The 464,410-nt window shown below is 41.8% G+C and overlaps 8 protein-coding genes and 4 long non-coding RNA genes across 27 annotated transcripts; 5 read left to right on the top strand and 7 right to left on the bottom strand.

The window, feature by feature from the left end:
* Nucleotides 1–152,108: 152,108 nt before the first annotated feature.
* RFT1 (RFT1 glycolipid translocator homolog) lies at nt 152,109–181,385 on the bottom strand. 5 transcript variants are annotated; one of them, XR_014545459.1, is made up of 14 exons: nt 181,115–181,383; nt 178,776–178,861; nt 177,762–177,878; nt 176,544–176,733; nt 175,909–176,010; nt 170,864–170,998; nt 167,950–168,028; nt 166,177–166,227; nt 165,272–165,402; nt 163,714–163,858; nt 161,147–161,252; nt 155,957–156,206; nt 153,583–155,301; nt 152,478–153,547 (listed from the first exon to the last, which is right to left on the bottom strand). XR_014545459.1 is itself a non-coding variant. In XM_083603417.1 (13 exons), exons 1-13 carry the CDS (start codon nt 181,196–181,198, stop codon nt 155,134–155,136), a joined length of 1,644 nt encoding a protein of 547 aa, XP_083459543.1. In that variant the 5' UTR covers nt 181,199–181,383; the 3' UTR covers nt 152,109–155,133. The 5 variants fall into 5 exon arrangements, 4 of the variants coding, with proteins under 4 accessions (XP_083459543.1, XP_083459546.1, XP_083459544.1 ...); XM_083603417.1 differs by having other exon boundaries at nt 152,109–155,301; XM_083603420.1 differs by having other exon boundaries at nt 152,109–155,301; nt 178,781–178,861; nt 181,115–181,369.
* Nucleotides 181,386–230,293: 48,908 nt separating this feature from the next.
* PRKCD (protein kinase C delta) lies at nt 230,294–284,493 on the top strand. Of its 4 annotated transcripts, none has more exons than XM_083603359.1 (18): nt 230,294–230,430; nt 256,786–256,922; nt 260,840–261,039; nt 261,831–261,891; nt 268,821–268,977; nt 270,224–270,255; nt 271,257–271,342; nt 272,291–272,420; nt 273,055–273,155; nt 274,524–274,620; nt 275,634–275,755; nt 276,411–276,584; nt 277,720–277,811; nt 278,254–278,316; nt 280,623–280,761; nt 281,673–281,861; nt 282,317–282,445; nt 283,084–284,493. In XM_083603359.1, exons 2-18 carry the CDS (start codon nt 256,808–256,810, stop codon nt 283,240–283,242), a joined length of 2,046 nt encoding a protein of 681 aa, XP_083459485.1. In that variant the 5' UTR covers nt 230,294–230,430; nt 256,786–256,807; the 3' UTR covers nt 283,243–284,493. The 4 variants fall into 4 exon arrangements, with proteins under 4 accessions (XP_083459485.1, XP_083459483.1, XP_083459486.1 ...); XM_083603357.1 differs by having other exon boundaries at nt 261,831–261,903; XM_083603360.1 differs by lacking the exon at nt 230,294–230,430 and adding an exon at nt 230,559–230,751.
* On the bottom strand, nt 274,617–280,614 carry LOC310757904. The gene is made up of 2 exons (XR_014545559.1): nt 280,212–280,614; nt 274,617–280,170 (listed from the first exon to the last, which is right to left on the bottom strand). It is a non-coding gene; the product is annotated as an uncharacterized lncRNA (long non-coding RNA).
* A 3,433-nt stretch (nt 284,494–287,926) lies between the features above and the next one.
* On the bottom strand, nt 287,927–354,987 carry PFKFB4 (6-phosphofructo-2-kinase/fructose-2,6-biphosphatase 4). Of its 6 annotated transcripts, none has more exons than XM_083603469.1 (15): nt 354,615–354,987; nt 316,608–316,724; nt 315,091–315,187; nt 314,620–314,686; nt 313,238–313,312; nt 311,886–311,942; nt 309,905–310,026; nt 308,222–308,429; nt 307,376–307,522; nt 306,019–306,123; nt 304,118–304,247; nt 302,793–302,855; nt 301,194–301,258; nt 296,114–296,200; nt 287,927–291,231 (listed from the first exon to the last, which is right to left on the bottom strand). In XM_083603469.1, the coding sequence occupies exons 1-14, from the start codon at nt 354,685–354,687 to the stop codon at nt 296,141–296,143; spliced, it is 1,386 nt and encodes a 461-aa protein (XP_083459595.1). In that variant the 5' UTR covers nt 354,688–354,987; the 3' UTR covers nt 287,927–291,231; nt 296,114–296,140. The 6 variants fall into 6 exon arrangements, 4 of the variants coding, with proteins under 4 accessions (XP_083459595.1, XP_083459593.1, XP_083459596.1 ...); XM_083603467.1 differs by lacking the exon at nt 354,615–354,987 and adding an exon at nt 328,504–328,870; XR_014545468.1 differs by lacking the exon at nt 287,927–291,231 and adding an exon at nt 292,930–293,345 and having other exon boundaries at nt 293,627–296,200.
* LOC310757888 lies at nt 297,188–298,207 on the bottom strand. Its single transcript, XR_014545542.1, has 2 exons — nt 297,847–298,207; nt 297,188–297,659 (listed from the first exon to the last, which is right to left on the bottom strand). It is a non-coding gene; the product is annotated as an uncharacterized lncRNA (long non-coding RNA).
* A 3,890-nt stretch (nt 354,988–358,877) lies between the features above and the next one.
* LOC310757816 (uncharacterized protein) lies at nt 358,878–374,915 on the bottom strand. The gene is made up of 7 exons (XM_083603548.1): nt 373,480–374,915; nt 372,735–372,921; nt 370,665–370,707; nt 369,423–369,573; nt 367,591–367,958; nt 361,177–361,270; nt 358,878–359,307 (listed from the first exon to the last, which is right to left on the bottom strand). Exons 1-7 carry the CDS (start codon nt 373,562–373,564, stop codon nt 359,261–359,263), a joined length of 975 nt encoding a protein of 324 aa, XP_083459674.1. The 5' UTR covers nt 373,565–374,915; the 3' UTR covers nt 358,878–359,260.
* A 6,454-nt stretch (nt 374,916–381,369) lies between these two features.
* LOC310757893 lies at nt 381,370–383,504 on the top strand. The gene is made up of 2 exons (XR_014545547.1): nt 381,370–382,539; nt 382,778–383,504. It is a non-coding gene; the product is annotated as an uncharacterized lncRNA (long non-coding RNA).
* A 3,228-nt stretch (nt 383,505–386,732) lies between these two features.
* SHISA5 (shisa family member 5) lies at nt 386,733–425,025 on the top strand. Of its 3 annotated transcripts, XR_014545493.1 has the most exons (7): nt 386,953–387,127; nt 400,671–400,833; nt 403,231–403,296; nt 419,151–419,266; nt 420,006–420,227; nt 421,579–423,070; nt 423,704–425,025. XR_014545493.1 is itself a non-coding variant. In XM_083603573.1 (6 exons), exons 1-6 carry the CDS (start codon nt 387,058–387,060, stop codon nt 421,638–421,640), a joined length of 699 nt encoding a protein of 232 aa, XP_083459699.1. In that variant the 5' UTR covers nt 386,733–387,057; the 3' UTR covers nt 421,641–425,025. The 3 variants fall into 3 exon arrangements, 2 of the variants coding, with proteins under 2 accessions (XP_083459699.1, XP_083459700.1); XM_083603573.1 differs by having other exon boundaries at nt 386,733–387,127; nt 421,579–425,025; XM_083603574.1 differs by lacking the exons at nt 386,953–387,127; nt 400,671–400,833; nt 403,231–403,296 and adding an exon at nt 406,873–407,028 and having other exon boundaries at nt 421,579–425,025.
* On the top strand, nt 407,186–417,075 carry LOC310757909. Its single transcript, XR_014545564.1, has 2 exons — nt 407,186–413,965; nt 414,974–417,075. It is a non-coding gene; the product is annotated as an uncharacterized lncRNA (long non-coding RNA).
* A 2,629-nt stretch (nt 425,026–427,654) lies between the features above and the next one.
* TREX1 (three prime repair exonuclease 1) lies at nt 427,655–430,342 on the bottom strand. Its single transcript, XM_083603549.1, has 2 exons — nt 430,185–430,342; nt 427,655–429,199 (listed from the first exon to the last, which is right to left on the bottom strand). Exon 2 carries the CDS (start codon nt 429,189–429,191, stop codon nt 428,184–428,186), a length of 1,008 nt encoding a protein of 335 aa, XP_083459675.1. The 5' UTR covers nt 429,192–429,199; nt 430,185–430,342; the 3' UTR covers nt 427,655–428,183.
* A 2,458-nt stretch (nt 430,343–432,800) lies between these two features.
* Nucleotides 432,801–451,321, bottom strand: ATRIP (ATR interacting protein). 2 transcript variants are annotated; one of them, XM_083603327.1, is made up of 14 exons: nt 451,002–451,321; nt 447,896–448,325; nt 447,031–447,113; nt 446,009–446,179; nt 445,288–445,403; nt 444,262–444,416; nt 442,391–442,465; nt 440,295–440,424; nt 439,301–440,002; nt 438,292–438,440; nt 436,858–436,949; nt 435,765–435,848; nt 434,559–434,811; nt 432,801–433,090 (listed from the first exon to the last, which is right to left on the bottom strand). In XM_083603327.1, the coding sequence occupies exons 2-14, from the start codon at nt 448,305–448,307 to the stop codon at nt 433,023–433,025; spliced, it is 2,490 nt and encodes an 829-aa protein (XP_083459453.1). In that variant the 5' UTR covers nt 448,308–448,325; nt 451,002–451,321; the 3' UTR covers nt 432,801–433,022. The 2 variants fall into 2 exon arrangements, with proteins under 2 accessions (XP_083459453.1, XP_083459454.1); XM_083603328.1 differs by having other exon boundaries at nt 451,121–451,261.
* A 5,315-nt stretch (nt 451,322–456,636) lies between these two features.
* On the top strand, nt 456,637–459,456 carry LOC310754322 (protein BTG1-like). Its single transcript, XM_083596168.1, has 2 exons — nt 456,637–458,139; nt 458,810–459,456. Exons 1-2 carry the CDS (start codon nt 458,022–458,024, stop codon nt 459,160–459,162), a joined length of 471 nt encoding a protein of 156 aa, XP_083452294.1. The 5' UTR covers nt 456,637–458,021; the 3' UTR covers nt 459,163–459,456.
* Nucleotides 459,457–464,410: the final 4,954 nt, after the last annotated feature.

Here is a 464,410-nt window from a genome sequence, read left to right as displayed (position 1 = left end):
CAAAGGCTCTCACCTTAACTATAGAGCTCTTCTTACAGCATTGCGGTGATCCAAGGAAAGATTACAGAGGGCAGAGTTTACTGTGAATACATTATGCAAAATCTCTATTGATACAGCAAGAAAGATTATTAGATTATAAAATATTCTATTATGTATTATAATATAATTACAAGACAATATCCTTTTTGGCAGAAAGAAACCATATCATGTAATACTTTGCCTTGGCGTATGAATATATGGGGGTGTTAGTTTGCATTTTCCAACGTGGGAAGTGGTTGTAGAAGGCCTGTCTCTGCACCTCACCCCAACCACAGGGGCAGATTTAGGACAAATGAAAGGAAGAACTTCTTCACACAGCAGATAGTTAAGGTTGCCATATGTACGGAATTTCCCAGGCATAGCCGGGATTCAGCCCTCATAAACAGAAAGCGCTGAAATGTCCAGGAAAATCCAGACATATGGCAGCTGATGTCGGAAGTGTAGATTTTGGCTAATTTCATTAAAAATAGTTCTCTCTTTTTGAGATTTTGCAAAAAAAAATAATTCAGCAACTTTGGGCAAAACTAAAAAAAGCTCAAGGGCTTAAAAAAAACCCCAAAGAAAAAACTCAACACCTTTGCCAAAAAACCCTCAACCTTTGTGTCCAGGTTTTCACTTTTAGAAATATTGCAACCCTAGTTAAGCTCTGAAATTTGAGATGCAATGTTGACAATTGCTTAATAATACCGGTAATTACTATTATTCAGGTAGGTAGCCGTGTTGGTCTGACGCAGTAGAAATATATATAAAATTTTTTAAAAAATGTCCAGTAGCACTTTAGAGGCCAACTAAGCTTGTTCTTGGTATGAGCTTTCGTGTGCACGCACACTTCTTCAGGTATCTAAAGAAGTGTGCATGCACATTGAAAGCTCATACCAAGAACAAATTTAGGTGGTCTCTAAGGTACTACTGGACATTTTTTTTTCCAGTGACTATTATTGTTATTATTTCTTTGATTTCTTACCCACCCTTCACCACAAGGTTCCAATGCAAGTTACAGCAGTTTAAAAACCCAATATTAAAGTCAGTTAAAAATAAATTACAGCCACAAGAATAGAGTAGGTCCTGAAAATATATCTCTCAATTGTCAAAGGCCAAGGAAAAGACATATGATGGAAACTGGGGTGAAAGTGCCAGGCACATTTCCTTATGAGTTCAAAGATAAGCCCTTATCTTATGAATATGTTAAGCTTTTACAGAAAGCTGTGTAAAATATTGCTCAAAAGTACAGTTTAGTATAAGACCCCAATGAGTTATCAAGATATATCAGGAATATGAGCTATGCTTAAAGCCAGTTTGGGTAAAGTATTGTTATTTTTAGCCAACCAGCTTTTTCTCAGCCTTACATACCCAAGTCTTCCCCCCACCTGCTGCCTGTATTCACTCAGCCCAATGAAAAATCACAGAAATTAATAGCTCACAGCACTGCCGTGTCTCCCACGGAGTTTCAGTCTGTCACTGCCTTGGCAAGGGGAGACCAGAAATTATTAAGTTCTTTATTTCAGAATTGTAGATGCCACAGGCCAGAACCCAGCGGAAACTTCGCCTACACAAAAATCATATTGAAATGAATGGGAGTTGTGCAAGTGCATCAGAGGGGTCTTCACAAACGCCATTTGTTTTAATGAAGCTTGCACAAATAAGTAGATTTTTCTACTTCTGGCTTATTGTGTGCATCTTAAGACTGATTTCCCCTCTGGAATCCTGGAAGCTGCCTTCTGCTGAGTCAGAGTGTTGGTCCATCTAGCTCAGGCTTGTCTTCACTGACTGGCAGTCGCTCCCAAGGTTTCAGATGGGGAATGTACCCAAACCTACCTGCAGATACTGTGGATTGAACCTCCTGCATGCAAAATAGATGCTCTACCAGTGATTTATGGGCAATATTGATACTTGCTAGATATGGTTTCTGTTTGCTGTGTGTGTGTGCGTGTGTGTTGGAGAAAGCAGAAGTCTACACGAACTGCTCTGCTTAACTACAGTGGTATCTCAGGTTGAGAATTTAATTCGTTCTGGAGGTCCGTTCTTACCATGAAATTGTTCTTAACCTGAGACACCACTTTAGCTAATGGGGCCTCCTGCTGCCGCCTCTCCACCAGCGTGCGATTTCTGTTCTCATCCTGAGGTAAAGTTCTTAACCCGGGGTACTATTTCTGGGTTAGCGGAGTCTGTAACCTGAAGTGTCTGTAACCTGAAGCGTCTGTAACCTGAGGTACCACTGTACAAGAAAACTATATCCTCATGTGTTCTAATAAAAAGGAGGGTTTTTATAATCCTACCTCATCTCTGCTGAGAGCAGAACCTACTGGAACGTACAAGGCTCAATGTGTACGCCACCCCGGGAGCCACAGGCAAAGAGAATTATACTCATAAATTGGTCCAAGCATTATTGTGGTGTCGGTGTCGGTAGTATTATTGTATTCAAAGCCCAAGGTATAAGTTGAATGACAAGACTAATGATGATGAGATAGTCTACATAGGAACCCAGTGGGATGTAGTGGAATGTTGGACTAAGACCTGAGATTCGAGGGTTCAAATCCCCACTCAGCCATGAAGCTCACTGGAGAAGAACCACAAACACCACCTTGAACTTCTTTGAGGAAATGTGGGATATGAATCAGATTATTTGTCTATCTAATCGAGTATTTTGGTAGAGGCTTTCAACTAGGGAGCCTTTTCCATTCTGTCATGTATCTAATACTGATATAACTAGGAGTACCTATAAATAATTACCAAATACTCCAATATACAATGATAGTATTATTCAAAGACACCAAAAGGGACAATATCATATGTCTGTCATATCAATAACTATTTATGTAAGTCTGAGTGCCAGCTGATCTCCCATATTTATATAGTGAAGCATTTCTTTCCTCTTCAAGACAAAGCACATTTTAACACATAAGTTGCTCTTAAAATGTTCAGTAACTTTTCACTAGAGAAACTTAAACTAGCAAAAGGACGTATCATATAATGTTCGGCTCGCTTCAGGAATTGGCATAAGTACGGTGGTAACTATATTAATTTATCTTCAGCAAACAGTGTTTAAGTGAAGAAGACAGAACTGCAGAAAAGGATTAACTTTCTATTATAGTAAAGAAGAAAATTGCGGATGTGAACCTAGTGGGTGATCTCTATTAAGTAATTTGGTGCACGTGAACCAGAAAAGGAAGGAGGTAGAATCTGACTTTGCTGCTACAGTAGGTAAGTGCTTGCATGTTCAATGGATACACTAAGCTCCAGGATCAGTGCAGACCCTGGAATTGTTGGGCTTTCTACAAACATTGCTCAAGAATACCTATGCCAAGCAAGACTCCTATTCCATTGGGTCAATTAAAGTGTTTGCATTGGCACAAGGTTGGAGGCACCAGCATTGCAACAAATTCTCTAGCAGCTAGCCATTTGTTATGCCAAGATCATTGTAAGCATAGTCAGTTATGGGCTGACAGAGCATCCTGCAATCAAAGTCATTGTTTAGACTCATATACTTCCTTGGAACGCTCCAATCTACAGTGAAGAGACTATTTCTGGGAAAATATCATGATGGTGACAATCTTGCCCCCACTTCTTCATGCAAGCCTAGCTGAAATAAGTGGAACCTATATAAGCTTACTTGAACTCAATGGGAAGATTTTTTTTCAAGGCAACTTAACTAAGTTTTTCTTTCTGCTTTTTTTTATATTCCCACCCACTTCTTTTGTCACAACAGACAGGATTTTTCAGCAGAGGAAGAGAATTTGTTTTCAAAATCACTGTAGTTGTAGCAATTGGATTATTTAAAAAAGAGAAACTGAAATAACTGGGGAGAAGTGGAAGGGACCCACTCCCCACCTACAAAATAAAGAATGTAATTGAATATTTAAAGAAAACCAAAATGCTGAGAGGAGAATAGAAACCAAGAGCTGCAGTGCATGTCAGCTAAGAAGCCAAGGGTGAAATGAATTCAGGGAGCTTATCTTGCAGAGGCCTTAAGTTTAGTCAAAGGAAATAAGTAAAAAGAGAAAATTCTGCAGTAAGCAAAGAAAAATGACCAGTGATTCCAATTCTGTTTGGAACAATAGGGGGAAGCAGATAAGGAAACAGCAGCATGTGGCAAAGTGACAAGGATAAACCATTCTAAGCCATTTGTTTCTCAATTCAGAGCCATAACCTAATGTTAATTGCTTTAGGCCTGCGAGATCCAGGTTAAATTCCTGGCTCTGTTATGAACTTGCTTGTGCCATACTCTCTCAGCAATAATACAACACCACCTCATGAGGATTTGAAATGATAAACAAAAGCAAATACAAACAAAACCCAACTAGCTATATAGATGAATATCTGCAACAATGACATTCAAGGGTTTGCCACGAACGAGGAATAACGGAAGCAAATGCTGTTTCTAGTTAAACAAACACAACTAGAACAGTTGCTGGTCCGTAACGCTCAAAATGCTCCAGTCACCTGGGTAACATGCTGACGGAAGTCCAGCCGTCATTAAATGGTGCACAGCATAGAAAAAAGACACAGAGAGCCAGCAATATTTCCAGGATGGAGGAGCAGCTCCTTTGACTACTCTCCTCCGATTTTATTCTCCTTTGTTCCCCTCTGCCCGCATGGCCGGTCTGCCAATGTCTCACGTTACATCATCTGGTCATGGCTTTTACTACACCCATCTCCATATAAGGTAATCACTGCCCAGAGGAAACACAACTCCATATAAGGTCAATACATTGTAAGGCACAGAGTGCTGGTCAGCCGAGGTCAGGGGGCACCCTGCAGTATTACAAGCCTCTGCCATGGCTTTATGACTCCCACAACATGCATGCACCCAAGGAGTCAACTCCTAGGGGCCAAGGTCCCTTCAGCTCCCCCAATAAAATATTTGAGGGGGCTGACCCCTCAAAGATGATGGGCACTGCCATTCAAATAGTGCGCGTGCACCATGCCTTGTGATCGGAGATGTGGGGCAGGGCTTACCTGCTCACCCCCCCATGTTTTATTCAAGTTGGCTCACACCCTTGGGTTCTATGAAGGATGGAAAGTGGGATGGGATATAAATGGAAGAAAATTAATAAAATTACTTGTACTTGGGAAGTAGACTACTGAGATCAAGTGGGCTCACTCCTAGAAAAGATATCAGTCCAGATGTCATTACATTCTGCATGCAGGAAAAGCAAACACAGCCTAACATAAAAGAAAAGGTCAGGGAAGACTCTGTAGCTCGCATGTTGTTGTTTAGTCGTTTCCGACTCTTCGTGACCCCATGGACCAGAGCACGCCAGGCACTCCTGTCTTCCACTGCCTCCCGCAGTTTGGTCAAACTCATGTTAGTAGCTTCAAGAACACTGTCCAACCATCTCGTCCTCTGTCGTCCCTTTCTTCTTGTGCCCTCCATCTTTCCCAACATCAGGGTCTTTTCCAGGGAGTCTTGTCTTCTCATGAGGTGGCCAAAGTATTGGAGCCTCAGCTTCACAATCTGTCCTTCCAGTGAGCACTCAGGGCTGATTTCCTTAAGAATGGATAGGTTTGATCTTCTTGCAGTCCATGGGACTCTCAAGAGTCTCCTCCAGCACCATAATTCAAAAGCATCCATTCTTTGGCGATCAGCCTTCTTTATAGTCCAGCTCTCACTTCCATACATCACTACTGGGAAAACCATAGCTTTAACTATACAGACCTTTGTTGGCAAGGTGATGTCTCTGCTTTTTAAGATGCTGTCTAGGTTTGTCATTGCTTTTCTCCCAAGAAGCAGGCGTCTTTTAATTTTGTGACTACTGTCACCATCTGCAGTGATCATGGAGCCCAAGAAAGTAAAATCTCACTGCCTCCATTTCTTCCCCTTCTATTTACCAGGAGGTGATGGGCCCAGTGGCCATGATCTTAGTTTTTTTGATGTTGAGCTTCAGACCATATTTTGCGCTCTCCTCTTTCACCCTCATTAAAAGGTTTTTTAACTCCTCCTCACTTTCTGCCATCAAGGTTGTGTCATCTGCATATCTGAGGTTGTTGATATTTCTTCTGGTAATCTTAATTCCAGCTAGGGATTCATCCAGCCCAGCCTTTCGCATGATGAATTCTGCATATAAGTTAAATAAGGAGGGAGGCAATATACAGCCTTGTTGTACTCCTTTCCCAGTTTTGAACCAATCAGTTGTTCCATATTCAGTTCTAACTGTAACTACTTGTCCCACATAGAGATTTCTCAGGAGACAGATGAGGTGATCAGGCACTCCCATTTCTTTAAGAACTTGCCATAGTTTGCTGTGGTCGACACAGTCAAAGGCTTTTGCATAGTCAATGAAGCAGAAGTATAGCTGCAGATTTTAATTTGTGTAACTTTGGGCAGTTATGTGAAATAATTGTTCACCTCAGTCCTGTTTAAATACAAGGACATCCTGTTGACTTCAAGCAGGTGCACATTGAATTAAAGCCATCATTGGTGGGCATGCACACTGCACTTTATAGTACATGAAGTGTGTTGCAATTCTTGTCTGTTGAGGTAAGAATGTACAAAGAACGATCAGTTCCCCACTTTTGGTTGAATGGTAGCAGCTGTTAATGGAAGATGGAAGTGATTATTTCCCAAGCAGCCCTCCATGCCACCTCCCACCTCATTCTGGAGGTCTCCCAACCCTCTGGAGCTGATTTGGGAAACTGCAGAGGAGAGAAAGATTGGCAAAAATGGCCTCTGCTCCTCTTCCATTAACAAGTGTGTCTACTGGATAAAAAGCCTTCCTGAAAGTTCAAGGGCACCAACGTGATTTGATTCACTGCATTGGGAACAGGCAGCGCATTTCATTTGCTGCCCCCAAACTGTGGTATTGTACAAGAGAGAGAAACACTTTTCCTTCTCAACTGTGTATACTTTTTTTATTTATGCCATAAAATGTATATATCGCTTGATTGTAGCAAAAAAACAAAAAACAAAAACCAACCCTCAGAGTGGTTTTTACTTTTATTTTTATAAGCATCTGTTATGTCCACCTTCAGTATTTCTCCCCTCTAAATGAAAACCCCCCTTTCCTTCTAGGAGTTCTAGGAGTTCAACATTCTGGTCATTTGGGCTCGCTCCTCTTTTCTACACCTTTCCGAGTTCCGTGATATACTGTTTGAGATGGGGAAACAAGCACTGTCTATTCTGTTTGCCACGATATACCCCAAGCTGAAGAATAGATCACTGGGCATAAAGAAAATGAAATAATTCTCCAGAATGAAATAATTTTTGAGAAGGATCCAACTCTGTCACCAGGCAGAGCTGAGGCAGTTGCTTCAAGCAGCAAATTTGGGGTATCATAGAATTCTGTTGTATTTTTATTGCCAAGAGGGAAGAGGCACTTGTGGATTTTCTGCCTCAGCTGTCAAAATAATTTGGCTGGTCTTGAGTACAAAACACCTTTGTGAGGTGGATGGGCACAATTTGCTGCTTTGCTTCAGGAAGAAGTAGTCTTGGGCCACCCTATTGATACATAGCAGAACTTTCTACCTCTTAAGTCCCTTCCTCCAAACCTGGAGCTATAACAAGTGGCAGCTATAGAGTTAACATCCCCACCAAAGAAAGCACAAACCTAGCAGCTACCATATGGCTTGATTAAAAAAATTGGGAACTGCTGCAAATAAGCTATACTTCGACTGCTCTCATCTCCCGCTTGGCTGATAGCCATATTGGACATGGCTTTACGGCTAGGCTGCAAATCCACTGCCCAGGGAGCCTGCAAATCTGCTGCCTTGCAGCTGTATGATGGCTTTAATCAACAATTATGGAAGTGCTGAAGATGGAACAATATTCTTTCTCTCCCCATGTCTCTCTGCAAATCCAAAAGGTGTCACAGGCTTCATCAGCATTCCTCCCCACCCCGCCCCTTTTTATAAATCTCAGAGATAGGACCAAGGCGGCTGTATATAGAACGTATTTTCAATCTTAGCTCAAGGAAGAAAGGGGTGGCAGGCAGAGTGCTGAACAGAAAGGCAATGGTCACACACAAATCAGTAATCAGCAATGTGCAGGCGTGGCAATGGGGTGGTAAGCACCACAAAGTTAATTGCCCATGGACATGGAATGATGGGGAGCTGCGGCCTGTGGGTTTATCTTTACAGCACAGGAAGAGACAGCGGAGGAAATTAGGGAGAGTTGTTTCCAGGGATTAGGTTGGCAACCAGCCTCGAACGCTTCTTATTCAAGGCACCCACTGGCATTCTTTCAATGGTAACATGGCGGAGACCAAGATGTCTAGAACAATTAGAGTTATGTGACATGGAGGGACGTAGCGAGCTGTGGCTTGTAACGACTTGGCTTCCGCTGAGATGGCGGGCGGCCGAAACGAAGAGGCAATTCAAATGTTACAGCCACTGCATGGAGGACACTGAGAACACTAAGTTAATTAAAAAAAGGTCACGACACTAATTAGCGCAGTACATTTAGCAGATACGGCGCAGCAACAGCGTCGGATGCGGAGAGTGTGGGAGTCTCTCAGCGCAACACTGCCTCGTCTGCTACATGGATCACTGAATAACAGCTGTAATGCTGATGCAATCAGCTGTGCATATTTACTGCACCATCATCATGTTTTAAGGAAAGCTTGAGTAGCCAAGCTCCATGAAGCAATGCCTGAAAGCAAAAGAAAAGGGGGGGGAGGAGAGGTGAATGTTGACCGAAGAGTTTGATTATGGCTGTCTCTGAATGCATTTGGGGCGACCGTGCTCACAGAAGTAATAGTGCAAATATATCCATGGCACACTGGTCTGTAGAATACACACTGTAAGTATTTCATAGAATCATAGAATCATAGAATCATAGAATCATAGAGTTGGAAGAGACCACAAGGGCCATCGAGTCCAACCCCCTGCCAAGCAGGAAACACCATCAGAGCACTCCTGACATATGGTTGTCAAGCCTCTGCTTAAAGACCTCCAAAGAAGGAGACTCCACCACACTCCTTGGCAGCAAATTCCACTGTCGAACAGCTCTTACTGTCAGGAAGTTCTTCCTAATGTTTAGGTGGAATCTTCTTTCTTGTAGTTTGGATCCATTGCTCCGTGTCCGCTTCTCTGGAGCAGCAGAAAACAACCTTTCTCCCTCCTCTATGTGACATCCTTTTATATATTTGAACATGGCTATCATATCACCCCTTAACCTCCTCTTCTCCAGGCTAAACATGCCCAGCTCCCTTAGCCGTTCCTCATAAGGCATTGTTTCCAGGCCTTTGACCATTTTGGTTGCCCTCCTCTGGACACGTTCCAGTTTGTCAATGTCCTTCTTGAACTGTGGTGCCCAGAACTGGACACAGTACTCCAGGTGAGGTCTGACCAGAGCAGAATACAGTGGCACTATTACTTCCCTTGATCTAGCTGCTATACTCCTATTGATGCAGCCCAGAATTGCATTGGCTTTTTTAGCTGCCGCGTCACACTGTTGGCTCATGTCAAGTTTGTGGTCAACCAAGACTCCTAGATCCTTTTCACATGTAGTGCTCTCAAGCCAGGTGTCACCCATCTTGTATTTGTGCCTCTCATTTTTTTTGCCCAAGTGCAATACTTTACATTTCTCCCTGTTAAAATTCATCTTGTTTGTTTTGGCCCAGTTCTCTAATCTGTTAAGGTCGTTTTGAAGTGTGATCCTGTCCTCTGGGGTGTTAGCCACCCCTCCCAGTTTGGTGTCATCTGCAAATTTGATCAGGATGCCCTTGAGTCCATCATCCAAGTCGTTGATAAAGATGTTGAATAAGACCGGGCCCAAGACAGAACCCTGTGGCACCCCACTAGTCCCTCTTCTCCAGGATGAAGAGGAACCATTGATGAGCACCCTTTGGGTTCGGTCAGTCAGCCAGTTACAAATCCACTGAGTGGTAGCATAGTCAAGACCGCATTTTACCAGCTTCTTTACAAGAATATCATGGGGCACCTTGTCAAATGCCTTGCTGAAATCAAGGTAGGCTACATCCACTGCGTTCCCTTCATCTACCAGGCTTGTAATTCTGTCAAAAAACGAGATCAGGTTAGTTGAAAGTAAATATATTGTCATAGTAAGAGGTAAGAGTAAGAGTAAGAGTAAGAGTAAGAGGTACTATCAGACAATATATTGCTGCACAACATCCCAAACTCTGAGTGGTGAAGGATTTCAGAGGTACCAAACTCTCACCCAGGGTCCATATTTCCTGTTGGAAATGAGGCACAGGGGAGACGGTGGTGTCTGTAATATATATGGTTTATTTATATATGGTTAATTTTGAGTTATTGGTGCAAAAAAAGCATAGTAGGATTAATTTCAAGATTTTGCTTAAGACAGAATGGAATTGGATAGAAATAAATTCTCCTACTCTTTCTAACTATTGATATTTTACCTTTTTTTTAACAGTTTGATAACTATTTCGGTTTCTCAATCAGATTCTAATCTAGGTTCTTGATTTCCTGAAGTTAACCACTACATTTCATCATTGCTGAGTTATTCTGTCAGCTGAAAACAAAATGACTGACAGTTTCATAAGCCATCAGAGCTGCTCAGTGTAGAAACCTATAAAATAGAAAGGCATTAGTCATCAGTCAACCAAAGTTTATAGTTAATTAGGTGATAAATCAACATGTTGAAAAATAAATGACAGTTTGATAATTTATCACCACAATATAGATACTATTTTGAGAACATGGTGAATGTGGTTAAGTAATAGACAAATCATTGCTCAGTTATCATAACAGCATTCTCAGAATCAATATATCACTGCATAATGTTTTTATCAATAGATACAAACTGAAATCCTTTCAACAAGATGGAAACATGACTAAAATTCATTTAAAATGTGGCTCCTTAATCTGTTTAACCAATTACTGTCTTCAGCCCACAGAATATTCCCATTCACACAGATGGTATAAGCAGCCAGACTGCCATAATTTCCTCACCTTGGGATACAATCTTAACCATGCTGACTTGGAGGAAAGTTTTGTTAAGCTATGAGAACTATTTCCAGGAAACTATGTCCAAGATTGATGTATCAGCTGAGAAGCAATGATGTGCAATGTTTGCCCGAATTTTGGAGGTGTGAATGTGGAAGGCTGGAAGTAAAAGGATAAGAGGAATACAACTAAATGCATTGATTCATATTAAACACCCCAATCATTGCAGTGCCAACACAGGCATCCATATTATTGTTATTTTTTTGCAATGGATCATTAACAATCCCAACTCAACAGTGCTAGTTTTAGGAATGGAACTTGAATATTGTGTTCCTTTTGCTAAAGTGGCATCTGAAGCTGGTGTGACTCATGTAGAGCATGGGTGGGGATCCTGTGTGGCCCTCCAGATGTTGTTGAATTCCAACTCCCATCAGTCCCAGTCAGCATGGCCAATGGTTAGGGATGATGGGAGTTGTACTTCGGCACAATGTGGAGGGCCACAGATTCCCCACTCCTTATATGGAGCGATACATGTCAGAAAAACCAGGTATTTTGATCGCCCTCCTTTATACCTTGACTGTAAGGATTTCATTTTCAAAAGGGCTATTGCTGGGCATATCCTGTTTGTGAAAGATGAAGAAATGTAACAGGGAAGATGGGTTTATCCCCAATTAAAAGCCATGAAAGACCCACAGTGGCTGCAGTAATAAAGGCGTCTCTGTCTGTCTGGTAGACCACCCTCAACCGCCTAGGTCTCTTATATCAGTTGCATATCTGCTGGAAAACAGTCTCTTTGTACTTGGGGCAGGGATGGGGAACATTTGGCCCTCCAGAGGATAACGGACTCCATCTCCCATCAGCCTTAGCCAGCATGGTCATTGGTCAGGGATGATGGGAGTTGGAGGCACAGGTTCCCCATCTCTGTATTAAGGGCACTTACCATTCCAGAGATAACAGAGTCAGAGCTAGGGAGACAGAGCTAGGCTGTGATGAATATTCCTTGGAGGTTCTTAGGCAGAGGTTGGATGGCCACTTGTCCTGGATGCTTTAGCTGTGATTCCTGCATTGCCTGTGTTTGGACTCGATGACCCTTGGGGTCCCTTCTAACTTGACAATTCTATGATTCAATGAGTCCTTTTTTAGAGAGAGTTCTGAAGCTAAAAGCTTCACTTTTACACTCTCCACTCATCTTTTGAAGCATTAACACTTGGTAATTTGGAATGCTAAAGCAGGCATAGGCAAACTTGGCCCTCCAGATGTTTTGGGACTACACTTCCCACCATCCCTGACCACTGGTCCTGTTAGCTAGGGATCATGGGAGTTGTAGTCCCAAAACATCTGGAGGGCCAAGTTTGCCTATGCCTGTGCTAAACGCAATATGTGCTTGACTGGCACAAAGCTTTCTTGCTTATTTCGCTGCATGGGATGAGAAAGCAGACAATCCCCACCCCGGAGATGATGGCCAGAATGCCTTATTGCCAAGTGAGATACAGGTGATTGCTACCAAGGCTGAAACACTGTCTGAGAAGACTTTTCCCAGCTTAGACTTGCTGCTGAAGAATTCAATTCTACATTTCCGCCATCAAGTGGAGTGACATGACAACTCTTTCATCACCTGTAACGTTTGTGCATGATGTAATGATTAATTTGTTCTAAGGGAGTCTTTCTTTCTTTCTTTTGAAGCCATCAACAAAAAGCAAACAAACCCCAAAACAGCAATGATTGATTTGAGGCTATATGGTCACCCCGCATCCACCTTGTGTGTTTCAATGGTAAAGAAAATCCTGCTAAATCAAGCAGCTGTGGGTGGAGGAGGAAAAGGGAAGGCTATAATGTACAAAAAAATTATCTTGTTTAGTCTACCAAGTTTATATGAGAAGAATTCAGATTAGACTTCATTTTTGAATTCTCATATTTAAATAGTATATACCTTAATTCTGCAAAGGAGTCATAAATGAGATGCTGATAGATCTTGTGTCATATTTTAAAACAAACTCCATATGGCAATTGGAAACAGATGGATAAGCTAGTACTATGATTCCACTAAGATCAACATAGGATGCTGCCTTAGGGCCTCTCCAGACATCCTTTTCAATGTACATGCGTGGTGATTGGAGCTCTTGTTCAGGGCTGGCCTGAGGCAGCTGCCTTGGGCAGTGGAAACCCAAGAGATGGAGTCCCCATGCCTGCCCAGATGCCTCCACTACCAGTGGTGGTGAAGGCTTCTTGCAAGTTCTTGTGAAATCTTGCCAAAATCTCACGAGATTTCACTGCTTTTGTCGCACTATAGCCCCCCCTCCCCGACAGCACTAATGTGATAGCATTGAGGAAGCATTGCTGCACAAACTAAGGTACAGTTTTACCTTGTTTATCGAACTCAATCCATTCTGGGAGTCCGTTCGATTTCCAAAACTGTTCGAAAACCAAGGCGTGGCTTCCGATTGGCTGCAGGAGCTTCCTGTACTCAAGCGGAGGCCGCGTCGGAAGTTTGGCTTGCGGAAAACGTTCGCAAACAGGAACACTTACTTCTGCGTTCAGGAGTCGGTTTGTTTGGCGATTAAGGCATTCGATAACCAAGATACAACTGTAGAATAAGTCCCTCACTAATGCACTGTTAGGGTGTTAAGAATACATCCACAATAAAGCACCAGTCTGGATGGGCTACAACTGATAGGTAAAGGTGAAGGTAAAGGATCTATGGAGGTTAAGTCTTGACAGCTATGACAGTTCCTTGACTGGGAAGGTTTGGTCACAATAATTAATGCATTACCTACTTCAAGACTGGAATGCCCTCAGTGTGGGGCTTCCCTTGTGCTCGATCCAGCAGCTGTAGCTAGTGCAGAATACTGCAGCACAGTTGCTGGTGGGATTGAGACCCTGTCAGCATATAACACCTCTGCTCAGAGGTCTGCACAGGTTGCTCGTTTGCTACCGAGACAAGTTCATGATGTTACTATTGGTATATAAAGCCCATAACACATTGGGACCAGTTTACCTGCAAGATCACCTTACCTCTTATAGGCCCACTCAACCTGCGGAACTGTCACTGTTACAGCTGCCACATAATACTTGTTCTACATTTATGCAAAATGGATATTTCAGTGTAGCAACACTCACCCTTTGGAACTCCCTGCTTGTGGACAAGGGGCAAACACTGTCACTGTATGCTTCTAGGTGCCTGCTAACAGAATTTTGGTTAAAGAAAGCTTATCCAGGCATGAATAATATTGTGTGTGTTCTGGGTTTAGCCTCTTATTGGTTTTAAGGATTTTTGAATGTGCAAAATATTTGTTTTGAACTTTTTGTTTCACTGATAATTTCATTGTTTTATTCTTTTTGTAAACTGCTTTGGAGGCGCCTTTCTTTCCATCAAGCAGTACAGTGGAACCTTGGTTCCCGAACACATCTGTTGTTGTACGTTTCAGTTCTCAAACGCTGAAAACATGGAAGTAAATGCTTCCACTTTCGAACATTTTTCGGAACCCAAACGTGCAACGCGGCTTCCACTGAGTGCAAGAAGCTCTTGCAACCAATGGGAAACCGCACCTCAGTTTTTGAATGTATCAGAAGCTGAATAGGCTTCGGGAACGGAATTCGTTCAAGAACTGAGGTACCACTATATATATATATATATATATATATATATCATATGAAATCAGTCAATAATACCAAGTCCAACCATTGGCCTATGCAGCTTAGGACTGGCAACAGTGACTGGGGTTGGCCCTCTAGGATCTCAGGCAGGGATTGAACCTGGGTCCTTTTTGGATACAAAGTGCTCTATATGCTCCACCACTGAGCCACAACCCCTCCCCAGCTGTTAAACACCTCCTTGCTTTGGCACAAACTAGTTAATTACACAATGCTCACTTAGCAGCAACTCATCTACACATTAACAATGTGACAACAATAACTAATGCGGCAACTGTGACAGCCATTCCCAGAGTGTCCATAGCAACCGCATAAATCCACTCCACGCGTGACCTTGACCACAGTCAACAGCTCTCGCCAAGTGCACCTAGAGAACCACCTCACGGCTGCAGGGCTGACAATACTTAACCTGTTCCTCCTGTCCTCTCCCCCCCCCCCCCAATCCTGGCCAGAGACAATTGCAGGGAAAGAGGACAGCAGCCCTCCCTGGCTTTGCTCTGGTTCCCTCAGCCCTGATGCTGCGGCCTAGTGACAAGGTCGGTTGACATCGGATTTGGAAGGCGGGCACTGAAATGCATGTGTCAAATCACAGCTCTGACACCTGCTTGCAGCTGATGTTTTCAACACAACTGATGGGCAACGATGTGATTGAAATAATGGTTTTTTGCGATGCAAAAATGCCTGGGGGATAAGGTCATGGCTGAGGAGAAAGCAGCCAACTTGAGTGTCAGGCGGAGGCAGGTTCCCCCAGACTGGCAGAGGAAGTCCTCTTGGTAGTTCCTACACCCTCAGAAGCTTGAAAGGTGGTGATCTGGGAAAGAATTTTCTCTGTGGTAGCCTCAAAATTGAGGAATAACCTCCTAGCAGAGGAGCATCTAGTGTCATCATTATTCAGCTTACATCATATGAAGAATACACACCTCTTTATCCTTTCACAGTTGAATAACATTTTTTGTGATCTGCATGAAAATTAATGTAATGAGGTTTTTTTTAGTGTTGGTGGTTTAAATGTTTTAAATGATATTTTGTTTTTGTAACCAGTCCTAGGACATTATGGTTAAGGGTAGAAAAGGAATCAATCAAACAAATAAGTATTCTTTTTATTTTATTACTAGTACTAGCAAAAACAATAAGCTCAAAGCAAGACCTAAAAGCGCATGGATAATTTAAGCAGCAGCAGACTTCATCTGAAATGACATCTATAACACACATGTATGTGGCATGTTATTAAGGAATTAAGCAGTTACAATCAGTCTTGGTATTCCTAATCTGTAAAATGAGTAAACATTTTTAAGAATATTTGCCCATTTTACAGATGAGCAACACCAAGGCTAACAACCATATGAAGAAGAAGGAAGAGGAGGCATGGCAGACCAGCTCAAACATACGCAAAGCAGATAACACAAAGAAATGAACCAAGACACAGGCTACAGGTGACATCACAAATCCAACATCCATATTTACAGAAAAGTGTCAAGAAATTCCATGTGAAGAAGATAATGTTGAAGAAGTCTATCCCATTTTACAGATGGGGAAAACCTGAATGCAGATAAGCAACCACTCATTTCCACAGCATATCCTAAGCATGTTTACTCAGAAATAAACCCCATTGATTTAATGAAGAGTTTTCAGTTGGCATAAGGGATATATTTCTGGAGTGGGGACAAACTTACCTCCAGCATCAATGGAGCTTCTCTCAATGGCTGCCGTCTGCAACCAGCTCTGGGAAGAGCTCCACAGCAGAGCCCAATTCCTTCCAAGGGAAAATGCTTGCTGCCACTGACTGCCACTTGTCACCTGTTACGTTCCCCTGAATATTCGTGCCCAATATCCCCCTAGAAATGGTCTCCAGAATTTTGAGCCAAAGTTTGAAATGTAAACTTTTGGTTCAGACCTAGTTCAGTTACTTTTCTTTCTAGAAACTGCCTGTTCTGGGGGAGGGAGGGGAGGGAGGGAGGGTAGTAGCCCCAGTGGTGTGTGGAGTTGGGGCAGGGTGCGTTAAGTTTTCTTACTCTTTATTCATAGGTTTTGCATCCCCACACAAACTCTAAGACAGGCATCCCCAAACTTGGCCCTCCAGCTGTTTTGGGACTACAACTTTCCCATCATCCCTAGCTAACAGGACCAGTGGTCAGGGATGATGGGAATTGTAGTCCCAAAACAGCTGGAGGGCTGAGTTTGGGGGTGCCTGTATTAGAGTTTGTGTGGGGATGCTCCAATGTCTTAAAGCTGGCGCACAGAAGAGGAGTTTTGGGTGTTTAAAAAGCAATGTTTTAACAATGCATATGTATCTAAGAATTTCAAGACCATTGTGGAACCGATTTGCCTCTCAGCTTTACCCCCATATTAAGGGGGAAAGGGGGGAATTGCTAGCAATATTTATATGACCTAATTTAGCTCCAATACAGAGAGGAGTAGCCTCTTTGTCATCTCAAAGCAAGTCAGATGTGAACGGTTAGTATCCTCACCACCACAGCTCCGTTATGTAGAGAAAATTCACGGGAGCCTTAAAGTCCAAGGCCAATTCCAGTGTCATATTTTCACCTGACAGCAAATGACACGCCATTGGCACTAACAGACTGATTGGAAGTGATGTTGCAGAAGGGCAAGCCCAGATTGCTGACATGTTTTCACATGTGGAATCGAAGAGCAAATCTGCCAGCCCATCTTGAAAGGCATCTGTTTTGAGAGTCAGGTTTGGGCTGCAGCAGCAGAGAAATTGCAGCTCTTTTTCACCCCTCACTGTATCCTTCTCTTCTTTTCTTTTTAATCCGCAAGGAAGGATAAAAGTCAAAGGCACCATCAAGCCTGTCACACCAATACTCGAAGGGACATTGCTTGTACACTGCTCTCATCAATCAGTCTCCCTCTGCTGTCCGAGGCTGCAAAGGGAAAATTCACAGCAACAGTAAGTGCCTTGGGAGTGATATAAAAGCATTTTGTATTTACATTTGAGCTCTGCTTCTCATTCTTTTGTTAATGCCCCCCAAACCAGGAACTTGAACCTGGAAAGTGGAAATTGAGTTCAAGAAGTGATTTAACATAAGTAGTTCAGTTTGACCTTTTTTTTAATAAAAAAAAAGGTGGGGGAGAAGAGTCACTTAAATGCAGCATCAATTTAAGCAGAAGTGCTTCATATGACAGCTAAGACTAGGAGTTGTTTTTTTTTAAGGCTTATCCTTCCCTTTCCCAGTCATCTTTGCTTGATGCTATAGATTAATTTGGGAGAGAGCAAGAAGAGAGGGTTGCAGCAGCTGAGAGAAACATCTGGGTTCCACTTCATTAACTCATCAATCCAAAATCAAAAGTAATGGCCTTGCCACAATGCACTTTGCAATTTTTCAATACTTCCCAAGATGTAAAAATGAAGCGCTCTCACAATATTGCAGTGAGCAACATTGGTGGTGAAAGTGTACCTTTGCCATCCTAAACTGCTAATGTTCAGATGGCAGATGTGTCTTCTTCTTCTTCTTTGGCGATCCCTCGTAGCTGAGTAAGATTGTCTTCCATGAACACAGTCTTAACGTTGTGTCCATAGATGGAGGCCAATTTAGTTTTTTGCCATGTTAGCACATGGGGACATAGGTTTCTGGGCAGAAGTTGATCATAGTGAGGGTTTGTCGAATGTGCCTTCCTCTTAGCTCGTTTCTACCTTTTGTCCTGAGTTCTAGGAACATATCTGTGGAACGTAATTGTGGAACATATTAATCAGTGAACTGTCCAGCAGTTGTCAGCACTCGTCATAGCTCTGGTAAGGAGCACATCGTGGTGATCTTCAGCTCAGACAATTTCATAGTCTAGGAAGTGCCAGTGGTTCAACTGAGGGTGCTTCCATGATATTATTATTATTATTTTGTCGAAAGAGTGTGTTAGTAAAAGCAGGGTTGTGCGCTGCACATATGGTCAAAAGTAAAATTCTGTTCTGCTTGCCTGTTCTGCTTGCTGTTGCCAGTTCATTCTTTCCCAATAGTCCCAGGCCACAGATCAAAATCTCACCCAACTCTGGCATTAAAATCACCCGGGAGGATATCCTCCTTAGGTGTCTTTGATAGGATGGCATCCAGCTGTGAATAATTTTTTTCTTCAGTGTCTTCATTGGCATCCAGTGTTGGTACATAAGCGCTTAAAATAGTTGCCTGCTGGTTTTTGGCAAGTTTTATTCGAAGGGTTGAAAGTCACTCATTAATGCTGGTAGGGACTTCCAACAACAGCTTCACAAGATTGTTTTTGATAGCAAAGCCCACTCCATGTATTCAACGTTCTTGTTCAGGTAGACCTTTCCAGAAGAATGTGTAGGCTCCTTTTTCTCCCTTCATTGTCCCTCTCTTGCTCTTCAAGTTTCTTGAAGCACTGCAATATCAATATTAAAATGTCACAGCTCTCTTGCAATGATGGCAGTTCTGCATTTAGGACGCTCATTATCTGTGTTACATCCAACAAAGTCCGTATATTACATTTACTAAAGTTCAATCGTCTTTTATGACTGCTGGGTGGTGATCCCACTGGCTGCGATAATCCACTCAGAGTAAAAAGAGGCAGACTATGTTTAAGGCACCTTTTCATGCCCCTCCCCCTTTTTGGGGTGAGCAGAGTGGATACTAAATAGGGCTGCTCAGTCATGGATACAGCTGCCGAGCTACTCAACTGTCTTGTTCTTTAAATCAGAATTAATGAATGAATATATCTATCTATCTATCATCTATCATCTATCTATATCTATCTATCATCTATCATCTATCATCTATCATCTATCATCTATCATCTATCTATCATCTATCTATCTATCATCTATCTATCTATCATCTATCTATCTATCATCTATCTATCTATCTATCTATCTATCTATCTATCTATCATCTATCTATCTATCTATCTATCTATCTATCATCTATCTCTATCATCTATCTATCTATCATCTATCTATCTATCTATCTATCTATCTATCTATCTAATCTCTAATTTTTATTAAATTTTCTGTTTTACCATTTAAAATACTCATTTTACATCCTTAAGATATCAATTCTTCTCTTCTTCTTCCTTCTTCTCTTTCCATGGTTCATTTTACATATCATAAATCCCTGCATATTTTACAAAAATGAATCTGTATCCACCATCCTTGTGCCAGTTCATGACTAGGGGCTTCCAAATTTCATGGTTCTGCCCCCATTACCATTTGCAGATCACCACATGACTTTTATTGGGGGGAATGCGTGGATTGGGTTTGGGATGGGTTTTTGGAAGATGCCTGCGTGTGGATATGTTTTATGCGTGGAGATCAGCGCATGGTGACCAATGCACAGTCTTTGCAGTAAGGCTCTATTTCGTGGGCAGGTGGGTAGGATCCATCTGTAGAGCAAAGTAATTGTCCATCAATGGCTTGAAGTGATATTGAAGTGATATTCCCACTTTATTCCCCATTGCCTCGGTGCCACCATTTGGCTACCCTCTTAAACTCAAGTCTGACACCAAAGCAATTCACCTGTACCTCTGATGATACAAATTATCTCAGCCTTATAGCCTAAACTAGCAACAAAATTTACAGTGCAATCACTCAGAACAACACAAGCTGAATATTCACCAAGTGAGAAAAGAGTATATCAAGCCGCCGTGTAATGAAGCTTCACAAATCTTTGTGAAACAATCTTTTTTCAAAACAGTGTTTCTGTGTATTCTGCAAGTTGTGACTAGATTGGAGTGCATCAAATGCTGCATAAAATATGTGATTGGATGAATGATGTATTTTTAAAATCTCAAATCCTGACAATTCACATAACCATGTTATACTAGTTGTGCACAACAGGCTACATATAATATGTTTCTTTGTGTGCTAAATATCTACCATGCCTTATTTGTATTTGGAAATACAGTAATATTTTAACTTCAGGTGCAAGCTACAATTTTACAAGACCTCTTTCCTCAGAGACAAAATTTGTTCTGATAGTTTGCTAAACAAAAAGTCATAGATTAATGGATAATAACATTACAGTGGAGAGGTGGAAAATATGGCTTGGTTCAGACCCAACCATTCCTACAAAGTCAATTTTATGAGTTAGAAATCAGTTTGAGCTCATAAACCTTTACTTTGCTGCAACATTTTGTCCCAAATGAGCAGATTCCACATTTTCTAATCAAGGATCGCCTCATGTTTTCCCATTTAGCTGCTATAAGGAAAAATAAGACCATAATCAGATTTTATTTTCTGCTTTTTGAATCTAGTTTTTATACTAAAGGATCTGTAGATTCCACAGGCACACAATACCCAGTCATTGCCAGTATCACTGTGTCCAAGATGGAAACGTCTGAACAGGCCTTCCGTTTACTTCACAAACAGGTAGGTCTCTCTTTTACACCTTGGGAGGCACCTCTTGTCCTTTATCACATTTCCCCCTTGCCTCTCTGACACTGATAACCTTTTTGTCACAGGGAACATACAGATCCAAGCACAGCAATAAATCCTGCCCAGTTGTGGCTTGTCAAGCTCACTTCCTGAATCAGCAGAACTTGCCTGCTTTATGCAGGAGTCAGGTAAGAATTTAAACTTGTCCTATTCTATCAATTTCATCATGGTGAGAGAGGATCAATTGTCTCTTCATATTCTCTACCATTACAAAAGTGTGTGTATCTATACCCCAGTGAAACAGAACACAACCTAATGCAAAGACTTCAAAATATAAGATAGCTTCTAAGATCTTGCCCTCCTATTTCAATGATTATATGCCCATAGTTTCTAAGTGGTGTACAATGAGGCTAAAAGAGATCAAAAGATAAAATCAGTTTAAATTGGCCATACAATCAGAAAAGTTTATTTTAAATGCCTGCTGAAATAAATAAAAGCTTTAATCAAACACATGATGTTCAGCCAGGGGAGGGGCTGTCCAACCACAGCAGAGAATTCCACAGAATTGAGCCCACAATGCTGGAGGATGTGGGCTGTCTGTCTAAGCCATGGGTGACCACTAACATGAACTCCCCTCCCCAGTGGTGTAGTCTGGGTTGCCAGTGCCCGGGGCCATGCGGGGACAGGGTGGGAGGGAGGGAAATGGAGTACACATGCACATTCAACTGCCTAATGGCATCCACATCACCCAGGTGTTCACAGCTACAAAGATAAGAAAAGAAGAGTCATTCCATTGTCTGGAGATGTCATTTCCTGGTTACCATGCAAAAGCCATTTTCAGCAGAGCCCAGCAACAGAAGTGTGCGGCTGTATTAAGGCAGCACCAGGTGCTGAAACTTTGGGCCCCCTAATAATTCTGTAGCCCGGGGCAACAGCCCTATGGCCCCCATAATATGCCGTTGCTCCCGCCAAGTCAAGAACTCAGTGATCAGGCAGGGATAGAAAGCATTAAGTAGTCTTTCAGGTATCCTTGACCCCTGTTGCTTAAGGACCTTGTAAATTAATAGAAAATGTTGAGCCAGGCCCAGTAGCATATCAACAGCAAGTGTAAAATATAAGCACCAGAGTTATATGCTGGTGGTGTTTTGTCCCCACCAACTGTCTTAACCCCTAAATAACAGCCCAGTCTAGCTAAAGTTAAGTATGCTTACATCCCTTGTTTTCAGTGGGGGGAGATTTTTATCACATGTTATTGAACAGCATCATTCAGTCTGGAGCCCTCCAATCCAGGGTGCCCAAATGACTGAGCCATAGAAGGGACAAACAATGTCTTTTCCAAGAAAATGTTTCTCAGATCATGTGTGCTATTGCGGAATGAGGCTCCAGACTGCCACACCCACCACTTTTGTTTTGCCAGAGTGCCCATGGACCCCCTGTGGGTCCAGAGCATACCTTCCAACATGTTGTGTCCCAAAACTGGGATGCACGTCTTCCTGCCTGTGCTCCCATGTGAACCATGTGAGATCACTGAGACTAAAAGATGCCCTTTCTGCCATGCTCTCATGGCACCTGAAAACATGTGTTTTGGTGTGCCGTGTGATATCATGTCCCCCCCCCCCAGTGCTTTCTTGGAGGGAGCGAAATCACATGAGATCATGGCAAGCAAAATGGCTGCTGTGCTCTTACAGGAAAAACAGGATGTATTGGTTTTTCTGGGATATGCCAGAGGCACTCTGGGAAAGAAGCATGTGGTGGAACAGCCAGCTTAGTGTCAGTGACCACATGGAGGGCATCTTCCTCAGGTTCACCTCAATGCTGGTAGTACAATTGCAACTGAATTCAGCAGGGCTAGAATGGGCCTAATTGTGTAATAGTGTGCTTCATTTCAAGTTAGAAAGGAAGGTGTATCATCCTCTGGCCAAGTGTAATCTGTGCTTCAATCGATTTGCATTTTGTGATGCATGCTGCCACCACTGGCCGCTTCATCGTCCTATGTGCAAGCGTCCCAGCGCACCGTATTCCCATGCATTCAGCTTTTAATTACAAGCCACCAGTGTAATTTCAGTCTTCAAAGAATCAACACAGGAAGATTTACAAAAGATTAAAAGGTTTTCCTCTGTCTTTAAAAGGGATTATTTAGATCATTCAAGGCATTTTCTTCAAGGCACCAACCAAGCTAAGAAACCAAAAACTGTTAAAACTACTGAGGGACATGTAATCTGTACTTAGAGCCCGTCCTTCAGATATGTTGTTTCTGGTGGATTATTCTAACACCTGCCAAAGATTTGTTTCTTAATCGTTGCTTACTTGTTGCGGGGTGTCAGGAATTTCTCTCATACACTTCTGGCAAGTGTTGCATCAAATTTGGTCTTTCAAATTTCAGCAGCACCCTGTGTGAACCCAAAATTCGGGGTGAGGGGCTGCCTCTCGCCTTCTGTTCTACATCAATTGTGATGCCTTGCAGCGCCCACTAGGCTCAGCGCCCAATCAGGCTGCCCTAAATCCGCCTCTGCCTGTTACAACCAATGTTCCTATGTAGTTCTTGGGAACACAATTTGGATTCCATAAAACCTAGTTAGTTTTGTGAAGTAATTGTGGGCGTCCTTGTCGCATATGGAGCACAATACTTCCTATTGTTTCATTATGAGTCAGACGCAAGTTATACCTCAACTTCTATTTCACTTGGGAAAACAGCTGAGGGAAAGAAGGAATGGTGTCCACTATAGGAACAGGTGAGTGTCTTGTTTCAACATCACTAAGGACGCTCCCTACTTTACACAAGGCACCATTTCCTTCCTGTGTTTCCTACCTCATGTTACATAAGCTCTTGCACTCTGAACCATGAAGTGTGGCTTTCACTCAGTTCTATGGCACTCAGTTATTAATACTGCTAACTTTGTTCTCTGCCCCTTTCCCCTTAGTTATAACAGCACCTCTGTAATCTTTTAAGCACCAGATGCAGCCCATCCTCAATCTATTGATCTATCTATCTATCTATCTATCTATCATCTATCTATCATCTGTGTTAACAATTCTATACCACTGTTGGATCCTATAAAAAACCCAAGTAAAGCCCAAGTTGGGGTTTTTTTTAATTAAAAAAGGGATAATTTAAAATCTTACATTGGAAGAACAGAATTGTCTTAGCTAAAAGACAACATGAGGCCAATCTAAGCTTCCTTGGAAGTTCTAAAGTAGGGTGCCATCAATCAACAGCCCTAGGCTCACTTCTCCACCAATTGCTCCATTTTTGATGGTGGAACACAGAGCAGGGCCTCTGAACCGGCAAACTCCCCTGACTCAACAAGGGTGGAGAAACCAGTGGCTCTCCACATATTTGTGGAGTACAACACCTGTCGTCCCTGACAATTGGTTATTCTGACTGGGGCCACCGGTTCCCGTCTGTGGTCTATGCACTTGTGTCTAGAAAATATGCCCTGATAAAAACAGACACACACCTTTTTGAAGACCCTGGAGATGCACTGTAAAGGTTAAGACACATGATGGAGAATTTTATGAGCTGGAAACGTACGTGTTATTAAAGATAATTCAGCTGTAAATTAGAGAGATTGACAATAGCTTTATTAAAGTCTTACAAAAACACACGCATAGAATTTTTCCCCCATTTGCATTATAATAATTAGTTTTTATCACAGAGGTGCGTTGTCTCTTTTTCCTTATTTTTCCTTTCTTCTGTATTCAAAGCAATTATTTTGTGAAATTCTGAGAAATAACAAAGATTTTGTGTGGGGAAATACATGTGATGAGGAAAGGGTTTAATAATCTTGAAGCTCACTTTCCCCTTCCTTCAAAATATGAACTGTTCCTGATTACATTATCATGGTGATACACACATTAGAATTAAGACAATCAGATGGATAGAAAGAATGAAAATAGTATTGTGAATACAATTTTGTGTGGTCATATTCGAAGAAGCTTTGTTTTTGTAATTCACCAAACCAAGAATGTTACATTTTTTACGCTATAAATGTGCAAGCACAGATCAGAGAAGGGTTTTGCTTTTGTTTAGTTTTTTGCCATGTTAGCACCTTCCGTGTCTTGCTTCATTTTGTTCTCTGGTATCGTTCTCAACAGTCTCAATTCTTGAGAGATGAAGGGAACACTTTCAGGGCTGTTTACGCTTCAGAAATATTTTTGCAAGCAGGAACCATATTGTTGTTCCAAAAGAAGAAATTAAGTTCAGAGACTCTGCTTGGCTAGAGGTTTGTATCCATGAGAAACTCACTGGGTCCAAAATCAACAAAGTCAAACTCAAAATTGTTACACAAACGGTATGATGAGGAGGAGGAGGAGGATGAGGATGAGGATGAGGATGAGGATGAGGATGAGGATGAGGATGAAGATAATGATAATGATAATGATAATGATAATGATAATGATAAATTATTATTTGTACCCTGCCCATCTGGCTGGGTTTCCCCAGCGACTCTGGGCGGCTTCCAACAAAGATTAAAAATACATTAAAATGTCACACATTAAAAACTTCCCTAAAGAGGGCTACCTTCAGATGTCTTTCTAAATGTCAGGTAGTTGTTTATCTGTTTGACATCTGATGGGAGGGCGTTCCACAGGGTGGGCACCACTACTGAGAAGGCCTCTGCCTCTGAATATTCCACACATAAGGCACTTCCATGTTGGAGTGAATGTGAAAGACAAAAGTAGAAAAAATTAAATACATGACAATGTAAAGGTGAAAAGGTAAAGGACCCCTGGATGGTTATGTCCAGTCAAAGGCAACTATGGGGTTGTGGTGCTCATCTCGCTTTCAGGCAAAAGGAGCCAGCGTCTGTCTACAAACAGCTTTCCGGGTCATGTGGCCAGCATGACTAAACTGCTTCTGGTGCAATGGGACACCACAACGGAAGCCAGAGCGCACGGAAACATCGTTTACCTTCCTGCCACAGAAGTACCTATTTGTTTACTTGCACTGGTATGCTTTTGAACTGCTAGGTTGGCAGGAGCTGGGACAGAGCAACGGGAGCTCACTCTGTCATGGGGATTTGAACAGCCAACCTTCTGATTTGCAAGTCCAAGAGGCTCAGTGGTTTAGACCATAGCGCTACCCGCGTCCCTACATGATAATGTATTTCATTCAGATAGCAGCAGCCAATGAAACAATTTTCTAGGCTAGGGCAGTCACAGTGTGGACACAGGTTGCTGACGTTATCTGGAGCAACTATCCAATCCATTGCTGTATCCCAAGGCCCAAACATAAGGATGAGATTTCCCCTCACCTCTCTTGCCACATCATGGCTGCTGGTGGTTTTGCCTAGCAAACTGTACCTCAGCTGCCACAGCATTTCTATCTTTTATTTTATCTTTTTATCTTCTATTTTATCTTCTATTTTACTTATTAAATTTGTATGTCACCTTTCCTTCCAGCAAAAGCAAAGCAAAACATGGCTTCCAAAATGGAATAATACACCCGCATCAGTTTCATTGCTTGCACATGCCCTGGAAGAATGAGTTTGCTTGTGATTCCTTAGTGTGTATATGCACCAACCAGAGGTGCATATAGAGGTGTAAGCAATGTTTCTATTCTGCTGCGGTTCAGCTTCTGCCATTCTGCTGTAGTTCTCTCTTCTGCGATTATATTGCTTGTATGATTTACGCTGTAAATTACATTGCCATTACATTATTCCACCCTATTCATTTCAACGTAAAGAGAACACCACAAAGGGAGGTGGAGAACACAATCAATTACCTATCGCTTGCAGACGGAAAACTGATCGTATTCGCTTGGTTGATTTCCGTTTTGGACATGCAACAAATAAGTGAACATTGACGAATTCCACTCCTGTTTCTGTTTCCACTGGAATTCTCTGACATCCTTGGTGCATATCTGGATTAAAATAAATGCCGTCATGCATGCTGGCCTGGACATATACTTTGTTGGTCCAAAGAATGTTAATGGTTGGCTGGTGGCTTCTTCACAGATAGTTGGAGATTTTCCTTAAATGTTCTGAATGGAAATTTACAGAAGGTGACATGTTTTTCATTTCTTCCCCTCCAAACTGAGATCGTGTGTGTGTGTGTGTGTGTGTGTGTGTAGCAATAGGCTAAGAATAGAATTTTGTAATGAGGAAAAAAGAAGCCAAAGTCTTGACAGAAGGAGAGAGGCTGAAAGAAAACTGAACTGTTGCTGGGTGCTGAAAACTTATGGGATGCCTTCCTGGAGTTCTAATAAGGGGCAGCAGATTCACTGCTTGTGTGAATATTTAAGCTGTCTGTCTCTTCAACCTCTACTTCTGTATCTGTAAATGAATCACATATTACACAGTGCCATAAGTCCCCAGTGATTGTTCTCCCCTCCAAAAGAAAGCCAAACCTTGGAACTTCTCACCACCCAAAGAAGTGGTAAGCATAGATCAAAACATTTGTTCCACTGAAGTCAATTGGACAAAGCAGTTGAGGCTGCAGTGCTATTCATACTAGCTGGGAAATATATCCTACTGAGATCATTGGGGTTTTCTTCAGTGTAAACACGCTTGCTTAGGATTGGAGTAAATCTCTTTTATTTCAAAGGATGAAGTAAGTGTGCCCAACTTCATCCTTGACTATGATCCATGTTATTTTTCCAGAATGCATAAATTATGGCTGTAACCAATCACAATTCTAATAATACATTTCTTCCTGCATTGCAGGGGGTTGGACGAGATGACCCTCAGGGTTCCTTCCAACCCTACAATTTTATGAATGTGTTGTGGGGTTGTTTTTTGTTTGTGTGTTTTGTTTTACAAATGCTCTTTTCTGCAAATCTCTCCTTTGTCTGAGGTTAGGGCAAGAACTTCCACATCTAAAATCTCAGATGGAGAGCTAAGCTTGAAGTATCACCTTCATGTTTTGAAAAGGTATTGTAGAAGGAATCTCTAAGAAGCTTCTCCTATGCTATGCTTTCATTCTAATTTTGCATATTCTGTCATTCGAGATAAAAAAACAACAGGAGTTTCCTCAGATGCAGTACTATATTCCACACATTCTGCAAATGAGAAAGGAGCTCAGGTCTGTTTCCAAACTGCTCAAGTTATCCTTCTTCCTTCAATTGCTCTGCCAGAACAGAACAAACAGAATTATTTCAAATAACCCATAAAAATAAAACAAACCCAGCAGATATTATGCTCTGAGCCTCAGATCTCCCACTCCAACATCAGGCAGGAATGAATGTTTATGGCTAATGCTGTAAACCACAGAAAATAAGATTTTGTAGTGAAAACATTGATAGACCCTTAACTGTAATAGTGCCCGCTGGCATCACTGTAATTAAAACGAACACAACAACTATTAGTCATCTTAATTCATATGCACATTCCTTGTTTAGTACAATAAAAATTACAAAGCAGGGATGGCACTTAATTAGGAGGCCTGGGAATTGATGTCTAACGGTATTTCATTTATTTTAAATGCCTCTACCTAGATTTAATTTCTGTTTTATATCTAGGTCTGTGTATTTATATGACAGTACACCTATTACAGCAATATAAATTAAATACCTCAAGGACATTACTAAAGCATTGTTTAAAAGTAAACATGTAAAGCATGATGCTTTCTTATGCAGATAAAATTAATATGCTGTAACATTTTCCCCAACAAAAATAAATCCAAGGTTAGTTATACATTTAGAAATATTTTTAGCAGGGAAAAATTCTACTTAATGTATAAACGTTTGTTCTCTCTTTCCAATCTTTTTATGGTCTTTTCCCTGACAATCTAAGAGATGGTTAATCTGATGCTTAATATTTTAATCATCTGTTTTACGGTTAATATATTATCATTTATTTTATGTCTTTGTTCTATAATCTTGTCTTTTCCCTATATTATTTCCTTAGAACCCTCAGGTTGAGGAATTCCACAGAAAATTTTGGAGCCCTGAATTCAGAGTCACTGCCCTCCTACTAGGGCTCCTTACATATGATACATTTAGATGCACCCAAAGAATCTGGGAAATTGTAGTTCACCCCTCACTGGGCTACAATTCCCAGAATCCTTAATACACTACAATTCCCAGAATTCTTAGGGGAGGAGAGAGAATGTACTTCAAATGTATGGTGAATATGCATTCTCAATAATAGGGAAATATGTGTGCTTCTGTGTGTGCAGCCAAAAATTGGCAAATATATCCACATATTCAATATTGCTTTTCAATAACTTTTTTTTTTTGCTACACTACATTTTCTTTAAGGAAACAATCCTTTCTCTTCCTATGCAGAAAACGATGGTGAATAAAACCTTGGCATCTTCTTTGGCGCAATGTTGGGCATAAAAATCTGTGTTGCAGATGTCACTATAGCATACATGAGACTCTAAAAAAAGCAACTACCAATTCCAGGGGTGCTGTGAGACGTGGAGGTCTGCAGTACCATGGATAAGTCCATTGACGTAGAACAATGTTGCAGTGCTCATGCAATGAAATGGAGAACATCTAACGATTTCTGTAACTTGGGGCTATCTACTTCCTCCTGGACCTCAACCCAACTGTGGCCTGGATCTACTTCCTGGTTTTCTTCATTCACTGGATCATTTGCACTCCGGTCCCCCAAATAAGCTGAGGACCAGTAGCAAGCAGTGTTTCTCCATGGTGCGACAGATCCTCTTCGTGACCATAAAATCCTGGTGTTGGTTCAATAACCTGCAATGATTTTACAAAACAGAAATTGGAAAGGAGGACAATGATTGTTCCAAGGAGATGGTCATGCTCTAGTTTCCATACTGGCTTTGTGCTTTGCTTTCCAGCTTTGCATGGCTAGAACCTTGATAACCTCATCTGCGAATTGGCCACATTTGCTTGGCAATTTTTTCTCCGCCAGGTACTTTTTCTGGTGAAAGGAATGAGATGAAGTGTGGGCACATTCAAATGGGTTGTCTGCCCAGGGTGTGTGCATGCCAAAACTGGCAAAAAACAACAACAACCTAAATTAAACAAAAACCCAAGTACATTGTCCTGTGCAAAAGTGAAAGCAGTTGGCTCATTTTGGGTCGGCCCTGTTTAACTTGCATTCTATCCATGTGGCTGTGGGCATGCAAGATATTATTTCCCAGGAAAGGGAGCTGATGGCATTCAGTGGATCCAATATTCATTAACTGCAATGTGAATTGGTGTGATTATAAATTTATGAACACAACTGTTTCATTTAGTACACACTGTCCTTTGTTGAACCTGAGGCTCTGTTTAATATGAGAGTAGAACTAGACAGCAACAGTAGTACAGTCATAATTTTGTGGTTACAAATAGCCATATTTTCAGGGAGTTAATAAACCTCATGGAGGGGGAGGGGGAACCTGGCAGCTACAGAAAATCCACAAGGAAGCACCAAGTGGAGGAGAATAATCTACAACTGCTTGTCTGAAATTTACTGTTTTGTTACCACATACAAAAGCACATTGCAAATTTATGCTGTGAGAAAGAAATTCAGACCGCAACATGATTTTGGTGGGGGTGGGAGAGGTTGGATAGCCTTTCCTTATACACATCTTCCTCCTCCCCTCCCAATTGTTTGGATTATATAGTGCAGGACAAATGTTGAAAGCATAAGACTGGAGCCAAAAAGCAACAATAAAATATGCAATGTCTTATTCTTAAACATGGTACTCTCTTCTTATTTGCTATACTTCAGCTCTAAAGTACTATCTATATGATACCCTAATGGGTTGTAATTCAAGTTTAAATGGTTCTTTCTGTTACTTTGTGCAGCGTTAACTGTGTTCATAACTATGCTGTGTGTTTTTGTTTAAGGGAAATGAAAAATGTGTTTGGTTTACTAGAAATCATTCAAGGCTACTTACGGTACATACTTCCCTGTGGTGAGTGGCTGCAAAAAGCTATTGCAGGAGAAGGTCCCAGTGTAGCTAATACCTACAAGGTGAATCCCATGTTTATCCTTACTCTTTCATTAGTCTGACTTCATATAAGGTAGTTTCACCTGTGCATATGTAATTACATGCCTTGCCTTGACAGAAAGACAGACAGACAGACAGATGGAGACAGAGTCAATTGACTTCTCCCAGATTAGTCATGGCTAATGGCTAGTAAAATAAAGTTATTTGGATTGGATTGAACTTCTCCAAGATGAAGCTCTGGGGAAAGCTATTTCTCTCACCCTACTCTCCAGACTTTGGCCTGTGTTTTGTATATGTATTTTTTGAGGTCTGAAGGTGGGAGAAAGTAGTTCACCTTGTAGCAGAAAGCATATAGGACACTTCTGGTCCTATATATGTACTTCTGAACATAGCCTAAATCTGAAGGAGGAATCAGCATGCCTGTTTTCCCTGAGCAGAAACCCCTGCTCATTCCATGCTTTCCCCCAAAATAACACAGGGCAGCAATTACAAATTCTATAGGTCAGAGAAGTTTATGCAACTGCATCCACAACACAGTTTTCCTTTGTACTCTCTCTTTAAAATCCTCTAAAATCTACCATCTTCATGTACATGCATAACACAGGGTGCATGTGATGCAATGGTATTTTGCAACATGCTGCTGTTGTGAGCATCACAAAATGAAGCAAGGCGTGGAGGAGAGAATGTTGTGACATTTGGCGCATAAAGCAAGCAAGCATCCTTGCCACTACTTGCTGAGCTTGTAAGGCTTTAAACACCCTTTTTATTGTATTTCTGATGCTTCTTTCCTACTCCTTTCTGCCCCTCTACAGCAGTTAGCAATCTGTTCAAACCATCATTAAATTGTAATTATCCTTTAGTGAAGGAGAGGTCTCCAAAATGCCACCATGCCAAAGCTCCATGACAAATCTCATTCCCTTTAGGTGACAATGTAATACAGTAGTATTTTCTAAGCTGGAGTCAGGCTGAGGCTGAAGGAAAAGAAGATATTTCTTAATGAAGAAAATAGCTTTTCCTTAGCTGAGCGTGACAGCTTTTTTTCCTCCTTAAAGTTTAATATGCCTTAGACACTAGAGAGAGACGGCAGTTCTGAGAGAGAACAGAAAGTAGTGTGACACAGACATCATTACTTGTGTTGAGTACACTCCTCGCTTCTGACCCATTATCTTCTCTGGGCAAACAATGTGTTTTCTGTAAAGCTTTAGCTGTTTGACCAAAGATAACAATGGGACAAGAGAAAATGTGTCTGTACACCAAGGATGCTATCATTCCACCTTCGGCACTCTCGCCAACTCCAATCTATTTCCAAACTGAATCGTTCTCAAGTCCCAGAGTGCCTATGCGTTATTGTTGTTAATGTGTCAGTTGGCTCAGTGGAATATAGAATCTGACAAATGGTATCACCAATTAAGTTAAGTCACCACCACACTTCCATTTCCAGTGGTGATGACATCAGGGACTTAAACTATGAGACATGGAGGGAGATGCTCCATGCCCTAGCTCAGGAATGGAGAATTTGCTACCTGCCAGAGAAAGTGTCACTAGACCAGCTGCTAAAAGATTTGGAGTTCTTCTCTCTTCATTCTTAAGACCATATCCAGAAAAAACAGATCAGTCAGTCTTCAAAATCTGACCACTACTTTCACCCACAAGTCCACAGCTCATATACGAAAAGTGAGCCAGTCTGGAAGAAAACCACACAAAGAAATAGACTGCAGCAAGATCAGACAGGGGAAGGGGGTGGATTTGTCAGATTCCTGGTTGTTCTTTCCCACTGCCACGTGATCAAAGAAAAGTGCTAAAATGCTCCACGTATCAGAATTAGAGAGCCAGTTAATTACATTCTACCCCAAAAGCAAAGTTAAATAAAAATGATTATTATAACACATTCTTCTCTCAGCTAGAAAGGCAGGCTGACAGTGTAGAAAAATGTGGTATGAAAACAGGCCATCTCTGAGAATGCTATGGGTAGGCTTCTGTCTACTGCAAAGGGGCTATTCTAGAAAGAAATGGAAGGAGGGGAATAATAATAAAGTAGGAACCATTGTGTGATTTCACACATTGAAAATATGAGCTGTATGTTAAGCGGTGCACAATCAGACAGTTGGAAAATGACACGGCAGGAGATGGATACACATGAAGTCCCATTTGACTTACTGACTCTTTCTTATCTTCTTGTAGAAGCAAGGCTGTCTGCACAACAGATGGAAGAAACTTGCATTTAAATAGCCATATTCCAGATCTGGTATTCTGCCTAGCTGTTCTATAAATGGTTCCTTCTCACACCTTTTTACACTGCAAGTACTGCTGGCCCTACACATGCAGCCTGAATTGGTTGTATCTTTTTTGTATCCCCTTTCTCTAAGTTATCTGTGCCTATATCATGTCTCCACTTTTCTCATTACCTTTCCAATCCATGGTCTTATATCCAGAGTTCTGGTGGGTTGAGTTCCAGTCATAGGAGGCTCCTCCGGGGGAGGGGGAGGTGATTTCTGCCAATTTCTCCTTTCTCCCGGAATACCCTGAAAAAATGTGTGCAGTTGTATGGGGAAAACTGCAAAGACTTCAGAGCAGAGGTGAAAATTTGTGGATCCCCAGATCTTGTTGGACTTCAGCCTTCTGACCTTTGGCTACGTCAGCTGGGACTAACGGGAGCTAAAATTCAGCAACATCTGGAGTAACACAAGGTCCCTATCCCTACTCTAGAGGCAAGAACAGAAGTCAAACTATTTATGAAAAGGATTTCAAAGAACTCACAGTATTAGAGAAATACTCAAAACTATCTTGACGATTTAGCTAATGGAACTTGTAAATGTCACACAGAGATCACGCAAAATAAATGTGGTTTTGTTGTAAGCTTCACCTTTATTTTTTTTTCTTTCTATGTGTTGCTGCCTCATCATACAAGGAAGGAACTCACAGGTTACATCCCTGTCTGAAAACCTCAAGATCTGTTGACACAGTCACTGGGTAGATTCCAGATCAGGTGCAGCCAAAGTGGTAACCACCAGTTATTGTTGGACTACAACTCCCATAATCCCTGACCATTCGCCTTGCTGGCTGGGACTGATGGGAACTGGGGTCCAATGAGACCTGGAGTGGACTCGTGGTTTTAAACGTTAAGGAAGGTTAAAGAATGGTTTTGATAACTATATGACCACATGACATTCTACTTTTAACGTTCATAACACGTTATTAAAATGTGATACCAGAGGGTGCTGTAGAGCAACAAACAACTAGTTTTGACAGAGGGAAGAAACACTTTTTTTTACAAGTATGCCCCATGACATTTTAGAGCGATATTTATGGTGCTGGAGGAGACTCTTGAGAGTCCCATGGACTGCAAGAAGATCAAACCTAAGGAAATCAGCCCTGAGTGCTCACTGGAAGGACAGATTGTGAAGCTGAGGCTCCAATATTTGGCCACCTCATGAGAAGAGAAGACTCCCTGGAAAAGACCCTGATGTTGGGAAAGATGGAGGGCACAATGATAAGGGGACGGCAGAGGACGAGATGGTTGGACAGTGTTCTCGAAGCTACCAGCATGAGTTTTACCAAACTGCAGGAGGCAGTGGAAGACAGGAGTGCCTGGCTTGCTCTGGTCCATGGGGTCACGAAGAGTCGGACACGACTAAATGACTAAACAACAACAAATCTAATAGCATTCTAATAACGTTAAACAGGTCAGTGTAGATCCATCCCTGGAGGACACTAGGAGGCTACCCTTGATGTACATGGACTAATAGACTGCTCAGTATAAGGCACAGGTCAGTTTGGAAACCTGTTACGATGCACTTTGCATGGGTTGTTCTCTGTATATTGGCGAACACACAAAGAGAAAGATAGTCATTCTATGGTGCATTCAATGCTTATATGAACAACTCTATTGATAAGCAAGACTTCTCAGATTTCTTTACATGCAGCATTGGCTTTAGCTCCTGATTACCAATGATACCAGAATGCTTCCTTGTTCAGCAAATGACCCCTGGAGTTTAGTGTCTCGATATGCTATTCTTTGTCAGCATTTGGCATTCAGATACCAACCTGTTGTCACTGAACAAAAAGACAATGTTGTATTGTCTCTGACCCTTAACCAGAAAAGAGTAATTTCTGCAGCCTGCCTCCCAGTACAAATACTCATGAATACAAATCTGAAATCAATTTCACGGGAATAGTTTCACAATGCTTGCTTAAAATGTGCTATATTGTGAACATATGTCAATTTATTTGCTCTCTGCAATATCTGTGGTGAGTGAACCTAAAAAGGGGCACAAAGCAAATATTAGAAAAGACAAGCAAATATTTTGATTTTCTGGTTTATTAGTTTAGCTTTGCTACTGTCTCCCTCAAGATCTTTTCCAATATAGGAAAATGTAGAGCAGCACAGTGGCTTAGTTAAATATTAGGAAAAGTCACATCCAATTCCCGCCGAGATTTTCTCTAGATGTCTGCCATGTTGTAGATGCAGATGGAGAACTTGTGTTTACTCTTCTCTTGAATAACTAGTCTCACTGGATTGTGTGTTTCCATATTGGTAATTGTGGCACATTTGCTGGGACACGGTATGTCAAATTCCCATCTTCCATAGAACCCATGGATAAGGGCATGGTAGGTTCAAACACAAGCATTTGTTTACTTCCCCCCTTACTTTTCCATGGGGAAAAGCAGAAGTCGGTTTTACAGCTCAGGTCTAACCAACACCTTCTTATCTCCCCAACATTCTGGGACAGGTGGCAGTATGCAGGTGGGATGAGTGAACTGAGGAACCACCTGAAACCATTGCTTGGAAATAAGTGGAGATGCACAGTGTCCCACAACCTCCTTGCAGTTCTTTGCAAGTCCTCTTAATGTTTCCTTTGTTTTGCTCTCTATATTTCTGTGTCTTAACTTGGCTAGGCAATGGAGTTTAGCATTCTAAGAGGAAACACTTGGTGCTTCAATATAATTAAAGCATAACATTCTGAACACTCTCTTGGTACATCAGTTTCACAGAGCTGTTATATGGAGGAGGGGCAAAACTGACTCCATTCAGATTCTAATAAAGGGAGCAGCCTGATCATTGATCCTCTAAATCAGGGGTCAGCAACCTTTTTCAGCCGTGGGCCAGTCCACTGTCCCTCAGACCATGTGGTGGGCTGGACTATATTTTTTTTGAGGGGGGGGGATGAACAAATTCCTATGCCCCACAAATAACCCAGAGATGCATTTTAAATAAAAGCACACATTCTACTCATGTAAAAACACGCTGATTCCCGGACCATCCGCAGGCCGGATTAAGAAGACGATTGGGCCGCATCCGGCCCATGGGCCTTAGATTGCCTACCCCTGCTCTAAATAGAATCAGAACAGTCTGTTAGCTCTCTCCCTCTGTTCAAAGGACTACATAATTGGTTTGATCTCAGTTTAAGTATCAGAGTGTTCTATCTGATTCAGGTTAGTTACTAAAGCTTTGCATCAATAATCAGGATGCTGCTATTTTAACAACCACTTTTCCAGGAGGGGAAAAAATCCATTCGTTTGTGTTCACATCTACATAACAGAGAGTAACATGTGGCAGGAATAAATAGGGGAAAGAACAGAAGGGGCAACATTCATCTGTTTTGCTCTCCAGCAGAGGAGAACTATTAGTATTTCAAACTGCAGGCCATAAGAAGACTATTGTCTACACTACAGTCTTGCTTGAAGAAACTGCATGCGTTTGAGAATCTCACAATAGCAAAGCAAATACTGTTTTCTAACTGTTTTCATAAAACTACATGAATTTGATTGCAAAGAAGAGGGGTGTTTATAGCTGACCACAGATATCAGCCCCACCAACACACGTGCATGATAATCCTTTTACTGTATGGGTTTCCACTAGTGGAACTAGGTAGTTGAAGGCCCTCCTATCAGATGTCAAGGAAATAAACTATGTGACTTTTAGGAGACATCTAAAAGGCAACCCTGTATAGAAAAGTTTTTAATGTCCGATGTTTTATTGCGTTTACGTATGTGCTAGAAGCCGTCCAGAGTGGCTGGGGCAACCAAGTCAGATCGGTGGGGTACAAATAATAAAATAATAACAATAACAATCAGTATCTGAAGATCCAGAAGTTCTACATCTCCATCCTAGGATTTAATTAGTTCTCATGGGCTTCACATATTTGGTACAATATCCAGCATGACTCTTAGTTTCATATAAATACAACTCAGTTTTTTTACATGAACAAACAATGCATGATATGAAGGTATTTGTGATTTTCCCTAACGTCATGCTATTTTTGTAGAATACAAGGGAAATTTCACAAAAATGCTTGAATATGTATGTTTGCTCTCTTAGCCCAAATTAAGCTCCTGGGTTGTGCTGGTTCAGTTCAACTGAAGCTGTTCAGCTGCTTTATTCAAATTCCAAACTACAAAACCAGCAGAGTTAAGTTCACAACTAATTTGCTCATGTAACTTCTAACAGAGTCTCATGATCTGATCCACATTCTGCTGCTGGCTTTGTCTAATCTACTTTTGATGCAGGAGATTGCCTCTAACAAAAATCAATTTTTACTTACAGAATACTGCCAATACAACTGTGTTTTAAAATGAGTTTGGTGGTAAGAAGTTCATATTCTTTCCCCTTCATCTTAACGTGCCTTTCAACTCTCAGCGTAAGCATCAACATTCTTATGACGAGTGCAATTTCTAATTGAGCTCTTGCGTGAGCTTTCATCTTGTTAGCTGGAAAAGTTCAATACTTGTGCAATATATTATCAAATCATTTCCTCAATAGTTCCAGGAATGAAAAAAAATTCAGAAACGATAGGGATTTGCTTGGTTTATTAAAGTATCTGTGGCTGTTTTTCCACAGAAACTTTTTACGGGAAACTTGTGAAACTAAGTACAAGAATTCCAAAGCTTTCAAACACACACACACACACACACACACACACACACACACCCTCATAAAAATACCTCATTTTGTATGCTCATAATCCATTCCCAGGCTTTGATTTTTAAAAGAGGTATTTGCTTTTTCAACAGAACCCAGAAAAGAGACAATAAACTAAGTTCAAATTCATGTTGATCATCTGAAGAGGCCCTCCTAGTGGTACCATGTGCTGCTAAAATCAGTCTTGCAGCTCACACAGAGTAAGATCTTTAATGTTGTGGTATCTGCCATGTGGAACACTCTCTCCTTAGAAATGAGGCATGCACTGACCGCTTTATGTTTTCAGTGTATGCTAGAAATTGTTTGTTTCCCCCAAGCATTTCCAAAGTAGTAATATTGATCATATATGTCATTGATCTCTGTGAAGGTGCACAATTGTATTTTATGCTGTTTCTATATTGTGTTATTATGGGTTGTTAGCATTTTATTCTTTTATACACTGCTTGATTGTAGAAAAACCTTGGAGCTGTGTATAAGTAATAGTAGTTTATTACTTTGTTGTTTGCTGTACTGAGCTCCTTTGGTAGGAAGGGCAGGATAGACATTTCAAAAATTTGGCTACCGAAAAAACCCTCAGACTCAACGTATCGCTTATCAAAGCTTGACCTATTTTGAGTTTCACAGGCAGAAGCTCCCAAGCTTCCCAAATCTAGAGCCATGCTTTAACTACATTGTGGTGGTCCCCAATCCAGTCTCATGAACTGCTGGGATTCTGAACTGTAAGATGTGTCATTAGTTTTAGAGGTCCTCCAAAGGTTTGTTTTATTAAAACACCCCCCCCCCCCGTTTCCTTTTTTTATAGCTGCCCGGCAAACTCAGTCTTGATTATCTCTTCCAGGGCTTTGCCATGAATGCAATTACGCTAACAGCTGTTCAATATTTGATGAGTAGCATCCGAAGTTAGCCACAAGGGTCAAAACGGTGTGGTGCTGGGAAGATGGTGTTCAGCTGCAAATGTTACTTACTCTCTCCTCCTTAGTTTAAATTACGTTAAATGAAATATTCAACAGCAGCTTTGAAAGATCATCCCCCCGAGATTTCAAATTTCACATGGAACCTAGAGGAAGAGAAAAAATTCAGCAATTGATTTATATTTCTGCTGTCCACTTCTTGCTCTGATACTCTTGTTCTTCTTATCACTTCAGTGAATCACGCCGTGCTGGTAAGAAACAGACTCCAATTAATTGCTTCCTAAGCAGCAGAAGTCACGCGACTTTGCTGCCTTCAGTGTTTCATGCAGATGGTGTACAATGCTATGCTTCTATAAATTAATTTTGCAGAGGGCAGCCGGAACATAAAACCACCATACTTTTGTGGTCCTTTGAAGGCCACGAAACCAGAAGGGAGATTTGAGTTATTTTTCAGGAGATACAAAAAAGTTTCAGGGATACTTATTTTGTCTGCCGCTGTTGACAAAGTAAGTGTCCCTGAAATGTTTTGTACCAGTTGAAAAGTAGCTCAGATGTTGCTTTTTAAACCATTCCCCCTTAACTTGGTTTAGGTAAGATAAACCAAACCCTTCACACAACACACACACATCCCACTTTGCAATATTTATTTCCACCTGACCCCACCCATGAGCATTTCCCTGTCCCCTTTTGGTCCCCTGAAAATGAGAAGTGAAATCTGGCATGATTCCAGATACCACTATGTGTATATTCCCTTTAACTCATTCAATGTGAGAGTGCCATGAGCACTGCTGGGGTGGAGGGGATGTACTGACACTGGCTGTGAGGAGGAAACAGTCAGCAGGAGGCCTCACCAGCAATAAATCAGGTCAGGCTGGAGGGCACACTGCCCCTCTCAATGTGCAGAGATAAAGCAGAAATGGCGAGGCCATTATGAAAACGATGTACCGGTGGTATTTGACTCCAAGTAAGTTAGCAAAAATGTATAAGACAAATACAAATATCTGCTGGAAATGTAAAGAAAAAGAAGGTACCTTTTACCATATGTGGTGGACGTGTAAGTTATAAAAGCAGTTTGGGAAATGATATATAATGAATTGGAAAAAATGATTAAAATAACTTTTGTAAAAAACAAAACAAAAACAAAACCCCAGAAGCTTTCTTCTTAGGTACTGACATTCCAAAGGAACACAAAATGCTTTCTATGTACACTACAACAGAGGTGTGGATGTTACTAACCCAGAGATGGAAAGAAGATGAAGTCCCTACCAGAGAGGAATGGCAAATCGGAGCTGTTGGACTATGCCAAAATGGCAAAACTGACCGGAAGGCTCAGGAACCAAGAAGACCAAAACTTCAATAAAGAATTGGGGGGGGGGGTTATAATTTATCTAGGAGACCACTGTAAACAGATGAAAACACTAGCAGGATTTTAATAACACTTGTAATGTAGTGAAAATCATGGACAAGATGGAAAGATACAAAATATGGATTGTGGGGAAAATATGCAGCTAAGAAGGTGTACAATAGGAGAAGGTGGGAAGTCCAAAGATCTGGAGAGATCTCTAAATATGGATATGTAATTTGGATTGTTATAAACTACTATTTGTAAAACCAAATAAAAATTATTATATATAAAAAGAGAAATGGTGAGGGCATGGCATGGGCTTCATGAGGAATCAGAAAGAGAAAAGCTGGGAGATGCAGGAGAGTAGAGGGAAGGAGAACACAGAAACATAGGAAGCTGCCCTATATCTAGTCATACCATTGATCCATCTAGCTCAATATTGTCTACACTGATTGGCAACAGCTCTCCAGCCATTTCAGGCATTAGCCTCTCTCAGACTTATCTGGAGATGCCAGGAATTGAACCTGGAACCTTCTGCTTACAAGGCAGATGCTCTACCACTGAACTAGAAGGATGGAAATTGTTGGGAAGCATTCCATCCCACTTGCTGTCAGGGACTGGGCAGAGGAGGAGGAGGAATGGTGAAGGCCACCTCCCCATCCTGACCCTTCTAGGGAGGGGGGAGAGGAAGACAGCATAGATTTACACCAGGGGTTTGTGGGAGGTCACAGCTCAGAGGCAGATGAGGGGGGAAGTTGGGAAATAATGGGAGAACCAGAGCAGAAGCTGGCTGACATGTTGTGATTAGAAAGCATTCCAGACCCACCATCTCCCAGAACCCGATGAGTCTTAAAAGTAGGAGAGCAAAGAGCTCGAAGACAGAGGTGGTGATGGTGATGAATGAGAAAGTGGGAGAGACGGAGGGGTGGAGATTCACTTGGGACAACGCCATTATCCAAGCGGCTGGGTTCTATAGCCTCTCTCTGTAAAGTTTGAAATAAAATAGGACTATAAGAAACTTTTCCTTGTCTTTATACTTTCCTGGGCAACCAGCCGGGAGCCGCTGGCAGCATCCTGACACTTGTAGGGCGAGCAGTTTAGGAGCACAGAGATAATCAGGTTGTGCCCTCTAAAGCAGCGTCTCAAGGAAGGTCACAGAAGAAAAGGGGTTTGGAAGGGGAGACCTCACACTTTGAGCAGATAAGAAGGGAGCAAGAAAGGGAGATGTTAGAGGTAGCATCTGGGACAAAAATCCCTAGTGGTGAACTTAAAAGAGGAGATCAGTGAAATAGAAGGAAAATAGGGCTGGGATAAGAACAAGCATTGTGAAGGACTCGAGTGATGGAAAAGGGAGTGAGCGCTCATAACAACAACCCGATCTAATATATCCTGGAGGAGGAATGTATTGTTGCTCAGATGATCTTCCATGTATGGACAAAGTAAACATAGCATCGAAGATGTGGATAGCCAGCATGGTCCCTCTTCCCCTTCATATACACAGTGAACATGGGGGGCAGTTTACTTGCGTGGCCCAGTTCCAAAACACCTACTTGCTATAGCCTTGCAGGTTCCATTCAAGTGAATGTATCTGGCTATGCTTTTGCAGCAGAAACGTTGTATTTCTCTTCTGATTAGCTCACATGCACAGTGTTTTTAGAGAAGTCCACTGCCAATTTATTTCACAGCTACCGTAGGGACAATTTGGGATCTTCCATTTCAAACAAGAGCTTTGATTGCTTCGCTTACCAATTTTACCTCCTTTCATAAACAGCTGCAGAGGTGAATCAACCTGCTCTTCAATGCATATAATAACTACATATTTCAGTCCTAATTATTCAGAGAGAGAAAACAGAACCATACCATGTTACTTTTAGCAAGGAATGGCATAATCAATCAATGGCTGATTGACAGTGCTTTTGGTTAAATTAGAATTGCACCTACAATACAAATGATTCTGGCTCATTTTGCCTGTAAATTACTGCATGCATTTGTTCTCTCTGTCTCTTTGTGTTCCTGCAAGTGTTCCATTGAAATGAAGGTCATGTTTGGCCAAAACAAGAGCTTTTATGTGCCACTGCAAAAAGTTCTAGTTTTGTTTTGTTTTTTAAGTATCTAAATTAACTGTAAGGATAGAACCACACATGTTATTTTTCCTTGGGGAAAGTGGCTTGGGGTGGGGTAGGACGGGAAGTTTGGGAAGTAGTATATATTTATTTATTTGAGTTCCTCGAGATTGAATAACATCATTAAATTTTAAATACAAAGCCAACACTCAAACACAGAAAGTCAGTTTTAGGGAAATCCATATTGTGCAGCTGAGCATATTCATATTTAGGTAACTGAGATGTAGTATAACTCAGGAAGTCCATATATCTTTTTGGAGGGCGGGTAGGGAGTCCTGTAAGTCACTGGCTGAAACATAAAGTATGAAGTCCATCCAGATTGCATAAAAATGTTCCACTGGTTCTTTACCTTTCATGACTCGGAGGTTGTGAGTCATGATTGATTGATTGATTGATTGATTGATTGTGATTGCTATGTTACAAACCTGTTAATACCATAATTCGATAGATAAGTCTTGCAGGTTCTTCCATTTATGTGGTATAGATTATCTGGCAGCTACCAAGAAGGATGCTTTTTAAGGAAAGGGCTCTTAGCAGTACGCTGTACTGGTTTTTTTCCTTTCTATTTGCATTTTAGTAGATTTTCTCACCACATTGCCTTAATTCCATAGATCGCTTAGTTGCTTTTTAACAATAACCTTTGGGGTGTTTTATCTATCTCTATTTGTTTTTAATTTTTGTGAGCCACCTTGAGTCCCAAGTCGGGGGGAAAGGCAGGATATAAATAAATAAAAGAGTAGCACTTCCCCACCTTTCTCCTCTATGGAGTATTTGACCTTTGACCCTGCCTCCTGGCCCAAGAGGAGGAGGAGGAGGAGGATTGATTACATTTGTATACTGCCCTATACAGTGGTACCTCGGGTTACATACGCTTCAGGTTAGATATGCTTCAGGTTACAGACTCCACTAACCTAGAAATAGTACTTCGGGTTAAGAACTTTCCTTCAGGATGAGAACAGAAATCGTGCTCCCGCGGCACGGCAGCAGCAGGAGGCCCCATTAGCTAAAGTGGTGCTTCAGGTTAAAAACAGTTTCAGGTTAAGAACGGACCTCCAGAATGAATTAAGTACTTAACCCGAGGTACTACTGTACCCATAGATCTCAGGGCGGTTCACAACATAAAATCACAATTTAAAAAAGAGAGAACTATTGACCCTTTGCTACCTGGCCTCCAACAGGGATGGATTAAAGAAAGGACCTCATGGTAAAACCAGCTTTCAAGTTGTAAATATTGCATGCTATGTGCACAGTGGTGGTTGCTGGCTTGGGACAGCACAGGTTACCTGCCAAACATGCTCTGTACCATCAGCTCTGCCACTGCCCATCACCTGTTTAGGATGTGCGTAGGAAAGCTGAGTAGCACCTCCCTCACAATCAACTAATGGTTAGCACTGGCAAAGCTGACAGCATTGGCCATCTGTTCGCCAGGAAATTCTTCATGTGCTCTGCCCAAAGAGGAGGGCCTCCCTCTTCCAGGGAACGGAATTCAGCTTCCATATCATATTAACATGGCCTCTATACTTCACGATCAGAACATCTCAGGTTCTGGCATTTACAGAACACTGAGAAATTAAATGGCCAAAGAATGACTACATCTTTGTCAGTGTTACATTATTCATTATAGAAATGTTGTCGGTGTTAATTGACATCTATGAGGCAAACAGTTTGTTGCCTCTGGGCAGTAATGAGAAACATGTGCTGCCTTTGAGTCATCCCCAATCTTTACACCAAGCAAATGTAATCTTGGCAACAATGGTGCATTTTCTTCCTCTCTTTTTTAATCAGCAGCTTCAGCAGGAATGATTTAGCTAAAACAAAGGTTTTCCTCAGTACAATATATCCATTTGTAGAAGGTACCACATTAGGTTATAGTAATAAACCTCAGTAGATCCAGAGCAAATTAATTGCACCTAGGGGTGTTGAAATCTAAAAATAAAAGCCAAGTATAGCTATTTAATTCTCTCTCATCTATTGAGCAAATCAACTAAATATGACACAGATGGTGATTCATTAGCAGCCAAAACAATTCCCCCACTCCAACTGCATCTTTAATTATTTTACTAATGGAGAAAGCCATTTTTCTCTTAGTGCCTTATGTATGGGGCATTTCTAAGCATAAATGAGTTAGATCTTTTGTTGCATTCCATTTAAAACCAAATTGGGGTGTGAAGACATGGGGCATGCATCCTTCTGTCTCCAATTTTCCCTTCCAGGGATAGTTCTGAGCAACTGGTTGCCCAGTGGCTTTAGAGACATATGGATACCATCAACCATGGAAGGAGATTGCTGCTGACTCAGGAATGGTTCACACCTGCATAATGATCATTGGATAATCACTTCATCATTAAGTGAGGACTTAAATCAGTGAATGAGACGTTATAGTTCTAATGGCACTGGCAGGAATGCAAAATAACCTTACGTCAGCTCAAATGCAATACTTTTCAATGGAACAGTTCGCATATTTAGATGACAAGTGTTGCATCACCAGTGGTGAAAATCCAGTGGTGCACATTAATAATAATAATAATAATAATAATTATTATTATTATTTAGTACTTATACCCTGCCCATCTGGCCGGGCCTCCCTAGCCACTCTGGGCGGCTTCCAATAGGATATTAAAAACACTATAAAACATCAAACATTAAAAACTTCCCTAAACAGGGCTGCCTTCAGATGTCTTCTAAAAGTCAGGTAGTTGTTTATTTCCTTGACATCTGGTGGGAGGGCATTCCACAGGGCAGGCGCCACTACTGAGAAGGTCCTTTGCCTGCTATCTAGACCTCAGATACAGAACCAAACTGCACAGCTGTTGTGGCTTCTAAAAACTTTGAAATTATCATCATGTGGAACTTGTTGAAGTTGCTCGTTTGCATTTCTTTTATACCAAGCATCACTTCTTATTGGAGAGCATCATCTGGATAATTACCCTGGGAGTGTATTGAACTCATTTTTGCTTGAGTTTCATTTTTGGGAGCTTTGCTTTCATAGTCATGAAAATCGGGTGGGTACGGTAGATTGACAAGCACTATGAACATAAGCAGAAAGTCACAGCTGGATGCTGCTTTTGATACTTTTCCTTTCCGCTCATTACAGCACCTCACAGCCATTCTGTCCATATCACTCACCTGTAATCCATCCTGGAACACTCAGTTAAAAGGAAACAAGCAACTATTCCCAAGAGGAATAAAAATTTATATGAATGTCACTCAAACATATCAGTTTACATTTCTATGGTCACACAGTCCATTGAAAAATACAGGACTCGTCAGAGATATAAATCACCTGATCAAGCTTACTGCCTTGTTTGGAATAATCATAGGTTTCTACCTGAAGGATGAAAGTAATGAGATGTAATTTCTTTACATACTCATATTTTGTGATCCATGTTACTTCATTGCTCAGAGTAGGCAATTAATATTATGAACATTTAAAAAAAATGATGCTTCTTTCGCTTCGGTCCAATATTTTATCAACTGGACTCCATGTCATTTGTTTTGACTTTAGTCTACAGCACTAGGTGTTCTCTTCTTTTTCTAAGAATGTCATTGCTAGATTGATGCAGATTCTCAGTTACTGAATTTACCATGGCAGATAAGACATTGTGAGCTGGAATCTGACATTTATGCCAGTTAATAACAGCTAATAACTGAAGAAGTGATGATGAAGCATTCGCTCCTATCTTTTTCTTTTTTCATTTTACATCCATCTCCATGTTTCTGAATTATTTATAAGAGATTTGTAGTATTCCTAGGATACGCAAGGAAAAACAAGAAATACAATGTCATCAGTGTACATTTTGTTTCCTGACTGCATGTGACTTCTGATTTCATTGAGGTTTCAACTTCAACAATGGAATTTTCACGGATCTCACTGGTTCTTTAGACCCCGGTTGTTAATCTGAGTTCATACACAAACCCCAGTGGATAACCCTGAACCAGAACTAAGTAGGCAGATAAGACTTGTGGCTGTCAATACACACTAGTAAAATGTGCAGTGTACTCCTAGGTGTGGATTAGCCCTCAAGATATTAACTGAAACAAATTAAACAGCCATCTGTGCCACTTGATGAGGTTCATCTCCTCCAAACAGGCAAGATTTTCTCTTCCTTATCATCAGAGGTTGGATGGCCATCTGTCATAGATGCTACAGTTGAGATTCCTGCATTGCAGGGGGTTAGACTAGATGACCCTCAGGGTCTCTTCTAACTCTAACAATTCTGTGATTCTATTATCATGAATTGAGGTACTAATGTTTCACTCTAGCTGTCACTTCATCTTACATGGACTTATCCAATGCTGTCATCCATTTCGGTTCATCATGGCTACACTGAATTCAATGGTTACTGGGGGCTAGCATGACCACATTAACACTCCTTACTTACCTCATTTGGTGAGAGTTACATCAATTGCTCCACCTATTTTTGCCTCTGTCACCACCCACTTTTAACTCCGACCCTACTTAACCACTGACACGTGTCTCCTGGAAGATTGCTTATGAGAAAAAGTTCTGCTCCTTATTCTGAACTATTGTAGCAGGACCACATGGGTCTTGCCTTGCATCTAGTGTTGTGCTGGGCAGTCACTAGTGATGGCACTCTGCTGAACTCACAAGCATAAGGAAGGATAATATCTAATAAATATATCCTCTCCTAGCATCTATTCACATCCATTTGTGAATGGATGGGAATGAGCAGCTAACACTATTCCAAAATCTGAGCCAGGGCAGGTTGCAGTCAGTTTTGATGGCGTCTTATTTCCTTAGAGTAGATTGATATATTATTCCATACAGAAATCATGATGAGAACATTTTAGGTTAAAATCCAGTATTTCTTCTGATTCTTATACAGTTGAGTATAGGCCCATTAACTCTCTCTCTTCCTTCTAGGAAAGGGGAGCAAATTAAAACAAGAAAGCAATCAGGGTACATCAGTTAAATTAAATTGGGGAGGGGAAAATTACGTGTTCTAATTAAGATATACAATTGTGGAAGCATATAATTGAATGGATGTGCTAATAAATTAGTTTTTAGATACCCAAGTTACCTGAACAACTAAACCATTCATTTAACTTGTCACTCCAGTCAAAGCAAAATGCAGGTTGGTTAGGATGGTCTTGAATGGTTAATTTGGATACATACAGAAGTATTATAGTAGTGGGAAACAAATTATACAGCTGCCACATAAGAAAGGATCTTGATGGAGAAAGCACGAGCAGGCTCCTTACCTTACACCCCAGCAACCCTTCCCTCTGAAGTCAACACAATATGCAGACCAACTGGGTTCTAGAGAGAATTGCTATGATGAAAAATTCAATCCATGCTTCTTCTTTCCAACAAGATCTCTGCAAACCAGGCCTACACCATGTGGGATCCAGCAGCCATATCTTGTGAGATGAGTACTCAGCCTATTAAGTCTATGACAGTCTTTGGCACCTTTGGCACGCTCCAGATATTTTAGACTATAACTCCCATCAGCCCTAGCCAGCAAAACATCTGGAGGGCACCAGGTTGGCAAAGGCTGGTGCATGAAGTGGACCTGCGTATCCCTTTTCTGCCATGTAGTATCAAGTTTATTACCAAGGTGATGACCTGTAAGGCGAACTACGCTTCCTGGCCATGTCCAGATAATAGAGTGGCAAATACAACACAAAGCCAAGCCAGCTCTGCTTGAAGGAATAAAGGATTGTTACAAAAGTGCTATGTCCGTGCAAATTACAGCTTTATAAATGTCGGTGGTTCAGTTGTGCATGTAAGAGTTGATGGAGCGGGGCAAACAAGAGAGCTATACATGTATGCTTTATGCATTATTTAGAATATTAAAGCTGATCTGAGCAGCAGAGGTATCAAGGGGATGGTCTAATAGTAATGCAAGCTAGTAAAGGACATTTTCAAAGGCTTTACAAATATTAACCGATCTATGAATAGTCAATTACTTACCTAGACAATCAGTCGGTGCAAAAGGTTGGCAATAAAGATGTTACATGGAAGAAGGAAAGTCAAACAGAAGGTAGCTGCTACTTAATTGAATATATTAGAAGTGCAAAACTGGGAATTTTAAACACTGAAAATGACAGTTGTTTCTAAAAGGAATGACACTTGAATGCTGTATTGCCTAAGCTAACATGAAAATTCAAGCACTTCATATTCGGGGGAAAGACCTTGCTATGGACACGCTGATGGAGGAGAGGCAACAATAGGGAAGAATTTGAACAATGTGAATCGGGAGCCCTCTCCATATGATGGGAGCTGCTTCTGCCCGTTCATTGAGTAGCCACATTTTAATTATCAAATCCAGGTTTAATAAGCCAGGACATGCATGAGTGATGTGCAACCACATGCAGTTCCTTTGCTGCTGCTTCACTCCTCCCTTTGCATGAGTGGCAAAAACAAAACCAGGAAGCTGTTAATTGAAGTTGGCGCTAGCTTCCTGTTAAGGGCAAACTGGGGTCTGCATGCTCAGAAGACATGGCCTTGCCCATGTAGAATGGGATCTTGAGACCCATAAAGAGACATACATATTTGGTGTTTGGTGCTCAAGGGGCAGACAGGGGCACTCCTTCCCCCTCTTCCACTAAGGCAAAATTATTTGGGTGCACACCCTAAAGTGGAGAAATGAAGAGAAGACTGAGAAGTGATATGACAGCCACCTTCAAATCTCTAAAGGACTGTCATGTGGAAGATGGAACAAGCTTGTTTTCTACCACTCCAGAGGGGTAGCAGATTCAAATGACGAGAAAGGAGATTCCAACTAAAAATCAGAAATAATTTTCTGACACAAGTCTTCAGCATTGGAACAGGCTACCTTTCATTCAACGGTGGTCTTTAAACAGAGGTTGGGTGGCCATCTATCAGGCATTTCTAGCTGTGATTCTTGCACTGCATGGGGTTGGACTAGATGACCCTTGCGTTCCCTTCCAACTCTATTCCATTATTCTATACCTGGAAGAAATGGAACAACTTGAAAACGAGGCATGCAAATGTTGTTCACAAAATGCTATCAACATTGCATTGTTAGGCTTTCCAGGCATTAGTTCCTCCATATGTGTAAGCCAATAATAGCTATGCCACCTCTGTACCTGCCATCAGTTTCAGTGAGAAATAATATGACAGCCACACTGTTCTTTCATCCCACGAGTGCCTTTTCCATAGAATCTATTGAATTTAATCAACTAGTTATAATGTAGTTCCAGTAGCATGCCATGTCTCACAAAACAAATTACTAGCTCACTATAATTAAAGAACTGTAGTTGGCTGGTGCAGCCTCAGACTCTCCTGCTCACTATATTGCTCCTCTGATGTTATTAAAAATCTAATCTAATCTATTTGCTAAAGCAGCCGATGAGCAACTGTGGCTCTTTCTACCTGCCTGGGCATACTTGTAGCCAATAAAATAATACAAGCAGTACAAAAAGAAATGAAAAAGGGGGAAAAATGAGATATTCTAGTCTGAGGAAACTTTAAATAGTAAAATAGAACAAAACATTGAAACAGTTCCTTTGATCGTGACACTGATGACTTGCTGTTACATATCCGGGAGAAGAAACAGAATATAGGAATTGATAGAATGCTTCAATATTAGAGGTGGTTCTAATGATCACGTCACCAGGGGTGATGGGCTAAAAATTGCTGAAGGGGTCCTTGTATGAGTGTCGTAATAGGCACTCAAGGTCATGTACTTCTTTCTGTGAACTGGAAACCACAACTATCGTGTGGATAGCTCAGTTGGTTAGAGCATGGTGCTGACAATGCCAGCGTTGCAGGTTCAATCCCCCTAAGGGACAGGTGCATAGTCTTGCAATGCGGGGGGGGGGGGGGTTGAAGTAGATGATCCTCAGGATCCCTTCCAACTCTATGATTATATAATGATTCAAGCCCCACCATCTTCTTCTCAGGACCAGACCAGAAGCCAACAGAGAGGGTGACCTCATTGTTAGCCTTAGCACACATTGTGTGTGTTGGGAGGGATTGTCACCATTTTTGCCGTCGTCACCACCTTTCACTGTGTTGGTGGTTGCCACAATGCAGTTCCTTGCAGCCAAGCTGGTGCTACTATTTCCTCTCTCCCAAGAGATCTAAAGTGAAGCCACTGCCTTCACTCTGACCCAATTCATGAGGACATTAGCACCTCTGAGATTCTAATCATTGTGTGGATGTCCAGGCTAAATCTGACCTCAAAGTCAGAAACCAAGCCAATCCTTTCCAGTACCACAAAGTGACCCACAACTACCCATAAAATCTATTTCTTTCCCGTCACGAATGACAAAACCAGCTTAGGGATTTTGAACAGACAGAATAGCTAGCAATCCCTTCCACACCCCTTCCATTGTTTCCCTCTCAATGTTGCAGGCTCTTTTCCTTGTAAATAATAATAATAATAATAAAGCATTGAGAAACTGAGGAAAGCTAAAATTCATATAGCTATAGTTTATTCAGATTCCAAGGTAGCATAATCAACCTCTCTAGATATACTATTCAAGTAAAATCAACTGGGCATTACATTCTTCTTCAAAGATCCAATTAAAGATGGCGGAGTTATTCAATTCAGTTTACATTTATTTTATTATTGATTCAATTTACTGTATATTTGGCCCTTCCTTCTCAAGCTGCCCAGGGTGGCAGACACAGCAATGGTAAGGCATTTGAAAATAAAAATAGAAATAGAAAAACAGTTAAAAGCATTATCTCAACCAGTGATCTCTTGGTTGCCTGCCTAACTTCCACAAGGTCGGCCTACTTAATTTGCGAACCAAAGCCTAGCACTTTTCTGAATTTTGTAATGCAGTTGCCAGAGTATATTTGGATAAAGTGTGCATAAAAATGCATGTATTCATGAAAATGTTAAACTGCATTATTTTTAGGGAAATAGTTATGTTTTATTTTTAAAATGTGCACATTTGGCAAAAATTACATACAGAAATATGTATTTTGGGATAAATGTGGAAATGTGGAGAACTGAAGATTAGGAAAATGAGAAACCGGGTGAGACCAAAATCGACAAATTCTCCCAACCCTAGATCCAGTGCAGAGCAGGGGAGGAGGAAATAGACATAAACTGTAAGAAGGCACAATGACACCCTCAGGATTTTTAAGCATTTGCCTCTCCCTCTGTCTCCGTCTCTTCAAGTTTCTCACAGAACAAACAAACCAGCCAAGTAGCCAGCAGTTACTTTGAAAATTCCCATAAATGAATTCCTTAATGAAGTGACACTGATTCTACAGCCCTTTCCAAACTATTCCACAGAACTACTGTACCATAACTATCAAGCTGCAGAAATAAAGTTAAAAGGAAATGGAAACAGCACAACACACAGTAATAACCCAGGAGACAGTAATTAGGAAATCAAATGAGGGGGGAAAGACAGAGCCAGGCAAAAACCTTAAAATCAGTTAGCATACCAAGGGTTATCAAAGAAATATTAAATATTAATCAAGCATAGTGTATGAGAATGTGCATATATTAAAAGCTTGTTTTTAAAACTCTTCTCTTTTATATAAACACTATCCTTGATTAACGGTATCAGTCAGTCCCGTATCATTAAATCGGCCGGCTGAATAAAAAACCGTTTAGATACTGGTTTGCTCATAGATCTGCAATGGGATCTGGAAGGCAGCAAACAGAACTGCACATTTGCATCACTCGTAGGTAATATCCCACATGTGCTGTGTATCAAATAACTTGGATAGGCTTCTGGCACCTTAAAAGACTAGCAACTTTAATTATGGCTTAAGCTCCCTTCATTAGATGTGTCTGATGAAATTTAGCCCACAAAAGTTTATGCCATGATAACGTTTGTCAGACTTTAAGGGGCCGCAAGCCTTATTGCTGTCTTGCTGCAGCAGACTAACACAGCTAACCTTCTGGGAATCACAACACGCATAAGTTTTTGCATTTGTGATGCTATTTGTGCAATGTCTGCTGCAAGAAACAATTTAATCAGGATTTCCACCCATTAAATAAACAGTAAAGAGCACCCCTAGGCATGTTACCCATAAGTAAGTTCCATGTTACTCAATAAGGCATATTCCCAGTTGAGTATACCTATACATACTTACCTGAGAGTAAATCCCATAGAATTCAGCAGGCATTACTTTGGAGTAGAGGTGTATAGGAATTGCAGTCAGCCAATTAAATGCATGACTTAACAGAATTTGGGGGAATTGCTTCCAAGTCAAAATAATGGTTTTAAAGAAAAGAGCATTATTTATTTGTTTTTAGATGATGCATGCAGCAGACGAGATATTCTTTCCTGAAAAGCATGCAGGCCATCACCAGTGGTTTTCATAAGTTTCTTACACAATGAAACTATTACTATATGAACGCATATACCAATGAAATTTTAAGATAAAATAGCGGGTGTGAAGAGTGTTGAGGTGGTGCCACTTTTTGATCTTACAAAGACCAATGGTAGAAATATTGATTGTCCCATTTCCCCATATTTTGCTACTTTTCACATCATAAGGATGGCGGTTTTGAATTCTGTATTCTCTTTTGGAGATTCCCCCCCCCCTTTATTTATTTATTCAAGTAAGATGTTTATATACGCCAATAACACACAAGAACCAAACAAAAAAACTCAAAACAACAAAACTGAATGAAAACTAATATTAAGCAAACACACACCAAGTACAAATCTGAGTTGTTTCATTCACACACCCTGCAAAAATGAATTTATTACTGTTGGTGTTGGAGAGGGGGTAGTAACATTTTTAAAAGATTTGCTTTGTTTATAAAAATATTGTCTTTGAGGTCGTTCGTGGGGAAATGTTTAGGCATGGGAAAGTATCATTTTTGCAAAATAGTACTGAAAAGAAGAAAACTGGGGTGGGGGGAACACTGCATTTGCTCAAAAGCAAACTAATTAATGCTATCTGATTATTTAAATAAGGAGAAATAGTAAACTCACGGTACTGAACTAAAGCTGCAGACATGCTGGAGTGCTTCAGTCCATAGCAAGATGCTGTTACTACATATAGTCAATAAAACTGAAGTCAAGTCAACAATGCAACAATATGGCTATTAGGAAAACCAGAGCGTGTGCACATTACACAACAATTACAAGGCTGTGCATTGATCTGTATATTAATCAGATTTATAACAATGGGCTATTTTGTTCTCCCTCAAGCCTACAATAATAATAAAAAAAACTACTAGGTTATGAATTGCAACACGACTTAAAAATTCCTTGTTGATCACAGCTGAGTAACTGGGTAATCAGGTGTAAAAAAGTTAGGATGAAAGGAAATTAATCAAATTCAACACAATAATTACTACACAGCTCTTCTCCCTTAAATAAATTCAGTGGACTAAAATGATAGGAGAAAGGGAAGTGGTTTACTTATTTATTTTTAAAGATGGCCTATAAGCCAATGTCCTGTTGCTTCCAGGTCGATGCAGCTTCCTTATCCTGGACAAGTAAATACTATCCACGCAGCTAGAACTTTCAATGAAATGTGATCAGTTATGTTGTTGTTGTTGTTTAGTCGTATAGTCGTGTCTGACTCTTCGTGACCCCATGAACCAGAGCACGCCAGGCACTCCTGTCTTCCACTGCCTCCCACAGTTTGGTCAAACTCATGCCGGTAGCTTCGAGAGCACTATCCAGCCATCTCGTCCTCTGTCATCCCCTTCTCCTTGTGCCCTCCATCTTTCCCAACATCAGGGTCTTTTCCAGGGAGTCTTCTCTTCTCATGAGGTGGCCAAAGTATTGGAGCCTCAGCTTCACGATCTGTCCTTCCAGTGAGCACTCAAGGCTGATTTCCTTAATAATGGATAGGTTTGATCTTCTTGCAGTCCATGGGACTCTCAAGAGTCTCCTCCAGCACCATAATTCAAAAGCATCAATTCTTCAGCGATCAGCCTTCTTTATGGTCCAGCTCTCACTTCCATACATCATTACTGGGAAAACCATAGCTTTTACTATACGGACCTTTGTTGGCAAGGTGATGTCTCAGTTAGACAATAATAATATTTTTATAAATAAATAAGTTAATAGTATGATATAGGCTAAAAGACCTAATGAGTCCACTGTTGGAATGTGAGAAAAGGAGTGAAGATCATCTCATGCGAGGACAAGCAAATACTTCTGGCGGATCTGCCCATTAAACAGCTGCATGTTGGTACAACCAGGAAGGGAAACCTGACCCTCCAGAACCAAGGGGTCTGGAATTGGCTCTCCTCGCGTTCAACACTCCCTGCTGCAACTTGAGCCCAAACTCAGATGGCAGATCACCACAACCTCCGAATGGGCAACCCATTAAATGGATTTCACACGAGACCCAGCACTGTAGCCTTTCCCAGGTAACTCCATAGAAATGAGGCCATTACTTGGGACTTGGGTCTCACAGCAAGGAGAGATGGCTCATTTGGATCCAGTGCTGTCTCTCTAGAAAAAGAGGTGCTGGAACTCACCATGAACACCTCCCTCATTCTCTTAGAATGGCAATGATGCCTACCTGAGAGGTGCCGGAACAGAATTCTGGCAAGTTTCTGGCTGGGAAAAAAGCCCTGATTGGATCACTGGTAAGTCAAAAGAAACAGGTGGGCTTTAAAAATAGATCTGGCACAAAGATAAAGACTGGGAGTTTTCCACTAGGGTGTCCTCCCCTTCTTTCAGCTTGGGCTCTTCTTCTGAGAGCTGGGCACAGCACCGTCATCTGATTTGGTGTGACACCAGTTAGACCCAAACTGAATCCTGGACTTTGCACAGTGTTTAATTAGGGTTTAGAACCCTGATAAAGCATGCAGTTGGAAAGAGGAGACGCTCTGGGTGGGCCTGGTCTCACTCAGGGTTATCAGAGGCAGCCTACTCCAGCCAAATCTTTCAACCAACAGCCTTCTGGTTAACACCGCTGGGGGACTCATTTTGCCGCATATTAACCTTCCCATAAGGTCATCTGACAAGGTAAAGGTAAAGGTAGGTAAAGGTACCCCTGCCCGTACGGGCCAGTCATGTCCGACTCTAGGGTTGCGTGCTCATCTTGCTCTAGAGGCCGTGAGCCGGCACCGTCTCCGAGTCACTTCCGAGTCACATGGCCAGCCTGACGAAGCTGCAGCTGGCGAGCCAGCACCAGCGCAGCACACGGAAACGCCGTTTGCCTTCCCGCTATAAAGCGGTCCCTATTTATCTACTTGCACCCGGGGGTGCTTTCGAACTGCTAGGTGGGCAGGAGCTGGGACCGAACGACTGGAGCTCACCCCGCCGCGGGGATTCGAACCGCCGACCATATGATTGGCAAGTCCTAGGCACGGAGGTTTTACCCACAGCGCCACCCGCGTCCCTCATCTGACAAGGGGGATGGACAAATCTGCCAGTTTCAGTTTCTGACGCTCAGTTCCCCACATTTTCAAATCAGTTTGCTATACATTTGTATGCAGATTTGCACATGTGTGCAAAGCATTTTCTCCTAATATGATGCATTTTTGTATTTTATTTTCACTTCTCTGTGCATTTTTATGCACACTTTACCCCAGTATATGCATTTTTGTACATAATAACTGGCTGGAGAATTGCATTACAAAATTCAGAGCAATGGGAATTTTATAGGATCACTTTTTCCCCTAGAAAGTGCAAAATGGGTAAGTTCATCTTTAAATGTGAACTGAATCATATTCTCCCCCCATCCCTATCTAAAAATGCTCTTTCCCATCCAACTTCCCTATCAGGTTAACTGGTATCAGCTAAGGAGATAGTTCTTACTATTTACCCCTCCTGTTACTGAATGCCTTCCCAAAGGAGGCTTGCCTGGTGCCAAGGTTCTTTCTTCTGGAGATCAGGCAAAATCATTTCTATTTCTATCACACTTCTTAATTGTTCATCATTTTCTCTCTGCTTTTTCATTTTTCACTGGCATATGTTTCTGGCTTTTTGTGTTTCTACTCTGAAATCAATTTAATGAATATGTTTTAAACAAACAAACAAACAAACAAACAAACAAAGCTCTTTTTATTAAAAAAAAGGCCAAGATTTAAAATACATTTGTTCAACCTTTGAAATACATTTCCATAACCTGGCAGAAACATTGGCGCAATCTTTAAATATTTATCTTTGAATTCCCATGCTTGTATGTATTTAGGAATGTTTTCATAAATGCATCAATAACTGTCTTGTATGGCTCATTAAGGCAGCTTTTTATCCTTTAGTGTGATCGCGCAGTTTACAGCTGCATGTGAATCACTTTTATAGGCATCCATTAAGCATGCCCTTCAAACTGCAATTATTTGTCAGATTTTTGTATCTACTTGAGCAGTCACGAAAGAAATGAGTGCTGAACAGACACACAAGCACTTGGAAGCCAAAACTGGCCCACTTCCAGCAGTGCATTTTCTCCTCTAGCTACCACAACTACATAGTAGAACAGATGTTCTCAACTGATCAGCTTGGCCAAGCGAACCCATGTGGGTTCAAACACTATTGAGGAGAAATTAGATCCAGACCTGAAATAAACATTTGGTATCTGGTAGGAGCCTTGTCTAGAGTAAGATCAAACTTAAAATTGGCATCTCCCCACTGCTCAGTGTAATTAATTGAATGATGCACATTGTGAACAGCAGTAGGAAGATGCATAGTATACACAGAGACAGAAAATGTGGCCTCATGATTCGCAGCACGAACTAGCCACTGGTTAATCTTCAGTTTGCCCACAATCTTTGGGTGGACTTTAGTGACACTGTTGACGTTTACTTTAAGTATCTGCATTGTTTTCTGTCCTTGTACTACTAGTTGTATGATTATCTGTGTTTCTTTCAATGTGCAACCAGGTCTGGAATTGTATTTGCAATGAAACACTAGCAACAAATGTTTTAAAATAATAAATTACCTCCCTGGGTGTTCTCAGGTGAAACATGCCCTCTTAGCCTGTAATCTGCTGTACAGGAATAATAATATAGGTCTAGGTCACAGGCCAATTGCAAGGTTTTGTTTTTCCTCAGAAAGTAAAGCACTTGAACTAATTCAGAAACCATGATGCCATTATTTCGTTGTGCTTTATTATGAATGAGCTTGGTTTGATTACCAGGGATGCCAAGATCTGTCCTCTGGTTTATGCCTGCCTCTCCCACTGCTATGCGAGAGGAAGTTCTGGCAAGTGCAGGGTACCTCCGAAAGCACAGTTTGGTGGGAGAGGACAGCAACTTTAAGCAAAGCTTGACACAATCATAACTAGCCCAGTGGAGCTTGAAAGGCTGTAATAATAAAAAAATCTCAAACAAGCTAACCTACTGTATGGGCCGCAACAGAAACACCATCAACTCATCCCCAAATATTTTTAATCTATCCAAACACACACTGATCCAGAAAGATAACTATGTAGTTTCATGAGGCCTCTCCTGTTTCACAAAATTCACACATATGGTGCAGTCCTCTGGTGACCTAAAAGTCCCCCCCCCTCACCTTAAACTGAATGTACCACAAGAGTCTGCATTCTTTTTACTGCCACCTGCAAAGGTGATCTCCCTGAAAGCAAGCTTCATCCACTAAGCATCCAAAATAGGACAAAATATGTTTTATTAGCTCTTTTGAAACTGGGCAAATATGTCCCACCATAGCAACTGTCAGGAAACCCCACTTTCAGCAGTGGCATCTTTGATACCTCCAAGAGAATTCTTGTTTATGTAAACAGGCAAAGACACTCCCGACATAAAGAGGGGGTGGGGTTGCGGGCTCACGCCCCCCAACCACAATCTCGCGGGGCTGGCGTCAGCCCCGCGGGACTCAGGGATTCCCTAGTTCATTAATATTCATCTCCCTCATCGCCAGCCAATCGGCTGGCACTGGGGGCGGGCTTATCGGGTGCACTTAAGGTCAGGGCAGCCCGGCCTCGCCCCCTTTCTTCCTTTCAGCAGCTGCGGTTTAGGTCTTTGCTTGTCGAGCTTGCTTACTCGTGGCCACGTTCTTTCCTCGGCCTTAGTGATCTTTATTTTCCGGCTTCTGTTTTTCCTCGCTGTTCTCTTTACACCTTTCGCACCCTCACCACACCGGAGTCAACATCGCCCTTCCTGAAGAGCCGCGGCGGCCTTTCGGCGTCGGATACGGACAACTCATCCCCCTGCCCTCTGGATTCAGCCCCGCGTGGGATCCGGGAGCACGGTTGTGAGTCGCAGCAGCGCTCACAGGAGGTTTTCCGCATTGGTGGGGGGTGGGGGTGCTCACCCGGAGCTAGTTTGTGGGCCCGGGGCTTCTTGGTTTTAGTCGTTGCTGGCACACCTGAGAGTGGGAGGCGGAGCGTCCCTTTTTTCGCCTGGCTTAAAGTGGGTTAACTTTCCGCGAGTGCAGTACGGGTTTTCTGCTGAGGGGGTATATACGGAGCCGGCACGCTCCAAGCAGGCGGACCAGCTCGGCCTTTCTTTTCTGCCGCGACGGCGCAACATTTTCTCCCGTTTTAAGCAGCTAGTCTAACAATTGGGCAGCGAAATTGGTTTTAACCGTGGTAGACATATAATAGAGGCGTGCACGGTTGCCCGGGCAACAGGGGACTGCGGGCGCCATCTTGGTTAGACCACGTGGTGCTATTAGCGGCCATTTTGGGTGAGGCATCCCCTTGGCTGTAAGCTGGCAGCCACCTAGGAGCTGCTATAGCAGTACGTGTTTGGCGATCGCGGATTAGTTCTAAGCGTTTTGTTTATCCTTATTTTGTTCCGTTTCCGAGATTCCTTTAATACCGGCCTTTGCGCCGCCTTGCTGCCCCTTACTTTCACAGGCCTACCTCGCGACCGCATTGTTTTACCCGCATTCATTTTCAGTCGATTTTAGACGTGTTGCCTTCCAAGCAATTTAAGTTTTATTTATTTCAGGAGTCTGCTTGAGGGTTTTTCATATATCTGTTAGGTAACTCTTGATTCAATTTTATACAAAAAATAAAAAAAATAAAAATAATAAAAAAAATAAAATAAAATTGTGACCGGGTCAACGAGGCCTTGGCGCTGCAGTTGCTATACAATCTTTGGGTCTTTTCTTTTGGGTTTCATACCAACCTTACAACTGCCTAATAGTCGCGGCAGTGGTGTGGAGTGAAGTTTAAATTAATTAGTTAGGTAGTTGTAGATTGATATATATTCAAATATCCTAAATACGATTAAGAATAAATAATAAATAATTTTAAAAATAATTATAAAAAAATAAATAAATAAATAAATAAACAAACAAATAAATAAATAAATATTTAAAATAAATAAATAGATAAATAAAGAAACTATCAGTATCTAGGGTTTAGGAGTATAAAAGGAATATAGTTAATTATAATTAATAACTATACATATAAATAAAAAAATAATATATACATATACATATATATATAGGATTGAATAAGAAATAAATAAATAAATAAATAATAAATTTAAAAAAAATTAAATAAAAAAAAATATACTTTAGTAAGTAGTCGCAATTAGTTTATAGCGCACACGCAGTAAGTATATAGAACGTACCCATTTGTAGACATCTGATTAGGCTCTTTGGCCCTCATACACGTACACACTCAAGTACATTCACTATTAGCTTGGGATTAGTAACATGGCTAACAGGGGCAATCCCCAGTTACCACAGGCGACTGGTGCGCTAGTGCCCGCGGCACCCTGCAACCCTCAGGCCCTAGCTCAGTTCTTCGCGGCGATCCAAACCTTTTACGCACAATGCAGCCCTCCGGTTGCCCCAAATCCAAATATAGTAGAGGTTTCTCAAGATTGTATCCCTGACACCCCCCCCCAGCCAGCAGGGCCAGGCTGGACCTTCAGTGGCCTCAGCGAGTACATCGCATCAAGGCGTTGGTCAGTTCAATCGGCCCCAAACACGTTCACAAACCGCACACGCACAGAGGTCCAAGGGCCCGGCGCAAAAGGCCAGGTCCGGGGTGCAAAAGTCTAAGGCTCCGGGGCATAAGCCCAAAACCTCGCGGGCGGCCCCCTCTAATTCTAGCCAGCAGAGAATTGGCGTACCCAGTGTTTTTCAGGATTCTCCGGCCCAGCCAAGTCCTTCAGAGGGCTCGTCTTCAGATGAGGAGCTTCCGCCCCAGCAGGCAACCACATCTGTCAATGATCCAGCACCGCTAGACAACGGCACCCGCGGAGGGAAGCGGAAAGCGAAGAAGAAACACGTGTCTAAGAAGAGCAGGAGAAGTGACCCATCTGAATCTGATGATGACACAGGTACCTCTTCTTCGGAGGGCGATAGTGATGCCCCCTTGGAGACTTATTGGGGGGAGGGTGAAGAGACGGGCGTTCCTTTGTGGGTTCATGAGAGGCGGGCCAATTCACATCGAAAAACCTTTAACGGTACCCTCGAGTGGAAAGATGGGGCGTTGGTGGAAGATGTTAAAGTTTCAACTCACCTGTCCACGGATTTTATCCTGGGCAATCATCTTTCCAAGAGAAAGAGGGATAAGATATTGAACGGGGACTTCATAGACATGTTTACTTTGCTGCCGCCGGCACAAATAAAGGGAAAAGGGGAGAAAAAGCGTTATTATGGTAAGAAAAGGTATAGGTCCCCGCGGGCTGAGCGTACATTTGAGAACTGGCTCAATGGCTACCAGGTATTCATGGGGATAGTGGTAGGTTGTTATCCGAAACGTGGTTTGCACCTTGCATCTTATCTGGCGCACGTGAGAAGGGCCCGGGAATTAGCGGGAGATGAGGCTGCCATCTCGTACGACGAGGACTTTCGTAGGAATGCCTCGCTGCTGTCATCCACGCGCTGGGATCAGAGGGACAATAACTACTGGATGGAGCACGTGGGGCCTAACATCGAAAAGAAAACTCTCAACCAGGCCAAATCCGGTAAGGTGGACACTAAACAGCGTAAGCAATGCTGGGATTTCAACAAGGGGGCTTGCCAGCGCACCACTTGTAAGTACTTGCATGAGTGTGACAAGTGTTTTGGCAACCACCCGGCCGTTAACTGCTACAAGGGTAAACAACAGCCCTTTCGCGGCGGCAGGGGTCACCTCCACCAGGGAAACCGGGGTGCCCCCTCTGGCGCGACAGGACCCGCTCAGGGTGCAGCCGGGAATCGTTACTAATTTGTCCCTTGACCTAGCCCGCTCACCGATCAAGCTTCATCCTCTAAGAACCCTCTTAAAGCTATACCCTGATAGACAGGCCGCTCTTCTCCTAGGCGAAGGGTTCTCCAAAGGTTTCAGAATTCCTGTAGCATTCACCCCCAGTTCCGGCTGCCCCCCCAATCAGAAGTCGGTTTTGGAGAGACCAGACATTGCTATGAAGAAAATTCAGAAAGAGATTGTCGCTGGGAGGGTGGCTGGTCCATTCGCAGTACCGCCTATCGACCAGCTGCATATTTCACCGCTCGGCATTGTACCAAAAAAGGCACCCGGGGAATTCCGGCTAATCCACAATCTTTCTTACCCCAAGGGCGCTTCTGTTAACGATGCTATTCCCCAAGAACTGTGCACGGTGAAATATGCATCTTTTGATCAGGCTGTGAAGCTGGTCAGGGGTTTCGGTAGGGGCGCTTTCCTGGCCAAGTGCGACATTGAATCCGCATTTCGCCTCCTTCCAGTTCACCCGGAGGACTATCGATGGCTAGGTTTCAAATTCCAGGGCTCCTACTGTTGGGATACTGCCAGGGAGATAAGAGTCATCTGAGCCCCAAGCTCGGATGCCGGACGATCCATCGACCTCCCGTAGTCAGGCAATATCAGCAATTCAGCGACACTAAGCCTCTGGCTTAGAGCACACTCTTTCAGCAGAATTCACACAACAGAAGTTGCACAGCATGAGAGCAGAACTGCATATTTACAGTTTTATTCAGCGTAGGTCAGAACAAAGAAATCATGACCGTCTCCTCCGACTGCTCAGGCAAGACAGGCAAAATCGAAAGGAACATATAACATAAACATCCTGTGAGACAGGAACTTACGCAGGGTGTTATACAAACATCCTGCACCCTTTTAAGGTGGAACGGAAATATCCTAACATCCTCCCCCTTTCCGTGTAACCTGTAGTACCTGTGGTTCAACCCAATTGCAACCTTTGTGCGTAAACCTTCAGTTGTTCTCTGTTAACAACCTTAGACAACAGATCAGCAGGAATTTCATTTCCTGGCATGTAGGACACCTGAATAAGTCCTTTCTGAATACACTCTCTTGCACGATGTAGCTTAATCTGCAACTCTCCGAGTTCAGCAAAGCCAAACAAGATCTATTGTCTTGATACACTCGTATAGGACATTTCACAGAAACCCCAATGTCCTTAAACAGTTGCATCAACCATTCACAATCCATGAGTGAAAATGACAGAGCATTGAGTTCTGCTTCACAGGAACTTAGGCTAACTGTTGTCTGCTTTTTGCACAACCAGTCAAACAGGCAGTGGTTGTACATGTAGCATACTCCAGAAGTGCTTGTACCATCCGTGGTGTCACTTCCAAAACTTGCATCTGCAAAGATTTCAAGACCTCCAGTCTTCTGACTGGTGAACCTCAGCCTGTAGTGCATAGTCCCTTTCAAATACCGGGCTATGCGCTTCAGAGCTTTCCAATCCTGAACAGTAGGATTGTTAGCATGTCTGCTAAGCAGGTTAGTGCTTACAGCAATGTCAGGTCTTGAACATCTAGCAATGAAATTCAACTTGCCTAGAATGCATCTGTACAGCGTTGTGTCAGAAAACGCTTCAGCAGTACTGTCTACCTGGTAACCTGTCACCATCGGTGTGTCTGCTGGGTTTGCATCAACCAAATTCAACCTGGTTAATACATCAGCAATTTTCTGTGTTTGGTGTACCAGAAAATTACCTGCTTGGTCCCTCTCCACCTGCAGAGAAAGATAGTTGGATACCTCACCAAGATCCTTCATGTCAAAGTGCTCCTTCAGCTGAGCTAGGGTGCTTTGGTAGAAAGCCTGATTCTTCCAAAACATCAGAAGATCATCAACAAAACATAAACAATACAGTTTGTTTTGCCCCTCCTCCTTGACAAACACACACGGATCAGCTTTGCCCTGGTGAAAACCTAGAGAAAGCAACGTTTCAGTGAGTTTTGTGTTCCAACACCTGGCACTCTGCTTGAGACCATACAAGGATTTCCGCAGTTTACAGACCATTCCCTTCTGTATCTGCATCCCGTCAGGTGGAAGCATGTACAGCTCCTCCCCCAAAATCCCGTACAAAAAAGCTGTATTTATGTCATGATGGGAAACATGCAGTTTCTCCTCCACAGCGATCTTGAGCATCAGCCGAATGCTCTCATATTTGACGGTGGGCGAGTAGGTCTCGTGGTAATCCTGCCCTGGTACCTGTGAAAAACCTCTGGCAACCAATCTGGCTTTGTGTCTGACAACCTTGCCATTCTGGTCTTTCTTGGCCTTGAAGACCCATTTGCTGCCAACCAGTCTCATCCCTGGGACTACCGGTACCAGCTCCCAAGTTTGGTTCCTGTTTAAGGAATCAACTTCAGCCTTCATGGCATTAAGCCAAGGCTCAGCATCTTTAGAGGTTAGCTCCTGGACCTCTTTGAAGCTTGAAGGTTCCCACACCTTCTCTGAGCTACTAAGAACAGCTGTTGCCGTCTTAGCAAACTCATCAGCAAATCTCTTTGGAGGTCTGCCTTTGGTCGCCCTTTCAGACCTGCGAACTAGACGCAAGTCTTCTGGACTCATCTCCTCCTTCTTAGGAGAAAAGTGACCAATGGTGAACAGTGGTTCTTCCAGTTCATTGTCAGACGCATCAGATGGTCTGACTGAGGCCTTTGCGCTCTTGTAGTCTGCTGTGTCATCACTGTCACTGACAGCAGCAGCAGCGCCGCCCACTGAACTGGAATCCGAACTCTGATCATCATCATCATCATCATCATCCTCAGTTTCCTCAGCTTTCTCAGCATGATCTGCTTTCTTCACATCACCTTCATCCTCCTCTGGGTAACTCTGGAAAATTCCCACATTTTCCCCCCACTTAGGATTGTACTCAACACTCCTTGTGAACTTTATGGATTTAGAGTTAGTCATCCATACTCTGTATGCACCTTTATCGTACCCCATGAACAAACCATGTGCCCCACGCTTCCCAAGCTTGTTGCTTTGTGGGGTGTGTACCCACATGTCAGAACCAAAGATTCTCAAGTGCTTGGTGTTAGGTTTCTTACCAAACATTTTCTCATAGGGAGTGCAGCCAATAGGTGATGACAGTCTGCGATTAAAAGTGTAAACAAAATTCGAGAGAGCTTCCCCCCAAAACTTCTCAGGGAGGTTGGCATCATGCAACAAGGTTTTTATTCCTTGCAGCAACGTTTGATTTGCTCTCTCCGCAAGCCCATTCATCCATGGCGATCTAGGCGTTGACAAGTCATGTTGGATTCCCTTCTCAGTCAGGAAAGCTTCAAACTGCTGAGAAGTGAATTCCCCGCCTCGATCAGTAAACAGACAGCCAATACGTTTACCGTGAGCATTCTCCAACCAAGCACAGAATGCCTTGAACTTAGGAAATGCTTGCGATTTCTGCTCGAGCATAAACACATGAATGTACCTGGAAAAAGAATCAATTAGAACCATGAAGTACCTTGCTCCTCCCAAAGAGGGCGCTAGAGGACCTACCAGGTCTGCATGAACTAACTGGTAGGGTTTGGAAGCCTGCCTGCTATACTCCTTGCCTTTTGGAGCAACCTTCACCTTGTTCTCTGCACAAGATACACATTTCATGTGAAAATTTACAAGGTTTGATGTCCAAACCTTCAACCAACCCAGGCATCTTGGCTAGCGCTTGCCAAGAGAGGTGACAAAATCTTCGATGTGCATCATGAATGCAACCTGCATGAAGAACCTTGTTAGTTTGTGCAACACAACAAGTATCAGCATTAGATATAGCAGCATCATCATAAGTTAGACAGAACAAACCATCCAACAACTTTGCATGCAAAAAGTCCTCTTTGCCTTTTCTGATGACACAGATAGTCCTCTTGAAGGTAATTTCAAAACCACGCCGATTTAGCTGTGGTACACTAAGCAAATTGTCCGCAGCTCCTGGAACAAAAAGTACATCTCTGATGGTAGTATGCAAACTTGCAAGTTTCACAGTCCCAACTCCTGCAGCTTGCAAAGTCCTTCCATCAGCCAGGTGGATCTCTCCATCTTGAGGTGTGAAGGAGATGAACAGATGGCGGTCTTTGGTGATATGTCGCGTGCATCCTGAATCCACAATAAACCTGCCTTTGGCTTTCGGTGAAGCAGTGCCAGCAAACAAACCCTTGTTTTCCACTGGCGTGGGCTTTTGCAGCTTGCCCCCCTGCTCCTGGCCATCAGACTTGCCTTTAGCCTTTGGTGAAGCTGTGCCAGCAAACAAAGCCTTGTTTTCCACTGGCGTGGGCTTTTGCAACTTGCCCCCCTGCTCCTGGCCATCAGACGTGCCTTTAGCCTTTGGTGGAGCTGTGCCAGCAAACATAGCCTTGTTTTCCACTGGCGTTCCACTCCCCTTCTGCTTCGGGCCATCTGGAAACATCTTGCTCTGTTTACGTCTGGTCTTCCGGCCTTTGCATAGGCTCTGACCTTGGTTCTCACGAGAAACAGAGCTCTCAGCTGCCGACTCCTTGGCTCCCCCTGGAGGCTGGAATGCTGCCTGGGATGACATCACAGTCAGCTCCCCCTGCAGCTTGCAACCGGTGCCCTCGGCATCTCTGCATTCACTCGCATTCTGGGAAACAGCCAGGACCTCCGATGCAGTCAAACTCTGGGCTGGGATTATTGGTTGGTGGGCCTTTTTCAAAGCATCCCACATGTCACGTGCCGTGAGATTTCCAGCAAGCGTCTTTATTTCCTCCAGAGAGACGGATAAGACAATGATATCCACGGCCCTCAAATTCTGGCTCTGCCATTTCTCTGTCCGAGGAACTGGAGGGGCTTCAGACACAGTATGCCACACTCCAAACTGACGCAGCAAACTCTCACACCATTTAGCCCAGGTCTCATAATTGTCCCGATTTAACTTTGGACACTCAGCAGCTTCAGAGGCTTGGAATAACTCCATTCCACCTCTTAACGCCAGCCGTGAGCCTTTATGCCTCCAAAGACTTCTTATCTTGGCAGCTCATAAAACACGAAGCCTGCTTGGCTCGACTCCCAGGCCAATTAATTCTTTGCCGGACATCAAAGACGTCTTCCGCGGCAACGAAAAGCCCTTACTTTCGCTTTTCCCACACATACCTCAGCAGTCTGTCGCAGCCTTACTCTCCTGCAAGTGCCGTGAATCTGGGCCCGAAACCTATTGTTGGGATACTGCCAGGGAGATAAGAGTCATCTGAGCCCCAAGCTCGGATGCCGGACGATCCATCGACCTCCCGTAGTCAGGCAATATCAGCAATTCAGCGACACTAAGCCTCTGGCTTAGAGCACACTCTTTCAGCAGAATTCACACAACAGAAGTTGCACAGCATGAGAGCAGAACTGCATATTTACAGTTTTATTCAGCGTAGGTCAGAACAAAGAAATCATGACCGTCTCCTCCGACTGCTCAGGCAAGACAGGCAAAATCGAAAGGAACATATAACATAAACATCCTGTGAGACAGGAACTTACGCAGGGTGTTATACAAACATCCTGCACCCTTTTAAGGTGGAACGGAAATATCCTACTTCATTGACAAAGCTATGCCCATGGGGGTGCTCGATAGCCTGTGCCACCTTCGAGACTTTCAGCACCTTCCTCGAATGGGCACTAAAATCTAAAACTGGTTCTGAAGGGGTGGGTCATTACTTGGATGATTTTATCCTGGTTGCGAGTAATGCTTTTGACTGCACGGCCCTGCTGCAGGCCTTCAAGTCCTTAGCGGAGGAGCTGGGCGTCCCTTTAGCAAATGAGAAGACAGAGGGTCCGGTCACTACGATGACTTACCTGGGCATCGAGTTGGACACAGTTGCCCAAACTTCCCGCTTGCCTGCCGAGAAGTTGGTGGCCCTGAGAGACCTTATTTCACAGCTCTTACCCCTAAGGAAGGTCACACTGAGGCAAATTCAATCACTCTTGGGCCACCTCAACTTTGCGTGCCGAGTAGTTTCCCCGGGTCGCCCCTTTTGTGGACGGTTGGCAAAACTGTCAGCAGGTCTAAGGTCACCGCATCATAGGGTGCGCCTTTCTAAGGCCGTAAAATCGGATCTCCAGATTTGGCTCCAATTCTTGGATGGCTACAATGGAATTTCTCTGTGGCAGGATAGCATGGCCCTTCAGGCTGACTTCCAAGTGCATTCAGATGCAGCAGGTTCCCTGGGTTTCGGTGTCTACTTTAGAGGGCAGTGGTGTGCACAGCGATGGCCTCCTTCGTGGCAGGGAAAACCCATTCTTCGTGACTTAACATTCTTGGAATTCTTCCCCATAGTAGTTGCTATTCATCTTTGGGCCGAACAATTTAAGGATCGCCGGGTCTGCTTCTGGACAGACAACCAAGCGGTGGTGTCTGTGTTGAATAAGCAATCGTCCCGCTCCCTGAGAGTGGCGTCACTGCTACGATATTTCGTCCTTTCCTGCCTAAAACTAAACTTATATGCTTCAGCCAAATTCGTGCCGGGTATTGATAACAACATTGCGGATGCTTTGTCTCGTTTCCAGATGGAGCGCTTTCGCTCATTGGCGCCGGATGCACAGCAGCTGCCGCAGCCGTTTCCGGAGCACCTCTGGAGTATTGGCAACGAGAAGCAATAAAGGGAGTATTGTCAGCAGTGGCGCCCTCAACCCTTAGATCCTATAACAAGGCGTGGTTAGATTTCACATTATTCCGTCAAAAAAAAGGTCTGTTTAAACCGGGAAGACCCCCAACGAAGTCGGAGGTTATACAATACCTTGTGCGCCTTCGAGACCTTGGTCGGGCCCCCAAAACTCTCAATATTCATTCGGCGGCTATATCGTTTTTCTCCAAAGCTCTGTTCTCAGTCGACCCTTGTGCACACTTCGTGGTGCGGAAGATGCTGGAGGGCTGGCGTAGATCGCAGCCTCCTAGTTCTGACAGCAGACGACCCATAACTTTTGACATACTTACGCAAATACGTGCGAAGCTCAGGGTCATCTGCTGGTCCAGGTACGAGGCAAGGTTATTTTCCACAGCATTTTCTTTCGCTTTCTTTGGCGCCTTACGCATAGGCGAGGTGGTCTGTGACGACCAACCGACCGGAATCGGCAGGGGGCTCCTCTACGAGGACGTGTCCTTGTCCAGCTCTGAGGTAGCCCTGAAAATCCGCAGCTCTAAGACCGACCAGCTCGGCAGAGGGGCTCTGGTCCGTTTGCAGGCCACTCAGAAGGCCGGTCCCTGTCCAGTTAAGGATGCTAGAAAGTTCCTGTGCTTAAGGCCAAAAACTGGTGGCCCTTTTTTCATTCATGCAGATGGCTCGCGCCTTTCAAAACACCAATTCACGAGGGTCCTGCGGAAGGTGATCGCGGCCATCGGGCTCCCACCCGAGGAGTACGCTGCACACTCTTTCCGGATCGGGGCTGCCACCACTGCCGCCCACATGGGTCTACCGGCAGAGAGGATAATGGACATGGGACGGTGGAAGTCGAATGCCTACAAGGGTTACATTCGGAAATCAAGCTAACACCCCCTTTTTTCCCTTCCCCCATCTGCCCCCACCCTGACCTGGCTCTCTTGCTCTCTTGTTTTCAGATGTCGGGGCTGTGCGGATCTGGATCTGTGGCCACTGGGCAAGACTGCGAGCGGTTTCTAGGGGATGTCGCGTCAATCTCCAGCTCCCCAGCAATGTTGAAGTTTACTGGTTGGCACGTCGGGGAATGCGCTGGGAGGAATTCCGCCCAGCAATATCAAATAAAATTGCAGTACAAGGCCCACCAGACGCGCTGGTTATCCAACTGGGCGAGAATGACCTCGCTTACAGAAAGGGGGTGGACTTAATGTGGAATATTGTCAATGACCTGGAGGAGCTGAGGGCCTCCCATCCAAAGCTAACAATTATGTGGTCATCTTTGCTTGAAAGGCGCTGCTGGCGGGACGCCACTAATCCCGTGGCTGTTAATAGAGCCAGGAAGATCCTGGAGCGCTCGGCTGCGCGTAGAGTGGCGGCAATGGGTGGGCGGGTCGTTGAACACCCAGGCATCCAATTTTGCAACGAGGCGCTCTACCGTGGGGATGGCGTACATCTTACCGATGCTGGTAACGATATTTGGCTGGCGGACATTTTTCAGGGGATGAGGGATTGGTTACAGGTCTGAGGGTATTGGCGGCGAGCGTGGCTCGTGTGGCGGTTAGGCACTGGCAGGGGTATTGTCATGCAAATGAGGTCGGGGGGGAGGAACGCCATCACCTCCCCCAAATCTTGATGGGTAGTTCGTTAAAGGACTCCGGGGGGGTGTCGCCTCGTCCGAAACCTACGGAGGCTAGGGCCTAAAGCGCGCCCCCAAGCGGTAACCCCTTGGGGAGCGCCCCAGGGATGTGCATCTCGGGGGCTCCCCCTGTTGGTGCTTAACCCATCCCGGTTAGACCGGATAGTCTGTTAGGGCCAATGCCTAAAAGCCAATACCTCTCGTACCTGTAATCAATAAAGTTGTGGCCATTTACGCCCATTAACCTTAATTCTGGTGTCCGGTGTCTTTATTTACTCCAACTGAGTGAGGGGGCGGGTATCGCCACGCAATTAAGATCGATGCTTGCATGTGTGGGATACTAAATTGCCACATGATGCTCTCATGGGGCTCATGGGATGTTGAGTCTATTTTTCAAAACAAACATGAGTGCCAAACAACTCTCCATCTAGTTTATAGATCATGGATATAATATGATATATAAATGGGGGGGGGGAGGCTAACAATGTATTCATACCTGCATGACAAAAACAGATGTTTTTGCTAATTTAAACCACTGTGTGAACAATTGAGCATTTAAACAGGTACCCATTGCATATTTAGAAACAACAGCACCAGACATCTCTCTGGGGAAGATGGTTGGAGACAGCACAGTGGTACCTCGGGTTACATATGCTTCAGGTTACAGACTCTGCTAACCCAGAAATAGTACCTCGGGTTAAGAACTTTGCTTCAGGATGAGAACAGAAATCGTGCAGCAGCGGCACGGCAGCAGCGGGAGGCCCCATTAGCTAAAGTGGTGCTTCAGGTTAAGAACAGTTTCAGGTTAAGAACGGACCTCCAGAATGAATTAAGTACTTAACCCGAGGTACCACTGTATGGGCTGAGCAAAGAGGGACAGGAGTGCAGCAGATTATACTACACACTCAGGAAATAGTTCATTTGTAAAACACAGATAAGAGTCAAGGTCAGGCAATGGTACAAGAGAAGTCAATGATACAATAGTATCCAGAAAAAAGTAAATTATATGGACAAATGAATTCATATGATTAATGGCATGTTCTGCATATTTTGACATGCTGCTAGAGAAATCAATATAATTCCGTTCCCAGAGTTGAATCTCACTATTTTAAAAGGCGGAAAAGGTTGAGGGTGACAAGGCATTAGAGCAGTTCTTTATGTTTGCCATTGTGGATGTATGTCATATGCCAATTGCTTTCCTCAGCCCCACAAACATTATATGTATGAATGCCTCGGTGTTGTACGTCTCACTGCTAAATACCATCAAATGTTGTCTTATTAATACAAAATCCAACGATGATTAATGTTATGAATATCAAAGGAATTTATAATGACTCCCCACTTATGTCAAGGCACTGGTGTAATTAACTTGTGCACTGTGTTTGCATTATAAAATTAACATAGAGGGAGCCAAAGATCACTTGGGTGTTAACATTGCTTTTTAGTTCTATTGGACAATGACAGCACAATTAATCTAGAGAAAATGCTTCACAAGTAAAGCAAAAAGTGAGGCTGCATGAATAAATGCTGGGCAAAAAAAAGGGGGAAGTACATGTATACCGTAAGGAATGATAATTCATTCTAAAGGGTTTTTAAATAGTGTATTTTAAATTGCTGTGACCTGTCCTGGGACCTGATGGTGAAGGCTTGGTTAGAAATCACTACGATCATCATTATGATGTCCTCCAAACTCCACTGTGCATACTCACATCAACACTGGACTTCACTGGAGCAGCAAGCGATGATTTGCAGCCATGGTGCTCTGTCTCCTGCCTACCTTATTGCCCTTCTGGATCCACAATGGAGAAGCTCAAATGTAGAAGCAAGGCAGCTGGCTTACCTGACAGACATTACTAATTGTGCCTTCTCTGCGAGATGACAGACTTACAATGTGGAGAGGCAGATTTCCGGCAAGTTGAATGCATAGTTACAACATGCCTTAAAAACACAAACCTGTAAGACTGACTAGTGTTATGGTTAGCTAATTTTATACACTTGATGTAAAACAGCATAAAACACCCTAATAGGGCTAGATCGTTATCTATCGAAACTTAATACCACACAGTAAAATTTACAGGCAGTGTGAAGCCAGAAAAGCAAGGAAAAATAAACTCTGTATACGTTAGTGAAACCTTATATTCATTGTATAGCTGTCATCCCATCAATGTCATTGTTAAGTTCAGTGGGCATTAATGTTCTTAATTTATGAATCCCTTTTGTAATTTATTGTATCATTATTTTGCTTGAGCTTGCATCTGTTCTGTGCACCAAAATCCCAAATGTCTCTCATCGTACTTGCCATTCTGGAAGTGCTTAACCACAGAGACTTGAACTTTAGCAGTTTGCGCAGAGATTTTATGCTCACTGATAAGGGTCTTAGCAGTGTGTGTGGTCATTCCCAGGTAGCCATGGGCGCTGTGTGATATTCATCACAGGAATAGCTCAGGAATAAAGCGTCGGCTTCACAAGGAAAATGCCCTGCGTTCAGCCCTTGGAAATTCAGGTAGGGCTGGAGAGGGCCCTGCCAGAGCCACTGCCAATCAGCATAGATGCGCCAAGGGTCTGGCTCAGTGTAATGCAGCTTCTTATGCTCCTTCCATCACTTTGATGTTCCATGTGAGGGGAAAAAAACCAGATCAAATATTTTGCATTGTTACTGGACTTAACATCTTGATTTTACTGCAGTTAGAGCATGCAGCACAATTTCTACATCGGAACTGGCCTTTGCTTGTGTTTCTGTCAAAGGTTCTAACAGAATCTGGTGGTTTTCCCCCTTCATCTTGCAAACGCGTCTTCCACATTTTTTTGAAGAGCAAACAGAGGGCTTTTCCCACATCTGGGGATATTCTCCAAAACGTACCAAAATGTCTTAATGACTGCCTTGATCTGAATACTGAACCTTAATGTAATAACACTTATCATTTAATTGGTTTCTTTTCTTTTGTACTCTGGGCTGAAGCAAAGCTGCTCTGTCCACATTTTGGGATATGAGTAGTGCCTATTTAAAAGCCTTTGTAGGATATCCGTGATCAAGAAATTGTTTTATCAATAGGCTACAATATTAATTAGTGTTCAAAGCTTCCCCTGTCCCCAGGAAAAAAACTACGTTGAACAAAAAAAAAATTCATTCAAGCACCTGGAGTGTCTTCAGACATTCAATTCTTCACATTCAAGTGGGCTTGCAAGTGGGGCTGGCTGTTTCATCTGATGCCTAGAAAAGATCACTACATGTTAATACATGTGAAGCACTTTCTATATGGGACCATATGGTGAAAGATGGGTTTAGAACTAATAATTAACTAATAGTTCACTTTGGAAATACAAAAGGCACCAAGATTCTCTGAGAGGGGAGACATTTCATGGTGCCTATTCTCCCCCCCCCCCCCCCGTGGAATCAGGAGACATCTACATTTTGTGATATCTGGTTTATTTACACACATATATAGGCCAAGCACAGGAAAATATGTAACAGAATTGACAACCCAGCAGATACTGCTCTCCATTCTATTTCTTGGGTATTGCTTGCACCCTGAAGATGCTTCCACTGAGATCCATTTTGCTTGCTAACCTGCAGCCTCAACCTCTCCTGACTGAAACAATTCCATCTGCTTTTGTTCATATAATCAGCACATTCCACAGCTGACAGGAGGGCGGAAAAGTAACCCCCCTTTCTTCTTCTGAAGAGTCCAGCTCAAGAAAGCAAGCTTCATTACAAGGAAAAGTACTTGACCACTTTCCAAGCTGTCAAATTTATCTCCAACAGTTTGGTTCTTTGAGCTTCCTCCTGTCCAAACCTCCATCTTATACTATCAGAAAAAACTGGGCTGGAAAGGGGTCCCATGAGTTCATCCAGCTCAACCCCTAATCCCATTGCAATAGTGTTTTCATCTCATATCACTGAACAGTACTAAGAGTTATTATCAATACAGCAGGAGCCCGATCCAGCTTTTTAGTGGATGCTCCATTGAAAGACTTTCAACTTATCTTAGCTGGATGGAAAAACCCAGCTCTTCAACTGTGATTTTTGCTAGCTGTCCTGTGTATTCAAACAGAAACAGAGGCTATAAATCCAGCAAGCAAACAAATAAAAGTGTTGGATAGCATGCTGAATGGAAAAAGGCAGTGCCACCTGAAGCTAGATAAACAGAAAACCTCTAAAAGTAGACAAATGTTAGTAAATGTGTGAAGACGAGGCTAAAAGATTTTGCCATCCTTTAGGCAAGGATTTGGTTGTAACACATATTGGCCTTCTCTGAAGTCTTCCATTAATTGATAGCACACCATTTCTGACCTACACCAAATGGCTTGGTCTGGCAACAATTAATATACCATTTCAGTCTTTAACAACACTTTAACCATAAACGATAAAAGTTTTCAATTAGCAAACATGAGCCTGCAATTTCACATAAGCATAAATTTCACAGTACCTAAATGTAGAACAGTTGCACCCGCACAGAGTATCCCTAGATCTTTTCCAGAATCACAAACCAACAAAAATTGAGACGCCTGCTCATAGATAATCCATGGAGTTACATGCATAATTCACCTTGAAACAATGTTTATATATAATTTGCTTATGAGATGTCACGAGCACAAACTGTTAGAGCAGAATTGCTAAAATATCTATGGAAAGGACCTACACCCTTTCCAGACAGCCAGGACAGGCTATTATAGAATGGTGATGCAGAAGTAGAACAAGGTGCTAAAATGAGGGAAGTTGGAAGGGAAGAATTCACAAATGGTGTTATGTACATGGACTTATTGCTTATTACTTAATTCATCATGTCTACAGCAGCAGTTTCAAAACTGGTAAGTAACCACGTTTAAAGAACCTATCACAAACACAAAACCCTAAGCTAAATGCAGCAGCAAGATAGCTCTGCTTGTTTCCAAGATTATGAGAGTTAAATGGCCCCTTTTATATCTTTCTCTTGAGCAGCTGCACCATATCTGAGAAATCTTTTGTTTCTCAAACTATATAAAACCTCAGCAGCAAAGCATTTCTCATACTATATAAAATGATAGGTCATTTTTGCTGCTCCATAAAGAATCCAAAGAGGGTGGGGGGAATTAGCAATAGCAATAGCAAGACAGTCCTTACCACACGCTCTCTTACTCAGAGGTTAGCGTGGTGACCCTGTGCTAAGGGTGAGCTGGCTAAATTGGGACCTGCCATTATAATGTGAAATCAGTTTTTTTGCTTATAGCAGGGCTGGGGAGTATTTTTAAGCCCAGGGGCCACATTCCCTTCTATGCAACTTTCTGGGGACCATGTGTCAGTGGTAGGCATGACCAGAAGCAAGAGTGGGTTACATTAATTTACTCAAACATCCCTCTCCATTCCCCATCCAGAAAAGCAAGAAGCAGTATCAGAGTTCAAGGATACACTGAGGCAAAAGGACTCAAGGAGGTTGCAAAGCGGGCCCAGTGAGGGATGTTGCCTTGTGAGAATGGTCGTGGGGTAGTGCCAGTGAGCAAACACAGAAGGCTAGAGGGCCACATTTGGCCTCCGTGCATGATATTTCCCATTCCTGGATTATAGGTTGAAAATCTGACTGATTTGAAACTCGAGAGTGTGGTAGAAGAAGCCTTGAGGAGGGTCCAAGCTTCTGTTAGAGGTTTGAAGTGCATATAACATCAAGAAGAAACAAAGGCTTGGGTTCAGAAAGTCTCTTCTGCAAATAGAAGGGCTCCTTCCATTTGCAGAAGGGGCCGAGAGGCAGGAGAGGCTTCTGTTAGATACTGGAGTGATATTTTGCTTATTCCCCCTACAGCTCGCATGCCATACCCCACACTCCTTCCTAACTGTCCAGAGCAGATTTTTAAGGCGCAGCAGAGAAAATCATTGCCCTTGCTTGTTCCTCCACTGGGAGCATCCTGCAAGCAAATTTTGTCTCACAGAAACTTCAGATTCAAGCCAATAAATGATGATAAAGCAGTATTTCCAACTGCTGCACAGAATGTCTGAGGAGCAGCCAATTTTGGCACAAACAAGGGGCACTGGGTATCAACAATCCGACCGTTCAACCGACCTCTCCAGTTTTCATGCCTGTTCAGTGCCATTATTTTAAAAAACAATGCTATTCCTCCTGCTGGCTATGTGACCCCAATCAATCAGGAAACATGAAGCAAACGAGATGACATAAAAACACAGCATAGTTGTGTCACTATGTGGCCATGTTTAAAAAATAAAGACCCAAAAAACACTCTGAAACAGAAAAAATGGTTCATTGCCTACTAGATAAATCCCTTTTGATCCTGACTGATTAATTAAGGATGCAGAATGCTTTGATTCCAGCACCTGTAGTGTACAGGTGCTGATTCATTAAGGATACAAAGAGAAGTGCAACAAAATATTACCCCCACCCCAGTTATTTCTGTCCTGTTGTTCTTTTTAAAAAACCTAAGCAAAATTTCAATGTATCCTATTATAATTGGCTGTGAATCCTGGGGAACTTGTTCCCTGCCTTGCAAGCCTTTTTCCATCTGGCCTGGGAGAGTAGGGACCTGACTGACTCCAGCTACAAAAGCTGTGGCTGCTGAACGGACTCTTGGACTGGGGTACTGCTTAGAAGGCTCTTAGAGGGCTGCCGCTATTGATATTAATTCTTTATTTTGTATCTTTATTATGATTTATGTTGAAATTGTTCGATTTGGTTGTGTAATTTTTGATGCTTTCTTTATTATGACTTCTTTTGTTGTGTTTTGAAAATCCCCTCCACCCCCGCCATATTGCAAGCCGCTTTGAGCATGGTTTTAACTGTGGGAAGGTAGCATACAAATACAATTACCGGTACTACAATTACAGTGGTACCTTGGGTTACAAACACCTTGGGTTACAAACACTTTGGGTTACAGACTCCGCTAACCCAGAAGTAGTACCTCGGGTTAAGAACTTTGCCCCAGGATGAGAACAGAAATCGTGCGGCAGCAGCACAGCGGCAGCGGCAGCGGGGGACTCCATTAGCTAAAGTGGTACCTCAGGTTAAGAACGGTTTTAGGTTAAGAACGGACCTCCGGAACAAATTAAGTTCAGAACCAGAGGTACCATTGTAACTCCAACCAACATTAGCTATGACATTTCTTCTTTAGAGCAGGTCTGAAATATCTGGACTAAGTTGTCTGGTGTTCAGCTGAACCGCCTGCAGTTTCAAAGCTTCCAGCTTTCTCATTCCTTACCTCTTCAGCTTTTGCATCTTAACACATAGATAAAAAAGGCGCTATTTTACTATGACCAATTGGTTTAGGAAAGCGTTGTCAGAATTACCAAGCTCTCAAATGGACCACAAACCATCTATAGTGCGTTCAATGACAAAACAATTAGTTGCGCACATTATGCAAATATGGATTTCATGAACTTTTAGCAAGGTAACACTGAGCTTATTAATCTTGTCCACTCTTACTGCTTTTTTCCTGGTGCATCTGCTGATTCCACCTTTGCAGGGCTGAGCGAAAAGAAGGCTAAGCCAAAATATGAAAATTGTCACTGATGTCAACCACTTCTTTCTGTGACAACTTCTGAGGTAAAAACAGAGAGAACATTCATTTCCGGCCTAATTCTATGCCACCTACATGACATTATTATTCTGGACTTCTGTTCTTAAGCTATTCTAGAACTGCAGCATTATGAAAAGCCAAATTTCCACGCTTCCTCTGCATAAGAAAAACAATATATTTGTAATGCACTGCAGGTTTTGCTTGACAACCTATTGCTTTTAAATAAGGATAATAAATTGGTAATAGATGGTGCCTTAGCAGCAAAAACGCTCAGATGAAAATAGGAGGTATATGAATAAAACATTACAAAAATAATTGCAGCAAATTGTGACTTGTTTAGATTTCTTTTCCCAAGGTCTCAGGGCCGATTAAAAATATCCTTATCACGTTTTAAGCTTGCAAGAACCCAGTCAGATCATTTCCACTGGAAGGCAGAAACTTCCCAAAGGCCAGCAAGTGAGCTTCATAACCTATCAGGCAGCTGGACTGCAACCCTATATTCCCCTACCTGGGAGTAAGTCTCACTGAAATAATTAAAAATTACTTAAGAGAAGACTTGTGTATCCTTGCCCTGTTGAATAGTCTGTCCACAGAATTCCCTGGTCTAATGCAATGGGAGTAATTCATTGGTACAGCTTCAATTCCTGTCATCTCCATTCAAAAGACTTGCTCATAGTAAGCTGAAAAAGACCTTTGCCAGGGGCCTTGGAGAGCTGCTGCCAGCTTAGTTTAATGGATGGCAGGATATTAAAATGAAATCAGTGACAAAGCAAGCTTTCTGATCTGTTCTGAAGCACTCATAGAAAAGAAGGGGCTAAACCAGGGGTGGAAAACTCAGGTGAAGGGACAAATGTGGCCCTCCATATTTTTCTGTTCAGCCCTTGGGAGTCTCCCCAGGCCACACCCATCTCAGGCCCTGCTGTGCAGCTTCCTTGAAGGCTTTTGATTGACTGTATTGTTTCTTTGAACTGTAGTAATACCTCACGCTTACCTCTGGGGAGGAGAGAGAAAGAAAGAGACTTCTAACTTTTGTGGCTCACGAGTAGCCTACTGTTTAAGTCACACGTGTTGATCTGTCTCTGGCATGCAGCCCCCAGGAAGCTGCCTATTTATTTATTTATTTATTTATAATTTTATTTATATCCTGCCTTTCTCCCATCGCAGGACCCAAGAGACAGCATAAATTTAAAACATATACAAATATGTGTGTGTGCACGTGCGTGCACGTGGTATATATACCATAAATGTTTATTTATTTATTTATTTTAAATAAGGATTGAATAAGTAACCGTGTTAGGACAGCACTGAAAAAAACTGAAAACCATTTAATAACATGCACACACCTTCAGAAGACTCTGCCACAACAGTCAGCTGCTGACCAAAGGCCTGTCTATACAAAAAAGTACGGTATTTGCTTCCTGGCAAAAGGAAAGTAGAGAAAGGGCCAGTCTAGCCTCCAATACTGGAGCTGCCACCAAAAATGCCCTCCCTCATTTCCTCACCAAATGTTTCTGTGAAGGTGGCGGGACTTTAGCCTCCGCAAAAGTTATCAAAGCCCAGAGAGGGTCACATAGGGAGATGGAGTCCTGTGGTGGAGATTCAAGCCTGTGAGGGAATACCTCCTTTGGGCTGAAAAAGTTTCACTTCCCATGTTCTAAACCAGGGTTTCCCAAACCTGGGTCTCCAGCTGTTTTTGGACTACAATTCCCATCATCCCTGACCACTGATCCTGCTAGCTAGGGATGATGGGAACTGTAGTTCAAAAACAGCTAGAGACCCAAGTTTTGGCAACTCTGTAATCCAAACCCTGACTGGAATTGCCTTTGGCCCTTTAATTGTGTGCATGTGCGCATCTGTGCATCAATCTTAAAAGTATCTAAGGGATACTGGGTTGGCCCTGGGTTCTAGAAGGATACTGTCAAATACAAAATCATAATAGATGTAAATAAGACCAAACAGAGAAAACTGTAACGTGGCTGAGTTAAATGTTTTCATTTCCACCTTCTAGAGTATTACAGGTGGGATTTCAAATTAATGCTAGGAACCAAGGTAACAGTTTAAAAACTGTTAAGAGTGTGGCATATGCAAGAGAGTTTTATTTTATTTTTTAATAGAGGAAAACATAAGGAAGATAGAAAGTGTGCATTACATATTAATGAGATGGTCCCCAAAAATGTAAAAAATAATAAAGCCTTTTAGATGAGATACTTAACAAAATATATATGGTGGTATTTATCACTTCATGGATCACTGCCTTGCCGTGGCGAAGGGGCTTGAATAACTCAGAGAAGCTATGAGCTATGCCGTGCAGGGCCACCCAAGATGGACAGGTCATAGTGGAGAGTTGCGACCAAACGTGATCCACCTGGAGCAGGAACTGGCAAGCCACTCCAGTATCCTTGCCAAGAAAACTCCATGGACAAAGGCAACAGGCATATAAAAGTTATGACACTGGAAGATGAGCCCCTCAGGTCGGAAGGCGTCCAACATGCTACTGAGGAAGAGCGGAGGACAAGTACAAGTAGATTCAGAGCTGATGAAGCAGCTGAGCCAAAGCCGAAAAGACGCTCAGTTGCGGATAGGCCTGGAAGCGAAAGGAAAGTCCAATGCTGTAAAGAAAAATATTGCATAGGAACCTGGAATGTAAGAACCATGAACCTTGGTAAGTTGGATGTGGTCAAAAATGAGATGGCAAGAATAAATATTGACATCCTGGGCATCAGTGAACTAAAATGGACGGGAATGGGCGAATTCAGTTCGGATGACCATCATATCTACTACTGTGGGCAAGAATCCCGTAAAAGAAATGGCGTGGCCTTCATAGTCAACAAAAGAGTGGCGAAAGCTGTACTGGGATGCAATCTTAAAAATGATAGAATGATCTCGATACAAATCCAAGGCAGACCTTTTAACATCACAGTTATCCAAGTTTATGCACCAACCACTGGTGCTGAAGAAACTGAAATTGACCAATTCTATGAAGACTTACAACACCTTATAGAAATGACACCAAAGAAGGATGTTCTTCTCATTATAGGGGATTGGAATGCTAAAGTAGGGAGTCAAGAGATAAAAGGAACAGCTGGCAAGTTTGGCCTTGGAGTTCAAAATGAAGCAGGGCAAAGGCTAATAGAATTCTGCCAAGAGAACAAGCTGGTCATCACAAACACTCTTTTCCAACAGCACAAGAGACGACTCTACACATGGATATCACCAGATGGGCAGCATCGAAATCAGATTGATTATATTCTCTGCAGCCAAAGATGGAGAAGCTCTATACAGTCAGCAAAAACAAGACCTGGAGCTGACTGTGGCTCAGATCATCAGCTTCTTATAGCAAAATTCAAGCTTAAACTGAAGAAAGTAGGAAAAACTACTGGGCCGGTAAGATACAATCTAAGTCAAATCCCTTATGAGTACACAGTGGAAGTGAGGAACAGGTTTAAGGATTTAGATTTGGTGGACAGAGTGCCTGAAGAACTATGGATGGAAGCTCGTAACATTATACAGGAGGCAGCAAATAAAGCCATTCCAATGAAAAGGAAATGCAAGAAAGCAAACTGGCTGTCTAACGAGGCCTTACAAATAGCGGGGGGGGGGGGGGGGGGGGAGAAGGCAAGCAAAATGCGAGGGAGATAGTGAAAGATACAGGAAATTGAATGCAGATTTCCAAAAAATAGCAAGGAGAGACAAGAAGGCCTTCTTAAACGAGCAATGCAAAGAAATAGAGGAAAACAATAGAATGGGAAAAACCAGAGATCTGTTCAGGAAAATTGGAGATATGAAAGGAACATTTCGTACAAAGATTACCATAATAAAGGACAAACGTGGTAAGGACCTAACAGAAGACCTTGATGTCTTCATCAAGAAGAGGTGGCAAGAATACACAGAGGAATTATACCAGAAAGATATGGATGTCTCGTACACCCCAGATAGTATGGTTGCTGACCTTGAGCCAGACATCCTGGAGAGTGAAGTCAAATGGGCCTTAGAAAGCACTGCTAATAACAAGGCCAGTGGAAGTGATGATATTCCAGCTGAGCTATTTAAAATTTTAAACGATGATGCTGTTAAGGTGCTACACTCAATATGCCAGCAAGTTTGGAAAACTCAGCAGTGGCCAGAGGATTGGAGAAGATCAGTCTACATCCCAATCCCAAAGAAGGGCAGTGCCAAAGAATGCTCCAACTACTGCACAATTGCACTCATTTCACACGCTAGCAAGGTTATGCTTAAAATTCTACAAGGCAGGCTTAAGCAGTATGTGGACCGAGAACTCCCAGAAGTGCAAGCTGGATTTCGAAGGGGCAGAGGAACCAGAGACCAAATTGCGAACATGCGCTGGATTATGGAGAAAGCTAGAGAGTTCCAGAAAGACATCTACTTCTGCTTCATTGACTATGCAAAAGCCTTTGACTGTGTCGACCACAGCAAACTATGGCAAGTTCTTAAAGAAATGGGAGTGCCTGATCACCCCTTCTGTCTCCTGAGAAATCTCTATGTGGGACAAGAAGCTACAGTTAGAACTGGATATGGAACAACTGACTGATTCAAAATTGGAAAAGGAGTACGGCAAGGCTGTATATTGTCTCCCAGCTTATTTAACTTATATGCAGAATTCATCATGCGAAAGGCTGGGCTGGATGAATCCCAAGCTGGAATTAAGATCGCCGGAAGAAATATCAACAACCTCAGATATGCAGATGACACAACCTTGATGGCGGAAAGTGAGGAGGAATTAAAGAACCTTTTAATGAGGGTGAAAGAGGAGAGCACAAAATATGGTCTGAAGCTCAACATCAAAAAAACTAAGATCATGGCCACTGGGCCCATCACCTCCTGGCAAATAGAAGGGGAAGAATTGGAGGCAGTGAGAGATTTTACTTTCTTGGCTCCATGATCACTGCAGATGGTGACAGCAGCCACGAAATTAAAAGACACCTGCTCCTTGGGAAAAAGGCGATGGCAAACCTAGACAGCATATTAAAAAGCAGAGACGTCACCTTGCCAACAAAGGTCCGTATAGTTAAAGCCATGGTTTTCCTAGTAGTGATGTATGGAAGTGAGAGCTGGACCATAAAGAAGGCTGATCACCGAAGAATTGATGCTTTTGAATTATGGTGCTGGAGGAGACTCTTGAGAGTCCCATGGACTGCAAGAAGATCAAACGCATCCATTCTTAAGGAAATTAGCCCTGGGTGCTCACTGGAAGGACAGATTGTGAAGCTGAGGCTCCAATACTTTGGCCACCTCATGAGAAGAGAAGACTCCCTGGAAAAGACCCTGATGTTGGGAAAGATGGAGGGCACAAGGAGAAGGGGACGACAGAGGATGAGATGGTTGGACAGTGTTCTTGAAGTGACAAACATGAGTCTGACCAAGCTGCGGGAGGCAGTGGAAGACAGGGGTGCCTGGCGTGCTCTGGTCCATGGGGTCACGAAGAGTCGGACACGACTAAACGACTAAACAACAACAGCAACATTTATCACTAATGAAAGTTTGGGAGGAAAGAGGTAAACACATGGCTGCTTAGAACTGCCCTCCCCTAAAGGGTCATATAGGATGGGACAGTAGTTTAAGCTGCAGTGGGAAGGTAAATGGTATTTCCATGCACTCTGGCTTCCATCCCAGTGTCCCGTTGCACCAGTAGTGGTTTAGTCATGCTGGCTACATGATCCAGATAGTTGTCTGCGGACAAACATTGGCTCTTTCGGCGTGAAGCGAGATGAGCGCCGCAACCCCAAAGTTGCCTTTGACTGAACTTAACCATCCAGGGGTCCTTTACATTTACTTTACCTTTTTACATCGTTAAACTATGGAACTTGCACCTACAAGAGGCAGTGACGAACACCAACTTAGATGGCTTTAAAAAAATATGAGACAAATTCATAGAGGATAAAGCTGTCAATGGCTAATAGCCATGACGGCTATGTTGTCCAACTTGCAGGCTTCCCTCAGGCCTCTAATTGACCTCTAGAAGGTGCCCTTGATGGACCCTTGGCCTGATGTCTGCGACATCAATGAAGGCTGTTCCATCAGCAACAGAGATAAGGGTCCATAGAAGAGATTTTCTCACAAATTGAGTCCTACTGCTGCAGTTTTCAACTAAACTGCAAAGTGACTCACTGCTTGAACCCTAAAGAGGTGTTCAGTTGGGGAGACAATGACTTAAGCTCAGATATATTTAGGCTACTATATGGGGGACATCAAGTTATGCTCAGAGCCAGTGTGGTGTAGTGATTAAGAGTGGTAGTCTTGTAATTTGGGGAACCAGGTTTGCGTCTCTGCTCCTCCACATGCAGCTGCTGGGTGACCTTGGGCCAGTCACACTTCTCTGAAGTCTCTCAGCCTCACTCACCTCACAGAGTGTTTGTTGTGGGGGAGGAAGGGAAAGGAGAATGTTAGCCACTTTGAGACTCCTTCGGGTAGTGATAAAGCGGAATATCAAATCCAAACTCTTCTTCTCAGTTTACTTGATAATTTGAAAAGGTGAAGCTGTGAAGAAATGACTTTCTGCCCTGAGTTCTATTTACCTGTTGGCAAGTACCGATAAATTTTTGGCGACTTTGGCCCCATATAATGATCTGGGTTTTTCTTCTGGCTGCTGCACTAATTGTCCCTAAAAGTACACAATTTTGCATTAAGAGTAACCCTTCTAAACTATTGAATTAAGAGTTAAATATAACTGTTCAAAACTATTGATTTCCTCCTCTGACACCCGCTCACTTTAGACATATCATTTTATATGCCAATAGCAATCAGCAGTTAGGCACTGTGGTGAAAAAAATACTAGCCGCACACAAATATTGATTTTGTCCAACAGATGCCAAGCAAAATAGCTTCCCTAACACTTCTAAACAATGTATCAAACAGTCATTTGTTTAAGCATGGCTGTGAGAATGTTCCCTCGAGAGGCAAAATTTGATGCCCCCCTTCTTTTCATTATTCCATTATAATGAAGTGGTTTTTTGGGGGATGCTTGAGTATAAATCACTCCTACTGTGGCACCTTAGGCATGTTAACATGCTTTACATCAGATTTTGGAAGGAACATACTTCACAGCTATCTGCTAAGCCTATCACTCTCCCACAGGAAGACACTGAGTTCTAAAGATCCACGACAAGATATTCACTGTTCGGGACTTAATTTACTTGTTAATCTTTCTGTTGCTGGAGCATCTTTCAAGCCTTCTCAGGATTGAAAGATGACTCTCCAGGGAATTTCCTATACACGCCCTTTGAATTCACTGAACGTTCTCCAAGAGATCAACAAGTCAGATGCAGTGTTGACATTTTCCCAGTTGATAAAAATAGCATTTAGCTATTGTGGATTGACATTGAAAAGGTCGTGTTGTAATGAGCCATTTCCAGATAATCTGCTTTTAAGTTTATTGCGTCGCATCTGCACCATGCATTTAAAGCACGTGGCTTACGTCAAAGAATCCTAGGAACTGTAGTTTATTAAGTGTGCTGGGAATTGGAGCTCTGTGCACAAGAAACTACATTTTCAGGATTCGGGGGGGGCAGGGGGAATTCTGACTGCTTCATTTTTAAATTGTTCTGCTGATGTTTGCGCTGTAAGCTGTCTTGAATTCATTTTATGTGTTTGTTTGTTGATAGGATGCTGTGTTTCCATATGAAAATAAAGTATAAAACATTAGAAGTTGTGTGCAGTAGGAGCAGAAGCAGCTCTCCAGGTAGAGCAGAGCCACAATGCTAACTTTGCAGCAGGTATGTTCCTGCTGCTTACCAGGAGGGAGAGCGAGAGGGGCAAGGAGGTTGACATGGTGTAATGGAGTTAACCTGACACTCCTTGTGATCTCCCCATTGGTTTGCCCCTCCCTGCAAGTGGCAATGAGAAACCTGCCAGGAAACTAGAGTTGCAGCTTTGCCTCACCAGGCAAACCTGGCACTTCCAGTAATGCTGCTTTCGTGCTAAAAGCAGAATAGAGAATGAGAACGGAATACAGAATTTGAACACAGCGTGAAATATCCTTCTGGATCACCTCTGTGTGGTGGCAGGAGGAGGTACAGCAACACAGTGGTTCTGCATCAGCTCCATTGTGCTGGGGGACTTCTGCTCTGCCTCTTTGCTACCATCTTGGAAGGTTTCGCCTTGTCCACCATGCTTTTTGGTGTCTGCATGAAATTGTTGGGTAAGGGTCATTTGGGGATATGGAGAAAGGCAACACCGTCAGTGTGCCGGTGCCACTCAGCTCTGTTTCTCCTTGTCAGCTGAATCAAGCGATGCTCTGGGAATGATGAAATGGTGCCTGAATCAGTAATGGGCTTCATGAGGGGCAATAAACTGAAACTCAGTCCCCAACAGATGGCAGTGCTGTGAAATACAGCTCCTATGTTCAAGTCATACAGCAAATGGATGAAGATTTTGCTTCAGTGTCATTCTTATAATCAGTTCAAGTTATTTTCAGGCTGGTGGTGGGTACCTGTGGGTACCAAACTTGCGAAGGAACTTGTGGCCTAGCTCTGCCCCTAGATGCTTACACATGTGCTGGTCATACACTCCATCCAATGCATGGTCAGCCGCATCAGTCTGAAGGGGGGCCTATGGAAGTATGGATGAATGCACATAGGTCTCTCTCTAGGGACAGGAACCCTGGTAAATCAGAGTTCTCATCCCTGCTGAAGAGGCCCTGTCTTTTTCTGTGTGTGTGTGACTCTCTGTGTGTCCATCCCTCTTCTGACTGATGTCCATCGCACATTATTGGGGGCATAGTTGACAAATGTGTTTGCCTCTAAGGGGCCAGACTAGCTCTTCACCCACTCAGTATCCACACTTCACAAAAACCTGAACAGGGCTTCATTCTTGCTGCTATGTTTCCTGAAATCAAAGAAGTAGAAATCTCCTTTTGCTGCTTGCACACACAGAGCTACAGTTCTCCCGCCCACACTGAATAGAATTTTGTGTTCTGAAAGAAGTCACCTTCTGCCTGATCATGTGAATGACCTAATAAATGTAGATCAAATTAAGGACCAGAACTACCGGACTCATGAAAAGCCTCTGGAGTTAATTAAAATAAGATGATGAAAATGTGGCTAACTATAATTAAAACAGAAGTTACATTTAATGAAAAGATTATGAAACTATCATTTTTTTATGATGGTACCATGCACCATATTCACCTATGCTCAAATGGTCTGACCCCCACCTTTCACCTCACGTTCCCCTGCAGTTTTCTGGGGAGAGGGGGAAACAGGGAGACTGTCTTACAATGATGCAGTGACCTTTGTAATGACCTCCATGTCCCAGGCAGCCACAGTTGCAGAGGCCCAGTTATATTAAGGCAGGTTGGAAGGACATTGGGGAGTTAATAATTTCCAACAACAAAGCCTTAAAAGATTGCTACAGAAGTCCCTTCTCAGCTGGAATTGCTCCAGAGAAAATTGTTTTACATGGAAGGACTGTGGCTGTTACTACTTCTCCTACAATCAAACATTTATTTAATACCTATGGAGGGCTAGGCACAGTGCCCTGTAATGATAGCAGAGGCATTTGCATGAAAAATGAAGCCAATTACTACCAGTGGTAATTTCTGCCCATGAGTTCATTGCTGTAGTTTCCACTGGTAGGATTGAAAAATAGCTGAAATAAGAGTGTTTGAATGTACCAGTACATGTACTGATATGTGTATATGTAGTTGCATATGGTTAATATTGACCTAATGTATTCCAGCAAAAGAATATGACATTTACAGTGCCTATTAATAAACCACAGGAAAAGCTCTCCAACCCCACACTCCCCATCCCCCTGGTCATTTTATTAGTTTGTTTCATTCAGCAAATATTTCCCTTGCTTCAGTAGAACCAAGTCCTACATAGAAATGAACTGGCACAAAAGTGAAGAACTCTAAAAATGAAATTTCCTCTACCACAATGAAGCAGTTTGCCCATATATAAATACAACAATATAATACCTCTAAATGATCTCCTTATTATAGCCAAACTGCCCTGACACAAATTACGGAGGCTTATTTTTCTGCTTTACATTTCCTCTTCTGTTGTACTTAATAGACTCCCAACGGTGTGATTAAAATGGGTGTTTTGTGTATCGCTATATGCAAAGCAAGTGATTATGTGCATGTGGTCTCTATACAGGATTAATTGGACCACATTGTTTACAATAGGCTTGTGTGGAGGTTGGGGGAAAGCAGTAATGTGACAAAAGAACAAAACACCAACAACCCCTCATTGGAAGTAATTGTGATACAGTAACGTCAGGTATAATCCAACCTGACTCCCTGCTGCAATAAGTCTTAAGCCTGATGCAACACAAGCACCACCATCTTTAATTTAAAAACATGCGCAGTTCATTGACAGTGCAATAGAAGGTGGATTTCAAAAGAGGACCCTCAGAGGACCCTCAAACCATAGGTCTGCATATCACTTTTCTAAGGTGTTGGTTGTTCTTGCCCACTACCTACTCCTCAGATGTCTGGATAATAAGCTAAACTGGTAAGAAAGAGGAGTGAAATGACTATCTCAAATACTTAAAATTCAGGAAAGCTGCACACTTTCCCAACTTTAAATGAGAAAGTACCGTCTACTATTTCTACTAGAGGTCTGCTCCAGAAGAGCATTTTCAACAGCTCTTAAGTCTTGTTCATTAAAGTATTTATTAGGACTGTGCACTGATTTGGTTCAGACCAAATCTGGCACTTTGGAAATCAAGCGACCTAGGTTTGAGGGTGTTTCATAGGTTACCAAATTTATCTCATGTTCTGTCCAATCTACATCATCCTCTCCCCACAATTCACTATTGGGATTTTAAAAAATGTCTATACCCCCCTTTTATAAAAATGGATAAAAAATGCAGGGATACTAGCACTTCCAGCGTTGCCAAATTACAATCAAATAGGTCCAGGGGCCTTTGTGTTGATTCACTATTTTCTTATTTTAAAAATAATTTTATTAATATTACATTTTTACACTTTGTAGCCAATACCGTTATACATCAAACAAGCTTGCCTGTCAGGAAAAAACAAAATGAGTGAAACAAAAAGAGAAAAGAAAAAAAGGGGGGGAAACTGCTCCTTAAAAAAAGAAAAAGGCTATAACTTTTTTTTTTTTAGGAAGTGGGGATAGAATTGGATGAAATTTGAAGGCAAGAGTGCCCCTTATTGGGGAATAACTCCTGCCAAATTTCAGCAGGATAGCTGCAGTGGTTTTTTGTTTTGGGTTGGGGTTTTGTTTTTTTGCAAGGGCAGCTGGGTTCAGTTTTAGGGTGACACAAAAAGAATCACCCCTAGCATTTTGTGGGCAATTACTCAGAAAATTGCAAAGATGAGAGAGCTGCTCCTGAGCAAGAAACCTGGTAAATTTCAGGCCAAATAGGTCCAGCCCTTTTGTACTAGACACCTTTAAAGATTTTTCTTTTGGATGGTAAGAACTAAAAGCAATTCACTTTCTGGGTAAAATAATTCACTCCAATTACAAGCTTGACCCGTGAGTCATAATGGACTCTCTCTTTGCTCTCTCCTCACTCCAGTATTTGTTATATCTTAATCTATCACACCATTATGGCATAATGGCTTTGGGACATCACTTTTGCTTCTAACAAATGTTTGTCTGCAGCATTTTTAATTTTTTTAAAATCTGGATTGCTGAGGGAAACACAAAGCCTTTCAGGGATCCCTGCTTTTGGTCTACCTCTGGAGCACACCACTTCACTTTGGGATTCATCCAAATCCAGGGTACACCTCAGGGTATAAGAATAAGACTCTCTCTTGGCAGCTTCCATGACAACACTGTAGATGCAACACAACACAACACAACACAATAAATATTAAAAAGCCAGCAAATAATAAAACAAATATCCAACCTACCCACTATTAATGTAAACACAATCAAGACCAGCAACTGCAAGAAGCATAAGAAAAAACCAGCATAAGAGGTGGGTTCTCAAATATTTCTCCATGACCTACAGTGACCTGGCAGAGGGAATTTCATCACACTTCTTCTCTGTAATGCTGAAGGTGGAGATGGAGAATGTTGGGAAAGGATTTAAAGGAATCTTGATGGCATCCTGTTCTGGGAGGAAATTCACCAAGAAAGAGAAATATCAACATAACTTGAGAGACAAAGAAAAATATCCTGCTTCTTAAAGAACAATACCCATTCCTCCTTGTGTTTCTTCATGCCTGGAATTCCATCTCTGAACAGCAAAACAATCATGTTTATTTTATATCATTGCTCTAAATTTAATCTAAAATGTAGCCGATGTATAGCAACGCAGACTCCTCTCTCTCTTTCCCCCAGCTGAAAAGTTGGTGTACAGTATTTAAAAGAGTTTTCTATTTTTTCTTATTAACTTAAAGGTAGGGTCAGAAATCAAGGCCATCATGTCTCTATCAATAAAGGCTGATTCTGATGCATAGTAGTGACTCAATTTGGCTACAGGCAAGCGCATGGCTTAAAATGGTGCTTAAATGAGAGGCCTTGTGATCAAATATGACTTTTTCTTTCTGTCAAGCAGGGATCAGTAAAATTCCTTTGTCCTGAACATCTGATAAGACAGCAATTACTGGACTTGTATTTGTGAATGTTGCACACTCAGTCTTGAGCTAAAGTAATTGAGAGACTAAACAGCTTTGCTCCTGTCCCCAATGAAGCCAGGAAGATCGGCAGCAGCTGAAATCTTATTGCTGAAAGCTATGCTGTTTACAGTGCATGTGGCCTTCTGACATAGCTGGAAAAGGTTTCTCCCCATCACCATTTCATGCTTATAATAAATAAAACTAATTGAATATGCACATTCTAGAACCTGACCTAGATTACATACATTAGGATGAAAAATCAGCATAGAAAATATGTTTTGATTGGTGTATATCTGAAATTAAATTCTTCACTTTGATATCTCCCCTTGCTTTCAAACACACACACACACACACACACACACACACACAGCATCTTCTTCACTGATTATAGAGCCACATATTTGCAGGGCAGGGATCCCGTGTTCACCGCAGACTTCGGACTCAGCGGCAAAGAAAACGTTTTAAGTGTGTTGTAATATACAATATACAAATGTGACAGTAGATGGCGATAGTGAGCTATGGCAAATCCAATATATATTTTCAAAACGCTGTTTGTTTGTTTTTAAAGCATTTTCACAGGGTTTTTTATATGTGTTAGATTCCAGCTTCTTCGAGTATTCGAAACAAAATAGAGGCAGGTCTATTAGGACAGGTGAGCACTGGCCCACCAACCTCAGTCTGCTTTCAGTCAGACTCCACCTGCCTGCCTTCTTACAACCAGCTGGGGGCAGAACCTCCTGCCAGCTTCCTTCTTCTCCTTAGTTTCTATGTTGCCCTTGTAGAACACAGCAAGGAGGAGGGTGGGGACTAAACAAGAACTAGGGTAGCTCTACCTGTCTGGCTTTGGACCAGCCTGCTGTTGGGCTCCCTTTTTCTGCTCTATCTCACAGGCACCAGTTGCCACCGGTGATGGCCCTTGGAACGCCTTACCAGGGACCAAAGGACTGCATCTTTAGTTGTTTTAATTCCTGACATCGTTATGGGCTTAACTACAGCATTTTGAAAGGTTTCTCTTGCAGTTCACAATATCACCCGTCACCTGCTCATCAAGCCGCAGCGATTTGAGCATCAAAAGGACAAGAGGCACTCTGATATCAGGAAAGCGAGTTCTAGATGGATATGCGGGTCAAACATTTTCAACAGGAAACATGTTGATATTTGACATCAGCAATTTCAAGGCTGTTTTTCATGCAGTGGAAACTTTACTGGATTAGATAAAGATAAGGAAGCATTTGTCAGTTTTTACTCCAGGCACTCATTCTACTCCACAGTAGGCTGGATCTGACTGATGTCATCTAAATGGCCTAGGATTGTAAATGCCATCCATCAAACTGATATAGTGGTTCAATGTGAAAAGTCCTCAAGAAGTGAATGCCTGGAAGAGCTAGGAATTTCATCATAAGGCGTGCTCCCTTCCTGGATCTAGTGTTCTAATTTTATTGCTTTTCTAGAAACAGTTGCAGCATCCATCAAGAGAACATTAAAAACATTAAGAAATCACACACACACACAAGAGTACAGGGGCTCTTCACTGCAAGAAATTCTCCAGAGTTGTTCCACCCATTCTTCAGCATACCTATCATTGGAGCCTCATTTCAGGTTTACCCTCTTCCTCCTTGCATTTCCCGAATATTTTCATGCTTTCATGGTCCTGTTTCCTGCACACACACCCATCATAGCTCAGATAAACTCACCTGAACATGAGAGGCTAAATCAATGGAGAGAAGCGCACCTCCCTGTCTTATCATAGGAACATAGGGACCTGCCTCGTTGAGAGTCAGGTTGTTGCTCAACCTAACTTGGTATTATCTACTCTACACTGACTGGAAGGGTTTCAGGCAGGAATCTTTCCCAGTCCTACCTGAAGATGCTGGGGATTGGAATGGAAGTTTTTGCGTTCCAAGCATGTGCTCTACCACTGAGCTATTGCATCGGGATTCATGATCACAGGATGGTTTTCAAGCAACAACCAACAATTAGAAGCCCTCTGCTGGCATTTTCTGTATTCTAAGCATCCATCGGTCTAAAGAAAAACCCATGGGCCTGGGGATGATGGGGATTTGGCTAGCATGAGGGCCTCTGCCCATGTCCCCCTTCTGAGTTCTTGTGTGTTCTGCAGAACACCTGAATGAGGCTAGTGATGTAGCATCACTATCTCTCTCTCCTGGTTTTTGTTGTTGTTCAAACAAGCTACTGTTTTTCCTCAGGGCCTTAGATGCTGAACAAAGGTTGAACATAAGAACATAAGAAGAACCTTCTGGATTGGGCTAATGCCCCTGCTAGTCCAGCTACCTTTTCTTACAGCAGCCAAACAGATCCCAGTAGGAAACCAGCAAGCAGGTTTCAAGCAAAAGAGCCTTCTTGCTTCCTGTGGCTTCCAGCGACTGTGACTTCCAGCTACTCAGAAGCATTACTGCCTCCCACTGTGAAAGGCAGAACATAACCATTGTGGTCATCAATAGCCTTATCCTCCATGAATTTGTCTAATCCTCTTTTAAAATCATCCAAGTTGGTGGCCATCACTGGCTCTGTGGGAGCAGTACTTTCTTTTATCTGTCCAGAATCTTCCAAGATTCAGCTTCTTTGGATCTCTACAAGTTCTAGGATTATGAGAGAAGGGGGAGAAAAATATCTATCCACTTTCTCCACAATCCTCAGTGTGGTCCAATTGCTATTTTACCCAAAGAAAATGAATTCCTTGGTGGGTAAAATAATTATTTTAGGAGGTGTCATATATTTTGAAAAATCCTCTTGAGAACTTCATGAGAAATTAAGGCAAGTTGAAGCACAAATATATAATAGGACCATCCTAATAAAAGGAAAAGCAGACAACTTTGCTTGTATAAAAAGAAACATAATAGTTATTTACGCTGGGACTTTGTTTAGGAACGGGATTGTTCAACTTTGCTTCAGCTGTTCATGTTTTCTCCAAAACTAAAGTGCAGCCTGCAACTCAGTAAGTAACCATTCATGACTATTAAGGCAGCAAACTGTACAACAGCAATTGCAATATCAGGAAAGAAAAGCATAGCTTTGTGTAGTACATTGCAAACCACTTTTTGCAGATCAATAGACAATGGACAAAACAATAAAACATTTACAAAATGAATTGTCTTTTCAAGACACTTCAGGGTCCTCGCTCAAAATTATATGACTATAAGATGTGTTTAGATTATAGTAATCTGCATACTTCTGGCATGCCAGTGTGGTTGGTAGTGCTGATGAATAGCTATATATTATACAGCTCTTAAGGCCAGCCAAATTGCTCTGGTTAACAAAACATCCCAAACTTCAACCTTCAGTAAGGCTTTTGACAAAGTCCCCCATGATATTCCTGCAGAGAAGCTGATAAAATGTGGGCTGGACCAGGCAACTGTTAGGTGAATTTGCTGCTGGTTGACTAATTGAACCCAAAGAGCAGGGCCGTCTTAAGCAGACAGAGGCTCCAGACATGGCGCTGCTTTGGCGCAGCCTAGCGGAGGCGGGTGAGGGTGGCGAGCTGATGCCGGGAGGCGCTGCGTCCAGCCTCTGCCTCTTCCCTGGCACCCTCCAGAACTTGGTGCCCTGGCGCCCCATGCCACTAACCTCTATGGGTAAGATGCCCCTGCTAAAGAGTGCTCATTAATGGTTCTTTATCATCCTGAAAAAAAGAGACAAGTGGGATGTCACGGGGTTCTGTCCTTGGCCCATTGTTCAATGTCTTTATCAATGACTTGGAGGAAGGAATTGAAGGGATACTCATGAAATCTGCAGATGACACCAAGCTGAGGGGGATAGCTAATGCCACAGAAAACAGAATCAGAATTCAAGATGATTGGAAAACTGGGCCCAAACTAACAAATAGAATTTCAATAGTGACAAATGTAAGGTTCTGCAACTTAGGTAGGAAGAACCAGCTGCACCAATATAAGATGGGGGACACTTGGCTTGCCAGTAGTACATGTAAAATGAATCTAGGGGTCTTAGTAGACCACAAACTTCACAACCGAAGAAGAATATTGACACGCTGGAATGTGTGCAGAGGAGAGTGACCAAGATTATCAAATGCCTGGAAAGCAAGACTTATGAGGGAGTTGGGTTTGTTTGTTTGTTATTTTTATTTATTAGATTTATATATTATATTATATCTTATCATAGATTTAGATCTTCATCACAAGATCTCAGGGTGGTTCACAGGATAAAAATACAAGGTAAAAGCACAAATAGATAAAACAAAAACAACAAAAGAGTAACCCTTCTCCCATAAACACATTATTTTATTTTATTTATTTTATTTAACTTATATACCACCTGGAAAAGAGGAGATCAAGAGGAGCTAGCAAAGCCATCTAAAAGGCTGTCACGTGGAAGATAGAGTAAATTTGTTTTTTCCTGCTCCAGAGGCTAGAACCCAAGTTACAAAAAAGAAAATGTTGACCTATTATCAAGAAGAATTTTCTAACAGTAAGAGCTTGGAGGTTTTTAAGCAGAGGAGAGGGTTGGACAATTCTATGATTCTAGCCAAACCTCAAGTGAAATATAAAATAATACAATTCTGTTATACTTCTTGAAGCATTGGCATTTATTCTTATGTAGGATTACAGGTACAAAAAGGCAGGAGGGGAACAATAATATTTGGGGATCAAATTACTGGTAAATAGAGGTTAAGTTGATGTGCCTAAAATCCCATAAAGTCCTGGCCTGCAGATCTGATTAAGCAAAGACTACCTCAACACAGTCTTGCCAAATCATGGTTTGCCGAACCTTAGAAAAATGAACCAGCTGCAATCCTGTGCACTGGATTTTTTTATTTTAAAAAACCCAGCCAACTACACACTGGACTACAGCCATTGGCTTGGTTAATAACTAGGCTTCCAGTGGCAAAGTTGTACCTGTGTGGCACGGCATCAGCAGAACGCCTTCCCCATTAAGCCCCAATGCCCCCACCCAAATCTGCTCCACTGATGTCTGGCTAGGGGCCAAGCTATCATCGTCTTGATGATTCATATGAGTTAAACCATAAGCAGGTCACAAGAATAAGATCAGAAGTAGCATTACTACATACCACAAGTACTTACAGGTCACAAAAGGAAGCAAGCTTAATGCAGTAGTCTAGACACCGTTGTAATCATAAAGAGGAAGGAGAACATACCAACATCACATCCCTATAAATGCATATCCCTCAGGACAGAAACAAACTTGGGATGAAACCAAACACAACCATGGCAGATTTTAACCAAATTCATTCCTCTGTTCCTGAGATAATCCCCTCCTTACCTATTTTAGGGCTTCGATTTCTTGCTTTTAATAAATGAGCTTTTATAATTAAGTGTGCTATTCAAGGTTTTACGGCACTGCAACTTCAATCATTTTAAAAAGCTTAAACCACATTAAAAGGTTTGACCACATTTGGTACTTAAGAAGGACATTTTTACTGATTGTAACTTGTGAACAAAGTCTGCAGTACATTGATGAACTACAGTAAAATAGCTTCAAAGATCCCATCAATCTTAAATATCTTCTGTGTATTTTCTTGTCTATCATCCTACTGCAAAATATTACTCTCCCCAAGGATAAGACTCAGAAAAAGATTTAAATACAGGAAGTTTTAGCCTAGCCCCCAAAAGCCAGCCCCATGAAAAAGTGTTTTGTGGCATTTCCCAAAGATTTCCCAAGCACAGACTGTTCAATCCAGTCATTTTCGAGTAGGCAAAGACACATTTAAATCTGGATAATTACTGCCTGTCTGTGTAGAGAATACTGAACTAAATAGAGTAACATCCTCTGCACCATGAGGTCAAACGTAGCTCTGTGATGATTAGGGATGGGGGACAAATTGAACTGAGCTTGCATCTAAGAGTGAACTCATCAAATTCGCACTTTCTGAAACAATATTCAGACTTAACCATCCTTCAAAACCCATACATCTCTTAATTTTGCAGTGCAGCCTTCCAGACAAGTAATGTGTGCAAAATTACATATGTGAGGGTATACTGTGCATATAAATGCATATATTAGTGCAATGTATTGGGGAAGATTGCCTTGCCAAAAAAATGTATATATTAGGCAAGATAGCCTACAAAAATGTGTATATTAGAAGAAATGCTGATGAGTTTGCATGGCATGTGGAAACCTGAATTTAAGATTGGAAAAATGAGAAACGGAAACTGACAGATGTGCCCATCCCTAATGGTGAGTAACGTAAAGTAAGAAGACTAAACAGCTCATTCTGCCATTTCTCATCTGCTGGAGAAAATAGCCTCTTTTCATTCCAAATGGCAATGAAGAAAGAACAAAAGTTATGGGCATTGTACGTTTCAGATGAATCTAACATAGCATTTATAAATGCACATTCATGTAAAATGTAAAGTTATTCATGTCTCCAATCTGAGAATAAAAAGCAAGGCAAATAATTGACAAGGAAGTCTACAAGAACACGACTTTGCCACTGTGAAGAGAGGAAAAGCCACTTCCTATCTTTGTAATATATATATATATCCCTCAAAACTGGAGCAGTGGGACAGCAACCTTTCGGTGAGTTTATCGACAGAAGAATAGGCCCAAGAGAGAGGAGCTCTCGGAAACAACTCCATGGAGCTGTCAAAAATATTATGAGATACAATCCAGACATTAAATCTCCATTGCGGAGAGATCTTATTTAATCAGTTTATGAACAGGGCATTTCTTGACAAGGGAGGCATGGGAATTCACAAGTGACAAAAAAGCAGCATAATTCATTTGTCTGGGTGGAGCCTGCCCTTTTCTTTATATCTGTATTATTGTGCACTTGAGACTTCATACTCCTGCATTTTTCCTCCTGCTTCTCTCCCTCCCTCTCTCCATTTTTTTCAAGACCAGTTAGTTTCCCTAGCAATTGTTCTTGATGTCACCTCAGTTGATAACAGCTACTTCTTTAGGTTGGCAAGGTCATTCATTATACCAGCCTTCTGAAAAATTCCTAGATATTGCATGACATTCTGCACAGATTCCCACAACTAAATCCACTGGACAATCAAATAATAAAACAAGAATTTTAAGTTGTATCTGTGGCATAGACCCTGAACAAGAACATCTTTTGTCTCAGAATAGTTTATTCTAATGTCAGCACTCTCTCCTCCCACAAAACGTACCATCCATCTCAAGTAGCACAGATACAGACTGCTAGCTCCACCATATCAAGGATATATGTTTTGATAGAATCTGGCATGATATAAGCCCTCAAGTTCAATGGTGAGGAACCTTTGGTATGTGGGCCAAATTAGGGCTGACTTGCCCAGCAGAACAGGGGGCAGAGGAGAAGGATGCTAGCCCAGACACTGGGATACTTATTTTCCCTGCCATTGAGACTAATATGACAAACGTGAGTCAAAACCTTTTCTAAGGCTGTGGAAAGGAGGAGGAACGAAAAACATCAGCCCCGCCTTCCGCCATACCAGAATGAGCTCAAAAATGGCTCTGAATTTGGCCATTCTGCCACCTCAAATTCTCTTTTCCCTGATCTGAGGGAATTTGTCTGAGGCAAATTCTAATCAAACGGCCAAAATTTATCAATATTTTCCATAAAGCTTTTATTTCTTCTTCTTCCTCTTCTTCCTCCTCCTCTTCTTTTTCTCCTTCTCCTTCTCCTTCCTCTAGTCTCTCCCTTATTGGACCCCACCTCCACATCAACAACAGGAAGGAAGGAAGGAAGGAAGGAAGGAAGGAAGGAAGGAAGGAAGGAAGACCAGCAGAACTTGAAAATGAAAGCTTTCCAGAACCGTGAAATGTGTTCCACTGGGAACTTGTATTTCTCAGAACCATCTTGGGATGATTTCCACAGTTTAAAAATAGCAGTGGTGAGGAAAAATCATCTGCGAGTGTGGAAAAAAACCAGAGGATTTTTTTAATAGGTCAGGGAATTTAAAATCTGTGTGATCCCAGATGGAGTGGCGTCAGTTTATAAAAATGAACAGAGCACAGTGCTATAGAGAAGGGGGGGGGGAGGAAGACAGATTTGGCTCTAATTTCTTTAGCCAATTGCAATAATAAAATTAAAGTTGGAAGAGGGTTGGTTATCAACATTCTAATCCCCTCCCCCCTTAATGTCATTACACTGATACTGGGATGAGCACAACCATTATCTTCTGTCAGCACTGCTGTGTGCTGCCTCTATTTACGGAGTAAACCTGATCATCTCTTCCAAAAGCATCACTTCACAGGTCTTGTCCACACACAACAAATGGGCAGAATGCTTAAAATCTCTCTCTTCTATGCAGCCAGAATGAGAAAATGGAAGTTTCTAAACACGTTTTTAACTGTTTTCCTATTTTAACGGTTTTTAATAGTCCATTTTATTGTAAACCACTTAAATGCTGTTGTTGTTTTTAACACTCAGGCAGCAAATAAGTAAAAATAAATAAACACGAAATCTTCTGGTTTCTTCACTCAGAAACCTACAGAATGTAAGATCATATTTATTTATCATTTATTTTTATAGGCATATTTATAAGCCAGCAAATTAGGGAAAAATATCATGGTAGTCTACAATGACATCATTAAAACACAGAACATATGACCAATACTGAAAAGAAAGTCAAGTTAAAGGCACATCTTCCTTTTGTTTTTGAACAGTAAATGCCAAAAGGAAAACAGCTGAGACATCCGAGTTGTAAACTGTCATAGCCCAATCACTGAATTTATGTTTGCCAATAGCACAAAACCATCCATCAGAAATATGTCACATCCATTTTGTTCGCTGTCACGATGGACCGCAACACAGTGTCAGCTCCAGGTTTGCCTTTGGGCAACATGCCCTCAGCAGGGCACACCTTCTCCTCGCTGCTGTTCCTTCACTTGCCCTCTTCCTCTGGGCCTAATCTACACATCTGGCCAGGAGGAGGAATCAACGGCAGTGGACATTGCTGATTCTTCCCTTAATTCCTCTCACTGCTCACTTGCTCAGAGGGGAGAGGTGAACAGAGGAGCAACAGGAAATAGGAGGAGAAAAGGCCCAGTGGGCACCAGTGAATGGCAGTGGGCACCTACTGGGGCGTGGGCCTTTGTAGGTGCCTGGCAACACCAACAACCGACACTGGCCCCACTGCAATAGATCTGTGGTGCAATGGACTTCCGGTTTCCGTCGCGAACAGACAGGGAGCGCGAAAAATCTCCGGAGGAGATTTCCGAGTAATACAGGGGCTTGGGGGTGTTGCAAAGGCACTGCGCCCCCCAAAAATCTCAAGGGGGAGACCCTTGGGGGAGAGATACCCAGCCGTGTGGAAGCGGTTCGCTGTTTTTTCGGGGGGGGGGGGGTTTCCGGAAGATCTCGAGGCGGCGAAACTGCAAGCACAAAGGGAAAGCAACGACCCTGTATTACGATGCCTCTGGCTCCCACTGAAGAAGGCGACGAACCTCCAAAACTGTAAGAACGGAACCCTTAGTGTGAGTAGATTTATTTAATGTGAAAAAATCTGAAAATACACTAAGAGAACGTCGGATGTTAGATGATTTAACTCAGGAATTCACCTCGGTAGAGGACTAAAATGGCGCAGGCTACAAAGTCGCAAGGTGGAGGAAGGAAGTATCCCTTTGCCTGACTGAGTGAATACAAAGTAAATGTCTCGGGCTTTATTGTGGGGAATTAAAGAATTTGAAACACTCCACTGTAATGAAACATTGTTCACCCCTTTTGGGGGAGGCAGACAAAAAAGAGTCATTTAAAACGGAGCTTCTTAGAACTGTTTAAAAGGACAGCTGGAAACACGACTCAAAGAAATTAAAGAAGTATTCGGAAAGAGAACTTTTCCTAACTTCCATAACTTTGGGACCTAACCGATGCTTCTGGGATTCATTTAACACATGTTTATCTGGAACTTTAATCCGAAGAACCACAGGACCCTTTGAACCCTAGAACTTTCCGCAAAGGCTGTATTTATGCCCTGCCCATAAACCTTTGGGGTTTTTTTTCTCTTTTCACTCTCTCTCTTTCCCCCCCCATGTTCTTTTATGGTATTCAGGATATTTACATCCCTGCTTTAAATTAGAAAATTATCTGGTCTTTTTGCCTTATTTTTTTCTCTTCATTCGTTTCCATTTGTCTGTCTTTTTTTTTTTTTTTGCCTTCTCTCCTCCCCTTTCTATTGCTCTCCACTATAACATAACTAACAACCTATCACCCTCAGTTCTGAGAAAAATCTAACCTGATCCCACCAACCTGAGCAGGACCAGCATTCAATCCAAGACGTCTTTCTACATATTCAAGGATTGGCAGAAAATACTCTCTAAATTTATCTGGCAAGGAAAAAGGCCGAGAATTAGATTCAAATTACTTACAGATCAAAAAGATAGGGGAGGATTCGCAGTTCCAAATTTAAAGTTGTATTATGAAGCCTCGTGTCTTTGTTGGGTCAAGGATTGGATTGTTATAAAAAATAAAGATCTCCTAGATTTAGAAGGATTTAATATAAGATTCGGTTGGCACGCTTACCTATGGCGTAACAAGGGAAAGGTCCAGAAAGGATTTTCTAACCACATTTTTAGAGGGCCACTGCTGGAGGTGTGGGAAAGAAACAAAAAATTACTGGAACAGAATACTCCTTGGTGGCTATCGCCAAATGATATCCTGACAATAAAAAAAACAAACATCGAAGGAGAAAGATGGACCTACGAAGATTTATTAGTAAAAACAGAGACCGGTTGGAGGATTAGGCCATATGAAGAAATAAAGAACAAATTGACAGGTTGGATCCAATTCCACCAAATTAATTCTATATGGACCGAGGATAAAAAAAATGGGATAAGTGAGAAAAAATCTAGATTCCAGATTGAAATACTAGAAAGCAAAACAAAACTCCTATCGAAAATGTATAGCCTGTTGCTTGAATGGGACACCAAGGATGAAGAAGTAAAGGAGGTAATGGTGAGATGGGCAATGGACTTTGGATATAACATAGAGTTTGACAAATGGCAGGCATTATGGAATAAAGGTATGAGATTCTCGGCATGTACAACACTCAGGGAAAATATGTATAAAATGATGTACAGGTGGTACGTAACGCCCGTAAAACTGGAAAAAATATATAAAACTGGTGATAAATCATGTTGGAAGTGTAAGATCAAGGAGGGCGATTTTTATCATATGTGGTGGCTGTGTGAGCCTATTAGAAAATTTTGGGAATCTATTTACAACGAACTAAAAAAAATCTTTAAATATACCTTTATAAAAAAACCCCGAAGCCTTTTTGCTGGGGATAATTGGAGAGGAAATCAAAAAGGAAGATCAAACACTTTTTCAGTACGCGACAGTGGCTGCCAGAACTCTAATAGCGCAGAATTGGAAGACACCAAAAATCCCAACCATAATTGAGTGGCAATCCAAACTATTTGATTATTTAGAATTGGCAAAAATGACACAGAAAATAAGAAATCAAAAAGACATAAAGTTTAATAAAGAATGGAATAAATTTTTGGCATACATGGAAACAGAGGTAAAAAATTTAAAAATTGCAGTAGGTGCGATATAACACTTGTGATGTAAAGAGTTTTTTGAGGAAAAGAAACTGCAGATAGAAAAATTTTATAACATATTCCGAAACCGAGATGAAGGGAAGTCAGTCAGTGTTGTGTGTTATGTAGTTAACGTAGTCAATTTGTTGATGTCTTATGTCAGGAGATTTTTTTTTTCTTTTGTCCTTTTTATTACTATTTCTTTCTTTTATTTTTTTGTGTATTCTTTTTTGTGTGTATGTGTTATGTATGTCTCTTTTGTTTGTTTTAATGTACGATGTCACAAAATGAATTAAAACCAATAAAAAAAAAGATCTGTGATGCAATGGAATGCAAGCCAATAAGATTACTAGATACAAGCAATGCCTCATCGCAACTAGTTATGACAGGTAGACAGGCATAATTTAAATTTCAAGTTTACAGCCTGTATCAGTGCTTCCAGTTAAAGACCCCTCAGGATTGATTCTTGCTAAGTAGAAGTGATAGTCTATAAACCAAAGTATGTGGGTTGAGGGGAAGAGTCACATTCGCAAAGGGCTTGGATTATTTTCGCTACCCACGGCCAGAGACAAACATCCTTTTGACGATAAAGTCATGAATATCCTAAAGGATAAAGGATGGCACAGCCAGAGCAGCCTCGTTGTGGGCTGTCCAAGCTTATTGCAGTTGTCCTTTGGGTGGGGGAAGTGGAGGGTGGAAAAGAAAATGTGAACTGAAGATTGAAAAATGGGAGCAAAGAGAATGGGAAAGAATAACAAGGGGGAGAGAAGGGGGAATAGTGACAGAAAGTATGAAAAGACAGGGTTTGGAGGTTAACTGCAGTAGAAAACCAGGAGTCTTTTAGCTGAAAACACACAGAGAAACCACAGAATACATCCACTTGTTTTCCAAAACGTAAAGCATTAGATTGGGAGCCCTAGATTAAAATTCCAGTTAAACCTTGATGCCTAATAGACAGTTTTCGGGAAGCGAGTTAATATCCCCATGTGCAAAAATCCTAGCCACCCTCCCACATATCTGCTGATTATAAGTTTGAGATTACATACATTGAATATCAATTATTAGTAATAATAAGCAGAGCCTGTACTATTATTTCCTGATGAATTCCACAAAGTTGCTTCTTTCTTCCCCATTTTTTATCAAAAAAACTGCCCCAATTTGAATTATTTATGTATTATAATTATTTATATCTCACATTTCACGATACAAATCCTTCCAAGGCAGCTCACACAAGCAATGTCAAAATATATTTATAAAACCACAACAAACAATATCAAAACACTATCTCAGTTGGTAGAGCACGAGACGCTGAATCTCAGGGTTGTGTGTTTGAGCCCCATGTTGGGAAAAAGATTCTGGCATTGCAGGGGGTTGGACTAGATGACCCTCATGGTCCCTTCCAACTCTACAGTTCCATGATTCTATGATACAAAGTCATCTAATCCTTCCCACAGAGTAGTTGGTGGGAGATGGCCTGTGGCAGAGCCAGTACTTCTAGGTGCAACGTGTACCTAGTGTAGCCTTTTCTTCCTTCTTCCTCTTTCCCTTCCCACAGTGTGGCTATTGATAGTTGGCTCTGATTTGGTTGTGAGGAAAAGGATAGTCCAAATGGAACTGGACCAGGAGCCTGGCATTGCTGTTCCCTGCCTGCTCGTCTTCCCAATCCCATCGTATCTGCTCTCAAAGACAAGAACAATCTATTCCCTCACATTATTTCAATATTTGCTGCACTAGTTTGTTTTTGTTCTTTTGTCATTCTCCCAGAAGGGCTCAAGTACATCGTCCAGGAGCACTCCAGGAATGACCTTTGTCACTGGAGGCCCAAGTGGCCTCAATGGCCTTATATCATCTTTGGCTGGTATGCCAATTATGACTGTTCCTACACAAAGATAGCCTGGCCACAGTGGTTCAGGCAATGGTAATCTGAAAATTGGATTACTGCAACACGCTTTATAAAGGGCTGCCCCAGGGGGTGGGGGGTGGAGTCGAAACTGCAGCTGCTGCAGGCTGCTGTGACCAGACTGCTGATGAGAGCGACCAACTGTCAGCATGTCAACACCCCTGCTGAAGGAACTGAATGTGTGCTATCTGAATTTTTGCACTGGCTGCCAATCAGGGGTGACAACTTGAATCAAATATTGTGGGGACCCAGGTAAGCCCCGCCCCACATAATCGATCACATGGTGCAGTGTGTGCACACCATTTGAATGGAAATGCCCATCAGCTTTCTGGGAGCCCCGTCCCCTCAGATATTTTATTGTAGGAGTTGTCTCCTATGCTGCCAATATGCTAGCAAGCAAAGTTTCTGATTCTGCTAGTAGCATATAAAAAAACTTGGGACCAGGTTACTTGAGGAACCAACCTGTCCATTACAGAAATGTCCAGTCAGTGCGACCATCTGAGGAAGAACTTTTAGTGGTACCACATGTTTCCAAGTGTCACCTCATGGTGACTCAGAGTAGGACTTTCACTGTAGCAGCACCTGCTATGTAGAACAACCTTCCTGCTGCACTAAGACATGTGTCAACAATATTAGAGTTTCAACATCTGGTTAAAGTGTTTCTATTTATGCAGGCCACCTCTGCCAGCCTCCTTTGGGCACCATGCTGCAGCAAACGCCAAAACAATGCTGTAGACTGGAGCATGAGAGGCGGAGGATGCTGAATTTTAGCATTGCACAGGGTGTCACTGCAATTTGGGAGTCCAAAGTCTGCCACTGAGATCAGGGAGCCAGCTGTGAGCCATCTAAGTCCCTGGGCAGCTAAGGCTGCTGTGGCTTCTGGGAGGCTACATTAAAACTCGTATTAGCAGCATGGGCTTTTGGTTTAGCCTGCTAACACATAATAAATAAAAAGCTAAATCTAAACTGAGTCCAGATTATGTCATGGTAATATTGACTGTGTGCTATCTGAATGGTTGATTAAACTTATTTGAAAGTGTGCTTTCTTTCAAACTGTTTGTTCAAATGTCATGGTGGTTTTGTGAACTATAATTAGCTGATGTTTATCATGAGCGCACTGTGGGGAAAGTGGCATATAAATAAAGTAATTTAAGGTCATGCCTTCCTGCAATTTCCAGCTCAAAGCTGATCAGTTTGTAATAATTACATCTTACTGTAATGCTAGCTGGATGAGAAGCTACTCAGCTCATGCAACCTGGAAAACTGCCCTCAATAGTTAATTGAGATGTTTGCCTCTTATCATTCAATTATTGTCCTTACATTTATTATGCTTGAGCCAGTAATTCCTCTTTATCAATTCAATCAACTGGGGAAATGGTGCAAGAATAAAGAATGACTGTTCTACTTATTATCTACCTAGGTGTTTGTACGGTGCCTTTTTTGTGCTAATGTGAGGAAACCGAGGTCCAGAGGCTTCAAGTGATTATTCTGCTTTCTTCAGGCCCCTTCGTTTATAATGGAAAAACATATATATTAAATGCCTTGTATTTTGAAGAGAGTCAAAACGCTGCTGGGGCTTAATGCCTAATCTGATATTTCACCAGGACAGCTTTTCACACGACCCATTCTTCCTATTTGTAAAAACAGCTTGCTATATCTCGAACCTATAGAAAAGCCAGCAGACGACTGCATGAAAGCCATTTATTATGATGGGCTTGGAGCTTTGTAAGAAGAATGGCACTCGCTTGCGCAGATGACTCTTATGTGCCTCTGTTAAGTCTTTCAACTCGGCTCTGGCAGAAAAAGCCCTGGGATAAGAGGAGTGTGCTCCACTTCCCCACTTTTCTTATCTGTGCCAGAAAGAACAAAGGCAAACGATAAGGGGTGTGAGGCAGCTCCTGGAGGAGCAGACATTGGCGGCGGTGTGTGTGTGTGTGTGAGGAAAACCATTCCTCAGAAATCATAACAACGGGTGTGAAAGGAAAGCATTGCCATTGCCATGACTGTACTGGAGTCTTTGTGAGAACTTGCGATTTTGCTCAACAATGGTTGCTTCTAGTCAAGAGCTTAATACTGAAAAGGGGGTAGACAGATTTTGCAAACGCATCATTGAAAGCAAGTGTTTGGGTTGTTTTTTGTCTTGTTTTTTTAATTCATAGGACTTTCCTTAGGAAGAGTCAATCTGAGGAAAAACAGAGGTTGACATTTTTATGCTCAGAATGTCATATGGACACTGTGGGAAACTTGAATGCATGATTGCTCAATAAATACTCACCTGGGAGCAGCCAATGAATGTTTATTGGGCACATCCAAATAGTATACGTACCATAAATGAACAGCAATGGTTAGAACTGAGAGTTTTGGCACAGAATACACTAATTGCACTATATGGTGTGAAATATCACTATGAGTAGGTTGGTTTATTTTAATCAAGAGAAATTGCAATTAGTTCACTTTTTTATTCTGTGAAACTCTCAGCAATACCAGGTATCTTGCTAAGTGAAATCCACATTCCTATGGTTATATATAGTGACTATTTCTAGCTTTTGTATTTGTTGTACTTAGTGGAGTCCCATCAGGATACTGAACTAGGTGGACCTTATACCTAATTCAGCAGTGGGTTTATGTTCTTATGTTGTTAGTTGTTCCAAATTAGCTTTAAACTGAGGTTCAGGTATTTGCTTCATTAACTAATTTATGTGGATTAATGATATTATATGCCAATCCTTGGGCAGAGAGAGCATCTATGAATTATGACGTTTATAACAGTCAATACTATAAGATAGGGGTATTAGATAGGGGTTCCTTTAATCTGATTATAGGTTTGAAGGGGTCAGTCCGGATGATATCTGTGGGTACCTTTCAGGCCTGTGATTCTGTAACCCTGGTGCTTAGAATCTAGTAGAAAAAGCTGCTGAACCGATCAAACAAGTTTCAAATGGCATTAGCTGGCTCAACCAATTTCCATCATCAGCATCTGAAAGAGTAAGATGTGTTGCCATAGTGACAACTGAAGAAGCTTCCAGGAGGAGGGTGTAGGCTTTCCCCCACGATACCAGGCTGATGCCATGAGAGCCTAGGAAGGAGAACAATAGGCTGGAAGGCGAGGTCTGTATGTGTGTAAGTTTTTGCTGGGCTGAAAGCTGGAGATACAGAGAAGCTTGACTTTCTCTGTGGTAAAGGTAAAGGGACCCCTGACCATTAGGTCCAGTCATGACCGACTGTGGGGTTGCGGCGCTCATCTCACTTTATTGGCCGAGGGAGCCGGCGTACAGCTGCTGGGTCATGTGGCCAGCATGACTAAGCCGCTTCTGGTGAACCAGAGCAGCACACGGAAACACTGCTTACCTTCCCGCCGGAGCAGTACCTATTTATCTACTTGCACTTTGACGTGCTTTCAAACTGCTAGGTTGGCAGGAGCTGGGACTGAGCAACGGGAGCTCACCCCGTGGCGGGGATTCGAACCGCCGACCTTCTGATCGGCAAGTCCTAGGCTCTGTGGTTTAACCCACAGGACCACCCGTGTCCCATTTCTCTGTGGGCTGAATCCCAAAATTATGCCCTTTTGTGGCTGGAAGGAAACATAATGGGAAAGCAAGATCTATTGGTAAATTAATGCTGCATGCCCTTCACATCCTATGCTCAGCTTGTATATATGTGTAAATAAAGCCATAGATCCTGAAGACATCACAAGCTCCATTGACTTTCATTCCAAGGAAACTGAACCCTGGGTAAACACTGGAACTCCTGGCTTCTCTCACTGCTTGAATATTGGGGTATGATAAAAAGGCTTTTCCTAATCTTTTCTCTGGACATGTATATAAACGTTCTACTCATATATAAATGATATTGTGTGTTGGTCAATTATGATAATAGTATGAGCTCACCCACCTGTGTGTTTATTAGTGCTATGTGAACACTAATGAGCCCTTTGCATCTAATTGAATCTAATCCCAGCAAGCACTTGGTGATAAAGCATGTTTTTTGCTGAACGTTCTGAAATAACCAGTTAAAATAAGCAACACTAAAGAAAATGAGAAGATTTTTAAAAGGTGATTTGGCCCAGCAAATATATTCCCCTCTGTTTCATTGCTTGTCAGACATTCATTAAGGTAATCTATCACTACCTCGCTACATCTTATGCCGAGGATAATTCAGGTAAGATGAACTCACTAAAACAGTAATAAAATGTGGTCGTTTTATCACAAAAATATGGTCCTTAGAATGTTCTCTCCCTCTCCCCAGAAGTCATATACAAATTACGGATAGAAGGAAGCTGAATGAAAATGGCCAGAGTATTGGCGATTTCAACTTGAATAGGTACAGCAGGCATGACAATGAACAGTACAATTTTCTGAGTTTATATCTTTCTTTGATAAGGTTTTTGAAATATCTAATCAGGGCCGGCCCACCCATGAGGTAAGGTGAGGTGACTGCCTCAGGCAACAGGAGGCACAGGAACAGTGGAGCCCAATGAAGTTCTTCATTCCCCCTTTGTTCTTCTTGTCAATCTCCACTCCACACTTTCTTCCTTGTTGGGGAGGGGGATGCCATTTTGTGGTTTGCCTTAGATGCCAAAATGTTTTGGGCCGGCTTTGTATCTAACAGTACTATGGGGTGCTTTTTTGTGACTAAGATGCTGCATCTCACTTAGTGCCCTCTTAAAAGCACAATCCCATGGACATGTACTTAGAACCCCCACTGAAGTGAAATGAAAGATATATATATATATTTTTCAATCTCTTTGTGTCCTTAAATAGTAAATCAAACAAAGTATTCTATATAAATGAAGATGAACCCTTAGACTGTATTTGGTTTTTATAACTCTATATATGATTATTTTATGTATGGCACCATTATATATTTATCTGTTTATCATAATAATATAATAATAAAGTAAAAAATCCAGCTAGCTCCAAGAGGGCGTACTTGACAGTTTTAGTGAAAACTGATTTCGCTTTATTTCATTCATTACCTTCACCTACAATTACACACAGAACACTGTCACAGGGAATGATAACCAGAAAAGAAGAATGCATTCAAATAGGGTCAATATTACATAATGTCACTCTTTCAGTTCCTGTGGAAAAGGATTTCTTTGTTGTTTTGGATTTAGATATTTCAAAATTAAATAATGAATAAAGTTTTCTCCCAAGTAAGTGTGCCTATGATTCTGAAGCTTTGAGAAGACCACGGTATTCAAACCTTCATTGAGAAAAGGCAGGTGACTTACTAGGGGGAGCGGGGACACAAAGGCTTTTGGGAGGTCAGGAAATAATTTCTCAAAACCATGGCCTCCACAAAGCAAGCTCAGTCATGGCATCCACACTTTGGAATGTGCATTTTGGCACCTGAGGCAAAATAAATCACACAAGTGTCACTCCACCCTGACCCAAAGTAAAAATACAGCAACAATAAATAAAATAACTAGAAATTTCCTGGTCTTTCGTAATACTCAAAATTAGGACTCAGACTCTGTCACTGCCCAGTCAGTGGGTCTGGTATTGAATGAGAGCTCTCCACTGCAACAGGGCCCAGGTGTACCAAATGAGTGCAAAAAGCTGAAAGCTGTAAAACAAATATGGAGCACATGTGCAAATGCTACCATTTGTGAAACTATTCTTCCATGCACTTTGTTCTTAGCCTTGTGAAGGAACTGTTTTCAAACTGTTGCAAACCGATTGCAAGAGACATTGTCCAGACTATGTATCTCCTTTAAAACTCACGGTTTTCATACAAAACAACACTTGTATCTTCTTACAAGGCAGTGCATTCTGGTTAAAGACAAATTTGGATTTAACAAGGGCAAGTGAAGGTTAATTAACTTTGATGCTATACTTCCATTTCAGAAAACTGCTGTGTTTAAGAAGAGGGAGGGTGTAGGGAGAAGTATGCTCCCAAATTCACAAAGGAGAAGGGAATCTCATGTTTAAAAAATGCTTCTCCTCCACAAAGTCTAGGAATTCGGCTCCAGATTTAAAAACCTGTAGCTATGCCCCTCCAAACCTGGCATAGGTTTTTCCTCCTCCTTTATTTCTTTTTGCTGCATCAGCTCCCAGCACTAAACCATAATATTTGAATTTAATATTTATATTTCTTTTAAAATGTCTATAAACAGTCTTTTCATAAGAATTCCTTAAGGAGCATGTAATAAAAGAACAGTGCACTATTCAATTAATATTGAATGTGTACAATGGTGATTTAATATATACAGCATTAATATTGAAAGCAGAGTCCAATCATGATTTAAAACTCCCTGAGGGGAAGGCAGTGGTAATAGCTAAGAAAAAGCTGGGCATCGGGCGCCACTGTGGCGATCAATCAATAAGGGATTCTCCCTCATCCAATGGGTATGTGGACTTTCTGTATGCACCTCTGACATTATCTGGATTGACAATTTTTTGAAAGCATTTCTGACAGAATAATGCTTAGTATTGTTGTTGTTGTTGTTGTTGTTGCTGCTGCTGCTGCTGCTGCTGCTCTTATTGTCAAGCAACTGTTTTCTGAGGTGGAGGGAAAAACTGCACCTAGAAACTATAGCAGACATCTGACACGAAGTTGAATAAATACATGACACTGAGCAGCATCGCTGCAGGTGCAGCAGAACAAAGGCGAAGGATCCTGACCTCACATAAACGGAAGTCCTGTTTCTTGATATAGGAAACATTTATATACAGGAGGCCATTATATCTTCCTGAGGCAGCAACAAAATCAATATATTCCTTGCTGGGATGACAAATCAGAGCTATAGTTCCAAATCAAGTTACTGCTGCATATATTTTAGCAGAGGTTAGCAGGTCACACTGTTTACAAACAGCTAAAACGGGACAGTTCTTAGCCAGCACCATAGAAGCTGCGCATGCCGAGCTTCCTCTTCTGTCACTCACTACATCATTATTGCTGTTTACTGAGCATTCACCTAGACTTGTTCACAGAGAGGTTACCCATTAGATGCTTACCACTTTCCTAGTGGGCAACGGTCGCGACCCCTCACTCTCGTCCCCTGGCAGCTGAATGCACATGTTCACTGGCTATTGGGAAATTCCCCCCAGGGGTCTTGACCATGGGGTGGGACTTCTCACCCAGTAAACTGGCTTCACATAGGCCAGTCAGATACCCAAGTGGCAGGGCATTCTTTGCTGGCCGGATGGGCATTAGACATCCGCTCCTTCCAATCTTCCAAATCCTACTTTGGGGTAAGATTCAATCGCATCCCAGTAAATTCAGTCTACACGATTAAAGCTGATTTGCGGCCCTTGTGAAGCAAACCCACTTCCCCAAAAGTTTATTACATAATAATAGTTTATTCAAATCATGAAAACACTGCATGAATAGCATTTTTCCTGATTGTCTTACTAATGCACCCCTTCAAAAATCTTTTTAGCACCGGACATCAGCAAAATACTCAGGGCAACTCTTTTAATTTAATAACTACCATCTTCCTTTTATTCACGCTGCCTTAAGAGAAAATCTGAATTTGTTCTTCCCTGAATTATATTACATATTCATATATCCAGAAATGGGGGGGGGGGCACCCCAAGCACCAGATTAGCACAAACCAGTTGAAACCTGCTTCAAGCAAACTACTGATGCCACAAATGGGAATCTATCCACTGTGAGGCTGCTGGTGGCTTTTCCTCTCGTCCTCCACCTTTTCTAATCTGTTAATAACAAAAGCATTCCAGCAGTCACTGGGTCTCCAAACAGGGATCTAAAGTTTCCTTTACCGTGACTTTCTTCTTTACCAGCAGGTCAGCTGCCAATGTATTCTTCATCCTCATACAGTATGCAGTGCACATGCAGAACACAGAAGCCAAGTCGAGGTCAAACCAGCGCAGAGAAGCCTGCTTCTGAAGACAACCTGCAAAAGGCTGCTTTTGCTTTGCTTTCTTCAGCCATATATAAGGGCCCTTTGAAAATGCTGTGCTTAAAGTTATGCTTCACAATAGCACCGGGTGGGTGTGAATGCGCATGTTGACAGAACTGATCTCCTGCACACAGCAAAAGCTTCAAGGTCTGTATTTATTATTTAATAATTTACTATAACTGCTCTGGGTTAAGAGGCATAGCAAGATCCTATACAGTGGTACCTCGGGTTACATACGCTTCAGGTTACAGACTCCGCTAACCCAGAATAGTACCTCGGGTTAAGAACTTTGCTTTAGGATGAGAACAGAAATCGTGCTCCGGCGGTGCGACAGCAGCAGGAGGCCCCATTAGCTAAAGTGGTGCTTCAGGTTAAGAACAGTTTCAGGTTAAGAACGGACCTCCGGAATGAAGTAAGTACTTAACCTGAGGTACCACTGTAGTAGCCAACTGTATCCCATGGTATGGGAACACTGTACCCATTATCGTTCATCTTTTCTGTTGCTTTTAATAACTCCAAATAGACAACTAATAACTGTAAAAGAAGATGACATAACAACTGAAATCACCGGATACATTCTTCAAGATCACTTTTTGATTTTGAAACGCTCTGTCATTACCCAATTTACTTGTGAACTTGATAATTCATTGACCTCTCAGTACTCAGTACCCGCCCTCTGAGAATTGTAGCTTTAGTGGGGGGTGGAATAGGGGTCAATGCTCTTAATGAACTACAGCTCCCAGAAGTCTTCAGGAGAAGCCGTGTCTGTTTAAAGTGGTATTATAGTGTTTCAAATGTAGGGTATGAAGGTGGCCGTTGTGTGAGAGTATTCTGCAAATTGCCATTGATGCAATAATAGTGCATTAAAGGTAAAGGTAAAGGTATCCCTGACCATTAGGTCCAGTCGCGAACAACTCTGGGGTTGCGTGCTCATCTATAGGCCGAGGTAGCCGGAGTTCGTCTGCAGACAGTTTCTGGGTCATGTGGCCAGCATGACTAAGCCGCTTCTGGCAAACCAGAGCAGCGCACAGAAATGCCGTTTACCTTCCTGCCAGAGCGGTACCTATTTATCTACTTGCACTTTGACGTGCTTTCGAACTGCTAGGTGGGCAGGAGCAGGGACCGAGCAACAGGAGCTCACCCCGTCATGGGGATTCGAACTGCTGACCTTCTGATCAGCAAGCCCGAGGCTCTGTGGTTTTAGAGCACAGCGCCACCCGCGTCCCCAATAGTGCATTAGTGGCAGCTTTATATTGGGCAATCCACACACCATTCTGCTTTTTTGGATGTTCTGCAATGTTACAGCATTATGGCCATCTGGAGGGATGCTCTTGTGATACAGAACAATGGTAGCCACACCAAACAAGATGGTAACTTTCCTCCCGTCCTACAAAACATTTGCAGAGAGAAACAGTATTGAAAGCAGTATGGAGTGATACAACAATGGTCTCACCTACATTAGTTTTTTTTAAAAGTGTTTTAAACGCATTATAACACTGTGACACCTGATGACGCTGTGGAGTTCCATCTTTCAGCAACGTGATTTCCCATTATGAAGTTTAGGTTTCCCGAAATGTTTTTTTGATGAGTCTAGATCCAGCCAAGGTTATTTGACCTATGCTGGGTGTTTAGCTTATATTAAAATATCTACTTTCCATTTTACTTGCATGATTTAAGACCTTTGGTTCAGTAATTGACAGCACAATCCTCTCCATACCTTTCTGGAATTTGGCTCCACTGAAAACAATGAGGTTTACTTCTGAGCAGACATCTATAAAATTGTGCTGCAAGACCACAATCCTAAACAAGGAACTTGAACACTGCTGGGCTTCTGAGTAAACATTCATAGGGTTGCAATTTATTTTACGCAAAAAGAGCAACATATTTTACACAAAAAGAGCCTTCTGCTTAAAAGCATAAATACTTTCATAAGTGGGGGAATGCTTAAGATTTGAAAAAGAAGCCATAGCTGGGGGGAGGGGTGTTTCAGCTATCACTCTTTCTACTCAACCAGACTTTTGTGTACAATTTATCAGTGCTGCTCCAATTTAAACAAGAAAATGAGCATCCATCTTTGATCAAGACTAATTTATATTTTATTTTCGTTTAAGGAGATGGATAACTCTGGGAAGCCCTTCATATTCTTTAATTTACAAAATTATTCTGTCTCAAAGATATCTTCAGCTATTAGGAAGTAAATTTAACTACTGATCTAATTTGCTCCCCCCTTATAAGTGCTGATACCCAGAGAAACATATGTTGAACAGACTGCTTAAGAATATTTAATGAGAATTTAGTTACTGATTTGTAAATGAAAAAGTGGAAACGTGGCAGTTGCCATAGAGCCGCGCAGTTCCTTGCTGGCTTGGAGTCTAGCAAAGCTTTAAAATATGCAACGTATTGGCAAGAGAAAAATGGGAGAAAAGAATAGCATATTATGATGTGTAAAGCTAGCATGGATCTTAATGTAAATTGTATGAGCAAAGTGAAATACTTTCAGAATAAATTTATGGATGCTTTGTGAATACATTTATGGATACTGGGATTAATGCAAATGTTATAGTCATGCCATAAATTCGCAGCAAAATGAATGCCTGCAGGCAATTCTGGTGCCTTTCCTTTGTGGCAGAGAACAAGCCTGTTTATTTTGTATGAGGCCCACATACGCCAGCAAGTGAAATGGTGAGGAATAATCACTTTACTTGCACCTACTTTCATGTGACATTTATACTGTGGAAACTGAGGTGCCCTTTGCTTAAGCATCGGTTGCTGAGAAATACCCATCATGCTCTAATGCTTAGAAAGCAGAAAATGAACAAGGGGAATGAAGAGTTCATTAATTAAATATTAGTAACTCTTATGCAAGTAAATGTTGAGATGACTGATAAACTGCTCCCCCCACCACCCGTTGCCCTTTAGTAATTTAACAAAAAATGATTTGATAACAGTTTTATAATTTTATGTTAATAGTTCTCTGCTGGCTCGGGGGGAGGAAACATTTGCTTTTGTGGACATTACAATGTTTCTGTAAGTTATACACCTCTGTACATAACGTTGATGATAAAACCAACATTAGGAAATGCAGAGAAGGCGCGTAATTAAGAAATCAAAGCAGTTGGTATTCAGTGTGTGCAAATAAAGTGCACAAGATCTTGTTCCTAGGCATGATTTTGAACAAGACCATTTCTTAGGTTGACTTAACAGTCAAGCAATCAATCAAATTGTATTATGCGACCGCACAGACCTCTTAATAGCCAAAGGTGAACTATTCAAATGTAGAGGATTATTTTGCTCCTAGTTCTAGGTTTCTGACCTCTCTCATCAGGCTTCTAGAATGGGCAGGGGACTCGGGTAATAATCACGTGCGTTCTTCCAAAGTTCATGACGGTGCTACAAGAGGGAGGATTAGGCAGGCTAAGGGAACCCCAAGGTTTGCACAAGTACAAAATATATTTATGGAGACCATAGGGGGAAACCTCAAAACAGCCCCATAAGAACTAAAAAAGGGGGGGTATTGAGAGACTTGGAAAGAAAATGCTAACAACCAGATGGTAGAGAGCATAGAAAGACTGGAAAGGAAGGAGGGTAGAAGATACACCAAGAGATTTTGTTAAAGTTCAGAGTGAACCTCCTCATTGTCGGGATAGGTCATTTTCTGGTACACAGAAGCAATTTAAAATGTCCCCAAGGTCAGAAACGATAACTGCCCACAGAACTTAATACAAACTGATGGCACTTCTAATGTTTGCTTTTTTTAATGTACGTGAAATTAGACCCACAATGCAGCGCAAACTAACTTGAGTTTTTCCCCTCCTCAGTCACAAACTCAAGTATCCATGCATACCAGGGATACACTGCAATATTTTGAGGTGGCCCATCACTAGTACATACTAATAATGAACACAATTCTCCAAGTCCTCATACTTAGGTAGCCAAAACAGCACCATCCACATGCAAGACAGTGGTATCTGCAGGAAGAGACCATAAACGGGGGAGGTGAATGACAACTGAGCATGCTCAGTGGCATATAATGCTGGCTACCTGCTGGAGGTAGGGGGAAATGGGAAATAAGGGTGGAGAGGGAATGGAATGGAGTATCCTGGATGGAATACTTAACAGGAGCACTTCATACAGCAACATTCTGTTGCAGTTCCACCTAGCAATCCTTCTGAAAGGGAACATATAAGGAATTGTTCTAAATTCTAAGGGCTGACTTTTCCCATTATGGCTGCCAGAAAATCAATAAACTATTAATACCAGAATGGAAAAGAAAAGATGACTGCCCTATGGAAGCCAGTAAGAATGATGTTGTATGGCAGCAGCTATATACAATGCCTCTAACATGTTATTGCGAGCATCATGGAGATGTTTCCAGCAACCGTCATGTGGCAATCAGAGCCTAAGGAATGACAGCTGATTATGTGTTCAGAACTGCCACCAAAAAAACAAATCAGAACAACAACTGGCAACTAGATTTTCTTTTACAGTATTTATGTATTTATATGCTGCCTTTCAAGATGATATACAGACCTCTCCAGGCAGCTGACATCATAAAACAAATTAGGAAGATAAAATAGAAATCCATTCATAACAACAGTATCAAGCAATTCAATTTAAAAGTCATCAGTAAAATGATAAAATAGCAACAACAGTTAAGTCACAACTTAAAAACCTGGGCCAATATCTATCAGTTTGAAGTGGGTGTAAAAACAATCAGATTGTTAGAACCCATTTTTTTAAAAAAACAGTCAGTGCTGGGTCCATGCTCACTTCCCATGGGAGGGAAGCCATAAGGATGGGTTGGGAAGACGGCGTTTTGTATCCACCAGCCAGATGGACCTTACTGCAAGCAGGACCTCCCTCCATAGCTGAACCTACGGGAAGGATTATATGGGTGTAACCGGACCCCAAGTCATTTATGGCTTCAAGAGTAGAAACCGGCACTTTGAATTGGGCCCAGAAGTGCAGTGGAAGCCAATGCAGCTAGTACAGAATCAGCATCATTTTGCTTAGTAAAGTAAAGGAGAAACTGCATTCTGCACCTCCTGAAGCACCTGAACCAACTTCAATGGAAGGCCTATATAAAACACATGGCAGGAGACTAGCCTGGGTGTAACTAAGGCATGGATCGCTGTGGTAAGGCCTGTTTTCTCCAGACAGGGCTGGAAACCTACTTCCCAGACACCTGGGAAAACGAGAAATAGAGCTGCGTATCATCAGCATATTGATTGCACTATAGCGCAAGCATTCAGGCGACTTCTCCCAACAGTTTCATGCAGGTGCTGCAAAGCATAGGGGACAGAATGGGACCTTGATGGGACTCCAGTGATCTCCAGCATAACTTTCAAGGCTCACCTCTCAGAAAGGATTGCACTGTGAAAGCCAGCCTGCACGGTGCTCTCTCAGCCCCACTCCAAAAGGATTTCGTAGTTGGTGGTATCAAGGACCACAAAAAGGACCTGGAAAACCAACAGGGTTGCATTCCCTCCCCATATAGTCCTTGCTGTACCAAGGCTGTTTCTGTCTTAAAACCAGCTTAGAAATCAGATTGGAATGGATCAATATAATCTTTATCTTCAACATAGCATCTTGCATTGTTCAACTATCTACCAAAGCAATACAAGGGATGTTCAATAGTTATCAGAAAGTAAGCATCAAGCAACTCAGCTACATTAGTAAAGGCACGACAATTTGAATGCACTATAAACAAGTAACTCCAGATGGCGCCAGAGAGTAGGAAATTTTAAAACAGGGTTTTCCATAGAGATTTTTTTCCTTTTCTTATAACGATCTAATTTCTGACATATTTGTAGCAGGTTTTTCCTGTGTCTAGATCCATCCAAGGTTTCCTTTTCAACCTTCAATCTGATGTAACTGTTTAGTCTGAAAGACACCCTCTTTCATAATTGCAACACCAGAGATTTCAGTCCTTCAATTGCCCTTCAGATGACTGGCGGTATGCATGGTCTTTGACTGGCGGTATGCATGGTCTCGACATGCAAGCTGACATTTCCTGAATCTGGCTTTTCCGCTTGGAGAAATGGGTGCACCTATTGCTCTGCCTGTTGGTCAGGGCACATAACTGAGACCATCCAGATGACCAAGACTTTGTTACTCATCATGTAGGCCAAGTTCTGTCCTTGAACTGGAGTGGAGGTGCCCAGTTTGACTATGACTGACTTGTACATGAATATATTTTATACAGTGACGCGGGTGGTGCTGTGGTCTAAACTACTGAGCCTCTTGGGCTTGCCAATCAGGTCAGCGGTTTGAATCCCCGCGATGGGGTGAGCTCCCGTTGCTCAGACCCAGCTCCTGCCAACCTAGCAGTTCAAAAGCACGCCAAAAAGTGCAAGTGCAAGTAGATAAATAGGTACTACTCCAGCGGGAAGGTAAACGGCATTTCCATGCGCTGCTCTGGTTTCAGTGTTCCATTGCGCCAGAAGAGGCTTAGTCATGCTGGTCACATGACCCGGAAAAACTGTCTGCAGACAAACGCCGGCTCCCTCGGCCTGTAAAGCGAGATGAGCGCCGCAACCCCAGAGTCATCTGTGATTGGACTAAACTGTCAGGAGTCCTTTAACTTTTTTTATATTCTATACATGGGGAAAGTTCCCTCCTAACAGATCTGCTCAGGTTCTGAATCACATTCAAATGGTCTCTGGTTTGGGCACTGTGTCTCTGGTATAGCTAGGGGAAACTCGCAAGCTCCTTTTTCCCTTTCTAAACATCAGCACCAGGCACCTGTTTGTTTCAGATATGAAAATTATAGAAGGGAGGGTGAAAGAGATGATCAAAGTAAAGAGCTAAGCCTTTCATCTGGAACATATGCTGCTAGTGCTTGGGAGAGCTGCCTCCACATGTCCATCTGTTAAATTTCACAAGGACTATCACCTTGCTAAAGTATAGACACCAAACTCTGGATTTACTTAATCCCACCCAGCACTGTGAATTACCTATTCATATTACAAAGTCAGATACATCTACAGCCTTAGCAGACTATAGATTTTGATGGCATGTGGAAATATTCCCCAGTATTGTCATTCCCTTTATACTCCTTCTACAGAGCAATAAATGACAAAGATAATCATATGCTCTGTAGCCCAAATCATTACCGTGTAACCCAGCTGAGTACAGCCTCATCCTAAACATGCTTCATTGGAGGTAAACCTCCCTCAATTTCAGTGGTATTTCCTTGCCTTCATCAATTCCATCCATACCTAGCAAATAACTGTGTTTTTTCTTTCTTCCTGGGCATGCAGCTTCTACCATGCATTTTAAACTAGAATGCTAAGACTCACACAGATTTCTGTTTTTTTCCTGCTGTTTGGTCCATGTATCAAAATACTATCAAACAAGAACAGACAAACTTACTTGGGCATCCAATTTTCAATGACTTGAGGGAAACTGTCAAAAGAAGACAGGGGGAAAAGGAAAAATTCACCTTGGGGACTGAATAACAAATCTGTTTATTTATTTGTTTGTTTGTTGTAGAACAGTTTCTGCTTCAGCTCTTGGTAATTTGAACACCTCTGCTGCCTAAAATAAAGGATATATGGAAGGAACCTTTCACTTATATATTGCCACCTATACTTAATTGTCGACCTGCTCCAGTTCGAATCCTCAATGCAATATAGCTGGATCCGTATTTATGCCATTCTCTGTGGATGAATAGAAGTTAGTTTTAAAAGACTGAATTCACAGAAAATCTGCTCAAAGTGGCCATGGGAACCAAGTAACTCAACAGTTATGAGACACCCTAAGAGTCCTCTTCACTGAGAGAATGTATGTGAGTTGCTTTGATGAACTGAAATGTGCTCCAGAAATACTGAGCCTTTAGGGAAGGCCCAATACATTTTTCTACCTGAGGAAGGGGACAAGATGGCACCCTAATTCCCATCCATGTGTAAAAGACAATCACTAGCAAAACCCACCATATGCACAATATGTACATTTATTAACCAGTATCTCTCTAGACTAGATATTCACTTCCAAGCAGCAGATCACTTATGGTTGTAGCTTTTTAATGACTATAATGGAATGGATTGCAGCTACTTTAAAAAAGAAAAAGAAAGGAAGAAAGTTGTTTTTAATTGGCAGCTTGTGTGCAGCTACAATCTTAGGCTCCCCATTTGTCAGATTAAACAATCCCAAGATGCAGTTCTGAGAAATGTGTTGGCCCAGACTCATGAATAATTATAGGAGAAACTGTAGTTGCCACAATTGTATGCTTATGGGAAATAAGTCTACAAAAATGAAGTACCAAATTAATTGGTTCTCTTATCTGAAATTATTCTTTGTGAACGCAGGGTCAGGGTTTTCTCCCCCACCCCACACGACAACAACGATGAAAAACTTGCACCTTTAAAGCCTTCAGACTTCAATTAACCACAGCAGACAAACAGCAAAAAAGAAAGAATTGGGGCACAGTCCAGTGAAACCTAAGTACTGTATTCTAAGTTCCATAGATATGTGTTGGAAAGTTAAGGTAGGGCTAAGGGAAGGGAAGGGACACGGGTGGCGCTGTGGGTTAAACCACAGAGCCTAGGGCTTGCTGATCATAAGGTCGGCGGTTCGAATCCCTGCGACAGGGTGAGCTCCCGTTGCTCGGTCCCTCCCTGCTCCTGCCAACCTAGCAGTTCGAAAGCACATCAAAGTGCAAGTAGATAAATAGGTACCGCTCTGGCGGGAAAGTAAACGGTGTTTCCATGCACTGCTCTGGTTCGCCAGAAGCAGCTTAGTGATGCTGGCCACATGACTCGGAAGCTGTACGCCGGCTCCCTCGGCCAATAAAGCAAGATGAGTGCCGCAACCCCAGAGTTGGTCACGACTGGACCTAATGGTCAGGGATCCCTTTACCTTTTAAGGTAAGGGAAAGTTAAGCAGGTCTCAGAAGGGGCTAACAATCCTGCAAGTTTCATCCAATTCTGGCATAAAACTCCGTGTGGTGTACTTTGGCCCAGGAAACTCTCTGGGTGCCGTGTTGTGTGTCTTCTCCTTCCTACCCTTTGTGTGTGTGTGTGTGTGTGTGTGTGTGTGTGTGTGTGTGTGTGTGTAGTGGAGCAATGTGATGAGCACAGGGGCATGTGAATGTCTGCTTTTAGGGATACTTGAGGAATAACGGGATCATTGCTGGCTGTGCTGCTGAGGCTGATAGAAATGGGACACCAGCGCGTCATCTTGCATTTTGTGCTTTTGGTATGTGCTGGGGGCATGCCTCATCGTGGTGGGTTTCTTGGCTTCCTCTTGTGTGTTGGTGACTGGGGCAGCACAGCCCCTGATTGATGAGCACTGCCAAGGTTGCTGTGAGCATGTATTCCATTTATACACCATTCTTGTCCTTTTCTAATTATGCATTTTCTGTCCCTGCCCCTCCTTCCCAGGCTGGGCATGGACGCAGTGTCCATTCTGCTAGCATAGCAGTGACATTTCCCTCTCTTCCCCAGTGTAAGGCGACATTAGGATGGCTCTGGAAATGAAATATTTCAAGTGTCCCCAAAAGATGGGGAGGACAGGGCTACAAAGAAAATAGAAATTAGTTTTCCATTTCGAATGAATTATTTCTTGTATCACTTTTCTCTCCACCGTGGTCTATTCGGCACTGAAGGGCCTTGAATCAAAGCTTGCTTAAATTTGCCCCCCAAAAGGGCTCGTGTTGGGAGCAGAGATAGGCACAGCCTCACCAAAATGCTTAATCTATCTCTAAAATGCAGCCTCTTCTGAAGAGCTGTTCCTGATAAATGCAGTACTCCCTGCTGAATTTTGTTTATTACCGTCTCAAACTGTATGACTAGGATCACCCAAACAACATTTTGGATTCTTTAAAATAAATCAGCAGGTGAGATGCCACTATTCAGCTGTATACATCTCTAAAGAGTATACTCTAATTAACTGTTAGAGACACATACTGATTTATTCTGTCAAATCCAGTAAGACTTCTCCATAGGAAAATGTAATGGAGAAAAACACTTCAATTGTCCAAGGGTGTACTACTGTGAAAAATAATTAACTAAAACTTCAAGATGAATTGGTATTAAAAGTGACAGAGTAGATATTATTTTCCTCTTGTGCTTCATTAAAACAGATAGCATCAGGATTTTTATTCGTAGTTTGCTTTTAAAATGTATTAATAACTTTGAATATCAAATAAAATATGCAGTAAATTAATACATGTTAGAGATTCGGAAACTTTACAGCTTTAAAATGGCTTGAAATTCACTGTCTATTTGATTGCAAATAGAGTCTTTACATTATCTTTTTCTAATATACAGTAGAAGTTTAATTGCAGTGTAGGGAACAACAGTCATTCCTCTGCAAGAACATTTAAGTTCAGTAGCTCAAGAATAGAGGTCTAGAATATCTGCACTATAAATACTACAAGGACAATAACAGAGCTTGAACTTTCATTTCATGGTCACTTTCAAGGGCTAAAGATGTGATGATAGATATAATCTGATAACTAAAGTTCTATGCAGCTCAGTAAAACCATAATATTATTCAGTGAAATTTTCCTTGCTAATATCTCAACCTTGGCAGAAAGACCTTTATAGCAACGTTTGCTCACCTTTTATCTTTTCCATTAGGTTCATAATGATTTGTTAATAAAGCCCAAAGTTAATGCTTTATGTATTTAATTAAAGACCTCTTTGTTATTAATTACCATCACCAATGTTTGCAGAGCCCTAACTAGTGTTTTACATCAAGATTAGCTTCACACTGTTATTTACACGTTATTTAGATAGAATCTCATTACTTTTGAATGTTTTTATATGGACCTCGGGAGCTTTAAGTATTTATGAGCTGGTGTTTCATTCTGCTGATATAATGGAAACATCCAACCTCGTTTACCTATTTCTTCCCTGAAGGCATATCCCATTTTAAATGTCTGTCTATGCTTGCCCTCTCCAGCTGGGTTCACCAGACATCTACCTTAGGTGAGGTGCTGACAGCAAGCAAAGGCCTCTTCTAAAGCCTTTTTTAGTTGTACGCTGCATTTTACTCTCTCTGACTGTTTTTATGCTGTATTTGCACTTCATTTTTATTGTGACTGAATTTTAAATTGTCTTTATTTCTCTTTGTGAGCCACCCTGAGAACTTTGCTATGATGTAGCCTATGAACAACCATAAGGGAGCAAGCAAACTCAGTGAACAAATTGGTACCCCTATGAACACTTCCTTGGAACGGATCCAAGTGAACAGAGAAACTAGACCTGGAGCAGCCAACATGGCCCTCCAGGTGTAATTAGACTATAATGACTCCCATTGGCCATCTTGAAGTCCAACCCCATTGGCTATCCCTGAATTAAACAGTGAAGTCAGTGGCCGGCCGCACCGGGCGCAACATCTGGGAGGGCGCGCTCACCGCCTCCAGAGTCGCCGAAGAGCCGAAGAGCGCAGGCTGTAGCAGAGCCCCATGTCTCACGGAACCGACGAGCTGTGCGCGTGTCTGGGCTGAAGGCGTCCGGCAGGCAGCAGCTCTCAGCGCTCGCCGCGGTCCCCGCGCGCCAGGCAGCCCCTCCTCACAGCCCCGCCGCTGCTGCTGCTGCAGCTGGTGGGCCATGTTGCATTTTCCTCGCCTCTCTGCCCTCCTCCTCCTCCGGGCAAGCGGCGTCGTTTGGGCAGCAGCGCCAGCGGCAACTCGCCTCAGATCACCTGACACGGACCCGCCGCCGTGGCTACCTTACCGTAAATACCCCAGCCCAGGCAGCAGCAAGAAGAAGCTGGCAGCGGCGGCAGGTTAGGGGTTAGGGGGCGCAAATTACTTGCCTTGCCCCGGGTTAGGGGGCGCAAATTACTTGCCTTGCCCCGGGTGCTGACAACCCACGCTACGCCGCTGAGTGAAGTCCACCACTTCCTTTGAAAAGCAGTTGCTTAAGCTCATCTGTATGTACATTCCATGGTTTTTCTAGCCATTCTTTTAAAACAAAAACAAAAAAACAGAATCGGTCTGGGTAGGCAGTGGTTTTTTAAATGTATGGTCTTTTAAATGTATTTGTGGGAGGAGTTGTTATTGGGGTTTTGGTTGTTGTTGTTATGATAGATAATTTGTGTTTTCATTTGTATTTTTATGCCCTGTGATCTTGGGATAAAGGGTAGTAAATAAATTTAATAAATAAAACCATTAGAATAACCATCTCTTCTGTTGTGAGTAGCCTGTGATTGGATAGCCACATCTTAGATTAATCAGCGAATTGTACAGTATAGCCATTTGGTCTCCTCCAACTATTATGTAGCATAAAATGAATCTCCATCTTATGGAGCAACTATTATAAAGAGATGATGCTTCTTGCTCTAATCAGATACGCATCCAGCATTCTAAGCTTACTTCAGTGAGGATTTGTGAAGCTCCAGGAAAATGCATGCCATCACCTTGTATTATACTGAGCATGCTACCCTGTGAAGATTACATTTGCTTTATGTTTATTATTCAGCTACTGCAGAAATAGAATACCATTTAAAGTCAGCCACTCAGCTGGTCTTGACAGGAGTTTTTAAGAAAATTTCACTGAGGTCAAAGCGAAGCAAGAAATTGGGATGTGTTTTCCAGATTAAATTTTGCAAGAAACTCAGCATTCCTATATATATATATATATATATATATATATATATATATATATATATATAGCTTGGCATTGTTATGTGCTGGGAAATGGGGGGGGGGGAGTGAAAAAAACTTTTCCAGTATTTGTTGAGTTATATATGGACAAATTATATACTTGAGTTTCCAGTATGAAAATGGTTCATCTAGCTCAGTGTTGTCTACACCAAATACTTGCCTTTAGCCCATATATAGTGTTGTAGAGTCAGATTTTCTAGGGATTAGAAAAAAGCTCCTCCTGGAGAGTCCAGGGAGATGTGCTCTGCCGCTGAGCTACACCTTGTTCAAATAATTGAGGGGCAATAGGCAGGAGGCTAAATCCCAGCAAGACAGAGGCCTAGTGAGTGGGTGGATTCTAGATCCAGGAATCAGGTAGATGACTTGTTCTGGATGGGATCGCACTCCCTCTGAAAGAGCAGGGCTGTAGTCTGAGGAATGCTCTTAACTAAGATCTATCGCTAGGTGAAGGGTGGTTTATAAATACTTGTAATAAATAAAATCTATGTGGGAGGCCCACTTGTTGGTACGTCAGTCATTTGAGGTACACTATACAGCAACCCATAAGAGGGCCTCCTCAGTAGTGGCACCTCAATTTCAGATTTACTGCCCTCTGAGACAGGACTCTTAGAATTTTTATGCACCAGCAGAAGATGAATCTTTTTCCTCAGGCATCTGCTGAATATTATGCTCAGGGCCTGTTTTTTGTTGTTATTTTAGCTTTTTCAGTTGCTGAGAGTGATCTATTTATTCCTGCTGCTTTATTATTTATGTTGCAAGTTTAAGTTTTTATGTCACCCACTCTGGGATTGCTACTGCAATGGAGCAGGTAATAAATATTTCAAATTAATAAATAGCATAATTATGAATCTACATCAAGAAATGAAATAACACTAACAAATGAATGTTTACCTTTCACTATCTGGGAACCATAAAACATCTGGCCACATTCATTAATGAAGGAAATGCATTCTGCTCAACAGGTACTCCCATTCTTGCCTGTCATTTTAAACAATACAAAATTTAGCTTACGTATCTCCTACTCTCCAGTTATAGAATGACTAAGACTTCAATCCTCGCCATGTCTACTAAGAAGTACGTTCCACTGAATTCAGTGGGACTTACTCCCAGGTAAGTTAGGGCTTCACTCTTACTGACCTACGCTCCATTACATTGGGTTACATACACTCTGTGATAAAACAGCGTAAATGTGAATTGGCCATGCAGACTGGGGCTGATGGGAGCTATTGTCCCAAACATCTGGGGAGCACCAGGTTAAAGAAGGCTGCTTTAGTCTATGACAGCATTAGTGATTTGTTTTGAATCTTCCCAGAGACGCCCATGGTAAAATACTATTCTAGCTGCAAGAAGATACCATTGACTTACAATAATATTGCACCATTGTGTAACCTTTTTTTGTTATTACAGACTTTATAGGCCTACATTATCGACGCCATCCAACAAAATTCTCATACTCCTTAATAAGTCTCGGTATGAAATGGATGGCGTGGGACTAACCAGCCTTCCACTTCACACAAGTAGACAATTTTGGATAGATCAATAGACTGATTCAATATACACTGCCTTTAGTGGACCATCAGTGGAGCCTAATAGTTTCACCTTGACTCAGGAAAGCACACAGAATCAATTCTTTACTCAATACACCTACAGCATCCAATCTCCCTATTGGTACCAAAGTAAAGGTGCAGATTGATGATGAAATGCTGCTAGCGGAATTGACTGCAGCCACAATACTGAACAGAATTTACTGAAACCACATCACTGGAGCATTTGCACGTCTTGACTTCCTCCTCCCCCCCCACCTTAACCATTTCTTTTTCCTGCAACAGGATATATTCACTGTTGTGCCATGCAGAGTCATAAGACAGAAAATTTTAGGCACAGGATATCAGTGGGCCCCTGGCTTTCCTCCTCAAACCACATCTTTTGGCTTCACTCCTTTAAAGTAAACAAACAAACCTTTTGGCTTCACTCCTTTAAAGCAAAACATAGCTCAACCAACAGGGCAACTCTCTATTGTCAAAGAAAAACAATACAACATTTTGAACTATTGAAAAAATGAGTGCCTAGATGGATGGAGAAGAGTGGTGGCAGGCACCCCCCAAGGGAAGAAGTCTCAGAGCCACATTCTGCGTGGCGAAACAATGATGAGCGGTAATAGGGAGAAGTGTCAAGTGGAGCTTCTGGTCTCTCAGAGTTGTTTTCCCCCCAATGCATTGAGCCCTGATGGCCATTTTGGAAATGGCTGAAGCCTGGGCTCGTGATTCTCTGATGTTCTGAGACGGAGGTGAAAACCAGTTGTTCAGAGTGCTGCTTTGTGGACCTCTGATTCTGCAGCTCATCGCCGGCTTGGGGCTGTTAACAGTTTGAGCAAGACTTCATTTTGGAGCAAATCCCAAAGGTAGGATTTTTGAAATCAACTAGGTTTGACGAATGCTTTTAAAATAGAGTTACAGTTGTTCTCAAGAGTCAGTTTGTTGGAACAAAACTCTCTCTTTTTTTAAAATGAGGTAAGTCCTGCTTTAAATAAGAAAAACACTGTCACTAATGGAGGACTAATAGGGAAAATTTATTCGGTGTCAAATCTCTGGACTGAAAGACCAGCTGTTTCTTTTAAATAAAACAAAAAGAGGTAGTCATACCAGAAAGGTCTGAAAATGCCTGTAAAATTAATGAACTTGAAATAAAACATTTTCAAAATACGTGACCAATGTACCTCACACCATGCAAAGTGAAATTAATTCCTAATTTAATTCATGGCCACTGCCAGCATTTTGAAGATCACTTCCCTTTTTAAAATGTCATTAATTTTAAAGACTTTAGGGTTCAGACTTGTTATATAGAAGGCCAACATATCACCTGAATGCATTTTAAAAATTGTTTACTTCCTTCAGTTGCAATAAATGGACATCCAAGTAACCTCTGGTAGCAACAGTTGCTACTTCCTGTTACTAGGAAAAGTTTGTTCTTTTATCATAGTGGTTTTATATAATGCAATATTTCCAACAATAATGTTGTCGTTGTTGTTACATTTATTATTGACATTGTCATTATACAGAGATGGCTCACATTTCTGTTTTGTATGACAAATTCTAGACCCTAACCCCCTCTCTTCAATTTACTGTAATCTGATATTGTATTTTCTTTCCATTATTAAGGTTTTGCAATATTTATTTTTCTTGCTAGTTATTGTTTAAATATTCATTAAGTTCTATATCAAGTTATTTTACAGATACGAATAATGGAAATACCCTTTTATGGCAATAGTTGCTGGGCATGTCTGTATGCTTAGTTTTTTTATATTATTTTAAAGCCTAATGAATCGTGTACCCAATATCAAGATGATGTACAGTTTGCATGAAGTAACAACAACAGCACGCTGATTTGGAATACAGAATTAGCCCATGAACTACTGCCTTGAGAAACTCCTCCAATACATTGTTTATTTATAAAAGAATTTCTACAAAGTATTTCTACACTGCAGGGTGGTATACAACGTCAAAACACAAAGCACCATTTAATAAATAAAAATATACATAATCATTAAAGTGACTAGTTAATCAAAAGCAGAAGCCAACACAAGAACCTTAAGCCTAGGACAGCAGCAGAGGAGCAGCCAGTACAGATGTTTATGAAAATTGTTGTTGTTGTTGCATTGAATTTATATACTGCCCTATACCCGGGGGCCTCAGGGCGGTTCACAGAATAAAATCAAGATATAAAACCACAAAATACATAATAAAAATTAAAACAACAACCCAATACTCCCCCAACAAAACAAAAAAAAACACATTTTAAAAGGGCATAGGATGTCAATCAGATCAACCAAAGGCTTAGTTAAAAAGGAATGACCGCTCCCCGCTTAAAACGGGGGGCGCCCTTTGCGTGGACGCGTGCAGCCCCTAGATCTGGAGCGGCTCCATCAGCATAGGCTTGGCTTTGCCTTCCCTCAGGTGGGATACCTGGAGGTCTCCGCCTACCTCAGTCAGTTGTCCAATCCCACCTGGGGGAAGCGTTGCCAAGGAGACCAGGCCAGGTAGGGGAGGGATTACCTGCCCACACAATAGAGGGAGGATCTTACCTGGGAATCCTCACTTGGCTCCAGAGCTTCTCCCACCCTACCCACCCTAAGTTAAGATCAACCAAAGGCTTAGTTAAAAAGGAATGTTTTTGCCTGGCATGTAAAGGTGTATAATGAAGACGCCAAGCGAACTTCCCTGGGGAGATCATGCCACAGATGAGGAGCCATTGCAGAGAAGGCCTGTTCTCGTGTTGCCACCCTCTGGACCTCTCGAGGAGGAGTCAAATGAAGAAGGGCCTCAGAAGATGATCTCAGGGTCCAGGTAGGTTCATATGGAAAGAGGCAGTCCTTGAGGTGTTATGGTCCATTTAAGGCTTTATAGGTCAAAACCAGCACTTTGAATTGGGCCCAGAAACTAATTGGTAGCCAGTGTCATATGGCATATGGCATATACCAGTTCTGATGAGAAGAGAGGAAGTCTGTGCCTGGGAGTGGGTACCATCAGCTCCTGACAGAACCATCCACCACCTGAGAGAACTATTGGTAGAGGCTCTCCTGCACCTTCACAGGGACTACAAGAGTCCCTCCCCACACTTATGAGTGTTCGCTGCGTGTGACTGTGTGTACATGCAGTGCCGGGAAATAATTAAATTAATAGAATCATACCAGGAAATGGTGGGAGACAGCTAGAGAGTCCTTGTGACTCATGAGGAGACACTCCCCAGAGCCCAAAGAGGACGTTGGTGTGGACAGACAAAGCCTCTGAGAGATCTGATGCACTAGCGGGGCTTTGTTTAGACCACTCAACCTCCCTGCTCAGCAGCCTTCCTGCTGCTTTTCCACACGGCCTCCAGCCACCCCCAGAGCTTCAACTCTAGTTGAAGAAGAGTTGTGTGGAGAGAAAGTGGAGAGAAAGCTGGAGAGCCGGAGAAAATAGGCATTTAGAGGCTTTTTAGAGGGTGCTCGCCACTCTGTACTATGTAACTTATACACACAAAGCCTAACCCCCAGGTAAGTGGAGGGGAAGCCTGTACTTAAGACCTGTGTCTGTTTCCTGTGCTATGGCAAAAGTGAGGAAGCCGAAGACGTTGTGCATTCAGTCTACTTCAGAGGACTATATTTTGTACCATTTTCTGTTTTAGTATTTTAAAATGGTAAACTGCCTTGGATGCCATGGCAGAAAGGTGGCATAGAGTTATGCAATAAATAAGTCATATTTGGACAGATTGTCTTGATAGTCAAAAACACATGACACTCAAATAATGGTTACACTTTAAAGCCATCGCTATATACATTTAATAATGTTAGCCAGCATTTCCCCCCACGGTGCTAAAATGAGATGCTTTATCCAAAGTAAATGATAGCCACAAATGTTAGGACCCAGAAGGTGCCAATAGGATAATATGACAGCTTTATGTCTAAGATGAAGAAGATTCTCGGTAGAGAACAGGGTTGTGCTCAGCCCTTTAATTCCACCCAGGGACACTGGGATTTAGTTTCTTGTTCACATTTAATAGGTTTCTAAGGGACAGCCTCAGGAAACTGGTTGTAAAATGTGAAGACTTTGATTACACCACTGTCAATATTTTAAGTTTAAAAGGCAGATTTGGGAGATCAGTCCCATGCTTTCCACAAATAAGTGCTAATTTGAAATACTAGTATAAATATTTTTAATGTCTTCATGCTCTACCAGTTGAAACCACACATTAAAATTATATTTATTCCTGTTACTTCATTTCCCTTTGCTGATGCCTTTGTCTCTGGTCTATTTTAAGAATGTGAGCTTCTTCGTCTGTTGTTGTTTATTACTGTCTACGGCACTAAATAGGTGCAATTTAAACAACTATTAGTTGTAACAACTACTCTCCCAGTGTAAAGAAACAAAAATGCCACAATTAAGGAAAGAGGCTATTTAACGGCTGGTCTGGTTCAGCTGAAATCTCTGCCTTATAGTTGGAGAACCATTACCTTGTCTATGCTCCCGGTCCATCTAGACATCCAAATTGTCCAGAACACACGTTTTTCCTGCAGTAGGGGGCAGCACATCAGTGTCAGCTCCAGGAGACTGAGAAATTTAGTAGGCTACACAAGAAGCAAGCAGAGATTACTTCCCACACAGTCAACACACAAGGCTACGAAGAAGGACTGCTGTGGAGAGGCTATCACTAGGTCCCGAGAGCTCTTATTACTATTACTATTACTATTAGATTACTACAGGGCCTTCTTACCCATAAGCGCTGGGGGTGCAGGGCACCCAGGCACTAGGCTCTCAGGGGTGCCAGGCCGAGAGTCCGGGGCCTGAGAGTTGAGTCCGGGAAGAGCCCGCCCATCAGTCAGAATGCCGCGGCGGGCTCTGCTGCTGCGGGTGGCTCTGTGCCGCGAGTTCGGGAGCAACCAAGCCTGCGAGACGCTGAGGCAGCGGCCAGCTCCGCCCTCCTGTGTGCCTGGGACTGGGCAACCAGGAAGGGGCGCTGGGCGGATCTTTGCACGCCAGCACCGCATATGCTTAAGACAGCCCTGCATTACTATTACTATTAAATAATAATAACTGATTCGGTGTGGGCGGGGTTATAATGATATACATTTTTGTATTTTTATATTGTGAAACATCCGATGATCTTTTGATGAAGGATGATATCAAAATTTAATTAATTAGTAATAATAATAATTCCTGCTTGCCAGCCCCGCCCCCCACAAACACACAAATACATACACTCACATCAAATCCCTGTTTCTGCTCTCCCAGTTTTTCCCTTTCCCCTTATGATTGTCTGCAGTCTGCTTCAGTTTTCACAATCCTGAATAATTTTTATGCCATTGAGAAACTTGGCCGTGTCGCTGCTTACTCCCGACCTCAGGTTGCTTAGGAATAAAGCGCACCAATACAGATCCTTGAGGGATCCCAGGGCATACTTCCTTCCATTGTGAGAATATGTATTTACTTTCACCTTCTCTTTAATGAATTAGCAGTCAAGAAGGGATCCTGTCCTTTTCTTCCATGGCCACTTAGCTATGTAAGAAGTCCTCTGTCACAGACTTTGTCAGAAGCTGTAAGTGTACTGCAGGGGTTCCCAAACTGGTTCATATGCCACCAGTGTTTCACTAGCTTCCTTCAGAGTGTCTGTAAAAATGCAATTAAAAATCATACAAAATCATACAGATGCTTGTTCACACTCTCCAAAAAACCCAAAGGCTGATAAGGTGGATCTTTCCTTTTAAGAAGGCACGCTGATTCTTAACAAGACTTGTTCTTCTATAAGTTGACTAGTTCCAACTTTAGTCATTATTTCCACCAATTTACTTGGGGTATCTGTTACACTCTCTGGTCTGAAATGTCCTTATTATTAAAAATCGGTATTTGGTTTCAATCCAAATATTTACAATTCAAATATTTTAATCGTCCAGTAAAGGAAGGCAAATCTTGATAAGAATTTGCATATTGTTTGTTGGTAGATCGACAATTTGATATTACCGTACTTTTCCGTCTATAAGACGAGGTTTTTTACCTTAAAACAACGCTTAAAAATTGGGTTAGTTTTATACATGGGTAGTGCAGAGGGGGAACGGTGGAAATGATTTCTGTCTTGAGTAATAGATTGTCACTGGTGTTATTGTGGGTGCTGGGCTGCTGCGACAATGTCCGCTTGTGATTGGGCGTTGCTGTGGCAATGTCCGCTTGCGATTGGTTGCTGCTGCGAGATTGTCCGCTGGTGATTGGTCACTGCTACAACTATGGCTGCTGGTGATTGGGCTCTGCTGCGACAATTGGGTGTGTAATTGGTGACTGCTGGTGTCGATCAGAAATCCAATAGGAGGCTTCTGCGTTGCGTTCAATCACAAGTGTTTGGAATGTAGGTGAGGTTTTTTGGCATTCCTCCCATTCTGGACTATCTCCCCCCATTTTCTTAATATTGAGTCCTGAAAATTAGGGGGCGTCTTATCCATGGGGGTGTCTTATAGACGGAAAAGTACAGTAAATTATTTAAGTATTCTTGAAAACAGTATATGTTTACTGTTATGTACTGAAGTTCTCACCCTGGGCCAGCAGGGGGATACTGTAGATAGCTATGCAAATGAAGGATCGAAAGTGACGTTCAGTGATTGGATAGTTTGTATGCAAATGAAGGATCGAAGGTGACATTCAGTGATTGGATAGTTTTAGAAAGTTGCTACAGTTACGCTGTTCTGGAGCTCTATATAAGCAGGCTGACTGAGCTCTTCAGTTCAGTTCTGTTTCAGCTTACAAATAAAGAGCTGCTTTGAAAGAATCGCTGTGTCGTCTGATATGTTCACCCACAACTTAACATTTACAGTGAAGACCAGTGTTCTATGGACCTTCTCGACTGAACTGCAGCAGCAATTCAAACAATGTTGTGGTTCTGTCTTTGAATTAATTGACGCACCTTTCTTCTGTCATGGAAACCTGGGTTCCCAGGTGGCCATTCATCCAGGTCCAGACCTACTTAGGTTCAGAAAGCTCATGGCTTCATGTGCAAACACCATTCTGAAGACCTAACCTTATGATTAGGCTGGTATAGATTTGCACTGAAAAAGTAGGATGGAATTAATTCATATTTTTACAGCTCTACATTCCTCTGGTATTGAGCACAAACAGAAGTGTTTCTCCTTTGGGTTCTGATCCTGAATAGGTGCCTTCAAATGCATACCTACTAAATATTTTGGAAAGTCAATTTGTTCTGTATAGGTTCAGTCACCTCTCAAGATATCATCACCAAACTCAGCATGAGGGTTCCCAAGGTGCTTGTCAACATTTAAACAACAGGCTCCATTTTGAATCAAGATGGTGGAACAAAGTGTGACTTTGGTGTGATTTCACCCTTTTGGGGGCACAACAGGTCTAAACTACACCAATTTGGACAGCTCTGGGCATCCTGCTCAGTTTGGCAGGATGGTTCTAACCTGCACTGATTTAGATATCTCTCAAGATATTGTCACAAATCCTCGCTTGAGTGTTCCCAAGGTAGAGGTCTTTGCTACATTTGGATGCTAGGCGCCATTCTGAATCAAGATGGTGGGCGAAATTAAATTAATTAAACCTTAGTTCCCTCCCCTACAGAAAAAGAATTGATTCAGGACTGAGTCAGTTGTTCCCTGGATCGGATCAGAGCCCTGGGTTTGGTGTGTATATGTGTGTGCACACACAGTGCCCAATCTATTTAAAAATCACAAACATTTTTCAGTTTCTTCAAATTCCTGAACAGCCCCAGCTAATCTCTGCTAGTATATGGACATTTCAAGTGACATACCCATATTTAAAATAGAAGTGAGAAAGCTTCTTTTTCATTATGAAAAAGATTGTTTGCTTCTGATTTTCCTCTTGCTTTTGTTGTATACGACTATTTTATTTTGGTGATAAAATCCTACAGGTTACAGGACCATTTGTTTTCCTTGTGCTTTGAGTTCTCGGTGTGACACATGTCTACCATTCTAGAGGACTCCACAATTATGTTGCAGCTTTTGACACAGCTGGCTGGAGTAATTAGATCATCCTCGTCAGCAAAAGGGAGTGTCATGTACCTGATGTCAACAGGTGATGAGAGGAGGCAGCTTATGACTTTCATTCAATCCTGCCCCACAAACCCTTGCTTGCTGAAGTCCTATGCGCAGCTCTGAAAAAATCCAAAATGGGGAGAGGAAGAGAGAGAGGAAGGAAGGAAGGAAGGAAGGAAGGAAGGAAGGAAGGAAAGTAGGTAGGTTGCAGTGGAAAACATGTTATCTAATTTCCAATACACCTGCTGCACACAAACCAATTTTCAAGTCAGTGAAAACACAGCATTCAGCATAACTTGTCTAAAATGCTTTTAAACATATAAAAAATGTGGTTTTAAAACATGTAAAATTATATTTTATTTCCCCTTGGGTTTGTTTGCCTGGGAGATTATAACTGTTTGCTATTAAAGACAAATCCCATAATCCAAAAATAAAACCACATGCTACTGTCTTACAGTGAACTGATTTGACCCACTCATGGCAAACTGCTTTTTAGAAATAGAGAAAACAAACTAAATCCCCAGGCATACAGAAAAGCCATTTTATTCTCTTCAGCAACAAGTGTGTTTCCCTCCTGAAAGAGAGCTATTCTTGAAGGTGCTTTTTCCACAAATGCATCCAAAATAATTTAAAACGAAGCTATAGATTACATGCTCCTTTTCCTGATCCCATTTGTCAGCAATCAATTTGGCCACTTCATTAAGAAGACTTGTCTCATTATATTAGGTACAGCATAAGGAAACAGAAAAAACACAATTTCTGTGTCACAACAAAAGGCTTCCTTTATGGAACCAGTGAACTACATAGCATCTTTTGCAGATCACTTGCTCCCCCTACTGTCATGAGAGAAGTGCAATTCCATTATGTTTATTGTTACTTCTTACTTCTTCTCTCAACTTGCAATAAAAGTGCACTCCATAAACTCAAGGTCTTGTCCACATGACCTGTAAGGATCAATGTTTCCACTGTTGGTTTTGAAAATGGCAAAATATTCTGACTGAATAATTTTGGGTCTTAGATACAACAGATATTCATCTCAGCCAAATCAGAAAGTACAAACAGAATTCACTGAAATAAATTCAGATATTGCAAAGAATGTCGAGAGTTCTGTGAGGTAATCTCCACCCGACTTGTATCCATGTTCCACTGAGCCCTCAGCCATTTCAGAACCATAACAATAATATGGGTTGCAATCTAGATGAAACTAGATTACAAATTGTGTATCTTTATTTTCTTTCTTCTCACATACATTGTCAGCCCACATAGAGAAGCAGATGTTCTGATGGACTGTAAAAATGTGGTGCGACAGATCCTATGGAAGTGGAAGGAGCCCCCCAAGCCATCACAAGCCCAGGTTTAAGAGGTTTGATGGGGTTAAGAATTATAATACAAACCTGGCAACCCTTTTCCTTTCTCCAGCCCCTCAGAATAACTGGAACAGTTTTCTCCTCTTCCTCTTCCAGTTGTATTTATTTGTGGAGGTTATTTTGGAGTTTCTATGTTGACACCCCACCTCTTCACCTGGGGATCTCAAATGATGCCACAGTCCAACTATTGTTCTTTATATAGATTTTGATTTGCCTGCTCTTCATAGGACATGGCAAACAATATCCATTCTGTGTATTGGGAAGGTCTGGTTCTAGTCTAAGTGTGCATTCATACATGGTATTTATTGTGTTTTCCTAACTATAACGCTGGTGCTTCTGTCCTGGTTTTCTAATGTTGCTTTTGTGCTGCATTACTTTGCCATTAAGCTTACTGGGTAACCTTGGGCTGGTCACGGCCTCCAAGCCTTATCTACTTCACAGGCTTGTTGTGGGGATTAAATGAAGAGCAGGAGAACCTTGAGCTCCTTGGAGACAAAGGTGGGATATAAATGCCATAAAAAAAGGATTGCCGTACTTTCTCTAGAATAGGTTTACTGAAGGGTCGATGCCCTAAGAATCCCAATCTGCAGCCTGCTTTTAAAGATGAAGAACCTTTCAAGTGTTTGTCCAAACACTGCAAGAGTCATGTTGTGGAAAAATTAGCATATACAGTGGTACCTCTGGTTCTGAACTTAATTCGTTCCGGAGGTCCGTTCTTAACCTGAAACCATTCTTAACCTGAGGTACCACTTTAGCTAACTGGGCCTCCCGCTGCCACCACCGCAAGGTTTCTGTTCTCATCCTGAGGTAAAGTTCTTAACCTGAGGTACTACTTTCGTGTTAGTGGAGTCTGTAACCCGAAGTGTTTGTAACCCGAAGTACCACTGTATTCATTTCCAGTAAAGAAACTTGAGCAGGATAACCATTGGGGCAGGGCTTGGGATAGCTTCATTAACTACGAACCCCCAAATTTGGGATTCCTTCCAAACCATTGCCAATTACACAGTTTGGAGGGGGGCACTGCAAAACACCCCCATCGTTCAGCCCAGACACTGAGGTCCAGCTCCAAGGGCCTTCTGGTGGTTCCCTCACTGCGAGAAGTGAGGTTACAGGGAAGCCCAGCCAGATGGGCGGGGTATAAATAATAAATTGTTATTATTACATTATTATATAACCAGGCAGAGGGCCTTCTCGGTAGTGGCGCCTGCCCTGTGGAATGGCCTCCTACGAGATGTCAAGGAAATAAACAACTATCTGACTTTTAGAAGGCATTTGAAGGCAGTTTTTTATGTTTGATGTTGTATCGCTTTTTTATTATTACTAATATTCTGCTGGGAGCCACCCAGAGTGGCTGGGGAAATCCAGCCAGATGGGTGGGGTATAATTATATTATTGTTATTGTTGTGGTTGTTGTTGTTGTTAACATAAAGTTTTCACTGCAAAACTATTGCAAGACTTTGACAACAGTTTGGAGGGCATCCCAAATTTTGGGGTTCATAATTAATGAGGCTTCTTGAGAACAGCAGTGGCTACCTGTTCTAGCTTCTTCTTGCTCCGGGTTGCCCCACTCATGGAAAACAGCTGAGCCAGACACACATTAAGGAAGAGCAAACTGTACTAGAAGAAACTAAAGGGAACCATGTTGTAAATGATTTGCCATTAGCCTTTTACAAGCTTTCATTTTGTGTTTGCAATTAATTCATTAGCTGTAAAAGAACAGCCGTGAAACATGTTAAAGCCCATATTGTAAAAAAAATTCTTGTAAAAGCAAAGATGCCAAACTATTTTTAGCATTTTAATGGCTGAAGATAATTTTTTGTACAAAGGTCTTGCATGCCCATTAGAAAGGCATCTGCACTGACAGCTTGAAGAATCATTCACACAATTAAAAAAAAGAAGAGTTCATCAAGATTCAAAAAAGTACGCCTCTGTTAAATTGAATAAAAATTTTAAAAAGCAACAATAAGGGACTAGAAAAACATTTCATATGGAGAAATGCATCAAACAGAGTGTTTTCATAGCTCATTTTTATTCTATTTGCAGGTTTCATCTGTAAGCCCCAAATCCACAGAAACAAACACTTAATTCTCATGGGAAACCACACTAAAATCAGTGGAAAAAAGAATATTATTTTAGTTGCACTGGGGGCCTTGTTTTATGCCATGTTATATATGTTGATGAACAGTCTCCTATAGGGGCTGAAATGCAGTTTGATCTGTTTGTACAACCAGGAACTTCCTTTAGGTACAAAATGATGCATCAGTGATACTGCCAGCTAAAATGCGCTGACTGTTGCTATGGTGGCAAGAATGAGCAAATTAATAATAAAAAATGTGTGCCTTACCATAAAATCTTGCAAATCTCACACTTCAAACCCCATGATAAGAGAAGTCAGTCTCAAAACTCTTAACCGGTTTCACTGGTAAAAAAAGAAAAACTGTTATTCATGCTTCAAAGAAACAGACTGCCACCCTAATCCTAAGCATTTGCATGATAATTATTTGCCTGCAATGTCAGTGCAACGTCTCTGCAATATCATCATAGCATCATAGCTTGTTACTTGCATTGCAAAGGCACAGCAGTTAGTATGCCTCGGCCTAAGCACTTATCTGCTAACACAGCAAGTCTCAAAATTGGGCTGCAAATTATTCCAAACACACAAATTCCTTATGCTATGCAGACATTCTGTACTATTTGTGGACATACAGATCATTTGGAAGTGTAAATAAAAAAAAAGAAAACCTACATGACTATGGGGAGGGGTTTTCAAACACAACTAGAGAGGGACTACTTTCCATTAAAATTTAATATAAGTCAAGCACCTTTATGCTATCTTTTCCCTGGTAAATGTACCTCTAGGTAAGTAATGAAATATTTAAACACCAAAAGACATGTCTGATTTTTTATTTATTGTAAGAATATAATGAGTGAAGAGCTTTTTTTTTTTTACAATTATGTAGGAGGATTTTAACTGTATTTATTTATTTATTTATTTATTATATAGCTACCTCAAGGGACAGAGGGAGATTGACAAATGATTCCTCCCATCTGAGCAGTTTCATGGGGCCGGGTGCTTAGCCTCAACAATTAACCTGTTTCATGTACTTCATTCTTTGAACTTATTAACAGGAGATCTATTCTATTATACATATTGAAGCCAGCTGCTAGCCAGCCTGCACACTGGCTCCTAGAGGAAACGCCATTCCTACCCAGCAGTTCCATGATCCAGCACTCACAGCGATAAACAAAAGCCGCAATGCATGTAGGCAAACCTCAGTCCCTGGAATTAGGTCTGGATGGTGTGGGACTTCCTGCTATGCAAATACACAATGATCTTTCTCTGCTGGGATATGTGGGACGATGATCAGATGGAGAAGACAGCAGCAGGGAAGGCTCAGAAAGGAGAGTTCCCTCCTTGAAACCACCCAAAGCAGGCAGAGCCTGCACCAGGCTAGTAAAAAGTCAAGCACCTGAAAGGTGAGTTTTGAGCCCCACCTAATACTGTTCCTTGCCAAAGTATATTGACATGTGATGTACCTTGAGGCCCTGGTGCATTCACGTTAACAAATATGAAGGACTGACAACAGGTTGACCACTTGAGATACTTCTGTGACACTTTTTCTTCTCTGGTCAAGCACCGGGAACATTCAGCAGTTGCTACCATTCTCTAGCCTGGCCCACGTTATCCCTGCTCTAGCAAACTTCCACATTCCACAATGCATCGTAAGTGGGGCTGCCTTTGAAGACTTTTGGAAACTTCGGTTAGGATAAATACAGCTGCCAGATTACCAGCTGGGACCAGTCTTTGAGAACACGTCATCCTGGTGCTTCAAGAGCTTCAGTGGCTCCTGATGTTTCTGAACACAGCTCAAAACAGTTCATGCTTACCTTTAAGATCCTGTATGCCTTTGGGCCCAAGGAGCTGAGGAAGGAATGTCTTCTTCCAATGCTGTGTTCACATCTGTCTGTGGACTGAGACCTTTAGAGATCTCCTCCAGGCATTGCTGCTATCTGAACTAGAAAAGGGGCCTTCTTAGTGATGATCTCCCTATGGAATTTGTTCTTCAGGGATACTCACCTAAGTTGATAACTTTTTGTTTACCAGGCATTTAAACATTTGTTGAGCTTTTAACACGTTCTGAGTTTTTAATGCTCCTATTTTGCTTTCCTGGTTGGTTTGTTTCAATGTTTTTATGATTATATCACCATTGTATTCTATTCTTTTGTAAGCCCCCTGGAAATACTTATTGAATAACAACATAGAAGCCCATTCAATAGAAAATATATATATAATATTAATGCTTTTTATTTTTATTACTTAAGTAGTTCTGTATTAAAATGCAAATGAAAACAATATGCTCATACTGATAAAATTAAAACTGTATCTAACCCTATCTATTTTTCTATCTCTATAGCTTTCTTTCTTTCTTTCTTTCATATTATTTTTATTGACGATTTTTTTAGTAACAAAAGTACCGTATTTTTTGCACCATAACACTCACTTTTTTCCTCCTAAAAAGTAAGGGGAAATGTCTGTGCGTGTTATGGAGGGAATGCCTACGGGTGGCATGCCTATGGATTTTCCTCCTCTAAAAACTACGTGCATGTTATGGTTGGGTGCGTGTTATAGAGCGAAAAATACGGTACATACAGTGTCTCTGCTTTCAAATAATCCCTCCCACTCTTAATTTTGAACAGGCTTCATAAACACAGCTGACCTACTGACAATATGTATAAGAGTAAGCTTGAAGGTTCTTTTAATGTAAAATTCTTGACGCTCAGTGAGAAATCCTTGCAATTCTTTCATATCATTGTTATTCTTAAAATCCATGCCCACATTGTAGATACAATTGTAGATTTCGGATGGGGGGGAATTCCATGTAACTTTCTTGTTGTTGTTGTTGTTGTTGCTCTGGGTGTGTGGTTTTGACAGAGGAGATCCGGGTATTTGATACAGAAGGCCTTCATTTGTATTTTCAAGCACTGACAGCACTACATGTTATATGTAAGACATATTAATTCTCCACTCCCGTCCTCCTGCAAATAAATAAATAGTGCAGCTACTGCTGTTAGAGTTACCATTGCTATGTGGAATTTGTTTTAGGTCTACAAGCACCTATTGGTGTGGACAACAACCATCACACCAGCCGATCCAAGACCATCTGCTTCCTAGAAGACTTGATAAGCAGCTGTCCAGTGCTGAACTCAGGGGATGAGTGAGTAGTATTGGAAAGTTTGGTGGGGAGCTTTCCTGCTAACATTCCCTTTACTATCCCTCTGAGTTGAAACACAAGCTTTAATGGGCAGAAACAATATGCAATTGTTTATAATTTTGCCACGACTGGTTTCATTACTGTAGCTGTTGTGATTTTAAATATGATTTAAAGCCGTCTCCAGTGCAGGATGAGGAAGGATATTCCTATCTGAAAGAATGGATGGGTAAATGAATGGAGGGAAATGGGAAGCATGATCTGCAATAATTTAGAAGGAAAACAAGAGATGTCCCTGCAAGATATTTTTAGATCCATTTCCAGCAATAAGATAGCTGGGTTTTATTTTTATTTCATTTTATTTTTTACTGCTGCAACCAAAATCATTGCAAGACTAATTAACAGAACAAGTACAAATGGATACAAAGTCATAAGCCAATTAATTAATGAACATGTGGTGTTAACACGTGTATGACAAGTCATGGCTTCTGAGTTGTTGTTGTTTTTAATATTATTATTAGCATTGGATAACTTTAAAACTAAAGCTATTCTATCTTTTCAAAGAGCAGCTCCTAGCAGAAAGCAGGAAGAAACTATTTCAAAAGATGAAGGAACTGAATGTGTGTGTGTATGTTCACATATAGCTATAGCTATAGATGATATAGATATAGATACTCACACACAAATATGCATATACAGTTAGCCTGCCTGCAGTGATAGACAAGCCACCTCATTGGAGCCTACAGGTGACAAAGCGATCAGCTCCCTGCTCCCTGCTCTTTTATATTTGGCTCAAAATGTCACTTTAGCTCAATGATTCTGTTAGCTGTGGGCTACGATTAGGTGGAGCATGTCGAGGGCCAGAAAAGGTGTGACGCATTGATGAGAAGGAATAAGCTGTTCCTGAGATCTAGGAAAGGAACCTGACATTTGGTTTCCTGGTTTGGAAAAGAAAGCTCCTTTGGGCTGAATAACTATCTCATCCCCATGCAGTGGCAGCTCCACCCAGCTATCCCATCCCAGGGTGCCACCCTGAATAAAATATTGGAGGGGGGGAAGGAAAGCCCCGCCCTGTATAATCGATCCCAAAACGCAGGGCGTGCGCACACACACACACACACACACACACACACACCATTTTATCAGCAATGCCCATCAACTTTGGGGGGACCCACCCCCTCAAATATTTTGGGGGGGGGCAAAAGGACCTAAGGACCTGGGAGTTTTCTCCTATGACCTAACCATATGCTGATGGGGATGGCTGTGGCTCCTCAGTCTTTGAGTCCACAGAAGAACCGGAAAATAGCACAATGTGTAACAGATGAATAATCTGACATGTGATAAGGCAGCCCATGTCATGAAGGAAGCGTTTCTGACAGCCTGTTCTTCCCATGTTAGCTGCAATGTTTCTTTGGAATGATGTGAGGCACCACTTCCATGTATTTGGCAGACAAAAGCTGCTCTTTTAAAATCCCTTCACTGTGGAGATGAAGTAGGTGGATGAAACTCATAGTGCTGGGCCAGAGATCCACAGGTGCAGAGGCCTCCAACAACAGAAGACCTAAGGCATGGGTAGGCAAACTAAGGCCCGGGGGCTGGATGCGGCCCAATTGCCTTCGAAATCCGGCCTGCGGACAGTTCGGGAATCAGCATGTTTTTACATGAGTGGAATGTGTGCTTTTATTTAAAATGTATCTCTGGGTTATTTGTGGGGCATAGGAATTCGTTCATTTTTTTTAAAAAAAAAAAATAGTCCGGCCCCCCACAAGGTCTGAGGAACAGTGGACCGGCCCACGGCTGAAAAAGTTTGCTGACTCCTGACCTAAGGAGATGGGGCCATTCCCAATCCTTCCCATGTACATCTTCTACGTCACCTGAACACATCTGTTAGTTGACTCTGATGTCTTCTGGAGCACTGACTTCTCAGAGGGTCTGTAAACACTGAGAATATTCTTCCCAAAGCAGTCCCCACTGCCTAGAAAAAGCAACTAGCTGCAGGAAATGTCACTAGTCCTTTCATTGGCCAGATGCCACATTCAGGGGAAAGAGGTTTCCTTCAGACTACCCAGCCAAGGCTATAAAGCTCTGCCAGTTGTTCAAATATGTGCTACAGTCACCCGAGATTTCTGACCATGTAAAGACTCATTCTTGCTCTCCCATGTGAATCAGCCAAAAAGCGACAGGTTAGCTAAAGCAAAGTGCCAATATGATTGAATATGTTACCACACAATAAAATTAATATTAATGGCCTCTTCCTGATATTTAACTTATTTTTTTGTTTATCTTTTTATTTCATTTTTTCTACCCAGTGTGCTTAGCTAATAAAACCTCCATTATGAGGAAGTGGCACTTGTAACATTCCATGCTACATCAATTATTATGACTTTATTGTGACTTATTGGAGTTCAGCAAATCCCAGAAGACTATGCTGATGCCTTGGAAGCAATTAATTTTTGATTGATCTAATTCACTCCAGTACTGCATGTAAAATGTTTGCAGGCGTTTGAATAATTCTATTATATGTGGGAGAACACTGCAGGCAAATCATTTGAAAATTAATTGCATAGTTATTTTCAGTAAATATAATTTATTCCACTTCTATTGTGGTAACTTATGTAGTTGCTTTATGGAGTAAACTAATGAAACAAATGATCTTTGGCGAATTAAAGGATGGGGAAGGGAAGGAACAGACACAATGCTCCATTTCTTTCTCAGAGTTAACTTTCAACTCTGCATATGTGAACCAACAGAACTGGAAAAACAATTAAACATAAAAGTACAGAAATGAATGTAAAGGGAGTGTTTAAAATGATTCCAAGATGCAAATTCTATATCCTTTGTCAAGAGGAGCAAGAAAGCATCCAGATCATTCATGTGCATCCATTCACAGTACAGTCAGTAGGAGAGAAGTTTTGAATAGAAGAGTATATGCAGCAATGGCCAGTGGGGAGGGATGCACTGTTACTCAGCCAGAGGTGAACCAAGGAAGGGAAAAGGTATATAAAAAATTCTCTCACATGCTTTTTTATCCTGACCTTTCTCTAAAGAGCTCCTCACTGCAGTTTCCCTTCATCCTCACAACTGCTTTAGAGCAGGCACATCCAACAGGTAGATCACTGGACGCTTGTGGTACATCACTGGCTCCCCCCAAAGAAGCTCAACAACTTTGGCTCAACAATATCACCCTGCACCCCTTAAAAATGGGGCTTTCCTCATCTCTAAATAAAGCTCAACAACTTTGACCTGAACCCCAAAAAAGGGGATAGATCACTGCCAGTTTTTAACTCCGCGGGTAGATCGCAGTCTCTTGGGAGCTGGCCACCCCTGCTTTAGAGTTAGGTTAGTGTCGGGAACTGCTGGTCACTGCCCCGTGTGGTTAACTGCATAACTGCAACCTATCAGGGAAGAACCGTCCAGATCTTCCTGGCTGCACCTAAGCTGAACATTGGCTCCTGCTGGGCTGGAGCTACATGGCTTCCTTTTCCATGTGAGGTTGAGCAAGGAGGTGTATGTGAGTGTTAGCATTTGGTGTCTGACACTGGTGATGCTTTGTTGTGACCTCTACTTGTTTCCCAGTCCTGCCTTTTCCCTTCAGTCCCGACTCTTTCCAGATTCCACCCATGGCTGGCCCTGATAGGCTAAGGTCTGTGGCTGAGCAGGGATTTGAATCCAGATCTTCTTAGTCCAGGTCCAGTACTCTAACCATCATGCTATTACTGGTTCTCTGAATGCCAGGATGCATTTTGCTTGGCTGCTCTAGGGAAGATGCCAATATCTTCCTAAAACAAAATTTAGAATGGGTTTGCCAGTTCTGAGGGATGCGAAAGAGGTTTCAACATGATTACAATCATATTTCTCAGGAGGCTTCACAAATCTGTAATATCCCACACACACATGAGCTTCAGGGGGATTTGAAATCTGAGGCTCATAGAATTGCAGAAATGCTCAGTGGTCTATTGCAGGCATCCCCAACCTGCGGCCCTCCAGATGTTTTGGCCTACAACTCCCATGATCCCTAGCTAACAGGACCAGTGGTCAGGGGTGATGGGAATTGTAGTCCAAAACATCTGGAGGGCCAAAGGTTGGGGGTGCTTGGTCTATTGCATACAGTCCTGTTTTGCATACACCACCATTTCAGATTCTAAAATTTAGGGGGGGGGCTTTCAAGAAATTGGCCAAAATGTAGTGGGTAAACTTTGTCCTGCATGATGAGCCCTACTGAAATGAAACATAAGAAACTATCTCTTCATCACTATGGTATGTGTACACTGACTGGCAGTAGCTCCCCAGGAGCTCAAACTGGAGCCTCCCCCAACCCCATCATAACTGACAACTTCTGTGTACCAAGCAGATGTTCTACCACTGAGCTACGGTCCTTCCACCCAAATGAGTGGAAGCTACACGACACCAGCTGGAGGTTGAAGTTGATTCCTTTTTTGATCTCCAGTGCATTAAGTTTAGCAGGGCCAACACCAATACATGACATACGCTGGCAAATGCTACAGCCCATGAAGGGTCTACTGCTGACACAAGGCCTGTGAACATCCTTTGAATTATAGCATAGAGTAGTTAGATTTTCTGGCACAACCGGCATTTTATTTCCCCCACAATGCAATGCCTCCTGCATTTATGTCACAGAGACTGCATTGTGGGGAATTTAAAATGGCAATCCAGGTGCACAGGCCTTTTGGCCAGACCATTGCTGCTGCCCTATTGCCCACTAGGCTGTCTTCCTAACAGCAACACTGAAAGGAAAGCCAATCCAGTACAACTGGACTTCCTGGGTGTGGCAGCCATTTCACTGTATGAATAATGTGACTTGCGTTGTGAGGGACTTAATGGCTGCTGCATCAGCAAATTCAGTTACATGGGTATTGTTTTGTGTTCTGCTGCACTGCCACTAGGCTACCCACACCTCCACAGGATGCTGCCTGGAGCTGCTTCATGCCTGGAGCTGCTTCATGCTGCCTGGAGCTACTTAGACCTGAAGGCTGCTGCTGCCTGATACACAACTGTCCCAAATTTACTTATGAAGATTTGTGCAAAAGGTTCCTCTTCCAGCACAGAAAACGCTTCACCTCAAAATACAATCCATCATCATCAGACACATTTGTTACAGTTTCCAGCTAATGTTATTCAAAGGTTATTGACTTTAAAGAGAAAGCCATGACTTTAATCAATACGTATTTACGCTGCTGCCAAAAACAGAATTGGAGATGAAGAAGAACTGTTCATCTTATGTCAGTGAAACACAGTTGGAAAGAAGATGCAAAGCAACTATAGATGACAGGTTAAATTAAAGAAGAGACCTTTACCATTAAAACAATGAAATAGTCCAATCCCTTAAAACAACAAACATTTTTCTGCCATGATTGGGCTAACCCAGGGAATGAATTCTCATTGCCCAGAAAACACACAAAGTGGGATGAAGAATAATTGATTAAAATGAATTTGTTCTAAAGGGTTCTTTCAAAAGTCACTTCTGATATTTTTATTTTTGCAATGCTTAAAATTCTACAAGACAGGCTTAAGCAGTATGTGGACCAAGAACTCCCAGAAGTGCAAGCTGGATCTCAAAGGGGCAGAGGAACCAGAGACCAAATTGCAAACATGCGCTGGATTATGGAGAAAGCTAGAGAGTTCCAGAAAGACATCTACTTCTGCTTCATTGACTATGCAAAAGCCTTTGACTGTGTTGACCACAGCAAACTATGGCAAGTTCTTAAAGAAATGGGAGTACCTGATCACCTCATCTGTCTCTTGAGAAATCTCTATGTGGGACAAGAAGCTACAGTTAGAACTGGATATGGAACAACTGATTGGTTCAAAATTGGGAAAGGAGTACGGCAAGGCTGTATATTGTCTCACTGCTTATTTAACTTATATGCAGAATTCATCATGCGAAAGGCTGGGCTGGATGAATCCCAAGCCGGAATTAAGATTGCCAGAAGAAATATCAACAACCTCAGATATGCAGATGACACAACCTTGATAGTGAAAAGTGAGGAGGAATTAAAGAACCTTTTAATGAGGGTGAAAGAGGAGAGCGCAAAATATGGTCTGAAGCTCAACATCAAAAAACCGAAGATCATGGCCACTGGTCCCATCACCTCCTGGCAAATAGAAGGGGACGAAATGGAGGCAGTGAGAGATTTTACTTTCTTGGACTCCCTGATCACTGCAGATGGTGACAGCAGTCATGAAATTAAAATACGCCTGCTTCTTGGGAGAAAAGCAATGACAAACCTAGACAGCATCTTAAAAAGCAGAGACATCACCTTGCCGACAAAGGTTCATATAGTTAAAGCTATGGTTTTCCCAGTAGTGATGTATGGAAGTGAGAGCTGGACCATAAAGAAGGCTGATCGCCGAAGAATTGATGCTTTTGAATTATGGTGCTGGAGGAGACTCTTGAGAGTCCCATGGACTGCAAGAAGATCAAACCTATTAATTCTTAAGGAAATCAGCCCTGAGTGCTTGCTGGAAGGACAGATCCTGAAGCTGAGGCTCCAATACTTTGGCCACCTCATGAGAAGAGAAGATTCCCTGGAAAAGACCCTGATGTTGGGAAAGATGGAGGGCACAAGGAGAAGGGGACGACAGAGGACAAGATGGTTGGACAGTGTTCTCGAAGCTACCAGCATGAGTTTGACCAAACTGCGGGAGGCAGTGGAAGACAGGAGTGCCTGGCGTGCTCTGGTCCATGGAGTCACGAAGAGTCAGACACAACTTAACAACTAAACAACAACATTCTCTGAATGTGTGGATATTGTTGTTGTTTTTAATTTAAACCATTTATATATCACTTAACTGCAATAGTCTCTAAGCCATCTAGAAAGATGCTTAAAATAAAAATATAAAATTAAACTTCAACTGTTGTAATTGAAATAGAAGCAGCTGCCTTTGGTAGGCACCAGAAGTTCAGTCAGGATGGGCCTGTCTGACCTCAGCTAAAAATATTGCCTGAATATTTGAGAGCATTGACATATTTTACTTCAGTATCTAACCCTGGATAGTTGGGTGTGTTTGACTGGAATGGTCCCAACACACTGTACGTTTTGTTTCACACAGGCACATCTTGCATGAACCAACCCTGCAAATGAGTCAGTCAGGCCCCCTTACCCTTGGCTCAGCCCCACCCCATCAAGTAATGAACTAGTGTGTGTGAACCAGAGCCAGCCTAAGACATTTCGCTGCCTGATACAAAAGTCAAGGCAGCAACCTGCTTCCCATTTAAGCCCAACTGGACCAGCAGCTGACTCTAACTTTGATCCTGGAGAGGGGACATCCTCCACAGCTGGAGGGCGGCAGGCTCGGTGACTGCCTGGCCCCCACAGCTCCATTCTCCCACACCTTGCCATTACTCCCAACCCCTCAGCATCCACACTTGATGTGGCTGCCTCACTCTACCTAATAGTCCTGCCAGCCCTTCATCCATTGCCTGAAGCACTGTGGTCTTCCTCCACTCCCGTGACTTGAGTTGGCTAACAAAACCCTGCAATATGATCAGTGCTCTAAAAGGTACCATTATCAGTCTGGGAGTCATTGTTGCACTCCAGTTTTCCCGAATTACATGGCGCTAATATAGCTATCTATATTCTCCTCAAACCAGATATGGTGTCATTGCCTTCTTTCTTCTTCTTTTTCCAAGCCGCATTCATGGGCTGCTATGAGTGCTTTAGTGACAAAGCAACATTATATTTGGTTGCTGCATTTCTCTCCCCAGCCCTCTAAAGCCTAATTCACAGCTGCAGGAAAACCTAAACAAACCCGCCGAAGCAATTTACGAAACTGATGAAAATGATTAGGCAAACATTCTTAAGCATCCCAGCCCCAATTCTGGTGGCTGAAGCAATTTGTTTCCGGAACAGTGTTTTTGCTTAGTGCCCTGTGATTTCACAGCACATCATTTTCATGTCCTGTGTTTCAATCGTTATATAAACTTTACCATGTCAAGTAAAAATCACACACTGGAATTCACACTAGCATTAGATAAATGCTTGAGAGACATTGACGTGCCTCGTTCAATTTTCCCTTCTATTTTCTGAACAAGCAGGCTCACTCATGTTGAAAGATAGCACCTAAAAACCAACGCCAGCTTGCAAGAAATTAAAAAAGCAAGAGCCAAATTGGTTGACTGTTTACAACAGCAGCAACACAGGACCTAAATCTGAAAATCAATAAACCTTAGAAATGGCCGCTAGAAGCAGAATTGTCTAGAAGCCTGCAGCGCTGTAGGGACTGGGACTGGGTTTACAGGAGGAAGAAACAGACTGGGATGGAAGTGTGGAAACCCAAGTTGGAGGAAGAAGGATCTCTCCTTTCCACCTTGACTTTGGGGGAGAGGAGGGATGCTGGCTGCCCCTCAAACCTTCCTGCAGAGTGCAGAGCCTCAGTGGATTTTGGGAAGGCCTTTGAGCAAGTGAGGGGGGAAGCTGAACAGAAAGCAATGTCTGAACCAGAGCCAGAACTGCAGGGTGTCACCCAGGTGCCTAAAAGCAGGTACTGCTTCCTCAGATGGAAGCAAACTCACTGGTCCTGACAAGAGCAGGCGCTTGCTATCTCAGCATTCCCACAAGGCAAGTCTCATAAGCGAGCATGCCACTAGGCAGCGGGGTGGGGGGGTGGGCGGGAATGAGGAAACTGTTGGGCTATCTTCCATTTCCATCCAGTTCTGAACTTTCCCTCCTACTCCTGAATCGTGACTCAGGTAGATAAATATTATCACGGACCTGTATGCTGCATAATGCTGCTGTGGTTAGTCTGCTCAGGTGCCATTTCCATCATACTGTGTGAGAGACGTGACTCTTCACCTCTGTGACAAGCTAGAAGACAAGATACTTTGTAGAGACAGCAGTCTGTGTGTGAATCAGATGAGGATGGAAGGGCAGTGAGTTATTTTATATATATTTTAGATATATATAAACCATATAATGTATGTTTGTGATAATAATATGGTGTTTGTGAGGGCCTAGCTCACACACTCTCTTCTTTGGCATAGTAGGCCCTACACCTATTTCTGTTTCCTGTGTTCTCTATGAACACAGGAAACAGAAATACAGTGGTACCTCGGGTTAAGTACTTAATTCGTTCCATAGGTCCGTTCTTAACATGAAACTGTTCTTAACCTGAAGCACCACTTTAGCTAACGGGGCCTCCTGCTGCCGCCGCACCGCCGGAGCATGATTTCTGTTCTCTTCCTGAAGCAAAGTTCTTAACCTGAGGTACTATTTCTGGGTTAGCAGAGTCTGTAACATGAAGCGTATGTAACCTGAAGCATATCTAACCCGAGGTACCACTGTAGGTGTAGGGCCTACTATGCCAAAGAAGAGGAAAAGATTCAGAAAAGGTAACCAAAACGAGCAACATTTGGAACTTTTTAGTTCAGAAAAACGGCAAGTAAGGAAGGATGTGATAGAAGTCTATAATTTTTTCCAAAAAGTAGGTGGAGGGCAAGTTTTTTCTCCCTCTCTCATGATGATAGAGCTCGGGGCCAGCCAAGGAGACTGAATGTTGTAAGACTCAAGAGTTGACAAAAGCAGTTAGTATTTCATACAGTGGATAAACTATATCAGGCATAGGCAAACTCGGCCCCCAGATGTTTTGAGACTACAACTCCCATCATCCCTGACCACTGGGTCAGGGATGATGGGAGTTGTAGTCCCAAAACATCTGTAGGGCTGAGTTTGCTTATGCCTGAACTATATGGAATTCCCTACCACAAGGTGGAGTGACGGCCACCAACATGGTTCATTTTCAAAGGTTAGCCTTATGCTCCAAGAATCTGTCTTTTAGTAGCTATTATGTCATGATAGCTATGTACTACTGCTAGTAATGTAAGTGGTATGCTTCAAAATGCCAGTTGTGGGGAACATGAACAAAGAGAGTGATGTTGTGCTCATGTCCTTTTGGGGGCTTCCCATAGGCACCTGGTTGGCCAGTGTGGAAAACTGGGAATAGGATGCTGGATGGGATGGGCCTTTCATCTGATTCAGCAGGGCTTTTCTTTCCTCCAGGTGGAAGAACACATTGCATGTTGACCACACATACCCTGATGCTGCTACATAAGGGTAGCAAAAGAGGCCCTTGCTTCCCACAAATTAAGCCAATTCCTCTCACCTTGTAAGAAATTATTTGTTTTCTCTTGTTAACACTTCCAGGCAGCAAGGTTCATTGTTATTTCTTTATTTAAAAAAACACTTCTCGTTCTCATTAGTAATTAGCTCTCAACTAGCACATGTTCTGCTTCTAGCTGTACTCAGCCTCACTTCAGCTGACAGTTCGACAGAACAAAGGGCTGCATTTGTAACGCATTTTCTCCTAGTGAACAGTTTCAGAACACAGAAGGATTAGTGAGTCCATCACATACAAGAGAGTAATTAAACAGAATTTGGAATGTAGAGGTTTCAACTTGGCATCAAAACTGAAAGCACGTGAGCCATCCGTGCAAAGTTTATTAAAATTTTGAAAAGCATTCGTTTTTTATTTCTACTTTCCACAATCTACCAGAATTTGCACATGAAAATATTCAGGGAACATTTGTGAAGAATACCTCCAGTGGGCTTGATGTCCTTTCTAAGGGCATTTATAATTTATAGCAACCCCATTGCCGTTATATATTTTGTTGTCTAATCCAATGTTTTGACATTTAGGCCTGACATAAAGGGTACTGGAAAATAAGTATGGCCATAATATAAGGTCCATGATGTCTTGGAAACTGAGTGCCTGAGCTGTACACCAAGAATAAAAGCCTGGTTGCTCTTTCTTTTCTAGTCATCAAAACTGCCTAAGAAAGAATAATCATGAGGATAATTTATACCAAAGTCTGGCCCCCTACCTTAGAGCCCAACCAGTGGCCTGTCTTGGTGTCTACCTCTGGCCCTTTCAAATCTTGTTGTTGCTTTTAGACTTGACCTGAGCCTCTGGCCTCTAATATTTTAATCCATTTGTTGCCATAAGCTCAAATTATTTAAGATCTCGTTGTTGTTAGCTGTAACAGTGGCTCCTGGACTCATACAAACCATTTGCAAGTAGGATCCTGTCTATCCAGGATCCAACCTTGAAAATACAGGAGTGATCACAAAACCAACACTGATCAATAACTTTCTCCCAACCCCATCTCTAATCTCTTAGCACCAGTCTATCCAGGTGGTGCAATTTTTGCTCCACCAACTTTAGTTCAGGTCCAGAATCAGCCTTTCAAAAAGGCATTGTTACCTTGAAAGTTCTTTTAAAATCAAAAGGCCTTTTAAAATTAACGGTAGGGGTTGTTCCTTAACACCCATTCATCCACAAAGCATAGCCAGATGGTTTCTATTTGCAAATCAGCTCACTGCTCCAAGAACAACATTTGCCAAGGGCAAAGTCAGTAGAATGTAAACATCTTCATGAATTGACCATGTAAAAACAGAGACATATAAACAATGGACAGTATTTGAGCCAATTTCCGTCATTTTGAAGGGCTTTAATGCAAACTTCTTAATGTAGCTATCAGAACAGCATTTTGTTAATTAATCCATTTGCTCAATTATTGCTGCATTCCTCTTCATATTCCATGGCTTTTTGATTGAAAAATTAAATAAAATGATGGAACTGATGGCCATGAAATAACTGAACAGTGACAGATGAAGCAAATTAATAATAGGAACCTTCTCACCTCTCAGTTTCATGAAACACATTTCCTTCTGTCCAACATTCAATTTTTATAATAATATTAATTATTAGTATTAAGCCCAAATTTCTTTTCAGACATATGGCACAGAGAAAAGTCTGATAATCATGTTTTACAGGTCTCGAAACAAAGTACATGAAATTCAATGCTCGTCCCTCATCCCCTCCTTGGTCTACAGCCTTCAAACTCCTTTACCAACTCACTTCCATTGTCCTGACTGCAGGGAGTCTTTTCCTCTTTCCTCAGTTTCCTTTCACTCTTGTTTATCTAAGCTCTTTGCCTTTCAACCCAGTATCTGCTCTGTGTTATTTCGTGTTCTTTCCATTTAGAACTTTAGCCTCAGTTCCATAGCTGCCCACAGGATAAATACTTCACAGCCCTCCCCCAAACTGTTTAAACTGTTTTTCAGTTTAAACTGAAGAGCCAGTTTCACACTGGAGAGCCAGTGTGGTGTAGTGGTTAAGAGCGGTGGACTCGGAATCTGGCGAACCGGGTTCGCATCTCCATTCCTCCACATGCAGCTGCTGGGTGACCTTGGGCTAGTCACACTTCTCTGAAGTCTCTCAGCCCCACTCACCTCACAGAGTGTTTGTTGTGGGGGAGGAAGGGAAAGGAGAATGTTAGCCGCTTTAAGACTCCATCGGGTAGTGATAAAGCGGGATCTCAAATCCAAACTCTTCTTCTTCTTCTTGAGTGTGGGGAGGTAGAAGAGATAGAGAGAGGAAAATAAGGCTAAGAAAGTAAAGAGCAACAACGTTTGGAATGCTGTAAAAGTTTTGTTTGTGTCTGAAATAAAATACACTATTCTTTATTAACTGAAAAGCTGACTGAGACTGAAGTGATTTTACCAGGGAGGACCTGGTTGGTGGCAGCAGATTAGTGGTGTACGGGTCAATAGTCCATGAGACGACCGGGGGGCCCGTACAAACGCCACAAATGTGACCCTCCAGATGCTGCTGAACTACAATCCCACCAGCCCCAGCAACTATAGCCAGGGCTGATGTAAGTTGTAGTTCAACAACATCTGGCCTGATTCCCATTTTAAGGAATTAAGAGAGCACAGTTCCTTTATAGACCACAGTTGCAATCTTTGGAGAAGGAGATCTATATGAACTACAAAGAGTTATCAAAACAGAGTAAGATTTGCTTTTTTATTATAATAAAATTAAGACAGGAAAGAAAATAGAACCATGCTTGCCTTCACTTTCGGAATATAAAATATTCCAACTTTTTGTTTTATAAGGCAGAGCTTCAGTAATACGTATTCAGATTATAGCAAACTTTGGAGAAATGTTAAAACTAATTCCAGAGAGGCAGTTTGTGTTGTTTAGTCTATCTTGTAGGATACGTATTTGCTGTGGTGTGGATTTTTGTAGGTAAGATTACATGTGAAAATTAATCAAAATTAAATAATTTAAACATTTGATTTACAACTCGTGCAGTGCCTACACATGACCCTACAAGGCAGCAACCCAAAAGACAGACAATTTTAACCAACAACAAAGAAGAACAGGCCCATTCGCTTTCATTAATCACAGCTTACAATCACAGGTATGTTTTGGCCCCCTACAACTTTACTGCATTCTTAAATGTATATCCCTGCCATACAAGATAACAAGCAGTTGCAAACTCTGGAGACAAATTATACATTTAACTAAAAAAAGGCGTTGCCTCTATAGAAACCTTTTAATTTGTTTCTGACATTTTTTTGAAACAGTGAATTGGCAATGTATGCATACTTATGAGCAGAAAACAGAAGTCAATCCTGATTCCACGGAACATTTCATGAACATGCTAGAAAACATATATTATAAAAAATACATTCAATTAAACAACCTTTTGGTTTAACTGTTAACATTTTGGACAACTCTTCAAGGCTGAGGCCTGGTCTGTGTGAATCTCGCCTAGCAACAGCAAGCTTCTGTACTTCCTGAGGCTAAGATTGGCCAAAAACTGTTACCTGGCAACAGCAGATTAATCAAGTCTATTGACTAACATTGGCCAGAAAAATGTCTCTTCAATAAGAAAAAAAACTACATACTAAAAGTACTATTTGTCAAAATAGCACATACTAGATATGTCCCTTAAACTAACACAACAAACCATTTCCCCAATACAAGATGCAGTACAAATGGCTATTTTAAAAAATATCCTAGCATAGTCCATAAAAGAAAATGCACAGCATCTGTCAACATGCTACTCTCTTAGCAAATGTTTAACTCATTCATAATAATAATAATTTCCCCCAATTTTTGTACGGGTCACGCTCAATTTATGTCTCCTACATGTCCAGTTTTCAAAACAGACAGCTGAACCATTTTCTAATTGTAAATCATAGAACATACTTCCTCAACCATAGTCTCATTATACTGCAGAATATGATTCAGCTGACACTCCTACCATATCACACACACACACTTGTTATAGTCTTGTTCAAAATTTAGGTGTGATGAGGCCTTTATAGTGCAATCCTATACACTGCAATACCTCAAGCTGAAGGAAATAGGAACAGTTGCTTTTAGGCTTGATTTGTTTGCGTTAAACAAAATAAGAGATGTTTATAGTAAACAGTTATGTTCTTAATACTTTTCAAGTTTCAGTTTTACTTACAACAAACCTTATTTGTCCATATATATTCTTGTAATACTGTATCCTGGCTTTTGTTTTTACCAATTCTCCAGATAATCTTCCTGTTCCCCTATAAGGCTTTCAAAACATTAGCTTACAGCAGCCCTCAAAACTATTTTTAAAATAGTTAAGGCATCAATTTATGAAAATCCTGATTTTAAGCGAGGAAAACTCTCCTATGCTTATTTTATGCCTCTTCTATCCATTTTTACTAACAACTGTTTTAAGAATTACTGTTAAATCATGATATATAGAATACATGGGGGGACATCTCATTTTCTTCAGAGGTCCCAATGTAGTTAAGGGGTTTGCTGCTATGTGCTACAAATAGCACTTTTTACAGGGGCCAGAGATGCTTGTCTAGATTACAATAATCTTATAAGGGCAGCAAAAAAATTAATTTAAATTCTTTTATAGTGCCTTCCAGGCTCAGGCACAATAAAGTAAAGCAATTCAATCCTAAAATGCGCCATAGTCCAACAACAATTTTGCATGGCTACATGACATTTCAGACAAACTACCTATTAAACACAGCAATCCACCAAACTGAAGGGTGTTTTGATGAGGCAGAGCTGTCCCATCCACCACGTTCTGCATGGTTGTCCTGGCATGGGGGACGTCACCTCTCTCAAACTCCTGGCTGGGCCCACCTAAACTGCAGGTAAGCAAAAGGTACCAGCAGCAGATACCTCCCAAATGGGGCATTCTGGTTTGTTACCAGAAATAGGCCAAATCCAATCTCTCTGCTGCACCAGCCTCATGCTGCCACAGGAAAATCTGCCCCCACCCCCCAAAAAAAAACCTTCCGCCCTGGCCAGTGCAAATAGCTGGACTCCAGTGTACTTAACTATTTTTTTTGTCTTGGGATTAGAATAAAATTTGGGAGTAAACTAACTGTCAAGAGTGAAGAAGCAGTCAGGTGATGTGCACCTCCAGTCTCTAAAGTATATTACAGTTCAATGTGACATTAGTGTAGCATCACAAGAGTAATGCCCAGTACTTTCCAGCTACTAGCTTCCGCAAGTGAGGATTATGCGTAATATTTGCATTCATATACCGGGCAGCAGTAACCTTCCACTGTAAACTTACCAAGTTGCTTGCCACGGGTATAATTTTGGAGTTCTGAACAAATGTATCAGCTTAAATTGCTGTGAATTACCTTGTTACCAGTTGTGTACATTTCATGGACAGTATCACCTGTATATTATAGTAGTTACGTATTTAACTCTCCGTATATCTCCTCCATAGCAAATATATACATTTCATATACAGTCATACCTCGGGTTGAATGTGCTTCGGGATGAGCGCGTTCAAGTTGTGCTCCGCGGCAACCCGGATGTAACGGAGCGTGTTACTTCCGGGTTTCGCCGCTTGCGCATGCGCAGATGCTCAAAATGATGTCACGCGCATGCACAGAAGCGCAGAAACATGATCCGCGGACACGGGTTACGTTTGCTTCTAGATGCGAACGGGGCTCCGGAACGGATCCCATTCACATCTAGAGGTACCACTGTACAGAAATTAGCTTGTACACGATTATTTTAGCACTTCTTTGGTATATCTTGACAAAATGTGTTTCCTAACAAAATGGATCAGCTTGGTCTCTGTGAAGAATATAGTGGCAAGAGTTGCTGTAAAACACAGTGCTCCCACAGCAACGTGAATTAACCTGGCCAGCCACCCTTTATCACAGCACAGGAACACCTACGAAGAAAGAAAGACAGAATGTTAACTTACTGTTTTAAGAAATATATTATTTTAAGTTACGGTTCATGCTCCGATTCAGAGATAAGACAGACCCGGTAATTCTCTTCACAGTAATGTGAAAACTAAAACCCAGTAAAGCCTCCCTGTGTTTATAAGATAGTTTAGGTAGGCCAAACAATCACATAAAAGCTAGTTTAGGTTCTGCAAACTTCTGTCACTCTGTTTTACGGAATGGTGTTCCCTCAGAGACTGTTCATTAGCATCTTCATTCGTGTTTCCACCAGCAATTTTATTCACCCAAGCATTTGAATCATCAGCTCACTCATTCATGTCTACTGATTGCTGCACCTTTATGAGTTTTATATTTTTGTGTGTGCATAAAAATAAGTTGTGCACTGCTATGATAAACTGAGTGAGAAGCGCTGGAGAAACTTTTTAAATAAATAAATAACACAAAGAAAGAAATAACGTTTCAAAGCGTTAAAAAATTAATTCTCTACATGTGGGTATGTTTCAATATCTTATGCATATCTGTAGATATGCTCTGTGTACATCATAAACCGGAACTAACTTGCGGGTTACTTACTAGCAAAAAAAAGGACTATTAACTTGTTCTGGCAGAACAAAAGCACAAAGAAAAAGCACTACCCACCTCTGAAAAGCCCGTGGCCACTCCACAGATGACATAAACAACCAACAGCAACGGTGATATAAGGAGGCCCTTTAAAGGCTTGTAAGGGCTCTGTGCAAAATAGTTGTGGATGTAGCGGATGCTGTGTGTGATTCGGATCCCCATGTTGAAGCAGTTTGCAAAGATGAATCCTATGCTGCCTTGCCAATAGGTCAAGAAATAGGACATGCACAGAAAAACCAAGGACAAAGCGAGCATGACAAAATTGTACCTAAAAACAAAACAAAAAAGGAACAGTTTGTAATGGTTTCAGTATTCGTCTTTTACGAGCTTGACAAGTTGCTTTCTAAGATGAATGGGATGGAGGAGGAAAATTCATTATCAATGGTAAAGTGCAGCAGACCCATATCTGGTAGCATATATGTTAAGTCTCAATTGTTAGTAGTTAAGAGATTTGTTTATGACTCATCAGCAAGTCACCAATAAAAATCTTCCCGTATCTATTAACTCAATAGATAGCCATAGATGAGCTACTATATACCAGCTTCCTATCTGTAATATGAGAATAGCAATAGAGATGGATCAACTCCCAACCATTGGCTCAGAAAGTAAGCCGAGCTACCTCCCACCCACCCCCACCCCCAAATTAGAAATAGATTGGCTTATTCTCTGAACTAATATGACATTCAAAAGTTGTCCACTTTCTCCCCTAACCTCTTTAACCAGACAACTTATCCATCTGAGCAAAAGCAGGAGTGCTCCAGACATAGTAAGAGAGAAAGAGAGAGATTCAATCTCTTCCGCCTACTCTTCATAATCATAATACCTTGAACATTCCGTTTCTGTCTACTTTACAAATATAACCACTATTATACCATTGATGTTATTATACTATATTGGGCAAAGAGGCAGGATATTACTTTCAATATTTTTATATATAAAATTGTGATTATTGTGACACTGGAGATGTAGATTAAAAAGTAATGGTCAAAACACATCTAATATTGTTACAAAGGACTTCATGTTTGTTTATTTTAGTGACACAATAAGCTGTTTTTAAATATAATTATGTTGTTACAAAATGTGCTTTATAAACATGAGTACACTGATATATATATATATATATATATATATATATATCTCTAATACTGCACTCCCCAACTTGGTAGTTGTTCTTTCAGAGCTGAGGTAAATTTGGGCACCTGCTGCCACACAAAGACTTGCCAACTTTAAAAGTGCTGCATTATAGCTCAAAAGGAAGAACTGGGAATACATGCTTGTGCACTCCTTTCAAGCTGAATCACTTGACGTTATGTGACATCAGGTGAATGACAGGTAAACATACCATTGTTAAGATTAAACATGATTTTGAGTTTAGAGAAAACAAACTACTTTTAACTGAAAAAGAAAGCAATAAGTTCTGATCTCCTCCTGCCTACCTGAAAGAAAGGGGGGGTAGGCACATAAACCTGGGGTTTGTAACTCTAAACCAAGGTTGTGGAAGCCTAGGCCTGGAGTCTGACTGTGGCCCTTCAGGGAACTCTGTCCGGTTCCGGGGAATCTGTCCAGGCCACAGCACTCACCACGAACAACATTAAAAACCCAATATGAAAAACAGTTTAAAACAACTCCTAATCACATAAATACATATGTTGGAGCCTAAAAATGTACACCTCAAGTGTATATTTAAATGGTTATTTGGTATCTCTTCTCATCTCAGCATTAAAGGTTTCTTCAGTTAAATAGCTACAAAGTTTTATTTCTAAAAGGAAGTGCTCATAAATTCTTGAGAACATTGTTTATTGGTGAGATTACACATGTGATAACTAGAGCAGCTAGTATCAAAATAACATCGATTATGCTGAAGAGCAGGACAAGGGTCTTAAAATTATTGTCTCTCAATATTTATTTTTCTGCTCTGTGGTTGCAGGCTTATAATGGTATCTTGGGATGTCCCAAAACGAAAGTAAGCAGAGGTTGGATGACCATCTGTCGGGGATGCTTTAGTTCAGATTCCTGCATTGCAAGGGGATGGAACTAGATGCCCCTCAGGGTCCCTGCCAACTCTACAATTCTATGATAGTTCAGAACATTGTCTTCCCCCTCTCCATTTACATTACATTACATCTCGCTGCGAGATCACATTCATCCGGTGCTATACCAGCTGCACTGGCTCCCGGTGGAGTACAGGATCAGGTTTAAGGTGCTGGTTTTAACCTTCAAAGTCCTATACGGCCTAGGACCCTCGTACCTACGGGACCGCCTCTCCTGGTATGCCCCACAGAGGAACTTACGGTCTTCAAATAAAAACATCTTGAAGGTCCCAGGCCACAGAGAGGTTAGGCTGGCCTCAACTAGAGCCAGGGCTTTTTCGGCTGCGGCTCCAACCTGGTGGAACGCTCTGTCACAAGAGACAAGGGCCCTGCAGGACTTGACATCTTTCCGCAGGGCCTGCAAGACAGAGCTGTTCCACCTGGCCTTTGGTCAGGGCGCAGCCTGACTCCCTCCTTTGGCAATCTTTACAAAACTTTAGTTTATGGTTGCCATCAATTTTGATTTTAATTAATTTTTATAATGTTTTTATAATGTTGCACTGTTTTAGTGTTGTTAGCCGCCCTGAGCCCGGCTTCGGCTGGGGAGGGCGGGATATAAATAAAATTTATTATTATTATTATTATTATTATTATTATTATTATTATTATTATTATTAAACTTGCAGAAATATTTTCCCAAGACACAAGATCCCTGCATATTATCCCAAACTTTATTCCAAATGAGTTCATATCTCTACTTGACACACAGTTGTACTATGTCAGACGGCTTCATTAGTTCACAAAGACACACATGTAAAGGAAATGTGAGCTAATAACTAATTCATGAAAATGATAAATGAGGATAAGTCAACATTGTACTGATCTTCGTCTAGAATGCTGTAATGAGCATCTTCAAGGATGCTCTCTTTCACTAGAGGATACATTTGCTGGTGCTGTAGTTTCCAATTAATCACATCTTACAAATCCACAGCCTTAAAAGTGCATTGTACTTGGAAAAAAGCAAATTTAAAATGAAATAACAAAAAAACCTCTCTCTCACTCTCTCAGTCGCAGTGACAGTGGCCAGCAATTGCATTACCCTAAATATGTAACTCAAAATCTAAAAACAGCATGGAGCTCAACATTTGTTTTCAGCAATGTGACATTTCTATAAAGATAGATGGGACTTAAAAGATCCTTCAGCTACTGCAGCACAGAAGGTACCCCAAGCAAGCACAGACGTCTGTAGAGCACATGGCATTAGAATCTACACACTGAAGAGCTGCACTGAAGAGATGGCTCACCATGAGGCCAACCACAAGAAGAAGAAGAGTTTGGATTTGATATCCCGCTTTATCACTACCCGAAGGAGTCTCAAAGCGGCTAACAATCTCCTTTCCCTTCCTCCCCCACAACAAACACTCTGTGAGGTGAGTGAGGCTGAGAGACTTCAGAGAAGTGTGACTAGCCCAAGGTCACCCAGCAGCTGCATGTGGAGGAGCGGGGAAGCGAACCCAGTTCACCAGATTACGAGTCCACCACTCTTAACCACTACACCACACCAGGAAACTCTGTCACAAGCTTTATAAGTGCTCTTATCTACCTGTGCCCTCCAGTAATATGCAGCTGTGTCAGATAGAAGCTAACTCAAGGACCACCTCTTTCCATATGAACCTACCCAGACCCTGAGATCATCTTCTGAAGCTCTTATTTGCGTGCCTCCTCCTCGAGAGGTTCAGAAGGTGGCAACACAAGAATGGGCCTACTCTGCAGTGGCTCCATCTGTGGAATGCTCTCCCCAGAGAAGTTTGCCTGGTGCCTTCATTATACACCTTTAAGCGCCTGGCAAAAATGTTCCTTTTTAACCAGGCCTTTGGTTGATTTGATTGACGTCCTATGCCCTTTTAAAATGTGGTGGGTTTGGGGGGCTTTATTGGTGTCAGGAACGTGGCTCACCAGTGCACAGAAGAAGAGTCAGACTCAGAACGTGAGCTAAGTGGAAGAGGGACAGACTGCAGATGAGAACTGGCTGACAGTTGTGAAAGAGTAGTTCGACTCCCCTTCCAGAGGAAGACAGTGTTAGCTCTCAAGAAGAGGAAGAGTTGGAAGGCAGCCAGAGAATTGCTAGGCAATCAGCAGATAAGCAGAGGTCTGAGACTGTGTCGAGTGAAAGTGCAGAGGGCAGCCTCTCAGTCCCTTTTCTAGGAGACTGGATAAGAGGGCAACGGAAGGGGAAGAGGGGAAAGGTGGGAGTTTGGCGTCCTTCCTGCTGTGGGAGGGGCAATGATTCAGACTGACCAACTATCATCAGTGCGAGCAGGCAAGAAACCATGTTGTGGATATGTCTTTTTGTTAATAAACGTACATAAAACTGCCAGAGAGTCATTACTTATCGGGCTTCCTTGCCTGCCAGAGATCATTACAATTGGGTTGGTTGTTTTTATTTTTATTTTGATTATGTGTTTTGTGGTTTTATATTTTGATTTTATTTTGTGAACCGCACTGAGACCTCCGGGTATAGGGCAGTATACAAATTCAATAAATAATAATAATAATCTAAGTACGTAAGGAGAATCCGCTGGATCAGAGCGGAGACCCATTTAATCCAACACTCTGTTCTCACAGTGGCCAACTATGGCAAACCTACAAACAGGACCTGAGTGCAACAGCATTCTCTCTTGTAATAATAAGCACACATCTAGATCCGTAAGTACATAGTAAGTATATTATTATTTGAACATAGGAATTTTTTTTAGTACCTACTGAATTCTTTCAATGCTTTTTATAGAATGCACCACTTTAAATCCCATTTCCTATGACAGTGAACAAGTCTAAACTATCAGCTAAGCAGGAATGGGAGAGTCTAGTCAGAAGAAAGATAAATAGCTCTGAAACAGAAAGAACAGAATATATGCATTCGATTTCAGAGAAATACCTATTCAAGAATCATTATAACCCACACCCTTCAGAAGGTTCCCAGGATTCCCAACAACATAAGATATTCAAATGTAAGCGCTTATTCCTCATATCATTACATTTTCTAGCAATGGGACACATCAAGCAGTTATCAGGCACATTATTCTGAGGTGTGTATTGTCTAAAATATCCTCATACAAAGTTACATGCAATCAAAGAAAAGCTAAATAATAGTATGGAACTATGCCCTTTGTAAACTCACCTGTCCACTTCTTCTTTACACATTGAAGCAAATGTAAAACATTCTGTTACCCCATTAACAGCAAGCAGCAAGACATATAAACTATAGCAACGCAGGAGACTTGGCCCTGAGAAAATATTATGACAAGAAGATTAGTAAAATGAAACCCCTCATTGCTGAGATCTGTGCATTAACGCAATTTAACATGTCATTAATGAATTATAACAGCATCAGACTGTCAACTTGCAATAAAAATAAAATCATGTTACTGTTACTTGAGCAGCAAGACACAATGGTCAATATCCAATGTTAGTAATACTCTGAGAAGGTCCATTTGTTTTCATACTCTGAGCATGATTTAGTCGGAAATCACCTACAGTAAAACATTTTGTACTAAGTCACGGACAACATTTAGAATTTGGTCCAGGGTTGTTGCCACTCTTCTGGTGGGTCTATGACAAGCAGTTATAAGACCCAGTCTAGAAAATATTGCCCTTTTTTGTTGCATTGATCCAACCAATATGAGGGAGACTGGAGTAATTTATTACCACAATACTTTGGAGAGCTCCTTGATTTCTTTCCCCACCCCCATATCACTCTTGGCATCTGCAAAATTCAATATATGTTCAAGAGAGGAAGAAGACCTTCCTTTCTTCTGCTTTGTTACCTTCCACTCAGTCACCTGGTCTCACAATTCAAATGGACACATGGCCTCCTCCCTTTTCACTTCAACCATGATGAATTATCACTTCTAGATGGGGACTTTATTGAAATAAATAACAGAAGCACAAAAAGTATATTCCATCTGATACCACTGTACCCAATTCTGACTGAAACTAGGGGCATGCACCAAATACAAAATTCAATTTCAATGCCACTTCAAGAAGTGAGTCAATTCAGTTCAGACTGCTTTGGAGGACACTTTTCACTTTGTGACTGAATCAGAACTTCACTTTAGAAAATGTGAAGCTTCATGCCACCCCATTGACTATAACGGGAGAATCAATAAGCAGTGACAGCTTATTTGCTTTTTAACAGAACTGGATGAACTTGACAGAAACAGTAGCAGTTTGTGAGTGGATGAAGCCTACAAAATATCAGAAAAAATAGGTGCAGGGATGTTTGTGCAAGTAGACTTTAAGTTTTGAGTTTGCTTAAGTGAGAGAGAGAGAGTGTGTGTGTGTGTGTGCGTGCGAGAGAGAGAGAGAGAGAGAGAGAGAGAGAGGAGAGATATGTCACGGGGAAATTGGTGAAATGCACAGGGGATGAGTAGTCACATTTAAATTTGATATTGGAAGAGTGAAGATGGGATCTGCTCCATTGGGAATAAGGGTGAAATAGAAATTTTATTTACTTCTCTATTTTTTGATAGTGCTATCAATCTCAAAGCTCCTCCTCCTTCCCTCCCTGGCATTTTGCTTATATGGAGAGCTGGGGGGAAAGTATGAATTTTAAAAGACCCAGTGTCTATGCACCTCTGAATTAGGCCTGGATGTTCAGGAACAGTCTGGTTAGCTTAAAACCAATCTGAAGGGCTCCTGCTTTGCTTCAAACAGCTACCAAATCTCTCCAAAGCAGCCTGATTCAGTCTGGGTTCACAATTTCTCTGAAGTGAGTTCACGCCCCTAACTGGAACAGGACAACAATTCTTACTAGGAACCCTGCCACACAGTTTCAAAGGCCTTTTTGAAGACAGTATAGCAGCTTTGCTAATACAGATTGATCTTATGCATGTTTATCTAGATAGATAAATAAATGAATGTAGCTGCTGATTATTTCCAGTTAACTGTTCTAACTGATAATTTTTAAAACCACAAAGTTCAAACTGCATGCCAGGAAGCCTGATCTAAGTCCGGTTCTGCTGAGAAGCAGCATATAATATAGAAAATGAACGTTCCTCTATTAATCAGTATTGGGTCAATTTTTTGAGGAATCCATCTTATCTTCTTTTTAGAGCTTTTAAACATTTATATCCCAATATTGTAGTGATTACTATCTTCAAGAGGGCTAAGTACTCAAGAATACAATGATTAACACTGCTGAAAAGAGATGTCCTGTTTCTCTCAGCACTAAAAGCGACATGCAAAATGTTATACTGCAACCATCCTAGATTGCTCTTCCATAAGGTATACCGTATTTTTTGCTCTATAAGACTCACTTTTTCCCTCCTAAAAGGTAAGGGGAAATGTGTGTGCATCTTATGGAGCGAATGCAGGCTGCGCAGCTATCCCAGAAGCCAGAACAGCAAGAGGGATTGCAGCTTTCACTGCGCAGCGATCCCTCTTGCTGTTCTGGCTTCTGAGATTCAGAATATTTTTTTTCTTGTTTTCCTCCTCCAAAAACTAGGTGCGTCTTGTGGTCTGGTGCATCTTATAGAGCGAAAAATACGGTACATAATGAAATTTCCGAACACAAGGAAAAGCACCATTTCTGAAACAGACATCGTAGGGCATGCAATGTGAATGGATCGGATTCTCTGTGTTAGTTCTTCCATGTGGATATAGTACTTTCATATATGAAAAGCAAACTGAGGAAGCTTTCACAAAATGAAGCTACTTTTCAGAAAGGCAGCTGCGATGTGACATTACCTGATCCCAAACTGAGCATTGAACCTCCATAAAGATCCAGTGCCAACTGGGAATATGCATAACCAAAAACTGTAATAGTCAGGCCAATCAGAAGCACAAGTTTCAGCAGTGATTCTAATACAGCTGCTGCCATGGAGATATCATCCTAAAAAAGAATTGCATTTATTCAATAGGCAAAACAAAACAACATATGCCAGATTACTGTGTTAAATTTATATATGGAATAATTAGATTTTACAGTTCACTATTTTTACTTGGCTAGTTAATGGCAAATTATATTAATTTTCAATAATAATTGTAGACTATTTGTGTCTAGAAGTATGAACATATTCAATAGCAGCCATATTTATATATCAAATGTGCTGCAAGTTCCAGACAGAACTTAATTAATCTGCACAAAACCCTTCATTAAATAGAAGATCAGGAAATGCCTGAGAATCTGCTGTGACAAAGGAAACAGGTTGACAAAAACTAGCTTCTAATGCATCAGAGAAAACCAAGAACACTAACACTTCTGGTAAATTACACAACAGTATGCAACTTCTACCTCTGCAGAAAATAAAAAAATTAAAAATAAGAGATCGTACTGTATGATATAGAATATAGTTCCTGAACTAAAACTATGCTTAACTAGAGCATTTGATCCTGAACTCATCTAATACTTTATTTACAATACCCTCCTGTGAGATATATGAGCATACCTTAGCTTCTCTACTAAAAATAGGCACAGCGTCTCTTTAGACACTAATAGCTCACTCCTAACCACAGTAAGCCCCATTCAAATACACATTCTTCAGTTGCCCCAAGTCCTTCTTTTAAACCATAGACCCCCCCAACCATATAATTTCAGTAGATTAACAAATATACACACCAGGACTACAGCATTATTTAAATTTACTGGTTTATACTCAAACAACATTTAATTTCAACAGTTCTACTGTGAGTAGATATTCGCTGAATACAACCCATTATTTTTATTTATTTATTTCAACATGCATACTCGTTCTATGATAAATCTTACTCAAGGCTACTTATGACGAAAAAAGGTATTAAAAACCATTCTTTAAAAATGAAACAAATAAGACAACAGCTATAATCTTATCATCTATTTATCTCTGATAATGCCTGCACAATTAACTTTTATTCTCACTTCATCCCCCATAATTATCTGTCAAGCCTAGTATTTTGAAAGGGTTTTATCCAATGGTACCCTGATAACAGAAAACTTATTGGTTTAGAGGAGGCTTCTGTCAGCAGAAAACAAAAGGTTCCCCCCCCATATATTCACCCTCCCCTCTGCAGCCCCCATCACTTCCCCAAATCTGGTAGAGAGGACCCATTGGGACAGTGTGGGATGTTTTGGAAGTGAAGAAAAGGGGCAAGCAGGTGAAAATAGCCTTCTCCCCATCAACAACATTGGCTCCAACCCCAGGAATTATTCTATTTGTGTAAAATGCCCAGTGAAAGTTGGCATATACTTATTTTAAATCAGTAAACGATATTTATCCTTCGCTTTAAATGTACATTTTCAGACTACTGAACAATAAGACTAATTTACCTGTTTTTGAAACCTGGTATCTTTTCCGCGTTCCAGAACCTTAGCAAAGTAAACATAAAAACTCTCCTCTATTGGCAAAAATATAAATCGAGCCGTCAGAGAACCAAGGTTGTTCACTATGTCATACACTCCTTTATAAAGAAACAGAAACATCTAATTAGGTGTTTAATAGCAAAATTATTGCTTGGTTTAAAAGAAGGAGGAAAAAAATTTAATGGATGTAGAACTTAAGGCAACCGTTCCAGTACAAACATTTCTGCTTGCTCAACGGAACAATTTCCCCACTCTTCCCCCCCCCCATGCATTGTTTTGAGGGTTCTCCTGGCCCTCCAGAGTGGAGTTGAGGGTGGTGTGAACGGTGCGTGGGGGTAGAATGGTGGAAAGTCCTATTGCACTAGAAAGAGTCCTTGTGCTGGCTTCCACTAGCACAGGGGTGTCCAAGAGGTCAATCTACCGGTCGATCGCGGGATGCCCTTGGTCGATCCAACAACTTTGGCTCATCCTCCCCTCAAATAGCTCAACAACTTTGGTGAAGCTTTTCCAAAAAAAGCTCAACAATGGATAGATCACTGCCAGTTTCTTGGAAGTTGGACAGCCCTGCACTAGCAGAAGAGGTAAATCACTTTTAAAGTTCCAAACATAATTAAATGCATTTCCATATTCAAATTAAAAAGAAAGCTGCCGCCTTTGCACTTATTTTATAGCCATTCATCTGCAGACGTACCACATTTCTAAATGAATGTGGAATCAGATTACCATTTGCTGGCCTTATTCACATGAATAAACTGTGGTTTAAAGGAGAGCATGAAAGCATGCTGGTTGGTGCAAACAAACCACAGTAAGTAAGCCAAGAACGCTTCTTCCAATTTCAAGAACAAGGCGATGTAAAAAAATGTCTTGCTTACCCTGGTCTCCAAAATTTAACACGTTCAGGAACGTCATGACATACCGTTCACCTACAAAAGTAATACTTAATATTAGTATTTATTTATCTTTCCATTATACTTACAAGCGGTTGCACAACAAGAAATTTCAAACTTATCCTGAGCACAAGAGATGTCGGACCCAGTGACTGCCTTTCAATATCACAAAATCAAAGAGCCGGCAGCCATCTTGGAGGTCATTTACTCCCAGCCTACTCAATGCAGAATCCGCAGCGAAAGAGGCTTCCATTTTTTTCTGCATCGTTCTCAAGGTACTTCAGAATTTCTTTAGGATTTCTGCAGATTTCTCCAGGATTCTGCAGCCTCCATTTCCTGACCCCAAAATATCTCATAGGAGACATTACCACATGATATCTTCCCCATAGCTTTTAACTGACACTTGTGAAGCTGGGGAAGTTGGCTGCAGACATCAGTACACTTCCTGATTTTGTTTTAAATGGAAGAGCTTCCTCTAATCTTAAAATATATATATATCTCTGATTATTTCTTTAGAAGTAAAAAAGGCATCACTTTAAAAACAAATAAACAGTTTTCAGGCACACAGTAGGCAGTCTCCCCACCTGCTTGCTCTTAAAAGGAAGCCCAGCTGTGGAAATCAAATGAACTTTAGGAAGTACAGGCACTTGAGAAGGCTGCAAAATATAGAATGAAAGGACGGATGCTAATAAAACACACCTTGACCATCTCAGAAGATAAATACCTGCAGCAAAAAGCCTGTGTTCTATCCGTAAGCATTTATCTCCCTTTTCTTTGGTGTTTTTTTCTTTTTCAAATCTACTTTACTAAACCTTTTAAATATAATTTTCAAATGTGGTTCCTTCTCTTATTAATTGGTGGAGAATTGTTTTAAAAGGATTTTTCAGGAGGATGCAACTGCAGCATCCTTGAAAGATAACTATCTAGTTTCTGCTTAATTATCTCCAGTATAGGAGAGTTCACCACCTCCTAAGGCAGTGGGTTCCCCTGTCAAAGAGCTCTTACCATTAGAAGACTTTTTCTAATGCTTTGCCAAAATCTGCTTCTCAGCAGTTCCATCCCCACCTGCATTTGTTACAGCCCTGCATTTTGGAGCAGTAGATATTTGTAAATGTAACAAGGTAAGAAAATAAAAGAAGTTGAAAAATAAGATCTAAGCAAAGTGAATAATGTAACAACTTTACTACGACAAAACTTCTGAAGCTGTGGAACTAGAACCCTAGGAATGATCTGAGAAGTATCTCAGGTGATAGATACTTGAGAGGGGAAAGGGAGGGGAAGACAGTTTTTGTTAGAGACATCTGATCAATTATTGTTTCAACATCAGCTCGAAGCCAAGTCCAATAATGATTATGAGCTGCTAATAAACTTTTACTGAAGGTTACAAGTGCCAATTGTACAATTGTTGGTCCATATGAATAAAGCGATATTTTATACATACTATGTCATCATTTCACCATAGTGACACAATTCCACTAAGCATTCAGTGCACATTGGAATATTTAACAATGAAACCACAGCATGAAGGACTAAGGAGAAAACCCAAAGTAAGTATATGCCTTCTGAAATATTTTATCTACAACTTTCACATTCCAATGAATATGCAAAACCAAATTGGTATCTTTCAACAACAAACACATTTCTCCTAGCTGTCTAAGCCCAAGCTATAAAACAAACAATTCTGGAAATCGCAAAATATTGGGGGTAGGTGTTTGCAGAGAGGGGCTAAATGGATGCGGAAGAGGCTATCATACTTACCCTCTGTTAAAACTTGCTTCAAGAATGATTGCTTAAAGAAACTCCAAGTCAATTTAGCCTCTTCCCAGTTAACAAATTCCTGAAAGTTAAATAGATATAAAATTACTGTGAAGTATTGAAGGAATTAATACTCCTAAGACATCAATATGACCGTTGACTGTGTACAACATGCACGTAATACTATCTATTGCTGGTTTGCACAGGTGAACAACCTTGACATGGCACCCTGTGACATATTCTAGGTGCAAGGATTATGTTGAAATGGCTTCACGTATAAACTCCTATCATGATTTCTACAATCACAGCACTTTGGGAGATGCTACATCACGGCAACAGCAGCAGAACTGCATCCATGGAGCATCAGTTCATACAATACTATCATCCGTGAGAACTCTGTAACTGGAGGTGGCTACTCAGAATTACAAACCCAATAACCTTTTGGTTCTCTGCTCAGGGCTGTACAAGTTTCCTGTAGCCCACAAGTTGTTACACTGTGGCCCTCCAGGCTGCCACAAAATTCCCTTCACAATTAGGGCAGGCGATAGCTAACCACCTCAAAGCCATGGTTGGTTCAGCTCCAATACCAGCACTCCATCATCCAAATCAGACACAGCATACATTTTTGCACCAAGAATGCAAACTAAAAAATCACTTGACTTTGTAGATAGGAACAGTTACATACTTCTCACACACATATCTCAGAACAGCAAGCTTCAGCTTTCTGATAAGCAAAGCAGACAGACATTTGTAAGAGAAGGCCTTTTGAAGTGAAAGGTATTTAAATTATTTCAGTTGCCTAATTATACCTTGGTGCCATGGCAGGATGCAAAAAAATATTGATATTAAAGTTTGCTCGAAGTGGATTCTAGCCAAGTATGCTTTTCGAAATGATAATTGCTTGTTGGTATTTGATCACTCTCAATATTTTTGTGACCATTAAGCTTTACTCTGAAAAACAGTTTCGATGAAGCTTGCATTTTATTATATCGACTGTAATTGAGTAAGTACATGAAAGGGAGAAGCATGCAATTATTAGAAATACTATTTGCAGAAAGAAAAAAGGCAAATTGTTGCTATTTAGAGTTTTGACTCGTAAACTTTCTGCTGCATGATATTATAGATCTGGTTAGGTACAATTAATCTTATAACTAATCAAATATTAAATTCAAGAATACAATCTAATATGCTATGTAAACCTGTACTCTCATTCTCTTATTCTGAACTGCAATTAATATTTTGCTAGTAAAGTAATCCAGGCAGCTTGGTCTCAGAAATGTATTCTTATAAATACTCATTATAAATATTTCCGTACAGAATATGGAAATTCCTCCTTATGTTATGGCTACTGCACTGTTAGTTTCCTTCACAAGTATGTAAGCTTTTTCAAAATTCCTAACCGAACAACCAAAGCAGCTATACTTCACTGCCATTTAAGCTAATTTATGCTTTTTCATAAAAGTCAAGTGTGCTGCTTTTTATCACAATACAGTGTTAATGTTTTCTTTCACTTCCCTGCAATACCATCCCCACTAAAGAAGATTTAGCTAGGATCAGCTATAGACAAAAGAGGGTCAAATATATCTGCTGTGCTATGAGACAAGAATAGTCTCTGGAGATTTAAATGTAATACTTTGGTTATGTAAATAGGAATTCTATGGAGGAAAATTTTAAATCTAATATTAGAGTAGCTGAAACTGTATTCTTACTTAATAAGGCTAGTTTACAGTAGTTCATTCCACCTCAGCCCTTTCCTCTCTGAAATATTTCAGAGTAGTTTTACAAACTTTATGCAAACCGAGCAATGTCAAGTTCCATTAAAGTTAGAAGGTCTGTTTTCACCTTAATATATTCAATGATACAGAGGCTGAAAAACAGGACCTTTATTTCTTTTCATGCATGGATTTCTTAACTATATTGAATTTAATCTCTGCTCCACAATTTATTGAATGTATTGTGCACCAGACGAGTCAGCATCTTCAATTCATGCAAGTCGTCTTTTATAAATGTATCTGGCACATATAATCAAAATACTGTGGATGATACTGTATTTTTATAGCTGAAATATTAATTTAAGCATAAAGGTTTGTAAAGCTCCTTTTGAGATAATATTTTGGCTTAACGTAATGGAGTAAAAATGTGTATATAGAAAAACCTTATTTCATCCAGAGTGTTGGCTTCTTTTAAACATTTTTGCTTTGACTCACAGAAATAATGTATTATTATGGAATTTGTCAGAAGAAATTACACTACCTGTGGTAAAATGGCAGCAAGATATAGCAAAAGATGTAGGAAAATCAAAATAGCCACTATATCTAACATTCTAAGAAAACATTTTAAAAACGACAATTACATGGAACTTTAATATCTAGAGAAATTTGGAAATTTGGAAATATAAATACATATATTTAAAAGCTATGCTATGCTAAAAAGAGGACCACACACTATTATAAATTATGTAGAGACTTATAAATGTAATGCAAGAATATTGGGATATGCTGTTCATAAAAATCCACACGTGCTTTTGTTAAATTATATATGGGAAATTGTGAGTAGCTGGTGAAGAGAGGCTACTCTATTGGAAATAGAAATATACCGGAATAATAGCTTCTAAATGAAAGTCAGTCAGCAAAGTCTGTATATAGACCATTTGAGGTATGAAATTTTAGAAAAGTATTTGTTGTATGAATGAAAGCATGGATTATTTTTTCCAGGCAATAAAATTTAACAGGGGAAATGCTATTAAAGAGACTTTGAAAATGGCAGCATGGCACTGATTTGATGGCCACTAAGCAAGCCACCTATAATGAGGTTCACTATAAGAATTAACTTGGGACAATGGCTGTACATGATCATCATTTTTTCTTGTGTCAAAATTATGAATAGTTGGTTTTTAACATAAAGCTGTTTTACTTACCCCATCTTGTCCAAAATTAGGTAAAACAGATATCATACGAGTAACTGGAAATGATTTTTTGGTTGCTTCAGGAGAACCCAGAAACATCATGAAATACATTATATAGCACAAAACCAGAACGCTGGTATATAGAAGCTGCAAGAACAAAATCTCATTAGCTACACAGCATACCATTTATTGCAGCATTTCCACTTCAGCAACAAAATAAATACCAGTAAAATTCAATTGCCAAGTACTCAGCTCCAGTTCAGACATGATGGCAGCTCCCAGGCTTAAGGCCTCACAGCACTGGCACTGTTTGCATGAACCAGCGCCTCCATGTGGGGATTGCCTAAACTGCAATTGCAGTGGGCCTTTTTCAGACTGCTGGAACTGCAGAAACCTCATCAACAGAACACAGGTGATTGTGCAGTTCTCACAAGGCCTTTAAGGACATGCAGTCCTAAATCAAAACACTGAGATACAAGCAGTTGTAGAGGAGCTTAACATCCTGTTGACTGTTATCACAAAGATGCTCAATGAACAATCTGGTATTATGATACTCAGTTTATGTATTGCAATTCATAGAATCATAGAATTGTCTTTCCATCGAACCTGCTGAACCACAGATTTTCCAAGGGTTTGGTGTCTCCGCTATGCGTGTGTGACGGGGAAACTGTTGAATCTCTTTCACATATAATGTTCAACTGTCCCCTACATAGCATAGCCAGGGCTAAATTCCTGGGTCCTGCTTTACTGCGCTTGGTTGGCAGGCCTGTTGAGTCACACGCCGCACTGCTTTTGCAGGATACAGATCCTTCTGTAACTCTGCAGGTGGCGAGATTTCTGAATGCGGTTATCTCACACTCAAAAACCACCAAAAAACAACAACAACATCAAAACTAATCAGACTGTTATGATGAGAGTGCATGTCGGAGTTTGTCTTCAGTTTTCCTTTTCTGTGATCCGTCCCTTGGAGCTCTCCTGGCCCCAAGCTGTCACTTGGCTCTGCTCAATGACCCACCCTTCAATGTCGGATATATCTGTTTTTATGTCCCTGTGTTTTTATGTTTGTACATATTTTATGGGCTAATAGCCGTAAATAAATAAATTGTAAATTGTAAATCATAGAATTGTAGAGTTGGACAGGACCCTGAGTATCAGCTAGTCCAAATCCCTGCATTGCAAGAATATGCAGCTATCCCATACGGAGATCGAACCTGCGACCTTGGCATAATCAGCACCATGCTGTAACCAGCTGAGCTATCCAGGCTCTGTAGTTACTTCTTGCATTTTTATCCTTACCATTAATCCAAATTAATACAATTAAAAAATTCTCAAAAATTAGAGCCAGGGTTTTCATGAGTTCTATTACAAGTTCATTCCTGATCCTTTCCACACCAGTTTTTGTGGGGGACTTAAATTGACCAGAAAAAGGTCAGCTTCTTATAGTTTTTCCCCTCCTAAATTAACAACACAATTCTATATATGTCTACTCAGTTTACTGGGGCTTACGCCAAAGTATGCAAGTAAAGCGTTGCAGCCTAACAGTCCAAAATAATATTTTCAAAATAATAATAACAGTCCAAAATAATATTTTCTTTATATGCTTAACTGAAATACAACTGACTTTAAACTGATCTACTTTAAAGAAAAGAAAGCAAAATGAGAAGAAGGAGAGAATTTTGGAAAAGATAAAAGAAGGGGAAAAACAACTAAGATCGAAGCCAAAATCCCAAGAGATTTTAAGAGAAATTAAATTTCATCAAACACAATATATGGAACTGATGAATCAAGAATTAGAGTGGAAAATTAAACAAATGAGACAAAAGACCTTTGAATCTGCTGACAAATGTGGTAAGTTATTGGCTTGGCAAATAAAGAAGAGACAAAAACTCAACACGGTGACAAATATAGAGGTGGAAGGAAAGAATATAAGCAACCCAGCGGAAATTAGGAACTGTTTTCAGAACTACTTTAGACAACTCTACACACAAGGGCCGCAGAATGAAATGGATATACAACAATTCCTCGAGAAAAATGGGCTGAAAAAGGTTTCGCAGGAAAGTAAAACAATTTTGAATCAGGAGATATCAGCACAAGAAATAGAAGATGCCATTCAAGGCATGACGCTGGGCAAATCCCCCGGGCCGGATGGACTGACTTCTAAATATTATAAAGTTTTGAAGGAAGGACTGATACAGCCTTTGAAGGAAGTCTGTAATGAGATTATGGAGGGGAAAAGGGCACCTGATACGTGGAGTGAGGCCTATATCACACTTATACCAAAGACAGAGACTGAAAAGACTCAACTTAAAAACTACCGACCCATCTCGTTATTGAATGTGGATTACAAAATCTTTGCTGACATTTTAGCAAAGAGACTGAAAAGAGTTTTGATGGAGGAGATTCATGGGGACCAAGCGGGCTTTCTCCCAAAAAGGCATTTGTCGAACAATGTAAGGAATATAATTGACATTTTGGAAAAGTTGGAAGTGAATATAAACACTAAGGCTGTTTTGATATTTGTGGATGCCGAGAAAGCCTTTGACAACATTTCTTGGAGTTTTATGTTGAAGAACCTCCGGGGGATGGGGGTAGGCCAAGGGTTTGAGAATGGTATAGGTGCAATATACTCTGAACAGAAAGCGAAACTAATTGTAAATAATGTGGTTACAGAAGAGTTCAAGATTGAAAAAGGGACACGTCAGGGGTGCCCTATCTCCCCACTACTTTTTATATCGGTCTTGGAGGTTTTGCTTACTATGATTAGGAGGGACCAGTTGGTTAAAGGGATTCAGGTCGGAGCGAAACAATATAAACTGAGAGCATTTGCAGATGATTTAGTACTTACATTGCAAGAGCCAGAAGCTAGCACGAAAAGAGTTTTGGAAATAATTCAAGAGTTTGGTCAAATGGCAGGATTTAAATTGAATAAGTCTAAGACAAAGGTTTTGGAGAAAAATTTGACACAGATAGAAAAGGAAAGGTTTCAGAACGAGACAGGGTTGGCTGTGGTTAAAAAAGTGAAATATTTGGGTATAAATATGACAGCTAAAAATGTGAATTTGTTTAAAGATAATTATGAAAAAACTTGGAGAGAAGTGAAAAAAGATTTGGAGATTTGGTCCAACTTAAAGCTTTCCTTGTTAGGCCGTATTGCAGTTATAAAAATGAATGTATTGCCAAGAATGTTGTTTTTGTTCCAAGCATTGCAAATAATTGATAAAATGGATTGTTTCAAGAAGTGGCAAAAAGACATATCTAAATTTGTCTGGCAGGGCAAAAAGCCCAGAATTAAATTTAAGATATTAACGGATTCAAAGGAAAGAGGGGGGTTTGCCCTGCCAGACTTTAAATTGTACTATGAAGCGGCAGCTTTCTGCTGGCTGAAAGAATGGCTGCTTCTTGAAAACACAGACATTTTGGATTTGGAAGGTTTTAACAATATTTTTGGGTGGCATGCATATTTGTGGTATGACAAGGTTAAAGCACATAAAAGTTTTAAAAATCATATTGTCAGAAAAGCACTATTAAATGTCTGGGTTAGATATAAAGACTTGCTGGAAAATAAAACTCCAAGGTGGCTGTCGCCAATGGAAGCTAAGGCAGTTAAAAAGTTAAATATGGAGTCCAAGTGGCCAAGATACTGGGAAATTTTGGAAAAGGAAGGGGACAAATTGAGATTGCAGAGCTTTGAGAAATTAAAAGGGAAGGTGAGAGACTGGTTGCACTATCATCAAATAAATGAAGCGTTTAAACTGGACAGTAAAATTGGCTTCCAGGTGGAAAAATCAAAATTGGAGACAGAACTGTTAGAACCCAGTACAAAGAATTTGTCAAAAATGTACAATTTGCTGCTGAAATGGAACACACAAGATGAAACGGTTAAATCGGTCATGATTAAATGGGCTCAGGACATTGGTCATAATATTTTGCTTGCTGACTGGGAAAAGTTGTGGACCACCGGGATGAAATTTACGGCATGTAATGCCTTAAGAGAAAACATTATGAAAATGATATATAGGTGGTACATAACCCCAGTCAAGCTTGCAAAGATTTACCATTTGCCTGACAATAAATGTTGGAAATGTAAAGAAATTGAAGGTACATTTTTTCATCTTTGGTGGACTTGCCCGAAGATTAAGGTTTTCTGGGAAATGATCTATAATGAACTTAAAAAGGTATTTAAATATACTTTCCCCAAGAAACCAGAGGCCTTTCTCTTGGGTATTGTCGACCAAGGGGTGTTAAAGACGGATATAACTTTCTTTATGTATGCTACAACAGCAGCTAGAATACTCATTGCGAAGTACTGGAAGACGCAAGAGCTACCCACACTGGAAGAATGGCAGATGAAGGTGATAGACTACATGGGCTTGGCAGAAATGACGAGCAGAATCCGAAACCAGGGAAGAGAAGCAGCGCAAGAAGAATGGAAAAAATTTAAAGACTATTTAAAGAAATATTACAAAATTAATGAAAGTTAGAATGATGTTGGACTGGAAAGTAAATGGTTACTATTAGCTATGGTTAAGACAAGGAGAATAAGGAAGATTAGTCTAAATTTAAATTAAAATAAGGGAAGATTTGCTGAACAATTGATAAGAATTTGGAATACAGAAAAGGGAGGCATGAGGAAGTCGGGGAAGAAAGGTATAAGAAATTAGGATATGAAATGATACATGTTTTTTGTTCTGTTTTTGTCTTTGTATGTTTATGTATGTTGTGTTTATATGGAAAAAATAAAAATATTATAAAAAAACAAACAAAAACTGATCTACCCAACAGCCTTATGAACCATGTATAATGGGTCGATTTTAAGTAAACATGGGCTCTGAATAAAAGTGCATTTGTGTATGACTATGCCCCTGATCTGACGTTATCTTAAGCTAGCCTAATATTGGGATACAGGTACTAATAGTGTGGACTGCAACATTGCTTTTATCCATGAAAAACTGAAGGGACCAAAGCATGGAAGCTATAGCAAAAATAATGTTAATTTCTTCAACTAAAATTATTATATCAGATCAAAGAGACAATAGTAAAAATTGCAGAAATCATACCTGGGCCAAAGAAAAGATGTAAAGCCCCCAGTGAGGATACGTAACTACTAAAATAACTGTCAAAAAGCATTTGCATATGATTGAGAGACTTTCAGCAATTACCTACAAAGAATATACAAAAAGCATGTTAGACACAGACACTATGTTCCTAATGGTAATTCTTACATGTGTTGGCTTCAAAAATCCTGTGATCAGATTTTGCATTTCAAACATCTTTAAGAATGTTTAATTGTAATAGTGACAAATAGTCTCTGCAATTAAGCCTATTTTCATAAGAGGTAAAGTTTAGTATGGCATGTACAAGCCATACTTAAGCTGCTGAGCAAGGTTTGAATACAACACTAAACCATGGTTAAATAAACCATGGTTTAGCATTGTGTGCAAGTCAGACAAATTATTTATATCAGCTCCTAAATCAATACTTAATATAAGACAATGAAAAAAATGTTTTATTGTTGTACATCACGCTCTCCAAATTTAGAGTGAAACTGGCTCTTTTTAAAAAACAAACACTAAACAGCTTTTTTTTAAAAAAAACGATTCACTGCTTCATTCATCAGTCCATATAAATATATATATATATGTCACATTAATAAAAACCCAAACAAGAACAATGCTGCATACATCTTACTAACCTTTAGCCTCACAAATAAGTGTACTTGGGCTAAAACCCAAAAAGGTTCACCTAGAAGTTCAATTACAGCGGAAAGACCAAAGGCAACCACTCCAAAGTTGTAGTAAGGAACAGCATTTTCATCAGGAACTTCAAGTATATCTAGCCAGACCCAGCCCAGGAATACAGACCAACACACGCCCAAGGGGACTCTATGAAAGTTGAAAAGATGAGTCCTTTAGACAGAATCACATGTTGTCCTTTTCTCTGCAATTTTTATAAATGAGTTAAGTTCAATGTTCTGCATTCTGTACTAGGCCACTTCTAGGTTACTTACACTACCTATTAGAATGCAGGGGAAAATTATCGGCCATCTTATTATTTATACCCTGCCCATCTGCCTGGGTTGCCCCAGCCACTCTGGGTGGCTTACAACAAACATAAAAACATCATAGAACATTAAAAACTTTCCAGTAAAAATACTTGATTCCTCAAGAAATCTACACTTTTCCATTTGACAAAACCCCAACCCCTACATCAATCTAGGGCAGCTTTCTGCACACTGACTTAGAAGCTACATCAACCCCCAGATGTGCTTCATGTAGACATGGTAGTTAATATATACATAAGATTCTCATGAAACAAGAGTTAAATCCCCAGAAACGCAGCACCGCAGATAAGCTCAAATATTTCATTTGCAGTTTAGATAGGCACTGAGTTATTTACCGGTAAGTATTCCATTTTCTACCTTAACTAAACCAAAAAACTAAAGTGCTCACCCTTTGATTCATTCATGGTTTGAAAGCAAGAGGCTGCCCTACCTTTTCAAAAGTACACGTAAAACTCAGATAAATTAAACAGGCACTTCGAAAGGATTTAACCTTTCTGAGATTATCAGAAGTGCTACAAACTGAAACTAGGATGGCCACCTATCATTCCAGGCATCCTACCTGTTCCCTTAAAATGTAGGAAGCCAAATGAGCCAATGTATCCTATATTACTTCACTGCCTGCTGTAGAATAAAGCTTGCTACAGCAAGTGGAACATCTGCTTTGAATCTTTGAAAATGCAAGTATGATCTCCAGGATGACAGGTGAAACCCTTGCCAGAATAAATTAGGATGGTAGTTTTTTGTTTTTACTATGTACTTAGACATAAGAGGAGAAATGGGGGAAGGGTTAACTGAGTGAGCTAATGAGAGTAATTAATTTGAGGATTCCAGTGTCTTATTTAAACATACATTGTCCACAAAAGATTAAATGTTTTGGTCCAGTTTCTCCTTGTACTTCCACTCAGACAAGCTCTTCGGAATGCCTCTCTGGCTAAGAAAACAACTGTAGAATAAAGCAGCATCAGCCTAAACGTTTCAAAAAAGGAAAATGAGTAATTTCAGTACAAGATGAACTGTCAACGAGACAAAAACTTCCAATAATAAACAGCACAGAAGGTTGGGTTAACCAAGCAATCCAAATTTTGTTTGTCCCCTTATAAGTGGTTGGGGGCAGAGAATGCCAACACTTACAGTAACATATCACCAAATGCAAAAATATACTGCTGCCTCAGACAGACAAATGTTTCAGCAGTATATTTTGTATCAATTGTTTTTTATATGTTAACATTGTTATTGGCATTGTTATAACAGTACCATCAAGATAAAACAGCAGCAACAACATAAGAACAGTACAGCATGCAAGCAACTTCAATATTTCAATTCACTGCTAGCAAAAAGAAAAGAAAAAGCAGAGAACTTTTCAGTCCGGAAGACAGATGAGATTTTCAATAAAAATAAATATACGTTTCAAAACTTAACATTTGGTGGAATTGGAATGCCCGCCCCAGGAGAACACCATGAGAATATAATAAAAATCAGAGAGGTACACACCACACATCATATTTCAAGAAAGACTAAAAATTACTGAATCTCCACCCAAGTCATAAACTACTGCATAAACACAGCACTCTCAATAGTACTACAGATTTGCATACTAGAGGATGGAAATTCATTTGTCCAAGAAACCGAATCACAAATTCAAATTTGCATTTAGACAACACAGCAGACATTAATTCAACTAAACCATTCAAAATGTCTCTTTGCAGCATCCCTGCCAAGCAAAAAGTTAAGTGGAGTAATTTACTTTGTCACTGCCCAGGTTTAAAAAGAAATCAAATAGAACAGAATATAATGAGACAAACTGCCATAATTCGGAATCATGAATCACTCATACCTTAAAAGAAACAGATTACTATTTATTACCTTACATTCACAATGCCAATGATTTCCTTTGAAACATATCGTAGGGTAAAAGCATTTAACCCAAATGTAATTAGGCGGAACAGTATCTGAAAAAAAAAATTAAAAAATAGAGTGAAACAGGAAATAAATTTACACCAGCTTTCAACTCATGTAAACAAAATCAGATTCAAGGAGCAACTTACTAATTATGTAAACTGGAAGTCTTGAATACAAATTTTACCTCAGCCATTCGCACTAAGGCTGCAATATGATAGATGGGAGGGAGTGGGACATGATCTGCAACTTTAAATCATGATTTAGCATTTTGTGTGAACTTGGCCCTGTCTTCCCACATTCCAACCTAGAGTATAACCAGCAGCATAACTCAAACTTAGGAAAACATAGGCACCTTTTCTCTTGTATAATAATTTTGAGCATGGGAGGACAGCCATGTAGACTACACAACTACAAAAATTCTATGCATGTTCCTCTCAGGACCAAGCTAGGCAGGTCACTTAGAACATCACTTGAAAGCACATCAGGGTTTGTTTGATTTTAATTTAGAGCAGGTGAGGAAAGAACAGATTTTCCTCAGGACTGAAGAGTATAGGGAGAAATTTGTTCCTTCCCTGTCCAGCAGCAATCCCAGTGAAAATCTACCTGATGCCATTAGTCCTGGGGGAAATGGTCTCTACCGTGTGCATATATATGGTTGTGACCTGAGGCTTCTAAAACTGCATTCCTGAAATGGAAGTCACTTTATTATTGCACTCATATCCCAACTTTCATTCAAGGAGTTCAAAGTGATATACGTGGCTCTCATTATTAACATCATAACAACCCTCTAAGGTAGGTCTGGCTGAGAGGTGACTAAGTCAAGGTCACCCTGTGAGCATTATTGGCCTAGTGGGAATTTTACCCTAGGTCTTACTCAGACACAAGGAAACAAACACTAAATAAATAATCTGTTTATTGATGCTGAGACATACAGAAAGCAAAGAACGCAAACATGAATACAGTGGTACCTCGGGTTACATACGCTTCAGGTTACATACGCTTCAGGTTGCAGACTCCGCAAACCCAGAAATAGTACATTGGGTTAAGAACTTTGCTTCAGGATGAGAACAGAAATTGTGCTCCAGCGGCACGGCAGCAGCAGGAGGCCCCATTAGCTAAAGTGGTGCTTCAGGTTAAGAACAGTTTTAGGTTAAGAACGGACCTCCAGAATGAATTAATTACTTAACCCAAGGTACCACTGTATAAGGAAAAGCCCTAAAATTACACAATTTTGTGTTGTTGATTAACAGCTCTCTCTCCTATGCACATATTCTGCCACAAGTCACAAATTATTTGAAGCAGTTAACTGAATCGCATGAACTCACAGCTTTCTGAATTTATTCTAACAACAAATAGTGGGCATTGCTGGGAAATTGATGCTCATGAACATTTTACAAATACTACTTATCCCTAGAGAAGGCACTTTTGTGAAAGATGCTCCAAAATACATGTGAAGGAGGCTGCACAAACCCCATGTATAGAGCATGTCCATACTATACATGTGTGTACTTGTACAGGGACACCAACAGTCCAATAGACTATTGGGAAGCCAATAGTCCTGTTCACATTTGGTGAAGAACACTCTTGCGTGATCAGTATGACAATGACGTACAGAGACAATACTATCTGAGGAGACCCAATTGGGTCCGGCTCCAAAAAAATGCATGCCTCATATTCTTCCATGACCACAAATGCAAATGGAAAGCAAATGTGTGGATCCTACGCAGGATCATACAAGGGACTTCTAGTCCAACCCCCTGCCAGGAATCCTCTTTCCAATGTGGGGCTCAAACCCACGACCATGAGATTAAGAGTCTCATGCTCTACCAGAGTGTTTCTCAAACTCGAGGACCCAGCTGTTGTTGCACTACAACTCCCATCATCCCTAGCTGGCTGTGCCAGCGGTCTGGGATGATGGGAGCTGAGGTCCAACAACAGCTGAGTCTACCCACTGAGCAAGGTAATGTGCCATCGCCGGCGAAGGGTCTTTTCTGCGAGGGAATAAAGATATGTGGATGTCTCTCTCACACGCACATCTAATAGTTTGGAGCTGGAAACAGGTGACAGGGTGCAAAAGCAAGCAAGCAAACCAAATGCAACCAAGCCACAGGGGGGGCCAGTGAGTCCGTTGCGCAAACCTCTTGCAGGGAGGAGGCAAGCAATTCAAACTGCGGGAAGAGGCATCCCTGACTGGGTCGAGAGAGCGTTTCTGCAAACGAGTCACCGAAGAGAAGCCAGGGAAAGGGACGAGGCTAGGGCTGAGCGAGCACCGCCTCGCCTCCGTCCTCTGCCACGACGGATACCTGCAAGAGGGCGCTGGAAGAGGCCAGCCGGCTGGTCTGCCGAAGCACGTCCTCAGAGCCCATCTTTGCCTTTGCCGCCTCCATCTCCTCCCTGCCACAGACAAGCCCTCCGCCGCCGCCTCAGCTGGCGCGTGCATAAGGGGAAGGCCCTCCCCGCGGCCCCGCCAGCCTCTTTTCCTCCCTTCCTCTTCCTCTCTCCCTGTCCTGCTGCCCGGCGAGCGCCGCTTCCTAGTCAGAGGGCGAAGCCCAACATGGCTCCTCCCCGTCGCGCTCCGAGCGCGTCAGCCCAAAAGCGGAGGACGAGAAAGAGGCGGCCGCTCGGCTTAGTTGCAGCTACGACGAGCTGGGATGGGGTGAGGCAGGAATGCTCTGCCTGCTGCTCGTCTGCCTTAGCTGGGGAATGCGAGGAGCCACACTGGCAAAGCTGGAAATGAGCCCCCCCTCCACGCCCCATCTTTCTGAAGGCTCTTGGCGCGCAAAAAGCCCGTGTGTCGCCTGCAGTAGCGCCTCTCCCTCTCTCTCCACGCTGTGCCGGTGCTTTCTGGCACGGGAGGTCGGCTGGGCAATCTTTCTCTGCCTCACCACAATTTCGGGGCAGGGGTCAAGTTGTTTGCCAGTTGCCTGCTCGTCCTATATTTCCTTATCAAACACACAAGGGCAGGCGCAGCCGTGTTAAGGAGCAGGGATTTATCTGAACAGCCTTGCACCCCCAAGTGACTGCCAATCATTCCTATGGAGAGGGTCGGGAGCTTAGTGTGCGTTTGTAAAGGGAAGTATTGCAAGGTGCCCTGATAATGTGGCTGAAAGACCCAGGGTTCATGTTTCCTTTTGGAAATGAGGCACAGCAGCAACTGTGGTGCCTTTATGATACATGGTTTATTTACACTATATGCAACCTGAACCTACGAGGGAGGAGTTCACAGCATTAACGTCCCAAAAGTCTCTTGTTTTTTTCCATATGCAACCCTTAAATGTTGTTGTTGTTGTTTAGTCGTATAGTTGTGTCCAACTCTTCGTGACCCCATGAACCAGAGCACGCCAGGCACTCCTGTCTTCCACTGCCTCCCACAGTTTGGTCCAATTCATGCTGGTAGCTTCAAGAATACTGTCCAACCATCTCGTCCTCTGTCATCCCCTTCTCCTTGTGCCCTCAATCTTTCCCAACGTCAGGGTCTTTTCCAGGGAGTCTTCTCTTCTCATGAGGTGGCCAAAGTATTGGAGCCTCAGCTTCACGATCTGTCCTTCCAGTGAGCACTCATAGCTGATTTCCTTAAGAATAAATGTATGTTTAGTCAATTGTTCAGTCAGACTTGGTCCCATGTTAACTGATATCTTCATGTTAACTCGCTATCTCTACAATGTAACCGTTTTTGTGTTTTTTTTAATGATCAATATTTTTCTCCAGCTATAGTATTGATTTCCATGGGAATGAAATTATTACTACCACATTTCTAAGGTAGAGAACTCCATCACCCTGCAGCAATGACTTTGCTTGATTGCATTTGTGGAATAGCTCCACTGCATGTGAACCTCTACCCTGAATGCTGGTACTTGTGGTTAAAAGAACGGATCTAAATAATGTGATGCTAGCACCCATTACCAAGATAAAGGTCTACCAGGCTTGTCTGTTGAGCAGACTGCTTTATGGAAGAAAGCTGTGGGCAACTTACACCCACAAGGAGCAACGCATCAATGCCTTCCATAGGTGCTGTTTCAGGACGATTTTGGGCACCCCCAAAGGTGCTCTCCCAAGCCCACATTCCCAGTATGTTCACCCTTCTTTCTCAGCGACATCTACACTAGCTTGGTCACATACACAGAATCTAATGGTAAGCAAGAATTAGCTTAGCAGTTAGGACTTTTTGTGTGTTTGGATGTCACACTATGCTAAACTGGTGACTTTGTGTTTTGTTTTCCTACTCACTAAAGGAGGGAGCAAGGCAGAAGTGCTCAGGCTGCATTAACTAGCACTTAGTTCATACACAGTATGACTTAATAAACATTACTTTCTGGCTTAGCGTAACAGGGAGAAATGGTCACAACAGATAGTTTAATGAAAAAAACCTGTGACATCTAAAGCAATTGGTGCTAAGAGCAAATGTACTTTTATAATCACTGATTTATAGTCCTGTATCACATCATACACTTTCTAAAAATGTATAATAAGAGGAATAACTGGAACAGTTAACTTAAATTCACTTCTTTCAGTTGGCATTAAGGGGACTTTTCCTCAACATGTTTTTATCTGTTGGATCCACTAGATGGCAAACCTTCCTCAAGGCAGTGAGTAGGAAAAGTTGCTGCCTCAGCCTTATTTCAACCGTGTATCCTAGCATCATCTTTTCTTTTGTGACCCTCTATCATATCATTGTAATTGTGTTTTATTTTGACATTGTATTTTAACTAAATGCAACAACCTGTAAATGGGAACGTTGTAGTATGGGGCATGGGTCCTTTTGCATTTCAGCAGAGAGGACATTCCACAACATGTAATGAATTTGTGCCTTGTATCCAAAACTAGCAGCATGAACAGTCTGTGTTATTCCATGCTGACACCATGTAAAGGGTTTGTGGTTTATTTTTTCATCTCATCATGGCCAATGTATAAATAATTCTGTTTGGGCTACAAACCATGCATGATAACACTTCTTGGTAGCCACTCCCAGACTTTGGAACACCTTTCCTAGAGAAGTTAGACTGGCTCCTTCTTTGTTATCCTTCCTTCAGCAGAAGAAGACTTTCTTTTTTGGGAACTGACCGTATTTAAGGAAAGGGGTGGTACTGTGATGTTTTTATTTTAGTGACCTGGATGATGTTTTAATATATTTAATATTAATATAATATAATAAATATTGGGGGGGTTAATTGTTTTTAATGATAGTTTCACATACCCCATGTTTTTAGCTGTTTCTGTTTTGTCTGTAAGCCACATTGAGTGCCTGTAAGCGAAAAAGGCAGGCTATAAATAAACATTTTTATAATTAATAATAGCCCAGAGGAAACCAGCTCTGCCTGGTAGTACAGCCACCACCCCTGTAGTCCCCCAATCCTGAGTCAGGATTGTTTCTCAGATTGTTTCTGGGTGCCCCTGAAATTTGCAGAGACAGGAGCCAAAGTGTCCACTCACTATCTTTTGAGCCTCAACCTCACAAATTACTCAGTAGTGTATGACCAAGCAGCCGTGTGCTGGATTCAGGGCCCAGCTTACTTCTGTTGGCACAAATGAAAATATAGAAGGGAGAATTCCTGGATGCCAAGATTCTAGTTTTGCAAGTACTCTTTTGGTGAGAACCCCAGCAGAGATTTAAAATCGTGTAATATGTAGCTAAGTAAAGCATGGAAGTACAGTGGTATCTTGGGTTAAGAACTTAATTCGTTCCGGAGGCCTGTTCTTAACCTGAAACTGTTCTTAACCTGAGATACCACTTTAGCTAATGGGGCCTCCCGCCGCCACCGCACAATTTCTGTTCTCATCCTGAAGCAAAGTTCTTAACCCGAGGTACTATTTCTGGGTTAGTGGAGTCCGTAATCTATAACCTGAAGCATCTGTAACCTGAGGTACCACTGTATTGGTATAGGAACGCAAGCATGGTTTGTGAGAGCCATGCAGCTAAGCTGGAGCAACCAGCTGAAACCTCTTCACACGCTGAGTTCATCTACAGTGGTGGGCTTTGGTGTCTCAAATTTCTCGTCTTCCATTGGAGTAATAATGCTGGCACCTGCTCCACCATCCCAGAAGCTCCACACTGCACTTATCTATAGCCACCTCTGTTATGTAGACCAGTTCTCTACAACATTTCCAGTTTCAAAAACCGTAGAAAACCATTGCTTGTGTTACAGTTCTCTGGGGATGTTGTCCTACCCTGACAACAAACTTTTTGGGCCTGTGGACATATTTGTAAACAGCAGAACAGTGACTTCACCAATACAGGATTATTAACAAGGTTTTATATAGTTCCCTCTAGGCCTGGGGTATCTCTACTGAGAACTTTCAAGAAGGCCCTGTGGCAGTCGGCACTTGGAGACACTTGTTCAGAATGCCTTGTTTTATTTTTAAAGCAGAGCTAAGTGGATGCTGCCTTTTCGAGAATAAAAGATGAAGATAACCTAAAATACATCCACCCATCAGGAAAACCTCAGCTGTGCAATTCCGCCTTCCACAACCTCCTCAGTCAGGATGATGATTATGGAGGACTGTACTCATGGCCAGGATCTCATTGCTAAGGCAAAGGAAGGCACCATGTTCTCCAAACAATCACATACCGGAAGTCTAATTACTGGGCTAGTCAGGATTTGCTTTATTTGCTGAGCTATATTAATCCCAGTATAGAAATAGTCAACTTTGTAACCAAATCATTTTCGCAGTTCCTTTTTATAGTTTCAAGAGTTTTGCATCACCTTAAAAGGCTAAGCGATTCATTGTGGTATAAGACTTTGTGGACTAGAACCCACTACATCCGATTGCATGGGCACAAACATAGATGAAGTATTGTCTTCAACTGGCCTGTAGATACAAAAATAGATATACACATTTATAACATGGTATGGAAAGGGCAGACATATACATGGCATACTCTTCCTTCCTGTTGCATGTTAATTTCACACTTGTATCAAGGAAGAAAGTTGCTGCTGCTGCTGCTGCTGCTGCTGCTGCTGCTGCGGCAATTTACACATTAAATAATTTAAAACAGTTAAAAAACAGAAAAACATGTACAACTCTAACAAATGGACCCCCATGTTAAAGACTCGTTTGTCCCACTGGGAAAGCCTTCCAGAATAAAAAAATGTCTTCAACTGTTTCTATAAACTGCAGATAGTGAGCCCTTGTTGTATCTCAACAGGAATGCTGTTCCACAGAACAGGGGCAGCCACACAAATATCTCTGCTCCGTATTTCTGTGGAGAGTTTTTCCAAGTAAGTTTATTTGGGATTGCAACCTTAAATATAGGGATGCCTTCTTATCACTGCAAGTCCTACTTTTTAATTGTTCAAAATGAATAATGACTTACAGTTAAGCAGGGCAGCAGGTCAGGTGAATAGTTCCAACACATGGTAAGTTGTAGGGGCAAGCCATATAGCCCAACACTCTGTTTATTTGAAAAATAAATTCTACTAAGTTCAATGTGACTGTCTCATGTAAATGTATAGAGGGTTCGTGTTAGTGTTTTATGTTAGATGTGATTCCTGCAACACTGGAGAAGTGTGGGAGCTGATTCCCTGTGATCCACTCCCACACTGCTCCAGGAAACATCTCTACATGAGGCAGGCAAATTACATACTTCCTTGCCTTGCAAGTGTCACTCTTCTGGGCAGATGGGTAATGCTTGTGTGGGAAGGAACCATATCACGCATCCTGCCCATACAGTTTCTCCACACAGCCATTACTATCTTGTCACTTGGGAACGAGTTGAAGGTGTGGTACACCCGCTGTGGTCATGAATGAATCAGGACTTAGTCCAACTCTACAGGAAATAGATAAAGCAGAGCACAGGGAGAAAGACCAACTTGTTCACATACCAGGTACAAAATAGTCTCATCACAACACAGTGCCTTCTGACGAAGTCAGTTCACATTTGATGCCAAGTTCATTGAATGTGCCTCACTGTGAAATTCTGTCTTGTGCTTAAAACCTAAAGACTGTATTTCCCTATATACAGGGGGCAAAGTTTATTTTCCCAAATTGCAGTATCTGCAGAAGATTCACTTGTAAAACTATATATTTGTAAGCATCCTTACCGTAAACTACTTTTCTTTCCTCTGGAAAATATAAATGGATGACATGAATCAAGAGACAGACAATGATCATTGACGGCTAAACTATCAACGCTGAAGATTTCCTCCAAATGCACTAATTAACGTCCTATTTAAAAGCCACATCTTATTTCGTGGTTAACACACATCAAGGTACTCAGCAAGGACATCTGAGTGTTTTAAAAACCCTGCTTGGCACAGCAAATGGATGATAATAAAATAAATTTCTTTTGTAAAGTGCCTATTAAAAGAAGGTTATCAGTGGAACAAATTGTAGCAAGTGGCACATAATTCTGCTTTGCAGTGCTTTAATCCCTTCGTTTTATGCTTTTGTACACAATAAATCCAAGTGCATTACTGGATTACAAAAACAGAAAGGCCTTTTATCCATTCACGGCTCAAAGTAATGAACACAATAGCGCATTAGTCTAGTCAATTAATGGGGACATATTTAATTATAAAACATTCTAATCAGGGCATTGCCCTGAGATTGGATTTAAAACCCATGATAATTCTGAAGCATGGACTTTGCTTTTGTGCTGGAGATTTTGCAGGCTTTAGCTCTTTAATGCACCTCCTAGCCTCATGCAGACTTGTTCGCCACTCAGAAGCACCTTCCTTCCTCGTTTAGCTATGATACTTGGATTGACAATGTACAGAAGCAGTGGGGGATTTTGGCCATATGTACAAAAGAAAGATGGTTTCCCATTTTTCCTGGGGGAACAAGTAAGAAGTTGCATATTATATACTAAGAGTAATTTCACAATCTACTTCAGGATAGTTCAGGCATTTGGGCATTTGTTGTTGTTAATTACCCACCATTCACCCTAAGGTTCCAGGCCAGCTTACAACATTAAATAGTAATAAACAGTTTAAAAACAAGTTACAGTCACAAAAATAAGGTAGGTCCTAAAAATATACACCTCAGGTGCCTAAAGCCAGAGTAAAAAGATGATTAGCTATAACCTTCATCAATTCTTCCTTCATTTTTACATAGATTTTTCTGTCTGGTTACTGAAAACATGCAGTGTGCTGAACCAGAACAGGAGTTGAAACTGAGCCAGTTTGAATGTAGTCAAACAAACATTGCCTTTGTTTGAGTTCTGTACCTCCATTTAACTACAGTGTAATCTTCTGAAGCTCTTGGGGCACTGAATATTAAAACACTGGTCTTTTTCTTTTCTTTTTAAAGTAGCCATGCTCAGTGAGTTTAATCAGCAGCAAATGTATAATACCCCTTTGGAAAATGCTCATGGTGCCATGGCACAATAAATTTGTTTCCAATACTTTCTTAGGTAGTACATGAACAAATAAAAATGATAAGTCAGCGATGACTCTTTCTTTGGTTAGATCACGCAGCTCAAATAACAGGGAACTGTTTCATGTGGTAAGTAGTCCAGATTGCTAAATGATAAAAGGAAAAAATTCTCTTCGACAGATAGGTGAATTTGCCAGCTCAGGAAAAAAAGATATACCCTTTTTTTCTTGATGCAGATCATCTATTCAAACCTGTGTCTTTATTCAAACTAGAGAGATTTAAAAATAACATCTGCTTTCAGATGGTGGTTCTGCCATCCCTGAACTATATGACTAGAATGAAAAATAATCAGCAAAGACACCATAAATATGTCTTCCATAATTTGACTTATTTGCATTCTACAATGTCTAATTTTATGTTGAGTAAAACTTAAAAGAGCTTAGGTAATCATTTATAGTGAAATGACACCGAATAAACTTGGTATGTAAATTTCCTTTCTGTCACAGATATTTTAGCAGAGGTGTCACAGTCTGTCAGCTACCTAGCCATCGTATTCTGCACCAGGTGAAGCTTCTGAACCAGGACAAAGGGCAGCTCCATAGTAAGTGCATTGCAGTAATTTAGTCTCAAGGGATCACCAAAGAAGAAGTCTGTTTCTGTTTTGCTATCATTTTTTGTGGTAGTTATGTATGTATGTATGTATGTATGTATGTATGTATGTATGTATGTATTTGGACTTTAAATTTTTGAAGAATCTTGGAATGGGGATCACTTTTAGTTCAAAATGTGGGCTATACATACATGCAATTAAATTTGCAATTAATAATACAATTAATAATAAGTGACTTGTACAGAAATTGCACTAAAATATTTAGTAAGAAACTGCTGGTGCATAAAGAAGCATAAAAAGAAGCAAGCAAAAGATCCAAGAAGTTTCATTTCTCCATCAAGAAGGAAAAAACTGCATGAGAGAACAGTTCTTTGTTTGAGGGGTTTTAGTTTCAAAGGGGAGCAGAAAGATTCTCCCCAAGAGAGCTGACTTTAGGCCAGCTATTCTGTTCTTGAAATACTAGATGCAAAAGCCTTCCCCTTTGTTCAATCTCCAGTCTGTAGCAGCTGGATAATAACTGAGCCAAGTTCATTTCTGCAATGGATAGCTAGTAATGTTTCCAAGCACAAAGTTTGGAAATTATTAGTCATCCCTCCCACCCCCAAGAAAATCATTAATCTGAACAGGAAAATTGGGGGGTGCCTTTTGTGTTTTGACCCTAAACTATGCTGTAGTCAAGTTTTCAGGTCCTGGAGAAGATTGATACTTATTCTAAAGCTTAATATTTTTACGCATCACACAAATGAAATCATAACTTAGGGATAATTCACTCAAGCAGCTCTTGGGCCTATTTTCAGGCCTTGTATACATTATTGCTTACTCCAGCACACTTCAACTGCTAGTTTTTGAAGCCACATACACACAACCTTAGCCCCAATCCACATTCATCCTGTAGTTTCTTGCTCTTTGATGTTTTTTTCCCTCAAGGGAGCTTCAATCTGACTAGAAAACTTAAGTCACATTCACTTTGTACTTAAGCTGAGTGTGTACATTTGAGACAGCTGCCACACATGTGCAGAGGAGTGCACATGCACAGACAAGAACTTCATGTGTTCTGGAGCATTGGTGGGGCAGGGAAACAAAACAGGCCATGAGCATTGGGTGAAGACATCCCTGCCCCTCTCTGATGTGCACAACACTGCAAATTCAAGTTAAAATGCAATGGGGGTGGGGAGTGGGAGCGAACTCACTGTGTTTTATGCTTTTAATGTGTACAGAGCCACAGTCCATTCTGGAGTACCTTGCTCCAGTAGTTGTATGATTCGTTTAGGTACCTGAACACAGATTAGTTATCTATGCATACCAAAATATAGAAATAGATCCATACTGTGTGGTCATAGATTTGGCCCAAGAAGCAATTGTGTGAATCAGATTTCAATCTGTGTAAAGGAAAAAATAAAATATAATTTGTTTCTAGTATCTATACTTTTGTGAGAAAAATATTTATTTTGATTCATGGCACATTTGCAATGTCAACACCATTGGTTCAGCATTTACAGAAAATGATGGGAATGGATCAATTCATGCAAATAAGGAAACAAAAAACACTTCATTTTCCAAAAAAGGCATGCTGGGACTGGTGGTTGTTTGAAAGGAATGGAATGCTTGAATGCCTGCCAATTACCCTCCTTCTCAGATGCTCTCCTGTTCCCTTGGTGAACTGCTCAGTTGAATTCCATTCTGGTAGTTATTTTTGTAACTTCAATTACTTGATGTCTTCCACCACTTGATGCCTATTTCATCTGTATATCCTTCATATAAAGGTTCTCATTCGTAATTTTTTAAAATATGCTTTTTTCAAGTTATTGTCTTTAGAACATGTGTATTATGAAGATTCCCTCAAAATCTACCGGGAAACTCCCATTTCATTGCAGCGAGCTCTTCATTGTGTCATGGATTTCTAAGAATAGTACAGCTTGGTTAGCTGAGGTGTCCTCCAGATATTCTTGAACTACAACTCCCATCAGCCTTAGCCAACATGGTCCATAGTCAAGGATGATGGGAGTTTTAGTATTGTAGTTAGAGGAACACAGTGACTGCAATATAATAAGCAGACCCACCAGTCAGTGAAATGTTCCTTTCATTTGTATCTCTAGTGCAAGTATGGGGAACCTGGGGCCTTCAAATGTTATTAAGACTCCAACATGACCAAAGATCAGGAATGATGGAAGTTGTAGTCCAACAACAGTGGGAGGAGCCACATATTCTCCCATCCTTGCTCTATTGTCTTCCTACTTTGAACACAGAAGTACAATCCCGGTTGAGAGCCACCCTATGTGTAAGAATTCCAGAGTCAAATTTCTTCACATGATTCTGAAGTTACCAAAGGAATTGATATGAATATGTGAACCAGCCCTAAGACTAGAAAAAGACATTCTTTTCCCTCTCATTTTCAGGGCAATGTTCTCTCTATTTGTTCATTAAACCATGTTCATCCCACTTAACTAGCCCATGGGATCCCTCAAAGCAGCATATATCAGATAACTTCAGTACAATAAAAACCACTATTAAACACTAAGATTATTGTTTAAAGTCAGCTGCTGAAAGGAAAATGAGCAGTACAATAAAACAACCCAGAGTCCTAAATGGTATTGGTTTGTTGTTGTTGTTTTAAAAAGGCCATAGCAACCTTTCTAAAAATTCAGAGATGGTCAAATGGGGCTCCCTAAAAAAGGAATTTCAGGGAAAGAACCTAGTGTCAGGCAGCCACCTCACGCATTCAGTGTTGTGGGGACTTAGCACTGGGGTGAGGACAGTGCTGTGTGGGTAACGTAGACTGCCCTGCACCCCTAAAACTTGCTTGCTACCCTCAGGAGCAGTGGACAATGCTGGCCCATCACTACCAAGGAGATAAGATTTAACTGCCAGTCAAATCAGCTTCTCTTTGTGGTATGGGGTGGGCTGCCATCTTGTCCATCACCCCAAGAAGCAAAATATCTTGATTACACCCACTGCTCCTCTTGTGAAGCAGAGCAAATGAGAAGGGCCATGTACAAGCAGGAGCGGCTGTTCTGGATCCAAACCATTTGCAAGCAGATTTACATCCTCAGTTCTAGGCTTGCTTGAATGAAGCCTTGCACATGACTTGGGAAGCTCAGCTGTACTTCACTTGAAAACTAAGGCAAGCATTTTCTTAAGGATCTAGACTGTTTAGTGAACTGCAGCTATTAGTTCAAGAAAGACAGCTCAATGGTTTGTTCCAAACTAAGGCTCACCTTTCAGCATGTTTGGAAAAACTGGACAGCTTGCCACAAATTGAATGCCACTCAGCAAACCCATGAAGCTTGTGCATCTCATTTTTTTATGCTAATACTCCACATTACTTCTCTGCTGAACTCTGACCCAGTTAATATCTATTTGATGCCTGTTGGAGGATAAGAAAATAGAGTCATCTTACTGTAGAGCTGTTCTATTGACTTGAATATGATTACACTAGGGTATATTAGTGGTGAAGCTGCAGCTTAAGGCTTTTCTCTTTAATTCCAGAATAAAATCCAGAAAAGGTCCCTGCACAAGAAAAACATATTATCTTAATGTATCTGATGACTGCAGCTATTTTCTTTCCCAATAAGGCATTTTTCTCTGTCTCAATCTCGATGCCTTTTCTTGTAAACTTTTCATCTCCAGGGAAAACCTTTATTTTGGGAATATGCTGGCCAACGTGTATAAATAGTGTCATGCATTGAAAAATCATTCTGAAGGCTGGCATGTAAAATGTGTGTTCAAAATATGTGGCAAATAAAATAGATGGGTGTGTACCTCTCCATGTGTCATGGGAGGGCCAGCCCTGAGTGCAAGTGGCTGGTGCGTTCAGACAAAATGGCACCCATTAAATGTGTGCTTTGGGTGTGGCAAGTGTGACATCTAAACTGGTCTTCAGTGTATTTTGAGGTCCACGCTTTTCAAGATTTTCAGTGTCAGATATGGTGATTCACTGTACATTAATCCTCCAGCACTGCTGGGTCTGTGCTCCACATCTGAAGGGCAAGTGGTAGACAGCAACTCTCAGTGTCAGAACAGGTGGCTGACCCCCAAAGGAACACTATTAGGTGCACATAAACCTATTCTGCTTGATATCTCATAGTAACTTGTTTCCTAATTCAGATTTAGCACAAAATTAGCAAGGAGAGAAAGCTACCACCTGATAAGCTTTTGGTGAACTTGTTTGATGGCACATGGTGAACATTCCTATGATCCAGTATCTATTATCTCTGGTAAATGGGCAGGCAGGTGATGATAGCTTAATGTGGAGCCAGCTAGGGGACTTTTTTGTATCACTCCGAGGAGTCGGGCAATGTTAGACTAAGAATACCGTCAGAAATCGTATCTTATCCAACCTTACACAGTCAACAATGAAAAGGCAATCAAGCACTTTATGAATAATAGATAGCCAGCAACAGCCTAATTGAATGGGATGATTGGATTTATTCAACAAGAGCCTTTTGCCCCAACAAAAGGGTGAAAATGAAGAACCTTTTTCAAAGGCTTTGCAACATTTCTAACAGCAGTGAGGCCTGACACTCGTCCTGGAGAGCATGTTCTGGGAAAAGGCCTCTCCTCTTTAAATGAATAGCATGGAACACAGGAAGTGAAGGAAAAAAGCAACTTCATTCTTCAGGTTGCTTTTGGTAGCTTGAGAGGACTCTAAAGCCCTTATAACTATGCAATAGGAATCCTGTATATAGGAACATGATTAAATATGTTGATGCACAAAGCTAACCCAATACATTTTGGCACCTGAGGTGAACCACGAAACGGCACACAGACCAGGGAAGAAGGGTGAGCTAAGATCTCCACTGGGGGCAAGGGTGGGAGGAGACTGGCAGTGCCTCCTGTAGATGCAGCATGGTGCTGCTCCAATCTTGTATAAGAGAGAGATGATAAAGTTCTTGTATAGCATCCTGACTGGTGTATCTCTAAATGGGCAGGGGGACCATAGACCCAGGGATCACAAGTAGCCTCCCAGCCTTGTTTACTTGGCTCTCAATGATGTAAAACAGGACTGTGTTCTTACCCCAACTCTCTTTGGCATGTTCTTCTCCCTGTCCTATGCCTGAAGACGAAGTGTATCTCCATTCCAGAGAGCAATGGGGGTCTGCTCAACCTGACACGGCTACACACCAAGAAAAAAGTGTGGCAGGTCCTTATCCGAGAGATGTTGTATGCCTTGACAGCGCATTCTGAGCAAGCTCTACAGAGGCTTATCAAAATAGGCTATTGCACAAAGGTAAAATGTACACTTGTTGCCTGATAGCTTTTGTCTCTGGCCCTACACACTGCTAGGGCTTGACCCCTGGAATGTTGGCCGGAAGGTACAGCAGCCCCCAGGCTCAAAGAAGTCCCCACTCCTGCTGGTAAGTCATTCATATGACCTCTTTAGTCATGCTTAAAAGAATTCCAAATGGATAAAAAAGATTCTTTGTCTCAGAAATCTTTAAAGTCTTTAAAATGTTACAGGACTGTTGTTTTTGCTGCCACAGGCCAACATGGCTACCCGTCTGGGAGTTATATTTTGTTGTTTCTCGCTCTATATGAGTTCTGGCGTGGCAGAAACTGCTTAGCATGAGGCCAAATCAAACAAACTGTCTCATCTATTCAGTCCCATGTTTGAATTATTGGAAGGTGAGAGTGTGTAACACCAGAACTGTACCTGTGCTTTGGTTTTTCACAGGCTCCCAATGTATACTGTTACTGTCCTGCTTGGCCAAACATGTGTCATTTCACTGTACAACCCATACATTTATGGATTACACAAAAAAGCACAAAAATGTGTGTTCTTAGGCTGCCAACCAGACAATATATACAATTTGGAATGAGGCGAACTTTGTGGAAAATGCTGATCAAAGCACAAATTAAAAACAAGGAAGATAAATACTTCAGGCAGGTAGACACAGGGGTTGAAATCTGTGAGCTCTACAGATTCTTTTCAGAATTACTAAATCTGTTTTCTCCAACTGAGTGTCTTCCAAACATTTTGGGCTCCTATGGTGGTGCTGTCTATGGCTGATGGGAGTTGTAGTTGGTGGAGGGTACAAAAACTCCTAGTAGTGACTATGTGTTAAGCATACTTAACTTGAAACCAGTAAAAGATAGTAAAGGTAAAGGGACCCCTGACCATTAGGTCCAGTCGTGGCCGACTCTGGGGTTGCGGTGCTCATCTCGCTTTATTGGCCGAGGGAGCCGGCGTACAGCTTCCGGGTCATGTGGCCAGCATGACTAAGCCACTTCTGGCGAACCAGAGCTGTGCATGAAAACGCCATTTACCTTCCCACCAGAGCGGTACCTATTTATCTACTTGCACTTTGACATGCTTTCGAACTGCTAGGTTGGCAGGAGCAGGGACCGAGCAACGGGAGCTCACCTCATCACGGGGATTCAAACCTCCGACCTTCTGATTGGCAAGTCCTAGGCTCTGTGGTTTAACCCATAGCAACATAAATAGATTTAGGATTATAAGTTAAACAGCTGCCCCCCGCACCCAAATCCTCCCCTGAACCTCTAAGTTACCTTGGTAAACATGGGCTCAGGAACAGACTTCGTGATGTTTTGTCATTTTATTTTAATAGATAGGATTATGTATCTTTGACCTTGCATTTGTGTTCTCTAGTCATTAGAGTAATAATATTCATTGAACTGTGTCGAGCAAATTTTTAAGACCTGCATTTTAATGGACATGTATATGGTATATGTCATTATTCAAGAGGAGAAGGGTGGAACAGCATACACAACCAGGGAGGGTATCTTGGCTGGATCTTCTTCCTCTGAAGGTATCCAGGCAAAGGGGAAAGGAGGGCATGTGTGCTAATCTCCCAGTGATGAATCCCATAAGTTAGAATCATGGAAAACCCTTTTCCCGTCACATAATCCTATTACACAAATAGACATCACTTTTAAATATTACCGTGCAGCTAAAAACAGCAACCACACCCCACAGTATTCCTAAAGAATCCAAAGCTAAACAATTATAAAGAACATTTATACTGTTCCTTGTGAATTAGGCTCACACTGACCCAGCTAAAAATGAAACCAGCTGCCGCCTGGGAGCCATTCAGATTCAGAAGAAGCGGCTGGGCCACAGCAGCACACCAGAAATAAATGTGCCAGCCATTTATTAAACTATATACTTCTAAAACAATGCTGTTGAAGCTCGGTTAAACTGTTTCACGAAAACAAATTTATGAGGTTGAATGGAAAAAGAAAAGTCCAATTTGTTCTTCGAATTGAAAGGAGGGAGGAGGAGTCCAGAAATAAGTGTCCTGGGAAAGCAATAGCAGACTTTACACATGGGTAGTTTTACAATGCTCCAGTGTCGTGCTGTGCAGACTTTTCTACCCTGTTTAAAGCTTTCAGGGCAATGTCTCATCATGTCCAACATTGCTAAACAAACAACATCTGCTTCTCTTCAGTTACAGGACTTAACACCACAGTAATATAATGCCAGTAGTAAGTAAATCCTGCTGGATGTCTATGCGGTGTTCTGTTCTGATTTCCCAGTTAATGGATACAGAAATGCTCTGATGTACAGAATGAGGTTTGTTCCAAGATTTGGGGGTTGGGGTTTTTTTCAAGCATATCACTTGAAGTGGGTTTGATTAAATAAGAAAACCCATAATTCCAGCTGGACTAGTTTTCTCCAATAAAGTTGACACCCCCAAAGCCTTCCTTTACTTCTGCAGCTTCCTGAACAATAGCTTTGCTAAAACAAACAGATTATCTGTTTGATAAAGCCTGTATGCGAAATCAAACAAAGCAGCATGCGTATGGCAAGGGAAGGAGCTATTAAGCCAGTGACACAACTATGTGGATATAAATGGTAAGGTGGCTGGGAGTAATTGGTCCCAGTGGATTGCTGTTCTCGGAATCTGAGATTTGCAGAGTTCTGCGTTGGCTCAGGAAATGAGTCTCACAAAATGCGATTGCCTGAAAGTCCTCCCCACATTCTAAACTATTGCCACAATCCTCAAGCCTCTTACTTCAGAGTAGTCCTTATGGTTTTAGTAGGGTTGCTCTTAATAGGCTTTAAGATTACAGGTGGCAACTGAATTTATGTTGAAACAGAAGACGCAGAATGAAATAGTGGAGAAAAGGGCATTTTCATACCAACCTGATGCCCTCCAGATATTTTGGACTACAACTCCCATCAGCCCCAGCCAGCATGATTTGATGATGCAAATTTCATAGTTTAACTCGGTACCTCCTCTTGTATGTCTTGAATCTTCCAACATTCAGCTTCACTGGAAGGCCCTGAGCAGGGATGAAATTGGTCTTTATTTCAACTGAGACAAAAACCCAGTTTGGCACCCCCATGCACTTTTGCGAACACACACACAGGCTGGCAGCCTCAATGGTGGCCCTATGGAGGCTTCACCTGGGGCAAAATCCCTAGCTAGCCACCCCCCTCACCCAGTAGCTACAGCTGAGTTGGAGGATTATGAGGGAAGGAGAAAAATAGATTTCTATGTATACCTTCTCCACCCTAGGCTTAACTTCTGTTTCAACTCTCCACTAGCATTTAGAGGAAACACTGCAGTTATGGCAATGCAAGTGTGATTAATCAAACAGAGGGTATTGTTAGACGCCACCCCAATCTCCAATTGGCAAGTGATTGCAGGGGTTCCAGCCACTTACCCAGGGTTCAGTTTGCAGAGCCTGTGTTGTCTTTTTGATGTAGGGTTTATTTACACACATATACAACCTGAGCCTAAGATGGAGGGGCTCACAGCATCAACAGCCTGAAGGGTCTTGCTTCTGCCCTAGTCATAGCCTTGGAATCAAGCAGAAATAAGGCTGGCCTTTGTTTCCCAGCTCAGCTCTCACACCCTCTGCTTTTGCCTTCTAACTACAGTGGTACCTCAGGTTAAGAACTTAACTCGTTCTGGAGGTCCGTTCTGAACCTCAAACTGTTCTTAACCTGAAGCACCACTTTAGCTAAGGAGGCCTCCCGCTGCCGCCGCCGTGCAATTTCTGTTCACATCCTGAAGCAAAGTTCTTAACCTGAGGTACTACACTGTATATTTGGGTTAGTAGAATCTGTAACCTGAAGCGTCTGTAACCCAAGGTACCACTGTACCAGCCAGGCAAGGGAAGGGGCCCACCCATTTGCCCTCTGGCACAGAGCAACTTATTTTATTATATTAACAATACTAACTTAGGTGGCACTTCTAAGGTGACAAGTGCAGCCATTACCTCACCAAAAAAAACCATGCCTGACTAGTACAACAATGGAATCCCCCCCATTAGATTTTTAACCCTTCTGGAAGTAGAAGGAACTCAGAGTATCATGCAGACCGACCCCCCTCAACTCACAACAGTATCTTCACATTTTCCCTTTAAAGCACACAGAAGTCTGTTTTCCCCACTGCACTTTGAAAGCAGGCTCTGATCCATTTCAATATGTGTTCACACCCGAGGGCATTGATGGGGTAGTGGTGTTTTTACCCTCGGTGCAATGTTATACTCTCTGTTCCATCTGTGCATGCTCAAAGGTTTGAAAGCAAGAGTGGTAATCTGGATGTGATGTAGCAGTCATCTGCACACCCGTACTCTGAAGAATTTGATTTTGGTCCTGTTTACTCTCACTATCACATCACCAGTGTAGGACCACCTACAGCAGAAGAAGTGGCTTTGGTAAAGAGGTCTACACATTAGCTAAAGATGATATTGCATCAGCTTGTGGATTCCAACTGTTGTGAAGCAAGTTTGAGAATGAGCACTTCAATCGTGTTTTTTCTTCAAAAATAAATAGGATGCACATGCATTGCTGAGAACATCTAATGAAAATACAGTATGGGAAACATGGTGAGTACACATTGATCATTAGTGCAAACCATACCCATAGTTTCGCTGCTTCTGTTCCTTTGACTTAACAAACTTAACAGCAAAGAAAACGTTTTCTCCTAACATGACCACCATGCAAAAGAATATCTCAGCATGTAGCTGTGTGGGTTTGCCTCCCATGAGAATGATTGTCCCAACTGTCAAGAGTAAACATGCATGAATCGTGTGGGTGGCAATGCCCACACTGAGCAGTCATCAGTAGATTCAGAACTGACATGTGGAGTGACGTTTTCTATTTTGAGAACATCATAGGATCTTTTTAAATGTACATTTTGTTTGTTTTGCAAATAAACGGGCTCATGGCGAGAAATACAGCCACATATATTATGTCTTGACTAACGTGAGCATGACGCGATTTTGTCATCACTGGGATCAGATATCTCTCAACAGTACAGTGAGACAGTACAGCCCTGCTCACAATGACAAAAATGACCAACTGAGCACACTGAATGTGGGGGGGGGGGCAAGGCGGGATTGCAGGAGGAGGCACTGCCCTTCAGCTCTTCACTAGTTATTCTGCACAGTCTCCATGCACAAGTCTATCTGCAAGTGGGGTATGCGGGTGTGATTCACATACCATTTCCTTGTCTATGCACAAAACCTTCAGCATGATCAGAGCTGATCTTTGGTCCTTAACCTTTCTAACTCATCTGCTGAATAGGGATAATAACACTGAAGTCTTTTATTGGCTAGTTGTAAAGCCACCAAGTTAGATGGCTTTAAAAAGGGCTAAGACATATTAAATAAATAATGTTATTATAATAAATAATATAATAAATAAATAAAGCTATTAATGACTGCTAGCCATGATAGCTTTATATTTCTTCCCTCTAGGTCCAGGAATAAACAAACCATAATCCTTGCTTTACCGTTTCCCATGGGCCTAGGATTCAAATTTGTTTCACTCCAAACAAGCCACAATCTGTAGCCAAGGTTTGTTTTTAGCTTACTCAACAAAGTTTTCTGGATATGCTACATTTTGTTTATATGCTGGTTTTTGTGCCGTTGTGTGTAATAATATTCATTAAAGTTCAAGTTACAGACCTTATACCTGCCCTTCTTAAATCTCAGCTCATCTGTAAGCTCCTTATGCAGCCACACTGGTTTCTTTAGATGCCTCCCACTTTCTTGTTGGAATTGTCTCCCTTTGTGCCTTCAATATTTCACCTTTAAGAAACTCCCACCCATCTTGGATTCAGGTATTTCTGACCATGGGCCCTCACCCTGTAGCTCCTTAAGCTTTTTGAAATGAGCCTTCTTAAAATCCAGAATGCATGTCTGACCACACTCAGCTTTCTCTTGCCTCTGTATCATGAAGCCAAGAGGGCAGGATCACTTCCTCCCAAGGTTCACATTACTTCCACTTTGTTGATCAGCTCCTCCTTGTTGGTGAGGACCAGGTCCAAGGTAGATGATCCCCTTGTTGCTTCTTCCACCTTCCGGGAAATGAAATTGTCAGTGATTATTGCAATGAGCTTTCCTTGGGGCTACCCTTGAATACAGTCCAGAATCTACAGCTAGTGCAAAATGTGACTGTCAGTTATTAACTATGGCAGCAGGGTGAGATCATCATGCTAACACCAATTCTAAAAACACTGCATTGGCCCTGTGTGCTACTGGGCCCAGTTCAAGTGGCTGGGCCCCACTTTGGACGGTCTCTCCCCAAACGCTTTCGTTAAACGAAACTCATTCAAGATGTGAATCTAGCCAGTATTGCACTTGTTGATTAATTTTCTGTATAGGTTCCAGACTGGGGTGGTTGGTGACAGCTAGCGTTGTGATCAATGTGGGTGTCAGGACTAATTGTCCCAAGTAAATACCAGGCGTTATTCATCTCCTGTTTGTCATTTTCTAGGGAACAGGAGTGTTTGTCTTTCGAAGAGCGCGGCAGTTCATTTCAAGAAGCTGCGTAATGAAGTGATTAAGTGACATGAGAAATGCTCCCACAAAAAAAAAGGAGGGGGACACAGCAAATTCTACATGCACCCAGAAAAAAATTAACTGGAAATTATTTATGCTAATAGGACATGGGTTGAAACTGTATGCTAACAAAAGTTGCCATTTTTATCACTTGTCCTAAGAATGGGTTATGTCCAATGCCGGTGTTGTGCAGGTTGAAACCACTTCCATGATGTCTGATTTTTGCTTCCTGCTACATACTTCAGTTCCTCCTCCAGCTGGGGACTCTCTGTAACATATTGAAGATGGCACAGAGGGTTGAGGCAAGGGGGAGGGGGCATGGAAAACTGGGTGTCTTGCCTTGTGCATAATTAAAAAGGTAAAAGGACCCCTGACCATTAGGTCCAGTCGTGGCCGACTCTGGGGTTGCGGCGCTCATCTCGCTTTATTGGCCGAGGGAGCCAGCGTACAGCTTCCAGGTCATGTGGCCAGCATGACTAAGCTGCTTCTGGCGAACCAGAGCAGCGCATGGAAACACCGTTTACCTTCCCGCCGGAGCGGTACCTATTTATCTACTGCTAGGTTGGCAGGAGCAGGGACCGAGCAACGGGAGCTCACCCCATCGTGGGGATTCGAACCACCAACCTTCTGATTGGCAAGTCCTAGGCTCTGTGGTTTAACCCACAGCGCCACTGTCTCCTCCTTTTTTCATAAATGTGGTTGAAAGAATTCACTTGCCTGAAGACCAAGTATATACTACAACATTTTGATGCTGTAGGTACAAACTGATACTTACACATGACCTTCCCTTTACAATGTCCCCAGTTAGAATTTCTTCCCCAATTAGACTTACCAGAAAGGAAGCCATATTTGTCTGTTGCAGCAAAAAAAAAAAAAAGTAGTTATGAAGTCTAACAAATTTCTTATGACATAAGCTTTTGTGGACTAAGTGGTCCCCAAAGGTTATATCATGTTAAATTTCTTAGACTTTAAAGTTCCAGAAGACTCTGTCAATAAAATGACACTCCGTATTAAAGTTTCTGCGCAGTTACAAAATTCAGATTCCATATGACATAAAGATTCTAACAGTTTTAGAGAATTGCTAGAAAGTACTAGATGACGGGGTAATAATGCTGAACATAAGGGAAATCAAACTTTTAAAATATTTTAATAAGGAGAAACTCTTAAGTTAAATGAGGAGAGAACTAGTTGTCATTTTAAAGCACTGCCAGCACAATCCTATTAAAGGAAATGAAAATGCTTTGGGTTGCGGCTAGAGGCATTAATCTCTTAAACCTTTGAAACCACAGGAAACATACTTTCTCATTTTCCTCAAAACTGCGATCATTTGTAATTACACCAATATATAATGGTAACAATGTTCTCCTGCTGATACATGTAAATGCAACACATTCGGTGAAAAGTGGCTCCAGATACTAAAGTTGATATCTTCTGATACTGTTTCTCTCTCATTGTTCCTTATGTTTCAAACACAGGGATGGGGAACCAGTCAGACACCGTGGAAGCAGAACACCCATAATTCCTGGCCATTGACCAGTATACTGGCTGGGAGCTGATGAGAGTTGGGAGTCCAAAACAGCTGGAGGTCACCACCTCTGCTTTGCTATATCTGTGCTTGAATTACAAGAGGTCAGAGGGAGGGTACCCCCTTACCTTCTGTGACTTCCCCCTTGCTTCTGTTTTGCACACCTACAGTAAAGTGACAGGATTTGGAAGGAGGCTGGGGCAGGGTTTGTGGATTTCACTAATACCTGCCCAACCTTTCTACTATAATTTGAATATTGTAGCTGAAAAGCTGTTGTCCTTGAAACAGTCTCTGTTTTAATTGCCATGTATCTCCTTGATCCAAGCAGATCTCTTGAGCTTATGAGGGGTTATTTTGTAATTCTGAAATGCCTGCCTGTTAACATTAGGCAGACATCCTTGTTGCGCTGTTTCAGAAACGTGCATATATATATATATATGAGAGAGAGAGAGAGAGAGAGAGAGAGAGAGAGAGAGAGAGAGAGAGGTTATATTACATTACTATTGTTATTTTTTATGAGTGGAATGGTTATCTGTTCCATATAACAATCAAATTTATTTTATTTTACTTTTAGGCAAAACCATTGTAACTGCTTAGCAGACTAGGCCTGAAATATATTTATTATTTTTATTTATTTATACCCCACCCATCTGGCTGGGTTTCCCCAGTCACTCTGGGCAGCTCCCAACAGAATATTAAAAACACGATAAAACATCAACCATAAAAAACTTCCCTCAACAGGGTTGTTTCTCTTATTGTGACAATTCATGAGTAATCTAAATGTCCCACTGAAGAAGACCTTTCTAGAGTCAAACTGCGTTCGATTTCTGGCACATATTGTTGGTTGCTGAATATCAGCACGTTCATTGCTTTCTTTCCATGTGATAAGTCATTTTAAATATATTTTAAGACATCAATGTTCATAAACATTGAGAAGCTGGCTTTTAAAATATATTTGGAATTTTTGCAAGTGCCCCCCTCCAAACTGTTTGCCGGGCATCCTGTGGCATTAGACCAGTTAGGTGTGCAAATGCATCTCTGAGCAACATATTAAAAGGTTAATGAAGAAGGGGTAATAGCAGTTATGTGGTAGTTCAAAAGCTAACAAAAAGTAGTTTGTTGGTAGGCATAATATCACATTTAGCTGCCAAAAAAAAAAATCTTCTAGGTGAAATACAGCAGAAATGCTTTAAGATGTATATTTTCTATGAATGAAGAAGCGATATTCAATATATATATATAAATTACTCTTAGAACTGAATTAAACCTAGAAATCAATGTTAACACATTGCTTAGAAAATAATATCGGAGAGGAGGAAAGCAGAGGAAAAAGTACTGTTTCCATGTTTTCTTCTTCAACTTGAAATCATATAGATATTCAAGAGTGGTGGCAGAATTGCTGTGGACTTCTTAAATATCTAAGGAGCAGTAGAAATATGTTTGTGCAGCTGCATGGTCTCCTGCTGATTCCTAGCCAACTCGTTCTTGAATACTCAGTAGTTTACATTTTTACCAAATGACTGAGCTCATAAGGTCAGTCACAGAAGTTCAGCTGAATGCAATAATCAATGCAATTCTTAGCAATCATTTTTCCCAGAAGTCCTTAGATGGATACTAGGTGACTTTCTTCTACAGCAGCGATGGCCAAAGTTGGTCCTCCAGCTGTTTTGGGACTACAATTCCCATCATCCCTGACCACTGGTCCTGTTAGCTAGGGATGATGGCAGTTGTAGTCCCAAAACAGCAGGAGGGCCAAGTTTGGCCACCACTGTTCTACAGGAATGGCTCTGTAATGCCTCAGAGAGAAGCCATCTCCTTCAGGCAACAGCTCCATAAATGGCAGAGGGTACACGAAGGCAGGAGTGGTGACAAAAGACTTTGTTAAAGTGTTGACTTTGGCATGGTAGGGCTGGGGAGGGATGCCCCATTTGGGATCTGCTTCAGGCAGCAAAATGTCCTGAGCAGATACTGTCCTTCTGCTCTCTCCCACCCAACTAGAAATGATATCCACAAGGACCTGATCTTATTGTGGGGAGGAGTTTCAAATGCAGGTGTTTTCCATCTTGCCTGTTTCAGACTTTCCAAGGATCATAAAAACCCAATTTAAAGTGTGAAAGGTCTGAGACAACACTGGGATGGGGAGGGTGTTTTGTAGATACCTCTACATTAGTGAGGAAACGGATTAGTGCAAATCCTCTATTCGCTGTGGTGTGGCTACACCCTAAGCGAAAGAGCAGGCAAAATGTTCGTTTTGGAGGAGACGAATGGATGGAGAAGGTTTGCAGAGGTGGCAGAGAAAACTTACACTTGTTTTGAAATAAGAAATATGTGATTTCAATTTGACCAATGTGATCCCTATAATAAAATGATTAAGCAGGAAGGACAGCCAGAGTTATACCTGATGTTAGTCCAGTTGTTTGTCTTCATCAAGATGGTGATAATGTGACAAGAAAAATTAGGAACACGTAGAGAGGAACGTGCAGAAATGTATGCCAACAATTTCCGACGTGTTTTCTCTGAAGTTTGCAAAATCTCCAGACATACTTGGTGAATTTCCCCTTTTCTAATGACCTACTTTCTGCACTGGGCATGCTGTAGAGAAGAGAGAGCATGTGACTTGGGCATGCAATGGCAGCCAACAAAGTGAGATTTTCTGTTCCTTAAACTGCTGGTGAATAAAGTCACACTCTTAGATTTTAGGCAACAGCCTGAAAGCCAAACTACAAAGCCCGCACAACTGGCTTAGCCAAGACACTAAACATAATCATCCCTTCGCAGAGATTTCTACAGTAGTAGAAATTCTGAATCTTATGTAAAATAATTTAATTTCCAAATGTTGTCTGCATTAGAAAGAGTTTTCATAACTTGCATGAGAAATCAAAAACAGATGCATTTGAACTGCATGGATAACTTAACCCCTTTTAAAAGAAGATGTACTATACAGGAATTTAGCAACTAAGATGAAATTGAGGCTTGTATATCCATAACAAAAGACCAAGCAGTGACAGAAAGTGTCAACCGTATCTTTGATATATTCTCATGAGAGGAATGAGGCCCCCTGTGTAACATTTCCAGCGGTGTGTACATGGGGAAATGGCAATAGGCTGTTCTTGTTCAAATATAGTGATGGCTTAGGCATATCTGATACTGGTTTGGTTTGTGCTTTGAATGTCAAAAGAATAGAAATTGTTTGGTACAAGTTGAGGTAATTTTAATCTGCTTTAGCATTTAAACTTTTGTATGTTTTGAAGTAAGGTTGTAAATCTTGCTTGATTTTACTGTTTTATCTTTTGTAAACCTCTTTGAGGTTTTTGGGGTTTCTTTTACAACCAAGCAGTGTATAAATTCAATGAAATAAATAAATAGTTTATTATTGTATACGCTGACTGGCAGAGAATCTCCTAGGATTCAGATGGGAAATTCCTTGCCCTCCGTGCCTAGATTGTCCCTGCGACATTCTGCATATAAAGCAGATGCTTGAGCACTGAGATACAGAATACGTGCTTTTGTTCTGACAAAGGCAGAAAGCAGATACCTAGTACTTACAACTAATCTTCCCGGTCCAGAGGTCTCATGTTATCTGACCAGTCACATGTGCACACCCTTATTCCATATATATATAACTTCCCATGGCCTTTGATACGTAAGGAATTTTTTAAAGGACCCACCCTATTCTCCTGATTCTAAATTGTTTTCACTGATTTTAATTTTGAATTATTACACTGTTGTAACCTATTCTGAGACCTTATGTTGAAGAGCAGGTAACAAATGTTATAAGCAAGAAAAAACCCCGAAAAAAGTCTATAGGAACTTTTCAAATTAAGTGAGTCTGTTAGTCTGCCGTTTTCTTTGTTCATTATTTCCTCCATTAGTTAAGCCACTGCAACTTCCCTGTGTGTCTGGACAGTTCATATAATCTCAGCAGGCAAACCAGCCTTCAGTCAAGAGAGAGAAAAGGAAGGGTTTCCTGAACTATTCTAGTTGCTGTTGTCATGTCTGCTTGTTTGTGCAAGATCCTCAGATAAAAGTGACCAAACTAAGAAACCTTAGACCACAAGGTGTGTCTGCTCCAAGTCTGTGGTTGGACAGATCTGCCATAAATGCTACTGACCACAGACAAGACCCGTCTAAAAGGCAAATGGTCACCATTCAGACCTGAAAGAACAATATACGTTGTAGGCTTTATCACGTATTTGTGTTGTTATTTCCCCAGAGATTTGACAAAACACAAAAAGCTGTCATTTAACTGCAAGCCGGCCAGCGTGACGAAAAGGCCACGTTTATCTTTAAAAAGAGTTGCATTCTATTTGCGGCATGCGTACAAATCTTCCTGGTGTCGCTCAAAATCTGGGTATGGTTCCAGCCTAGGCACACTTTGGTATTTCCCAGTTTTAGCACTTAAATTATAAGTTATAAGTGGTTTCTTTGACACAGTTCCAGCAAACAAGTGGCAGGCTGAATTTGTCTATGTAGAAGAATCCAAGAACAGTGCTAGTCTGTGGCCGTATAGGTAAGTGTAGCAGACAGTATGAGGAACCACATATGGAAGCATGCACACAGACATGCTCTACATTACAGGTATAAGGTCAGCCCAACCCACCTCAGTGTTTCACTGTTCCTGTTTCTTTAATTGACTTCTGGAAGTATTCCAGGAATCAGCTTGTAATGTGTACTAGGAGAATTCCTGATATATAGGTTTCTAGTTTTGTTCCATCTGGGCTCCTGCAGAGCCCCAGTAATAAAGCAGCGGTCTGGATATATTTGGAAATCTTAAAAATGTCTCACAGACATCACAAAATGCCCATCTCATAGAATTAAAACTGGTGCAACTCAGAACCTCTGCCTCCAGACACACACACAAAAGGACAAAAGCCCAAACAGCACAAAAAGAAAAAGAAAGCTGGCAACACTTCCTACTAGATAAATAAATAGATTTCAAGTTTTTAAAATTAATAATTAGGAGGGGCAGGAGGCCTTAAGTGACCCAAAGTGGGGTTTTTGAGTACCCCAAGGTGCCCACAGACACCACATTGAGAACCCCATGTATAGACATAGCTTGTTGAGACTGTTCTAAATGAAGCCAGTTTCTGTTACTAAAAAACACTCTCGGTATTCCTGTGTTTACACAACTCCAAATGTGTCCTGAGTGGAGAGCACTTCACAGTATGATACTAGAAGTATGATCACAGTATGATACTAGAGTCTTCCCTCCTCTTCCCCCTTTTGACTGAGAGGCCTGGAATGAATTACCACACAGTGGCAGCACTAAGCTTTGTGGGAGAGTCTCAGAAGGCCAGATATGACTCATAGGCTTTACATTGCCAATATACTGATAAGCTGCCCCAATGCCAAATGTCAGCAGTCTCGACTGCAAATGCACAAGCTGCTTAGTTGCCAGTGACTTGTGCATTTATCTCATTAAAGGCCTCCTGAGAAAGAAGACATGGAACAAACTCAGGAAGGAGAGAAGGCACTTGCTATGGCTATTCTGTTTTGCTTTGTTTTTTTACTTTCATATTTTCACCACCGTAAAGCTCCAGGGGTTCTTCTAATTTAATTTAATTTAAAAATTCTAATTAAAAAGAATAATGCCTACTAAGACTACTTGCTTGTGTGGAGCAGTTCTAAGTCGTGAGCTCCTCAGCTGAAGCAGAGCAAATTGCCCTTGGAGAGTTACTCATTGCTTCTGGAAGCAAGTTTGTTTTTCCTGTTATCCTGGGCAGCTGATAACCATACTGCTGACATCTACATGCTCTAATCAGTAAAGCTGATCAAACCCACGCAGAAAGTCAGAAAGCAAAACCATTATGCAAGAAGAAAATAAAAAGTGAGCAAACCATGTAAAGTTAAAAAGCTGACTACTGCAGGGCTACCTTCCTGAGTCATTGCCTGAGCAAACAAGGAAGTCCTAGCCGAAACAGTCCAGCACCAGCACCCGAAAGCAAAACAAAAAAATCAGCTGGGAATTTCCTCATGTTTATGCTCATGGATCAGGTTAACTGCAGAGGAATAGCTGTGCTGATTTGCTGCAGTATTAACCTTCCCCTTCCCTCACAATCTACAAATAATAAATGTGGTGTTACTTTAAAACAAATTCATATAATTGTGGACTAGAGCAGGCTTTGGCTGTGTAAACATGATACCTTTAATGCACATTTGAAGCACATTCCTTCGCTCAAAGAATTCTCAGCACCGTAGTTTAATTCTCCCAGAATTACAATTCCCAGAAATCCTTAACAAACTACAGTACCCAACATTCTTTGCAGGGGGGAAATGTGTTTCAAATGTGCTTTAAAAGTTGTCAGACTTTTAAATGGTCAGCTAATCATGACTCTGACATATTTCCTCTCCTTTTTCATTTCCTTCCCCTTGTCCGTGTCTGTCTGTCTTTCTCTCTTTTTGGCTAAAAGGGGGCTATTTGGACTGGTGCAGTGGCATGCTCACTGTCTGACCTTGGGCCATTTGCCATCTCTCTGCCCATCCAACCTCACAGGGCTGTTGTGACGATAAGATGGAGATGGGGAGAGTACATCACCTTGAGCCCCTTGAAGGAAAGGTGGAGTATAAATGAAATAATAAATAAGGGAGAAGGGGATGTTAACTTTCCTGCACACCACTTCCTCAATGTCAGTCACAGAGATGCACAAGTTGGTCCTGACGATGGAAAGCAAAATACTGTATACAAGTGTAAATTGTTTGCCTGTATGTTTTTCCCACCACAGCTAATAACAGGAGGTTGGTTACAGATTGTGTCAGAGAATTGGTATGGGGTGTGTAAAAGGGTTAGACCTTCTGTCATACTCTGTTATTTTCTTCTAGGCTTCTCTGGCACTCGGGAACTCCTTGTCAAACTCTGGGTGGTTTTATTCTGTTCTGATAATGTCTGGTGTAAATTCTTCAGGCTTGAATCTCTTTCAAAGGAACTGGGTCAAATGAAGTCGTACTGTCGGTTCCACTGTAGACAAAGAACTGTGGAGGGTGTTTTGTGTGGTAGCAATACATTCCCCATAAACTGCATCTATAGAGGAATGAATAAGAGGCTGAACATACTATGTTAGTTTCATGGTGGGATTTAGATTAACAAAGCATCCTTTGTTAAACATTTGCTATCCTCCCTTCCCTCTACAGTATTTACTCTTGCCTAAGAATTTTTTTCCAAGACTTAAAGTAGTTATATAACACCAGTTAATCAAGAGTAGATCCATAAGAAGGGTTGTCATGAGGGCATGTACCTTAGTCATGAAACTTAATCAGTATGTAGTAAACAGCACATTTCCTGGAAAGAAATTTATCCTGCGGGAGAATTTATACGAAGCACAAACAAAACACGGCTTCATTTCAACTATGCCTCAGCTGGAAAATAGGCATTTTCTCCCACCCAATCCTCAAAATGGTAACATTTTTTTTAAGGCAATAAAGCAAATTAGAATTGCAAATAACAATCTCACAGGGAAGCATGCTGCTAATGCTGGAACCAAATTCTCTCCATAAATAAAAAGCCATAGAACAGAGGAACAAAGAAAATATACAAATTAATATTACTAAGTTATTTATTAACCAAAAAAAATCCTTGCATATTGAACTATGGCAGTTCTTCAGCATGATGTTTAAACAATGAGTAGCTCCACTGATTAGAGCATTATTAATTATCTGACTGAGCTATAGGCAAATGCAGTTTCTCCTGCCAGACACAGGTCCTGCCAAAGGAGGGGAAAACCTTATGTTCCAACTCTAGAGTAAGCCACTGCATTAGAACAATGGATTGAAAAGGAAAAGGAACCACTGGACCAACATCATGACTCAAACTGTCATGTTCTGTTGGCAGAGGACAGCCTGAAGATTAAACGGCTGAAGAGAAGGGAGTTTGACTGAATGGTGCCTGGGTTGGAGACCAGTAGGAAAATTTATTTATTAAGGTATATACAACCCTCTCATAAAATAACCTAGTGGTGTACATAACAACACATGTAAGCCACCCTGAGTTGATGTCAGAGACTGGACAGAGGAGGAGTGGTGGAGATCGCCCCCCTAGTCTCAACCTTCCAGAGAAGAGGAAGACAGTATAGATTTACAGCATTGGTTTGCAGGAGATCATAGCTCAGAAGCAGATGAAGGGCAAAGTTGGGAAATAATAGGAGAGGAGGAGGAACAGCTGGAGCAGCTGGCTGACATGTTATCACTAGAAAGCATTCCAGACCCTCCTTCTCCCAGACCCCGGCGGGAATTGAAAGTAGGAGAGCAAAGGGCTTGGAGACAAATGACCCTAAGTGACTACCATAATGCTGGGTGATGCTGTTGATGAATGAGGAAGTGGAAAGAAGGGAGGATGGAGATTTACTCATTCATCCAAGAGGCTGCGTTTCTAAGTCTCTCTCTGCGAGTATTGAATAAAATATATTGGTAAGAACTTTCCCTGTCTTATCTATTCCCAGCAGCCTACCGTGTGTGGATCAGATTCCCTGACACCTGACAGCTCTTGACAAGAAGAATAGGGTATGGGGGGAAGGCAGCATAGCGCTATGGCATTTATTCTGTCAGTGCAAGCTCTCCTCTCCTCTTTGCACACAATGTTTTGAGGGACTTCCTGACCATTTGTTTTTTTTTTGGGGGGGGGGATGTGTGTGTGCAGGTCAAGATAGGGAGGCAAAAAGCCCTGTTGCACTAGCAGGAGCCGTTTTGCTGGTTTCCACTGGCAGAAGTTGATAAGTTGAATCCCGCCCTGTACATTTAACAAACAGATAAAATTGTGAACTGACTAAGAACATCAGGCTGGCCACTGCTGCCATCACTATATTGTGCAGAACACTGCTCTGCAATATGAGTAAAATGGGATACCTAATGAGGATTGGCACAATATGACCCAACAAGTAGTAAATTTGGCTACCTGATAACCCAGCAGGTGTTTCTCCTTACAAACCCTTGTGCATTCTAAGTGGCTTAAGGCAAATTTTTATCTCCTGCTCTTCATACGAAGCAAGATAGGTCCATTAGACAGGTTAAAAAACAAACTGTGGCATGAGCAGGAAGGGTTCCACCTTACCTTCTTTTAGTTTATTCAGTTGTCTTTGAGTACCTTTCCTAAAGTGTTTGTTCCCCAACATTTGGCCACTCTTAACTATGGCCTTTGTTGCCAATGCCTTGCCACCTACTAGCAAAAATAAGTTGCATATGTGTTTGGTCTGACTACCACAGAAACCACAGCAAGCTCAAGTAATTCTTCATGTCTTGACCAATGAATGCAGAAACCGTGAAAGATACATTTCAATGGAATTGTAAGAAGTGATATTATACACCTTGGTCTTTTCAGTACTGGGCAGTTCAAAGGATTTGTAAGAACTGATGTGCAATTCAGCCTTTTCAGTCCTGGGTAGCTCTTTTTGAATATAACAAAAGATACTGAAAGATAAACCTGGTCCAGAATCTTATCATGTGTTCCACCTCAGTACTTTTACATTGTGTCTTCAAGCTCTTCACAATGAAACATTTATACACTAATGAAACCTTAAAATCTATTACTTTGGAAGTGTGGTTTTTAGACTATACCCTATTGCTTTCAAGCTCAATGGTCTGGAAGTGCTTTCATACATGAATCCCAGCTGTCTGTCCTACCCATACGGTTGTTTTGGAAAAAACAGTAGTCCACAGCAGTTTTAAATTACCAGGGTTATGAACAGAACCAGATTCAAATGCTGGAAGCAAATGCAGGGGGTATCCTTTGCACAAAATGAAATAGATACAGGACAGTGAATGCAGAACCTACCTTACTCTCACTTCCTAATTTACATTAAAGGTAAAGGTAAAGGACCCCTGACAGTTAAGTCCAGTCGCGAACGACTCTGGGGTTGCGGCGCTCATCTCGCCTTACAGGCTAAGGGAGCCGGCATCTGTCCACAGACAGTTTTTCTGGGTCATGTGGCCAGCATGACTAAGCCGCTTCTGATGAAACCAGAGCAGCACACGGAAATGCAATTTGCCTTCCCACCAGAACGGTACCTATTTATCTACCTGCACTTTGACGTGCTTCCGAACTGCTAGGTGGGCAGCAGCTGGGACCGAGAAACGGGAGCTCACCCCATTGCAGGGATCTGAACTGCCGACCTTCCAGTTCACAAGCCCTAGGCTCAGTAGTTTAGACCACAGCGCCACCCGCGTCCCTTTTACATTACATTACATTATATTAGACGTGCCTAAATTTATTGGAATAGATGTCATTGCCTTAACTAATAAATGAACTGCTTCTTTCCAAATCATGTTTTTATCACTTAACACCCAATTTGCAGGTGTCAGTATCATTTACCATAATGCCCTCAGACACACACACAGAGCCAGGCCCTCTGCCCCTCCCAATTTCTATTTTTGTTTTACATTGATTTGGTTTTGCTTTTCACTCATTCTTTGGACTGGGTGGTGCAAGACTGGCTGGGGAGTGAAGCGCAAGCATCCAGCCATGCCACTCCACCTCTCTTTCCTTTCCCCATAAGGCCCCTGGACCACATTTCTCACAGGAGGAATGTTTGGAGATCCCACAAGGGCCTCCAGCGCCAGCCCTTGCCTCTTCTTCTGTAAGCTGAGACTGCTGAAGAGGCCAGAGACCATCTAACTGTAAATCCTAGAAGACCGGCTCTCTGCCTTGCAGGCCTTCTCCCACCTGGCCAGGGAAGTTGGGGTCCTGACTGACTCCAGCTGCAAAAACTGAGGCTGCTGAACAGATTACTGGGCTGGGGTGTTGTTTGAGGTTTTTTGTTGGTGGGCGGTTGTTGCTGGTGCTGCTGTTGGTTTTTTGTAGTGTTCTGAATTCATGGGTGATAGACTTCTCTAAATTCCTGGATCAAGTTAAGCGTTAGAATTAAGCTTGGAGTGTTAAGCTGGGTGGCAGACTTGTTTTTCACCAAAAATTCCAAATTCAGCAAAAGCTCATCACGTATCTTGGTGTTTATACTGCATAAGCAGTTTTTACCTAGATTTTATTGATTTTTGTGGTTTACAGTCATATCTCGGCTCCCATAATTTACTTTGCTGCTGCTACTCCAGCTGCAGCAGTGGCAGTGGTTGTGCTTACCTCAGGCAGCATCTCGATCAGGGGTCAGCAACCTTTTTCAGCTGTGGGCTGGTCTACCGTCCCTCGGACCATGTGGTGGGCTGGACTATATTTTGAAAAGAAAAAAAAATGAACAAATTCCTATGCCCCACAAATAACCCAGAGATGCATTTTAAATAAAAGGACACATTCTACTCATGTAAAGACACGCTGATTCCCGGACCATCTGCGGGCCAGATTGAGAAGGCGATTGGGCCGGATCTGGCCCACGGGCCTTAGGTTGCCTACCCCTGCTCTTGATCCACCCAAGGCAAGGGGATCTGGCTGAGCAGCCTGAAAACTGGGTAGAGCACGCTGGCCTGAATGAAAAACTCCATGGCTCACCTCTAGCTATGAAGGTCTTCTGGCTGCTGGTGTCTCAGGTCACCTGAGCTGGATCTAGACACATCAAAGAAGTGTTTCAGGAAAACGCATTGTAAACTTTGAATGGGAAATCACGTTGGCAAGAACAGAACTCCACATCACCATCTGGTGTCACAGTATTATAATGCATATACAACGCATATAAAACACTTTTTGTTTGCCAATCTAGCTGAGTCCCTGCATGGAGCTAAGATGAATTCCAGCAGCCTATGTAGAGGACATGGGAATAATTATATTGGCTTTACAGATAGATAACTGGTTCAGAGCCAGTGTTGTTTCCACAAATGGGAGGGTTCCTTCCATCTATTGCTACACTGTACGGTTTTCAGGAGAGCACAGGATATGACAGTGAAGGTGGGCAGGAAATGATTAAAAAAAAATCCCTCTCCCCTTTTTTGTCCAGCAGAAGTCTCCCGTGAGCCAAATTCTGCTTACAAAGACTGAGGACCCAAGCTAATATCTTGCAACTCGTTTGTTTATAGCGTAATTGTTTCCTTGCACTCAGGTGGGCAGCCAGACATTTGCTGGGCTTGGATTTATGTATTACTTTATTCATTAATAAAAGGCCAGGAAACGTCTGTCTGCTCACTGAGTTCAGGCAACACACTCTCTCCTTGAGCGCGATGGGGCCAGCTCCAAAGCCTCCAGGCAGGCGGCATGATTAATGTCTTCAAGGTGACTTCCTAGGCTTTCATCAACATCACCTGCCTGAAGTTCAAGGCCATCCAAGCTGCCTCTCGTTTCCAGCTCTAGGCAGATCCTGCAGAGACTGGTTGGACTGTCTCCCTTGAAGTCATTTCTCCTGTGAGGGAAAGCAAGCTCAGAGAATCAGCAGCATTTTCATGATCTGCTTTGTGTTGCATGTTTCTACATGCGTATCAGATATTTAACATGAGCAAATGAAAGAAGGGTTTTTTTATAGACCCATATCTTTTATTCTCTCTATGAGACAAAACCTTAGGTATCTCTGAATTCTCCTGCTTGGGGTTTGACTAGTGTTGTAATCTATTCTAGCTATTTACATTCCATTCACAGAATTAATGTTCTGGGCTTGGATCACTGTCAGATTTCAGTGGGTATGGCAGGGTATTATGGCCTCATTCTTCTCCAAAGCATCCTCTGAGATGAATAATTGAGCTATTCGCATCACATTTTCAGATGGTGAAACTGTGCAATTATTTAGTGAGCTTTCTGGCTCCAATTGAACATTATTGATCTAGTCAAATAAAGAGTACCCATTTTTTTTTTATCTTATCTGAAACGTAACTGAAATAGTAAGTTTTGTAAAAGCAAAAAAATATATAAATTGTCCTGAAGGTAAAAAAAAACCAGGTTTTTCTGCATCATCCAGTGCTTTAATGTGGGAAATTTATGGCATAAATTGTACTACAATGTAACATGACATCCTGATTTCATGCAGTAATAATAGGTTGTGTCCAGTGCTGTCCTTCTGTTCACAGAAGGCTCTTTACTGCAACGGAAGCTGGGTGCCACGATGTGAAAGTATTTGAATGTTTTTATGTGGTCTTAAATGTTTTAGATGGATTTAATGGTTCAAAATATGATTTATTTTATTTTAAGTCGTATTTGTTTAACATTTTGATCTTTGCTGCCCTGGGCTCCTTTGAGAGGAAGGGCATACAAGCAATCAATGCTTATTTTTGCTGCGTATTTAACTGCAAGCTGCACACTTGGGTCTTCAGTACAGGGGGAATGTTAAGTTCTCCCACAGCTTTCCCAGGATAACTTAAAGACCATGTGCTCACAGAAAAGGGCAGCAGAGGATTTGCCAAGGTCAGCGAGCTTGTACTATCAACTATCGGAAAGACTCAAAATGGCCTGAGATGATTCTGCTGTCTCATTGTTTTGCCTTCTGCCTTTTAAATATTTTTGGCTTTAAATTGCAAACCACTCTGAGTGCCATAGCACTCAAGGCAGTATATAAATGAAGTAAGTGAGCAAGCAAGCAAGCAAGCAAGTAGATAATGCATATTTTCTAGGCTCCAGAGTCATTCTTGGATATGTACATTATGCCTATGGCAAAACAGAAGTTCTGCGTAATTAACCCACAATCATTTTTGCTAATCAGATGCATTAGCAAAATTAGTTCACGTCAGTTATGATGAACTGATGTCCTTACTTGATATTCCTTGCTTTCACAGAAACATATTTGCAAAGACTGATAGTATTTACTGATACTACAGAATGAAAGCCACAGAAAAGGGACTAACGCATATGTGCATATTTCACTGGACTAATTAATGTCTTGTACATTGACTAATTAGAGACCTGGAATGATCCCTCAACAGTGGCCTTTAAACAGTCAGAATCAGTAGAATATTTTCCCTCTTTTTTGCATGATCATCCTGACAGGATTCTCCAAGCATCATAAGGAAATGAATGTTGGTTCCTATGTAAATAACTGAGGAAAATGCAGGGTCACCTGACCCAACGTGGTGCGCTCCATATACTTTGGATCACAACTCCCATCATCCTTGATCATTGGCCATGCCATCTAGAGCTGATGGGAACTGCAATGTAAAACATATGGGGGGCGGCAGATTGAGGAAGGGTGATGTTGTAAGGTCAACAGTAAGTTTGCCACATTTGTACCATTGTTCAAACTGGCTCCTTAGTAGTGGGACTATACTCACAGCAAGATGCTGCAATTTTACACCATCATGACTACTAATGGGGATTCTATAAAGGGAATTATATAAAGGGACCGTTTCTTACAATGGTGTCTCTACATTTGCACATTCTTGGTGGTTGCCAACTACTGAAAACTTCCTCTGGTTACTCAAAATCCAAGGGAAGAAACGTTTCGTTATGTCGACTAATAGCAGGATGGCATATTCATTTTGTTGTTGTTGTTGTTGCTGCTGCTGCTGCTGCTGGATGAGTAAAATATTTCATCCAGTTTTTATGCTCCTTTTTTTAAAAGGCAAACAGCTGGTGCCCTAAAACATATGATGACAAAATTAGAAATAGCTGCCTATGGTGTTGCTCTTAATCTTTGTGTGTATCTTAAAATAAAGTGTAGGTAGTCATTAGCTAATTCAATATTTCCTGAACTGCTGTGAATCTTTTGAGCTGTTTTTCTTCTTCTTCTCACAAGTGGGTTGAATATACAGGTACTCCTTAATAAAAGCCAGTCACCTCACCTTGAAAAGGATATTGTAGGTTCAGAAAAGGGGATGGCAATACCTCCCTATGAGGAAAGGTCATATAGTGGTACCTCAGGTACATACGCTTCAGGTTACATACGCTTCAGGTTACAGACTCCGCTAACCCAGAAATAGTGCTTCAGGTTAAGAACTTTGCTTCAGGATGAGAACAGAAATGGTGCTCCAGCGGCATGACAGCAGCAGGAGGCCCCATTAGCTAAAGTGGTGCTTCAGGTTAAGAACAGTTTCAGGTTAAGAACGGACCTCCGGAACGAATTAAGTACTTAACCTGAGCTACCACTGTATTTTATTTGGGGCTTTTTAGTTTAGAGAAAATGTGAGTAAGAGGTAACATGACAGAAATGTATAAAACTAGTGATAGCATGAAGAAAGTGGACAGAGGAGAAGTTTTTCTCTATCACTCATATCACTAGAACATGTGGACATCCAGTGAAGCTAAGGGCTAGAAGACTGAGGACAGACAAAAGAAAATACTTCTTCACAGAGACCATTGTTAAACTATGGAACTCTCTCCCACAGGAGGCAGTGATGGCCACCAACTTGGATGGCTTTAAAAGAGTGTTAGACAAATTCATGGAGGATAAAGCTATCAATTGCTATACACAGTCAAAGGCAATATGTTTCTGACGACTACTTGCTGGACACTGCAGGAGGGGAGATTACTCTTATGCTCAAATCTTGTTTATGGGCTTCCCATAGGGCATCTGGTAAGCTACTGTGAGACCAGAAAAAGGTAAAAGACTCCTGGACGGTTAAGTCCAGTCAAAGGCGAGTATAGGGTTGCGGCAGTCATCTCGCTTTCAGGCCGAGGGAGCCAGTGTTTGTCCACAGACAGCTTTCCGGGTCACGTGGCCAGCATGTCTAAACCGCTTCTGGCACAATGGAACACCATGATGGAAGCCAGAGTGTACAGAAATGCTGTACCTTCCCGCCACAGCGATACCTATTTATCTACTCGCACTGGCATGCTTTCAAACTGCTAGGTTGGCAGAAGCTGGGACAGAGTAACGGGAGCTCAGTCCGTCGTGGGGATTTGAACCGCTGACCTTCTGATCGGCAAGCCCAAGAGGCTCAGTGGTTTAGACCGCAGCGCCACCCCCATGTGAGAACAGAATGCTGCACTAGATAGGTCTTTGGTCTGACCCAGCAGGGCTCCTCTTATGGTCTTAAGTCTGGTTAAAATGAATAATATGGAGTTGATCAAATTAAAAAATAAAATGCCAATACATGAAAGGAAACAAAAAACATAATTTAGGTCCAGGAAAAAAATATGTTTTTTATTAGCTTTTGGAATAGCGAGCCTGTACATTTGGAAAGACTAAATATATGTTCCTCTAATAGATTACAGCACAGCAACAACAAATGGTTGGTTGGTACAATAATTATTTCAGATATACAGTATGTAGTACTGTAGTGGCAGTGGAAAGAAGAGAGAAGGCGTATGAAAAATGGGCCATTCAGCTGGCTGTGCTTACTTTCCTAGACTTTTCAAGCAATTCTGCATGGTAGCTCACTGAGCACTGTGTCCTATATGTGCTCAGCCTAGGAGGGGAAAGTGAAAGACATCCCTTGGGAAAGAATTAAATGCCACAAAAATGGCGGCCATGCCCTCAGAACCCTTACTAATGCCACCAATTAGGAGCTGCGTGGCTATGACTCCCACATGCCATCCACACACAGAGGGAGACAATGAATCCCCAATGAGAGGGACACCCACCCAACCACCAGAACACACATGATAACCCTTTCCATGATCTCCTGTGCACAAGCACCGGCAACCCCACTGCTGTGAGTCTTCAGGCAAGGGTTGAGTCCCTTGAACAGGCATCCTCAAACTCAGCCCTCCAGATGTTTTGGGACTACAGTTCCCATCATCCCTGACCACTGGTCCTGTTAGCTAGGGATGATGGGTGTTGTAGTCCCAAAACAGCTGGAGGGCCAAGTTTGGGGATGCCTGCCTTAGAAGAACACAACTCAGATGATGGGACATGCTTCATAGGGCTACATCTCTCCTGCACCATGTTGTGTTTGTTACAGCATCACTAGCTACCAGCTTATTTTCAGGTGCAATTGTGATTACTAGAAGATGTACAACCAATGTGGTGGACAGGTGGAACAGACATCCTCTTTGCTGAGCTTCTAGTGCATGATTGAGACTTTCTTGTTCCTGCAGGCATTCAAAGGTAATGTTTGGCTTTATGACAATTTTAAAAATCATTATATTGTCCCATTTTCTGTGGATTTTTTTAAAAAATGTTTGCTTAGAAATGTGAATACTTAAGTGTTATATAAATGTATTAAATACATAAGTAAATGCTGGTTAGGACTTACAAAGCCCAAAGAGTTTGGGATTATGTTACCTGATGGACTGCCTTCTTCCATACAAGCCTGTCCAAGTTATGAAACTTCCCAGTTGCTTCTCTCAGTCCCACCAAAAGCAGAGGCAGCTTTGACAAAAACACAAGAAAGGGCCTTGTGAAAGACTGCACTCACTGAATTTCAGAACTCAGACTCTATAGGGCCCCTCTATTTATTTATTTTTAAACCTCAGGCAGGCCTATCCTAAGGGCTCAACAGTGAATAGAAACTATTTAAAAACAACAGAAGAAAGGAAAAGGGGGGGGGAACACTCTAGATTTACATGTAGCCACTTTGCATATGGGCAAAGCTATGGCAAACTTAACCTACCTTTGTGTGAAAATAGAAAGAAAATAAAGTTCTACTACAATATTTAAAAATAAAATCACCTAAATTAAATTAGAAAAGGGGAATAGAGAGCAGGAAAAGGTAAAACTCAAGAAATTATGTTTCCTTTATGAAAAAGAGGTTGCCATAAGGACAGTTGTAATACGAAATTCATCAGTACTTGGGGAAAGAACACAATGATACCTAATAAAAATATATACTTCTCTCTCTCTCTTTTACTATCTGTTGGCTGCTAACATCATGTAGCATTTAAGTGGCTTTTTTAAAAAGAACAAGGAGATTCATCAACATCATCTTTATTACGGCCACAGACCAACATAAGTTAAAATAGAAACACACAGTAATTTAGGAAATAAAACAGATAAAAGGAGTGACTCAGAGAAGGGGGGATGCATGAGGGAAACTTAACATCAGCTAGAGAGTTAAGAGCAAGCAATTGCAAAAGTAACTACAGAATGGAGGGTGCAAGAGAGGGCACAGGTCTTGCATATGAGCCTTCAGTTTAAGTCTGGTGCATGACCCAAAGCATTCTTTGGCGAATGTCCATCATAGCAGCACAAAATCTGGCTGCCGAGTATGTTACGTCTAGGTTTCCATCTTGAAGTAGCAAGGAGGTATAGAGTTGCTCTGTCTATCCAGGGAATTCATGTAGCTGACTGTAACTAAAACTATTGTAAAAATGGTTTGATGATAATTAATAATAAATATTCTTCTTATTAAGAAGTTTATTGTACAGGAGCAACCTTTATCGAGCAATACACTAGTCTGCAACACTTTGGGTAAGAAAGTATATATAAGATTCACTGGGTACATTTAGAAACCATGTATATTTTACTAAGAAGTTAAATATCAGGCTAAATAATAATTGTCAGGAATATTTTGCCCTGCATATCGTTCATCCATCCCATGTGCTGAACAGGTGTGTCACAACCAACCACAACAAGAAGCAAGTACGTTGAAGATAGGCAGTTCCGGTTAATTTTTTCAAGTGATTTTAGCTGACGAATGAAAGCCCAGGAAAGCGCTTTGACTGATTTTTTAAAAAAATTCAATATTCCTAAAACTTTTTGTAAGCTTATGTATATAGGAAATAATCAGAAATCTAGATACTTGTCCCTCTTCCGCTTCACTTTCTTGTGTGACATACCACCACATAATCCTATTTTACGCATGAAAATTACTACATGTGTATACACAGGTGCACATGAAGGATACATATCCATTCTGTCAAGTGTGGAGGTGTATCTGCAGAACTGAGGGAGAGTTGTTTTATCTATCTGTCATCTACCTACCTACTAACCTATATAAAAGCAACAGATTTTTCTCCAGCACTAGTGTGATTTGGAAGTAAATGTATATACAGTATACACACTTATGTTCGAGGAAGAGCAGATGGAATTCTAGAGATGCAGCTTCAGTTGAGAAAAATAGCACAGTGGGCAATGAAGCTGAAATGAACAAAGGACTTTACAATTCCAGAATTTATGTCTTCATTTTTCAGTACAAATATTCGAGAGTTTAGCTGCTTTAAAATATAACTGAATTTTGAATCGTTTTATGATTGAAGCATTTTAATGAGAAGGTTTTATTATTAATTTATTATTATTAATACTTATTTCTGATTTGGTAATTCTGAATAAAAGATTTTTATAAAAGCCTACAATTGCTTATAGAAGTTCACATAATGCAGCTTCTTTGCTGGCTTCTGACTGAATAGGACGTAAGTTGTTAATTTTCCACTCTGTTATTGAAATAACCTTATCTGATTTCTGTGGAAGAAATGATAAAAGTTTTGCCGTTATGAGTGGATTTACAGCTAGTTAATTCAGTTTTTTCTTTTCTATTTTCAAGAAATACATACTCCAGGAGTCTCGCAGAATAATGAAGCCAAATGCATTACATTACGTCTACTATATATTTATAAGGAAATGGTTTGTTCATTTGCTCTCTATAGGATTTGGCCTCCTCTGTAGTTATCATTGCCAAACTTAGCACATTGGTTCCTGAGGTGGGGGCAACACGCTTTATTGACATTTGGATGCTGACCACCATTTTGAATCAAAATGGCAGACCAAAATGTCACTTTGGCATGACTTCACCTGTTTTTTGACATCGATTTGGCTGCCTCTTGAGATATCGCTGCCAAACTCAGCATCCGGGTTCCCAAAGTGGGGACAGTGGTCTTTACTGAGGCTTGGGTGCTGAGTACCATTTTGAATCAAAACAGTGGACCAAGACATGACTTTATTTTTGGTGTGAAGGATCAAAATTAACAAATTACACTATCCTTTTTAAAAAAAAAATCCAGTATTTTTTTGTTTTTAAGAATTCCTAGGTAATGCCAGGAACACCCTGCTACTATTCAACATGTTTAACTATAATCTGCCTAGTAGAAGTGCATTTTTAAACAATTCTGTCAATATGCATAAAACTAGCCTTGTTTCATTCTACTCCTTAACTTTGAAATTGACTGTAACTGTAACCTTACAACCATTACCAGGCAGTAAGTTCTACTGAGTTCAATAGGACTTACTTCTGAGTAGACATGCATAGGCTTGCTCTGTAAGATGCATGAGAGATATCTTATACTTGAAAGGAGAAGGAAGCTCCATAAATTGAGAAACCAAAATACTGGAAGTTATGTTATTTTAATATTCATTAGCATGATATGAGAAAGTGGCAATGGTGTAAGTCTTTAAACCCACCTCCCAGATAGAAGAAGTGGATTTTCAGAAATGGTAGTAGGAATGGAAATTCACATGGGTGTGTTTTGGCAAGCAGGTTTTTTTATTAGGATAAACAAACCATTTATACAGTGGATCAGAATTTGTCTGAAAATTGAGTGACCCAGCCTGAGTGACCCAGCTTAACAATCAAGTCGGCATGGACAACAGCCCAGATCTGTGCCCTTTCCTCTGATGCTCTGGAGGACCAAGCTGCCCTTATAGCCCTTAATTTGCATCTGGAACACTTCCCAGTTCCTCCTCCAGTCATGAAAAGAATATTGCCATCCTTCTCCCTAACTCACTACAGCTGCAGTCACATTCTGAAGCTGTGCTTTCCAGACTGTAAAAGGAGAGTAAGTATACTGCACCTACTAAACAAAAGCAATACATTTTCCTTCTTCTTCCCAATGCTTAGGGAACTATTAGAGGGGTGGGTACAATTGCTGGATAGATCAATTCAGCCATAGAGAGAAGTGGAATCTACACACATATTAAAAAATGCTGTGAAAATGCTTTTTTTAAAAAACGTTTCGAGAAATACATTGAATTTTGCATAGCTCAGTATCGCCATCTATTGTCACATTTGTATATTGCCCTTTACAACACATTTAAAATGTTTTATTTGCAGCTGAATAGCTGGGTCCTGGACTTCTCTGGCAACAGGTTGGTTCAGTATGTTTATTCTGTAGTTTGCTGAAGTGGTTTGAAGTGTTTTACAGAAAAAAACTATCCAGCCACCTAAATTAGTTTTGACTCCTGCCAGAAACCTACATCCTCTAAAGTTTAAACTTCTCCCACAGGCACTGCAGGGATCACAATCCCAAGTTCTGGGATCACACTGAAATTGGGATCCCTGCAGGTATCACAATCACAATGGCTGATTGCTGTCCTCCGGAGTGAAGACAAATTTGCTAAATTCAGCTGGAGGGATTGACCTTGTGGGCTGCAGAAAAAAATGGTTCAACTTTGGAATCATAAAATGTACACTTTCCATTAGTGTCAAATTTCACTTGCTACTAAAAGTTAAAAAGTTCCTGGTCAACTAACCTGAGGCCTTGGTTGAGGTAGAGGTACAAAATTCCTGCATAAATAACTATTCACAGTTGTATATGTACGCAGAACATGTTCAGTTGCCAGACATAGGTATTTTGATTCTGAGGGTCTTAAATAATTGAGATTTATTTATTTATTTCTTGAGAACACAGACATTTTGGATCTAGAAGGTTTTAATAACGTATTTGGCTGGCATGCATATTTGTGGTATGATAAGGTCAAAGCACAAAAAGCATTTAAAAATCATATTGTTAGGAAAGCGTTGTTTAATGTCTGGATAAGATATAAAGATCTACTTGAAAGTAAAACCCCAAGGTGGTTGTCACCGATGGAAGCGAAGGCTCAGAAAAAGCTCAATATGGAGGCCAAATGGCCGAAATATTGGGAGATTTTGGAACAAGGAGATAAATTGAAATTGCAGAGCTATGAGAGACTAAAAGATAAAGTGCGAGATTGGCTTCATTATTATCAAATAAGGGAGGCTTACAATCTAGATAAGAAAGTTGGCTTCCAGGTGGAAAAATCAAAATTGGAAACAGAACTGTTAGATCCCAAAACTAAGATACTATCAAGAATGTATAACTTGCTGTTGGAATGGAATACTCAGGATGAAATAGTGAAATCTGCTATGATAAAATGAGCACAAGATGTTGGACATAACATTATGTTTGCTGACTGGGAAAAGTTATGGACCACAGGTATGAAATTTACGGCATGTAATGCCTTAAGAGAGAATATTATGAAAATGATTTACAGGTGGTACATGACACCAGTCAAGCTTGCAAAAATACACCATTTGCCCAATAATAAGTGTTGGAAATGTAAAGAAAATGAAGGTACATTCTTTCACCTTTGGTGGACATGCCCAAGGATTAAGGCTTTCTGGGAGATGATCTATAATGAAATGAAAAAGGTATTTAAATATACCTTTCTGAAGAAACCAGAGGCCTTTCTCCTGGGCATGGTCGGCCAATTGGTGTTAAAGAAGGATAGAACTTTCTTTATGTATGCAACAACAGCAGCAAGAATACTCATCACAAAGTATTGGAAGACACAAGATCTACCCACCCGGGAAGAATGGCAGATGAAAGTGATGGACTACATGGAACTGGCAGAAATGACTGGCAGAATCCAAGACCAGGGAGAAGAGTCGGTAGAAGAAGATTGGAAGAAATTTAAAGACTACTTACAGAAACACTGTAAAATTAAGGAATGCTAGAGGGATGCTGGAATGAAGTTATGTGGTTTTAGTAATAATGTCATAAAGGAGTATGTAAAAATGGATTGATAACAGTTGAAAATGTAAGGCCATAATATATTAAGATAAAATATTAAGATAAAAGTAAAAAGGTAAGGATTTGCTGAAACAACTATTGAACTAGAATACAAAAAAGGGAGGTATGAGGAGGTCAAGGAAATAAGCAAATGAAAGATAAGAAATCGAAAGACTGATTTGTTTTTTAATTGTTTTTTATTGTTCTGTATTTTGTATGTTTTTTGTTTCTTTTTGTTTTTTCTTTTCCTTTTTTCTATTTTGTAATATCTTTGAAACTTTAATAAAGATTATTTAAAAAAAATTAAATAATTGAGATTTATATCCATGCTAATAAATGAGGTTCAGTAATATACTGTGGACACACATTTATTAGCCAGTACTTGGTCTTAACCTTTTTTTTAACTGTAGGAAAAACATAATTCTTCAGTATAGCTTAATATACCTAAGACTAACACATAATTATTCTCCTAATTATTTACCCAGGTGCTGGATTTTCAGTTATCTGAACTGACAAGTGATACTGTAACCACCAACTCGCCTTCTGAAATTTTACAAAGAAAATATAGATTGTATCAGGATAAGAAATGGTTTGTGGATACCATGCTGCAATTAACCTCTGTACTATGCTTGTTTGCTCATTCAGAATATTTTTATATACTTTGCTGCCTTGTAGTGCTCAAGGTTCCTTATACAGGCATAGTCAGGATTTATGTTTGGGCGAGGGGGCAGAACCGAGCTATCTGCCATGTGATTGGTTAGTTAGTCATTTTTATTTACTTACTTGATTGGGGAGGGGCAGCTGCCCCTTCTGCCCTCCTTGGCTATGCCCGTGGTTCCTTACAAAAATTGCCTGCATGTTTCAGGAGAAGATGGCATAGAGGCAAATCAATATATTATTTCATCACTATAATAAAAAGGTCTGTTTAAAAATATATTTATTTATTTGTCACAAACATTACTTAGGCAAAAGGGCACCTTCCCTCTCTGTTTCCTAGCTCTGAGTGGGCATTTTTGGTGAAGATATCAAGTAAGAAGATATGATGTAACAGAGAACTGTGGTTTAAAAGAAACCATACTAAAATCAGGATGAAAGGAAGGGGCAAGGGGGAGCACATGGATGGTTTCCAGTTTAATAAACGTTATATTTTGTCAGAGTTCCTGAGATCCTGTAATACAAAATTAGGCTGTGTATACACCATACATTTAAAGCACATCCCCTCCGAAGAATCATAGGAACTGTAGCCTGGTAAATGTGCTGGGCATTATAGCTCTGTGAGGGATAATTTAGGGGTGGGTGTGTACTTGAAATGTGCTTTAAATATATGATGTGCGTGCAACCTTGTTTTTGTATTCCAATATCTCAGTCTTCAAGATACTTTTCTATGGTATATTAATTTTCCTTTGAAAACGAGTATAACCATTAGGCTGCCATGTGAACTTAAATCATTTTGTTTGAATCACAAATATCATTTGTAACATAAGATTGTTTAGTTATAATTTATTACATTTTTAACCCACCCTCCCTCCAAATTCAGAGTGGCCTACATTGTTTTCTGCCCCACCACATACGCATACATTTTATCTTCCAAGCTACCCCATGGAGCTAGTTAAGCTGAGAGATAGTGGTTGGCCCAAGGTCAGTGAGCTTCATGGCTGAGTGGGGATCTGAACCTGGGTCATCCTAATCCAGCATTAACCACTACACCAGGGGTCGGCAGCCTAAGGCCCATGGGCCACAAGCAGCCTATGGGGGTCGTTTAACTGGCCCATGGACCCCCACTGCCCACTCGGTCGGCTCCCGTGTGCCTCGCTAAACCAGCATGGAGCAGAGCGGGGACTGCCTTCTGCGACGCTGGCCGGCTTCCCATTGGCTGCAGGAAGCTCCTGCAGCCAATGGGAAGCCGCACACGCCTCCTCCGTGCCAGAAGGAGCGCACGAAATAGTGTTTGCACTCCGGCCCACCGCACCATCTGAGGGACTGTGAACTGGCCCAAGCCACAAAAACTTTGCCGACCCCTGCACTACACCACTCCATCTCTCCGGTTTATGACATAATCCTCTGTTTGAAGTTCAAACGTCAGCTTGAACCTGCTGTTTTGAAAGGGTAAAGGCGAAAATAAGCAGAATACATCGCAATGTGATTTCTGAAGCAAGGGCTCTTGGACACCATGCTTTTGACATTTCAGTAGGCTCCACAAAGCACATTATCAATGTTATTTTTACTATAGAAACGATTAAAGAGGCACACTTCCTGTTTCACTCAACACTACTATTGAAAAAGCAGTTTTGGAAAAAAAATGAAAGATAACGGACACAGACACACCAGTTCTGCATAGTTTGAAAGGGCTGAATGTAGACTAAATATTGCAATTTGCAGTATTTTTAAGAAATGTAAAATGGATGAATATAAAAGACAGGTTAGGTCAAAAGAACAATGTTTTCCAATTTTGTTGCTTACTTGGTTCTGAAAATATCTACCACCAGACAGACAGACACCCACCCACATCTCTCTCCCTCCCTCTGTCAGGAAAGAGGAAGTGAGACTTTGAATGACATAACTGCCAGTATTTTAAGGCCTAACAGCAGAATCCTATGCATGCTAACTTTGAATTAAGTCCAGTTATTTCAATGGGTCTAACCTTGGGCCGATACATGCTGGTAGATTGGCATACAACCTACTTGAGCTGGACAGTTGAATGTTTGACTCTTGCTGCTGAGTACAAGGATGTCCCAGAGGCAAAATACGCTTATTGTGTTCCTGGTTAAACAGCATCAATGCACTCCACTTGTCACTTTTTTCCAGAATGATGAGCAACCATTAGTGAGCACTGTTTGCATTTGGTCAGTCAACCTGCTACAAATCCATCTAACAGTTACCACATCCAGCCCACATTTTCCAGGTTCTGCACAAGAGTATCATGGGGGGTTATGTCAAAAGCCTTACTGAAATCAAGATGTACTATGTCCACAGTACTATGTCCTTTGATCCATCGAGCTTGTAACTATATCAAAAAAAGATCATTGCTGCTTTGCTGCTTCCAATATGACTCTTGGGTATAAAACAGTCAGGTGGAATATTACAATGAATTAACATTTGTGTTTTCCTAAGAGCTACAAGTGTCCAAAAAGCAAATAATCCTTTACAAACTGGCAGTAGGACAGGGGTTCTGCTAGAACTGGCAGTAAAGGAACAAGCAATAATTAGCAGATGGAATGCCAGTAATAAATTCAACAACATATGGCTTGCATTCTTGGAATTATTTGAACTGTGGTCTGTTTTTATATAGACTCACAGCTAACTTTCCTTGTTTCCTTCTTCCTCTTCCTCCACCCCCCTTTTTTTTCTTTTCTGCTTTCTGTGTAAGATTTTGTAAGTGTATGTGACTATCAATTTTGAAATAGGGCTAAGTGAGTTAGGCAACAGGAAGTGTCACTTGTTAAGGAAGAAAGTTTATCATTTATCGTTATTTATTTTTTAAATGTATATCCCACCCTTCCTCTCAAAGGAGACTAGTTTAATGTGGGACTGCTCTGCATTTTATACAAAAATAGAAAACATACATTTCTCCAATGTTAATGTAAAACAGAACTATGTGTACCCTTTCCTCTACTAAGCTAGCCTTAGGCCCTCAGGAGTAGCAGAGGACACTATCCCATCCCTAGTGTTGAAGTAATATTCAGTTTTTCTACATGGAACGGGAAGGACACCATCTTGTCCTTTGCCTCAGGCAGCAATTAGCCTGGGGCCAGCCTCCTAGATTCCACGAGAAGAGAAAATGATAAACTGCAGAGAGCAGTGTAGAAAGGCCTTTATAGGTACCAGATGAGTCATGCAAGCCAGCCAAGCCAAATGTTGCAGAGCAAAAAAAAAAAAAAGGAAAAAGGAAAAATGCAAACTTCTATCAGACCTAGGTCTTCATTTTTCAATTCAGCTCTGCACTCTCACAATCAGCTGCAGACTCCATCCACGGTTGGCTCTGCCCTCACCTTTCCAGGGCAAATGCACCACATAAGTCAGCTTACATTACAACATTAACAATACAATATGTTAGGGGTGGCAACACAGGAGAGGGGATTCTATGTGGCAGCCCCCACCTTGTTGAACTCCCTCCCCACCAAGAGGAATCTGGCACCTCCATTATACAGCTTTTGGTGAATTCTGAAGACACACCTCTTCACCCTGGCTTTTGACACCAGAGGTGCACATTTTTAGAACCCACTGCCCTTAGGGAGAGAGACAATTAATAAATAAACAATAACAGCAACAATTTAATAAACAATTTTACTAAATACTGCATTGTCAATAAATACATTTTACTCTTTGTTTAATTATATTTATGAATGACTTCCCACAAGGCATATCAAAGTGATTTACAAAGGTCTGTATAGTTAAAGCTATGGTTTTCCCAGTGGAGATGTATGGAAGTGAGAACTGGACCATAAAGAAGGCTGATCCCCAAAGAATTGATACTTTTGAATTATGGTGCTGGAGGAGGCTCTTGAGAGTCCCATGGTGTAGGAAAGCTCTGCTTCTGCACATGACTGTGGCATGTTGGGAAAGTCTTGCTTCTAAGCTTCGTCTCTGTACATGCTGCATAAATCGTTCTGCAAGAAGATCAAACCTATCCATTCTTAAGGAAATCAGCCCTGAGTGCTCACTGGAAGGACAGATCCTGAAGCTGAGCCTCCAGTACTTTGGCCACCTCATGAGAAGAGAAGACTCCCTGGAAAAGACCCTGATGTTGGGAAAGGAGAAGGGGACGACAGAGGACGAGATGGTTGGACAGTTACCAGCATGAGTTTGACCAAACTGCAGGAGGCAGTGAAAGACAGAAGTGCCTGGCGTGCTCTGGTCCATGGGGTCACGAAGAGTCGGACACGACTAAACAACAACAAAATACCACTTGAAAATTTTACGCAAGGGTGTCATATACTTTTTAGAAATAAAATCATGGGCATAGAAACAGTTCAAACAATTGCACAAATAGCAACTAACACCCCCCCCCCCCCAGACAGACAGAGGACAACACATACGTAAAATAGTATCAATTCCAATGCCATACGGTCTAAAATATCGGTAGGTAACCAGGAAACGCGATATTAAAACAGCATTACTGCACCAAAGGCAGCGGTTCCAGAGCCGCAAACATACTGATGTTATTAATTAATTTATTTTTAAGCAAACCTGAGAAATACTGATGCAGAGGGTATGGTAAAGGAAGCGGAGACCACCTCCTTCCCCGGGCCAGCCTCTGCCACCCAGCTTTAATCAAACGAGACACTTTTCCCCGCTCGGCCATGACCTCTTTGAGCACCGAGCGACTGCGAGGTCTGTCCCGCGTGGCTTCCAGAGCCCGCGCCCGCAGCGTTTCCACGGGGAAACCGCCCGGCCGCGACAGCCCCACGAGGCGAGACGCCGCTTCCTCCCGGGGCTGAGAGAAGGAAGGTGGAGGCCGGCCGACTTTAAAACAAAGCGAGAAGTCGAGGGAGCTGCCGGGTCAGGTAAAGGCGCGCGGAGCCGTGAGCGCCACACACCCCCGGGCAAGGAAGGCCGGCCAAGCACAGGCCAACCGCGAGAGGCCCGAAGCCGCGAAAGAGCTCCATTCGTCCCGGGAAAGTTCCTCGACGGCGACGGGAGAGACCGGGCGAGCGGCAGAAGAAGCAGGAGGAGGACGGAAAAGCGAAAGGAGACGCTGAAGCCTCCAAGCGCCGGTTCGGTTCGATGTGGCCCGCGCGAAGCAGGGGATTCCCGCCCCTCAGCGCGCGCCCCCGCCCCGCTTTCTTCCCCTGCCCGGCCGCAAGAGCAGCAGGTGAGCGCGTCCGGCAAAAGTTGAGGCGGAGCGCGCGCGGGCGGAGGGCGGGGCGAGCGAGCGAGCGAGGGGAGGGCGGTCCCGAGGCGGAGGCAGCGCCGCTTGACTGCCTCTCTCTTTTCGGGGCAGCGCTCTCGGCCTCGGAGCGCCGAGCAAGTCCTGCGCTTCCTCGCGAGGGTCCTTCGCGCGAAACGGGTGAGTGACTCTTTGGCGCGCGCGGGCCGCCTCATACCTGCTGCGGCGGGGCCGCCACTTTCGCAGGGGCCGGTGAGGGGGGGGGGGAGTAAGGAGGAGGGCAAGGTAGTTCCTGCTCCGCCTGCCTCCTCGGTGAATGAGGAAGCGGCGCGGGCAGCGCCTCCCCATCCCCTTTCGAAGTGAGCGAGTGCGTTTGTGTGTGAGAGAAATTTTATCTCTCGCCCACCCCACTTTCCGGCGCTGAGGGGTTGTGCTAATGGGCTGAGCACTTCTCGTCAGAGGAGCGGGACCCTCCGGCGCTCGAGTCGCTGCCTGGGCTGGGTGAGTTGGGCGCCCGCCTGCCTCTCGTCTGGGTGTGCTGGGTGGCACACTTTCGCGACAGGCGCTCGGAGTTGCCCTTTCTCTCTCTCTTTCCTGCTTCTCGCTTCGCAATCGGGGGCAGCCCGGCACGGGGCAAGGCGCGCGCGCCCTCGAGCGGATCCTGCCCATGGCGGAGGGGGCGCGTTGCACAACCGGGGCGAGAACACAGGGCGACTGAGTTCTAACATCCCGCGGAGGTTTGTCTCCACCGGGACTTCCTCGTTTTAAGAGCCTCCATGTTTTCTTTTAAGTGCTCCGCCAAATTCTTGCAAATCGAATGGTTGACTTAGTCAGGGGAGGGGGTGGGGCTGATGGGCTCGGACTTTTCTCTCTAGCTCACTGCATATACTTGTATGGTGCAAGTTACCAGCCCCTCCTCAGATTTCTTTTCTGAATGGTCTCTAGCACCTTTACGGAGTTTTTTTTTTTTTAAACACAACAAACTTAAAGACAAACTTTGTTTAACTAGAAAAACACACACACGGACACTCCCAACTCATCAAAATCACTTGCAAAAGCTGCTGTCCTTTGGTGTGCCAGAATGGCACTGTCTGAAATCTGGCCTCTGCAGCTTGGCGTTTGTAGGAATTTGGTTACCTTGGCAGAAGCGACTCAGGAGTCAGGACAGGGAAAACACAGCGACAGTGTTCTTCAGCTGGCAGTTATTGACAGATATTAAAACTGAAAGGCAGCCTCACATGACACCACTATCTGATAGAAGCATTCAGCATTTGTCTGTTTGCCTGATCTTTAGACTTACTACACCAGTGGGTGCCTGCGTGGAACACAGTGGCTGTCATCTGTATTAACAATATGGAACACAGTGGCTGTCATCTGTATTAACAATATTCATTGCATTTATGAAGTGTGTATTATGATTGCTATTTCGATTGCCTCAGTTGTGCTTCACTGGAGTCCTGATGGTTTCCACCCCATTTTCTCTACCCCACAGCTAGAAACAGCATGCTGAGTAGTTTGGGGTTGAGGATTAGAAAGGGTTTTCCCCCCAAGCTTGGTTAGTATCTATAGGCGTTTGCTTAGTTTGGAATGTGTTTGCCTTCCCATGCAGCGTACGGCTAGGTTTGCTTGCATTTAGTCATCTCAAGGTGTTTGCCATCACAGTTTGTTTCTGTTGTGCACCTGTTCTCTTGAGCAGTGGGTGGGATGATAGAAATGGACTGGATGTTCATTTGGTATCTTCCAACAACTTCATGGTCCTGTGAATGCAAACCATGTTAAGTGTTTCTATAGTGCTATACCAGCATTGCTGAGAAATTTATCAGATGTTTTAAACAGGTACAGGAGTAGTGGCCAAACGTTTTGATAAATGTACAGCAAATGAATTCTCAGTTTGTGTAACATGGACACTTAAGGGCATATTAATAATAATATAGAGGGATGCGGGTGGTGCTGTGGTCTAAACCACTGAGCCTCTTGGGCTTGCCAATCAGAAGACCGGCGGTTTGAATCCGTGGGACGAGGTGCGCTCCCATTGCTCTGTCCCAGCTTCTGACAACCTAGCAGTTTGAAAGCAAACCAGTGCAAGTAGATAAATAGGTACTGCTGTGGCGGGAAAGTAAACGGCATTTCTGTGTGCTCTGGCACTCGTCACAGTCCTCCGTGCGCCAGTAGTGGTTTAGTCATGCTGGCTACATGACATGGAAAGCTGTCTGTGGACACATGCCGGCTCCCTCGGCCTGAAGTGAGATGAGTGCCACACCCCATAGTTGTCTTTGACTGGACTTAACCGTCCATGGGTCCTTTACCTTTACCTTAATAATAATATGTAGCTAGGCACAAAGGCTTGCTGTAACAAATTTCCAGTTGTGACACCCATGCAGCAGGCTGACTGCCTGCAAAATATGCCAACAGCATTTATTTATTTATTTGCCTGATCTTTAGACTTTCTATACCCGAATATGACATTTTTGCACTAGAGAAAAATCAGAAAATTGAGCAATATGCTACTTCTTCCTAACATGCTAACCATTAAATTTCTAAATGAAATGGCTGAATGATCTGAACAGATGGGTTAGTCTAGGCTTAAGCCATAAAATAATTAGTTCCAGGAAGTGTAGCTAGCTGTGTCTGGGGAGCATACATGGATGAGTTAATAACTTTAGTCCTAAAGATCCGGGAATACGCACTATGGATTGCTGCAACTTGCTTATCTTTAAGTTTGATTTAATGCAGATTGTGAAAATGCTGTGCCATTAGGTTAATGGGAGGGTGAAGCAGCATGTTAAACAATGTAATTCATTTACTCTTTGGCTACAGTGCTATGTACACTTTTCTGGGAGTTTCATCCGTTGAATCCAGTGAGACTTACATCTGACTGAACATGCGTAGGATTTTTCTGTATTCGCTGCACAAATTGAGCATGATAATCACATCTTTAGTGTTACTTAAATTATCAAAGCACATGCCAAAGAACATAGGGTTCTGAGTGAAGAGAATGCATGAGAACCTATGTGGTATAATGGATGGAATGTCAAGAGTAGGATTGAGGAGGCCCAGGTTGAAATCCCTGCTCAGCCGTGAAGCTGAGTGGGTTACCTGGGCCTGTTGCTGCCTCTGAGGGTAAAAATGCTGGGATGGGGATACGTTTTGATCATATCTTAAAATGTAGGAAATAAAGGTCTACATTCTTGGTATTTGGGTGTCTTGGGGGGTTGTACTTTAAGCTTACATTAATTAGAATGTATTAGAATGTATTAGCCACACCCACCCACCCTCAAAGCAGTACTTTATTTTTTTTAAAAAAGTAAAACAATAAAATTATCAGTAAAAACAGTTTTAAAAACTCAAATGTTTATTGTAATCAGGTCAAAATTACCGTATTTTTTGCACCATAACACTCACTTTTTTCCTCCTAAAAAGTAAGGGGAAATGTCTGTGCGTGTTATGGAGGGAATGCCTACGGGTGGCATGCCTACGGATTTTCCTCCTCTAAAAACTACGTGCGTGTTATGGTCGGGTGCGTGTTATAGAGCAAAAAATACGGTATATGTTTAAGAATGCAGTATATAATAGGAAATCAGATAGTGTACACTTGGTGTGTAGAATACTAAACTTTCTTTGTTCCTGAGTAGTCAAATGGCTTTCAGATTTTGAGATGTGAATCAGTGAAGGGTTTCAGCCTGCTGTTATTCATTAAATACGAAAATGTCCTTAATTTTGTCTGTTCCCTTGATCTGGTAACTTGAGCCTATGAAGTACTGTAGCTTTCAGGAAGGCAGGTGAAATGGCACGTTGTACTTGTCAAGTAGTCCCTTTATATAATTACATATTACGAAGGCAAAGTAGTGCATTCCTGACTCTTGGGCTTGTGGATGATTGGATGCTCTACATTGGAGTCAGTGCAAAAAGCAGGAAATGAATCCACCTTGAAGTGTTCAAAACCAGCCTTTGCCAACCTGGTGCTCTCCAGATGTTTTGGACCACAACTTTCATCAACCCTAGCCAGCAAGTGCACTGGCTGGATCTGATGGTAGTTGTATTTCAGACTGGAGGGCACCAGATTGGAGAATATTGGTTTAAATAAATAAAAGAAGTAAAAGAATGTGACCCCAATAGATTTTTAGTAGCAGCAACTGCATTTGTGGACAGGAACAAGACTATTTCCCTGGAGGGCTGGGAAAATTCAGAGGCATGAGGAAGCAGGGTGGGATATGCGGTGAACACGAGACCAGATGAATAAACAAAGGGAACAAAAATGTCCAGAGTTGGGCTTATTCACACTGAAGCAATTCATCAAAGGTGCCTTCGGTTAATCAAATGTATTCTTTGTTATTAAAAATAATTACCAAAGAAACATTTTTTTAATGTTGTTGGATTGCATACAAGAATTGACACTTGGTGGTACGATTATAGTTGCAGCAACCTTTTCTGTGGTGGCACCCTCTCAGTGGAACTCTTTCCCACCCTTCATAGCTTCTAGATGTTTTCAGATCCAATTAGTTGCACTTGTTGTTTTATACCCCACTACCACCACCCCGGCAGGTGCTATGATATTGTCTTAAGAATGTAGTTCACCTGTTGGGCCTTTTGAGTCCAGAAGAGCAGCTCATAAATAAATTTATAAAGAAATAAATAGAAATGCTGTGGGCTCTAAAATGTCCCTTATCAGTTTTGGAATTAGCATATACATATGTGTGCGTAGCATTTCCTGTTCATTTCCTGGAGATGTCTGTAATCTGAATGCCAGAAAAGATTCTCAAAAGTATGATTGCTGTAGTGGCCATCAGCCAAAATGACAATGATAAACTTGGGTGGAGAGGAAAGTAAATAAGATTACAAGGCAGCCTTGAAAACCATAGCATATTTAGCTTTTGTAAATCAAGTTGCTTATTAAATCCATATAAAAAGCTCAGAAAAATATTTTTTTATTTTTATAATTATTTTGTTACTTACCTATCAAAGTTAAATGTCGGCATTTGAAGACAGCAAAGTGATATTAAAAAGTAATTTTTGAGTTTTATTCTATAAATTTTGACACCACAAATGTTTTATAGTTCGCCAAAATGTATGTTGTTGACAGTTACTTGCAACTACTCCTGTGGCTGTAGAGACCAGTATAGGAAAGACAAGTCTGGTTGCAGCTGGGGCAGATGAAGGCATCTGGTTATGCTGATGTAGATGTATCATGGTGTTGCTTCTCTATGCGTTCCTCCTCTGGTTACTTCTACTTCTACTTCTTCTTCTCTGGTTACTTCATGACCTGACTGCATCTCCAGGCACTGTGATCATCTTCATGGGATTTGCACATGATGGGTTTGATGTCACCAGCCTTCATGTCTTGTTGTATGCGTGTGAATACTTGTTTAAATCCACCTACAAGTTTTCTAAATTGTGTTTGTGTTTGTGCCTGCTTGCTGAACTTCATACATTGAATATTCCTTTGGAAAATGAGGAGATCCCACTCCAAACACTTACAGGTATTAATGTGCTGTATCAGAAAAGGGGAGCCTCTGGCTCTCAACTGTTGTTGGGTCCCAACCTTCAGCCTCAGCCACCAAGATGAATGGTCAGAGATGATGGGAGATGGAGTCCAGAAACACATGGGGAGGGCACAGGTTCTCTCATCCCTGAGCTGCATCCATTCAGAGAAAGACACAATCCTCATGTGGAACAATAAAGCCCTAAATCAGTATAGCAGCTGAACTTGTCAACATACAGTCCTTTTCATGCAGTTGTTACTGGCAGGCTGCTATAAAAGTAACACCAGTTTTTGCAAGCGGAATTTGAGGGCAGTTTAGCATAAATAGAAACTTGGCTTTTAGGTATTTTAGTTCTCTGAATTACTATGCAATTTGTTTACCACACTGCCCAGTCATGTATTTTGGTGTTGTTTATGTAAGGTACCTTCTTGGACATATTTAGTGGTGATTATATTGCAATTGATAGTGTTATAAATAATTGTGATGGCCATGTAAAACCGTAAGAATCTTGCATGGCTGCATTTACTATCCCTATTCTAAGTGTATCTGAAACATTTAATTCACTCTGGAAGTGTGCTACTCTGCATAATCTGGTTTATGATTATGCCTTTTAAACAGAAGAAGCAGCAGGGAATCAAGCCTGCTGGCCATGAATAGTAAAATAATAGATAGTAACAAAATGCATGTCTCTTCTAATTTGATTGCCACATTTTCCTGCTAGATCCAAGTTTTTGCTTCATCCTCCATGCGACAGCCCTTCAGATATTTGAAGATGGCTCATATCTCCCCTCAGTCTCCTCTTTTCCAGGCTAAACATAACCAGTTCCCTCAACCTTTCTTCATAAGGCTTGGTTTCCAGACCCCTGGTAATCTTGGTCACCCTGCTCTGTGCATGTTCCATCTTGTCAATATCCTTCTTAGAACATCACTAACACGTGCTTCTCTGTCTCCATGTCTTCCAAGAGGATTTGTCACTTTTCGTTTTTGTACATAACCATGTTTAGCATTATATCTACACTAGCATTTTTTGCTAACCATGGACATGGCTGATCCAGTTTTTCAACCATGACTAGGACAAGGTTTTCAATTTGTGGTTTGATATAAAAATGATTATCGTGGTTCATTCATAAAATTATTTTAAATGAGTAAATCATGGAAATGATTATCATGGGTAAAAATGACCATGGGTAATTAAAAAAAAAAGAAAGGGGGTCAGTTTGGTGTAAGAAGGGTACTATAGGGTACTGATGACGCAGTTCACAATTCCCAAAAATGTATTAAATGAGTGGATGTTCGCTAGCATGAATAAAGGAGGACACTCAGAAATAACCATGCTGTAGCAGAAATCCCAAACTAGGCAAATCACATTCTTTCCTCCAATAGTTCTTCTCCAGCTTGTAATCCAAGCCCTGCTCTGCTCATCTATCTCTCTGTGGATGGTGCAGGAAGGAAAGTCTCACTCCCTCTTTCTTTTACAAGGGTGACATTGTAAGCCCAGTTCAGCCCTGGACTTCATCCTAAGCACAAATATGATCTGGTTGGGTCCTTGACTCTAGCATTTGCTCCACAATTGAGGGAAACCACAAAACTCAAAACACCACCACCTGTCATTTGGACACTTAATATACTCTCATGACATAACATAAAAAGAGCTGTGCTAGATGGGACCAAAGGCCTATCTAGTGCAGTCTATTCTTCTAGTGGCCACTGGCCATCCAGCAGCTGGACATGAGTGGACTAGCACACTCCCACTTGTAAATCCCAGAGGCATGCTACTTCTGATACTAATATTCATTGAGGGCCATATCCTCGTGAATTGTGTATTTATACATTAATAAATAGTAACAATGCATTTGTTGTCTGTGACACAACATGCAGTGTCATCTTAAAAGAAGCACTGCATCTCTCTACCTCTGTGTGCTGCTGTTGCCATGTGTGGTGTTGCATTGGGAGCTTCTTGGTGTGGAACTGAAGCAAGCTCAAACCTTCCATCTCTAAATGACTGCCTTGAACGGCTTTCTTCATCTTGCTTGACTTATGATAAGGCTGCCTCTGAGTCCTATCCGAAATGTGATTATTTTGGCTGCACTAATATGGTGACTGACTTTGTAGTGATCCCACTTTATTGACAAAGTTGAAGGTTAGGTGCCATGATGCATGTGACACTTGTTGTGTCTTCATGAGCAGGAGAGTTAAAACTCCTGTGAGGTGGTGGTAGTCTAGAATTGTGCATTTTGCTAATTAACAAGAGTTTTCTTTCTTCTGTGCTATCCCCTTTAATTCTGAAAGTTTAGAAGAGGGACATGATTAAGAGCCTTTATAGATACATGAGTAGCTGTCTAAATGCAGTGATTGGAAATTGCTTAGTGTGGGCAATATGTTTTGTGGGTACATTTTTGTACATGGGAGAAGAGCACTCAGGTTTTTAATTAAACAAAGATGGGGCAATTATGCTTGGACACTTGACGAGCTTAAAAACTGAGGCTGGTAATTCATCAAGTATTTTTTAATATTAATGTTGTAAGAACAATAAAATTATCAACAAGTTTCATACTTAGGTTAATAACAAAACCTGAATCAAATAACTATTATTGTGAAACAATATGATTTCTTTTAAAGTTAATGTTCATGAACTATTGGTTTTACTACTTTTTTGTTCTGCACTCTTCTCCAACCCTGTCACTGAAGGTTGTGGGCAAGGTCTTTTTCTCCTCACAAAAAAAATCTGGGGGGAGGCTAACCATGTGGCTGGTCCAACTTCACCACTGAATGCCATGGTTGAGTTTCCCTCGTTCTAATCAATTTACCCATGAAGCAGTGACCTCTGTCACTGATGGTTGCTTGTGTTCCTCCTGTTCATATAGCTAGTAGTTATTGCCCTATTGCTGCAGAGGCAAGCTGTACCTGCTCCTATCCTTTCTAGCAAATAATACCATTCTTGATTTAAAATAAAAATAAAAATGTGTGCCATCTACACAATGGTGTTCCTGGAATATCTAACAGGCCAAATGGAAAGAGGGCCCATTGTGGTAGAGGGCTGTAGCTAGCCTTGTTTTCATTTTCTAGTACTTCCAAAAATAAACAAATAACCTATTTTCTGTATCTTAGCATTTTATCTATAAACAAAGCATTACTAATGGCAAACAGTAGTTTTAAGGAAAAACAACCACCTTAGCTGCTGCTAGTACATAAAAGCACAAGTCCTGTGCATGTATTCAGTGGGCCTTATTGCAGTGGGAGTTATTACTTGAAGTGGAACTTATTCCTTAATAACTTATTGCTGCAAATATGCAAAACCACAGTTTCCTTAAAACACAGGTTTCGGGGACATGCAAGGCTATTCTATGTTTGTTTGGAATGCAACATTCCAGTTTCATTACTCATGCTTTCTAGAGTCTTGTTTAATAATCTGGAAATTCATTTACCATTGGACACATTTTTAAAAAAATCAAATTTACAAGCCTTAAAAAAACAACAACTCAGAATGTCCTTTAAATGTTTTGTAAAACAGTTTTGTTGAGTTTACGTCTGCTGCTAATGGGTGATGTAAGTAGAATACTGTGGATTGAACTAGTGCAATTTCACCCCCCACCCCCTGTATTTGACTACAGATATAAGAATTACCGGTACTTCTGAGACAGTAGCACTTTCGAATGAATAGAGAAGTAATCTAGTGTTGCTCACTGGAAGGACATGGCGTGGGGAGGGTCTATAAATGTAAGGATCTACGTAGGGCATAATACAATTATTCTCACATCCACGTAGCATCAGGCTATGCGCATTAGAGCAGTGTGCCTGTTTTCTGTCATTACCTTGTGTGATATTATGTATGTGCAGCCAAGGCAGGCAAAAAGGGAGTTTTGTATTGTTCTGAGGGAATCCTGCCTGTATGAGGCAGGATCAAGCCCTAAGTGTAGGCAAATTTAGGAGTCAGGCCTAAAAAAACCCATGAAATTTGAGAATGAGATTTTTCTCTAACAAAATATATTAAAGGCTCCTAGCTTTGGTTGCTATAGTGTGACAGTATAAACTATGTAAGTGTGGCAGTATAAACTATGTAAGTTCCACTGTATTCAGTGGGGCTTACTTAACCTGAGACATCTTTATTTTGGATGGAGCAGGGGGGAGAGAAGCAATTTTGTTTTCTGCATGAATGTGTGTATTCAAATGGCTCATGAATGGCTCATGAATGAATGCTAACAGGGATATTCTTGTGCCCAAATAGTTAATATATAATGCAGATATGTAGTTCATTAATTTTGAGTTATTAACACTGGTCAAATAAATGAGATTCCAACATTCAAGTATTCTCTCATGTCTATAGCGTGGACAGCATATACAGTAGTCTTGGCTACTGTTATTTGGGATGAAACAACTTGATTGCTTTCTATTACAGTATAACTAGCTGCTCTCTATATTAAGCATGCATGATATAGATTTTTTTAAAATCCAAAGACACTGATCATATAGATTTTCATATAGACACTGATCATATAGATCAAATAGATTTTTTTAAAATCCAAAGACACTGATCATATTTATAATCTTTTTCTTTAAGCGTTACCTCAGCCCAGCCATATGCAGATTTAAGTGGGATGCACAGTGCAATCTAAACAATGTCCATGAAGAAGCAGGTCCTATTGAGCTCAGTGGGTCTTACTACGAGATAAGCATGCAGAGGATCACAGTCTAAGTCTATGGAAATAAATGCCTTTAAGCCCATTTTTATCCTGCTGAGGATCAGACTGTATTGATATAAACTCCTTAAGCCACAAAGCAGACATCTCTCTGGTTTACTGGGTTCTTTTAAGATCTTAAGTTTTAAAGCATTTAAATGTTGATACACCCTAGAATAGGGTGGTGGCAGAGACACACAGTAAGGGTGGGTGCAAATGGTTAAATGAAAGCAGTTTCAGTGATGAATTAACAGTAGTTCTTAGTCTTCCAGCAAACATCTGGGGATAAGTTTTGCATGTAGCCATGACACAGCTCCTTATTGTACATATCTGTACATTTGTACCTTGAAAGTCGAACGGAATTTATTCCAGAAGTCCGTTCGACTTCCAAAATGTTCAGAAACCAAAGTGCAGCTTCCAATTGGCTGCAGGAAGTTCCTGCAGCCAATTGGAAGCCGCGGAAGCCCCGTCGGAGTTTTGGCTTCCAAAAATAGTTCGCATACTGGAACAGTCACTTTCGGGTTTGCAGCGTTCAGGAGCCAAAACCTTCGAGAACTAAGCTGTTTGAAAACCAAGGTACGACGGTACTAGTTTTTGTGACAGCACTTTATTTATTCAGTTGCCGGCTGTGGTAGGTATGATAAACGTCCATCAACACACGTGAGCATTTGCTATTCTCTCTTATCAGTGACTTATGTGACTTTATTAATACTGTATTACATTTATATCCCACCTTTCCTCTAAGGAGCTCAATTCCCCCTCTCCCCCTTTTATCCACACAACAACCCTGTGAGGTAGTTTAGGTTGAGAGGCAGTGACTGGCCCAAGGTCACCAGGTGTGCTGGATCACCAAGTGGGGTTTTGAACTCCAGTCTCCCAAGTCCTAGTCCAGCACTTTATGCATTACAGCACACTGGGAAATTCACTATTGGCCTTAGAGCTGTTATTGCTTATTATACCCAGCATACTGGAACAAGATTCTGGAGTGCAGTGCTGAGGAACCTCCAGACTGGGGGCCTAATTAGGTTTTCCAAGCCTCTTCATTTGGCCTGTTAAGCCATTTGGACCAAGCCACACCTACCTGTCATGCACCTGATATCACATAGTATCTCATGCGACGTCAGGCGTGTGTTGAGTAAACTAGTGGCTGGACCAATAAGGGGTTTGCAGGCACCACTGATCTCCTGATTGTTGACAACTCCAAAATCCTATGTACTGCTCTTTGCAAGTGAGCTTTGTGTGCAGTGCTTTGATGCCCCAACAACCAGCTGATTGCCAGTGCCCAATTGTTGGGGTTTGAGCCCACAGTGTTTACCACAAAGGTAAAAGTTGGTCATCTGACATCAGATGATTGACAGTTCCACCTCCCCACCTTTTTGATAGTTAGAGGTGGTAAGTGGCATTTTGTGAGCCAGCTTAGCTCCTTTCAAGGGACTGCCTGGCCCCTAAGCAGCCAAACCACATCCCCCCTTTTCTTCTTATTTTTTTGCTTCTTTGAAACTGCCATTTCAGGCAATGGTAATTAAGAATGGGAACGAGATAACTGATGCAGATGCTCCCCCCTCCCCCAGCACTCCCCTCTTCCTCTTTTCTCTCCACACTGCTTGTGAGAGGGTGGGAGTGCAGATGAATGAGTAAGAAAGGATGGGTATGTTTTCATGTTTTCTCCCTCTTATCATTTATGCAACAGCTGCTTTCCAAAATGCTCCTTCCTGGAATGTGAAGAAAGATGAGAGGGAATTCTGGGCAAGCAGAGCCATTGTTAAGCAATGGCTTCTTGCTGCTAATAAGAAACATTAGGAAACTGTGTCACTCAGGGCTGCAGTTCTCTACCAGAAGAAATGCAAGGGGGAAAGGAATGAGAGCTGGGAGTGGGGGGGTGTTTTGAGAAATGGGCAGTGGAGAGATGGGGAAGGCATTGCTTGCGAGACACCTATTATGGAATTACATTGGTTTGTTCCACCACCTCCTAGCATCTTCTCAATGGAGTCTGCCAGAGTTGTTGGAAAGTATATTCTATTTTATGTGCAGGGCTGGGTCCAAGTTATTTTGGTGCCAGGGGCAAAGGACAAAATTACACCTCTCTCCCATTCCATATACTAAAGGCAAACCAGACCTGAGAGCAGCAGACCAGCTGCACAGGGTGGATAGCGTTATTCACACAGTTCTGTCTTCTACCATAAGACATTATTTGGGCAGTACTTCAGCATCTGAAATTTTTTTTGGTCAGTTTAGTTGTCAGCAATCAAGCTTAAATACATATAAAATGTGACCCTCTTACTGGAAGCTTAAGATAGTTTCTGGGGTCTCCAGGTGGCCATTGTGATGGAATGTGATAATTGTATGTAGGCTGAATCCCTGTTGCTGACTTAATAAAGCTGGCAACTCAAAAAGATAGGCCTGAACATATTGCATGACAGGACTCATCACAGCTGGAAGCTGCAAATATGCTTCCTGGTTGTTCCAAACACCACTGAGGTGTGGGCAAATTAATAAGCACAGGTGTGGGTGGCACATGCTAGGCACATAGCTTTGGGTTTTTTCTTATTTCAAGTCCTAGTTTGAGTTTCCTGTCTTCCATTAATTTCTTCCCATGAAGATGAAAATGTATTTGTGATTCAACGTTGCCTCAAAGTGGCACAAATCCATATCCCTTGGACACACCAGTTCTTATGTTTATTATTTTCACTTCTTTAACAGAGCCATAGCATGCAGAACAGAGTATGTGGGTTGTGTTCAGTGTTCTCTATGAAATGTCTTCTCAGTTTCAAGAGTGCCTTGTGAAACTCATGTGTTCTTACCTTTAACAATATTATATTGATCCTGATGCTGTAGAGGAGCTTGAATCCTAAAACAAAATGCCACTACATAATGTCTAGGACAAGGCATGCTGTGCTGAGATCATAATTTCAAACTAAGGCTTCTTTTAAAAAATTGGAAATACTTTTCACTTTGGTGCCCTTTGTTTCTTTTAATCCTTGACACCAGTAGAGTACTACTGGAAGGAATATCTATAGTTCTTTTATGTTAAATTTCACCACAAATAATTGGTACGTATTTGTGAGGTTAAGCACGATAATAGCTGCTAACATCCTGGTCATAAGTTCATTGCTTAGAAATGAAACCCTACTAGTTATTTCTAGTAGAGTTTGTTGAGGACCAGAGCCTAAACCACATGATCAACAAATAATTAGAAGTTGCCACGAACTAATGCCTGCTTTATTCATGTCTGGAAGATAAGAGCATTTTCCTTTTGGCCTGGGAGATGCATGCTCAAATCCCAGCCCAGTCAGTGTTGTTCAAAATCATTGTGCAAGCTGAAGGCAGTCATTTCATTGAAAGCCACTGAAATAATAACTGACTGCCACTTCTTTTCATGGCTACATGTTTAGAGGAGATGAAGCCTAATGCACTTGATAATTATAGGAAAAGGCTCAGCTGGATATTGTACAGAGCTGTAATGCAACTGCCAAAATAAAAGTGACTATCTGAGTAACACTCTGATGATCAGTAGAATGATTCTTTTCTACAAATATAAACTGAATTTAATAGGCTGTTTATATGGGTATTAAAGTTTATTCCATATTGTTCCTGGCACCCTCTGAATTTGGTGTTGGAGAAGTATGTGCAAGCTTATTAGTTCTAGGACAGAGTGCAATAAACAAAGAAAAAGAAAAGTTGAAAGGTGTTACCAGCCATTGATTGACATGCTAGGGCATCATACTCAATTACTTCTAAGCTGTCCTCAGACAGAAGAAATTGTGTATCCATCTGTTCCTCAACTTTGAAACAGAGTTTACAGTCAAATGCACCAGCAGGCTGTTCTTAGTTCAGGACCCTAAGAATGATACCCATGACTAGACAGGTAGCCACTCAATGGTACCAGCCAAATGATGCCCTGATTTTTTTCTTTGAACTAGGAATCAATATAGGTTTTTAAGAAACAAACACTTAATGTGGGCAGAATTTCTGTCCCATCAACAATTTCCTTGTAAAACTGCCAAAAGATTTCTTGGCTTTCTCACAGTGTTGTTATCAGTCCCTGGATTAGTTGTGGAGCAGTGAGAGACATACATCTTTAGGAAGCCTCTGGAACTATGAAAGAATGTAATCCTGCGAAGTGAAAGTGTGTGTGTGTGTGTGTGTGTGTGTGTGTGTGTGTGTGTGTGTTAAATGGCATCATACTTTCCCCCTGCCCCAGAATGTATGGGGGAAATGGATTTTAACTTCTGTGTATTTTATCCATTGAGGATAAAGGAGGTTTGAGATGAGAGGTTGGATTGTGGGATAATTGGACTGGCTGGGGGTTGATTCATAGCAAGCCACTGATTCAAATGGAAATGCTGCTCACAATCAGCAGTGCGGGAAAATGGCCTGAATACTATTCCTCTCTAGTAAAAGAAGTATGATGAGTTGCCAGCTAATGCATAGATTTAAAAAAAGAAATGATGGAAAGAAACTAAATTATAGAAATGCTGCAGACAAGGAAGATCCATTCTAGACTTGGACACCTATGAGATTCTGGCGATTCTATGCAAGTAGAGCATGAGAGTTGCACCCATAGTCCTACAAATGAGAGAGAAAACTCAGGTCTGGGATTTTTAATTGGCAACAAATTTATTAGAAAAACTCTGAAGGATCTGCAAATAGGTATTGCTCCTGTGTGAAGTGGTTCCTATAAGTCAGAGGATGTGGGCTCCTATAAGTCAGAGGATCATAATACATAATCCTTGGTTTTTTGGGCAAGCTTTAAAATGATTTACTTAGTTTATAGGTCTCAGATATGCATTTTCACTATACAGCAGCAATAAAATAATGCAGGCAAAAATAATCTTAGTTGAAATTCAGCAAGATGGCACTCCATTATTTGCAGTGTGAAGAGTGGGGTGGATGACAGGAAACAGGCCTTATTTACTTCCTTTCAGGAGAGGAGAGAGTGTGAACTAAATTAGCCAACTGTAGCAATTAGAACTCTGTGGTCCTTAACTCCTTCATATACTAACTAGGAAATGTGGATTGTTAGGTTTGACTGCAAATCTCCCGCACCTGGGACCTTCTGCATGCAAAACAGATGTGTTACTTTCATCTCCTAGAAGGTGCCTCAAGGTGTTCACCATTTTTCCCTTCACACCAATTCACCTAACCCAGCACTGTATCTGCCAAAATGGGGAAAAGGTGGGAGCCTGGACAATTGCCAAACTTCCCAAGCCCAGTGTGACTTAGGCAGAAGACCTGTAAAATCCAAAAGTAATCAGGAACTCCAGGGGAGGAAAAATTCCTCTGTGGCTGCAACCAAACTTGGAAACCAGGGAAAAAAATCCCTCACTGGGTCAAGGGTAGGTGGGTGGGTACTGGTCAAGACCCCACCGCAGAGGCTGCACTGGATAAAACCAGTCCCAACCCGAGTCCTTCCCATCAAAACAAAACCAGTCATTTTGCAGTTAGTTCCAAGGTCATCTCTGGATGGTTGGCCGGGTGCAAACCATGTTCCCCTCCCCCCTGCAATTCTGAGGGAGGAGAAATAGTGTGATTTGATCTGCATGGAATGCATGTCACAGCAAACATGGTTATGGCAGCTAGCAAACAAAGTGTTTGTACTCTAAAGTGAGAGTGTGCAATAAAGGGACAGTGTGAATTTCTGATCACGGGGGTGATATGAATGAGTGTTTACATCCATCTGAACTCTCATGTCAATGCTGCAGTCTTGCTGGGAAGCAGCTACAGTCTTCAACCCAACCAGCTATGTGAGTGGGAGGAGATCGCTGATTACCATCAATTAGAAACTCAACATAGAGAATAGAAACTAGAAAGCTAGCATTAAAACTACATCCTCAGGCATGCTGCTAAATACGATGCCGTTCTTTTAGTAGCAGGCACTTATAGATATATTTATCTTTTTGCTTTTTGGAGAGGGCATGTAGGGAAGGAGCTAGAAAATATCTGAAGATATGTGCGGGGGGGGGGGGAATATCTTATTACTGAGGGTCAAACTACATGTGCTTGTCTTTTGTGTTATGTAAATATAAGCCAAGAGAAAGCCTGAGCAGCCTTGCCACTGTGGAGGATGGGGAAGAGAAATGTAACTCTTCGACTCCCTGACACAACTCTGACCATCTCAACATGTTCTGGTAGTGCTGGGGAGCAGGAGTCTGTTGTCATTGTGCATGTCGTCACCAATAACATGGGGGAAATGTAACCATGCAGTTCTTGAAGTAAAGGTTTAGATAGGAGATTAAAATTTGAGGTAGTTGTCTCAGAAGCATGTGTGCAGATGCTGTGAAGAAGGTAAATTCCATGTTAGGTATTGTTCAGGAAGAGATCAGAAACGAAGCTGCTAATATTATAATGCCTACGACCTGGCCACACTTGGCATGCTGTCTAAAGCTTTTGTCATTTTTGTCAAAACGGATACCGTGGAGCTGAAAAAGGCACAGAAAAAGGAAACTTAAAATGATCAGGAGCAACTCCCTGTAATGAAAGGTTACAATGTTTGTGGTTTTTCAGATTAGAAACACACACACACACACACACTTAAGTGGGGAGATGATAGAGATGCATAAAATTACACACAACGTGGACAGAGTGGGTAGGGTTACTAGAACCCAGAGTAATTCAGGGAAGATGGGAGATTCACAACAAACGTGAGGGAAAAGGTACTCCTTCATTCTCTTATGTAGTTGCACTGGTGAAGTCAGTGCCACAAGATGGGATGATGGCCACCAACTTAGCTTAAAAGTAAAATTAGACGAATTCATGGAAGATAAGGCTATTGATGACTACTAATCATGAGAATTAGCGGGGACGCGGGTGGCGCTGTGGGTAAAACCTCAGCGCCTAGGGCTTGCCAATCGCATGGTCGGCGGTTCGAATCCCCGCGGCCGGGTGAGCTCCCGTCGTTCGGTCCCAGCTCCTGCCCACCTAGCAGTTCGAAAGCACTCTTAAGTGCAAGTAGATAAATAGGTACCGCTTTATAGCGGGAAGGTAAACGGCGTTTCTGTGTGCTGCGCTGGTGCTGGCTCGCCAGAGCAGCTTCGTCACGCTGGCCACCTGACCCGGAAGTGTCTCTGGACAGTGCTGGCCCCCGGCCTCTTAAGTGAGATGGGCGCACAACCCTAGAGTCGGACACGACTGGCCTGTACGGGCAGGGGTACCTTTACCTTTAATCTTGAGAATTATGCAACCTCCAGGATTAGTGATGACATTCTTCAGAATACCAGTCCCTGAAGGGAAAAAGATTGTTGTTGCATTCATGTCCTGCTATTGGCCTTCCCAATGACATCTAGTTGAGAATTTTGATGCTGGACTTGGATGGGTCTTTATTCTAATACAGGAGGGATCACTTGTGTTTTTATCTTCCTACGTGACTTCTAAGAGAAACTCCCATTGGACACTTTCATTGAAATCAAAATGGTAACTTCAAATATTAGTTTCCCCCCCCCCCCCGTACCTGGCAGAGTGATACTTAAACTCCCCCCTCTATAGACCCCACTGTTCCAGGGCTGCTGAGACTTCCCTTGGCCTTCTGTTTATGTAACACACATCCTGACTGCATTCAGACAAATAATATATCTAATTTAGCTCTGAAATGAGCTTATCTCATTCTGGTTTCTCATACATGTTCCAGAATTGTTTTGTCAAATAATTAATTCTTGAATTTCCGCTATAAAAAGAAATAAAAATCGGTTTACAGTATATCAATGGATTACTCTGCAGTCATTATGACAAGTTCACAAATCTTAAATAGTTTGCTTACATCCAAGTATCTTACCTTATTTTTCTTTTTTCTGATTGATTATAAACCCTCTGAACAGGAACTGTAATCATTTCTTTGTTCTGGGCAACATCTGTGCTTGTTCAAAAGAAAATTTGCCTATGAGAGGAAGCTAAAATAGAGATTCAGGTGGAGAGTAATAGATTTAATCCTTGAATTAAGGCACTTTATACTCTTTGGTTTGCTTTCACAGTTTTTTGGTGTACAGCTGGGAGAAAAATGATCTAGCTTGATCCCAAAAATTGATAAAGAATTGGTTTATTTCTACATTTACTCCCTCCCCCATCCATGCACTAAATTACGTGTATATGGTCCAGATGCTCATTATTCACACTTACATTTTCTTTCTGTTGAGCATAATCCCCTGGAAACTAGTAACTTTTCCACTGTAGATTTTGTATTTTATTAAAAAGTCATGTTATAATGGAAATGGACTGTTTATGGATTGTTCAAAACAATTTATCTGAAAAGAGCTACATCCAACTCTTTGGTCTGTGAAATTTCCATTTGGTCTTTGAGAGCGGGGAGGAGGATGTTGGAAAGCAAAATATAAATGGAAATTGCTCCATTAGCTGTTTGGGACTCCTTAACATTTGTGAACTATTGGTGCAGCAGAATCCCTGTAGTTAATCCATTATTTCAATTATGTTAATTATTGAAGTTAGACTTGTGAAGGAAGTTGGCATTCAGACGGAAAGTACCGTGGAGCATAACTGTAAATGGTAGAAGGCTAAAGGCTGCCTATGCAAAAGGAAAAAGCAAAACCACTAACACTTTCTACAAGCATTCATTATTCTTAACATAAAGAATCTTTAAGTTGTTTTACACATCTTGGGAGTTGAAGTACTTTAATGAGAGGAAAGAGGGATTCATAAATAGATGAAGTACATTCTTTTAAATGACCACTTGGGACATGTAGGAATGGAGAATAATTTTTCTCATCAAATAAGCTGTTCTGTTCTTGTTATTTATTGTGTTTTTATATTTTGCTGGAAGCCACCCAGAGTGTCTGGGGCAAACCAGTCAGTTTGGTGGCATATAAATAATAAAATTGTTGTTGTTACATTGGTCACAGGACATATGCCCGAAAACCTTTTTTCCATATTTCCAGTCAAAATTACTGTAAGTTTGACACTTGCCCATGAAACATTAGTTCATTGTGTATATTGCTGCAAGTGGAATTTTAGTTTTGATTCATGTTTTAGTGAGAACAGTTGTCATGAAGTAACAGATCAATTCTTGATGTTGCAAAACTGTTACATGAATCACATTGATTATATTTGTAGGGAAGATCAAGCTGGTTAACGAATAAATGGTTTAATGTTAATTGGAGTTCAAATAATATGAGCTAAAACACAAATATTATGTAAAGAAGCTTACAAATGTTACATTTGTCACTATGGATTTACACACTGCAAACAGAAAAATGCCAAAACAAACCATACAATTCAACTGAATTAACTGCATAACTCTCTAGATGTGTTGTATTGCCTCAGCAGCCCCGTGCTAAGGACAAATCTAGGGGGGAAACCTACCCACATGCTATTTCTGCATGTTTTGAACCCACTATTATTCACCAAGGGTAGGAATCCATAAAAACAACATGAAGAACTGGTCCTTCTGCTTAGTTCTGTTGATTTGAAGGTACTGAATTTACAGTCGTTTCAATGTTGGGTGTGCCCTGATTTCCTAGCACGCACCCAGCTACATTTCATCTTTTTTGAACTAGCCAATAAATTTTACATTGTGTGGCTATGCAGTTTTCAAGTGTGTAGCATACTGAGAGGGGAAACCTGTCAGGCAGTGCTGGAAAAAATGGATATAACCTTGGTATAAAGAATAGGAATAAAATTGTATTTCTACTCACACTGTTAGAGGAAGGTTGTTGTTTTTAATGTAAGGTTGCAGTTTTAATATGACAAAGCTGGGTGATTAATTTGCCAAGGAAAAAACAATTTCACTTGTCTTCAGAATAGAGAACAAAATGTCACTGTTGTTGCCCTCCTGGTAGAACAAATTGTGAGATTATTAACATTCCAGTTTGCAACAATGTCCCTAGTTATGTTTTTTTTTACACAACAAATTATTTACTTGTATCACTCAATTCAGAATACTCTTCTAAAAAGGAGCTAAATATGCTTTTTTAAGTGCATTTTATTCCGCCTTTTAAAACAAATGCTGGGGGAACAAGATTTGTACATCACAACCAGTGTTGCAAATTGAGACATGAAAGCTAATGAGCTAAATGGCACCTTAAACCTAGGTTATGGGCACAACGGAATGTCTAGACGCACTTCTAGTCCTTCCCCTGTCCACCCCCCTAATACTCTTTCTCCAGTCTTCAGAGAGTAGCTGCAAGTGGGGAGGCAGAACAAAGGTCCTCCTTTTCTTCCACTCTGCAGTTTTAATTTGAAATCTTAGGTGCAGTACTGCGCCCTGAGCTCAGAAACTGCTCACACTAATGAAATTCCCTCTCGCAAAATGCACCTAGAAGTTTCAAACACTGATTACAGTATAATTTGCTAATCAAAGCCTGCTACTGATCTTTTAATCCCAACCCTTTCCAGACACCAAAGCTTTGCATAATCAGTTGTGGTTCTAGTATGTTTATTATCTCATTTACACAAAAGCATCTATAGCAAATAGCAACCTTTTAACTACCTGTATATTGTTAAAAACATAGGTTACACTGATACAGGAGAAAAACAAATAAACAGGAAAAGAAGATATATAAATATTGATCCAGAGGTATAAGTGGCTAACTTGTGAAATGGAAATACATATTTTATTTAAATACATATTTTATGTAACCAGCAAGTATATAAATGACTGTTTATATATAAAACAAAACGTCTAGTCTCAGTAAGAGCTTGCTTTTTTCTTTTTCTTATTTTTGTAGACAGGGTTGGGGATGGGCAACTGGGAGAGATTGCCTGACAAGGTAGCAGGGAGGTCAAACTTGGGCCTTGGTAGCACTTTCAAATCCATTTTTGGCTTGAGAGTTGCAAGAGATTCTCACTTTGAAAACTGATGTCTGTACCTTCCAAGCTTTATGCATGTGTATAGAGTGGCTTCTGGGGGTCTTTTGGCCAGATAAGAAGGTTCCAGCATACAGTGGTACCTCGGGTTAAGAACTTAATTTGTTCCTGAGGTCTGTTATTAACCTGAAACTGTTTTTAACCTGAGGTACTACCTTAGCTAATGGGGCCTCCCGCTGCTGCGCCGTGCAATTTCTGTTCTCATCCTGAAGCAAAGTTCTTAACCTGAGGTACTACTCTGGGTTAGCAGAGTCTGTAAACTTGAAGCATCTGTAACCCGAGGTGCCACTGTAGTTCCTTAAGTTTTTTTATAGCATAAATTCATATTTATTTTTTGACTGAGAGGTTTTCAACCTTTTTGGGTCCACGGCTCCCTTGACCAACTACATTCTTTCTGCAGCACCCCTGTGGGACTCAGGAGCCCAGTTAGGTCACCCCTTGCCTGCAGAGCTGGCAGCCTCTCACCCTTTTTTGAACACCATCCCTTGTGAAGTATTCCCTCAGCCTCCTCCGTTCTCCCCTCTCCTTTGGAGTCCTCTGGGCAACTGCAGCTGCCGCCCTTGGTCTCTGAGCTTCCCCCCTGCCCCAGGTGTACTATGTGCTGCTGCTTCTCATTAAAGCATAGCTTATTTTTAATGGCCATTTAATGTGATTTGTGAACCAGGCCAATATATTTTCCATAATACACTGCAATATTGTGACTAAATCTTTACTTTTATTTCTCATAGATTACTGAAATATTGTTTCTACATTTTGTAAGTAGCTTATCCTTCTCCCACCTTAAAGCTGTCACAAACAGAATATCTTAACATTTTGTTTTTGTTTTGTTTTTTTTAACAGATAAAGCACTATGTTTCATTCCAGTAAACATTGTTTTGTTAGCAGCTGTTATGTTCCTCGGAGTGCTATGAGAGCTGCTGTAGAGACCTCTGAAATATAGGAAAGCAAACAGTTTCCGCTCAGCTTTTGTCAGTCTAGCAGTACTTTGTTTTAAACATGGGAGCCAATAAAGAGACATTGGTCCAGTTCATGCACAATGCTCAAACATGGAACAGCATAAATGAGTAAATGTGGGTTCCCAAGGTGAAGTTTGCATCTGCTGTGCTCCTCATCTGCTGCTGCTGCAGCTACAGAAAACAAATATTGCTTACAGCTTGAGATTTGACTGGACAAGAACAACCACAGCCTAGGTTCAGATGTATTACAGCTGTACCTCTTGTTACGTCAGTCTCCAGTTGTGTTTTTTCAGGATACGAATGCGGCAAACCCGGAAGTGTATACTTCCAGGTTTCGCCACGCGTGCATGCACAGAAGTGCTCTGCGCGTCTCGTGCATGTGCAGAAGCACTCTATCATGCTGTGCGTGTGTGCAGAAGTGGCACTCTAGTTGCAGACTTTTTGGGGTGCAAACAGCACCCTAGAATGGATCGAGTCCATAACTAGAGGTACCACTGTACTGAGCCCAGCATCAACAGGACTGGGGAAATAATGCAGCAGGTGTGATCTTCATTTTTGGTGCACATTTGTGCACACTGAATCATGCTTATGTGTGAACCAGGCCAGCGAGTCACCAAGTACCATATTTCTTGCTCTATAAGACTCACTTTTTCCCGCCTAAAAAGTAAGGGGGAATGTGTGTGCGTCTTATGGAGCGAATGCAGGCTTCGCAGCTATCCCAGAAGCCAGAACAGCAAGAGGGATTGCTGCTTTCGCTGCGCAGCGATCCCTCTTGCTGTTCTGGCTGCTGAGATTCAGAATATTTTTTTTCTTGTTTTCCTCCTCCAAAAACTAGGTGCATCTTATGGTCTGGTGCGTCTTATAGAGCGAAAAATACGGCACTTGGAAACTATCAAACCTGAATTCTTCTTTTCCTGTTCTTAACAGTCAATGACATCTTGAATAAAATTTGTGGAAAGCATGTTGGCTGTTAAATGTATTTTAGGATCCTTGCTAAGCACCACTTGCTTGCAATGGGTGTATCTTTTTACGGTACACAAACACTTATGCAAATATCAGCTCAAGGACTAGATGGGAAATGCTGACTTCTCCCCCTAAATGGTAGTCGAATAATCATGTTGGCAATGATGAACATTAGTTTACTAGGGAAATGCTCACCACAGCAAAAATAAAAAGCATTTGATCCACATTACAATCTCTTCCTCTTTAAAATAATATTTCATTCATCTTCAGTTTTATAGCCTGCTGTAAGAGCAAAGAAGGATATGTACCTTGGAATGAAAGGGTTTATAATAGTCCATTCCCTACTCAGTAGCAAGCAAAGCATATTATCTGAGCATGTCAGTTCAGGAATATATATACTATATTAATTTAAGATTTATAACTGTTTAGAGAATATGATTCAGAAAAAAACCTTCAGTTTGAACTGTTTAAAAGGATCTGATTCATACTCTAGAAACTGTGTCTTTCATATATATGTTTGGGATAAATAGAAATAATTGGGGCGGGGGGAGCTAAACTCACATAGTCAAATACACAGCTAGGAGATGTACTGGCAATACCAAGAAGTGCCTCTGAAAGATGAGCTGCCAATGAGAAAGGCCTTTTCCTGGCTTTGTTTCTGGCCCTCCCCATCCCCAGTGCTGTTCTTCTAGAAAGAAAAGGTGTCAGTACTCACCATGAAACAAGTGCCATACTTTTACCCTTGAGCGCCCCCAGAAAAAGCACTGCCCATCACTGATACTGTCTTAATTCATGGCAGCAAGGGATAATAGGCCTCTGGCAAAGGTTAGAATCATAGAGCTGGATGGAAGGGACCCTGAGGATCATCTAGTCCAAGCCCCCTGTAATGCAGGAATATGCAGCTGTCCCATACAGGGATCAAACCTGCAACCTTGGCGTTATCAGCACCACGCTCCAACCAACTGAGCTATCCAGGGTTATGTTATTACTGCAAAATGCATGTTCTTCTTACTTCCATTTTGCTTTGAAATCTGCTCCATTAATAACATAGTCTGGAGTGAAACAAAAAGAAAGAGGAACTTTCTGCAAAGTGGAACTGGAAGAATCTGGAAGGTGGCATACCTGTGCCAATGACTGGAATGACCAGTGGATGGGGTGGTGGTGGTCTGAATAATAAAGACTGGAAGAATAACCCAAGAAAATCTTTAATAAAAACATTAAAAAAAAATTAAAAGACTGGAAGAATTGAAGGCTGCACCTTCTTCATTTATTCACACCGGCCATTGTGTGAGGTGGCAAATGGTGGCAAGGAATTTGTGGCATCATTGTGTATCTTATGGTTGGGCTTTGCTTATAGTAATCAGGGTGTATTCCTCAGTTTAGGTTATAACATAATAAGTGGTGCTTATTTGAAATTATACACCAGTTATTTATGGTTATGTTAAAATACAACATTAAAATACAACATTTTTAATAATAGCAAATGAAACCCTTCTTTGCACTGACAAAATAGTCTGCAAGAGTGTGCTGTTCATTTAAAAAAATGGTTTTAAGCCAATTTAAGACAGAAGGGACACTTTGCAACAATTCGTGTTGTAGTATGGTTTCTGGAGATCACTTACTGATACAGTGGAAAGAGCGCCACCTACTGATTTGCCAGGATGAGCCACTGACAAGCGAGTTTTTTGCAGATCTCATGTGGAAATCTACCTGTGGAACAGAATTGCTCTGTGATTAAGATTGACTTCAGTGTAAGGAAGTAGGAAAGGTTATATTTGTGTGGTTGCTAATGCAGGACAGGTGAAGAGTGTTGCTAAAAGCAATGGAGAAATTAAATATATATATAGATATACTGTATAAATATAATGGGGATTACGATTGTGAATTGGTTTTTGTCTTTTAATTGAGGAAACCAAGATGTGTGTTTGCCCTACAATCTCATGCCAAAATACACATCAGATCTGAAAATATTTTTATAATAACACACATGTAATTGAGAGAACAAGCGGACAGTAGGAAATGAGGTACAAATAATTCCGAATGATTTAAGCAAGCAAATTGGGGAAAGAAAGACAGGATAGAACCTGATCTGATTTGTGGGTTGGAGTAGTTTTGCGGGGTTTTTTTAAAGACTGAAACTACTAGGTGGCAGGGGAAAGTACTAAAACCAGATGCTTTTGTACTTTATGCATATTTCACAAGTGAAATACTGGACTTCTTAATTATGCAGGCAAATAGATCACAGAAGTTTATCTGTGTGAAAGGTTTCCCATGCACATGAATGATGATTCAATCAAGCTTCACATATTTTGAGGTTTAGATCATAGTTTCTGGCTGTAGCGCTTGTAGCTTGTACCGAGAATGTGCAGACTGAATGTCTTGTGATATGTTAGAAAATGTAAGGATGACCTCATGTCTATTTGTAAACATCTAACAGACTTCTTTTTAGTTTATCTTTCATTACAGATTTTGTTTTTCTTTTATAGTAATATTGGACCACAGGCTTTCTAAAGCAGAGTTTTCTCTTAGGTCTGAAATATTTGTCATCTAGTGCTGCTTTAAAAGATGTATAGCTAATATATCAAATTGGAAGCATTTTAACTTTAATGTTTATATTTAAGTATGCATGATTTGCTTATAATTTTATACTGTATTTATTTATTCTGTGATATGCTTTTATGTAAGACACCTTGATTTCAATTTGGGGATTAGGTGAGATATTAGTATTTTGAATGAGAAGACTTATAACATTAAAATCTTGATACCAAGCTGTCTAGACAAAGTAGGGGTAGTGATTTATTTAAAGTAAGATGAAGCAAACAAATGAACAACGTTTGTGCCCTCATTTAGTCCAGAGAAGAATGAAACATTCTACTGATGACTTGTTTTTGGCGCTTGTGTCAGCCTTAAACACAATGACAGAACTGCAGGGAGCCAAACACATGTTTGCTTTCTGTTAATAAATTTGTCATTAGCTAAATACTGGTGCGGCTTAAGTGTCTTATCAGGATGGACAGTGATCTAGAACAATAAGTTTCCAACAGCAGGATAAGAAAAATGAAAAGATTTATATATGATGTGTCAGCTAGAAAGGTTAATTATGGCCACTAGCCAAAGATATGTGGTTTGGTTCCAAAAAGCGTGCATTGTGATCAGAAAAGCACTTCTGCACATCCAAGGAAGGGGCTCCTGCAGTTTTCAAATCTTCCGGCCATCTGCAGCCTCTCTTATGCCATATCTCACACCATTTCCCAGGGTCCTCAGACCTTATAGATCTGGTTTTGGGGGTACAGAAAGTGTGAAAACCTCTGTTCCATGAGAAGAGCAAGACACTTAGTTCTTAGGATCTGAGACAATATGCACACAATAACATGATGCATTTTGGTTTTTGGTTTTAAAAAGCTGTATGTGAACTAGAATGTCTGGATTCAGATTTATTCTGAATTGGATTTATTATAATTTTACTGGAAAGAAAGAAGCATCTAATCTTTTTCCTATAAATTTAGTCAACTCAGCAGATGGGTATCAGAACACACCAGGAGTTGATTTCAAGCAAGGTTTACTGAGTCCTTTCTTCATCTTATGTTCTCCACACAGCCCAATTTTTAACTCTAGCCTTAACTTTTTTGTCTGTTTTTTCCCCCTGTGTAGGTTTACAATTGTGCTATGAGAAATGGCTCCCTTCTTACGAATATCATTCAACTCCTTTGAGCTAGGACCTATGCCGAATCAAGGGGAGCAACCACAGCCATTCTGTGCAATAAAAATGAAAGAGGCCTTGACTACAGGTAAGAAGATTGATCAGTTGAATTGATTCCATTTGTGGTCTGGAATTCCTCACATATGGTCTGGCAGGACCAGAGTCTAATTGTGTGCTTGTTTATGAGAAAGGAAATCTCACTGAGTCGGTAGCAATGTACTCCAAAGTAAATGTGTATACGATTACAACCTTAAGGTGTCAACGGATGCAGTTTCTAGTCTAATGTATGTGGCATAGGCCAGTTTAATCCCAGTGACAGGGAAAGAGTGAAGAATATGGCTATTTGTGTACAGCATCATTTGGATTTAAGTCATCTGATCAAAGGCAATGTATCAGGAAGAGATTATTATTATTATTATTATTATTATTATTATTATTATTATTAATTTATTATTTATACCCCACCCATCTGGCTGGGCTTCCCCAGCTACTCTGGGCGGCTTCCAACAAAATATTAAAGTACCGCAATACATCAAACATTAAAAGCTACCCTAAACAGGACTGCCTTCAGATGTCTTCTAAAAGTCTGGTGGTAGTTATTCTCTTTGACATCTGGTGGGAGGGAGTTCCACAGGGAGGGCGCCACTACCGAGAAGGCCCTCTTCCTGGTTCCCTGTAACTTGGCTTCTCACAGTGAGGGAACCGCCAGAAGGCCCTCGGCGCTAGGCCTCAGTGTCCAGGCAGAACGATGGGGGTGGAGACGCTCCTTCAGATATACTGGACCAAGAGATAAAGGTAGCTTCAAATAAAAACGTACCATGCTGGTATGTACTATGAATTTTTAACACCTTATTTTTTAATGTGAAAGCTGAAGCTAATCAATTATTATTTCAATTTTTATTATTTTAGTCTTGTTGCATTATTTTAAATCTGAAGCATAATGTGAGAATGGATTCTGTGTGAAATGCCATCCCCATCATATCTTGAAAGGATACTTCTTTACTACAATCCATTACTAGAGCCGGAAGGCTTTGTTGTCCAATTAGCAGAAGATTGTTTTGTTGCCTGCTTTTCTTCTCTCTTCAGAGTCCATTATTCAAAAGTCACTTTTTGGGGTGAAACTCAAGTCATCAGCAGGAACTGTCTTGTGGTTCCACCTACATATTCTGTCATTCTTTTTAGAAGAAGACCACTGTACACAGGCATGCGAAGGATTATTATTATTATTATTATTATTATTATTATTATTATTATTATTTTAAAAATCATAGTTCAGAGAGGGGTGCGCAAGAAGAAGAATTTCTCTTTTCATTACTGAAAGCCTAGTTCAGGTTGTTGTTACCATTCAATGTCATTACCCGTCCAGTTCAGTGGTCCACCCATCTGCTGCCTATAACTTCTGTGCTTTCCATTCAGTTTTCATGAAGGTTTTACATGTTGATACAGTACTTCTGCATGTGTGTTGTGTTGTGTGTGTGTATGTGTATGTGTGTTTTGCACTGAAAACTCTCGGCATCTGGGAGGAAGGCTTTGCAACTAAAAAAAGGGGGAAAAACACACCTTTGGCTAAAGACGTCAGGGAAACAAGGTATGCCTGCATCTTAGGAAACAGTATCTTTGATGGCCTTTTATCAGGATAAGGAGGTTCCCTTGAGCTTCGATGGATAAACCCTGGCCCTGTGTGACTCCTTTCTTAGAAGGCTCAGGAGTATTGCTGGCCTTCCTTGCTGAACTTTAGACCCTTAAAAATATTCTTGAGGCCTTTTCTTTTGCACTGCATGAAAACCAATTGTCACCCAGGGCTTGGACTAAAAATAGTTACATAATAAGTGCTTTCCTCCCCTCTAACTTTAAGCTAATGGCTGTTGCTATTAGAACTAGAAAAGCTCGTTCGTTTCCATTCTATATGTTCCATGGACCCTTTTTGGAAAGAAATGAATGGACCCTTTTTTGTTTGTTTGTTTGTTTGTTTCATTTATTATGGAACAAATATCTGTTCATAAGTAATACATATACACTTTTATGTTAGTGTAATCAGTGTGGGAGAGCATGTTGAACTTGAACAAAAAAAATCATTTACCCTCTGTCTCATAAATAACATTTCTATTTCTGGTCCATGTACCAGTAAAATTGGTGCACCCAAACATCACTCAAGTGAACATTTTCTGGCCAAATGTAAAATGGGGAAAATATTTTCTTAGGTCCAGGCTGATTGCTGCATAGTTGGATTTCCTCCTTTTAGGCCAACACAGTGAAGCATGTGTTAGATCACCACGGCAAATGTGTAGGGTTCCTTTAAAATCTTCAAGAAAAAATGTAACAGATGCTGGAGGGGATACTAGAGCAGCATTTATCTTTATCTGGAAATTGTGATAGAAGTTGCCACAACAAAATTGCAGAAAGGGTGGAGGTGGGGAGCTCTGGAATTCATTTTCATTAATTGAAAACATCTGCTCTGAGTAGCTGTTACTAGAAAGGATCTCTGAGACCAGGTAAAAGCTTTTTGGCAGAAGCAGAGGAGATAAAGCAGAAGTCTGCAGAATGCAGAATATCCTCAGGTGGCTATTTGTGAACATTTGGCAAGCTAACATCAGCCTGCTTGTCAAATACCTAATTTATAATGTTGGTTTTGGCAGTCCTTACCTAATAAAGCCAAACTGAGGTGCTATTCTTTACTACTGTTTGGACAGTCCATCATACTGAGAGACGTGCATCAAACAAAACAGCTGTTGGATAAACATAAACTTAACTCTGAACTTAAATCCTATGTCAGAATATTAAGGAACCAATCACTCTCTATACAGTTTACAGAGATTCAGCTATTTATCATGGCTCAACTAACACAGTTGCCAAAATTGGGCCTGGATATTAGGCCGCATTTGGAAATCTGAGAAACTCTTGTGGGCACTACTATAAAATGGCTGCCCTTGGGCATCTATCTAGTCACAGAAAAGCTGCTCAAGGGATCTTTGCTGTCATGGAGGATAAATAACTTTGCAAAAGAGAGAGGGAGAGCATGCCTATAAGAGAGAAGTTGGCTCTGAATCCCAACTTTCAAAACAGACATTTCCCGTGCTCCAATACACAACCACATAACCCATTTCACAGAAGTAACACACATCCACCCTCCAAAGCAGCTAAACAATTTTGGCAATTTCCCAAATCTGGAAAAGCTGTGGGGGCATTGGGAAAATCAGGGGAAATTCACTCACCACCTTAAGGCACAAAAAACAGGCAAACTCTACTGAAGAAACAGATAGGTAGCCGTGTTGGTCTGCCATAGTCAAAACAAAAAAATTTTTTTCCTTCCAGTAGCACCTTAAAGACCAACTAAGTTAGTTCTTGGTATGAGCTTTCGTGTGCATGCACACTTCTTCAGATACTGAAGATACTTGGTATCTGAAGAAGTGTGCATGCACACGAAAGCTCATACCAAGAACTAACTTAGTTGGTCTTTAAGGTGCTACTGGAAGGGGAAAAAAAATTTTTTTGTTTTGTCTACTGAAGAAGTCAAACAGGTGTGACCCACCCATGTACCCCAAAAAGCAACACACATGTTGAAGGCAAATTCCATCAACACATACAAGAGAAACATCCCATATGGGTCCCAGTGGCATTCTGGGGAAGGAAAGGGAAGAGGGGGTGATATGGTTGGAGGCCTGTACTTGGTTTTCCTAGGAGCTCAGTGCCACCCAAAGCACAATAAAGGAAATAAACTTTTTAAACGACAATGAGAAGGGCCAGCGTTCTCCATTGGGGCAATGTGCTTGGGACCCTAGGGATAAGGCAATCTAAACAATGACTAAAATAAGACTTATTCAATGTTCATTGGCTGTTATTGCAGTTGATGTGTTTGGAAAAAATCTTTCCTTGTTATCTTAACATGGTTGAGATTATTTCCTGGCTATAGTTTTAATAAAATTAAAATTGTCTGTTGGTTGTGATTGTGAAATTTAATGTTTTCCTGGCAACTCTTCATTTATGCCTTTTCTGTGGCATTTCCAGAGAGAGGCAAAACCTTGATTCAAAAGAAACCCACTATGTACCCAGACTGGAAATCTTCATTTGATGCCCACATTTATGAGGGCCGCGTCATTCAGATTGTTCTCATGAAAGCAGCAGAAGACCCATTATCTGAGGTGACTGTGGGTGTATCTGTTTTGGCTGAAAGATGTAAGAAAGGCAATGGGAAAGCAGAATTCTGGGTGAGTATGACACCATGTGATTAATTATTTTATACTGTGTTACCCTAGGTCTATACAGCTTAGAACCAGATCTCTAAAGGACCACATGCTCATAGCATAGGAATTTTTCACTTGTTAAGATAATTCTCAGCAGAACTTCATGTTCTCAAAAAATGGGAATGCTCCTTAGAAAAGGAACATAATGTGTGCTTCAATGTGCCTCATGTCCTTGACGTCATTACTGTGTCTTATTTCCACAACCTTGTTCTGTATCCCTGACGGGGATAGAGAAAAGATTAGGCTAATATGTGATAAACTGATGGGTCTTGCAATTGTGACGTGTGCCCTCAGGATTTTAATCTGTCAGATGAAGTGCTGGTGGATCTGAGGCTGATAATTTACCCCAAAGTGAATTTGCCAGCAGTGGGTGGCGTTGTAACCTGGTAGTCCATAAATCTGGGCAAAGCTCAAATGATGTTCCGCTTATTTAGAGAGGCTGTCAGTGAGAAACTGTGGAAATCTGTGGTATTTGGGTTAATGCAAATGATGTGGCCAGACAATCCTTGTATGGTTTTATTGTTTCCATTCAGCTGACGATAAATGAAATGTGGGGTGAGTCCATAATAATTAAGAAACTAACAGTATCACAGTATCAACACTGTTGTCATTGTGAAATAGATGTGTGAGAGAAGGAAAGTAGTCTTCAACTGTGACTTGCCCCTCTTCATGTGATATTTTCAGAATGTAGAACAAGATGGTTGCAGGAATTTTAGTGTAACTGGAAGGTAATTTGTTGATTTTGTTCTTCTTAGCTTGACTTGCAACCTCAAGGGAAAGTATTGATGGCTGTACAATATTTTCTAGAAGATGGAGGTAAGGAAATGGGTGGATATTAATATTATTCTTCAATGTCATTATTATTATTATCCAATATATAGTAAACATTAACTTTAAATTTGATGACATGTTAGCTTGGATCCAGAGATGTGAGAATGGAAGGTGACTTCCCTGTTCCTCCTTCCCTCCAGCAGCCTCCTAAGTCCCCTGAAGCGCCTCTTGGGAGAGCTTATGGAATGGAGTGAGTTGTGGCATGGGAGCTGAGGAAGGGGAGATCTTCCCAGATGGAATGGGAGGTTCCCCAACCCTCAGAAAAAAATTGGGGGCATCTCAGAGGGCTGCCAGGGGAAGAGTGTAAGCTCCTTTGCCTCACCCAAGTCAGACATGTGTGAGAAGAGGCTCTGTGCACATACTCACATGAGCATTCCTCCATGCAAGGGGCCATAGCTTAGTGGTAGAGCATTTGCTTTTCATGCAGAGGGTCCCAAATTCAGTCCTCAACATCTCCAAGTTGGGCTGGCAATGTGTGAAAACCTGGAGAGCTGCTGCCAGTCATTGTAGAGAAAGCTGAGCTAGGTGGAATGATGATGTAAGTCAATATAAAGTACTTTTCAAGGTTGCACATAAATGAGCGTAGATGCCCTTCTGATGTGTGCATGGACATTGATGGATGGGGGACTGGCCATGGGATGTGGTGAGAGGCCAGCTGATATGGACTCTTAACCACCTTATGCACCCCTTTTATGTGTTGAGGTCATCTGGCACACAAACTCAGAAGCTTCTGCTTCATAAGCGTTGCTGAAAATTCATTTCACAGGTGTTCCTCAGCCTGTTATCAAAGTGTTCTTGTTACCTGAAAGTGCACTGGCAGACACTTTGCTTCAGCAAAAGAAGTCACTTTGATCCTCTGCCACCCTCAAGAGGTTGCACAGGGTATGAACATTTCTACCGCTGCTCTTCATTTTAGCCCATCATGGTTGCTCATGAAAGCTCACTAGTTTGGTGAATTTTCAGTGGGTAAACTACCAAAAGCACATCTTTTACTTGTCAGTCATCTGAGGTACCATGATCTCCCGTGAAGTGTACCCGTGAAATGTATTCTTTTGCCCATTTGATTGCAAACGACATGGACAAAGAAATTCTCAAGGGGTTGCAGGCACCATGAATCATCGTAAAGCCTGCTCCCATTGCCTGCATGGTTTGATTTCTGACTATGCAAGCAAAGCCTTGGGGGATTGCAGGCAATGATAGTCATATGATTGGTATATGGACTGCAAGAGGCCACATCTTTACTTGCCCCTATGTGTGGGGCAGGTGGGCATGTCTTGGGAGAAACTACCTTGTGTGCCTAATTAGGACCTTTGCTGGGTCCACAAGCCAGAGGTTCCTCGCTGATGAATTAATCAGTTAAATGTTGTAGCCTTAGTTTTCAAATGTGGGGTAAATTAAGAAAAGGAACGTGTAAGCAGAAAAATAAGAAAATATTCTCATATATAGTACCTGTAATTTATTACGCAAGTTTATGGCAAGAAATTTCACAATACATCTGGTCTAGGAGCTCCCTGCACATATCTGCAGTGCACACATGGCACTCTTACATGCTAAGGATTTTCACCTATTCAGTGGTATAAGCAGCTTGCTGCACACATTTCATTAAAAAAAATTAAGACATTTATTCAAAAGTTATAATATGATTATTTTCAATCAATATATCCCCTCCACAGACAGTTCTGTGATGATGGTGGCATTAAAATATTCTGTTCCTCTTCAATAAAAGAGAAAAAGAAAGACCAGATTGTCTCAAAGCTATCTTTTTTGGAGATGCCTTTGATTAGTTGCTGATGGTATGTGAGGCATTCTGATAGAGCAATGCTCCAGATGTTATTAACCCAAGCCTCTATTGGTATATGAGAAGTTTCCTTCCATCGTTTCATGATGTACAGAGCAATTCGCTTGTCATTGAACTAAAATGGCATGTTTCCAAATTGATGTGCCCTAGATTAAATTCCCTTCTCCATATGAGAGCAGAAGGAATATTCCATCATTCCTGGAATTGAGGGGTAGAAGGTGGTTGAACGCTAGACTTGGGGTCCCACAAATGAGTCTTCTCCCCTCCCCCCCATATAAAAATGATGCTTATAAGAAGCAGAACTGGTTGCCAGTTTCTTTGTTTATTTTAATGAAGTTACTGACCTTATCCAGTCACAGAACTTAGCACCTCAGTGGTTGGTTTACTTTTGTACTGAGTGTCTCACTCTCTGTGTTAAGCAGCTTTGGAGGCAGCAAGAATAGCTTTCTCTTTCTGGAATTATGCCGCGGACTTCAGCAACAAAACGGAAGGGTTTGTCAATTGCTTTCTTTGAAAAATAGGTAGTTTCCGTAGGGAACAAAGTATTTTAGCACTTTCAGTGGGTGGGGAAGATTATATGGATTATCGAATGCTCATTAACTGCAGGTTAATGCAGGAAAGAGTTATCTGAAAAGTGTTGCCTATTTCTGTGTGATTTATAGATTGTATTAATACGTATGCATGTTTTCCATAGCTAAATTTCTTTTTAATGGACCTGCAATAACTGGCAATATTTCCAACTGATAAAACTCGTAATGGGAATTGTAGCTTTCTTGCACTGTTCATTCACTACCCCCATTCATTTCAATGGAAACTGTGCAAGAGGTCTGAGCAAAGGTTTTTCCTTTGTTTGGTAAGATGTGAAAGCTTGGTGGCATGTTCTAATATTTATAGGCTTTGACAGCTTTCCACAATTTTTTCATGCTAGTTGCTATCACTTGAACTGCTGTACATGGCAGAATTCCCTAAATAGTGTGTAAGAAGTGTAGATTTCCATTTTTTAAAAGATTTTGCTAAAAGTTGTCCACATCTTCATGGCTTCATAAAAATAGAATGCAGGGAGGATGAGGGGTAGGGTAAAAGGGGTAATTTTTCCTTCCACTTTGTTCCAGATGCCTCCTATCCTTGATTCGGTTAAATATAGAGGACAACTTCTGCTAGGCATGTCACTTAGTGGATCAGGGATTATGTTTGTGAATTGCATCCAAATGCAGATCTGAATGTGCATCCCATTGAAAACAATGTAGTGTTTACAGACTACCTGTGCACGTTTTGGTGCATTCGTATGAACATCTGACACAGTGAGTGACTATGCATGGAGATGCATAATTCTGAGCACGGATCTCCTTTCCTGGATTAGTCCATAGTACTGGCGACAGATTCCATAGCCCACCTGGGCTTCAGATTGCCTATAAGGGTGGGGGATTCTGTGCATGTCCTCCAATACCAGTTCTTCCCTTGTGATCCTTTAAATGGCAATGGGGAATTATTGAGGCCAAGCTCCCAAGCTGAAGGGGAGCAAGCACCAAGCCACTTTATTCACTTCAGCCAGTCTCCCATTTCTGACTGGATGAAAGCTGATCCCTCAATTATAGGGGAAAGAGGTGTACAGTCCCTGCTCTTGCCAGCCTTTGGGAAGCTCGGTATTATCTTTTTTCCTGCATACCTCAGGAATCCATCTCCCCAAGTATGCAGGAATCTGCTCCTACCCTCTTCCTAGAACTGCATTATGCAGACCTTTTTGGTGCCTTGCATACATACATAACACTACACCATTGTTTAATGCTAGATGAGCTGCCACTTTCCCTTTCTTCCTCCCTCATGACCAGCAGGAGGATTTCTGCAGTCATTAGAGTCCCTTTCACATTAGTGTCATGTTGCATGAACCAGAAATCCTGCCTTAAACTCTGCGAAGTTTCAACACAAGCCACCTTCAAACCTGTGGGCTTGTTTTGAAGCTTCCTCAAGTTTGTCGTAAGTCTGGGTTCCTCTTCCATATAACATGACAAGCCGCCAAAGGGAAGAGCATGTGAGCCCAGTGCATTGCCTTCTGCATCTCATTTACATAGCGCTAAAATATGGCTTAGAGTGCAGTCAGTGTATTACATACAAAGCACTCACTTTACTGAAGGGGAAGTGATACTTTGTGATGTTAGCAAATACATGCAACTTCCAGCAGCATCTAGTATTACACCAGTATCCTGATGTGTAGATGTGGATGTGGATGTATTGTAAAAAATGTTTCTTTAAAAATGTGGAAAATAAAACATCTCGATTTTGGGAGAGAGAAAATTATTGCCACTCCTTTGACTTTGACTTGGCCAGTGGTGCAGCAGTAAATCTGCTAGTACAGTTTGCAAAGCTAAGCAGGCTCCAGTATGGTTTCAAATAGGATGGGGGACAGTGTGTTGAGTTTCCTGCATTGCAGGGGGTTGCACTCGATGACCCAACTCTACAATTCTATGATTCATCTGGTTACCAACCAGATGAATTGACTGGTTGCTTCAAAAACAGTTCTCTTTCTAATTCTAGTAATTTATTTTTAAATAGAGCATCATTTTTGCATATATATTGCTAAATTGGTATTTAAGAAGCATTTTATAAGTTTCAAATGTTACGAGCCACATACAAAATCTAATTTTGACTAGTAGCTGCAGTTCCTCCTGTTACTTCCTTCCTTTGCAACAGAGCTCTCTGTCACTTCTTCTTTCCCTGACACCCTTACTTTTCCTACTTCTGCTCTGTGTTCTTTTTCAGATGTACCTTTTATACACTTGATTCATACATTCATAAAAGAGTAAAAAGAAAAACTTAGGGAAGCAGTATCCTTCCTATCAGCATACAAAAGAGATCCCTACTGGCATTCAGCTCTCATCCCCTGATCTTCAGGCAGACTTGCTGCAAAGCATTCAGCCGTTCCACCTAATCCAGGGCCCTTCCGCTCCTCCTTAATCAACTGCTGGTCTTCTCTTCTACAGGACTCCAGCCCACATCACTCTTTATGCTCTGAATTGTAACAGCTTGGGGAAGAGCCTGAAGAAAGCACTGGATGACTATAAGGGAGGCAGAGGGGGACTTGGGGCTCACAGGAATTGCTAGGAGTGTTGCAGTGAATTTGTTACAGTGGAAGCACACCTTCGAGCACCAGGATTGTCCCAAAAATGTGTCACCAGAGCAGATAATTTTGTAATTCCTGGACTGCAACGGAGAAATGAAACAGCTTGGACTTTTATCTTGGTCCTAAACGCATTTGCTGGATTTAAGTGGAGCATGTATTTATTGAGATCAGTTTGAGATTACAAAAACTAAGGAAACATTGGAATAATTTTCCAGACTTGCAAATGTATGGTTAGTATCTTGCTCCTGTCTTCCAGGCCTCAAAGTTCACAGAAACTAGCTGTTGTTCCATTCACTTTGAGAAAGACAGAGTGCTAAAGCTGAGTAAGCCATAGAGAAAATGGTGTCTATGTACTGATACTCTTTTAACGGGAAACTCATCAAACTCAGGTTGTTTCCAGCTTTCCATTGCACAAGAGGAAGCAACACTTGTGTCGGAAGATTGAAAAGGTCAGAAAGGGGATTTCCCCTTGTCTTTGAGACACATCCACAATTTAACTGTTTCCCCCCATTGCTGAAGGAACACATTACACACAGCAAAACCAGATTAGTTTGGCACTGTGCTGTACATGTTTTGTGCATGTGGGGATAATAAGGAGTAGGGAGATGTGGGAGAGAAAGGATAGCAGACCAAGCAGAGGGAAGCCGGGGCAAATTTTGCATGTTGAGCCAGTGCATTTGCCAAGTCCTTCAATATTTGCTTAAAATAAAACTGCAGGGGAACAAAACACTACTGCTCTTGTGTATTTACAGAGAAAGGATTTCCTAATTCCATCAGTTTGAACTAATACTACCAGAAGCAGCACCATCATGCTTATTAAAACACACATACCCTTCTTTTAATATACTAGTGCCAGGCAGTGTGGTGTCATTACTTCCCCTACACTGAGAGTAAGTTGTTTCGGATCCAAGCATCAATCTTCGTATTCTTGCCTAACGACAAATACCTTGCACAAGGAAACAGAAATTGTGCCCAATCTCTTGGTTGTGTTTTCAAGTGATTTTAGCTCACATTTCCATCACCTTTATTTTCTCCTCCTCTGTCTTCCACAGACTTTCAATCTTTCTGCATCAGGGGTGGAGAACTTTTTTCAGCCCAAAGGTCATAGAAACTTGTGGGGAATCTTTTGTATGCCTGTGTTGGGTGGGACCAGAAGCAGAAGTGGGCAGCAGAGCAATGGCTGTGGTTCTTATCTGTATGCAGTAAGCAACATTCCAGCCATGTGCAGGAATCAAGACTTTCTGCACACGTGAATATATCTATACACATTTTTCTATCGTTTACACAGGCAAGCAAGAAGCACAAGTCAATACCGCAATGCCACCAGGCAAAAGTAGTCAAAGTGTGTGTCGGCTGGAGAGTCTCAAGCTGGATAGTGGGTCCGGCAAGGTGCAGGTTCCCTAAGCCTGCCCTAAATAAAATCATTTGATTTCCCTTTGCATACTGAAAGGGCATTTCTATAGCAGAATAAAAGAAAAAATGATGTATTCATTAATCTAATTCCAGCCTTTGAAAAGTATAGTTTCACAATAGTTTGGTTCCGGAAGTTGGCCAACAAATATTGTGTACCTTTTTGCTCATGGTAATATTTGGAATTGTAAACTGTCTTGGGTGCCTTGGCGGAACAGGGAAAAAAATGCAAAAAGGGATGTATGTGTTCAGATCATTACGTTTTAGTGGTCAGCATGTAAAAAGGTTGGGGTTTTGTGCCTTTCCCCCCAGCACTGTAGTTGTGGCTAGAGTGCCTGCTATCTGATATAGAATTTGCATATTGCTGAGTTTTTCTAACATGCTCCATATCTTCAGTTCATTTTAATGTTTATATTACTGCAGCAGCACTTGACAGAAGACAGTCAAAGGAGAGGAACAAGCATGTGCTCTTCTTTTTTTAGTGATAGTGTTTTATCACTAAGTTAAAATATACCTGTTAAACTAAATAATGAAACAATTATTCCTTTTATATATACAAGTTTCACTGTTTCATTTCTTTGCTTCCAGACAGCAAGCAGTCAATGAGAGAAGATGAAGGAACTGTGACTATGAACAGGAGAGGAGCAATCAAACAGGCCAAGATCCACTACATCAAAAACCATGAGTTCATTGCCACCTTCTTTGGGCAACCTACATTTTGCTCTGTCTGTAAAGATTTTGTGTGGTGAGAGCTATTGTCTGTTTTATTTATCTATATGTTGCACACAGCTCTGGCCTAGAGCAAGAACTGACAGATTCAGTTTTACCATTTTCTTCTCTTAGCTTGACTTCTACTCCAGCATTAGTTTTCCATAGAGTGACTGCCTCTAGGAAACCCTGAAGATGATTTTTTTCTGACCTGAAAATGAGCTTTTTAAACAGTTTACAAGGATGGCTTAAGTGGGCTTCTTTAACCAAGAAACTTGAGAACCACGTCAAAACAGCAACAACCCCTGCATCAACCACTGATGGATTTCATCAACAACCTTCCCCAACCTTGTACCTTCCAAATGCTTTGGACGGCAACTTCCATCCAAAACATCCAGAGGGCACCAGTTTGGGGAACACCCGATCAGAACCACAGTTTATTTATTTGACAAATTCATACACTGCTTCTCATCATGAAGTCATCAGAGTGGTATACAAGATGCACAAACTCTTAAAAACAAGAAAAGCATCTCTACAAAATCTAGAAATCAAATGCAATCACTTCTGCTGATGTGCAGTTAATATCCCATATGGTGTTCTAAAGGTTTGACAGCTGACTTCTTCAGCTTGGCTGTTGTTCTCTCTCATCTACTCGGGTAAAGGTAAAGGGACCCCTGACCATTAGGTCCAGTCGTGACTGACTCGGGGGTTGCAGCGCTCATCTCGCTTTATTGGCCAAGGGAGCCGGCGTACAGCTTCCGAGTCATGTGGCCAGCATGACTAAGCCGCTTCTGGCAAACCAGAGCAGCGCACGGAAATGCCATTTACCTTCCCGCCGGAGCGGTACCTATTTATGTACTTGCACTTTTATGTGCTTTCGAACTGCTAGGTTGGCAGGAGCAGGGACTGAGCAACGGGAGCTCACCCCGTCACGGGGATTTGAACCGCCGACCTTCTGATTGGCAAGTCCTAGGCTTTGTGGTTTAACCCACAGCGCCACCCGCGTCCCTCTATCCACTCGGGTACAGCCTCCATTTTCTAAGACAGCTTCTCCCATCTGGGACCACTTTGAAATGCATAGCTAGGTATTAACAGCAGGTTGAGGTTTCCCTGCTTCAAAAGTGTATTGTGACTTCTCTAGGGAAAGAAAAATTCAAATATTTCAGTGGGATCAGCTGCATATTCTTAATAAGACCTTGGGCTGATAAAACAACTTGTATGTCTGAATATTTTGTTTTATAAGTTTTGCTTGTGACTAAACCCTCCCCCCATTTCCTTTACAGGGGCCTAAACAAGCAGGGATATAAATGTAGACGTAAGTTAATTGCATTGTCTTTTATTCTTGGGTGGTAATAGCCGGTGAGAAACTTTAGTAGATGTAGTACAAATTGTTGATAATCACTATAGTTAACCTATTCTTTTAGATGCCAGGTAAAACACTACTTCTTCTGTAAGGCTTTTAGAGGCTGATCATTTAATTCATTTTTATAATGCTGTTATGTGGTTTATGAGAGTTATTTTAATGTTTCTGTTTATCTTGTTACCTTATGTTTGTAAACCACCCTGTGACCATTTTGGGTGAAGGCTGCTATAGAAGTAGCTGAATAAATAAGATTAAATAGCAGCAGTTCCTAATTATTCATTTTTGTTTTAACATTTAAACACCTGCTAAAAACATTTCTGTGCTAACAGGCTTATGCAGGCAATTAAGAAAACATGTTCCTGCAGTACTTAGTTGATGCTGGTTTTAAATTTTATGTAGTTTTTTAAAATTATATCAAGATATCATTGTTGTAAACTACTTTGATTTTTTATGATATAGTGGTATGAATATATTTTTAAATAAATATTACACTTGTCTAGGGCTACCATTTTCCAGATAACAAAAGGGCCTTTTATTTTTTTTGTCACAGAAAAATAATAATAATAATAATAATAATAATAATAATAATAATAATAATAATTTATTATTTGTACCCCGCCCATCTGGCTGGGTTTCCCCAGCCACTCTGGGCGGCTTCCATAGAAACCAAAAAACACTAAAATATCCTACATTAAAAACTTCCCTAAACAGGGCTGCCTTAAGATGTCATCTTGTGATACATTAAAATGCTAACAGATATATTTAAAATTCAACCCTAATAGTAAAAGCTTTCCAATGTATCATTTCTACTGATGTATATAAAGTTGTAACTATCATACAACCGATAAATGAAAATCAGAGAAAATAACATTTTTGTGTAGAATACTTTATATATATCTCCCTCCATGAAACTTAACTGCCTGTATCTTTCTATTCCTGTTGCTCTTCTGAAGAATGTAATGCTGCTATTCACAAAAAATGCATTGATAAAATCATTGGGAGATGTACTGGTACTGCAGCGAACAGCAGAGATACAGTGGTAAGTAATAAAACATTTTATATGTTCATTAACCGCAGTATGTATTGTGTGTACAAAAAAAAGACATGCAGCAGTAAAGAAAACCAGATATGTGCTTTTGACATATTATGTAAATTTGGCATGCTTATTTACTTTTGCCTATTATTTTGTTTCTTAAGAATCAAGTTATCAGAGATCTTGAATGTGATTTATTTTTTGCAAGTGGGAAGGCAAGAAAAGACAACATGTGGGTCTGAGCAGCTAAGCAAATTGCTGTTCAGTTTAAAGTTTTGTCTTTTGGTCCAGGTCCTGCAGTTCAGCAGAAGTTCTCCAAAAGGCCCCAAAGAATTTTTTTTTAAGTCTTTAAGGAACTATGCAATGTTGTTCCCTTACCCTGGGAGAAAGGGATTTGTGCACTCACTACCCTAAGTCTGTCTGACCAAGCACAAAGAAGTTCCGGAGTTTAAAAAGGCAAAAAACATATGCTTCCTTGTTTTGCATAATTTGTCAGAATAAAGGCATTCTTCTTGACTTGCTCAAAAACTCCTCTATTCATTGGCTCACCTGTCATTTCCCACATGTATTGATGTTTTCCTAGATTTTGTGGCTGCAGATATATCTTCTCTAAAGAAACGCAATGTGTGTGAATGAATAGGCAGGATACTGTGCTTCAGATTTGCCATTTCAGGCACAAAGAAGCACAGTAGACACACAACACTGTCCATGGAGACTTTTTCTTGGACATTTTAGAATATGTTTTTATTTAGGATTCTTGTGGGCAGTGTCTCTAATATGTTAAATTCAATGTTTTTTTTATTTCGTTCAACTTGTTGCTTGTGTCAACCTTCTGGCTACATGATCGGATAAATAATGGATTTCTCGTTCCCTCTCCTTGAAAATCTTGTGTGAGAGAAATCTCCAAATACTTGTCTTACTCCCCCCCACACACACACATAAACGTGTCTTCAGTTTCAGAAGGAGCGCTTCCACATCGATATGCCTCACAGGTTCAAAGTTTACAACTACATGAGTCCTACCTTCTGTGATCATTGTGGTAGTCTTCTCTGGGGACTTGTTAAGCAAGGATTAAAATGTGAAGGTACAGTCTGTTTCTTTTGGCCATTACAAGCCTTGGGCAAAATAGCTGTGCTAGGGGGAATTTTGAAGAGGGAAGCGATCAGTTCTGTGATTACAGTAGCACCTTGGCTTACGTTACCCTTGGCTAATGTAAACTTCGGGTTGTGAAAGCAGCAAACCCAGAAGTGTTTCGCCCCGCGCGCATGCGCAGAAGCGGTTTACCGCTTCTCCTCCGGTTGCGAAAACCTCAGGATCTGGCCAGACCTCTGGAAGGGATCCCATTCGCAACCGAATACAAGGTACCACTGTATATGCTTGTGCTGTCTGTAAGAGTTAAACAGAAAAGTATGCACATGGTTTGTGTTTTCTAAAGGTTTTTTTTAAAAAAAACAACAACTTGACAACCTTCAACAGTGTTCACAAGTGAAAAGAAATAGATGATCTCCAAACTAAATGCTGTTCTTGTTTTTTAAAATGCATGTAGTAATGTTTGCTTCTTTTTAATCCTGAGAGTAAAAATGGGGGAAAGGCAAACACAGATCTCAGTTCAGTTAAAGGACCCAGCGAGCAAACTGATCACAGTAAAAATGGTAGATTCATCAATTGTGCTTATAAATTGCATTATGCTGATGCTGTTCATAACTGTATTTCTTCAGAATGTGGAATGAATGTGCACCACAAATGTCAGAAGAAAGTGGCAAATCTCTGTGGAATCAATCAGAAATTATTGGCAGAAGCTTTAACTCAAGTTAGTCAGGTATGCTGCTTAGTCCTTTTCCTCATATCATATTTTATTATCTAATCGTCAATACAAATGATAATTTTCAAGTGATAAATTCCGTATCATATGTATAACCACTTAGCAACATTGACATCCAGTTTACCCTGTTAAGTGATGGGGATATTACCACCCCCTTGCTTACTTGGATTTCAGATGAAGTGCAGAATTGTGGTAAGATTTTCCTCAATATTTAGCAAGAGGTTCAGATGAACAGCTAAAGTCCTTACAAATGCCCCTTTGCAAATTGGCACTTGTGTAAATGTGCATCTGTGGTCACTCTGTGGCTGCGTTCGGACATCTGGTGGATCAGGGACAAACCCTGTGTTACACATTCAGTGGAGGAGCTTCATGCTCCGGCACTGGGGGGGGGCAGAGAGCAGGTGGGGGTATGGCTGGTGTGCGTCCCAGGGGCGTGGCGTGCCACCTGCAGGGGGCGTAGCACCCAGTGCAGGCGGGGGCAGCTGCAATGGCACCACACCGGGATCGCGCTGCCAGGGCTGGTATGCTCCTCCCACCCCTCCTTCCTCCACCAGTGTACACATTATCTCCTGTTCCTCTTCCCTCAAACTTAGTAGAACATTTTCTGGTTTACTCAAGTCACAGTCTGCCATTTAATGCAAACCAACAAAATGGTGTAAGCAGATCTTCCAGACTAGGGTTGCAACATAGGGAAATCACACAGGCACAGAGCTGATTCACAGTCCTACAAACTGATTTGGAAAACTGGAAACGTGACAACTGAACACAGCCCCTGTCTCTAGAAATGCAGATTTATTGACATTCAAGTCAAATGTTTGAATGTTTAAAGTAAGAATCTGCAGTCCATTTCCAGTTTTCATAGTTGAAGATGGGGATGTGGGAGAAGCTTTTGATGACAAGAGACACTGTTTCACAAACTGTCAGATTTAGCAGCTTGGTAACCATGAATTCCTAATGTGACAACTGTGTCCACAAGCATCATATGCAGAATACATAAGTTTGCCACTTTGCATGTAATTTGCATACACAAAAAGACTCGGTGTAAGAATTCATGTACACACTTGTGGCGCATGCGTGTTTCACATCATCAGGTGCCCATTCTCTGTATTTGTGTCCCCACAGTTTGCAGAAATGGTTTGCAGAAACTGGTCATGTGCAGTCTATTCTGGTAAAATAAGACAACAAACCCAGTGGAAAATTAAAATCCTCCATTCTTCTTCTTCTACACATACTAATATTACATAAGAAAACGCCTTACATCATGCCAAACAATGTACTAATATTTAGCCTGGCTATTTTAGTGAAAAGCAATCATTTCTTAATTTAAGCATAAAGTAATTCTGAATATTCATTGTTTCTTTTCAGAAATCTTCCAGAAAATCTGATTCTGGGTCAGTAGAAAGTGTCGGAATTTACCAAGATTTTGATAAAAAACCTAAATCCTTGAGTGGCGATACAACAGGTGAAAAACATTTTTTCTTTATTGTGTATGCATAATTCTAACAGTTAACACGTAAATTTAAAACTTGTCAATACCCATATAGTACAAACAATATTTTGTCACTTGGTTTGATGGTTTATTCTTAAAGTAGTTATGCAAAGATATGGACAACAAGTAAAGATATGCACAACACTTCTTCACATGTAACTACAGCATCCTACCTTGTAGCTGAGAGCCTTAATTCGTAGACAAAGATTGTGGAGCGCTCTCAACTTAATTCAACTATAATTCAATCTGACTATAACTTTTGTTGGTGGGGGAGAGTTTTTCAGAATCTCCTTGCCTATGAAATCACCTTTGGCTTGGTACCGAAAGGACCACCAGCTTCCCACCTGAGACAACTGCCTCACCCAAGCCTCATGAGCAGGCTAGCCTTGGCAGCTAGTCTTCGTTTATGGACTGTTTTCCTAGGAAAGGTGAACTGGCACAAGCTGATGTCATTTTTTTGGCGCCAGGCAAAAGTATTCGTTTTATTTGTAGATGCATTTCAGCATGTAGTGTAACGTGGTTTGTTATTATTAATGGCTTTAGCTTTTCTGCCAGATCCTTTCTTTATATTTTTATTGTTTGTATGCTTTTATTTTATGCCTTAAGGATGGCATAACAATTATCTAAATAAAATCTGCCCCCTTCCATGCCCCTGTAAGCAGTGTAGGCAGAACTATAACAGCTTCCCTAAACTTCAGTTATTAAAGCCTCTAGTTAAGAACCCAGTCAAGAACTGTGTGTGTATAATGCAGCTCTGATGTTTTGAATTCATGCCTGCATGGAATTTGAACTTATAATTCCATGCATACATGTACATGCATGACAGCCATCCCTCCATCCTTCACTCTAGTGACAGGAACAGATTTATGGAATGGTCAGTGTGATACATCAACACTTCATAGAGTCATAGAATAGCGTGCCATTTAGGGAGAAGAGAGAGAAGCTTCCTGGTCCTAATAGAAAAATTTGCATTTTGCTTTTTACAGATAATAGTGAGTATGATAAGCTTTGGGAGGGACGTTCACTGTCACGACCATCTGGTAGGAGGAAATTCAACATAGACAGTTTTGTATTCCACAAAGTTCTTGGGAAAGGAAGCTTTGGAAAGGTGGGTAACTGGTAGGGCATGATTTTCTTTACATGTATAAACGACTGCCAAACTGCTGGTTGTATGTTGCTAGAATGCCTTATATGGTGTGGGAGAGAGCGTGAAAGTGATCCATGTGATTCTTCAGGCCACCAGCAAAGTGGGACTGGGGGGCTAAGACTCAAGGCAACAGGTGCCTGGGACCTTTGGTGGCTGTGAGGAAAGGTGTTGTTCCACTCCCCCCACATCCCCACCTCCAGTTGTGGCTTTTAATTGATATTGGCTGTGAAATGAAACATTTCCTAGTGCTCTGCCTTTTCGCTGCTTGGCTTGACTCTGGGAAGGAGATCCCAGGTACAAGGGGAAACTTTTATGGCCTGTTGGCCAACTCTAGTCAGCACCTGCTGTACCTGATGTCTATTCTAACTCATGAAGGCTTCAGTCACACTCAGTTCTTAGCTCAGGATGCCATGAGACTGTTTTCTGCTTTTTATGAACACATATGACTGTAGGCTGCAAAATGACACGTTTATTTGCCTGAGCACAGGGTATTGTGTTGTTCGCACTCTGATCAGGTCTAATTCCACTGTTGCACAGAGGGGCAAATGCAGGACATGATCATCTGGTGAGCTTCTAAAGCATAATTTGCATCCCAAAGTAATCTTTTGTTTTACAGGTACTACTTGCTGAACTGAAAGGGAAGAATGAATTTTTTGCAGTAAAGGCTTTGAAAAAGGATGTGGTACTAATTGATGATGATGTGGAATGCACCATGGTAGAAAAGCGGGTCTTAGCACTGGCATGGGAAAATCCATTTCTTACCCATTTATACTGCACTTTTCAGACAAAGGTACACTGCAATCCTTAATTTGCTGTTGCTGTGACTGGCAATGTAAAATATGTAGGTGACTTATTTGAAGAGAGTATGTTTGCTTAAAGAGCATATTATTACATCTGTGTATCTTCTTGCATACTCCTTAAGTATCCATTTGCAAGCTCTGCATTATTTGTCCATTAAACAAACAATGGATACCACTGGACTTCAGCTCATATGTTGGGGCCCATTCCTGGGTTGCAGCCTAACCTAAGGTGGGTCGCAACAGTAGTACCGGCACCACACAAATATATGGTTAGAAATTATAAAGAAGGCTCCCAAATGCATGTTTGAGTTGCAAGGGACCCTGAAATAGCCACGACATGAAAATAAAACTTTTCCTGAAAAAATGAGCCTGGTGCAACTTTTTCATTAAATACAGAAATGAAAGATAGATTCACAAAAGGCTCTGAAATCTGGTAGAGGAGAAGCGGTCTTCCCTTCCTGTCTAAATGGTTTGGGTCTGGGATACCCAAAGGCCATGTCTTCCCATACCAAACCCCCAAATGTATTGGAGAGACTCTTCTCTTTATCTTCTTTTGTGACTGAGGCACAAGTAGTCCACATGAGAGAAAGGACCTTCTCAGTGCCTGTATCCAGACTGTGGAATAACCTACCCTGTGAGATCCTCGCTTCCAGGCTTCCCATAGGCATCTGGTTGGCCACTGTGAGGGGAGGATGCTTGGATAGGTGGGTCATTGGTGAAATCCACCAATGCTCTCATGTTATTGCTTTCTGGGCCCCTCTCTTAACTGTTTTTCGCTGACCGATTAAAACTTCCTTGTTCTAATTAGTATTTGTCATGCCAGGCAGATGATCTTTGCACAGCATAACCTCATTTTTAAAGTGTTGTCATCTGCTGCTGTTTTTACGGCTTTTGTGGAATGGTCTTGTGCTTAATTGTTGTCAGCCTTCATGAGCAATGCACACGCATTGGAAGGGTGTCGTACAAGTTTTCTACATCAATGAACGTCTGACGCTGCTTGTTAAGATTTCCAGCCGGAGGCTGCCACCAATATATGACTCGACTCACTTGAAGAACAACATGTTCATACTGTGTATATAGTGACATCCGTCAGCTAATGTTGTGTTCTTTCCTGTTTGTAAACAGGACCATCTGTTTTTCGTTATGGAATTCCTTAATGGCGGAGACCTAATGTTCCATATACAGGACAAAGGCCGCTTTGATCTTTTCAGAGCTACGTAAGTGTTGATAACATAATGTTGTGGCAAAGTTTGTGTGCCCGATTCTAAAACTGCCCTTCTGTATAAGATGGGATGTGCTTTTAGCTTCTGCACCTATGCAACATAACAGCAAGTGTTCTACTCATATCACAGATTGTTGCACCTCCACAAGTGCTTAGCTTTACGGCACCGTTGCCATGCTCAGTTTTGCTAAGGTATTAAAGGGAACAATTAGATTTCCAAGAAGTATACTTGGGGAAGGAGCTGACTTAGGAATAGCCTTTTCCAACTTAAGCTGTATCCTAGGGTGTTAGACAAACTCTCCAGCATTTAGTGGCTAAGGGAAAAGTGAGAGGTTTCTGGAAAAGTAACCAAAAGAAAATGAAGTACTACATCATCAGTAGGCCCCTACTTTATATAAATTAATCCCTCCATCTAAAGTGTTTTTACTGTGTTTCAGGTTTTATGGAGCTGAAATACTGTGTGGCCTACAGTTTCTTCATAGCAAAGGCATTATTTATAGGTGAGTGCTGATTGACCTCGGTAAGCCTTGTAAAACATTGCAACAGTTACGTCCTGAATTGGTGGATTCTGTCATTAACCGACAAGCAGAGTGTTTTACAAGGAACTGTTCCCTATTAAAAATCTGATTTTATTCCAAATGTGTTGAAAAGAAGCAATTCAGCAAGCACTTGAGGGCAATATAGAATTGTTTTCTTGTGTTTTTCTCCTTGGCAACAAGAATAAAGAAATGTTATTTACATTAGACAAAAGACCCTTTGTTTCACATTCTTGATTGCCAAGCACTTAGACACAAGTCTGAGATATTTTGTCTTCCTTCTGGTGCCAAAGGAGATTGCTAGTAATTAATCCAGGATACAATCCTGGAAAGGGGAGACAGCATCCTCAGTGGGTGGCTGTTCATGAGAGGCAGAGAGAATTCACATCTGCCTATGTTACCGGTGTCTTTTCCCTATCTATAAAATGCAGCAATGTTCTTTGATGACACAATTCATACGATAACGTTACTTGTAGACAGACTGATGCCAACAAGTCTCAGGTTTGGCTGACATCTTCAAGTGATGCCTCGTTTTGAAATCTCTGCCATGTTCACCAGATCTGAAGACTGTACTAAGCGGGCTACAGTTTCATAAGCCACACTCAGTCTCCTATTAGCTTTCATCTAAGAGTCGGTTTGAAAGCTGCTCTGCAGCGTTTTATATTTAGCAACATTTTCTGAAACTGCAAGTTAGCTATTTGTTAATGTCCTGTTTTACAGAATGAAGTCATTATGCAAATAATATGAAGGAAGGTTTTTTTTAATCTACAAGTATCAGTCCTGTGAGTGGGAGGGCTGCTAACTTGAACTTAAATAGAGCTGTATTGTGTGCTTCTACAGAAGCTTTGTCTAAATTTTTCATAATGAGAAATGGCAGTTGACTGTGCCTTGGCAATGGTTGCTGCTCTTGGGAATTCAGCTGCCAACAAGGAAAGAATTTCTTGATGTCATATGAAACACGGGCTTTCATGATATCATTACTGGCCAGTAACAGCTATTGGCAGCCTTTCGCTTTAGTACAATGCTAAATGCAAACTGCTAGAGATTGGGGCTGTTGCAGAGTTAATTGCTGGATATAAACTTGCACATGAATAAAACAGTTTAAAGGGGGGAAGCACATTGTTTTTAGATGTGTTAGGCATATGTACATGCCTGTGTTTGTGTGTGTGTTGCACCAGGCAACATTTTAGAAAAGCTGCTCTATCCTATTTGAGAATGTATTTTCAAGGATAATGCCTGGCACTTTTATTAAAAATAAGTACTTATAAAAATAAGGCGTTGCTCAATTAGTGAGAGAACCTTTTTAACTAATCAGAAAGCTTTTAATTAATCTCAGCAATGAATTGACTGGATGTTGCAGCCATTCTAAAAAGGAAAAGTTGTCAAAAGTGGGTAGGGAAATACCGTTTCTTCCACTCTCCTGTACATATTTCAGTACGGAATTATCAAGCTTCATTAAGACGCAGTAGTTTAAACTTTTGAAAGTTTTTGTTGATTGCATGCATCATTAATTCTCTGCTACTGGCTTCTTGGCAGTAAGTTTTTTGGAAGTGTGCTTTAAGTTTATTGGCAACTGGTTCTTATGGCTGCTGTCTAAGACCAGAGTGCAAATGATGAACACATGTCTGTAGGATAGAACCCAGACTATAGCTGGAGCTTTGCTTGTTGACTCTTTTGCAGCATTTACCCCTCCGGTTAAAGCTATAATTAATTGCACAATGCAATGAACTATTCTTAATGTGGCTTGATAATGGATCTGTGTAAATTAAAACAAATGGTTTATGCACCATAGGCAAACAAAAAAAAATGTGACTAAAACTCAATATTTCTGTGTTGGATGCAAACGTGATAAATAACACAACTTGTTGAATCATTTAGAAGTGAAGGCCTTTGTTGCCAATGCAAAATTTCATTGTGCCCCAGGGTAGACACATTAAGGATTCTACATAGCGCCTCCACCTCAAAAGCCTCAATTTTCATTTTCTCATGGATTTATTTTAATTCATGCTTTTGACATGGAGTTAGCATTGGAGCCCTTCTTCTGCCTTAGTTTTCATTTAAAAAAAAATGGAAAAATTGTTTGTTTACTTATCTGCCAACTTCAGTATCTTCTCCACTCTGGCAGACATGCCATTAACTATTTATTAATGCTGAAAGTATCCTATGAGGTTGAAAGCAAATATCTTTAAGTGGATGAAGTTGCTAAGTCATTGGGGTGCTTTTGTCCAGTTTGAATGGTTGTGCTGATTAGTTTTATTTTTTTCACACAGAGACCTCAAACTAGACAATGTGATGCTTGATAAAGAAGGTCACATCAAAATTGCTGATTTTGGGATGTGCAAAGAGAATGTGTTTGGTGAGAACAAGGCGACAACTTTCTGCGGTACTCCAGACTACATAGCGCCTGAAGTAAGGAACATACATGTGTAACATACCAGCTCTTGAAATAGCCATTTAGAATTCATTAAGTCCACAATTAACTTGTGTGCATTCAACTTTACACACTTGGCAAATATTATTATTATTAATTTTTTTAAAGGGGGTTGGCATCTGGGGGGAAAGACTGGCTATCTCATCCGCCATTGCACCCAGAATGTTTTGACTATACATGATTTTGGATTTAGGCGCATGGAACATAACCCACATGTAAGTTGTGAGCTTACTGAATATTATAATTAATAAATAGTGTTTCATGTTATCTCCTAAGGAAGGGGTTGCTAATCTTTGATCCTCCTGATATTACTGAATTCCTATTATCCCTGACCATTGGCCAGACTGGCTGGGCCTGATGGGAGATGGAATCCAATATCTGGAAGTTCACAGATTTCCCACCCCTGCTCTAAATAAAGCCTAGTTAGACATTGCTTAGGGAACCCAGTATGAGAGGGAATGACCATACCCTGGGTAGAAAATTACACCTGAGCCATCTATATGCTGACTTTATTTATTCCTAGGTTCTTCAAGCTCACAGTTTGTACCACAGTTGAAATAGTGGTACGTATTATGGGTTCAGGCCAGAATGTTCAGTACAGGTAAACTTGTTTAACCCAATTGGATGTTACTATTTGCCACAACATGGTGGGCAAAAACATGACAGCCCACATCTCATTCCCTGTCAGAGGTAAACTCAAAAGTAAATAGTTTAACGTTGAGTCCCAATGCAGCCAATGAATCAAAGGTGATTCATGCTGATAAAAGGACTGAGAGAGAAAAATTGCTTTAAATTGTGAAAAGCCGAAATCCTGATTTGTACAACTCTTGAGGAGTTAGGAAAGCTTCCCATTGCATTTTACATTGTTGTTTTCTTATATCGACAACAGATTCTGCAAGGCCTAAAATACACGTTTTCTGTGGACTGGTGGTCATTTGGAGTCTTGCTGTATGAGATGCTTATTGGACAATCTCCTTTCCATGGTGATGATGAGGATGAGTTATTTGAGTCAATCCGTGTGGACACACCTCACTACCCTCGCTGGATTACCAAGGAATCTAAGGATATACTAGAGAAGGTATACACTTGTTAAGGCTGAATCCTTTTTCTGTTTGGGAAGATGGAAAGGGGCCTGGAGAATATCTTAAGCCAGTAATAGATTGTAAGTGCCCTGCATTCCAGGCAAAGATTTTTGTGAAATAATCAGTAATTATATAACCAGCTACAGGACTGGAGGGTCTTGTTGCATTGTCACATGCAGCCTAGTGATAATATGCCCCCTTGTTGCAGATTATGTTGTATACACAACAACTGGGCAGTCATATGGCATACATACCATCCCTTCTCCCCATCCAAAGCAGCTTTTGCAGCTGCCAGCAATAGTGACTAGAACTGGCCACAATGGCTGCCCTAGATCAATTCCATTGAGTCCAGCATCTTATTTTTCTGAACAGCAGCTAAAGTCATAGTTTCCATCAGAAATGTGATCTGCAGGCCAAGTAACTGAAGCTGGATGCGCATTATATTTTGTAGTTGTTTGAAAGGGATCCAACAAGACGACTGGGAATAACTGGAAACATCAGAGATCATTCTTTCTTCAAAGCAATTAATTGGACAGCACTTGAGAAGAGGGAAGTGGAACCGCCCTTCAAACCCAAAGTGGTAGGTATCCTTTTGAATCTAGCCAAGTAAAAAGTGATGCTTTTATCTGTTGTTTTTTCCCCAAAAAAATTTTATCAAGTTTTCCACAATTATGCCACATAACCAAACAGAGAACACAATATTTAAAAATATAACAATAAACTTGTTGCGCCAAGCAGTGGCCCTTCCCCTATGGGTAATGCTGCTCACTGTTATATTTTTAAAAGTGATTTCTTTTCAGTTTTAAGTAAATCAGTGCAGGGGGTTTTTTAAGGTAAAGGGAAGGATTTGGGTCTGGAAGGTATCTGGAATTGAAGCTGGAACCTTGTGTATGCTGATTTGTGCTCTGCCCTCAATATGTGGTTGATCCTATTTCTTACTGGTAGCAAATTATGGCTAGATGGCAGATATGCATGACTTTCTGGATTCAAGTATTACTAGACATTACAGGTGATTGTTTGATAAAACAATCTCCACCTGATGTGTGATAAATTCCTACTTATTACTTGCTGGAGCAGTGCAGCCAACCAAACTCATGCTGCAGTTGTTTGTCTGAGCTTGTTAAAATGAAATGGGACTCCTACTGAGCAAGGGCAAGATGGATTGAAGTCACTTTAATATTTTTCTTTCTTTCGGTCCTTTTCTTCTCTTCTGTACAGAAATCAGCAAGTGACTACAGCAATTTTGACAGAGAATTTTTGAGTGAGAAGCCACGGCTATCATACAGTGACAAAAACTTAATAGACTCTATGGATCAATCTGCATTTGCTGGGTTCTCTTTTACTAACCCTAAGTTTGAATGCATTTTAGAGAAATAGTTTATCAGCACAGAGGAACTTTCAGGTACTGCTGTAATGGAAGTTTTCGAGCACTCCATGTGAAATGTGATCAAAGGATACCGTCGTCTCTTTCCTTTCATTCCGAACAACACTCAATAGCGACTAATTGTGCTCATTCTGGCGGTAGCTTCATTGTGCATGGCTGAGTTTAAGTATCCTTGTGAATCATATTTAAATGACTTCCTCTGCAGTAGGGAAAATGTAAATTGTGTACGTGGTTACTTGAATGTAGTTATCCGTTTGGGGGGGGAATTATGTATATGCTGTATATTTTGCTCAAGAGGTGAAAGAGGTTATCAAAGGGTACTACCCTTCAAATAAAGTGAAATGGCTAGGCAGTTTTTAACGTCCATCAAACTAAATAATTTGAGTTGATTCTGAGCTTCAAATATTGCTATTTTTAATTAATAAAAAGTGGCATCAATTGATTATGGTGCTTCTCAGGCCCTCAATCCAGCAGGTTTACAGCCTTTTAAGTTGTTCTTGCTTTGCTGTTCATGGATGAAGCCCCATCTAAAAGACAGTGAAAGTAGTCTTTTTTTAATTTAAAAACATGTGGGCCTTTCCTTATTAGACTACAGCTACCACAGGCCCCCTATCTGCAACTCAGTGAGTGAGGAAGTGAAGTGCTAGAGAACAAAGCTGCGTGTATGTGTGCCATTTAGTCCCCCGCCCCCTTTGAGGATGCTGTCCTGTCCTCAGTGTTGGAAGACAAATAGAACTCTCAACTTGGTTGTGTAAGTGGGGGAGGAGGTGCCATCTTGTCATTTATTTTTCCAGGTATCAATCTGTATTGGGCACACAGTGAGGTAGAATGCAGTTGGGCATGCATGAGACCGGGCAACACACCTTTAATGAAGGATGGTGGGCAGGTCTCATTTCAAAGAACCTGCCGTTAAAGACCTGTGTGGTTTGGGTCTAACTTTGGCCTCGTTGCCAGCCAATATAGGTCTAGTCAAGCCTCAGCACGTTTGAGAAGATGAAGGCTAGTTCCCGTAGGAGTATTTAAATACACAGTATGTGATAACTAATCATTGCTACCTTGTATCTTGATCCAGATAACAGATTTTTAGGCTAGGCAGAAACACCCTACAACATGTACAGCATGTTGAAACTGTGGGGTGGGTGGGATGTGGGGTAACAGGGAAGGAATGCTGTCAAACCGATGTATTGATTATGGATTGTTGAAAAACTTAGAAGGCTAAATAAAAATACATCTGTTATCTGAAACGCTGCCCTTCCTATTTTACCCTCTGAAAGCGAATGACCTGGACACTAACCCACAAAGCAGGCTCTTTTAAGCACAAGCCACCACTGACTTTGAGGATATTCTTGCTAGCCTGCAGGGGCCCTAGCTACCAAGTATTCCTACTTCCCCCACTCCACTACCATAAATATTGCCTTCCCTGCAATGGCTTCCCCTGAGGCCTAAAATGGATGTCCCTTGGAATTAATCCTCAGGGTGTTGATGCCAGAGCAACACTCCCTTTTTAGCTCTAATGCCAACAGTGTTCTGGCATTGGTTCAGCCCTAGGCTTTGGAGGCACCAACATTAGAGCTCTGGTATCCATTAAAAAGGCTATGGTCCCCTGGGATGCTCTCTCAGGGACACATGACAGCATTTTTAAACATTCATGATTCTTTTTAAGATACACAGAATCTTTAGCTTTAATATTTTTGCTTCTTGAAAGTTGGGTGATGCTTCAAGGCAGAAGTGCACCACTTGCAACTTGAAATATCCCTACTGTGGAAACTCTTTGTTTTGATAGCTACAAATCTAGCCTTACTCTTGTTGAAAGTCACATGATTTGTTAAGTCCAGCTTGCTGCAAGATGTATCTTTCCCATGTGCCAGGTTTCATAGGTTACTAAAAATATTTATTCTCTAGGCATCAACAGCAGACACTTTGGCTAAAGAGTCAGGCAGTACAATACTTCCTAGGAGTTTGTTTTTATAGGCAAAAGCACAAGTTTCCACAGCTACACATACCACTATGCATTTGTAAACTACTTTTTAAACACTGAGGTAATACTAAATTAAATATAGGTCTGTCGTGGTAGTCTACACAAGATTTGCCAGTTGGACTCTGGGTGATTATCCAGATATTTCATGAAATTAGGAAGTTTAAAAATGACTCTGGGCTCAACACTGGCCTGATATAAACTGAATTCTCCTCAGGCAACTTCCTTCGTAACAGCAATTTATAAATCCTCCATAAATTCAGAATGTACCTCTGGACATATTAGGCCACTTCCTAGAGCTACAAGTAAAAGTAAAACTAAGGTATTTCCTATGGAATGTTAGATTCATTATTTATTCCATAATTGATTTCCCTCCATCTGATTAACACTGACTAACATTACAGAAGCATTACAGAAAATTGCCAACTGTCTTCTGTAACATTTAAACTATTTCTTTATTTATACTGCCATCAGAAATCTTTTTCAGCTCAAGGGCCACACACCCTTCTTGGGGGTGCATGCGAGTGTTTCTAAGGGGCAGAGAGGCAACTCAATTTAACTTTTGTAAATCAGGCTAGTTTCTACACATAGAGACGCACACACTTTCTATTCTTCATGCAGACAATCAAGAGGCATTAGGCTACAATAACACAGTCTAATCAGACAAAAACACAGCATGTGCAAAGAAGGGCCAGTAGGAGGTCTGGACTAGAAAGTCCAGGGATAGTTTTGCCTCCCACCCAGGCCTAAGGTTCCCCATTCCTGCACTACTTTGTCAGCTTATTTCCAAACATCATAGCATGGTAAAGGAAAGTGAAAATTCCTTGATCAGCTAAAAAAAGAAATACAACAATACTATGAATTACAAGACAGCAGCTGGTGATGTCTACAAAACTACCTGGTTAAACAAGACAACTTCATAACCCATGGTTTGAAATTGGTTTGTTTGACACATCAACATTCTTTGAAACTGAAAGCTGGCCACACAGGAGAATGGGAAGTGGGGAACATGAGAGCCAACCCTTTACTGGGTCTTGGGCACATAGTGTAATCCAGCTACTGACATACCTTAATTACATTAAATTATATTAGTTAAAATTCTTTAAATGAATTTGTGCCACATCACCAAAGCATGGCTTGTACTTGCCAACTCAGTGTCCTCACCCATTACACATCATCAACATCAGGCACACAAACAAACATTCAAGAATTGGTAGTGTTAGATGCCTGGTAACTTTCAGGGAAAATAGAACACTTCTAGACAGATCCTTCCTGTGGTTAATGCAGACTACACAAGATAGAGTGAGCAGGGCAGAATTGATCCCAGGATCATCTGACTAGCAGGAAGGGTCATTTTCTATCTGTTGTTTTGTTAAGAACAAAACAACCCTTCAAAAATAAGTTTGGAATAGGGTGAAAAAAGGATCCATCACACCATTTTCCATGTTTTTAGATTTTGTCAATAACAAAGACTCAGACTAAGATAAAATAGGAGAGGCTTAAATACTGAGCAGGGTGGAGTTCAGTCTGCTTTAAGCATTTAAAGCCTCCAACTTGTGAGGCACAATTAACAGATTACTCCCTAACCGCAATTATCTCCATCCTAAACAAAAATGAAAGGAATCCATCATCTCAGCATCTTGTGAACCCTGACTTTGTGGAACCAGCTGGTTAAAATCTGTTAAGTGGTTATTCTCTATGGAGTGAAAACAATTCGGTTTAAAAGGAATGATGCAAACACAGAGGAAGATGGAAAAGATGGAAAAGAAGGGATGGCCGAGGAAAGAGTGATGGCAGCTGGGAAAGTGAAGAGAGTTATAGAAGATTTGCTACATAGAGGGGACTGTACTGCTGTTGTCGGCTCTAATTATTAGTGGGCTCTACCCTAGTCACAGGCATTTTTAAAAGGCATACATTAAGACAATGTACAAAGACTGGTACAATGTATTAAGAAAAGAGAGGGATGCGTGTTCATAGAATTATCATACAGCAGTCATGAAGACAACAGAGTTTGTGATTGTCCTAATTCTTTCTTTTTGTCCCAGCGGCTACGAACCATGTGGGTTCTATGCCCTATAAAATGGACATGCCAGGATACAGTGCTACACTTGCATCACTACATTAAATAAATGGCACTCTTTGATGTAAAAAAATGTAGAAAGATAGCTGAAAATTGTAGAAAGATAAAGTTCTGATTCTCTTTGATCCAAATTAATCCAGCATTTTCAGGAAACAACCCGGAACAACGACAGTGCTATTTAAACACTGGCAATGGCAGCCTAAAAGAAGAGTCGTTTTAAGAGTAATGGCAGGGGGTAAATAAATTATGGTTGAAGGAGGAGTAGGTGTTTAAAAGAAGCAGTCACCTGTTTCTGCTAGTCTCAAAGTGCCAGCAACACTTTAAAAAACATATGTAAATACAGCAGTGCTGCTTAAAACCAAACATTGACAGTTCATCCAGTGACAGTTCATCTAGCACTAACTCCAGCAAACCTCACAGTTCCTGGCCTGTTCTTGTAGAATATAAAAACCTGGAAATGACTCAATATTCATCAATAGCACTTGAAATATATGCTTGACCCAATTGACAGATTTCAGTTTGAACATCGTTGCACTTGAGCTGGACACGTTTGCACATACCTGAAGTGTCAAAAAATAATAATAATAATAATCCAGGAGAGAGAAAAGTCAATTAGCATCCCTCACAACTTAAAACAATGTTTATTAGCTTGGTATAAATCTCACGTAAGATTAAATTGAAGGCCAAATATATCCTTAGAACTAGGTGAGTTAACAGTCACATCCGAATTAGTCTCACTCAAAATCATTTGGGTCTACGATACATGTTATGACAAAAGGAAATAATTTTCATAACCTTTTCCATTTCTAGAACCTACTGAGAGGCATTTCACATAAGCAAAGCCACTGGCTTTCATTCAAGTGTACACTTAAAAGGAAATTGCTAGTAATGGCAACTCTCTGATAAATGTACCTGTCAGATCCATATTTTTAGAAACACTCTTCACACTTTCAAAAGCTGAGGATGAAGCAGTCCTGTGGATCAACAAATACAGGAGGTCTTCTGGATTAGTTGATCGCTAGAAACCCAGATGAAGCTGGTGGCACACCAACCATCTAACATATCAGTTTTAAACTCATTTACTTTGAAGCAAGCAAGCTCATTTCAAAGGGGCTCATTTCCAAATTGTGGAATTAGGATCACATCTTAAGTTAAATTAGAATCCAGAGATTCCAAGTATTTTCATTTTCAAGTATCAACATACAATTATAATTTATTCTTGCACACAACGATTTTTTTCAGTTATACAATCTTGTAAATAGAAACTACTGTTATCACAGTATATTTAGATGTAGCCTATAAAAATATCTACTATACATAAAATATTTAGCCACAGTTTTACAGCACATTGAGAAATATGAAGGTTGGGGGGAGGGGGAGAAAGCAAATACTTCTGGTTAACAAAAGGCTAGAAGAAAATGCTACACCCACCAATGAAAGCTAACTTGCAGGCTTAGCTAACTCAGAGGAGAATATTTTCTTATAGGAACCACATTTACCACTTAAAATCTAAAGTTATACCTGCACAATTTTCTGCTCATGAATCCTCAACTTTTCAGGGGTGAACTCAAGCCCACTAAGTAGCTAATAATAATAATAATAATAATAATAATAATAATAATAATAATAATAATAATAATAATTACTTGTGGCTCACATCTAGAGAAGTTAGGGCTGGGCTGTTGACACGATTCATCTGTGATTTAAGCCATTACCCAAAATCCCCTTCTCCAGCTGACACTGTACTGTGGGCCAACAGCAGAGCTCTCCCTTTTCATCTACTCCAGTAAGTAGTGATCTACCTGAATAAATACATTATGATGTCAAGGCATATTATCTTAAAGGATGGCATACAGCTAAAGCGCTTTTGAAGTGTTTGATAGTTTAACATAGTCCTTTTTATGTTTCTGAAATAAGGTTGGCTTTATGGCTTATCTCCAGAATGCTGAATATATTGCTAAGCTACCTTATTAAAGAAATGAAGAACACGGCAGTATGTTACATTATAGCACCCAGCCACATAAACGAGTCTCCACTTGGCAAAGCTTACATAGCAGAGAACTCTTAACATTAACAGCATGGCAAGGTTTGATGAGGTACCAACACAGACAGCAAGGCAAAAAAGCATTCAAATCACACGGGACAAAGCTTTCTTCGGTTCAAGAACAAACAGGCACCTAATCTGCTGCTTGCTGATTTGTATCACAGGGACAGATTATTTACACTATATATTGGCTTAGTACAACAAACACAACTGGCCTAACATGCATGAAGTTTTATCACTAACAGGAATTTCTTTCACACGCCTCCCATTCATTGCAACAGGATATATCTGGAGCATATCCCTGTTGGGTAGTGACCCTAAAGCAGGACTGATCCAATTTCAGAAGTTCACTTACAGCATAGTATCCCTCTTTGCATATAAATACTTGAAAATCCTAGAGGGCCCCATTCTTCACTAGGCTCTTGAGCTCCACTCAAGGAATGCACCGAGGCAAAGATGTGGCTGCTTAAGGTTCACAGAAAGAAAGAATCCTGAGTCCTCTTTTTGGGGGGACGGAAGATTGTTTCCATTTATGAATGTGCAAATCCTGTTCTCATCAATAAAGTAGAAGATATGCAATAAAGGATCGCTTTCATCTTACCCATCCAATGCATTTTAACTTAAATATCACCAATACATAATAAAAACAAAAACCCCAAACAGGTAATACTTCATCTGTGACTTTGGTTCAAGAAGATGGGTAAGAACAAGCTTGCATTAATGCCAATAACTCAGGAGCGCTTCATAATAATTTGGTTTCTCTAGTAATTTGTCTTATACCTTCCCTGCACTGTTATTGCCATTCACCTCTGGTAACCACCATGCACCATGCTAATTGTTTTATTGTTGTTATTATTATCTGCTCCACTTGGAGCAATGTTTACATTAGTGTCAATTAAAAATCCTCCCTTTTCATAGGCTTCTCTGCTTGGGGTTTGGAGTTTGAGGGGGTGTAAAAAGGCGGGGAGGACCAGGTAAAACAGTTAAGTAAAATATGTGGTTTTTAATAAGCAGACAAAATAGGTTTGCCGTATGCATGATGTGGAAAGGAAACTATTCACACACTATTCAAATAATAATAATAACCCAGGAGTTCTGGAACATTTCAACAAGATAGATGGAATGCATCTGGGAAAATATTACCTATTCTGGCTTTCCATTAAATGATGTGAAGCATCAAGTGGAGCCTTTAGTAAAATTACCTAGAAATTAGTGCAGCTACCAAAAAAAAAGAAAGGAAATCAAATGTTTCACTGCAAAGCAATGACTTGAAGTGGGCAACACTGCTTGTTGCTAAAATTGATATATTAACTGGATTAATATATCTCACAAGGAGACTGGTGGTACCTTTTGTTGTATACTAAAATAAATAGTTGGAAGAATCCTCAGTTGAAGAAACACCTGTTCTATGTTCAGTAAAGATTTTATATATAATATAGGAATAAAACAGGAAATCACAGCAAGAAAGGCTTAGGAAAGTATTGCAGAAGAAAGTTAAGATACAGCATTAAGAGAGACACCAGCATTTCACACTTTTAACATCCACAGTCGAAGAACAACAGGATAAAGACAACATATATTAATTTAAAAGCAATTTCATTCTCTGTTCCACAAATACTTGGTCCATTTCAACCTTTAATGCCAACTTTGCCTTGTGCCAGACCCAGGCAGTTGAAACGCCGTCTTCGAGAAGAGGAGGAGTGCATGCATTTCTGTGTTGCTTGGTTTCCTTGAAGGCTGCCTTCATTCTCAGGTCCCTGAGTGGTTTCCTTAGCACTGCTTCAGCAGTTTGGGACGGTGCTGGCAAGGGGAGGTCAAAGGTGCTACAAATGATTAGGTACAGTCCTCAAAGCTTCTTCTCGAGAGCGGCTAACGCATACATTCTGAAAAGAGAAAAGACAGCAAGCTTTATATACTTCACTCAAACACAATGCTTGCACTTTGGCCAATTCCTGAACACTTCTCACTACCTATAGGCTTTCCTTTGCTAGTTCATGGAAATATGGTGAAATTAAGGCTGTAATCCTATGCACATTTACTTTAGCATAAGACCCACCAACATCAGTGAAGCCTCGCTTCCCAGAAAATATGCATAGAGTTGGGTTGGATAAAATCACAATATTTTGTCTTATCTGGTTCCTCTATATATTCAAGCGTTGTAACAAGTTCCATCATTCCGGAATACATTTCTCAATATGCATCAGTCTTCAGTTCCATTGTTCTAAACACCAGCTTATCAGAAACTCAAAGAGATCCCAATGTGGGTTTAGTTGCACTTTGAATGTTTGGTCTTAGACCTCTGGGCCCCTCATGTAGCCCTAGGTATAAGTCTGGTTTTTTCCAGTGTTCACTGGGAACTACCAACATAAGCACATGCTGCTAGCTGATTGGACAACCCAAATGAAGTGTTTTCATTATCACAGTCAATGCAATGACACATGCACAAGTCCAGGAGGGAGAGATCCTTGAGAGTCACAAGTTTGAACCCAGCTACAATGCCTATACACAATACTCTTCCTTCCCTTTAAACCAATAACTTTATTAGGCAACAAGCTACGTAATACTACCACCTCTCATCACAGATAAGATATGTCATGACACATTGAACACTCAACATACTAGTCTTCAGGCATTCCAGTGACATGTGAAAACAACAAGCAAGCAGAGGCAAATTGCTAAGCTCCGGCTCCATCACCCTCCATAAGTTGGGATGTTAAACATCTGAAGAAAACAACCTCCTACAGTCATGGAGGCTTCCAGCATGATTAAGGACCCAGGAAGATAAAGGTTTGAAATTGCTTAAGGAAGCCTCCACAGATACAAGAGGTTGTACATGTTAGATCAGTTTTCTCAACCTTAGGTTTCCAGATGTTGGACTACAACTCCCATCATCCTTAGCTAGCAGGACCAGTGGTCAGGGATGATGGGAGTTGTAGCCCAGCAACATCTTGGTGACTCAAGTGTTGAGGAAAACAGTGGGTGAAGCTTAATACACTTCTCCCCTCTTGCAAGTTGTTTTTACACACAAGTAGAATGTCTGAACAACCAGAAATTACCCTTCAGGGACTCAAAGGCTGCCAATTGCAAATCTCTATCCTAGAAGCTCAGTCTATCCTAGACTACAGTCATTCTAGCAGCAGCCATTGGATGCAAGTTGCTACCTGATCCTTGAGGTCAAGTTAAACCGCCCTACATAGTTTTTGCTCGGGCCAAAAAAAGCCATTTATATATAGGCTTTGTGTTACCAGATCAGGGCTATTGGACAAGGTAGATCCCATGCATTGTATGCAGAAGATCCCAAGTTCAATCCCTAAGATCTCAGCTAATGGGCAATACAAAATACCTCTGACTGTGACCTTAGAGAGCTACTGCAATACTGGGCTTACATGGACCAACAGCCTGATCTAATATTCAGCAGCTTCCAACATTCCTTACACATTTTCAAACTCCTATTGGAGTTTTCAAAGTTTGTCCTGTCCAACTGCATCCGATACTCAACTCTTCCGCACAATATGAACATTTTGTCCTGTCAATGAGCCAGACAGACATGTACCCAATGATTATACCTGCTCCAGTTGCTGCTAATACGTTTTCTATTTATCTACACATCAACTTCTACAAACTGACTACCTGGTGCAGAACAGAGATCAAAGAAGTAAGATGACGACATTCATATGACACCTGTGTTTTCAGCAAGGCCTGCTAGCCACTAGCAGTATAACAGTTGTTGCTATTCTCCTTCTCGGAGACCACAAAAAAAAATGAGCTGTTATTCTACCCTTAAGTGAAATATATAGGTTTCAGTTAACAAGAATGAACTAAATCTCTTAGAATGAAGACGTTGGTAGTATCCGTACTCTTCAAACACAAAATGTGAGGTGAGAACACACATTCTTATCAAAAGGGCTCTTGATTTAAGCTGCTAGGGTTTCATACTACATAGCCTGATCTTCCAGAGCCTCTCTTCCCTGTATTACCTTGACCAGGCATAGGCAAACTCGGCCCTCCAGATGTTTTGGTACTACAACTCCCATGATCCTAACATCTTTCCACCCACCTGCTGGTGCCATTAAGTTAAAGAAAACAAAATGGAGTGAGTGATATCACCCACTTAGGCAGGCCAAAGTTCAGTGTCTCCCATCTTCTAGGGTCAGGCATCCCCAAACTCGGCCCTCCAGCTGTTTTGGAACTACAACTCCCATCATCCCTAGCTAACAGGACCAGTGGTCAGGGATGATGGGAATTGTAGTCCCCAAACATCTGAAGAGCCGAGTTTGCCTATGCCTGACCTTGACTATTATCCAGGAAAGACATGAGATCCCTAATTAAAGCACTGTAGGGTGTTACAGGTCTTGCATCTGGCCTTTGAGATTGACATCAGTTAAACATCTTAATGGAATCCAAGATATACATAGATACAGAAATCTTAACAAGTCCTGAAGAACAAAAAATCCAGTATCTAGGATCTTTTCTTTCAGTTCTCAAATGGAAGACCTCCTAGAGATTCACAAGGGTATGTGCTCCTTTCCCTTACTTTGCCACGAGATATCACCATAATTGTGATATCAGTCTTACAAAACTAAAACTCCTAGATTTAAGCCAGGGGTGGCATGGTAAAGTGGGCGAAGGCCAAAGAAGGAAATTAATCCCTTTTATTATCTTTCCATCTAAAGTCAACCCATTTCTTTCCTTCCCCAATTCATTCTATTTGTATTTTCTTTTATATACTTTTAGCTGATTGTTTTCCCTCAAAGTCCCACTTCCCCCACTCAAAATTCCCACAAATTCATTTTATTTATTCACTGTAATGCTGATGACATTGGTTTTCTTTGTTCTGCTGAAGCGGGGAGAGGAGAGAAATTGCCAAAAACGTTTCAAATAAGAAGCCATCAAACCTCTTAGCTGATGGGTTAGCCACTCCTGATCTAAGCAATGTAACCATCAGCACCACCGAAGCTGATTCTCCAGCCCCAACCCCCAACATGAAGTTAGTCTAGTGAAAAGCGGTTGAACAAAGCAAGTGCCTCTGCTGGGAGAGAGGCTATTCCTGGGAACATCTCTGGCCCCTGTAAGAGTTTTGTTTATATGTGGCAATGCAGGATTCAAGTGACAACCTTTTTTCTAATCTACCAAACTTGTTTACAAGACGCTTAGAATTTAGAGTATGTAAGTTAGCAGCAGCTACACTGCTTTGGTTTGGTTTTGTGAATCACCCTGGGAATTGTTTGGCTGGCAGGAAGTATGAAATGATTTATTTATTTTTTAAGCACTGCAGTTTACTGGCCCACCTCGACATATGGGGAAGCTCCACCTTTTTCCTTTTGGAATTTTAGAGCATCACCTTGAGGCACAAATGCCATTGTGTGCACTAGAATGATTTCTTCTCAGACCCCGCCCCCCCGAAGCTGCTTTTGAATCTCCAAGGAGGTAAATTTATGTCAGGGGTTGGGAACTTCATGCCTGGGGGCTTCTCTGTCTGGGTCTCAGGACTCTCCTCAGGCTCCTCCTCAGCAACATACCCTCTCTCCCCAGGCCACACCCCTCAGCAGCCCAACTTTGCACCATCTACAGCCTAGAATGGAGAAGCAACAGGGAAAGGAGTAGTTGTGCATTATTCCTTTCCACAAGTGCCATTTCTTTACACCATATTGACAGTGGTTCTATCCAGAAGTGTTCCAAATGCATGTTTACCCTGGTATTAGTAATGTCTAGTAACTTCACGGGAGTAAGCAATAGCAGTTTGCCTCCGTTTGCCAAACCGTAGAAGAAATATATTTCTATGTTTCTACTTTAGAAAGAAAACAAATTAAGACATTACGACTATGAGTCCTCTTCATATAAATTATAAATTAGGGCTGCCACCCTCTTAAAAACACCTTAGTTGACTGACTGAATCTGTTAACTAAAATTCATGCCATTTCCAGAAACTGAATCTGAATAGAATAAAAGAGTCCTGAAGCAAGAAGCATTTTTCTTTTTTTTCTTATAAAATGTTTAGTTTAGTTATAGCAGGCAACTTCTAAGAAGAGGCATTCCTTCTCATGTGAACGAAAAGAGAAAAGGCCTCTTTTAAATGGGTGTTTAAAAGAGTCTTAACACCACCTGCAGGTTTTTTTAAAAAAAAACTAACATTTTTAAATTAGCTTTTAAAAATTAGCTGTCAAAAGTAATTAGAAGTACAAATTGAACTTTAAATGATCAATTAATCCCATAATAAATTTTGCAGACCTTTTTTTGAAATCACAGAAATACATCTTCCACAAAGTCAGGGGCAAGAACACTATTTCCTACAAGCTACTATTAAACAGCCATAGAATTCTATGGCTCTATGAATTAGCAGACTATCTACATTGCCGATACTATTCACTAGCTGTGGAACTAACTGTAGAAAGACTATTAATTTTGCTCCTCTATGTAAAACAATCCAATCACTCAAGAGAAAATAAAAATACTCATTAATAGACAACTGCCCCATATTATCTCCCAACAGGGTTTGAGTGTTTGATCAAGCTGTAATGGACATAAAACATCAGGTTCAAAATTAGCAATCACCAATTGATCAAGTGTTATATCAGAGAAGCCAGTAATCAGGTGGCTCAGCCAATTAGTTCCAACCCAGGAGGTAGGGGAGAGTAAGATTTGATTGTCTGCTGATTTCTAAAAGCCACGAGCTACACAAAAACGGATATTATCTGTGGATGATTCCAAAGTGATTGGAACGATTGAAATAATTTTAATATAATATGATGAAAAGAAGCACCACACGTTTCATAGCTGATCAGGACACGGGCTTCACTGGTGAGCAGGGACAGTTACAAGGGCTTCCTCGGGAGGTCTTGAAATGTCTACATTCTGTGTAATAATAAAAATACAGAGGAAAATGTTTATCATGCAACATGGCCGGTCAGTTTTCTTCACAAGTAAACAGCCGAGCTTGTTAAATTAACAAATATAGTCACTTATCTAGAGCAATAAAGCTTTTTAAAAAACAGAGACAGGGGAATTGCCTTCTTTATAGACTGCATTTAATAATTCTGTGGACCACAGGCTAAGTGCTGGCAGCTCTCCTCAAAACACACACAAAGAAACTGCTTATGTTTAGAGTATCTCAACTATATAACTATATTTAAAAGCTTGGGATTCATTACATTATGCAAAGCACATTCATACTGCAAAAAGCAAGTCTTATCAGCCAGATACCATTAAATAAAAGTGAACAATTGGGAGGGGGTTGGGTACCAGGAGAAGGACCATAGCTCAGTGGTGGAGCATCTCTTGACATCTGCAAGCAGAGCTGGAGAAAAAGCTCCTATCTGAAAACATGGAGAGAGTCACTCACTGAATACAGACAATACTGAACTAGATGGACCAATGGCCGAGTCAGTATGACACAGCTTCCTACATTCCTATGCGTCCTGGTGCATAGGTTCTACTGGAATCGTTTTAGTCATATTGTGACATTAGCCCCTGTATATTACTGTATTTTTCCATGTATAAGACTAGGTTTTTTCCCTTTAAAATAATGTCAAATATTAGGGGGTGTCTTATACACAGATACATCTCCCCCCCATTTTCTTAAATCTGAGTCCCCCAAAATTGGGGCCATCTTATACATGGGGGCGTCTTATGGGCGGAAAATACAGAGTTCCTACTGTCTAGGATAGCATACATTTCCATGTCTTTCAGTCATGAAGCTATAACTACAGCCCTCAAATTATATGGAGAACTTACCAATAACTTAGTATCTGGCACAAAATTAGATCAAATCCTGCAATCATTAAGAGACTGCTCTCTTCTTTAAGTTACTCAGAATAAGTACATGAGCTTTTTTTAAAAAAAAACTCAGCCAGATGGGCGGGGTATAAATAATAAATTATTATAAATTATTATAATGCTTCTGCTCATTGTGAGGAAGGACAAGTTTGGACAACTTCACAGAGGAGAGGCCTATTGATGGTGGCTAGCCATGATGGCTATTCTCTGCCTCCACAACTGGAAGCAGCAAAGCTTCTGAATGACAGTTGTTGGAAAGCACGGGAGGGGAAGAGTGATTGAATCCTGCTTGCTGGTCTCCCGCGGGCATCTGGTCAGCCACTGTGAGAACAGGATACTAGAGGAGATGAGCCATTGTCCTGATCCAGAAAGCTCTTCTGATGTTCTTATAAGACGCTCTAATGGGCCTTAGAGCCTCGCATCCTCTTCCTCCCCTTCAGCCCTGGAAACCATTTCCTTTCATTGGCCCCTTTCCGACTTCTGAAATGTCACAAGTTGTGCCTTCACGTTCTGAAGTTTATCAGCACAGCAGGAACAGCTAAAGACAGCTGAAGACAGAACTCTAAGGTCAATTCACTGCTGAAGCATCATGGGTCTATGCTAGCACTGCATCATGGTTGTGCCAGTGCAACTGCAGCAGCAGCAGCATTTATATATCAGGAGCACAAAATGCTGTGAACTTAGGTACTAGAAACCTCCGAACAAATGGGTTCAGAACAAACAACGGAAGAGCAGAACACTATCCGTTGTCTTCTCAGAAACTTTAAGGCAGGTGTTATCAATGCACTGCCCTCCAGAGGCTGTTGGACTCCAAATCCCATCAGCCCCAGCCAGGACAGCCAGGGACGGGTCAGAGATGATGCAACTTGTAGTCCAAGAACATGTCAATCTCCCTTGCTTTAGGCTTATGCTAGCAGTGCCTGAACCCACCCTGGGAACTTGGGAACTCTTCAATTGTGGATAAAGAAGAAGAAGGAAAAGTTTCCCTTTGGGATAACACTACCTGTGCTAGCCATAGCAGTCCTGATTAATGCAAAACAGAAAAACAACAAACATGGCTGAGAAGCAGGAAGTGGAGAGGGAGAAATGAGGGTATATGGCCAGCTTGTATTCTTATTGTGACAAAACATCGTTAAACCTGCTACCCAAAACTGTGCAGCTTACAATACCTACTTACTTCCAGTATCCAAACATTGTAAAACAGGAATTTGGCAGCCAAGGCTGGCTAAAATTGTGAGCAGCCTTGGGAAAATGTCTTAGTGGCCGTTTTGATTCATTTGATATCCAGTATCATTTTGCCATAATCAAGAATATGATGGCAAGAACATGGTAAAAAATCTCCCATGAAACATCACTAAAAATAGAGTTACTGCTCAATCCTAGTGGACAATCTTATCACTGTCAAGAGGATACCTACAGTAACCAAAAGATGTTCATTTACGATGAGCCAGAGACCCTGCTACCCAAACCTATGAGAAACTGAGCAGCTGACAGAAACCAATCCTAAATCTCCAAAATATATTCTAATGTTTTCATCCAGGTTCTGTTCTTCCTGCAGTTTCACACGATTATGCACCATGAAGCCAGATCAGAACTGAATGCTGGCATTGTGCCGCTGCATCAACCAACCCAAACAAACAAACAAATGAACACATGGTTGCCTTTCAAGGACTTGCACATTTTACAGAATGAGTGTTTCTTAAACGCTTCAGCATGTCCAGAAAAGCTTCTCTCTCACCTTTTTATTCACACCCAGTTTAAATAGAAACCGTTAACAGCTGCCTACCAGCCAAGTGGCCATGGATGAGTCATTTGCGAAACACTCCTTGATCAAAAGAGTAAGGCAACACTGTTAAAGCTGCTAAAAACACACAGCATTCAGATCCAACAGAGCGACTTAACGCTACGAAAATACTGTCTTGAGTTAAGCAAACAACTGGGTGGCAACACAACTGCAGCACAATTCCTAATCGTGGCAGTTTTTAGGGCTTTCATTGAACAGCTTGCTGTCTGCTCTGCATCACTGCTCACCATAGCATCACCTGAATACAAGGCTACAGACTGTCACAATTGAGGCACTGTTATTTCCCCGAAGTGGAGTCGTATAATTAGCTGCCAAATTCACTCAGATGACATACGCTGTATTATGAAAGCACTGTGCAGTTAGAGAGTGTCATAATGTTGTCATGAAGGAGAGAAGATTCCATGAAACGCAAGTAAAGCAGGCATGAAGATGATGAGTTGTCAGAGAATAAAACAATTCCCTTTGTTTTGCAGAGCATTTATCTGAAGTTCCAAAATCCACTGCAAGCTTCATTTTTAAAAATGCTCAAATTAAATGACTGTGGTGTGCGCCACTGCACATGACCTCTTGTTCTATTTCATTTCTCCTCAAGTGATGCCAATAAGTCAGAGACCATGTGCAGAAGGTGATGACATCACAAAAAATAGGTATATAATAATAATAAATTTTATTTATATCCCGCCCTCCCCAGCCGAAGCCGGGCTCAGGGCGGCTAACAACACTAAAATAGTGCAACATTATAAAAACATTATAAAAATTAATTAAAATCAAAATTGATGGCAACCATAAACTAAAGTTTTGTAAAGATTGCCAAAGGAGGGAGTCAGGCTGCGCCCTGACCAAAGGCCTGGTGAACAGCTCTGTCTTGCAGGCCCTGCGGAAAGATGTCAAGTCCTGCATATAATGAAGATCTGGTCATTTTCTAGCATCACAAAGGAGCAAACATAGCACATCTTCCTCTATTTTTCATTGTGTATAATTAGGCATTTGTGTGCTAATTCTCTAGTAGAAATAATGACATGTTTGGGAGCTTCCAATCTTATCATCACCCCAGGCCATTCAAACCAATGACACTATACTAGCTCACTTTGGTTATTGTTTCTCAAGGGACTTATTAAAAAACTTGCAGAATAATTCCCATTGGTTCAGTCTACATAAATATATCTTGCAATGCATTATACATAGCCCTTGATTTTTATTCTAATGTTCACCACACATGTAAGAGCAACAAGATATAAGAGGCCCGACTTCGTATTTGAGCAGGCCATTTATCCTGCACAGGTTATAGTTTTGTTTGACCTCATAACTTGGGCTATAAATATGCACCATTTTGTCATACTTGAATCCAATAACATCAACAGGCATGACCAGCACATTACTGTTCTCCTGACTCAGGAGCGGCAAGGGGTTCACCAGCGATATATCACCAAGATGAAGGCACCATCGCGCTCTGGCCCTCAAAACAGTCCTGGCCAATGTACTGATTCATCACCCAGGCCTAGTGCATACATGAGAGACGGGAGGTGGGGGGGGGATACATGGCTCTCTTGATTGGCAAATCATGTAGACACCTCCCCACGCAGCTAGTAGCCTCTTAATAAGTACAGTCATCCCAACTTTCAGCATGCCAGAGAATTCAGTGGGAGGCTTCCTTCTAAAATGAAGAGCAAAGCGTAAAGTCAAAATCAAACAAAACAAAAGTACGAAGAAAATTGGTCCGAGCTCTGCTTCACACCCACACAGGCAGCTAGCCATGGAGAAGCACCCACACAATTTGGGTATCTGGCACTAACGAAGCTGCTTCAATAATGTGTGAAAATAGTCCGGGTGGCCTAAATAAGGCATAATGCAAGAAAAAGGGTAGGAAAATGAAGAAGGGGCTGCAACAAAGGTTGTGGTAACATGCCTGCAGGGCATTAAATATGAGAGAATAGCAGCATACTTTGTCACTAATATAATATAATATAATATAATATAATATAATATAATATAATAATATAATACACACACACACACTTACACACTTGGTTGTGTACAAACCTCTACTCCAAAGGTGAAGCTAGATATTAAAGTACAGGTACCTACAATATTCCCACAATATCCTTTAGGAATGGAAAACTGGGGCAGGAGAGAGTGCTTAATTCTCTCCCTGCTTTTCTTTCTTTTTTTCTTTTTCCCAGTTATTCAGCTTTAAACCAGTCTCCATCACCACCACCATTCCTCCTGCAGAGTTCCAAATTCACATTTGTGACAGCAGAAGACACCTACCTGTGGTTTGTCTCTGTGCGTATTTACAGCTTCAACATTCAGAAATATAGATTCCACCTTGCAACCTGTAAACAGAAGTAAACTTTTAGATGTTTGTCTTCCTTGTTTTGGGAGCCGCCATCACTGTAAAATCAGTTCTTGTTTCCATCTCCACATTGGGAATGATAATACTTTAAAAGTCAGTAATGACTAACTTAAGCCCATTGAAACTAATGGATCTACTCAAGAGTATGACTTAAGATACAAAAGCATTAAGATACAAAATGAATTTGCAATTCACAATTTATTTTGGACACTAGGTGTCACTACAGACTTCTGTTTGCTTAAAAGAACAACTACATATTAAAAGAGTGTTCCACTCCGGCTACAAAGAACAAGAACACAGTGAATGGTAACCAATGTACTTTAGTTGAACCAGCTAGAATTTCAAAATTCAGGATTCAAACTCTCTCAGGCTTGAGATCAGAAAAGGAAAAGGAAGCCAAAGCTTATGCCGCTTCAGAAATTTTATAATGGGCAAAAGGAAATGGAAGCTAATACTTAAGATTAAATCAGTTCACAGGGCAAGCATTTCACACACAATAGTGACGTCAACTTACAAATACATCAACAGCATGAGCTCTAATTTTTATCCTTCACACACCAATAATAAACTCCATGCCCTAGTGTATACCCTTTAGTCAAAATGGCATCATCTACACACAAGGAGGTGGTAGCAGCAGGGCTCGTACAGGTACAGAGAAAAACCACACAAAACAATGGGGAAATCTTCCCCAAACAGCCCAATGAGGACAGGACATAGAATGCTGACTTGTCTGCTAGGCAGGGGAAGACTGAAATTTGGGAGGGAGGGACATGGAATAGAGTTTCCCCAAAGAGAGCATGGCTTGCTGGCATCCTTAATACCACCACACTACATTTTATTGCCAGTCTGTTTCATGTAAATTCCTAGCCTGCCCCAATCTGAAGACTCAGGAAGAACAGAGACAAAAAGAATAAATTTTAATTTTAACAGGATGATTAACTAAGCAATCAAATCCCAATGATGACCTGCACATTTACAATTTGCAATGTGCAACCCTGTGCACACTAATGTGAGAGTAAATCTCTCTGAATTCAATGGGGCTTACATCTGAGTAGGCATGCGTAGGATGGTGCTATGAAACACTGTCATGGACTTTCTGGTAACTTTATTAAAAAAGTGAACAATTCCTTTTGATATTCAAATAACTTTAAACTATTGGATGCCTGCCATCAACAAATGTGATGTTTTCCATAATAATTACAGTCATACTTCAGGTTACAGACGCTTCAGGTTGCGTTTTTTCGGGTTATGGAAGCGCCGAAACCCAGAAGTACCAGGGTTACTTCCGGGTTTTGGCGGTCACGCAGGCGCAGAAGCGCTAAATCGTGCTTTGCGCATGAGTAGAAGCACCGAATCGAAAACCCACGCGTGCGCAGGTGCACCGCTGCGGGTTGTGAATACTACGGGTTGCAAACGTGCCTCCTGCACAGATCACGTTCGCAACCTGAGCGTTCACTGTACAGTTAATAGCTGAAATACAAATAGATTGATAGAATACATTTTGAACAGCTTACCATAAGCCACTGGGGTTAGCTTTAAGACAGTATGCAGTGGGCACTTGAGATAAGGCAGTTGTTCTAAAACAGATGGAGAGAAAATAAACTTAATAGAGAGTAACAGAAATGCCCCTCTTCCAAACCACTAACCATGTTAGTGCAGCAATGGAACTGGTCCCCAACATGGCATTTTACTTTGTGTCTACTGGGGCTCCAAGCCACTCACAAATTATTATTTTTTTTGGGGGGGGGGGAATACAGCTTTTCTTGAAAGTCAGTCTCTCTCTCTCTCTCTCAAACCACATTTAGCAGCGGTTGTGCTGCAAAGGAAGAGATGTGTAGGTCTCCAGCTGCTCTGCCTGCTTCCTTTTTGTTTCCCAGAAAGCCTCTGGGCCCCACATATGCATTCTTCATTGGAAGAGAAAGAAAAGAGTGTGGAGACTCTCAGAGGATGGTGCCTAACCTTCCTGTGCCCCGTCCCCAAAACACAACAGAAAAGAAAAGAAATAAAGGGCTTCTGCCACTGCTTGCATTTTGTTTAATTGTCTCTCAGTGTGTATATCTTGCTGTGCTTGCTTGCTTGTGGCGGGGGGGGGGGGTCATTGCTTGTTTTTTGGAAGATATTTCCTGCTTGTTTTGTCCATGGGGCAATTTGTGTTATTTGCCCTTTTGATTATCAGGTTCTTTTCTTCTTCTTCTGTGAAACTGAAGAATTCTGTGGTACCTGTGATAGCTTCTTAGATTTCCAAATGTTCCCCTGAGTCCAAAAGGTTGGGGATCCCTTATTTATTTATTCAATATAGTTTTATCCTATCTCAAAGAAAACTGAAGAGACTTCCATCATAAAAACAAACAGGCATGATACAGCCATGCAGTCTCTTGGCAACAAATCCTTTGAGAACTCAGATATCCAAAATTCCAGAAGTTGCCATAATAAAAAGTACCCAGAATTTAAACTCCTGAATAAAAGCTCCTAACTACAGACTTCAGGAACACAGATTTAAGGAGGGTATTCCACAGGTGGAGCACCATTATGGGACAGGGATGGGGTGGAACAGATCTCCCCTGCCCTGACAACAGAAGGCTGAAAAACCCAGAGAGTGCCTTCCCTAGATGATCTTAGAGCATAGGAGGTTCACAAAAGCAACCCTGATACCCCAGAAAAGCAAGTGTTGATTAAAGAAGCATTTGACCCATGCACAGGTGAAAATGTAAGTCTGACAAGAGTCATGAAGAGCAGCATTTTTCCTGCTCATTTAGGATGCACATGAAATAATTGTTGGACGAAATTGTTACTGATTGACCAAGGTGAAAATTCTCCATGTTAAGGCAAATATAATTACCTGCAGGCTTGTCCAGAAAGTAAGCAAGCAGACAGCGCATAACAGCTTGGTGACAGATTACAAGCACGTTTTCCTGCCTTTCCAACTCCATAATCACTGGCTCCAACCTTTGAACAAGATCTTCGTATGACTGGGGGAGAAATCAACAATATAATCAACCTCTTGACTGTATACACAGAGCAAACAAAGAGCTGTCCATTATAGACAAAACATAATAAGATGTTCTGCAGATAAGTGTGCACACACACGTACAAGACAAAACACTAAATTTAAACCAATTTATCTTGAAAGAATGCACCATCACAGAAATCAGTACCAAAGTGAGTGTGGTTAAGCTGTATCATATACTTAATCATTCCTATTTTATTTCATTTCATTTAAAAAGCTCCACTTTTAAATAAATTTGTAGCTTTGCTGTCTCCCTTCTCTGATTTCCATCATGTTTGTAAGCTTAATTGAGTAAGCCATATTGAATGCTCTCAAGCACCAGAGTCTTCTATATAAGGGAAGGTTTATCTTTATCCATTTTGTGACCGACAAGAGTCCTGCTGCTGTTAAAGATCTCCATAATAGTTTGCCTTTTATAAACCTAATAAGATAACCAGTAGGTCCACTGTAAATCAAAAACTGTAATTTTGTTATTTCCCTTATGATGAAAACCCAATTATCACTTGATCTGGGGGTATGACCAAAAATATAATACATATTCACCGTATTAGAGTTATACCTTCAACATTTACCTCTGTTGGCACATATATTAGTGGTATCAAATAGTACCTGAACATCAGTCTATAGAAATTCTCTTTTATTGTTGTGTACAAGGCAAACAGCTAATCCCATGCTGAAAGGATTATCTTTATTAAACCTTTTTCCCATTTTGATTAATACAAATTACCTGATTTATACAAATTACCCGAGGTATCTAAATTTGCTGCCAGTTTGTAAATTGGACTCAGAACATGTTTAGTTAAGTTGTTAGATATCAAGATTTGATCTAATGATTCATTTTGTAATGATATGTTTACTTTGTAAATATTAATGAAAACTAGCACTTTTTGGGACTAACCACCCTGAAACTCTTAGTCAGTAATATACCTTTGCTACATCTATGAATGCATGAACAAATTACAGCTAAGAACACCAAAGATTAGCCATTAAGCATGGGTGCACGGCCGCTAACACAAACAAAAAAACCCATTTCTTTTTTCTGAAAGGTTAGCAAACAACTCTAGAAAGCTTTCTCTATTATGACATGGCTGCTTAAACGTGCTACAAATAATGGCCACCTGGGATCCAGCACTGTTCTGGTGATCACACAGCCAACTCATGGGAAGTGGAACACTCAGCTAACAATAAGACACGTTGCACATATTACAAATATTGGAACAGCTGTTCCAAGCACAGCTTAACGCTTGACCTTTAATGCAAGTATGTAGAAGACTGGACCACCTGATGCAGAATTAACTCTGCCTCAACCGTATGAGTTTATTTAAGCCCCCATCAGAAATTATTTATCCATACATTCAATGAATACATGAAAGGTGGTGGGCCCGGCAATATTTTTATTCCCATTGCCTACAACTTTGAATGGTTAAAAAGGTATTTCAGTTTTACAAAAAAAAAACCCCTTTGAAACAAAAAGGTATACCGCAATGAACATAAAACAAACTACTATGCTTAACACGTGTGTTTACAAGTGAGAACTTGAGATAGAGATAGATATTATGGGGGGAAATCTGCTGAAAGACTTTTGTAGAGGTAGTATGAAAAAAATCGCTTTTCCCCTTTACCTCAAAAGCTCCCCCTCCCCCCTTTAAACATTGCACTTAGCATCCCATTTGCTGCTAGGTATTCTTACACACTTCACATCCAAGAAGAGAAAATATAACAAAATAGCATACCTCCCCCTTAGGATATCTATATCTGTATTTGTCCTGGTCTCTCAAAGCAAATTCTAATGGATAATGTTCCTGAATTTCTTCATATGTCATTTCTTCACAGACTCCCTAGGGAAACAACGAAAACATGAGAATTAGTGTAGGTTAATGGCTAAAAGACTGGGCTGTTTACAGAGGTTGCTCATCTGACATAAGACACTCCCAACATCAGACACCCATCTCCTCTACTATATGGGAAGAACAGTATTGACTTATGTTGACTACATAGGTTGTAGAAAGCACTATAAAAACACTATATGTAAGTGGTCTGGATTTTCAAAAAGAACTATGCAAGTATTTTTATTACTATTACAACTACTACCAATTCCATAAGGGCACTGGAGTTTACAACGTAATATACATTTAAACAATGCTTGTGACATCCCCCCCCCTTTGAAGGTGCGCATTGTATAACACACTTTTATGGTGTTGCAAAAATCCTGGGTTTTACTGCGACTTCACTGCCGTGCCGTCTTAAGCGTCTTGCTACCTGAAGCAAGTGCTTGGGTTACTTGTACAATCTACACAGTCCTGCCAGCTATCCTTGTGGCAAAAGCTGCAAGAAGAGAAGACACACTATTTTCATGTCCCTTTCCTTCTTTTTTTTGCCGGAGATAATACAGGTCATATACTCTGCACACTTTCCTCACTGCACACTCCCAATGCATTTTGAACTGCAGAATGGGGAGCATGGTGTTCTTCATTTAGAACTTTGAGGATGTGAGCTGATCAATGATTTCACTTAAAAATACCCTGAAGTAAGTTGTGAGTGATGCTTCAATGAGAAATACAATGCAGATCTAATTGAACTAATAAAGCTCAGTACCAAAGTGAGATACAGTGGCACCTCTGGTTACAAACTGAATCCGTTCTGGAGGTCCATTCATAACCGGAAACTGGAAACCGTTCTTATCCTGAGGCGCGCTTTCAGCAATGGTGTCTCCCGCTGCGCACGCGCCTCTGGCGCACAATTTCCGCTCACATCCGGGGGCAAAGGTAGCAACCAGGAGCAACTACTTCCTGGTTAGAGGAGCTTATAACCTGGAGCGTGCGCAACCAGAAGCGTTTGATGGTGGACTAACATGAATCTAATCATTATTACTTTCTAATCCTAATAATGATGACAAATACAATACTGTTTTATAATGCATATGTATAGCTAGGTGCCACTCAACCTATAAATTATGAAAACAAGTCCCTGCAGACTTGCAATCTAACCGGAACACACACTGGAGAACTCCTACTGATGCATCATAAAGTAAGTCTCTTTCCATCATACAAATTCAAAACCATTTCAGATGTGACCATGAGATGATCTTACCGCATCTATTTCATTCAGAACTTTCCACTGTTCGTAAGGCACTCCCAAAGCCTCTGCAGTCTGAATTGTCCTTTTCATTTGGCTCGTCCATACTTTCAGATCTTTGCTGTTTTGCTCGTTAATGAACTGTGCCAAACTCTTGGCAAACTGTAAAAGCACGTCAAATAATAATGTCATGAAGAAATTGCAGCTGAAGCACTCCAGTCGAGTTAGATGCCATAAGGACCTAATTCTCTAACCGTGAGGTAATGGTGTCTTTCAAAAAGGCTCTGTGTATGCCTTCAACAAAACAAAGTCTGTTGGCCTGTGAAATGAGGGCCATAGCGGATATTCAGCTTTTCTTTGCTATCCTTTAGCTTGGGTCCAATTGAGCACTTCTCCAACTACAATACACTTCCCACTTGTGCAAAAGGGGCGGGACATTCCCTAATCTATACCAGTCTTCCCTTCTCACTGCACCCCCCCCCCCCGTCCCCTGCACTTCTATGTCACATTGGACACCATTCTTGAGGGTCTTCTGACTTTGAGTAGTGGTTTTTCACAGGATACAGGGGGCTACAGAAGGAAGGAGGCAGCCAGGGGGAATCCTGCTCACAAAACAAGTTTAACCAGTTAAAATCCAATTTTAAAATACAGTCTGGGGTCAGCCCTCCCAAACCTGGTGTCTTCCTCCAGGAGCTTTGGGTTACAATTCCCATCAGCCCCAGCCATCATGGTTGTCCTGGCTGGAGCTGATGGAAATAATAGTCCAAAAGAGGCACCTGTAGGGGAAAGCTGGTCTAAATATAAATTGGTTGAAGGTAAGAAAGGAAAAAGAATCCCTACATTAGACATTACAATCCCTACCTTTTTCCCTCTATGAGACAGCCCGGTGTCTCCTCCTATTCTTCCCTTTAGATTGAGTTCACTTTCACCATGCCGACAGAGGTAGATGGAGCGAGGAGTTACGTGGATATTCATGAGGTAGTAAACAATCCGACTCTGAATGTGGTCCATTACTCGGTTCACGAGGTAACTCCGTCCAACATCCATTATTTTAATATAAGAAAGATCCCTATTCGTGGTAAGAGACAAAACTATGTGTAAAAAATACAATATTCAGACCAGTACTTCATTTATCTCCTCCAAAGGCACCAGAAACAAGGGGTTGCTTTTACCATGTGCTAGAATATGATGGAAACAACTTCCCCAGAACAACTAGCAAGGGGAAGTTGGGTAGTGCGCAATTATACCCTAACATAATTTCTCTTGGGACTAAGCCCAAGTAGATGGCTTTTACACATGGGAAGAACTATCCAATCCCGATAACTTGCCATTAGTTAAGGCAAGCAGGACCAGCAGCAACATATGGTGTTCCTGGTTATAGTGGTGGAGGTAGTCAGGCAGCCAGTGTGGTGTAGTGGTTAAGAGCGGTAGTCTTGTAATCTGGGGAACCGGGTTCGCGTCTCCGCTCCTCCACATGCAGCTGCTGGGTGACCTTGGGCTTGTCACACTTCTTTGAAGTCTCTCAGCCCCACTTACCTCACAGAGTGTTTGTTGTGGGGGAGGAAGGGAAAGGAGAATGTTAGCCGCTTTGAGACTCCTGAAGGGGAGTGAAAGGCGGGATATCAAATCCAAACTCTTCTTCTTCTTCTTCTTTTGCAGGAGATACCAGCGGGTATAGACGGTATATAAATGTAATAAATAATAATTCCCCACCCTTCAACAGTCAGTCAGCATTCTGTGCCCATTTAGCATCCCCAGTCCTCATTGAAAGTGTGTGTGTGTAGAAATTTTACTTCTATTAGGGCATAGGTTGTCCACCAAGAAGCCACAGGCACCATGGCAAATGTGAAGGCATTCACTGGTACCCAAAACTCTCGAGTTTTCATTCATTCATTCATTCATTCATTTTTAAAGTTTCTAACTCTCCTAGAAAGAAGGTTATTGGGCAACTGTGCAAGCAACTTCTAAGCAATTTCAGTGAAATGATAGTAAGTGTGGTACGGACACTTTGTATATTTTTCCTGGTACTGAGAAATGCTTCCTGTTGCTGCTAGACAGCAATAGGGGTGGGTGTATGGGTGTGGGTGTAAAATCATTATTATTGTGTGATCTCCACAATCTGGACCAACAGGACATAGGTGAATTTCCATGGTAAGCATAAGGTTGTTAGGAGGTGGCTGTCTCTCTAATTTTTTGTTCCAGTGAGGGGATAAACCTGTGTCTTGGCAGCAATTTAAGGCTGCAGAACTGGGCTCCTATAACTGAGTGCCTCCCCATGGAAAAATATATCCCTACATGTAGAAAACTAAAATGTCAAGAAGAAAGCTGGACTAGATTATTTTCCCCTCCTAGTATTCCAAGTACAACTAATGATTTTTTTATGCATGGATGAGAATTCAAATCGAGTGATCCCCACCTGCAATCTGAAGCGGAAAATCTCAAATAGGCATAGATTTAATCACACCAGTGAGAATTAAGCCACACATAGGCAGAATTAAGATTCTGAAGGTAAACAAAGCAACACGGAGACTTGTGGTGACTTACTTGTCTAGATTTTCATCTAGCGTCTCGTATGAATTCTTGTAACACTCAATTCTTTTCATGAAGTCTTCTGCAGCTTCATCGCTACCACAGTCAACATAATCAGGACTTCCCAGCTTCACTTGCTGATTGAGACAGAAAGTATGGGGATCTTTTTTATTTAAAGAAATTACTCTTGCTTATTTAATGAAATTTGTATACCGCTTATCTATTAAAAAAGTCAGTGTTAAGTTAACCAATTCTTTTTACAAAACATAAATAAAATCAGCAGTTAACAATATACAACAAAATTATAAAATAAAATTACATAAGATACCTGTCAACTTTAAACAAGCCTATGCAGATGTGTAAACCGAAAATCTTCCACTTAAGCTATGACATAAGTCAGTTAAGTATAGGGATGTATCCCGCCAACTTTTATTCAGTCATGGCCATTAATTTAAATGACTCTACTCTGAGTATGACTAATATAGGATACAACCCAAAATTGTCAGTACGAGAATTTTAAGATATTCTTGAATGGAAAAATGTATCACACTGACACTTTCAAAGGAACAAATGCTAAACATGTTCCCTATTTATGGATTCTAACAAAGAAAAAACACTAAACCTATATTCAGATATTTTAAAAAAAATCTGAGTATCACTGGGGGAAAGGGTATGGCTTGTTATCTTGAGATAACACTGCTTTTTTGTTCAAGCTTGGCAGGATGTGCTTGCCTCTTCATGGCAACATTCTTGTCACATGTCGTTTCCTTTTACTTCTGTTCCCCTAGTGAACTCCAAAGTAATATTTACGCATCTCCCTTACATTTCTCTTGAAGCTATAGGGTCAGTTTGTGGCCTCCTTTTCTTGGGGAAAAGCACACGCTTTGGCAACAAAAATGACCAAGGGGCTGGAGCAAGTCCCCTGTGAGGAAAAGTTTGCAACATTTAAGGCTTTTCAGTTTAGAAAAAGGGAAGTCAGGAGTGACTTGAGAGAAGTGTAGAAAGTGTATGCATATAGTGTGGAGGAAGCGAATAAACAAAAGTTCTTCTCCCTCTCTCATAACACCAGAAGGCTGCAACATCCAATGATACTGATGTCAGAAGACTCAGGAGAGACAAAAGGAAGTATTTCTTCACACAGAAGATAGTTAAACGATGGAATTTGTTCCTACAAGAGGCAGTGCTGGTCATCATTCTTAAGAGAGGATTAGACAAATTCATAGAGGCGATCATGGCTACAAACACTGACCACCATGTTTGACTTCCACTGTCAAGAGGCAGTATGCTTCTGAATACCAGACACCACAGATGTGGAGAGTGCTAATGAGCTTAGGTCCTCCTTGTAGGCTTCCTGCAGGCATTTGCTTGACCACAGTGATAACCGAATGCTAGACTAGATAGCCCACTGGCCTGATCAAGTTCAATCCTTGGCATCACCAGGTAGGACAGGGAAATACTTTTGCTGGAAACCTTGGGAACAGGCTGCCTGTCAGTGTGGATAATACGTAGCTGGATGGACCAGTACTCCAATATGGTCTAATAGCAGCTAAGATAACAAATTTGCACAACAGCAAACATCACGTGTAACCTGTATTGCAAGGAAAAAATGGTTGCCTGCTTGTAAGTTAGGTTTTTTCAACTAAAATGTATCTTGAAACTTCCTTTAAAAAAAGATGATGATTATGAAGAAACTGGAGTGGACATTGCAAGAGCTTTTGTTCAAAACAATTCTGACAAAGCCTTGCATCTAACAGTATGCAAGATTTGCCAGGAAGCGGAATGCAGGATGCATTGTGGGCCAAATGCCTTCAATTGCAATCTTCAACAGAAAATTGCAGAAACAGATTGTGTGCAATCCATAAATCCAAACGATTGTATAAAAGTAGTTAAAATGGAGAAGGGTAAAAAGAAGCAGCTGTACCATGTGACTGATTTTGGAAATTATGTTGAGACATAAAACCTTTTCCTTCTTTTAAAAGCAGAAGTTGATACTCACCACAATATTTGCAGCAATGACTTCTGGATCAACACATACTGACTCCACGAAGAAAGTCTTTGAGCCAAACAGGAACAAACAATTATGGAAGTGACAAAAGAGGGAAAGGGTTAGAACAGATCCAGTGGCTAATGCTACAAATGCAGGCTTGTGTAGTCAGCAGAATATTTAGTCTTACAAACTATGTTTTGCTTTTAAATACGCCTTCTGCTGAACATCCCATCAGAGATCAAACTTTATGCATTTCCCCTGTTACTTTTGGGCACCTCCAAACAGCATAGTGTTAATGAAGCAGTTGCAAATTAAGAGGGCAAGTCATTGAAAGGGAGTCAGGCAGCACACTGGCTTAGAGCCTAAGGCACAGTAGCGAAGCCTTACTGTAGCCTGACATAACCTCTGATCAAAAAGTACAGCTTCTTTCCAAAATTGCAGCACAAAGTAGAAGCCTGGGGTGTTGACACACCATACTACTTCTCTGTCAGTGAAGTCTGCTGTGATGAAGAAGCAGCACTGTTGATTTGCCAGCAGCAAAGACAAAACAGACACAGAAAGTAAGAGGTGTATAAAAAGGCCGTTCCTACCAGCAAATAAAAGTATAAATACAGAATACTTATCTGCAGTATTACAAACTGTTAACAAACATAGATGCTTTTGAGATGAACTCTATGCAAGGTGTATTTGGGAGGATGAACAAAGAATACAGGCCCCAGTAGTGGTGTGTGGGGTGAGGCAGAGTCACAGAGATGCCCTTTGGAATACTGGCATCATTGCTGCTTCACTGGACAAAGCAGAAGCACCAGTGGAAGCACCATGGGTGGGGTGGGTGTTGCACAGCCTCAACCCCATTACTACCCCAACCGAGCTCTGTCAAGGTAAGGAGAAGAGGCCCCTGTGTTGGGAAGGCAGCCCTGCAGTTTCATCCCGCCACCTGCATTGCAACTGCATGCTCCCCCATAAAGCAATCCACCCACAGAGAAGCTGTATTGACAAGGGAGTTAAATGCTAATAAGACAACTATTATATGCTAAGGAGAAAGACAGTTTATTCCAGCCCACTGTCTGAAATCCTAGAACCGGGTCTCAGAATCCTGTCTCCCAGTCAGTGGCAGTAACCATCAGCACAGTAGTTGCTAGGACCCATTATCAGCAAACAGGGCTACTGATTAACTACACATTAGGAGCTGCAATTAGTACGGTTTAATGGAGGTGATACTTATTCCACAAGACTGCTACTGGAAAATATCACATGACGTTCCAGTCAATGCCATCTCTTAACTATCGTGTATTGAGAACAAAGCATCAGTCTGCACTCCCCCATACAAGCCATTTCAAACATCTTGGCTCTTAACTCACCTTATACCCATTTTCCTCCCCAAACTTATAGATGGTTTCTCTGCGTTCCCTTGTTGTGTTTGTGGCATCAAAAACCTATAGGAAAAATAAATGCTATATTAGAAAATAGACAGCTACAACCCAGAAGGAGTAGATCTCATGTAACAGCAACCAAAGAGAACAGATTTGTCACAAACTACTCTTTCCCCAACCAAACTTTTTACATGTACCTGTAAAAATGAAATACAGGCATTTAGCAAATTCATGTTATTGGCTCTGTGAAGCATGCATGTTTAAACACAGAGGTACGAAGTTTATTCTTGGTTCACTTCATGGAACAAGGATAGGAGGCAGTCCAAATAGCCCAATGCAAATCCCCAAATCTGGTATCCCTTCCCCAAAAAAATTCATGCTCGCTTTTTGTTGTTTTGTGCAATAAACTCAACAGTTTTGTACCACTAACCACAAGTATATACTGAGACATCAAATCAGATTTATCATTTAGTCCTCACAGTTCAGGTCATTTGCCAGGAGATCACAAATGTTGGACTAGACAATTAAGAACTTCCAGTGGGTTTGACTCATAGCATTTGAGAGCTGGATTTAAAGCTTTTGAAAACTGCTATTATGTGAGTGGACTGGAACCGATCATTTCTGAACAATGAACAATGGTAAGTATGAAATATGTGGGGAATTCTTCTTCTTTCCTGGTATGCTATGCCTTCCCACACATTTCATCCTTGTCCTTGTGTAACACCACAGCATGCTTTCAAGAAGCTTTTTCAACAAAACCATGCAAACAAACATTACAGGCTAGAAAACTGAGGACAATTTTAAAGATTAAAATAAGGAAACCAGTAAGTAGCAAAAGGCACAAGTTCATCAACAGAAAGAGGGGGAAAAATCAGCTGCATGAATGAGGGTCAAGGATGGCTACTGGGTTATCATTTCTTTCTGTTCTTAGAAAAATCATGCAAGGTCTATGTCAACATCACAAACTCTATGCAGCACAAACTGTACACTACATGTCTCACTGGAATTCAAAAAGCAAGAAGAGGAGAAAAATGGAAACACTGCAAATTCTGTTGAACATTTACTGCACCAGAAACTTAACATCATATTTCAAACAGGAGAGATACTTCCAAAAGCAGAATTTATGAGAAGAGGTTCATGGTCCTAACTTGGTCTCCCCCCCCCCCACCTTTCCATTAGAATTCATAAACATGTCATCCTAATCTCCATCTAGTATGGAATCAATAATTAAACCCCCACTGGTCTGAACAATATTGCAATATTATTTTTGCATTTAGAACGGTGGTGTCAGTAACTAATGTCAGAAAATGCAGCTAGTTGATGGTTTGGGGTGTTGTTGTTTTTTGCAAAGGGGTGAGAGAAACACTTACTGCCACATGCCCATTTTCTTCACAAAGGTATCGCCGAACATCATTCAGTGCTGCTAAGGCACACTGTCTTAAAAAGAAGAGATAATATAACAATTATATTCCCGAAAAACATTGCATCATTAAATATACATGGCACTTACTTTGTCTATAGCATGTTTAAAAGCAAAATACAAAATTTTGGAATCAATTAACTTATTTTACACAGGCATCCAAGACACACACTTTAAAAATGTAGAAACAAGTTAAAAGTTTCCTTTCAGACTATATAGCTAGTATAGCAGTACTAAGATTATAATCTGTATGAGGAATGCAACCCTTAGGGCTGGTCAATAATTTGAGCCATTGTAGTGTCCCTTTCCTTGAATTGATAAGAGCTGGTAGCAGCTGCCTCAAATGCTGAAAACACGAAACATTCCTGCAGATCAAAGCAACACTGTGAAGCAAAAGGAAAAAGACACATTACAAACTTACTTTCGGATTTTCAGGCCTTCTTCATTGTCTGGCAGGAAGAACTCAAAAGACTTGTATGTTTTTACCAAGTCTCGCCGATACTGACCAACATTAAATTCTGCATGGGAAAAAAAATCAAGAAACTTGGCTTTAACAACACCTGCTTTCTCCTGATGTATAGATGAGCCAGCACAGCATAGAATAGCATCAATCCTGATCCTACGAATCAAGAACCCTACCCCCACCCTGGTTTCAATCTCACCTGTGCCATGTACTCAACAGGTGGCTACAACCTCTCTGCTTCAAATCATGTGCAATATAGGAAGGCAATAATATTGATTGACCTTACAGGGTTTTGTAAGGAGTGCAACTAGATAATGCATGTTGGTTCTTGCTTCCCATTGTATTAGATTGCAGCCCTGTGTGCACACCTAGGAGCAAGCCCTGTGAGAACAGCCATATATTGTGAGTCTCATAGGCTAACACCTGTAGGCTGCATGATTCACAACCCTCAGAATTCCCACTGTATGAAAGGCTTCGTGTGTAGACCAATGGGTTGACACAAGGTCTTGGTAGTTTAGTTGAAGCCTAGCTGTCTTTACTCAGAATGAGTTTGCAGAAGAAAACAGTAAATAATGTTCTGTTTTTGTAAACCAACTTGTATCCTGGTTTGGATAACATTGTGACTTGGGAGTGTATAAATCAGCCTTCAGGTAAGGCAACCTTTGGATCCACAAAGTAATAAAATACGTAACACTTCCTGACCTGTAGCAAACGTTAACAATCCCTAGCAACCTCAGTAACTTTCTAGATTCTTGTCAACATAATGTTCATCTAAGAGCAAAACAGCAACAGCTCAACTTTAGACGGTAATACATAAACCGCCAGGCTGATTTTAAGCAACACAGCCATATGACAAGCCGTACTAATGAGAGGGAAGTTCCCCCTTCCCTCAGTGGTCATCATAAGACTGGGCTGCATGACAAGTTCAAAAATTAAGGAAAATAAAAACAGAAAAGATGAAACTGTTTGTTGATGAAACTCATTTGGGTTTCATGCTTTTGCATGGGTGCCCTTGGGTTATATGAAAATAACTCATTCCCTTCCCTTCTCAAACTAACATGTTGATTATCACTCCATGCCCTCTGCAAGTGGTCCAATCAGGAGACTCCTCAGATCTTCCCAGCACCAATCAACTGGACAATTGGGAAGGGGGAAGAAAGCACTTGATGGGATTTCAGGGATTCATCATATCCCTCCCACTGCCCAGCTTTTTAGTGCTGGAAACTTCTGAAGAACACACCAATTGCTGCACTCCTCAGCTGTTCTCAATGTCAACCAGCTCAATGGGGGAGGGGGGAGAGGAGAGAATCAGGGGAATTAGTCAAGAGATGAACATGGTTTGCCCAGGTGTGTCCCAAAGTGTTGTGCACCCAGATAGCACTATAAAAAATAATCATAATATTAAAGTTAACAAAAGAATTTTAAGCAACCTACTCCCAACAAAATCTGTATCATACGAAGAAAAAAGCAATCACCTTTTGTGGGTACTCCAATCCAGTTTAAGTAGCGTGTCAATTTCTTTGAGATGTAGGTCTTCCCTCTTGCTGGGAGCCCAACCATAACAATCAGCGTAGGGCAGTTGGTCATACACACTGAAAATAAAAATATATACTTGGTAATCATGCCAAGTAGAAGTTCAGGTTACAATTAAGTCCATTTAGGAAACAGCTGTGTTTTTTTGGACGGGATATGAACATACTGTCGTTCCCACTGTGGTTTTGTTTTGGTTTTTGGTTTTTTTTGGTTGACACAACTCTTGATGTTTTCCCAGCAAAAAAGGCCTGCCTAACTGGATGAACTGTACAAAGCTACATTTTACTTTTATCAGAAGAGATGCTTAGAAATCTAACACATTCCTCATCCTTGCTATCAGTTCTACATGTTTATTCTTAAATTTCTGTAAAGCCAAAGGTTTCCCCTTGAGTCATCTTTTCAGTTTTTCTCAATCCTATAAAAGCAGGGTAGAAAACAGGCAGCAGCACTGATAAATGGATTTAATCCACTTAAAAACTTTTGTTTACAACCAATACAGTTATTATTCTTTCAGGAGTCCCTAACCTGTGCTAATTGGCCTAAGTGAACATATATCTCTCTTCCTGACATAAACAGTATTTTTCAGCATTCAGAATAATCACAGAGTGTTCCAAATACAGCAAAAAGGTCAAACACACTGTTATGGCTAACTTGAAAAGAGGGTTACTGAGAAACAACCACCAGCTGAAATTCTAAAGCAAACTTCAACATCTCTGATTACATTAACAAGCCCTTTGCTAAGGGCAAATTCAGTGCAAGCAATCTAACTTTAGAACTTCTGAACAGAATTCAAAATTACAAAACAAACAATGTGCAACGCTATATGCATGTGTCAACCACTTGCTTAGGAAAGTGCCTGAAATGTTGTGCAACAGTCTTTTCAAATAATTTTGGTATGTGACAACAGAAGCATGTGTTGAGAAACAAAAACAAGAAGGAACAAAGTGCAAACATGTGAAAGACACATCATGTCCTAAACAGGTTAAGAAGCACTGGTTTATCAGTCCCATTTTAGTCTCCCTCACTAAGTACTTTTGTTGACAGAGAGTAAAGGAAAACACAGAAGAAAGCACACTACAGTGGTACCTCAGGTTCCATACACTTCAGGTTCCATACGCTTCAGGTTACAGACTCTGCTAACCCATAAATAGTACCTTGGGATAAGAACTTTGCTTCAGGATGAGAACAGAAATCGTGCTCCGGCGGCATGGCAACAGCAGGAGGCCCCATTAGCTAAAGTGGTGCTTCCGGTTAAGAACAGTTTCAGGTTAAGAATGCACCTCCAGAACGAATTAAGTACTTAACCTGAGGTACCACTGTTCAACAGCAGTCAGAAATTGCTGGGCAGCCTCCCTTGGGCTACACAAAGGTGAGCTAGTAGAAGCAGGAGCAGCATGTTTTTGAAGACCCCTTTGCTATTACTCAAGTCACCTGCATAGCTCTACTTACTTACAAAGAATGATGGCCGCAAGACAATATCCAGTTCTCAACTCGAGGTAACTCTTCGAGATTAGCAGAGTTTGTAACCCGAAGCAATCGTAACCTGAGGCATTTGTAACTCGAGGTACCACTGTACTGCAACTATTCTGCACATTGGAGGTGGGTGAACTGGGTCTGGCTATCACTTCCCCCCACCTCTCACGACAGAGCCACCCACCAGCCAATCCTTCAACGTAACCTGACTGTCTGGCCTTGAGAAGCCCTTTCAAGATACTATTATTACCCACAATGCTTTGCAAGAGGCTAAGCAAGACCTGACAACCAGGTGATCAGTGATGCCTGCAAACTCCTTTTTGGCTGAGTGGCTGATATAGAAGCAAGAATATGATGAACTGAGAAACAGAATGCATTCAGTGCAATGTGTGGGCAGCTGGGGGTACTTTGAGCAACCAGAAATCAACTAAGGATTACACAAGGCACATATGACTGGGGAAAAGGCAATAGGAGCTTATCACAAAATGAAATGGGAATAAAAAAATTGGATTAACTAGGTGACGTCTAGGTGTGAAACCATGGTTACAGAAGCCTGCATATTCAAAGCTGCCAGACTGTAACCACTGAGGTTCTAAAGCAGACACAAGACTTGCATATCACTTTCACTAGGACCATGTATTTTATTCCAAGGGGGGAGGAACTCTGCACTTAAGAGCAGGGTTTGAAATTAACAGGGCACATTTTGCACCCAAAGATTCTCCATTTGCAAGCACCTCAAAAATTCTGGGTGCCATTTTTTTTATTTTATTTTTTTATTTTTGCGCCTGGCTGACGCTCAAATATTACTGAAATGTATGTGTTTTGAAGCCTCAAAGTATATGTTAAGGATAGACACAATATGTTAAGGAATTTAACAATAAAGAGTAGAGTGCTTTGAAAACTAAAGTATGGTACCAATATTTTTATTGTAAACACCCAATCGAACATGTATTAAAAATTTCTGCTAAAAATGTGATATTAACAATGTGTCACTTATGTAAATTGCGTATTGATCCATGCTTATCAAAATGATAAATAAAAAGTGTTGCCGACTCCCCACCCCCCACCCTGCCAAACATGATGACTAGAAATTCTGTTTTGGTGCCCACAACCCAGGTCCCAGAAGCCATTTGGCTCCTAGCTTTTCTATCCCAGTTTCTAACACTGCTTAAGAGACCAAAACAGAGAAGTCACTCCTAAACTAAAGTATCAGACCTGACAAATAGGCACACATATTTTATTTCAAACTTTTAAACAATTACTCATCTAATAATATGTAGCAAGTAAAAATTGCTTCCAGGTGATCAGGTAGGGAAGGCCGCCACGACTAGCACAGATATTATTTGGGGTCAGGAACTCTATAGTGTTTATAGACTAGCGCTTTTTGTAAACTTAATTGTAGAGAACTAGGGGTCTTAGTAGACCACAAGCTTAACAAGAGTCAAAAGTGTGATGTAGCAGCAAAAAAAGCTAACACTATTCTAAGCTACATCAATGGAAGTATAGTGTCCAGGTCAAAAGAAGTAATATTACCACTCTATTCTGCCTTGGTCAAACCACAGCGGAGTACCGTGTCCAGTTCTGGTCATCACAATTTAAGAAGGATGTTGACAAGCTGGAATGTGTGAAAAGGAAAGCAACCGAGATGACCAAGGGTTGGGAAACCAAGCCTTATGAGGAACGGTGACGGAGACTGAGAGGAGATATGATAGCCATCTTCAAATAGCTAAAGGGTTGTCACATGGAGGATGGAACAAGTTTGTTTTCTCCTGCTCCAGAATGTAGGAACCAATACAATAGATTCAAGTTACAATAAATGAGATTCTGACTAAACATCAGGAAGAAGGTTCTGACAGTAAGAGCTGTTCAACCGTGGAACGGTCTCCCTTGGGAGGTGGTAGACTAGACTCTTCTTCCTTTGAGGCTTTTAAACAGTGGTTGGATGGCCATCTGTCATGCATGATCTAGTTGAGATTCCTGCATTGGACTAGATGGCCCTTGGGGTCCCTTCCAACTCCACAATTCTATGATTCCATAACCCCCTGCAAGGAAGGAATCTTTATTGGTCTTTAAAGCAGCCTTCCCCAACTGGGTGCCCCCCTCATGTTTTGAGTAAATCTCCTGTCAGGGAGTGAGTGGCGCTGTGGTCTAAACCACTGAGCCTAGGGCTTGCCGATCAGAAGGTTGGCGGTTCGAATCCCCGTGACGGGGGCAGCTCCCGTTGCTCGGTCCCTGCTCCTGCCAACCAGCAGTTCGAAAGCACATCAAAGTGCAAGTAGATAAATAGGTAGCGCTCCGGCGGGAAGGTAAACGGCATTTCCATGCGCTGCTCTGGTTCACCAGAAGCGGCTTAGTCATGCTGGCCACATGACCCGGAAGCTGTCTGCGGACAAACACCGGCTCCCTCGGCCTATAGAGCGAGATGAGCACGCAACCACAGAGTCATCCACGACTGGACCTAACAGTCAGGGGTACCTTTACCTTTTACCTGTCAGTTCAAGCTATCATGGCTATGTGGCTGGGGGTTGATGGGAGTTGTAGTTCAAAACATCTTCAGGGACTCAGGTTGGGGAAGGGTGGTTTAAGGTGTCATGAGACTTCTTGTTTTTATTCTCCATGCATTGCAAGGGTTTGGGCTAGATGATCCCAGCAGTCCCTTCCAACTCTACAATACTATGATTCTAAGGTCCAAAAGAATATTTTTCATAAGACAAATCTTACAGCCTGCACTCTAAGAAGTCCACTGGCTTAGGTCTGGACATTTCTAAACATGGAACCACATGCAGAACGGTAGAGAAACCACAAAGAGTAACTAGAAGCCATAACAGGTGACTGAGAAACACAAGGTACTTTTAGACTTCAAAGGTATCAGTAAACTGAAAATTGAATATTTCTGGTAAGTGACTTTTGTAATGGAAATGGTAAGTCAACATGCAGGATGTTGGGGGATGGAAGTGATATCTCATCCTCAGGCCCATACTTTGTGGGTATTTTTGCCCAGTAGAGTAGTCTACACCAACCTGGGGGGCTCCAAATGATTTGGATTACAATTTCCATCAGCTCCAGCTATGCTGCAAAGCACGTTGGTGATGTAGCTGATGTAGCTACTTCTGTTTCCTGCCTGCTATCCTATCTCGTCTTCCTGTTTTTCTACTTAATTCTAGGCAAACAGTCACTTCTGAAATATGTATCTATTAACACAGTGGTGAATGTTAAGCTGATAGTGGTTCTAGATGTCGGGTAACAATTCTGATCGTTACATTGCAAGGTTAAACAACTCCATTGCACATTTCATGGTTGTATTCAACAGATCTTCTTAAAAGAAACATTTAACGAACCAGGATAATCAGCTAGGTGTTGCCCCTATTCAACTAAGTAATAGTTTCAGTGTGCTGCCTTCAACATTCAGCACAGCGTCAATGACTCTAGTAAAGGACTGGTATTAGATTACATCTGCACCAACTATCTCTCACTCCCCCGCTCCAACATCCACAGTTAATAAAGCAAAGCCAAGCAAAGCAATATTTTAACTGCTGCATTGACACTGCTATTCCTTTCATAGGACTTATTTTCCCAGTGATACTTGGTTTCTTGCATTATTTCTTCATAAAGCGAAATAAATTATTGCACTATTTCATCATAAAACTAAATTGCCATTGCTCCTATAACAAATAAGGATGTTTTAGATTTCCTTGTCAGAATGGCTGTCCCCAGTTTGCATGCAAGACTAAATCAAACCACGGCTTAGCACAAATGAACAGATAGGCCTCCCAGAGTTAACACTGAAGCTGGCATCTAAGCCATGGCTTGTCTTAAGTGTTGTGTATGTACCCAGACTTATAGTTTGTCACCCCCAGGCCAGCTATGAGCAGTAAACCAAGAACATACATTGGTTACAACTTCTGGTTTGTTAGAGCAAGACAAACCATGAGTATGGGTTCGATGTAATACTAAGTCAGCCCATGGCTCAGCCTCCAGTGCAGCAGCAGTACCAGGACAGGAGTGAAGCAGCTGCAATATTCAGTCCAGAAACCTGCACCTTTGCTTATTTGCACTAAACCATGCTTTGGTTTAACCTTATGCGTCTCTTTGTATTTCTACAGCCTGCATTAGAACTATGATATCATGACCATTACTTGGGTGGAGTAATAAACTGAATTTTAATATGTTGTTGTAAAAGTAATGAGAACCTCTGTTCTAGAAAAACATTCCAAGTTTAATAGTCCACGGACTTTATCAATGACAACAACAAACACTTTCATACTTTCAAAAGCTAAAGCGCTTAATCAGCTTCTTATTAACTGGCACTGTAAGCTTGCATTTATCTGCCTTTGAACCCATCCTGTTCAATTAGCCAGTCACTAAATGACAAGGTCCTTGTTCACATCAGATTAAATAACTTGCCAAAGAGCTAGAGAAATAAACCTGTTATCCCAGTGCACACAACACTCTTCCCCCACCCCCCAGGGAGATAGCCAGCAATTACTGAAATGCAGCAGAACAACCACAAAACTTTCCCTTTAGCAGTTTTACTCTTGGTTACTTGTGGTCAGCTTGAGGCAGTGTTGCATTCGGACAACAACCTCAAGGACAGCATGCTAAATAATACTTTGTTTTTTTCTACTACACAAAGTGTTTCTCTAGGACGTTGAAAGCACTTCATGTATATTATCTGGAAGGCAATAGGTTCCCCATCTCTGCAGCAAAGCCAGCCTCTGTAAAAACTTGCCATTGAGCCCATACTTCCCTTCAGTCCTTGTCTCTTTTTTTGCCCAGGCTTCAAAAGTACCAACCTTTGCACTGAGTGTCAAACGATGCAAAAACATTTATGGGTCAGTCATCTATTTTTAATTGAGCTCTTTTACTCAGCTACTGTAGACATAGTAACCTTGTGCATTCCTCTTTACTTTCATCAGCCTGTTCCATGACAAGGACAAAGATAACCATCACAACCTGAACTCTCTCTCTCCCCCCACATCCATTTTCACATGAGGGAAGGCCTGGACAATTGTTTTCCCGATGTTTAGAGACATCCACTATTATAAATGTTTGACAGTCCTGCACTACTGCTATAGAGAGGGGGCAAAGTCTGGTGGCAGAGCACATGCCTGCAGAAGGGTCCAGTTTCAATACCCAACACCTCCAGCTGAAAGTATCAGGAAGCAGTTGATGTCCCTGCTTGAGAACCATAGACCATACGGGGCTAGATGAACCAAAGGTCTGAAGTGGCATATCTGCTATTTGTTCATGTGCCAGTCTCCTTAGGACAGAAAGGAAGAACCTGTGCTCTTCTCAGATGTTGCAGGCCTACATCATCCTTGATCACGCACTGTGGTGACTGGAGCCGGTGGGAGTTGCAGTCCAACAGATGGAGAGTCACAGGCTCCCCATCCCAGCCTTAGAAACTGCACCATCTATGCATTTATTTTATACTCAGCACTACCTTTAAGATATTTGCACGTATGCCTGCTGGTTCAGAACAGGCCTAAACCCCTCTCCCGTAGTCTTAACAGAAATATTCGATTATTTTGACCATACCTTATTCCAAATGCACACTTAAAGCACTAGTTAGTGTTAAACTGTGTTCCAAGAAGCACTAATTCAAATAATTCCAACAAGAAGCTATTTGAAACCATTAACCAGCCAAATCCTTCTGGAATACTGCCAAAATGGGGCCAAACTGCTGTATAAATTTATTCAACTCCACATTCACGCACAGGTTCCGGGACTGTGCAGATCTTAAAACAACCTGAAAGATTAACTCAAAAATAACTTTGGTTCATGCCAATTATAGAAAGGCCAGGTTGCGCTCAGTTTCGGCTTAGCACAAAACTGTTTTTGCCAAATTATAGTTAATACACATGGACGCACACACCCCTCCAGGAATTGAGCAAATTGATGTCGTTACTATGAACTATAGTCTTCTTCTGCAGTTCTGTTTTACCCTTCCTTTCTCAACCATGCATCTCCATAGCAGGGATAGGCAACCTAAGGCCTGGGGGCCGGATGCGGCCCAATCACCTTCTCAATCCGGCCCATGGATGGTCCGGGAATTAGCGTGTTTTTACATGAGTAGAATGTGTCCTTTTATTTAAAATGCATCTCTGGGTTATTTGTGGGGCATAGGAATCCGTTCATTTATTTTTTTTCAAAATAGAGTCCGGCCCACCACATGGTCTGAGGGACAGTGGACCAGCCCACGGCTGAAAAAGGTTGCTGACCCCTGCTCCATAGCCTCTTCCTTCCCCTATACTAGTGGGAAACACACAGCAATGGACATATCACTAAACCATGGTTTACCACTACAAGTCAGTGAGCCTTGCATGTACACACACCCCTCACCTTCCTGCAAGGAGATCAGAAGCTTCCATATTAGATGGAACTGCAGTCCTCTGAACCCCAAACTGTAGTTAATCTGAACCATGATTAGTTGAAACAATCCAGATGCATAAAGTATGGTTTGAAGTTGACTTGCTTCCATAAACCATATACCCAATCTGGGATGATAAAACAAATTGATGTTACTCCCCACTCAGCCATGAAGCTCACTGGGTGACTTTGGGCCACTCACCATGCCTAACCTACTTCACAGGGTCGTTGTGAGGATGAAATGGGGAGGGGATCAGAACCATGCACCTTGAGTTCCTTAGAAGAAAAGGGTGGTATATATAAATGTACAGTGGTACCTCGGGTTACAGACGCTTCAGGTTACAGACTCCGCTAACCCAGAAATAGTACCTTAGGTTAAGAACTTTGCTTCAGGATGAGAACAGAAGTCGTGCTCCGGCGGCGCAGAGACAGCAGGAGGCCCTATTAGCTAAAGTGGTGCTTCAGGTTAAGAACAGTTTCAGGTTAAGATCGGACCTCCGGAACGAATTAAGTACTTAACCCGAGGTACCACTGTAATAAATAACACAAATAACTCCCAAACAGAAGCAGCTGCTTCCAATCTCCTCTTCATAGCCATACTGAAGGAGGAGCATGCAAACCAGAGATTAGCGTTGAGGCCAAAACAAAAAAGACCCAAGAGTGGTGCCTTTTACTTTCAATATCAGGAATTAGATAAAAAATAGTATACTCGTTTGTAAACTGTTTGGGGACCACTGCCATTCAGATCATAACAATATGTCATTGCCTGTATCAGAGATGCAAATAACCACTTGATCACTTAGCTAGGACAAGTAGCAATCCACACCACCATTTTAGACATAGGCATAGAAGTGACTTGTACTGCTCATGACTTAACCCTGCAACCTGCCAAGTGGCATGCTGGACATATGCTGTTATTTTTTTTCCAATGGCTGCAGCCAACATGGGGCTGATATACCTGATACGGTCAAAGGTAGTGCAACAAAGGAGCAGAAGGCATCTGTAAGCTTCCAGAGATTGATTTCTGGAGAAAAGAAATTGCCCAAGGGGACATGAATCTATGTAATCTTGAGACAAGAGTATCCTCTTAAGTGAAAGCCAATTTGATTATATATGACTCCAATAGACAGGCAGGCAGGCACACTCACTCTTTCAATCCAAGTTGGCTCGCACCTGCCGATATACCGTATTTTTCAGTCTATAGGACACACTTTTTCCCTTCTAAGAAGTAAGGAAAAATGTGTGTGCGTCTTATGGAGCGAATGCAGGCTGCGCGACTAAGCCCAAAGCCAAAACAGGGAGACGGAGCGCTGCGCAGCGCTCCATCTCGCTGTTCTGGCTTGAGGTTAGCTGCGCAAAGCCTCCGCAGGGCAGGGGGCTGAAGGCACCCCGCTGCCCTGCGGAGGCTTCAAAGGCTTTCCCCAAAGCACGAACAGCGAGACGGAGCACTGCGCAGTGCACCGTCTTGCTGTTCTAGCTTGGGGATGGCTGCGCAAAGCCTCCGCAGGGTAGCGGGGTGCCTTCACCCAGCTGCCCTGCATTGGCTTCACAGGCTGTCCCCGAAGCCAGAACAGCAAGAGGCTATCCCAGAAGCCAGATCCCTCTTGCTGTTCTGGCTTCTGGGGTTCAAATTTTTTTTCTTCTTGTTTCCTCCCCCCCAAACTAGGTGCGTCTTATGGTCCGGTGCGTCCTATAGAGCGAAAAATACGATGTCTGCTTTTTTGGGTGGGTGACTGTGGGACAAAGTAGGCATTCTGCTATAGGTGAACTGATATCCTGCTTACAATGAGCCCATCTCTTCTCAGGATTTGCCTAATTTTCCAGTTGTTTGGTATTTATTACTGGAATGGAACCAAACCAAAAATATTGGCACCCATTGCCTGCATGTGTTCTTTAGTGCAGAAGTAAGAAATCCACAGGCCTGAGAAACCCAGAGTCCCAGAAGGCCACACACAGGATCACTGAATAACAGCCTGTTAGATTAGGCTGATGGCCCATCTAGTCTAGCATCCTGTTCTCACAGTGGCCAACCAGATGCCTGTGGGAAACACCTAGCAAGGATCTGAGCACTTTCCCATCCTGTGGTTTCCAGCAACTGGTGTTTAGAAGTATTACTGCTTGCAATTGTAGAGGCAGAGTATAGTAGTAGCTTTCGATAGCCACCTCCATTAATATATCTAAATCCTCTTTTAAAGTCATCTAGGTTGGTAGCCTTTAAGGCCTCCTATGGGAGCAGATGCCATAGTTTAATTATGCACTCCCTGCATGAAGAAATACTTTCTTTTATCTGTCCTGACTCTTCCATCATTCAGCTTCACTGGATGGCCATGAGTTTTGGTGTTATGAGAGAGGGAGAAAAAAAGTTTTCTCTCTCCATGCCATGCCTGTCCATGTCTATCATATCAAACCTTAGCTTTTCTCTAAATTAAAAAGTCGCAGATGCTGCAACCTTCCCTCCATCCCCTTAATCATTTTAGTTGCCTCTTTTTGAACCTTTTCCCAATCTACAATATCCTTTTTGAGGTGAGGCAACCAGAACTATACAGTATTCCAAATACGGTCATACCAGAGATTTGTATGACAGCATTGGTTATCAATTCCTTCCCTAATGATCCCTAGCAAGGAATTTTCATTTTTCATCACCACTGCAGCACACTGGGTCAACATCTTCATTGAACTATCTACTAAGACCCCAAAAACTAAGATTTTCAGCAGCACCATGTGTAAATTTACGCCTGTTTACATTCAGTTGCATTTGCCATTTTACCACCCATTCACTCAGTTTGGAGAGGTCCCTTTGGCACTCTTTGCAATCTCTATTTGTTTTATGGACTCTGAAAAAATTAGTATCATCAGCAAACTTAGCCACCTCACTGCTCACCATGGGCGTAGCCACAGGGGGGCAGGGAGGAGCAGATGCCCACATAATAAATATAAATCAATAAAAATACATAGCTAACTGAGGTTCTGCACCCCTAACAAAAGGCCTGCCCAAAAAAAATCCTGGCTACGCCCACTCGCTGTTCACTCTAAACTCTAGATCTTTTATGAGTAAGTTAAAAACCGCAGGTCCCAATATCGATCCTTGGGAGACTCCACTTTATACTTCACTGCATTCAGAGAACTGTTCATTTATTCCTGCTCTTTGCTTCCAGCAGCATAACCCATTTATGATCCATGAGAGGACCTTTCCTCCTATTCACTGACTGCTAGGCTTACTCAGCAGTCTTCGGTGAGGTACTTTGTCAAAAGCTGAATTCCTCCTAATAACACTGCTGCTGAAAGGCAAGGCACCTCTATATAGTCTTTATCTCCCCCTTGCCTTTTTTTGTTGTTCATGTTGCTCCTGCTATAGCTTTTATTTTATTTTCTTTCTTTCTTTTACTAGAAAGCCAAGAGTGTGCAATAGAGCTGGGGTAGACGGAGGCTGAGGAACAGGGGGGCAAAGGGGGTCGATGTCAAGAGTCTGGAGAAACCACCTGATTTCCTCCCAAAAGGTGGAAGTTATCAAGTATTTATTGGCAGGATCTTTAAGGCGAAACACATTCTATGTACTTTTTACTGCAGCCCACCAGAAGGTGAATGGCAGCTAGCAAATATATCCAGAGCCTGTACGAGTCGCGAAGCCCTTGCGCCAAGAATAACGGGCACTCAGAGGGCATCGCTTCGATCCCTCTGAGCTGTGCCACTCCAGGACCCTAATGGACATGCGTTGGGCACGGCGCTCCGGCAGCGAGGAGCACAGCCACTCCGGGCACAAGCGGAGGGAGGGTCATCCAGCTACCCCGCCTCTCCTCGGAAGACGCCGGCTTTCCTATTCTTTCTGCTGAGGTGTTAAGATTTTCGCATCGCCTCTCGTTCCCCTCAAGAGGCCTCCGCTACCACGTCCTGCTTCCTCAATCCCCGGCACACACCCTCGCGGGCTCCGGGCTGATGCAACTCCGGTGTCCCCGCAAGCCAAGGCGCCCCGAGATCTGCCCGCCACTACTTGCTTACCGCCTCGCTGCGCGCTGTGCTTTGCAGGCAGCCCGTTGTTGTAAGGCACCCAGATCTTCTGCAGGGGGTTCTGCGTGAGCTCTCGAGCCGGCGGAGACGCCATTCTCGCATTGGGGGCTCGCTCCCTCCTGCGGTCCCGCCTGCTGCGACAAGCTCCAAGGAAGATCCGGGAAGGTGCGCCGCCGCCGACAGCCTGCCAGCCAGCCGGCGCGTGTCCTGGATCCTCGGCTACACCGGGAGGGGGGGGGAGAGTACTGGCAAGGCCACCGGAGGGCGGGGCCTGCAGGACGCTCCGCCCCCTCAGGCCAGCGCGGGGAACAAGTTGCGGAGCAGGAAGACTCGCCCCCAACTCGGGAGCGAAGCAATGCGCGCGAGGCGCCGAGGCTGGACTCCGCCCCCTGCGCGCTTCGCGGAGACAAAGGGATGCCTTGGCCGCGTAGGCTTTAGAAACGGGCTGGGGCAACACAAGGCAAAGCCGCACTGGGGCCCATGGTGCTTACTCGCAGGTAGGCGCATATGGGTAAAAGCAAGCATCAACCCGCTTTAAATGCCACTTAACGTCTGCAGTAATGTGTTCAGGCTAATCCGCAACTGTCCTTGGGGAATACAGTCATTCACAGGTTTGTTACGCCTTAGCATTTTGGGAGCTGTAGATTTAGGAGAGGGCTCAGTGTGGAAGATCGTTAAGAGTCCTTAACGACTTTTTTAAAAATCCAACATCACTAACCGTGCAATCCTGTGCATGTCAACTCAGAAGTGATCCCCGTTGAGTTAAAATTGGACGGTAAGTGGATATCGGATTGCAGCCTAAACCACTTTAAATCTCCAGAGGGGTAGTCAAATTGGAGTGCAATTCTAATCACTGACTGGCAGCGTTGGGGTTTATACAACTCCATCGCTCAGGTTGGGGGGGGGGGGAGGAAAAAAATGTCCCTTTGCTGCAGCGGTCATGGGATGGCAGCAGATTCTATCAGCCAGGCCCTGCAAATGCCCAATTTCTGGGACTGCCAGCAGAAACTTCCAACCACCTGATTTAAAAATTGAGGGGAAATAACATATTGCTGCCATTAGCTGTGCTCAGTGTGCTTTGGGTGGGTGGGAGTTAAAACAGAAGCCCCTGCTCTAACATGAATCATACTGTATGTGCAAGCATTTTATTTAAGTAGGTAATGAACATTTCAAAGTGCAACCAGTCTGCCTGCAACTCAAGAGAACATTAAGAACCTTAATACATGCAACAGAGCCATGGGATTTGTTCTGGCATGAGGTCTAAGGCGACTGACTGTTGCAATCTGATAATTAGAAGAGGTTTTTTAAAAAAAAACCCCTAGGAATCCAAACAAGCTTCAGCCTTACCTCTGACCAGCAGTATTAACAATGAACTGCATTGCTGCCAGCCACTCTCTCACACAGAACAGTCCCCAAAATGCTTACCAAGGAGCTCAACCTCACCACTCTTTTAATTATATCTCAGCACTTTTGACTCAAAAAAAATTCAGCACTGTCTGGAAAGGTGAACTAAGCTGATGCTTAGGGAGCCATAACAAGATCAGTCATTAGCATCTACAGCAGAAGTGACTGAGAACTCCAGAATAGGAAAACACCTTCCTTTCTTGCCTAAAGGTAAAGGAACCCCTGACCGTTAGGTCCAGTCGCGGACGACTCTGGGGTTGCGGCGCTCATCTCACTTTACTGGGCGAGGGAGCCGGCGTACAGCTTCCGGGTCATGTGGCCAGCATGACTAAGCCACTTCTGGCAAACCAAGCAGTGCACAGAAACGCTGTTTACCTTCCCGCTGGAGCGGTACCTATTTATCTACTTGCACTTTTTGGCGTGCTTTTGAACTGCTAGGTTGCCAGGAGCAGGGACGGAGCAACGGGAGCTCACCCCATCGCGGGGATTCAAACCGCCAACCTTCTGAACGGCAAGCCCTAGGCTCTGTGGTTTAACCCACAGCACCACCCGTGTGGCACCTTTTAACTGGTTTCTGAGCCCTGGCCTAGAGGAAGCTCCATGCCTGAGGCACTGTAAGTACCAGTAAACAGGTAATGCCCTTTATCATCCATCAAGGTTAATGTTCTCCCTTCAAACAGGAGGACCCCTTATTGGACCCCTTATTACACCCAACACAGTTCTGCACTTGCCATCTATGGTAGGCCTCTACTGTTTTAGATGCTCTCCTTGTTTATCCCCTACATTATTGGTTTTGTTTTAGATGTTTTTATACTGTAGTTTTATTAGCTTTAGGCTGAATTTTTTTTTAATGATAATGGATGTTTTTAATATTGTACACTGCTTAAGAGATTACAGGTGCTTTAAAATAAATAAATATCTAGGGAAATTGCTCCCTCTCATAACCAAAATCTCAAAGGATCAAAAACTAAAAGCGGTGTTCAGGCCATGCTCATTCAGTCAAGTTAGTTAGCTCTGCTCACCCTTCCTACCTTGTTCCTTGGTTCTTCCCCAACTCTGTCTTTATTATTTTGTACTCTTCATCAGGGTTCCAAGGGAAACCGCAGCCTTGAGTTCCTTTTCTATGCCTTCATCCAAAAAGGCTTGCCCCCCTGTTACCCTACTGCAGACTGGTCAAGGATCAACGTACAGCATCCTCCCTCAAGTGCTGATAAGTCAGGGGTAGCCAATATGGTGCTCTCCAAATGTTACTGGACTCCATCTCCCATCAGCTCCAGTCTACATGTCCAATGGTCAGGACTGATGGGAGATGGAGTCAAACTATATCTGGACAACAACATATTGACTACCCTGGGAATTGATAACAACCATGTTCCGGGTTCTTTTCCCTCTTTAATTTTCTAATTTTTCCGTCCTTTCTGCTCTCCAAGCAAACCAGTAACCTATGCTACTTTAGGCACCTGAACTTAATCTCTAACCCCAATTTGATCCTGCACATGCTGCCCTTCAATCTCATTATTTGGTATCCATCTTTCTCCAGTCTTCTCATAGCGCATTGCTCCTTCTCATTCTGTACGTCTGTTATTATTGTAATTATTTTACCATTAGGCTGTCTGTCGGTATACTTTCTACTATGTTTTTTCCATTGATGTTTTGTAATATGTTTCTAGCGTTGAACGCTGCCCTAAGGTATTTTGGTAAAGGTATTTTGGTAAAGGGCTGTAGATAAATTGAATAAATGAATATTATTAATAATTAATAATAATTAATTAATAATAATAATAATGTCCTGATCCCCTCTGTCCTTCGTACCACTTACCCACATAGTTGGTGCTAGACCAATCTGAATATCTGGGGTTGCCAACATGGTCCTTGTGTGTACAATGACACTTTTGAGGTGCCCATGAAGCCTCAAAGTTCACCTTCCTTGAAATACTGAGGAGAGGTACCTATTTGCCGCACTGATAAGTATATGGAGCTTAAGGAGTTAAGCTGGAAGAGTGACCCTCTTTCCCATCTCCTCTACATATTTTTCAAGGCTCAGATCAATAGCTGAACAGAAAGTGGAGCAACTGAGAAGGTAGGAGGATAAAAGGGAGTGAAATGCAATATTTGAGGGGAGGGAGGGAAATGGAGTGGCCAGGGCAGGAATCAGGAGAAATACAGAGTGCCAAAGAGCAAAGGTGCATGAGCTCAAACACGTTGGACTCAATAAAATGGGTCCTCTTGGAATGACATATCATTCTTGCTCCTACCAAACACTACCAAATCACAGTTCACATCTGTCTCCATTGACATGAGTCATAGACACCACAGGTCAGCTGGTTTCCAAAACACAAATTCAAGGGCTTATCATTTTTAAAAGGGATTCCTTCAAAGCCACTATCAAATCATAGGTCACCTCTGTGTCCACAGAAGTGTCAGTGATTTGTTGTTGCCCTTGTTGTCCTCCTGTGTAAAATCCATGAGGATCCATGCTTTGGCTTGGGTCAAAGTTTCTGTGGTGCTGGCAAGTACCAAATCTTTCCCTCAGCAGTCTACTTACTGTTAAGCTTTAATTTTGATGGTGCGGGGGAGGGGGGATACTGTCTAAAATAATGCACATTTAATTCTACTGGATCCAACGCTTACCCAGATGCCATGGAAAAGCACAGTGGGGGGGGGGAGAGAGAGAAACAACCAGAGGGGTCGTGTTAGAGGCACTCTCAAAATTCTAGATGTGAGCACAAGCCCAAAAAGGTTAGCAACCCTACAATTAATTGACCCTTCTGTTTCTGTAATAACAAAATATATTTGATTGTTATGTCTCATGGCTTATTCTGCCTCTTTGGTGCCCAAATTTTAGATAAAATTATCATTCAGGTGCACCTGTACAGTGGTAGCTCTGGTTACAGACCCTTCAGGTTACAGACTCTGCTAACCCAGCAATAGTACCTCGGGTTAAGAACTTTGCTTCGATGAGAACAGAAATCGTGTGGCGGTAGTGGGAGGCCCCATTAGCTAAAGTGGTACCTCAGGTTAAGAACAGTTTGAGGTTAAGAACGGACCTCCAGAACGAATTAAGTTCTTAACCCAAGGTTAACTAACATGCCATCCAACCATCCCTAATTTTATTTGTATGCTGCAAACCATGTTCAAGGCAGCTTATAAAATTAAAAAAATACATAACTACAACGTAATGATAGTAGTCATAAACAGTAAGTTAAATATTTAAAAATACAAAACCAAACTGAACAATTTCCACATAAATCACAACAAAATCTGAAATAAAGATACAAAACACCAACAGCAACAACTTCACCTCAATAAACAAGGACATGCAGTAAAAATATGCTCTAAGGTTTTAATCTCTGAACAATACTGCAGATCCTGCACTATTTGGCCAGCCAATCAGATCTGCAGTATTGGCTGAAGAATCCCATGCCCATTTACTGGAAACCAGCCAGAAGATCACTTGGTAGCTCTCGATTCCCGTCTACGCAAGGCTTATGAGTTCCCGGAAACAAGCGGGAGGGGAAAAAGGAATTTAACATAATTGTGCAATTATCAAGTAGGAGTTATACTTTCCCACTAGAAAACTTTTATGTTTCCTTTTATCCAGCTTCTTAAAAGCTAGATGTGGTACTTAAAAATGCATGAAAAACCTGTTCTTAGTTTCACTGAAGATCTATTTGCAAAATGTTCATAAGATAAACAGCTGAGAGCTAAGTTTTATATTAGTCTTTCCCACACAAAGAGGGAAAACAGAAATTTTAAACTAAATGTTCTGTTCTGGTCCTGAATCATGGGGCAAGACAGTAGTTATTACGGTGTGTTCTCTGCTCATTCAGTCCCTCTGATGCAAATCAGGGATTAAGCACTTGCTTTCTTGGGGTGCAGGTGGGGAATTTCCACTTAGCCCAGCTTATTTTCACACGTGTTGAAAATCGTGGTATAGAAGTATAAAAACAACTAAGTCCCATGACACTTTAAAGCAGCCTTCCCCAATCTAGTGCCCTGAAGGTATTTGGAACTACAACTCCCATCAACCTTCACCCAGCATAGCCAGGTTAGTTTGGACTGATAGGAGACACACACCAAACATGTGGAAAGTGCCCAGTTGGGGGAGACTGGGATTTAGGGGCTGTCCTTGATATCACACTGAGCCTTGGAAGCAATGGGAACTTCTTGTTTTCTAATTATTTCCCAGGTGGTAGAAGTTTCAGTACTATTTAACTTCAAAGTAAGTGCATGTTGCTGCAGTCTTTGTGACCAAATATGAAAGCTGATTGGGTAGACAGCTTTTGGTGTAATGCCATTTCCTTTTCTATCATCTGGAAGATGGAACCTAACAGTAAGAGGGTCAGGAAGCTATCTATAATTACTGCAGTAAGGATTTACTAATTGTTCTACTGCTGTCTAGCTAAACTGCTTACCTTCAAAGGTGCTTTACTACTGTATCTTAAGATTATAGGTGCAAGACAATACTTGTGCAAATAAATGCTTTAAATATTTTAATGTAAAAATTAGGTTAAAATCTTGTCTACTGAAAATAGCCAATCTGTACACAAAACATACTCTTCTCCCAGGTAATATGCCTGCGATAATGTGAGGTTGTAATGACATTCTTTAAGGATTATTTTGCTCTTTGGTTTTTTTTTTTTTTAACATTTAGGGCTATTTAAAGGGTTTATGATCCTAGTGATATTATGAGATTCTAAGGCTTGACTCAGATGTTGAGTCTAAGCATTGTGATCTTGTGCTCCCCCTACCTCTCATATACCATACTGCAAGGCCAGGTCTAAACATTACATGCACTTCCTGATGTTTGGGACCTCTGAGTGAGATCTTTATTCATTTGCAATGCTGGCATGTTGCTTGACCTGCTTTTCATTCTCAGAATTCCATGGTAGTGCAACATGCTGTGTGGCAAATACAAGACTTACATTCAGTTACTTGAGATGAGAAAGTGATTTGCTTGCCGGGACGGTTTCTATAGCGGCTAGAGTGATGGATCTTGCAAATCTCTTTATAATATTGTGGTTTATTAAAATTATTGGTCAGAATGCCTGTCAAAGTCCTGGCACAAAGGAAATAGTCATTACTGTGGCTGAACATAGCAGCTATATTAGATCAGGAGAATCAGGTAGGTAAAACTGCATTTCAATACTACTTGCGCCCAATGATATATGTTTGAACAATGCAGTGCAAGGGCAAATTGTGAATAAGACAAAAAAAAACAACAACGGTAAAACTTGGTGAAGGTGAGGAACCACAACCATATATCTATCCTCAAAGCTAACAAACATTCTTTTTATATACATATAAAAAATCACTTCAACAAAAATATTATATACATTATTACACTATTCAAACTTTTTATTAGAAAATCAAGCAATCAATCTTAGTATTAAATATCACTCCCTTGCTCTCTTTATGTGTGTGTTTATATGAACACAAGATGTGGCCTGCAGGATCAGGCCAAAAGCCCATCAAGTCCAGCATTCTGTTTGCACAGCCAGATGACCATGGGAAGCCTAGAAGCAAGACCTGAGCACAACAGCACTCTTCCCATCTGTGGTTCCCAAACTGATATACAGAGACTTACTGCCTCTGGCAGTGGAGAGAGACATTATTATTATTATTATTATTTATACCCTGCCCATCCGGCTGGGTTTCCCCAGCATGGTAAGTTAATCAGTTATAAGCAGAGTTCTGACAGCAATTATATTCATCAATATCTGCATTATATCTGTTTATATTCAGTCAACAGGAGCAATTTACTTCTAAAATTTACCCTTTAGTCTTCCATCACAGTTGAACCAGCCAATCAATTACCGGTAAATTGATCCTGTAAAGCAAATATGTATGTGTATGTGTGCATTACTTGATTTCATATTATTAAAAATTAAAGACATGAAATATCACACTTTTTAAAAAAAGTCAAATATCACCAGTAGATGGCACTTCATAGTCACATAGCCAAGCACTATGTATATGAAGATTTAAGGAGACAACAGGCCAGTTGTAATCAAACTAAAAAGGTAACCAACCTAGCAGTTTGAAAGCATACCAATAATCCCCATAGTCACCTTTGACTGGACTTAGCCGTCCAGGGGTCCTTTACCTTTTTACCTTCACCTGTTATGAAACTCTATGCAGAAAGTTTTGGGGAAACAACTTTTTGCTCTAGAGCAGAACTGGAGCTCATTTCCAGATCACCTAGCAGGAAACAAAGATTTAGAGATTCGCTCTACGACATTTTCTGGAAGATTTTGTGCTCTGGCTCTCATTCATTTATCCAAAGCAATACGAATAGAAAATGGACAAAGGTGAGCTAATATGTGGAAGAGGGAGCGATGTTAGAACCCATAACTCTCATGAGTTTAATCCGTTTAGCCTTCATATTATAATCCTGGGTTAAATATTTCAGGTGGTATAATGGGTCAGTGCATCTGTTAACCAGAAGGTGGGTGGTTCGAGCCCACCCAGAGACAGCTGTGGACAGGATTTCTGCATTGTGGAAGTTGGACTAGATGGCCCTCAGGGTCCCTTCCAACTTTGCAATTCTGTTATTCTGCCATTAAAAAAATTTCGTCTGATGGTACTTTTCACACTGTAAATGAAGAAGAAATTAAGCTTGGAATAACAAATCCCAACCATCCAGAAATGCTTTTCGCGTATACTAGCAGCTACCGGGGGGGGGGGGGGGGACAGACAGAGCAGGAAAGTCTCATAGTATAAATAACCTCCCCTTCACACAATTGTGGATCCAACCACCTATTTTTAGCTTCCTGTTTAAAGCCTTAAAATTAATGTCCTTCATACTCCCAGTATCAGACACTTAAAATATGACCAATCTAGCCAACCTACGCTTGTAGATTCTCTTTCTCTCTCAAACAATCTGGTTCATGTAATGGATATTCAATACTGAAGTTCAATATTGAGAAAGACAATCTCAATAGCTTTCTATCAAGAAATGCTGGAGAAAACGGTTAAGTTTCTCTGTCCTAAACACCACTGCACTGGTACAATCCTTTGTCTCAATTTGGCTCCACCAGAGCAAGATAATAGCTAGTGTCATTTAATTAGATAGGCTTAATAGTCCTTAATCAGAAATATAATTTCCACATGTGATAAGCGATGCAACTGTTTCCACATCTGTGTGCAACATGCCTCTTCTAATACACATGATTCTGTAACAAAACTGCAGCTGGCTATCCAAATAAAGATTTTGTTTTATATTGCGTATTACACCAACCAAAATTTCACAAAACAGCGTGCAAGCTTTTGAGTTCTCCAGAGCTTGTCATTAGGCCACATGAAAAACAGATCCAGCAGGGTTTTAAACTTCTTTCTATTTCTTTATTGCCTGTCCTACCAAGCAGCGATCCAGGATAGTAAACAATATAATTTAAACATCATTTAATTTAAACATAATTACAAATATTCCACAATAGCAATAAATAGTAAATAAAAACACAAGCATGCTCAAAATTACAGTATCATTCTTACAACTGTTAGGCCCCTTAATTCCCAGAAGTAAATAAAGTCTTTAGCAGCTGCCTTCAAGGCCAACTGAGGGGCACAATTGTAGCTCACACACAGCCAGTGCATTGCTTTAAGGGTAGCTGAACTATGATCCCATGTGTGCTCATTCTTCAGCCTCTCCTCCCTCTTGCAAACTCTTTAAAATCAGTGACCCTGGACTGTATCATCCTCCCACAATACTGGGTAAGTCCACTGTCTAAAACAGGGGTGGATACAGGAGGGAGGCCGGGGAGGGCAGGGAGGCAGCTGCCCCCTATAATCAATACAAATTTGTTCTCCCCCCCCCAAACAAAAATCCTGGCGATACCCATGGGTGGATAACTCATGGACCACAGGCTGCATCTGGCCCACCAAGATCTGCTATAAGTTATATGCCTGCTGAAGAGATAACTCCGAAAGAACCAAAGGATTTTTCTCTCTCTATTCTTTGTCCCAAGAACCACAGTGCTGAGACAGGGGTCAAAGCCTGACTGCTCTTCAAGAGTTAAAAAAAAAAAAAAAGCATTTCCATCCACCCCAGTGCTGGAATGGGGGCGGGTAGGAAAACTGCCTTTCTGTGTAATGTTAAAGGCTGTGTTTCCAATCAGCTGCACCCCGGTGGGAAATGCTGATTGTGTTTGTGTTGGGTGAACGTTGTGTACCTATGTGCCTAGTGAGTGTGCACTGTCTCTGTGTGTGGCATGCGTACATGCACATACATATGATGGCTACATCTGCCACTGACATACAACCCTCAGAGGCATGGCTAATAATTAAGGCAGCTGTCAGGCCAAAAAAATGTTAGGCACCCTTGATCTAACCACTAGATGTTACAACACTATTACAAAAAGAAAAAAAGGTAGTGCCAGTCAATTTTGCAAGAAGGAAAGGAGAAGCAACTACAGAGAACTGGCATGAAAACTTTAAGGGACCATAACTACAGTGATTTAATTGGAACCGTGGCCTAGAGTGCTTTGCTGTTGTACTATTTAAAAAGCCAGGGAGTTTGGGATTAGTGCAGGAAACCTAGTTTCAACTTCCTGAACCCTTAAAGTTTGCTTAGTGATCTTGGAGTTTGCTTAATGATCTTGGAGAAGTCACTACTATATTCAGACTTACATAACTAACAGTACTCTTGTCAGGCTAAAATCGAATGAGTTCCAAGTATATACCGTATTTTTCGCTCTATAACACGCACCCAACCATAACACGCACGTAGTTTTTAGAGGAGGAAAATCCGTAGGCATGCCACCCGTAGGCATTCCCTCCATAACACGCACATACATTTCCCCTTACTTTTTAGGAGGAAAAAAGTGAGTGTTATGGTGCAAAAAATACGGTAAATGCTCTCTCTCACTCTCTTTAGGTCATGAACTCAGCCTAATTGCCAAGACTATGCAATTAATGTTTTGTAGCTGAGCAGACAGGAGAGTAGCACAAAACCATTTCTGAATTTTACATATCTCCTAATCCCATTAGATTCACTTAACACTCCCCAAATCCCAGTCAGTGTAGAAGGTTTGCCACATGCTGCATATATTTACTCAAAGTGATCTTTTAACTATGCATCACAACACAGAATGAACAGTACCTTATCTCCAGCAATTAAAAACTAATATTGTGATGTCTAGTCACCATGCTAAGCCATTATGTTGCTCTGTCCTGTTCTCTGCAAGCTTTGTTTGAAGGTCAGTCAAGGGGTAAATCCCTGCAGTGTCAACTAGGCTCTGCCCAAGCTTAGAATGAGGTCAGAATGCCTTCTGTCTTCAATTCTCGATCCTTGCTTACATGATGGTGCAGAGTAATGAGACTAGAAACTAAAACACTACGTCTCATTTTCCAAACAACTGGTAAGCAAGTTACTCTTTTTCTTTTCAAAATCCAAATCACCGCAAAGTTATTTAATCATTTTAACATAGGCATGCCTCCCCCTTCCAGATAAAGACTCACCCCCCCCCTTGTCAGAACCACAAGTTAATAAAATACATGTTTCTAAAGAGAGTCAGTGTGCTCCATAAAGCTTAAGTGTATACTGTATATAAGTGTGTGTACAGTTTTCAACAAGATTGCCTATCGGCGTAGGGATGCAACCAAAGGGAAAGCAAATGACACTGAAGACAATGAACACAAAATATTCTGTCCAGATTAAAAGCTTGTTAAGAAAGTTGTGCATAGCCTAAATGGCTACATTTAACCAAATTTGTGTAATCTCATTCATATCCTCCAACACTTATATATTCCTTAAAATCCTACTTCTAGGATGTTGAAAGTGCCTTTTTGGTACATTTATCTTGCCAAACTCCATAGCTGCTGCTATTTTCTTTTCTTTTTTAACATACTAACTACCTTAATGTCATCATGACAATTGGTAATTAACAAGTCCATTTTTAAAAGTATTTTGCAATGAAGTATATTATAATGATGTTTGAAAAATAAGGGTGTTAACCGCTTCCCCCCCCCAAAAAAAAACTAGTTGAGAGATCAAAGGTAAATCCCAGATCTTCAAAAGAAGGAAGATGTTCTAGTGACTCAAAAGGTCACATATCTTGTTTTATAGCCATGAATCATATTATGCAGAAATGTGCAGAAAAGCAGGAATCATTTCACATATTAATGACGTACGGACAGATTTCTCCACTTTACAACTTCTCTTAGGAAGAAAATAATAGTTATTTGACAGTGTTAAGAATAGTGAGACACAACGTCCATTTTTGAATTAACCCTTTATAATTTGAAATGTTTGGTTTTTCAAGCAAAGTTTTCAGGAAAAAAAATTATCTATAATCTTCGAGGTGAATAAAATACAGAGAGTAAATCAGAGGTAACTCATACTTCTACATAGCAAGGCAACTCCCCTATGAGGAAAGGTTTACAACATCTGAGTTTGCTCTAATGAAGACAATATAAAGATTCATTGGGCAATACACATTGATAAAGTGCCCTTTCTTGTCTCAGGTATGGCATTTGATCAGGGTAACCAATGTAGTGTCCTCTAGATGTCTTGGACTACACTTCCCATTGGCCATGCTGCTAGGCTGTTCAGAGTTGTAATCCAAAACATCTGTAGGCCACCTTGTTGGCTACTCCTAACTTAGATAGTCAATACTGTATATAAAAAAGAGGTTTTGTTGTGTTTTAATATTTCAGTTACAAGGTGTCAGCCCACACAAATCATAACACAGTTCGGCTGAAATGAGAATAGTTTCATTCACAATCTGTGTCCTGACCTAAGCCCAATGAACCTACATTCATTGTACACACCCTTCCAGATAATGGCTGATAATGGTCAAAAAACCAGGAAGGCCAACAGTGGTTTGTTTGCTCTGCTGTGTGTTTTGTATGAGAAAACTCATGCCCTGCTGCAACTTTGTAACCAAGGCTATGCACAGGAAACTGAAGCAATTTCATACTCTACCCTGTTTAGCCCTGCCTTTACTTCCCCCTTCCTCCGCTTCCCCTGTGTCAACTTTTAAACTTTAAGCTATTCGGGACAGGGATCTGTCATATTGATTTGCGTGAAGCACAATACACACCAACTGCGCTAAATAAATAATTGGTCACAACATAGATTTATTTATTTCCAATATTTATATGACAAAAGCCCTCTGGGTGGTTTACAAATACAATTTTAAAACATGAAATACAATATGAAAATAAAATCTAACATGGAATAGAACCAGAAAAAGAGAATAGAAAAAGGAGTAAAAAATATTTAAGATGGAAAGTATCTTCACCTGGCACCAAAAATGGTCAAGTAGGCACCAGGCAGGCTTCTCTGACGGTGCCAACACCAAAAAGGCCCTCCCTCTAGTAGCCAACCTCCTTTTGTTTTGTTCACAATCTGTCTTGCATTCATACATGAGACAACTAGTTAAAGGGAGGTTCACAGGCACTATGCTTAATGTACTGGGTATGGATTTATCTCAGACTAAGTAACAAAATATTAATATGCAAATTTGCATGTAGGACAGGATCCTATGAGACTTCCTTAGCCCACCATCTGTGCAGCAAACCCCCTCCAAAAAAAAAGCTGCCATCACTAGAGAGGGTCAAGGAATTCTCTGGAACAGTAATGATAGAGGGGCACACAGGCTGAAGCTGGGCTGCCAGAATTCAGAGAAGGTGCTTTGCACAAGATGTGCCTTTACATTGGTGCAAGACACTGCTGAGTCCAAGCCACAATTAACTAGGGGGGGGGATGGAGCCTGAATGTTCATTTTTCCTTCTTCCTCTTCAAAATACTTGGAATTTCTGTAAGTGTTGGATGTTCTGGAACGGGACAATAAATCTCAAGTCAGGGAAGTAGCTGACATGAAAACACAGTGTGCTGTATCAAAATTTCAAGGCGGGTTTTAAAACACTTCCCAACACACCCCCAGTCTAAGCAAGGAATTGCGTAATGCAGTACGTGCTGTTTCTGTGGCAACATCAATGATTACTCCCAGGGCAAGGCATGAAAGGAGAAAAGATTTCTCAAAATACTTCCTGTCCTGTGCAAGGAGCATGCATGTCTCAAGTGATCCTAACGAAACCTTTGAAACAAATGATGTATTTATTTATTTTTACAAGCCTTAATTCATCTGCCCTGGCGGTTGGATATACCCCTTTTGAGAATGCATCATCTTACACTTTAAAGGCATGACACACACCCCTCCCCAAAGGGGGGAAAAACCCCACACACAATTACACACAATAGAAATGTTTCAATTCTCATCTCTTGTTCTGAACCCATTTATGCAACAGGAAGGGTTTCTTCATGAAACTTAAATTAGTATAAATAGGATTTTAACCTCCACCCAACAGGAACCTGATGGGCTAAAAATCTAGCGAATGTCATTTTTTTACTTGCAATTCAGATTTTTTTATTTTTAAACCAGACAGTGGGATCAGCCTAAACTGAATCTGTACCAATACTAAATGTATCTAGAGGCTTGAAGAATTTTATATATATATCCACCAAGCTTCTCGGCTTTGTAATACATATTATGGATGGTATCCAATTGGTGCCCCTCCACTAATGGAAGGCTTTTAAATCCACCAGAGCCTTCTTTCAACAGAACAGGGATTGAATCAATCTTTGGCAGCTGCCCCTCCCCCTTGTAGTTCCCTGCATCATCTCCTGTTCTGTTCCACCCCAAAACTCCAGATTTGGGGGCAACATGGTGGGCTGCAGGGGGGAAAGGTATTGTCACATATTCCCTCAATCCCTGTTCCACTGATGCAATGTTCCCCTGGATCAAAGAGCATCCCATCATCAGTGGGAAACCTATTGGATAGAACCACATGAACTTCACAACTTACTTCTTTAAATGCTTGCAGTGGCTACTCAGAGTCTTCTGTGCTGTTAGCTTTACAACAAACAGCAATAAGATATACAATTCAGCAAACTGATCCAGGCATGTAAATCTGGCATGTATTTTAATGTGTGATTTCATTTTACAGTGGTACCTCGGGTTAAGTACTTAATTCGTTCCGGAGGTCCGTACTTAACCTGAAACTGTTCTTAACCTGAAGCACCACTTTAGCTAATGGGGCCTCCTGCTGCTGCCGGAGCACGATTTCTGTTCTCATCCTGAAGCAAAGTTCTTAACCTGAAGCACTATTTCTGGGTTAGCGGAGTCTGTAACCTGAAGCGTATGTAACCTGAGGTACCACTGTATAATGTTATACTGTATTTTTAAAATAGCTGATTTTATTTTGAAAAATGTTAGGCTACCAAATGTAAAAGGTAAAGGACCCCTGACAGTTAAGTCCAGTCACAGACAACTCTGGGGTTGCAGCTCTCATCTTGCTTTACAGGCCAAGGGAGCCGGCGTTTGTCCGCAGACAGTTTTTCCAGTTCATGTGGCCAGCATGACTAAGCCGCTTCTGGCGCAACGGAACACCAAAACCAGGGCAGCACATGGAAATGCCATTTACCTTCATGCCGGAGCGGTACCTATTTATCTACTTGCACTTTTTGGCGTGCTTTCGAACTGCTAGGTTGGCAGGAGCTGGGACAGACCAATGGGAGCTCACCCCATCACGAGGATTCGAACCGCCGACCTTCTGATCGACAAGCCCAAGAGGCTCAGTGGTTTAGACCACAGTGCCATTCTTAAGTAGTTAGGCTACTACTCATATGGTTTTATTAGTCATTTTAATGTAAACCACATAGAAGTTGTGAGGATTAAGTGGTACATAAATCCTGCTGGTTAATTAAATCATTTCACCTCCATTAAATACACAGCAGACATGTACCTTCTCTACATGTCTGGATCTGACCATATGATCTTTTGCATTTCTATGGACTGTTCTATAAATGTCTGCTTTGAGCTGTCAAGTCTAAAGTCACCCCATATTGTGAATGAATAGCTCAGTCACTCCTTCATAAACAAATAAATTTGTTGCAGCTCACTCACCCATACAGATAACTGCAGGCTGTCCTGCTTAAGTTTTTATCTCCTATTTTTCTACAACTTGGCAACATGGGAGTGCCTAATTACTGAGCTGATTCAACCCTAATTCTGAGACGGTCTGATACACATCACTGACAGACACAAGCACTTTCCTTTGAAGATTGGCAACTTCCTATAAATATTAGTTACGGTACTGTAAATTCTAAACAGTTTTAAGGTTTTAGTGATGTTTGTTTCTACTTACGCTGTTACTTGTAACAATGTCCAAACATAATTTTGCTATACCCAAAAATATGAGAGCCTCAGCCCAAATATGTATATGGATTGTATTATGCAATGGCAATTTGCAATCTCCAAATTTTTGAATTCCTTTGAGAAAATTTCACAATAATTAATATTCTCAACATGATATATACACAAAAGCCATGCTAAACCTATCTACACACATTTTTCAGGTTCACCCTTGCAGGAAACTTCTAGGATTCACTAGAGGTCTTTTTAAAAGAGGAAACCACATGCAGTGTTGAGGTGGCTTTTTCATGCAAAGAGAACTGATTATCAGTACTGTATCAAGTTTTCTCATTCATCCATTCCTGAACAAGCATGCATGCTAAGTAGTACCTGGGGGAGGGTCAATAAAAATGGATTGTACCAGATGCTGTTCTTACATCAATGGAAGGCTCTTGGATCCAGTTTTTGCACCACCTCTCACACTGTTCTAGATGTTCCCCCAACTCTGTGATGCTGAGAGTGTGTGTGTGTGTGTGTGTGTGTGTGCGTGCGTGCACGCACACACACACACACACACACACACACACACACAGGGGACTGTAGCAAGAAAACTGAATTTGTAAAAATCACCTACCTCTCTCTTCCATTTACAATACCCTCTGTGACTGGACTCATAGCATTAGATATACAGTGGCACCTTGGTTTACAACTATAATCCATTCCAGAGGTCCGGTTGTAAACCAAAACAGGTTGTAAACCAAGGCGCGCTTTCGCCACTGGGGCCTCAAAAAAAATTGGTTGTAATCCCAAAAAAAAGGGACACCCACTTCCGGGTTTAACGTGGTTGTAATCCAAAATGGTTGTGATCCAAAATGGTTGCAAACCAAGGTACCACTGTATTCCTTAAATTAAGAACCAATTCCTTTAGGGATAGATGGGAAGCAGAGCCACTCAATCAGGTCTACTAAGGTGACATCCACACCATACATTAAAGTAACCTTAGCCATGGAGAATTTTGGTTTGAAAACAAACAAAGGTTAGCAGCAACTATAGCTTGCCCAACTCGCGTATCACAGATTACTCTGGTTATCATAAAGCCTGAAGTGAGTAAGTGCCTACGGAAGAGAAAGACACATGGCCCCTCTGCATGTTCACATTGGCCTAACCATAGTTTAGCCATCATGTCTTAACTGGTCCTAAAGAGTTCTTTCTACAGTACTTGAGTCTTGTGATGCTAAGCAATATCATGCACTAGAAGAAAAAGTGCCAAATATTTGCTAGATGCAAAGGCTGGAAGGCCCTCAGCATAACATTGTTTCCTCATGACATGGAAGCTAAATATCTGAGCCATTTGGCTGATAGGGGTGAGGAATGCAATGCATCCCTCTAAACTTCTCTGACTATCCCTCTGGACACCCGCTAGGCAACGCTCCCTCACCAGGCTACACTAGTCTTGCTCTGCGCCTTTCTCTGGGGTTTTTGTCTAGCTGGAATGCATCCTTGACCTGCAATAATGCCTCTCTGGCTTGAAGGGATGGAGAGAGGTGTGATTTTTGTGTGGCTCGAATGTAGGCTACCATACAAAGTTAAGAGCTACATCCATTGCTACCCCATAGACACAGCACCATATGCAGCACTTTGAGCTGCTCAGAATGGTAGCCTTCCTCTGTTTATTACATTCAGATATCTCTTTCAGTCCACGTTATTTTTAAGTGACAGTTAACGTAACTGATTTTTTTAAAATCAAAATTGGTTCTTTTAAAAAATGACTACTTTTTAATGTGTCTCCCCCCCCCCCCTCTGCTGGTCAGCAATAACCAAAATGCAATTTCATGGCATCCCTCTCCTTAAAAGTACATATTCATTTCAAATCTGATTTAAGGTACACTACAAAAATGTCCCATTTCCTGCCATTTACATTATTATTATACTTCTACATTGTGCCTTCTTTTTACAGCAGTATTAGCTGATGAAATGTAAAATAAGATAGGAACAAAATGGCAAATAACACATTCACAAACCCATCCTTTTCATGGTTCCTTAGCTAAGTGTGCATTAGACTATAGCCCAAATCTTGTATCTGTTTCACAGGCAATTCCAGAATCATATGCTAAAACCAGGGGCTTCTATCAGTGGCGTAGCGTGGGGGGTGCAGGGGGGGCCGGCCGCACCGGGCGCAACATCTGGGGTTAGGGCAAATCCACGGGTTAGGGGGCGCAAATCCACGGGTTAGGGGGCGCAAATTACTTGCCTTGCCCCGGGTGCTGACAACCCACGCTACGCCACTGGCTTCTATATTCAAGTTAATGCAGAGTGTTGAGATGCTTCTCTTGCTTTGGGAGAAGGGACGACTATTTGGATTGAAAAGACAAACATTTAAAAGAAGTCTTCTGTACAAGGAACCACATGTGCTCTCACACTTTGGCAGACCTTTGACTAGTTTGTGAACATGCACGTCAAGAGTTCAGCTCAAGCCACAGTTTCCTTTTCACCTTTAAAAATCACATTAACCCAAAACAGCAGCATTCCTCAGATTTCCTTTGTTTTATCCAATAAAAATTTATTTGGGAAGGAGACAGTATATTCTTCCATTTCAATTATCTGTAATACCGGAGAACATTTTTATTACAGCTTAAAAGGGCAAACTCGGCATTCTTATTACAGTATCACAGCTGAAGGGTACAGTAATGTATTTTAGAGAAAGGTTATACTGGCTTACGGGAAGTTTAAGCAGGTGAACAGAAGTGCCATATTCTTCTTCAAAGGTATACCATCTGTTCTTTTACCAAGTTAAGACACTTTTGTATTCTGGCATTTCCTCACCTAACTAGTTTGTAGCTGAGAGATCTAAAAGACACATAAGTATTTGTTATTTTCCACAAACAAAAAATGTTGTTTCTTTGGGAAAGAATGTTTCAAGTGTTATTTCCCTACAGTTATGTCTTGCAGGAAACAAAGCATTATTGGAGCTCCTGGAGCATTCTCATTCATCCTGTAAAATCTGATGACTTTTAATTAGGTATTAGAGAATGGAAGCAGAATATGAGCAATTGAACCTCATTGCTGATGATCCACAATGCTGGACCTTCCCCAAGTTAAGCCCAGTGCAAATGTAACAGAACCACATTTCAAGTGGTACACAAGAGGTGTATTTTGCCTGTACTAGAAACCAGGCTTTTAGTGTTGCAGCTCTAACTCTCTGGAATCAATTACCAGCTGAGATCAGACTCACACCTAGCACAATGATGTCTATGCCTCTACTGAACACAGTTTTGTTTAGGAAGGCTTTCTCTGCGGTGCTAACCCCATCATTTATGGAAAATCAGATTTATATTTCATGAAATGTTTCCACTGGTTTTTGAGTTTACTGAATTGATTTTATTGTTATTAAGAGTTTGCATTTTTGTGTTTTATTCTGTTTTTACTCAAACAAAAAAACAATGTCAAGAGAAAAGAGAAGTATTTAATTCTGAAGACAAGACTGACCTTTTTTTGTTATGACACATTGCCATGCTAATGTGATATTCCTTTCCAAGGAACTCCAGCCATGGAACTGAAAAAGGTCATGACCACTTTTTCCCCTTTGAGCATCGGTTTTCACATTAACAGTGAAGCAACTGCCAAACTATTTTTAACTTAATACCAGAGAAAATGATTTTTAGAATTATTTTCACTCCTGTTGAAGTCATGTTAGCCATATTAAAATAACTAGAGAGATGTTTTATTAATGGTTCTATACACTAATGCAGAGTTCACCAAACATTCTGGACTACTGAGCACATTTCAAAATTTGAGAGAGTTCTGTGGGCACCAAACACAAAATGACTGCCATAAGGGGCATGGCATAAAACAAAATTAGAGCGAGTACAGCTATTGCTACCACCCAGCAACCCACTCACGTCTTGGACAGCCTCATGTTTATCATGAGAAGTCAACTATGTCCTGCTTGTTCTGATGGTGGAGATACAGCTGTTAAAGGCACAACAAACCTGTTTTCCACAATGCCAACCTGTATCTGCTTACGTGGGAATAAGTGCCATTAATACCAAGAGGGATACTACTGAATAGACATGCATTCCATCGTACTGTAGGTTAACTATACAGTGAATTCTTAACACTTACATCCTCTGCACAGCAAGAGGCATACCTAAGCCTCTTTGCAAAGTTTTCACATTTTTCATTTACCATTTGAGAAGGGGATTCTTTAACATCCGCCACACTTTTTGTGTAGCAGCATTTGCAGAAAATGCATTCTAGAGCAGTGGTTCCCAACTGGTGGTCCACAGACCCAAGGGAGTCTGTGTAATCCACGAAGGGGATCCATGGCACATATCTGTCAACTGTCCAGAGCATTCCTTTGAGGGGGGCATCCTCTCGCATAACTCACGTAACTCATGCAAGAGTGTAGCCTGTAAGGCACTGGGATATGTTGGAAGGTATGGTGGCACCATTCACATAACAAAAACTACTATAGAGATATCAACATTTTCAAAACCAGGGGGTCCATGGCTTGGCTTTCGGGGAAAAATGGGGGTCTGCAGTATTTAGCTAATTGGGAAACACTGTTCTAGAGAGTACCTGATTTCAGAAGAACCCCCCCCCCCAGGAAAGATGCATCCTGGTTGCTAAGGAAAAAGGAAGGACAAACTACAGTGGTACCTCGGGTTAAGTACTTAATTCATTCTGGAGGTCCGTACTTAACCTGAAACTGTTCTTAACCTGAAGCACCACTTTAGCTTATGGGGCCTCCCGCTGCCGCAGCACAATTTCTGTTCTCATCCTGAAGCAAAGTTCTTAACCTGAAGCACTATTTCTGGGTTAGCGGAGTCTGTAACCTGAAGTGTATGTAACCTGAAGCGTATGTAACCTGAAGCGTATGTAACCTGAAGCGTATGTAACCTGAGGTACCACTGTACAGAGATTCTAGTAGTTTGTGCATTTTACTTTGACTTTGTAAAACATGCTGGAAGCTTCATTGAAGGACAGTACATAAATCACTTAAATAAATAAATAGAATTATGTCCCGTTATTGCAAACACCACATAATCTATGGTTTTCGTGGTTCTCCTTTAACACAGGGAGATAAAAATCAATTCACTATTATAGGAGTTGATGGTATTTCACATGAAACAGAAAAGTAACTGTAGTTAAAGCAAAGGTTGTTAAACAAGCTCCATAAACATTTGTTATGTTGTGTGCAGCAAAACTTTGTTAAGTTTAATGACAAAACATCATTATATTGGTGCTGTCCCTTATATCTTTCAATAAACAGAAGTAGACAAGCCAAGGTTTATAGGGTATAAACTCACTCTGTATCCCCAACTCAAATTTTTATACTTTACTTTCTCACAAGAGTACAGCAAAGTGCTAGTTCAAATCAGAGGGAGAAACTGCTGGGATTAGACTCTAAAAAAGAGAATTAGAATTCTTATTTAAAGAGAAAGTTTATGAAACTGCGTAGCATGATGAATAAGTACTTCATTCTCCATTCTTCTGGCAATTTTAAATGGGGAAGGAGGCACCTGATGCAGTTATAAAGTTGAAGGAGGAAAGGATGGTTAACTAGATGGAATGAGAATTATTTTACACATCATGTGCATGAATGCTGTTTACAGTCTTTCCAGATGACACATAATAGGCATAACACTAGCTTAGCTTAGATTCGCACCTCTGCCAACTCCACCTCTGACTTTTACTCACTTAGCAATCAGGATTCCTCCCGGTTGCAGATAGGCTCCTAAGAGCATTCAGCTGGAGAAGGGATGGGAGGGGGCAGGCGGGATATGATGCTGGGAGATAAGGGCAGAGCCCACACCAGTTATTTAATCCCAGTTCTGATTAAATCTGAATAGAGCTGCAGAGTGTGGTTAACACACATGTCTCTGTTGGTCACCTGCCGATCTTGTCTCGTGCTATTTATCCTTCCATTGTTTCATCAGCAGGCAGGCGTTACAACACGAGGGTCCATGTCCTCTTGGTGCCAAACTGGTTGAAATCATCCATTCAGTAAAGCTCTAGTCTGTGTTCACTCAGGGTGTTGCCCCTCTGTTGCCCCTAGTCTTCTCCTGCCCCCAGGCATGATTTAAAAATTAGTTTATATCTCAGACTATACCTTAAGACCAGGGTGGTCCAACACAAGGCCCTAGGCGTTTTGGTGGCTGTCAGCAACATTTGACAACCCCCAGTCCTCACCCTGCCTTCCCAAAGCTGAGTAAGCGAGGTGCTGAGCTTTGGGAAGGAGGCATGAGGGCTCTGACATGGTCCTCAACAAGTACTATTGCAGCCCACTTGGAATGAAAAGTTGGACCACCCTGCCGTAGACCATTTTGAACAGGTGCACTAGCAGCCAGTGCAGTTGTTAAGGAAAAAAAAGGCCTTAATTGTGCTTATGAGATCAGGAACAGGCCATTAAATTATGGGATCACACACACAGCCCCATCTTTCTCTGCAATGGATCCCCCACTCAACCAAACCTAAAGGATGCATTAGCACCAATGTTTAAGACTAAATATGATGATTAAGACGAAATATTCTTATCCAGCTACAAGCCTTGGTTAGGAATTCTGGCCAGGGGGAAGCGCTGCCATTACTGAAGGCACTACATAATTCAAAACCGAATAGATCCATAAATAATTCCTGCTTCTGAAGTAACTGAAAAACTATACAGCCAAAACAGAGTTGTCCACAGGAAACAAGCCTCATCATTAAGCAGGTGTAGACTGCCTTCCAAAATAGCAATAAGCAGTGGGCTGGGGCGATAGATCTCTCATAACTGTGGCTATCACTATGGCCCCTTCAGTTTCCTTAAGCAGGTTAGCAGAAGAGCTTTTTTATTGCATTTATGTCCCACCTTTTTCTCCAAGGTGTACATGGTTCACCCCCTCCTCAGTTAATCCCTACAATGACCCTGTGAGATAGGTAAAGAGGCTATGACTGGCCCAAGCTCACCCAGTGAGCTTTATGACTGAGTGGGGATTTTTGAACCCTGATCTCCCAGGTCCTAGTCAAACACTCTAACCCAGGGGTCGGCAACCTGTGGCCCATGGGGGTCATTTAAACGGCCCACGAGCCACCCCTGAACCGACCTGCCCACTTGGCGAGTCCCTGCACGCTGCACTAAACCGGCACAGCGCGGAACAGGGACTCACTTCCATGGCGCCAGAAACTGCATCTGCACAGACGCGATCTGCCCTACGGAACAATCTCCATGGGAGTGAACCGGCCCAGGCGAGGTAAACCTTGCCGACCCCTGCTCTAACCACTATACCACACCAGCTTCCTAGAATACTTCTGCTATGGGGCAGCTACATAAACAAAGCAGGTAAATAAATATGGGGAAAGCAAACTGAAATATTTTCCTTGACACTTGAATTTGTTTTATTCTGGATTATTTTATTTGATGTTTTAATGTGTTGTAAAGAAGAGTTTGGATTTGATACCCCGCCTTTCACTCCCCTTCAGGAGTCTCAAAGCAGCTAACATTCTCCTTTCCCTTCCTCCCCCACAACAAACACTCTGTGAGGTGAGTGGGGCTGAGAGACTTCAAAGAAGTGTGACTGGCCCAAGGTCACCCAGCAGCTGCATGTGGAGGAGCAGAGACACGAACCCGGTTCCCCAGATTACGAGACTACCGCTCTTAACCACTACACCACACTGGCTCTCTTGCTTTGAGAGTTTTTCTTTAAAATATAAAGCAGCATAGAAATGAAATGAATAATAATAACAACAAACTTCATCTCCAGGGGGAGGGGGGAAATGGTGCCTAGACATTCTGTTGTGGCAACCATAGCCTAGGTTTAAGGTGCCACTTGGCGATCTGTTTATATATCTGAGTTTCTAACACTACTCCGGCCACAGCTCACTCTTTCTTCTAGTTTAAGCCTTGAACTAGAGAGGATGACCTTCTGATGCACTCTGTCTTCCAACTCAATCAAAGGCTGCACTCTGTTTCTCAATAATTATATAGGAACTAAAAGACCTAAAAACGTATTTTAAACTAATTACCGTCTCTCACTGCAATCTACGGCCCTAACTTAATCTTGATTTGCGCTTTCAAGCAATAATAATTTTGTTCTGTACTCCACAGGACAGAACCCTATATTCTGACCAACAAAGAACCTAGTAAATAATATCATATGTGACGTCTACTTCGTTTTAACTCTGAATTCTACACTGGAAGAATTCTCTGTATGTTGACAGGTATAGGAGAAGGGAAGGCGACTGATAGCACAATTCTATGCACTTCTATTCAAAGTGGGACTTACACACAAGTAAGTGTGTATATACCTGCAGTCCTATACACAGTAACCCGAGAGGAAGACCCATTGACCAAAATTGGACTTTGAAACTTCTGAGTAGGGATTCACCGAATTGTGCTGTTAATCTCTTTTTCTGAGCACACAGCATAGGATAGGATTGTGCTGTAAACCAACCTATGGAATGCAGGGATCCACTGTGTAAGCTGTCCACTGCAAATACTAAACAGTGAACCAGAAACTAAGAGGCAATTGCCATAGAGCTCCTGAAATTCACAGACGTATCAAAAAATATAACAGGGGAGTAGATCAGAATGAATCTATTTGCACAGAAGGACCATTTCACATTATTGTTGATTTCCTACATCGAAGCCACGTGTGCAGATAACAATGTGCAACTCATGCATAACTTAAATAATATACTAATTCTGTGCACATGTTGATAATTCATTGTGTGCATACACGCTGAGAAGCTACACCCAATCATTGCTTTCTAGCACAATGCAAAGCAATTCACATGCATATAGCATTGGCAAACATTACAACTTAAGTGCTGTAATTACATCCCTTTCCACACAGGAGTGACCAGAGTTCAGCGTATTAGGAAACGTTTACATGGAAGCATCTCCCAACTCCCAACTTCCTTTCTTAGCCTTTTATTTCTACACCGGAAATGCACTGACTCTATTCTTGGTCCATCAATGAGCCATGCTGCTACCAGGCAGGGAACTAACTCAGGCTGAGGGACCTGCATTTGACCCAGAGTTGATACTAGAGGCACATTCAACCCATGACACAAAAATGCATGCAAACTCATCTCTACCAAAAGGGATCATGGCAACTAGTAACAAATCTTGCTTATAACTGTATTTCCTTAGTTTGCTGGACAAGCACAACATCATTGTTTCACAGTCCTCAGGGCTGTTTACTCCCTTGAAGCGCCTGGCAGGAACTAGTCACTGTTATATACAATATTTGTATCCATCACACACAATACTAGCACTGCTAGCAGAGAACTGAACAGAAAATGGAAAGGTGAGGGAGAGATGTCTACCTTGACAGCCCAAAAACAATGCAGTTGACAGCCCAAAACAATGCAGCCCAAAACAATTGACAGCCCAAAACAATGCAGTCAAAAAAGCTAACTAATGGTTGGGAGACATTTAGTTAGCTTTTCAGACAGCCACCATAAGCCCAAAAGGATGCAAAGCCCAGCATCCCTAAAGCAGCAGAGGCCTGACCTCCTTCCAATTTTTGCAGCCATCTCTCTGAAGCCCTGAAACATGTCTGCAGAGTTTAAAATAGGAAATATACCCATGTGGTGCTCATTAGCTGCTTTTCTACTTTAAAAGTGTTCAAAGCACAACAAAGAGATATTGTGTCTTTGCCTCTGAGCGCGTGTGGAGTGCCACTCCCTTGCCACTAAGCCTCCATAACGATACCATGATCTAGTTGAGAAGATCTAGCTTACAGTCCTCTCTGCACATCCAATGTTTTCAATAAATTAACCACTTCCTGAATGGTAGTGTGTTTGGAGGGAAGGAAAAAACGAGAGTGGATTTGGAGGTCAGGAGCAGTTCCTGTCGGCAACAGAAACAGCAGCAGCAGCAGCCTAGCCTAGCCCAGCCCAGCCCGCCCCGGGCAGCGCATGGTAAACACAAGGAGGGGCGGGGGGCCAACAGAAATAAGAGCAGCAGGGGGAGGAGGGGCGGAGGACGCCACGCTCCACACGCTTCATAACATGGGACTGGCGCCCCGGGATGGAGCACTAGGAAGCCTCCGGGTTGTCATTGCCACGGGAGGAAGATCTATGGCGAGGGAGTCCGCTCTGGAAAGCGGGGTGCCGCGCCACCTTCCCCAAAGGCGCGCTCTTGTGGGGTGGGGGTGGGAGGCCAGGTTCCCCCAGCACAAGGCAGCCGTCCTTCAAGCAGCCAGTTCGCAGAGTCGCAGCTCGCCCCGGCGGGAAGACGAGCGACATGTTGAGCCCCCCTCGCGGCCCCCCCCCGGTCCTTCCAGCTTCCTTTGGGCGAGGCCAAGCAAGGCAGGCTGCAAACAAGCCCCTCTCCTCGCTTGCAGCAAGTCATAAAAATAGCCCCGGGCCAGGAGGACAATCCACACGCTCCCAGGCAGGCTGGAAGAGGCGGGATCCCAGCAGCTCCTGCGCCCTCAGCTGCGGCGGCCGCGTACGTGAACGCCGCCTTGCCCCGCTCCCCGGGGCGCTTGTACTTTCCACGCGCGCCGTGTTCCCCCCCCCCCCGCACTCGCAGGCAGCCACGCGCCACACGAGCGCGCGCTGCGCTCTCACCTCTCCAGTCCCGGCCTTGCACAGAGCGCGCGGGTCGAGCGCCGCCGCCGCCGCCGCACCTGGACACCGACATCCGTGCGCCTCAGGCGTGCCGCCACCCAAGCGGGTTTCGGCGCTGCACCGGCTGCTAGGGTAGCGGAGCCCAGCCTCAGTCAGTCGCCGCCCCGAAGCGGGTGGAAGGAGGCAGGGAAACAAGCCCGGCAGCACCCCCTCTCCTGCTCCCGGTTGCTTGGGCACGGCCGACGCCGCTCGCTATCCGGAGCTGAGAGGGTCCTTCTGAGGCGGCTCCTGAGCGCCGAGCAGGAGCATCTTGCTAAGGGCGCAAAGCCCCGGGAGAGGCTTCCCCCGCCTCGGCGTGGAGGGAAGGAGGGAGGGGGCGTGTGCGCGGCGGCGGCACTCCAGGGCTCCAGCCGCTCCCGCCGCTCGGGCAAACCGATTGGAGGGCTGGGACGAGAGGGGCGGAGAAAGGGGCGGGGAGAGCTCGCCACCATCATAACTGGCTCCTTCCGTACAGAAAGGTCCCAAAGCGCCTCGTGTATCACTAAGAGAAGAGCGGGAGGGGGGAACGGTTGGCAGAACGGCCACGGCTGGTTCTGGTCTAATTTGGGGGGAGAGGCTTCCTAGAACGAGAAATTTTTTAAAAAGCAAAGGTGTTGGTCCATAAGACTCAGTAAAACAACACCACAAATAGCACTTCAGAAATGTTCAGTCAAGCAACAGGACTGACCGAAATGACACGCAATGTGAGCAACCTTCACCAGGCTGCAAATTGCACCAGAGGGCTGGGGACCCATAGGGTCCAGTGTGGACCCCAGGCCTCTGTCTAGCTCACAGAATTTTCTGCAGGCTCCAGCCATCCCTAGGCCACATCCAGGGGCAAAACTAGGTTTATTTCACCCAGGTCAAACCCAGTTTGTGCATACCTAACACGCATGTGCATACGTACACAGGCCAAGAGCCTCACTGACGCCCCTCTGGAGGCTTCACCTGGGGCAGAAAACCCAGCTACCCCCACCCCATAGCTACTGCACTGCCACATCCCAAACCAACCCTGCTTGTGCCGCTTTGAGTGTGTTTGCCTAGCTGAGATGTGGGACCTTGAGCTCTGATAATGGCTCTGGCTTGCCCAGATTGAGCATAGAGACGGGCGTGTGAGCAGCATGTGCAGACACACGTCTAGTGTACAAAGGGAAAAGTCACCTTCCATCACTCTGCCCACTATTGGCATGTGGCCCCTGGAAGGTTGCCCAGAAGGTAGTGAGGCCATTGGGCTGAAAAAGCTTCTCCACCCATGTGTGTGTCTTACACAAAGCAGGGTGGGGAGAAGAAATCTACCATGACTTGCCTTGGAAGCTGTTTTCATAAGGCTGTAACCTATGAAAGGGGCATAAGCAAAACAGTGCAGTACTTGGTTTGCGTTCAAAAGATCCCCAAACCAACCCCTGACATCTCCAAATGGAGTTGCAAAAGACTGCTGGGGTCTGAACCCCTCAAGAGTTGCTGACAGTTGCTGTAGGCTAGGTTTCAGGCCTGCTTAGCCATTCTGAGCGAACCAGTACCAGCCCACGTGCTCCTCTCCACTACAATGTTAGGCAACAGAGGCGAATTTAGGGGAGCACGACTGCTTTGGCCACACTGGGAGCAGAGACTCGGGGGCACCACAACTGTTATTTAGAATGGAACACGGAAGGTAAGGGATGCTGAATTTTGGCGATGCAGAGAGTGCTCCTGAAATTTGAGACCCCAAAGTCCACAACTGTAAGCAACCTTATGGGACAAAGTGAATGCATGGCTTGAAAAATAGGAAATGTGAAAGTAACCAAATCCCTATTTATTCATACGCCATCCCTATTTGTACATATGATACTGATTGATACATCAGTCCCTACTTTTATAGACTCTCTACATTATTCTGTTTAGCATAGGTTGTGAACCAAATGCTTCTGCAGGAGTGCCAAACAGTACTCCAGCAGTGGGCACAGTGCCACCACTGAAAGTGGACCTTAATGTAGCCTTGTAGAAACAGCACTTGGAAGAATTCTTGGCTTGGCGGAGCTTTTGATAAACTTGTCTCAATGCCATACATACTTCTATCTAAGAATAGAAGGGAGCTGTGTTCCAAGAGTGGAAACTGTGATAAAGGTGATGACATGTTTGGGTAGTAAAAATATAATTAACCTTGCATCACTTTATCAACACACAGCATTCCACTGGATTGCTTTGCTGGGATTACCGTATGTAAAGCAAAACCCTATATGAGTTGAGGCCTGGGTACTTGTTGGACTGCCTTGTGTTAATAAAAGAAGGGCACAATAAATGAGGGGCAGGCCAAGCCCACCCCCTCTCTGCAATAATGTGCTCACTGCCCCCCCACAACCCCAAAGGTGTCACCTGAGTGACTAAGTTCACTGCCACTCTTATTACATTCACTTTTGGGGGAGTTTTTAATGTTCTATTTAAAACTGTGCTGTGCAGTTGGAGTCTCAGCCATCTCCCTGGCTTGCTGCTATCTGCCCACTGCCACTGCCTCCTGGTCATTTGTCGAGTGGCATTTATGCAACAGCCCCAGACCTTTGCCTGGTAAGTTCTGTGGCAACAACACCACTGCTATTTGATGAGATGAAAGTCATAGAAACCTTAGGCAGAAGTGACATCATCATCTTTGGCTTCCCAATACCAAGGAAAGAGAAAGCTAGTAACTTCTGGAAAGCAAATTTCCAAAGGGTTTTTTTTTAAAAAAATATGAGGGTAGAAACCTCAAGAAAATTTGGGAGAGGCTTCCTATAGAGACACTGGATGGTGTGGCACTCCCTCTGAAAGGAACTGGTACATAGTTTAGGGGTGCTTCTAGATCTACCTTTGTCCTTGGAGAGACCCAGGTAATCTCCGTGGCAAGGCACCCTACTACTAATGCCAACTTCACACTCCCTTGAATAGGGTCAGCTTGTCTAGAGCAGGGGTCAGCAACCTTTTTCAGCTGTGGGCCGGTCCACCGTCCCTCAGACCTTGTGGAGGCTGGACTATATTTTGACGGGGGGAAATGAACAAATTCCTATGCCCCACAAATAACCCAGAGATGCATTCTAAATAAAAGGACATGTTCTACTCATGTAAAAACATGCTGATTCCCAGACTGTCTGCAGGCCGGGTTGAAAAGACAATTGGGTGCATCCAGCCCCTGGGCCTTAGGTTGCCTACCCCAGTCTAGAGAGACTCATGCACTGGTAACCTTACAAGCGGATTACTGCAACATGTTCTATGACTGTATAAAGCTTTCCTTGACAATGATATAGGATGGTGCAGCCACATGTGCACATAGTACACCTGTACTGCTGACAAAATGGCTAGTTACTTATCAAGGTCATGTTGACTTATAAAGCCCTGAAGACCATTGGGTCAAGTAACCTGAAATACTGCCTGGCCACATATAGATCTTTTGCATGAACCCTGGGAAAACCTTATTGGTAGCACCACATTCTAATGACTATAATTTGACAACAACTCTGAAACTGGCCTTTTCCTGTCATCAGCTCCATGTTTGGACTGCTCTTCCTTGTGCCATATGGAATGCTTCCTCTATTATCTGTTTTAGATATCTTTTCAAGACGTATTTACACATGCTTTCCCAGACCACTGAATTTGGTTACTGAAGCTGGACTCTGTTTGACAACTTTGGATTTGTGTCTGTTGTTGTAATCGTATGGGGATTAATGGTTTTATATGGTTTGTACATATTGACTTGACTACGTAGCTTAGAGATTTGTCTTGGATATTATTAAGCAGGTCATGAATGTTCTTAAATAAAGGAGAAATTAGTTCAGGATGGGTAGGGGTTTCTTGAAAGTGAGTTGTTAAAGGCTCAATCCCAAACCATTCCAGAAAGCAAGACAAAAGAGAAGCACATAAAGAAATCAAGGTGGCTATGTAAGGGAGCTTTCTGGGAAACTTTGGTTTTTAAAAAGGGGCATACATATGATGAAATGGAAGGATGGGTGAAGCAACAAATACACATGAGTAACCAAAGCTTGCAGGGAGAGTGGCAGGAGGACTTAAACCAAGAATAGGGTCATTACTTTCAGGGGGTGGAGGAAATACACCTAAAGCTCTGGTGAACAGTAAGGCAAAGCATATTCCATGCTATTGACACAACTTCCTTTTGTTGGGCGGACGAGCAGGCAGGAGCGTATTTCTATAACCTTCCGATAAGAACACTGTCTCTGTGGCCACACCAAAAAGAGAAGCCATTTTTCACTAGAGCCTGGAAACACAGTTTATTACTGATTTTTAGACACATATTATCTGTATTCTAGGAGCAGATACTAAATGGAGTATCAGCAGGAATAAAAGTTAAAAGCAGAAACTGTTTATATTTGTAATATATCCACCAACAAAAACAGCACTGGGAGGAAATTAGAAAGAAAGAAAAATCAAGCAGCAGCTTATAGCCTGCACTTGATTGTTAAAAAACAATACTAAGACAAGTCATGTCAGTGCCATATTAGACATCTTCAGTATTTAAACAACCTACAATTAAAGTATATCATATTCTCCAAGTATCCTGGAAAATATTTGTATTAAACAATCAAGTATTAAAAGATCAAGTAGTAGTTAACATGTTTAATTTCTTATCCTTAAGGATGGTAATTTTAATCATTCCATTCATCACCATTCTCCAAGTCAGATTCTTCAGTATCTGCAAGAAAAGGTTGAGGAAAGTAGCGTATTCTATTGAAGCCAATATGTACTGGTGTTCCATTATGCCATTAATTAAAAATATTGGAGATCATTGCAATTTAATAGCATTGTAATTTAAAAGTCATTGTGATGTGATTAATAGCATAACCCTCTATGGGGTTCAATAGGGCTTACTTTCAGGAAAGTAGGTAATTCTATCCTTACTTGCCCTGGGAGCAAGCCCCATTGAGCTAGGATTGTGGTGCAAGTTTTGCATGAATGGATGGACTGCAAATAACTAAAAGGAGATTAATATGAGAATGACATTGTACATAAGTAATGCAGAAATTACAGCACTGAACAAATCCTTGTATTGGTTTTGTAAACCTCAGGTTCCTCTGCAAACCTCAGGTTCCCCCAAGGACACCAGCATCTCTCTCTTGTTTCTCAGTGTCTGTTTCAGCTCAATTTCCCACAGCATTCACCAACTTTCCTATTAAAGGGAGTGATCTTACCATATAGAAGGGAATGGAATACATTTTGCCCCTTGCTTCTCAAATGCCTTGTGACTCGAATGTTTTGGCTCCCGAACACCGCAAACCCTGAAGTAAGTGTTCCAATTTGCAAATGTTCTTTGGAATCCGAATGTCAGACGCAATTTTCGGAGCTTCCGATTGAGTGCAGGAAGCTCCTGCAGCCAATCGGAAGCCACTCCTTGGTTTCCAAATGTTTTTGGAAGTCAAACGGACTTCCAGAACAAATTCCATTTGAGAACCAAGGTACGACTGTTTTGGAACTGGAGCATTAGTCAGCATTCCATCTCATAAAAATTGAGTAAACAAGTATGACTAACATTGGATGTCACCCATATTTTTGAAACCATCTTTGGGAAACTCCCTTTTTGGGGCTGGGGACAGGGTATAACATTTTTTAGATAAATAAAAACAAGATAGAAGTGTGTACAATGTAACCACATAAAATGTCAGTAACCTGCCTAATGAGTTTATAACCAAGATCAGTGTCCCAAGAGTGTGCAAAGAATAATATAATGTGATCTTTCATTCACAGTTTCTAGTATCAAACAGAAAAGGTTCTTTTGTTTCTTTCTAGCACAGATAATAACTTTTATAATCCCATATTTATTTTTTAAAAGGCAGGTAGTTGTGTAGGACTCTGATTTTGTAATAAAATATTGCTTATTTGATTGAGTAAACATATTAACCTTTTATATCTAGAAGGAATAGTTAAAGGCAGGAAGAGATGCATAACTTTCCCTAGTCCACTGAATGTTCTCTAAAGCTACATGGTCTCATAAAAACATCTGGAAGAGGCCTGGTAAAAGTAGAATTATTCCTTTAAAAATTTTACAAACACCAGGGAGAGATGAATTTGTGGTTCCTGTTCCTATCCAGCTTTCTAAATATGACATTGCTTGCTAATTGTTGCTACATCATAAATGTCAGCTTCAGCTTCTGTCCTCTGATTCCACACATATGGCTTTCAATCTGTCATAACCATAGTACTCCCCCCCCCCATTACCATTAGACTTAGAAAATTAAATAGAACGTGACCTCATATGGTGCCACGTTTATCCCAGACGTCACCCAATATTTCAGCTGTTTCTAGCAATAGCTTTTTAGGAACAGTTCGAGTTCAAGATCCTTGCCATCTTCACACATTTCTAATTGACATAATGAATGAATAGTCAACATTTTAAAAGGGAAAGGAAGCACTGGCTTTTCAGAAGCATATTCACCCAGTTCTTGGGGGATAACTTACCGTACTTTGTTCCAGTGAAAATTATGGAACAGATGCTTGTCCGAAGGAACAATAAAGCAATATAGTTTTAAGTTACATGTTGAAGGGGGGGGGTTTCCAAGTGATCTACCTGAAAGGTGTATGGCCTTGTGTCTCTTCTGAACAACATCCTTAAGAGCAGCAACTATGTCGTCATCAATGGGAGGCGTTGGATTCTGAGCCACCTGCTTTCAAAGTTCAAAAATGAAACAGTGATGTAGCTTTTAGAAGTCAAATCTACTTTGGAACTATCAGCATAACTAATCAGCCATGTGGTTCTTTTTAGGAGTTTTTATTCGGTCAGGATCAGGTAGCTTGCTGTCTGCTCCAAGAAGCAACACAAACATCTAGGCAAATTCATGCTTAGGCTAGTTTGTTTGTTTATTGCATTTCCATCCCATCCGTTTTCTCCTAAGGTGGGGGACATGGTTCTTTCCCCCATTTAATCCCCAAAACAACCTGGTGAGGGAGGTTAGGCTGAGAGTCACCCAGTGAAGTTCATGGCCAAGTGGGGATTTGAACCCTGGTCTTCTAGGTCTTAGTCTGACAATCTAACCACTACACCACACTGGCTCTCAAAAGTAGTTGTGATGGCTATAAAGCCTCTAATACTATGCCTCCATGTACCAGTTACAGGAGTGGGCTCCTCCCTCTCATAATGACTCTGCAATGCCACCCACTGCTGCTTTCAACCCGCTCCTCAAAATTTACCTTCTCCATTAGTACTTTGGGACAAGTCACTGGTCATCTTTGTGCCTTGTTTTATCCAAGCCTAAACGCACATAGCTGCAAAAACCTCACATTCTCTCTCCCCTCTGCCAACTTCCCTCTTTTCCTTCTGTTGTCTCCTAAAATGGAAACCCTTGGGAGGGCAGGAGAGACCGTGTTCTCTCATTCTTCAACAAGGACCATGTACGTAGATGGTACTATATAAAAACATTTCTTCAGGTGAGTTTCACCATTCCAGGATTAATAGTACAAAACTCTCATTTCCAAGCATAATTTCAGCACTTATTTGCCATACTTTTCTAGTTTTCGCTGCCAGCAGATTGAGAAGGATTAAATATTTCATTGCTATGTTTTGTCTTTCCTACCCATCTTTGACCTTTTGTCTTTCCCATCATCTGCACTGTATCTTTAAAGCAGTATCACACCACTTTAAACAATCATGGCTTCCCCCAAAGAATGCTGGGTACTGTGGTTATTTAAGGATGCTGAGAGTTGTTAGTTGACCCTTATTCCCACAGAGAGCTACAATTCCTAGAGTTCCCTGGAAATACAGTGGTACCTCAGGTTAAGAACTTAATTCGTTCTGGAGGTCTGTTCTTAACCTGAGGTACCACTTTAGCTAATGGGGCCTCCCGCTGCCACCGCTGCACAATTTCTGTTCTCATCCTGAAGCAAAGTTCTTAACCCGAGGTACTGTTTTTGGATTAGAGGAGTCTGTAACCTGAAGTGTCTGTAACCTGAAGCGTTTAACCCGAGGTACCACTGTACACATTGGTTGTTAAATCACTCTGAGATGGGGCCTTAATGTCTCAGTGTAAAACAAAAGTATATCTCCATCCATCGCCTTTCTTGCAGCCATGCCATTGAGGAAATATAGTTAGCAAGCCTCCATTTTTAGCTATGTTGAAGGAGGATGTTTACTACTATACGTCAAAAACTATAAATTCTGTGTTTCTGCATTTGCACAAGAAGAAATAAGACTATTTAATAAAAGTTCCATAAGAAGCAGTTTTGTAGCTTCAAGTCTCTTTTCCTCCTATCTTCTGCAAGTAGTCTCAAAGGGCCACATAATTTTATACAGAACTTGCGATTAAAGTTATTTTATTCCTCCATAAGCTTAGATCTCTGTTTTATCATACATGGCAATTATACCTAGGCAATCATCTCCACTTTTATTGCTGTGTTGACTCAGGAGCCTCAGTCTTGTTTAGTATGCATATTTGAATTGTTCCCATTTTCAAGCAGCATAGAGAAAATAGTTGGGTTTAGAAAGGATATCAGAAGAGTACAACAGCAATAAGCAATATGTATGTGGTGGACAGGAAAACAACTTGATTAACAAATAATTTAGAGCAAAGAGATCTATAGTACTATGGTCACACTGTATGTGTTCTCTGGACAGCCCAAAGGATTTTAAAGGTGGAATTTTTTTCTCTTCTGATAGCCCCAGCCCCCAGCCCCATTATCACTGACCAGTTTTATAACTGAGTACTTGGACTGCTCTACTTCAATTTACATTTTATAGTTAAATCTTCAATCTATTTTTCTTCACTTTGCCGTTATATTTTTATGCTGCTGTGATTTATATTGTTCATTGCCTCCTTTAAAAAGGTGGAGTGTAAATGCCCACATAACATATTTTTCACTCTATAAGACTCACTTTTCCCCTCCTAAAAAGTAAGGGGAAATGTGTGTGCGTCTTATGGAGTGAATGCAGGCGGGAAGCTCTGCTCAGCGCTCCCTTTAAAGAGCCGTGTGGAGCGTGTGTGCGGCTCTTGGGGGCTTTTCCCCAAGGAGGAAGAAGGGGAAAAGCTCCCAAGAGCCGCACACACGCTCCACGTGCTCTTCAAAGGGAGTGCGGCTCTTCGGGGAGCCTTCATCCCGCTGCCCTGGAGAGGCTGCGCGCGGCTATCCCATAAGCCAGGACAGCAAGCGGGATCACTGCACAGCAATCCCGCTTGCTGTCCTGGCTTCTGGCTTCTGGCTTAGCCCCTCTGTCCCTTCCCCCACCTTCTGGAAAAGCCCCCAAGAGCTGCACTCCCTTTAAAGAGCTGCGCGGAGTGTGTGTGCGGATCTTGGGGGCTTTTCCCCGAGGAGGGAGAAGGGCAGCCCGTCAGTGATGGGCTGCCCTTCCATCTCCTCGGGGAAAAGCCTGCAAGCGCAGCACACACGCTCCACGCGGCTCGTGAAAGGGAGAGCTGAGCAGAGCCTAGGATGCATATAGGCTCTGCTCAGCGCTCCCTTTAAATAATATTTTTTCCCTTGCATTCCCCTCTAAAAACTAGGTGCGTCTTATGGAGCAAAAAATGCGGTATTTATTTTTATTCCTAAAAGCATGTTATTAATCATCTTCCTGCCCACAAGGCAATCATCAACAAATACAACAATACAGATGAAAACACAAAATGTAACCAGAATGTGCAATTAAAGCCTCATAAACAGCCAGGCAAAACATAAAAAGAAAAGCCTCTTAAGAGACGAGCGTCGCACCCTTGCCTATGTTAGGTAACATAAGTGAAGATCAGACTAAGGCCTGTGCAGTCTAATATGTTCCCTCTGTGGCCAGTAGGGTGGGCCAAGTGTCCTACTTTACAGAAGGACCATCAGTAGATACAGTGGTACCTCGGGTTACAGACGCTTCAGATTACAGATGCTTCAGGTTACAGACTCCGCTATCCCAGAAATAGTACCTCGGGGGTTAAGAACTTTGCTTCAGGATAAGAACAGAAATCGTGCTCCGGCGGCAGCAGGAGGCCCCATTAGCTAAAGTGGTGCTTCAGGTTAAGAACAGTTTCAGGTTAGGAAAGGACTTCCGGAACGAATTAAGTTCTTAACCCAAGGTACCACTGTAATTCTCTGTTTCAAGGGCTTTCTAGCTCTAGTCGGTTTAAAGATAAAGAAGCATGAGAAGGGGTATTGAAAGTGCTCATCAACAGCACTTACACAGAATACCAAGTAGGCACCCAGACCAGTCTTCCCCACTGTGGTAAGACGCATTTCCACTTAAATTGCAGTCATTATCTCTAAATTTGCATCAACACATAGGAAATATCAATATGCAAATCCTTGTTTTTTTCCTGGTGATTCATTTCCTTCTTTTTGGTAACAGGGTGCCTATGGGAATCCTTCAAACTATCCATGAACTCAGTGTATTAGATAATTTGCATGTATTCTGAATGATCGTCTGGGGCAGATTGTAAAGAGACCGCCCCTCTCCCCCCCCCCACCTCTGGCAATTGTAGTCTGTTATTTATGAATTAAATTGCCAAACAGCATTTTTTTTAAACAGGGCACATGATATAAAACCATCATGCCCACATAAAGCATTCTCTGAATCAGAAAGCAAGGACCAATCCAAAAAATTATTTTCCACTTTCCACAAGATGAAGTTCATCACATCCACACAACTTAAGTCAGCCCCGCTAAATCTGATTATTAAAAGATGGCCAGCCACACAGCAAGGACTGTCAATGTTTGGAGACTTTTAGACACCTTATACTTAAAGTTACAATGTAAAATTTAGAGAAATGCAGGGTTTGGATATTTATTGCTACATAATGTTAATGCCATATTTTCCCCCCTCGCTAAACAAGTTTCAGTCATAATTAAAATAATTTGTTAGACAAATCAGCCAGAGGGGCTTTTATTTATTGAATTTGCAAAGTGTTCTAATGTTCCAAGACTTCTAAGAATCAACAACCCATTTTTAGTCAGCTCCCAACAGCTGAAGACTAGCAAATTAGAAACAAAGCTTTGTCTCTTAGATGAGAGCTGCCATCACCCCAGGCGTTTTATCTAGCAAGATGTATGAACTCAATCTGCTTTCTTCTTGGCTTCAAGAAAGCAGCTGAGGTAATTAGCCTGTCACTGGGACTTAGGACTGATTTTTATTTTATTTTTAACATAAGAGATTAGAATAAGCCTCCAGTTATTAAGGTCCTTTTGCTTGTGTAACCAGAGCTTGTGCAAGTGCAGAATTCACGTTATATAGCTGGCTTGCACTTGCCTCACTTCCTGAAGGCAGCTTACTATAAGCACCCTGAGGATTTCTTGTTTCAGCTTGCATGCATTTAGAAGAGCTAGTCAGCAATGTCAGGTACAAACACAGGAAATTCAGGCCATCTACGGCAGAGCTGGGCAACCCATACCCCCAACTGTCCCAATTTGACTGAGACACCCTGGAATTACAGAAGCCATCCTGGCTTCTGATTGGATCCTGAAATGTCCCGTGCTCTCACCTTGCACCTGTGCACCTCCTCCTCGTCACTTGGCCCAAATGGCGCCAGCTTCCAAAAGTACGTTGTGAGCCTGGCTCCTCCTGCTTAACAGACTTCGCTAAAGCCATTGACACAAAGTGGTCAAACTAGTCTCTTTGGTAAGTTTATGGCTTTAGCCAAGTCTATTCTACAGAATCTGTTCTATGGTCTTTTTCTACAGAACTAGCTCATTGTTCTGCTAATCTGCACACTGATTCACAGCCGTCTTTCATAATCCGCTGTGGAGATGGGTGAAGCTATGGCAGTGTGGCCTGCATCAGATCAGTGTGGTACCACTGCTAGTTTGTCTTGTACCATTCTGTTTCACGGTATCACACTCCTAGTCCTGGTGCAAAAGTCCTAATAGGTATACAGTATTCACTTATCGTGACAACAGCTGTATTTATCCAATGGGATACACTGAATTCTCCAGTGGCACCCTAATATAAGAACAGCAGTTCCAACACTGTGGTATTGTTGGCCTAATGCAGCTCCTACATTGAACAGTACCCATGTACATTTGGAACAAGGCCCTGTACAGTGGAACAAGCTATGCATTTTCCCTCCTTCTCTGAAAATGAGACAAGGTTCATTCCCAATCACATCTTACTACTCATAACATCTTTCCACCCACCTGCTGATGCCATTAAGTTAAACAAAACAAAATGGAGAGAGTGATAGCACCCACTTAGGCAGGCCAAAGTTCAGTGTCTCCCATCTTCTAGGTCAGGCATCCCTAAACTTGGCCCTCCAGCTGTTTTGGGACTACAACTCCCATCATCCCTAGCAGGGCAGTCTTAAACATATGCGGCACCAGGGTGCAAAGATCCGCAGGCACACACACACACACCCCGGCTTGACTTGGATGGAGCAGCTGCAGCCGGGCACCTTGCACACCACAGCTTCTCTCTGCCCCAGCCGGCAGCCTCTTTCTGCTACGGAGGAGCTGTGCGCATGCAGCCCAGTTGAGAAGAAGGGTGGAGGGTGGAATTGGCCGGCTGCCTCAGTGCCTTGCAGCAGAAGAGCCCACGGCACTCCGACGGGCTCTTCCCCAGACTCCAACTCTCGGGCCCTGGACTCTCGGCCTGGCGCCCCTAAGAGCCCTGCACCCTGGTGCCCCGCACCTCTTGGGCCAACGGTTGACGGCCCTGATCCCTAGCTAACAGGACCAGTGGTCAGGGATGATGGGAATTTTTATCCCAAAACAGCTGGAGGGCCGAGTTTGGGGGTGCCTGTTCTAGGTAATCCCCAGCTTCCAAACAGAGCACAGAGATAAGAAGCATTACCTCTGAGATATGGCAAACAGGTTTATTAAGTGAATGCTTATTATGTGCTCACCGTTTTGGCTTGGTTTTTAGACTTAAAAGTTCACTAGAAAATTAGCTGAAGACATAGGCACAAAGCTTGCATTTTGAGCAGTGTTGTTTTAAAAGTCAATTTGGGGGACGGGGAGGAGATTAACAGGAACGCTTAAGCTATTATCAGATAACCGGTGCAGTATTGAAATAAAAGATACTTGCTGGTTTCAGTTGTGTCCCTTTTCTGATCCGACTCATTAGATTGTCGCGGGTGAAAGGAGTTAGTCGGTTGTCACTCTTTGACTTTTTCAGCTGCACGTCCTTCAAATTTTGGATCAAATTGTGTTGAGATACCCTTTTGGAAGGAGACGTGCAAGGTGCTGGAGATATGACAACTGCAGGGAGATCAACATAATGAGACGACTCATCTGATTTTGATATGGAGCTAGGTGCTGCTAGTACATCCTTAAATCCATCCTTCACTCCTAAACTACAGGTGTCTTGTGTATTGTTTGGGCTGCAAGTGGAATCCAGCTCCGTGGGCATTGCAGGATAAAGCAGAGGATGGTCAAGGGGTTTTCTCAATAAGCCTGCAGAAAGACAGGTGTGAAACAGGTAACTGTGTAGCTATTCAGCTCCTCAGCCCATTCAATTAAAGTTTTCAACACAACTGTTTTCTTCCAAAGCCCCACCAAGTTAAGCAAGAAAGCAAAGTCCCAAGTAAAGCAATATTTTTAAAAAAAATTACCAAGAGCAACATTGAATCTGATTGTTGATGTCCATGTACGAAGCCACTGTTACTTACATCCCAAACACAGATTTCTTTATTTTTACAGTTTCCAAATCCACATATGGATTCAGGGCTATGCACGTAAAAATGCAAATATCCACATACAAAAATTAAAACCAACTTTATGCATTCTAAAAGGGTGCTTGCTTATGAATTGGTCAAGGTAGTTAGAACAGCTTGAAAGGTTTATTCTATTATACCAGTTCTGTGCGATCTGCAGGAATTGCCCGTTAGTTGCTGGTTACTTCTAAAGCCCTGAATGGTTTGGGACCTGCTTTCTCATATGATTCCTCAGCACCCCAAAGCATGCATGGTGGTATCATAGGCCCCATGTCACCAGGGCTGGATCTAGACACCTCAAAGAAGTGTTTCAGTTAAATGTGTTGTAAATTTAAACAGGGAAAACAGGTAGAGGAAAACGGGACTCCACAGCGCCATCTGGTGGCACAATGTTCTATAGCATACACAACACATATAAATTGCTTTTCCAATCTAGCCGAGTCCCAGGTGGGGTGGGGCGGGAATGGCAGGATCCGTCAGAGGGGGAGGAAGAGGCCCCAGAGATGGGGGGCAGAGGCAGTTTGAACAGTGATCTGGATGAGGGTTCCATCTTGCGGCCCTAGGACATCCCAGTAGGGAAGGGGAAGCCAGACTCCACCATGCCTCTGAGGAACAAGGTTCCCACAGTAGCCAGGGAGCCACCCTGCCAATCCATGGAACTAGCCAGATTGGAGATGGAGAGAGAGTCAAAGGGTTGGACTAGAGTGCTCTTCACTCAAGGTGTGCCATCATCAGTGCAAGCGTGAACAGATCCAGCCCTCAGTTACAAGCATAGTCTTTTCACCTGGGATGGGTATGGCACAAATAACAAGCCCCACCAAGCACCAATAAAAGCAGAGGATGAAAGACAAGACAGGTGGTGGCTAGGGCCTTTTCTGTACAACAGCCCCACCCTGGTGTTCACTTTTTGAATACAAGACAGGGACTATTAAGCCTTTAAACAAACATCTTTAGAAACTATCAATGGTACAAGGGGGCAGGGAAAGCTGTCTACCCTGAGTTTCTCACAGCACAGCATGGCACGCCACAGTCACTAGCCAACTGGTGGCTGCCATACTTGTGCAACCACATTCCATACTGCGTTTGTATGCAGCAAGGCAGCCCAGTGACTATACCAATACATTTGACCGCTTGAATAAATGTTTACATAACATTAATACAGAAAAATGTTTTCACTACCTACACAGGTGCTCAAGTGCAATACCTGTCGCCTTTGCCTCTTTCAGTACTGCTTCTACACCCCCACATTTCTCAATTACTTCCAAAATCTTCTTTGATGTTCTCCTGTCCTTCAGGTGGTCCTGCGTTATGCCAGCCTTAGCAAAGATCATCTTTAGTTCAGGATCTAAGCTGGTCTGCAAGACAAGGTACAATTGTAAAACTGAGCCGCCTGTTTCTTATTCATGAACCCCCAATACTTCCCATATAGAAATGGTTAGGACTGAGTTGAAAAGCATGTCGAATTCAAAACCATTTTCCTGTGTGTTTTTTTAATGTGGCCTCTCATTCACTAATTCTGTAAACTAGTTCATTCGTCTTGCTAGGGAACCTGGAAACTAGTTGGAGGTGCTGAGTATTGAAAGAGATCATTAAGTGTCTCTTACTTAACCAACAAGTCCCATCATTATTTGAGGAAAACCACAAGCAAACCATAAGGGGCAAATAAACAGAGCTTTGCTGTAGACAAGGTTCTTCAACTGTGTCCAAAAAAGAGAGAGGATGTAACGGCTACAGAGCTTTGAAAACAGGGCTCACCACCAGCCTGTGACACATTTGGAATTTTGAAGAAGTGCAATGGGCACCAGTCAGAAAATGACATAACATTAAAAGGCTGCCTCAACTTAAAAGGGCATAAACATAAAATGATATAGACATGCTCTATTCAGTGGAAAAGAAAGCATCAGTCAGCAGTGCACCAACAGTGAAAAGGTCTTTGCATCTCACCTCTGTTGGGGAAGGAAGAAAAAGTAGATGTCTAGGCTTTGTATTTACTGAAAAGTGGGTCTATTTAAGGGAATGTATCTGAAGCAGGAAAGACCAGGCAATAAATAACAACAACAACAACAATTTATTATAATATTATTTATACCCCGCCCATCTGGCAAGTGCAAACACAACTAAGAAGAGCAAACAATCTCTCGTGCCTTGTGATTTTGGAGATGGCTGTTTACCAAGACATTTTGCAGGAGACATAGGAGGCAATGGTGGGCAAACTGCTGTGCACAAGGCACCACTTTGGAGACCCCTGCCTTTGAAGAAAAGGGCCTTTCTTTGCATGCGTACTTGCTCACAAAAAAGCTTGCATAAAGGTAAGGCTCAAACAAGTTAGAATGTCGCTCTGAGATCATGAGAGAGAGCTCGTTTTTTGTAGCAACCATTTTAAAAAGGAGAGGAAAAGAGGAAGCATTGATAGTTGAGCAAGCAATAATCCACAGCAATTACTTACTGCAAAACCAGTTTGGGGACTCCATCCAATGTGACAGAGATGTCTAAAAGACAGATTAGCATTTTTTAAGCAGATATCACTGAAGACTTGGATTGTCAAAGCAAGCATATCAAAGCAAGAATGTTAGTTAGAATACTGTAGTACAAACTCAGGGCCGAAACTAGGCTTTCTGTCACCCTGGTCAAAGACCCAGTTTGGCACGCACACCCCAGATGCATGTTTGTGTACATACACAAACACACACCTTAACACATTTATTTGTAAAGGGCATAAAAAATAGGCAATATATTATTTGAATACAAAGGAATCCTAAGTAGTATTATGACTATGACCAAAGGGAAGATGAGCATCCCTTCCAGTAAAAGCAAATTGTTTGTCAAAAGTAGAACTTCCATGTGCAGCAATTGTCTATCTGAGGTCAGGTTTTGAATTGGATTTATTTGGTCACAGGATCATTAAAAGAGTGCATTTTCATAAGATCAGCTAAGAGGCTGTCTCTGAGGTTTTTTGCCACCCATCCCTCTTCTTGGTTCTGTGCAAACCCTTTCAAGGAGTTTTGACATGTAAATTTACTCCCAAGTAAGCTTCAACAAGATTCCTTCCCAGCTCTGAGAAACTGCTGTTATTTATTTTATTAATACTGGTAAATTTACCAACTTCTCACATGGAGGCTTATTCTAACAACAGGCCTCTCAACCAACAATAGCCAGGAGCATAAGAGACTACAGCAGATTGCATAAAAACAAAAACTTATCTTCCTATAGGCTGTTAATGATTCAGGTAAGCAACACTGTTCCCCAGGTAAGCAACTAAGTTCCCCATCTTAGTTGAGAACCAGTTGATGCAGTTAGTTACCTCTACCTCTACATGAGATGCAACCCAAGTTAAGATGCAATATGGCACTAAGGCAGGCATGATCATGGAACAAGAACTAGTCAGACCTGCCTCCTGTGCCTTTAACACCAACTTCATTGGGGTGCGGGGAGGGGACTTCAGTTTTACAGTATCTGCTCATGTCTGCAGATCAAGCAACTGTTAAAAGCATAGCAGAAAGTTACAGCCTCAAAGCTGCTCCTTTAGCACAATGTGGACTCTGCCAACAGTTGCCTGGAATCCACATTAGGTGACCTGAAGCACCAGCCATGCAGTTAAACCCTTCTGTTAGAGAAGAAATCAGACTGTATAATGATTAGGAAATACTCTGAATAGTCAGCAGTATGATGCTGAATTTTTTAAAAAAAAATTATTTATTTATACTTCTCTCCCACCTTTTTCTGCAAGGAGCTCATCTAATCTCCCCTTTCTCATCTAATTCCCCACAACAACCCTGTGAAGTAAGTTGGGCTGGCCTGAGGTCACCCAGTGAGCTACATGGATGAGTGGGAATTTAAACCCTGGTCTCTCAGGTCCTAGTATAATACTGCCTTTATTGTCAATATATGACCTGTGTACAATGAAATTCAACAGATTGAATTCCCTTCTCTTGTATACAAGGACATCTCTTTCAACTTTCCAGCCAATAACTTCAGGATAGCATCTTCCAAATCTTGTGCAAATAAGTTCCTTACTCATAGGCTGCAATGCAAGAACAGCCCTGCTGGATTAATCCAAAGGCTTGTTTAGTCCAGCATTCTGTTCTCACAGTGTCCAGCCTGATCCTTATGGGAAGCCCAAAAGCTGAGCTCAAGTACAACAGCTCTATCCTCACTTCTGATTCCCAACAGTTGTATTCACAGTGGCGGAGAAAGAGGAGTGGGGGGGGAGCGCACCGCCCCCAGCAGTGCAATCCCAGTGGGGTGCCACGCCCCCAGGACACACACCAGCCCCGCCCCCACCTGCTCTCCGCCCCCCAGTGCCGGAGCATGAAGCTCTACCACTGTGTATTCGATGCCATACTGCCCAGATTCACAACTAGTATGTGTGAAAGAATCCGCCACCAAAGCAATTTTCTTTCATTCATTACAGCCTGAAAAACCTGAATACAGTGCTTTCCAGTTCACACAGTTCAGTTCAGTTCAGTGATGTGCATGCATGCAGGAATCCAACTTAAGCTACTTGATTGTAACTTACTTGAAGTTACTGGGCCCACCAATATAGTCTTTGCTTAGCTTATGTCGTCTGGGTTTTCCTTTCCAATTTGTTATCTCACGCAGTGTTTGAGAAACACAACGTGAAGGAGATGAGACCCTACAGTTTGGTGATCTTGTGGTTGGATGATGAGGCTCGGATAATGGACAAGTTGCCTCAGCTACAGGAGCTGCAAGACAAACAGAAATTTCTGTTAAATTAACAATAGTTTTCTTTCTCAGTTTGGGCTAGTTTCAACATAGGGTTAGTAGTTACAAGAACTTCTTGAATCTCATCCCTAAATTTTCTTCCCCTTAAGATTATTATAAGGTTCAGTCAAGTCATTCTAGGCCACTAGAGCTTTCTGTATCTCTAATAATAGCAAGAGCTACATTATATTAGTATTTTTAAAAGTCGCTTAGCAATGAGTCAGAGATTAATCCTTCCAACATTTGAAAAGCAGTTTTCTTTCTTCTTCTCTCCCATTTAAATTGAACTGGAGGCTCTGTTTGCTAAGAATAGCTTTGAATATTTTAATTAAATCATTTGACCAAGGCACTCAAACATTGTTATAGGCAAATAAGTTTTATTAAAAGCTAGAGGTTTTTATTCATTCAATATAATAAAAATAAGAAGAGAATTAAACCAAGTGTGGGTAGCATGCATATAAAGAGAAAATACATAGCCTAAAGTCTCACAGTCCCCAATTCCCGCAACCAATTTTTTTAAAAAAAAATATAGAACTTACCAATAACAACAATGCTTTTAAACAATGTCATTTTCTCACAACGCAAAGTATACTGTGCCCCACTACTTTTGGAAGAACAGCTCATGAAAGAGTTTATATAAGAAGGTGAGCAATGAATATATATGTAATTGTACTGCTTTCACATCATCTGTGTCTATTGATTGATAAAGGAACAGTACTGCTAAAGAGTCTGCAGTTGCTGGTTAACACTGCTACAGCCTAGTTAGAGCTGAGTAGTTTCAGAACTGAGAACTTGGGTCCTCAGCATGGCTCTAATCCTGCATATATAACCAGATAGTCTTGTGGAGATTCCAACTGAAAAAATCTTACACTGATGCCTAGTATTTAGTGTAACATGTTTTCTTGAATACAGTGTTAGGCTTTCTAAATTGATGCTGCCTCCCAGAATAACCCTAAGGAGTCTGGGAGTGAAATCTGATACATGTCTGCTCATAACTAAGCCCCACTGAATCCAATGTATCTCACGCTCAGAAAAGGGTTATGGAATGGCAGCTGGATGGTTTCTCTGTATCCTGTGCAGTCATGGAGCAATTCTCAACATAGCCATGGGAACTGGCCCTCGATATGAATTCATGACCCTCTTTCACAGCACATTCTGAAATTGGTGAGGTTTGCGATGGACAGCTGGAGTCTAAGCATGATCCAAGGCTGATACACACTGTGCACAACAGACATGTACTTCAGATGTCTGCCATGCAGATCTTACAGCTGTAACTTTTTGAGGGAGTGCCTTTTGTAAACCCTCCAGGCAAGACAATATTACCTGCAAATGTGCGGGCCTCTATCCACCCTTCAAAAGTAAGAATTTTCTTCAGATCAGGTTTATACGGTGAACTCATGGGAAACATGTCTGCTGCTCAAAGGACGGCAATACTGCTTAAAATATTTGTTCCGCTATCAAACTGCAGGGCAGTATAATTTTTAACTCCGAGTTTGGGGCGTGTCATCCAGAAAAACATGCTAAACTTATTTTCCTGGCTGCAACACACTTAAGGCAATTCAGGATCGACTCTGAGGGTCAGCCAGGCAAATAATTGTTCATGCAAGTTGTATACTCACACGAGCAGTGAAATGTATATCCAGTTTTATACACATTTCCCATAATGTGTGCATTTTTGTATACTTCTTTGGTTGTAGAATTGCAGTGCAAAATTCAGAGAAGTGCACATTTTGACAAGTAGCTCCATTATTAGGGAGGTGTGAATTGAGGAGGAGGAGGAGAAGAAGAAGAAGAAGAAAAAGAAGTAGTAGAAGAAGAAGAGTTTGGACTTGATATCCCGCTTTATCACTACCCGAAGGAGTCTCAAAGCGGCTAACATTCTCCTTTCCCTTCCTCCCCCACAGTTTGCATTAAAAAGAAAATGGAACTGAATTTCTATCCACCCCAGTCCTGTTCTGTGGAAGAGAGAATTTCAGCAGGTTACCTTTGCTGAAATTCTCTCTTCTATGCAACCTTGAAAGGTGTAGGATTCCAGTCTTCCTTTTTTGCCCCAGGACATCCTACTCCTGAGCAATGTGTCTGAGAACAAATCAGGAAACATGAGCTTAAATTTTCCTCTGTCATCTAAACTGTCAATAGCTGATTTCCCCCACAGTCCACAGAACAGGTTTGACTATGTTAGTTGGAACTTACTCTCTAATCAATGTGCATAAGTCTAAAAGTATAACTGAGTAACTTTCAGCCTCAAAGTATGCTGCAGACAAACACAAGCCTCACTATGCAATCCTAAACATGTTCATTCAGAATTAAGTCATTTATTTATTGCACTTCCATGCCATCTTTTTCTCCAAGGAGCTCAAGGTTGCATACATGGTTCTCCCCCTCATCATTTAATGCTCTATTAAATTCAGTTGGACTTATTCCCTTGCCAGAATGTTTAGGATTGAAGCCTGTGCCATATTAAGTACACCTATTACAGAAGCTAGCACTGTCTGTCCAGTGCCTCTTGAGATAGCTCAGGAGTGGTGAAAGTGTTGGGTAAGTTACAATTTTTCAGCTTCAGTTCACTGTCTGCAACAACAACGCTCTTCTGAGATTGAGAAATGTGAATATTATAAAGATCTTTGCATAGTTAAAATTTGTTTCAATAATAATATGCAGTGGTACCTCTGGTTAAGAACTTAATTCGTTCTGGAGGTCCATTCTTAACCTGAAACTGTTCTTAACCTGAGGTACCACTTTAGCTAATGGGGCCTCCTGCTGCTGCTGAACGATTTCTGTTCTCATCCTGAGGTAAAGTTCTTAACCCAAGGTACTATTTCTGGGTTAGCGGAGTCTGTAACCTGAAGCGTTTATAACCTGAAGCGTTTAACCCGAGGTACCACTGTAATCTGCTACAGAATAATGAGGTGGGTTGTCTCCGCCAGCTTCTTGCCTGTTTTTGTTTTGTTTTTAGTGTTGCCGTTCTTGTCTGTGGAGGAAATGCTTTCCTTTCCCTATTTACAGTATAGACCTCTTTTTGTTGTTGATGTGGTTGTGCTAGTTTTGTGTTTAACTTCAATCTACTAGATGCTGGTTTTATACTTTGTAGCCTTTGCTTCTCCTTTCCTTCAGTTTTGTCTCTACTCAGATATACACAGTAGAAATCTCACATCACGATGGGCAGAGAACAAGCATAAGGCCAAGCTCCTGTGGTATTGGGCAATTCTAACCATCTAAATCAGAAGACCTTTCAACATGAGTGTGTTGATTGGATTTACTATTTATGCAGGGCCGCTTTTGGTTATGATTTAGATATATGGTGGCCTCTAGTGGTGAGACGCATGTGCACACCCTATGAGGAAACCAGTGTGGTACCAGTCCATAGGGCCTTTACACAACAATCTTCAACAGAATGTCACAAATGTAGCACTTGACTTCTTTTTCCTGAAGTCCCTGTTCTGTTGCATTTATATGATACACGGTCTGCATGTAAAAGATGGAAGCCTCTTTTCACTGGGGCAGAGAATAGCACTAATGAACATGAATCTAGCAGGTTTTTTTTTCCTGGCTGTCTTATGTTTAGATTAAATACCGTCAGTCTATTTAATTATTTTGTATTAATATGCTGTTCACAACTCTGGGGACCTGTGGGGACATGTATAGAAATAAAACATAACATAGCGTTGATGTTTTATAAAAAATTTGACTAGCTGGACACTCCCACAGAAGTGACAGGGAGAAGCCAGCCTCCAAAACTTAAAATTATAATACATTGATGATTTACAAAACTACGAGGCCGTGCTGCAGTAGCCTTACAACAGCTCATCACTTTTTAATAAAATGGATGACCACCTGTATCTGCTGAGCAAATATACATAGGAATGTGCTGCAAACTACCAATGCCTTTAGCCAGACATACTGAGCTTATACCTTCAGTAATTTAGGCTGCAATCCTATCTCTGCTTTTCTGGCCACAAGACCTATTGAATTCAATAGGACCTACTTCTGAGCACACACATTCAGGCTCACACAGTTAGCTATTGATGTATACACTGTACCTTTAAAGCACAATGGAAACACATTCCTCCCCCACCACCACCACTGCCAAAATACTACTACTACTACTACTACTACTACTACTACTATTATTATTATTAGGACAGCAATTTGCTAAGAGTTGCTAGTAACTCTGTGAGGGATAAACTACAGAGCCCTAGAGGAGAAGAATGTGCTTTGAATGTGCTCAGGTTTACGGCAGGTGAGGGTGGCTTGTCCAAAATTGTCTTGTGCACCCAATGGGGAATCTGGTTGGCCAAGATTGGCAAGTGGGCAACAGGTTCCCCACTCCTAGTATTGTGTGTACGTAGCTACCTGCATTGTGTTGAACCAAAGGTGAACTGTTCCGGAAGCTCTGCAGATGCCATCTTGGTAGACAAGATAACCCCACAATTAATTGGTAGTTGCTGTAGCAATGAGCTCATATATGCTTATATTCACTTGCTTTGATATAGGCCAGGGGTCAGCAACCTTTTCCAGTCATGGGCTAGTCCACTGTCCCTCAGACTATGTGGTGGGCCAGACTATATTGGGGGGGGAGAGAATGAATGAATTCCTATACCCCACAAATAACCCAGAGATACATTTTAAATAAAAGGACACATTCTACTCATGTAAAAACACACTGATTCCCGAACCATCCGTGGGCTCGATTGATAAGGTGATTGGGCCGCATCTGGCCCACGGGCCTTAGGTTGCCTACCCCTGATATAGGCTAATTGGCTTGCTTTGATGGTATTCTTATCTAGGGGCTTGGAGTGCTGTGCTTTGAACACAAAAAGGGGAACAACTATCTGTAAGATTTGGGTATTTGCCACCTATGACCTCATCTGGTCAGGTGGCGTGATGGGAAGTCCTAGCCAAAGTGATGTAGACTGCTTTGTGGATAAAGAATGTATGAATGTCTGCTGGGGGGAGCGCAAGCCATCTCCTTGCTGCGATGTCCATCCCCCATCTGTTAGATCTGGGAGACCTGGCAGGCTGCTCTGCTGTAAGTCTACACCTTTCTTTAATAAAGCACTAGAACTGATAACTCTGATGTTTTTGACATTCCTCTTTGGTATCCCTGCACCCAACCACTCCCACGAGCTCTTTTTTCAGCCTGCGGTACAGAAAATGCACCTACATGCTGTAATTAATTGCTTAATTGCTGCTTGCCACGCTGCTGTTACAGGCACAGGAATACTGTTTCTCCACCCCACCCCACCCCAGCTATCCTATATGCTTGAATGGTGTGTAGTAAGAAAATGTGGCCATAAACATACCCATTTATTTTTAAATGGGTGTTCCTTAATGTTCTTTAAAATGTTCTTTAAAAACTTCCCTATTAAAAACAAAAGTCTATGCAGCAAACAGTCTTCCTTTCTCCTCGGCCTTTGCATTGGCTGCCATTTTGCCCTGTTGCGCACTTGAATTATTCACCAGTACTCCTGCTTCAGAGTTTAGTCATCCCTTCAGTTCAGCTGCTTGTGCATACTTCAGACAAACTGCTTGACTAAAATGAATCAAGATACAGTGGTACCTCAGGTTAAGTACTTAATTCGTTCTGGAGGTCTGTTCTTAACCTGAAACTGTTCTTAACCTGAAGCACCACTTTAGCTAATGGGGCCTCCTGCTGCCACCTCTCCACCAGCGTGCGATTTCTGTTCTCATTCTGAAGCAAAGTTCTTAACCCGAGGTACTATTTCTGGGTTAGCGGAGTCTGTAACCTGAAGCGTATGTAACCCAAGGCACCACTGTACCTGTTTTGCAAGCGCAGTGATTGTTGATCTCCAGGAGAGGTGTGCAAAAATATGGCGGACATGAGTGCGCTCATATGCAATTGCCTTATGTCTCTTTGGATAGCATTAAAGGAAACACATATCAGAGGAGAGATAAACGGGCAGAGACCAGGCATGGGGAACCTCCAGGCTTTTTTATCTGGCCCCCCAGGTCTCTCTCCTGGTCCTGTACCACCCCAAGCCCCCCCTCTCACCAGCCCTGCCTGGCTGGAAGATAAGGAGGAATGTTTGCATGTGCAGAAACTAGATTACTACAAAAGGAGAACATTCACATTTAATGCTCTGCCTGCTGACCCTGCCCAACATGGGGATGTGGCCTAAAGAGTTCCTCACCCTAGTGTGATGTCTTTCATCTTTGGCTGGTGCAGCTTGTTCTGCAAAGTAAGCTAAGCTGCACCTGCCAAAAGTCCATCTTGTACACCAAGCATATCCAACATGGTGCCCTCCAGTTGTTGTTGAGCTCCAGCTCCCATTGTCCTTGACAATCAGCTGTTATGGTTGGGGTTGATGGGAGTTGTAACCCAGTCACATCTGGAGGTTTCTGATGGCTATTGCTCTGCACCAGCCTTCTTCTTCCTTGCATCTTCTATCCATGCTGCTCACCCTACAAAGTGGGAATAAGGCACTATATTCTAGGTTAGATCTTGGGGTTGCCAAGTCCCACCCACCCTGCTCCTGCTCCTGCTCCTGCTCCTTCAGCTTTAACAGCATAAAATAACAACAACAGGTGATGATGCTCCAGTTTCGCTTGCTGATCTCTGCAGATGTTGCTGCTGTTAATTGCACAACAGTAGTTCCATCCAGGGTCCCCACCTCTCTGTTAGTTGGCAGCCTTGAATCCCTAACACTGTTTGGGGAATAAAGGCAGTGTCACTAAACAGTGAGAAGGCTGCCAGAAGGAAGGAAGCTTGTGAAGCAATTCCACAAGCACCAAAAGCAGCCAAGAGGAAATTGGCAGGGTTTGCTAGGCTGCAGGTGGGGCTTATTTAATCAGGTAACATGGGTCATGCTCAGTAAGCTTATAAAAGCAGCAGCTGAGGAGTGTATACATGATATTTAACACAGGATGCTACAAAGTAAGCTATGCATTTCTGTGTAAGTTGCCAATATAAATTTAAGGGTGAACAAAACATCCACAATCAGAGCAATTGCAACAAAAAAGTGACCTATCTGGGCACAGGAGAGATAATAACATGGCTTTTTTAAGCTCACAAGGGGAAAGTCACTTTGCTGGAGCAGTTAAAAAGAAGAACAGCTGGCAGGAGAGGAAGGGCTACGCACCCTCTTCCTGCTGCTGCTGTTTCTCCATTTAAATTCCCTTTCATTTAAAAATTGCATCAGTAACAGACATTTACATGTATCATTTGTTATTATTACTAATTAGGTTATTCCAAAGGAGCCTAGGGTTGCAAGCACCAACATGCTGAAACAGTACAATTTAAAGTACAATAAAAACTTAATTAAAAGCATTGAAAACTATTAAAAACATTTAACATATGTGGTTACACTCCTAGCATAGAGAAGTTAGCTAAGCAGATGGAATCTTTACAACACTGTCACCAACTGCAGAGTTTTGCTTCTCTGCAATAAGAGTGATGTTTCACCATTCATGAATCATGGCCTGGATTCAACTAACTGGTCCCGCTAGTAAAGGTAAAGGACCTCTGGATAGTTAAGTCCAGTCAAAGGTGACTATGGGGTGTGGCATTCATCTCGCTTTTCAGGCCAAGGCAGCTGGAGTTTGTACACAGACAGGTTTCCGGGTCATGTGGCCAGCATAACTAAACTGCTTCTGGCGCACGGAGGACCATGACAAGTGCCAGAGCGCACAGAAATGCCATTTACCTTCCCACTGGTATGCTTTCGAACTGCTAGGTTGGCAGAAGCTGGGACAGAGCAATGGGTACTCAACCCGTCGCGTAGTGGTCAAACTGCCGACCTTCTAATCAGCAAGCCCAAGAGGCTCAATGGATTAGAGCGCAGCACTACCTGTGTCCCCAGGTCCCGCTAATAGAAGGACTTCCACTATGGCAATGGGGCTTTCCTCCTCTCATACACCCTGATAAATTGTGTCAGGGTGATAGTGGCTGGGAGAACCCCACAGAACAGCATGAGTTTGGAGAGCAGAAACACTTGTGCTAGCAGAATGTTTGTAACGGTGTGATGTTGAATTCCTCCCTCCCTATAGGATTTATTCATTGGTGTGGGATCTTTCCTGCAGATTCTATGATGTAGGAAAGGCTTATATATCACCGATGAGGGGCATTTTGGAGCCTGAAGACTATATTATATCACAGGCAACCTTCTGGAGACCTCATGCCAGTGGTGGGTGGAGCAACTAGCGTGACCTTTACTTTTGTACACTAACAGTTGACATTTCTACAAGCAGCCACACACCCCACACAAGAGGCACCATCACAGCTCAGGCTGATTCCACACAGGCAAAAGCACTCAAGGAGGGTGCGCAGCAGGACCACTGCAGGGTGTAGGCTAGTGATGGCGGAGATGAACTGGGAAGAGGTGTTGCCTGGGAAGGTCATCCCCCCCCCAAGGGCCAGATGGAGAGGCCTGGAATGCTGAATCTGGCCCTCAGGCCTGATGTTTCCTACCTCTGATTTATAGCAGTGCTTCTGCTACAGCTTTAGGCCTTGTTCTGAAAAACAGCAGATGAGACAGTAAACTTATTCTCTGGTTGTACTACTTCAGACTCCAGACTCACATGATTTATTTAAGACATAGGAATATCATGCACACAGAAAATCAAAATGTCAAGGGGGAAGGGTTAGTGTTCTCTGACTCAATACTGTTTCTCTGTCCTAGGATTTTCTTTTCTGCTATGTGAATCTGAAACGGAACAAGTCAGATCTGAGAACTAAGCAAGCCTTGATATGTTGATATGTGAGGGTCAGGCTAGATGTGACTACTTTTAGAATCATGTCTTTGTGACTGGACAAATTTCTTTGCTTACAAAGATCAGCTGGGGGGGGGGAGGCCTGGTCCCTACTGGGACTGTGCTGTGTGGTGGTGGGTTCTTTTCTGACCCAATTCTTTTTAAAATTGCAGCAAATAACCAATTTTAAGTGGGTGACTTTCAATGGAAAAATAACATAGGGGAGTTTTAGACACCTCTCAATGTAACTTGAGGAGGCGGCCTCACCACTAAAAATAACAAAAAATGAGATTTAGCCAGTAAGCAAAAAATGTTTACAACACATTTAGAGCAGCAATCCTCCATAATGTTACATTATGGTTCTTCATCTGCTTCTTCACAGTTCTACCAATTGCGAAATGAATCACTGCTGGCATGTACGTTGTTTCTCAACTTGGGGAAACAGGCTAGAAAAATAACCACAGGGGGAAGGCAGTAGGTTGTGGTAGAAAGGAGGGGCTTAGTTGAACCACAAACGAAGCTTTGACTTCTGGGCTTGGAAAATGGAAAGTTGTTTAGTTTACAGTGAGTCATTCCTTGCTTTTTCATTTCCAGGCCAGCAGGCATCTGTTAATTATCTCTAACACGTTCTTTGACTGCTGCTTGAAAAATAGTTATCATGTTAATCAAATAGAATGAATTATATTTGAAGCTTTAACATTATTTTTACAGGACAGCAGAGTAACTGGCCTTTATTTCTTTGGTCAAGTTCACAATTAAACAGAAGAGCTGTCAGATATAATACCCTTAATGATTCTATCTTCTTAATTAATTTTATATAGCAAAATAAAAACTTTCAAGACTGGCCACTGGACAATTTCTTTCTTCCTATCATCTCCTCCTGTACAGTGGTACCTCGGGTTACATACGCTTCAGGTTACATACGCTTCAGGTTACAGACTCCGCTAACCCAGAAATAGTACCTCGGGTTAAGAACTTTGCTTCAGGATGAGAACAGAAGTCATGCGGCGGCAGCGCAGCAGGAGGCCCCATTAGCTAAAGTGGTGCTTCAGGTTAAGAACAGTTTCAGGCTAAGAATGGACCTCCAGAACGAATTAAGTGTGTAACCAGAGGTACCACTGTATATAGATTATCATTCCTGACGAAGAAGAGAAGCTTACATTTTAAAGCAACAAATTGCCTCCCTTGCTACACATACATAGCTATATTTGAAGGCTGTGCATACACCATGCATTTAAAGCACATGACTGCCCCCAAAGAAACCTCAGAACTGTAGTTTACATGGCTAAGATTCCCAGCACCCTTAACAAACTAGTTCCCAGATTCTTTTGAGGATGTCAAGTGCTTTAAATGTATGGTATGTGCATAGAGTGAGGGAGCAATTGCTGCCTTGAATAATCAACACCCTTTCTAAACCCAATGGTAGGAAAACAGCAGTGTTCAGGCACTACCTTTGCAACCCAGGAAGGGGAATACCCCACCCTGCTGCATGTGTGCAGGCTGGTTCCCCATCCCAATCTACAAAAAGCAACAATGCAATTCCTTTTTTTAAAAAAGCAAGCAAGCTGGGAATCTGCATATCATGGCTCATTTGGGTACCTAGCATTTGTAAGGAATTTTGTAGAAAGAAGGTGTGGAACAGGCACTAATCTCCTCTTCGTTTTTTTGTGAAAAACTAGCCTGATCGCACTTCTCTGTGTTTCCAGACAATAAATGAGTCATAGCAATTATTGACATTTAGGAAAGCAGACCACATGTTAATGAAGCTGAAGCCTAGAGTTGAAACGCCCATTGTCCCTACAGAAGAGACTTTTGGGTTTGGTTTATAATCTTTTATGCATATCTTCCCTATTGAAGAAGTGGTTGCTGCCCCATAGAAAACAATTCAGGTGCCGAGGAGTTTAGCTAGCTGTGACTGGGCAGAAGTGCTTCAGTTCATAAACAAAAAGGTAGTGACAAAAACAAAGGTTTTCATCTTTCCTACTTATTTCACATACAGTGGTACCTTACATACGCTTCAGGTTACATACGCTTCAGGTTACACACTCTGCTAACCCAGAAATAGTGCTTCAGGTTAAGAACTTTGCTTCAGGATAAGAACAGAAATCGGGCTCTGGTGGCGTGGCGGCAGCAGGAGGCCCCATTAGTTAAAGTGGTGCTTCAGGTTAAGAACAGTTTCAGGTTAAGAACGGACCTCCGGAATGAATTAAGTACTTAACCCGAGGTACCACTGTATTAAATAAGATTGTAGCATTAAAAAATTACTCTGCTGTTACCAAAATCACATATAAATCCCATCATTGTTATATCACATTGTAGGTGGTGGATCTGTGGTTGAGGAATCATAGATCCTGAGCAGTAACATATTTTGCTATGTGAAGGGCTGCGGGGTGGGGTGGGGGTGAGACTTAAATAGTGCTTGACAGCCCTGAAGTGTATTCCATTGTTGTTATCCTGCTGGGTTGGGTTGTTTTATGGAAATGCAGTGTGTTGGGGGGTTGCTATGAAGTTACTTGCAGCAGCAGCTCAATTGAATGCTGGGTGGGATGAAAGAACTGAGGACTTCAGCAGAGTTGTCTGGATGTCAGGTCTACCTGTAAAAAAAAGACAGCAGTTCTATCCACCAAGAAGTAATTGGAAAGGTGGACCTGCAATAAAGGTGCCTCAGAGTCTACACCTACACAGGTGCCACCACTGCTAGACTAGATGTACAAAGAGGGCGTGCGAAAGTGGTCACATGAAGGAAATGTCATCATCCGTTTCCTCACTGCAAAGTTTTTATTTATTGTAAACCTCTCCCACTGGCATTGCAATTGGCATGCCCTTCCGTTTCTGCTTCTCTTTGGTAATGAGCAGGTGTGGCCTGCAGCAGTGTGCAATTTATTGTGAGGGAACAAAGGAGGAAATGCAGCAATATATTCTTAAGTTTAGCATGTAGTAACAAGGCTAAGAAATGTGGCATCCTGCCACAAACGTCATTTTGCTAGCATAGAAGCTCATGCTGAAAAGGGAAACAATTCCAATGAACAATAAATAGGTAATTAATTTTCCACATGCAAAAAAATAAGGTGTTGCATTTCCAGACAAAATGGCTTTGATGAGGAAAAAGCTGGCAGAACCTGCAAGAGACCGTGGCATCTTTCCTTCTGATCACTGTTGTGGAATCCTACCAACTTCTACACATTTACAGAAATAAGAAAGACAGTTAAATGGGCTAGGCTGCAGTCCCTGGGAGGGATCGCAGAGACCAGAGGATCCTCTGGGCCTCCCTTTCTGCGGACGGTGAGGCCCATCCTGAAAGAGAGAGACTTATGCTTCATCCATCAGGAGGCTGCCCCTCTTGACTCACCCAAAAGGATGTGCTGCAGGAGCATGCTACTCCCCCAACACACACCTTGGAATGAAGGACACACCTCAACACCAGCCCTGAAGCTGGCCTAGTTTATATATTCCTAATGGCAATAAAACTGTCAGAAAGGGGGAGGTTAGGAGCCACACTCCTTTTGAATTGCTCTGCCCATGTGTAATGTAGGATTATATCCATGGGTAAAGGCAAAAGGTAAAGGTACCCCTGCCCGTACGGGCCAGTCTTGACAGACTCTAGGGTTGTGCGCTCATCTCACTCTAGAGGCCGGGAGCCAGCGCTGTCCGAAGACACTTCCGGGTCACGTGGCCAGCGTGAGAAGCTGCATCTGGCGAGCCAGCGCAGCACACGGAAACACCGTTTACCTTCCCGCTGGTAAGCAGTCCCTATTTATCTACTTGCACCTGGGGGTGCTTTCGAACTGCTAGGTTGGCAGGCGCTGGGACCGAACGATGGGAGCGCACCCCGTCGCGGGGATTCGAACCGCCGACCATGCGATCGGCAAGTCCTAGGCGCTGAGGTTTTACCCACAGTGCCACCCGTGTCCCACCATATCCATGGGTGCAAGCCATTAAATAAACTGTAATCAGTTAATCATACAACTGATTAATAGATTACTCTCTCCATTAAAGTTGTTTTCTGTCTGTTCCCGGTTTGCCTTTCTCCAAACTGTCATTTCTTTGCAAACACTTCTTGATGACCAACAAAAGGAAGGAAAACATCAGCCCAGAGAACAGGGACAGGCCATTTCCTCATCCTCCAAAGGCTATCCGTTGAGAGCCAACATCCTGTTCTTCATACCAATGGGAACGTATTGCACCGCTTTAATTTGAGATAACCTGCAAGCAACCTGCATAAATTAAGCATATATTGAATTCTAAGGAATTCATATTTCAGTAGAATAAAATACATTCTAAGAAATAAAAGCTCCAAAAATACAATTAATAATCATCCACCATCTTGCACAGCATATTACAATTGCTACAACAATTGTGGGCTACAGAAGGGCTAAACATGATGCCTTCTTGTCAGTGTTACTTCTTCTATTCCCATTCCAACCTCCACACTAAAGGCTGGTTGTAAACTGACTGGTTGAACCTTGGGGGCCCCCAACACAATAGAGTAGTACATGAGGATGATGATGATATATTATTATTTCTACCCCACCTATCTGGCTGGGTTTCCCCAGCCGCATGAAGAATGATTTCTTGCCATTGGTCAGTTGCAGACATCCTGCACAAACTGGGATTAAGGAGCAGAACTTTCTGGCCAAAGGACATTCCTTCCAAGGCAGGTCTCAGCCCTGGGAGCTCCAGTAATTTCTTTCTTTCTTTCTTTCTTTCTTTCTTTCTTTCTTTCTTTCTTTCTTTCTTTCAAGAACGACAACAGGGGTTGTAAGGAAGAAGTTCGTTGTCAGACCTGGATCTTGGGACTTTTAGGTTGCAGTCCTACACAGAAGGTATGGAGAACCTGTGCTCTTAAACTCCGGCTCCCATCAGCCCCAGACAGCACCCCCAATGCTCAGGGATGATGGGCAAGGATGAAGTGCAACATCTGGAGGGCTACAGGTCGCCCCACCTCCCGCTACACACGATTACACGGGAGTAAATCTCACCGAACACAGTGGGGCTTCCTTCCCGAAGCAGGCACAGAACAGCGCTGTTGATCCCAGAGGTGTGGGAACACACCTCCAAGTTGGGCGGCGCTGGGGGACGACGGAGAGGCTCTGCACATGCTCTGGGGCTTCTTCATTCATGGCCCTCGGGGAAATGACCACCTGCTAGGGAGGAGCCAGCCCTGAAGCAGAAGCAGGAGGGAGGTGCCGGCAAAAGGACGGCCGCCGCCGCCGCGGAACTCCCATTTCGCTCAGGCGCTCGCAGGGACAACTGGAGCAAAAGCAGCCGGAGGAGGAGGGGGCGGGAGGAGGCGTGGCCGTGGCTCTTCGCTTTTGGGCAACGCGAGCCACTCAGTTGTGAGGCGCGGAGTCGTCCCGGTGGGTCTGTGGCAGCTGCTCGCTCGCGGGCTGACTGAGGGGGGGAGGAGGATGGCCTGCGCCCGGAGCCCTTTCCTGACCTCCTGCGCCTTCCTGGCGCTCTTCCTCCTGGTGCCCGGCGGTGAGTGACGCGCTACCAAGTTGAGGGGGACTTCTCTGAGACCCTGGAGGCGGAGGAGGAGGGGGGCGAGGGCTGTCTGCCTGCCTGCCTGCCTGCCTGCCTGCCTGCCTGGCCTCAACAATGGTGGGAAGGGAAGAGGGACGAGGAGCGGGTTGCTGGCGGGTTGCCCCGGGAGAAGTTCCTCCGAGGGGGAGCCGAGGCGTCAGCAGCGGGGAGGCGCAGAAGTGGCCGGCTCTGCGTTTCAGCGATCAAGAACCAGCTGGTGGCGGCTCGGCGGTGCTCTGCGCATCCGCTATGGATGGCAAGGGGTCGGGGGGAAGGCTAAGTAAGGCTCCTTTCTCGGACATTGGGCAACTTCTAGGAAAGGGGATGCATTGAGCAGACATCCAGGGCTGTCGAGGCGAGGAAGAAGCTGGCGCTCCCTCTGTCACACAGAGACCTGTTGTCCGTCTCATGTTTGATTAAGGGGCGTTCTCAATTGGTTCGTTCTTCGCCGAGGCCCCACTCGGGGCTCATCATGCGGGTATGTGTCTGAATCTCCCGGTTTTTGTTTTTGTTTTCTTAAAACCTCCGAGGCCTCTTTTGTGAGCTTGTTCTCAAGTGTCACTGCCACCGGCCTCACCAAAACCCGCTTTTCGTATTCCCAGACTGGCGTGTGGGGGGAGCGGTTAACACCCGATTGTCTGCTACCACTAGGTCTGCTGCGTTTTACAATTGCGTGTCTGCACCTCAAGATCTTTATAAATAAGACTTCTTGTCATAAATAAAAGACAGCGAAGGTTTGAACATTAGCAGTAGTTTCAGACAATTATTATTATTGTTGTTGTTGCTGTTGTTATTACAACGAAAACCGCCCATTCCACTCTGGCTTAGAGCTATTTGGGGGATAATATAAGCTAAGCGTTGGAAGTAAAAGAATCTCTGCTCCCTGCAGTTATCTGTCCCAAGCCTATAAAATGGGGAGGGCAAGACACAAATGTTGGAGGTAGGAGGCTTTTGTGTTCCAGTACTGAGACCAAAGTAATCTGCTGTATGTCATATGACAGGGTTGCCCTTGCTAGGAGAGGTGCAGTAGATTTTGAAGCAGGCAACTGAAATCCTAGGAATGGAGTAGAGGGGACTTGGGCAACAGTGGTGAGGCAGGCAAGGTTAGACCAGAGTGGTTCACACAAGGCCATTATAGAAGAGGAAGAAAAGGAGGAAGCACCTTCTTCTTCTTCTTCCTCTGAAGGAACTAACAGTTGAGGAAGAAGTTACTTGACCAAGAGGTGTTTCACACAAAATTATTAATACAGTTGCTTAAAGTTACACTCTAAATTTAGGCAGTGTGAAGAAGATGAGCAACAGGTACCGATGTACATGGTGACTTCCAGTAAAAGGGAGATGAATGTATTTGGCTAGATTCATGTAGGTTGCTGTGTTGGTCTGACACAGTCAGAATAAATTTTAAAAAATTAAAAAAATTGTCCAGTAGCACCTTAGAGACCAACTAAGTTTGTTCTGGACTTTAAAAAAAAAATTATGTATATGGCTAGAGGCACTTAAAAGCTAAAGCAGAAATGTGTAAGTTGTGGTCCTAAGCTAAACAGGAGCTCAGTAAACTTCTTGCTTTTTTGTATAACAACTACTACACAAAGAAAGCACACATGGTACAACCCAAAGTATAATTAGTATAAGTCAAAGCATGCTGTGCCTTGTTAGTCCCCAAAGGCCTTCCTGAGGGGCCAGGCTTTGCATTTCTGGTGTCACCATCAGTCTGCCTTTGCCAAAAAACAGGGCTGGGGAACCTTTGGCCTTCCAGATGCTTTTGGACTCCAACCCCCATCAGCCCTAGCCATCATACTCAATCAATGGTCAGGGATGATGGGACTTGCAGTTCAGCTACACCTCGAAGGCCAAAGGTTTTCCAGCCCTAAAATACACACCCTCCCACTAAAACCACCGGAATTTGGTGCCAGGAACTTCAAAAGCAAGGGAGTTGGTGAGCACCTGGCAAGTCTCAGGGGAATGGTTGGGGGCCTGCATTCAGGCCCCCAAATAATGCAGGCCTGTGCTAAACATTTTGCTTTGCAGAGAACAGAGGGAAGGAAGAGAAAAGGGTGCTAGATGTGGCCATTAACAGTAGTTAAACATCCATGGGCTTTGTTGCAGTTTTGAGATGAAGAATGGCATGGACATGTTACATATGCTACTTCATATGTATAGATGCACATATGCCAATCTAGGCTGTCTTTCAGATGTAAAGCTGCTCTGTGAGCAAAGGGTTTGTTTGCTTGTTTGTTTGTTTTAAAAGGTGGGGTGTGAAGGCACAGGAGATTAGAGGCCCCTGAAGATTAACTGAGGGTTTCATGGAAAAGATTGAAAGAAGCTGCAAAGTGGGATTTTCTGCTTTGTGCTTACGTGATGCCCATGGTAGTGAGAAGCCACCCTTTCTCGCTTTCCCAGCACATTTGATGGAGCACCTCCCACTTTTCTCATATGCTTCCCCATCCATGATTTACGTTGTTCCCAACACAGCTTTTTATAACACAGGAAATTTCCATTATAGAAGAACTGAGGCTATGAAAGGAGCAGTTGATGATCTTGTGCAGAAGTGGGGTTGAGGGAAAGCAGCATAAAGGGAAGAATTTTGTTTTTGTTTAAAAGGTTGTCATGGACTTTTGCTGCAGGGGCAAATGCACACTTTAAACCTGAGGCTGATGCCTAAGGGCTTAAGGAGTAGTTGCTGGTGTTTGAACAAATCAAAACCAGGGTCTGTGATCTGAAAACAGAGGTGATGTGTGTACTTTTGTAACCCAAGAAAATATTTAATAAAAACAATTTTTAAAAAAAGAAGTGTTGATAGTGAAGGGCACGAAAACAGTTATAGCAACAAAGGTATTTGTATTTAAAAGATTTATAGTCTGTGTTTCTGTTTTTTAAAAAGTGCTTAAGGCAGCTTAGGATAAAAGTTAAGCAATAACTCACCACAGAAAAATAAACATTAGAAAGCTATCAAACGGAGAGAAAATAAGAGCTATATATAAGGAAACGTGTTTGATTTGTGGGAGCATTAGAACATGGAGTAACTTTTCTGTGGAAGCGGAGAGAGAGGCTGAAAACTTTTACAATTCTCAGATAATATTATGCTACTAAATAAAAAAGCAAAAAATATTTGTCAGCAGATGTAGCAGGATGGACTAAGGCTATAATTCTGTATTCATTTACCTGGAGGCAAGTCTCATTGCACAGTGTATTCAAGTGCACTGTAAATAATGCAAAAGTCAAGATAAAGTACATTCTCTTCCCTTAAAGGTTGGGCCTTTAAGAAAGGCTAAAGGAATCCAAGTATTAACACAAAACAATATTTTCTAGAAGGGACATACATTTGTTTAGCTTTTTTTGCACACTGCTGCCACTAAATAGATATACATTTAATGCTGTTGTGTTCTGCTCTATACTTCTTGAACTGGTGCATTGTTTGTAGCTGAGCAGAACATTTTGCAAATGATATCTGAAGGAAACAAGTGCTCTTTTTAACAAATTAAGTTGTTACCGCTGAAAAGGGGAGGGACAACCCAACATTCAACACAAGGAAGTACTCAAGTATGTTTCTCTAGTCTCATTGGCCATTAGAGAAAAAACTGGTGGTTTGTCACTCAAAATTAAAGGCTTATTTATTCATATTAAATTTGTAATACCATAACTTACCATGGTGTGTGCATACAGTGGAAGTCCTCTGTGTAGCAGTCATGTATAACCCAGTGTGTATATTAGCCCAGTTATTCATCGACCTAGATTCTGTCTGCAAATGGTAAATTCTGGGCTATAGTCAACCTAGCCCTCACAATGAAGTGAATGAACCTAGGTTAGTTATGTAGCAACTTCATTGCACCAGGACTTCCATTAGCTCAATGGGGCTTCCCCCCTTCCTCTTCCTGTGCCCCACAAATTGACTTGGTGGAGGGTCTTGAGAACCACTGGAACAGGATGGGGTGTGGGGTCGGACAGGGTAGTTTGTTTCATCTGTTTGTGCTGATGAAGCAATATGCTTAGTGTTACATTGAATTTCCCCCACTGTTTATTTGTGCTGCTTTTGCTTGCACTCCCTGCGCCCGCCCCCATAAAAAGGGCTTGCAGTTTTTTTTATCTGTTTCAGGAGTGAAAAATTGTATCATGTCAATTCCAAGGTTGCAAGACTGTTTGTCTTTATATGACTGTGCTTTATACTGCATAACCTTGACTGTAAAACTTGCAAAGTTTGTAGCCTTTCAGATGTCACTAATCTTTGACCTTGGCTGCATACTGGAATCATTTTTACATTTTTTTTTTCTGAGACCATTCTTGAAGCCATTTAATGCCACAGGCCTCTGAGCCTATATCTGCGATAACACTATCTAAATCTTAATATATAATTTTCCTTTTGTGGGACGACTTCCACATTTCAAGCCTTAGTTTGTGAGGCTGTGAAAAGTGATTCCAGAGGGAACACTCGCAGCTCAGGGGCATATAGCACACGTTCAATGTAGGGTTTGATCCCCGACATTTCCATGCAGAGCTCTGAACAGCCTGTAACCTAGAGAGTGGCTGCCATTCAGTATAGAAGGGAGTGAAAGGTCTCCCTTTCCTTCCAATACACCTATGCTCCTAGAGATTAAAACTGCATGAGTGGTATGAGATCATTTCACTGTGAAAATATTTCTTCAGTTGATAAAGGAGTGTTCATCAACACCCATGTAACTATCCCGAGCAGCCTATTCGATCTTTTATACGGTATAAGTAACCAGATACTTTATAACTGAAAGTACTGTGATGGACTTCTATGGCATTTTTACAACTAAGTTGGAGTCGTAATCTTGGGCAGAAATGTGGCTTTGAGCATTACAAGGCTGTTTAGTTGTGCACTGTGGTGGAGCGTGTCCAAACACAGGCCAGGGGCTGGGGCATGCCCTGAGGGAGGCAGGGCACAAATGGAGCCGGCTGTGGCTCACCTCACACCCACAGCTTCTCTCCGCTGTGGAGGAGCTGCATGTGGCACATCCCCACCCAGGAGAGGGGCAACAGCTCTCTGCCACTGACTCCCCCGGGTCAGACGTGACCCAGAAGTAGAGCTCCATTGAAGGAAGCTGCCTCCGCAGCTCCAGAGCCAGGGTCTGATGGGAACCTGTTGTGGGGGCTCCTGGTCCTGTTGTGGGGGCTACGTGCTCCTATGCTACACCACTGGTTGTGCAGAGTGATCTCTGACCCATGACACTCCTCCTTTAGTCCTTATCTGAAAGTTTTACTGTAGCCAGTACATAATGCAGCAGTGCTGGTCTCTTTACCATGATTAACATCAGTGCAGAAATAACATTCACTATCCCAGTATCAATATTGATCAAGGAAGGGGAATAACCACAGGAGAGGGTAGCATGCAAGCCTGCGGCTCATTTCTGATCTCCTAACTATGGCTAGAGTACCAATAGTGTAAGGCCTTCTATTGCAGTGCTGGTGGAGAAGTATTTTCTGTGCTCCTGCGATGAATGGTTGGTTGGAGATTTGTGTATTTATTTATTTATTATATTTCTGTACCGCTTAATACAATAGCACCTCCAAGTGGCTTACATAAAACCGACAAAAATGCTACTTCCTGAAAACCAAACAAATACAAGCTAAAAATAGTGCACAACCATATGTCACAGATAAAACTGTACAAAAAAATAATTAAGAGTAAGAGCCCATGAAAGCTTGGGTAAACATGTTCATCTTAAAGAGGCAATTGAAAGCCATTACCGTCTCTGCTTCACAGATTGCCCAAGGTGGGTGCTACCAGTGACAATCTGCTGTTTGCGGAATGGCCAGCAGGGTCTCCTTGGAAGATCTTAAAAGTTCAGCTGGATCTGTACTGCAGGAGGCAGTCAAGAGCTTTAAATGGCAGAGGCAAAACCTTGAAGTTGGCTTGGTAGTTAGTAACCAGGCAGTGCAGATTTTGAACACCCAGTGTAATATGTGTAAAGCTGGTTGTTCCACCAAGCACCCTAGCAGATGCATTTTGCACCAGCTGCAGCTTCTGAACCCTGTATTCCTGCATGAAGTGCACTACAGTAGCTTAATCACGAGGATAGCAGTGCGTGTGGGCCAATGCAGCAAGACCATCCTTGTCCAAGAATGGTTGTGCCGTACTTGGTTTGCCAACATTTGCAAAGTTGGTAATAGGTGCTCAAAGCTGCTGAGGTCACTTGGACCTCTTGTGACAGTGGTAGATATAACAAGATTCATGAACCATTCATATGTTGCTTCATAGTGAGTGCAACCCCTACAGGCTACACAACACAGTTTCCAGACCTGGCAACCACCCATCCACAGGGTCTGTTGTATCATGATTTACTGGTCCTCATTTAGCCTATGACTTCATCTAGGCACCAGTTTAGGACACACACAGCCTCTCCTGATTCAAGTGTTGCAGAAAAAATAGAACTGGGTGCCATCTGCATTCTGATGACACCATGCCACACGTCCTAATGACCACTCCCTGTGGCTTTGTATAAAAAACATTTGGCCAAAACTGTGCTCTTTGGGACCCCACAGATCAGTTGCTGGCATTTTTACTTGGAAATAAGTTTCATTATATTCAATGGAGCTTGTTCTGTAGGTATATACAGAATTCTGAAAAAAAACCACCAGTCACAAAATGGCTATTATGCAGCATTTGCATGATTTTCACATAGGTTGTCCCCTAGCCACCATCAACTTTCAGATTATATCTGTCTTTCATGGACTGAATTGTAAAACAATCACCTATCCAGCACTTTCCAGTGTCACCATGGCAAAAGAACATTGATCCAGGTCGTTGTCCTTATTGATTTTTACAAGGCGTCTCCCCTCCAAGCCACCATCGAATTAAAAGAGGGGCTTATGAAGGCAGTCAAGAATGGATCACAAGTTGAACCTACACAATGAATTGAACCCACACAATAGGTTTGACATATGCTCGCCACAGGGGAAAATACTGCCGGGTGGGTGGGTGTGAAGTAGATCAAAGAGGGAAGGAGAGCAAAGCCACAGGTACTTCTGCCTCACTGAGTTATTTAGTTGGGGAGAGTTGCAGAACTGTTCCCCAGCCAGTCAGCCCACTTCTGTGGGGCCTTTACAGAGCAGATCCCTGAGAAGATTTCCAACCCCTCCCCACAAAGCTGGGTGGGAAGTATGATGACTTTGCTGCTGCTAAAAACAAGGAATACCTGCATCTTCTCTCTCTCCCCCCCCCCCCCCGTTTCTACAAAATAAGAAAGCCTCTGGGTCTTGCTTCTTTGCCAAAAACAGTCTCCTCTGTTTCATCTCCCCCCACCACTTTCCCCGCATGGCACCCATAGCCACTTGCATTTCACACCCACACATTTCCCATTTCACAAACCACATCCACCATACAGTGGTACCTCGCAAGACGAATGCCTCGGAAGACGAAAGAGTTTTTCGTTTTTTGAGTTGCTTCGCAAGACGAATTTCCCTATGGCCTTGCTTTGCAAGACGAAAACGTCTTGCGAGTTTCCTTTTTCTTAAAACCGCTTGAAGAGGTGCAGTTGCGACTTGACCGTGCTTCGCAAGACAAAAAACTCGCAAGACGAAAAGACTCGCGGAACGAATTAATTTCGTCTTGCGAGGTACCACTGTAGCTCATTGTCTCCTTTACTCTGGCCAGAATTTCCAAGGGAAGGAAGGAATTCCAATCAGAGAGAAAGAAGTAAGTAAGGAGAGAAGAGCAGTGGCGGGTAAAAGAAAGCGTCCGGTCAACCAGCCAGTTTTTGTTTCTGTGGGTTCAGGTTTTCTCATGGATGCCAGGGAAAGCCTTACTGGGTGCATGTGCACCCACAGGGACCATATGGTGGGGGGGAGGGGACACCACCCAGCCATAGTGATTGCTTTTGCAGGATTTCATTCTTAGGATACCTCTCTTTGGGAGCCACCAAAGCTTTCAATACGCCTCTCTGTCAGAAGTAAAATGCATGTTTTAGTGAAACTATTTCTCTTTTCCCAAGCATCCTGGGTTCAAAATAATATGAGATGGACTGTAGGAAAGGTTTAACTTGCTCCTGCCAATTGCTCTCTAAATTGAACCCCTGGCTCCCCACTTTGAATATTTAATTGATGATGGTGATGATGATATTGAGACAGACCAAGCTTCATCAACTAATGTATCTGCTGCTATAATAGGAATATAGGAAGCTGCCTTATACCAGATCAGACCATTGATCCCTCTAGCTCAGAACTACCGGCACTGACTAGCAGTGGATCTGCAGAGATCCAGGCAGGGGATCTCTTCCAGCTCTACCTGGAGTTTCCTGGGACTGAAGCTGGAGACTTCTGCATGGCATGTGTTCAGCCACTGAGTTATGGCCCTATTTCCCCATGGCTACAATCTTTAGAAAGATCTTTAGAGCCTCAGGTTCTTCATGAAATGGGCAGCGTCAAGATGTTAGTCAAGATGTTATGCAATGTGATTATATGTAAAAGTAATAAAAATGATTATATAAAAAAGTTAGTACTTTTTAATCAGCTTGGTATCTAATACGAAATTCCATGTCTAGCATAATTGTATCTATCTTGCTTTCAACTACAGGCTCACCCAGACTTCCTTTTGCACCATGTTTTAAAGCTCTGTGTCGAAGCAGCGCTTTAAAATTTTGCCCTGGCACTTTCCACAGGAAGACACTCGTTTTAATGCTGTACCAGAGCAAATGGCATTCCATGGAAAACCCAGTTGCCGTTTTCTCTAATTCAGTGGTGAAATATGGGACCCCAAAACCCCACACTCGAACACGGAGCTTATGGCACAAAAGGTGTAATGGGTGAGCCCTCCTTGACATAGCTCTGAGAGTCAAGCAAGGAAGACCTTTGATTAAAAAGCACCTCCTCTTCAAATGCACAGGAAATAAAGCAGTGGTGTGGTCTGGTTCCTTCCTTCTCATGTGCAGGAAATGTCTTAAAAGGCAGCAGCTTGAGAAAAGGGGAATGGGGGAAAAGTAGCAACTTTTATTTCCTCCATGCAGGCAGCATCTCCTAAGTGTTCAGTGTTGTCTTCCTGGTCTACAAGAAAAACAGCCTGGATTAGACTAAGAATTTATTAAGATACCTTTGAATTTCAGGAGGAATTAGGAGACAATTGAGGATGCCGCCATTGTGTTTTGAAGTGATAATTTATCTTTTTCCTCCTGTGTTTTTTCTGTATGCTTTATCAGATCTATAGCAGCTCATTGGCCCATGCAGTATTTTAGTCTGTTCCTTTAAATTGACAGCATTTCCTTAGGACTCATAGCTGGAATCCAGTGATCTGTACCCCCACCCCCACCTGCTCTGTATAAAGCAACTTTTGTGCAGAGAAACAACAAGATGTTGTAAAAGCAAAGTACAAAAATCTAGCCCATTTGGGACTTAATGTCATTTAACAGACCAGGATAACAGGCCAGAATTTGATTATCTGAACCAGATCAAAGCATTCAATTCAGAGCCTAATTAGACATTTTGTTAAGCATGTGCTTGCATTCAACATGTAATTTTCAGAAATGCTAATAGCATCCCCTGGTGGGCTGATAATTGGGATCACAGCGGGAAACGTGTCCTCAGTGTCATGTCTACTTTAGCCCTTATAAAGGATTTAGAGTCCTCTCCAAAGTATGCAAACACTATGGGCGCAATCTCTAGAAATGCAGGCTTGTTGACAGTTGTTATAAAAGGCAGAAGGTTGTTATAAAAGCACATGTACCCACTATGGGAAACAACTGGAAAAAAAATAAATGTTTATGTCTGGCCTGGGCATAATTAGCTGTTCAGGGCACCTAACACAATCAGTGCAAAAATCATTAAGCAATAAGACTTACTTCCAGGCAACTCTGTGAAGGACAGCAGCCTAAAAACCATAGATAACAAACCCCAGATTACTTCAGTATCAATAGCAAACTATGACTGTTTGGATGGACTCCCTCCTTGAAGTCTGAAAGACCAGCAGAAATCTTCTTCAGGGAGTCAAAATCATTGGGGCAGTATTGCAAAGTTTCTGTGCCCGCTGGCCACTGCTCTTGACTTGTCTAGAAGGAGGTTAGAGCTGTAGCTGACAATCTTCAGAAGTGGGGAGACCAGCCCATGGGAAGGGCAGCCAAACCAAATGTGCACGTGTTTGTTAAATATGCACTTGTCAGTATGGGTGGAAAACTTGGTTTACTCATTGTAGTGCAACCACTACCGCCCCCCCCCCCCCCGGCTAGATCACTTCCGCTGTTGGAGCTGGACTGGGGAGGGAATCAAAGCAGTGGGGTGTTGAGGGGTTAGTTTTGCTCCCATCCTCCATGCACCCCTTCACACCTGTGAATATTCAAACTGACATATACATGTTAAACAGACACAGAGATGTCTGACTTGGTCCTTGAATATGCAGTTTCCAGGCCATGAATACTTTTAAATATTGTAATCAGTGCCTTCAACTAAGCCTGGAAAATAACTGGCAGCTGATGTAGGTTTGAATTAAACATTGCTAATTATAGTTGTCTTGCTAGTTTGCTTTACAGCGTTTAATCATATGTGTCAACTTGTGGAAAGCAAATCTATTTTTGAGTTTCATTTCAATTAAGTTTGAAATAAGCAGGAAGAAACCAGTGCACAGTGGTGGACCCTTCAGAAGGCTTAGAGCTCCTGCTTATCACAACAATAATGGAGTGAGAGAACATTTCCCCCCCAGTTTGAGGTTAATGTTGCAATCCTGAACAGACTTAGTAGAAAGTCGGGTTGATTCTATACTGTTTGGCATGTTTCCAAGTAAATATATTGAATATCTTGCTGTGAGGTTCAATCTTTTGAATTACCCAGTTTATGTCTGGCTGCGGTATTAGACTGGATGAAGGCCGATAAACTGAAGACAGAGGTATCATGAGTATTATCTGTCTAGAGAAGTGGGAGAAGTGGTCTCATCCTGTGCTTGATGAGATAACACTCCCGGTTCCTCCAAGAAAAAAGTTTTCACATTGTGGGATGGCCCTTGATCGATCTATCTTATTAGAAGCATAGGTTGCTTCTGCAGTATAGAGTTCCTTATACCAGCTAAGGCTTGTGGACCAGTGAACACCTTACCTGGACAGAGACAGCCTGGCCTTAATTAACCTTCTCAAGGTTAGACTAATGTAATGCACTCTGTTTGAGGTTGCTTTTGCAGATGGTTTGCAAAGTCCAGTTAATGGATTACTCACTGGGGTTGGCTTCCCTGTCCATTTCCAGACCCAATTCAAAATTCTGGCTTTCACCTTGGTGGCAGCTGGCACTGTACATCAAGATGCAGATAGCCTTCTGTAGGTGCCCCTACCATCTGTGGTGAGTTTCGTAAGCCACCAGGAACTAGGGGACCTTTTCAGTGCTTGCATCCTAACTATGGAGTGCTCACTTCAAGTTCCGAGCATTCTGCCTGGCACTTAACTTGTTGTTATGTTAGACATAGGACAGAACCTTTGAGATGTAATTTTAGACCTGTTTGTTGCTTTTCCCTGTCTTTTGAGATCTTGCTGCCTTTTAGGTTTTGTGCATTTTTAATAATTGTTTGGATCTGTTTTATTTGTAGTTTAATTCTGCCCTAGCAATTTATATTGAAGTGTGATATTAAAATAAATAAAATAAAATAGCTGTATTTTGTTGAGCTTTTCAGGCCAATATATTTTGGGACTATCCAGAAGTACCGCTTCAGCCTGATACCTTGGAAGAGATTTTATTTCTGATAGTGTTTAAAAACTGATGATATGTTGTTGTTTTTTAATTTTCAACTGGTGTTTCAGATTAACAAAAATACTTGGATCCAGTGAGCAGACTCCCATTCTTGGGATGCTGTCACTGGCAGAAGAAGGTGAAGTGGTTTTTTGCAGAATCCTTCTTCCTGTTGGCCCTCCTGAAATGAGGTTGGGCAGCCCTCCAGAACAGTGTGAGAGATGATGCAGGGGTGCACAGGAAAGGAGAAATCAATGATAGTTACATTCTTCCCCCACTCCCACTTATACCAATGGGAGTTTCCACTGGATTGAAAGCTGTTCAGTGAATGGAAGGAGCCCTTCCTTTTGTGGAAGAACAAGTCTGGATTCAAGCCAAAGACTTGTGATATCATGATTGCTCCTCCAGAAGAACAAACAGCTGCTTTGGAAAAATTATGGGGAGGAGAAAGGCAAGGTTGGATTAGCCATCTCCATTGACACCATTGTTCTCCAGTTCTGGAGCCCCATACAGCAATTTTTTAAAACAACAGCCATGAGACCCCGATCACAGATCTCCCACATCATTTTTGTTTGTACCCTTGACTCAAATTACAGCAGTAGCCTGGGAGATGCATCACACACAGAGAGTCTGCAAGACAGAGACAGAGAGAATACTCAAGGGCTGTCTCAAAAACCACACTTTAAGGGCAGAATATACCATATTTTTCGCCCTATAGGACGCACTTTTTCCCCTCCAAAAATGAAGGGGAAATGTGTGTGCGTCCTATGGAGCGAATGCAGGCTTTCGCTGAAGCCTGGAGAGCCCCACCGCCAGCTCCACAAACTCGGGGGACAGCGGGAGGTGCAGCGCGCCTTTCCCGCTGTCCCCCGACTTGGTTAGAAGGCTGGGGGGGGGGAGAAGCCTGCTCCTCCCCGTCGCCAGCCCCGCAAACTCGGGGGACAGCGAGAGAGGCACAGCGCGCCTTTCCCGCTGTCCCCCAACTTGGTTAGAAGGCTGTCAGGGGGGAGAAGCCTGCTCCTCCCCGTCGCCAGCCCCGCAAACTCGGGGGACAGTGGGAGAGGCACAGCGCGCCTTTCCCGCTGTCCTCCAATTTGGTTAGAAGGTTGGTGGAGGGCTTCCCCCTCCTCCAGCCCCGCAAGCTCCCAGAGCGATGCCAAAGCTGCACGCAGCTTCGGCATGGCTCTGGGTCCCGTTCTGGGGGCTGGGGGAGGGGGAAGCTCGGGCTTCCCCCGCCCCAGCCCCGCGCCTGGGGGGAAAATAATTTTTCCCCCTTTATTCCCCCCCCCAAAAAAATCTAGGTGCGTCCTATAGGGCGAAAAATACAGTAAATGTTTAAGTAGTAAATAGTGGTTTTCTGCTCTAGCTGATAATCAAAGCAAGAGAAGGCTGAACTGGTGATGCAGGCAAGGACTATATTCAGAAGTTTCTTTTAGCTGCCCAAACCAAGGAGGTGGTAGCAGCCATTTTTGGGCACCTAGCTGTTTATGCAGATAGCACTTCTTTTGTAACAGATTGTTTCTTTCACGATGGATTGTAGAAAAATGTAAGCCATGTAAAACACACAACGCTTGGCAGCTCTCCTCCCCCATATACATTTCCCTCAAGGGTTTTACTAGATGCTCATAAATACTACTTTCAATAACCTTTTCCTTCTGAATGAGATCATTCTCTTCCTTCCAATGATGTACTATTTAGGGTTACAATTATGCAGGAGTCAGAAGCTTGTGCATGTTGGTATATAATTTCCAGGAGATACAAATAAAAAGAGGCTATGCTGATTTGTAGTGAATTTGTTGTGGAACATGTGTAGTGCAATGACTTGTTTGTTTGACTTTATTTTCAGGTTTCTGTGAAGACTGCATAGAATACACCAATTTTAATGGAATTCTGATACCAGCAATATCTTGTCCAGCATTCTGCTGTGGAACTTGCAACAACCGATATTGCTGCTCAGACGGCATGCAAAGATTGGATAAATATGAGCAACTTGTATGTGGTGCAGAAAGGTATGACTGGAGACTCAGCTCACTGTGAAAGTTTTGCTTGACACTTTGCAGATTAAATTGCTCATATTGACTTGGATGCCATAGTTAAAATTGAATTCCGTTGTGTGCCCATCATACCTGCGTTTTCTTTCCTTAGGGATAATTTTCAATTTTGTTGACAAAAATCTTTGGAAGTGTAAGATAGCCTTCATGTCCTTACCTGTCTTGGTTTATAAAAGAGACCAGGTCTTGTGTGCCTACATGGGTCTTGAGGACTGAATTGCCTTCATACAGGGAAATGTGGTTCTACCCAAGTTTAAGATGGCTGTGCTAAAGCTATTTTATTTTTTAAAAATCCTCCCTTGACCCAACAATGTTAGATAATGATAGGCCAGTGTAAAATGCTCAGTCTTTGGAAAGCTCCTTGAGCACATTTCTGCCATTTCAATATCTGAGGTTCTTGAATGAAATGGATTATCCAGTCGTATTTCATTCCGACTTCAGAATGGGGCCAAGAGGACTTGGGCTGCCTTGTTTGACAATCTGTGCCAAAAGAATATATTTTTTGCCAGGGCAAGGTGGTGGTGGGGATAATGCATCCCTACCAGTTCTACTGGTCCTCAAAGCAGTTTTTAAAATTAAAAAAACCCATAACCGTATATTTCTAGACCACCTGTCAGAGATAGGTCTTTGGGGCATCATTCTGCAATATGTCCTTTCTGGGAGGTCGTCTGGGGTGGACTGCTGCTCAACATATTGGCCATTGCCCTATGGCAGCCTTCTCAGCCCAGGCAGCAATATATGGTGGTGGGTGGTGTGTTGAGAGACACATTCACCGGCCTCCTCCTTCTCAGGCAGACACAGAGTCTTCCTCCCACTCCATTATCAGCCATGCACACTGCCACCCATGCACTCGCCCCCTGCCTTCTCAGCACACAGAAATGGAGAGGTTTAAACCTCCCTTCCCAGACCATGGGAGATCCCATCATGTGCCTCCTGCTCTCCAGTTAATTGGTGCTGGGGACAAATAAAGGAGCCATGAGCTCCTCAGCTTTTCCCAGAACCGCTGAGCTACAGAAGGAAAAGCTGCAGAGTGGGATTCCAGTGACCCACTGCATGTCTCCCCGTTGCCTAGAAATCTGATTCTGGCAGTCTTGCTACTCTCAGGGTTTATAAATTGAAGCTTAATCCAGACAATAGGTTCTCTTTGTGGCAGGGTTAGCCTTTCCTGAGGCATGGTGGTTTCTGCCTGTTCCTGAAGGAGTAGCGCTCACTTTAAATTTTAAGGTTTGGAGTTTGAGGGGAGTCCTGGATGGACCTGACCTTGCTGCTGTGGCCAAGGGGGATTTGACCCAGTGCCAACTGCTTCCGTTTCTGGTGAGGCCAGTCCAAATCCTAGTGACACATGCTTGGTTACAGCAAGACTGTAGGCTATTATACATGGCCTTTGAAGGTTCCATTTAGTTCAGAATGCAGCAACTCTGGTGCACACAGGAACAGAGCTTCATGCGTATATTGCACCCATTTTAGAACTTTTGCATTGGTTATTACAAACACAGCTCCAGACATAATTCAAAATGTTAGTTATTACTTATAAATCCCTAAATGGCTTGGGTCCTGAAGTACTGTCTCCTCCCATGTAATTTCCCCACACGCTTAAGAACTGAGGAGAAGGGTGCCCTTCCCTCTGTCGGGTTGCGGGTGACTGCTAGGTTGTTTGGAATGTGTGAGAGCCTTTTTGGTGGTTCTTTTTTGTGGGGACAGCTGCATACCAGCTGCATATTTCTCTCCTGTGGAAGGTTTGTTTGGCTTTCTCTCTTCTAATGTCCTACCACCAGATGAAGAATATTCTAATTAGGCAAACCTTTTACGGGCCTTTTAGTGTCTTACTGTGATGTTTTAGTTACCTGGCTTGCTGCTTGACTTACCATGGTGTTGGGGGTTAGAGGTAAATGTAAACAATCTTGTTTTGTTTTGCATTTAGGGATAAAATTTAGTATACATGGGGTGCTTCAGCATTTAAAGGTGCATCTTAAACACAGTGGCTTGAATCCTAAGTGAATGGAAGGAGGTTTACAGGAAAAAGGTTATTTACTCAATATGGGATCATTCCCATTCTCCCAGCAGTTCCCTGGGCCCAATTCCACTTTGCTCAGGAGGTACCCTGACCCTTCACAGGTGTTTGAGAGGCACTGGAGGGAGGAAAGGATTGGGAAACTTTCACTCATCTTAGGCTCCTGGCTAATTATCTCTATTTTCAATGGAAAAATTCCCCTTTATGGCTGAGAAGCACAGTTCTCCATGTATGACTTCCCTGCACTAGATATTAACGCCACGTGAATAACATTGTAAAGAATAGCTACATAGGATGAAATTATTGCTAAACATTAAAGTCTTACATTTGTTTTTATACTACAGGTCAGAATCAGATATCGACTTTCAGATGTACAAATCGAACGACTTTGGCTTCGACTCTCAACCCAGGTAAATAAGTGGTTTTATGTACACACATTTAACTAACGTAATATCTGTGATACATGCAATTGCATGTATTCTTATCATTCTTTTCTTTGGTGATCACTCGTAGCCAAGTAAGATTGTCTTCCATAAACATGGTTTTAACAATGAGTCGATAACTGATTGTGGAGGCCAATTCTGGATCCACACGTCCTTCCACAGTGGGGACATTGGTTTCCGGGTTGGAGTTGATCGTGGTGTGGATTTGCCAAATCTACAAAATTCTTATCATATGTTAGACTAGAAAGCCCTGCTTCATGGCATATGTAAAAAGCTGTGTTCACAGGGTGCATGTTTATGGAGTTTCAATATACCTATAGCCACAATTAGAAATCTTAAGACTACTTGTTGTGGAATACTCTCTTTAAATTCATGTAGCATGATGCTGGTATAAGTTGGTGGTCATGAACTCTCAGATTCATGTAAATGACAGTCTTGTGATTTAATGAACCAGTTTTGTGTTGGCATTTGTCTACCAAGCCCTTAGACTCTTCTGATATACAGTGGTACCTCGGGTTAAGTACTTAATTCGTTCTGGAGGTCCGTTCTTAACCTGAAACTGTTCTTAACCTGAAGCACCACTTTAGCTAATAGGGCCTCCTGCTGCTGCCGCGCTGCCGGAGCACGATTTCTGTTCTCATCCTGAAGCAAAGTTCTTAACCTGAAGCACTATTTCTGGGTTAGCGGAGTCTGTAACCTGAAGCGTATGTTAACCTGAAGCGTATGTAACCCGAGGTACCACTGTATTGCAAAGTGTCATAACTACTCTTCAATGTTGTCTTTTTCTGTTGAAGGTGGAAACTAAATCCTGGAGTGGGGAAAATCCTTATAATAAGTGACATTTCATGCTGAGAAGCAATCTTTTTACAAGCCGTAACTATTTCTTGTTGGGTGTTAGTTTCATGCTTTCAAGAACAACAAAGTGGCAATTTCCACCCATATTAAAATGAACATATGAAATCGGTTCATTGGATGAATGTTTTGAGTAGTGATGGATGACTGAACTACTGGTTAGCAAATAGGGAAGCTCACAAACACCTACGGCAGAATGCAATCTTCGTTTTGCATGGGGGTTAAGTTCAGGACTCACACGTGCACTAGCAGGGCCCATGCAAAGTGTTCCGCCCCGCCCCCATTCCACCCCTTGAGTGACATTTTATTGTCACTTCTGGCTTTGGCACCATGCACGTGTACGCGATCGCACTTCAGTCGGGCGTGCGTCCATTGGTCAATGCCTGTAGTAATCTTTGATCTAATTTAGATAAAGCATAAAGCACATTCCTCGTTGTAAACTCCTCATGTAGGCATTTGGGAGCAAGTGATCCTCCACAGCTGTTCTGAGGAGGCGCTGCTTATTAATACCCCACCACTGTGTGTGCCTTGTGGTATCTCAACCCCCACATTGCCAAATGCATGTTGCTCAAATGTCTTGAGCTTTCATTCAATCCCATTGGGAGGAGAAGGAACCTGCAGTGATTGTGAGAGGAGATGGCTCTTTATCCTTGGGGGCTGCATATGGTGACAGCTTGTTATTACTCCCTGCATCTGATCTGTGATCTTGCAAGGCAAAAAGGACCGTGAGCTGTGGCATTGGTTGGAGTGGAGTGCCTGGCCTTTGGCAGCAGAGAGCTTACCTGCATGTTGAGAGAAGTACTTCTCCTTTGTGGAGGATTCTACATCCTGCTGTGGAGGGTGCGAGGGAGAAGAGGGCCAGAGCAGGATAGTTCAGCTAGGGCACAGTAGGCGTAAGGCGATACAGAGGCAGGTGTGGCACTTGGGCATGAACAGCATGTGTTTTCCCTTCCCTTGCTTACCTGCATGGTATGCTCTGTCCTGGTACCCTCATTTGTTGGACTGGAGTGTGATGTTGGCTGGCTGCTTGCGCCTGGGGTCCCAACATGAAGTAGCTGTTCAGGCTTTGGGACAAGAAATGACAGTAATGTGCTCATGCTCCCTTGTGTTCCATATGGCCTGCCAATTTGCGTAAGGTGCTTCCTTTGTGAGGATACTGTCATTTCCCCTTCTCCCTCACCTTGTGAGCTCTTAAGTGTACACAACATGAATGAGTCCAGAGAGAGATACGATCCCACACTGAACACCTTGTTATCTGAACAGTGGTCTCCCTGTGTGTGTTTTACTGTATATACTGGTGGTGTGCGATGATCAGGTACTGATTCAGTCATAGCAACATGTCCAGGGTAGGCATCAGGGTGGGGGTGACTCTCTTGAATTTTGTTCAAGTTCCTCTGGAGGGAAATTTCCTGGGTAAAATTGGTGGCATTAATGCTTCTGAATATGAGTTGCCAGAAACCACAGGAGGGAAGAGTGCTTTTGTGCTTGAATCCTGCTTGCTGGTTTTCTACAGGCTACTGTTCAGCCACTGTAAGCTCAAGATGCTGGGATAGAAGGGCCATTGGTCTGATCTAGCAACTTCTTCTTGTGTTATTAATTAAAATGTACAGGTATATTTTATTATGAACCTTTTCATAATATTCCAAAACAGGATAAAAAAATTACCTTTGTAAATCTGTTTGTAAGTTTCATTGGTGCTATTATAGACTCTGCTATCTTTTTATACTAATCTAGGCTTAGGGGTGCTTTTTTTCTTCTCCCAGGATTTTCTTCTTCCAGGAAAATTTCCGTTTTAGTCATGTCAGCTCTTGTTGGAGCTTGTTTACCCAATACAAAGATCCCAACTTTCTTATCCAATTCCATGATTATTAAGGACATTTTGCCAATTAAGCCTTTGTCTTGATCTGATATTAGTAAGATTTCAAATGCTGTATTTCCTTAATAAGCATGATAACGTCTCTGTTACTTGAAAATATTGTTATAGTTGTGGTTGAAAGTCAGTCATCAGATTAATAACTTCCATATACAATTTAATCTCTTGCCTGGTTATTTATCTATTTATCTATTTATTTTTATTAAAGCTAGTTCTGCTTGGGACCATGGTGACACTTCCAGTTTTAGTTTTTATTTTTAGTAATCAGTCACCCTAATGCAGGCATGGCCAAACTTGGCCCTCCAGATGTTTTGGGACTACAACTCCCATCATCCCTAGCTAACAGGACCAGTGGTCAGGGATGTTGGGAATTGTAGTCCCAAAACATCTGGAGGGCCGAGTTTGGCCATGCCTGCCTTAATGATATATGTATTTTTATTTTTAAAATGGCAGTTTTTAAACATTTTATACCATTTTTAAATTTTGTGTGTAATCTCAAAGACTAGGGTAAAGAGGGGTGTCTTCAGCATCTAATAGCATCTGTAGAGTAAATAGGGTAGATGTAGCTTTTTGGGGGACGGAATTTCACAATCTGAGGGCAGGCACAGAGAATATGGCTACATTTTAGAATTGCTGGATTTCCATTTATACAAAAAGCTGAGCAGAATGCATTGAAGCCATTGGGTAGTTTAGGATGACTCAATTGTGCCTTATATTGTTCTGTGGTTCAGGGTGAAAAGCAACGCTCTGTACCTTTAAGAAGGCTTTTTTGAGCAAAAGTAGGTGTGACCAAGGAAGCCTGCTATGCTTTCCTGCTGATGTCACTGACAACGAAACAGCACATATCCACCAGGCTTCAGTACATCTGCAAGAAAGCAGCCAGTTTCGTTTCTGAGTGAAAATAAACTAGAGGACTTGAGAGAGAGAGAGAGAGAGAATTTGGGTTAAAAGCCTTTGCTGAGAACAAAAATGGGGTAAGCTTTGCTTGTTTTGTCTGCAAGCATATTGTCTCATGTTAAAAATAGGCAAACATTGGGGATAGCCTACATAGCTTTAGATTATGTAATTGCAAAAATGTACAGGGATGGTGCCTATCAATTACAGTAATCCTTCTTATTTAAGGTTTTAGCCAGTCATATGTAAAAGCAAGTAACTTAATGGGAGCAGTGCGGTATGTACATTAACTTCCAAAAGAGATAATTTCAACCTCTGTAATTCTTATTCTTATCCATTGAGCATGTAAGGCAGATGTATTAACTGAACGGAAACAATGAATCACTCCTTAGCAGCTTGTTGCTTCCCCTTTTCTCAAAAAAATCCGTTTGGAATTGATTTTACTAAAGCTTTCATGGAACTTTTCACTGAAGCTGTTGCAGTTCACTGAAATGAAACAATGTTTAAATAAAAAAGAAAATGTGTTTTTAATCCTTCATGCAGGAAGTTGTTTCCACTTTACTGTCCAAATATTACAGCTTTTGAACTATTTTACTTAAATAAAACTGAAATGTTTTGAATGGCAAAACCATTTAACTTTGTGGTAGTAATGAATCTAAGCAGAGAAGCATTTATATATGTTTAGATATGCAATAAAGCAGGTTAATAAACACGGATTCCATCATCTTAAAAGGAATTGTAGCAATAATAAATTTATTCTTCTTGCTAATAGTAAATAAATTGGGGGCTACACTGAGTTATCTGAAAGGTTTTGAATTGCAAAATGTGGGGGCCTGCAGTAGAAACTTTGTAGTGGTAGCCCCAAAACTGTGGATTGATTTCCTTGCTGAGGGGCATACAGTATTGCCAAAACATTATAGTCTTTCAGGGGGCAAGTCTTTCAGGCTTTTGGAGGTGAGAAGGTGTAGTTAACTGAGGTCAGCCTATGGTACCTGTTGTTACCTTAACATTGTTTTTGGTTTTACTTTATTGTTATTATTTATTGTTTTCATAACTTACAAGAAGTGACATTCAGCAAATTAAAAGTACAATAAAAACAGCAAAGCTGTGCATGGTGCTAAAAGTGGCCATCCACAAATAACCAGGAAAACTGGGAAAATATCCCATGCAACCAAAACATCAAGAACACGCCAGAAAATCAAACCATGCCAAAGTCCAAATTCCCCAAGAGAATAGGATGGTCTTTGCCTGGCACCTACAAGCTGACAGTGTTGGTGCCAGATGAGCCTCCCTGGACTCTCAAAGCCATCTGGGGCTCAAGTTTCTTGCAGCAAGTAAAAACTGATTCTCACCACCACCACTTCCTATATTATACCAAAAGTGGGGAAAGGCAATTTTTTGTTCCACCGTGTGTTGCTGCTGCATTTAATTTAGTGTTTAAATGGGCTTTAGAAATAAATATTGACATGTGTTCAGCATTTAGTACACTGCCCTATGATTGTACGGTGGTGAAGGTGGCGCAGAAATAGTTTAAATAAGTAAATAATTTTGATGGGATAAATACTGTAGTGCCGTTGCAGTTATTTCCTGCTTGTGGGCAGTTATTTCCCAATGGGCATCTGATTGGGAACAGAAGGCTGGACTAGATAGGCCTTTGGTCTAAGCCAGCAGTGCTCTTCTTAGGTTCTAAAGTCCCAGCCTCCATTCCTTAAACCTTGTTGTTTTTTTCTTAAACAAAAAACGTGCATTACATTTATATTGCAGTAGTTTGTAGGAAGGCATCCTAAGAGTCGAATTATATGTACCATGTTAATTAATTTAATGACATAAATTAAATAGCAGCTGGAGGAGCAGAGGACAAAGGGTGAAGAAGGAGCTGTTAAGTGGCGGGGGCCCTCTTCCCACCCTTTGGACCCCCCTGGGAAACGCAACAAACCTCCTGCACCTGGAACTGGGTGCTGAGAGTGCAGTTGATTGCTCATAAAAACAAGTCTAGAATGGGAGACTTAAGGTGATGTCCCCTCTTTCCAGGACCTCTTCTCATTTTGAGACTTCTGTGGGTGAACTGAGAGTATGTTTGGACCCTGAGTGTGAACCCAGAGACTGAAAGGAAGGAGGGAGGAAGGGAGGGAGGGAGGGAGGGAAATGAATTGAGATAGCTAGATGATTGATCGATATTGCTATTAATGTAACATTTTTATATGTAGGTGTGTATTTGTGTAATATTTTGTTTTAAGTTGTCTGTGGTTCCTTTAGTTTTCTGTGTGCTGCTTAAAGATATTTTAAATATATGAAGTGGTATAACAATTAAAAAATCAAATCAAAAATATGCAGATATTTTTGTAATGGAGAGACTGCCGGCAAGCTAATATTACATGTGACTGCATTGCAACATATAGTATGGCTCACAGGACACTTCCAAACAGTATTCTTGCCAATTAAAACTTGGATTGAGAGTGCTGATCATCTGCAAAAAACCACTGTGGGCACTGGACACAACCTAGCCTCTGGGTTCTGCATGCAAAAGGCAGTGTATGAACACCTGTGTGCATCAGTGGAACTAGCATGTGGTAACATCAGAGCCCACTTTTGGTCTCCAAAAATTAGTACACTCATGGAGCCCCTCCACTGCAATATATACCAAACCAGGTACATAGCAGCAGAGCAGGCCAAGGCATTGCTGTATCGCAGGACCTCCATGCTATATCCCCTAGTAAGGAATCTTGCACCTAGCTTATCCTTTGCACACAAATTATGCCAGCTTTAAGTGCATAGTGGTGGAAAAGGGAGCAGGTGGGAGCCCACAAACTCTTATCAGAGTTTTTGCAGGACCAGGTGCCTTTGGGTCTATGAGCTCTAAGAACGTGGTAATCTTGTGCAGGGTGTGAGAAATGCCCTGTAATTGAAAAATACCCCAGTAGCTGCCCCGTAACTATTCTGGAAGTCACCCAGAGTGGCTGGGGCAACCCAGTCAGGTGTGTGGAGTAGAAATAAAAAATAGTGTTGTTGTTGTTCTGCTGTAGTATATATACTATTACAGCACATTTTGTAATAAACTCAATTCTTGCACAAGTCTGTACTATTGTAAATTAAAGTAGGCCACTATAATGCATAGGCTACCTAGAGAGTTAATAGCTTGACTTGTGAGGGCTCACGTATTGTGGAAAGATAGCCAAACTCCAGTTGTTGCAGCACGCCCCTACCCCTCTTTATTCAGAAGTAAGTCCCATTGATTTAAATAAGGCTTTCAAATTAGTGACCTCAGGAGTGCTGTCCAAGGAATACGTGGCTGTTTTCTGATGCCCAGGATCCAAAGTTCAAATTGCTAAACTATGCATGGAACATGCATAGCTTGAGGCTCCTAGCATTACAGGTACATTTTTAAAAGATTATCCAGTTGTTCTGCAATTGATATAAAAAGTGTACAGAATAACAATTCTGGCTTACTCCCAGGTAAGTGGCGTTAGGATTGCAGCTATAGTCATTTGCATTTTAGAGTCAGGCTTTAAAAAGCTGCCTTTAAACCCAGTCATACTGTCCATCTATGTAGCTCACCATTGTTTGAACTGAATTTCAGGGGCTCTCCATTTCCCCCCAGACAGAAATCTCTCTCACCTCTACCAGGAGGAGGAAGTGGGTTCAGCACAAACTGTTGACTTCTCTCCTGGTGGTGGGTAGGATGCTAAGGTAACATGTTGCCAGAGTTGCAGCTAGTGGTGAAACTGCTCCCACCCCCAACCAGGGGCACAAAAATCACATATCAGACTATGGAGTATATGATGCATGTGTGTGTGGTGATGCACTGCCTGGTAGAAACTCCCTGTCCTCGCACAGCAGCACAAAGGTGATTGTTACCTGGGGGGGGGGTGCCCATACAGCACAAGGGACTCCAAGTCTGCATCTGCACATTGCAGCTGCTGTATTCAGGTAAAACAATCTGGAGAGACCAGGGAATTATGTTAGAATGTTGTTTATTGATTATAGCTCAGCTTTTAATACCATCCTTCCGGACATTATTATCAAAAAGCTGATGGAACTAGACCTTTCGTCTACCATCTGTGATTGGATTAAAGACTTTCTGAGGGATCGGACACAAACAGTGAGGATTGGGCCTGTTACATCTACCTCCCTGAAGCTCAGCACTGGCACCCCACAGGGATGTGTGCTGAGTCCCTACCTGTACTCGTTGTATACATGACTGTATGTCATCTGATCCATCCACTGTAATTATTAAGTTTGCAGATGATACTACCATAATGGGTCTATTACAGGTGGAGATGAATCAACGTACAGGGGAACATTCAAAAAGTATCTACATGGTGCTTAGAGAATAACTTCCACCTAAATATTAGCAAGACAAAGGAGATGGTGTTGGACTTTCGGAGGAAGAGAGGGGAACTAGCCCCATTGTATATCGGGGGGGGGGGGTTGTGTGGAGAGAGTCTCTTCCTTTAAATTCCTGGAAGTTTACCTTAGTGAAGACCTCACTTGGAAAAACAATATAACTCAGGTGGTTAGGAAGACCCAACAGAGACTCCATTTTCTCAGGGTCTTGCGAAAGAACAATGTTAAACAACAATTGATGACCTCCTTCTACCGGTCCACAATAGAAAGTGTCCTCTCATATTGTATCACAGTGTGGTACGTTGGCTTGACAGCCATGGACAGAAAGTCTTTACAGAGGGTGCTGAACACAGCACATGATATCATGGGCTGTCCCCTGAGCCCACTAGATGACATAGCAAGGGATCGTTCCCTAGGAGAGTGAGAAAAATTTTCAGGGACGATTCAAACCCCGGCCAGCACCTCTTTAATCTTCTACCCTCGGGCAGGAGATATAGAAATATAATCAGTCATACCAACAGGCTAAAAAACAGTTTTTATCCGTGGGCTGTTAGGCTGCTGAACGGAAAATAATATAGTGCAACTGACTTTCAGGGTTGGTGTGTAATGAGTGCAATGAGATTGAGTGTTTGTGGGGGGGGGAGGCTCAGTTAAACGTAAATAATTAAACATAAATAATTCACTGTCGTTGTCAAATGCATCTCATTTGTTTAAAAAACACCTAACTTAATGGGTCTGATTCTCAATTCAAAACTAGTAAAATTATTTTCCCATGTACGCGTTATGTAATGGCAATCTGTTGCTCTGGGGGGGCGGATATTAAGATATGTCATAAACACCTTTCTGCACAATCCTAATTAAACTTATTCCTGGGAACTGCTACATCCAGTGATGTTCCAGGAAATACTGCAGAATATCAGCAAGCAATTCACCAAGTCAGGAATAGATCCAGCCTTTAATATTGAATAGAATGCAACTGTATGGCCAGAGGATATCAGTCCAAATCATTTTCTACTGATGCTATAAAGAATAAAATAATCACATGTAACTATTTAGTATCCACAAATGGTAACTGTGGCTACATGGACATTACCCATCTTTACTTTATTTAGTTTAGTTATCTGCCCACAGGGTGGCCCAACAGTGCAAGCATCTCATGCAGAAGCTTAGGGTAGCAAATTTGGACGGCTCAGAAAGGCAACACGAGACTATATTCTGGGACAGAACAACACCAAAGACCAAGAGCAAGGCAGTATGGGAGAAGCTGAGCACACAGGCAGCCACTGGGGAAATAATTTTTGGGTTGTGTCCAAAGTGCATGGGAGAGGGGCAAGGAATGCATGCTACTAAAGCAGAAAGCAAGGGAGAGTGGGAAAGAGTTCTCCTTATTGTGTACAAAGGAAAAGGAGTGTGCAAAGCATTTCGCTTCAGCTGTGTGATCCCATTAATTATCAGCACTGCCTTCCCACCCACACCAGCTGAAGCAAAATTCTTTTTTTAAAAAAACCTGCACGTTTGATGCAAAGACACCTTTAAGTACTCATGATTATTTGATATGTTTTGTATAAATATGAACCTTGTATTCCACTATGGAATATATTTTATGCTTTTAAAAAAAGCTTATTATGACCATTATTTTATTGTCTTGTATTTATTACTTCTCTCGCATTTATTTATTTATTTATTTATTTATTTATTTATTTATTTATTTGCCTACCTTGATGTTTTGTTTATTTATTATGCTTTTAAAGAAAAAATGGATGTTAAATAAAGCCTGGACATGGCTTTAACCAAAAAAAAAAAAAGGTATTTTCATGTTTGCATGGTTTGGCCTGAAGCTTCACTCTCTTGGGCCTCAGATGGGGGTTTACCCAATCCTATTAACTAGAGATGCTTGGTATTAAGCCTTGGCAAAATATGTACTTCACCATTCAGCTGTAGCTTCTCCTTATATAAAGTGTGGTTATAAGTTGCTGAGACTGACCTGATTTACTGACCAGAGTCATGCTGTCCTCCAGCATGTTCTGCAAATTGGTTTGTGCAGCCTCTTCTCTTCCTTTGCAATGGGTTATAACAGCAGCAGAGGACAGTTGCTTTTTCCTGTTCACCATACCCTAAGAATAAATCCCCAGATCCTAGACTTCTTCCTCAGGCTCTTTAAGGAGCTTGTGCAGCAAAGAGAGAATCAAACTGGAAAGCCTGCTCTCCAATGAGACTGAGTATACCTGATGAGCTTCAAGAAAGAAAACAACAGAGTGGGTACACTAATATCATCAGAGACAAGGGAGAAACAGGTTCTTGAAAAACTGTCTATTAAAAAATGGTGGCGTTTTTCTGAGAATCCATTTCTTCCTTCTCTGTATGAGCTTTCAGAACTCACCACCGAAGAGCAATTACCTGGCTCCCCTAATTATATGATTTGAATTTTCAAAAGTATTGAAATACTGTGACATATACATATGAGTACATGTTTTTTTGGAAACATGAACCCACCCTGAAATCTTCATATGCTATTCTGGGGAGGGGGCGCCCCGCTGGTTGAAATGTTGTATGCATTGTCAACTCGACATCTAGCGTGTGGCCCCTGTAAGAGAAGCAGCTATGATCCAGGAGGTCAGTTCCTAAACTACTGACTCAGCGCTGTTGCCTGGCTGGAGAGGTCAGCTGCTGCTTGTGCAGGCTCCCAGGCTTTATCTTTTTTATATATATATATATAAATATTTATTAGATTTTCCACTTTTATACAAACACAAAAAGAAAAAGAAAAGAAAAATATTAAAAACAAGTCAATTTCAGTAACAATTTTTCAATAACATGTTTCTTTGACTTCCTCATACCTCCCCTTCTTGTTTTCTAGTTCAACTTGTTAATCCAGCAAATCCTAATCTCTTAACATTCCTTTTTAAAATAACACCTTATTTTCCACTCAACTTTTTAAATTTTATGACTTAAACAATTTTAATCCCTATTATCTTTATCATAACAGCTAGAGACCACAAAAGTTCAATCCAACATCTTTTCAGAGTTCATTAATTTTATAGTGTTTCTGTAAATAGTCCTTAAATTTCTTCCAATCTTCTTCTGCCGACTCTTCTCCCTGGTCGCGGATTCTGCCGGTCATTTCTGCCAGTCCCATACAGTCAATCAACTTCATCTGCCATTCTTCCAGAGTGGGTAGATCTTGGGTCTTCCAGTGCTTTGCTATAAGTATTCTTGCTGCCGTTGTAGCATACATAAAAAAAGTTCTGTCCTTCTTTGGCACCAAATGGCCGACTATGCCCAAGAGAAAAGCCTCTGGTTTTTTCAAGAAGGTATACTTAAATACCTTTTTCATTTCATTATAAATCATTTCCCAGAAAGCCTTAATCTTTGGGCACGTCCACCAAAGGTGAAAGAATGTACCTTCAACCTCCTTACATTTCCAGCATTTATTATTGGGCAGATGATATATTTTTGCAAGCTTGACTGGGGTCATGTACCACCTGTATATCATTTTCATAATATTCTCTCTTAAGGCATTACATGCCGTAAATTTCATACCGGTGGTCCATAACTGTTCCCAGTCAGCAAACATAATGTTATGTCCAACATCTTGTGCCCATTTAATCATAGCTGACTTAACCGTTTCATCCTGTGTATTCCATTTCAGCAGCAAGTTATACATTTTTGACATGATCTTAGCTCCCAGGCTTTATCAGAAATGATGTTTGTTTGACCACTAACTCTGCTTGTAGCTGAAGACAATAAACACCCAACCTCATTTCCTGCCACTGTCTCTTCCACCTGGGGACAACTTTCCTCAGCTCCTCCCCTACAGCTTGAACAAAACAACCACAACCACATCCCTTCTTTCCCCTCACAGTTTTAATAACCGTGCTGCTGCCTGGAGATAGAGTGGGTGGGTGGCAGTCTGCTGTTGGTGATGTTGGCTAATGACTGTCTGGTACAGTGGTCTCATTAAACCTAAGATCTGAGTATCATATGCATGCATAAGAAATACACCTATATATTCTCTGGCTCCTCGTTAGATTGTATATTTTTTTTTCACCTTTTAGAAATAACATCTATATATTCTTACCAAGTTGCCTCATCTAGAGTTTGATGATGGTAGTGGTGGCTGCGGTGGTGGTGGTTTGGGGCAGGGGCCATATGGCAATGTTGCGTACTTGATGGGCGGTAGTAGACTAAATAATCACTCCATTAACCTCTAAAATCAGCACCTGAAAGTGAAGAAAGACCTGATTCAGCTTGCATTACAATTGCTGTTACAAGGACTGTGTTTAAGATGGCCTCCAATAAGTGTGATTCTCCCTCCCTGCCCTTGGTTGCACAAGACATTTCATTTTGTGGTGGTGTTGCCAATTCATGGAAGAGTCTATATCATGCTGCAGCACTTGGCTGCTCATATACAGTAAATTGTGTCTAGTTTTGCATAACACCAGTAAGCTCTTGCTTTTCACATTTAAGGAAAGGAACACTCAATGAATGCAAGCTATGGGTGTTTCTCCCCACCCCTATTTTGGTATGAGCTTCAGAAATTAGTCAGTACAGTACTGTACTGAAGTTGTCAGATGGCTTGCTGCTGCAGTCTCAAAGATATACTAGCTTGCACTTCGTAAAATATTTTGGGTGTGCCTTCAGTTTTCTCATCATGCAGTGGAAAGATTATCACTGTAGCTGACAATAATGTAGTTTACCCACCAGTGTATTAAACCTAAGTGCATTGGCTGAATGTTGTTGAACACAAACTTTTTTTTAGCCTGACTGGCCTGATGTTTGGCAGAAGCATGGATCAGAATATAAACATGCAACTGAAGATGTAGTATCACTGTGAAATCCTTAAATGCTTTATTTTGTTTCATTGTGGCCATTTTGTTTTCACCTCATTGGAGCTTTTTTATTGTTGTTGGATTTGTTTTAAAGAATAGAAAGAAGTTAAAAATGGAGCTTTGATATGTAAAACTCTCATCATGGATTCTTCTTAATGTGGGGGAAATGTAATTTTTTTGCCCTTATGAGTAAAAAAATAATTTGAATGTGCCTGGGCAATTCCTGCTAAAATAATAGAAGCCAGAGATAACTGAACTAGATTCCTAGGGCTGGACTGAATTAATTGGTCCCACAAGTGGAAGTTGGCACAACTGGACTTTACCCTCCTCTCCTCTCCCCCATGTTTCCTCTAGATTGGCTCAGGTGGGTCAGGATAATGCCCAGAATAGTACTTGGGAGAAAGAGAGGGGAGATTATTCCATCAAGCAAGCAGAAATGCTTTTGCTGATGAAGCTATCATGATATCACTATGTTGAAACCCTTCCCTAGTGGTTACAGTTAGGCCTTCGTGTGCTCCTTCCCCTAACCAATAAATACAAAACCCAGAATAATTTGTGCAAAACAGTCAACACTAAATAACAAATATTCACAAATTAAATTATGAAAAGTTGCTCAATGCACATGATTTATGAAGGCTGCTTGGTTGCTGAAGTTGGCCCAATTTGGATTTTGCCTGGTGCAGCTTCTCTTTTCATCTGAATCTCTCCTCGAGATCAACTTCTTTTACAATTCTCTACCCTAACCTTTAACCCAAGGGTGAGGAACTTTCCCTTCCTGTCATCATTTCCTCACTGGTTACAGAAAGGTGGTGATAAAGGTGGAATAAAGACCACACTGCTTCACGTTTAGCTGTGGTATGCCTCGTGATTAGAATTTCTAATCCTGTACAATTCTACTCAGATGAAAGCTTTACTGGGTTTTATGAAGTTAGTCTCAAATAACTACAGAATATTTTTGTAATAAAAAAATACAACAGCCAGTACAGCTACTGTTCTGGAAAACAAATTAAAATAATTACTTTCTGACTTCAGGATGCTACACACCCACACACATATGGCAGAAGCCTACTAATTTTTTTCTTGGACAGGTGGGGAAAATACTTCTTTTCTCCAAGCCATACAAACAGGAGGAGAAGTAAAAAAGAAAAGAAAGAAATCTGTTTATCTGTCACAAGAGACTAGGGCCCTGTGGGACTTGACATCTTTCCGCAGGGCCTGCAATACAGAGCCGCTCCACCAGGCCTTTGGCCAAGGCACAGCCTGACCCCCTCCTTTGGTAATTCTTCACAGAACTCTAGCCCAATGGTTGCCATCAATTTGATTTGAACTGATTTTATAATGAATTGATTTTAGAATGCTGTATTATTTTACTGTTGTTAGCCGATCTGAGCCCAGCTTCGGCTGGGGAGGGCGGGATATAAATATATTATTATTATTATTATTATTATTATTATTATTAATTAATTAAAACAAAATTGTTCTGAAATGGCGTATACTGAGGGGAGGAGCACTTTGAAAAACCACAAAAAACGGAAAGGAACAGGAAGGGGGGAAATAGATGGGATAGAAGAATGGGAAAGCTTCCAGAGCAGCGTTAGAAACCGAGGTATGTCTAGGCACACTTTTTTATAACAAGAATACAAAGCTGAAAATGAATGAACTGCAGTGAATATATTAAGTTCATTTTTCACATGGTCTAGTCCTTCCCCTGCCCACCCCCCTAATATTTTTTAGAAGGTCTCTTCTTCAGTCTTCAGAGAGTAACTGGAAGTGAGGAGGCAGAAAAAGATCCTTCTTTTCTTCCACTCTGCAGTTTTAATCTGAAATCTTAGGCACAGAACTGCACCCAGAGCTCAGAAACTGCTCGCGCTAATGAAATCCCCTATCACAAAATGTGCCTAGAACAATGGGAGTTTCAAACACTGTTCAGGGGGTGTCAAGGGCTACATAAAAGGAGAGCAGGGGCCACCCACCCACCTGCATTGTAGTCTTTCCCCATCCCTGAATTGCCCTTCTACTGTGGATTGTAAGACCTCTGGGCAGGAACTATATTGCCTTAGTGTGCTCAGCACACTATCAGTACTGAACAAATGCCAAACAGTGGTGGTCTTGTGGCCTGGTCTAATGATCACCCTATGCATAGTAGGTCAGTCACAGAAAAGGAGCAGAGCTAAAGATTTGTCCTTGGCAAGTGTAGGTTAATGCATTCTGCTAAAGATTGATGACATTTGGAAGCCAAGTGACTTGCGCACACAGGGACGGTCAGCTTGATGACATACATGTAGCCATGTGCATGCCAGTGTGACCAAGCACCCCAACACAGTGTGTACCTACTCATCCACTCATTAATAATAATAATTAATAATAATAATAATTTATTTATACCCCGCCCATCTGGCTGGGTTTCCCCAGCCACTCTAGGCGGCTTCCAACAAAAGATTAAAAATACATTAAAACCCCATTCATTAAAAACTTCCCTAAACAGGGCTGCCTTCAGATGTCTTCTAAACGTCAGATAGTTGTTTATTTCCTTGACATCTGACGGGAGGGTGTTCCACAGGGCAGATGCCACTACTGAGAAGGCCCTCTGCCTGTAGCCTCTCAGTGAGGGAACCGCCAGAAGGCCCTCCGCGCTGGACTTCAGTGTCCGGGTTGAATGATGGGGTGGAGATGCTCCTTCAGGTATACTGATACACCTGATGCATCTATATATGCCTCTCTGCTGCTTTTTCTTTCTTCAGTATGACTATGCCTCTTTGTGAAAGAACGCTTCTAGAGCATAGTACTGAATTTTTAATCCTCATTTTTTTTATCTGACATAATCCATATGATAAACCTCTAAGGGAAATTGCTTGTTTGCACACTGAATGTTATTTTTATGCATTTTTTTCTAAATATAACAAATTAGATCAAATATTTGATGAACAAAGGATAACTGTGTGATTTATCAGTGTTTTCGGTTATAACTGAAGATTGCCTCCTGTTTTGATAGACACCTTAGTTTTCAAATGTGTCTTTTCCTCTTACAGCGGGACTGTCATAGCTGTTGGTGTTTCCATATTCGTACTGTTTGTGGTGACCATCATTTTCTGCTTCACCTGTTCATGTTGCTGCCTGTATAAAGCATGCCGAAGACAACCACGGCGTAAGCATGGTTTATTTTTTACCCTCTCTTAGTAAAGAAAGAAAGAAGGCTGTTCTAACAAGAAATTATTAATGACTCATAAACTTTTTTAAAAAAAATAGTGCTGTCTAGTGCCATGCGTAATTTTGGGATGTAGCTGTAGAAAGCAATTCATGTTATTTAGACACATTTGAGATCAAGAGCCAGTTTACCTCAGCAGCATTTTGGACTTGATGCCAACAAACAGTTATGGTAGGAATTGTCTAAATATATGAACAACCAAATAGCCATGATTTTGTAAAGTGAATCAAATATGTAGGCTGAGTTCAGCTAAACTGTAGTATGTTCAGAACATTTTCTGCAAGCACAACTGAACTTCCTCTCCCCTCCCCTCCCGTCAAATCTGCTCTGGGGTTTCCTCAACCCCTGGAGCAGATTTGGGATGGTGCAGGGCAGGGAGTGCAAAAGGTGGATAAGTTCTGATGTGCTTGCAGAAGTCATTCCACATGCCCAGTGACATTAGCAGGATTCAACCCTGTGTCGTGTCTGTTTGTGTCTCTTAGGAGGACTAAGAAATTTGTGTGTGCGGGGAGGGTAAGCTTCATCGCTGTTCACCTCAGGAATGTAGTCGGAATAGCTTTAGGTGGCAGTTGAGTTTACCCAAAAATGAAAAAACAGGGAGCAAAGGGATTGTTTAGAAATATAATCATCTTTCTTCATGTGCTGATTGCTTCCCTGGCACTCTTCCCATGTCTTACAGCTATTGTGACCACAACTACAGCCACAACTCTGGTGCAGGTGCCATATCCTCAGCAGCCTGGGATGCCACCACAAGGTTACCCTGTAGGGATGTATCAAGGATATAATCCTCTGCCAGTACAACCGCAGCAGGGGATGCCAGCAGCACCCTACCCAACACAGTACCCTCCACCTTACCCCACACAGCCTGCAGGACCACCACCCTACCATGAAACCATGGCAGGTAAGGAGAGAATCTGTTGAGAAGAACGGGGTGCTTTGTCTTGCACCCCCAGCTGCAGGAGGTGGGGTGACTGTGGGTGTTTTTATCTGGAGTCTTGAAGTGGAGCAAATACAAGGTTTCTGAGAGGACGTGAACCATTAATATGCTCATTCTACTTCTTAGCTTATTTTTTCTAGTTCTTTGCTATTTCATCAAGGTTTCCTCCAACCAAGTTCTCATTCCATGCTCCCAATATTTCTTGACATGAGGACAACAGTGTGCCCCTTAATGTGCTATTTAATATCTGAGATTGGTGATCCTTGGTTGGGGCTTGTATACTTACTGTATTATGCTATCATTGGCTGCAGAGTTCATTGGAATCTTATCCTTTTATGTGGCTGGGACAGTGAGGGGGCAGGGGGCTGGCAATTATCTTAGATTCACTGCTGACTTCTATAAAAAGTGATCTTTATTACCACATAACCTTTCCTGGCATTATATTACACCAAATTTCTTGGTGATGGTGACCTCTGGGCAAACTTAGGATCCTAACTAAAGCACGTTTCTGTACCATTAAACTGCCAAGTTTGTCAGTTTTTGCCTGTTGTGGTATCAAATATGCTGGCATAATGCCATAATGGAGCAACTGTGGCCAGTGGCGGAGGAAGGGGAGCACAGGGGATGCGGTCCACCCCGGGTGTCGTCACCGGGGTGTGTGTGTGTGTGTGTGTGTGACAAAATGAGTTTTTAAAAATAAAAATGGGCTCCCAAAACCTTTCAGGAGTGACATGGTGGCTTAGGCGCCTGCAGGTTCCTAAGTTGCGTCTGCTTGCTGCCTCTCCCTCAGCCACCCTACAGCTGAGGGGGAGGCGGTGGAGAGGCTCCAAGCGTTGGAGAGGCTTGCCCCACCCCATGGGTGTCTCACCCCGCCCCCGCTGCAGGACACGCCCCTGCTGACTGTGGCATCCCTCAGTCTGCTATGCTGCCATCTTAGTCATTCTGCAGCAGCAGAGCCTAAATGTACAGTCCTGTCCTCACTTTGTAGATTGGTCAGGAATCTAATCACACTGAGCAGCATACCTGCCCAGACACTCAGCTTTGGGTTACCCTTAAAAGTATGTAAGGACAGAGTCAGTTTTGTCATAAGAGACCCCTGCTTGAACTTCCATTCTTTTAAAGAGATATGTTCTCCTTTAAAGGAAAAGAACTTTTAAAAGCCTTGTTACAATCTGCTTTGAAGATTTTGCTGATGAGGCTGGAAGTCCTTCTTGAGCTCACAAATCAGTAGATTCTCTGAGAGTGCTCGTAATCAGCCCAGGAAAAAGCATAGTATTTATAAAATATATATTTAAAATGTTGTCTTGTTTTACAGCTGGAGCTCCTGCAGTTCAGCCACCTTATAACCCAGCATACATGGATCCTCCAAAGCATTAACTTCAAATGGATTTACTGCTCTGTATCTGCGCAGAAGCCTTTTCAAACAGAATCTATATTGTGGCATACTTTCTTAAAATACTACTCTGATGCAGGTGGGGTAGAAACCCTGACAGTGTTTGTTTGCTTTTTAATGCCTTGAACACCACAAGAAAGAAAGAAAAAAGATCTATCACCTGGATTTGTTTTCCTATATGTCAATTTAAATTGTTGATAGTGTCTTAAAAAGACAACTTCAGAGTAGGAGTCATAGATATGCCATACAATAATTTGAAGTCTAGTGAAAGGGAGTCGTTGATAAGACGAGTAGCAACAAGTGTCTTCTACCATGATTTTGCCAGTAATTGTTAATGCTTATAAAATGAGAGGTGTACCTCAACAAAATCAGTGTAAAACTGGATATACTTTTTCCAGTTAACTATTGCAAAGTAAGATCTAATGAAAAGACGTAAGAGAAATAGTACTGAGTAGAATGTTTTGGTTTTTTGGCAAGAAATAGTGTAAGTTGTTAAAGAAAACTTTTCTGTATTTGTGCAGCAATTGCATAGTCATTTGCTTCATTATGCTTTCACAGTTTTAATTTCAAGCATGTCAGTTTCATAGGTAACTTTCCTCTGTCTAATATTCCAGTTTCCCCTTTCCTCAAAACAACAACAGCAACAACAACAACCAAAAGTATTGTACCACTGCATGAACATGGTTGAATGAGATCATTATTCATCTTAACATGTCAGACCTGCAGAACAATGTTAGGCTTAGTAGAAGAGCTGGATATAAATACATAAATATTGTATTCTCCTGTTCTGATCCTAATGTTCCTGTTGAGAGTGCCAGCCAAACATGCCTTCCTCCGTGTATAAGGAAGCTTAGGCATTCCACCCTGCCTCTCCTTTTCATTATTTTTCCTGTCTGACAATTCAACATTCCATGGGTACTGAGCATGCTCATAAGGAAACCCCTACAGCATCAGACCAAAGACTTGTCTAGCACAGCATTTTGTTTTCTGTAACCAACCAAATGCCTATGGGAAGGCCACAAGCCACAGTAGTATTCTCCCACTCATGATAGTGCAGGAACTGGTATTCTGAGGTATACTGTCTCTGATGCTGGAGGTAATATAGCCAACATGGCTAGTTGCCTGTTATTTTCTCTATAAATCTTTCGAATGCCCCTTCAGAACCATTTATTTTCTTTATTTGAAGGTGCTTAACAGTGCAGTACTCTCCATACATACTTGGAAGTAAATCTCCTGGAGAGCAATGGGCTTTTTACTCCCAGGTAGTACAGGATTGCACCTTAAATAGACTAACAGAAATTTGCTTCCAGCTCTTAATGGGTTTCTGTGCCTGCCTGCATCTATCCATGTACCAAAACCATCACAAACCACTGTCAGAATTGCTTTCGCTGTGAAGGAGAAATGTAAAGAGGAGGTGACCTGTTTTTGTAGCTGCAGTTTCTCATTGCGGATTGCTCCTATGTAGTTATAAGTTGGGAGTCCCTGCATTTCTCTATGTGAGCAACCAATGCTTTGAGGAGTGCTACTGTGATCTTGGTGCCTTCTTAAACGTCTTTATATAGTTCTTTCTGTCGCATTTTCCTATTCAATAATTTTCTGGTAACATGACTAAGGCTGCATCTATCCTCCTTTATAATTACATTTCACAAAACTCTTAGCAGCTACCTTGTAATCCAAAAGATGTAATTTAGGACATGTCACTTTCTGAAGAAGACTTCTGTTGCTCCCCTTCATTTCTAGCATGAATATGCACTCTCCCTTAAAATATATCTGGAATGTACAAGGTGAGGCAGGAAAAGTATACTGAACACACACACACACACACGCAATATTCTAACCAAATTACTACTGAAGCCAGGGATGCAGTAAGTGTGAATAAAAAGGGAGACTGAGCTATAGAATAAGATATAGCCCTCATAATATATGATAGAAAAACTTCAATCACTCTTGCTAGTTCAATATGAGGGTTTAGGAGTTCAGAGTACCAAAATCATCCCAAACCACTGTCAGAATTGCTTTCGTTGTGAAGGAGAAATGTGAAGAGGAGGCAACCTGTTTTTGGAGCTGCAGCTTCTCATTGCGGATTGCTCCTATGTAGTTATAAGTTGGAGTCCCTGCATTTCTCTGTGTGAGCAACCAATGCTTTGAGGAGTGCTACTGTGTGATCTTGGTGCCTTCTTAAACGTCTTTATATAGTTCTTTCTGTTGCATTTTCCTATTCAAGAATTTTCTGGTAAAATGACTAAGGCTGCAATCATGTACTCTTAACCTAGGAGTAAGCCCCATTGAACTCAGTGGGACTTGCTTTTGAGGGAATGTGCATAGGATTGCAACGCGGATCATGTTATGTAGGCATAGACCTCTCTCTTCATGAGATTGCATATGGTCTACATTCTACTAATGTAAAATGAAAAGTTATAGAAAGTAGCATTGACTACATTTCCTTACCGTGACTTGTAATGGGGAAAAGTCCTGTCTTGTGGTGATTATTGGGGATGTCAGGAAGGCTATATAGATATTGATTTCCATGTGCTGTGTTAAGCTCTACTTTTTCTTTCTGGGTGTATAGTAACAAACTGCTGAAAAGTGTGTCTTTCTCTACCTCCTTCAGGAAAAGCATCAGAGTTATCTTAATTCACCATTGTGCCAGCATGGATTGAAACCCTGTCCACACTTCCACATAAAGTGATTGTATCACAAAGCATAGCTCTGTCGACTGCCATCACTTTGCCATGGTCATGAGACAGTATCTTGTGTGTTTTTAACCTTCCTCCCCAGTATTAGGTAGAGTTTGGTGGGAGTGAGGGTTAGGAAGAAACTGTATATGATCATTAAATATCAACATCATGAGTAATTCCTGTTCCATTGTGACCTGTGAAATCTCAGCTCACATAGTCACATGATGACACCAGTGTGTATCTATGAGCAGAATTCGAGTGTTTGCTTACATACAACAAGTATTTCATTATTTGCAATCCTGCTGTTACATGAGTCTTGTTTAACTCAATAGTGCTTATATGTGAGTATCTGAGGGGAAAATTGTGGCCTGTGAAATACTTTGTGTGTTATATATGTCAATTTAATAAAAAAAGTTGTTTACTGAAGCAGAAGGGAAATTGAATTTCAGCTTCATATTGTAGATTTGCAGTGTTTACTTTTTTATTGTGAACTTTGGAAGTGCCTTTCAAAGACTTTTCAAACTGCATTATTGTAGTCAGTGTACTATATATCAATATACAATGCAATTCTTTTTGATATTCTTTTTTTAAAAAAATAATCCTGATTTGTATGTTGCTTATAGTAAACAAGACAATTCAAAAGGATTGGCATGTTTGCAGCTTTTTATAATAAATATATTGTCAAAACGTACTCACTTTGCATTATTTGTTGAATTCTACTAGTATTAGAAAAATAGTGTTCAACTCCCTGCATGTAAAAGACAGTAGTTCTGACCCAGAGAAAATTAATTGCACTAACTGAAAAGAATCCAAACCCAAACAGTGACAATATGAACAGAGTAAGGGCTGTGCCCGTTTATTCTGCTGGCTAAGCTCCTGCTATCTAAACTCGCTTATCACTTTCCAAAGCCCATTTCTGAAGCCACTACTCTCTTCTATTCTGCACCCCTGCTTTGCACCCATTTTTACATTTACGCCATGTCCATGCCTTGTCCCCCTTCTTTTGTGCATCCTCATCATCCCTGCTTTATTCAAACTGCTGCTTCAAACACAACTTCTCATTCCCTTGGTGTTATATAACCTGCCTTCTCTTTTCATCCCCAAACCCTGTACCAGCTTCATGCAAATCCAGGAATGTGATGCGGCACTATAAACACTCCACTGGGGGTTGCATGGTGAAAGTCTTACCTTTTTTCCATATAAGAAGATACAGCTCTCAAAGCATCGCACAACCCTAATGTGTTTGCAGATTATTTTGGGTGTCAAACCACTGGGGCAGTCTGTGATTGTGAATTAGGGGCCAGAGGAGCCCTGCTGGCCCCTGAAGCTTTATGCCAAAGGTATGCAATGTGCTGTCCTCAAGATGTTATTGGACTCCCAACTCCTGTCAGCTCCAGCCAACATGGCCGATGGACAGGGAAAATGGGGATTTGGAGCTCAGCAACGTCTGAAGGGCACTATGTTAGCTACTCTGCTTTATGCAATACAAGCTGTCTTTGGGTGGCAAGAGAGACTTGGAAATATTAGGTTCCCACCTAAACTAAACACAAAATAACAAAGATCGAAGAGGAGGTATGGAGCACTGTGGTAAAGAGGGAGTCAAGCTAAGCGTGGAACAATCTAGGGCAGATTTCACGAAGTCTGAACATTGAGAACTTAGGTGACCAAGCCCGTCTGTTCTCTGTGAAAGCTTTGTCTAAAGCAGGCATGGCCAAACTTGGCCCTCCAGATGTTTTGGGACTGCAATTCCCATCATCCCTGACCACTCGTCCTGTTAGCTAGGGATGATGGAAGTTGTAGTCCCAAAATATCTGGAGGGCCAAGTTTGGCCATGTCTGGTCTAAAGCAAAGAGGGATACTGATCTAGAGTTCTGTGGAGGCATGGGAGGGGTCCTCAACTTATCGTTGAGTCTAAGTTTCCACTAAAGGTGATGAGTGAAATGAACAGTGTGCAAATAGAGCATACGTTTTTAGTGTGAGGTTCTAACTCATAAAAATAGCTAGTGTGACTGGTAGTAGCAGCAGTGCTTCAAACAGGGCTTCTTCCAGGGATCTAAGTAGATCAAATCAAGTTCTGTCTGGATTGACATGTTTAGATTAGAGGTCAAGCATGAGGAAGGCATTAGCATTCTTGCTTTCACTATGGTAAATATGCCTTGTGAAAGCATCTCATCGATCAACCTAACTTGGGGAACCTTTGCTGGACAATGGGACAAATCTTTTATCTCCCCACCTTTGGCAGACATACAATATGAGCAGTGCTGGGTTGTTTCGAAAGCCCTTTTGCAAACATGTCCATGCTGCTCTTTAAATCCAGAGGTTCAAACAGCAGTGCTGGGAGTGGAGCGAAGCAGTTTCCATTGAAACTACTGCTAAGATGGGAGGTTTTTTCCACACTCCCACGACCCATCACTTTAAGCTCCTGCTATTCATGTCACAAGGCAAATCTTTAAAAATGTAGCATAAACACCGACAACTGGGAAACACTGGCCTGCAAGCGCTCCAGCTGGAGAACAGCCTTTACCAAAGGTGTCATGGGCTTTGAAGACACTCGAACTCAGGACGCAAGGGAGAAACGTGCTAAGAGGAAGGCACGCTTGACAAATCCACACTGTGATCAACTCCTGCCCAGAAACCAATGTCCCCACTGTGGAAGGATGTGCGGGTCCAGAACTGGCCTCCACAGTCACTTACAGACTCATTGTTCAAACCGTGTTTATGGAAGACAATCTTACTCAGCTACGAGTGATTGCCAAAGAAGAAGAAGAAGAAGAAGAAGAGTCATGTCACACATCTGGTATGTGGGGTATATCTTGTAGGGTGGGTGTGGCTTGCCCAAAATGGCCTGGTTGAGTCAAATGTGGAAGGCCATGGGTGAGATATTCCTCGCTTCTGTTCTAAAGTGAAGTCAGCAAATACAAACTACAACCTTGCTCTTTATGCCTAAGCTTTAGCTTTGGGCACTTCCCAAGGCGACATGGAACTTTCCAGTCAAGATTTTAGGAAATACTTAAAATGACAGCAAGACTCTGAACCGCTTTCCTCAACCACTTGAGTTTTTTAGCAATTTTTTTTTTAAGGGAAAGGAAGATGGCTGTTTTTACCCACCTTCATCTCTCTGGAATTTTAGGCCTTTCCCCCAATGAAAATTCACTTTTTCACATATATACCAGTGTACTCCAACATTTAGAGTTCTTACACGATTTTTAAAATTTATTTTATCCTTTTAACTTTTTACATTGTGCAGAATGGCTTGTAAAAAAACAGGAAGGAAAAAATCACAGCCCTTGAAGACACCAACAAAATAATAACGGCAAGAATCACCAAAATAATATTAATTTATTATCCACCCTTCGCCCTAAGATCCCAGAGCAGGTTACAGCATTGAAACGTAGTATTAAAAACAGTTTAAAACAATAGCCATAAAAATAAAGTGCATCCTAAAAACATAAACCTCAAACCTCAGCATTCTCCAAAAACGGTATAATGAAGGTGCCGGAAGCATCTCTGTGGGAAGGGAGTTCCACAGCTTAGGGGCCACCACAAAGAATGCCTTCCCTGAACCTCTAAGGGCGGAGGAACTATCAAGAGGACCTCCTCTGCTGATCTCAGCACACAAGAGGCTCTGTACAAAAGGAGGCAGGTATTTGGAACCTGAATCCTTTGAGGCTCACACCAGTGTGAGCACCTTGAATTGGGCCGAGAACAAACTGGAAACCAATGCCCCTGTTCTAAAATAGGGGTTATAGAAGAACGAAATGGAGGGAGAAAATAAGAACCAGAGCTGGTGGAAACACATTTTTGCAGCTTGCAACCTACAATATACAAAATCCAATGTATATTCTTAAATTAAACAGGGTATTTAACTGCAACCCACATGACTACTAGCCCAAGAAACAGAATCAAAATACCCTGAACACTCTTAATTTCATCAGGAATTATGAAAAATTTATCAGTACTTCTATTGTTTAGTGGAATATAATTATTATCTGCAGGTTCACCACCTTCTGGAAAAGGCCAGTGTGAAGTAGTTGCTGCTACCCTTTGCCGCGATTGCATCTGTAAGTGACTGGAGTGGTGTGGTTGAATATTCCCAGGTGTTTTTGAAAAGGAAGCGTATCTCTCATTTTCCTTGTACATGGCTCTAATGGAATTAAATGGCATTGCATTTAAATCCATCCAGCACATAAGATCTCTGGCACGTTGTTGAAATATGTTTATTAGCGCAATGACATCTCCTTCTGCATTGTGACTGTTCGGAGGATATTCTCTGTAGAATTTAAAATACAAGTCACGAAGAGCATATTTTTTCCTGCTGCCAGGTGCGCTAGGTTGGTATGCAAACTGCTGAAACTGGTTGTTCTCGCTGTCCAAGGCTTTCATGGCTTTAATAGTATCTGCACAATAGATTTCTTCAAGGGCTAAGTGACCCAGTGCAGAGAGTTCAGCTTTCAGCAAAGGAAAATCATAACCATAGCCATTGTGTGCTACCAAACAGATTGGTGGGTGCTGCCGTCTGAAGAAGGCCACAATCATGTGCAAAAGATGCAAGTTAAAGGTTTGCTTTCTGTTCATGGCAAACGCTTCATTCGTCAGTCCTGTAATGGAACTTGCTGCCGGGGTGAACAGCTTGTCTGGATTAATGCAAACAGACAGCTTATCTGCTAAACGTGGTAGGAGAGGTAGTGGTTTTGGGCAAGGATTGCTGTATTGAGGATTCTCCAAGGAATGTCTAGACACAGCAAACAGGCACATTTCTGCAATTTTAGGCTGCGAGGGCGGTAAGCCTGTTGCTTCCAGGTCCATAAAAACAAATGTCTCAATGGGTTTGGAGGGAGTCACAGATGTTGGCCACATTCTCAGGTCTAGGAAGAAAGAACAGTGAAAAATTGGGAAAGGCACAAGATGGTCAATGCAATGTATAGATCTCATGTTAATACTATGCCCATAGTTACCCTTCCTTTCACCCTCTCAGTGTGGCCAAAACGCTTTAATAAATGAAGTAGGCACACAGTTGCAAGCCGCAGGTATACGTGAAGAAGCACCATGCTCAGGTTATTCGGGCTACACTGCCGACCCCATTGCGCTGCTTCGCAAAGGAGCTGCGCTTCATAAAATCAGAATCCTTGGAAGGGACCCCCAAAAGCAATCTAGTCCAACCCCCTGCAATGCAGGAATCACAGCTGAGAAAGGCTGCATGAGCCTTTCTACTGGGGGGGGGCAAGAAGGCATCTGTCACACCGATGTAGGGGTCTGTCTGGGCTGCGGGCACCAAGCGCCCACTCTGTCCTCGAACTAGACCGGAGAGCTTCCTTCTCGACCCTGGAGGGAAGTCCGTGTTTTCTCCTGAGACAGATCTCCGGGCGCCTCAAGGGCAGGTGGCTCCACAGCGAAGAGTCACGAGGGCGCCCTGTCTGGAAAGAGCCGCGCGCCCCTTTCCACTCCCGGGAGCTGAGCAACGCAGCAGAGGCCCGAGTTCGTCTTCCCGTGGCGGAGGGCCAGGAAGGGAGCAAAGCGGCTCCCAACCCCACGTGAAGCGTGGCCGCATTCGCCGTGTAAATGCTTGGGAATCCTATCTATGAACCCAAGAAAATGGCGCCGTCCTCCTGCAGGCGCCACTGACGGGAAAGGGAGGCGATGTGCCCGCATTGCCGCGTTTTGAGCTGCGCAAACGGCCTCGCAAAGGAGGGAAATGTTAGGACGGCCAAGCTCGTCCCACCCTTTTCCCTTCACGACCTCGCCTTATTACTACCTTAACCCCTAAATTCAAGAACAGCTGCGGGACCAAGCAGCATTTCCCTTTCCATTTTGCAAGCGCTCGGACTCGGAGCCTCCCTTTAAAATACATACTGGAGTAGAATGGCGCGCAGGCAGCCTTCCGCGATGGAGACCTTCTCTCCCGTCCAATGCCTCCTTCACCCCTTTAGGATTTTTATTTTATTTTATTTTAATCTGCCATTGGGCGTTGGAAAGCCGCTCCCAAAGTTCCGGATGAAACCGAAAGCTCAAGCTCAGCTCCTCCCTGGCCACAGTCCTGGCAAATCAGGATCTCACAAAGCTTTGGAGCTCGTGGAAAAAGAACCATGTTTAAATCTGTGCATGTTACTGCGGCATCTAGCTTTGCCCGGATACCGTACTGTTTATAATCTTTTTTTGGCTTGAAAAAGAGGATCAGCAATAACTGTCACTGAAAAAAACTGCAAGAGGAAAGCAAGTAGGTTGTTCTCAAATCCATAGACAAAATAACTAGCCACAAACAAGTTTATACAGATAACAAAAGGGGCTTGCTTACATTCATGGTAGAGTAATAAGAGAACAATTGTAGAAACTGCCCAAACTTCCTAAGCAGCAGGCACCAGCCAAGAAGCATCCAAAATGACACTGAGACCACTTTTTAGTTGATTGTGGCTCATGCTAATAGGAAAAGGATAAGGATAACAGGAGACAGATATGGGATTGGTTTGCTCCTGTTCCACATTTAAAATATTATCAACGTATAGGTCAATTAGTTTCATTATGGCTATAATATATACAGTGCTGTCATTTTTCATATGCATTAGGTTAAGTATTTAGCTCCCATTTATTTATATAAAGATTAACACTATGCATTTCTCTGTCCTCACATCTCACAGGAGTATATTTGTTTCTGTTCAGTAGCTAGAGCTTTAGAACTACTACTGGGAAAATCAGACATCATAATACGGACATCGTAACAACAAAACAAGAACCTGTTCTCAAAGTTGCAATCCTATGAGTTTGATATTACCAACTGCAAGCAGAAGCATTTTAAACACTAATTAAACTGATTCTGCTGTAACATGCTTACACAACTTTAAAACTGATTTCACTACTAAGTGTTGGAAGCACAGATGTTATTAAATACACATGTGAGGTCTTGTTTTTAGTGACTCAGTCCCTGACGTAGCATAATTCCTAGACAGGTAACTCAATACACTCTTATAATTCCCAGAGACTTTTTTTTCCTTACAGCTAGACAATTTTTACTGTGAACAGCACCACTAGTCCTTTGAAACTGATCAAGAATGAGGGTGGCTCCCTCTTGTAATGCAATACGTTAAAGATTTGTTTCAGTTAAAGGCAGAAATATTAGAACCAGGCACTCAGCAAGTGTGAGAAGCTGAAGGAAGATACTGCTGCATTTCTACTGGAATTTATGAAAGAGACCTAGGCAACGTGGGGCAAGGTACTTCTAGGAGATTGGGTGTATGCATTTAAAAGCGTAAGATGAGATCACTGCATGGCAGAAGGAGGACTCTGGCATTCTAACCCCTATGTGCTTAGGACTCTGTGATGGAGAGCAGGGTCAAGTGCTCTAGCGCTGCTTCCCCATTTATTGGGTATACAGTGGTACCTCGGGTTACAGACGCTTCAGGTTACAGACTCCGCTAACCCAGAAATAGTACCTCGGGTTAAGAACTTTGCTTCAGGATGAGAACAGAAATCGTGCTCCGGCGGCACGGCTGCAGCAGGAGGCCCCATTAGCTAAAGTGGTGCTTCAGGTTAAGAACAGTTTCAGGTTAAGAATGGACTTCCGGAACGGATTAAGTACTTAACCCAAGGTACCACTGTATACTGTTTCCATGTGCTGCTCTGGTTTCAGTGTTCTGTTGCACCAGAAATGGCTAAGTCATGCGGGCCACATGACCCGGAAAAACTGTCTGCGGACAAACGCCGGCTCCCTCGGCCTGTAAAGCGAACCCCAGAGTCATCTGCGACTGGACTTAACTGTCACGGGTCCTTTACCTTTACTGTATTGCCTACTGAGGGAAGCCTGTTCTGTTCACTGAGGCTCTCCATGATATTTAGAAGCCTAGAAAATCCTGGTTCCAACCCTGCCCTGTTAAGAGTTAAAAAGAGGGAAGGAGGATGTACCTGCAGCCAGTCACCTTAAAGCATATTCTGCAGTGAGAAATACCTTCACAGGTATACAACATAAGGCTGAAAGTGTCAGAAAGGGTGAATGCAAAAGTGTGCAGAGCAAGGGATGGGATATTTTATATAGTCATGCAAAAGCCAGAGGTAACTACACCCTCTGCACACACCCTTCTCATGGCAAGTGAGAAGGATTATCACCATTCATGTTCCACACAAACTGAAGCAAGGGCAAAAGGGTAGAAAGCAGAACTTATGGAGGGACATGGTCTGGGGTTTCCTGAGGACAAAGCAGCGAGGCTTGGAGGGATGCATTCCCACTCCTGACAAACAGTGCAATCATACGCTAGTCAATTTAGAATTAAGACCCACTGACTTTAACGAAACTCATGCCCTTGTGAAGCATTTATAGGATTGCAGCCACAGACAGGAAGTGGATTGTATGTTTTAGGAACACAAGCATTCTTCTGAAAATACAGTGAAATACATATTTAAACAGGTTCCCACAATATTCAGTGATCTAAGGAGAACAACATTTGAAGAGCAAAGCAGTCCTTCCCATAAACACAGAAACAGCTTTTTAGATTTTATTTTTAATATCACATCCTTCAGCCACCAGTGTTATATTACAATATATTAGGCTGCAAATTCATTGAGCATAACAGTTTTAAAAACACACACACCAACATACTGCTTCCATTGGAATAGTTCCTGGTTATGGGACACTTGGGACAAGTTTAGTATATCAAAATTTGCCTTTTCTAGAAAGTAAACCAATATATTCTTGAACTAGGATTAGCTGCAGTCAATTTCTTGATCCTCAGCTTCTGGTTCCAATGGGTACAGTTCATCCAATGCAAGTTCTGGGGGAGAAAAAACATGTATCTTATGAGTGAAAGAATTTCCCGGTGGACACCAACTCCCATCATCCTTGACCCTTTAGCCATGCTGGCTGGGGCTGATGGGAACTAGGGCCCAGCAACATCTGGGAGGCCAAAGTTTCTCATCTCTGCCTTATAGTGCGGTAAAGAGAAATGGAGGAAAATGTGGACCATTGTAAAGACTCCCAATTTCCATTAGCCACAACCCATCAGCCACTGTGACCAATGGTCAGAGATAGTGGGTGTTGTAGTCCAGCAACATCTGAACAGTTTATCTGAACACAGTTTATCAGTCCAGACAACTCAACAAATCATTGTTATCCAAAGTGCAATCGGAAGCTTCTAAATTCCTCCAAGCCGTGCATAAAGGAAGGAGGAGGGAAGTGTACAAGTCCAAAGTTTCCTGCAAGTCAGGAATGCACTGCTAAACCATGGTTCAGTACAACATAGGAATGTGGCCAGTATCTAAATATTAGCTATTTGAAAAAGATGGCTGTCTGGGTTTCACACTAGGAATGGTACTTTTTAAAAAGTTGTTACTATGCCAGTGAAGAAGCAACAATAAGGTCCTCTCTTTGGGATTAATTTAGACAAAGAACCGTAGATGAATAGTAGTGCAATGGTAAACACTATTACTCCTATTAAAAGTACCTGAGGCACCAGGGCTAGGAAAGACCTTTGCCTATGACCTTGAAGAGCTGCTTGTAGTCAGTGCCAAAGGCATTGGGCTAGAACAGGGTTTCCCAAACTTGGGTCTCTAGCTGTTTTGAGGGGGACACTACAATTCCCATCATCCCTGACCACTGGCCCTGCTAGTTAGGGATGATGGGAGTTGGAGTCCAAAAACAGCTGGAGACCCAAGTTTGGGAAACCCTGGGCTAGAGGATATACCAATGCTCAGGAGTCAACAGCAGATTCATATGCTTAACTACAGCAAAGTGTAAAGTAATAAAGTGGAATATGGCCATGATGCATCAAGGAATACAGCTGCAAACTGCAGAGAGGCAATACTAGCACTGGCCCCAGAATACCATGTACTTCACTTGTATTGCTACTGCATATTTATCTTCCTACCCTATTATTACTACATGAATTGGTAACAGCACAACCCATTGTGCCAATCCAATTCAAAACTGTAATGTGCTGTCCATTTAAACGTGGCCTTAGATTCATTGGTTCTAGCAAAGGAGAAACATTCACTTTGCATGCGCAGTAGGTTGGCATGATATTAAAAGTAAGGCTAAACAAACGTCCAGTGATCAGTACTGAAGTCAGTGAATAATAAAAAGCTAGGAAGCTTAAAGCTGCAAGCCTGTGCACACCTGCTTGAAGACAAGTCCCACTGAACTTGGTACTCAGGTTTATTTCTGAGAAAACATGCACGGCTGCAGGTTACTTTAATGATATCAATATTCACTAAGATACACATATTTCATGCCAGCAGCCTCACCTTCACAGGCTTTCAGATCTGGAACTTTTCGGAGGATGGCTCTGACACCAGGCATGACGTGATCATACTGATGAAGCACTTCCAGGCAATGTTCATGGAAGAGTTTATCCCTTAGAGACAAACTGTGTAAGAGCAAAACAGTGTCCCGTAAAAACCGAACAACTTGCTTTCCACGCACATCAAACAAGTTTCCTTCCACCCTTCTGACCGTCAGCCATTGTCTATGCATCATTATAATAAGAGCCTTCACTACCTGTGGGAGAAAGCACAACACAGTTCTCAAACATGGCTTTTCCACTGCTGCCATTTTGCAAAGAGAAACTCACGGACGGCAAGGCTGTCAATGGCTACTTGCCATGTTGCCTATGTTCTACCGCCACTATCGGAGGCAGAATGCCTCTGGGTACTAGCTGCTGGGAATCACAAGTGGGGAGAGTGCTGTTGCACTTAGGTTCTGGCTTGCGGACTTCCCATACATACTCAGTTGGTCACTGTGAAAACAGGAAGCTGAACTATGATGGCCCTTTGGCCTGATCAATAAGTGTTCTTATATTCCTATGGAAGTGTACTCACAGAATTATTGAATTGTAGAGTTGGAAGGGACTCTGAGGGTCATCTAGTCCAACCCCCTGCAATGCAGGAATCTCAGCTAAAGCATCCATAACAGATGGCCATCCAACCTCTGCTTAAAAACCTCCAAGGAAGGAGAGTCCACAACCTCCCAAGGGAGACTGTTCCACTGTCACACAGCTCTTGCTATCAGAAAGTTCTTCCTGATGTTTAGTCAGAATCTCCTTTTATGTAACTTGAAGCCATTGCCTCGAGTCCTACCCTCCAGAGCAGGAGAAAACAAGCTTTGCTCCATCTTCCATGTGGCAGCCCTTCAGGTATTTGAAGATGGCTCTCATATTTCCTCTCAGTCTCCTCTTTCCCAGGCTAAGCATACCCAGCTCCCTCAACCATTCCTCATAAGGCTTGGTTTCCAGACCCCTGATCATCTTGTTGCAGTACAGAAAAGTAAAATTGTTATTATAAATATTAATTATTCTTAAATCATGTGCTATAATAGGAAAGTGTTCCTTTCTAGTAAGATTACACTGATAATGCATCATGGATGGGTTAATTTTTCACCTTTAAAATAAATACAGACAAACTTGCTACAACCGGAATTATGCCGTAAAGGCCTCATTGCATTCAGTGGGTTACCTCAGAGTTGCACTGGCAGTCTGTTCCAACCAGTGAAACAGAGTTGCTGCAGCACTGCGCACACTTGGTCAGCAAGCGAACAGTCTAAGACAAAATGAAACAAAAACCAAAGAACAGACTATGTAGGTGTCGAGATGAAGCAGGGGAGGGGAGGAAGCAAATGTCCATAAAGTACCAGACTCACAGTGCACTCACATATACATGTGCTCAAAGTAAGCCTCATTAAATTCAACGGGATGTAAGCAAGTCTGCAATCCTCTGCACACGTACAGTCGTACCTTGGTTATCGAACTTAATCCGTTCCGGGAGTCCGTTCAACTCCTGAAACCGTTCAAAACCCAAGGTGCAACTTCCAATTGGCTGCAGGAGCTTCCTGCACTCAAGCAGAAGCCATGTCGGAAGTTTGGCTTCCAAAAAACATTTGCAAACCAGAACACTTACTTCTGGGTTTGTGGAATTTGGGAGCCGATTTGTTCGGCAACTAAGCCATTCGAGAACCAAGGTACGACTGTACCTGGAAAAAATCTTCAAAGCAATGTGCATTGGATTGAGCTTTAATATCCGTTTTAATATGCTCATTCAATAGCATATTAACCAGGGCTAGCTCCAGGTTAGAGGAGGCCCTTTCTGCTAGGCTTCCCACCTGTTTCTGAGTGGTCTCCACTCAACACATCACCCCATAACTGCCCCTTTTTCTCCCATGGCTGGATACACACAATGTAAATCCCATTTCAGTAATTCTGGGCACACATTCCCTCCTCTTTTCCTAACTGGGGTTGGACTTGGCAGGCAGCAGGAGAAGCAGTAGGCTGGGGTGCCCAGGGGTGACAACCCCCAAGGTGCCAAAAGGAGTGCTTGGATGCTACTGCTTGCTGCCTGCAGCAATAAGATATCTGACTTCCCCACTGCTGGTTTCCACAAAAACCTTCTTCAGGTATGCACATTTAGGGTTAACAAAATCTGCAAAGGAAGCTTGCAGGGCTGAGCACTAAGCTGCAACCCCCCTCACCAGCATATCCTGTTAAATTAAGAAATTGAACCATTATTCCAAACTCACACTTTAAAAACCACACAGAGATGCACACCCTTTTACCTCTTGTTCCAACTGCAGCCAACGCATCTCAGACGCTGACTTATCTGGTCGTGATGTAATATACGTGTACAGTGCCAAGAGGAGACAGGTTTCTATAAAAAGAAATGTGTAGTAATAAAGTATTTCTACGTTATCCATTAGTAATGCTAATGCACTGCCTTAAAAACTACAAAGTTATTCTGAATAGCAGCTCCCTGGGCCTTTTTATATAAAAAATTAAATAGCATTAAAAACCACACTTCAAATCCATTTCAAAAGTGCCTCCTAAAAAGGTGCAATGGGAAGGGAAAAGGAGGAATTATCATAAAGGACCAAGACTGAATCCTCTAAAATAACCTTGAAAGAATAATGTGTCAGGTGGTGATTTGCACCACCTACTTCAGGCATAGGCAAACTCAGCCCTCCAGATGTTTTGGGACTACAACTCCCATCATCCCTGACCACTGGTCCTGTTAGCTAGGGATGATGGGAGTTGTAGTCCCAAAACATCTGGAGGGGCGAGTTTGCCTATGCCTGACCTACTTCATTTGGATGAGCTCTTCTCCTTTGTGTCTGTTCATCTTCTTACTCCACCCTCAAAAAATTTCTCACTTCCTCAAATAATTAACTTGTGTAAACAAAAGGAGTTGAGGTGGGCCAGCAACTCGCACTGCTATAAACAGCACAGCACAAAGGTTACAACTCCCACAGCTTTCTTCATGAGTAGGGCCCACCACCTCAACACTTCTAAATTGCGCATTCTTTCTCTCTCTCTCTGCTGAGGGGAAAAGAAAAAGAGTTAAGTCAGTCTTCCTGAACTCCAGCGTAGTACCAGGCTTGGCAACCAACAGAGAGCTCCAGCAGTTGATTGCTGGGTCTGGATGTTACCACAATGCCCCAAAAGGACCAGAACCTCAGATCACAAGACACCTAGCATGCAAAATCTTTGGCCTATTTAAAGAGCCCAAGGGAAACCAAAAAGCAGAAAACAAATTTATGATGGTGGCTCACAGCACCAAACGGTACACTGCATTTGTGCAAATTCTTAGACTTTTTTGGCAGTTCACCTACACATCTGGGGAGAATGCTAGTTATTTTATAGATACTACAGGCCACCAGAGCCACTGGTTGTTGACACAGGGTGTAAAACTCACAGGTACATGTGAGCAACTGCCAACATTTCTTCTTGCAAGCTAGCACTTCTAATTTTTTTTCACTTTCTTTGAAAGTCTGCTTTAATTGAGGCACTGGAATGTTAATGGATAGCAAAATATTTTCATGCAGAAGTTCAAGAATGCAGAAGTCTTGAGGCAAATAACACAGTTTTTTCAGGCTGTAAGCTTAAAACACAAAAAATCTGTTAAAATAAACTAGTTAAATTTGGTTTTCACTCCAGCCTTACAAAGTCAATGTTTCGTAAAAGCACTAGGGTAGTGAAGATTTTCTCCCTCTCACCTGAACAAGAACAAAACTGAGCAGCCAGCTCCAAGTGCTGAGCAAATAAAGTTAACAACTGAACAGTCAGATGGACAGCAAACAAGGGAGAGTCAGAAGACAGGCAGCGGAGGAGAGTCTGTGTTTGTCTGTTCAACAAATGCTGAAAGCTTAATAGAAAAATAAAATACAAATTAGGGTAGAGGCAATAATTATTGTAGATAGTATATACTGTTAGAAAATGTCTAAAAGAGTCAAGTAATGCTATGCATATTTACTCAGAAGTAAGTCCTACTGTATTCAAGTATGTATGTTTAGAATTACAAAAGTGAGTTTTTCCACAAAGGCAAGAGTATTATTAGGAATCAGAACAGGAAAAGTTTGTAGCAGCATATAAAATGTATATATGGTTACATTTTCTTTCTACAATGCATTTAATTTGCATATGGATAAAGCACACGCTCAGAATGGCCCCATGCTTTGCCCATAAGACTTGAAAGAAGTTTTCAGGCAAGAATTGGACACAACCTCTTAGGAATGGATTCTGCACAAGAACAGTTGTTTTTCTAGAGTATTCAGTGATACATAATTGTTATTTGCTTGCATAATTTATATGCATTTCAGCTGGAAATATGCAGAGGTTTCTGGGGGATTGTGCCCCTCCCCTCCAATTCTTCACAGTTGCTTAACAATTAGCCTTTCTAATTGCCTTTCTGTAATGAATGGCAGCCTTTTATATGTAGAGAGAGTGTGTGTGTTTTTGCAAGACCTATCCTAATGGCATCCTTTACTAATTTGTTTGTGGGAGGGGGTTATTGTTTTGTTTTTGTTTTAAGTATTTATTTTGTGCTTTTATCCTGTATCTTTCTCTTGTGAACTGCCCTGAAATCTTTGGATGAAAGGCAGTATATAAATTTAACTAACAACAACAACAATAGTAGTAATAGAACTATGATGACTTTGAATCTTAGATCAAGGCAGGAAGGAAATAGGTGTTTGGAAAAGACATTTCGCTCAAGTTGTATTTTACCTTATAAGTAAATCAACCGTTGACTTTTCAGCTAATTTCACCAGAACTCTGAGACACTGATTCATGATTCCATGTCTTTGGTACCCTGCTGCTGTAGCACACGAAGCCAAGAGCTGCAGCACCTTTTTAAATAGAGGATGTTGGGACTGGTCCACATTAGCAGTATTTAGGTCTGGGCTGGGCTCCTGGACTCCGCACTGCTTACTACAAACAGCTTCATCCTTCTCCAGAATTTCTGGAGCTGCCAAACCACAATCTGGTTTCATGGTAAGGGAGAGCAGTGTATAAAGAACATCCCAGCTACAGGATACCAAATAATAAAGAATGCCCAGGGACACAAGTGCAAACTCTTCCAGAGTAGACAAATTATCGTCTACACTTGACGCTGCACTTGAGGAGGTCCTGGAAGAGCAAGCAGATTGATTCCCAGAAGAGGTTCCCGTCTTCAACATTAGGAGGAGGGCTTGGTGGTATGCACCAATATGATGTGCAAGGAGAGGAAGAAGATGTATTGCTCCAGGAATTTTATAGCGCTTAAGATGGGATATTCTTTGCTCAGTTTCTTCTGAGTTTTCTGCCAATGAGCCTTCATCCACAGCAATCAAATTCAACCCCGTTAAGGCAAGCTTTTGAGCGATTCTCAGTGAAGTTTCTTCTTCCTCAGAGCTTGCACTCCTGTTGCTGATGCTTCCTGTAGATCCTCTACACAAACAGGCGCAGAAAAAATAAATTGCTTAGTATCTTAACCCACTACAGTTTGCAAGGCTTACAAAGAGCCAGGTCAACCTTTTCTTAATTTAATGTTTCCCCAAGAGCAGATGCCTTCTAACTTTACAATTCTAAGATTCAATAATGATCCCAGGGCAGATTACAGCATAAAACATCTACATGAAACAGAGTTTCTCTGCTTGCTGGGCTTTTTGGGTCAGCACAGGACGGCAGCAGGCATTACTTAAAATTACATTCTAAGTATCACAAATTGCTGAAAACATACGTTTCGAAGGAACTCAACTGCACAGAAGGTCCAGACTGAGCATCAATGTTACAGCTAAGAAGATAGCAGAGGCCTAGTGATGATTCAGGAATGACAGGCTGTTTCAGCAATGCATTGATCAAAATGGAACCTGCAACAATATAAAAATCCAGTGTTCAAGATGGACATTGTAACAGGAGTGTAAAACTGCCAAGCAGATGTTTTTGCAAATATGGTGGAAAATGAAAACCAATAGTCCATGCCTTGATATAAGCGACTTATGGTATGAAAAGAGTACCACTTGGACACCTACACAGAAAGATGAGCACATATGTACATATATACACAACAGCCGTTTCTACATATCACAGTAAGCTGTAAACCATCGTTTACTGGACACAAGCAAACCAGGCACACTCAGCTCCTACCCACTCATGCTGGGAAGAAATAAAACACACACAGCTAGACACACAGCATGACACCCAAACTAGGGATCACAGTTTGTTCTGCTCCCATATTTGTATGAGCTTGGATGTACAGTGGTACCTCAGGTTACATACGCTTCAGGTTACAGACTCCGCTAACCCAGAAATAGTACCTTGGGTTAAGAACTTTGCTTCAGGATGAGAACAGAAATCGTGCTCCAGGGGCGCGGCGGCAGCAGGAGGCCCCATTAGTTAAAGTGGTGCTTCAGGTTAAGAACAGTTTCAGGTTAAGAACGGACCTCCGGAACAAATTAAGTATTTAACCCGAGGTACCACTGTAATGCTTAACCAGCGATCATGGTTTGTTTCCTCCCAGTCCAAGCAAGGAGGAGTGAAGTAAATGTAATTCATTTGTGCCAATGCCATTATGTTCTCCCTTCTACTTGGAAAGAGAACCAAGTCCCTAAATTCTGACTATGTATAAAGAGGGCAGTTTGCCAGGAATTACATTTTAAAGCAAGGAATATTGCCCTTGCCTCTTGTTTTTGCTCTCAGGGGCGGAAAATCTGTAGCCATTAAGAAGTAATTAGGCTACCCCTCCTTTCAGCCCCAGCCAATGTGATTGGGGAGATGAGGGGAGTTGTTGCTCAGCAACCCCAATACTACTGTAAAGGAAAGAGATAAGCCTCAAGATGGGTGTAAAAATAAGGCTAACATTGCATTTCAGATAGAGCTGTGTGTGCATGTGAGAAATACTGACTGCTTAGTCTACTTTCAGGAGACAACACAGTTCCCACACAAAAGAAAACCAAATTCAGTCACCCGCCTACCTATTTATTGCAATGTTAGGCTAAACCAATACTGCAATTGCACTTACAAAGCAGCAGGTGCAAGGAAGACAATGTGACTCATTGCAGACAATCATAAGCGTGACCAGTTGCAGAATGGAAAGAACAGACATCTTCAACATCTATTTTTGGACCAAGTTTGCTTATGGTGACATCTGCAGCCGAAGAGAGTCCTAACCCACATTATGGGAACCCCAAATTCACAATCGGAGTAGTTTACTTGAAATCCACTGCTTAGAAACTATGGTGTGAAGTGGCACATACATTGCTGAAACAAATAAATATTGGCCCTTTTATATTTGGCTTCATCCATCAGAAGAATAGTCAGGGTTTGGTCAAACAGACATTTTTGAAGTCGCCACAAAGGTAATTCACTCCCAAGTAGCATCAACCAGCCGTGAGTCCAGTAACTATAACAACATTGGCTAGATTAGCTGTGAAACATTAACAAGAATTAATATTTAATGTAGCTTAGAAACTCATTATGGTGAAACTGTCTGTCTTGTTTGTTTATTCCCATTCATACATTAAAGGTTATTGATAAGGTTGCTTCGGCGTTATTTGTGGCTCAAAATACTTGCAATTCATAAAAGCAGTGCCAATTTTCTGTTTGGTTTATAACTCAAAAGGGTTTGGGGGCAGCTGGCATTCTGGGAAACAGGGACACACCCAGAAGAAGAGGACTTAGAAACTTATTGCGGGGACTTCACTGCTTAAAAACCCACAGCAGTATTTTGGGGCTCCTATTATCATTATGGGATCATATTTTATGCTTTCAGATATAAGTTGCCAACCCCAGTCCTAAGAAATGTATGCAACTGAAGTATTTCTTAGCTGAAATTACCTTTTCTTTGAGCAAAGATATTCAAACGTGTTTCTTGCTTCACAAGCTCATTTTCTTGGTTAGGCATCTTACTGTCTGGAAAGAAATCTTTGTAGTAATTCAAGCAGTCATATTCAATTCCCTTTTGACTTTTAGCCCTATCTATACTGCCTTATATCATGAGACAATAGCACTGTTGTTGATGTTTCACTTTCATGCTTTAACTGTAGCAAACAGAGATACATATATTTAAGTGGGTTAAAAATGTATTTTGCTACATCAGAAAATCAGTAGGGGCTCACACCCATTCCATAGGCTAGATGTAGAATAAGTAAATGTATTTGCCTGGTTAGGTTATCTGAAGCCAGCATAAACTGAGAACTTCAAGACTAAGGGTACCATTTAAGAACCTGGACCTGGGTTCAAATCCAGTCACTTGTAAACTGACAGGTTAATTTCTGCTTCTGTGCTTTTAGTAGCAGTATGACCTGGAGATATTAGTAGGTGATCATGCTTATCTCTGTGTTGTGAAAGCTTTACCTTGAATTAAGGTAAACCAGTGCTATTAAAGGCAGAAGAGCAATCCAGGCCAGTTTTATTGAGAAGAAATACGTGGATTAGGAATTAACAGTAAACCATACAGTGTAAATACAACAGATTATGCCAAGCAGCCATCTCTAACTTTTTTTTGCCAGCAATCATGTCCAAAGGCCTTAAAAAACTGACACCCTTCAATTAAATTAAACTAAACAATCATGAAGAAACCACACAGATCCCTGTGCACCTAACAGCAAGTTGGATTTTCAAACTTAGAAGCCTTGTCAGCTAGCTCATTGCTTTCAATTCCAACACATCTAGAAACCTAGTAAAAATGGCATGATACTCCTGAGTGAATAGCCTCGAACTGGGGGGAAATTATAGAAAGCAAAGGGAGCAAACTGAAGCTCAGTAAATGTAAGTCTAACAATGAACTGCAGGAATCAATAGATTTTTTTGCCCAAGCTCAATCATTTAATTTAGCTTAACAGAAAGTTTACATATATTTTTGCATTAAACCCAGACAATACAGGTGGAGGTTTATTTTAATAGTTTGGTGTCCTATGGTAGAAAAACACCACTCACAGGTAGTCTATGGACTTGGAACTACCAGTAAACAGCAGTGGGCCCTCTGCAAGTGTAACCAGTTATCTCCCGCTTGGACTACTGCAATGCGCTCTACATGGGGCTACCTTTGAAGGTGACCCGGAAACTACAGCTAATCCAGAATGCGGCAGCTAGACTGGTGGATGGGGGCAGCCACCGAGACCACCGGTCTTGAAAGACCTACATTGGCTCCCAGTACGTTTCCGAGCATAATTTAAAGTGTTGGTGTTGACCTTTAAAGCCCTAAAAGGCCTCGGCCCCGTATACCTGAAGGAGCATCTCCACCCCCATCATTCTGCCCGGATGCTTAGGTCCAGGGCCGAAGGCCTTCTGGCAGTTCCCTCACGGTGAGAAAGCTACAGGGAACCAGGCAGAGGGCCATCTCGGTAGTGGCGCCCACCCTGTGGAATGCCCTCCCATCAGATGTCAAAGAGATAAACAACTACCTGACATTTAGAAGAAGGCAGCCCTGTTCAGGGAAGTTTTTAATGTGTCATATTTTAATGTATTTTTAATCTTTGTTGGAAGCTGCCCAGAGTGGCTGGGGAAACCCAACCAGATGGGTGGGGTACAAATAATATATTATTATTATTATTATTATTATTATTATTATTATTATTATTATTAACCAGAGGCAGCTGCTTGAAGCCAAACTCCAGTGATATCGATTTTTGCCAAGGTGAGCGACCAGGGTGACATCACAGCAAGATGTACAATGGTCAAATATAACTAACTAAGAATTTACATACCCTTAATAAATGGCATCGCTTGGACACACAATTGTGTTCTGGAGTACGATGGTTTAGGCGAAACCTCAGATCGAAAAGAATCTTTAGTGGGGAAACTTTTTTTCTCCTGAGTACATTCTTCAGCTTTTGAAATGTTACGAGGGCTCTTCTTTGGACTAAATGGTTAAATAAAATATCTGAATCAGTTGCAAAATATTATTTAAAACGATTAAGTTATTATTTACATTTGTAAACTGCTCCTTATCCAGGAGAATCCCAAGTCAGAGGAAATAACAACAAAGTATGGTACAATAATTGAAAAATAATTCAAAACCGCTCAAGAGCAACGTCTAAAACAAACATAACGATTCACTTACTAAATACTTGTGTGAATCATTAGAAAACGAAGAACACTTGAATAAGAGAATATGCAGGGTAAATTTCTTCTATATCAACTAAAAGAATTTTCTCCAGAATACTGGATGCATGATCTGTAGTGTGCAATATTTTTCTCACGTTATCCCTCCTCATCCAAAGAAATCCTGTTGGACCTTATTGTATATATTTTATGCAAGAGGGAGTTCCACAAATGAGTGGGCCAGCACAAGAAAGGCCCTATTCTGGGTCATGTTGACCAACGGGACCACGAAACAGGCCTTCCATGCAGATTGCTGGGCCCAACCTGGCAGATACGGGAGGAAGTGCACCATCAAGGCCTTGGGTCTCAAGATATATAGTGGTCAACACCTTGAATCGGGCCTGATAGCAAATAGGCAGCCAGTGCAGTTTGCATAGGAGCAGTGTCAAGCAGGTGCAAGCAGACTGCACCAGACATTAGTTCATTCTGGAAGATTTTGCAAATTAAAGACAAACTTGTTTTAAGAATTATGCTGTGCGTTCAATGATAAGTCTCCGCACAACAGCTTGCAAGATGAAAACAGCAGTGCTATTAATTACATTCAGATATAAGAAGGATAGATGCTCAAACTCCTGGCTGGCCCAACTGTCTGGAATTTAGTGGACAGAATTCATCTTCTTACTTCATACCTGGTATATGGCATTGAAGGAGTAACAGGTTTAACTCTTTCGCAGTTTGAAAGCTTCATTCTCAGCTCATTCATTTCTGCATCTCTGAACTGCAGCTCAGACTTCAGAGACTCCAACTGAAAGAATAAACGTAACATTAGAAACCCATTTTTTAAAAATGGTAAATTATTAATTTCAATTAGGAAAGCTGAGTGTTTAAGAGTCCAATCCTTTCTTTGTGAAAACATGAGTGATTGGGATAGAGTGTTAAAAGAGCTTTGCTAGTGAAATATAGACACCACACTTGCCGTCCATTAGCATCACAACCAGAAATAACAGGGCAGATTTCTCTAATAGAGGTATTTAACCTTAATTCTCAAATGGCATTATTCATCGGTTTAAAATGAAATGTACATTCCTTATTTTTTAAAAAAAAATCATTTTCTAAAAACATAAATTGTAAAAAGAATAGAATTAACAAGAAGAAGCCCTTATGTGTACAAAACAAGCCACTAATAATTTTGACAAAAAGTAGCTCATTATTTCCTTGATTCAATAGCAGTAATAAAAATACCAAATCTGACATGGACTTCCATCTTTTCAATGTTCTTCTATTTAGCATAGCACTAAAAGTCCTTAATTTTTTGCTTAAAGAGGGGAGGGAAGAAAAGGAGGAAAAGATTAAAAAGAACCTTCAAACAAGGTTTTGTTATGGATTCCCCCCCCCTTAATTAAATATTACCTTTCTGGAAAACTCCTTTTCTTTTTCACATATAGTTTGAGCTTTCTCCATTTCCAGTAGCGCGTATGATTTTCGCTGTTCCTCTGCAGTGGATTCCATCTGCTGCATTGAATCCCGTAAAATTTTGATTTCTCCATTTTTAATTAGGATTTCATCCTTCATTTCCTTCAGCTGCAAATTCACGAACATGATGCAAGCAGAAGAATTATATGCATTTTGCAAGCTTTATTTCACATACCACCCCCCCAGTAAGACCATTGCTCCCATTAAGATTAAGAATGTGATGCCAGACACCACCATGTAAAACTGCATCAGACTGGGCTGTTAAGAACAGCAGTAGACATCAGACTTCTCACCCCTGGTTCACTTAATGACTGAGGTCTTGCAACAAGCATTTTTTTAAAAAGTCTATACAACCTATCTGAGCAAAGTCCAGCTTCTACATACATTTGCCTCACTACTCCAGTGGTCAAATAACTCTCTAAATTCCATAAGAAACAGTAACTGCTGAGAGAAAAAAATGAATCAGTCACTTGTCATCCTTAAAGGTAAAGGGACCCCTGACCGTTAGGTCCAGTCGTGGCCGACTCTGGGGTTGCGGAGCTTATCTCGCTTTATTGGCCGAGGGAGCTGGCGTACAGCTTTTGGGTCATGTGGCCAGCATGACTAAGCCGCTTCTGACGAACCAGAGCAGCGCACAGAAACGCCGTTTACCTTCCCGCCGGAGCAGTACCTATTTATCTCATTGCACTTTGACGTGCTTTCGAACTGCTAGATTGGCAGGAGCAGGGACCGAGCAACGGGAGCTCACCCCATCGCGGGGATTCGAACCGCCGACCTTCTGATCAGCAAGTCCTAGGCTCCGTGGTTTAGCATATACAACAATAGGTCCTCCCCCCAATCCCCTTGTAGAGGTATTTTCCCCACGAAATCCAAATCGTGGGTCCACAACTTCAGCACCGGCATATACCACAGAGCAGGGCTGCCTTAAGACCAGAACTCTTTCAGAAAACAAAACAAACCTTTTTCTCAGCTTCCTCATATTGTGCTTGAAGTGCCTCAAGTCTAAATTGGTCTTTTGATGAGGTTTCTTCTGTGCTACTTCCTGTTTACAGAAAGAAACTTGTGAATTGTGATCTCAGGATTTGACCTAAACAATTCAATTCTTTTGTGATCGAGGGTACCAATTAACGATCTAGATCTACATATGAAGATTTCGGTATAAAACTTGTTCCATGGGATTTTTGCTCCATGGGATCTTCCAAAACAACTAAGCAGTATAAATTCCATAGAGCTTGGCATTTAATTCTGCTTACACCCCAGTACTCAGAAAAGGAAGACAGCATGGCAACCTGCATGTTCTGTGTACCAGAACCGTCAGTATTCAGTCTGCTACATGGACTGAAGTAGAATCAACAGTTTTCATGATGTAAAAGATCTAAATGTCCAGACATCCAATTCTATAGTGCAATCCTAAACTTTTCCACCAAGAAAATAAATTCTAATGACCCTAAAGCTGCAACTCTCTTCACACTCCACTGGAAGCAAGTCCCACAACTCAATGGGATTTACTTTTGTGCACATGTGCACACAACTGAACTCATGGCTCAGGGTCCCTTCTATGATTCTATGACATGCCCATACTGCCAGCACAAATGAGGACCAGAATACACTTTGTTACATAGCACCAAGCTGTACCTCTGAGACCTGAAATTCTTAACTGCACTGTCCAAATACTGTGGGTAGGAGATGGAGTGGGCAGGGAGGGAGGGAGGGATAAAATACCTAAAGCATATTTGTTGCAGTTTCTTTCCAAATGCTTATGTAAGAAGATGCTAACTTCTCCCTACTGATGCAAATTTGAAACAGCATTTAGACTGCACATACCAAACTGCCCTGTAGATTTGGGGGCAATATTCCATTGCGTAATATGATCAGATGTTTTGATGGTGCTATTTGGATGGGAAGACAGCTCCACATTCTGCTTAGGTTTCACTGTGTTCGCATTTAAAGAAGCGTTTTGTGTCAATGCCTGGGAAGCAATAATATCTATCTCCTCCAAATCATCTGCTGTAAAGTCATCATTGTCCCCAAACGGATCCTCCAGTTCGTTATGCTCAGTTCCAGCATGACTTTTGTAGCGCTTGCTTGGCGGAAAGCCATCTTCACAGTTTCCAATATTCTTTCGGCTTGCAGCTCTCTGGAGAGATAATGGTGAAGTGGTAACTTTTGCCTGATCCACACCATACAATATGGAGCTGTTTCTCTTCTTATTCCCAAATAAATGGTTCACCGACATTCTGCGTTAGAAATTAGTCTGGCAAGTAAGGGAAATATAAAATGTTTTAAAGTCAACCTGATTTTAAAGCACCAAATTCTGCATAAAAATGATTAAAAAAAAACAACCCAACTTCCTATCCAAGTGTCAAAATCCAAGAGGGATGAGACAGATCAGCAAGGGGCCACTGTTCAAACTAGCTTTGAGTATTATTGGCTTCTCTCTCACTCATCAGCATTTATTCCCTACAACAGGTACTCTTACAGCCCAACTGTAAGCATGCTTACCGTATTTTTCGCACCATTGGACGCATTTTTTTACTCTTAAAAAGTAAGGGGCAATGTCTGTGCGTCCTATGGAGCGAATGTGTGGTCCCTGGAACCAAATTGCCGGAGTGCGGCACACTCTTGGACTGGTCTTTGGTAGTGGTGGTGGAGCCGTGCTCCCCTGCCGGCAGCCTCGGCTTCCCCCTGCAGCCCCGGGAAGCTTTGGAGCAATGGGAGGGCTGTGCGCCCATGCCCCGCACTCCTGGGCTGCTGAATGGGGGCGGGGGGGAAGCCGCGCTCATCTGCCAGCAGCCTCGGCTTCCCCCTGCAGCCCCGGGAAGCTTTGGAGGAACGGGAGGGCTGTGCGCCCATGCCCCGCACTCCTGGGCTGCTGAATGGGGGCGGGGGGGGAAGCTGCGCTCATCTGCCGACAGCCTCGGCTTCCCCCTGCAGCCCCGGGAAGCTTTGGAGCAATGGGAAGGCTGTGCGCCCATGCCCCACGCTCCAGGGCTGCTGAACGGGGTTGGGGGGGTGCTGCTCTGCCAGCAGCCTGCCCTTCCGCTCAAGGTTTGGAGCAGTGGGCAGGCTGTGCGCCCATGCCCCACACTCTTGGGCTGTTGAATGGGGGTGAGGGGTGCTGCTCTGCCAGCAGCCTGCCCTTCCCCTCAAGGTTTGGAGCAGCGGGCAGGCTGTTCACTGAGAGAGGGGAGGAAGAGGACGGAGAGGAGGGGGGCCAAGAAGCTGGGTGAAGGGAGATAGGTTGCCGTGAGTGGAGAGTCATGGTAGAGGGCAAAGGAGAGGGAGCAGTGAAGGGGAGAAATTGTACACATCACCTAAGGAGTTTGGGTGAAAGGGATGGAGGGGAGGAGGCTGGAAAAGGGGACTGTTCTGCTTGGGGGGGGGGGAGAAAAAAGTGGGGAAAAGGAAAGCCTCCCAAGCCTGCCGCTGAGAAGCTCTGCTTGGCTGTTTCTTGACTGTAATTCAAGTAAAGGGAATGTTTGCGAGCAGCTGGCAGGCTGTTCGCTGAGAGAGGGGAGGAAGAGGTTTGAGAGGAAAAATGTGGCATTAGCAATGCTTTGGATGGATACGAAGATGGTATTTTACATGAAGATAGCGAAGAAAGTGGTGTCAGTGACTGTGAGCAACTGAGCTTCATATATTCTGACTTTAGCAGTGATGAGTTCTTGGGGTTCACAGAAGACTAGAAGAGTACTCAAACCTTAAAGTCTCTCTTCATTTGTTAATGACAGTGATGATGGTTCTTAATGCCATTGTTGACTGCTGTTCACTTTACATGGCTGTAATGTGATTCTGATATACCGGTTGTTTATTAAATACAGTAGTTTATACAACATTTGATTCAGAATATTTTTTCCGTGTTTTCCTCCTCTAAAAACTAGATGCGCCCTATGGTCGGGTGCGTCCAGTGGAGCGAAAAATATGGTACCTGGAAATCAGTCCCAATATATTTTCTGGTCCTTACTCATAGCTAGATGTACAAAGGACTTGAGTTTACACCTGCGTGTTAATATGTCCAATGATATGTCAAGCCCACAAAAGCATCCAAGGAAGGATTCTGGTATTTATACAGAATCAGCATCACTACAAACATTTTAAAGCAGGTTTAAACCCAAGCAACAACCTCAATGTGGATCAGCCTTTCTACTGATTCTAGTGATTTCATAACCTATGGGGTGAGATTCTTAATTTCGAGAGAATATAAGCAGACATTTAACTTTGTAATCACAAGATTTTCTTAGCTTTCTTTTAAGAACAGTTTGTCTTCTGCACTACAGAGGAAAGTATGAAGGCAGAACTGAGATACAGAAGAGAATAAATACTCAGGCACTTTATTACCCAAGTCCACACATGCTTACCCAAAAGCAAGCCCACTGTTCAGTGGGCCTTTCACCACAGTAAAAGTACACAATATCTTAGATTCTAAAGCCCTCACATTCATAGACTCATCTCTAGCTCAGTTAGTAGAGCATGGTGCTGATAACTGTAGAGTTGCAAGGTAGACCCTGAGGGTCATCTAAGTCCAACCCTCTGCAATGGAGGAATCTCATCCCATCCAATATGAAACCATACTGAATCCTGCTTAGCTTTGCAAAAGTGCTAGCAGTTTTATCACTGTAGCACAGTCTACCATATCCTTTTAGCATCCAAATCCCATAACTTCAGGAGAAACGACACACTATGTATATATTAGATATGCTGTAAGCCTTCCTCCCACGTTCCTATTTGGGCATGTAGCATGTCACCTTCCAAAAAAATTGCTTAACTAACTTGATGCCTCTGACTTGCCCCCAACAAAAGCACGCAGCCACCCTCCTGCAATGTGTCACTTGAAAATGGGAATTATCTTAACTTACACGCTAGTCTAATATCGCAGCCTGAGCTGCAGAAGATGAGGCATTGGGGAGGGGGCAGAAAATTACCGACAGACCTGATAGTATTCAGAAACAGCATTGCCATCATCCCCGTGCCTCTTCCGCCGCAGAAGAGCCGTGGAGCAGCCCCCTGATCCGGCGATGCCTTCACCTGCAGCCGGGAATGCAAACTCACCGGATCTGCCCAAGGCGACCTGCCGGGGTATAAAGTGGCCGCGCGCTCCAGCGAGGCGCACAGAAAAGAAAGTCGCCCCCGCCCACCCGGGAAGCGCCTCGGCGGGCCCTTCTCTCCCGCTTGCGAACACAGGGCTCCTCCCCTGCCCCGGCCAACCAATCAAGGGCCGACTCTGTGCGGCCGGCGACAACAACGTCCAGTCAGCTCAACGGAGGAAAAAACGCAAACTCCAAAGACAGGCAAATACAGAAATGCAAGGCCCTCGGCAATTGGCCGATTGGGACGTTTCGGTCTCTGCGGATTGGCCAGAAGCCCAAAGCCGGATGTCCGGGTTGCCTTTGACGCCTTAGCCATCCCCAGTTCACTCCGGTAAAAGCGGCATCTGGGTCCCCGCCTTCCAAAACAACAATTTAAAAAAAAGTAGAAGCAAATACAGAAGCACATGCTTGTTTCAAACTCGAGCTTCATTGTGTGCGAAGAAGTTATTCACGTATGTAATTTACATTTTTAAGATTGTATGAAAACACACACCAGCTAAGCAGAATACTGTATGTATGGCTTTTATTAAAGTATTTGCTTGCATTCCTATTCAGGGTATTTTTTTATTCCTCCTTTTAATTCTGATATTTTGCAAGGCGACTTTCAATCTAAGCAATAGTAAAACTCCCCACATTATTACAATGTGCTGAAGCAGAATTATATCTGGCAACCCTCTTCCAGTCACGTTGTGCTCCTACCACTCTCAGCTAGGAACTATGGAGATAGTTGTTGTTTAGTCGTTTAGTCGTGTCCGACTCTTCGTGACCCCATGGACCAGAGCATGCCAGGCACTCCTGTCTTCCACTGCCTCCCGGAGCTTGGTCAAACTCATGTTTGTAGCTTCGAGAACACTGTCCAACCATCTCGTCCTCTGTCTTCCACTTCTCCTTGTGCCCTCAATCTTTCCCAACATCAGGGTCTTTTCCAGGGAGTCTTCTCTTATGAGGTGGCCTAAGTATTGGAGCCTCAGCTTCACGATCTGTCCTTCCAGTGAGCACTATGGAGATACTGAATAATTTAACAAGGGTCCTTTACCACCCTACGAGCAAATTTGTCAAAAGCTTTTGTAGTCTCAAATCCACTTCATCAGAAAAATTAACCAATAAACTGAAACTGACACGGGGACAAACAGAAGAAGACGCCCGGTATGGCTCCCCTTTATCACGTACACAGCCCAACAAGACAATGACAATAATCCACCAACAGAATACAAATCAATATGGCTAACCTGATCCAAAACAGCCACCCACCCCACTCACACATGAAAACAAAGATCACCACAGCCAATCACAAACAAACAACCACACCCTAGGCCAACCCCAACCTCTCTCACCACCGAAGGAACACAAGTGAACAGCACAAGCAATGCTGACACCAAACCCTACATACATTAATCATAACAAAAACATCGCCACCCGACCCCACCCCCACCCATCTTCCCTCCCTCCACCCCTTCTCTTTTTTTCTCCCCCAATGTCTCAACAAATGAAACGGATTTGTAGAAATGTTACATGGAAAAAATATGAGAGACGGTACACTTACTTCTGTAAAACAAGAAAATCTTTAATAATAAAAAATAAAACTTTTTTTTAATCCACTTCATCAGATCTGTGTTACTGAGTGTGCTACTTGATCTATGAAAGGGTGATTCTCTGACTGCACAAAGATCTTAGCAAACTGTACTGAATCAGGCCATTGGTTCACCTAGCTCAAACTCCGTATAGTTTACAATCAAGTTTTCAGATAGCCCTACTGAGATTCCAGCAATTCAACCTGGGCCCACAGAGCTATGGCATTTCCCTTGTCCTGCTCCCCACATTTTGATTATGAATCTCCTGTATGATGTCTAGAAGCCTAAAACAACTTGTGGGCACTGAATTAATTGCCTCATTAACATCTTCAGGTGCTTTTGAGAGCTCTAAATATCCCTCAGTAATGTCACTCAGTTCTGAAGAGGATTCACTCCACTCAGTGAATGAACCTGGTGTATAAAGAAAAACTACCAGCTCTCCATCGGTTACATAAAACATGGGAGTAGCTGTTTTTTAAGTCCTCTTCCAAACACAAGAGTTCCAAGAAATGCACGTAGAGCTTAGCTCTACAGCAAACTCCCGCTTGCTCAAAGGTACTGTGGACAAGAGGCAGGAGATATAGACAGGTTATAGGTCCAAGCCTGTATCAGGCAAAAAAGAATCATTTGTCAGGGACAGAAGTCATTACAGTGGTACCTCAGGTTACAGACGCTTCAGGTTACAGACTCCGCTAACCCAGAAATAGTACCTCGGGTTAAGAACTTTGCTTCAGGATGAGAACAGAAATCACACGGCGGTGCAGCAGCAGTGGGAGGCCCCATTAGCTAAAGTGGTACCTCAGGTTAAGAACAGACCTCCAGAACGAATTAAGTTCTTAACCCGATGTACCACTGTATTTATAAACTGTAGAGTCAGGGGAATTAGGGGAATAGCAGTATATTTGCACTGGCCATCCTTGGCTGTGGTAATAATCCCTTCAGAAGTTGCCTGCATCAACTTTTTGTTGAAAATGACAGTTCTGTGTCTTCAGCTATATTATATCTGACACAATGACCTAGTCCACTTAGAACATCAATAACATTTGTACTTCCCAACACACTATTTATAGTTATCCTAAACTGAAAATACTTTGCAGGCTTCCCTCTTCCATTAGCTGCATATCATAAATATATCATGAGGTAATTATTTCACCTTCCTTTTGTGATGAAAAATCAAGACAGATCTGGACAGAAAATGAGCTGACTTTCAAGTATATACGAGGGTCTTTTACATTGGGGTGACTAACCCACAGTCCACGAAGAGGTTTTGGGAGACCCCTGAGAATCCCAGCGTAATTCTGTAGCTGCTTATTTTTTACAAACAGTGGGTTGTGTGTATGTGTGTGTATATATGGGTGTGCATATATGTCTTAATCCGGGTAGATCCATTGAAATCAATGGACCTAAGTAAGCCACATCCATTAAATGCAATGGGTCTCCTCTGTTGATTCCCTTCACTTTTATTGTTGTTAATTACTTTCATTGGGCTTCTCCAAGTGCCTTTGGGCCCTTTTTTAGAAGTCAACTGGGGCTTCCAATCTCTCCCTTCCAATCTTTTTTTCTTCTGTAGCTTCCTCTGGGTGCTATTAATAAAATTTGTTTTGAGGGTGTCCTAAAGAACAGAAACCACAGCTCTGCAGAACAAAAATGGGCACATAGATTTGAAGCTCAGCCTTCTCAGTCCCCAAGGAATTTATGATCTGTTCAGCTGCGTAAGGAACCGTGTACATTTCCCAGTGCTAACACATTATGAAATGCCACAGCCTTCTGTGAGAGTGCCAACATTCCTCATGCAGTATCAGAATAAATGCCTCATTCAAAATACTCGGCAACTGCAGCTTCTACTGTCGTGCCATGTATTTGTGAATTACTACAGTATCTGTGAGTCACACTTCCTTCGGTCACGCTCCAAGTAGCACAAGATGTACATCAGCCTAAATTAAGTTTATACACTTGATGATGAAGCCTGCTGCGTAATCTGTTTCTCTTATCCAGTAAGCCTTGGTAACAGTAATGGATTCTTTACTGAATGAACAAACCAAAGGACATTGTAATGTGTTATTATTCTAATAATATTTGGCAAATATCCTAAGTGTATTGAATGCTTTAGGTACATTATGTCAATAATCCTGAGAAGAGGGGTGGCACTTCTGTGGTGGGTCAGATCAGGTGTGCCTAGTCACTTCAAGCAGGCTGCCAAGACCTCAGCAAAACCAATTATCTTGAAAGGACACTTCTTCTCAAACTTCCAAGAGTGTCTCTTCTTCCTCTTGTACACCACCATTGCTAGCAAGCTGGAGTGCTCTCTTCCTGTTTCTAAGCACCTCCAACCTGCTAGCAATGGCAATGTACAAGAGACTCCTCTCCTCCCAGCCCAGCACTGCAATGAGAAGTAATATCACTGTCTCTGCTCTTCAGAAATCTCAGGTATGCACAGGTAGTGTTTCAGAAATGCACAGGTAGTGTTTCATTCCCATCATCACGTTGCAGTGGGAGGGGTAGTGGTGCTGTCTCTGTTCCTTAGAAAATACATTTTCCTCCCCTCCCCACTTTCCCTTTCTTCATTATTGCAGCATTTGGAGGGTCCCCTAATGATGCTGCCACAGCAGTCCCAATGTCTTGTTGTTTTTATTTTTCACAGTGAAGCTCCTGACAAGTCACACGCACAATCTTTAATTCCCCAGAGTGCCTCACTCTGAGAAATGAAGAGGACAGGCGAAACAATTCAGAGTTTTGCTTCACCAGCAGCACACCCAATGAGAAAAGCTAACAACAAGAAAGATGTTGTGAGAGTGGTGCTACTGCCAGCTTGGTTGGTAAAGAGGAGGCAACAAGGGGAAAGCAGGCAGACGGCAAGTAAGAGACCCTCCCATTTTTCTAAACTTTGTTCAAAATTTATTAGAGGTTATTGGAAGTGCTGGGGCAGCATACCCCAAAATCTCTTCTTTGCTGCCTGGCAAGAAGGGTAAGGAGAGAATGAGTTCTTTTCTTTCTTTTTGGAAAGATAAAGAAGCCCACTTCCCCCTTCTTATCAAGTTTAGTTCCCTTCCCTACAGTCTAGTAAGGAGAAGAGTGAGTAAACAGAGCAGTGCATAAATTAGTGGTGGTGTAGGGCCCGTCAAGAGGGTTGTGAAGTGAAAATGCATATTTGTACGGTCTGTATGCCAGCAGTATGTATGTGACCACTTTGGCCACAACCACTGCTGGCTCGTGGCCTTCAAAGGGTTAGCTAACCTTGAACATTGCCCTCAGACCAAACCCCTGAAGCTTGTATTGTTATTGCCATAGCAAATGGTGTACTGGGGCTAAAAAAGATTTTCTTGCCTAAAGTCACTCATTAAATTTTCAAAATTTTTCATACAGATGACTACCATCTAACTTTTTTCAAGAAGTAGTATCTCAATAAGTTTCCTCTGGGGAAACCATTTTAGTCTGTAGCAGCAAAAACAAAGATGACTCTTGTGACACCTTAAAGCAGAACTTTCCAAATTTTTCATGTTGGTGACACACTTTTTAGACATGCATCATTTTGCGACACGGTAATAAAGTTTTACTAGCAAACCGGAGATTAAACTAACCCCTTATAAGATAGAGACACACATCACACAACACGTACTGCAGCCGACACACTGTGTCACGGCACAGAGTTTGAAAAGCTCTGCCTTGAAGACTACTACATTTATTACGCAGCAAGTTTTCATGGATCAGAGTCCACTTCATATGGAAGAAAGTAAATGTTATATCGGAGATAACAAATGGAACCCTTAAACTGCATGATTGTGCCACAGTATTCCCCCCACCAAACTATAACTATTCATCTCATGTGCAAATATATGATCTTTATTCACAGACCGTATCACAAAAACGACAGATCTTATACTACTATGAAAGCCACTATGGCGCAATATGGATCCCTAAGAATTCACTTGTTTATACAGGTTTCTCTACCCGCTCCTGCAAACCACACCCACATTCCACAAAAGCGACAGATCTGGTGAGCTGCCTTGGGACAAAAACATAGATCTGGAGCACTGATCCTCACGGGAGTTTCTAGACTTTCACACAGGTCCTGCCACCACCAAAAAAACCCCCATGAGGTGCCACAGACATGACACTAAAAACATGGTGATCCACGGGTATCTCTTGCTGGTGGATGGGGGGGGTGAATAACGAAAATTCAAGAGCCTTTGACTTACTAGATCCCCTTTTACCCAGACCTTCCTTTATGCATCTTGCGAACCGCCCTGAGGGTATAAGGCGGTATACAAATTTAATAAACAATAACGAGCCGCTTCCTTCGCTTTTACTCCACAGCAGTGGACACACAAAGATAACTGTATGACCTGATAACAATGAGAATAACTTGAGATAATAGGCGTCTTTGCAGCACTCCTGTGGAGCCTCCTGTGCTCGGATTAGTCATGTTGCCCCCTCCCTTTTCCCGCCTCCTGGGCGCTTCTAATAAGTCACGTCCCGCAGCGGGCGCCCGCGCTCCCTCCTCTGTGGCTCCGAAGGCGCCACGCTCCTCCCTTGCCAGCGATTTCCAGGCACCGCAGATCAGACCCACCATCCCCAAAAGGATCGGCAGTCTCCCTCCCCCTCCCTTCCAGCCTCTCCGCTCCCTCATCCCACCCCCGCCAGCGGCTGACTCAAGAGGCGCCGCCAGACTGACGCAAGGAACAAATAAACTTGCCCCTTCCGCGCTTCTCCCATTGGTAGAAAACCAGGCCCGCCCCCTCCCAAACTTTTCCTGCTGCGCGGAGTTGCGGGGGGGGGGAGAGTGCGAGCGGAGGAGGAGAGGGGGAAGGAGAGGCTCCGTCAACCGCCACCTTCCACCGACTTCCTCGTTGCCCGCCGGCCAATCAGGAGGCTGAAATGTCCACCCGTCGCCCAATCCGGAGGGGCAGCTCGGCGTCGGCGACGCGGAACGCCCGGTTTCTGTGATGTAGCGGCTGGGGGGGCGCGGCGTCATTGGCTGCCTGGTGTCCCGGCCCCTCCCGCTGAGTGTGGCGGCGGTGGGTGGGGGGGAAAAGGCCGCCTCTTGTCTGTGCGTCTCGATCTGTTTACTCCTCGCGCAGCTGCGGCAGCGCGGAGTGGGTGGCGGCAGCAGCAAGGGAGAGTCGGCGGCGCGGATCGGCACCTCGCAACACCCCCGCTTATCTCCCTCCCTCCCTCAGCTCCTCCGCAGCAACGAAGCCAACCCCCACCCCATCCGCCCCCTGCGCGCGCACACACACAGAGTGTGGGGAAAGATAAGGACCGAGTAAGGCCGCGAGGGAACTGTGGAGGGCCATGAAGACGGAGATCTCGTCCGCTGCGGGCTTCATCACCCGCCTCCTTCGGACGCCCGGCGGCATCGGCGACGAGGAGCTGCGCTGCTTCAGCGAGTCCCTCCAGGAGGCGCTGCGAGGTGAGGCGGCGGCGGAGGATAGGGGCGCCCCCATGACTCCCAAACCTCTCTCCCCCCCCCCACCCAGCGCCGTTGTTGTTGTTGTTGTTGACGACGACGACGAGTTGAAGAAAAAGAGTCCCGAGAACCCCTCAGCCGTCGCACGCGGGGGGTAGGGGAGTCGATGCCTCCCTCCTGCCACAAAGAGAAAGCCACCCCCCAAAAAGAAAGAGCCCCCCAACGAACAGAGCAGCCTCTCGTCGCTTCTCTCTCTCTCCCCCGCCCCCCCATTCCCGGGTTGGATTTCGAAATATCTTTCCCCAACTCCTAACTGTCCCTGGTATGGGGTTCTTATGGACCACTTTTCCTTTCTCCTTTCCCCCCTCCCCCCCCAACAAAAACCCCCACTTCTCAACGATTAAGGAGCTTAAATTCGCCTCAGTTTGAGCCTCTCCGACTTGGAGGGGGAGGCTGCCGACCTGTCTCCTTGGCAGCCCTCCTTTACTTTCATTGATAACAGTACTGCCGTCCTCGTTATTTGTGTTTCTAAACAGGCTCCCCCCCCTCCTTTTGTCGTTTTCTCCTCTGTGTTTTGAATCCCTCTTCAGGCAAGACAGCTGAAGGACGGGGACTGTGTGCCAGAGGCTGTAACTCTTCTTCCTCTTTCCTTTGTTCCCCCCACCCTCTGCAGACCATTATAAGCACCACTGGTTCCCCCTGATGCCTTCCAAAGGCTCAGGATACCGCTGCATTAGGATCAATCACAAGATGGACCCCTTGATAGGAAAGGCAGCGGGTATGATCGGACTAAGCCACGAGAGACTCTTCCAGCTCCTGCCCAGCGAATTAACTCTTTGGATCGACCCCTTTGAGGTGTCCTATCGCATTGGAGAAGATGGGTCGATCTGTGTCCTCTATGAAGGCCCTCAGCCAGCAGTGAAGAATGCCAAAGCTCTTGAGAGCATGAGCAGCTGTAAAGAGGAGTGGAGAATTGGCAGAGCCAGCCCTTCCAAAAACTACAACATGATGACAGTTTCCAGTTAAAAAAATTAACATTCCCTGTACAATGATGTATGTATGTATCCCGCTTTGATAATGAAGTTAGATGATGTAATTGATATGTTGATTTTCACCCCATAGTCATTAAAGTTGTAGTAGTACTGCCAAATTCTTTGTTTTGTGGCCAAGGGCTAATGTATAAAAACAGTTCTTTAACTGTGTACTTTTTCTGGATTGTATACTGTAAATGAAATTGTACAGTCAAGATGATTGTTTTACAGATTTATATTTTGGAAAAAAATCCTTGGCTATTTGTAATAAAAATGAAATTAATTTAAATCTTTTTTTTTTTTTTAAACAATGGCTTTTAGTTTGCAGTAGCTATCCCCTACCACCTCTACATTTATTGAGCAATAATTGGAGGGGGGATAGGGAGGAGGCAATGTGGGTGGTGGGAATTAGAAACTCTGACCAACTGGAATTTTTAAACCTCTCTAGTGACTTGGCAGCGCAGACTATTTCAGGATCATAAACACAGCTGAACAGAACAAATATGAATTGTCTAATGTAAATATCCAGGCCAGCTTTTTATTCCCAAACAGCTGTCATGCATGGAATCAAATTTCTTGGAAGTAAAGTTCTAGAAATTTACTCCATAGTTCTTTCCCACTTGCCCAAGAAAATACCTTTTTTAACATCTATTTACACCAATAAATATTAGATAAAAATAGGTCAGTTAAAACTGAAACGTATTTTGGTTTATATAACATCACAGTGAAATAATCTAATGTGTACAGTATGTACATTACAGAATGTACAGTAATTGTTGTTAAAGCTTTTCTAGAATATCCTGAATCTAGGAATCTGCTGCTCTAAATTGAAATTATTGTCTTGATCCCAAACACCTTTTGTGGAACTTCCATTCATTTCAGTAGGAGTTATTTTCATATAAAGTTTTTGGGATTAGGGTGCAAATTTAATGTTAGCGTGCTGCTTCATGTTTTAAAACATTTTAATCTGTTAACTACTAACTCCCCTTTTTATTTTCTATTTAAACATGTTTGTCATTCACTAAACATTAAACACGACTCAAAATTAAGTTTTTCTGCCCTGCCCCAACAGTCTCCAAAGCCAAGAACTGATCCAAAAGACTACCTTAGATACGCCTAAGGCCTTTGGTCATGCTAAGTGGAATTCTTAGTAGTTTCTGAAAGAGAGCAATGTAGACTATTAGCACATCAACAAACCTAGCAAAATATCACATTAGCATGGTAAAAGAGAAAGTTAAGGGGGCAAGTCTGGGCAAATTCAAAGTGATACTTCCAACTTGGCTGAAAAGGTAGTGGGAGTAGGAAAACTTTTTTAAGTTTAACATTTGATTACGGGAATCTAATGCCTGTTTTAAGTAAGAGTTCCAATAAAAGCTATTTTTAAAACTTAGGATGTAACATTTCAAAATACATAATAAAGTCTGCTTCTGAATAATATATTTCAAGAGATTGGTTCAATTATCTCTTGTTAGCTGACGACAAAGCCCAGTGAATTCAGTGAGGCTTCTCAGTATGAAGACTTTGGACTGGAATTTCAGTTAACAACTCTGTGCATTGATAACAAAACAAAACTTCCTGAAAATCATTTTATTTTTATTAAGTTAACACTGCTGATTTTTATTGTATTGCAATGATTTTTGGTTCTTGCCAGTGAACCAAGTCGCATGAAAGTTATGGTGAGGACCAGACGCTGGAGAGAAAACAGAAAAATAATCTAATACATCTTTTGTTTTCAGACAGGGAAACCTCAGTCTAACTGGAGCTCAAAGAAAGGGAGCAGGGGAACCTCTATTACTGTTAGACAGGTCTGGTTCTGGAGTTGGGTGGCCTGGGGGGGTGCTATCAAAGCCACATTAAAAAAGCACTACATGGAGCATCAAATTAGAACATTTGATGTTTCTCAACCCTCTCCCTGGAGGAACAAAGATTCTGTTACATTAAAAGGCAGCCATGGCTCCCCCGAATACCAGTGTTGGGAGCAAGAGCCCACAGCAGACCATGTAGATGCTGGAAGGTTTATAAAGTGTAGGTGCCAAGAGAGATGGGGAGGAACAATCTATTCAACTACAAAAGCCCTAACAGCATCCACCAGGCTTTGGCCAACATCACTCACAAGAAACATCTCACCCTTCAGGCAGCCATAACAGTCTCTGGATTGCTTGGCATTGGTGCCACACATGTCCTTCAGCCATTCACAGAAGAGGTCCTTGTCCTTTAGCACTAAGAACTGCCCCAGAACCACATAAGCCTTGTCATAGTCTGTCTTCCAGCTTCCAAGTACATCTCAGTCCCAATGATTCTGTCTGGTGGTCATATTGCCTGCAGCTCTGACTGCGTTCTCACCTCAGCTGTCGCTCCTGCGCCCACCCCCTGAAATTTCATTTTAGGCTTCTGAATAAATGTATGTTAGTGGGTGGCCTATAGGTTGGAAACATTTCTTGTTGGAGCATATTTCCAAGATCATGCTTTAAGCTGTGAGCCTTATTTTTTTATATACCTAAAACCAGGAATATTGATTGGCAGTAACAACAGTTTTTCTATTAGATACGGGTATTATACATAGAAAATCAAGAAATTTGAATTTTAAGTAACATAAAGGCAATCTTCTGATACCAAGACTCTGAACATTTTACAATTACCCAAATGCTTTCTTATGCTCTCATAGACAGATCCACGAAGGAGAAGACCTTGTTCTACCATTATTGATAGAAGTAGTTTGGTTCAGAATATCAACTAGAAACAGGAGGACTAGAGAAGTCCTACTTGTGGCCTTCCCATAGGTGTCCATTGGTCACTGTGAGAACAGGATGCTGAACTAGATGGAACATTGGCCAAATCCAGGAGGCTGTTCTTATGTTCCTTGGCAAAATGATTTCTGATGTGAGTTACAAAGCAACAGTTCTGTTACTGTATGTAAGGAGAGCTGGATTGTTACCTAATTCAGAGAGGCATTTTAAACACTCTCCTGTGCAAGGCAAAATGCTGCAGTACCATCTTATACATGCCTACTTAGAAGTAAGTTCCATCAAATTCAGTGGAAAACTTGCATTGGCAGCTGAAGAGTCACAAAAAATTATGGGTGGAGTTCAACATGGTGCAAAGGCAAGCTTTCCGTTAGCGCAAGGCTATCTCCTTGTGCCACAAATACACCCCCCTCCCCTGTGTGCCCCCGAAATACGTTCTAGGAGTTCCCCCAACCCTCTGAAGCAGAAATGGAGACCATGCAAGGTGTGTGCATGGGAGCCAAGAGGTGAGGAAATTCCTGTTGTGCAAGTGAAAATTGTTCCACTTAGACATTTATTTAGTTGACTACCACCTTGTGTTTGTAATATTTATTACCAGTAGGTTGTAAATGTGCATGTAAAAGGTACACATGCTATCAAGGGGAGATAACCAAATGGGAGATAACCAACATTAGTCATACTCACAGAAGACTCGTTAAAATCAATGGACAAATTGGATTTCATCCTATATGGGTACAGAGGATTTCACTTCATAATATGTATGAGTTTCTAGGAAATTCTGTCAAATTTATAAGAATATATAACCTTAAGACTGGTCTTAACTAGGGTTTGAAATATATATATGTTTACACAGCAGCATGGAATTCCATATGATGATTATTTATGTTTGATTTTAGCCTTGAGACACCAAAAAGTGCTATGTATTCAATTTACTTCCCTAAGTGTAAGACTTTTTTCTGAATTAGATACCTATTTGTCTTCAAACGTTATGTGTTGTAATGCAATGTTCTATATTAGTTCCTTCGTACTGCAATCCTCTCAGAGTAAGTCCCATTGAATATAGTGATATTCTTAGTAAATATGTATGGGATTGCGCTATCACTAGAATTTCTCTGCTAGTGTTATTGTAGATATAGTTCTAGTAAAAGCACACACTTAAAAAGCTAATGTAGTATAATTATAAACTACTTCATTAGGCCAACTCATGTTTGTTTAATACACACAAGGGTTGGGGAAAGATTTGGTACAATGACATATTTAAATCTACCTATCTACTTATATAAAAACTTGCATAAAATTAAGGAAATAAAAACAAGATCAATTCTGACAGAAATGATTGTGTGAAAAAATATTATGTGAAAATAAGTGATGGTAGTATTTACAACATAATTATTAGTCTTTATGATCTATCTTGTAAAATCTACACCCAAAACCAGAGAAATGCTGTAATTTTAATATTTATTAGGTGACACCCACTTACGACTGTCCACTGAAAAAAGGAATCTGCCAGCAGAACAAGGTCATTTTCCAAACAAGGAAGGCCATTTCTGCCGATACTCTTCCCACCCTCTGCAGCACCCTGATGCATCTAAAAGTCTGTCCAGTTATCTAGAATTTTGATGTGTGTTTTAATCTGTTTTAAGTTTATCACTGATTACATTTTAAAAAAATGCTTTAAATAGTTTTTTTTTAACAATAATTTTACGGTTTTCTTTTTTGCAAACTGCTTGAGGGTTTTTTTCCAATCAATCAATATAGACATTGTATGAAATAATGATAAATAAAACAGTTCCAGAGGGCTAGAGATGAAAGTGTGTGGGGGGGGGGAGTGTCACAAAAATGACCCCCTTCCCCATTCTGCTAATGAGACTGCTGCCATCTATGAGTGGACAGTCGTCATTAAATGTCATTGAATGTCAGCCAACAGAAAAGTCCAGGAGAAAGGAATAAAATCCAAATGTAAAAGCTAGACCAAACAACCAGTGTGGAAAAAGCTGGAGATGTTTTACATATGGTGGAAAGTAACAAGGGTGTGAGTGTTTGTGTGGTTTTAAAACAGCAACTCTGCTACAATATAAATCCCAACATATTCCAGGGGGGTCTATTATACCATTAGTATCTGCTGCCTTAGATGTTTTGTTTTTATTGCTGCTGTTTTTGCTTCTACCATACTGACGATAAAAGAATTTGGAAGTTCCACAATATAACTGGATGCTGGATGCGAGTAGCTCTTTTGCAATTGAAAATGACTGGTTTGGCATGACTAAGGATTACACAGGAAGAAACTAGATCTCAAAAGGTAAAAGCAGAAAGGGCGGGGGGGGGGGCACTCAGTCAACAGAAACTATGAAGTATCTTTTTTTCTGCAATAACCTGTTTTTTTTTAAGTCATATTTGGGTAGATCCTAATGCAGTTGCTGGAATTCCATGGAAAATAACTGCATGCAATTCAAAACATGGAACGCTCAGCTGTATGACAAACCAAATTAATATTCCTGT

This window comes from Podarcis filfolensis, assembly GCF_964270895.1.
Source record: "Podarcis filfolensis genome assembly, chromosome: 2".
Taxonomy (NCBI): domain Eukaryota; kingdom Metazoa; phylum Chordata; class Lepidosauria; order Squamata; family Lacertidae; genus Podarcis; species Podarcis filfolensis.
This window is presented reverse-complemented; position numbering and strand designations above follow the sequence as displayed.

Coding starts and splice junctions, on each gene's coding strand:
- RFT1 (XM_083603417.1), bottom strand. CDS start 181,198: ATGGAGGCGGCAAAGGCAAAGATGGGCTCTGAGGACGTGCTTCGGCAG. Junction 176,011..176,543: donor ACTTATTTGTGAGGCTAAAG/GTTAGTAAGATG, acceptor TATTCTTTGTAG/GTAATTGCTGAAAGTCTCTC. Junction 156,207..161,146: donor TGTAAAGAAGAAGTGGACAG/GTGAGTTTACAA, acceptor TTTTGTTTTTAG/GTACAATTTTGTCATGCTCG.
- PRKCD (XM_083603357.1), top strand. CDS start 256,808: ATGGCTCCCTTCTTACGAATATCATTCAACTCCTTTGAGCTAGGACCT. Junction 273,156..274,523: donor CTTTAACTCAAGTTAGTCAG/GTATGCTGCTTA, acceptor GTTTCTTTTCAG/AAATCTTCCAGAAAATCTGA. Junction 275,756..276,410: donor GGAAAGGAAGCTTTGGAAAG/GTGGGTAACTGG, acceptor TTTGTTTTACAG/GTACTACTTGCTGAACTGAA.
- PFKFB4 (XM_083603467.1), bottom strand. CDS start 328,606: ATGGCGTCTCCGCCGGCTCGAGAGCTCACGCAGAACCCCCTGCAGAAG. Junction 314,687..315,090: donor GAAGGCCTGAAAATCCGAAA/GTAAGTTTGTAA, acceptor CTTCTTTTTAAG/ACAGTGTGCCTTAGCAGCAC. Junction 302,856..304,117: donor CTTTCTGGACAAGCCTGCAG/GTAATTATATTT, acceptor CATCTGTTTTAG/AACAACTGCCTTATCTCAAG.
- LOC310757816 (XM_083603548.1), bottom strand. CDS start 373,564: ATGAGCTGTTCTTCCAAAAGTAGTGGGGCACAGTATACTTTGCGTTGT. Junction 370,708..372,734: donor GGTGGGCCCAGTAACTTCAA/GTAAGTTACAAT, acceptor TCTGTCTTTTAG/ACATCTCTGTCACATTGGAT. Junction 361,271..367,590: donor AAGGGACACAACTGAAACCA/GCAAGTATCTTT, acceptor CTTTGAAAGCAG/GTGGCTCAGAATCCAACGCC.
- SHISA5 (XM_083603573.1), top strand. CDS start 387,058: ATGGCCTGCGCCCGGAGCCCTTTCCTGACCTCCTGCGCCTTCCTGGCG. Junction 400,834..403,230: donor CTTGTATGTGGTGCAGAAAG/GTATGACTGGAG, acceptor TTTATACTACAG/GTCAGAATCAGATATCGACT. Junction 420,228..421,578: donor CTACCATGAAACCATGGCAG/GTAAGGAGAGAA, acceptor CTTGTTTTACAG/CTGGAGCTCCTGCAGTTCAG.
- TREX1 (XM_083603549.1), bottom strand. CDS start 429,191: ATGTGGCCAACATCTGTGACTCCCTCCAAACCCATTGAGACATTTGTT.
- ATRIP (XM_083603327.1), bottom strand. CDS start 448,307: ATGTCGGTGAACCATTTATTTGGGAATAAGAAGAGAAACAGCTCCATA. Junction 444,417..445,287: donor CCTTCAATGCCATATACCAG/GTATGAAGTAAG, acceptor TTAACCATTTAG/TCCAAAGAAGAGCCCTCGTA. Junction 438,441..439,300: donor ACGGTTGATTTACTTATAAG/GTAAAATACAAC, acceptor TTTTCTATTAAG/CTTTCAGCATTTGTTGAACA.
- LOC310754322 (XM_083596168.1), top strand. CDS start 458,022: ATGAAGACGGAGATCTCGTCCGCTGCGGGCTTCATCACCCGCCTCCTT. Junction 458,140..458,809: donor CCTCCAGGAGGCGCTGCGAG/GTGAGGCGGCGG, acceptor CACCCTCTGCAG/ACCATTATAAGCACCACTGG.